This window comes from Podarcis pityusensis (assembly GCF_964106645.2).
Source record: "Podarcis pityusensis genome assembly, chromosome: 15".
Classification (NCBI taxonomy): domain Eukaryota; kingdom Metazoa; phylum Chordata; class Lepidosauria; order Squamata; family Lacertidae; genus Podarcis; species Podarcis pityusensis.
In genome coordinates this window covers 9832102-10319688 of record NC_138040.1, presented here as the reverse complement: position 1 = coordinate 10319688, position 487587 = coordinate 9832102, and the positions used below count along the sequence as shown (strand labels likewise).

The 487587-nt window shown below is 43.7% G+C and overlaps 2 protein-coding genes across 5 annotated transcripts; one reads left to right on the top strand and one right to left on the bottom strand.

Moving 5' to 3' along the window:
* Positions 1 to 623: 623 nt before the first annotated feature.
* Positions 624 to 127841, top strand: GALNT17 (polypeptide N-acetylgalactosaminyltransferase 17). The gene is made up of 11 exons (XM_080982992.1): positions 624 to 2840; positions 45522 to 45705; positions 68644 to 68810; positions 76849 to 77023; positions 85375 to 85572; positions 106992 to 107109; positions 117232 to 117417; positions 118692 to 118829; positions 121573 to 121668; positions 123470 to 123637; positions 124902 to 127841. The coding sequence occupies exons 1-11, from the start codon at positions 2603 to 2605 to the stop codon at positions 125028 to 125030; spliced, it is 1797 nt and encodes a 598-aa protein (XP_080839118.1). The 5' UTR covers positions 624 to 2602; the 3' UTR covers positions 125031 to 127841.
* A 10518-nt stretch (positions 127842 to 138359) lies between these two features.
* CALN1 (calneuron 1) lies at positions 138360 to 278216 on the bottom strand. 4 transcript variants are annotated; one of them, XM_080983218.1, is made up of 8 exons: positions 278070 to 278216; positions 260526 to 260620; positions 237606 to 237814; positions 206673 to 206797; positions 177762 to 177905; positions 166670 to 166782; positions 143847 to 144000; positions 138360 to 142606 (listed from the first exon to the last, which is right to left on the bottom strand). In XM_080983218.1, the coding sequence occupies exons 3-8, from the start codon at positions 237737 to 237739 to the stop codon at positions 142479 to 142481; spliced, it is 798 nt and encodes a 265-aa protein (XP_080839344.1). In that variant the 5' UTR covers positions 237740 to 237814; positions 260526 to 260620; positions 278070 to 278216; the 3' UTR covers positions 138360 to 142478. The 4 variants fall into 4 exon arrangements, with proteins under 4 accessions (XP_080839344.1, XP_080839345.1, XP_080839346.1 ...); XM_080983219.1 differs by lacking the exons at positions 237606 to 237814; positions 260526 to 260620; positions 278070 to 278216 and adding an exon at positions 229792 to 230343; XM_080983220.1 differs by lacking the exons at positions 237606 to 237814; positions 260526 to 260620; positions 278070 to 278216 and adding an exon at positions 229647 to 229747.
* Positions 278217 to 487587: the final 209371 nt, after the last annotated feature.

Below are 487587 nucleotides of genomic sequence, written 5' to 3'. Positions count from 1 at the left end.
GACACCGCTGGAGCGACGCTAGACCCGAGCTGCTTTGCAAGACTGGAATGTTCCCAGCTTCACAAAGCACCACCGGGCCCTCCACCACTTTGCAGGCCACACTTCCATAAAAAAAAACAGCAAGGCAGTAGACAACACAGAACACTGCAATTAAAAGCATCGGTGAAAGATTCAGTAAATATTGGTTGCTTTAAAAATAAACTCGCATTGCGGAGGCCTGTCTGTATCACAAAGTTTTTAGGAGCTGTCTGAAAGGAGGTGTTGAATGATTCCTACCAAAACCTCTCCTGGCAAGGAGTTCCACAGGGCAGAGCTTGCCACACTAAAGGCTGGGTCCCCTAGCAGGAGAGATTGGATCGATCCAAAGGAGCAGGGGGGGCTTTAGTCACCATTTCAGGGCGTTTTTAAAACCTGGGCATTTGCAGATTAAACTGTGCTTAAGAGGAAAGCTGCTCAGGCAGGTTTAAAAGTTGGCAACCCGCAGGTGTGGGCGAATAGAATTGATTTCAGCAATAACTGGTGTGCGCCTGTGTCGTGGTGTTCAGAGAGCCTAACTCCTAGAGGTGCGGGGGGGGGCGGTTTAAAACCTCCTCCATAGAACCCCTCTCTTTCTGCCTGCATGCAGCATTTGAAAGCATCATTTTCCAAGCCCGGCCTCCAATCGCGAACCGGTGGCCAATTCCCCTTCTTTTCCCCAGCCCAGGTTTTCTTTGCAACGCCTCCTTTGAGCCATGCAAGGGGGATTTTGTTCTCCCCCTTTCCTCCGAGCACAGTGAAAGCGGATGGCTCCAACGGCGGCTGCGATGGGAAGCTGCGGCCGGGGAGCGCAACGAAGGACCATCAGCCGCGCAGGGACCGCCACGATCACCACCATCGCTGCTGCTGCTGCTGCTGCTTCCTCCTCCTCCTCCTCCTCCTCGCTCGGGCCCCGGAAGATCCCTCGGAACAGCTTCGTGGAGGCCACGATGACCTGATTACCCGGGGTACCGCCCCCCCATCCTCCTCTTCCTCCACATCCTCTTCTCCAGCCTCGCCACCATTTAGAGATACATCCTTTGCGCACCGGAGGCGAGCCGCGGGAAGGGGTGGGGGTAGCCGCAGCACCGAACCCCCCTCGGCGGGAGAGGGAATGCGCGTCTGGCGAGCCGGCGAGGGGCTGCGACCGGGGAGGGGAGAGCGAAGGCGAAGAAAGGCGGCGGAGGGTCCTATTATTAGCAACACCTGCTTCCGCCTCCCCCCCCCCCCTTCCCGCGATGTCGCTTTCACATCCAGAGCGCAGGCGATTCCCATTCTAGCTGCGGGCGCTGCGCCCTAAAGACCAATTAAAAGCATCTCAGAAGGGGGTCCAAGCGGAATGGGAACGGGGGGTTGCTGCCCTTTGCTTCCATCTTTCGCCTCCTTTTATCCGTATCTTTGTTAAAGTCACTTTCTCTCCTCTTCTGTCTCTCTGCAGATTCTCCCTCCCCCTCCCTACGAAGTCTTTTGTCACTGTCTCTCTGCACGTTTCCTCCCTCTTCCCTTCCCCCGCTCCGCATTTCCTAACAATTAGGTTTTTTTGAGCCCTTAATTCCCACCCAGGTTCCTAAAGTATTGAGAAAGAGAAGCGAAGAGACGCGTGTTTGTTTGCTCTTTCTCCTTTTTGGAGAGAGACTGTGCGCCTCTGCCTACCCCCACCCCAGTTGTTGGAGAACAGGATACAACCTTTCTTGGGGGAATGTCATCCCTCTCACCACCTGGCCCCCTTCCTAAAGTCTGAAAGCGTCCCAGTAACCCCACTTAGGATTCCTCTCCCTCTCTCCCCATCCCTGTGAAAGTTATATTGTATTCTCTTGCCATTCCTCCCTGTTTCTTATTTTGTTTTTCCTGCAACCTTTGAGTCCCTTGAGAACTGAGCCGATGCTGTATTGGATAAGGTTCTTCCTTGTCCAGCTATTGCTTTATTTTAAAGGACCTCAAGGGTTGACCCACAATCCTGGGGCCTCCTTCCTTGGGACACTTGGGTCTTCTGCTGCCAAGTAAGTTCCATTTCAAAGACCACGGGAGGATTACAAAGCCTCTGCAACGAAGTTGAATTGTTTCCTTCTGCAAGAGTTTTCATGCAAGTCTGAGCTGTTTGCCTTTCCGAAATCCAGTAGTGTCAAGGGGCTCTTGCTGGCAAGTAGGGGGGTGGGGGCAGCTGCTGAAGAGGTCTTCTGGTATCTCCTTCCAATAGGGATTGGAAACTCAAAGGACCTCCCTGCTTCACTGAGATCTGCAGAGAGCAATGGTTGGCTTTCTTTCCAGGAGCAGGTGCACCTATTTCTGGAGTGGCAGAGCTGATCTGAGCTGCCTTTCAAGATTATCGCCACCTGCAAACATTTGTCGCTTCCCCTTGCTGTGAATAGCCCAGCTGTGGAAGCTGGAAAAAAAGGAGGGAGGCTGCCCACAAGGACAAGCTGATGGGGAAATGTGTTCTCACCTCCTCCCTTCCTCCTTCTCCTCCTCTTGCTCCTAGTGAAAGTAGCCAGAGAGCAGGTCATCCGACTTCTGCTTCCACCCTTCTCCTTTGGTTATTGCCCAAGTAGTCACCTGAGTTGCATCTCCCACTTTGGGCAGTTCTTTGATGGCTTCTCTGAGGAGAGTGAAAGTCCTGCTGGTCTTAAACTTGATTGCAGTCGCTGGGTTCGTCCTCTTCCTGGCCAAGTGCAGGCCCATCGTCGTGAAGAGTGGGGACTCCTTCCATGAAATCCACCCCAGGGCAGAAGTGTCCAACTTGACTGCCCGTGCTGGAAACCCCATTCAGGATGCAGTTTTGAAAAGGCTGTCACTTCTCGAAGACATTGTCTACAGACAGCTCAATGGTAGGTGTGCACCTCCTTTTTCTCCTTCTAATCTAGAGGAACTTCCTTTCTTTTATCTGTACCTCTGCTATGGTTAGACCGGCTTTAGGCTGCAGTGCAAAGAATCTGCTGGATGATGGGGGATGAATTGGGAAGATAACTAAAGGCCAGTGTGTGAGAGAGATGCATGGCTAGGGCTCCAGGTTCCACCGCTGGTACCAGCTGCTTGAAAGATCAGATAGCAAGTGATGGGACAAGTTCCTATCTGAGGGCCTGGAGGGCTGCTTCCAGTCAGAGTAAACGATTCTGGGGCTATATGGACAAATAGTCCTAATGGTATAAATGCTTAGGACAACTATAAGGCATCATGGTGCATAGTTAAGTTATGGAATTTGCCCCTATAAGAAGCAGTGATGGCCACCAACTTGAATGGCTTTTAAAAAGTATCGGACAAATTCTACTTTCACAGTCAGAGGCAGAATCATAGACTTGCAGAGCTGGAAGGGACCCTGAGATTGATATAGTCCATCTCCCTGCAATGTAGGAATATGCAGCTGTCCCATATGAGAATCGAACTTGCAACCTTGCCATTATCAGTGCCACACTCTAACCAACTGAGCTATCCACTCAGATAGCTGTTGCCTGTGGGCTTTCTGTGGGCATTTGGTTGGGCACTGATGAGGAACTAGGTGGACCCCCTTTGACCTGATCCTGCAGGTTCATCTTATGTTCTTAACTTCCAATGTTTTGAGAAGAGGCTGCAGCCCAATCACAGAGCACGTGTGTTGCTTGCAAATGTTCCCAGTTCTGCCCTTGGCATATTCAGATTCAGACTTGCATCTAAATCCCTGGAGAGCCATTGGGAGTCGGTGTACATCAAGAGGTGTGGAAGCTGTGGCCTTCCAATGATGCTGGACTGCAAGCCCCCAACAGCCCCTGGCACCATGACAAATAGTCAGAGATGATGGGAGCTATAATCCAGCATCTGGAGTCCATTATCTTCTTCACTCCTGATCTAGGTGGGCCCAATGATCTGACTTAGTAGAAGACAGCATTCTATGCTCCTATATGTTAAATCCTGCACTCTCTCTTTTCCTTTGAAGTCTGGTGAGGTCTCCCAGATGTTAACAAAGCATTCCAAGCTTGAAATAAGCAGGACATGTTCCGTGAGTTGAAGTAAGATGTGTGCTCTGAAGTGTGGTGGCTGCCTTCCTCGTATGTTTTTGTAGATACCTACCGCCTTCACTACAGTCCTCTTCCCCTCCCCACTTAGAATCATCATTGGGAGGGGGGTTATCTGTACACACAGTGGTTTCGACATGTGTTATCTCTGTGCATGTGATTGTGTGAAAACCCAGCACAATTACCTACTTCTGAAGCACAGAAAGCTTTAGAGAACCTCACCAAGCTTTCAACTGCAGCCATTGTGCGTTTGCTTTTTTTGATGCGGACTCCCTACAGGCAAAGTTAATGCTCACTCTTTGTTGCGTCTGTTGGTAGCAAAAGGGGAGGGAGAATCTGCCAGGAGGCAACTATGTTCTATCACTTCAGCAACTTGGCAGTAGAAAGGAAGCTACCCTGGAGTAAAACAGATTTACCTACCCTGGAGTAATGGCTTCCAGCATGTGTTCCTCTTCCCCAGTCCTGATAAGATAATCACTCAGGTGTGATTTATGGAGCACTTTTTTTGAAATGCCTGGGGCCACAGCCCTATGCACACTTAAGGAGTGGGGGGGGGGGTAATCCTGAGTAAACATGTACAAGTTCTGCCTCCATTGTCAAGGCAGGTTGCCTCTGAGTACTAGTTGCAGGGAATTGCAACTGAGGAGACACGGGTGTTGTGGTCTAAACCACTGAGCCTCTTGGGCTTGCCAATTGAAAGGTCACGGTTTGAATCCCCATAATGGGGTGAGCTCCCGTTGCTCTGTTCCAGCTCCTGCCAACCTAGCAGTTCGAAAGCATGCCAGTGCAAGTAGATAAATAGGTACCACTGTGGCCGGAAGGTAAATGGCATTTCCATGCACTCTGGTTTGTGTCACGGTGTCCCCTTGTGCCAGAAGCGGTTTAGTCATGGTGGCACATGACCCAGAAAGCTGTCTGTGGACAAACGCCGGCTCCGGATGAGCACCACAACCCCATTGTCGCCTTTCACTGGACTTAACCGTCCAGGGGTCCTTTACCTTTTACCTGCTTGTGGGCTTCGCATGGGGGTTTCTAGTTGATCACTGTGGGAACAGCATGTTGGAGTAGATGGGCCTTTGGTTTGATCCAGCAGGTACCTCTTCTCTTAGTTATTTTATGACCATAACTATATGCTAAGTATTTCCCCCCTGTGTATATGTGTGACTCCTGGGATAGTTGTGATCCTGTCTTGGCCCCCATCCATTTCCTTTGAAACCCTCAACAAATGTCTCTGTATTAGAAAGCTGCATATGAATAATGAGGCTTTACCTCAGAAGGGAGGGGGCCAGTCTTGACTTAAGCCTGTCACTTTCCCACTTTGTAATACTGCAAATTAGATTGTCCACATTTTCAGACTAAAGTATTAAGACAGGGATGATGGCGGCACCATTTCTCTGTAAAAAAACACCAGTAGGGTGTCTAGGCAGCTTTACCTCACAAGAGATGGAATTTGGAGAGCACGATCACATCACGAAGCAAACCGTGTGTTAACAATCCAGATGGAATCCAGAATAATAATAATAATAATAATAATAATAATAATAATAATAATAAATTTATTATTTACAAGCCTCCCATCTGACTGGGTTATCCCAGCTCCTCTGGGTGGGTTCTAGCAAATTAAAACACAATACAAGAAATCCTTATAAGATTTTGCTGAGGAAACCAAACAAAAACAATGTATAATTTGAAGAGAAATGAACAGCGGTTTTTACCTGTTTAATTCAGGCATGGTGCATAGCAGGGAGACATTCAAACAAACATACAAAGGAAAGAGTCCCTCAGAACTACATAGCCAATTGGGGGGACATGTTACCTCAGCAAACATCATGCCACTCCACCTGGTTGCTAAGAAACACCTCCCCCATCAGCTGACCTACTGAGAAAAGAATTAACCATTAAGTTGCAAACTGAATGATCTCTGCTGTTCTGCTTCAACAAATTATGTAGGTCTTGTTCATGTCATTTGTCTGCTACTGTATAACATGAAGTTCTGTGGACGCCTAGCAGGATTTTGTGTATGAAAGTTCACCACCTTTTGCATGATGCCTCCTGCTAGCAGGAGGCTGGTGTGTTAGCTCAGACTTCAGTGGTTGCAATCATGTGATCAGAGTCAACAGTATCATGCCTCAATGGAAGGCCCCTCCAGATGACTTATTTATAGAGCATTCTTTTATTCTCTTGCACAAAGCTTACACGGAGGTTACATTATATCCAGCCTTTAGTCAGCATTTGTTCGTGGGATGGTTATATCACAATCGGCATTCACTTTCATTTTATCCTGATTCACTTGTGGGGTGTTCACATGCCTTCCCAATATTCATTCATTCTTCCCACACTTTTAAATCCATCTGGCTCCAAAGCACTGAGGGTCAGATTATTATTTCTTAAAAGTGGTTTTGTTGTACTAGGGCAGACAAGTCCAACCGGTCGATCGAGATCTACAGGTAAATCGCTGGGTGTCCCTGGTCAGTCGCAGGTTGATTGCTTGATCCTGGGCAATCTTGGGCAAGTAATCTTGCGTTTCCCCTCCCCTGGCGCTAGTTCCATCTTCCGCCACCCCCTCAGCAGTATACAGTGGTGTTGTTGGCAACTGGAAGTAATGTTCGCTTTAGTGCTGCATGAGATATTCATCGTTGAATTAAAAAAAAGCTCAGCAACTCTGTGTCCCCCCCCCTAAAAAAAACTCAACAACTCTTGGCAATGACAATGGGTAGACACTGCCAGTTTTATTATACTTGGAGTAGATCACAGTCGCTATAGAGATGGACGTGACTGTACTAGGGCAACCATACCAGCCACCTCCTAGGGGCCATGGAGGCTTCAGCCCCTACAATAAAATATTTGAGGGGGCCGGGCACCCACAAAGTTGATGGGCATTCCCATTCAAATGGTGTGTGGGCACTGCATCATGTGATGGATTATGTGGGGCAGGGCTTACCTGGCCCCCATAATATTTTATTCAAGTTGGTACCCCTGAGAGCAACAGAGCCCTTCCACCCACTTAAACCCTGTACCTAAAGTTCCAGTAGGCACTTGATTCTCTCTTGCCAAATACTGATAATCTGGAGGTGCCCGGAGGCTGTGCAAGATCACCTCCCAATGTCTTCCATTTTAGGCTTAATATGCCTGAGGAGCACAGCATCATGGTTAGAGTGTTGGACTAGGACCTGGGAGACCTGGGTTCAAAATCCTACTCGGCAATAAATTTTGCTGGGTGACCTTGGGCCAGTCACTGCCTCTTAGCCTAACCTACCTCACAGGGGCCACAGACAGAAATCTTGCCCAATTCTTGCATTAAAATTACCCAAGAGGATAATTTTATCCTTCTTAGGCCTCTCTGATAGGATGGTATCCAGCTGAGAATAAAACAATTTTTCGTTAATATCTTCATCGGCATCCACTCTCTCAAGGCAAACCTAAAAAAAATAGTATAAACACTGACAACTGGGAAACACTGACTTGTGAGTGCTCCAATTGGAGAATAGCCTTTACCAAAGGTGTCATGGGCTTTGAAGATGCTGGAATTCAGGACGAAAGGGAGGAACATGATAAGAGGAAGGCACGCTTGGCAAACCCACACCGTGATCAACTCCCACCTGGAAACCAATGTCCCCACTGTGGAAGGACGTGTGCAGCCAGAATTGGCCTCCACAGTCACTTACGGACTCACTGTTAAAACCATGTTCATGGAAGACAATCTTACTTGGCTACGAGTGATCGCCAAAGAAGAAGTAGAAGACCACCTCACAGGGGGGTTGTGAGTATTCATTGCAGAGGTGAAGTACCACCTTGAGCTTCTTGGATATAAATGCAAAATAAAATATAAATAATAAACCTGTAGTGTTGCAGGCACCCAAGAGGATTTTGCACAACACCTGTTGTGATCACCTGCTTTTCAGAAGCAGATAATTGTCCTACTCTCCAGAGTTTCAGGGTCATAGACAAGATGCGAATCACAAAATTTATTTGGCTAATAATAATAATAATAATAATAATAATAATAATGCAGGTGTGGAGGTTCATATTGATCAGGGCCCTGATGCAGATAGGGATTTTAAACTTCTTATCTGCCTCCTGTCCCACCACCATCACCCAGGGCTGTGAACCACACCATGACTCCCATGTTTGCAATCTCTATTTTAAGGAGCCCACAGCACAATTGATTTGGGATTTGGGAAGACGACTTGGGCTTTCTGCAAGCAGCAGTTGCTTAGATATTTTTTTCTTTATGGTTTCCATTTGACAAGATGCATATGCAGTTTCACTGTAGTAAAACCTCTTAGCGGTTTACAAGAAATATTAGCATCAACACGGAAGAGTGTTAAAAACAACAAAGGACATTTGAAGAGAATTAAAATTAAGTAAACAAAAATTGAAATGCATTAACCTTATATATGTCTGTGTAGGCTTGTCTAAACAAAGAATGTTTTAGGCAGGTGCAAGAAAAGTGTGCAGTGAAGGCGGCTGCCTGGTTCAAATCAGCAGGGAGTTCCAAAGTGTATAGGTTCTGCCACAGTTAATGATTGACAGCTGAAGAATGAGCGTTACATGACACCTGTAATAATGTCAGTTCCACAGATCAAAGTGGTCAAGTGGGCACATATGGGGCAAGGTTTCCTTCCCTCTCTTCTGTTTTTTCAGATGCACCTATGGGGTTTATTTGTGTGTGATTTTAATATTGGCTTCATTTACAGGTTGGTGATGTGGGTGTTAATATTTTATGTATTGTGTCCATGGAGTAGAGCAGCAATTTCTGATTACCAGAAACGTCATGGTGTTGGGGAGAAAAAGATGGGGATTGAAGGGATGTCAAGTTTCTGAAACATCACTCCCCCCCCCCCGCCCCACAATGTAGTGATTTGTACCTTTTGGAACAAGTTAAACAATTCAGCAATACGTATGGGTCACCCCTGACAGCTGCTAATTAAATCCTCAAGCTACATTTCTTTTTATGGCACAGTGGAGATATTTCTATTACAATCTCACAAGGTACAACGCTTTTGAGATGTAGGGAGGGAGCTTTAAAGCTGCTGTGTGGGATGCAGGAACATGGTTGGAAGTTGTAAGGAATCTAGGTGAGAGATCTAATTAAAAGCTGACTCAAAGGCCACCAGCTCCACCCTCTCTTCTTAAGCATCCCCTATGGATTTGCAAATTGAGGCGTGATCTTGATGCCAAGCGCTGTTTCTTGATAGCTTTGTTTCTTGCAGAGCTTAAAAGCAGTTTGGTGTGTGCACTGGGAAAAAACAAAAGCAAAAAACAACACCCCACCACCTTTAACTTTCTGTGCGGTGTGCCTGAACTTTAGCTGTTCTCTCCTGGAGTTTTGAGCATTAAATTAATGCATGGTTGCACAGGGACGGAATGGTGTTTTCTTTGCGAATCGGCTTGGCATTTCAGAGGAGAGGCAATCATCCTGTTGATCCTTGTTTATACATGCTCATCCACCATTACAATGATCCACCTGTATTTTACAAAGAAGAGGTAGAATCTAGGAAAGCGAATTTCACTGGGACCAGCTCACACCAGGCTGCCATTCCGTAAACTGCAATGGGAAGTGGGAATCTTTCAGAAGATGAGAGATTGCTGATTTTAGTGGAGACTACAGGGCCAGTCCTACCGTTAGTCATTTGGTGGGAAACTCTAGAAGTTGAACCAAACAACAACCCCGGAACATTTTTGGTATGAAAACATACAGGATTTTAATGGGAAATGCACCTATTGCAAGCAGAGCAGTATGACCACCTTCCCAAATGGTTTTGAAAACACAACTACATATAACTGCCCCTATAGCACCATGGGCACCAGGCATGATGGATGCTCAGCGAAAAGGACACAAGGAGAGGTTCATAGGCACGCGCAATTTGTTTCCATCTATCATCTTTTACTGGGTGTTTTACTTATTATTATTATTTGAGTGCTGCCTGCTCTTGTGAATGGATTTCATGTTCTGAGTTTTGAGGGGGAGAGTGGAAAACTGTTCACCAACCAGATTGTTCTGGTGATCAGGGGCTTGCAGACTTACGTGGTTTGGAGCAGAATGGAAATGCTTGCTAGTGCTTCACAAGGGCAAGAATTCACACAGGGATGCTCTGGATGAATTCCGTTGTGTATTGTATATTTCCACTTGTGTGTGGATTGGTGAGTTCCATTTCACTTTTCTCAGGCAAGGCTAAGTAGGATGTAAAAATGTGCTCCACCAGCTATAAAGATGGATATATTTTTTAAAAAAAACCTATTGCAGTTTTGATACCCTTGTGACTTCTATGTGTATGTTTACACCTGTGATTTAGATGCTGGATAATTCTTTATATTCCATTTATAGCTCACCTATTTGAGCTTTTGTATTATGTGTGCATGCTCGAGTTCTTGCTCACTTCTGTTGCTCTTGTTGGTTGAGAGTGACAATCAAGTTCTTTTGCACCTTAACCATGGGTGTGACTCAGGATGGGACATTTTTCTTGAATCCAGGCACATTTCATTGGAAGCTTCTAATGGATGCTGCTAAAATCCTTTCACTTCCACCCCCAATGTGCAGTGAAGTTACTTCTGTGGAACTCAATGGGCTGGTGTCCCTCACTTGTCTTTGTGATTACATACTTGGTAATATTAGCAATTTCTCTCTTCATTTAGACTCCTTTACAGACTTGGTGTATTCCACCCGCCACATATATAGATACTTAATCATTGTATTGCATCATAGGTTTTGTAGTCCTAAGAATTCCTAAACCAGCTTTTTCCCCTGGCCAAGCTCCTACTGAGTAATGAAAGTTGAGGGCCAAGTGACGAGAGTGCCATGGAGCACCCCAAAAATAAAAGCAACTGCATCAAATAGAATTACAGAATTCTAGAGCTGGAAGGTCATCAAGTCCAACCTGGTGCAGGAATCTTAACTAGATCATACATGACAGATGGCCACCCAACCTCTGCTGAAAAACCTCCAGGGAAGGAGAGTCCACCTGTGGGAGTTTGTTCCACTGTCAAACAGCTCTTGTTGTCAGAAAGTTCTTCCTGGTGTTGAGTCAGAATCTGCTTTCTAAGGAGTGAGACTCTGCACCCAATTGTTCAGGAAGGAATTGGGACATCACTCAATAGCACTGTAACGGCTCCTGAGTTCCAGGTTTGGTCCAAGTTGGTGCTTACGTATATAGGTGCTGGAAACTCCTTTGACCAGGCAAAGGAGCTATAACCCATTGCAGTAAAGCAGGAAAGTGGGGAGCTGTCCACAGAGATTCTGCCAGGGACAGTGCTGAAACCAGGCATTTTTGCTGCCCTGCATTCAGAAGCCCTGCCCGGTTCTTTTAACATGCATTGGGTCGACTTTCAGAGAGAGACAACCTCTTGCTTGTTGGCTCCTCTGAGCCATGTGCTTGGAGTGATGCATGTCTACAAGAAACAGCAAAGCATGAGCATTTCTACAGAACAGGGGAGCCCATACTGTTAAGACTGTCTCAAAGGGAGTTAGGATACGGCTCTATCTCAGCTTTGCCTATTAGTTTGTGGACTGGTAATACATTAGCTTCTCTCCAGCTAATTTGTATTCAGGATAGACCAACTGAAACCAATGGCCCCAAGTTAGTTGTGTCCATTAGGTTCAATGGGTCTGAGATCTGCCCTGTACATAAGAACAGCATCTATAACATTTATGGAAACTGCCTCTTTTCTGGGGAACTTTGAGTCAAAACTGCTGCTTGCACTGTTTGCTCTTGCACTGATGGATTGGCAGTCTGACATAAAGCTTCTTTTCATTGATACAACTTGTTAGAACAGTGGTTGAAGCTATGGAGTGCTATAGTGAAGCATACGGGGCTGGCTCAATGAATGATGGTAATTCAGCCCATGGAAAATAATGTGAAAATTAGATGACTTAAAAGGGTGATTATGTGGGGAATGCAAAAGGATTGGACTGTCAGCAAATATTAACTAGAATAGCCAATTAATCCATCTATTTTTGACATGCAGGGTAATGCGGCTCACACTTCAGGCTAAGAAGATCTAGAAATCCCAAATAAATACATTTATCTAAAATGATTATATAGGTAAGCAATGGTGGTTTACAGAAATTAAAACTGATGTGATGCCTGGAAAGGAACACATCATTTTCAGCTTTTTATATCAGTATGTCCATGTTGTACCTGGTTAGATGTGTGTGTGTTGATTCTTCTATTTCCCTTCAAGCAGTTCACTCTTTTTGCAAAAATTCTATTGATAAAAGAGGACTAAAGCATACATGGAGCCATATAACAGAACGAACTTGGAATAGATCAAACCCAGCAAGATAAATGGCATACAGAGAGTACAATGGCAATGTGTACCATCTGCAATATAATCTCCATTTAACATCACATTTAGATTGAATTTGCCATTCCTGTGTTTGTTTTGCCATATAAGTTGCAAGTAGCCATCGCATGGCTGCAAAGTCCACTGGATCCACATCTCCCTGAATAACCCACAGCTGATGACTCAGTTTTTCATATATGGAAATAAACAAGACCTTTTAAAACCAGTTTGTATGTAAAACCAGCATATGTAAAAGTACCCTGCCAACCCTGAGCTGTGACCAAGCTGTTGGTGACCAGCGAATGAGTAATCAGAGTTTTACAGTGAACATTAGCATTCCTACCCACAAACAGAGAGTGTAAGCAAAGCTGAGGGTCTAGTAAGATTCTTCAGCTGGTAATCAATTTCCATCACCACTAAAACTCAACTCTTATTTACATGAATACAGTCCACCTGCACATGGCAGTAGGTGCCCTGTGTGCTAAAATCCCACCAACACTGCAGGGAGGGGGACATGTTTTCAAAACATGATTGAGGCACACTGGAATCGTAAGGCACCCGTTAACTTTCTTTAAAAGAATTCCCCCTTGCCTATGTGGTTTAGAGGACCAAATCTTTGACCAATGTGAGGGGGTAAAATCTGATTCCCATGCTAACCTTAGACTACTGAATGGGGGAAATTGTACTCCTAGGAGCATTACTGCTGTTGGCATCCAGATAATGGTGTGCGGCACCAGGGGAGGAGTCAAACCGCTGGAGAATCACTGTGGCTGCAGAGACCGGTAATTCATAACTGTGTAGTGCAGATCATTAAGACCAAGTTGTTAAAGGAACTCCAAGACCCCCAAACTAACCTCTTGAAACCCCTAAGGCAGCCTTTCTTAACCTTGGGTCCCATCACCCCTAGCTAGCAAGGCCAGAGCTCAGGGATGATGGGAGTTGTAGTCCAACAACATTTGGGGACCCACAGGTTGAGAACCGCTGCCTTAAGGGATTGTGTCTTACACACTTTCACTGCTGGGTCTTTGACAGGAGAGGAAATTTGTGCTTCAAAGAGTTCTGTCTACACCCACAAACCCATCTGATGAGCCCAAATCCCCATTGGATTGCCTTCTCTAACAGTTGGAGGGAGGGAGGGCTGTAGTTTAGTGGTTGAGCATCTGCTTGAATGCAGAAGGTCTCTGGTTCAATCTCCATCATCTCTAGGTAGGGCTGGCAAAGACCACAGTCTGAAATCCTGAAGAGCTACTGCCAGTGGAGACACTATAGAGCTAGTTGAACCATAAGTATGACTTGGTGTAAGGCAGGTTAGGAAGGGCCAAGGTGTAGGAAGCTGCAAGGTCTACGAAGTATGGGAATGGCCATAGTTCAGGGATGGAGCACCTGCTTTTTATGCAAAAGGGTCCAGGCAACTCCAGGAAGGGCTGCTGCCAGTCAGTGCAGGTGATACTGAGCTAGCTGGAAACCTCAGATACGCAGATGACACAACCTTGATGGTAGAAAGTGAGGAGGAATTAAAGAACCTTTTAATGATGGTGAAAGAGGAGAGCGCAAAATATGGTCTGCAGCTCAACATCAAAAAAACGAAGATCATGGCCACTGGTCCCATCACCTCCTGGCAAATAGAAGGGGAAGAAATGGAGGCAGTGAGAGATTTTACTTTCTTGGGCTCCATGATCACTGCAGATGGTGACAGCAGTCACGAAATTAAAAGACGCCTGCTTCTTGGGAGAAAGGCGATGGCAAACCTAGACAGCATCTTAAAAAGCAGAGACATCACCTTGCCAACAAAGGTCTGTATAGTTAAAGCTATGGTTTTCCCAGTAGTGATGTATGGAAGTGAGAGCTGGACCATAAAGAAGGCTGATCGCCGAAGAATTGATGCTTTTGAATTATGGTGCTGGAGGAGACTCTTGAGAGTCCCATGGACTGCAAGAAGATCCAACCTCTCCATTCTGAAGGAAATCAGCCCTGAGTGCTCACTGGAAGGACAGATCGTGAAGCTGAGGCTCCAATACTTTGGCCACCTCATGAGAAGAGAAGACTCCCTGGAAAAGACCCTGATGTTGGGAAAGATTGAGGGCACAAGGAGAAGGGGATGACAGAGGACGAGATGGTTGGACAGTGTTCTCGAAGCTACCAGCATGAGTTTGACCAAACTGCGGGAGGCAGTGGAAGACAGGAGGGCCTGGCGTGCTCTGGTCCATGGGGTCACGAAGAGTCTGATACGACTAAACGACTAAACAACAAACATCAGCATCGACATATGACTCAGTATAAGGCAGCTTCCTATATTCCTAATTGGATAGTTTATCTCTCTTACTGCTCCAACTGGCGATAAATCATAGAGTTATTGACCCACATTCTAACATGGTGGTAGCAATTATCTAAAAATAATGCAGTAATGAAGTGGCATGATGACCGAAAGTTGTGCCGAAACCAAGTGCAAACTGGGACAAGGATTTCACATGGCGTGCGGAACAGCTGAACTCCTGATGTCATCTGACAAATCCTGCATTTCTTTTGCGGACCATAAAAGGAATACTTCAAGGAGGGAGAACTTTCAAGCCCAGGAGCATTGCATTAAATTGTTCTGTTGTGTTTCTTTCCCCACAATGGACCAGAATATGGAATACAGGGATATGTGTCCTATTTTAGAGGACAGTTCTCTATTTGAAGGGACACCCTGCCCAAGTTTGTTTTTAAGAGAAATTTCCATCATGCCCATATGGTGAAAACTTGAAACACCATAACTGTGATGGAAACAAATGCTATGTTTATTTAAATGTAACAACATAGGGGACCTGCAAAAAAGCAGAAATAAAGAATATTAACTGAATCAACCAAGGATTGGAAGGAATGCTTCTTCCTTGCTATGAGAGGCTTGGGCATGTGAACCTATAAGTGCCCTGTAGCTCCACTGATCAGCATAAAAGCTGCTCTGGTTCACAAGAAGTGGCTTTGTCATGCTGGCCACATGACCCGGAAGCTATACGCCGGCTCCCTTGGCCAATAAAGCGAGATGAGCGCCACAACCCTAGAGTCGACCACGACTGGACCTAATGGTCAGGGGTCCCTTTACCTTTTTTAGAGATCCACAAAGCAATGCAGTTGTAGGGTGACCAAAGACTGCCCTTAACCCAGTGGTTTTCACCAGTGTGCTGTAGCACCCTGGGATACCTTGAATGATAGTCAGGGGTGCCATGGGCAACACTGGCCTCTGTCCCTCTTTCATTCCCTCCCTCCTCTGATGCCTTCTCACATCTCTGCCTCCCAAAGGCTCGTGTGTCTGTTGGTTGCGACAGCCCTGGCTACAAGCTCCCCAGGCGAATGTTGCATTATTATTTTTATTTTACATTAAAATCCATATTATCGTTACTTAAACGTCAGTGTATGCATTTCTAAACACCTCTGCTGTATTTTAGGATAAAGTGCATTTATAAGTGCATATGTTGAGATGAAATATTTAACAAAGTACACATTTTCTTTTTTGGGGGGAAAGTAGCATATTAATGGGTGCATTTCTAAAAACGTCTTTTATTTTAAAATACGACATCTGGTACTTTTTTCCTGAGCAGACGTCAGAGAAGTGAAAAATGGGGAAGATAATTATGTTTCAATTTGCGCATTAGTTCAAGAGCTGTGGATCAGGTCAGTTCACATTAGTATTCCCAGAATTTAAACCCCTCAAGCATACCTAATGCATAGGTGCTAGTTAGCTGCTTCTTCTTCTTTTTTGTGTGTGCCTATTTCATTCTCATCATATACCCATTACCCCATGTTGGCTGTTTCTCATGGAAAACAGGGTTGTCGTGTTTCCAGCAGAACCCCTCATCTTTTAAAGCTTACTCCATCCAGTTTCCATTCCCTTTGAAATAACACTTTTTTTAAAAAAAAATATTAATCAGAACATTTAAAAAGTGGAAAATTAGGTGCATCTCTGATTAAAAAGTAATCAGTTTTCCTTCACATGTTTATGGGGTAAATTGAATGTGTTTCTTTCACAGCTCTAGCCTTTCCTCCTCTCTTAAGAGATGATTTCCCAGACTTCCAGCATTAAGTAGATAAGGGAGATGCAGAGCCAAGTCTGCTTTTTGAAGAGATTCTGATTTCCATAGCGAAAACAGAGTGACCTACTTAAAGGCAGAAAGAATGATTTTTAAAGACACTCCTTATTTTATTTAACTTTAAAGATCTCTGTTGACATGTTGGATTTTCTGGCCCTTTTCAGAAGTTTCCCTGGCAGAAACCAAATGAGCGTGGAAGCAAATGAATGCATTTTGCCCTCCACGACCTTTCTTCGTTTTTAGCGCACCCCAGCTGTGACAACCCCCTCGGAAAAAGGGCTCTCCACCAAGCAATTAGGCTTGTAAACAGCCTTTCATTGGATGCAGTTTTCAGACAAAATGGCCAGATTGGGAGGGTTAACACAACCCTCCCCCCCCAAAAAATGCCCCCCAAGGGAGCAATTAGGCTTGAAAGCAGTCACACCGAGGGGAGGCCATAGGTCAGATGGAGGGAAACAAACAGGCCTTAAGTTACTTATGGTTATTGTAAGGGAGGGGTGGGGAAACTTTTCTGATCAGCAGCCCAGATGCTTATCTCCCCATCCTTGGAGGACCACATTTGACAGGTGGGTGGGGCTTCCCATCTGGCAATCATCTGACATCATAGTTCGTAAAATCATAGAACCATAGACTTGTAGAGTTGGAATGGAGTGCAAGGGTAATCTAGTGCAGGAATCGTAATGCAGGAATCTCAGGCTAAAGCATCCATGACAGATGGCTACCCAACCTCTGCTTAAAAGCCTCCAGGCAAGGAGAGTCCTGGACCAGTGGGGGGTGAGAGAAAGAAAGGCAACCTATTCTCCCCTCACTGGTTCCTTCTTGAGTAACTACCCATAGATGGTTTTTCCTCTTCAACTTGACTTCCTTCCTGCTGCTGCTTCAGTTCTTGTTAGACCTTGCCTTTTGTGAACCTCCTGACTCTGTGATGGCCATTTCTAAACTTGTACTTGGAATGGCTTTGTTTGCCAGGACTTGGGAGTAATAAACCTGAAGTTTCTTTATTCTTTTAACCAGCCATCTTACCAGAGTATCTCTGCTCTCCACTGCATTATATATAAGGCAAACTCCAACAACAGTGACAACAAAGGATGGTTTGTTTTGAAACTCTGACTGTTTTGAAACTCTGACTCTGACTGTCAAAGTGCAGCACACAGCGATTTGAAAGCCCTCCCCCCCCCTCAGGAGCCCTGGGCTGCCCTTTAAATATCCAGTTTCCAGAGGTTTTAACAGCAGCATTGAGCTGTTTTTGAAAGGGCTTTATGAGTTGCTCACACTGCTCTTTGAATCTGCAGGCATCAGTGGCAGCTGAGGTACAGAGGGCTTGGAGTTGTGGGTCAATGTAGAGCCCCTGGTGGGGCCAGCAATGGCCTATGGGTCAGTTGTTTCCCATCTCCACTGTAAGGAATCATCTGGGCTCAATAGCACTCCTCTGGCATTCACACTACCCACCTCTTTTAAGTTGTGATGGATCCTGCTCCCAGATGGCAGCTCCCATGCTGCCCTGTGGAATGAGGTGTTGGGGTGGGGGGGATGACAGTGCCACACTGAGGAAAATGGAAATGATTCCTTAGAAAGGATATACAGTGGTACCTCGGGTTACAAACACCTTGGGTTACAAACACTTCAGGTTACAGACACTGCTAACCCGGAAGTAGTATGTTGGGTTAAGAACTTTACCTCAAGATGAGAACAGAAATCGCGCACCAGTGGCGCGGTGGCAGTGGGAGGGGAGGCCCCATTAGCTAAAGTGGTACCTCAGGTTAAGAACGGTTTCAGATTAAGAATGGACCTCCGGAATGAATTAAGTTAATAACCAGAGGTACCACTGTATTTAGATATATCAGAATAACAAAAGCAGCTAGAAAGCTACATAGACCTTTGCCTTACAAGGGAGTCAATGGTGTACAAAAGGAGGAAAGGGAGATTGCAGATAAGCTGAATGAATTCTTTGCCTCTGTCTTCACAGCAAATGTAAGGCCTATGCCTTGAATTAGCTTTCACAGGGAGGCTGAGAATCTGATGCAAATAGCAGTGCAAGAGAAAGGTATTCTAGGACTTAATGATAAAATAAAAACTGACACATTGTTGAATGTGGATGACACCCACCCCAGGATTCTTGAAGAAGTCAAACGTGAAATTGCGGATCTTCTAATGCAAATGCTCCCCCTTTCCCACTCCAAAAGGAGTCCAGGTGGGAACTCATTTGCAGTGGGACCAGAAGACTGGCAAGAAGCCGCTTCTGGTCTCCCGAATCTGGCTCAGGAGCACAGGAGAGGAGTGGATGGGAGGGTATTTAAGGCTTCACCTCCCAGTTTCCTTCTTCCAAAAGCAGCACCCAGACTGCTCTGCCAGTATGCAATGTGATTATAACTGGTTGCCAGTTTGGGGGCCGAGAATCTTCTGCTTCCTTCTGTGACTGGCTAGCAGTAGGATATATTTCCGACTACTCCACATTGTAGAGCTGGGTAGGTGTAGTTAGTGGTGGGTATCAATTAATTAGGTTGATTTGCTTAATTGGTTTAGTCACTTGGAAGGTGCGTGGGTGGGAAAGGGAAGAGGTGGCAAGCACCCTGAGGTACCTTCAGGTGACAAATGATTCCAGAGATTTGTACACAGGGCTCTGTGACTTGTGGGGCAGGGTATAAATCACTTTTGGGGTTAACCTGTGCCACTCACTTGGGGTTGTGTGGCTCCATGGGGCCAAGAATCAGGAAGGTCCTCTTCTCACTTGAAGGGGAATGGCGGGGAGAAAAAATCAGATTTTGAGTCAACTTTTACTGCCTGTAGGGTAGAGTCACCTAGTAAGTGGTCTTCAGAACTTGATAGATTTTTGGATGATTTCCCACACAGGGTACATTTCCCTCTGTGCAATTGTGTAAGACTAAGTGCATCATTTCTTAAGATATAGTTTACTAAAGTGGTCCTACTTTACCCCATGTATACTCTCTGGCCTCTTTATTATTAGTGGTATCCCAACACAAAGCTCAGCCTTCATTCCTGAAACCTGGAATGTAGCCAATGTAACACTAACCTTTAAAAAGGGGATGCAGAAAATTACAGGGTGACCACCCTAATGCCTGTTCCAGGAAAACTGGTGGAAAGAAAGGATACAATTACCGACCATATATAGATTATTCTTTTCATAGCTTGCCAGCCAAATCTCTTTTGACAGTTTCATTGATAAGTTTGCCTAAATGAAGGCAAGGAAGAAGTAATTCAAGCCAGTTGCCTCTTTAGTACTAAATGATTCATTAATCATTCTAATAAAGGACTTGTGTTTGCATTGAACAAATATTTGATGTTATCTATTCTTAATTTGAGCAATTGTCAATATTACTTAGAGAGAGAAAATTATGATTTATAATTTCCTGATGTTGTACGATGTTCTTCCATTGAAGTGGTTTGCCTATCTAGTGAATTGTCATTAGTCGTGGTTATTAATCAGCTTATCATTAAATGTTGCATACTGAACCAGGGGTTACCAATGTGATGTCATCTAGATATTGTTGGATGACAACTTCCATCATCCCTGGCCTTTGATTATGGCCCCATCTGCATGATACATTTAAAGCGGTAACCCACTTCTTGAAGCCATTGCCGCTTCCCCCAAAGAATCCTGGGAGCTGTAGTTTGTTAAGGCTGCTGATAGTTTTTAGGAGATACCCTATTCTCCTGGCACAGCTGCAATTCTCAGTTTCCCAGGAAGAGAGATTGATTGTTAAACCTCTCTAAGAATTGTATCTCCGTGAGAGAATAGGGGTCTCCTAATAACTCTCAACACCCTTAACAAACTACAGCTCCCAGGATTCTTTGGGGGAAGCCATGTTTATGGTATGATACTGCTTTGATTTAATTTGAGATACTGCAGATGGGACCTTAGCTGAGACTGATGGGAGTTAAGAATCCAACAACATATGGTAGGCAGCGCATTAGATATACTTGAACTAAACTAATACATGCATATAATAATGATATAAATATTTAAATTTGTGTTTATATGTTTTCTACTGATAATATTTGTGGGGAAGTGCAGGAAAAGAACCCCAATAATCTCCCCTCCCCCTGGGCCATGTGTAGGGATGGTGCAAAAGTTCAGTTTGATTCAGATTTTCATGCGAACATGTCTAATTTGCATTTTCTGCAATAACATGTAAACTGAAATTCGGCTATCATTCAAAATTTGCACTTCTCTACAGTTTTCCACTTCAGTTTTCCAGCCAAATAATGTGTACACACATGTATATGTTAGCAGAAAGTGTGCATAAAATGCATATCGTAGTGAAGATGACGTAGAAGATGCATTATTGCTCCCCAAAAAATTCTATTTTAGGAGAAATTAGCACTAAAATGCTGGCTTAATGCAAACTGATTTAAGTTTGGGAAACTGAGACAAATCACAAGTGAAAAGATTTGTCTGGTCCCAGGCTACCTCTGTATCACCTTGGTGGCTTGCAAAGGGATCTCAAAATAAAACCACACTCAAATCCAGTACAGGAACAGAAATTGCATGATGCTTTTAATGGAACGAAGGTTACACAGGCAGCATTTCCTGCCCTTGTCCTTCTCTACTGGTAGACCAGGAAGCAACTCCTACTGAGGTCCTCTGAAACAAAGAAGTGGGACGGAGCCATTGGCTCTTACTTGACCCATTACAGAAGCAGCCTTTTGTTACTGGCAGTTTGTCGTTTCTAGGCAACAGTTTCCTCCGAGATCCTCCAAGGTTGCCATTTTCCTCACCTTGTCTAGCTCTGTGAGAATCCTTATTGAGATGGGGATGGATAATTTTCTCTCACGAAGCCCATGTTTGAGATAATTTGCCTTCTATTTTGCTTGGCCTTGTGGGCTCGTTTTGTTACTTTCGCTGAATGCAAGAAGTGTGAGAAGTTTCCAAACTCCACATTTTCTCTGCGGCTTCTCAAATGTTAATGTGGTGCTGCAGTTGAATTTGACCAGGTCATGCTTTATCCTCACCTGGCAATTGAAATAAATATGGTCAAATTATTACCATAATTATTCCACAATTTATGTACAGTGGTACCTCAGGTTACATACGCTTCAGGTTACAGACTCCGCTAACCCAGAAATAGTGCTTCAGGTTAAGAACTTTGCTTCAGGATGAGAACAGAAATCGTGCTCTGGTGGAGTGGCAGTAGCGGGAGGCCCCATTAGCTAAAGTGGTGCTTCAAGTTAAGAACAGTTTCAGGTTAAGAACGGACCTCCGGAACGAATTAAGTACTTAACCTGAGGTACCACTGTATTTCCCAAGAGCAGGAAGCAAAGCCTTGGGGGGGGGAGGAGATGGGGGTGTTTGTTTTTGTTGCATTATCTATAGATAGACATATATCTATAATACACACACACACACACACACACACACACACACACACACAGTTGATGATAATGTTGCCTGACATTGGAGCTTTAATATTTGTGATCCAGCATGCAGGCCAGAAGGTAGGAAGGCAATTCATCTCTTTTAAAACACATTTTATCTCCCTTCTCTCCAGCTGCTGCTGAGAGACTAACAAGAGACGGCGGGTGGGTGGGTGAAGGTTGCGGCTTTGGGGTAATATAATAACAGGTCACTTCTTACTTGTTGTTGTTTTTAGAAAGTCCTATCACAGCTTTCCTGTAAAAAATCTCCTCAGACCTGTCATGCTGTCCATGATTTGAGGACTTGACTCTCGCCAGGGCCAAGACCAGTGCATCACATAATTGGATAAATGCTGGTGTCCTTGCCCCCACCTCACAAATGACACTGAGCCCCCCCCCCATGTATATTTTTCCTGATGCTGACAGAAGTCATGGTCCCAAGTGGTTGGACTGGGTGGCATAGCTGTCGTTCTAATTTCCCCATGATTAAAAATGGGGGGAGATTCCGTTCACATGTAAAGGTGAACCTGCACTTTCCAGCACAATATGTAAACTGAAACGCAGCTGCTTTTTGGAATTTGAAAGTTGCTTTCATTTGCAGCAGCTGACAGTATTATCCAGTAGGAGAAAATGAGTGGTGTATAATTATTGGCAGGGTTGCTGAGGGATGAATCGAAGGGGTGGGATTTCAGTGGGGGGCAAGGCTAGCAGGACCTCCAGATGTTTAGCTTTAAAAAGCAAGCCAATTGGACATTTCTGAATAATGTCAGAGCACAAAACACAGACATAGCTCTAATGCTTCCACGCTCATAGAATTGTAAAGCTAGAATGGACCCCGAAGTTCATCTGTTCCAACTTCCTGCAATGTAGGCATCACAGCTAAAGAATCCCTGACAGATGGCCATCTACCTCTGCTTAAAAATCTCCAGGGAATCTTCATTGGAGATTTTTAAGCAGAGGTAGATGGCCCACAGCCTGACCAGGTAGTTCCTTCCACTGTTAAACAGCTCTTAGCAACAGAAAGTTCTTCCTAATGTTTAGTAGGTATCTCCTTCCTTCTAATTTAAATCCATAGGTTTGAGCCCTACTCTCTGGAGCAGGAGAAAACAAGCTTGTTTCATCTTCCATGTGACAGCCCTTACGATATCTGAAAGTGGCCTTCATATCACCTCACAGTCTTCTCTTCTCCAGGCTAAACACACACAACTCTCTCAACCACTCCTCATAAGGCTTGGTTCCCAGACCCTTGAACATCTCAGTCACCATCCTCTGTGCACAATTGTTTTCGTAGGTCAAATACCTGCTCTCCAATAGTGGGTTGTCCAGGGATTCATTATCTATGTGGTTGGTGGGAGTGGATGAGAGTGAGCCTTGGATGTGGAGGGCAGATGGGGATCCTTGATTTATAGGGAACAGGCCCCAGCAAATGGCGATTCTGTCTGGAGTCCTTAATTAGACTTTGAGGGAAATAATAATAATAATTCAAAAAACAAAGCAGGAACTTCTTCATAGGATGTTGTCTCTGTGCTGTGCAGTGCTGTGCAGCACAACAGAGCAGTTGTGGTATTCATGGGTTAATCTCTGGGGAAGTGTGTGGGTTGATGCGAAAGGTTGAACTTGATTGCGTTCTGGTCCCATTTAGCTCTGTAATTCTCTCCTCATCGTGTATCCATCATCAGAGCGCAGAAATGCCTGAGTTCTGTCTTCTTGTGCTTTGGAAATATGTGAGGTGGTGTTGACTGCGGGGGAGGTGGCACCGTGTTGTTTAAATTTACCCATGAACAAATATTTTTGCTTCTTTACTCTTGTCTCTCTGTTTTCTCTCTCTCCCCCCCCCCATTTTCCTCTAATTACTGGTAATCGGAAGAAAGCAGAAAGCATTATAAATGACCCTCTAATGGGCTTGGAGTAAATTATCCCTTTCCCACTATCATTTTGCTTTAAATGGGATGTGTTCCGCCTTTCTTCTTCCCTCATAAATTCTCCATCGCCACACTATGTCTGCCCTCAGCTTTCTCTTCCTCCTTTTTCAAACAATTGGAATGACTGTATTGTTCAGTGTGTATGGGGAGGGAGGAGATCTACATTTTATGATAAAAGATACTGGCTCTCAAACAAAAGAATGACTAGGTCTGTGCCTAAATTTGGCTGTTTTTTTGGGGGGGGGGAATTGCCGAGTGGTGTGTGATCAGTGGACTAGGACAGGCATAAGCAAACTCGGCCCTCCAGATGTTTTGGGACTACAACTCCCATGATCCCTAGCTAACAGGACCAGTGGTCAGGGATGATGGGAATTGTAGTCCCAAAAACATCTGGAGGGCCAAGTTTGTCTATGCCTGGACTAGGAGAACTAGTCTACTCCCCTAAATGTTCTCCTGGTGCCTCCTTCCCAAAGCCCAGGAAGCTTCTGTCTGGCTTAGGGAGCCACAATGTTCATGCACACAACACTGGGATGTCTTGATGTCACACACATGATGTCGCCCTCCCCAATTACCCTTCCAAGCTGGTGCCTCTGGCCTTAACTGCTCCCCTAATTTCACCGCACACCTTTAGGCTTTGCCTGAGTTGGATAAATTCACACTAAAATGCTGAATAATTTTCTATGAGGGTTGCTGCAGAAATGTAGGTATTTGAATTTAGTTGCAAAAATGAACCCAAATTGACAAGTCCTACCAGCCCTAATTGCAAGACAATGCGACCCTCTCTGCAACTGGCTCTCTTCAATTTATTTTTCAGGCAGAAGTTGGGAGCTAAATAAACCATTTGTTATTGGTGGCACAGGCTTGCCATGACTTTGCGGAGTCACTAGGGATTTCTGGCACCAAAAGCTCTGGGAGGTAGCCTTACTTGGAAATGTGACATGTAAGTTTAAGGTGATACAAGGCCAGTGCAGAAATAATTGGTTTGGGCAGAATGGCATGATTTCATTGTTTTTCAGAAACATTGAGGAACGTGGCTGGCCTCCATCTAATGTGTTTCTTCACCTTTGAGTTTGCTGAACAAGGAAAAGAAAATATTAGGGTAAAGGATACTGGTCCTCGTATTGACAGTCTGCAATAGTCACTCTGCAATTCATTTCATATATGTTCCAAGATTAGTTATTCTTTGTCATCTATATCCTGTTTATTAGTGTTTGTGCAATACATATGTTTGCATGTGTGTGACAGAGAAAGTCAATAAGAATCAGGGGAGGGTGTTACTGTGTGTCACTTTCTCCCCCCCCCCTTTTTAAATTTTTTTTTATTCAAAGTTATAACAAGACATATTATCCAAAAACATATTCTTATTTTTCCCCCATTTTTCCTCCCTCCCCCCTCCCCCCAGAACCCCCCCCCCACCTTTCGACTTCCCTCAGTTCCAGTCTTTGGTTTCTCTAATATTGCTATTTTCTGCATGTTACAAAGTTGTATAGATCCTCAAACTGTTTAGCTGATTATTATCAGTAAAAAAAATAAAAAAAATGTGGATGTTTATTCAAAACCTGCCAAGGAGTCCAGTTCGCTTTGCTGCATCTTCAGATACTTTGTGAAAGATTCCCATTCATCCTTAAAGTCACAGTTATCCTTGTCCCGTAGCTTATATGACAATTTTGCCAGTTCTGCATAGTCCATCAATTTTCTTGCCATGATTCTTTAGTTGGGGTTTCTTCAGTCTTCCATCCTTGTACAACCAGAACTCTCGTGGCCGTTGTCGAGGGAATCCGGGGTGGCGCCATCGGTAATGGCGGATTCCCTCTGACTTGGAGGGAACCGGCTCTGCGGAAATTGGGTCTGCACCGCTACGGCGAAGCGGGGACCCTTCAAAAATCACAGGCGGGTGAAGCCTGTGACCGTGGGACTCGGCGGGCACCTTTTGCGCCCCCCCAACCGGCAAAGGAGCCCGACTACGGGTTCCGGAGCGGAGCGGGAAAGTGGCGCGGTGCTGTGAGTCAACTGTTTCTTCCGTGGAGCAGTTGACTCACAGCAGATAGATTTGTTACAGGAAAAAACAACGAGGTCTGGCAGACTATTTCGCACAGACGGTGGGCTGCAACGAAGAGCATCGACATCTGGCCCTTCTGGTTTACCAACAGTAACCTCATCGGCACAACCTAAACCTAAAGGAATGGCAGCTGAAGATGCTTTGGCTCAGGCACTAGGTAAAATTAACGAATCTTTGGAAAGAATAAGTAAACAAGTAGCCGAGGCATCGGGAAAAATTGACCAAAACACCACAAGTATTAATAATTTGGGACAGAAGGTAAATACCAACACAGAAACTATTCAGAAATTACTACAGGAATCTACCTCGACACGAAAGACAGCCGAAGAGGCAAAGGAAATAGCAACTGCTACAGCCACTGTTATAGAAGAGAAGATACCACCGATACACAAACAACTTCAAGACCACAGGTCAATATTGTCTATGATTGAGTTGAAGGAGAAACAAACGAATTTAAGGATCGGGGCTGTACCCGAACTTGAGAAAGACAACTTGACTGACTTTCTTACGCAGGAATTTGCAGACTTTTGGAACCCAGATTTGGAGAAGGATAGTTTCAAGATAGTGAGTGCCTTCAGGCTTGGAAGAGGAGGGAGGAGGAACAGGGTGAGAGACTGTTTGATCACCCTCCGAACAAAAGAGGAGAGAGACAAAATCTTGAGTCTGCACTTCCAGAAGACTTTGGAAATACACCAGTCAAAAGTGGAGATATTTAAGGATATTCCGAAGCATCTTTTGGACCTTAGGTCCAATTATAGAGATTTGGTTGCCCTGTTGAGAAGCAACGGAATCATCTTTAGGTGGGGATTTCCCCAAGGCCTATCCTTTAGTTACAAAGGGAAGAAGATAAAAATAAGATCAGAGGACGACAAAGACAGATTTTGGAGAGACCACAGAGAAGACCTGCAGAAGGAAGCTGCAGAAGAGTTAAGAGCACTTGTAAGTGAAACTTTAGACATACCAAGTTTACCTCCTGAACTAAAAGACCGCCTGAAGAAGGGGATACCACCGACAGATCAGGAACAGGCACTGGGTGCAGTTGGAGGAGAAACAAAGTAACTACATCATGGCTCTGCAACTATTAAGCTGGAATTGTAATGGTTTGAACTCCCCTCAGAAAAGGAAATCTGTGTTTCATTTATTAAAAAAGGAACAATTGGACTTGATTTGTCTACAAGAAACACATGTAACAAGGTTACACAGGAAACTACTGATTAATAAAAGACTGGGTCAGGAGTTTATTTCATCGGACAAGGTTAAAAAAAGAGGGGTAGTGATCTATGCAAAGGAGAGACTATTACCGAAATTTATCTTCAAAGATGACCAAGGAAGATTTGTGGGAATTGAAATTCAAACACAAGGAGAGAAATTTTTGATAGTAGGAGTTTATGCACCAAATGAGGGGAAATCTGACTTTTTTTAAAAGTTGCATGAGACCTTGATGGACTATTTGGATTATAATGTGATTTTGATGGGAGACATGAATGGAGTGGTATCTACACACATGGACAAGGCACAAAGACAGGTAGTCACTAAGGACGGCAGACTATCGAAAACTTTTTTTGAGATGACAGACAACTTGGACTTAGTTGATATTTGGAGAACAAAGAATCCCTTGGCCAGAGAGGGAACCTTCTTCTCTGAAGCCAAACTGACATGGACAAGAATTGACCAAATATGGGTAACTAGAGGAATGGCACCAAAGACAAGAAAAGTGGAAATCTGCCCAAAAACTTGCTCCGACCATAATGCTGTGAAGATGGAGATGAAACTAATACCAACTGGCTCCTTCAGATGGAGGATGAATGACACCTTATTTAGAGATGAAGAAGTCTTTAAGAAGGCCCAAAAAACCTTGAGAGATTATTTTGAGATAAATATGAACACCAATGTGGAAAAAAGAGTAATCTGGGACGCAAGTAAAGCTGTCATGAGAGGGTTCTTGATACAACAGAACGCATTAAAGAAGAGAATCCAAAATGAGAGGAAGGATAAAATTTTGGAGAAAATAAAGGAAAGTGAAAAGAAATTGAGAGCAAAACCAAAGTTGCAAGAGATTTTGAGAGAAATAAAGTTACATCAAGTACAATACATGAAAATGATGAATCGGGAGATAGAATGGAAAAATTAAACAAATGAGACAAAAGACATTCGAGTAGGCTAATAAATGTGGGAAATTGCTGGCTTGGCAAATGAAAAAAAGACAAAAAATAAATACAGTTACAAATCTAGAAGTGGAAGGAAGGAATATACAGAACCCAGCCGAGATTAGAAATTGTTTCCAGAGGTATTTCAAACAACTATATACACAAGGGCCACAGAAAGAAATTGACGTAGACCGATTTTTGAAAACAAATGGATTACAAAAAATCTCTCAAGAAAATAAATTAATGTTGAACTATAAAATAACTGAACAGGAGATAGAAGGTGCCATTCAGAATATGCAATTAGGTAAATCTCCAGGACCGGATGGACTGACTTCTAAATACTACAGATCTTTAAAAGAATGGTTAGTACAACCTTCAAAAGAAGTCTGTAATGAAATAATGGATGGGAAAAGGGCACCAGAGTCGTGGAAAGAAGCGTATATCACACTTGTACTGAAAACAGAGACTGAAAAGACGCAGCTTAAGAACTACCGCCCCATATCACTGCTCAATGTGGATTACAAAATTTTTGCAGACATCTTGGCTAAAAGACTAAAAAGAGTGTTAGTGGAAGAGATACATAAAGACCAAGCAGGCTTTCTCCCAGGTAGACATCTATCTGAAAATGTGAGAAATATAATCAATATTTTAGAAAAATTACAAGTGAATATAAATACTAAGGCAGTTTTAATATTTGTGGACGCGGAGAAAGCTTTTGATAACATTTCTTGGAGCTTTACGAAGAAGAACTTACAGGGTATGGGGGTAGGCCAAGGCTTTGAAAATGGTATAAGTGCAATATACTCTGAACAAAAGGCTAAATTAATTGTAAATAATGTGGTGACGGAAGAATTTAAGATAGAAAAAGGGACACAACAAGGCTGCCCAATCTCCCCATTGCTTTTTATATCGGTCCTGGAGGTTTTGCTGAATACGATTAGAAGGGACCAGTTGGTTAAAGGTATACAAGTCGGAGCCAAACAGTACAAATTGAGAGCATTTGCAGATGACTTAGTATTGACGTTACAGGAGCCAGAATCTAGTACCAAAAGGGTTTTAGAACTGATTCAAGAATTTGGTCAGGTTGCAGGATTCAAACTGAATAAGTTAAAAACCAAGGTTTTAGAGAAAAACTTAACACCATTTGAGAGAGAGAGGTTTCAGAATGAGACAGGTTTAACAGTGGTTAAGAAAGTTAAATACCTGGGGATTAACATGACAGCAAAAAATGGGAATTTATTTAAAGACAACTATGAAAAATGCTGGGCTGAAGTGAAAAAAAGATTTAGAAATTTGGTCAAATTTGAAGCTTTCACTGCTGGGTCGTATTGCTGTGATAAAAATGAATGTATTGCCTAGAATGTTATTTTTGTTTCAAACATTGCAAATTGTGGACAAAACGGACTGTTTCAAGAGGTGGCAGAGAGATATTTCTAGATTTGTCTGGCAGGGCAAGAAGCCTAGAATAAAATTTAAAATACTAACAGATGCAAAGGAAAGAGGTGGATTTGCCCTGCCAGACTTTAAACTTTACTATGAATCAGCAGCTTTTTGCTGGTTGAAAGAATGGCTGCTTCTTGAAAACACTGACATTTTGGATCTAGAAGGTTTTAACAATGTATTTGGATGGCATGCATATCTGTGGCATGATAAGGTCAAAGCACATAAAGCATTCAAAAACCATATTGTCAGGAAAGCATTGTTTAATGTTTGGATAAGATACAAGGACTTATTGGAAAACCAAACCCCAAGGTGGTTGTCACTGATGGAAGCGAAAGCACTGAAAAAGCTCAATATGGAGGTCAGATGGCCGAAATATTGGGAAATTTTGGAACAAGATGGAGATAGACTGAAACTGCAGAGTTTTGAGAAATTAAAAAAACAAAGTGTGAGACTGGCTTCATTATTATCAGATAATGGAGGCATATAATTTGGACAAGAAAATTGGCTTCCAGGTGGAAAAATCAAAATTAGAAACAGAACTATTAGAACCCAAAACTAAGATTTTGTCAAAGATGTATAACTTGCTGTTGAAATGGAATACTCAGGATGAAACGGTGAAATCTGCTATGATTAAATGGGCACAAGATGTTGGACATAACATAATGATGGCTGACTGGGAACAGTTATGGACCACAGGTATGAAGTTTACGGCATGAAATGCCTTAAGAGAGAATATTATGAAAATGATATACAGGTGGTACATGACCCCAGTCAAGCTTGCAAAAATCTATCATTTGCCCGATAACAAATGTTGGAAATGTAAAGAAACTGAAGGTACATTCTTTCACCACTGGTGGACGTGCCCAAGGATTAAGGCTTTCTGGGAGATGATATATAATGAATTGAAAAAGGTATTTAAATATACCTTCTTAAAGAAACCAGAGGCCTTTCTCCTGGGCATAGTCAGCCAACTGGTGTTAAAGAAGGATAGAACTTTCTTTATGTATGCCACAACAGCAGCAAGAATACTTATTGCAAAGTATTGGAAGACACAAGATCTACCGACTCTGGAAGAATGGCAGATGAAGGTGATGGACTACATGGAATTGGCGGAAATGACTGGCAGAATCCGAGACCAGGGAGAAGAGTCGGTGGAAGAAGATTGGAAGAAATTTAAAGACTATTTACAGAAATATTGCAAAATTAATGAATGTTAGAATGATGTTGGAATGAAGCTAGGTGGTTTAAGCAGTAATGCCATAAAGGTGTATGTAAAAAAGGATTGATAACAGATGAAAATTTAAAGTTATAGTATATTAAGTTAAAGGATTATGAGAAAACAAAGAGGGAAAGAAATTGCTGACTTAACTAATTGAACTGGAATACAAAAAAGGGAGGTATGAGGAGGTCAGGGAAACAAGGATATGAATCTAAGCTATGGAAAGATTGATCTATTTTTCTTTTTTTTTTTAAGTGTCTTTTATTCTTTTATTCTGTATTTTGTATTTTGTACTTTCTTGTATTTTTACTTCTTGTTTTTGTGTAATTCTTTTTTCTGAAATTTCAATAAATATCATATAAAAAAAAAACAGAACTCTCGTGGCCGTTGTCATAGACAAGAAGATGTTTTTCAACTTTTTTGGCAGGTCTTTCCCTACAATCCTTAATAAAAATGCCTCAGGTTTTTAAACAAATGTTAAATGGAACATTTTCTTCAATTCATTGTATATCATTTCCCAAATTTTTTAAATTACCTTACACTCTCACCACATATGATAAAATGTTCCCTCCTTTTCCTTACACTTCCAACATATATTTGAACTAGTTTTGTACATTTTCCCTAACTGCACTGGTGTTGTATACCATCTGTACATCATCATCATGTAGTTCTCCTTCAATAGGGAACAGTCTGTAAATTTTAAGTCAGTTTTCCATAATTTAACCCAGTCTTCCATCATAATGTTGTGACCTACATCTTGTGCCCATTTAATCATAACTGATTTCACCGCTTCATCTTTATCTGTGTGTCACTTTCAAATGCTAGCTAAGTATTTTCAAGCTGTTTCGTGAATGCTCTTTGTTTGTTGCTGAGATGCTTTGTTCATTGTGTGTTATTTAAGCCAATAATACAATGCAACAAGAGTCAGTAACTTGTGACCCTCCTGCTCCACAAATTTATTCATCACTGAACAGTGGTGGCTCTCACTTTTCAGTGGGCTCCTCCTCCGTTGTGCTGCTCCCCCCCCCCCAGCACCCAGTGCAGCCAAACCAGCCATGCTACCCTAAAATTGCCTCCACACTGAACATTGGTCAGGGCAATCTAAAACATCTGGAGACTCACTGGCTTTCCTCATGTGGCTTAATTCATTATTACTTGGTGTTGTCCACAGTCCCTGGGTGGGACTGGTGAGTGCGCTGCCCCATCTGAAGCACTGCAGAGCCCAGGTTTTTTAATAAAGTATATTTCCAAAATTGATTAAATTGTGATACTGCATCTTTCATTTTAAAATTTAGAAGTCTGGGTTTTGTTTGAACAGGAAAGGGCATGATTAAATATATCTCATTGGCATCTGATGTCATCTGCCTCCAACGGTTACACTCTAAATTCCACCTACCTGACCCACTTAACACTGTCAGCCCAATGATTAATGGCAGATCTTTCAAGATCACTTTCCCTTCTTCTTAGCAGGTTGAAGTGCTCCTGATAAAAGAATAAACATCTTTTAGCGACTGTGAGTATGTGGGGGCAGGAATGGCGGAGAACGTGAGGGAGTTCTTACTTAGTGCAGGTGTTCCTTAGAAGCGAAGACTGGTGCTCATTAGAACCAGTGGGGCAGAAGGCTGGGAGCCCAACAGTAGGTGGCGCCAGAGCCAACGACAGGCAGAGCCAAGTCATGCCAGTTTAGTCCCTATCCTTCTGCCGGCTGAGTTCTGCAAGGGCAATACTGTGACTAAGAAAGAAGAGGAGCCAATATTGGAGAAAGCCAACGAATTGTGGATTTGTTCCCACAACTTTCAATGCTGGGACCTGCCCCTGGACTGGTTATAAGTTAGGAGTGAGGAAGGTGGGCAGGCTGAGCTTAGTGGGGCACTATTCCATTTGCCACAGTGGAACTGCCTCCACCAAATAGGAAAGGGTAGGAGTGTTGTCACAAAGGGGGAGGGAGTTGTGATGTTGCATGCCACAGCTCTGAGCTGGTATACTGAAAACCAATACTAGGGTAATGCATTCAGAGGTGCGTTAGAATCAATGTTCCTTAACTCTCCCAGCCATGCACACACGCGCGCACACACACACGCACAAGCCATCATGAAAATCCATCAGAATTTTAGTTAAGGGCTTGGTTAAATATGCAAGTGAGGCCATTTTAATCCGGGCCACTTTTGTTCATTCGTATGCCGTACTAATCAGCGGGCGATTTGGAATCTGCAAATGTATCCAGAAATGAATACAGACAAATAAATAGGAACAGGGGAGAGAGAAACCTGGAGAAAATGGTAATTCTAGTTGAAGATAGAAGCCCAAAGTTGTCAAACTCTTCTGCCTTTTGGTGTGTTTGGTTCTTTTGTTTTGGGAATTGGATTTGGTCCTCCTCCATCATGACCCTGGAGTCAGATTCACTGGAGGAGGAAGGGGTGTGTGTATGGCTCTCCCTGGGTGTCATCCCTGAGGAGGTGACATTGCCACACACCCCCAGGATGCTCGCCATGGGTGGCACCCCTCGGGGACGCTAGCCCCGCCCTCGGGTGCATAGCATGTGCACCACTCTGGGTGCCAGAGCAGCTAGCTCCACCTCTGGTCAGATTCCTCAGCTTCAGAGGTTGGGGGTGAGGGCTTTGAAGCAGAAGGGGGAGGGCATGCGGGGGCAGGCTCATAAACACTCTCAGATGAACCTACTGGCCCAATGACTCTTTGTCCTGAGGATGCAGTACTGCCACGCCCTGACTGGGAGGACTCTCCTGCAGAAGACCCAGAAAGACCTGAAGCTCCTGCTCCGTTACAGTTGGAGATTACCAGAGAGGGGTAAATACAGAAGCATCCTGCAGTGCTGACAATGAAGCTGCTATGCAGTCATAGCAGGGCTCTGTTTCAGCTTGTTCCTTGCTGGAGCAACTTCAGAGCTCCACATTCCCCCAGAGCACTGGTCTTCAGCTGGTGGGGCAGGACGGACCAGTGGATCATTGACTGATCCAAGGTGGCTCACAACAGGAGCACTACCACCATGCACATATATGGCAAAGGTTCAAGAAAAAGGTAAAGGTAAAGGGACCCCGACCATTAGGTCCAGTCGTGGCCAACTCTGGGGTTGCAGCACTCATCTCGCTTTATTTGCCTAGGGAGCCGGCGTACAGCTTCCGGGTCATGTGGCTAGCATGACTAAGCCGCTTCTGGCGAACCAGAGCAGTGCACGGAAACGCCGTTTACCTTCCCGCCGGAGCGGTACCTATTTATCTACTTGCACTTTGACGTTCTTTTGAACTGCTAGGTTGGCAGGAGCAGGGACCGAGCAACAGGAGCTCACCCCGTCGTGGGGATTCGAACCGCCAACCTTCTGATTGGCAAGTCCTAGGCTCTGTGGTTTAACCCACAGCGCCACCCGCGTCAAGAAATGGGTTCAAGAAATGGGTCCCCAAATGCATGTTTGGGTTAAAAGCGGGCCCTGTGTCTGAAAAAGGATGCAGACTACTGCCCCAGAACCTAGCCTGAAACCTGCCTTACCTTCAGTCAGCCAGAACCTTCTCCCACCTTGCCTCATCTTACCTGCTGGGTGGGCCTTGCTGTGGCACATCACAGCATCTGATCTGCACTCCAGTTAATTGTTTTAAGGGGAGGAGTGAATCAACAAAGTGGCTGCACTCATTGCCACAATATTCTGCATTCCTTGACTCATTTCCACATCAAGAAACTCTGCAGCAGCTCTCTTCCTGGCTACGGTTATGGACATCAGATTTCAGCTTGCAGCAAATCTCACTCTTCCAACTTTTCATTTTAAAAAACAAAACAAAAAAACCCCCCACTGAATATTATTACTCCTATTTCATGGAAAATGCCAAAAGCGTCCTTACTTCACAACTTAGCAATGTGTCTCTCTAATGACGCATGACGACTTGGATCTTTTATGACGTTAATCTCCTTGAGTGGAGAGAGAAATTTGATCCCTCCGTCTCCACCAGCCATGAATTGTTGTATTTCCTTTCACTCAGGAAAGATAAATATTATGAAGCACTTAACTGCCCCATAGCCTTCGGTCCAGCTCTCTGATGTAGTTAAGGCAGGGCTTTTGTACGTGATGCTTTATATCCTCTTCCTTCCTCTACATCTTTCGGAGATGCTGAACGTGATTGTTTTTCAGAGCTCAGTTTTGGACTGCTGCAGCACTCTAATTTCCTAAAATGAAATGGACCAGGCTCTCAGCCATAACAGAAGTGGTGCCATATGACTGAGAAGCTTCTCTCCCCACCTTTTAACATGTGCATGCAAGAGACAGAACAGATGCGGCAGATAATAGTGCTATGCTATGTTCACCCTCACTCTTCTTCCTTCACATGCCCAAACTGTTGGTCCATCTAGCTTGGTCTTGTTTGCACAATGACTGGAAGTGGCTCCCTACTCTTTTCAGGCAAGAGTCCTTCCCAGCCCTACCTTGAAATGCCAGAGATGGAACTGGGAAATTTGCCTGGAAAATAAATGCTCTACCACTGAGCGACAAACCCTGCTTTGTATAGTGAATTAAACCAGTGATCTATGTAGGACCCAACCAATGAATTCAAATTCGAAGGAAGGTGATTCCTATTAAACATTAGGAAGAACTTTCTGGTGGTAAGAGCTGTTGAACAGCGGAATGAAATTACCTGGGAAGGTGGTGGACTCTCCTTCACTGGAGGTTTTCATTAAAAAAAAAAAAAAGATTTTTATTGAATTATCTGTTTTACAATTTCAAATAAACATTTACATACTTAAGATCTCAGTGACTTCCCTTCTCTTTCCTTGCTTCATTTTGCATACCTTATATCCCTGAATAGTTTAGAAAAACTATACCAATCAGCTTTCCATTATTACATCCATCAAAACGTATTTACACTGTTTAATTTATCTGAATGCTGCCAGCGTACACAATAATTTTCCATATATTCAATAAACGTTTTCCAATCTTCCTTAAATGTATGTTCTTCTTGTTCTCTCATTCTATATGTTAAGTCTGCAAGTTGTGCATATTCTGTCAACTTAAGCTGCCAATCTTCTTTGGTTGGGACCTCGCTCATTTTCCATTTTGATCTAACAAAACACGGGCCGCAGTTGTTGCATACATAAATAACCTTTTCTGACACCTGGGAATTTCAGTCTGGATTATTCCCAACAGGAACGACTGTGGTTTTTTGGGGAAAGTAAAGTCATTGGAGGTTTTCAAGCAGTGGTTGGACAATCACATACTTCAGCATTGCCATCAGCGACTGGCAATGACTCTCCAGAATTTCAGACGAAGGAGTCTTTCCCAGTCCTGCCTGAAGATGCCATAAGATCAGAAGAGCTCTAGGCACTTACTGTGTCACTTATATGATCTGTACAACATCAGGCACAACATGACTGTTAATAATCTAATTAGTAGCAGCAGTTTTAGTGGACTTTCTGCAGTGCACAGAAGAAAGCTCTTTAGAATCATAGAATCATAGAATCATAGAATCACAGAGTTGGAAGAGACCACAAGGGCCATCGAGTCCAACCCCCTGCCAAGCAGGAAACACCATCAGAGCACTCCTGACATATGGTTGTCAAGCCTCTGCTTAAAGACCTCCAAAGAAGGAGACTCCACCACACTCCTTGGCAGCAAATTCCACTGTCGAACAGCTCTTACTGTCAGGAAGTTCTTCCTAATGTTTAGGTGGAATCTTCTTTCTTGTAGTTTGGATCCATTGCTCCGTGTCCGCTTCACTGGAGCAGCAGAAAACAACCTTTCTCCCTCCTCTATGTGACATCCTTTTATATATTTGAACATGGCTATCATACCACCCCTTAACCTCCTCTTCTCCAGGCTAAACATGCCCAGCTCCCTTAGCCGTTCCTCATAAGGCATCGTTTCCAGGCCTTTGACCATTTTGGTTGCCCTCCTCTGGACATGTTCCAGTTTGTCAGTGTCCTTCTTGAACTGTGGTGCCCAGAACTGGACACAGTACTCCAGCTGAGGTCTGACCAGAGCAGAATACAGTGGCACTATTACTTCCCTTGATCTAGATGCTATACTCCTATTGATGCAGCCCAGAATTGCATTGGCTTTTTTAGCTGCCGCGTCACACTGTTGGCTCATGTCAAGTTTGTGGTCAACCAAGACTCCTAGATCCTTTTCACATGTACTGCTCTCAAGCCAGGTTTCACCCATTTTGTATTTGTGCCTCTCATTTTTTTTTGCCCAAGTGCAATACTTTACATTTCTCCCTGTTAAAATTCATCTTGTTTGTTTTGGCCCAGTTCTCTAATCTGTCAAGGTCATTTTGAAGTGTGATCCTGGCCTCTGGGGTGTTAGCCACCCCTCTCAGTTTGGTGTCATCTGCAAATTTGATCAGGATGCCCTTGAGTCCATCATCCAAGTCGTTGATAAAGATGTTGAATAAGACCGGGCCCAAGACAGAACCCTGTGGCACCCCACTAGTCACTCTTCTCCAGGATGAAGAGGAACCCTTTGGGTTCGGTCAGTCAGCCAGTTACAAATCCACTGAGTGGTAGCATAGTCAAGACTGCATTTTACCAGCTTCTTTACAAGAATATCATGGGGCACCTTGTCAAATGCCTTGCTGAAATCGAGGTAGGCTACATCCACTGCGTTCCCTTCATCTACCAGGCTTGTAATTCTGTCAAAAAACGAGATCAGGTTAGTCTGACATGACTTATTTTTCAGAAATCCATGCTGACTATTGGTGATCACAGCATTCCTTTCTAGGTGCTCACAGACTGTTTGCTTAATGATCTGCTCCAGAATCTTCCCTGGTATTGATGTCAGACTGACTGGGCAGTAATTATTTGGGTCCTCTCTTTTCTCCTTTTTGAAAATAGGGACAACATTTGCCCTCCTCCAGTCTGCCGGGACTTCGCCTGTTCTCCAGGAATTCTCAAAGATGACTGCCAGTGGTTCTGAGATCACATCTGCCAGTTCTTTTAATACTCTTGGATGCAGTTCATCTGGCCCTGGAGACTTGAATACATCTAAACTAGCCAAGTATTCTTGTACTATCTCCTTAGTTATTCTGGGCTGTGTTTCCTCTGCTGAATCATTTGCTCCAAATTCTTCAGGTCGGGCATTGTTTTCTTTATCGGAGAAGACTGAGGCAAAGAAGGCATTGAGGAGTTCAGCCCTTTCTGTGTCCCCTGTTTGCATTTCACCATCTTCTCCTCTGAGTGACCCCACTGTTTCTTTGTTCTTCCTTTTGCTACGAACATACCCATAAAAGCCTTTTTTGTTGCTTTTAACCTCTCTAGCAAGCCTGAGTTCATTCTGTGCTTTAGCTTTTCTGACTTTGTGTCTACACGTGCTGGCTATTTGTTTGAATTCCTCTTTGGTGGTTTCCCCCCTTTTCCATTTTTTGTACACATCCTTTTTTTAATCTTAACTCAGTTAAAAGTTCTTTAGATAGCCACCCTGGCTTCTTTAGGCACCTTCCATGTTTCCGTCTCATTGGTATTGCCTGAAGTTGTGCTTTTACTATCTCCCTCTTAACAAACTCCCAGCCATCATGAACTCCCTTTCCTTTTAGTATTACTGTCCATGGGATCTCACCCAGCACTTCCCTAAGTTTTATGAAGTCGGCTTTCTTAAAGTCAAGAAATTGAGTCCTAGTATGCTTGGCTGCTCCTTTCCACTGTATAGTAAACTTCAGAAGAGCATGATCACTCGCGCCTAATGATCCTTCCACTTCTACCCCACTAACCAGGTCATCAACATTGGTTAGGACCAGATCTAAAATGGCTGTTCCTCTTGTTGCTTCTCCCACTTTCTGGACAATGAAGTTGTCTGCAAGGCCAGTGAGGAATCTGTTTGACCTTATGCTCTTGGTTGAGTTTGACATCCAACAAATATCCGGGTAATTGAAGTCCCCCATTACTACTATCTCCCTTCCTTTTGCATACTTGGCCATCTGTTCCAGGAAGGCATCATCTATGTCCTCCGTTTGGCTTGGGGATCTATAGTAAACTCCCACAATGAGGTCACTGTTATTCTTCTCTCCCTTAATTTTGACCCAAATGCTCTCACTTTGGCTTTGAGGTTCTAAATCTTGGATCTCTTCACAGGTATACACATCCCTGACATATAACGCCACTCCTCCTCCTTTCTTGTCTGGTCTGTTTCTCTGAAATAGATTGTATCCCTCCATTATTACATTCCAATCTTTAATAAACATTCTCTTCACATGGAGGAATACTAGGTTGTGTTTTCTTTTCAGTGCTGCTGCAGAGTGCCACCATCACTCAGTCAAACAGAAGTACCATGTATTTTGGATGTAGGAAAAAGGAGAGACAAGTTAAGAGCTCTCTCGATGACAAAAATCACCGGTGTACAGAAGCTTCTAGATGGAAAGCTTGTATAATAAATCTCAGTCAAAACCTCAAGCATCCCCCAGGTCTTTTGTTAATCTGGAGATAGGATGACACAGGAGGGAACTTGGGGTTTCATAAGTGCTCAGATACACTAAACATCCCTATCTTTGCTTCTTGTATTTTTTATTATTTAATATAAACAACAACAATCCTTCTGTTTCACTTGTGTTTTGAAAACCAGTGGGGTGGGTGCATGGCTTGCTCCTCCAAGCTTTCATAAGATTTGCTCCATACTTGGCAACAGGTCTATGCTTTCTGGTTAAGAGCAGCATGCCCTAGAATCTCAGGGAACTCACCAAATCACTTGACACGTTCTATTTCAATCTGCCTCTAGTAAGTTCTCATGCCCTGGGCCATCCCTATGATATAATGTGCAGGACCAAGGGATGTGTGTGGTGCTGTGGTCTAAACCACTGAGCCTCTTGGGCTTGCTGATTGGAAGGGTGACGGTTCGAATCTGCATGACGAGGTGAGCTCCCGTTTGATCTCAAAATTCCAGGGAAGTGCATCATAGCTAAGTAGTCATGGCTCAGTAACAGAGGACTTGCTTTGCAGCTCAGTAGCTGTAGCTCAGTAGCAGATCACCTGGTTTGCATGAAGGTTCAATTCCTGGCACCTCCAGCTTGAGCTGGAGAGACTCTGGAATCTTGCAGAGCAATTGTCGTATAGTGTTGACAATACTGAGCTTGACGGACCAGTATAAGGCAGCTTCCTGCCTTCCTATGTGCTAGGAAATTCTCAAGACCAGTGCCAATATGTGGCATACTGGGGCGAGGGCCTGGTTGCAGCAGAGCCCATGACCAGCAACTGGGCTTACCATCATTATAGTCACCACTGCTTGCCTAAGCATGATGTTGTTGGTAGTGCTCAATTGAGCCTTGAACTCTGTGGCACCAGAGACTTAATTACGGTGTCCAAGCCCACATACATTCAGCAGAATTAAGCAGTTAGCCTTCAGGAGTTTGTGCATGAACAGATCAGAGTGCCAAACAACAGTCCTCCAGCTCTCACTGCAGGACTGGAGCAGAGACCTGGCGGCAGCACACATCAGAGCTCAAGGCCACCTGTACATGATTTCCCTGATATTGCTGATTTAATTCTTCCCTGGTATGGGTGATATTTCACGATGAAGAACTTTGAGGCCTTAAGTGTGTTACAACTATTGTACTGACTGTTAATACTGCTGGTTTATGTTTTTAAAATTCTAACTGTATTATAAAGGTTTTTTATTGTAAACTGCCTTGAGGTGGTTTAATAAAAGATAACATATAAGTCAATACAAGTTCACTTCCTACTTGAGGTGGGCTTTCATGAGCCATTGAAGAACATGTCTGAACCTGAGCTTAGAGAACTTCACTTTAACTTCCTTTCTTTTCTTTTGATTAATGGGCAGATTTGGACAAAAAAAAAAGATATTTGATAAAAATCTTTGTATTTTTCTTTATAAACCCTAATAAAAACCTTTTTTTATCAGAGAACACTGGCATTCCTAGTTGAATGACTGAGGGACTGAGCCCTTGTGTGTGGGATGAAGTGAATTTCTCAATGGCCAAATGGAACAGGGACTCTTAGTATCTCCCATGACACCAGAACTTTGGGTCACCCAAGGAAGCTGAATGTTGGAAGATTCAAGAGAGACAGAAGAAAGTACTTTTTCACACAGCTGAACTATAGAATTTCCCCCCACAAGAGTCAGGGATAGCTACCAACTATCAGAGGCACTATGTCCCAGTGGTTGGGAACTGCGGGTGAATGGATTGCTGTTGTGCTCACATCCTGCTTATGGACTTCCTATGTACATCTGGTTGGTTACTGTGAGAACTGAATGTTGGACTGGATGGGTCACTGGTCTGAGCCACCAGGCTCTGTTTATTTTCTTATATTTTGCTCTTATGACGGAGGAACTGGTTTTATAGTAGGCTTAGATTCACAAGGGTCAGCAAACTTTTTCAGCAGGGGGCCAGTCCACTGTCCCTCAGACCTTGTGGGGGGGGCGGCGGACTATATTTTGAAAGGGAAAAAATGAACAAATTCTTATGCCCCACAAATAACCCAGAGATGCATTTTAAATAAAAACACACATTCTACTCATGTAAAAAGACGTTGGTTCCCAGACCATCCACAGGTCGAATTTAGAAGGTGATTGGGCCAGATCCGGCCCCTGGGCCTTAGTTTGCCTACCCATGGCTTAGAATGTAGTAGCCCAGAGTAGCTGGGGCAACCCTGCCAGATGAATGGCATATAAATATATTATTATTATTTATTAGCCAATTTCAGCATTGTCGGTCCACATTGTTGCTAGTGACTCCTCTCTGTTTGAAACCGCAAGAGTCTTCCTTTTGTTTGTTTATTGTTAGGGGAGTGTGGTGGAGGAAGGAGCCTGAAACCCTTTATGTTTTTCTCATTTTCCTTGCAAATCCTTGAGAGGTGCCTTAAGAGTTCAAACTTTTTCAAGCATCCCATTTGCAGAAGCTCCCTAGTTTTCAAGGTGGAGGGGTTGAAGTACCCATCAACCACTATATACTCGAATGAATCGAGGTATTTTCCTTCAGGGAAGCCTTAGGATTGATTCCTCCTTTTCCAAGGCCAGGTATTTCAAAGACAACTTTTCAATCACTGCGGAGTCACATTGTCTTTTCCAATCTTGATGCTGGGCACTTAATGTATTCCTCCCACCAAGAGCACCTGTCTACGTTTTGCGGATCTGCCGTTGCATACACTTTAAAACAAAGTGACACGTTGACTGCCTTAGTGAATCTCTTCTGGCAGGCTGATCTGGCAACGGGGAGCATGGCGAGTGGGATGACGTGCAGGGCTGGGGCAGAATGGGAATGTACATATCCGAATGGTTGCATCTCACCTGAGAACACTTAACTTTTTGTGACAATGGCTCTGGGTGCCTTTTGAGATGTGGGACGGGGAGGAAATGACCTGGAAAGGAGTGTGGTGCAGTGGAACTTTTCCTGATAGGAGTGGACTGGCTTTATGATGCATTGAACTTATTTCACAGATTCCAGGAGCTGGAAGTGCTGTGTAAGGCAACCGATTGATCCATGACTATAGGAACATGTTGCAAGATCTCTTAAGGAGCCTCTGGGAGGGGCTGCTGCTAGCTCAGCTGGCAGATGCATGTGGACCAATGTTTTGAAGATTGAGGCCTAGGCCATCATAGTGGCGGAGAGCAGGCACTGGGGGGCGTGGCTGGTGCGCGTCCTGGGGGCGTGGCATGCCACCCGCAGGGGCATGGCACTCAGTGCAGGCGGTGGGCATCCGCGATGGCACCCCACTGGGATTGCACTAGGGGGGGAGTGTGCTTCCCCCGCCCCCCTCTTCCTCCACCAGTGGGTCATCATGTTACTGAGCCAAACAGGGATTGGAATAGGTATAAGTCTCTCCCACACCAAACCCCCAGAATGCCCGTTTTTGAGTTGAAGGCCTAAACTGGAAGTTTGGTTAAGAAGAATATACTTTAAGATGATTTGGATGGTTTGTTTTTAAGTATGGAAACTGATTTCATTCTAACCATATTTAATTGGTGAACATACCGTCCCTGACATTGCCTCCCCCCCCCCCCCTTCTCACACACACAGTGCCATGAAGGAAGAGAACACCAGCATTGCAACATCACATCGGGAAGCGCATGAATCCAGATTTTGTGGCATTGCGCTCTTTTGTTTCTTGTTCACCTCCTGTCGAAATAAAGGAACGACACAAAAGGCCTGCCTGGAGGGGTCGCAGGGTCCCTCAGCCGAAGCGATGGGAAAATAAATATCACCGCTAAGAATAAAAATCATCCATCAAAGTGCTCAGTAGTGCTTGACAATGAGGGAGGTGTGAATCTCTCCTAAAAATAAATGTAAAAATGTCAGGTGCTACTGCTCTCTATAATGCACAGTGAAGCATGTCATAAAATATTACTTTGTCTTTCCATCCCTTCTTAATGTGCTTGGCTTTTCTTTCTTTGACACTCGCTCTTGCCCCTTGGCTCTTTCCTTAAAGAGAGTGGAGCAAAAAGCACTTTGTATTGCAGAAAGTCCAAGGCTTGTGTATTGTGCATGCTGTGTCCTATTTATTTGTCTGAAAGCTTAAATTGGCCATTACATCTGCATTCATTTTAGCTCAGTGGAACGGACTACCTTGGGAAGGTGGTGAACTCTCCTTTGGAGGTTTTTAAACAGAGCTTGGATGGCCATCTGCCAAAGATGGCATAGCTGTGATTCCTGCATTGCTGGGGATTGGGGCTAGATAATCCCCCAAGTCCCTTCCAACTCTGCAATCCTATGATTCATTCACTGAAAAGATACGTATTTACTTGGCAATTCCTCCCTTTCTCTGAATTAGTCCCTTTTCAGCAAGGCAGTGGGAAGTAGCTAAATCATGATACCCATAATAGATGGGGGTGGAGTGGAGGAATCTGATAAAGGTAAGAACATAAGAGGTCCAGTGCCGAGGGCCTTCTGGTGGTTCCCTCACTGCGAGAAGCCAAGTTACAGGGAACCAGACAGAGGGCCTTTTCGGTAGTGGCACCCGCCCTGTGGAACACCCTCCCACCAGATGTCAAAGAGAACAACTGCTACCAGACTTTTAGAAGACATCTGAAGGCAGCCCTGTTTAGGGAAACTTTTAATGTTTGATGCATTATTGTATTTTAATATTTTGTTGGAAGCTGCCCAGAGTGGCTGGGGAAGCCCAGCCAGATGGGCGGGGTATAAATAAATAGATTATTATTATTATTATTATTATTATTATTATTAATTATTATGCCCTGCAGAATCAGGCCAGGGAGCCATCTAGCTCAGCATCCTGTGCTCAGAGTGGCTAAGCAGGTGTCTATGCTAAGGTCAAAAGCAGGACCCGAACAGCATACTGCCTCAAACAGGGGAGGCAGAAACCCAGGGTGGCATTCAACATTACCCCTAAACATTGAAGTTAATAGAAAGGAGTGACTTAGGGTCTTCTCTAATAGGGCGATGGGTGATGTATCAAGGCATCATCCATAATGGGTCCACGTTGTGGTAATGTTTACATAATATTGGAGATGGCAATGTATCGTGAATCACAATGTCTGTGTGTGTGCTATGTAAAAAATTGTGATGTGGGATAAATGATGAAGCTGGCCATCGCTTCTCTCCTGATTTCTACCACGCCTTTTGCTCTGTTCTATAAAACAACAGGTGCAACAATATGTTAAACTGGGTAAGTAGAAGTGTGTCTCCTAATTAGTAGCATTTGCCAGGACATTACCCAGTTCACCTCTCCATAGTTCCATCCTTATTTCAGACATTGTCCTATATCAGTATATCACTGATGCTGAAAACTGGACATCGCTCAGCCTTAGGACTTAATTCAAAACAACCTATAGCCAGATCTTCCATGAATTTGTCTAATCCTCTTTAAAGCCATTCAATTGATGCTTGTCTCACTCTTGTGAGAGCAAATTCCATAATTATAATATGTCCTGCAAGAAGTACTCCTCTTCTGACTTTTCAGGCATTCAGCTTCATTGATTGTCCCCAAGTTCTAGTATTGCTAAGAGTCCCTGTTCCGTTGTGCCATTGCAAAATTATCTTCAGCCCAGACACATGGGTTCAGTCATTCGACAGGGTTCAGGCACTGATGGCCCCGTGGCACATATATAAATCCTCATATTCGGTCAGCAGCTGAATGGAACATTACATAGGTCAAATAATTTTTCCACAGCAGACAGCAAGGCCACTTCCACCTTAAGAGGAGCTGGTGTTGCGGGCTCTCATGACCCCTCCATGTGCACAGAGGCCAGACCTGCGCGATTGGGGTTTCCTGGCTGCGTCACTGGCCGGCCCGGCCAATCCGGTCAGTCAGGGGGTGTGGCCTGCCTGTTAAAGGCAGGGCGCAGCCGGGAGATCTCTCTCTCTCTTGGCTTCCAGTGCTCCAGAAGGGCAGGGCCCCAACTGACTCCAGCTACAAAAGCTGAGGCTGCTGGAGTTGGGGTACTGTTTAGGGAGTTTCATTCCTGCTGTTGATACTATTTTTTTATGTTTACTTTTAGATCTTATGATGTATGTGGAAATCCCTCAATTTGGTTGTGAGCTTTTTAATGCATTTTATTTACTGTTCATGGCTGCTTTTTGTTATGTTTGTAATTAAAAAGATATAAGTTGTAAGCCACTTTGAGCAGAACTTTACCTATGGAAAGGCAGCATACAAATGACGATGGTGGTGGTGGTGAATCATGTAGGTGTTGGTGGAAGAACTGCAGTGGAACAGAAACAATGTTGTGTGTGACGAATGCAAGGTGGAAAAGAAAATGAAATCTTCTTACATCCCTAGAGAGGGTGTGCCATTTCTTCTTCCTTTTTTCAGTTCTTTGTGTTTTTCAAAGCTTAGATTAATTCTGTTGGATATAGCTTTTACCCTAATCACTTGGAAAAGTGAAGTAAATGTGTGTGTGAATCAGGGACAGCTGATCTGGGGAAAGGTGAGGGACAGAAATTACCAGGGGAAGGAGTGGGAATCCCAACACACACTCACTCAAAAAAGATGAAATGTGTTCACAGGCCCAGGAAGTTTAGCAATGCCTGGGTTACATCTTTGACTCTGGGATAAAGAAGCAATGGTTGACTCCCATTTTTGAAAACTGATCCTGTTTTTCTCTCTCCAGGTCTGTCCAAATCACTGGGGCTCATTGAAGGCTATGGTGGTCGTGGGAAAGGAGGGCTTCCTGCCACACTTTCCCCTGAGGAGGAAGAGAAAGCCAAGGGACCGCATGAGAAATACGGCTACAATTCCTACCTCAGTGAGAAAATATCACTGGACCGTACCATACCAGATTATCGACCAACCAAGTAAGTCCCTCATTTCATACCAGGGACCGATGGATCGGTCCATTTTACTTCTCTTGGTTTTGTATTTTTCTGATCCCTGATCCAGTTCTCTACATTTTTGCTGCAGTCCTGTGTGTGTGTGTGTGTGTGTGTGTGTGTGTGTGTGTTTGGAAGGGGAAAGAAATCCTCATGAAACAATTTACCAGCATTTTTGTGTGAATTTCTCCTATTCAACACGCAATACATGCTTTGAAGCTGCAACATCAAACCTCAGAATGAATGGTCACGAAACAGACAACATTCTCTCATAATTCTATGAAATGTTAGTCTATTGCCTAATCTCCCTACAAATTTGACTTGCTTTGACTCCACCTATCAGTGGGCTTCCTTTCTTCTGCCCTTCCAGTCCCAATACCTCCCAGGGAAGATTTTTAATGTTTAATGCTTTATTGTATTTTTATATATGTTGGAAGCTACCCAGAGTGGCTGGGGCAACCCTGTCAGATGGGTGGGGTATAAATAATAAAATTATAATAATCATTATTATGGAATAGGATGCCCTATTTTCTGTGGAGAAAGGTTGGAGAGTATGTGATAGCTCAGTGAGGGAGCATGAGGGAAGACTTATCATTCCTAATTGCACATTATATACAATGAATGCACAGATATTAATATTAATACAAATACACAGGGCTTTTAGAGAGGGAAGTTTTGGCACAGTACAGTTGTGCGTGATCGTAATTGCGTGACCAGGCCGCGACAGCCCCAGCCCCCAGGGATCATAAGGAAGGAATAAAGACTCTGACAACGTGTTAGGGAATTAAATTAGGCCACAACTTTATTAAACTTCCGAATGTAGGAAGACCTTGGCTTAGGCTTGGGCGTGTATCCTTCCCAGCTCCCCAGCTGGGGGGAACTGGGGAATATCAGGGTAAATGGGATATGGGTGTGCTCTGCGAGACGTATGTATAGCAGGCAGCCCAGCCCATATCCCCGCACACTGGGTAGTTCACTGACAGCCTTTTGGTGTATGGCCAGTGACACCCATTATATAACCCCTTTTAAGAGGGGACCCTGGAATTGCCTCCACAGGGAGGTGAGTTACTACTTCATGCCCTCCCCCATATAGGGAAGAAAAGACTATAGGATTCCACTCAAGGCCATAAACCGCCAAAGTTGTGACAAATTACTACAGGTAAGACAAAACCTTGTAATGCAGGAAAATTTCTTTCCAGTCCTTCAACAGCAACCAGTTAAAGACCGTAGCAGTGCCCGCTAAACAGGAAGAAAAAGTTAACCTGCAAACAAGAAAACATTAAACTAAGGGAGGGGTTAGAGGGTGAATCTCCCGAGCCGACTGCCTGGCTACTGTCGGCTCTACCCCTATATATAACTGGGACTGGCCCCCCTCCCAGCAGTGAAACTTGACTACTGGGGCTGGGCGTGAACCTCCAAATAATAACACGGAGAGGCAGGCCCGTCCCTGTTAGCCTTAAGTTCCCTGGGAACTGTAGCACCATGCGCAATCCCGCAAAGGGCACCTGCAGTGTAAAGTGTGGGCATGTACTCTGTTGCTTGGAGTCTCATTCCATAACATTTGGAAATCCACACAGAAGGTGAGGACATCCACTCCTGATGGCTCTAATGAAGATGAGTGTTTTATTAAAGCTTTATCCAAGTGGGATCATGAGCTCCAACGAAACCATGAGTGAGAGGATCTATTTATTTATTTTAAGCATGGGGGGGGGGGAGGACGGGTGCATTGCCAACGCACTCTGGAAGAGATATGCAATGGTGGAAAGGCCCCATTTATGAAACAGAACGAAATGGACCAAAACAAAACACCTGGTAATAAATAACCAAAGTATGCAAGTACAGGCAGGTGAGTTTGAATTAACATCCAGAAGGGAAGCATCCCTCAAACCCCCTGGGCATGTGGAAGCCACATTCCTTTAGAAGACATCTGAAGGCAGCCCTGTATAGGGAAGTTTTTAATGTTTAATGTTTTGTTATGTTCTTGTGTATGCTGGAAGCCGCCCAAAATGTCTGGGGCAACCCAGTCAATTGGGTGTGGTACAGACAATAAAATAATGATGGTGATTGAAGATTTATACAAACTCGCAGCATATGAACAACTTGCATATAAATGCAGACTTGCCACGGACAAATTCAATGATATTTGGAATCCATTCTTACAAATACTGTAATAGGTTTAGATATGGTGGAGTACAATAACAACCCTGTAAAATATAGTTTTGGGTCCCCCCCTTTATTTTCCTTTCTGTTTCTCTTACTTTTTCTCTCTCTTTTATTTATGTCTCACATATAATTATGTACTTTTCGAACTTTCAATAAAGTTGTTTAAAATCTAAAAATAATAATGATGGCGATGGCGATTCCATGGCTCCCCAGCCAAGGATTTGGGAGTAAATTCACCCTCCCTGCCATGGGAGCTTTGGGTACATGAATCCAAAATGTGCGCCCAGGCCTTGCTGTCCAGCATTCACCAAGGTGAGCCAGGTGGGCTAAAGAGCACCCCCACAAAGACACCAGCAAGCTTGACGTCTTGGGAATGCGACTCAAGTGTGACATTAGTTCCATAATGCCTCAGGGTGCCCTTCAATTGCCTTTCCTTTCCAAACTGAATGCCAAACAGAACAAAGACACAGATAATGAATAAGCCAGGAGAACCCTACAGTGTGAAATCAGCAAAAAATGGGGAGTTGGGTTCCCTGCACTCAAGACAAATCCCTAGATCACCCCCAGCAATGGTGGCTTGCAAAGGGAGAGAGAGAGAGAGAGAGAGAGAACACCACTGTAGAGTTATGGGGTGTGTAGAAGCTCAATGAAGAGGAGGGGGTGGAATAGGCATAAAAAGCTGCTCAGTCACCCACCTGCCCATGTGGTTCCCCACCCCCTCCCCTTGGGATAGACCAGCGCTCGGCTTCCCACAAAGGGGTTGTGTGTGCAACAATTTATTTCCTGCCAATGAGTGGGAGCAACAGAAACACAGCATTGGAGGCCTTCAGGCAAAACAATGTAGAGCAGGTGGTGCAGGGTGTTTTTGGCCAGGGAAGGAGAAATGGGAAAGCTTGGTCAGAGTCTGGGGTTGTAGTGAAGCCTGGAGGAAAGGTTTGTGTCGTGGTGGTAGAGCACTGCGTTGCAGGAAGAAGGTCACAGAGCCAATCCCCGATATCTCCAGGCATTGCTGTGAAAGACTCCCATCTGAAATCCTGGGAAGACCACTGCCGCTCACTGTTGAGCAGGGGTTGGAAGCCTGTGGCCTTCACATCAGCCCTAGCCAGAATGGCCAGTGACTTGGAGTCTGACCACACCTGGATGGTCACATGTTCCCACCTCAGGCATCAAGAATACATAAGCTAGGTTGGCCAATGGTGCAAGGCAGCTTTCTGGCATCTTCTCACATCACCATTAGTCATTTTTAGGTCTGTTAACCTAACAGCTTGCATGCACTTGGCAGAACTGAATTTTTGCATGCCTTGAATTTTTCAACTGTGCAGATGTTCTTTTGTAATTGCTCTTCTATCCCTCCCACCCACCTCTGGAACTCTAAATGTTGGGAATGGCTTCTCTTTGAAGAAAGCAAAAGAAAAAAAAGAGAGCAAGCCCTGAACTACTTACAAAACCTGTTTCAAGGCTTTGGGCTGTAAAACCAACTTACTTTTGCTCACTGAAATTAATGGGCATGACTAGCATAGGACCATTAATTTCAGTGGGTTTTCTCTGAGTAGAAATTGGATACAGCCTAACCTCCTTCCTCTTGAAGGAGCGAATGCCTCTCCTAAGATGAATGTTATGCTGTACACTTCCCTCACCTGAATGTCATTTTTTAAAAAAGAAAAAGTACATTTCCTCCAGTCTGCAAGGTATGCTATTTAGTTGAGTAAAACTCACATGATTAATCAACCACGATTTATTTCCTAAGCATGATCATATGCCTCTCTCACCACTCAGAAGTACTGTTTCTTGTCTTTACCTTCAGATCTTCTTCCAAGCTCTGGCCCCCTTTAACATATTTCAACGATAAGCCTCTCCCAGAAAGATTGTTGTGTTAGTCTGTTGCACTAACAAACAAACAAACAAACAAACAAACAAACAAACAAGGTTTCATGGACCAGAATCCACTTGATTAGATGTATGGTGGGAGAGATAAAAAGAGAGAAAGAGAAATGTTAGCCTTAGGGAAGGGCTGTAGGGATGTTGGGTGCAGTGGCGGAGGAAGGGGGGTGCGGTGGGTGCTGTCCGCCCTGGGTGTCACCACTAACGGGGTTACAAAATGCTGGGTGGCACTCACCACGGGCCCTGCAGCGTGCCCTAGCCACACGTCTCTCCTGGGAAAGACGTAGTGGCTTGGGCGCATGCAGGCTCTGTGCTGCCAAATGGTCCTCCCACTGCCTCTCCCCCAGCTTTAGGGTGGCTGAGTGGGAGGAGGCAGGCAGACTCTGGAGGCCCCGTGGTATGCTCCACCCCTATGGGTAGCTTGCCTGCCTTCGCCCCGCCCCTATGGGTGGCTCTGGTTGGGTGTGGCATGATTAAAAGCTAAAGCTAAAGGACCCCTGACAGTTAAGTCCGTCACGAATGACTCTGGGGTTGCGACACTCATCGTGCTTTACTGGCCGAGGGAGCCGACGTTTGTTCGCAGACAGTTTTTCCGGGTCATGTGGCCAGCAGGACTAAGCCGCTTCTGGCGAAACCAAAGCAGCGCACGGAAACACCGTTTACCTTCTCACTGGAGTGGTACCTATTTATCTACTTGCACTTTGATATGCTTTCGAACCGCTAAGTTGGCAGGAGCTGGGACCGAGTGATGGGAGCTCACCCCGTCACAAGGATTCGAACCACCGACCTTCCGATCGACAAGCCCAGGGAAAAGAATTGACATCTGGCCTTGTTGCAGCATCTGGTCCTCATGCCTCTGTTATGTGGCCTTTTGCTGCTGGGGGTGGCTATTAACAAATTAGAGTTTGGTTCAGACCAATGGTGGTTGTCTGGGTGCAAAATTGTTAGGGGGAGCAAAATTTCAACACCAAGTGCTGTATCAATACAACTGCATGCTTTGATCGCTGGGCTCTGTTGAAAATGGCTTCTCCATGCAAATCAGGAAGTGGCCTCTCCAGACAATGGAACATCTCTTCATTTCTTATCTCTGCAGCTGCCCCTCCCGGAGCTACAATTCTTGCATGAAGAGGATTTGATTGTTAAACCACTCTGGAAATTGTAGCTCTGTGAGGCATGATATTGTTTTAAACGTGCAGTGCAGATGGGGTCTAAGATGGAGGAATGATTTGGGAGATGAAAGGGTTACACTCCCCATCAGAAGATACAATTGTCCACAGCAATTAGACTTGAAAAAAGGTACTATTGGGTATGTGGCCTCACCTCTGCTGGAATGAAGCATAATTGCTGGCGGCAGGGAGGAATAAGCGTGGTCAGGGAATGTGTGGGTTTTTGTTTATGCATGGCTGTATGTGGTACCCACGACAGTTTCTCAGGTTCTGAAATGTGCTTGCTGCCACCTAAAGCGTTTGTGTTCAGTGCCCTCGATATGCTGATGGCACCTAGCTCTGCCACGTTCTCCAGTTTGCCTTATTTACCAGGGGCAGCTCCCTGTATTCTGGGGACTTGGCAAATCTCTGTCCTATTTTGTCCTCGTTAGAGAGCCATCTTCTCTCTCGTAACACACGTATATCTAAATGCAGGCACGCAGACTCTCTGAACGGCACACAGCCTGGTATTTCACCCCCCTGCGAGTGCCAAATTTATATATCAAAAGGTTAACCTATTTTAGGACAGTCATGCTTTTCTCTTTGACAAGAACAAACATGCTTTTTCAAAATTAGAAGGCAAGCGGCTGCCAAGATAGTGAGAATAGCAAGCAACTTCAATAGCACTAAAAGGTGGGGTAGATGCCCTAGGCAGTGATTGTCAGTACCTGTTCTGATACCCCCCCCATACACACAACTCCCCACAATAGCCAAGCACTCAGAATGCTTTTTGGCAAAGGAAACAAGAGCCAGCCATGTCTGCCAAACTCTGGAGTCGCAAAGCTAAAATGGGGGGGGGGGGGCATTTCTAATTTCCCCACACACTTGCACTTTCATAGCTGTTTCTCCCACAGGCCAGTTTCAGGTAATATGTAGCATGTGTGAACTTAAAGGTAGGAGAGACACATATCCTCCCACGCTGATCTTCTCTCCTGATCATCCTTGATGTTGGGAATCCTAGACAATCCGGGTTCTTGACTGTTTGGTTGAACACAGAGTCTCCCTGAAGACTCATCCTTCAAAGAACAGTGGCAGCGCATAGGGGTTTTGGTTGTGCACCCATGCACTTCTGCTCAGTTTGAGACCTTTTGCGTTATTTTGAATGTCTGAAGAAGATTTGAATGTGCCTGTGTGGGGTACTTATAGGTCATTCTTTCACTCATGCTCCACCACACACTCTTCTTAATTCTGTTAAAAAATATGCCACGGTATTGCTACATACGGCTTTTCCTGTTTTCTCCCTCCCTTTCAGAAAACAAGTTACATATATATATATATATATATTTGAGGAGGGGAAATGTGAGTCTTTTGTAGAAGTTAAAAGCAAATGAGGGGTGGGGAACGCAAATGCTTAACTCATCTTAGCATCTGATTAAAATATATACAAGTCTAAGGAATTTAGCTCAAATGGGTTTCAAATTGCTCTATTAGCAGGGGAAACTGGCTAAGCCCCCTCTGGCTTATTTGAAACTGTGTATTAATCTAATCATAGCTCTGAAAGCATGCATAGACACATAGAAACCACTAGGCAATTTGCAAAACCAATAGATTCAAGGAGGCTGGCAGCCTCCCTTCCTGTTTTGTGATCTGCCATTTTCTTGAATAATAATAACACAAAAACAACCCTGTGTTTTTTCTTTTCAGCAAAAGTAGTTTTGACCTTTTCTTCAGCTTAAGGAATCTCAGAAGTGCAAAGTAACCTTGGAAGGAAACATTGCTTGATGTTAGCCCCAGAATCCATTTGCTTCAGGTGCAATACACCTTGTGTTTCATCACTGTAGATTGGATGATAAATACTGTCAGGAGCTGCGGGGATAAGAATCAAGAAAACCAAGGCACCTTGTAGTGAGCCATGAAGGCTAGAGGTTGAGTAGTATAATCACACCACCTTCTTGGGCTTAAAGTTGGCTCACCTCTACAGTTCTACAAAAGCTTTCCAGTTCAGGTTGAGAATTTGCCTGGGCAAGGATAGCTGTTCCTGACTGAGACATTCAAAATTAAGAGCATAAAAAAGCCTCCTGGATCACGCCAGTGGACCATCTAATCCGGCATCTGGTTCTCACAGCAGCCAACCAGATGCCCCTTCTGGAAACCCACAAGAAGGACCCAAGCACAAGAGCCCTCTCGCCTCCTGCAATTTCCAGCAGCTGTTGTTCCAAAGCATTGCTGTCTCTAACTGAGGCGGCAGAGCATGGTCACCAGGGCTAGTGGCCAAAATGTTCTTTGGCTCGACCTTCTGGCTTTGATTATGAGCAATTTCCCCTACATCAATGCATGCTTGTGGATTGTTTTCACCCGTATGTGCATTTATACACATATTGTATAATATGGTTGGAGACCTGCATAGCAAAAGCCAGAAATACAGATTTAGAAGGTTCACATGTTGCTTCAGAAATTGTGGATTAAGTAGATTTGCATTTAAATGCAAACGGAATGAAGCATCTCCTCATCCCTGCTTTTCCAGGTCCCAGATCACTACCTCCCTGCCAGGCTCTGCTGATTCCTTGAGGAGCAGAAGGCTCAGAAAATAGCATTCCTTCTCTACTCTGACAAGTCTCTCTCAGTGCATAGTCTGTGCTGCCAGACTGACCTTGTATCCCTGGCTTTCAGTGGCCAGTGGCTAGGGCTGGGCAATATATTGATATATTGTCCAAAACTGGTTTAAAGTCCTTACCAGGGCCGTCTTAAGCAGATCCAATGTCGTGGTGCAAAGATCCGTCCGGCGCCCCACCCCCCATTTCCCAGAGTTGTCGACCTTTTCCAAAGCCTCTGCATGGATCGCTCTCCTCCCGCGGAGGCTTGGGAGGCAAGCTGCACGCCCACCAGCCATATGGTTGACGGGGTGCAGCTGGCGGGCATGCAGGAGGGAAAGGGGAGGCCACCGGCAAAGCCATGCAGCTCCCCCACTCGCTGGGGCACCCCTGGCAGGCTGGCGCCCTGGAACAACGCACCAGTAAACCCAATGGGAAAGATGGCTCTGGTCCTTACCATGAAATTGGTTTCATAATTTTTGACCAGGCAATATATTGCAAATCATGATGATGGTGGTGTGTGTTTGTGTGTGTGTGTGTGTGTGTGTTTGCATGCTATCACAGTGTGGGAAAAACCATGAAGCCAGCCAATGCTTCTCTTGATTCCTGCAGTCCCTGTTAACTCTGCCAGCTCATCCCTCCCCTGGCTCCTTTAGGGGGCAGAGAATCACAATAGCAGGCGGCGGCAAAAATCACAATGCGGGAAGAACTGTGAAGCCAGCCCAATGCCTCTACGTAGCTCTATCCTTATTTCAAACATTGTGCTATATCGGTATATTGCAATGTTTAGCTGGTGATACATCACAATGTTGAAAGCCAGATATCGGCAGTGGTACACCAGAGGGGTGCTCTTTCTGTAGATAATGGGCACCAGAGATTTTATTTGGGGATCTTGGGCTCAGGAACTGCTGAGCCGCTGGTCTTGGCCTGTGGTAGTGCTGTGTTGACCTCTGGTGCTGCTGGGTGATGATGGATCTGGCCACTCCTTCCTCCTTGGAGCCTGGGCTCCTGTTCTTGATTGTGATCCTGCTAGCTGCTGCTTGAAGGACAACTTATGGCTTTGCTCAGATGCAGCTCTGAGTTACTTTCCCAGTGTGGTCTAGTGGTTAAGAGTGGTGGACTCGTAATCTGGTGAACTGGGTTCATGTCTCAGCTCCTCCACATGCAGCTGCTGGGTGACCTTGGGCTGGTCACACTTCTCTGAAGTCTCTCAGCCCCACTCACCTCACAGAGTGTTTGTTGTAGGGGAGGAAGGGAAAGGAGAATGTTAGCTGGTTTGAGACTCCTTCGGGTAGTGATATAGTGGGATATCAAATTCAAACTCTTCTTCTTCTCTTCTATGGTTAGTGGCAAGGGGTGTGTGTGTGTGTGTGTGTGTGTGTGTGCATGTTACGAACCAAATGTGGTAATCGGGGGTAAAAATTAGCAGTTTAAAAAATGGGGGTGGAATTAATCATGTTGGTTGTATGTACAGTGGTACTTCGGGTTACATATGCTTCAGGTTACATACGCTTTAGGTTACACACTCCACTAACCCAGAAATAGTGCTTCAGGTTAAGAACTTTGCTTCAGGATGAGAACAGAAATTGGGCTCCGGCGGCGCAGCAGCAGCAGGAGGCCCCATTAGCTAAAGTGGTGCTTCAGGTTAAGAACAGTTTCAGGTTAAGAATGGACCTCCAGAACGAATTAAGTACTTAACCCGAGGTACCACTGTACTTGATTAAGCACTTAAATGACAGGCAATAACAAGGATAGCATGTTCAGAATTTATTATATAAGGATAGATTTCACTCAGCTTCCATACTTAAAAGAAGTAGCACAAAACACCTTCTTTTTGAATGAACCTCCTCTTCTTCACCATTATTTTCATAGCATGCCCTTAAAGTACTCCCTTTTGTGTGCCTGGTAGTTATTAAACTAAGGCAGACTCATAAATAAGTCTTGGCTGTACAGGTATAGTAGATCTACTGACTCCTCTCCTAAGGAGGAAAGTGTATGTTGTGTGTGTTCTACTTTTTCTTTTTTCTTTTTTTCTTTTTTTGCAGGGGGTGTCTGATGGGGAAATTGTACAGTTGGAAAATGTGCTTTTTAAAAAAACAAAAACAAACAAAACCCTGCATGTTTGGGTGCAAATAAATAGATTCCATCCCTGCACACCTTGTTGTGTTGCCTTGCCTCTTCTGGCATTGGATTCAAGAATATAGCTTTATGAGTTTGATTACCCAGATTCAACAAGAATGCAGAATTTTGGAAGCAATAGACTCTCTCACTGCTGATTCTCTCCCACTCCTTCCTGCCAATACAATACTTCTTTGTTTGGGTATCTTCCTTTGAACTTTGCCATAGAGTTTTCTTAATGGATCTGAAGGTTGATTGTGAATTCTTCCCGCGTGTGGGAGGTAACAATGAGAGTGTGTTAAGGTATGAATAGAAAATGCGGTTCTGCAAACCCCGTGCTGCAAAAGACAATTTTAAAAAAGGAATGTTTTATAAAAGAAGAGTTTCAACCAAGCAAAAAAATTTAACCTGTCCCCTTGACAACATATCAAATAGTATTCCATACAAAAGGAGAGAGAAAGAGAAAGCTGTTGATTCCTTCCATTCTTTTCCTATTAATTTCCCACCGCATATTTAGGGCCCAATTGATGTATCATTTAAGTGGGACCAGTAGCAAAATATTGCACTCTTGGCCACAGTACTCATTTTCTCCTCCCAGGTTTGCATCCCCTCATCTCACATTAACTTGGCATTTACTGGCCACTGAGCATGCTCAGTTCTCATTAGACTCTGTCTCCCCTCCCTAAAATCTTTTTAATATTGCAAACCCTAGGGCATGGGTAGGCAAACTAAGGCCCGGGGGCCGGATCCAGCCCAATCACATTCTAAATCCGGCCCACGGACGGTCCGGGAATCAGCGTGTTTTTACATGAGTAGAATGTGTCCTTTTACAGTGGTACCTCGGATTACATACACTTCAGGTTACATACGCTTCAGGTTACAGACTCTGCTAACCCAGAAATAGTACCTCGGGTTAAGAACTTTGCTTCAGGATGAGAACAGAAATCATGTGGCGGCAGCGGCAGGCCCCATTAGCTAAAGTGGTACCTCAGCTTAAGAACAGTTTCAGGTTAAGAACAGACCTCCGGAACGAATTAAGTATTTAACCTGAGGTACCACTGTATTTTAAATGAATCTCAGGGTTATTTGTGGGGCCTGCCTGGTGTTTTTACATGAGTAGAATGTGTCCTTTTATTTAAAATTCATCTCAGGGTTATTTGTGGGGCATAGGAATTTGTTCATTTCCCCCCAAAAAATATAGTCTGGCCCCCTACAAGGTCTGAGGAACAGTGGACCAGCCCCCCACTGAAAAAGTTTGCTGACCCCTGCCCTAGGGTTACCCTGAACCTTCTGATCCATAAGAACATGATAGCAGTCTTAGTAGATCAGGTCAAAGCTCTATCTACTCCAAAACAAGAAGAGCCAAGAATCCCTACCTCTTGTGTGTGGGGTGTGTGTGGTTGAGCATGCACTGGGATGTTAGTGGTGGGGCTTGCTAATTTCCTTCCACCCACCCACCCCTGTTGAGGCTTCATGCATTTGCCCTGAATGCATGAATAGGCCTGAAGAGAGCCTATAATATATGTGCAGATACCTAGGAAGCTATGGACTGAGAGTCAAAATGGCACAGGGTAAAACCCCACCCTGAATGGGAAAGTCTTTTCTTCCTACTCAGGGAGAGCCAATATTTGCACTTCCCTGAATTTCACAATGCAGTTCTCCAACCAGCCGACGTGCACACAAAAAAATCATGTATTTGGGTGTGCAAAAAAGTGCGTACCTTAATGAGAATAGAACGAAAAATGCGTAAGGAAAGTTATTTGCAAAAATATGCATGTTAGTCCAAACTGTGTACAAAAATGGGTATGTTTAGGAAAAAAATCCCTGCTAGAATGCTGATGAATTTTCATGAGGAGTGTTTTGGGGCAGGGAGGGAATTGTAAGTTGCTGCAAAACTGGAGCACTGAATTTAAGATTGAGAAAATGAGGAGCCGAGAGAAACTGAAACGGCCATATTCATCTGTCCTTACATGTAACGTAACTCTGGCGCTGCTTCTGTTGCTGCCAACTCTGTCAAAGGATTTCATCATCAAGTCTTTGGGGAGAGGAGCATCTTTGTTCAGAGGAAAGATTTCTTACCTGGTGCTTCATAAATTACACATAAACTGACTTCCTATGGATATCTTCCTTTTGAAAGGTGGCAGGCGTAAAGGAACGAGCAAAGCACAAAGGAAAATAAGCATCTAAATCAAAGCATGTCGTTCAGCTTAGGGAAGCTGGGAAAGGGACGTCTCATAAATATAACTCTGAAGTTTCTCTCTCTCTTAACGACTTCTCAGATGCTCTGCGTAATTATGCACAGCTCAGTTAATTTTCTGGTTGATCTCGGTGTTTGTGTGGAAGAAAATTAATCAAGCATCCTTCAACTCAGCCGCTTTAATCGAGGCAATAACTAACACTCTGGGTATGAATGGATATTTGAAAGAGGGTTGTTTTCATCTGAGAATCAAAAGCAACCCGACAAATAGCTCTTTATTATGAAGAGTAAGTGGTGGTGGACAAAAGCTGTATTGCATTTCTGGATGATTTGAAGTTATTTTGGGCTTGCCTCTCACCGCTAACACCTTGTGGAAATTGGTGGTGTGCATTGTTATTTTTATTTACTCAAAATCTTTCCAATTTACAAATGCCTTGCTTCATAAACGGGAGACCTTTGCTATGCAACATATGCACTCTTTGACAGAGCTGTGGCCAGAGGTGCCAAGCTGTGCCCAAGACTGACCAGGCCCATTGTGTTCCGTGCGCATGTGATGTCATGCACATGACATCACATCGTTGGGAGGAGGCCGAGTGTGGAGCCCAGAGTGTGGAGCCCAGTGCAGCAAGTTTTCATTGGCAGGTGGTTCCTCCTTTTGTGTGCTCAGGAGGAGCTGGCCACTGAAGCCACACTGTGCTTGGCTCTGCTCTCACCTTGGAGACCACCAAGATGAAAGAGGAAGTGGGAAAGAATGTCATTCTTCTAAGTTCCTCCTTCAGCTCTCTGTACTTTTCCAGAGAGAGAAAGGAAGCTATCTTCTACATCTCATGAGCAAGGGGGAGGTGAGTGGGGGGCTCAGTGGATTTGTGGGGAAGACCTCAAAGGGGCCACTGTGCCCCTTTTGTACGAGCACCCCCATGCTGATTGGAATGGGTTCTCCAGACCTGTGTGTGAAGAATTAATCCACATTACACTGGATCTCCAAGCAATGTTCTGGTGCTCTGATCTCATTAAGCCAACTATATAGGAAGCATCCCTGACCACTTGAAAATGGGAATTTTCTACCACACCAATTTGCTTGCAAACGAGGATGGTAGTATACCTCTCCGTTAAAATGGCAAGCACTTAAAATAATTATTAACGTGAGCTCTGAAGCTATTCCAGGCAAAACACTCTCATCCTTCTGTCTCCTATATTCTAATATGGTACCAGAAGTCTCTGTGGGATGCAAAGTGGAGGCATTAAGGAAATTTATTAACTTGCTAAAACTGAGCTGCCTTTGCTGCTGCTAGTAGCTAGGCCTGCTCCATGAAAGTTTGGCATAGTTCAGGTGACTTTCCATCAATATAACAGTATTCAAAGGAGGTCCAATCCAGGCAGGCTGTTTATCTCCATAACCAGGAAGGCCATTTGCCTGCTTAGGTCTTTAATTCCACAAGTCATAGAGGCACATAGAACTGTTGGGGAGAAGCCCTAGAGGTGCTTTACTTCAGAAAACACAGCAACGCTTGCCATAATTCAAAAGCCAAATTTTGAAATATGTTTATGGGCACTTAGTTTACTGCATAAGTGGAAAAGGTGGAGTTGCCTGAGAGATGTATTGCTGCAGTGGTGTTACATACGATAAAACCTACCATGTATCCCCCCCGCCCAACATTCTCCTTAGTCCCCATTTTTGTCATTAGAGGTTAATAGTTACACCCTAGTGGATATCGTAGAGTTGGAAGGGACACCAAGGGTCATCTAATCCAACCCCCTGCAATGCAGGAATCTCAGCTACAGCATCCATGACAGATGGTCATCCAACCCCTGCTTAGAAACCTCCACGGAAGGAGAGCCCACAACCTCCCAAGGGAGTCTGTTCCACTGTCAAACAGCTCTTAGTGTCATGTAGGATTCTAAATCTCTACAGTTTGCTGCACGCAATATCTATGCATCCCATCTGCTGCTACTTAACAGGGTCAGTTCCTGATCCCTGGTATCTATCTGTGAGTTGCTAGACTTGTCCTCCTTCAGAGTTTGGTCAAAGTTAAATCTCAGAGTGAAAAGTGAACTCATTGAACTGGTTTTAGATGTCATGCTAAGCCATAGTTTAGTGGTAGGAGGATGAGCAGCTTTGAAGTTCATGTACTCTCCTTTCATCCACTGCAGCCCTGAGTAGGAGATGGAAGGTTTCTGCTTCTCTTATATGCTTGATGTACTTTAGCATGTTGTAAGAACATAAATGATGGTTCATTATCCCTACGGTTAATGGAAACAAGCCAGCTTTGTCAACGGCGGTGTCTCTCCCCAAGTCTTCTACATCTGGTTCATCTCCCAGACATCTTCCACTAGCAAGCCCTGCTTGACTGTTGGACCTGATCCTGCAACCATGCAGGAAGGAAGCCCAGAAGGTCCTTCCCAGGTCCTTCCCAGGATGCTTGAGGAATTGGATTTCAGCTATGATTTCAGACAGATTGGAACCCAATTTCTCCTCTGGCTTTTGCCCTCCCCAAATGTTCTGATGCTCAAATGTGTAACTTGCAAGAAAACAGGTTTTGAAAACATGTATTTAAATGCAAATTTCTATGTAGATTAAAAAAACAACAACAAATTGGCTCAAAATTGTAACAGACTTGGGACTTCCGGGTTGGCGCCATCGCCGAATGGCGGACTCCCTCCGAGCTCCGGAGGGAGTCTGCTCGGCAGGGGCTGGGTCCTACCGCGCCGGCGACGCGGGGACCCTTAAAAACCACGGGCACGGAGTCCGTGGACATGGGTGACTCGGCTTGCACCATTAGCGCCCTTCCGACTCGTGAAGGAGCCTTTTTAAAGGCTTCGGATCGGGTGCCGGGGAGTGGCGTGGTGCTTTGAGTCTTCTGCTTTCCCTGCCGAGCGCAGCCGCATGCCATTCGACGGAGAGCGCTGACTTCTTCCATTGAAAATTTGGACTATTAACAACAACCCGTGAGTAATTGGGAAACCGGGTTCAAAAGGAGGAAAAAAAAAGGAATTTTTTTTTCGGATTTGGCACGAGCGGGGGCGATCTAAAAAGGAAGTCAATCCCCCCCCCCTATTGTAAACATTCCAAAACAAGGACTGGGTAACCAAGGTCCAAAGAGAAGTATACTTCTGATAAAAATTATTAATTCCACGATGGGAAATTATAAGAACTGTGCTGGAGGAGAAGAGTGGAGGGTGAGAAGGAAAATGCAACCCCCCCCCCTGGGAACCGGGGCGATTCGCGGAGCCTGGTGAAGAGAGACGGAGACTTTGACAGCTGTCAAAGTAGCTGTCAAAGCTGGAGAATATAAAGAGGACTTTGTTATGAGGACTTTGCTGGTTAATTTTGTTATAATTTGCTACAATATGGATATAAACTGTCGGAAAATAAGGAACAACAATTTGACTTTTGGATTAGAGGATACAAAGTTATTACAATCCCCCTAGAGGGGTTTCGGGACATTACAAGAACGGTCATAAGTGGAAAAATACTCCGGGATTCGCACAGGACCTGTTATCTTCTGGGAAAGCTGCAAAACTGAAATAGTATTTTGTCTACAGAGGTATTTACATTAAAGGAGACAATAGAATTTTCTATTGAAGAAAGGAAGGACTGGACGTAAGTTTTTGTTCCTGAATAACAAACCTCTGTAGAGATACCAGATTTCTGAATTAGAACGTTTTAGCAGCTGAACAGGACAAGAAACCTGAGAAAGTGAGGAATAAGAAGAACAAAGGACTGACTACGACACGGAAAGAACAATGGGAGGAGTGGTAAAGATCAAGGAAATTAAAGGCCTTTGTTAGATTGGACACTTGAAGTTAAATATTATTAAAATTAATAAATTAAAAGAAAACCGGCAAGATGGAATTGGGGAGAACTTCCGGGGGCGGCGCGAACGGCAATGGCGGTCCTCTTCTGAATGGGAGAGGAGGCTCCGCAGGCAACGGGTCGTCCGCTACGGCGAAGCGGAGACCCATTCTGGAAAACCCCAGGCGGCAAGAGCCTGGGGTCTTGAGGCTCGGTGGGCGCCTTGAGCGACCCTCCAAGCGCAAAAGGAACCCCGTAAGGGGCTCCGGAGCGCGGAGGGGGGTTGCGGCGCTGAGAGCTGCTTCACAGCCTGAGGAGCGAAGCCGCGCTGCTGCTGTCGGTGAGCGCTGATCCCTTTTCCTGCTAAATTACGGATTCGGACGAAAAGCAACTAACTTGTGAGTAAAAGACTGAGTCACTTGAAATTAGAGACTTTAAAGGGAAAATCTAAATTGGCTTGAACTTGGCTGAAAGCGGAGAGACGTGGAAGCAGGAAGTCCGTCTTCCGCAGCCATTGAACTTGAAAAAAGCAATCAGCTGGAGGAGTGGAGGCTGAAAGAAAGAGATCCTAAGCTTTACAGATCTAAGCATCTATTGAACTTGCATCTTAAAGTAAAGACTTTAAGCTAAAGATTTGGGATTATTACTTGCACTTGACTTTCCTCCTTTTATTGGACTACAAATTAGAAGGTGAAACCCAGAGTCAGGAGCTGCCTGAGCACTAAGGGAGCTGTCAGTACTGCAGATTTGGATACTGTATATTGGAACTTGAAACAATCTGAGGGTATTGAGACCTTTTAAATTTGAAACACTCTTTTTGGAGATAAATAAGCACTGTCTGTAACAAAGTGACCATTTATAAACTCTGCTAAACATTTGTATTTGAAGGTTCTTGGACATTAAATTAGACTCTGAAAGACATTTTAAGCTCCCTCTAGAGGATTGGATTAAAACAGTGACTTTACATGCACATTTTACTTTCGATTCCCTTGTTGTTTGCTTGCTCTGGACCTTTCCATTCCCATGGGAATAACTCAGTGTGACCTTGACTGACAGATAACGTTGGAATGAGTGGCACAAGAAAAAGAGGGAGAGCTAAACAAACAACTTTAACAACTCTAACCTCAGCCTCACAGACACGTAGATCATCTGTACCTACTTTGCCCTCAGAAGTGGAGGGAGAGGGCGAAGCAGAGCAGTTACAATTGGAAGATATGGCCTCAGGAGTATCTGTTTCTGTTTTAGACAAAATTTTTGAAAAATTGGAAGCTTTGGACAAGAAAGTAGATGCGCAATCAGCAAAGATTGACAAAAATACAGAATGTCTAAATAAATTAACTACACAAGTGGTACAGAATGCACAAGCAATTGGACAGTTAACGGAGGCCTCAGCAGAAAATCGGAAATTGGCTGAGGACACCAGACAAAAATTAGAAAATTTAGAGCAAGAGGTAAGACCACTCACTAAACAAGTTGGGGAACATCAGATTTATCTCTCCATGATAGAACTGCGAAATCGTGAGAATAACTTGAGGATTAGATCATTACAAGAGGCAGAAGAAGGACATCTAACTGAGTTTTTGACCAAAGAATTCTCCAAGTTCTGGAATTTGGAAGAAAAGGACTTTAAAATCGTGTCAGCTTTCAGACTTGGAAGATTCATAAAGAAGGAGAGGCCCAGAGACTGTTTGATAACATTGAGATCAAAGGAGGAAAGGGATAAGATCTTGGGCCTACATTTCGTAAAATCACTGGAGGTTTTGGATAGAAGAATTGAAATCTATAAAGATATCCCAAGACTACTGCTGGATCTTAGAGCCGCCTATTCTGAACTTGCTAAACTACTAAGGAGCAACGCAATTCCATTCAGGTGGGAATTTCCCCAAGGAATATCTTTTACCTTTAGAGGGAGAAAGGTTAAAGTAAGAACACTGGAAGAGAGAGACAAATTCCTGTCTACATACGGAGAGGACCTTCAAAAAGGAATTGAACTACCTTCTGGGCCTGAGGCAACGTCAGTACCAACACCAGCACCTGTGGAACCTGAAGATCCTGAGAACAAGATACCACCCCTTGAAAAATAACCAGATAATTCAGGATGTCTCTGCAACTGTTGAGCTGGAATATTAATGGTTGTAACATTCCGGAAAAAAGGAAGAAAATATTTCATATATTAAAAAAAGAACAATTGGACATTATTTGTTTACAAGAAACACATGTGACGAGGCTCCATAGAAAAGTGTTAATAAATAAAAGATTGGGCCAGGAATTTGTATCGTCGGACAAAGTTAAGAAGAGAGGCGTGGTGATATATGCAAAAGAGAGCCTGTCACCTAAATTCCTATTTAAAGATGAACATGGAAGAATTTTGGCTATTGAGATACAATATCAAGGAGAGAAACTGCTGATATTAGGAATCTATGCACCTAATGAAGGGAAATCGGAATTTTACAAGAAGCTGCAGGAGACAATGCTGGACTATCTAGACTACAACAACATCATAATGATGGGAGATATGAATGGGGTCGTATCAACTAACATGGACAAGTCACAAAGTCAAAATGTTACAAAAGACGGCAGACTACCTAAAACCTTTTTTGAAATGACTGACAATATGGATTTGATTGACATTTGGAGGACAAAGAACCCACTAGGAAGAGAGGGAACATTCTTTTCTGAAGCCCAACTGACCTGGACAAGAATCGACCAAATATGGATTTCTAGAGGCCTGGCACCTAAGGTCAGAAAAGTGGAAATCTGCCCAAAGACCTGCTCCGACCATAATGCAGTAAAGATGGATATGACACTATTACCAACTGGATCCTTTAGATGGAAGATGAATGACAATTTGTTTAGAGATCAGGAAATTACCAAGAAGGCCCAAAAAGTTTTGAAGGACTACTTTGAGATAAACATGAATAATATGGTGGAAAAAAGAATAATCTGGGACGCAAGCAAAGCTGTAATGAGGGGATTCTTGATACAACAGAATGCAGTAAAGAAAAGAACACAAAATGAGAAAAAAGATAAGATCTTGGATAAAATAAAAGAATTAGAGAAGAAATTAAGAGTGAATCCGAAGTCACAGCCAACTCTGAGAGAAATTAAACTTTATCAAACACAATATTCTAAATTGATAAATCAGGAAATTGAATGGAAGGTTAAATTAATGAAACAAAAAACGTTTGAGTCGGCGAATAAATGTGGAAAACTGCTAGCTTGGCAGTTGAAGAGAAGACAAAGATTAAATACTGTTACAAACTTAGAGGTTGATGGAAAAAACATCCAGAATCCAGTGGATATCAGAAAGTGTTTCCAGAGATACTTCAAAAAATTATACACCCAAGGGCCGCAAGACGATGTTGAGATTAAACAATTTTTGGCAAAAAACGGACTATCTAAATTGTCACAAGAAAATAGGACAATCCTGAATTCTAAAATAACACGACAGGAGATCGAACAAGCCATCCAGAACATGCAACTTGGCAAATCTCCAGGACCAGATGGGCTGACCTCCAAGTACTATAAGACATTAAAAGACTATTTGATACAACCTTTGATGGAGGTCAGCAATGAAATTATGGAGGGGAAGAGGGCACCGGAGTCTTGGAAGGAAGCGTTCATCACATTAATACCAAAGTCGGAAGCTGAAAAGACACAACTTAAGAACTACCGTCCCATCTCTCTTTTAAATGTGGATTACAAAATATTTGCAGACATTTTGGCAAATAGATTTAAAAAAGTTTTAAATGAAGTAATTCATAAGGACCAGGCCGGCTTTCTCCCAGGTAGACATCTGTTTGCTAATACAAGGAACATTATTGACATTTTGGAACTTTTGCAAACAGATATAAATACAAAAGCAGTTTTAATTTTTATAGACGCGGAGAAGGCCTTTGACAATATCTCCTGGAAATTTATGATGGGAAATTTAAAAGAGATGGGAGTGGGACGGGGTTTTGAGAATGGGATTGAGGCGATATATTCAGAACAGAAAGCTAAACTGATAGTTAATAATGTGGTTACAGAAGAGTTTAAAATTGAAAAAGGGACACGACAAGGTTGCCCTATTTCCCCTTTGTTATTCATTTCGGTTCTGGAAGTGCTATTGAACATGATTAGAGGGGATCGGTTGGTGGAAGGAATTCAGGTCGGTCAGAAACAATATAAATTAAAAGCTTTCGCAGATGACCTGGTTTTGACCTTGCAGAAGCCAGAGCCCAGTACGAAAAGAGTATTACAACTGATTAATGACTTTGGTCGGGTGGCTGGATTTAAACTAAATAAACAGAAAACTAAGGTTTTGGGGAAAAATTTGACTGATACAGAGTCAGAACGGTTTCAGAATGAGACGGAACTTAATGTGGTTAAAAAAGTAAAATACCTAGGGGTAAACATAACAGTAAAAAATCTAAGTCTATTTAAGGACAATTATGAAAAATGCTGGACAGAAATTAAGAGAGACTTAGATAGTTGGTCAAAATTGAAACTTTCTTTGTTAGGCCGAATTGCTGCTATCAAGATGAATGTATTGCCAAGGATGTTGTTTTTATTTCAAACACTTCAGGTTTTGGACAAAACGGAGTGCTTCCAGAAGTGGCAGAGAGACATTTCTAAGTTTGTCTGGCAGGGCAAAAAGCCCAGAATTAAGTTTAAGATTTTAACCGATGCAAAACAAAGAGGGGGCTTTGCCCTGCCAGACTTAAAGTTGTATTATGAAGCCGCAGCGTTTTGCTGGCTAAAAGACTGGCTACTTCTTGAAGACACTGATGTGTTAGATTTGGAAGGGTTTAACAATGCCTTTGGATGACATGCATATTTATGGTATGACAAGGTTAAAGCAAATAAGGCCTTTAAGAACCATATTGTCAGAAAATCATTGTTTAATGTCTGGACAAAATATAAAGACTTGCTGGAAAATAAAACACCAAGGTGGCTTTCACCTTTGGAAGCCAAGGCCCGAAAAAGACCCAATATGGAGGCTAAATGGCCAAAATATTGGGAAATACTAGAAAAGGATGGAGACAATTGGAAATTGCAGAGTTTGGAGAAAATGAAAGACAAAGTGCGAGATTGGTTACATTACGCTCAGATTAAAGAAGTTTTTAAAAATGATAAGAAACTAGGGTTCCAGGTGGAGAAATCGAAATTAGAAACAGAATTGCTAGAACCAAAGATTAAGGTACTTTCAAGGATGTATAACTTGCTGTTGAAATGGAATACACAAGACGAAACGGTTAAATCGGCTATGATAAGGTGGGCACAGGACATTGGGCACAATATCATGTTTGAGGACTGGGAGAGGTTGTGGAGTAATGGATTGAAATTTACTGCATGTAACGCTCTGAAAGAAAATGTAATGAAAATGATTTATAGATGGTATATGACCCCAGTCAAACTTGCCAAAATTTACCACCTGTCTGATAATAAGTGTTGGAAATGCAAAGAGTGTGAGGGAACGTTCTTCCACCTCTGGTGGACTTGCCCTAAAGTGAAGGCGTTCTGGGAAATGATTTATAATGAACTGAAAAAGGTATTTAAATATACCTTCACTAAGAAACCAGAGGCTTTCCTTTTGGGTATTGTCGGCCAAGGGGTGGCAAAGAAGGACCAGACATTTTTTATGTATGCAACAACAGCAGCAAGGATACTTCTCGCAAAACATTGGAAAACTCAAGATCTACCCACACTGGAAGAATGGCAGATACAACTGATAGACTACATGGAACTGGCTGAAATGACCGGCAGAATCCGTGACCTGGGAGAAGAGAGGATTGAGGAGGACTGGAAGAAATTTAAGAACTATTTACAAAAGTATTGTAATTTGAGTGAATGCTAAATAAGATGCTAGATCAAAATAACTGAGCACCACTAAATTTAGAAGTTTTTAAGAAAATAAGTAAGACTGTGAAATTTAGCTCCTTCTGAGAATTATAAGATTATGAAATATAGAAGGGATATAAGAATTTAAATAAGATGATAAATTGCTGACAAAATGTTACAACGATGAAAGTGGGAGCGGGAGATGTGAGGAAGTCCAAAGAAAATGTGAAAATATGTTAAGATCAATGTTATATTGCTTATTATGTTTATTTTTATTGTAAAACCTAATAAATTGCTTTTAAAAAAAAAAAGGAATTGGGGAGAAATTTGGCCATGAAATGAGACCTCCAGGCTGATAACGTATAGACTGATGGACATGGGGAATTCAAACCGGGGAAGGGGGGGGGGGAGATTTGGAATCCAAAGGCTGTGTAACCATCTTTTGAATCTTTTATATCTTTTATTTTCTATTTCTTTATATAACCTACGCATGTCATTTTACTTTGATTGGACGTGTTTAAAAAAGGGAATTCGTGGAGGGAACTGGGGTGGATCTTGGGGAAAATCTTTTTTCTTTTCTTGTTAATGACGTGGGACGGTGGTAAGATTTGTACAATTCAATTTGGATAGTGGGTTAAACAAATTAAGCTTCAAATTGGGAGTGAGAGCTTGTAGAACCAAATTAAGGAAAGGGGAATACAGTTGGGGGGGGGGGGAGTCCCAGAAAGTAGGCAATGAAAGTAAGGTTTTAAATATCTTTTGTTTTCTTTCTCTTTTTTCTTTGTATTTTTATATTTCTGGAAACTTTAATAAATATGATTTAAAAAAAAACAACAAAATTGTAACAGACTTATGGGGGGGGGGGGAAACACAGGCAAAAGCAACATGGAAATAAATTGGCCGATTCATTATATCCCTGGTTCAATGCAATAACAGTTCTTGTGGATGTTCTGCTTCAGATGGTTATAGAAAGTATTCTAAGGGTTGATCTACACACAGGAAAAACTGCTATAAATAAGTCAGAAATTAAATTGTTATAACAAAAGAAAAAGGTTATGGATAATCACCTAGATTATTATTTATTTATTTTTTGCTCCCCAGCACTATCTGGTGTTGCATGTTTATAATGCATACAGAACACTGTTTTTTGGCTAATGTAGCCGAGTCCTAAGTCTTTGGCTAACTTCGCTTTGCTCCTTCTCTGCCTTACAGGTGTAAAGAGCTGAAATACCCAAAGGATCTCCCGCAGATTTCTATTATTTTTATCTTCGTGAACGAGGCCTTGTCGGTCATTCTGCGTTCAGTGCACAGTGCGGTGAATCACACACCTGCTCACCTGCTGAAGGAGATAATTCTTGTAGATGACAACAGTGACGAAGGTGAGTGAGCTAATCCCTTTGGAGGACAATGCGTGCAGGCCATTCTCAAAGTAGTCACCCTTTGCCCTAATGGACCAACCTCCAGTGGGTGCTCACTTGGACTCCAGAGCTACCTGCAAGTTGTGCAACTGTTGGCTGCCTTTCATAGCATCTTGGCACTCCCTTGTGTTCAAACCACACTTCTTTATTTTTCCCTCTTATCTCCTTGCCTCATGAATCATACAGGACTGGCCATGCAGAAACCCACTAGGAAGCACCCGGTGTTGAGGGAGGGGCATCCTTCCTAGGAGTAGAAGGGTGCATTTGGGATAGGGGATGAGAAGGATAAATTTGATATGTTCCTTCCTTACGTATATATCTGCCCTCCTCCCCACGCCTGGTGCCACAGATGCTATTAATAAAAAGTAGACCAGGGGTCAGCAAACTTTTTCATTGGGGGGGTCGGTCCACTGTCCCTCAGATCTTGTAGGGGGCCGGACTATATTTTGGGGGGGGGAATGAACGAATTCCTATGCCCCACAAATAACCCAGAGATGCATTTTAAATACAGTGGTACCTCGGGTTACATACGCTTCAGGTAACATCCGCTTCAGGTTACAGACTCCGCTAACCCAGAAATAGTACCTCGGGTTAAGAACTTTGCTTCAGGATGAGAACAGAAATTGTGTTCTGGCAGCATGGCGGCAGCAGGAGGCCCCATTAGCTAAAGTGGTGCTTCAGGTTAAGAACAGCTTCAGGTTAAGAACGGACCTCCAGAACGAATTAAGTACTTAACCTGCAGTACCACTGTAAAAGGACACATTCTACTCATGTAAAAACACGCTGATTCCTGGACTGTCCGCGGGCCGGATTTAGAAAGCGATTGGACCACATCCAGCCCCAGGGCCTTAGTTTGCCTACCCATGAAGTAGACTATCTGTGGATCATTCGGTTGCATGGGGAATTCTAGATAGGGCATCTTTCCAAATATAATGAAATGCTTGTGTTAAGGCATTTGAACTGAAAACCCTCAACCGAACTTGTTCAGCTTGAAAGGGTGACCTTGGTGAGGTGGGAGTGGGAATTTCATACCCAGCAGTGGTGGCTGGGGTCCATTGGGAGGCAGGGAGTTCAAACAGTGCATGGAAGCAGAGTGAAGGACAAAAAGAGCCAACCAAGGCCCCATCTGCACTATACATTTAAAGCAGTCTCGCAGCACTTTAAACAGTCCTAGCTTCTATGCTGAAATGGCGAAAATGGCCGGAAGAGTCAGAAATCAGGAAGACCAAAATTTTAATAAGTAATGGGGAGAATTTATATCTTAAAGACCACTGTAAACAGTCAAAATCGTTAGTAGGATTGGAATATCACTTGTAGTTTAAGGTTGAATTATGGACGTAATGGAAGAGGTAAAGGAAATGGGTCATTATAAAAGATGCGGGAGGAACTGATTAATAATGGGACCCACAAAGGGGAGGGTGGAAGTCCAGAAGATTCCTTGGAATCTTGTTTTTATTATTTATATTCGAGATATCTCTGTAAAATTTTAATTTGAAAAACCAAATAAATACATTTTCATTTTTATTTTTTTTAAATTAAGCAGTCCTAGCTTTCCCCAAAGAATCCTGGGAACTGTAGTTTGGGCTCTCTATTATTCATTTACATTACATTCATCAGCCTCTTAATGAATGTAACCTCAACTGATGCAATGTAGCATCAATTCTCTGAGTAAGCCTAGGCAAATATATATTACCTCATTGTTGAAAGCTTTAAACAGTTGTGGCTCCCCCCCAACAAAGTATCATGGGAACTATAGTTTAAGGGTTCTGAGATTTGTTAGGAGACCCTTATTCTCCTCACAGAACTACAGTTTCTAGACTGCTTTAACAATCCATCCATCTGCATGGGGAATCTGGGAATTGGAACTCTGTGAGGGGAATAGGTTGCCCCCTAACAACTTTCAACCCCTTAACTAACTACAGTTCCCATAATTCTTTGGGAGGGGGAGCCATGATGGTTTAAAGTGGTATAAGGTAAAGGACCCCTGACCATTAGGTCCAATCGCGAACGACTCTGGGGTCATCTCGCTTTATTGGCCGAGGGAGCCGGTGTATAGCTTCCGGGTCATGTGGCCAGCATGACTAAGCCACTTCTGGCGAATCAGAGCAGCACACGGAAACACCGTTTACCTTCCCGCCGGAGCGGTACCTATTTATCTACTTGGACTAGCATGCTTTCGAACTGCTAGGTTGGCAGGAGCAGGGACGGAGCAACGGGAGCTCACCCCGTCACGGGGATTCGAACCACCGACCTTCTGATCGGCAAGCCCTAGGCTCTGTGGTTTAACCCACAGCGCCACCTGCATCCCATTAAAGTGGTATAACGATGCTTAAATGTATAGCACAGATGGGCCCAGGCTGTCAGGACACTCCATTCTTTCAGACTGTTCTTTCCCATTCCTACCTGGAGCTGCCAGGAATTCAACCTGGGATCCCAACTGCACTGCGAATTCCCACTTATCTTGCTTGCATTCTACTTTCAGCTGCCTCCTGTTCCTTCATGAACAACTTAAACCTTGTTTTTTTGCAGCCTGGGTGGTGCTGAGCCTGTGCCATAAACCTGCACTTTGAAATATTAATGGCATTGCCTTATGTCAAAACAATGCTATGAAGAAACCCAACACCAGCCTTATGGGACTTAGAGACAATTTATAATCTCTGCCTCTTTGAATTTCCTCAGAAGGGAAGTGACTTCCGTTTAGAGGGGCAGAGTGGGAATCTGCCACGCAGCTGCTTTGACGTTCCCCTTTTGTTCCTGCATCTCTGCTTTGGCATAAAAGGCAGAGCAATAAATGGGGGGCAATGGCTGTGCGGCGTGAGGGGAACTGTGTCCTGCAAATACAGCTTTATTTGCACACACAAGAAGTCTGCGCATTCAAAGTGCGAGCCATGAACCCATTTCATTTGACGCCATCTCAGCCTGAGCCCATGAGGTTTCGCTCTGCTGTTTACCACTCCTTTTATTTCTTATTCCTACATTCTCTTGAAGTAGCAGCCTGCTTTGCCACTTATCTCCAAAGCATGTTGACCTTGCAAATGTCTTTACCAGCAGTAGACTCTGAGAAAGAGAAACTGGAATAATTCCTGAAGTTCTGCAGTGAGATTGTTTTTCCCCCACCAGTATTTGGAGAAAAGAGTGGAACAAAAACCTTTTAGGGTGTGCAGGAACTAAAGAGCCAATTTCCCACCCATATGAGCCATTTTAACAGTCATGGCTTCCCCTGAAGAGTCCTGGGAAACATAGTTTGTTATGGGTGCTGTGCCCAGAGTGGTTTAAACATCAATCTGTCTTTCCAGGGAACTTTCCAAGGAAACAGGGGTCTCCTGACAACCCTCAGAAGCTTTAACAAACTATGCCCCCCAAAATACTTTAGGGGAAGACATGACATTTAAAATGGTCACATAGTGCTTTAAATATATAACATGGAACCTTGATATCCATTGCACCTTGGATAATAGATAAGCAGCACACAGAAACCAGCCATTTCATTGCAACTTGAATGTGGTGCCTAATATCAAAAGGCATTGACTATAGATGAGAATCTATAGGCGGATTTGATTGACAGATGATACTTCTCATTGTCAGAAGTGCTGTGGAGGTGTAGTGGAGGGGGGAGATGAGGAACAGTCGCAGTATAACTGTACTTTAAATGGATGGTGCAGGTGTGGCCCAAGTCACCGTCATGTGAAAGACAAAAATCCCATGACTGCAATCATGGAGCAGGAATTCTAACAGATTCATGGACCAACAAATTTCGTTCCCGTACTCCTGGAGTGGAGAACTGGATATGCCCACCATTCAATCGCCTGATATCACAGGTATCTGATCTTGGATGCAGGTGCTGACTGAAACCCTCCCAGAACAGGAGAAGCTTCATCAAGCCATCTCCACAGTAAGAAATGAGACTTGGGAAGAATCAGAATTGGAGAGTTGGAAGGGACCCTCAGGCCCATCTAGTCCAACCCCCTGCAATACAGGACATCTACCCACAACAATCTGTAGGTGGGCTCGAACCACCAACCTTCTGGTTAACAGCCAGGCCCACTGACCCACTGAGCTCTGGATTAGCAATAGAGGGCATGTTTTGCATGCAAAAAATACCAGGTTCACTTCTCAGCATCTCAAACTAGGGCCAGGAGAGATCCATAATTGAAATCCTGGAGCATCACTGCTGGTTAATACTAAGCTAGATACACCAGTGGTCCCACTCTCTTTGTAGGGCAGCTTTTGATGCTCATAATAGGATGTTGAATGGTGCCAGGGGTGAAAGAAACCCAATTCTGCACCTCAAGTAATCTCATGGTTAGAGGTTTTGTATTGCTTCAAGAAGAGCCTGCTGGATCAGGCTAGGGGGCCATGAAGTCCACATCCCATTCTCATTTTGGCCAACTAGAAGCCCCAGCAGGAAGCCTGCATGCAGGGCAAGGGCACAACAACGCTCTCCTCCGGTGTGGTTCTGGAAACTGGAATTCAGAAGCAAACTGCCTCCAGCGGTCGAGGTAGAACATTGCCATCAGGGCAAGTAGCATCCGTGAATTTGACTAATCTTCATGAAGTCATCCAAATTGATGGTCATCACGTGCTTCTTGGGGGAGTGGATTGCATAGGTTAATTGTTCACTTTATGAAGAAGTACCGTATTTTTTGCTCTATAAGACTCACTTTTTCCCTCCTAAAAAGTAAGGGGAAATGTGTGTGCGTCTTATGGAGCGAATGCAGGCTGTGCAGCTATCCCAGAAGCCAGAACAGCAAGAGGGATTGTTGCTTTCACTGCGCAGCGATCCCTCTTGTTGTTCTGGCTTCTGAGATTCAGAATATTTTTTTTCTTGTTTTCCCCCTCCAAAAACTAGGTGCGTCTTATGGTCTGGGGCATCTTATAGAGCGAAAAATATGGTACCTCCTTTTGTCTGTCTGCAATCTCCTAACATTCAGCTTCTCTGAATGCCTCTTGAGTTGCAGTGGGAGAGGGGTGTCTTGCCCAAGGCAAGGTGGGTTGTTGTTTTTATTTTTTTTAAAAATGAGATTCAGAAGCAATACAAAATACACAAGTGAGTGAGAAGATTAAAGATCTTCTTCTCAAACAGCAAGCAATGTATACGTACCAAGCAAGCACTTCAATCTGCCACTTGGAAGCCCTCAAGAAGCGGCGAAGCAGCTCCCCCAGGTAGCCTCAGTTTGCACGGCCCTGCGGCCGATCAGTCCGCGCACAAGCTTCAAAGAAACTCTGCCCAAACCGTCCAATTTTATACCAGGCTAGCTACATGCAGATCATCCATTAGCAACCTCCTCCCAATGCCTCACATTCTCAAAACAATGTCCAACATCAAAGAAGGTACCCAGGGCCGGATTTAGGTTTGCTGAGGCCCTAAGCTACTGAAGGTCATGGGGCCCTTATATGTCCAGCTGTCCTTTGTCAACAACAAATTGCTGCTGTTTTTTGTGTTGAATATATGCTATATGGTAATTTATGGATCTAAAAGATATCCAAAGCCATTTGCACATGCAGAATGTAGGCACCCTATATGTAGAAATGAGCAAACCAATGATATTTTATTTTATTTGTTTTTTATCTTATATTTTGGAAATGTACACCCAGGGTTGCTTTTCCTTTTATTTTTTGGGGGGCCCCCAAGAGAGTGGGCCCTAAGCTATAGCTTGTTTAGCTTATACATAAATCTGGCACTGAAGGTACCCAGCATACCCCCCCCCCACTGATTAAGGCAGCTGTGGGGGAAGTTTCACCTCCTCAGGGAAGGGTAACCTTGTCAGATCACTAACTCCTCGATATATTTTTGTCTTCCGGACACATTTCCCATACAGAGGGAGACAAACTTTCCTCTATTCACTTTCTCTGTGCTACTTTTACAGCCTTGATAGCAACTGGCTTCCTACATGGATGAGTATCTAAATCTTCTCCCTCATTTCACCTTTGAAGATCTAAGGATTCTCTCTCTCTCTCTCTCTCTCTCTCTCTCTCTCTCTCTCTCTCTGTATGTGTGTGTTTGTATCTGCCTTTCTTATAGTTTTAGTTAAAAAACAAAAATGGGGAATTGGATTTCCCAATGTTGAACATCAAAAACAAACTATTTTCTATGCTGCTCTTCCTAATGGAAATGGTGAATGTTTAGGGCTGGAGCAGCAGAATTCTTAATATATATTTCCCAGCCTTAACTGCAGCGAAGTACTTTGTGTGAAGAACGAAAATAACTTTTAAGTGCATCAAATGAAAAAAAAACTCTTTTGATTTAGTGCTTCTCTCAAATTAGCCCCGTCTTTTCTAATTATTGAATGAAAATCATGCCTCAGACAATTTGCCATCTTCAGCTGCAGTGAAGTAGTTTGCTGTGATGCAGTAGTGATTTATAATTGAATTAAGCCAGTTGCAGTAGGTTGGCTTGCTGTTCCCTTGGTTTTTGTAGTCACACTTCCGCGCTTTTAACAGCTTCACAGCAGACAGAAATTCAATGGGTGGGGGTTTCCCCTATGTATATTATTTGACATGGAGTGCTGAACCTATTGAACAGTGGCTTGCCATGGCTTGTTTTGCGAATGTCAAAGAGAGACTGGCAGGTGAAAAGTGAGAGCAGTTTAGATGAAAAGCTGGTGGGTGAGTGGGAAGTAGTCCTTTACCTTGGACTGAGGAGGACAGACACAGGAAGGGGACAGTCAGAAGGGGGGGGGGTGGTCCTTGCCTGAAAGGCAGGGTAGAAAGGCACTCGCAGGGTGAGAGAATAAGTACAGTGGTACCTCTGGTTACGTACTTAATTCATTCCAGAGGTCCATTCTTAACCTGAAACTGTTCTTAACCTGAAGCACCACTTTAGCTAATGGGGCCTCCCGCTGCCGACACGCCACCGGAGCACGATTTCTGTTCTCATCCTGAAGCAAAGTTCTTAACCCGAGGTATTATTTCTGGGTTAGCGGAGTCTGTAACCCGAAGCGTATGTAACCTGAAGCAACACTGTATGCTTGTAAGTGGGAGATGTGAGAGTCTGCCTCTCTGCGTGTGGATAAATGATAGGGTCACCATATGTAGCGCAAAATTCCGGTGATGTCACCTGGGGGATGACATCACCCAGGGGGAAATAATTAATAGTAAATGTCCGGGATTTCGTCTGTTCCCCAGCGGAAGTGCTGTGCACCTCGTTGCCTCCTAGACGATGATTTCAGAAGCCCACTGTCCACAACTGCCGTCCCCCCAAAGAAAGCTCAACAACTTTGTGGACTATCGCCCCAAAGAAGCTGAGCAACTGTGTCCAGATTTTTACTTCTTGAAATATGGCAACCCTGATATATGATATAGGGACGTTGGTGGCACTGTGGGTTAAACCACAGAGCCTAGGACTTGCTGATCAGAAGGTTGGTGGTTCGAATCCCCGCAATGGGGTGCGCTCCCGTTGCTTGGTCCCTGCTCCTGCCAACCTAGCAGTTCGAAAGCACGTCAAAGTGCAAGTAGATAAATAGGTACCGCTCCAGCGGGAAGGTAAAAGGCGTTTCCGTGCGCTGCTCTGGTTCGCCAGAAGCGGCTTAGTCATGCTGGCCACATGATCTGGAAGCTGTACGCTGGCTCCCTCGGCCAATAAAGTGAGATGAGCGCCGCAACCCCAGAGTCGGCCATGACTGGACCTAATGGTCAGAGGTCCCTTTACCTTTACCTTTAATATATGATATAAATATGGTAAATGGCCTTATAGTTATTTTCTTTCTCTTTTTCTCCTGATTTTTATTTTTTTTGGGTTTTTTATTATTATTCTTGTTCTGTAGACTAGTCTGATTCTTCTTGTATTTTATGTCAAAAAAATTCTGAACCATGGCTTAAATATGCAGTTGGAAGCCAAGACTATAGGTTCTCAATCCAGTCGTGCACAGACCCTGGTCTGGCACATGGCACTTTGATTGAACCAGAGATGGTGTCCTACATGAGAACATCTCAGCTTCTGCTTTGACTCCCAAAGTCTCTGCGTCACTCCAGTTCTTTGGGTTTCTCTTTCTCATTCTAGAGGAGTTGAAGGCACCCCTGGAAGAGTATGTCAACAAGCGATACCCTGGCCTGGTGAAGGTGGTCCGCAATCAGAAAAGGGAAGGCCTCATCCGAGCTCGCATCGAAGGCTGGAAGGTTGCCTTGGGCCAGATCACTGGCTTCTTTGACGCGCATGTGGAGTTCACGGCAGGCTGGTACGTGAAGCGCTTAAGGCCCCAGGACTAACTTATTAGTAGAACAATATGCTGATCATCCTGCAACAGAGGTGGCTTCAGGATAGTGTGACCACTGCAGTCCCTCTGGGCGCCACATACAGAGGGTGCCAGCACAATACCGCCCAGTAAACCTGAAGGAGCGTCTCCACCCCCAGCACTTAGCCCAGATACCGAGGTCCAGCTCCAAGGGCCTTCTGGCAGTTCCCTCTCTTTGAGAAGCCAAGTTACAGGGAACCAGGCAGAGGGCCTTCTTGGTAGTGGCGCCCGCCCTGTGGAATGCCCTCCCATCAGATTTCAAGGAAATAAACAACTATCTGACTTTTAGAAGACATCTGAAGACAGCCCTGTTTAGGGAAGTTTTTAATGTTTGATATTTTATCACTTTATTGTTAATAATAATAATATTCTGTTGGGAGCTGTCCAGACTAGCTGGGGAAACCCAGCCAGATGGGTGGGTTTTTAAATAAATAAATAAATAAATAAATAAATAAATAAATAAATAAATATTGGCAGGGTGGGGTGCCAAATTTAGCATCACACAGGCCGCTGCTGAAATTTGCCAGTTTGGTAACCAGGGTGTCTGTTTCCATTTAAGGCTGCATTTGTAAATGCATTTGCATAATATATGTATTTGGGCAAGCAATTCTCCCTAACACAAATCATTTTTAAAAAATATTTTCACTCATACATGAATTTTTGGGTGCATTTCTGTATAATATGTACAGTCATACCTCAGGTCACAGGCGCTTCAGGTTGTGTTTTTTCAGGTTATGGACCCGCCAAAACCTGGAAGTACCGGAACGGATTACTTCCGGGTTTCGGGGGTCACGCAGAAGTGCTAAATACTGCTTTGCACATGCGCAGAAGCGCTGAATCGCAACCCGCGCATGCGCAGAAACGCCTCTGCGGGTTGCAAACATGCATCCCGCATGGATCACGTTCGCAACCCAAGCGTCCACTGTACATTTGTTGTTGTTGTTGGAGAACCGTATCACAGAATTCGGAGAAGTGAAAATTGGGTTGGCTTGTATGAAGATGTAAAAACAAGAACACATTCTCCCTCCATCCCTACCCCTCATTGTCTCAAATTCAGCCTCATGATCTCACGCCAGGAACACACTGGATGGGGTTCACCTAACATGCCCCACCAGTGAAAGCCCTTTGCAAGGACCTCTGCTTATGCAACTGGGCTTTCCGTCCATTTTCTTTCGGTGCACCCCAAGATTGGCTTGGGGTGGGTGGGAGAACCTCCAGAACCCGGGGAAGGGGGGAGGGGGAAGATAATTCCACCTGTCAAGCTGCAATGTTTGCATGGATGGAAAATTTGTAGTAGTGGAACAATGAATTCCGCCCTTTAAGTTAGTAATGGTTACATTAGCCTAAGTCTCCCATACTAAGAATAAGTGGGACGCAGCAAAAAGCCATTTAAAATGCCTCTCCTGGGACTTCTCCAGACATAAACGTGCATTCATGATAATTTGTGCTCGTGATGGCATTGGGATAGTTATGCAAGGCCATGCTTTCAGTGCCGTTTGTATCTGCTAAAGTTTTGGAGAAGACATTTGGCTTAATTTCTAATGGAGCTCCCGTTGCTCGGTCCTAGCTCCTGCCAACCTAGCAGTTCGAAAGCGAGTCAAAGTGCAAGTAGATAAATAGGTACCGCTCCAGCAGGAAGGTAAACGGCATTTCTATGCGCTGCTCTGGTTTCACCAGAACAGGCTCAGTCATGCTGGCCACATGACCCGGAAAAACTGTCTGCGGACAAACGCCAGCTCCCTCGGCCAGTAAAGCGAGATGAGCGCCGCAACCCCAGAGTCGTTCATGACTGGACTTAACTGTCAGGGGTCCTTTACCTTTACCTTTCACCTGTCACATTCTGCTGCAGTCCTGCAAATTTTCATAACACAGATGTTCCAGGTGTGGTTGTTTTTCGTCCCACTTTTGTTGTGCTATAGCTCAAGAATCCCCTGCCAGAGAGCAATAAGGTGGTATTATGGTTCAGGAATCCCCACAAAACAACGAGCCACAGTGGCAATGTTCTGCCTCCGCTGCCAGAGGTACTATGGACATCCCAGATGCCTCAGATGGTTAGCACGTGGTGCTCATAATGCCAAGCTTGCAGGTTTGATCCCCATATGGGACAGCTGCATATTGCTGTATTCCAGGGAGTTGGACTACATCAGGCATAGGCAAACTCGGCCCTCCAGATGTTTTGGGACTACAACTCCCATCATCTCTAGCTAACAGGACCAGTGGTCAGGGATGATGGGAGTTGTAGTCCCAAAACATCTGGAGGGCCGAGTTTGCCTAGGCTTGGACTACATGATCCCCAGGGTCCCTTCCAACTCTACAGTTGTATGATTCTCTGACTCAGTGAGGGCTTTTGAATACCAGTTACTGGGAATCACAGGTGAGGAGAATACTCATACCCTCAGGCCCCACTTGTGGTCTTCTGATGGACATCTGGTTGGCCCCTGTGAGAATAGGGTGCTGGGTTAGTTGGGCCATTGGCTTGATTCAACAATGCTCTACTTATATAAACCTGCCAATTTACACATGTTCAGTATGCGGCCTCACATATGCACATCACGCCAAACCCGGAAGTGACCCGGAAACATCACAAAAAGTGGTGGAACGGGGTATTTCCAGGCTCTTCTCAGAGGTGTTTCAAATAGATAAGACTTCACAGGTGCGTGTGGTGTCCTGGAACGTAACCCCTGCGTAAAGGGGTGGGTGGGTGTTGCCTATACTTACGTATTGTCACCAGCTAAGTTCTACTCAGAGTAAACCCATTAAAAGTAATAAGCCTAAGTTAGCCACACCTATTCACTTGAATGGGTCTAGCAGTGGATAAAACTCTTAAGTTCTTAATAAGGAGAAATGCTGTACAATATAATAATATAATAATAATTTATTATTTCTACTCAGCCCATCTAGCTGGGTTTCCCCAGCCACTCTGGCCGGCTTTCAACAGAACATTAAAAACAGAATAAAACATCAAGCATTAAAAACTTCCCTAAACAGGGCTGCCTTCAGATGTCTTCGAAAAGTCGGATACAGTGGTACCTCAGGTTACATACTCTTCAGGTTACATACGCTTCAGGTTACAGACTCCGCTAACCCAAAAATAGTGCTTCAGGTTAAGAACTTTGCTTCAGGATGAGAACAGAAATCGTGCTCCGGCGGCATGGCAGCAGCAGGAGGCCCCATTAGCTAAAGTGGTGCTTCAGGTTAAGAACAGGTTAAGTACGGACCTCCGGAACGAATTAAGTACTTAACCCGAGGTACCACTGTAGTTGTTTATTTCCTTCACTTCTGATGGGAGGATGTTTCACAGGGTGGGCACCACTGTATGGACAGTCCTGGATAAATTGACTACTAATTTGTGTCAACGACATGTTGCAAAATGCTTCCAGAGCACACACACGCTTCTGTTTCTGGAGTGTCAAGGCTATGAAAGGGCTTTATGCTGTTTCTACTTCTGTGTGCTGAAAGATAAAAGTTGCCCCCCCCCCTTCCTATGTTTCTACAACAGAACAGGTTATGTTTCTTTTTTCGAAAAAGAAAAAAGAAAATTCCATCTCCTTTGCTCTTCTTGAAATATGTGCGACACGTGAGCCTATAATGCATGTTTCATTGTGTGCCTTGAAAAAGATGCAGAAAGCACCCAGGAGTAAAATAGTGGCATATCTACGCAACAAGCAAGGTGGAGGAGAGACAGATTTTGAGTGGAGTCACCTGAGCTTTCCTTTGAACAATAAAGCTGAAGGATGTGTTCAGAAGGCTTATTTTCAATGCTCGCACCTATACGCCGAGCTAAGCTAAATGCTATTATCGCTCAAGTCACTTGTTCTTCAGAACTGGGTTTTTCACTCATACAAGGCAGGTGGAGCAAGGAGGACACTATAATTGACTGAACTCCTGTGTTTTGAAAGGGCTTCTTTGATGTATGGAGCATTGAATTCCCCCTTGTATTTTACTACACAGAGAGCTCTGCAATTACAGCAGGACTCTGCTTTGGATTATGTTGCTGTTTTTATTGTTGTTCATTTCATTTCGATACTGCTTTATATTTTTAAGGGGTGGGGTATCTAAAAGCTGTTTACAACCTACATCAAATAAAACAATCCAGAATAAAACATCAGAGAAGGAAGTCAAATATAAAACGTGCATTTAGAGCAGCATAATTAGCAAGGGAATAAATAGCTCAGTTGGTTAGAACGTGGTGCAGACAGCTCCACGGTTGCAGGTTCGCTCCCCGTAAGGGATTCTAAATTCCATTGTAGAGGTTTGGACTGGAGGTCCTTTCTAACTCTATGAATCTTATGAGATGAAATGTCATCATAAGCATGGAACGTATCTGCTGCTGTTGCTGCTGATCCTGCCAATGGTGGTTCATGACAGGCAGCGGCTGTGGAAGCTCAGGGTCGATGACCTGGGTCTGCAGCCTCACCTTTCGTAGCTGGAATCAGTCAGGTGGGAAAAGGCTTGCAAGACAGGGAGCAGGTCTTCTGAGTCTCACAGCCAAGATGGTTATGGGGATGGAGCATATGAGTCTAAATGGGGGAATCCATTGTTTTATTCAAAACCATAAGATATAGAAGGGACCTCCAAAGATCATTGACCCCTTCTGAATTCCAATGTATGTGTGCAAGGTAGATGTTCAGAACCAAATGGAAGCTATGAAGGGGCCCCCAAATTTAAACACACACCTTCCACCAAGATTTTGAAATTGGGGTTGGGGTAGAATTATAGAATCATATGCATACTACTTTAATAGTCAATACTTCTCTCAAAGAATTCTGGGAACTGTAGTTTAAGAAGAAGAGAAGAAGAGTTTGGACTTGATATCCCGCCTTTCACTCCCCTTAAGGAGTCTCAAAGCGGATAACATTCTCCTTTCCCTTCCTCCCCCACAACAAACACTCTGTGAGGTGAGTGAGGCTGAGAGACTTCAGAGAAGTGTGACTAGCCCAAGGTCACCCAGCAGCTGCATGTGGAAGAACGGGAAAGCAAACCCGGTTCACCAGATTACAAATCCACCGCTCTTAACCACTACACCATGCTGGTTTAAGGGGGGAAGGGGATTATTGATTTGTTCTTATTATGCATTTTGTGTTTTTTATCTTGTAGTTTTATGTTGTGAACCACCCTGAGATATACAAATGAAGGATAGCATACACATTTATTATTGTTGTTGCATATTATTATTATTATTATTATTATTATTATTATTACTACTACTACTACTACTAATACTACAACAACAACAACAACAACAACAACAACAACAACAACAACAACAACAACAGTTCCCAAGTTGTTAGAAGACTCCGTTCCCCTTACCGAGCTACAATTCCTAGAATGGTTAGCATAGAAACATAGAATCATAGAGTTGGAAGAGACCACAAGGGCCATCGAGTCCAACCCCCTGCCAAGCAGGAAACACCATCAGAGCACTCCTGACATATGGTTGTCAAGCCTCTGCTTAAAGACCTCCAAAGAAGGAGACTCCACCACACTCCTTGGCAGCAAATTCCACTGTCGAACAGCTCTTACTGTCAGGAAGTTCTTCCTAATGTTTAGGTGGAATCTTCTTTCTTGTAGTTTGGATCCATTGCTCCGTGTCCGCTTCACTGGAGCAGCAGAAAACAACCTTTCTCCCTCCTCTATGTGACATCCTTTTATATATTTGAACATGGCTATCATATCACCCCTTAACCTCCTCTTCTCCAGGCTAAACATGCCCAGCTCCCTTAGCCGTTCCTCATAAGGCATTGTTTCCAGGCCTTTGACCATTTTGGTTGCCCTCCTCTGGACACGTTCCAGTTTGTCAGTGTCCTTCTTGAACTGTGGTGCCCAGAACTGGACACAGTACTCCAGCTGAGGTCTGACCAGAGCAGAATACAGTGGCACTATTACTTCCCTTGATCTAGATGCTATACTCCTATTGATGCAGCCCAGAATTGCATTGGCTTTTTTAGCTGCCGCGTCACACTGTTGGCTCATGTCAAGTTTGTGGTCAACCAAGACTCCTAGATCCTTTTCACATGTACTGCTCTCAAGCCAGGTGTCACCCATCTTGTATTTGTGCCTCTCATTTTTTTTGCCCAAGTGCAATACTTTACATTTCTCCCTGTTAAAATTCATCTTGTTTGTTTGCGCCCAGTTCTCTAATCTGTCAAGGTCGTTTTGAAGTGTGATCTTGTCCTCTGGGGTGTTAGCCACCCCTCCCAGTTTGGTGTCATCTGCAAATTTGATCAGGATGCCCTTGAGTCCATCATCCAAGTCGTTGATAAAGATGTTGAATAAGACCGGGCCCAAGACAGAACCCTGTGGCACCCCACTAGTCACTCTTCTCCAGGATGAAGAGGAACCATTGATGAGCACCCTTTGGGTTCGGTCAGTCAGCCAGTTACAAATCCACTGAGTGGTAGCATAGTCAAGACCGCATTTTACCAGCTTCTTTACAAGAATATCATGGGGCACCTTGTCAAATGCCTTGCTGAAATCAAGGTAGGCTACATCCGCTGCGTTCCCTTCATCTACCAGGCTTGTAATTCTGTTAAAAAATGAGATCAGGCTAGTCTGACATGACTTATTTTTCAGAAATCCATGCTGACTATTGGTGATCACAGCATTCCTTTCTAGGTGCTCACAGACTGTTTGCTTAATGATCTGCTCCAGAATCTTCCCTGGTATTGATGTCAGACTGACTGGGCGGTAATTATTTGGGTCCTCTCTTTCCCCCTTTTTGAAAATAGGGACAACATTTGCCCTCCTCCAGTCTGCTGGGACTTCGCCTGTTCTCCAGGAATTCTCAAAGATGACTGCCAGTGGTTCTGAGATCACATCTGCCAGTTCTTTTAATACTCTTGGATGCAGTTCATCTGGCCCTGGAGACTTGAATACATCTAAACTAGCCAAGTATTCTTGTACTATCTCCTTAGTTATTCTGGGCTGTGTTTCCTCATCATTTGCTCCAAATTCTTCAGGTCGGGCATTGTTTTCTTTATTGGAGAAGACTGAGGCAAAGAAGGCATTGAGGAGTTCAGCCCTTTCTGTGTCCCCTGTTTGCATTTCACCATCTTCTCCTCTGAGTGACCCCACTGTTTCTTTGTTCTTCCTTTTGCTACAAACATACCCATAAAAGCCTTTTTTGTTGCTTTTAACCTCTCTAGCAAGCCTGAGTTCATTCTGTGCTTTAGCTTTTCTGACTTTGTGTCTACACGTGCTGGCTATTTGTTTGAATTCCTCTTTGGTGGTTTCCCCCCTTTTCACCTTTTAGCAATCAATCCCTTTCCCCAGGGAACTCTGGAAAGTGTAGTTCTGTGAGACAAATGGGGGTCTCCACATAACTTTCAGCAACCCTAACAATTCCACCCTTAACAAACAATGGCTCCCTGACTCTGTAACTGTTAACGTGGTATAATAGTGCTTTAAAAATGTGATGCAGATGTGGCCTTCCTTAAGTTACACCCCCCCCCCCCCACTCAGTGTTCACAGTCGCAATAAGAATTGGCTTATACAAAAGCATTATTATTATTATTATTATTATTATCCTGAGAACACCATCATAAATGCTTTGTGAAAACAGCGAGTGATACTGCTGAAGGGCTTAGTGTTTCAGCTACCTACATTTCATGATATCTCAAGGTGACTCAAGTACATGGCCTCTCATCTTCACAAAAGCAGAGGAAAGCTTTGGGGCATGTTGACAACAGGGGACTGTTAAGGGCAGGGTGTATAAATCAAATCAGGCAAACGAACACCAAATATGGATTTAGGCTATAATTCTATACTCTCTTAATTGGGGGGGGGGGGCTGTCCCACTGAACTCGATGGGGCTTGCTTCTGAGTAGACATAGCCACTGTAAATACCTTCCCTGAAGCAGTCTGTGTAAAAGCCCTGAATGCAAAAAGAAACGAAAAGAAAAAGGAGAAGCCTTGCAGTCATATGTTTATGGCTGTGCAGTTTGTTGGAATTTTGATGCATCTCATTACAATTCAAATGCAAATATCATACATAGATGATTCTATTTATATCCTGTCAGAATCTATTGCTGTACTAGATTTGAAATTTCGTTTTACTCAACAGTCAAAAGTTCTTATGTCATTCAGCGATGAGTGTGACGTTCCTAGTGGTCTGTCTGGGGGAAACTCCAAGGCACAGCTGTAGTAATCCACAAGCACCTACCTTTTGCCCTAGTCAATGTGGGCAGGTAGGCCTTCAGAAGCAAAGGAGCTGCTGCCACTCCTCATCTCCCACCCCACCCCAGTTAGGATCGATATGCCTACGTCCTTCAAAGCTGTTTTGCTTTCCTTTTCAGGGCTGAGCCTGTTCTTTCACGGATCCAGGAAAACCGGAAAAGAGTCATTCTTCCTTCTATTGACAATATCAAGCAGGACACCTTTGAGGTTCAGCGCTATGAAAATTCAGCCCATGGATACAGTTGGGAACTGTGGTGCATGTATATTAGCCCTCCAAAGGACTGGTGGGATGCTGGAGACCCTTCACTACCAATCAGGTTGGTTGCAGAACAGCATGATATGAAATTGCAGGCATTTCAACGAGAATCTGTGAATTCAGATTTACCCACATTAAGATTCTGGTTATAAGCCCTCGAACAATTGGTGTGTTGGCCAGTCTTTATGACTGGAGAATTCAGAAAAAAATATCCCAGAAACAAGTGGAGAAATTGGGAAGGGACAATGGAGCTCCTACTGACCTTTGTCCATTGCAGATCTTATCTCTTCTGGAAAAGCTGATTCGCTGGAGCATGCAATTCCTAATCTCAGGGTCACGTGTTTGAGCCCTACGTTAGGGAAAAGATTCCTGAATTGCAAGGGTTTGGGCTAGATGACCCTCAATATCCCTTCCAACTTTACAATTCTACGATTCTGTGGCTGTTCTCCATAAGAGATGGAAAAGGTGAGGAGCAGGCATTAGGATATGTCAAGGAGAGATACGATGAGGATAAATCACAACACTTTAAAGATGGCAAGTGGCTGAACAATCCTTTCCAGCTTTCCATGCAATTTCTAGCAGAACAATCAGATTTTCCAACAGCTTAATTGCAGATACTTTCCACAGGAAGTGTGCAAGATGTAGCCAATATCCTATTCTAGATTACTTTGAATGGAATGGAAACATTAGCACTTTTGAGGCCTTGCGTAGTCTGCTGTTCTTGGAGCCATCTTGCTTCTTGTGTTCTTAAAGTCTTAAAACTCCAAACGTGAGTTGAGTGTAGCAGTTCATAGTAAAAGGATTGGGATGTACTGTGCAATATTTGGAGACCAGCAAGAGTTTTGAAAAAGCAGATCCAACCCAGATGCCGCAGGCTTGGAGTGCTGTCAACCAACTGAACCAAAATCATGTTGGCTGTATGCCATAGGAAAGGATTACAAGTGAGAGCAATCCTTCATTTATATAGAATTTGCATACTGGCACGCATCTGATGATTTTGTCACATGAACAAGGACTTAGGTGCATAACGAGCTGTATTGCAGGAGTTCCCAAATCTGTGGCTCGCTAGTGTTCTGTTAGGTTAAGTCAGCTGTCTTGTGTCATGTCTGCTTTAAATAGTCATTTTGATTTTTAATTGTATTTTTATTGCTTCTTTCGGTTCTTCCATTGCATTTTGCTGTGTTGCAATTTGAGTTCTATATAACACAGATTGTAACGCCATAAAATACAATTTAAAAAATCAGCAATTAAAAATGTGCTTAAAATCATACATCGTCAATCACAGCACATTTCAATTGCTGCAACAGCCAGACAAATCTTTTAAGCGGTTCACCGAGATCATTGGCAACTTTCAAGTGACTCATGGGGAAGACAAGTGTAAGAACCACAATGCCCACCTACTTCATTAGTCTGTTGTGTTCACCCTCTTTTCAGCCCTGATTTCCAAAGTGGAATGCCCTTGCAAGATTTTGGCAAAACAAATACAATTAAAACAAAGAAGCGCTTGTTGGTTAAAGATATGGGGATAGAATAAGATCAGTCTTCCTCCCTCATCCTCTGATTTTGCCTCTGCTGCATATTTTGGGAGCCTCATTTCCCCTTTCCCCCTGGGGGGTGAGATTCTGCTGGGACAAAATTAGAGGGGATGGGTCCTTCACAGGCAGATTGCCATTCTTCCCTGTGATCCAAGCCCTCTGTACAGTATCTGTCTGCCTGTCCCCATTCAAATAAATGGAGAAGAGGTGTGCCATTAGACTGCATGACAGTGGGCAGAAGGAAACTCCCACTCCTGAGCCTGTGCTCAATCTGAGGAGAACACTGGAAAACTTTCCCATTTCTATTAGCACAGCCTGTCCAACCGTGTTGGAAACAAAAAAAAGTGAAATTAGAGCATCACATGTGTACAGGAAGACAGATGAACCCCAAAGTTTGGAATTGGGCAAGATAAGATCATCAGAATAGAGTTAATGTTTTTGTAGGTTGAGTCATCGTGGCGGCTGGTGGAAGTACAACCCCCCTGAGAAGGTCTGGTATATTTGAAACACATTTTTCTCGTACACTGTCTGTGCAATGATTTTCCTTTGATTGAAGAAGCATACAGGATCTCTCTCATGGGGCAAATTGTCTGGAATCAAATGAAATGCTTCATTCAGAAATGAACTTCAGGTGGTGGTTCTAGAAAAGTGCTTGCTTGATCTATTACAAAAGAGGAAAGCAAAATACTTTCCTTGCAAGTGGTGTCATCAAGAACTTTGTGTTAAAGATCAGAGGGAAGGCCAGTTGAGGTTCATCCATTAAGGTGAATGGGGCACCAAAGCTCAGTCTGTCCTCAGCCACCTTCCTGTCCTCTTACAACAGATCCAGAGGTGTCACAGAAATGCGTAATTTAGAGGGAAATGTGCATCACAATGAAAAAATGAGTAAAATAACATACAAAAATTCATCATATTAGAAGAAATGTGTACATGGGGGGGGGAGTATTTTTACTGAGAGAAATTTGCACTAAAATGCTGAATAATGTTCCTGAAGAATTTGTTTTTATATAAAAAATAAATAAATTGCTGTAGAAGATTGAGGAACTGAATTGAAGAATGGAGAAATGAGAAACTATGAGAACCAAAATGGACAGATCCTTCCATTCCTGTTCCTAGCTGTATCCCAGCTTTGAACTGTCTGGAAAAGAAGGTTCATATTTCATGTGTGTATGTGTGTGAGAGAGAGCCAGATTCCAATCAATATTACACATCCCTGGAAGACGTCAAGACGCAGAAAGCAGATGGTTGGCTCAAGTGGATAGCAGACTCAAAAAGATTGTTCCATTGATTCAATTTGCTATTTCTGAACCAACTTTTTTTTATTTTTTTAAAAAAGAAACCTACACATGAGCAAATGAAGTGGGGGGAAAAAGATGGCCTGAGAAAACTGTGTACAATTTTTGAATTATGATGGAAGGAGCTGGAGGTACAACAGTCCTCACCTTAAAGGGCGCACCCAATCCAACTTCCATTCATCATAACAGTGTGTTTGGCAGAACTCCCCACCTCTGTTCCTGGTGAGATTTTTTGGCATGAGTTGGGACTGTGTGACAGAGATGTATGAAACAAAGCAGGGTTTGTTTGTTTTTTTCCATTTTAGCAGATGAGCTATATTGAAATGTGCTTCTGCGTATCTGCTTCCTCTCCCTCCCACACCACTGTGCAGATTAGTAGATTAGTGATGTGATGTTTCTAGTGCTGCAGATGCTGCAAACTTGAGTTCATTTTAACTGGGTGTGTGTGATGGGGGTGAAGACGAGAACAAAATTCTAACAGCAAAATCCTAGGCATGTTTACCATTTCATAAGTGCATAAGAATTCTGGTGCACCAGGACCAGGACTCATTTAGTTTAGAACTTGAGCCCAACAGGACTCTTCCCACCTGTGATTCCCTGCAAACTGCTATAACATATCCAATAGCAGAGTGTGAACATAGGTATCCTGTCTAGTAGCTGCTGATGACATTATGTTCCATGAATTTGTGTAACCGATTGTTCAATGGGACATGCTCCCATGTATGTGGGTAAGGCTAGCAGCCCAGAATGAGTTCCCCAGAGCTGTCTGTCACTGGGTCATATCAGTATAATGTAAATATTGGCAGGGAACCACAGGGGAGTCCTTTGCCATGTAAATTAGTTACAGACCACTTCTGAATAGGTGAGCATTCCATGACATCACAGCACCTCAACCAATGGCCATTAAGGCTTGTTTCAACCAGGTTTCAGGCAGACCTGACCTTTTGGGCTCCTGTGAACCCACGGTGATTCATTGTATCATATTGGTCTTGTTCATCCCTTCTAAAACAAACAGGGATGGCTTGCAAATTTATTCCTCGGGGTTTATTCTCCATTTAGAATAAACCTACCCCCAAATGAACTCTTAGCACCATGCAGCATGTCAGAGAGAATGAGATGTTAAGGAGTATGTGAATATTTCTTTTGCCTCCCAGCAGGTGGGCTTTCACAGATACACAAGCATGAGAAAAGTTGTATTTTGAGCTAAAGGGTGATAATTTATTAAAGCTGATCTTGAGAAGACAAAGTGCCATTTATTTATTTTTAAAAAAACTTTTTAAAAATGCATTGCAGTCTCTTCCGCTTGAAAAAAGCTACATGCATAATGCCGCCAATGGAGTTTTAATGGGCAAGGATCTGTTTGGATTTTTGTTGCCTTAAGTTGACTTGACAAGAACATGGCACTAGATGCCAGAACAAAAAGGGCCCACGGTGAGGCAGATCCTAATAGTACTTTTGTTGTTGTTTAGTAGTTGTGTTTCTTTTTTTTTAAAAGCAATGTTTATTAAGAGTTTAAAAGTTACAAAAAGAAAAAAAAGAGTTAAACAATGCAATGCAATACAATACAATACAATACAATACAATACATAAAAAACAAAAAACACTGCTTATCTTAACAAAACAAAAACAAGAACAAAAACAGAAACAATTAAAAACACATCCAATATTTCCATATCTTGTCTTTCATTTACTTGTTTCGACAACCTCCTCACACCTCCCTTTTTTGTATTCTAGTTCAGTTAGCTATTTCAGCAAATCCTTTCCATCTTTCTCAGTTTTTGTCCTATAATTTATCTTAACACAATCTAACCTTATTTTTTCCCCCTTTAGCCCATTAACAGTCTATTTTTACTTAATTCTTTATAACATTTCTGCTAAAGCCATATAACTTCATTCCAGCATCCTTCTAACATTCATTAATTTTACAGTATTTCTGTAAATAGTCTTTAAATTTTTTCCAATCTTCTTCCACCGACTCTTCTCCCTGGTCTTGTGTTTAGTAGTTGTGTTTCTTCCAGGCACAGATGTGTTTTGTGGGAGTAATTCCCCAGAAACTGTTATGCTTTTGCAACAACCCAGCCAGCCAGTCACCCACCCCATCAGTATGTCCACAGATAAAAATAGGTACAGGCTCATAACTCCCTAATTCTCATTCCAAAAGTCACTGGCCATTCCCCACACCCCACATGATTCTTTTTGTAATATATAAATAGAATTAATCTTAAAAAAAAAAAAGAATATTGGTTTCCAAAGGATCAAGCAGCCCATCACAGATAAATTTTGTATAGTTGCAGATTAATATAATTGACACTTCTGCCATTCCATAACTGTACCATTAAAATTGCATTATCCTTCTGTCCAATCTATCACACACCTTCCAGGCCATGGTAGGTGCATCAGGTCCACCATTCTGTTCCCACAGTGGCCAGACATGCTTCCCTCCTGCATTTTCCAGCAACTGGCATTCAGAAGCAGTACTGGCTGCAATGTTTTAGGTGCGTCTGATATGTGGGCGACTGTGCCGAAGCCAGAAGTGACCTGAAAAGTCACCAAAGGGGGTGGGGAGTGGGACGGGATGTCTGCAGGCTTTTCCAATGATGTTTCAATTATACGCAATTGCGCTTAAACACGCAGTGTCTTGGAATGTAACCTGGGGAGGTTAACCTGTGCTGCCTCTGACTCTGAAGGCAGAACAGAGCAATAGCAGCTAGTAGCCTTTGATAGCGTTATTCTCCATGAATTTGCCCAATCCTCTCTTTTACAGGTTGGTGGCCACCACCACTTGCTGTGGGAGTGAGTTCCACAGTTTACTTATGAACCTCTTTTCTTGCAGTTTGATATTGGTCCTCAAAGCTGTAGTTTACTTTAAAGGACAGATCCCAGAAAATACAGATTATAGCCCTAGTAAATTGAGACAGTGGGAGCACCTGTGCGCTCATTCACACGGCACATACTTAAACGCTGAAATTTTCTCTCACAAAATGTTATGGAGGCCAACAGTTTGAGTGGCTCTAGAAGAGGATTAGAGCTCATGCACGCCTACCTTTTGCACCATGCTTTTTAGGACGAGGTTCACCCTTTAAAGTACCACATCCAAGCTCTTTTGTTTTGCCTTGATGCTCTCCCCAGGAAAACCTGTTCTTTAATGCTGAATTGGAACAAAAAGCAATTTGGGTTTTTCTGTGGATTGCCGTTTGCTCTGATTCAGCAGTTAAGAGTGTATTTTCACAAGGGAGGGGGACTGCTGGGACATGGAGATTTGTGTGCCAAGGCCCTGCAACCCGTAGTTCCCTGATGGATAATATACACACGGGCACAAGCATTTTGGTTTATGGGTTCAAAATAGGCCACTGCTTTATTGGTTACAGATGTGAGCGGTTTGGCTTAGGGGTTGGGGTGAAGCCAGGCTATATTACACTCCTGCCCGTCTTCAGGGAGTCCATCTAAGGGTAAACCACCAATTGGAGGAGCCCTATGACTTACATCAATTAGGGGCACCCCATTGGGGTAGTGGCATGGTCCTAGCCCACGTCCGGGCATCAGACAGAATCCACACCCCTGGATCCCTTTAACAAGATACCCTTAATGAGGAGGGGCAGGTGGAGGCTACAATCTCCCCTCCACCCAAACAAAGGCTTTCCCAATGCCTAAAGCACAATCAACGCTTCCAAACGTGGAGTGAAAAAAAGTCTGGATGTGCCCTTAAGACAAAATCATGTTGACTAAGGCTATCAAGGGCTATTAACCCTAAACATCATCATCATCATCATCATCATCAACAACAACATTTTATTTATACCCCACCCATCTGGCTGGCCATTCTGGGTGGCTTCCAACAGAAGATTAAAAATATGTACATTAAAACATCAGACCTTAAAAACTTCCCTAAGAAGGGCTGCCTTCAGATGTCTTCTAAATGTCAGATAGTTGCTTATTTCTTTGACATCTGATGGGAGGGCATTCCACAGGGTGGGCGCCACCACTGAGAAGGTCCTCTGCCTGTTTCCCTGTAACTTAGCTTCTCGCAGTGAGGGAACCGCTAGAAGGCCCTCAGCGCTGGGTTATGTTCTTCCTTCAGTGTGCAGATATGCTTCTGAAAGCCCAGGAGGGCAGAGTGCTGGTGTGGCCAGGTCATTCTTAGCGCCTTACAGCAGGGCACTATGTCGAGACATGGAGAGAGAAAAAACTCTGCAGGTGGCTGTATTCTTTGTTTTGACTGCAGGACTGTTCTTCAGCTAGTGACACGCCTGTACTTTTGGATAGCATTCTCTCCGTTGCCTGTGCTTCTTGCCCCAAAGGTTTGTGCTGTTTGCCAAGCTTTCTCAAAAGGGTACAGCTGGCCCCGCAGAGCACGTAGTACACCTAAATGCCATGCACTGGGTTTCCAATGCACATTTCATTGCTCTGAGCTTGCTGAAGGTATGCAAGTCAGAGGTGGGGTGGGGTAATGAGCAAATAGCTGCCAAATTGTGGCAGACAATTGCTGAATAGCCTCAGGAAAGCCTCTCATTGCACAATAGATAGTGTTTGATGTGGGAGCGTGGAAGAATTTACAAACTGGAAGACAATGATCTGTGGAATAGGAAAACGGGTTTTTTCCTATCTCGTGCAGAAGGCCATTAGAGGTCAGAGACAAATTGGAACAGTTGCAGCAGCTGTGTAATGCAAGTGTAAAGAGCATTGCTGTATCTGATAGTATCCGATATTCTGTTGTTTAGGATGTGTTTCTGTTCTCACTTGCTTTGGGAGTGAGCCCTCTTGAATTCAAGGAGCTTTACTTCCAAATTACTTGTACAAAACAGTAGGGTGGCCATCACAGTGGGGGGAGGGGTGCGGTCAAGAGAGGAGATATTGTTGCCTAAAATTTGGAGATGCTAATTTCTATGTGTTGATTCAAAGTCAGGAATAATCACACTTTAACTGCAGCCACACCCACACTGTACTTGTTAAGCACTATTATACTGCTTGGATAGTCACAGCTTCCACCAAAGAATCATGGGAATTCTATGGTGCTTAGAGTTATTAGGAGACCCCTATTCCCCCTCTCAAAGCTACAATTCCCAGAGTGGTTTCCTTTTTTCAGAGAACTCTGGGAATTGGAGCTCTGTGAGGGGAATAGAGCTGTGGGTGTCAAATACAGGATCGAATGGAAAACGATGCCTTCCTACATCCATAGGTCTGACTTGATGGGAGACAGCCTCTTCTGCCTCCATGGTCCTTGAATACAGTAAACTTGTGATTCTTGTGCACACTGAGTTCCGGGGCAGAAAATGAGCTGGCGTTATCACACAATGTACTACTCTAGCACAGCAAGTTGGTCTTGCAATAATCTCTCTGTTTCCACAATTTGGTTAAGTTGCCCTTAAACGTTTCTGCTACCTAACACGGCATGCATAATTCTGCACTTGGACAAATAAGTTGTGGCGTTTTGCTGTGCAAAATAAGCAGAGGCACAATATGCTTCCATTTCTCCACGAAATCTTCTGAGATGTGCTGTGAAATAATATGATGGTTATACATGGTGTGTAACAATCCCTGCTCCCTGTTTAGATTCCATTTCCCTTTGTCCTTTATATTGCCTTCTTTTTGCGTTGAGATGCAAACAGCCTTGCAGAGCTTCAAATAAATAATTTTAAAAGTTTGAAAAGGAAAAAGTGGCTCTCCAGGGTTTGAAAAGGGTTTCTTTTATCCAGGTTTACCTGGAGATATCAGGGATTGAACCTGGGAGCTTCTGCATGCAAAGCAGATGCTTTATTATTGAGCTGTGGACTTTTCCCAAAAGCCATACCTTCAACCTTCCTGATTTCAGCAGGACAACCTGGAATCACAGAATCCACCCAGGTTTTTTTGGTCCAGCACTCTGGCATGAGACAGCTGGCTTATGCCAGATCTCTGGACCAAATGATGCTCATTGTTTTGTTTCACACTCTTATATATATTGGCTGGTTCGCGTGAGAGCTCAAGACCAAAAAAATGAACATTCTGATTTTGAACAGTGGGGTGTTGGAGGGTATGCAAAAGATATGCAACCAAGTAAACAGGGAAACTTGATGGCTATCCAAAGATGGGAAATGAGCAGTGCCAGATTTACGTATAAGCTAAACAAGCCGCAGCTTAGGGCCACACTCTCTTGGGGCCCCCAAAAAAATTAAAGGGAAAAAAACCCTGGGTCTACATTTCCAAAATAGAAGATAAAAAACAAATAAAATAAAACCTACATAAAGCAACAGGGTTTTGTGTTGTGTAGGCTCCTATGATGTAAGTAATAGGCCCCACCTGCTAGCCTGCTCCCTAAAATATAACTGGTTTGCTCATTTCTATATATAGGGTCCCTACATTCTGCATGGACTGGTTGCATGGCAACATGTGCAAATGGCTTTAGATACCTGTCAGGTCCATAAATTACCATATAGCATATATTCAACACAAAAAACCAGGAACAATTTGTTGTTGACAAAGGGCAGCTGGACATATAAAGGGCCCCATTACCTTCAGGAGCTTAGGGCCTCATCAAACCTAAATCCAGCCCTGGGAATGAGAACCCTCTAGAGTCTAGCATGAGACTCTGAAGGGTTCACCAGAACCCTCTGATAAAAGGCAGGTGCAGAGTTTCTGTGGGCACATGGGACCCATGGAGGGGGGGGGAGCCCCACACTTACAGTGGAGTGAGAAGCGGAACAGGTTGCAAGAAGTAGTTTTGTGGGAGGGTTTTGTTTTTTTGTAGTGCTACATTAGAAATCCCATCCTAAACCATTAAAAATCTGCAGAACTCTCCTCTGGAAACACTGAACTTTCTCCCCAGACTCAGCCCTGGCAGCATGGTACCAATTTGCCCATCATACGTAAATCTCTTGTGTTTAGGCTTCTTGCTGCAGCCAGATTGTCTGTGGCTTCCCACTGGAAGTCCAAATCAACTCTTTCCCAAGAGGAGTGGCTGGTGAAAGTATGGGACGTTGCACTGTCAGAACATCTGACATATTAATATTAATATTAATATTAATATTACTAGTATATTATGTTATATTGTAATTTGTTAAATTTGTATACCGCCCTTCATCCGTACAAATGGAGCGTCCTTAAGGCTTCATTAAAAATAGATTATTTTTACTCAGCATGGTGTAAGTATTTCTCCTATGCTAACTGTCAGGACTGGTCGTTGTCCTCTTCAGATCACCACACAAATGCTTCTTGTTCTTTTATAAAACTTTCTATTGCGTATTAACAAAACAATCTTATAAACTGTTCTTAACTATTATTCCTCAGAGTCACTTATTTCAGATACCTTCTGAGCTCTGCTTCTCCATGACCAGCCACTCTCAAAATGGCGAAGGCGCCCTTCCCTTCGCTTTCCCGCTCTTTTTTCTAACCTCCTGGCTAGAGCTGGCCTGTATCTCCCATCCTCCCAATCTGAGCTAGAACTTAACCCTTGCCTTTCCTGTGAACAGCCATTCCCTCCCTGTTGTTCCTCTTGCTCTCTTCTATTAGATTCACTGCTCTCCTTCCCCCCTTGGGGAATGCTTTCTCCCTCTGAGAAACTGGAAACTTCTAACTCTTCCCTGACACTAACTCAATTGAACAGCCCACTAAACCTCCTGTTCCACAGATAAATATGTGGAGAGGTTTTACTGAGAACTGAATTTACTCCCCCTCCTCTCCCTCTTCTTTTCTTTTCGTATGTGATAGTTGAATGCAGTATTGTAGTCTTAGTTTTTTCCTAGGTTTTCCTCTCCATTGTACTTCTGTTTTATATTTTCTATATGCATTTTTATCTGTTACACTTATCACTTCTACTTTATTTCTATGTGTTCATGTTAATAATATTTATTTTTTAAAAAATCTCCTGGCTAGCCTTACACTTCTAAGCATCTATTCACACTGTCAAATATATATATATATATATATATATATATACATATATACACAGACACAAATGTATAAAAAGAAAGAAAATGACAACCAATATCTCTCAGGATTAATCCTGGTCCTTATAATGAGCATGTATGGAATGTGATCGCAGAATACAGTTAAAGAATTGGGGTCACTTAAACACCAGTTAAAGTCAACCAGAAATAAACACCAAAGGTATAAGATTGTGGGTATCTAAATGAGCCCATAAACATGTGTTTTTAAAAATATATATATATAATAAATCATGGCATTACAGCAGTAATTGTAGGAAAAGAAATACACACATACGCAACACACTCACAGTAACATCACTGCATATTAAAACTTGGTTGTCTAGCATCAACTCCTGAGTTACATTACAAATAAATGTTACATCTCTTGGGCTGATGTATGATGTACTCTTTCTGGAATGGTGATGGCTGGAATGGAGTAATGAATGCAGAGAAGCACAGCCTGTTCCCCATGTATAATGGATGAGGCACAGTTTTTGCGACCATACTAGGAAAATCTTTTTTGTCGCTTCGAAATTAGATCCCCTGGGTTTTGTCTAGGGAGCTGTGGAGATTGGTTATGGCCTGTATCAAGCTTAGGGAGACCTTGGCTTCTTACCATGCAGGAAATAGATGCTGGGAATTCCATATATTACTTCTGTCATATCTGAAACCATACCCTCCAACATTTCTCCAATGAAAATAGGGAAGTCCTAAGGAAAAGTGGGACATTCTGGGATGAAATCAGAAACTGGAATGGCTTCTGTAAATCTGGGGCTGTCACTGGAAAATAGGGGCATTGAGGGGGTCTGCCTGAGACATCTCTCTCTCTCTGAAACAGACTTACTCTTGTGGTAGTCATGGACACCAGAGCTCAGTTTGAACATACTTTTGGGGCCTGGAATTTGCTAAGTTGTGATAGAAGAGAGAAGACTGTTGTGAATAGTGAATACATTTTGGGTGGTATTGACCTAGGTTCTACTGGCAGTAAAGGTAAAGGACCCCTGGATGGTTAAGTCCAATTGAATTCAACTATGGAGTGCAGTGCTCATCTCTGCTTTCAGGCCGAGGGAGCCGGCGTTTATCCACAGACAGCATTCTGGGTCATGTGGCCAGCAGGACTAAACCACTTCTGGTGCATGGAACACCGTGACAAGTGCCAGAGCTCATGGAAACACCACTTAACTTCCCGTCGCAGTAGTACCTATTTATCTACTCGCGCTGGTGTGCTTTCGAACTGCTAGGTTGGCAGGAGCTGGGACAGAGCAACAGGAGCTCACCCCGTCGTATGGATTCAAACTGCTGATGATTGGCAAGCCCAAGAGGCTCAGTGGTTTAGACCACAGCGCCACCCACATCCCTTCTGCCGGCAGTAGGCACACTAAAAATAACATGTCCATTAATGTCAATGGGTCTTCTCTGAGCAAGGCTTAATTGGATACCACCCACACTTATTACAGGCTCAGTTCAAAGTGGCAGCCATGTTTGATCTCCTCACATATCTGCCCACTAGGAAGAAACATAGAAAGCTGCCTTATACTGTACCAGGGAAAGTAAGCACGCAGTGGGGTTGCCCTTGGTAAAGAGAGATGTTTGTATTGCTTTTAATTGACAATAGGAGGTTGCCATATTTGTTTGACTTGAAAGAGGTGAGGCAAAGAAACAGGAGGAGTGTAGCCTGAGGAAAGGGAGTGGGGAAGAGTCTGTGCCCATGGACACCTGGTAGCTTGGAGACAACCCTAATTGGAACACCTGGTGTAGGGCCTTAATCCTGCTAGATAATTATTTTATTTTATTTTACCAAAAACACAATTGAATTTGAGTGTTGGGCAGCCAACAGAAATAGCAAACTTGGATGTAAGTTGCAGTAAGTATCCTGTGGGAGACCGCAAACACGTTAAGGATTGCCACATTTCTAGTTTTGCGGAGGCCTTGGCTTTAAAACCATATGGAAGATAATTGTGTGGCTTGGCTGAACTGGATTGCATTGACTCAAAATATATTTCATGTTGCTAGGTTGTCAGTTTTGGTTTCTTTCAGTTTCTTGTTTTTCCAAGCTTAAGTTCAGTTGTCATCTGTTTGTGATTTTTTTTTAAGTCCTCATAAGGTTCATAAGCATTTCATTGCCAATTTCTCCGAATATACGCATTTGTATGCAGTTTTTGTATGCAGCCTAGCGTACATGGCTTTTTAAAAAAGCAGTTTCCCCTAAAATAATGCAAGTTTGTATGTTAATTTCACTATCGTGCATTTTTATGGACAGTTTACCTCAGTAGATGCTTCTTTGTACATTTTGTGTTGCTGAAGAAGTGCATTGCAAAATTCAGAGAAGTGCAAATTGTGAAGGATGATGATTATTTGTTTTCATGAGTCAATTTTTTCACAAGCACAGGATGGCTGTGCTTTAGTTCTCATTGTTTCTAAAAGTGCAGATTGTGTAGACTCACCTTTAAATGCAAACTGAATAGAATTCATCCTCCTTCCTTAGTAGTCCAGCAGGGATAATGTTCCAGAATTATGGGAATTGTAGTTCAACATCTGAAATGTGGGCTTCAGCCCCAGCTCAGCTGTGGCCCCTCAGACACCTACTTTTGCAATCATAATCATAATCATAATATTGATAACCCACCCATCTGGCTGGGTTTCCCCAGCCACTCTGGGCTGCTTCCAACAAAACATTAAAATACAATAATTCATCAGATATTAAAAGCTTCCCTAAACAGGGCTGCCTTCAGATGTCTTCTAAAAATCGGATAGTTTCTTTGACATCCGATGGAAAGGTGTTCCACAGGACAGGCACCACTACCGAGAAGGCCCTCTGCCTAGTTCCCTGTAACTTTGCTTCTCTCAGTGAGGGAACCACCAGAAGGCCCTTGGAGCTGGACCTCAGTGTCTGGGCTTGAATGATAGGGGTGGAGACGTTCCTTCGGGTATACAGGACCGAGGCCTGAGCATGTGAGCCACCCCATGGAAATAGGCCCTCAATGTTTTGCTCAGTTCCCCTTTGTGCAATAAGACCCTGGCAGCGTACCTTGGAGGGTTGTTGAGGGAGCAAAATTGGTATTCGGAGATGTGGTCACTGATGTGTTGTGGTTGCTAAAAAGAATGATGACCCAACAGTCACCTCTTGCTCTTTGAATACCTCAGCAAAATCGACTTGTGGTCCCCACTTTCCATCTCTCTTTGCTTAGCCTGTGCAATCCATTTCACTACTTATATTCCGCAGTAATCTTTTGAAATCTGTTTGCATGAAAGAAACATGTTATGTTGTAGCTGGGCTAAAGAGCGAGAGTGATTTGGAGTTATGTGGGTGTGTATGTGGAGAGCGGGGAAATGAGAGGAATAGGGTCCCAAATTTTAAATGTCCCAGGTACCCCCCCCAACCAACACCCCCTACTCCAAATCCTTCATCTGGTTTGTAATTCAACACAGAATTGTGAGATTCCGAAGATAAAAGGGCAACCTTCAAAAGATGAAACAACTTCCCCTTTAACAGCCTTTCAAAGCACCACACTGTGTGCACACATGCTGCTCCCACTTGCAGCTTTTTTTGGTGTCTGAGTCGTCGCAGGGCCTGCAGTCTGCTGGAACGTTGCCAGGGCTGACTGCAAAATCCACCACTTCAAACAGATTGGATGCTGCCTTGAGTTTGAGGTGCAGCAAAGTTAAATGACTAAATTCTGACCTGCATCACGGTGGGAAACAAAAATATCTGTGACCAGAAATGCAAATGGCAGCATACTCCTGACGCTTTTGCAGAGATTTTCCATTTGCTTTTTTCCCCCTTTCCCTGAAAAGAAATTAAAGATCTGTCCACTAATGCCTTTGTTCTCCTCATGCTTTGTCATTCTGTGTTAAGAATAGAGATAGAAAAACCATCATTGGGAATCAAGAGAGGGTTCCATTGTCCCCACTTCAGAACAGCATTAAGCTCTGAGATGGCAGTGTGTGTTTGGGGGCAGAAATCTTGCACAGTGCCCCAAAATGAGTGTTTTGAGGTGCTGTGCCCCCAAAAAATCACTTTTGGGGGCGGATCTCACATGGGTCATGTGACTGACACAGGAGTGCAGCACCAAAAGACAATGTCCTGCCGTTGGGGCACTTTGTATTGGAAGGTATGAAACTGCCGCTGGTGGAGAGTTAGGTGGTCAAGTTGCTAACTTGGGGCAAGATGATCTAAGCATGTGAAACCAATCATGTCACAATTGCATTGACTTCTGATAAATTTCCAGGTTCAATTCAAAGTGCCAGTTTTGGCCTATGAAGCCTAATACAGCTCAGGACCCCAATACCTCAAGGAGACCGCCTCTCTCCACATGAACCTACTCAGGCCCTGCACTTCTTGTCCATGGCCTTCTCACTGTGTTGCCTCCAGGAGGATGGCAACACGAGAAGAGGCCTTTTCAAAGGTGTCTCTTTGTAAACCGCTTAGAGACTGTGGATGTTAAGCCATATATAAATTGTTTGAATAAATACTTGGTTTCAGAGTGGGTCACTTTTGTAAAGAAAAAAGAAAGAAGAAGTGTCAAATAGACATAAATAAGTAAAACAATAATAATCTCCCCCAAGCCATGCCCAGTTCTCCCACACCGGATGTTGTACCTGGCCTCAGGTGTGGATACAGGTGGAAACATGGACTGCATTACTTCAAGGAATGCCTCTGGACCTTGTGATCATCACCTGAGGCCCTTCTTTGTGTGCCTCCTCCATGAGAGATCCAGAGGGCAGCCAACATGAGAACAAGCCTTTTCTGTGGTGGCTCCCCATTTGTGGAATGGCCAGGGAGGCTCACCTGGTGCCTTCGTCACATATTTTTAGGCACCAGGTGAAAACGTTTATCTAGGGCTAGGCCTTTTAATGCGTTTGTGAGAGGGGGTCTTGTTGGTTTGCTTTTGTTTTATTGTGTATTTAGTGTCCCCATTTTATATTTTTATGTTGTGAACCACCCTGTGATCTTCAGAGGAAGGGTGGTATACCAATTTAATAAATACTGTGGCACCTCGGGTTACATACGCTTCAGGTTACAGACGCTTCAGGTTACAGACTCTGCTAACCCAGATATAGTACCTCGGGTTAAGAACTTTGCTTCAGGATGAGAACAGAAATCGTGCTCCGGCGGCAGTGGTGCTTCAGGTTAAGAACAGACCTCCGGAACGAATTAAGTACTTAATCCGAGGTACCATAATAATAATAATAATAATAATAATAATAATAATAATAATGCTGCCAAAGAACAGCAGGGAGCCCCTTGGCAATGTCAAGGGATGCTTGCTGCCAGTGCCAATCAGCTGATGGTTGGTGACAGCAGGCCTGCGGTGATGGGCTGTGCTACACAGCTCCCCACTGGGAACTTTGTAGCTCAGCTGATCCCAGCAGGCGTCGTCTGTGTGCCAAAGATCTAACGTTTTTCCAGCATCATTCTCCTGCTACATTGGCCCCTTTCCACTTGTCATATCCAAACTGTTCACAGCCAGCCAAGATTTATATCTGAAAGGGGACCTGCATATATTCTCCCTCCTAAACTATCTGTTCCTTGAATTTCTCAATGTTCAGTTACTTAAGGAGCGGGAACATATTCCGCCTGTCATCTGCTATATATTTTCCAGCCCTTGAATCATTTCTCCCCATGTATATTAAAATATTCAGTTATTGATCTCTGCTTGCCGTTCCAAAATCTCGTAACACACACAACCTTTCTCAGGCTTCATTATCTGTAGGGAAATCAGCAATAAATCACTCTTGAGGGAATGTAGAGGGCTTACAAGGTGGCATAAATGTTTTTGGCACAGGCAGAGCTCATGTCAGCCCCTGGCATCCTTGGGCACCTGTCAAGGCCTCCTGGCAGGCCCCACTGCTGGAGCTTGTCCAGCCCCTCTTATTTTTGTCATTATTTTTTACAGCCTGGCATTCAGAGTAATGTCAAGCAACTAGAACTAGACAATCCTTTAACTAATAATGCCACTGACTTGGGCAATGTAGGAAATGTCGTGTGAGTAGACCCATCCACCTGGCTACTTCCTGGAGAACTTCCATTGCAGCTTAGTAGACCAAGCAGTGCCTAGTGTTATTCATCATCATCATCATCATCAAACCTTTTATTGGCATCACATACAAACATCCAAAACAAATCAATACAGAATTACCACTTCCCCAGTGGCACAAAACATTTGCTAAAAGAAAGGAGGCAGAGCAGTCTATCGTCACATCTCTAGGTCTCCAGGGAGATCAGATGTCTGCAGCGTATTACGACAACAAAAAACCAAATAGAGATATGTAGCCACTAACTTGGTGAGCTCCTGATCATTCCCCAGTAATGGAAAATGTATGACCTCCAACTCTGGTTTCAATTTGTGGATACAGAGTTGATCTAGAAATTGCTGGTGGAGATCAGCATATAGTTTACAATTAAGAACCATATGTGTAAGGGTTTCCACCAGGTGGTCTTCACATGGGCAAGTTCTTTCTCTTTCCACCCTGCCTGAGAACCTTCCCCAAAGGAGGTTTGATGGATTTGAATTAAACCTGGCCAGCAAAAATGCCCCTTTTTCTTGAGGGTTAAGCAGAAATTAAAGGTAATTGTGGTTAGTTTCTTGTGCCCAAGGCCTAGTGTTATTGGAAGAGTCCCACCAAGGGCTGCTTTAGGTCAGTGGAACAACAGCAACAACAACAACTTGTATCCCACCCATCAGACTGGGTTGCCCCAGCCAATCTGGTTTCCAACAGAGTATAAAAGAACACACAATACATCGGACACTAAAAACTTCCTGATACAGGACTGCCTTCAGATGTCTATGAAAGGTGGCCAAAAAGGTCTACTGGACATAGGCATTTTCTCTAACTGGCCAAGGCAGTTTTGGGCCCCTGCATATATGTTTTTAGGGGGGCAGGCCCCTTCAATATTCAGAGGATGTTGCACCCGGCCTCTCCAATCCTCTGGAGAAGCTGGTGCCTCTGCTACTGGAGAATTGTCTCACCTGGTAAAGTGCCAACCAACATTTTTAGATGACCCTTGGGACCCCTTCCAATTCTACATTTCTGTGATATTCCCAACGCCCCACTCTTTCCTGGTCCACAGACACCCACATCCTCCCATTTAAACTTATGGAGACTGGTTTCTGGAAATATTTCTGTCCATCTCCTGTTCTCTGGCCAATCAGCTCTCTGCACCCTTTAGCCAATTTCTAAACTGGAGGGGGTTCCATTTCTGGACTCCTCTTGTACTAATAAATACACCAACATAATTTTAAAGCAGGTCTGAAAAGCTTGCAGGCCTGAAGACTGAATTTCAGCCGTAAGATTAGGCTTCTAAGACCCGTGCTTCAATATATATATATATATATATATATATATATATATATATATATGTAAAGGCTTGTTAAACTCCTGCAGAATTAAGGGTGGGAGATACACTTAATCTAACAGCTCTTTTATGGGATCTTCTCTGGTGTTTTTAATTTGCTTCTCCGATACCCAAGCTGTTAGTGAGAGTAGGAAGAAAAGTCCATTTGAAACAGATAATTAAGCCAGGTTATTGGTGCACAGCAAGGAGAATTTATGCACCCGGTCTGTATTTGCACATTGGAGACAGAATTAACCAAGGCTGTGCTCCAGAGCCTGCTTCAGCACTTCTGATTGGCCTCCTTATTCAATTCAGATCTCGGGGAAGGGGCGCTCGCCATGGACCCAATATCCAGAGCAATATGTGGAACACCAAACCTTCAGTCTTCCCATTGACTTGCACTAGGGAACCAAATGGACCCTAACTCTGTGGATTGTTTCACACATGTGCACAGAACCTGCTGATATAGTAGCCCCCAAAGAAGGGATTAACCTTGCCAAATTTCAGACGTGTAGATGCAGGAGGTTCTGGGCTAGCTGCAATGAAAGCTTGTTTCCCCAAAAAAGTATGTTTGCAAAAGTAAACCATAATAGCCTACTAGGTGGAAATGAAGAAATTACAGCAGCCCAGTCAATTGCACAAAGGTCCTAGGACAGATGGTGTTTCTGGATGGCATTCCTGCCTCTGAACTGGAACCTGCTTTGTGGATGAAATGAAATAAATTGAATGTGAGTGGGGGAGGATGGTCTCCCCAACATCGCTTGCCTTCACCGTGCTGGTTCTGCACCCCTGATTCCTCTACCATAAAGATTGTTGGCATTGATAGTGGTGTTGTGATAGAGGGGGATGTTGTGTTTGTGACCTGCTGGCAGGCTTCCTGGAAAACATGTGGCTGGTGACTAGCAATGGTGGGCTAGGAAGGTCTTTTGTCTGATCCTGTTGGGTCTCTTCTGGTTTTGACCATGAGTGCCTACAATGGGGGAGGATCTTCAGACCTTGTTGTGCTCTTCCTGGATCACATGATGACTATACTAGATGGTCTGAGCAAGAGAACAGTTCTGATTTTTAATATTGGGGATTCCTCACCTCCACATACCCACACCCAAAATAGTCAGAAATAATGATGCTGTGAAGAGTGCATGTGTTTCTGTGCATATTAACATTGAGAGAATGGGAGGCTAAATCTCGTTCCGTAAAATAGTTTCATAGAATTGTAGGGTTGGAAGGGATCCCAAAGGTCATCAGTCCAACACTGCAATGCAGGCATCTCCACACAACAGATGGCCATCCCACCTCTGCTTAAAAACCTGCAATGAAGGAGAGTCCACCACCTGCCAAGGGAGTCCATTCTGCTGTCAAACAGCTCTTCGTCTATCATCATGTTTTTCCTGACGTTTGGTCAGAATCACCTTTCTTTCAACTTGAACCCACTGGTTCATGTCCTACCTTCCGGAGCAGGAGTAAACAAGCTTGCTCTATTTTCCATGTGATAGTCCTTTAGATATTTGAAGATGGCGCTCATCGGGTGCACCAGTTCGTAGGGGCAGAGGTTTTTTCTGTTCCCTCAATATCTGCTGGCAGGGGGCCAGGCCCCCACAATGTGGATGAGGGGCAAGAGGAGACTGAGTGCAGAGCCAAGCGTGGTGCAATTCAGTGACCGGCTCCTCCTGAGCATGAAAGAGGAAGCTGCGCCGCCCTGGGCTACACCATGCCTGGCCTCCTCCTGATGATGTCACGTGTGCATTGTGCATATGACATCACACAAACATGTGATGTCACATGTGTGCGATGCGCAAGATGCATCCTGGGCCCCCTCAATCTTAGGTGCAAGGCGGCACTAAAAGAAGTATGGGTGAGCCCTTATTTAGATACCGCCTATATATGTAAATGGTAATGGATTAATTAATAATAAAGAAGCAAGTTTATTCGGCTTGCACTTGTTGCTGTTGTTGTTAATTGCATTTATATCCCACATTGTTCTCCGAGGAGTTCAAGGTGGCATTCATGGTTTTCCCCCTCCTCATTTAATCCTCATAATAACCCTGTGAGGTAGCTTAGACTGAGAGGCAATGACTGGCTCACGGTCACCCAGAGAGCTTCATGGCTGAGTGGGAATTTGAACCCTGGTATTCCAGGTCCTATGGGATGCGGTTGGCGCTGTGGGTTAAACCACAGAGCCTAGGGCTTGCCAATCAGAAGGTTGGCAGTTCAAATCCCCGCATCGAGGTGAGCTCCTGTTGCTCTACCCCTGCTCCTGCCAACCTAGCGGTTCGAAAACACGCAGTGCAAGTAGATAAATAGGTACTGCTCTGGTGGGAAGGTAAATGGTGTTTCCGTGCGCTGCTCTGGTTCGCCAGAAGCGCCTTAATCATGCTGGCCACATGACTGTACGCCGGCTCCTTCAACCAGTAAAGTGAGATGAGAGTAAAGTGAGATGAGAGCCACAGCCCGAGTCGTTCGCAACTGGACCCTAACAGTCAGGGGTCCCCTTTACCTTTATTCCAGGTCCTAGCTTTTTATTATTATTATTTTTATTATTCTTATTATTCTTATTATTCTTATTCTTTTATTATTATTATTCCAGGTCCTAGTTATACACTCTAACCACTATACCACACCTAACAACTCCCTTTTTAGCCATACATCTTCCTCCCAAACAGAAAGCCCAGCTTCTGCTTTCTGTTCCCCCACAGCCAAGCCCCTTCCAAAGTCTTTGTTAACTTGTTCTCTTCTGGAAGCCAGTCCCCTTCCTCTTTGTCTTAATTCTTGCTCGTAATCACGAATAATGGAGCTGTTAAGAGTCTGGCACCTCTAATGTTATTATCACTTTGAAAATTAATTGTTTCAGCTTATGGTAGTTATCGTGCTACAACTTAAGTCGGTGAAATTGGATTCTTAAATAGCAAGCCACGAAGCACTGCAGTGTGTCTTGAAATCAAGCCTGAGTTGGCCATCCATCTCTGTGAGATTCCAGTCATTTCCACGGTCTTATTAGTGAAATCTGCAGCGTAAAATAAATCTTGCTGTCTCTTAGAACAAGGAAAAAATACAAACTAGGAGTGGGGTTGGAGGAGTCAGCTCAGCCTCTCTAATAGAATTGTTCGAGTTGGTGTTTCAGTTTTCTTGGGTGAAAATTAAGGAAAATGCATTTCATTATAACAGATGATGAATTAAATTCATACAATCACAGTATTATAGAGTTGAGAGGGACTCCAGGGGTCATCTAGTCCCAACTCCCTGCAATCCCTCCCTCCAACTCTTTGATTCTATGAGTTGTATGAATCAACCGAACATGTGTTGCGATTGGATCATGAATTGAAAACTATGGTTTAGATTAAATGAACTTGGGTTTTCTAGGATTCCTCCACCAAAATAATGGAAGTTTTGTGTTTCTTTCCTACTTTTCCCTCTAGGACTCCAGCTATGATAGGCTGTTCTTTTGTGGTGAACCGGAAGTTCTTTGGAGAAATTGGACTTCTTGATCCAGGAATGGATGTTTATGGTGGAGAGAACATAGAGCTTGGAATTAAGGTCAGTGAGAAGCTTGCAATTAGATGATGAAAGTTAGGAGCCAATAAGACTGAACTCCTTCTACTGCTGCCTCTCATGCCATCACTCTAAAAATATGATTTGTGGCGTATTACATGCCATTTTTAGGATCTTTATTGCAAAAAAAAGTTGTAGTAAATTTCACTCAGTGGTTCTCAGGAAGCTTCTCATTTCAGACCTAGGCTATGTAAACACTAACCCATCTGTAGCATAAAAATGTAGTTTTTCCTCAATCTGGAATCATTCATGCTCTTCTTCAACATGCTGCTTCCAATCTAGATTGCTTATAGATCCTGACCTTCACAAGGATGGGAACGGTGACTTGATACACATTTGAAAACCCTCCTCTCAGTTAGGTTACCCATGTATTTCCCTCCCTGCGCATTCTCCAAGTGAATAAAGAAGGAGGTGGTGATTGCAGTCTTGTTCTAAGCCCCCCCCCCCACAACAACATTGTCAGGTATGGATATGCATACACCCCACAAACATTTGTTTTCCCCTGTTTCCAAATGGACACATTATGGGACAACGAGGAATCCATCTGCAACGAGCTTTTATTTTTGGAATCAAACCATTTTTTCAGGAAGGGCAAAGAATAAGCCATAGATCTAGATTGTGGGGGCTACATAGTAAAATCAAGCACTGAGTCTCTCTTGATTCTAGAATAAAATGTCACGTATTTGCAGCCAACCAAAGCTGAAGAAATTCAGCCTAGGTTGAGAGGTTAGTCAAAGGGAAAGAAGTTCAAGGGAAGGAATTATCAAGGAACAGGCAACATTAAATCTAGTGGCAATGGGGCAGATCAGCTTTGACTAGGCTCGAGAGATGAACTGTTTCCCCTAAATGTGTATGGGGAGGGGGGGTCATTTTCCTCCAGCTCCAATTACGAGACAGATCAGACCCTCCATGCACCCACTCATCTTGAGTCGCAGTTGGAAGATTAACATTTGGAATGTTGCTTATGCAATCAAACAAATGACTTTTTTGTTTGTTTGTTAAATTTAGAATTGGCCACATGCAGAAGGCTTAAAACAATCAGCAAAAGTGCTGGAGCCATATCAACATGGAGATGTTAAGAGGAGAATTAATTTGTACCTGATAATTGCCTGAGAAACAAAGGCATATCTCTTCTGCAGCATATATATAAATGCCAAAGGATATAAATAGCTGATGAGTCTGCATGTGAATTTTCCATTATACCTGATGCACAAGCAGCCCTTTTGAATCCCATCCACCCACCAGAGCAATGAATCTGGCTTCTATTATATTCATGTAAAACATTTTCGCTGGGTGCACTTATAATAACAATGATGCCCTGTTATCATTTTTATAATACAATGATGTGTCACTGAATTTATGACATGACTGGGTTGTACTTTGAATGGTGTCATGTTCAGAAATAGAAGCCAGGCACTTTTTTCACTCTGTGATGATATTCAGCCCATCTGAAGCCCATGTGGCATTGGAACAGACAGACTCCCCAATTTTCAGACCTAGAAACTACTTACCCGCACTATGTCTGTCTTAGCAGGATTCAGGTTTCAGCTTATTGACCCTCATTAATTTCACTGCTGCATCCAGCCAGTGGTTCAGCTTATGCACAGCCTCTCTTGACTCAGATTTAATGGGAAAGACATCATCATGCCTATGACACTGTGCCCCCAAATCTCCTGATGACTGTTCCCAACAGTTTCATATGGAGGTCAAATAACATTGGGGACAGAATCAGGTCTTACTGCACCCCAAAGCTAAGCTGCCAAGATGTCTCATGTAGTCCCCCAATACTATTCTCTGGTGCCAGTCATTGCAGGTAAGAGTGGAACCACTGTAAAACAGCACAGAGGCAGTCCAGGAGGATACCATGGTCAATAGCAGAGAGATCTGACAGCAGCTGCAGAGTTGCAGTCTCTGCCTCAAACAAGGTCATTTTCCAGGGTGACCAGGACCAATTCCCTTCTGAACTGGTTGATGAAGTGTCTCAGCCCCAGCTGACAAAGGGTCAAGGTGAGTTTGGCAGATGTGTGAGTTCAGCAGCAGAGCTGCCAGGGCACCCCACTCTGCCCAGCAAAATCCTAAACTCTCAAAAACTAAAACAAAGAAACACGGAGGTTGGAAGTGTTTTGCATTATCTGCCATATGTATGACGGTCTCCTCATTCGGTATGCCTAAAGTGCAGTGAGCTCCTGGCTCTCTGGGAACAAGTTTATTCCCTTGAGGCCAAGGTGGCAGACCCGGAAAAGGTAAGAAAGGTAGAGAGAATGGTAGATGATTATAACTATAATTATAAATTGAGGACATTATAACTGTGTCCCACTCCCATAATGACATCTCCCCTGCTTCTGGAAACAATTAAGGTCACTCAGAAGGAGACCATCACCTTGAGGAAGAGGGAAACATTTCCTTAGAAGGGACCCATTCCTTGAGGGATGAATATCTTTTATGGGTGGGGGGATCCATTGTCACATCAGGGGCGGTAGAAAAAGTTAAAACAGGAAAACGCTGGAGCTTGAATATGTGGAGCAACTACTGCAGAATATTTGCCTTTTGTGCTCCGCAAAAAGATTAGAGCCTATATCAACTAAACAAATCTTGAATTGGTTCTAAGCTATTAGCTGTGTAGAGTCACTGGTCAGATTAATTATGTTTTGATAGAGACGATGTTCAAGAGGCAATCAGCATCTACTGGGGTGACCATTGATGCCTGGAATTAGCATACTGGAATGATTAGAGATCTGAAAGCCTTCTCTGAGCAGACTTCTCTCTCTTTTTTTGCAGCAGGACCTTTCTTTTCAAACAACTGCTCTCCATATCATTCCTCGAGCAGGCTAGAAAAGAGAGAAGAAAGCGACCTTTATAGCTGACAGCGGAAATCGTACTTGTAATACTAATAATATTCCGCTTGGAAGTATTGAATGGAGGAGCAGTAAAGTTTCAGATCTTCAAGGCAGATGGTGTCTCTTGCAAAGCTTTACTGCATACATCGTTGCGATGTGGGTCAAACCCAAGCCAGGATGTATGTCTGCCAAATGTGGAGATGTCCTATGACAGTTTTGCTTTTTGGATGTTTGCACCTTTCAAAATGGGTGATTCATTCTGACCTATGGAGAGGGATGTGAGAGGGTGCCGTTTTCCATCCTGCCCTGTATTTCTTGCCTGCAACACCTGCTTCTGTTCCGCTGCAGTTCATCTTCTTCCAGAAACTACATTATCTGCCCCATTACCTATTGTGGTGAAGTCATGAATATTGCATTGTTGTTATGTTATTCCATGCCGTTCATTTCAGTGCAAAGTAGGCAAAATGGAGGCAAAAGTAATCAATTGTGTGTTGTTTGCAGATTGAAAGCAGAAACAACAGCAAACACTGATCATTTGCACAGGGTTCATTTTTGGTTTGGATGAGGGATGAATAAGCGGCAATTGCCCCACCCATTTCTGTTTTTGTCGGAAATTCTCTGGTATCCCTATCTGTAGTAGATACTTTGCACTCAATTTTATTAGCATCTTTTAATTGCTTATCATTCCGTAATTGAACAAATATCTGAATTCCAATAAAACCAATCTACTATGCCCTATTACATGGCTGCTGTTATGATCAATATATTCCTCAAGTGGCCATCATGACATCCATTTACAATGTATTTATTACTTCATAAAGTGAATCTAATCCATTCCAATATCTTTACCCCTGTAAAGCAAAAAAAACCCAGAAAAATCAAAACATCATTTTATTTCATTTCATCTGAGGACTTGGAGAATATTTAAATGGCCGCTATAGATTTTCCATCTTCCAGTTGCACAGAGTTACTACAGCTTCTGAACAGCCTTTCTGCTTCTTCTGTATATTTCAAGTGGTGATGGGCTTCTGCAGTCCATGTACAAGTAAACCATGAGACTGGATTACTGCAAAGTGCTCTGTTGTGCAAAATTAACACTCTCCCATCTGCTACTGCAAGAATTATAGAACTGTAGAATTGGAAGGGACCCCGGGGTCATCTAGTCCAACCTCCTGCAATGCAGGAATCTCAGCTAAAGCATCCACGACAGATGTGCTTATGCTGGTAGACACAGAATGTTAGTTTCATCCCTCTGTTTGCATTTAGTGCTAGTCTGCTGGGGTTTTTTTTTGGGGGGGGGGGATGCCAGGTGGATAAAATAAGGAAATACATACAGTACCTTATCTTACCAGATGAAATAGATTAACGTGACCCCTGTGACCAAGTTGTATATAAAATCAGCCATCAGCATGTTTCCTTTACGTTCTTCATCACTGGTGCTTTGGTGTTTGAAAAGCTGCCTGTTTTGTCACCAAAAAGAACCACACAACACCAACCCTCTACGTTTATTACCCTACAACCACCCCCAAATTCAAAAAATTGCATCATCCTTGCCAAAAGTTTGCATTCTTGCAACAACAAGAAACTTTTCAAAATCTTCTTCTTCTTCTTCTTCTTCTTCTTCTTCTTCTTCTTCTTCTTCTTCTTCTTCTTCTTCTTCTTCTTCCTCCTCCTCCTCCTCCTCCTCCTCCTCCTCCTTCTCCTCCTCCTCCTCTCCATCTCCCTCTCCCTCTTCCTCTTCTTCTTCTCCTTCTGGAAAAAGTCACTCTTGGCACGGCAGCATAATATGACTAAAAACAATAAATATTCCATATGAAGTGCTGGAATAGAAAAGTTAATCCCTCTCCCCACAACAAAATAATTGAAACCATTCCTCGCCCCGGATCTTGGCTGCTTTCTGACATAGTTCTCCCTGGCAATTCTTCAAAGTGCCATGAACTTTAGTTGATTTCTAAGAGACTTCAGTTTCTGCCAGCTGACAGACACATTTTATGCTCAGAGCTGTTATCCCATCTATTCCTGACATTTAGGCATGAGATCCATTGCTTATTTAGCAAAACAGCACCACAGTCAAATCTTCTTTGGTAAGAGGAGATAAAACAGTGAAGACTTAGTGCAAAGCACTGATTGATACAGGCAGACTAATGCATTGAAAGCTGTTTGATTTATTGAATTTTACTTGAATAAAAATTAGGGTCTTGTAAAATGTAACATTAAGGGCTTACTGCTTGTCAGTGATCCTGTCTTCATGATTGGCCTGAAGTTTGGAAAGGGGCATTACTTTTCTTCTTAGAGGAGTCCTCTGATAGTAAAGACTTGTCCATACTTTTGCTTGTTCCAGGCCTAGAAAGAAGGGGGGTCTGAGCAGTTTTCTCCTTGTCCTGGACTTTCCAGGCACAGGTTCAAGCAGTTTTACCTTTCCCCCTCCACTTTTAGCTCTAAATCAGAACTAACGGCAATCCGTGGGTTTTCCCAGGAAAAAGCAGCAGGGCAGTTAGAAGTGGATGAGTGTTGAAGGTGAACATTTACTGGGATTCCTCAGTTGTTGGATGCCTCTGCCCAACCCCTAGAAAGAGGGTGATCTCATAATAGCTCAGTGGTTGTCTGCAGTGATTGTCAGTGGCTCTCTGAAGATCCAGACAAAGTTTTCCCCAACCTGACCTAGAGGTAGGGATGCGAGAAGGCATTGTTTTTCATTCTTCCCTAGATTAGCCACATGCACCACTGTTTCCACTCTACTGCAGTTCATCTGCTAGTGCATGGGGTTTTTTTGGGGGGGGTCCCTGAGAGTCCCCTCCCCACCCATATAGCTTTCTGAACTTCTGAAAACCTTGGGATAACCCTGATTCTGCTGATTTTTCTCCTGGGAAGAGTTGGCGCCACTATGCTGCATAAGCAGCAACACTGATAGCCTAGATATCAGAACACAGGAATATGGGAAGCTGTCTTATACTGAGTCAGATCTAGCTCAGTATTACCCACACTGACTAGCAGTGGGTCTCCGGGAGATTGAACCTGGGACCTTTGGCATGCAAGATGGATGCTCTACCACTGAGCTACAGCTCTTCCCCCACTTCTGTATGGAAAGAAGAGGAAGGAGAAGGAGAAGGAGAAACCCATGGAAGCTAACAAGGGCATAGGCCAAAGTTTGTGGTCTAGTAATTGTCTATTGCAGGATGTCCAAAAAGTGAACTCAGAATCCACTACAGTATCTCCAATGCACTAGAAACTTATATACAATAAACGGGTTCTGCTGAGAATTCATTTGCAAGAATAGGCCACAATCCAGTTTAGAGGTTTCCTATTGAGTATACTTGGGGGACTCGGGTGGCGCTGTGGGTTAAACCACAGAGCCTAGGATTTGCCGATCAGAAGGTTGGCGGTTTGAATCCCCGTGATGGGGTGAGCTCCCATTGCTCAGTCCCAGCTCCTGCCAACCTAGCAGTTTGAAAGCACGTCAAAGTGCGAGTAGATAAATAGGTACCACTCTGGCGGGAAGGTAAACGGCGTTTCCATGTGCTGCTCTGGTTCGCCAGAAGTGGCTTAGTCATGCTGGCCACATGACCCGGAAGCTGTACGCTGGCTCCCTTGGCCAATAAAGCGAGATGAGCGCTGCAACCCCAGAGTCGGTCACAACTGGACCTAATGGTCAGGGGTCCCTTTACCTTTACTATTGAGTATACTAAGTGTTGCACAGAGCGGTGCTGGATGCATGACTTTGTATCTTACAGTAGGGGTGCTGAACTTTTTCAGGTCAAGGACTGCATTAACCATCTAGGCAATTGGGTGGGGCCAGAGGCAATGTCATTTTCTGGTCCAGTCCTGGAACCCACAGGGAAAGCAGCAAGGCTGGTTGAAGGTTGCTGGACCATGGACAGCTCCAAGTGAGAAGCTTTCTCCTGCAATGATTGGGGGTAGATTGAAGCCTTCTATGTCTCTGTCTCCAGTCTACCTCCTCCAAGATCCAAACCCTTAGGAGGACTTCAGTGCCTTAAAGGGCCAACCATTATTTGCTCCACAGGCTGGTGCTGCTAACCTCCTGATTCATGGTGGGAGGCACCTGGTTCTTCATGTTCAGGAAAAGATGTTCATGAGGGCCCAGTTCTTGTCTAGTCACCTCAGGTGCAATGGTCTCCCTCTCTTCCACTATCAGCTCTGAGCACTGAACATGTTCTGGCTCCCCATTTTGTGCTCCTGTAGTCTCCATCTCTGTTTCCAGTTCAGTGCTGGATACTGGGGTCATGACAAGCAAAAGCGGGCAAAGCAACACGTGTACGTTTTGCCTTTGTACAGTTGGCTAGTTTTTATATACATTCAGCAGGAAATAAATAGATTTTAGAACCAGTCTTGTAACACAAAAAACATCCAGAAATGACATAACTGATAACAAGGTGTGTGTGTGTGTGTGTGTGTGAGAGAGAGAGAGAGAGGGGGGGGGGGAAACAGATTCAGCACAGTACAGAGAGAACTTGAGATAATTTTGCTCACCATAACCTCCTGTTATTTCAGTCATGTCTTGCTCTCAATTCCCTGTCCTTCTAATCATTTCTTTCATCATGTTCGGCTTTAAATACCGCATTCACTCTCTCATCATCAGAGCTGATAGAATGACTAATAGATTGACACTGCCCTTTCTCTTGAAGCAGTAGGTGAACATGGGGTCTATAGAAAATTAGATTGGCTTTCAGGATCCTGGGATTTAAGGCTCCTTCTTTCCACTCGGTTAAGTGTGAGCAGAAATTGAGGTGCCATCTGCATTCGGGTGAACAGAAAAACCCAATTCCAACCCTCTAATTGAATTCTTACTTGTTAAGAGTACTTTCACTCAGCTGGAAATCATAGCTCTCCTTTCACTGCATGTTAAGGGTCTCTGGCCAGAGCTGGATTGGAGATTAATAGGTTTCATCTCAAGGTGTGAGTCCCCACCCCTTTTCATTTAACTGCTAGGGATGTATGAAGTTGCTTTGTACAGAGTCCATCTATCTCAGTATTGTATGCACCAGCTTTCCTCAAGCTGATGCCTTCAAGATGTTTTGAGCTACAACTCGCATGAGCTCCTGCCTTCTGCTTTGGTGACCAAGTAGACTGCTCTTACTTTTGTTGAGGCGTCAGAGAAGACACAGACTTCTTTGTTCGGGTAGCTATGAGACTAAAACATAGCTGCATGGAGATTTGAGACTTCCCAGTGAACTTTGAAGAAACTTCCCCACATTTTCCACTCTTGCTATTTTTTGGTGGATGGTGGAATGTCTCAGGCTAGAACTATGTTTCGCAGACTTGGGTCTCCAACTGTTTTCAGACTGCAGCTCCCATCATCCCTGACCACTGGTCTTGCTAGCTAGGGATGATGGAGACCCAAACAGTTGGAGACCCAAACAGCTGGAGACCCAAGTTTGGGAAACACTGATCTAGAGTCTCTGAGGAAAACATCTCACTAGGAATTGCTCCTGTGTAGTAACAAAGGATGCAGTTCCTGTTGGGTAGGCTTTTTACTGTTGACAAGATGCCACAACTGGACAGGTAAGAAAGCATTGCTTTCCATCCAGCCCTGTGGAATACAGTACCGTTTCTGTCCCTCGGCAATTCATCTTCTTGCAAAAAGTATATTATTTACCTCACTCTCTGCTGTGACAAAATTACGTAAATTACATGAATTACTCAAGTTATGTTTTCTTTATAGTGCCCCATTCATTTAAATCAGCGTTTCTCGAGCTGTTGTTGGTCTGCAGGTCCTGCTAGTTACGGATGCTGGGAGTTGTAGTCCAACAACAGCTAGAGACCCAAGTTTGAGAAACGTTTCTTTAAATTCAATGCAAATGGGGGGTGGGGCTGTAATCAGTTACATATTCCTTGCAGACCTAAAGCACCAAAAACAAATACTGAATGTATTCAATGTCTGCTCACATTTCTGTTTTCATTAAGAATTCTCTGATGTTCTTAGCCACAACATTACTTCCACCTTCAAGTGGGAGCGAATTTGCCCAACCCCAACTGCCCCCGGAAAGAAGGCTCCGAATGGTTTTTCCCTGGGGAGTTGCTGGGGAAGGTTCAGCTGGGTCCTTGGGCCAATTGGGATGTGGAGGGAGCTGGCTTCTCCCCAAACAGGATTCTTCCTCCCTCTGCTATATGGGCTTTTTGAGTTGCCGATTTGGCAACCTGAGTTCACCAAAGCTCTGCCCATTTGGAATTGCCAGCAACTGGTATCCGTAGGCATATTTCTACTGGAATGAGTTGTTTGGCAATGGAACAGATTGTCTCTGGAAGTGGGATCCTTTCCCTCACAAGAGATTTGTCAGCAATGCGTGGATGACCACCTTTCAAGGATGCGGTAGTGAAACGCTGCACTGAGCAGGGTTTGACATGATGGTCTTTTCCAGCTGTGTAATTAAATGAAGCAAGTTTTTCCATATCCACCCCCCAAAAGAAAAATTACTGTAAAAGTGTTCTTACGTCCCCATTGCTGTTATCAACTATAATAGTATATAATTACCTCCTAGTGCTCTGATGATTCAGACCGGGGGCTGACTGTTTATTAGGATAAGTAATGGCCTGGGTGAACAGATACTTTTCTTCTGTGTTTTGGGCCCAATCTGCACTACACATGTAAAGCACCATGATACCTAATCCCCACACAGAACTACAATTCTTGGAGTGGTTTACCCAGAAATCTCCCTTCTTGAGGAACACTTTAATTTTATCAAGGCTTAATTATTATTTTTTAAATGATTGTTTATTTCCCCTATGTTTTTAGCAATTCTAGTTCTTATCTGTAAGCTGCCCTGTGCCCCATCAGGGAAAAAATGGGTTATAGATTATCATTATCATTATTACACTGGCAATTGGGGGTCTGTGAGGGGAATTGGGGGAGGGAGTCCTCCTAACTACTCTCAGCACCCTTAACAAAATATGATTCCCAGAATTATTTGAGGGAAGCCATGACTGTTAAATGTATAGAGGCTATAAATGTATAGTGTAGATGGGGACTCAAGGTAGATCCATCAAAATGATGATGGTGATGATTTATTTCACCTTTCTTCCAATGGACTCAAAGTGGTATACATACTTCACATTTGGATCTAAGTCAAATCAGTCAAAGGCCTGATGGAGAGGAATGTTTTCTCCTGGCACCTAAAGATATCTAATGAAGGCACCAGGTGAACATAAGATATGATCCTCTTGTGATGCAGCTGGTCATAGATGTTGCCTTAGTTTCCCTGGCTTCCACATACTCCTTGTCTGTCTCCCATTTTCTCTCCCTCTCCCTCTCTAGGTATGGCTCTGCGGTGGCAGCATGGAAGTCCTGCCCTGCTCTCGAGTTGCCCACATTGAGCGCAAGAAGAAACCTTACAACAATAACATTGGCTTTTACACAAAGAGGAACGCATTGCGGGTGGCCGAGGTGTGGATGGATGACTACAAGTCCCATGTGTACATTGCGTGGAACCTGCCACTGGAGGTACAGTTACATAGGTTCACTCATGAGAACAATCATGGGGATCTCTGTGGGGGGTTGCCTGTTTTGCACAAACACTCCAACTGTGTGACCAGGACAACAGCCCCCCGGTCTCCACCACTATGCTACTGGTTCCACAATCTAGGGATAACAGCTAAAAAGGCTCCTGTCCCATGCTCCTGTCAGATGCACCAAGTAGATACCAATTCATTGCATAGCTTCTCCCATAGTTTTATATGGGAGGAGTTTATATTTTAGATAACCTGGTCCTAAACCCTTTTTGTATAGGGCTAATTGGGCATCAGTAGGTTGGGAATTCATATAACCTGATCCTCATTACTGTTATGGGTAGCGCTGTGGGTTAAACCACAGAGCCTAGGACTTGCCGATCAGAAGGTTGGCAGTTCGAATTCCCACAATGGGGTGAGCTCCTGTTGCTCGGTCCCTGCTCCTGCCAACATAGCAGCTCGAAAGCTCATCAAAGTGCAAGTAGATAAATAGGTACCGCTCCGGCGGGAAGGTAAACAGCGTTTCCGTGCGCTGCTCTGGTTCGCCAGAAGTGGCTTAGTCATGCTGGCCACATGACCCGGAAGCTGTACCCTGGCTCCCTCGGCCAATAAAGCGAGATGAGTGCTTCAACCCCAGAGTCGGCCACGACTGGACCTAATGGTCAGGGGTCACTTTACCCTTTACCTTAGGTTGGGAGTTCATATAACCTGATCCTCATTATTATTATTACTTATTAAATTTAAATAGCTGCCCATCAGTAAACATCCCTGGGTAGCTTGCAACAAAAAATGAACAGGGGAAAATATGTAATCATAATTAAAAACCAACAATTAATGACAAAGGACAGCATACTGGCAGCATTAAATACTTTATAACTCAGATTAAAAACATTTTAAAAATGAATGACTGCCATGCTTGCAAATTTCAAACACTTATGCAAACAACAACAAGAAGAACAACCTAGATTGTTCCATTAAAAATGTGTCCTGCTCAGAATGTTTTGTTATTGCAGGTGCCTAGCACAAAACTCTGCACACCTATTTGTCTGGAATTTGGCAAGTGTTTTTCATTCAGGAGCTGTTACTATAACTTCAGATTTCACTAAGTCGTGACAAAAAGACATGGGATGGCACTAAGCTTTGATTTTCCTAAATTAGGGTTCAAATTAGTTCCCAGTGTGAATCAGACAGCCACTGAATTACATTCCAAAATGTCATACTGGGGCCCTCACGCCAATCTTTTAAGGACCAATAATGTATTTCTTTCAGAATCCTGGAATTGATATCGGAGATGTTTCAGAGCGAAAAGCACTCAGAAAAAGCTTGAAGTGCAAGAACTTCCAATGGTACTTAGACCACGTCTACCCAGAAATGAGAAGATACAATAACACCATTGCATATGGAGAGGTAATTAGGAGAGGAAAGCACGACACTGAGCATGCAGTCCCATTCTAGGGATTCACGTTGAATACATGTTTCTGTTTGTTTCCAATATTTTTAATGAGATCTATGGGGGATTTCTGAATGTGCCTAACTCTCTTAAGACCATTCTTAGAATCATCTTGGCTGGTAATGATAATCTTTTGCCATATTCCTTGCTTTCAGATTGGAGGGGATCAGGTGGATTGTGGGCATTACTTGATCTAATTGCATTCACCCCATATTTCAGTTACAGTGAGTTTAATTGTACCTCAGATAAACCCTCTGCTACACCTGGGAAATTGCCAGGGAACCCCATCCTTTAGAAGTGTTTGAACCACCTGTCCTGCCACTAATGCTGTTTGCTCAGGAAGACGGTGATGCTCTCATTTTAAAGGAAAGAGACAAAACTAACTCAACCCATAAATCATTTCCCATTGACAGTGCATTCCAAATGCAAACCATCACTTAGGATTTTATGTCCAAATAACACAATGTGGTTTTTGTGAAAATTCAAATCCTTACAATTTCAAATGGGGCTGAAATCATCCATGAAATAGATGCAGAGGGGGGAATCATTATATTAAGATTCACAATAGGGGAAGGGAGTCAAAAGGGATTATATATCTATGTATTTAATTTGCTTGTTTATGTAAAATAGCAGATGCAAAAATAAAATTTGTATTAAAAAAGAAGGTGGTGGAGAGAGACAGGAAACTAGGAAAGATAAAAGGGACGTGAGAGTGCAGGGAGGTAAGATCCCATTTCCTACCTATGCTTCACCTCCAGAAACTTGTAGCATGCTATGCGCTCCCTCCAATCTGGTTTCTGCATCCAGTTCTGCCCTCCCAGTACTCTAAAGAGAGATCTAGGCACCTTCTCCACCTGTTGTCTCTTACTTAGAAGCATGATTTACACGGGTACCATTTTTGGTACCCATGTCAATTGTTCCAAGGCAACTAAGGCTGCTGTCCTAGCCACACCTACCTGTGAGTAAGGACTTCTGAGTGGACATGGTTAGGATTGCAACCAAATTTATGTCAACTAATGTTTTAAAGGTGTGTTTGTGGGGGGAGGAAAATCTTGATCATTCTTTTAACCATGCTGTAATTGGAATTCATTGTTGGTGCTTGTAAACATTATTCCAAGACAATTAAAAAAAATATGAAATCATCAATGTCTTGTAAGATAAAGGGGAAGCCACAGCCAAGATGCTTGGCAGGCATATGAGAAAGATCCAACTAGATTAGGAGTTGGATTTTCAGTGAATTTCAACAAAAATGGAAATGGGAGTAGTAATTGCCGATGTTCACATGTTTGTTCCATGGCTACAGTGGAAATAAATCCAGTGTTGTTGCTTTCGGTCCACAAATGATACATAATTGATTGCATTTTCACCCCATTTTGCATTGACTGAATGGGATGGAATAATGCAATGACAATGTAATTTACATAATTAATTGCTGACAGCAAGACGATAAGTGTAGTGGAAGATGAACTGCAGCAGAATGGGGACAGTGCTGCATGTGTCAAATACTGAGTGGAATGGAAAACAATCCATTCTTGCATCCCTAATAAAGAGGAACAACCAGAAGTCCCTTGGTACACAGCTTTCTGAACTGGGGACCCCATAGAGAGCACATCTTGAACCACAATTCCCTAAAGGGCCTCCAGGTCCCCATTGCCTTCCTGCAAAAACAGAAGTCAGGAACTGCTCAGAGGTGATTGAGTACCAGCCTGCTGGTGAATTATTCATGTACTAGTAATACATGTGAAAAGGATCTAGGGGTCTTAGTGGACCGCAAACTTAGCATGTCAACGGTGTGATGCAGCAGCAAAAAAACCCACCACCCTAATGCTTTTCCAGGCTGCATCAACAGAAGTATAGTGTCCAGATCAAGGGAAGCAATAGTTCAGCTCTATTATGAGTTGGACAGAGCACACCTGGAATACTGTGTCCAGTTCTGAGCATCACAATTTAAAAAGGATGTTGACAAGCTGGAACGTGAGCAGAGGAAGGCAACCAAGATGATCATGGGTCTGGAGACCAAGCTTTATGAGGGAGCTGGGTATGTTTATCCTGGAAAAGAGGAGATATGATAGCCATCTTCAAATATCTGAAGGGCTGTCACATGGAAGAGGGAACAAGCTTGCTTTCTCCTGCTCTGAAGGTAGGACTTGAACCAATAGCTTCAGGTTACAAGAAAGGAGATTCCGACTAAACACCAGGAAGAACTTTCTGACAGGAGGAACTGTTTGACAGTGGAATGGACTCCCTCAGGAGGTTGTGGACTTTCCTTCATTGGAGATTTTTAAGCAGAGGTTGTATGGCCATCTGTTAGGGATGCTTTAGTGGAGATTTCTGCACTGCACTACATAACCTTGGGGTTCCTTCTATGATTCTATTCCTATTCTATGATTCTATTCCTTTAAGGATCTCCACTGTTTTGGAAGCAATTGGAGCTTGGGAGCAGTAGTCTGTTCCAGGCTTTGTTAGACCATATGATCTGCAACCCTGGTCCACTATCCATTTGCATTGGTTTTGGCTCAGTCACCACATACTCAAGATGTGCAGCACTCTCATGGACAGGACAAGCCCAAATTCTGAGATACCTACCAAAGTCCCAAAGCAGTTTTATATGTTTGCTTTTGTGCATCTGTGTACACAGCATTATGCGTGATTATTCTTCAATGATCTATGCAGTGATTAGTCTTTTTGCCTTCATTACAGCTGCGCAACAACAAGGTGAAAGATGTCTGTCTTGATCAAGGACCACAGGAGAACCACACAGCCATCCTGTATCCGTGCCATGGTTGGGGGCCACAGGTTAGAATACACACGAGCTAACTGTTATGTGATACCAGCAGCTATCTGAATTCAGGGGAATTCGCAATGTGCATCTGCCCCATGTGGCCAAATCTGAAACCAAGAAAAATGAAACAAGAATTCCCAGAATTCTTTGTAGCTTAGCAAGAGGTGTGGCTCCCTCTTCCTTGACAGTCATCCCATACCTTTTCTAATAAAGAGAAAAGACTAAAAGCTTGGGGGAGGGGGTGAATAAAGAGATTTTGTGGGGCCTATCCTATGTAGGACCACTTCCTACCTGTAGTCACTTTTCCCAAGGTAAGGTGAGGTTTTCTTTCTTGGAGGAAAAGCAGGTGGGGAGGACCACACAATTTGTACCCTGCCCTCAATGTTAAAGTGTGAATTTGGTCTAGCTCAAAGTGAGTCAGACCCATCTGGAAAGGGACCCAGACCTTTGGGGAGGGGGCTTGGGCGGTTTCCACATTTTTGAGCTTCCCCAGTCCACATCGCTCCAAGGACAAGAATTACAGGGGTAGAGTTGCAAAAATAACAACCCACCAGTTTCTTCAATCAAGTAGCTCTTTTTTCTTTCTTTCTTTTTTTTTTTTTTAAAGCAATTTATTAAATTTTACAATAAAGATAAACATAATAAACAATGTAACATTGATCTTAACATATTTTCACATTTTCTTTGGACTTCCTCACATCTCCCGCTCCCATTTTCATCGTTGTAACATTTTGTGAAGAAAGAAAAAAAGAGCTACTTGACAAAATGACAAGACAAGTAGCTCTTTTTTCTTTCTTCATTAGGACAAGAGTGGGAAACCTCAGACTTTGTGGGCCTTGTGACACTCTCCAGGCCCCTCTGTCTAGCTCCCAGAACTCTCCCTGGGCCCCACCACTCACTGACCCTGATTTGTGCCTCAAGTATTTTTGACTGACGGCAGAGGTGCCAGGTTGCCCCCAAGATTGAGGGGGCCTGGTGTGTTCCATTTGTGTGTGACATCACACGAATCTCTCAATACTGCATAGGCTGGTGCAGCCTTCTGCTAGTCTCTGCAGTGTCGCCCAATGCTGTGCAGGACAGAGCGACCCTGCACCAGGCCACGCTGGTCCCCACAGCACCTCCTGACATTGTGCAGGCCTGTGCACAATGTTGTGTCCTCTAGAGAAGGCCGAGCCCTCTGGTGTAGCCGGGTGCTGAAGCTGTGGTGCATGACATCATGCACACGTAATGCACAAGAGGCCAAATATTGAGGGTGCCAAAGACACCTTGGCCCCCTAGAGCTGGCCTGACTGGAATGTGTCCTTGAGCCATGATAACATCCCCTGCTTGCCTGGATGGAGACTAGAGAGAGCTGTGGGTGGGAGTGGCAGCTAGGCTTCTGACATGGGTCAACATTACATTCATTGTTCTGCCTGCTTTTGCCTCTGGTCTCTCCCACCACAGACATCTGCCCGTGAGAAGCTTTCCCAGACAGGAATATGGCCCCTTCTCTGAAAAATGTTTCCAACTCCTGCCCTAGAGAGAGGATAAAGCACACCCCTTCCCTCCGGCTGCTAGTCCTTTCTCTTTTTTTCAGTATGGTATTATGTCCTGACTAGGGTGTTGGCCTTAGGCTGGTCCAGTACTGGGTTCAAATTCCCCCTCAAAGTGCTCTCTGTCCCTCCCCTGAACTTGCTTCACAGGGCTGTTGTGAGCTTAGGAAATCTGTGTGAGCTTCCTTAGAGAAACCGGGGGTTGAGACATACTGGGATTGAAGTAGATAAAATTCATGACTCTAACCCGGCCTCTTTTCCCTCCCCACCTACTCCCATCCAGCTTGCCCGCTACACCAAAGAAGGGTATCTTCACTTGGGTGCTCTTGGGACCACGACACTCCTGCCTGATACCCGCTGCTTGGTGGATAATATGAAAAACCGATTCCCACAACTCCTGGACTGTGAAAAGGTCAAGAGCAGTCTCCATAAGCGCTGGAGTTTCATACAGGTTTGTGACTTCCATCATTTCGCAGAGAGTGTCACAGGGCGTCATGCTGAGGTGATGGTTCCATCAGCATGCCTGATTAAACAACCTCCCCTCTCCTCCCCTGTGTGCTGTTCTGAGGGTTCTCCTGAACCCCGTAAAGCCAGTTTGGGGTGTGGGGGACATGGGGGCATACAGGGGCAGCCAGTGAGATGCCTTGGACTGGCTCCCACTAAGCACAAGAATTTAGTGAAATCCAGTTCATACTTCAACAGACATCTAGGTATATTTTCATACCAAGCATTCCTGCTGAAGCCAAATCTCCAAAGCAGATACATTAGATGTGAGCTCTAACAACAAAGAGTTGCAGCATGGCGTGCTCCCAGACTGGGTGCCAGCCAGCCAAGTGGAAGAAATTTCTTTGCTTGTCCTCCAGTTGGGATTCTGAGATCACTGAATGTACCCTCTGGGTCTCCCAATAGGGGTGGTAAAAGATAGGTAGGTAAATGACCCCTGGATGGTTGAGTCCAGTCAAAGGTGACTTTGGGGTGTAGCGCTCATCTCGCTTCAGGCCGAGGGAGCTGGCGTTTGTCCACAGACAGCTTTCCAGGTCATGTGGCCAGCAGGACTAAACCACTTCTGGTGCAACGGGACAATGTGATGAGTGCCAGAGTGCACAGAAATGCCATTTACCTTCCCGTCACAGCAGTACCTATTTATCTACTTGCACTGGGGTGCTTTCGAACAGCTAGGTTGACAGGACCTGGGGCAGAGCAACGGGAGCTTACCCTGTCATAGGGATTCAAATCGCCGACCTTCTGATTAGCAAGCCCAAGAGGCTCGTTGGTTTAGACCACAGCGCCACCCGCTTCACATATGGGGTGTGTGTTTTAAGTTAGACTGATGGCTAGCGGACATCCTTTTCTGTTCTGCCCTATATTTGTTACATGCAGCTCTGTTTCTGTTCTGCTGCAGTTCATCTTCTGTGAAAAAACTACATTATTCATCTCATGGTGAAATAACATGACTTGCATTATTCCTCCTCATTCATTTCCATGCAAAAGAAGCGCAGTGCAAATGGATGGTTTATGTAATCCATCATGTGTTGTTTGCAAACTGAACACAACAACCAACAGTGTGTACCAATCATACACACTGGATTACTGTTCCAGAAATACAATAAGTCAATGCTTACAATTCAAATCTCTGTTTATTTGTAGTTCTTGGGATTCTCCAATATCCCTACTGATGGTTCCATGCATTGATTTCTTTCCTGTTTCTTTTTCAGAACGGTGCAATTCTAAACAAAGGGACAGGCCGCTGTTTGGAAGTTGAGAATAAAGGCATGTCAGGTATGGATCTTATTCTTCGAAGCTGCACAGGTCAAAGGTGGACAATTAAGAATTTCATCAAGTAGAATGCCCTTTCTCCTTTGCTCAAGAACTGATGGAATTCAGATCTTTCACAAGGGTAGACATCCTTCCATCTCCTCTGCTCTGTTCACAATATCAGGGAAAACTCTTAAGGGAAGAGAATATTTTCTTTCTTTTTTCAAAAAAATAATTATTTATTGAACTTTGATTATCTCTCTGCTGACTCCAACCAGCTGGAAGAAAACATTCTAGGTCTGCAGTTGTCATTACGTGAGCGCTCAACTGGCATTTCTGCTGAAGAACTGTAATAAATGCTTTAAACATTTTCCAGAGCAATATTACTTTCTCCAAATGGGCCCGCAGAAGATGCAGGAGAATCAAAGAATGAGCAATTCGCAAGTGATAATATATCAACTGTGAAGGCCACGATTACTGTAGGATCCCTAGAAATATTCCTTCAATCCTACTTCAAGCTGGTTTTGAGACACTTTGGGGAGAATCCTGGACTACTAAAGGCACATTTCATAAGCTTCTTGCAGAACCTTTTCCTCCATACTAAGCACAACTTGCTGTTGTTGTTTTTGTGAAGCCTGATGTATGTGTGAGGGGGACATCCTGAATGCCAACTGTGCACTGCTCCAATCAGTAGAACTTACAAAAAGGCCCCTTTTGGCATCGGCACTTCATCCTTCACCCAGTCATTAAGAGAAGTGTGCTATTTTCCACGAACATGCCAAGAGGGAAGGGAAGGAATAATTTTGTGACGAATCCCCACCCAAAGCAACAATGATTAATTGGGTGTTTGAGTGGTTTTTAAATGTGCAATAATCAGATTAACTTTGCTTCTCCTAGTTTAATTTTGTGCAATTGTGCTTTAGAGACCAGAAATGTTCTGCTATGCCATGTCCGTGGCTCTGGAGAGCAATCTTCTTCCTTAACCAGGAGCTAGTGATAAAGGACTTTAGCAACAGATTTACATCTGGGGGTGTAATAAAAGGAAGGATTTGAGGACACACACACCCTCAAAATAAAGAGGGATTAGGTCACTGATGGTTAGAGAACATTTTCTCCATTTCCTAAGCCATCTAATAAAGCTGATGATCAGTAAATTCAGATTCACCACATGTTGAGAACATTTGGTCCTCCAGATGTCACTGAACAACAACTACCATCTCTGGCCATTCTTGCTAGGGCTGGTGGGAGTTGTAGCTGAGCAACATCTGGAAGACCTAAGGTTCCCACGGCTGGGTTAGACTAAAGAAGAAGAGTTTTGGATTTGATATCCCGCTTTATCACTACCCTAAAGAGTCTCAAAGCGGCTAACAATCTCCTTTCCCTTCCTCTCCCACAACAAACACTCTGAGGTGAGTGGGGCTGAGAGACTTCAAAGAAGTGTGACTGGCCCAAGGTCACCCAGCAGCTGCATGTGGAGGAGCAGAGACGCGAACCCTGTTCACCAGATTATGAGTCCAACACTCTTAACCACTACACCACACTGGCTGTAAGAAACTACTTCTTATCATTGTGTGGGGACAGGGCAGCTGTGCCCCTCCAAATGTTGGTAGACTACACATCCATCATTCCTGACCATTGACCATGATGATTGGGGTATTGGGTCACCACAAAACCTGGTCATCCTACATAAGTGACACACAGTATGATTAACTTCTGGAAGCTGCTGCCAGACAATACAGTGAAGTAGAATTTCTGACATGGACTCCCTTACGTCTGGAATTTCCTGGACATTAAAGTGATTTCCGCCCAGATGCTGTTTATGAGGGCCGAATACCGGCTATGTCTGGGAAATTCTGGACATATGGCAACCCTAAGTGAAGGCCACCAACTTACATAGCTTTGGAAGGAAATTATGTAAACTCAAGAATCAATGACCAGTTGCTGGGGGCATCAGTAGAACTTCAGATGTTTGTGAAGGGACCATTCAATGTGAAAGTCCAGTTGCTTTCCAGATGCATCCAGTTGACTACTGGGAAGATAGAACTTTCATCTGAAAGCAAGGCTGCTTTTATCTTCAGATGTCTGCGCATTCATTTGATTTCCAAATCCCTGCGTGCGCATTTTATTTTAAAAGAGCAAGCCTGTTTGGCAATCCCAAAAGTTGCAATGTCCTAAGAACATAAACAGTCAGTGGAAGGGAAATCATACGAATATCCCCCTCCTTCCAAAGTTTGCTCAGCCATAAAGCCTGCCAGGAGGTATTTGGCCAGTCACTCTCTTTCGGCCTAACTCTGGCTGCATTCACACAAAACACAGTAACTTTTCCCTGTTACTTTCTGTAGCATATTTGAGCTTGCACGCAGCGTATAAGCCACTTTTGGAACTCTAGTGAAATGTAGTGGAAGTTTACATCTGCAACCCAGAAAACCATGAATGAAATGATAAAATTTGGGGTGGTATACTAGCATACAGTTCTTCCCTGCCGTTTTCATGGGGGGCTTGTGGGAGAACCAAAGCATGCACATGCGGAAAGGGTGAGGGAGTGGAAATGTTGTCCGATGACGTTTTTTTTCTGCATCACACAACACAGGCTGATGTGTGCAAAATTTAGCACGCCGTGTCAGTGTATTGCTCAGAAAGCAACAGTTCTGTAACACAGCAGCTACTGCAGTATGAAAGGAGCATGAGAAAATGGGAAAGAAGCACTGGCATTGTATCAGGAAAGCTAAAGCAACATTCCCTGTGTCTGAATGCATCCTGACTCTTCCAACTGTTTCCCTAAACTGTGACATTTTGAAAGAAAACCAAGCACAGCCAGAGCCTAGCATTTCTGCCCCCAGTGGCATTTGCTAGAGTTCCAGCAGCTTTGAAAATAAATAAATTCCCAACTGGCTCTAAAAGTTTTGGCCTCATTTTGGTTGGCTTCATGACCGTGTTGCGTGATGATGAGTGAGGAGAGTATGTCTGCTTCCTGCTCTGCTGTGAAGGAGGAAAAACAATAGCAGCTGGCAGCCACGAGATGTCACTGTCACCCACTCCATAAAAAAATTCAGCTGGCAGGTTGTTCCACAACACCTCCTCCCTTCATGCAATGCCCCCAATTTCTCCTTAAATGGTTTGCAGAAACTACAACTTTGTCCTAGGGGTACCACCATGTATGACTGCGCTCCCTAGTTAGGATAAATTGGTATTGGGAATTTTTAAAATTTTTTCTTAAAAGGGGGAAATGTTTGATTCAGCACCAGATGTTCTGATTCAGAGCCGAAGAACTATTTTAGGTGTGCTACCCAAGAATGAAGAACAGACTCTCCTGCTGTGTTGCAAATGTCTGTTGACAGCCACTTCAGGCTCACAGCTGAGAGACACAGAACCAAAGTTCCCACTCCTTTGGATCTCTTCTTTCCATGAAATTTGAATTGAATTTTCTGGTGGGAGGGTCTATCCTGTGCTGGTGATGGGGACCGGTCCTGTGTGGGTGATGCTCCGGAAGCAGCATTCCTAAAGGAAACCTGCTTGTGGAGCGTCACCCACACCCTTCAGGATTGACCCACCCAGGATTGACACAGCTGTTAAGTATATGGGCCTATCCTGTGTGGTAAAAGCATCAAGCCAGCAGGAAGTTGGGCCTTCCTTCACCTGGAAGACAAAGCCAGTGATGACAGGTTGGTCTTGGCTGTTTGCAGTTTCTCCCCCTGCCCCGTTGTGCCTGCCTCTGCTTTCTGCCTGATGACCGATGATGATGATAATTTATTTATACTCTGGCTGGGTTTCCCCAGCCACTCTGGGTGGCTCCCAACAGAATATTAAAAACAGGATAAAACATCAAACATTAAAAACTTCCCTAAACTGGGCTGCCTTCAGATGTTTTCTAAATGTCAGATAGTTGTTTATTTCCTTGACATCTGATGGGAGGGTGTTCCACAGGGTGGGCACCACCACCAAGAAGGCCCTCTACCTGGTTCCCTGTAAGCCCACATCTCACAGGGAGGGAACCGCTAGAAGGCCCTCAGAGCTGGACCTTGGTGTCCAGGCTGAACAATGGGGGTATGCTGGGCTGAGGTTGTTTAGGGCTTTAAAGGTCAGCACCAACACTTTGTTCAGAAACATACTGGGAGCCAATGTATGTCTTTCAGGACTGGTGTCATATAGTCTTGGCTGCCATCTATGGATCCACCTGGGCCATCCAACGCAACTTACAGTGATCCGTGGCTGTCTGAACCAACTCGTCCAATGCCCAAATCCCTCCAGATAGCCCTGGTTTGCCTCAGGAATGTGCCAAATCCAGTGCACAGCCCTAATCATCTAGTTGTCCTCAGCCTTCTCTGCCTTTCCCTGAAATGTTCCTTTTCACAGACAGACACACATATCATCTCTCTCCTCTTGCATAGCTTGAGACTTTTTAATTGAGAGAAAAGGCAAACAAGAGTTGACAAGAGAAAATTCACTGGAACGTTGGAAGATCAAGAAAGTGCTTCTTCATGCGGTCCATGGTTAAACGATGGACCTCACTCCCATAGGAGGCAGGGATGGCCACCAACTTGGGTGCATTTAAAAAGAGATTGGACAGATTCAGGGAGGAGAAGGCTATATATGGCTTATGTTCTCCCTCCACTGTCGGAGGAGTCATGCCTCTAATTTCCAGTTGCTGGGAATCACAGGTAGGGAGCATCAAGGTCCTGGTTGTGGGCTTCCCACAAGTATCTGGCTGGCCACCATGAGAACAGGATGCTGGACTAGATGGGCCATTGGCCTGACCCAGCAGCCCTCATCTTACAATTATGTCTGCAGCCCTTTCTGGAATATTTCATGCAAACACATGGAGATTCCTAACATCATTTGGTCAGTTTAAGAGATAGTCCCGGACTATTTACTAGCAACCTGCAAGGCAGTGGTAAACGCTAATGCTTGGACTTTTTTTTCTTCCCTAGACATGTTGAAAGGTTCTGCCCTTTGTAGAGCTGTGAGCCCTAAAATTAACTACTTTGCCATTTTCTCATTTTCACATTGTCACATTTCCAACCTGTCAGGCCTTCTGTATCCCTCTGGCAGCTCAGTGATATTTTAATTCCATTCTCCAATTCCTACTTTTAGATTTCATTGCTCCGGCGGGTGGCGGGGGGGATGACACTAATCCTTTCACTTGAGATGTAAGAAAAAGAATGTGGGCGGAAGATATTGGCCAATTGCAAAGCCCCCAAAGCGCAGGCAAGGGAAGCTTCTGTGAGCCCTGTTTGGAAGTGGTGGATGCCAGGTAGCTGAAGGGCATCATGTCAATTCCCTGCAATGCCTTCGAGCTTTATTTAATTTTTTAAAAACAGTTGAACTGCCTGGTGCTCTCCAGAGAATAGAGTTGGATTATGTATATAATTTTTTTTTTAGAAAAGGGCAACCATGAGAGACATCAGCAGTGGGCCCTGCCAGTGGCATAGCATGGTTTGCCGGTGTCCGGGGCACTCACACAAACAACTGGAGAACAGGGTGTAGAGCAGGCATAGGCAAACTCGGCCCTCCAGATGTTTTGGGACTACAGTTCCCATCATCCCTGACCACTGGTCCTGTTAGCTAGGGATGATGGGAGTTGTAGTCCCAAAACATCTGGAGGGCCGAGTTTGCCTATGCCTGGTGTAGAGGGTGAATGGAGCCCACAATGGCAGCCCAGCCCTCGCAGACGACATGAACCCCCCTATAGCAGAGTCAAGCAGGGCCATGCTATACCACCTGCCAGCCCATGTAGTGGGGAGCTCAGCTGAATTGGCCCTTGGATCATCCGAGTCTTGTAAAGCAGCTCAGGTCTGGCAGCGTGGTGTGAAAATGATGCAACAGCCACACATCCTTCAATCCCAGCCTCACTAAGCAAGGACAAGGCTGGGATCGAAGGATGCATAGGTGTTGCATCCTTCTCATGCCACCCTGCCAGTCCCGAGCTACTTTGTGAGTCTGAGATCTGATGTGAAAGATTTACCCGGTGATTCATTCAGATCAGATCCCAGCCTAGCAAAGTGACACAGGGCTGGCAGGTTGATGTAAGGAGCCAAAGGCGCAGTGCCCCCCAGAAAAATGTGCCCAGGGCCATCACCCTGGCAACACCCCCCCAAGCTACTCCCTTAGGTCCTGCCATCCATGGGGCCCTGCCATCCATGGAACCCCTAAGTGGTCAAGTGCCCAGTCTCACATTGCATCCCCGCAGGCAGGGACTTTCTCATGTCAATTGCTTTTGGAGCCTTTTTGCTGAAATGTTCTTTCAAAGCTACTAGAATAATTGTCCATTGCTGAGATGTGCTCTCTGCGTGCTCGTGCATTAAGCTAAACATTTCTTACTTCAAGAGAAAGCAAGGCTGTAGGCATGATTTATTTCAGAAGAGTTCAGTTTGTATCACGTTGCGCTAAGTTGTGCTAAGCAATAACAGATCAGGCCTAGCTGCGATTCCAAAAACATTCAGCAACATTTAGCCCAATTCAGTAAACACCCAGGATAGGGATGAGGGAGAGATTTGATTCAACTTGCATCTAAAGCTGAATCATCCAGATTTGCACGTTCCACAGCATTACGAAAACTGAAACACAGCTGTCCTTTGAAATTTGCACTTCTCCAAATTTTGCAGCGCAGTTCGCCAACCAGTGTTTACAAAAATGCATGTATTGGGGGGATCTGTGCATTAGAAATAAAGATACTAGTGAAAATAACATGCAAAAATGCCTTTTATTGGGAGAAGCTGCTTGCAAAAAGTGCATACAAAAATGTCTTTTATTAGGAAGAACTTAAACCAAAATGCTGAAGGATTTTCATGTTTTTTTTCTTTCTCTCAAATTGTTACAGAAATATGGAAAGCAGAATTTAAGCTGGGGGGAATGAAAAACAGAAAGAACTGAAATTGGCAGATACTTCCATCCCTACTCAGGAGTAAACACTTAACACTAAGACAGATGCATGGAACTCATTAGAACCCTAAGATTAGTCCCTCAATTGGTACCTGCTTAGAGACTAGTTAAGTGTTATATACCGTAAATTGTTTAAATATATTTAATAAATGAAAGTACCATATTCTCAGACTTTTCCAGGTTGAGCAATTGGAAAGTCCTGCCTAATATTTAGCCAGATCCCCTTTATTGTCAGTTTGGTCGTATGTTCCGACCTTTAAAACACATGAAAATGGCTCATTTATTAGCTATTCTTTGATATCACCAATCCATTTGTAGTCTCTAAGGGATAAGTTCCTCAGATATCATGAAGAATTTACCACTCATATCATCATTTCTTATAAAGTCTGTAGGAGCAAATTTTGCCCACAAGATCCAAAAAGCCAAAAGACCTTGGAATGGTTGTAAGAACCAGGAAAACCTCTTGGTGGGAGGCGTTCCATAGGTGGGGCAGAACTACCAGAAAGCCACTTCCTGGACCTGGCAAGAAGGTGGGGTCGCGGGCTTCACGCCCACCCCACGTGCGCGGGGGCTGGGTTGCAGCCCCCGCGAGAACGAGGGAATCCCAGCTGCATCGTCCGCCCAGCCAGCCAATCGGGTGGCGGGGGGGCGTGGCTTGCCCTATTTAGGGCCGGCACGGTCGGGGCTCGCCCTCTTTTCGCCACGTCAGCCATCTACCAGAAAACTACCAGAAAAGCCACCTATGGTAGCCATCTGCCTTTGCACATTAGCAGTGCAAGTTGGTCCATTAGGGTGATGAGGGTACCATCCTACCAACCTCATGTCTGTCCTCAACTCCACCCCACCTGCTTTCCTTTGTACTTGGATCCAGTCAATGGGGGGAGCATTGCTTGTCAGCGTCCTTCTCCTCAGCCTCAGTATTACGCTTGTAAACCCCAGCAGGGAGGAGGAGGAGGTTGGGGACTAAACTAGAATTAGTTGGCTCTGCCTCTCACTGACTCTGCATCCACTTCTGGGCTCCCGTCCTTTTTCCATACCAGCACGCATGAGTACCAGACACTACTGTACATTAGGGCCAGGGGGACATGGAGGAGGGCCTCTCAATCATCAGTACTCCAAGCTCAACGTTCCCAAGGCTTTCAACTTTTTCTTCATAGGACTTGGTCTTCATGGCTTGCTTCGTGGTGGTCCTCCATGATTGGTTATGTTTTGACTGCTTTTCCTGGATTGGTGTGTATTTACAGGCATGCACAAAAGTCATGGTGCATCTCTTCTCCACTCTCCATCTCAAAGGTGTAACTTTTATGGGCCCCAAAGGCAAAAATAGGGAGAGGTGGTGATAGCGGTGGCTGTCCACAGTTTAAAGTAAATGTCTGAGCTGTTGGTGGAGATGGAAAGGCACCCAGCTCCCATCGTCCCTGGCAATTGGCTATGCTGATGGGAGTTGGAAGTACCCACCACAACAATCAGGCAATGACTTATCCAGCTTTCACCTGTGAGCAGAAAATGGCATGGCTGAGGTAAAGAGCCTTGAAATGTTGGAACTCAAAAGATTTTGCTTTGTTTTGTTGTACTATGGTTGGGGAAGACTCACCTTGCATAAAGATGCACTTAGTTGACCTGTTTGCTATGTGCAAGTTGTCTGCATGGCCACTTTTCATTTTAGAGAAAAAAAGAGTGACTTTGATGATGCTCTAAAGGTCTTTGTGACTGATGTTTCCATAAAATGGCTCTTCCTGCCCCCACTTCCCTGTGTTAAAGCAAATGGATCAAATGGGTGATAGCCTGGTTTGACTCATAACCATCAATCAGATTTATTTCCCCTTAAAATAGGAATATAGTCTTTTAAAAAAAATGTTTCCTTTGTTCCCCATGTTGTCCTGGATTTTTCAAACTGGTGGTGAGTGTATACAGAAACTGTGGATGCCTTCTGTACTCCTACAAATAAATTTTAGCAAACTGATGAGTGTTGTCTTCTCTCATTCATACAATGTGAATCCTGGTTGTCAAGTTTTTTTCTGCCTGTCCAGTTATCCACTGCTAATATTGTACCTTTTCACCTGGATCCCAAGTTACACAACTAGAACAGGAGTCATGTTCAAAAGTCACTTTTGACATGCAGGAGAATCAACAGGGTCCAATGTATAAACCCCAACCTGGTTTATACATTGGGGTTACCAAGACAATTTTATTTTATTTTATTTGGAGTTTTGATTTTCTGCTTAAAGGAGCCATCTTATGCAGCAACTGATGCGTATTTAATAACTTACGTTCTAACTCCTGAAGCTGATAGTTAAGTTGTCCTGATTTTTACTCTTGTGCCAATAAATAAGTCGCAAACACTTCTTCTCTGTTCTTTAAGAGATTGTGTTTACCTTATCTGCATTAGAAATGTGGGTGAAATGGAATAGGTCTGAAAATAGCTATCTGGTGCCCAGCATTTCGGTCTTTGTAACCTCCTTTCAAAGATATCTCTAAGGAATTTATTGCATGCTGTCAGGGGTTCAGGAGCAGAGGCAAGGGCAAGGGAGGAAACAGAGAGCGAGGGGGAGGAGGCAGAAGAAAAGATGAGTGATGACGACGACCCGAGATCTCCGAGTCTTTCCAGTGAATCAGAAGATTCACAGAAAGGAGCACCAGTGGCCAGGGCAAGGGGGGAGCCTAGGGGGACACCCCAGGAAGATAGAGCCAGAGGGGACTCAGAGGGGAGCAGTTGGAAATCGGGACCAGCGTCACCGCCAGAGAGCAGGGAAGAGGAAGGGCGCCAGGGATCAAGCGCTGGCAGCTCACAACAGGGGGGAGGGCACGAGTCAGGAGTGGCCACACCTCCATCGGGGAGTGAAGAAACGGTCAGACGGAAGGTGGAAGGTTGGGCGCGCGCGCCAAGTTCAAATGCACAGGAAGGTGGCGCAGTAGGCAGCCCGGAAAGGGAGCCAGGTCCTAAAGCCCGCCGAAAGGAGGGAGAAGAGTCAGGGGGGTCAGCGTCAGCGTCAGCGTCAGAGGAATCCCGGAAGGAAGAGACCCCGGGGGGCAGAGGGACCCAGAGAAGAACAGTCAGGCGGAAAAGGTGGAGCAGGGCTAGGATATTAAGTTGGTGTACAAGGGGCGGAGACTCAGACGGAGCTTCGCCGATCTAACCATAAGACGTAGGGTTGCACGCAGCAGCTTGAGAATGGAAACTGTAACTCAATAAAGACTTTTATTTAATGATCGCTGGCTAGCGTGATCCTCTGTGAGCTAGGATCTGGAAGCAACTCTGACACATGCTTTTCAGAGTTCAGTTTTGGGCTATAAGTCAAAAGGAATGCCCTTCTCTTGTTGACCTCAGCCTTGGTGCATAAATACATCCAGTGCTTTTTTTGTCAGCATCTGAAATAAATATTAAAATGTAGGCAGTGTGTTGGTCTCAACTGAATTTCTCTTCCCCCAGCCATGAATCAGAAGTTTTAGAATTTTCATTGAATAAATGAAAAACTCAAATACAGAAGACGCATCAGATAGCAGTTTCTAAAACATCATTACCGTATCTAGGAATGAAAAACCACCAAGGCAGTCTTCATGGCAAAACAGGAAAATTAATGGAACTACAGGATGAAAGCAAATATTATTTTAGGATTTGACTATTTCCCCACAATTTGCACCCAATGTGGGGGAATAACATTTGTTTCTGCTGGGAACATCATTTCCTGAAGGTAAGCTAACAGAACTAATTTTTGACATGGTATTTCAACAATAATTCTTCTATTATTGTTTTTTCTAAGTATTCTGCCCTGAAGATACACATTCCAGCAAGCAAGGAGTGTGGGGGGGGGTGTACCCAAGAGCTCAATATAATTAAACATGGTGCATGTAAATGAAATAATGCACATTATGCAGAAATTAACAAATTACAGTGTATAATCTATCACATTTCTATCGATATGTATGATAAACACTGATGATGCAAAGTGTATAAATGGGAAAAGACAGGAGGGGTTTCAGTCCCACACTGACCATTCACTGTCTCATTCTGCCCTCTGGTGGTTAACTGCAACTTTTAATGGGTTTATTGCTTTTGAACAGGTGAGTCTGGATCCTGATAGCATGTACTCCCCTGATAGCACAGAAACCACCCAGGTCTCCAGTATCTGGAGACATAGGGGCTGACTCTTAGGGGCCAAGACAGTCTCGGCCCCCTCAATCTATTTTTTGAGGGACAGCACCCCCTCAAATTTCAGAGCGCATTCCCTGACTCTTTGCAATGCCATGTAATGTCACAGCGGGCCCCCTCAATCTTCTGGAGAAGCTGGCGCCTCTGTCTGGAGATGTTGGGGTTTAAGGTGGAGTCTTTTATATGCAAGTTGTATGGCCTACATTCTCTCTCTCTCTCTCTCTCTCTCTCTCTCTCTCTCTCACACACACACACACACACACACACACTGGTACCTTGGTTTACAAACTTAATCCATTCCGGAAGTCCGTTCTTAAACCAAAGCGTTCTTAAACCTAGATGTGCTTTCCCATGTTCCATTTCCAAGGCAAAGTTCACAAACCAAAACACCTACTTCCGGGCTTGCAGCGTTCTTAATCCAAGTTGTTCATAAACTAAGCTGTTCTTAAACGAAGGTACCACTGTATATACTCTCACTATTCTGAATAAAGGGCTAACTTAGAAATAAAGGCAGGTGCCTATTATTATTTTTATCAATCAGACTTCTTAGTCACTTGTTAGCCAAAGGTCTCCAAGTGGCTTAGAAACGCAAATAAATAGAAAAGCAGAGCAGCAACGGCAATACCAGGGCCACACTCATACTTTATATTTAAAACAGTATTGAGTTTAAAGCTCTGTGGGGGGAATAAGGGTCTCCTAGCAACTCTCAGCACCCTGAACAAACTACGCTTCCCAGAATTCTTTGTGGCAAGCCATGATGACTTAAAGTGGTACAATACTGCTTAGGGTGCACAGTCTATGTTGACTGCATTTGTGCTCCAGAAGATCACTCTTTTCTAGGCTTCTTCAGCCTTGGCCCTCCAGATGTTTTTGGTCTACAACTCCCATGATCCCTAGCTAGCAGGAGCAGTGGTCAGGGATGATGGGAATTGTAGTCTCAAAACATCTGGCGGGCCAAGGTTGAGGAATCCTGCTCTTTTCCATCAGGGGACTGAACATGCATGAGAAGTTGTGGACCTTTCCCAGATTTGTTGCCATTAGCAAATACATTGTATTTCATTCTTGAACCACCTTGCGGTGTCTCATGGTGGGCACCACACTTTTATCTCTTTCCCTAGATCTACCTAGTCATGTTCACTTAGTGACTGCTGCCTGCACCACCAGTGGGGTGGTAGACAGGACTACTGCAGAGTTATTCCATCAGTATGCTTGCTTTCTGAAGTTGTTAGTAACCAGGTGCCACACATAGATGAACCAGAGAGCCCACAGATTGAGGACCTTGAGGAACAGGCAGGGCCCCCTCAATTCAATGCTGAGGATCTCCTTGAAGGGCCTTTCAGGTAGATCCCTGATGAAGAACCCCAAGAACTGTCAGTGGAAATGTGAGAGCTCCCTCCCAGTCCTTGAGAGTGCTAGGTCCGGGTGAAAGAGCTACAGCACAGAATGTGTCTACAGATCCAGAGTCATTGGTCTGCTTGGGCCTACCCATGAGTAAGTGATCCCTGCCAGCAGCTCTGGTTAGGGCTCTATATAACCTTAAAATTCCAAAATATAGACATGCTTTTACTCTCACAACACTGAATGTATTGCCCTCAGCTGTACTTAAGGGACGATTCCAACAGATTCCACACACAAAACACTCATGTCCCTGTGGAGATGTCAGCACCAAATCAGTGGCACATGCCCCCCCCCCCGTGTGCACGCTTTACAAAGACCTGAGGAATGAGATTATCACCCCTCTTTTATTGTCCATTCTGGGTCGCCCAACCACTGCCACAGTGTATTTTCTCCTGGCAGATCAACAGGAGCAGACGACAGCAAAGGTTGCAAGGTTTTTAGCTGGGGCAATCAGAATAAGGTCCACTCTTTGATTGCTGATTCAGGCCCCTAAACAGTGTTTTATATAATCAATTTTTAATTTTGTTCTGTGTTTATAGCAATGTTCTTTGTTGCCATGGCCTATGGCTGATGCAAATAAAGTATCATTCATTCATTCATTCATTCATTCATTCATTCATTCTGGTTAGGGTTGTTTTTAGGAGGCTCGCTCCTGAGCCTCCCAGTTGCTGGAAACAACACAGCTCTTTGGTTCTAGTTCCCCTGCCTTGATGTATTGTACTTTGTCTGAACTTCCTGTAATGTTGACCTTGGACTGTTACTTGACTTTGTCTCTGGATTATGTTTGGACCAGGAGTGATGCTTTGTCATCCACCATGTTTTTATCAGCAGACCTGTCCTCACTGGTGAGTCATTTTCTGTGACTGGGTCCCTTCCCATGCCAGCCAGTTGTTCTGGAAAACAGATTTAGGTTTCAATGTGAACTGAGTAAAATTGCTCTCTCATCCCTACTCATGACTGAAAGAGAAGGGTGGTGGAAAGATACCAGAACTCAAAAGAAGAAAGCAACTTTATTACTATTGCATAAGTGATTAAAATTAGACTTTTTTTTATACAGATAAGATATTTACACTGCTGTTTGGTTAAATAGGCAGGATATATGGCAGTTTCTTCCCTTTATATACTTTGTACAGTGCAATAATATATAATGTGTGTATATATTAAAATAAGTTCTTTTCTTAAAAAAGGTAGCATGCAACGGACATTATTTCAAAATTTATTCCTTTGATTTTATCTGTACCAAGGTTTATTTGCCACCATTCCCACCTTCCCTGCACTTTTGTTTGAAATAACGTTTTGTCGACATAGGAGGAAACGAACATTGCTGGAATCGAAGGAATGAAAATGGACGAGAGCCCTTTTCACACGTTCAATGGGAGAGATGGTCTATGCTGTCCGAGGTCCAAATCTTTTTCACATTCAGCCAAGGACCTGCATGTAATTGGAAAACCTGCCTGGCAATCTGCCACAGTAGGGCTGTGCACCAGCTTGGGCTGAAGCCCGAACCAAATTGAACTGACTCAGGTGAGGGCTGGTTGCACAGGGTGGTCTGGAGATGTCAGTGGGTGGAAGTGTCAGGCAGATAGGAGAGGCAAGGTGAGGCGGGAAGAAAGACAAGCTATATTGCAGGGCTCTGTTGTTCACAAGTGCCTTCCCTGCAGGGAACAGCTGTGGAGCAAAGGATTCAATCCTGTGGGGTGCTTTTTGGGGGGAAAGCACCCTGTCCCTTTGCTCTCAATCAGGAAAGGGGAGAAAGGAGCCTTTCCTTCCCCAGCACCTGACTGTATGTTTAGTTAGGATTTTTACAAACCGTAACTAAACATGACACACACCTCTGACTTGATTTGGGGATGGAAGTCTCTGGGTTGGGATGGCTGTGCACCGCCCTATTATACAGAAATAGAGGCTGAATTTAGGTCTTCGACTAAATGAGTGGAATTTGAGGGGGCAGCATGATTCTCCCTGACCCCATCATGCATACAATGTGATCTTTAGTTGTGAGAATAGGGCAAAGGCTTTAATGGGGTAACAAACCATTCCCCCCCCCCTCCAGTTCTAATACAAAATCCTTATAATTCTTGGAATAAACCAGAACAACCTGACCCAGCGACATAACTATACTCTAAGAAACTATCTTCTATAATAAATAGAAACACTTACAATGTGCTTAAGACGAAGGGTACACTGGGCCTGCCCATGTTTCCACGTCTGACAAAATATCTTTCTAGGGACGTTGCTGAACATGAGAGAAGCTGGCTGTGATGAGACATTTCTACTCCACCCCCCTCAACAATAGTAACCTAGGGTGCAATTAAATTTTAAGCAGGTGATATGCTGAATGCAAGCTCTTGAAACTGATCTAGACCCTTGGTTGGCCCATCCCTCCCTCCATCTCCTGGAGTCTACACAGGCCTGTAACTGTTCAGGGTCTTGGATGTAGCTCTGCTTACCTGTATATGCAAATGGTATTGCCTACCACTGAACTATAACTTCTCCCAACTAGCACTGTGATACTTCTGCAGCAGTGAGGCTCAACTCTAGACTAGTTTGGCGAAGCAAGAATGATTTGGTTTTGCAACCTTTTTTCACACCTGTGCAGGATCAGGGCTTGAGCAATGATAATTGGATTTAACCACATAATGGAACAGCGTGGGGCAGGAAAAGTGAATGAATATCTTTGTCTCAGTTTAGGTTTTATAAATTTACTATTACATTGGTGTCGGACTGTGTTTTGACATCAAACTGGGTTGTTGTTGTTGTTTAGGGGAGGAGGTGTAAAATTACTAAACCCCATGCAAAAATTGTGTTATGATCAAATCTGATCACAATGCACACAGAATGTAATGAGAAAGGTTTTCTAATATTCCCAGTGAGGACAAAACTATGGCCAATGTGGAGGAGGGTCATTCACACACATTTCTTTCTACTGTTGCTAATAATTTTGCTCCTTAAAACCATTCCCATTTGCTACTATGATTGAATAATACCAATGTGTGTGGGTATGTTTTAGCCATTTATACCATGCCTTAAATGGCTACATTTGCACAGGTGCATTGACTGCCTGAAAAGGAGGCATTTTGTCAATATAAGTATAATTAGTTGTATAATATCCATATGTTTACATTTTTATATATATACCTAGTAGTTTTTATGTTTTTATTGGGGATGCTAAGTAAAAAAAGAAGACGACTGAAATCTTTCAGTCAGGCTTACTCCCAGTAAACCTGGTATATCATTGTAGCTTTAAGTTGGGAACTCCTCAACAGACACCTAGGTATCAGAAGTTGTTTGAAACTCCATCTTTGTCACCACTTTTGAGAAATACCTGTTCTGCAGAAATGAAAGTTGCTCTTGTCAATGGGTTCATTCAGCTCCTGGCATGGTTCAGAAGAACATAAGGAAACCTTGCTGGATCAGGCCCACAGTCCATCCAGTCTGGCATCTTGCTCTCACAGTGTCCTACCAGGTGCCCGTGGGAATCCCTCAGGTAGGACCCAAGCACAAGAGCACTCTCCCTTCTTGTGGTTTCCAACAACTGATATTCAGAGCCATAGTTTCCCTGACAGTAGAGGCAGGGCACAGCCATCACGGCTGGTGACCATCTCTAGCCCTCTCTCTCCATGGATTTTGGAAACCAGCTAGATGCTCCCAGGTCAATGGGTTTCAGACTACTGAACTGAACAGCTGGGCAAAACTCATTGCCTACGACTGCAGCTTCTCAAAAGGAAATGTACATCTACAATGGCCTTCATTTCCCAGATGTACAAAACAGTTTTATCCTATTGAGTGGACATCTCCTTATAAACCAGACTTTGGAAGAAACCTTTTGACAGCTATAAAACCAGGCTGTCAATGGCTTCCAGCCATGATGGCTATGCCACTGCCATTGAGATTGTGCTACTGAATACCAGTTGCTGGAAAACGCAGGTGGACAGAGATGTGTGGCACTCATGTCCTGCTTTCAGATTTCTCACAAGCATCTAGCCAGCCCCTGAGAGAACAGGATGCTGGACTGTCATATATCAGACTACCAGGTTCTGATCAATAAACCCCCTGACAAACCATTATGGGGCTTTAGGCCCTAAAGAGCCTCCTATTGCGCTCCCCAAATCATTTGTTATTCTCTCTATATTTTTTTAAAATTTATTTCCTCTAGTTATGGATTGGCATTGTAAAACGGGAGCAAATGGTGACTAGGTTCAGAAACATTTGAATAAGACAGACTAGAGGAAGGTCAACAGACTGACTGTACATTAAATATGAAGCCATTTATGAAGTAGGCGCCTATCACAGCACTGTTTCAAAATGTGGTAGGAAGACTTTGCATTGGCCTTAAATCTCCAGGGTGCTGCATCTGATTTTTAAAAAACCCTGATGGAAAAAAAAACGGGCAGTGGACACAGGGAGTGCAATAATAATTTTAAAAAGAAGCAAAACGGTGGTGGGCCACAGTCTTATATTTAACAAATGAACAAAATCCTCCGGACTGCATAATTTGTTAATTATGCATTTGATTGTCCCTGTACAATCCCCTGCAATGCCAGCAGGGTTAAACAGAACCATTGAAGTCAGACGAAGATAAGCAAAAATGGATGGTTTTTAAGCTTACTATGGTGGTATAGATTTCAATTTCCTGGGAAAGCTGAACCATTAGAAATATATAGATATAGATATAGATATGCTTCAGAGTTTCTGTAAGATAGCTAGCGGCAAAACTGTCTCCAGTTGGTGTCGCATTTTCTGGGTGGCCACAAAATACCGCTGGGTGAATGTGAATCCTCATTCCAATCTCCTGCCACCACGCCAAAAAATCAAAAATAAAAATTCAGGGCTCTTCTGGGTTGTTTTTTATTGCGTTAGGAAACAAAAACCATTAAAGCATTAAGACAGCCCTTTTATGTCCCTGCCAAGAGGATATAGTTGATTTACAGGTATGCTGCTGGCCTGGGGTTCTCTATCGAACCGTCTGTCCTTATCCATCCGCCATTCTGTCACCCATGCGATCTCTCCTCCTTTTTTCCCATTTGTTTTTAAAGTTGATCAGGGAGAAAGTTCACCGGACAGCATGCGCATGCGTGGATCGTTTTTTTTGTTTCACAGTGTTATATGGCTACTCCATGCCACTTCGGAGGATCTGGTTGGCTGCAATCAACATGACACTGATAATAAAGGCCATAGCAAAAGCGCATATTAAGCTTTTCCGTACACAAGTCTGTCGGTTTTGTTTTTGAGAATGCACTAGGGGAGAGAGAGAGAGAGAGAGAGAGAGAGAGAGAGAGAGAGAGAAAGCATAATGACCTTTTTGTTTTAAAGTTACTGTATTTTTCCGTCTATAAGACGCCCCCATGTATAAGACACCCCCCCCCCATTTGGGGGGACTCAATTTTAAGAAAATGAGGAGAGATGGCCCAAAGTTGTTGAGCCTCTCCACCCACGAAGCTGTAGGCAGGAAACACCCCCTAGATCATTTCCTTTGCATAGCGGCATCGGCTGGTTGGTTAGAGGGCAACTTCCCCTGATGCCGCAGCGTTCAGGAAATGATCCAGGGAACGGGGGAAGTTGCACTCCTGCCAGTCAGCACCCCATATCACTCCCCGCTTCCTGCGGCTTCAGGGGAAGCTGTGTCCCACCAGCCAGAGTTCCCAGATCACTCCCTGAGCACAGTGGGGTCGGGAGAAGCTGTGCGCCCCCAGCCAGGGTCCCCAGATCACTCCTTGCTCGCTGCAGCATTGGGGGAAGCCACACACCTGCCAACCGGACAGCCTGCTTCTCTCCCCATGCCACTATTTGTGTATTGGACGACCCCAGTTTTTAGATGTGAGATTCAAAAAACCTCGTCCAATACAAGGAAAAGTATGGTACTTATCAATTTGATCATTACTGATACACATTACGCAGCATACAAAATGTAGCCCAGCCGTCCATTTTAATTACTTTGATTGGAATTGAGTTGGATACAACCCAGAGTAGGCCCACTTAAATTAATGGACCTACAGTAGCAGTCATGTCCATTGATTTCAATGGGCCCACTCTGAGTATGACTAGGTTTGGATGCAACCCATAATTGCAAAGCCTTTAACCATGTGGGTCCAGGACCTTCACTTCAGAAACAAAGCCTAGAAATTTAGAATCTGAAATCTGGGTGCATCTCTATGTACCCTCCAATACAATGTGGCCCAAATCTGGGAAGACGCCTTCTGGGTCGGCGCTCCAGCACATGACCCATGTGAAATTGTGTACCCAAAATTCAACTCAAGATTGCAGTGTGAGATCTTGGTCCGAAATCATGCAAGAGCAAGTCGCCTAAAATGGCTGCCATGCTCTTGTGGGGGGAAACAGGATGTCCTGGTTTTTCTGGGGCAGTAGATGGGCATGTCTCTATGCAAGAATGCCTTAGACTGCCACACAGTTGACTTAAGTTGTCTTGGTGAGTGATCTGAACAAACTGTTCTGCCTGAGATATGCAAGAGAACCTCACCTTCAAATTCTGTTTGACAGTTGCCAGAGTTCTCATTTAAGCTCTCTTCCTCGTTGATTATGATGTTTTCAATATCTTTCATTGTTAAGTGGTCCTGGAACGCATGGTACAGTATATGTTTCAGCTCCTCCAGAGTTATCCGCTGCATGTCAAACTGTGGGAAGTCAATGAGAACTTAGTTTGAATTGTCGTTCACACACTATACATTACCTTTCACATTTGAATCAGAATAACTACCCCCCCCCAAAAAAAAATGCCAAAGTTTGAGGGCCACATTATCTTGTGGCCAGGCTTCCTGGAGTTACGTGCCAATAACAGGCAGGCAACAGGCAAACATTGGTGGCATAAAGGATGTGACTCTCAACTTTCTGATGACTGTGAGGAATGAGGATGTTGCTTTTTCACATACAAATGTAACAGTTAGTCAACTGTCAGAAGTCCAGGCAACTGGAGATATTTAGAGCTTGTAGTCAGAATGTGGTTGCAATAAGTAGACAAGTGTCAGCAGTCCAGATCGACTCAGATATTGATGGCTTGTGGTTAGAATGCTCATAAATGGGACAGTTTGTGGCTGAAAGACAGTTTATTGTAAGCGTCAGCAGCTATAGAACTCGCTTACACCTGTTAGTGGTCAGGATGCGGATCTGTCACTTAAGCCACTATGTAAATGCATAGAAATAAAAAATCAAATAAGGGAAATGTTAATAGGATAATTAGGCAGTCGTGATAGACTGCAAACCTTGCAGTACCCAGCCAATGGGGAGACAAGGGAGGGAACCTGCACTCCAGGTATAGGAAATATAAGCTTAAAGGACCCCTGAAAGTTAAGTCCAGTCACAGGCGACTCTGGGGTTGCGGCGCTCATCTTGCTTTACAAGCCGAGGGAGCCGACATTTGTCCGCAGACAGTTTTTCCAGGTCATGTGGCCAGCATGACTAAGCCGCTTCTGGCGCAATGGAACACCAAAACCAGAGCAGCGCACGAAAACACCGTTTACCTTCCTGCCGGAGAGGTACCTATTTATCTACTTGCACTTTTTTTGGTGTTCTTTCAAACTGCTAGGTTGGCAGGAGCTCGGACCGAGCAACAGGAGCTCACCCCATTGTGGGGATTCAAACCGCCGACCTTCTGATCAGCAAGCCCTAGAGGCTCAGTGCCTCCTTTGGACACCCGCTTTTGCAAGAATGTTTTTTATTCAATAAATTCTTTGCTGCTTCACCAATTCTGCTTAGATTTTATTTTGAAGGTCTCAAGACCCACTTCTAACATGACTGGAATGTAGGTTACTGCACAAAGGGAAAAGGTTTATACACGTGCTCCTTTCCATCTCCACCCTCTGTTCAGGCAAGTGAGAGGCATGCCAATGGTTCATGGTCTCATAGGGCTGTGCACAGGATTTGGTCAAATCCTGAATTCAATCAGGGCAATTTGGGATGATTCATGCCCTGTTCAGATCAGGTCAAGCAACTACAAATCACTACAGAGTGGACCAGGTTATCCTGAATTATTTTGTAGCAATCTACAGCTCAAACCATTGTTTCAGAAGGCCAGACAGACAGTCTCAAATATGTTGCAATTAGAAGAAGAAGAAGAAGAAGAAGAAGAAGAAGAAGAAGAAGAAGAAGAAGAGTAGTAGTAGTAGTAGTAGTAGTAGTAGTAGTTTGGATTTGATATCCCGCCTTTCACTCCCCTTCAGGAGTCTCAAAGCGGCTAACAATCTCCTTTCCCTTCCTCCCCCACAACAAACACTCTGTGAGGTGAGTGGGGCTGAGAGACTTCAAAGAAGTGTGACTCGCCCAAGGTCACCCAGCAGCTGCATGTGGAGGAGCGGAGACGCGAACCCGGTTCCCCAGATTGCATGACTACCTCTCTTAACCACTACACCACACTGGCAGGTAAAATAACACATAGGCAGAATACAGGGCAGGTATCAAATCTGATAATAATGCACAGGGTTAGGGTAGAATGTTCTCACCTTAACCAAGAACCCCCTAATCACAGTGCTTGTGGAAGGTGGTGAAATCTTAAAATGAAGAATGTGTTTGGTGGCACTGGGGTGCTGTCATCCACCCCAACCCTCCTTGCAGCCTATCTAGTGCAGAAAAGTCCGCTTTAACTGGCAAAATCTCTAGCAGATTCTCAAGCAGAAATGTTTCCAACTCATCCAACCCAAGCTGGAGATGTCTAGGAGTAGACCTGGAACCTTCTTCCTTTTGTATGCATCATCAAATACATTTAAAAAAAGTGAGCAATTTTTTCATTCATAAGGAGAACCTGCAGGATCAGGCCAATGGCCCAACTAGTCCAACATCCTGTTCTCGCAGTGGCCAACCAAATGCACCTATGGGAAGCCTGCAAGCAGGATCTGAGCACAAGAGATCTTTTGTCTCCTGCTGTTTTCAAGTAATTGGTATAGAGAAGCATTACTGCCTCCAAGCACAGGGTCAGAGCATTGCCATCATGGCTAACATCCACAGATAGCCTTTTCATCCATAAATTTGTCTTATCTACTAATGCCATCTAAGTTGGTGATAATACAGCCTCCTATGGAAGGAAGTTCCATAATTTAACTCTGCACTCAACTATGAACTACAGTCTGGTAGGGTTATATATATATATAGTCAAATTTTCACATCAGAATGGCAGTTTCTAGCTACTTTGTTGCGGGGGGCATCATTCTGAGCTGAGCAATTTTTGTTATAAGCACACTACAGTGGTACCTCGGGTTAAGTACTTAATTTGTTCTGGAGGTCTGTTCTTAACCTGAAACTGTTCTTAACCTGAAGCACCACTTTAGCTAATGGGGCCTCCTGCTGCCGCCGTGCCGTGGGAGAACAATTTCTGTTCCCATCCTGAAGCAAAGTTCTTAACCCAAGATACTATTTCTGGGTTAGCGGAGTCTGTAACCTGAAGCGTATGTAACCTGAAGCGTATGTAACCCAAGGTACCACTGTACCTCATGTTACATTTGCTTCATGTTACGTTCTTTCAGGTTACGTCCCACGGTGACCTGGAAGTACCAGAAAGGGTTACTTATGGGTTTCGGAGCTTGCACATGCGCACAAGTGACAAATCGTGCAGCACACCTGCGCAGATACGGCGCTTCAGGTTGTGCTCTTTTCATGTTGCGAACAGGCCTCCGGAACGGATCCCATTCGCAACCAGAGGTACCACTGTACAAGCATAGAATTGTAGAATTGGAAATCTGATGTTCATTTAGTCCAATCCCTTGCAATGGAAGAATCACAGTTAAAGAACTCCTGACAGATGGCCACCCAACCTCTGTTTAAAAACCTCCAATGAAGGAAAGTCTACCACCTTCCACTGAGAATTTGCAGTGGTTTCCTCAAGAGTTTTTTCTATAAATTCTATTAAGCAAAAGTATTAGAGATCCTCAGTCTGGGGAGAGAGAAAAAAACTCCACAATCTTAGGCAATGTAGAGATCAAATCCTGCAACTGTGCAGCTGCTACGTGAAGGCTGCATATTTCAGAGAAAAAAATAAGAATGAGCAAGCTGTTCCCGAAATACCCACAAGAGGTAGCCAAACACAGGATTTTAAAATAACCCACAACTCCGTTTTATGAACGGTGGTTGTCATGAGTAACACTGCTTTTATATTCATTCTAGAAGGAAGTACAATAGAGAAAAATGAAGCTGCAAATTACCTTGCTTACAACTCAACAGGCCAGCCAGGTGAGCGTCACGGAAGACATAGGATTAAAGATGGACCGTGCACTGCAACTGTTTGCTGTTATTTTTAGTAGCATCATGTCAGTGAACTGTCTAACAATCAGGGTTGTGGGGGGTTTTTTTTGGGGGGGGAGCAGTGGGGGGGGGATCAAGCCAACTTGCTTGCTTACAGAAAAATGCTTCCTCCCTCCCCACCTTCCTCAGTTGGTGATTAGTATTCTGTGGTAAAGCAGCTGATGACATGAAAATTGGCAGGTCACGAGTGAGAAGAGAAAGACAATATTCCAGTTAGAACTGCAAGCAGCAAACAGCAATGGCTGCTTTTAAGGTCATCTTGAGAGGGTCCAGGATCTTTTCAATGATGGTACCTTGACTGTAGACTAGATGAACATCCTGGCATCCACTCTGCAAGCAGCAATCTATACATTACGTTAAGTGTATAGCTTGCCCTTGAAAGTCTGATACTTCTTTTGAAATGGCAACATGACTGTGGGTTCACACACAACAGTAAGCTGTGGTTAACATTACCTGTGGTTTATAAACCAACCACAAACCATGGTTAACAAGCAACAAAGCTTATATACCATAAAGGTAAAGGTAAAGGGACCCCAGACCATTAGGTCCAGTCGTGACCGACTCTGGGGTTGCGGCGCTCATCTCGCTTTACTGGCCTAGGGAGCCGGCGTACAGCTTCCGGGTCATGTAGCCAGCATGACTAAGCCGCTTCTGGCGAACCAGAGCAGCACACGAAAACACCGTTTACCTTCCTGCCGGAGCGGTACCTATTTATCTACTTGCACTGACATGCTTTCGAACTGCTAGGTGGGCAGGAGCAGGGACCGAGCAACAGGAGCTCACCCCGTCACGGGGATTCGAACCGCTGACCTTCCGATCGGCAAGCCCTAGGCTCTGTGGTTTAACTCACAGCGCCACCCACGTCCCCCTTACCATAGCTAAAGCTAATAAACCATAGCTATGCTGCTGAGCTGAGTTTATACGTTACACTAATGTTGCAGTCAAAAATGGGGATGGCTGTATTAGTTTTGCTGGTTGTAATGGCAGCGCTTCCCTCTCATTTAACAATATTCCTTTTACACCTGTTGCATTACGGAACTTTGTTTTGTTTTGTTTTTTTGTTTAAAAAATCAATATACCACCATGCCACACTAAGTTTAATTCGTACCAGTGGGTGTGGCATGCGACACAACAGTGGATGTCACTAGACATGTCACCAGCCTGTATACACATGGATGATTGTGTTCCTCCATGATTTACCAGTGAAATTCATGGGAAATACCTGCTTGCCTGAATATGGCCCAAATTTTATCACATGGCATCTCCCATCCCTAATCTTCAGGTAGGACTGGGAAAGTCATAGATGCATAGAAGCACAGAACTGGAGAGTTGGAAGGGACCCTAAGTGCCATCTAGTCCAACCTCCTGCAATGCAGGAATCTCATCTAAAGCATCCATGACAAATGGCCACCCAACCTCTGCTTAAAAACCCTCAAGGAAGGAGATTCCACAGCCCCCTGAGCGAGTCCATTCTACTGTCCAAGAGCTCTTCCTGTCAGAAAGTTCTTCCTGATGTTTAGTCCAAATCTCCTTTCCTGTAACTTGAAGTCATTACTTTGAGTCTTACCCTCCAGAGCAGGAGAAAACAAGCTTGTTCCCTCTGCCATGTGACAGTCCTTCAGATATTTGAAGATGGCGATCTCATTTTTTTTTATAAAAAAAGATTAGTTTTTTCCATAACAAACATTATATAAAATAAACATCAATACAATAACACAATGTGGGATTTTTCCAGTCCCGTGACTTCCCTCTACCATCTCCATGGTTCCATTATTTTTGGTTATTTCAAGCATGCCCAAGTCATATTTTCTGTCTGTATATATCTAATTCTTATCTATCACCATAATACTGCAAATGTTTTTAGAATCCTGCTGATGTATCAACTTGTATACAATGCTTCGACATATATGCAATAATGAATTTCCCATTCATTTTTAAATTTGTTATTCTCCTGATTTCTGAGTCTTCCTCTTAATTTTGCCATTTCTACATATTCCATCAACTTAATTTGCCAATCTTTTTTCGTGGGAATTTCCCCCTCTTTCCAGCATTGAGCTATCAATATTCATGCGGCCATGACTGCATACATAAATAGATTTTTATAATTTGGGGGTATTTCCCTTCCTGTTATTCCTAATAAAAAGGCTTCTGGCTTTTTAACAAAAGTTATTTTAAGCATTTCCCCCCCGATTCATTATATATCATTTCCCAAAAATTCTTTTGCATTGCACTTTGCATTGCCACCACATGTGATAAAATGTACCATCTACCTCTTTACATTTCCAACGAAGATGGCTATCTTATCTCCTCTCAGTCTCCTCTTTTCAAAGCTAAACAAAGCCAGCTCCTTCAACCATTCCTCATAGGGCTTGGTTTCCAGACCCTTGATCATCTTGGTTGCCCTCTACACATGTTCAGATTGTCTGAATCCCTAGAGAAGTGCTGCCAGTCAATGTCAAGAATACTGAGCTGGAGTAACGAACAGCCTGATTTGGTATACGGCAGTTTTCTGTGTTTACTGCTATGGTTAAGCTGTGCAAGTTAACCAAGACACAGAAATAATAAATGATTGTTGCAAGACAAGCAATGCATTCCTTGGGGTTGAATACTGATCTCCATTTATTTTGGCCAAGGGGAAAATGGCCAGTCACCTGAATACATAGCTGGACTGCCCCTCCCTAGGAAAACACAAAAGGGATCCCTTCTGCCCTAAAGGGATACCAGAAGGTCCTAGCACCTGCCTATCTGCAAGAGGTGAAGTTCTGTAACGAGAGCAAACTGTTAGCCATGAAATGGAGAGATGGGTCAAGCCCCTGGTGGTTGACTTGCAGAAAGATCTGCTCTCATATGAGCCATCTTCAATGGTGCATAAGACAGGCTCATTTCTCTCTCTCCTGGGAGTGACAGATGACATTAAAAAGGAATAATAACCGTCATCTGTTTCTCACTATGGTGGGAGGACATGTCCATGAATCATACAAATGGCTTCAGTGTGGTTGGACGACCGTTTTCTGCTTTCTGGCACTGATAGCTGAGTTATACCTTTTCATTTGATAGTGGAAATGGGACCTGAGACTCTCAGGGTGGCTCAGTTTTGCATTTGCTCTGATGTTTTCCAACCTCCTTTCCAAGATGGGATGAAGACTGCCCAAACAGTTCAGGGAGCCATGCAGGAGTTTGGAATGCACAAATACAAGGAGGAAAAGTCTGCACTGCACACTTGCACACTTGCACACACACACACACACACACACACAGTGAAAACTTAGACATCAAAACTTTTACATCAATATTAGGATTCATGTTTGAGAAACCTAAGTCTTAGGGAGAGGTATTTGCCAGCTCTTGCTACCCAAGATCCTTTTGGTGTGAGATGCCAAGTACAGTGGTACCTCGGGTTACATATGCTTCAGGTTACATACGCTTCAGGTTACAGACTCCACTAACCCAGAAATATTACCTTGGGTTAAGAACTTTGCTTCAGGATGAGAACAGAAATTGTTCTCCGGCGGCGCAGCGGCAGCAGGAGGCCCCATTAGCTAAAGTGGTGCTTCAGGTTAAGAACAGTTTCAGGTTAAGAACGGACCTCCGGAACAAATTAAGTACTTAATCTGAAGTACCACTGTATTGAAACTTGGACCTTCTGCATTCACTGCACATGTTCTACAGCTGATATAATGTCCCTTTCTTCAATATAGTTTGAAAGTCTATTAATATACTATTTTAAAATTAGCGCTTTGTCTTTTGGTCCCCAGGTAGAGTTACACTACATCAAGGTGTAGTAAAGTAAAGGTACCCCTGCTCGTACGGGCCAGTCGTGTCTGACTCTAGGGTTGTGCGCTCATCTCATTCTAGAGGCCGGGAGCCAGCGCTGTCCGCAGACACTTCCGGGTCACGTGGCCAGCGTGACGAAGCTGCTCTGGCGAGCCAGGACCAGCGCAGCACACGGAAACGCCGTTTACCTTCCCGCTATAAAGCAGTACCTATTTATCTACTTGCACTTAGGGGTGCTTTCGAACTGCTAGGTGGGCAGGAGCTGGGACCGAAAGACGGGAGCTCACCCCGCCGCGGGGATTCGAACCACCGACCATACGATCAGCAAGTCCTAGGAACTGAGGTTTTACCCACAGTGCCACCCGCGTCCCCCAAGGTGTTAGTACTAGCATACAAACCCCCAAATGGCTTGGAACACAAGGACCTAAACGAGCACCTTCTCCAACATCAACCATCTCATACCCTATGATAAAGAGTTGAGCCCTAGTTGGTGATGCCACCAGTGGGGGCTGCCCAGTTGGCATTGACCCATAACATAGCAGTGCCTTTTCAGTGGCAGTTCCCCATTTGTAGAATGCCCCCCCCCCCCCGCTGGTGAGTTGTGTCTGTCTCTTTCACTGAGTTACAGAAGGAGCTTTCAAACATTCCTGTTTACCCGGGCATTTGATGAATGGCAGACACTGTTCAGAGAACACCCTGACAAGGTCATCTTCAAGGTCAGCAGGAATGAACTCTTCACTTATCAGCAGGCAATCCAGCACCGAGCACAATTAAACTTTGTGCCTGCTTATCAGCTGATAACACCCAGTAATGTCAGCTGAGTGACAGGTGGGGTTGGTTCGGAGAAATGGTCTTGCAGGTTAAATTGGATTCCTTGGCAGACCAAGACTGGCCTGTGGGCTGAAAGTCCTCCTGCCCTGGAACAAAGTGTGCCACTTCTGTCTTTTTACAGAGCCAAAGTGCAGCTTGTCATTGTCAGGGGAGTAGGAAGGGGGGGTTCAGGGGGTGCAGCCCACCTCGGGTGTCATCCCTGAGGGGGTGACAAAATGGCACACTGTGGGGGGCAGCACTTACTGTGGGGCCTGACCTGCAGCGTGCCTGAGCCACGTGTCTCTCCTGGGAGTGATGTGGGGGATTGGGGCCCTTTGCTGCCCGAAATGGCAGCTTGGGGCTTGCGTTCGCCAGGCAGGCTCCGTGGGCAGCTTGCCACACCGCCCCCTGGGTGGATCGCTGTGGCGCCCCCATGGGTGGATCGCCCCACTGCCCCCACAGCTCCAGGTGCCAGAGAGGCTAGCTATGCCCCTGGTCATTGCCACACACATTCATCTTTAATTGAAAGACAGATATCAACCTTATATCCTTGTATATTATCCTTATATATATCCTTATATCCTTATAACCTTGTATATTTATACAAAGTAAGGTTACTTTGTATAAATTAAATACTCCCCTACCGCCAATTGGGATGTGGATGGCGCTGTGGGTTAAACCACAGAGCCTAGGACTTGCCGATCAGAAGGTCGGCGGTTCGAATCCCCACGACGGGGTGAGCTCCCGTTGTTCAGTCCCTGCTCCTGCCAACCTAGCAGTTCGAAAGCACCTCAAAGTGCAAGTAGATAAATAGGTACCACTCCGGCAGGAAGGTAAACGGCGTTTCCGTGCGCTGCTCTGGTTCGCCAGAAGCAGCTTAGTCATGCTGGCCACATGACCCAGAAGCTGTATGCTGGTTCCCTCGGCCAATAAAGCGAGATGAGTGCCGCAACCCCAGAGTCGGCCACGACTGGACCTAATGGTCAGGGGTCCCTTTACCTTTACCCCCAATTCCCTATAGAAACTCTCAATCAAAAAACAAAACTACCCTCCCAAGCATTTTTCCTGCTCTAATAGAAAGGGCAGCTTCCCCTCCATCTGCACCCCTAAATTCCATAAGGAGGAAAAGCCATTTCATCTTCTCTGTCTCCCCCATCCTCATCGGAGTACGACTGGAGGACTCTTTCAGACTGCAAAGATTATTCAGCAATCAAAAGCAAAGCAGCCAGCAGACCAAAAATATCATTGTAAATGAACCTTTCCTTCCCAAACACAGGGACCTAGGATGAGATGCTGAGCAATTTGCATTGGCAAGCGAAATCCCCAAAGCCGCAGACCAACAGAACATTTTGTTGCTGGGCTATGTTCAGGGCCATAGGGAGTCCCAGCCAGTGCATACTCCAATGCTCAGACAGACATTAATTGAAGCGATTTAAGGTCGCAGACCCAGTAGACTGGAATACTTCCCCCCCCCCCCATCCTCAGTTGGCCAACTCACTTAGCTTGGAAATCAATATAACAAAAACATAAGCGTTTCAACAACTTTGAGTTCAATGTTGCCCAAGAGAATGCACGCTATTTATGGTACATGAAACAAAATATGTACAAACACACAATTGCTCCTGGAATGTAGAGGAACAATTGCTATAATTCCTGTGGCCCGGTGATGTCCCATTTTGTTCTTGCTGACCAGGTATTTCGCAGGCAATCCTACATTTCTCTGATGAAAATAGAGCATCCGTTTCTACATACAGTGGTACCTCGGGTTAAGTATTAATTCATTCCGGAGGTCTGTTCTTAACCTGAAACTGTTCTTAACCTGAAGCACCACTTTAGCCAATGGGGCCTCCTGCTGCTGCCGCCCCGCTGGCGCACAATTTCTGTTCTCATCCTGAAGCAAAATTCTTAATCCAAGGTACTATTTCTGGGTTAGTGGAGTCTGTAACCTGAAGCGTATGTAACCTGAAGCTTATGTAACCCGAGGGACCACTGTATTTCATATACAGACATCAGTCACCTTGAGCCAATTGCAACCTCTCTGTTGAACCTACCTCACAGGAGTGTTGTAAAGAAAGATGTGTCCTGGTTTTCGAGAGACAGTCCCGAAATTACAGAAGCCATCCTGGTTTCTGATTTGATCCTGAAATGTCCTGGTTTTCCTTTTTCCTCCCCTCCATGTCTCGGAGAACAATCAAAAGTGTTCTCTCTGTGTGTGAGTGTATGTGTAGGTGCAAAAATAAAGTCCTGTTTCTCCTGGAGAAAAAAATACCTGCACTAAATGAAGGAAATAGTGAAGCTGGCATATGAAGCCTTTCTTATAATTTTGTAGGGAAATGTAGCCAATCCTCTTTAAATTCTTTAACTACGTGCTTCTACAGCCGGCCATTTATTTGTTTTTAGGAAACACGGGGAGTGTTGAGTCATTTGCTATAAATGGAGCCTTACAGTGTCTACTCAGAAAGAAGCCCCCCTGTATTCAATGGAGCTTACTCCCAGGTAAGTTGGTCAAGACTGGGCAGCCTTACGCTGCAATCCTAAGCATTTTTAAGCATCAGGGAAGCTATAATCTACATCCTGCCTTGTAGATCCTTTACTGAGAGGGATTGAACTACATGACCTTTGAGGTCCCTTCCAAATCTAGATTTCTTTTTATGGAAAAAAGAAAGAAAAACTCAGACAAAAGTATTAAGTGCTGGTGGTTCTTGCTCACAGAAGGTCCCAGATTCAATCTCTGGCATCTCCACTTAGGACTGGGAATGTTTAATGCTGTATTGTTTTTAACACTTGATTGGAAGCCACCCAGAGTGGCTGGGGAAACTCAGCCAGATGGGCGGGGTATAAATAATAAATTATTATTATTATTATTATTATTATTATTATTATTATTATTATTTCCTGTCTATCAGCCAGTGTGGACAATGGACTGACTCAGTATAAGTCAGCTTCCTCTTTTACAAGATATGGATGGGGAATAATAATAATAATAATAATAATAATAATAATAATAATAATTTATTATTTATACCCCGCCCATCTGGCTGAGTTTCCCCAGCCACTCTGGGAGGCTCCCAACAGAATTAAAAGTACAATAAAACATAAAACACTTAAAACTTCCCTAAACAGGACTGCCTTCAGATGTCTTCTAAAAGTCATTTCCTTGACATCTGATTGGAGGGCGTTCCACAGGGTTGGCGCCACTACCGAGAAGGCCCTCCGCCTGTTCCCTGTAACCTCACTTCTTGCAGGGAAGGAACCGCCAGAAGGCCCTCGGAGCTGGTCCTCTGTGTCCGGGCAGAACGATGGGGGTGGAGACATTCATTCAGGTATACAGTGGTACCTCGGGTTACAGACACTTCAGGTTACAGAAGCTTCAGGTTACAGACTCTGCTAACCCAGAAATAGTACCTCGGGTTAAGAACTTTGCTTCAGGATGAGAACAGAAATTGGGTGGCGGTGACAGCGGGAGGCCCCATTAGCTAAAGTGGTACCTCAGGTTGAGAACAGTTTCAGGTTAAGAACAGACCTCCTGAACAAATTAAGTTCTTAACCCGAGGTACCACTGTACTGGGGAAGGGAATACATTGGTCTTGGCTGCGGGGTTTTGCAGGGGGTGGGGGAAGAGACTGCAACTCAGTGGTAGAGCTTCTGACTTGCAAGCAAAAGTCCATCTCCATCTCCATCTCTCCCCAGCTCCGGTCCATCCCCAGCTCTCTCCTAAAGCCCTGGGGAGCCACTGCCAATCAGTAGAGATAATACAAAGCTAGGTGTGTTAATGGGTCTGGCGTAAGGCAGGTTCCTATTTTTCCTGTGTTCCTAACTAAAACAATTCCTGTAGTCTACTCATTTCCCACCACCCCCCTTTTGCTGTCCTTAAAATAGCCTCATTGAAATAATAATGGAGTGCATATGTGTGTTTATGTGTGTGCGTGTGTGAGAGAGAGATTTCACTTTGCATTGCAGTGCTCTCATCTCCGCGGCTATCGCACACATTCCGCGGGAAGCTTTCCAGAAGCTGGAAAGAAGTTCATAAAAATCAGAGGAGCTACACGGCAGAACGAGTCATGCTCATATTTCCATGGTAACCGCCTCATTACTATGCCGGGCGCTGCTGCAGAGAAGGGAGGGCTACCTGAAGCAAGAATGATGCATCCTTAGAAAATTCAAACACCATTTTTTTTTTTGGGGGGGAGAGGAGTTGACAGCATAGCACACGCAAATGGAGCCCTAATGCAGGTGTGCTTGGCTTGCTTGTTTTCTTTAAAAAAAATAACCATTGCAAGCGAGAGAAGGATTTAGAGAGGAGATGCCGTGATGGGAAGCAGCGCTACGTATTGCATGCAAACACACTGCTATGAAATCGGGAGAATTTTGATTAATTTTGACATCAGCAACCTGAATCAGCTGAGTGACACTTCACTCGGGTTATAAAAGGCACAGCAGAGGACCATAAAGGCGGGCAAGACCACGTATCAACGCAATAAAAGCCCTGGCAGGTGTATTATTCTCCCGAACTTAATCCCTGATGTCTTGTGACCCTCTGGGAAATCACCTACAAAACCAAGAAACGACACTTTTAAGGCTCCTGCTTAGAAGTTCCCCAGAAATTTTGCTTCGGTTGAATGCTGATTTTTACTCTTCTGTCCCATGTAAGATCAGCAGAATCAACCCACCGAGGAGGCGAGGTGAAGCTTCTGCCTTGAGCGGCAGGAGCCTTAGGTGTGGAACCTGCCTTTCCTCTTCCGCCGGGGTCCAGTCTGACTCCCCCTCTCTCCTTATAAGAACCTGTATGAATGTGCCCCCCCCCAACTTTTCTCACAGGCTCATATAAGATCAGTACAAACCGTTAAGCCGGTGAGCATTTAAGGTCCCCAACCCTAATCTGCGGGTTGCCATCTGACTGGATTTCACTTTGATTCTGATTTGATTTTAGGATGTATTTTAATTGATTGCCTGATTTTATGCTAATACAGTGGTACCTCTGGTTGCGAAGGGGATCCGTTCTGGAGGCCCGTTCGCAACATGAAGAGAACGCAACCCGCAGCGGCACGTCTGCGCACATGCAGGTTGCGATTTGCTGCTTCTGCGCATGCGTGTAATGTCATTTTGTGCTTCTGCGCATGTGTGAGTGGCGAAACCCGGAAGTAACCCTTTCTGGTACTTCCGGGTCACCACGGGATGTATCTTGAAGGAACGTAACATGAAGCGGACGTAACATGAGGTATGACTGTATGTTATATATTTGGTGTTAGCCACTCTGAGCCCGGTTTTGGCTGCGGAGGACGGGGTATAAATATTATTAGTATTACTACTACTACTACTACTACTACTACTCCATTGCTCCCACCTACACTGCCAGTGGAGAAACGGCCCTGGCAGAGGCATTGGTTTCCAGAGGGATGTTGTGAGATCTTGCCAAAACCTCACAATAGTGCATGAGATCTCTTGAGATCTGGATAGAAGCTGATGCTTTGCTGAAAATGCAGATAAGAGAGGAAAAGCACTGAGTTTCACCTCAAGCAGAAATGCAGCATGCACCACACGTGGTGAAGAGGCTGAGTGGCTTCAGAGCAGGCTTCTGATAGCTTTGGGAGAATCAAAGTGACCAGCTGGATATTTATATTTTTCTGCATATAAGAGAACATTTTTGATATTTTTTTTAGTCAAAAATTGGGGGGTGTCCTTTACAGAGATGGTGAATACACAGGGGTCCGGGCTTTGGCAACCCTAACTTTGGGTGACCTCTGCAAAAAAACTCAACAACTTTGGGCGACCTCCCCCCCCCAAAAAAAAGTTCAAAATTGTTCTGTTTGATGTTTAAAATATTGATTTCTTAATTTTGGGTTCAAAAATATTATGTATGTATGTATGTATGTATGTATGTATGTATGTATTGAATTTATATACCACCCTATACCTGGGGGTCTCAGGTCGGTTCACAGAATAAAATCAAGATATAAAACCACAAAATGCATAATAAAAGTAAAAACAATAACCCAGTCTTCTAGGGCATCTTCTAGTCCAGTCAAAGGTGATTATGGGGTGATGTGCTCATCCTCTTTTTCAGGGGTAAAATTTCTTTCCAGGTGGATTTTTCAAATTTGCTAAAATGTCTGTGGCTATACTTTCTGGATGAGATATTGACATAACTGGTGACTGAAGACTTGCTTTCCTCTTCTCTTCTCCTGCCCCCTCAGCAATGTATCACAGCTTCTACTGTATAGCCTACATATAGTAGGAGTATTTAAAATGAGAGTCATCATAGCGTCCAATTTTTTGCTTTTCACAACATGCCAGCCCTATCTTATACATGGGGGCGCCTTATACATGGGAAAATACAGTATAAGGAATAAAGCGGTATCTCGAGCAATCTGGTCTTGGGCTGTGTATATCCTTATAAATGAGCAGTAACACCTTGAACCTGACTCAGTAGCAAATTGGCAGCCAGTGAGCATCCTCCAAGCAAAGTGCTATATGATGGCAGTAGTAGTCACAAGCAAACTAACCACTATGTCTTGCACCAACTAAGCCCATTGCAGTAATCCAGCCTTGAGGTTGTCAGTGCATGGACAACTGCAGCATTAGCAGCAAACATCTTCCCAATGTAGAACGGGTTACTTGGTATTAAACTTTCTGGATTCTAGCAGGAAGATAAGGTTTATTGGACCAAGTTTATAGAAACCCAAGCCCCTTGATGCATGTTATTAAGCAAATTCTGTAGCCTGATAATGCCCCAGTAGAGACTGGGTTGTATGCTAATCTTATGTCAATTCAATTAACCTCATAGAGTTAAACTAAAATAATAAGAAGAAAATAAGATGAAAAGGAGAAAACAGTTGGGATGACTTAGAAGCTACAAGATCTAAGAATCCTGCATGCATGTCCCTCCCCCTGCCTCCGAATTTCAAATCTCAATGGATGCTGAAATTGGATTTCCTCCAAATCAAAGGGAACACATAATCTTGCAAAGTCTTCACTTTCTAGTCCAGACGTGTGAGAAATTCCCAACAGATAAAACTTGCAAGTTTTAATTGGAAATCAACTAAGAAATTATAAAAGGCACCATTTAGCACTCATGGCTTCTCAAAGAACTGGAAATTTCCATGCAAATGTTATTTCTCAAATATGTTTATAGATCTCAAACAGCAATTACTCTCCTAGCAGTGTCTACTTCATATTAGTAATTCAGCTCTACATTAATCTTTGTTATTCATTTCTCTCATTTATATTCCCACTTTCCTCTAAGGAGCTGAAGGCAGCATACATGGTTCTCTTCCTCCTATTTTATCCTCAAAACAACCTTGTGAGGTAGATGGTTTAGAGACAGGGACTGGCCCAAGGTCACCTGTTGAGTTTCATGGCTGAGCAGTGATTTGAACCCTGGTCTCCCAGGTCCTAGTCCAAGCATTCTAACTACAACACTATTCCATAGTGGGAAAGCAAGCATATTTACTACAATAGTCTTCATTGCCCCAAGGCTTTTTTCTGCACTGTACTTCATGTATATGTCACGCAAAAATGCAACATGATACGCTATTGCCTTCTAAATGGTATAGATGGAACAAATAAAATAACACTCACCACACCACTTCAGATCTAAGGTTTGCTAGTAGAGTAAGCTTCTGGCAGAAGCCATTTCTTAACATCTTTTTAAGACGGTGAACAACAGGAAATATCTCACTAAATAGAAAACTGCTTCTGAGCTGAATAAACATGTATGGGGTCATAAGGTAAAAGGTAAACGAATCCTGGACGATTAAGTCCAGTCAAAGGTGATTGTGGGGTGCGGTGCTCATCTCGCTTTCAGGCTGAAGGAGCTGGTATTTGCCCACAGACAGCTTTGCTGGTCAGGTGGCCAGGATGACTAAACCACTTCTGGTGCAATGGAACACCGTGATGGAAACCAGAGTGCATGGAAACGCCATTTACCTTCCTGCCACAGTGGTACCTATTTATCTACTTGCACTGATGTGCTTTTGAATTGATAGGTTGGCAGAAGCCGGGACAGAGCAATGGGAGCTCACCCCGTTGTGGGGATTCAAACTGCCAACCTTCCGATCAGTAAGCTCAAGAGATTCAGTGGTTTAGGCCACAGCGACACCCGCATACCGCACATTGCAATACCTAATTGATTTTTACCTATTTTTTAATGTATCACACACACACACTAATAGCATTGTATGGTTTGCAAAAATGCAAGAAATATTTCTTTGTGCTGATAAACCCATTCAGAGATGAAAGTCACATGCCCGCCCACACCAAATATAGAAATATCGTGGGGTTTTTTTGCTGCGATCCAGTGTATGGTTAGAAGAGGGAATGAGACATTGCATCTACAACCCCTTCCATCTAGAGTGGGGTGCAGTTGGTTTCAATCTTCACAGACTTGCAAAGGATTGTACTGCAGGTGAGTGGAGGAGTCCCCAAAGGAGCACCCTGCTTTCAAAGAAACACACTGCCTCCCCTCCTCCCCAATTGAATAATCTGCTCTGTAACCATGGAGCAGAGGATTCGATTCGGGTGGGGGGGGTGCTGCTTCAGGGGGTGGGGCATCAGGAAGGAAGGAGAGGCAGTCAATGGATAGGAAAGGTGAGATGGAAAATGTTATGTATTCAGTGGTCTGTGTTTGCCCGAGTCTGAATCTGGACTAAGGATTCTGAGCCCCTGTGTTCTGATTCGATACATGATATCCAATCACAGGACATTTCAGGTTTTGGGCCTCTGCCATTAGTCCTTAAACTCTGAGTCATGATTCGCAGCTTGGAAGTTTAGACAGCCAATCACATTGGGAGTGGGAGTGGCCCAGGCCTTCAGAAATGTATATAAGCAGTTGCTTTGCCCCTGTTGTCCAGTTCTGTTAGTTCAATAAAGGTTCTTGCTGTTATCACTGTGTCTTGCCTCATGGTAACCCACCTACACTTCAGAAAATCCACTTGCAAAGGAACACCCCACATCCAAAGACATCCACCACCACCACTCCCTGGAAGATGCACTCAGGCAGGGAGGTCATTGGACTCAGAGACATTGGGGGGGGGGGTTATAAATGTGTTATAACAATGTGACACCAGATGATGATGTAGAGTTCAGTCTTTCAGAAACGTGATTTCCCATTATGAGGTTTCCAACGCATTTTCCTGAAATGTTTTATATATATATATATATATCTAGATCCAGCCCTTCTCTTCTCCTTCCTCCTAAGCCTTTTCACAAAGTTTCCTTCTTTCTGCCCACTTGACTTTCTTCTTTCTGCCTACCTGGCTTCCTTCTTCCCACCCAAAGCCTGCCACTGTTTCCTGCCTGTCAGGGACTGAACTGAACAGGAGGAATGGGAAATGAGCCCTCAGTCTGATCGGCTCCTCTCAGAAGAGAAGGAGGTGTGGGAAGTTTCACCCTCCCCGTCTCCAGCAGTTTCAGGAGCAGAGAGAGACAGGGATGATGTCCAGCTGAATGAGGAAATCCCGAATTATGAGATAGTGGAGGGTGAGGAGGGGGGAATTAGAGAGGAGACAACAGGGACCTCCCTGGAGAGTAAGGAAAACCCTCCCAGTTCAAGGGCTAGAAGGTCCCTCCGCATTCACAAACTGAGAATGCAGAGGGAGTGGAAATGTTTTGATGAATATATGGCAAAATATTGCTCAAAAAAAGATATGCTAATATGCCTAGATTAAAATGTGAAGTACTGGACGGAACAAAAATTAGTAAGGAAAGATAATAAGAATATACAGATGATTTGAGAAGATTGTAGAATGCAAAGATTATTGTAAATTGTATAATGTGGAGGAAATTGAGTGGGGGCAGAGGGAAGTGGGAGGAAGGAGGAAAGAATAATATGATGGATTGAGGAAATGTAAATGTATGGGGGGATGGGGAAGAAATGGTGTTGGCTTTGGTACATCTGTATTGTAATGTAATATGTGGAAACCAATAAAAAAGAAAAGGGGAAGAAAACCCAGAGAATGCAGAGGGATGTGACTCCTGTGACTTCCTGTAGGCTTCCAGGATGTTGTGGGAGATGGAAGAGGAGGGACTCAGAGTAGCCAACATCTCCTATGCATGGAGACATGGATCCTTTGTCTTGCAACCAGATGACTGAATAAAAAGCCATACAATATGAATTGTTTGTTCTTCTTGCCTCTGAGGCTACTGGGGGAGGAGAGGATGCCTGACTCTGCCTGACCACCATCGCTTGACCAGTTCAGGTCACTCTAGATAGCCCAAGGCAATTCAGGGCTATCTACAGTTGACTCAGGGAAAGCCTGGATTTTCCCGGAATTGGCCCAATTCATTTGGAGATTTGGTCAAATCAGGCACTCAGCCCTAGTGGGAACAAATGGTCCACTTGCCTGTGTGGTCAGCCATCCTCCCCTTTTTCAAAATGGGCTACTCACACCACATAACAACTCAATCTTTTGCGGGTTTGAATTTGATTAAAAAGAGGCGATGGGCAACTTCTCAGAAATTATAGCAGCAGCAGCAGAAAAATGCCCACTTTGGTTCACTTTCCATTCTGAAGATGGAGATTTACACAGCTTTGAAATAACATTTAAATCAGCTCGAAAATAAAAATAGCTGAGCAAAGATGCTCCTTTTATCGGCCAAATGCAACCGAGGGCATATAATTAATGATCTTGCTTCTGCTGGCACTTCACATTATTGCTTCCCATAGTGTGCTATTTATTTTGCCTCTAGAGACAAGATCAATTCATTTTGATCCACAAACATTTCAGACGGAGAAGGTTATTATAGAAGTTGAATATAATGGATAATTTCCTTTTGTATTTTGGCTGGGGAAATCGTGTGGGTGGGTGTGCCAATACACATCAGAAGTGAGGAACTGGATCCGGCCACCTCCACAGTCCCACCCACTTGTCCATCACCTGCTGCCATGATTCCAGGGGACTGACACTGGCCAACATGCAAAGGGGGTTGCCACAACCACCAATCAGCTGATTGGTACTGGAAGCATGACTGTCAGTTACAGGATGAACCTTAGGTCTCTGCAGAGGAGGAAATGCTTCCTTTTTTGGAGCACTGTCCCCTCTGCAGAGATCAAATTTGTATTTGATCTTCCTACTCAAATAAAAAAAGAAGTCCATCACGATAAGGAACAGATGGAACTTCTATCTTAAATGGATAGAAACTACTGGAACAAAACACATTCAGTGGAAACTAAAGACGCTATACCTGTGGCTGCGGATAGTTGTTTGAACCCTTCCAACGGATATGGGGGTGGGTGGGAAGGGAGGGGAAGGAAAAATTGTATGGGAAATTTAAAAACTGGAAGGAAATAATGTATGTAAAAATCCTGAAATAAAAAAAGAAAAAAAATGTGTTTGTGTGTGTGTGTTTGGTTTTAAGTTCTCTTGTATGACAAAGATTTGCAAATACCATATTGGCCCGAATATAAGCCGTACCCGCAAATAAGCTGCATTAAAGGGAGAGAAAAGGCAATACCTGGGCTGCTCTTGAGGGAGGGGGACCACACTGCTTTGCCAGCGGCCTTCCCCCCTTCCCCTTCTTTCCGGTGGCTCGGCAGAGGCTTGGGAGTGGCGGGCGGGTGTTGCGACAATGCCCTGTGCTCCCAGGCTGCTTATGGGGGGGGGGAGCCACGCCGCTTTGTCAGCAGCGTAAGGTCATAAATCTAACCCACACTTTTAACTTTTCATGGTTGGAATTTGGAACAAAAAAGGTGTGGCTTATATTAGGGCCAATATGGTAAAACATAAAAAAGCCCATCATTCTTTAAATAGAGAACATATAAAGAGCCCTGCTGGATCAGGTGAAAGGCCAATCTAATCCAGCATCCTCAAGGCGGCTATATGTTCTCACACCACCTATATCTGTTTTCATAAATAGTGTGTGGAAGCTCTTATATCATTACATAGCTTAACTACTGGGTAGCCTTGGGCCTAGCGGTATCTGATGGAGCCTGGTGTACCTTCTTGCAAAGAGATAACAGGGTTCCTGTTTAGCATCCTGACCAGTATGTTATAAGAAGATAAGAAGAGCCTGCTGGATTAGGCCAATGGCCTGGGCACAAGAGCAATCTCCCCTCCTGTGTTTTCCAGAAAGTGGTACCCAGAAATTTTGCTGCCTCTGACTGTGAAGTCACAGCATAGCCATCATGGCTAGATGCCCACAGGTCCTCAGAACTCTCCTCACTAACAGGATTTTCCTCCCCATGCAATTCAGTCTTGTACAGGAAAGCCTAGCCGCTGGGCTCTTGCAATTACATTTTATTTGGTAAGGTGACAAATCTAATTGTAACAGCTACTCAACTGGGCTTTATCCCAAGGTGACAATTACCAGACCAGGGCAGCACTTTATGCACGTTATTTTGCAAATGCAGTCCCCAGCTAATGCACTTCTGCGCACTAACAGGCTTCAATTTTACTAATGAAGAGGAACAAGAGAGAGATGCCTGCCATCCTCACTCTTCTGCATGGTGCTGATACAGATCTTGGTGAAATTGGTAAGATCTAATCATAGATCAAAGCTGGAAACCAAACCACATAATAATTTATGGAGGGAGCTGGGGATGTTTAGCGTGGAAAAGACTGGGGTTTGTGTGTGATTTGATACCCTTCTTCAAATATCTGAAGGGCTGTCACATGGAAAATGGAGCAGACCTGTTTTCTGCTGCTCCAGAGGGGAGGACCCAAACCAATGGATTCATAGAATCATAGAAGGTAAAGGTAAAGGACCCCTGGACGGTTAAGTCCAGTCAAAGGCGACTATGGGGTTGTGGCGCTCATCTCACTTTCAGGCCGAGGGAGCCGATGTTTTTCCATAGACAGCTTTCCAGGTCATGTGGCCAGCATGACAGAACCGCTTCTGGCAAAATGAGGCACCGTGACAGAAACCAGAGCACACGGAAAAAACATTTACCTTCCTGCCACAGCAGTACTTATTTATCTACTTGCACTGGCTTGCTTTTGAACTGCTAGGTAGGCAGGAGCTGGGACAGAGCAACGGGAGCTCACTCCATTGTGAGGATTTGAACCGCCGACCTTCCGAACGGCAAGCCCAAGAGGCTCAGTGGTTTAGACCACATTGCCCCCCGTGTCCCTTAGAATCGTAGAACTGTATAGTTGGAAGGGACAATGCAGGAATCTCAACACACAGCCCCCCCCCTCAATTTGAAATCATACCGGATGGACCCTGCTTAGCTTTGCAAATCTGCTAGCAGTTTTATTGCTAAAAAGAAAGGAGTCATAGAATCATAGAATCATAGAGTTGGAAGAGACCACAAGGGCCATCGAGTCCAACCCTCTGCCAAGCAGGAAACACCATCAGAGCACTCCTGACATATGGTTGTCAAGCCTCTGCTTAAAGACCTCCAAAGAAGGAGACTCCACCACACTCCTTGGCAGCAAATTCCACTGTCGAACAGCTCTTACTGTCAGGAGATTCCAGTTGAACATTGGGAAGAACTTCATGAAGGTAAGAGGTTTTTGACTGTGGACCAAATAAGAGTAGGCATGTAAGCAGCACTGTCACAGAGAGCTCATGGCTGCAGAAGCTCAACATGAGCATCTCAGAAGCTGAATGATTCAGAACCCGAAGGCCAAAAACCTGGAAGTGAATGTTTCCATTTTCAAATGTGCCTTGGAAGTTGAACGGCTTCTGAACTGTTGTTCTCTATTTTCTCAATGGACTTTGCCGACCACCCATTGCACCTCGGTTGCCAAACGTTTTAGAAGTCAAATGGTCTTTCGGAACGGATTACGTTTGACAACCGAGGCTCCACTGTATGCTGGAAAATAAACAGTTTAGATATTGCTGTAGGGCATGTGGCAAGCTTTAAAAGGGTATGTAGGTTTACTTACTCTCTGACATTGCTTATTACTTATTTATTAAACTTATTGGCAGTGTTTTTACCAAAATAACTTAAAATGACAATATATAAACATTCACACATGAAAACCAGCATTAAAAAAATGCAAATCTAAAAGACAATCCTATTTTTAAAAAGCAGGGTTAGAACGTCTCAACCATCTGAGGAGGCTATAGATAATTAAAAGCCAAAGACCTAATGAAAAAAAGACATGTTTTTGCCTGGCATATAGAGAAACAGAATAAACTGCTATGAGAATGCAACCTTAGGGCTATGTTGGATTCCACCCCTACTATATATCACTTGACATCATCTCAGGGGTTTCCCCCTAGACACCTATGAAGACAAACAGCACCACAAGGAAGTTAGCACAGACGAGCCTGAATTTAACTCCACTCAAAATCTTCATTGCCCTTTTCATAAAATTCCCCAGTATTTGTTTTAGAGTTCCCTGCTGCATTTAGCAGCAGCCTACAGCCCCTCACTGCTGAAAAACAGCTCTCACTTTTAACATCCTTCCACTAAAATGTTCTTCAACATGTAACAGAAACACATTGGGAAATGGGGATCAGGAAAAGAAAGATAACTTCTCAGAAATGCTCACATCTTCTCATTTTGAGCACAACTTTGCCACCAACCTGCCAGAATATGCTGTCAATTGTATTCCCCAGAAAACCATCCCGTCCTTCTGATGACACCAGTTTTGGTCCAAGGATTGTCATGAATTCATCAAAATCAACTTGACCATCCCCTGGAAAGAAAGGCAGACAACAACAACAAGTTTTTATTAACAATACCACGCTAAGAGATTTTTTTTATTAATTTGTGGCACAAATTTATAACACATCTTTCTGCAAATTGCAGCCAGGGGAGCTAAGATCCTACCCACACCATACTTAGAAGCATAGAATTGTAGAGATGGAAGTGACCACAAAGGTCAAACCCCCCCCCCCCTGAAATGAAGAAATCGTTTGCCCAACATGGGGCTCGAACCCACGACCTTTAGATTAAGAGTTTCATGCTCTACCACCTGAGCTTTCCCAGCTTGTTCTAAAGCAGATAGCTCCCCCACAAAGACTTCTGGGAACTGTACTTGTTTTCAGAGTGTTGGGAATAGTAGCTCTATTGGGACAAACTGCTGTTTCCCAGGATATCTGGGGGAAAGTAATGGTGCAGATATGAACTAGGAACAGGGGGAAGAATTAATTAATGATGGCAGGAGAAACATGAGGTCTGTTGGTGGTTTGCTTCCCTAGTAGCTTCTTTGCATCTGTCACTAGGAGCCAAGATTGTCACAGATATCAGCTACATGAGAACATCAGTAGATCCTGCTGGATCAGGCCAATGGCCGATCTAATCCAGCATCCTGTTTTCACAGTGGCCAACCACACGTCAGTGGGAAACCAGTAAGTTGGATTCCAACACAAGAAGACTCTCCCCTCCTGTGGCTTCCAGCAACTGGTATTCAGAAGCCCTGCTGCCTCCAGCTGTGGTAGTAGAGCATTGATAGTCATCTCATCCATGTATTGGTCTAATCTTCTTTTAAAGCCATCCAAGGTGGTGGCCATCATTGTCACTTGTGGAAGCAAGTCCTCCAGTTCACCTATGGCCACAGCTGAAGACATACCCAGATACTCTGGGCAGCTTCCAACACATATAAAAACATTAAACATTTTTAAAAACTTCCCTATACAGTTGTACCTCGAGTTAAGAACTTAATTCCTTCTGGAGATCCATTCTTAACCTGAAACTGTTGTTAACCTGAGGGACCACTTTAGCTAATGGGGCCTCCCGCTGCCGCTGCACCGCTGCCGCGCGATTTCTGTTCTTATCCTGAAGCAAAGTTCTTAACCTGAGGTACTATTTCTGGGTTAGCGGAGTCTGTAACCTGAAGCATCTGTAACCTGAAGTGTCTTTTAACTCGAGGTACCACTGTACAGGGCTGCTGTCAGGTGGCTGAAAGCATCTCTCACAGCTGGTTGCCAGGAATGTACAAAGACAAGGGAAAGTTTCTTACCATCTGCTTTTTTTAATTCAATATTTACAGAGGGAGGCTTGGAACCCAGCCTCTTGGATAATGGCATTGTCCCGAGTGACTCTCCACCCCCTCCTTTCCCCCACTTCCTCATTCGTCATTGTCATCACATGGGTGCTGTTGAGGGCCCTCCGTCTCTGAGCTCTTTGCTCTCCTACTTTCAAGGCTCGCTGGGAGGGGGGGTCTGGAATGCTTTCTAAAGACACTGTGTCCTTCAGCTGTCGCCCTCCTGGTGCTTCCTCTACCTCCCCCTCTCCCATTATTTCCCAGCTTTTCCCCTCATCTGCCTTTGAGCTGTGACCTCCCTCAAACCCCTATTGTAATTCTGAACTGTCTTCCTCTTCTCAGGAAGGGTCAGGCTGGGGAGGTGTTCTCCACCATTCCTTCTCTGCTGACAGCTGACAGCTGTATTTTTCAGTGGATAAGATGCCCCCATGTATAAGACGGCCCCTATTTTTTTGGACCCAAAATTAAAGAAATCAATATTTATTGAGTTGTTGAGTTTTTTGGGGAAGAGATCACCCTTGAGTTTCTTTTGGGGGGGGGGGTTACCACCGCCAATTGCTCACCTGCCCGTCTGCTTGCCACTGCCAATCGCCCGACTGCCCAACCACCCCCCTCTGCATTCACTGACAACCCCCCAATTTTTGCCTAAATTTTTAAAGAAAAAACATCTTATACATGGAACGTCTTATACATGGGAAAATATGGTATTTATCTCCTTGGCTAGGGGGTCACATACCCTTCAATATATATCTGATAAAAATAGGAATGTTCTAAGGAAAAGTGGGACATTCTGGGATCAAATCAGAAACCAGGATGGCATCTGTAAATCCAGGACTGTCCCTAGAAAATAGGGACACTTGGAGAGTTTGCTGAAGAAGGCCCACTATGTGAGAGGCCAACATTGGATCTCTACAGCTGCTGTTTCCTTAGAGGCCTGCCTTGGGCCCCAGATTCAGAAGTGGAGTTAGCATATGGAACACCTAAGGGGGGGGGGGGGGGACTTGCAGATGCTTTTGCTCCATTCATCACACTCTCATCTATTTAGTTGCATCCGAAATTGAAATATATTGCAAGCTGCTCCAAGAATGTCAGTTCGTAGATACAGTAAATTAATGATAAATCATCATATAAAACCCAAACACAATATATACAAATTAAAAGCAGACAGCAGGTAAAGCTAATCAGGGAAAAAAATCAATAAAGCAATGCAGCAATAAATCAACAGCCAGTTAAAAATGTATTTAAACTAAGAAGTGGTGAAAACTCATCGGACTACAGTGGTACCTCGGGTTACAGACACTTCAGGTTACAGACTCCGCTAACTCAGAAATAGTACCTCAGGTTAAGAAGTTTGCTTCAAGATGAGAACAGAAATCGTGCGGCGGCAGTGGAGGCCCCATTAGCTAAAGTGGTACCTCAGGTTAAGAACAGTTTCAGGTTAAGAACAGACCTACAGAATGAATTAAGTTCTTAACCCAAAGTACCACTGTACTGGGATAGCTCACTTGGTAGAGCATGAGACTCTTGATCTCAGGGTCGCTGGTTTGAGGCCCACATGGGGTGAAAGATTTCTGCATTACAGGGGGGTTGGCCTGGATGACATTTGCGGCCCCTTCCAACTCTACAATTCCATGATTCTATTATTCTAATCCAGTAAAAGGGCCACATCCACACCATATATTTAAAGCACTCTTATACTACCACAGTGACCATAACTTCCTCCAAACAAACCTGGGAACAGTAGATTCCCACCCCCCTAGTCACCTCACAGAGCTACAATTCCCAGAATGGTTTAAAAATTGTAGCTCTTAACAACCCATGGAAGAACACAGAGATTAAAAAAATGGTGCTCCAAATAATGACAGAGGTTTGTGATGGAGGAACACTGAGGGGGAAACCACATAGGGTTGCCACATGTCCTCTTTTTCCAGGACACGTCCTCTCTTTTATGGGTAGTCATAGCGATCCATAGTGAAAAGCAGAAGTTGGCAAATGTGTCCTCTTTTTTGGCTCTTCAAAACATGGCAAACCTACACAGAAGCTAACACCAAAACACTGATGTAATAGAACGTCTCCCAACTCCCTTCTCAGTATACAAAACTTTGTTCTAAACTGACACCTTCCAGTGTCCCCCACCTCACCCCATCCTTCCACAACTGCTTTATTTAAGCTTGTATCAAACTGCAATGTGTGGGAGCAGGAAAATGCAGGAGGTTATAATGGTTTGTCTGCAGAGGGGTAGTCCAAAGAAAGAAGGGGAAATCATGGGCATGGGAGTGAAGGTGAAAATGGGTTCAAAGGACGGTTGCAGAATGGAAGAGCAAAATTACATCGGAAATGGGATTGGGAAATTCAGTAGTGAGGTTAGTAGTTGCATGGAGTGGGAACAGGAAGGATCAATGCATTAATCCAGGGAATTGATGTGGGTGGGTGGGAACAGCAAGGACTTGGCAAGCAGAGAGGGGCAGCCCCTGGTCTGCTATAGCTGCAAAACTAATATCAGTTGAGATCAACTGTTTAAATAACCATCTCAATATGTTTCAACAGAGAGAGAGAAAAAGTAGCATTATATACAGTGGTACCTCGGGTTAAGTACTTAATTCGTTCCAGAGGTCCGTTCTTAACCTGAAACTGTTCTTAACCTGAAGCACCACTTTAGCTAATGGGGCCTCCCGCTGCCGCCACGTCGTCGGAGCGTGATTTCTGTTCTCAACCTGAAGCAAAGTTCTTGACCTGAAGCACTATTTCTGGGTTAGCGGAGTCTGTAACCTGAAGCGTATATAACCTAAAGCGTATGTAACCCGAGGTACCACTGTACTTGCAAAGGAGTTCATTTTTAACTAATTTTTGTTTTTCACCCTAATTTTTCACCCTAATTTTTAGTTTCCATCATACACTTGTGGAAGGTAAATTAATAAAATCAACCAGCAATGCCAACTTTTGCCAGTGCTTTCCCCCTGCTCCCCCCCCCCCCCCGTGTTGGTTCTGTGTGGTCAGCGACAGATCAAAATGCCACAAGGAGCAGCAGGGCATTAAGGAGTTTGGACCACACACAACCCATAAACCGTAAGCAATTTAATATGCCACAAAATCGTGTAACAGGCGGCAAAGGTTGCAAATGAGCTCTGCAGCTGTTTTCAGTGTTTCCAGCTATTACATAACACGCCGTTATGGGGGTTATTGTTGCTGAAGGAAAGCAAAATCACAGTCTTGTCCAAACTAGGTTCCGACAGAAGGATACAATGTGTCACAAAGTGATATGGAGTGGATAATATGTACATAATTGGGATAGTTCTAAAATCCAAAGAGGGCATCAGCTGAGGGTTATAACAACTTGGACCTGTAACTGAGGGCAGTAGTTTATGCAAGGCTATGCAAGTAGTTTATGCAAGTTTATGACTGTTCCGGTGCAAGCCTTATTAGGCCTAGTTCTATCTGTGTTGGTGAATCCTTTTCATTCTACTAGTGGTGAGGGGAAAAGAATTTCAATTTGTTAAAGAGATCCTCTTTTTCACCTTATGGCATTATTAATATAAGGTAGGGTGACTCACTTTTGAAGACCCAGCAAAAAGAGATTTTTTAAAAAAACGATAAATAGCGCCACACACAACTGCCTAGGAAAATGAAAGTAAATGAAGGGTGGAGTCTTGGCTGCATCCCATAATAACTGCATCCCATAATAACCGTTACCCATTACTACATAGTTAGTCACTTTATGTAAGACCAGGGCTGAGGAATTTTTTTGGCTGCAGCAACCAAATCTTTATCTGGCCTCCTCATCCCCCCTACCCCATGGTCCAACTTGGACAGGTGTGTGGAATAAGCCACCTGTCAAGTTGTCACAGGGTTGACAGCTGGGGTGGTACCACCCGTCTCCCTTCACTATTAGATTTGGTCATGCATGACACCAGTTGCACATCCACCAAGTATCCCAGAAAAAGTGGGACATCCACATTTTTTTCGCGCAAGATGGCAGCAGCCATTTTGGGTGCTGCGCTCTCACATGCGCTCGCGCTGTGCTCTTGTCCCGCCCCCAAGCGCTCTTTCAGGGTAAGATTGTGGTGAAGGTCATGTACCTTGCCCACTGCCGGATTTACGTATAAGCTAAACAAGCTATAGTTTAGGGCCCCACTCTCTTGAGGTCTCCCAAAACATTTAAAGGGGAAAAAACTGGATATACATTTCCAAAATATAAGATAAAAAAAAAAATCAAATAAAACCTACATATAGCAAAAGTGTTTTGTGTTTTGTATGGACCTATTAGGTCCATAAATTACCATATAGCATATATTCAACACAAAAAAACAACGACAATTTGTTGTTGACAAAGGACAGCTGGACATATAAAGGGCCCCATTACCTCCAGTAGCTTAGGGCCTCATCAAACCTAAATCCAGCCCTGGACTTGCTCAGGAATGCAGCCCAGTTTTGGAACTGAAAAGGCTGGGTGGGCATGGATTCCCCAAATGGCTCTGTAGGCCAGGTTTCTCACCCCTGCTTCAGATTTTAGGGGAGGGCTCACATGACTGAACATTTCTACATGAAAAACAACAATCACAGACACAGTGGACAGAGGGCATTTCAAGGCCCTTCCAGGGGATGCAGAAATGTTGGCCACCCTCATTCCAAAAGCTATGCCCTGCGTTTCAAGTATAATGCACAAAAACTAAGCTCTCAACTCAGTTTTATTTGTGACCTGGTCTGGACAGAGAGGCAGTAGATCTGCAGAAGAGCAGAGCCTCCTATCTTTCAAAGCATCTCTTTCAGAAAGATAGGAAGGACACCTTCCTCCTTTCTGCGCAGGGACATCAAGTCAGATTCTATCAGTCACACGACACTTTGGATTACCAGCAACTGTGTGTCATGTAAAGCGACAACGCAGTAAAAGACAATTTACACAGTGGCAGATCACTTGAAAATGCAATGATAAAAAGAGAATGTGAGAGATATGCCACAAATAAAGTTAAATGAATTAAGGTAGATGCCGACCCACTCCAAATCAATTTGCAGCCTGAACAATTACTTCCCGGTTCCTTATTTGTGCATTGGTTTTGGCTTGGGGCAGGGCCTTTATTTTTCAAAGGACCCCTTCCCACCCTCCATGCGTGGGCTAGGGCACTGTTTGCCAAACTTGAGTCTCCAGCTGCTTTTGGACCACAATTCCCATCATCCCTGACCACTGGTCCTGCTAGCTAGGGATGATGGGAGTTGTAGTCCCAAAACAGCTGGAGACCCAAGTTTGGGAAATCCTGTCCTAGAGAAGAAGAAGAAGAAGAGTTTGGATTTGATATCCCGCTTTATCACTACCCGAAGGAGTCTCAAAGCAGCTAACATTCTCCTTTCCCTTCCTCCCCCACAACAAACACTCTGTGAGGTGAGTGGGGCTGAGAGACTTCAGAGAAGTGTGACTAGCCCAAGGTCACCCAGCAGCTGCATGTGGAGGAGCGGAGACGCGAACCCGGTTCCCCAGATTACAAGACTACCGCTCTTAACCACTACACCACACTGGCTCTCTGAGCCAGGATTGAGCAAGGATTGGCCCAGTTTTTTCTGCATCATGGGAGATAAGATCATCAACAGCTACTAGTTAATGATGGCTATGTTCTCCCTCCACTCTCAGAGGTGACATGCTACTGAATATTAGTTGCTGGAAACTGCAAGAGAGGAATGTGCAGTTGCCTGCTAACACTTCAGAAGTTCCATTGATTTTACATTTGTAGAATGTAAACACCCTTCTGAGTAACATCCTTCTTTTTTAGACTATAGAACAGATCCATATGTCTCTGTAATATTATGCAATATTATGCAAACATGAGGCACTGTGGATTTTCACTTTAAATCCCTGGTGGACTCAGTGGCCAGTTTTATTCAGCTGCATGTCTGCAACATCTGCTTCTCATAATTAATGATTAATCACATTAGAATACAAACTCAAAGTCATTATAAATTACGTTTCATGGAAGTGGTGTTTATTCTGTTTTTCCTTGAGAGGAGTATGAGGATAATATCTCAATGAAATATTCAATAATCCTAGGCAAGCATATAGTATACTGTTTACACATTTTTTGTTTAATGATGTTATATACGCTGAATATATTTTTTACTTATTTAAGCAAGAACATATACTTATTTAACATACAGAAAGAAATGAAGAAAAACAATATAATTGAATTAAAATCTCTCTCTCTCTCTCTCTCTCTCTCTCTTAATTTGGTTTGTTTCATTCACTATTCCTGGAAAAAGTATTAGCATTGGCATTAAAGAGTAGTAATATTTCTTTAGAGAATTGTTTTATTTATAAATACCTGGCTATTGTTCTCTGGGTCTTACAATATTCCCACTTAAAGCTGAAATGTTACTAAGAATTCCAAATATTTCACAGGAGGCATTTGAACAATATGAAACATGAGGAATAGCTTTCTGATGGTGAGAGTTGTTCAACAGTGGAACGGACTCTCTTGAAAGGCAGTGGACTCTCAGTCACTAATATTTTCTAAACAGAGGTTGGATGGTGATCTGTCAGGGATTCTTTAGTTGTGATTCTTGAATTGCAGAAGTTTCTTGTTGTTTTCATTCATCTTTATTGGTTAATTTTCATTTAAACAACAATGGAACCACATGCAATCATAGTGAAAAAACTCTGCTATCCTTTTGTTGTACATGTATTATTTTGTATTTTTTTATTTTATGTTTGGATGAACATGTACAACAGCATTGCAGAAGTTTGAACTGGATGATCCTTGGGCCCCCAGTGCTGCAATTCTATGATTCTATGAATTAATTTCAGAAAACCTTTTATTTTTACCATCAATGCCAGGTGTTGCTATAGCATAAGGCAGTTAGAAGCAATCAGTTACAGGTAGGTAGCCGTGTTGGTCTGCCGTAGTCGAAACAAAATAAAAAAAATAAAAAATTCCTTCCAATAGCACCTTAAAGGTAAAGGTAAAGGGATCCCTGACCATTAGGTCCAGTCGTGACCAACTCTGGGGTTGCGGCGCTCATCTCGCTTTATTTGCCGAGGGAGCCAGCATACAGCTTCCAGGTCTTGTGGCCAGCATGACTAAGCCGCTTCTGGCGAACCAGAGCAGAGCACGGAAATGCCGTTTACCTTCCCACCAGAGTGGTACCTATTTATCTACTTGCATTTTGATGTGCTTTCGAACTGCTAGGTTGGCAGGAGCAGGGACCGAGCAATGGTAGCTCACCCCGTCGTGGGGATTCGAACCGCCAACCTTCTGATCGGCAAGTTCTAGGCTTTGTGGTTTAACCCACAGCACCACACACGAAAGCTCATACCAATAACTAACTTAGTTGGTCTCTAAGATGCTACTGGAAGCAGCAATCAGTTTCTCATGGTACTCTATTTTGTTTGGTGTGGTTTTATATATTTGGACAATGTTTATTTTTGAATACTGGTCACTGTCCATACCAAAGAGATGGATGGTTGCATGGACTGAATGACTTGTGCTCCAGATATCTGAAGGAGCAGCTCCACCCACACAGAGCTGTTCAGATGTAAAGATCTGCAAGGGAGACCCTCTTAGCAGTACCACTGCCCTGTGGTGTGCAAGGGGCAATTTTGATTGAGGTGACATTGCATGTGATGGCTTCCAGTTTGCTGAATGCTGCCTTCTTCAAGGTTACCCGTCTCAAGACATTGCAAGCCTCCAGTTGCTGGGTCAACTACTATACCTTTTTGCTCAGGCCTTTGATGGTGGAAAATGAAAGGAAGATTTTAAAAAATGACCCTCCCCTCGGCAGATCTATTTCGTCTGATGGTTGTTCAGTTTTGAATTTTAATCTGTTATGTTGATTCTGTATGTGCCCCATCCCAGGACTGCATGGAGAAGGGCAGGTAATAAACATGTTAAAGAAAGAAAATAAAATTATCTCCTTGCAAACCTTCCTGGGAAACAGATGGCTGAAGGATGACATATATCAATGAACAAGTGAAACCAGCACCTTGATTTGAGCCTGGACATGGTGGAATAGTCAGTACAGTTAATATAAAATTAGTCCCAGTCATCTAACCCAACCTGAAGGAGAGCTCATACATCATACTGCAGAACCAAAGGGAGATGAAAGGCAATTCTGTTATGAAACTTCCAATTCCATTACAAAACCTAAAGCACCATAGCTAAGCAGATGTATGAACCTACCAAGCAACACCTGAGGCCAGTGGAAACTGTTTGTCAAAAACGAAAGAGTTGTACTTGGAAATGAGCACAGAGTAATCAGCATGGATTGGTATGTTTGTCACCTACAGCATGCATCGAACCATCTGCACCCCCATTAGCTTTTCCTGTTTGCCGAATGGATGGACGCAAATGTTTTGCAATAGAAGATAGCTGCTTTGGTCTGAATTCCTGCTCCTGCCCCCTGCCCGCTCCAATTCAGTGGGAAATAAATGCACCAATATATTGTGGCACTCATAATCAAAAGATCCTATAATTACCACTATTTAGCTAAATTTAGGTTGAAAAAATGTCTGCAACCCTATGCTCCCCCCGCTTTATCAATGTTATTCCTACTCAAGAGGTGACCTATTGAAATTAATGGACAAGACTAACTTAGGTCCAATTATTCCAGTGGATTTCTTCAGAGTGTAATTTATTATAACTCATTCCATTCCTCCTTCACCAGCCTAGCTCCCATGATAGACTGAGACCTCCACATCTACATAGACTAAGCAAGAAAATGAAAGAAGTGAAATATCTGGTCAGAGATTTCTCAGCCAGTGGAGACTGGTTCATAAAGGCAAATGGGGAGCTGTCCCACCAACTTCAGTCATCTTTCTTCCAAGCCCACCTGCCTGCCGTCTTACTTATAATCCATCTGGGGGTGGTCCTGGCTGTCTACTCCATCCTCCTTAGTCTCAGCGCTGCCCCTGGGAAAACTCAACAGGGAGGAGGATGGGGAAAAAACTAGAATGTTTTGACTCTGACCATCGTTGGTTCTCTCCACCTGTCACTGGCTCTGGTTCCACCTATCGTTGGCCTCTCTGTCTTCTGCCCAACCACTTCTAATGGGCACCAGCCACCACTGCTTTCAGCATTTTTTCTCCTTTGCTTCTACATACACTTGATATTAGGGGAGTAGTCCATTGTATGGAATGGACTGCTAAATTTTGGGCAGATGGAGGTTACGTCCTCTGTGAACATTTGTGAAGCTTCATATACTGAACACGGCATATGCAGAGAGAAACTAGAGGACAAACATACTATGTAGAAAGGACACCAGATTAAGTAAACTGGAATCAATAGTTTAATCCTAGATATGAAGAGTTTCATTGTAAGCATGATAAAAGTTTGAGCAGCTTCAGGCATTGTTTCTAGAAGTTTGAGCAGACATAAGCATCATGGAGAAAATCATGTTATGCTAATTCTCATCTCACTTCACTCATGGATTTCCTAAGCTTGGATGTTTCCCCAAAGCCAGTTGCTTCCCTTGCTATCCACCCCAGAATTCCTTCAACCAGATACCCTCTCCACAAATGATGGAGAACCTAGATCAAGCCAGACCTTTGGTCCATCTAGCTCTCCAGGGTTTCAAACAGTGGTCTTTCTCATCTGCACCAGAAGATGGTACCTGGGACTTTCTGCATGGAAATGATGTGAAGAATGCAAAGGCTCTACAGCCCTCCCCTCCCCCCATGACATAAAACCATGATGAAAGCAAAGAGGACTCACCATCCATGTCAAGGCGCTGCATGATAATTGCCAGTTCCACCTCGCTAGGCATGTATCCCAAGGAGCGCATCGCCATGCCCAGCTCTTGTTTGGAAATGAAGCCATTGCCATCACGATCCAGTACTCGGAAAGCTTCGCGGATTTCTGCAGTGAAGGGAGAGAAATATTGTGCACTGAATTCCTTTAGGATTACTTTCTGAATCAAAAATAAGGCAAGGGGATTCCCAGGGGTGGAGATTAGAAGAAGGGGTCCTCTTTGTTGGTCCACTTCCCTCAGACGTTCCGGTGGTGTTGGCCAAGAAGACAGCATTTCCTGTGGCAGTCCCCAAGTTCTGAAATAACCTTCCCACAAAGGTGTTTCTGATTTCTTTACTACAGTGGTACCTTGGGTTAAGTACTTAATTCGTTCTGGAGGTCTGTTCTTAACCTGAAACTGTTCTTAACCTGAAGCACCACTTAGCTAATGGGGCCTCCTGCTGCTGCCACACCGCAGGAGCACGATTTCTGTTCTCATCCTGAAGCAAAGTTCTTAACCTGAAGCACTATTTCTGGGTTAGCAGAGTCTGTAACCTGAAGCGTATGTAACCCGAGGTACCACTGTATACAACTTTTGGCAAATTCTCAAGACACACCTCTTTGACACCTGAGATGTGTGGTTTCAGTGACCACTCAATTCCTGTGACTGTACTCTGTTTTAACTGTTTTTAATTTTGAATTCTCGTTGCGGTGAGGGGTGGGTAATAATAATTATAACAATACTTTCAAGCCAGCAGCTGGTTACAAATAGTGAACACCAGCAGCCTTCAGGGAGCCAAATGAAGGAAGTTTTTCTCAATGATGAGAGAGTGGGTTGATTGTCCCTGATGACTGGCCATGCTGACTGACAGTGATGGTAGCTATAGCCCAAAGCATCCAGATAGTACCAGATTGGGAAATGCTTAAAAGTTGTTCATAACCACAACAGAAACTCATCTCAAATGCTTGCTACAGATCAGGAAGTCCAAGAGAACGGCAGCATGTTTGGTAAGCAGAGTCAATCTGGAAGTTAAGCATGTGCTCAAGGCCATAGAAGGAGGAGGTACACTAAACACATAAGTTGTCAAAATAAATCCCCCATCTTTGATATATAAGACTAATAAAACAGATTGCTTTGCAGTCTCTTCTCTCTCTCTCTCTAGGAAAGGAGATTGGCAACTCTGTGGCAGAACACGCAGATGCAATGGAACAACGAGATGCAATTCAACAGAGCCATATTTCCCGTGGGAGTCAAACCCATACGCTCCCTTGGTTAAGTTCTTAGCTCGGAACAGTGGCACTATTCCATCTCTTGAGCGAGTCCTCAAGATCAAGATGGAAAAGGTTTCACTGGGTGAGAGAGACCAAACATGTTTAAAGCAAGCTTTCAGTTCCAAGAACTTGAAGGTGAAGTTAGTACAGTAGGTTGGGTTCAAGGCCTGCTCCCTAATTGTCCAAATATTATTAGCTTGAACACACAAATGTGTTCAATGGCTTAATTGTGTATGAATGAATCAAAACACCCTCCCACATTTCCCCCTAATCTTTTTTTTTTTTTTTGTTACTTATATTTGTTCAGTTCCTCATTAAACAAGTTCTGAAGGCATAATACAAAAAGGAAACCTATCACCATAATACTCACCCACCCCAGATCCACAAAGAAAGTTAAAAACCCAACCCAGTATAAAACTCAAATACAAAATGACCAATAGAACAAAGCATAACACTAGTCAAAGGCCTTAAACGACAATTTTAGGTTATATTTTAGTGATTAAGATTTAACTGATATATTTTTAACTGCTGCTGTATCTGTATTGTCCCTGTTATATCCAATTGCAAATTAAAATGTATCCCTATTGTGTTTTATGACTTCCCTGATATTGTATGTAAGCTGGAATTGGTCTGTGACTGAAATTAATAAATTCAGTTGTACTAGTCAAGGGAGCAAAAAACAGCAAGCAAAGACAGGGACTATGACCACCAAACAAGGGAATTAAAAGCATCATGCTCTTTAAAGGTAGAGACAAACAAGTCCTAGTCAGTTGCCATGCAAACATCCCTAGAAAACTATTGCATAGCTGGTATGAGAGCACCACTAAAACCCCCGGTCTTCTTACATCTACCCTCCAAACTGCAAACTGAGAAGGGTTTCCCTTGATAGTGATAACATAATCTCTTCTGAGATTGCGCCTTAGCGCCCTCTGCGACCCCGTCGAAACCGGGCCCCTTGGTTTACTGAGGAGCTCCGGAAAATGAAGTGGGATCTCAGACGACTAGAGTGAGTGTGGCGACGGACTCGTGACGGAGCCTCAAGAACATCTTATAGGACGCTTAGGAAAGCCTATGAGATGGCTATGAAAGCTGCTAAGAAATCTTACTTTGCAGCTTCCATTGCATCCGCTAGCTCTCGCCCGGCACAACTTTTTAGAATAATTAGGTCAATAACGTCCTTAGGAGGACAACCAAATTTAAGCACAAATTCGACCCACAGCTGTGAGGCATTCGCGAGCTTTTTTGCGGAGAAAGTCCTGTTGCTCCACCGTGACCTCCCTGCCAATTTAGATACAGTGACTGAACTGGAGGCCCCTCGACTGACTTCAGGTCCAGTGTTGGACCATTTCGATCGGATACTCCCTACTGATGTGGATAGATTCCTCCAAGTTGGTAGGCCCACCACCTGCCTCCTTGATCCGTGCCCGTCTTGGCTGATTAGGGAGTGTCCAGATGTTGCGCGGACCCCCCTGGTTGAAATTATCAATTTGTCCCTTGACACGGGGACATTCCCAGGGGAACTGAAGGAAGCAGTGGTATGTCCACTCTTAAAGAAAACTTCATTAGATCCCTTAGACCTATCCAATTACCGCCCAGTTTCAAATCTTCCATACCTGGGTAAGGTAATTGAAAGAACGGTTGCTGAACAGCTTGGTAGGTTTCTGGAGGAAACATCTGCATTAGATCCATTTCAGTCCAGTTTCCATCCTGGTTTTGGGACGGAGACGGCTCTGGTTGCCCTAACAGATGATCTCCGTAGACAGCTGGATCGAGGCGGGTCAGGACTGCTGATCCTTTTAGATTTGTCAGCAGCCTTTGACATGGTCGATCATGATCTTCTGGACCACCGCCTCGCAGACGTGGGGATACAGGGCATAGCCCATAACTGGTTGTGCTCTTTTATCTCTGGTCAGGGACAGAGGGTGGCACTAGGGAGGGAAATGTCATCGCGCCACTCCTTGGTGTGTGGAGTGCCGCAGGGCGCAATTCTCTCCCCGATGCTTTTTAACATCTTTATGAGCCCCCTTGCCCAGATTATCTGGAGCTTTGGGCTGGGCTGTCACCAATATGCTGATGACACTCAGCTCTATCTGCTGATGGATGGCCACACCGACTCGGCCCCGAACACACTGACCAGATGCTTGGAAGCTGTGGCTGGATGGTTTCGTGGGAGCCGATTGAAACTAAATCCTTCGAAGACAGAGGTCCTATGGCTAGGTTGGGATGGCATGGGGATGAGGGACCAACTCCCTTCTCTTGTGGGGGCCCAATTAGTGCCATTGCCTTCCGTTAAGAGTTTGGGTGTAATCCTTGACGCCTCCCTTTCCATGGAGGCGCAAGTTACAGCAACAGCCAAGGCGACATTTTTCCACCTTCGCCGCATCAAGCAGTTGGTCCCTTACCTTTCCCACCCCAACCTGGCCACAGTGATCCATGCGATGGTCATCTCCAGGCTTGACTACTGTAATTCGCTCTACGCGGGGCTGCCCTTGAAGCTGTCCCAGAAACTCCAGTGGGTACAGAATGCTGCAGCAAGGCTCCTCATGGGGTCTCTGCCATGGGAGCATATTCACTCAGTGCTTTTCAAGCTACACTGGCTCCCGGTGGAGTACAGGGTCAGATTTAAGGTGCTGCTTTTGACCTTTAAAGCCCTTCACGGCCTAGGACCCTCGTACCTACAGGACCACCTCTCCTGGTATGCCCCACGGACAGCCTCAAGGTCCATAAATAACAACACCCTAGTGGTCCCAGGCCCTAAGGAAGTTAGATTGGCTTCAACCAGAGCCAGGGCCTTTTCAACTCTGGCTCCGGCCTGGTGGAACGCTCTGCCTCACGAGACCAGGGCCTTGCAGGATCTGATTTCTTTCCGCAGGGCCTGTAAGACAAAGTTGTTCCGCCTGGCCTTTGGCTTGGAGCCAATTTCATTCCCTCCCTCCCTCTCTTTCTTTTTTCTTTTCCTTCTCCTCCTGCGATGAGGCTACATTTTAATATTTTAATGTTCCATTATTTTAATGTTGTATTTTATTTTTGTTTTTAAGTTGTAATCATTCATCTTGTTTTTATTATTGCTTGTAAGCCGCTCTGAGCCCGGCCTTGGCTGGGGAGGGCGGGGTATAAATAAAAAATTATTATTATTATTATTCTGGAATTCTTCTCGATGTGAACATACCTGGGTCTTCAGAGACCTTTCTCTAGCCCCCAGCCCATCCACTGAGGGGGGCTTAGAGACGAGAGAGGGTCTTTTCAGTTGCAGCTCCCCCTCTGTGGAATGCTCAACCCAGTGAGGTCCACCTGACACATTCTTTGATATCTCTTGGTGCCAAGTAAAGACTTATTTCCCTGCTCCCCAGGTTTTCAAAGACTAAGGAGAAGGGTTTAGGAAGTACTCACTTCCTCTGGGCTCTGTTAACTGTCCCCCCCCCCCATTTCATCCTCCTCTTTCCCCTCCTCATCCATTTCTACCTGGCATTTCATGCCTGCACCAGGTGATGCCTTGAGACTCACGACACACATCGTAGCCTTGGGCCATCGTCATGTTGCAAGGCAAGCCTGTTCCGTCCTCCATTGCTTCCCCAAGCAATGTTGATTTGAAAGCTACCATGCCTTGAAAAAGCAACTCGAGGTTCCTTGAGCATTTTCAAGGGAAGCCAAACAATAATGGAAAATTCAAATCAGTGGAGTTCTGGAGCTCTGTTTTCACTCATTAAAACTGCTTATGGGGAACAATTACCTTGCAATCTGGTCATGATTATTGGCTGTGTGTGTCAATGATTTAGCACTGTTCTGGCTTGTTTGAGAAGGATCTCGGATTTTCAAAATGCCCATAGGGAAGCTCCTCTTTAGCTCCTGTTTAGCTCCACAGCCTGCGAGGGCTTTGATGATTTCCTACCAGGGCTCAATATCATGTTTAGAGCAGAGAGTGGGCTTGGGTTGAGTCATGGCTGCAGCTTTTGAAGGAGTCTGGCAGAACATGCTCTTCGTGACGGAGTTTAGGCTTCAAAACAGAACCTAGAGACTCGGTCCAATGTTTCTAGCAAACTAGGGACTCTGCTGGCCCAAACAAAAGCATCTCTTTTTTTCTGATGTGTTAAGGCTGCCAAGTCTCAGGGTATGACCCAAGAGATTTCGCCTCCTTGTGCCATAGGCAAGGGATTTAACTTGTGGGTGCTCTCTGGGGAAGAATCTGGAGCCTAAAGAATGACAAAGCGAAATCCACACTAACATATAAAGGTGTAATAGAGGTGAAAATAAAATACAGTGGTACCTTGGTTCTCAAACGCCTTGGTACTCAGACAACTTGGAACCCATACACTGCAAAACTGGAAGTAAATGTTCCAGTGTGAGAATCTTTTTCGGAAGCCGAATGTGCTCCGTTTGTAGTGTTACACTGTTTTTGCTATTTATTTTGCGTTTTTGTTTCTGCGGCTCTTTTTGTTTTGTTTTTGTGACTGTGTGGAACCCAGTTCAGCTACTGAATTATTGATTGTGTGACTTCAGTACATCGTTTATTGCTTTCATTTTATGCATCAATGCTCTCAATGGATAGTAAAATTCATGTTAAATTGCTGTTTTAGGGGTCATTTTTAAAAGTCTGGAACGGAATAATCCATTTTGCATTACCTTCTATGGGAAAGCACACCTTGGTTTTGGAACGCTTTGGTTTTGGAACGGACTTCCGGAACGGATTAAATTTGAGAACCAAGGTACCACTGTAAAATAAAATCAGGGCATTCACAAGTGCAATGATTTACCAGGGATAGAGAATTGCTCTTGGCAAGCAGAGACTATTAGGAAGGGAGGTAGTTCGGTGGTTGAACATCTGTTTGCATGCAGCAGGTCCAAGGTTCAATCCCCAGAATTTTCAGGTAGGGCTGGGAAAGAACCCTATCTCAAATCTTGGAGAGGCACTACCATTCAGCATAAACAGTTCAGACAGCACAGCAGTCCCCATGAAAGCATTGCACACTCTCTGTCATTTCCACAGAATGAATTTTGTGAGGAGGCAGTAAAAGTATCACTTCACATGACCAGTTTCTCTCCAGCAGCTATAACTGTAACTATGGCTGGTGGCAAGGGTGGGGAGAGACATAAAACTGGAAGAAAACACTATGTATTATTTACAATGTTTTTCTGGGTTAGGCAGCACTGCCCATCTGTCTAACATCTTTCTTGGACTCCTCTCTCAATGCTGAGAAACAGCAGCAAAACCAGGCTCTGAAACCTTAAGGTTGGCACTCGCCTGACAGATATTTTCCAAAGAATTTAATGAGTCCCGATTCCAAATGAAATTGCTGAGAAAGAATTGCTTTCTGCCACACTGCTAGATACAAACTGGCTCCATCCGCACCACTCAAACTTGCACGCAGATTGATTTTAGTGATCTACTCAGTTTTTGCCTTTCCAAATTGTTCTGGTGCAGTTCTTGGCTCAAACAAAGGAACAGGGAAATCTGTCGATTGTTGTTTCTCTGAGTTTCTCGTTTTCCAAATCTTAAATTCAGTTCTCAGCATTTCCACCCGAAAATTCACCAGCATGTTAGTGTGAATTTCTCCTCACATGCTTTTTTTAAAAAAAATAAAAATGCATTTTTTCCTAATATGCACAAACTGATGTGGAATGTGGAGAACTGAATTTTAGATTGGAGAAAAATGAGAAACTGAGAGAAACAAAAAAATGACAGGTTTGCTCATGCCTATGCTTATTTTCTTGGGAAAGATGGAGGGCACAAGGAGAAGGGGACGACAGAGGACGAGATGGTTGGACAGTGTTCTCGAAGCTACAAACATGAGACTGACCAAACTGCGGGAGGCAGTGGAAGACAGAAGTGCCGGGCGTGCTCTGGTCCATGGGGTCACGAAGAGTCAGACATGACTAAATGATTAAACAACAACAACATGCTCATTTTCTGGGTGCTGATATGTTGTCCTGTGAACACCCAGCTAAAAGGACAACAGACAGGGGTGCCAACTTGAATATTTGGGGGGGGGCGGGCAGGTAAGCCCCACCCTGCATAATCGATTCCATGATGCAATGCAAGCACACCATTTGAATGGCAGTGCACAGAAACTTTAGGACCCCCAGGCCCCTCAAATACTGTAAGAACACAGGAAGCTGCCTAATTACGCCAGTGTGGTGTAGTGGTTAAGAGAGGTGGACTTGTAATCTGGTGAACCAGGTTCACTTCCCTGCTCCTCCACATGCAGCTGCTGGGTGACCTTGGGCTAGTCACACTTCTCTGAAGTCTCTCAGCCTCACTCACCTCACAGAGTGTTTGTTGTGGAGGAGTAAGGGAAAGGAGATTGTTAGCTACTTTGAGACTCCTTAAGGGAAGTGAAAGGTGGGATATCAAGTCCAAACTCCTCTTCCTCCTCCTCCTCCTCTACCAAATCAGACCATTAAGTCCATCTATCTCAGTATTATGTACACGGACTGGCAGGTTTTCAGGCAGGTGTCTCTCTACCAGCCCTACCTGGAGATGTGAGGGATTGAACCCGGGACCTTCTGCTTGAAAAGCAGCTGCTCGGCCACTGAGCTGCAGCCCTTCTGTGATTTCCCCTGCACCCCTGATAAGAGACATTTCCACTGTTGTACAACAAGGAATGTATAATCGCTTGCCTGCCTTATCCTGTTTTAATTAGGAAAATAGCATGGTTGAAGACTCTAAGCACAGCACAAATTAAACCACCACCTCCACCTCCAATCCACTAAGGAACAGAAACGCTCACACTGAAACAGCAGAGTGCACATATATTTGAAAAAGATTATTCTTCCTCCCTCTAGAAACGGGAGATCAGGTAACCTGAGTTCCATTATTTCCAATGCTCAGGCCGCTACTTATCATCCCTGAAGACAAGAGGAAGGTATCAGCAGGCTTGAGAAATCACAATGGTTTGCAGAAGTATGTTTAAAACAGTGAAGTGAGTCTGAGCATGTTCACTGGTTTTGGAATGCTAGCTGCTTGTTTGAGAATAGAAAACCAGGTGGAAATGGAAGATTGTGCCTGAAATCCTGTACACAGTAACATTTTGTTGCAGCTCCCACTCGTTATCTCTGTCCTGCCCTCAACTATTATTTCTGACGTCAGTCCTGTCAACATCCAATTCACCAAGATAAGCGATCCAGTATGTATGAATATGTCCAAACCTGAAGTACTGGTCTCTTAGCAACCGGAGTACCCTTTGTATTAAAACATAGCTGAAGGGAACCAGCTGCCATTTCCTGCAGCCTTACACATACCAAACCAGCAAGTACCTATTAAAAGATTGACAGCCCTGCAAACAATGATTAAACACAATTCCACTATGGACGTCATTTTGTGTTTGACTTACCAGTGCACTGAAACTGGGTACACAAGGGCCCTTTACTCTGTAACAGGTGAAGAGGCAAGCATGGCTGAGTGTCTGGTGAATGCATACAATCTCATCAAGGTTGGGTTTGTGCAGTCTTTAACTGATGCTCACATGCGCTCTCGCAAAATGTTCTCAGGCAAAACGACACCCGGAAGGAATATCGATACAATCACACATACAATCACGTCCTGATTGCTTTGTTTCCCTGGCAGTGTTTCATAATTAGAACATCAGTAAGATGGAAATGGTGCAAAAAAGAATAAAAGAATAAAAGGGATTGAAAGGCATAGAAATCTCTACATCAGTTTTGGAATTAATTTTGGAAATTCTTCTAGTTAAACTAGCATTCAGATTGGAATTTGAGGCAGAATGAATTCGCATGTCACCTGTCTCCTTCCTCAGCTTCCTACGGCCCTCAGAACACCAAGTGACCTCAGAGATTTCTTTGTGGGACCCCGTGGGGCCACGGCCTGGAAATCCCCTTCTCATCACAGGACCCCATTTCTATTTTAATTTCCAAGGTGTAGGGCTTTCCTACATCCACTTGGTTTTGACCCATAAAACCTTAAATGGCTCAGGACCATAAAACCTCAAGGACCACCTCTCCCCCCATGATCCAACCTGGACCCTGTGATCATCATCTGAGGGTGGCAACAATGAGAGTGAGTCTTTTCTGGGGTGGCTCCCCACTTGTGAAATGCTCACCCCAGGGTGGCTTGCTTGGCACCTTCACTGAATATCTTTAGGCATCAAGTGAAAGCATTCCTCTTCTCCTTTGGCCAAATAAACAATCTATGGCCTTTGAAACTGGGAGAAGGGTGTTGTTTTTGTTTGTTGCTATACTATGTATATGTGTTTTTAGATTGTAAACTGCCCTGTGATCCTCGGATGAAGGGTAGTATAGAAATATTATAATAATCATAATAATCATAATCATCATCATCTAGTAGTTCCCTTCACCTGACCATGCAATTCTACAATGTTCCCTTACTTGAGGGTCACCCCAAGAATCAATTTATTTTAGAGCGTGCTGATGATAATGCCGAGGTTGCAGGTTCAAATCCCCATATGGGACAGTGCATATTCCTGCATTGCAAGGGGTTGGACTAGATGATCCTCGGGATCCCTTCCAAATCTACGGTTCTATGATTCTATTTCCCCTCTGGATCTAAGTGTAGCCACCCCAGTTTTACTTGTGCTGCTCCTAGGCTCTGTTCTCTTCCACTCATCCGTTTACTGGGACCTCTCCCCCCCTCCAACTCCCACATCTTGCTTTTTATGTAGCCGCTCTGGGCATTAAACCTAAACAAAGGCAAAAGCATATCATGCTTTGGCAAAGCAGTGTGTTAAAGGGCTCTGCATGGAGAGCCACTGGTACAGCAGGGGTCCCAGTTGCTCACTCCCCCCCTCCCGGTGGTAATTCATAGTCTAAGCATTAGGTGGATCTGCCCACACAGGTGATGAAAGTAATGGTAAGAAACTTCACGTGCTTTGCTCAAGCAGAAGAATACTAGGCTTCCCCAAACTGGCAATTGTGAATTTTATTGATCTAATATGAAAGGGAACGTAGAACTGTTTTACTACTAGATGGTCTGGAAGTTGTTAGGAGGAGATTATGCCATTTATTCTGATTGATTGCTTTGCCAATGCTATTTATTAGTTCCATTCGCACATTATACCCAAGTGCTTTAAGCTGCTTTAAATTTCATAATGTGTAACTTTGTTTCCCTTCCTGTGAATTCTATAACTCTTCGTAATTCCATTTCATACTGTTTAATAATGCCATTAGGCTTTGTTCATTAACAAACTGACTGTTCAGTTACAATGAGCTGTGTGCAGCTTTTGCTGGGTAAGCTTCACTCCTGGTTCCACTGAATTGCTTCTGAGCAAATCTGAACCTCAATTGGAATCCAATGGCTGCATTGGCATGGCATGGGCTGAAGCTGGTTGGATCTTGAGATCAACAGACATCAGGAGAACACCTGAAGACAATTCCAACACAGATACAGGCTGGGGAAGTTCTCTACTTTAAAAGGCTTGTCGTAAGAGGAAGATCTTCAGTAGGTGCCAAAAAGACAACAGAGATGGCACCTGTCTAATATTTAACAGAAGGGAATTCCCAAGGGCAGGCGCCATCACACTGCAAGTCCCATGTTCCTCTGTTGTACAGGATGGACCACCTGATCAAGTGGTATCTGCAGTGATCAATTGGGTATGTAAGGGATGAGGTGATTTCAAGGATATGAGGGCAACAGCACTGCCCCACTTGAGATTCCCAAAAACCGAGGAAGGGCCATAGTTCAGTGGTAGAGCATGTGCTGAGCAATGGACTCTGTGGGGTGGTGAATGCTTCCCTCTGTGAGGAACGGCTGTCAACCAGCTCCATCTGGTAATCCAGCTAAGGTGTTCTGTGTTCATAGTTTGCCGCAGCTTTCAGCTCGTCTCCCCACACACCCTGCAACAACCTTGAAAACACAGTGGGAATGACCTTACTGAGATCTGCTCACTTTCAGATGCAACTGCATTGCACTTCAGCAGCTGGGTTGAGTCGCTGCCCTACTTCCACGAATCGCAGCCCAAACCCAGCAATTAAGCAGTTAAACAAGCAAAAAAGCAGCAGTACACAAGCCTTGTAAACAGGCTGTTAAGGGAATAATATTTTTGACTGGTGGCATCTAAAAATATCTTCAGAGAATTCAGGAACAGTACAAATGGGTTCTATTCCAATGAGTGAATCACACCCTCTGCCACACACACAAAAAGCAGGATAGCGCTCTTATCTTCAGCTTAGAGGGGGAAGGATCAAGAGTGGACTTAGAAGGCGGCCCCAGTATATGGAGCATGGCTCAAATTGGGGGCAGGGACTAGAGAGGACATTAAGAAAGTCCACAAGACACCCCCCCCTGCCTGCAGTCAAATAATAGCTTCTAAAACAAGCAGCTACAGGGATCACTAAAGGTACAGGCTCTGTTCAACCTCACCTGTTGGAGGCATTATGCCTCTGAATGCCAGTTCCTGGGGATCAGAATTGTAGAGTTTGAAAAGACCGGAGGATGAACTCTGCTAAAGGCAGGGTGTCACAACAGCATCCTTGAAAGGTGATAGTCCAGCACTGGTTTAAAAAGCTCTGCTGTCAAACTCATGCCAACAGGAACCCTGCTGGAGGTAATATGCATCTGAATACCTGTCACTGGGAATCACGGGGGTGGGGAAGCACTACTGTGCTGAGGTCCTGTTTGTGGGCTTCTCAAGACATCAGGTTGGCTACTGTAAGAACAGGATGTTGAGCTAGACAGGGCTCTTTTCATGTTCTTACAGGGGCTGTCCTATGTCTCCCCTTAAATCAAATCAAATTTTGTCAGCCTGAGGAAACATCCATGTTCTAAGCCTCAACGACATTGGAATACACGGAACTGCTCCTCTTTCCTCATCACAGTCTTTCAAGCTTATTTTTTCCTGCCTCCCTGAACTGCAGGTGTGCAGAGTGTGGAGTTAACAAACATTAAAATGCAATATTCAAATGAAATGAAACGAATTTGCGCAGATCTGAACAAAAATAAGTGAAACCTGAATGAATTAAAGCATATAACAGACTTTAAATTCAGAATGCAGAACCCATTTTTCAAGGATTTCCTCCTCCCAGCAGTACCTGTAGCCAGTGTGTGTGTTTTTCCCCCCTCTGGGGGACACAGGGGTACGCATACCCCTAAACATTTTGTGAATCTAAGTTTGGCCTCATTGAGGAGCAGTATTTCAATATGAGTAGGAAAATGAGAGTACCCCTAAACATTTTTTAAAGAAAAAAAGCACTGACTATAGCTAAAAAATGTGCCTCCTTCAGACTTGTGGTCAGACTTTTCCCCATCTTTCCCCAAAATACATTCCAAGTATTGCTCTCTCAATGCATTTTATAAATGGTGATATATTGTGATATGAACCTTCAGCATTAGGTCAACGCATCAACTTATAATTAAATTTTTAATTTACACCTCAGTCTTAAGGGGAGTGGAGTGGTTCCAAACATCTGCATAAAATTTGGTTGGAGGATTTACAGCTGTTGCACTTCAGTTCCCATCAGCTCCATCCAACCTGATCCGTGGTGAGATGCAAGATGTAAACCAACAATATTTGGAGGGCTACAGATCCCCAATTGCTGTCTTAAAAGAAATCCATCTGAACAGGCCGCAGCAGATTCTTCATCACAGTGTTTGTTGTGATGGAGATATGAAGAACAGGAGGCCAGAGTTCTTGGCCTATGTCTATGGCAGAAGGGTGCTAATGCAGCAGTTCAGTTTTCACACTTCGTTTAGAGGCATTATGAAGTTAATTGGACCACAAAGTTGAGTCTAATTGATATTTGTATTGATTTAGCAATCTCCATGTCTCAATCCTGCTTGCAAGCTACACTTAGAAATAAAAGCCCGTCCTAATTAAGACAGGAGAGGTAATTAATTGATGTTTATGGCCATAGCAAAATGCCTTTCTCATTCATCTGAATTAAACTAGTGGCCAGTTCAATGCTGTGTCTGACAAATCTGACAAGGGTGAACTTTGGAATGAAATTAATATCTATATCTATTTATATCTATATGTGTCTTAGTTAAAATGTACTCAGGTATTAAATATAGCAATAAGCAATTTCCTTACATTTCCCCCCCTCTGTAACAATGCAAGATCATTTTACTTTGTGACCCTAAAATTAATCACTGTCCTCCAAACGCAGCCTAACACACAGTGTAAAGTAAAACCAACACTTTTCATGATCTATTTCTATTAGTGTATTAAATGCCGAAACATACTGCTCAACTTTTGTTCAACTAAGAAACCTAGATGTCTAGCACGCAATGCAATTCTCTGTTGTTACCTTTCAAGAACACAAGCAAAGCCTTGCTAGATCAGGCCAAAAGCACCTCAGGTCTAGTATTCTGCTCTCATGGTGGTGACCAGATGTTCAAGAAAAACACACAGACAGGACCAAAAGGGCAATGAACACCCCAGGAACTGGTAATAGAGGCATACCACCTCTGACAGTGAAGGTAGGGAAAAAATAGCCTCCATCAGATCAAGCAAGGCAGACATCAATGCTCATAACAGACATAGATTCGGGTTGGCATATTTTGAAAAGCAAAAAGGAGGATGCTCTGACAACTCTCATTTTAAACACCTCTACTATATGTGGGCTATAGAGGCTGTAATATATTGCTGAGCGAGACAGGAGAAGAGAGGAGGGAAAGCAAGTCTTCAGCCAGAAGTTGAATACCAAGTAACCCATTCTACATTGGGAAGATATTTGCTGCTAATGTTGCAGTTGTCCATGCACTGACAACCTCAAGGCTGGATTACTGTAATGTGCTTAGTTGGTGCAGGACATAGTGGTTAGTTTGCTTGTGACTACTACTGCCATCATATAGTACTTTACTTACAGGATGCTCACTGGCTGCCAATTTGCTACTGAGTCAGGTTCAGGGTGTTACTGCTCATATATAAGGATATAAACAGCCCAAGACCAGATTGCTCGAGATACCACTTTATTCCTTATACTGTACTTTTCCATGTATAAGGCGCCCCCATGTATAAGATAGGGCTGCCATGTTTTGAAAAGCAAAAAAATGGGATGCTATGACGACTCTCATTTTAAATACCCCTACTATAACCACTGAGCCTTGGGCTTGCCGATCAAAAGGTTGGCAGTTCGAATCCTTGTGATGGGGTAATGGGGTAAGCTCCCGTTGCTCGGTCTCTGCTCCTGCCAACCTAGCAGTTCGAAAGCACACCAAAAAGTGCAAGTAGATAAACAGGTACTGCTCTGGCGGGAAGGTAAATGGTGTTTCCGTGCGCTGCTCTGGTGTCGGTGTTGCATTGCGCCAGAAGCGGCTTAGTCATGCTGGCCACATGACCTGGAAAAACTGTCTGCAGAGCGGACAAACGCCGGCTTCCTTGGCCTGTAAAGCGAGATGAGCGCCACAACCCCAGAGATGTTCGCGAATGGACTTAACTGTCAGGGGTCCCTTTACCTTTACTTTGTAGGCTATAGAAGCTGTGATATATTGCTGAGCTGGGCAGGAGAAGAGAAGAGGAAAGCAAGTCTTCATCCACCAGTTATGTCAATATCTCATCCAGAAAGTATAGTCAAAGACATTTTGGCAAATTTAAAAAATCCATTCAGACAGAAATTTTACCCCTGAAAAAGAGGATGTGTTCTGGAAAAAGAGGACACGTGGCAACCCTAATTGTAAACTGTATCAGCCCGTGAGGAAGGCATACAATCCTGCCCCAAAATTCATTCATACTTTTTATGCCAGAAATAAACTTGACATGAGCTTAACTGCAGCAACTCTCTAACCCTATTAACAGTGACTGAAGACCATGCAAAATTGATTTTAAAAAAGGAGTACCAAACTTAGTAGTTAGTTAAAACATGTAATTTGTTTAAGTTAATGCTAACTGAATCAGAAAAGGGGGGCGGGATATGAAAGCCAATTAAGGCATTGAAGTAACTTCAAGAATGTCTTGGAAGGATGTGAGGACACTGGACCAGAGGGGCCACCTCTCCCCCCCCAAAAAACCCCCCCATGGAATATGCATTTCAAGCTCTGCTGAGCCACTGGTCCCCCTCTTCCCTTCTTTCATGCAGTTTATTCTAGTTCATTCTGCCCCACAGGTCTACAGTTTCATCAGCTTCCCCACATTGTCACTCTCTTGCACTAGCAGATCTATACAGTGGTACCTCAGGTTACATACACTTCAGGTTACAGACTCCGCTAACCCAGAAATAGTACCTCGGGTTAAGAACTTTGCTTCTGGATGAGAACAGAAATTGCACACTGGCAGTGTGGCGGCAGCGGGAGGCCCCATTAGCTAAAGTGGTGCTTCAGGTTAAGAACAGTTTCAGGTTAAGAACGACCTCCGGAATGAATTAAGTACTTAACCCGAGGTACCACTGTATTGTCAGATACTTCCCCAATATATCTCTCACCATAGCGAGAAAGACTGTGAGCAGTTGAGCTGTGTGCCTACTCAGTTTACTGTCCAGGTGCCACTTCTGAGGGGTCTTTCAGTCATGGTTGGTGCCCAGTGGGACTAGTAAGGTAGAAAGCAGGGAAAACAAGGGAGGTGGAGCCCAGGACAGGCACAGCCAAGGGCAACACTGAGAATAAGGAGAAGGAAGCTCACAGTCAGTGCCACTTCCTGAATTGGTTGTAAGTAAGAAGGTGGGTAGGGACACGGGTGGCACTGTGGGTTAAACCACAGAGCCTAGGGCTTGCTGATCAGAAGGTCGGTGGTTCGAATCTCCACGACGGGGTGAGCTCCCATTGCTTGGTCCCTGCTCCTGCCAACCTAGCAGTTCGAAAGCATGTCAAAGTGCACGTAGATAAATAGGTACCTTCCACCGGGAAGGTAAACGGCGTTTCCATGTGCTGCTCTGGTTCGCCAGAAGCGGCTTAGTCATGCTGGCCACATGACCCGGAAGCTGTACGCTGGCTTCCTCGGCCAATAAAGCGAGATGAGCGCCACCACCCTAGAGTCTTCTGCGGCTGGACCTAATGGTCAGAGGTCCCTTTACCTTTACCTAAGAAGGTGGGTAGGTTGGGGCAGTGCCTCATTCACCCTAATGAACCAGCCTCCATTGGGTTCTTTGTCTTTGAACCACTCTCTGACCACACAGCTTTTCAAATGAAAGCAAGATACATTGGGTTGCATCCAACTAAGTCCGGATTGCCGTATTTCAAAAAGCAAAAATCCAGACATGCAAAATCTAAAAATTCAGTTTAATGAAATTCGTCAAGATCTACACTTCCGACATGGGCTGCCATATGTCTGGGTTTTCATAGACATTTCAGTGATTTCCACCCAGATGCTGAGAACAAGGCTTTGTCCAGGAAATTCCAGACGTATGCCAACCCTAAACTAAGTCATGCTCTGTGTAGACCCACTGAATTTTCAACAGGTCTGCTCCAATTAGGACTAGCCTTGGATGCAACTTATATGCACCCTGGGGGTATAAGGGGAACAACCCCCCCCAGACAGAAAATGTAAACAAGCCAGTTCCCCTTCCAGAGCTGCTGCCACAAAGTCAATTTTGAGAGTCTCCACCCCCCAACAGCAGTATTGTGATAAGTGAGATGCAGAAAAATAATAATAAAAGGCCTACATTAAAATTGCATGAACACTAATAAATGACTTGCATTTTTTTTTAAAAAAACCCAACAACAACAACCCCAAAACCTTCTGGATGACTCAGCATCAAAAACCTACCCTGTGGTTCTGTGCACAGAGTCCTTTTTAGCAATACAGAGGAAAGTGTTGTCAAGTCACACTGAGCTTAATAACACAAGACTATAAAAAGAAAAGAGTTTGCTATGAGAGGTCTGCTATTGAGATCACTGTGGGACATAAAAAACACTTCCTCCTAATTATATAGGACCTTAGTCACAGGTACAGATCATAGCTTTCAGATGCATATTCAATGATGTGCTAAAATGAGAATGGGGATGCATGGTTAAGCGCTCAGATGATCCCGGCTGGGGGAGCGGGGGGGGGGGACACAGCTTGTAAATAAAACATTTAAAAATGGCTGCATTTTGTTCCCCTCGGTGCATTATTCATTTCTGTAATCACCATTTAAGGAAACAAGGGGGGAAACTCACAAACCTATAAAAACTGCAGAGTTCTTAGACCACATTCAATGACTTGTATCTAATGCTAGTCTTTTGCAGAGTAGACCCATTGAAAGTGAAGGACGTGACTAGGGCTGAGCAATATCTGTTTTTCAACATCATGATTTATCACCAGCTAAACACTGATATACCAAAATATCACAACATCTGAAATAAGGATGGAACTATGTACTGTAGAGGTGAACATAAGGGCTAGGTGATATCTGGCTTTCAACACTGCAATATATCACCAGCTAAGCATCACAATATACTGATATATCATGATGTGTGAAATCAGTATATCATGATATACTGATATATCATGATGTGTGAAATATGTAGAGGTATGGGCTGGTTTCACAGTTTTCCCTGTGTCATGATTTTTTGCATAGCACACAAACACGCACGCACACACACACACACATCATGATTTGTGATATATTCCCAGGTCGAAAATAATGAAACCTATAGAACGATTTGGACTTCAAACTGGTTTTGGACGATATATCACCCAGCTCTAGTGTGCTCCACATCTAGCTGTCTACAAATCATGCAGTTTGTGGGGGAAGGCCTGTAGCGCCTGTTTTACTTGCAGAAGCTTCCAGGTTCGATCCCCGACATCTCCCATTAGGGCTGAGAGAGAATCTAGACTGACACCCCAGAGAGCTGCTGCCAGTCAGTGTGGCCAATACTGTGACAGATGGGCCAAGATTTAAACTCAATATAAGGCACCTTCCTACGTCCCTTATGCAATGTACATAAACAAAGCATATTCACACATATAGATTTATAGTTCAACCCAAGAATCCTTCCCAAAATGATTGGTGAAGTAGAGACAGTTTAGTGTTCCCCTGGGTTGGAATTAATAAATGCAAGAAAGGGTGTCCAGGTTGCTTCAAATGCGTCATGCTCCATGTCTCTCCTAGCCAGTCTGCACTGCTGCGTAACTTGCCAGCTGGCGTCAGCAGCCAGACTCTGTAATACCATTCCTTTAGGGACAAACTTCTCATCGACTTTCCAAAAGGGAAAGCTATGAGCAGCTATGAGAAGATAAGAGATTGAATTCTTACAGATTGACTTCTTAGTTTGATCCTAGAGCAAAGCACAAGAAGAGGCCCGAATTCATGTACCTGCCTTGCTGCACCACAGTCCCTATAACCACGAAGGTACTTTTGCAAAAAACCCCTCACCCTTAAACACTCTCACAAGAGAAGCAGTGACCGCCCTCATCCCTGACATCTCCTCCCTTCCTGATGTAGAATCATAGAGTTGTAGAACTGTAGAGTTGGAAGGGACTTCAAAGGTCATCAAACTCCTGCAATGCAGGAATCACAACTGAAGAATACCTGACAGATGCCCACCCAACGTCTCTTTAAAAATCTCCAGTGAAAGAGAGTTCACCACCTTCCAAGGTAGTCCATTCCACTGTTGAACAGCTCTCACCACCAGGAAGTTCTTCCTAATGTTTTGTTGAAATATCCTTTCTCGCCATTTGACTCCACTAGTTCAGGCCCTCCTCTCAGCTTGCTCCATCTTCCATGTGCCAGTCCTAGAGATATTTGAAGGTGACTTCAAATCTCAATCACCTTCTCTTCTCCAGGATAAACAACATTCATAAAGGGGGGGCTTTGACAAATGGTTGAGGGAGTTGGGTATGTTTAGCCTGGAGAAGAGAAGACTAAGAAGTATCACGATAGCCATCTTCAAATATCTGAAGGGCTTTCACATGGAAGATGGTGCAAGCTTGTTTTCTGCTGTTCTGGAAGGCCCTGACACCCAGAATAAGACAAAACAGAGCACATGTTTTCAGGACACACTGCCAAAGTGAGGAAGACTATCATCTGGTAACCCCGGTTTGCTGACCACCAGTGGTGCCCACTGGGGCTGGTGGGGCAGAAGATAGGCATACCAACTGTAGGTGGTGGCAGAGCCAATGACAGGCAGAGCCAGCTAATTTTGTCCGATCCTCATTGCTGCTAAGTTCTACAAGGGCTTCAAAGTGTTTGTGCTTGACTGGAACAGGGGCCACGGCCTTTCTTTCATTGCCATGAGCTTAGATGGTGGCAACAGTGATTGATACCGATGTGCATGGGCAAACTGAAGGAGATCCACAAAGGAGGAGGAAGCGTATAGGCATGACCATGTCTGTACTGGTCAGAAGTAAGAAGACAGGTAAGTGGAGGGATGGCTGGAGATGGGCTGAGGTTGATGGGGACAGTGTCCCAATTGTGCTAATGAATCACCCTCCACTGTATACAATTGCAGCCTGCACTCATTTTTCTGAGCAAGCTATATTTGCCTCTGAGCTTCCACACTTCCCAAGCAAGCTATTTGCCTCTGAGCTTCCACACTCCCTGAGTAAGCTATTTGCCTCTGAGCTTCCACACTTCCTGAGCAAGCTGTTTGCCTCTGAGCTTCCACACTTCCTGAGCAAGATATTTGCCTCTGAGCTTCCACACTTCCTGAGCAAGCTATATTTGCCCCTAAGCTTCCACACTTCCTGAGCAAGCTATATTTGCCTCTGAGCTTCCACACTCTGAGCTTCCACCTCCTGAGAAATGGCTTTGGGACCTGCTTTGTTGCAACAGAAATCCAATTACTTTCACCATTAGCTTGTATAAATACCAATATTGTTAGCCCTGGCTTTGCCTATCACCCACCCATCCTGGCCCAATGGGCTGCATGCATCATTGCAGCTTCCCAACTCGCCCAAAGCCCACCTAGGAATTATGCGATTTCCCCCCAACATATATTTATTATCTTCTCTCCTCCTTCCTTTATCCTTTCCAACAATAGCCCATTATTATAATGCCTCCTGTAGGGGTGACTCAGCAGTGATGATCCCATTCACCGTTAGATATATTTCCAATCTGTGAACTGCATTTTTAGCCATTTGCAATATTAAAAGGAGCAAAGGGGGGCATTCGAGACAAAGGAGTTTGCATAAACCTGTCTGAGGCAGTGCAAGAATTGCCAGGCGTTTAAGCTGAAGTGGTGTTCCGGCTGCCTGAATTAATTTGCTCAAACGTAGACATCATTACCCATATGGCACAGTTTTAAATAGAAACCCTTAACGCACCTAGGAATCCTCCCAAGACACCTGTTATGGATGGCATGTCAGCTTCAACCTGGCAATTTACTCTTGAGTTACACAATTTAATGTCAATTAAAAATCACCTCGTTGTGTGTTGATTTTTTAAGAGTTCTCTTTCAAAAGGTATGTGTTTAGGGGAAAGGCAAATAAAAATCCAAATGCTTTCGCACTACTACAAATAATAAATGGCATTGCTAGGACTAAATCTGTGATAAGAGTAATTAGCTCTGGAGCATAGTATTCCAAATGCTATCACACCATAGATTTGTATAATGGCATTATGATATTGGCAGGGTCCCCCACCCCCCAGTTCCTTTCCTAATGATTCCTGGCATGAACATTTTCCCTTTTCACAGCTGCCACACATTGGATTTAGGAGTCACCTCCAAAATCTAGAAGCCAGGGTAACAAATGGACAATGGGGTGTACCTATGCCAGGAAACAAAACTAATTCACCACTGCAAGCTGGCTCCAGGAGGAGAAGGAAGAAGAAGAAGAAGAAGAAGAAGAAGAAGAAGAAGAAGAAGAAGAAGAAGAAGAAGAGGTCTCCAAGTGACCTATTCTTAACACCACAAATTTAAAGACATTTTACCATGGAGAAAAAGAAAAAGAAACACACACAAAACATTAACATTTTTAAAACTGCATACAAAACACACCCACATGCCATGACCTTGAACCTGTCAACAGTTGGGCAGCTGTGTTCTGCACTAGGTGAAGCTTCCAGATCATTTCCAAAGAGCAATAATAATTCAGTCTCAAGGTCTGGCTATTGACCAGCTATTCACAAAACCCAGTTTATTCAACCATCCCCAGCTGTTTCATGCCTCTCTCCAAACCCCAGATTTGACTAAAAAAAACCCCCACCTTTTTCAGGCCTGTGGGCACATTCTGCCATAGGCAATACCAGAAAATGACTGCTGTGTTCGGGGGTGGCTAATCACAAAAGGATTCCTGCGGAGGACAACTCCACACACACACACACACACACACACACACACACAGACACACACAATGCCCCCCAATCAATTCCTGTTGAAGGAACTCTCAATCGCCTCTCCTCTCCTCTACCAGCACAAATCCACTCCACCATTTATCTCACCCTCTCTCCCACAGGAACATCACCTCAAAATGCACAGAAATAGATCCCATCTCAGAATTACCTGCACTAAAACTCTCTCTTTGTTTCTCAGAATCTCTGCTGCCTCTTCTCTTTCTCTGGGCTGGCTAAGGAATCAAGACCTCCCCTCTCTGTTTACATAATCTCTCATGCCACCAGCGGGTGTTCAGGGTGCTTTCAAGTATTAGCTGTGCAACATTTCCAGTTTACAGAATGATATATACATATGAAACAGAACGCTAACAAGTCATTAGAAAGTGTGGGGCTGTGAGTGGCTGGTGTGGGTGGGTGCCATTGCAGGATTTGCATGCCAAGTCCACAGCAGGTTCTGAATTTCCCAGATGCCCCCACTGGCCAAACAAACAAACATTAGCAACCTTTCATCTGTAACCACTGCACCACACTGTTCTATTCCATAAGCCAAGCAATAAGTATTGCACATGTCAACCACTAGATGGTGCCCTCTGCAAACAATTAAGTCCCCCACCCCCCAAAAAAATATGTTTCAAAACACCGGCATCCAGTGTCTCATGTCGCAGGTAGTTGGTGCCATAGGATTTAATGGGCAATAAAAGCTTGAGTGGTTTTTAAGCGCTGCTTGGAACTTCACAAAATGAATTAAAGCTTGCCTTCCCTGACAATAATAAATAATGTGAATCAGTAAGCTCTCACCAAAATTGGAGTGAGGTATACGAAATGCCCGTTTAAGAAAATGAGTGAAAATGGTCAGCACGTCCATTTTCAACATTCTTAAACTTCCTATACTTGTGGCAATTTTTATCAGAGGCACCTGAAATTTGGCATATCTGTGGATGCCATCAGTCAGATCATGCATGGCAAGTTTCAAGTTACTAGCTCAATGGTTGCCAACTTTTCATAAAATGTATGTACTGCTTGACTGTAAAAGCGGTTTACAAAAAAGAATAAATCAATAAAATCATAAATAAAACAGTTTAAAGCAGCTATTTAACACACTCAAATAGTAACTAAAACCAGTGATTGGCTAAAATCAGATTTAAAACACATGTGCACAGTAAAAGGTAAAGGGACCCCTGACCATTAGGTCCAGTCGTGGCCGACTCTGGGGTTGCTGCACTCATCTCACTTTACTGGCCGAGGGAGCTGGGGTACAGCTTCTGGGTCATGTGACCAGCATGACTAAGCTGCTTCTGGCGAACCAGAGCAGCGCACGGAAATGCTGTTTACCTTCCCGCCGGAGCAGTACCTATTTATCTACTTGCACTATGAGGTGCTTTCGAACTGCTAGGTGGGCAGGAGCAGGGACTGAGCAACGGGAGCTCACTCCGTTGCAGGGATTTGAACCGCCGACCTTCTGATCAGCAAGTCCTAGGCTCTGTGATTTAGACAACAGTGCCACCCACGCCCCACATGTGCACAGTAGGCTTGTCTAAATGGACATGTTTTGAGTAGGTGCTAAAAACAGTACAGTGAAGAAACCTGCCTGATGTCAAAAGGCAAGGAGTTCCAAAATGTGGGTGCTGCCACAGTAAAATATCAACTTCTTACAAATGCAGAATGAACATTATTTGGTACCTGTAACAGTGTAATATCTGCAGATCGAAGCAATGGACATATATACAGAAAAACATTTTCATAAGTAGACTGGCCCTAAGTTGTTAAGGGCTTCATATACTAGCAGTAACAATAACTTTATAAGCTTTAGACTAGGGTTGGCCACTGTTAAAGCAGGATGCTGAACTAGATGGGCATTGACCTTATCCGGCAACCTATATGGCTGATGGGACTGTGCAGGGGTCAAAAGGGGCCTGGGCTGGTAAAGAGGTTCATAAGGTATAGTGCAAAAAAAATTAATAAGGAACTAAGATTCTCATAGATAACTGGCATGGGCATGTGCAGAGTGCACCTGCCTTGTCGTTAGGGAACTTCTGTATCTAATATGACAATTCCACAATACAATGGTATTCTTAGACTTAAGACACAAACTCACAAACTTCCAGCCCAGTATTCACACACTTGTCAAAGCCCATCAGGTCCACCCATCTCATTAGAGAAGGTAAAAATTATGGTTTCATTATTTACACTTGCTTTGCTTCCTTATTCCCTCCTTCATGGTGCCGTGGCACTTGAGCACTAAGAAATGTTGATGATATATTGATATTCCTTGACTTTATTTGGTTTACATTTGGAATGATTTAGGTGGAGGCCCACGGAAACTTTCTAAGCTCATCAAGGAGCCAAGGAAAGTCACCGGTTTGGGAAGCCTTGACATCAAACTTTGAGGTTTATAATACCTGAACCTGTCCTTGGTTTGGTTTGGGTTCCTTTGCACCAGTCACCTTAGCTAAAGGGGCAGCTATGTGCTGTTTAAACACACCCAGCTCACCACAGTGGACAATTCAATGACCTGGGTGCAGTGTGCTGTATCTTTAAGCCAGCTTTAGAGCAGACAGCTCATTACCTAGATGACTGACCTTTGTCAACTAGATCGCCTGAGCGCCTTGGCTGTGCCGCAATTTGTTCCCAGGCAAGAGCGATCACTTCTGCCCTAGTTCACTCTCAGCTGGGTCCATTTGTGCCCATACTATACTTCTTCAGAGTGTAAGGAGGGGATCTCATGAGTGAATTATTATCTTTACAAAGCAATCTCCATCACGCAGAACATTGGAATATCAGGGGGAATGGGTCTCTCTTAGTCTTCTTGCAGATGTGGCAGTTTTATAATTTTTATTAATGACATCTTGAAGCAATTTCACAATGACAGAAAGAGAGAGAGCGCAATTGCATATGCAAAAATCTTTCAAAACCAAACACAGATACCTACTAAGATGCAAATCTTCACTGAGGAATCTTGTTGAAATAAGAAAGCCTCCCACCAGTGGCATTGATAGTCTTATACTCCATGAGCTTAAGGGATGGTGGCAGGTGGGAGTACTAGGCAGGGACGTAGTGTGGGTTGTGTGAGCCCCGGGCACGCAGTTTTTGAGAGGGCACAAAGTAGGTGGTCACACGCGTCCCCAGTAGAGCTGGTGTTCCTCTCCACCCACCAAGGGCCACACCAACTAGCTGTGCTCCCCCCTGTGTGGGCAGGCAGGCAGGCAGCTCAGCATGGCCCCGCTTTGCTCTGGTATGGGTGGGGTTGCTCTAGCAGTGGTGGCAAGGGCTAGGATGGTACCCACTTGGGCAGTGCACATGCTTGTGTGCCCACCCTGGGCACCGGTAACTGACACTACACTACTGGTACTAAGGAAGGCTGCTGAGAAAGAGTACACCACCCTTTGAACTGGATCCTAAGCTAAAGTTTCATTCGGTGAAGTTTGGTTTTGAGACTCGGCACCATTTGACATGGGAGAAGGCATTTAGAGACCCTGCTGAGCCCTTAAGCTTATGGGCTGCTCTGCTAGCAAGAAAGATAACTCAGGTAGTTATAAATAGAACAAAACTACTGCTAAAAAGTTCAAGAGAGAGATCATCCTTCTAGTTTTTGTTTTACTTCAGCCAGTATTAAGGGGAACAAGCATGCATGCTGTTATAGAGATCTCAGAGAATCCAAATCATCTTCAACACAAATGGAACTTTCTGCCTCTCATTTTTAAGCGCCCCTAGGAAGCAAATGTTTTCAGCTTAGCTGAAAGACTGGGACATCACCAGGAAGCTATGATTGCAACAAAAACTGTGCTAGCAAAAAAAATGTGTTGGGAATTCCCATGAGAAACTGATTGTCTAACAGGTGAAGAAAAACAGACTATTAGCAAAAAGCTCTAGCGACATTATGCAAAAAACAAAAAAGCCACACGTACACAGATACTTCATGCAACTCAAGCAGGGGGGTGGGGGTGGGGACAAGGCAGAAACCAATGTGCTGAATTCACACTCACAGTTTTTATAACACAGCTATCAGAGAGAGCATCCATTATGCCTCTTTCCACTACAGAAACTCATTCAGAAAGACACATTTCCGTTCATAACCAGGTCTACGAGTTGAGCCCATCTACAAGTTCAGAAGAAGGACATGCCACTGTGAACCCTGAACTGAGCATCAGAATATGAGTGGGTGGGTGGAAGAGGTGTCCCTTAAAGAGAACCCATTCATACCCAAAACTCTCTGTAAGATTAACCAGAATGGAGGAAGTCAGGTCTGAAGTATTGCCTTCACATCTACACACCTGCCCTGTCTGAAAGTAAAAATTAAGAAGGGACTGGTCATGCGCAGCTCTCATGTCCCACCTCACTGGATTGTTGTCTAATGCTAATAAACAAATTGTGTAAAACAGGGGTAGGAAAACCTGTGGCCATCCAGATGTTGCAGAACTACAATTTCCAACAGCTGCAGCTCACAAGGGCAAAGGCTGGGAGGTGATGGGACCTGGAGTTCAGCATTATTTGGACAGCTGTTGTTGTTTAGTCGTTTAGTCATGTCTGACTCTTTGTGACCCCATGGACCAGAGCACGCCAGGCACTCCTATCTTCCACTGCCTCCTGCAGTTTGGTCAAACTCATGCTGGTAGCTTCAAGAACACTATCCAACCATCTCGTCCTCTGTCGCCCCTTCTCCTTGTCCCTCAATCTTTCCCAACATCAGGGTCTTTTCCAGGGCGTCTTCTCTTCTCATGAGGTGGCCAAAGTATTGGAGCCTCAGCTTCACGATCTATCCTTCCAGTGAGCACTCAGGGCTGATTTCCTTAAGAATGGAGAGGTTGGATCTTCTTGCAGTCCATGGGACTCTCAAGAGTCTCCTCCAACATTTGGGCAGATACAAGTAAATAATGCATCTTAGGGAGGTCAAGGAGTCCTGGCTGCCTCTGGTTGCGAAAATAGCATCAGAATATAAGCATCGCCCCCTGAGTCAGGCCAAAGGCCCATCTGCTTCAGCATCTTGTTCTCACTGTGGCTAACCAGATGCCTGTGGGAAATCAGGGAGCAGAACGTGGCACAACAGCATTTTCCCCTCTTGTGGCTTCCAGCAACTGGTATTCAGAAGCATTGCTGCCTCAAACTTTGGGGGCAGAGAATAGCCATTATGGCTAGTAGCCATTGAGCGCCTTCTCCTCCATGAATCTGTCCAACCCTCTTTTAAAGCCATCCAAGTTGCTGGCCATCACTGCCTCCTGAGGGAGCGAGTCCCATAGTTTAAATATGTGCTACATATAATAATAATAATAATAATAATAATAATAATAATAATAATAGTAGTAGTAGTAATGATAATAATAATTTATTTATACCCCAGCCACTCTGGGTGGCTTCCAACAGAACATTAAAATACAATAACCTATTAAACATTAAAAGCTTCCCTAAATAGGGCTGCCTTTAGATGTCTTCTAAAAATTTGGTAGTTATTTTTCTCTCTGACATCTGGTGGGAGGGCGTTCCACAGGGCGGGCGCCACTACCAAGAAGGCCCTCTGCCGGGTTCCCTGTAACTTGGCTTCTCGCAGTGAGGGAACCACCAGAAGGCCCTAGGCACTGGACCTCAGTGTCTGGGCAGAATGATGGGGGTGGAGACGCTCCTTCAGATATACTGGACCAACGCCATTTAGGGCTTTAATTTTTTTTTTTGTAATTTTTTTTATTATTTTACAACACAAATATACAATTTTATCCAATTTTTAACAAACAAATTCTCTCTTTTTGGACTTCCTTCAGCTTCTCTGACAATCATCCATCTTTACCTCTTAATTACGCATTCCTTCTGCCATTTAGGGCTTTAAAGGTCAGCACCAACACTTTGAATTGTGCTCGGAAACATACTGGGAGCCAGTGTAGGTCTTTGAAGACCGGTGTTATTTGGTCTCGGCGGACGCTCCCAGTCATCAGTCTAGCTGCCGCATTCTGGATTAGTTGTAGTTTCTGGGTCACCTTCAAAGGTAGCCCCACATAGAGCGCATTGCAGTAGTCCAAGCGGGAGATAACTAGAGCATGCACCACTCTGGCAAGGCAGTCCGTGGTCAGATAGGGTCTCAGCCTGTATACCAGATGGAGCTGAAAACAGCTGCCCTGGACACAGAATTGACCTGCGCCTACATGAAGAAGTCCTTACTTTTATCTGTCTTAAACCTTCCACCATTCAGCTTCATTGGATGTCCCTGAGTTCTAGTGTTATGAGAGAGGGACAAAAACCTTTCTCTATCCACTTTCTTCATGCCATGCATAATTTCCTAAACTTCTATCATGTTGCCTCTTACTCGCCTTTTCTCAAATTCTGCAACATTTCTCTGTAAGGGAGTTGCTCCATCCCCTTGATAATTTTTTGTGGCCCTTTTCTGAACCTTTTCCAACTCTACAAGATCCTTTTTGTGGTGAGGCAACCATAACTGTACACAAGTTCTCCAAATGTGGTCGTATCTGTCAGTTTACATTTCTTAGTACAGAAAGTATTGATCTGATACGTAGAGATCTTCCCTATTCTAATTAATTCAAGAGGGTTTTGGAAGCTTCTCTGTGTGAAAGAAACAAGCAGAAGGTTTGTGATGTTTGGGTTATTCCTTCAGAGAAGCTCAGTACAACTGGTTTAAACTGGTTCTCTTATCTCTTTCTGTCAAGGTCATGCTGACTACAATAGTAAGGCCAGAAGGATCCTGGGTTTCACTTTCTCTTTCTGCTGTGGTGTTCTGTACATATTATGTACAGTGTTAAGGTTTAGACTTATAATAAGTTATTGTAAGTCTAAGTTAAGTCTGCTGCAATTGGATTTCTTATGGACAGTGCCAATCCTGAATGTATTGGATTTGTGACCATTATGCTCATTTGCCTTCAGTAGCAGGAAAGCTCTGCTGGATGAAATACAATTGCCTCTGGTCTATTTTTGTGGATCCTGCAATGTGTTTTATTCTGCTAACTATACAATGGAGTCCGCTCTGAATCAATATTGAGTAGAACTCCATGACAGTACCATACTGTAATGGCATGATGATATTGGCAGCTTTCTTTTCAATTTCTTTCTTAATGATCCTTAGCATGAAATCTGCCTTTTTCACTGCTATGGCACACTGGGTTGACATCTTCTTTGAGATGTCTACTGTGACCCCAAGGATTTGCTTCTGGTCTCTCACCTCAAGTTCAGACCCCATGAGTGCATATATGAAATTAAGAGAGTTGGGGTTTTTTGTTCCAACATGCATTCTCTTGCAGCTTCCCAGATTGTTTATCTGAGAAAGGCCCGTGGGAGGAGTTACCTTATGCCATCTTCAATTGGACTTCAACAGATGCATGGGAAGATGGAATCAAGTTCCTGTGACCAGCGATCTCACAATTATTATTTTTTTAAAAAAGTGAATATTTTAAATTTTCAGACACACTACCAAAGTAACCATTTTCTGGCCCATCCCATGCATATCTTTCAATTCACAACTTGCAAGGTCATAATAATTTAATTTTTAAAAATGGAGTGCCATGATTCTTCAACTTGTTGGTGAATTATCCTTACCGTCCAACTCTTCCACTGAGATGTTGGCCAACTGCTCACTGTCACTGCCAGCTGAGAGTGACCGGTTCAGATAGTTCCCCTTGTACAACAGCCCAGCCGTGACATGGTGGAATGGCATCTTCTCCCTAATGGGAGAGAGAAGAAACTATGTGAGATCTCCTTTGAATAGCGGTCCAGGGTTCTTCTGAAAACAAAGCAACAACTAATTCTGGAATGAGTAATAAAACAAAGGGTGAATTTATTTGACTGAATAATAGAGATCTTGAAGAGTTAAGGTGGTTGAACACCACTGCAATGCTTTTTATTTATGTTCTGAAATATTGTGTCCTCTCTTTCCCAAGGGGACCTCTAAGACAGCTTACGGAAATGTGAACACCAAATATTAAATATGTAACACACAGCATCAAAGATCTCCACTGCATCCGCATCAAAAATACTGCTTTACATATTATGGATAACTTCAAGCCATATCCTTCCACATCCCAGGCTTAACTTATCCCCCAAATCTTTCCTATAGAACCAAATATGTATTGCTTGTCAAATCGTGAGCAGCATATGATGCAAGTGGGCTTTTGTGAGGGACTGGGCAGAGGAGGAATGGTGGAGACAGCCTCCCCATCCTGACCCTTCCAGGGGGGAGGAGGAAGAGGAAGACTGTATAGATTTGCAACAGGGGTTTGAGGGAGGTCGCAGCTCAGAGACAGATGAGGGGGAAAGTTGGGAAATCATGGGAGAGCCAGAGCAACACCTTGCTGACACGTTGTCCTTCGAAAGCATTCCAGCCCTCCATCTCCCAGAACCTGGCGAGCCTTAAAAATAGGAGAGCAAAGAGCTCAAAGACAGAGGGCACGTAGAAGCACCTGTAGAGGAGGTGATGAAAATGATGAATAAGGAAGTGGGAGAGATGGGGGGGATGCAGATTCACTTGGGGCAACGCCATTATCCAAGAGGCTGGGTCCTTTAGCCTCTCTCTGTAAAGATTGAAATACAAAAGGACTATAAGAAACTTGTCCTTGTCTTTGTACTTTCCTGGGCAACCAGCCGGGAGCCACTGACAGCATCCTAACAGCTTTTCTTGGGAGGGTGTTCCATAACTGTGGTGACATAGACAAAATGGCACTGGCTTTTGTGCCCGCCCACCTCACCAGTGACTCACAAAATGCGAGAACATAAGAACAGCCCACTGAATCAGGCCAGTGGCCCAACTTGGCCAGCATCCTGTTCTCACAGGAGCCAATGAGGTGTCCTTGGGAACCTGAGCAGAAGAGCACTCTGCCTGCCTGTCGCTCCCAGCAACTGGTATCCAGAGGCATACAGACCCTAACATTGGAGGTGGAATATAGCCATTGTGGCTAGCAGTCATCCACAGCCTTCTTCTCCATGATTTTGTCAAACAGCTAGAGAATCACAGTACCTGTTGGGGCTGCAGAGACCAGGAACTCCCATGTCATCAGCACCACCAAAGTGACCTCTCTGGGGTGCAAGCCTGGGCAGTTTGTATAGAGGTCTTGGGTTGTCCAGACAACAAGACCCCCTCTCAGTCTCACTGATGTGCTCCAAACAAAAGCATAGCAATACATTTGGCACCAGCTTGGCTGCCACAGTTGCTGGAAAGAAGAGTACAAGATGCCATCCAACCGTCTTAGACACTCCACTCTGAATTTGTTCAGGGTTTACTCCTTCGACTTTTCTTCTCTCAAAGATGTCTCACAAGGTATATTACTGCACTTAATATATATTGCAGATGGGAACCTATTTAAATAAATCTTAAGCTTTAACCTGAAGGCTGGATTACTGCAATGTGCTCTATGAAGGGCTGCCCTTGGATCTGGTCTGGAAGCTCCATCTGGTGCAGAACGTAGACTGCTGATGAAGGCATCTGGAGAAGTAGTAGTGACACCACTCTTAACACAGCTGCACTGCCTGCCCATCTATTACCAAGCCAGGTTCAAGGTCCTTGCATTAATTTTATAAAGCCCTAAACAAGTGAGGTCCATAGTACCTCAAGGACTACCAGAACCTTTATATTCCAGCTTCATCACTGAGATCATCTGCAGGAGTGCTGTTGGTCATCCTTTGAGCTGGCAAGGCTTTAGCATTATGAGCCCAATATTTTTGGAACACTCTGCTAATAGCGATTCAGTAAGTGCCTTCTGTTTTAACTTTTAAATGACTGCTGAAGACTTTTCTGTTCACAACTATGCAGGCAATTAAGAATACAGTAGTTAGCCAATTTCTGATTTTAACTTTTTAAATATGGTTTTGAATAGATGGTTTTGCGGACAGTTGTTGTGAACCATTCTGATATTTTCTTATTGTGGTTTGTTTCTTTGTTTCTTTGTTTGTATGTGTGTGTACACACACATAAACTACACACACACACACACACACACACACACATATATGCATAAAACATTTGATTCCAGTAGAAGTGCCCATTTATTTTCATTTACACATTATGAAAACTGCAGCAGTTTTCTTTGCTATCAGATCCTACTCCCGTTTCCTGCCACAGAGAGTTAAAGGCCACTTTGCATCCTAATCTATCAAAACTTCACTTCCAAAGCACCAACTTACTCATCAAATGTCCTATAGAAAAGAAAAATCGATGCACCTTTTGCCAAGTCTGAAATACCGGATAGCTTTTGGCTTGCTTGTTTTCCTACTGGACAGAGTGTTCCAAAATTGTCCCATCTTATCAGCAATTGTCCCATACCGAGCATGTGGATGTAAATTACATCAGTATCTTTCCCCCCTGAACTTGCTGCAAAAAAAATTACACTGAAGGGTTTTATTAATGCCAGTTTATTAAGTTAAGATATGGCTTGAAACCAAATGCTTAAAATTCAAGACGCTCACGTATATTGCATTGGAGACCTGATTCAAAGGAACAACTAAAATCAACCTCCCAAAATCCATTGCCTTCCTTCTTAGTATCTAGGACCCCTTGGGTTACTAGCTGTGATTAAGAACCACAACCCAAAGCCTCAAGATCACCAGTATCAAAAGTTTTGGGTCCAGGCTAAAGAGAAACGATATGGTGCATTAGCCTACTCAAGAGTAAGACATCCCCAATAACTCCTGCACTGCCAGTTGTTGTTGTTGCAGACCCATAGTATAAGAGGCCTCCTTCTTAAGCCTTCTAGTTGCTAGAGACAACAAGGGTATCTCTCTCCTCAGTGCTTTGCCTTGCTGTGCCTTGCCTGAACTCCCTATGATATCAACAGCAGAGTGTTGGCCGACTTTGTCTCTGGAACACTTTTGGATCTAGACTGATTCTTCATCCTTGACCTTGGTTTAATTGGACTGTGCTGCATATGCCACCCAGCCTTCAATGCTTGAAGAAAGGCATATATTTTCTGTAACCTGCCCCCACCCACACTTCCCCCACCACTACCACCACATCCTGTTCAGCCCCCATGGAGAGCAACATGGTCCTAGACCTCATGGAGGGTACTGAGGGAAGGAGGTCATGGCCCCCACAAGGCAGCCTTATAAAGGTGTGGCCTCACCCCACCGTCCTACACCAGGACACAGCGTATTTTGAATCCACATACACCATTGCATCCCAAAACAGTGGGGGCAACCTTCCTTCATTTGGAGGAGCACCTTCCTCACAAGACTAATTCCTTGTTTGAAACACATGCGTGGAAAGTGGTTCTGAATCTTGCAACCTGCCTGGGCTGATCTTCCCAGATGCCTTTTGAAAGTGACATTTGAAGACCTTCTAATCGAGTTAATGCACACCTTATCAAGCTTCTGTTGCTGTCGTGGGAATGTTGGGGGTGACCCTGGTTCGAGCGAGGGCCCAATTTGCACGCAGAGAAGTTCCTTGCTAACCCAAGGTCATCTCTCTCGTCCCCAGAAAACTCCATCAGCAAATGCAGAACTTCAAAGTCACTTCAATGCTCTTGCAAACTAACACTTTGCCAAGCACACACACACCATTGCAGCATGATGCCAGCTTCCCAATTTGCTAGCTGCCAGAAGAATGGTGGTTGAACTGCAACGCGATTGGTGACATGCCAGAAGCTGGACCTCAGGGGGCACACAACCCTCCATCAGGGTGTGAGGTGAATGTGACTGCATCGAGAAATAAAGTGAACAGTGATCCTGAATTCACCTTTGGTCTGATTCTGTCCAAGGTGGATGAGCAGGTGTTGGAAGCGGGATACACAACTACAGTGGTACCTCGGGTTACATACGTCTCAGGTTACATACGCTTCCGGTTACAGACTCCGCTAACCCAGAAATAGTACCTCAGGTTAAGAACTTTGCTTCAGAGAACAGAAATTGTGCTCCGGCATCGGGGCGGCAGCAGGAGGCCCCATTAACTAAAATGGTGCTTCAGGTTAAGAACAGTTTCAGGTTAAGTACGGACCTCCGGAATGAATTAAGTACTTAACCCGAGGTACCAATGTACTGGTGTAAGGTTGGCAGGAACATTCAACAAAGGAAATGCCACAAAGCGGAAAAGATCTAAACACTTCTCCAGAAGCATCAGGACCCTGATCAGTTTGTCCTCCTAACACAGTTACTTTCAAGGGCTAAACTAGACCAGAGGACAACTGTGTCCTTGCATCTTAGTGACTGCTGAAGTGTACATGTTGCCAACCTCAGGTTCTGGAATCCCCATGCGCCTAGACTCATGGCATTCAGGTTACTGGGAGGGAGAAGTGACAAATTGTGCAGAACATTAGGGGGATGATGACACAGGGATAATGGTGTGATGGTGCATAATGTGTGAAGTCAAGACATCAGAAGGAGCCAGGGGGTGGAGCTGAACGCACCAGTAGAGTGGCTTCAATGGTCAACGGCTCCTCCTCTTTCACACCCAGCCTCCTCCTCCTCCTGCTTCTGCCATTGGCTGAGGACTGCTTCCCCTTACATGGCAGGAGGAGGAGGAGCCACTGAACCTCTGTGCCTCACTCGGCTCCACAATTGGCCTCCTCTTTCTCCGCCCACTGCAACCACTGGCTAGGGGCTGCTTCCGCCTCCTTTCCCTCCATGGTAGCAGGGGGAGGAGCCAGCCACTGAAACCACGCTATACTCAGCTTCCTCCATCACCTGATCATTCTGAACATTGGGGGGGTCATATGGGGGCCAAAAGAGCTGGGCCGCTAGGAGCTGGTGCCTATGCTGGGAGTTTAGGATTGGAGTTGTAAGTGCACTCTTCTGAGGTTCTGGGGGAGGCTCAGAGAGAGTGCAGGCTGCTGCTACATTCTGAGTAAACCACAAAGGTGAATGGAGGCATTCTGGGGCAATTAGAAGTAATTGTGTGAGTGCATCCCAGATTCCCTTCTGTCTGGGGACCCCCGCTGGCAGCATTGCAGGGCTGCTGTGTTGCAGCAGGGCAATGAAGAGAACTTGAGAGGCTCTCTTGGGCTTCACCTCCTTTGAGCCCCATGGTTCTGAGGGCCAGGGCCCAACAGTCTTCAGTTCAACGGACACCTTTCTGGGTTAGTCAGAGTGCAAGTGTAAAGTTTTGCAAATGATGTATTTGTGTGCCAAAGAGAGAGAGAGAATCAACAGGATTAGAATACGCATGGAAAGCTAGTTTGGATTTGATATCCCGATTTATCACTACCCGAAGGAGTTTAACACTTTCCTCCCCAACTAAAATCCTGGAAAGATAGTTTAACACTTTCTTCCCTAGCTAAAATCCTAAGGAAAATCTCCATGGCCATTCATTTCCTCCCAATGCAAATATCAGTTTTAGAGAAGGAATTCTCTCAGGCAGGGCAGCAACACGGGAGGAAACAGTTAAATTCACCTTCCTTGCCTACTTTGTGTCAGTCAATCAATTAATTTTATTTATTCCAACCATTTATATACCCATTATCACTATGGTCTCTAAGCCATGTACAGCAAGGTTAAAAGATACAGACAAGATAAATTCTGTGAGAACTAACCATAACATTACAAAACTTGCTTAAAATGCTGAAATAAATCACCTGACACCAGAAGTTTGTCCCAAACTGCCACCAGGTGTCAGAAGGTTTCTAAAAAAAATGTTACCCAGTATGTAGCAAATCCAGACCTCTCTTCTGAGCACCATCCCCTACTAAGCCTCCTCAGCCATCTATCTACCTGGCCCTGCACATGAAACAGGCAGCATTTTAGAGAAATCTACCTTGAAAGTATTCACGTTGAATTTTGGCTGTTGGCACCACACCTCAACATTTCCCCATGTCATTGGCACCAATATCTACCAAAGCCACCAACTTCTCCCCTTGTCTGACATATAGCCCCCCACACTATAGACTGGCATAATACAGTGGTACCTCGGTTTTCGAACAGCTTAGTTCACAAACAACTTGGAACCCAAACACTTGAAACCCGGAAATGAGTGTTCTGGTTTTCGAACTTTGCCTCGGAAGCTGAGCGTACTCCTAGGCAACGCCGCCTGTGTGGCTGCGATTCAGCCTCCACTGCCAGGGGAAGAAGGCGCTGGCCACGGGAGGCCTAGCAGGCCATGCCATGGCCCCCATCCCACCCCCAAAGTTGTGGAAGAGGTGCCGGCTGCAGGAGGCCCAGCAGGCCACACCGCGGTCCCAAACCCTGACGAGGAACACTTGCCTAACCAAGAGTGAAGTCCAGCGATGAACCTGCTAGGAAAACAAAGTGAGCCTGGGCCGAAGAGCACCAGCCCTTTACCAGCCCTTGACCCATCCCCTAGCCCCATTACCTGGCAAGGTAGCCAGGTAAGCCCACCCACCAGCTGGAAGGCAGGTAAGCCCACCCTCTGTAGGTGGCAGTGGTGTAAAAAAAAGCAAGGGAAGGAATGGCAGGAGAGGAGTCACTAATTTTGAATCTGGAAGAGGACCCCGACCCCCCATCCAAATAATGGCTATCATCAGTGCAGGTAAGAAAAAAAACACCACATTTTCATTTTTTAAAAAAATTATCAGTACTGTTGTATTGATTTTACAGTACAGTACATTGTTTATTGCTTTCATTTTATGGATCAATGGTCTTGTTAGATAGTAAAATTCATGTTAAATGTCTGTTTTAGGGGTTGTTTTTCATCTTCTGGAACAGAACAAAGCAGAAAAACAGAAAAAGCAAGGGGGGAGAGACTGTTTATAAGATTTGTTACATTTGACATAGTAAAAAGAAAACCTTAAATTTTATTGTCCCTTGTTACAGAAAAGTCTGTCCCTTGTTACAGAAAAGTCTGTCCCTTGTTACAGAAAAGTCTGTCCCTTGTTACAGAAAAGTCCATTTTTTCAGCAAAACATTCATAATTCTGACCCAAATCATATTAGAAAGAACATTTTAAGTATGACAAACTTCTTACACACATTCTATGCCCTAGAGAGGAAAAAAGTTTTGTAATGTGCTGAGTTTGTCTAATTATTACACTTATAAAGTTGCTTCTGCGTTCACCCTTACATGTACTTCTATTGTTTAAACCCAGAATGGAAGTTGGATAGCTTGCTCTGCAAATCTGATAAAAAGGACAAAGCATGGCTTTTGAGTCACCACTTTCTGACCGCAGTGCCTTCACTGAAGACAATTAGCTGCTACTCCATTACTCCAAAGTGAAGTGAATTTAGGGTGGCTTTGCTCAAGGGCAGGTACAGGGGAAGAGGCAGGGAGACACAATTTATTTTGCAGCAATCTCTGAAATTCTGAATGGGTGAATTCACCGCAAGCATGCGTCTAAACGCACAGAACAAACAAACTCAGAAAATCAATGTGAGCATTGTTGAAAATTCCCAAAGTAAGGAAGTCAAAGCTTGAGTGATGGGGCCAGGGTGGGGGTGGGGAAGGCTTGGGAGGGAGCAAAAGATTTCACAAAACCGCACAGTCTCCATTGGACTCTTTTCCTGCTCCCACTAATAGTTCCCCCTGTTGCTCTCTCTCTCTCTCTCTCTCTCTCTCTCTCTCTCTCTCTCTCTCTCATTTTCCCTTCCTTCCTTTCCAAGACCCTTCAATGCCTCTTTTATTTATTTTGCCGAGAAGAAACTTTGCTTCCTTCTCCCGCTCACACTCTCACAGCACTATCTTAAAAGCCAAATCAGAGTGAGGGCAAAAGCGACAACAGAGTGAGGGCAGCAAAACATTTCTCCCTGACAGTCAGAATAGGAATGGAAGGATCCATGGCTGGGAGGGAATCAACAGCATAAAGACTCCTACCCACCCCCAGCCTCAGCAAAAGCACAAAACCTACACACAGAATACTTGCACACTGGAAAGAAGACTAGGCTAAACATTTTCTCCCTGCTAGAATGTTCAGCAAGCTTTTTGTGTATGGAGGGGCATCCTGTCACTGGAGCCCCAACATGCAATTTGAAGTTAGTCATGCAGGCATTGGTTGTCCACCTCAGTGAGAACTAGGCCTCAGACATTTATGGGTATAAATAAATTACATTCAAGGGCCTGTCTCCAGCTTTGTGATCAAAGGAACACAAGGATCTGTTGTATACTGAGTCGAATCATTAGATCCATCTAGCTCAGGATTGTCAACCCAAAAGACAGTGGCTCTCCAAGATCTTCCCAGCCCCGCCTGGAGAAACCAGGGGTTGAACCTTCTGCCTACAAGGCAGGTGTTCTGTCTCTGAGCTACAATTCTTCCCCATTCAGCTCCCCTGTTGGATGCTGAACCTTCGACAGCACAAGAATCTCCATCCCACCCAAAATGAAGAAGAAGAAGAAGAAGAAGAAGAAGAAGAAGAAGAAGAGGAGGAGGAGTTTGGATTTGATATCCCGCCTTTCACTCCCCTTCAGGAGTCTCAAAGCGGCTAACATTCTCCTTTCACTTCCTCCCCCACAACAAACACTCTGTGAGGTGAGTGGGGCTGAGAGACTTCAAAGAAGTGTGACTGGCCCAAGGTCACCCAGCAGCTGCATGTGGAGGAGCGGAGACGCGAACCCGGTTCCCCAGATTACGAGACTACCGCTCTTAACCACTACACCACACTGGCTCTCTGAATGAATCCGTTCTGAGCACCAAAAGCACTAATATTCAATGAATCCGTTCTGAGCACCAAAAGCACTAATATTGTGAATCTGTTCTGAATCCATTCTGAGCACCAAAAGCACTAATATTCAACTAACATCTTTTCTCCTTTCTTGCAGTAGCATTTCAATCCTTTAATCTCTTTTTTCAAAAGCAGGATGCACTTAATGAAAAGCAATCATGTCAAACGGCGCGTTTTCCAGCATACCCCTTTTTTATATACGCCAATAATCTCATTACGTAAGATTTCTGTGCTTTCTTCGCAAGATGCTAACGAAAGTCAAAAGTTGTGAGCGACACCAATTCTCATCAGAAGTCAGCTATCAGCAAAATACCCATTTCCCCTGGCAATGGTGCAACTGCCTCTATCCCCTGTCAAAATGCAAGATCATTTATATTGTGACTAATGCACTCGTAAGTTGACTTTCACTGTGATCCAAAACTATTTGGCAAAGGAAAGTATGTGAAAGTGGGGGCGAAGAGATTATAGAATTGTAGAGTTGGAAGGGACCCGAGGGTCATCTGGTCCAATGCCCTGCAATGCAGGAAGATCAAAAGATACATCGTGTTTCGAACTAAATAGAAAGCAAAACCCATCCATAGGTTGTTAGCCTGGTGAACAGATTTTATTTTTCCTTCTTTCAGAATGCAAATTGTTTGCTTGACTTAAACACTGTTCGTGGACTATTCCTATGTACACACACAAACTGGACACTGGGCAGTTGTTGTTTACTAGGTAAAGGTAAAGGGGCCCCTGACCATTACGTCCAGTCGTGACCAACTCTGGGGTTGTGGCGCTCATCTCGTTTTATTGGCTGAGGGAGCCGGCGTACAGCTTCCGGGTCATGTGGCCAGCATGACTAAGCCACTTCTGGTGAACCAGAACAGCACACGGAAAAGCCGTTTACCTTCCCGCCAGAGCAGTACCTGTTTATCTACTGGCACTTTGACGTGCTTTCAAACTGCTAGGTTGGCAGGAGCAGGGACCGAGCAACGGGAGCTCACCCCGTCGCGGGGATTCAAACCGCCGACCTTCTGATCGGCAAGTGCTAGGCTCTGTGGTTTAATCCACAGTGCCACCTGCATCCCATGTTGTTTTCTGGTTACTTGCAAATGAGAAGAAACACAAATGTTATTAAGGCATTTAATTCCATGTCGGTGGCTAACCACTGTATTTTCATCAGCCTTTAAAAGAAGGAGGAGGGGAAAGAAGAAAGGGTTTAACCTGGAAAGGCAATGGACGTAAGTCTTCAGCCTGAATGAGAAGCACTTAAGTTGTCAACTTAAAAACAAGTTCATTTCCCTTTTTGGTACTAAGAACATGGTGAGATCTTTAAGGACATTGCAAGTACATTTCATTGCCTCTCTTCAATTAAACCATCTTTTGCCATGGACGAAAAGCGTCAGCAGAAATGGAATACTGGACAGAAACATGCTATGCGATGTAATGAAATGACTTGTTTATTTTATGGCATTTATAGCCCAATATTTCCTCCAAAAAAGCTCAAGCTGATGTACATGGCCCCTTCCTCCCATCACAAACCTGTGGCTGAGAGGTAATGGCTGGCCCAGTGTCACTCAGTGAGCTTCATGGCTGAGTGGGGATTTGAACTGAGATCTCCCAGGTCCTAGTCTGACGCTCTAACCGCTACAATACTCTGGCTCTTTTCTCTTATAGGTTTTGAATGTATCCTGCTTTGCACAGTGACAACCAAATGCTATTCATAAGCCTGCAAAGGAAGCCAGTGTGGTGTAGTGGTTAAGAGCAGTAGACTCGTAATCTGGTGAACCGCGTTCACGTCTCTGCTCCTCCACATGCAGCTACTGAGTGACCTTGGGCTAGTCACACTTCTCTGAAGTCTCTCAGCCCCACTCACCTTACAGAGTGTTTTTTGTGGGGGAGGAAGGGAAAGGAGAATGTGAGCCGCTTTGAGACTTGTTCAGGTAGTGATAAAGCGGGATATCAAATCCAAACTCTTCTTCTCTTCATCAAAGCAACAGCCCTGTTACACTGTTGCTCTGCAAGCATTTAGTGGAATTCAGAGTAAAACAGAAACTAAAACAGATCCTTTCTCCGTCTTCTGGACAACTTTAACTAGTGGGTGGGTCATCCATCTGTCAATCACCATATATCATTGTGACATCAGGTGCCAACTTAAAAGGGGCTCATGAAGCCCATCTAAAGGCTGAACTGACTGACACCAGGAACCTGCTTCTAAGGACAAGGCTCTCAGCACTCATCAGCTGATTCCAAGTACCAGGATTTAAACATTAGAAAAAATGGGGTCACCGTTACCAGTCATGGTGAACCCTTTGGGGAGTGCAGACCCTAGACCAGGCTTCGTCAAACTCAGCCCTCCAGGTGTTTTTAGCCTACAACTCCCATGATCCCTAGCTAGCAGGGGCAGTGGCCAGGGATGATGGGATTTGTAGTCTCAAAACATCTGGAGGGCTGAGTTTGAGGAAGCCTGCCCTAGACTCTGCCTGCTCACAGACCCTCCAACATTTTTCTGAAGAAAATAGGGATGTCCTATTCAATTATTATGATTATAATGATTACTACTACTATTTATACCCCACCCATCTGACTGGGTTGACCCAGCCACTCTGGGCAGCTTCCAACATATATAAATACATAGTAAAACATTAGACATTTAAAAACTTCCCCATACAGGGCTGCCTTCAGATGGCTTTGGGGTCAGATAACTCCATACCCTCTAACACTGCTCTGATGAAAATAGGGACGTCCTAAAGGAAAGTGGGGCATTCCAGGGTCAAATCAGAAACCAGGATGGCTTCTGTAAATCTGGGACTGTCCCTGGAAAATAGGGATACTTGGAGGTTTTGCTGAAGAAGGCCCAATTATGTGAGAGGCTAACATTGTGTTTCTACAGCTGCTGTTTCCTTAGAGTACCTGCTACTTGCCTTCAGAATGGAGAAAATACTTTCTACCAATCTACAGGGGAAGTAAGTTAAGCTGGCAGACCTGTCATTCCCCACATTTTCCGTGGATCCTTTTAAAATTTTATTTTAGCCAACATAATACCAATTGTCAATCTTCTAGCTCTTTGGTCCAAAGCTTGACTTTAGTGATGAGCAGCGTTCTCTCTGAAATACTGCAATATCAAATGAATGGCACACAGGCAAAGTAACAAACAAACAAACATTTTTTAAAGCCAACCAAGTCCTAAAACTTCATCCTTTGACACTTCCATTTGAATCACAGTTCCCCTGCTGTACTACTTGAACTTTAAAAGAAAAATCAGGTGCCCCCATCCCTCCAAAATTGTTCTCTGTAAAGACGGGTATAAAAAGCAGATACTTTGCTTTTCCCAAACAGGAGTGTACAGACTAGATAGACTATAAGATTTTGTTCGGATACCAATTTGGCACTTCAGAATAGCAGCCCACAATGACCTGAGGTGGCCCAATTTGACTCAGGGTCTACCTGAGGATGCTGTATGTTTTTTCACCTCCCTTCATTATTTGATTTGTGCAGGATTTACCCCTTAGCCTTTTATTCTGCTGAATATATCCCACAAGGCAGCGAAGGTTTACGATCAGCGTTTTCCTTCACATGGATTATTCAATATGACCATCCACAAGAATCTCAATAACTTATCGTTGCAAGCCAACTGAACACTTCACCTAACGTAACCTCTGCTCCCCGCATCCCTCGCGTCATACACAATTCAGCATAGAATCCTTCGGAATCAGCTGAGGACATAAGCTTTCTGAGCAAATTTTCCTAATGGTTGAGTAAAAATTAATGTGCCGTCATGAGTCAGTTTTTCAAAGCAGGACCCAGATGTATTCAAACCATTGCACAGTTGTTTAAACCAAACACGGGCTGTGCCCATAACACTGTGCGTAGAATTTAAAAGGCAGTGGTGTTTACAGATGCTCTATCCAATTAATATTTTCTATTTGACTTCCTTTAGTAATGCTTTATTTCGAAATGTTTAATATCTTTTCTTTCTTCCTTTCTTTGCCCACTTTGCTGTGCTAAATGTGCATTCTGTACTTAACCTCCTTTGTAATGCTTTATTTCGAAATCCTTAAGACAATATTTTAGTTTCCTGTTAATTGCGTTGCTTTGAATGCGTACGTATGCCATGGCTGACTTTCTTCGGTAATGTTTTATTCTGGACTGTTTCATTTGATGTTTTAATGTAATGTGAACTGCTTTGAGGGTTTTTTCCTTAAAAATATAAAGTGGTATAGAACTGACATTATTATTATTAATAATAATACTCCTGCAAAAAGAAATCAAATCAAATCAAATCACAGCACCTGACTAGATTGGAAGAAAGTAAACCAAAACAAGGAATATGGGATCTACAGAAGTACATGTGATCAGTGTAGCTTTAGCTGTTGAAGAACTACTGCAGTGTGTTCGTGCGAGAGTGAATTTTCACTGGAACACAAGAAGAAGCCTTATCCCCGGTCAAACCCTCCGTCTATCATGCTCAGTAATGGATACACTGAGTATCTGACAGCAGCTCTCCAGGGTTTCAGACAGGAGAGTCTAATGATGCTTCTGGTAGACCCCAGCATCCTTAAATGCAGAGCATACACTGTACCACCGAGCCACAACTAGAGGCAGGGGAGAAATTGGATCCGGTTCATATTGAAAGGTGGAACCCAGCTAATTTGAAACAGAAAAACAACCATCCTTCAAAATCTACACTTCTGCACATTTTGCCAAGTGATATATATGAAATCGAATATGCATGGGGTTAAGCGTGCATACAAGTGCATATATTAATGAATCCAGCTTACAGAAATGCATTATGAGAATTAGGAGAAAGTACACTGCAAAAAAAGAAATGTGTGCAAAGGTGTGTATGTTAGGAGAAAGTTCCCGAAAGGTGCTGGTGAATTTTCATGCGGGCTTGATATACATTTTTTAATCACAGCCTCATGTGGAAATGTGGAGAAGTGAACTTAGGACTTGGAACAAAATGGGAAAACCGAAATTGATTTGCCAATCTCTTGCTAAAATTCACATTGCCCTTTGTCAGGCTGGCAGCTCATAGACTCATGTGCTCTGGTTAGCTCCCTCAATATCAGGAACAGTCCCAATTTTCCCAAGCCTACCCCTGATGAACCACTCAGGCCCAGCATCACCCAACGCTATCCTGAGAGGCAACTGCCTGGGTCTCACCACATTGTCTGACTAGGATGTGAGAGAAGTGGGTCATAGGACCTTAGGACTGGTCATATCTCAGCTCAGTTTCTCTCAAAGCTGCTGTGGGAATAACGGAGGTCTTTGGAGGAAAGGTAAGGTAAAAATATAAATTCAAACACATGCACACAGGTGTGGACTCATCCTAAATGCTATTGATGGAGGGGGCAGTTTGTGTTCATGCCATTCTTATAGGCCTCTCTGGCTGTCCACTGCCAGGCACAGGATACTGGGCTAAATGGATTCCATGTGTTCCAGCAGCACTGATCTTTTTAACAGAGAATGCTCATCTTAACAATTAGGCCAGTCTTCCTCAAACTCGGCCCTCCAGATGTTTTTGGCCTACAACTCCCATGATCCCTAGCTAGCAGGACCAGTGGCCAGGGATGATGGGAATTGTGGCCTCAAAACACCTGGAGGGCTGAGTCTGAGGAAGCCTGTATTAGGCTAAACCAGTGGTTTTCAACCAGTGTGCCGTGCCACCCTGGGGTGCCTTAAATGATGGTCAGGGGTGCCGCGGACAGCACTGGCCTCCGTCCCTCTTTCTTTCTCTACCTCCTCTGATGCCCTCTCACGTCTCTGCCTCCCAAAGGCTTGCACAGCTGTTTACTGCAACGATCCTGGCTATAAGCTCCACAGGCGAATGGTGCCTCTGGGAGGTACCTCTCTTTGGAGCAAGGGGGCACAGTTCAGAGATCAGGGGTGGCGGCAGCAGCTGCCCAGAGGACTCCCAAGGAGAGGGGAGAGGAGAGGAGGCTGAGGGAATACTCCACAAGGGAGGGTGTTTGGAAAAGGGTGAGAGGCTGCCAGCTTTGCAGGCAAGGGCTGACATAACTGGGCTCCTGAGCCCTACAGGGGTGCCACAGAAAGAATGTACAGTAGTTGGTTAAGGGAGCTGTGGACTCAAAAAGGTTGAAAACCTCTGGGCTAAACCATTCATCCCTCTAACCCAGTATAATCATCATTATCATCATCATTTTATAAACTTCCAGCTCATTCAATATATAGATCATTAAAACCATTAAGACATCATAAAATTATAAAAACATAAAGTACAGAACAAATGACTAACAACGAATCAAATTAAATCTCTGGAAATGAGTGGCGAAACTCATTGTGTGCAGGCAGCAAAATATCAGACTTGTGGGTGCCTGCCCAATTTCACTGGGGACTGCGCCAGCTCCAAAGTGCTGGTGCCACTACGCTAAAAAGCTGTGGGACAGTCAGGAGGGCTGCTTGAGATTATCAAAGTCATCTGACCGGGGTATAATACTACGCAATTTCAAGAGGATCTGTTTTACTGGATCAGACTTGTGCCTGCATGTACACGCCAGACTTCTCCCTGGCATGGCATTCTCTCTTCCCCTACGTTCCCTAGCACCCCACTTTCTCCCCCTGCCTCCCCTCCATCAGACACTCTTTTGTCTCTCTGACACCCAGATCTCTCCCCTTTCTGTTCAGCTGCTGATCTGAACATTGGAAAGTACTTAGAAACAAAAGCTCTTCCAACTTCCTCCTTCAGCTCTATGTAGGATTTAAAGGATAAGGAAAGTCACTGCTCTGACCATCTCTTGATGGAGACACTGATCAAGGCTTTCATTGCACCCATGGGTGCCATGCTGATGACCTCAGGATTAGGCACTTTTTTGGCGGGGGGGGGGGGAGATTGACATATGTCAACAGCATACATATGGTAACTATATCTGTTGCTCTGGAGGGTAGGACCCCAATATTAGGAAGTACTTTCAGATGGTAAGTGGAACAGACTCCCTCAGAAAGTGGTGGACTCTCCTTCCTTGGATGATTTTAAGCAGAGGTTGGATTGCCAACTGTCATGCATGATTTAGTTGAGAAGAAGAAGAAGAGAGTTTGGATTTGATATCTCGCTTTATCACTACCCGAAGGAGTCTCAAAGTGGCTAACATTCTCCTTTCCCTTCCTCCCCCACAACAAACACTCTGTGAGGTGAGTGGGGCTAAGAGACTTCAGAGAAGTGTGACTAGCCCAAGGTCACCCAGCAGCTGCACGTGGAGGAGCGGAGACCCGGTTCACCAGATTACAAGTCCACCGCTCTTAACCACTATACCACACTGGCTCTGATGTTCCTTCATTGCAGGGGAACAGACTCAATGACCCTCTGGGTGCCTTCCAAGTCTACAATTCTATGATTCCATATGGGACTATAGTTCTGTGTGGTGAAGGGGTGGTGGTAAATAATCTTATACAAATAAAACAATAAATAGATCCCAGAATTTACAGGCTGAAGTTCTGAGGTTCAACCCTCTGGCATCTTTCCAGTTAAAATGATAAGATCATCAGTGAAGGTGAAACCTCTGCCTGAGTCCCATACTGAGCTACACGGACAAAGAGGAATCCTTTCTTATACCAGGTCAGACTTTGGACTGGTCACTGTCTTTCAGAATTAACTACCTCCCAGGACTGTTGCAAGGATTGCACCATGTGGGGCTGCCCTTGGGTCTGGTCCAAAGCTCTAGCTGGTGCATAATGCAGTGATGAGATAACAGATGGGGGCACATAGAATCATAGCATTGGAAGGAACTCTGAGGATCATCAAGTCCAAACACCTGTTATGCAGGAATATGCATACGGGGATCAAACCTGTGACCTTGGTGTTATCAGCACCATGCTCTAACCAACTGAGATATCTACCTGGATAGCTGCCAACATGCGACACCATGGATAAAACAACTGCACTAGTAGCCCATCTACTACTGAACCAGGTTCTTGAATTAATTTACAAAGCTCTAAGCAACTTAGGTCCAGGGTCCCTCAGGGACTCCTGAACCCTTATACCCCAGCTTGATCACTGAGAGCATCAGCAAGGGCACTGCTGGTTGTCGCTGGAGTTGGTGAGGCTTACTTTTCATCAAAATCAAGTCTTCAGTGCTAGTGGCCTGGTCCTGTGAAGTGCTCTTCCAGTAGAGATTCAGCAAATGCCTTCCATGATAACCTTCAAACATTTGCTGAAAACTTTTCAGGCTATGCAAATAATTAAGAAAAGAAACATTGTCCATAATAGTTAACTGGTGATCCGTAGGACTTTTATTGCACTATAATTGCTATTCTTTTTTTCTTAACCAAATTGCAATATACAAATATTTTTAATAAATTTAAAAAATGAGACTGGGTGGGTGGAAGAATCATGTAGGTTGTCATGAGTTCCCTGGAGGAAGACTAAAATAAAAATATGGCCTATGAGTTTAGATAAAAATAGTTTCATAAGGAACCCTACAGGGCAAGCAAATTGCAGCAGACAACACAATAAATGGGTCAGGGAGCTCTGAGTTCAAGCCCCACCTCTGTTGTGGACTTACTATAAGGCTCAGGAACATAGGAAGATGTCTTATAATTAGTGAAACCAACACTCTGTTTAGCTCAGTAATGCCAACATTAACTGGCAGTATATCTCCAGGATTTCAGGCAGGATTCTCTAAGAGCCCTACTTGCGGGTTTTGGGGATTGAAGCTAAGACCTTCTGCATGTAAAGCAGAACTACAACCCTTTGGGAACACCAGTCTTTTCTGGTCTCAGATCTGTACAGTGGAACAATTGAATTGCCTCAAAAGATTGTCTTCTCTGCAATCATCACATAGATCAGAGATGGGAAACCTATGGTCCTCCAGGTACTGTTGGCCTACAATGCCACCATCCCCAAGAGTCAGTCGTGCTGTCTGTGGTTGAAGGAGCCCAGCAACATATAGTGGACTACAGGTTCCTGCCCCTGACATAAATGACAGGTGTTGGCCTGGAACAAGGTTTCCAAAACTTTGATCTTTGGCTGTTTTGGGACTACAGCTCCCATCATCCCTAACCACTGAATCTGCAAGCTAGGGATGATGGGAGTTGTGGTCCAAAAAAAGGAACCAGAGATCCAAGGTCAGGAAACCTTGGCCTAGAAGAAGAATAAAACCCCAAAGACAACTCAAGAGTCACAACCCAGAGTGAACAGGCTTTTATCCAGAAATGGAAAAAGGCTTGACAATGAAGAGTGTTGGAGAACTTGAAAGCTTGTGACTTTTTTGGTTGGTCCTAACAAAGATGTTGGGACGCGGGTGGTGCTGTGGGTTAAACCACAGAGCCTAGGACCTGCTAATCAGAAGGTTGGCAGTTCGAATCCCCATTACGGGGTGAGCTCCCGTTGCTTGGTCCCTGCTCCTGCCAACCTAGCAGTTTGAAAGCACATCAAAAGTGCAAGTAGATAAATAGGTACTGCTCCGGTGGGAAGGTAAACGGCGTTTCTGTGCACTGCTCTGGTTCGCCAGAAGTGGCTTAGTCATGCTGGCCACATGACCCGGAAGCTGTACGCCGGTTCCCTCGGCCAATAAAGTGAGATGAGCGTCGCAACCCCAGAGTCGGTCACGACTGGACCTAATGGTCAGGGGTCCCTTTACCTTTACCTTTAATAAAGATGTTGCCCTGCTGGGTTTTGGAAACATCTAGATGGTAAAACATTTTGAAAATTCCAAAGTGCTGTGGGAAGACACAGTGACAGTACGTTGATATGTGGCTGGGTACATGACTGGAGCTGGTTCCTGGAAGAACTGGGAGGTGTTAATAGCATCTGTTCATTGGAACACTGTGATGCAAAGAAGGCTGTTCCAGAGAAGAGCAATGTTCTCAAGACAAACATACAGCCTAGCAAACATATATTCTTTAGGAAAACTATTAAACCATGAAATAGCTCAGGATTTGCATTGTTAATTCAACAAAGACTACAATGATCCCTAGTATCCATTACCTAAGGTAGAGAAGCAAAAGCAAAATGGGAGCACAAGGCAGAGGCTGGAGATGGTGCAATAATAATTAGGACTTGACATTCATACTTGACATTCAGGTAGTTTCTCAGAATGCTTGAAGCATACACATTATCTTGCTGCAATCCTTAAAACAACCCAGCAAGTTAGGTCAGCGTCACTGTCTCCTCAAGGTAGCCAAGGCTTATCTGTGGCCTCCAAGTGAAGTTTATGGAGGTAGAGTAATTTGACATGAATTTCCCTATTCAGAGCTCACCCACCCAGCATCACGCCAGCTCCCCAAGTTTAAGTGGGTCATCATGATCACCCAAGATGCAAAAATGTGAATTGATTCTGGATTCAGTGGCAGAGCATGCAGTTTTGGGGTAATAGGTTAAATTCTTGTGGGATTACACCGGTCAACTCTGGGAGTGGACGGAAAAGAAAAACGTCAGAGTGTTCCTCTCAACTAAGGGTCTCTAACTAGAATTCTATCATCTATCCATCATCTATCTATCTATCTATCTATCTATCTATCATCTATCTATCTCCCACACTTCATCCCAAAGGGGCTCAAGGCAGTAGACCCATCAACAATAAAAAAGCATTTTTAAATGCATTCTAAAACCAGTTAAAAAGCATTCTCTCAACCAGTGATTTCAGGGTTGCTAGGAACAATACATTTTATCCATCAAATTCCTCTCAAAAGTCAACAATGAGGGAGACACATCCCACCACCAAAGATGACACTGAACAAATGGGGAACCACCACCAGAAAGGTCCTGTCACAGGCCAGCACCAAGCGGGTAGCCCCTAGAGGTGCAATATCAAGGACTCACCTGTCAATCATAGGGTCTCAGGTAGCTGATCTTGGGGGAGGTGGTCTTGTAAGTACTTGGGTGCCTAGTGATGTTAAGTGCATTGCTGCCAATCACATTAGGGTGTTATGTGTATTTAATATCTAGTAAGTAAATAAATGTGTGTCTGTGTGTGTGTGAGAGAGAGAGAGAGAGAGCACGCGCACTCTTCTTTCTGACAGCAATCTCCATGAAAATCATACACAAACTGCAATGAATTATTAGGATTGTGAATAGACGCCAGTAGAGCTTTTTCTTTTTCTATAGAAGTGGACCATTTTTGCGGAGTACATATACAAAGAAATGGTTACAACTGCCCCTCCTCATACACTGCCATCTCAATAAAATAAAAATCACCCCCTGAACTTACTGCTAAGTAAACTAACAGCCCAGACATAATTGACAGTGGTGAATTTGCAACTTGTGTATTTTTTTAGGCATTTATTTTGAAGCAAAACCTTTTGAATCAACCTTTAGGGCTGCAATTCTATACACCAGGTATCTTCAACCTTTTCGGACCCAGGATCAACTTTTAACCCAAACAGGTATTTGCAGACCGGACCCATTTCTTAACCTTTCACCATATTTTTGCATGGTGGTTGTGTTCCTATGGCGACCAACCTTGGATTAAGCCTCAGCCCACTAGTGGCTCCCAACCAACCTGTTGAAGACCAGTGATGTTCAAGCTCACCTAAATTAATCCCCACTCAACTCAGTGGGATTAACTCCCAAGTAAACACATCTGTTGAGACGGAAAAGTGTGACTGTCCAATCAAACTTATATTCAGCATTTCAGGATAACAAGGTTGCAAAGATAACACTTTGAGTGCCTACACCAAAAAAAGGTGCTAGATTGAGACTAAAGCATTATTAAAACTTCTCTAATTTGTCCATTTCTCTAATTTAACGGGCAACTTTGAATATTTTACTTCTAGCTCCCAAGCGGAAAAGCTATTTGCATTACCTCCCCACCCCTTTGCATATGTACCATAGCTCCTAAACTTCCAATAAAATGAGTAGGTACTATTTGGTATTCCTGCATCTTGGGCAGAAATGCCATTTGTGCAAACAGCTGCAGGCATGTCCGTGTGGAAAGCATGAACTCTCTGAATAGAGAGCATGCTCTGCATGCAGAACGCCCTCACTGTCTATGGGTACAAGAATCTACAATCCCAGGATTTGACTTGAGAGCACAAGAAGAGTCTTGCTGGATCAGGCCAAAGACCCATAGAGTCAGCATCCTGTTCTCACAGTGGCCAACCAGATGCCTTTGGGAAGCCCACAAGCAGGACATGAGCATAACAATCTTCTCTCCGTCCTGTGGCTTCCAGCAACTCATATTCAGACACATTGCTGTCTCTGACAGGTAGGAAGCCTGGGACCTTTGAGACAGCCCTGTGGTTTGCCTGGCTGCCAAAACAGCTTGCTTCCTGAACTGTATTTCTGCTGTGTACAGAGACCAGCCATGAATTAAACCTATTTGCCATAAGGAAGAGAAATGAAACCAAGAAGCAAACCTGCAACAGGTCTTGAACCATTGCTCAAAGATAGAGCACCTGTTTTTCCCCCACGTAGAAGGAAGATGCTCTACCATTGAGCTACGACCCTTCCCTAATCTAGAAGGATTAGTAGACTGACTTGCCTGTATAAATGCAGCTGACCTACCAATGCTCATTTTAAATTGAGTCTGCCCTATCCAAGAGCCTTGGAATACCTAATAACAAAGTCTCTGTGTAATGTTGCCTTGGGTTTTTGTATTATACACAAATTAAGGCCCATCCAGCTTTAAACACATACATAAATTGACATGCAGCCTGACATCCTGTTGATTACTTAATATTCCACCTTTCCTGCCTATTCTCACACTACACACTTTATCCCCCCCCCCCCCCAGTTTCCCCCTGCATGGACCTACCTGATGCTTAGCAACTTCGTAGTTATTTTTGGAACCCAACCATCTTTCCCAGGGCGCTCAGCCCTAGTCAAGCGAGGTTTCCATTATGAGAGAAGCCTCAGCTCTCCTGCAGTCCTGCAGAATCTGTGCATCTTGGACAAGGAGGGAAATTTGAGAGGGATGGAGGGGGTGGTAGTGAGTGAGAGAAAGGACAACACTGAGATGTTGTTGTTGTTGTTTTCCTTATGGTCCACCCAATGATCTCCACAGCTGGCTGCCCAGGGAAAACATGCTGGTGTGTTAGGAATATAAGAACCTGCTTTCTACTGAGTTGGGTCCATCTAGCTTGTTGTGGGTCCATCTGTTTAGTCTGACTGGCAGTGGCAAGCAAAACAGGTGATCTACCACAGAGTCAAGACCCTAAGCAATTATGTTTTATTAACTAAACATTGAAGAGAGAGACAGAGGACTACAAAGGCAGGAGTACATGAGGATAGAAGAGACCACTTTTCCCATACAACCACTCTCACCCTTCCCAAATAAGAAATGAACCCTTCCAGTGACTACTGCCCCTCATTCCTCTGCTAGCATCTTATACCCAGGACACAGTTTTAAGAACAATAATCTCTTTCCAAGGTAGAAATCCGAGGGGTACATTTTTCATGTGACACCTAAGCCTTTCCCTGAAGAGCAAAACCTCCCAACACCAGAAGATGAATGCCAATTCTGGAAGGGAGCCTTCTCTTAAACCCAAAGCTCATGCCACACTAAAGAGAAGGGGGCTCTCTCCCTACTCAGAGGAGACCCATTGAACCCAACAGGCATGGCAAACTTAGGTCCATTCATTTCAAGATGGTCTACTCTGAGTAGGACCAACATGGGAAGCAACCCGGGGGCACTGAAAAGGAATCACATTCCAGATTTTTTTATTATTATGATAATCTTGTGGCCCCTTCAGAAGAACCAACAGCTTGCTGTGGCTTCCTTGCTCATGCTGATTTTATGTAAGCATCTTCCACACCACACACGGTCACCAAAACCCACAGAACGGCTCTCACTCTGCTTCCGAGGACGCCGCTCACACCCGGCCCTGGAGGGGAAGAATGTCAGCGGCCACCGACACAGCAGACCTACGCCGGATCAACTCCATCGCTCCTCCGCCACCCTCTCCAGCGCCTTTTGCTCGCTAACAGGTCTTTCCTCGTCAGGATCTCTCCCACCCTCGCCTGTCCTTCAGAAGCAGCTACAGCAGCAGCAGCACCAGCTGCTGCTGCCTAGAGCCGTCGCGAGCCCCCGAAGCCAACCTGCTCGCTCACCTCCACCGCGGTCCTCGCGTGCCCGAGCGAAAAGCATCGCCGTGCGCTGCGCTCTCTTGGGCACGTTTGGAGAAGGAGCCTTGCGCGCACAGGCGGCGGCGGTGCGCCGAGGAGGAAAAGCAGGGCGGGGGCGGTTGGGTCTTACCTTCCAGGCAGGCGGCTCTGCTGCTCCTACAGGTCTGGATCCCGCCGCCTCCTCAGTTCTCCCTTCCGTCGTGCTTCCCCCTCTTTTTCCGCGTCTCTCCTTGCCTTCTTTTCTCCGCCGCCCCAGATCTCTCACCCGAGGGAGAGAAAGAAAGAGAACCCGCGCCGGCCCCCCAGGGGGTCTCCAGCAACCTCCGCATAAAACCTCCCTTTTCCGAGGGACAGCAGCAGGGGAGGGAGGGAGGGGGCGCACAGCTCGCTCCAGCTCAGGTGCGCCCAGCTGGTCCCCACAGGTGCCCGGCCGGTCCCCAACGCGCTGCGCTCCGGGACAAATCTACCCAGCAGGTGGCCATGGCACACGCCGGCCCCACCCGCTTCCGTGGGGATGGGGGGGGGGAGCGGCGACGCACCTTTGCCCAACGGCAGCTCAGCCACCCAGCACAAGCTCCTTTCCGTGGAAGCCTGGAAAGGGGGAAAGAAATCCTGTTCTAAACAGCCCACCTACCCCCCGGCGTGCGCGCTTTCCAGCTCCTCCTGCCTCGTCTCGCCCACGCTAAAACTCCAGCACGAGAAGAGGAAAAAAAGCAGACGGCTGGTCCTCGTGGTGCCTGGACGCCGGGGTCTCACAGTAACCCGTTCCTTACCAGGCATCAATCACCAACCTTGTCTGTAGACTCCCCCCCCCCCCATAACCTCTGCGGAAATGCGAAAAAAGAGGGGAGGGTCGTAGCTCAGTGGTAGGGCATCTGCTTTGCATGCAGAAGGTGCCAGATCCGACCCCTCCCCTCCCCGCATCTCCAGGTAAGCCTGAGAATGTCCTTTGTGCTTTGTATGTTATGATTCAAAGACCTAACAATATGATACCCAGAGGCGTTGCTATTGAGGTATATTGAGACCCTGTATATGGGGCAAACGCTCAGTTGAAAACAATTGTCAGCTGCCTCCCTACTGACAAGTCAGACCACAAATCCTTCTAGGGAAAGGCTGTAGCTCAATGAGTAGAGTATCTACTTTGCATGCAGAAGGTCTCATGTTTGACCCCTGGTGTCTCCAGGTGGGGTTGGGAGAGACTCTCTTCCTGAAACCCTGGACAGCCTGTCAGTGTAAGTGATACTGATCTAGATAAACAGATGGTCTGACTCTCTCCAAGGCAGCTGCCCGCATTCCAAAGGATTTGAAAACACACACATACACCAACAAGGAGATTAGTAGTTGCAATCTAATTTCTATCAGTCACTGGGTGCTTCCAGACCATTGCTATGTTGTGGTGTGGTTCAATCACCTCTTGGGAAACCCAAGTCATGCAGTTAAAGCAGGTTGCTCTTCCACCTTCCAAAAACCAGTCCAACTTTTTGCAATATGGAAAGTGATGGGGGAAAGTGTGTGATACTTCTTGCTTGATGCATCTAACCTCCCCACAAACAAATCAGGACCATTCTCAGTAAACTTGTATTCCAAGATCCAACATCTTCCCTGTTGAACCATGGTATTATTATTTTTGTTCTTATTTGTACCGCTCCTTTTGGGGAATATTCCAGCCAAGCTCATTTCTATTCTTGAAACCAATGCAGAACAAACAATTAAACAAATAGCATACAGTGCAAACCTATGAATGTCTACAATGACTTCATTGACTTCACAGACTGTTGTAATCAAGACTGGAGATACAACTGCAACTGTCCAGGCTCATTGGACAGAGTCTCACAACTAAAATACTTTGCATCACATGCTTAGAAACACAGAAAGCTGACTTACACTGAGGGAGACCATTGGTTCATCTAACTCAGCATTGTCCACACTGATTGGCTGTGGCTTTCCAAGGTTTCAGGCAAGGAAACTTTCCTAACCACTGAGTGCAGATGTCGACCCTTTACTCATGAGCTAACTCTGGGGTTATTGATCTCTTAGCATTGGAGAACATGGGCACCAAAAAGTCTGTACCTCATTGCTCTTTGGTCTAGGTCCAGACTTTTTGGTGCCCATGTTCTCCAATGCTGAGAGATGGCTCCATCTCGTCCTTTGACAGCTCCACAGGTTCTCCAGCAGGTCTACCACCAGAGGGGCCCTGAAGGGGATTCTCAGCACTGTCTGTCAGAGACCCTACCTGCTCCTGAGGATCTTCGATCTGTGGGGTGTCTGGTTCATCCTTAGAGGACTCCATGTCTGGCACCAGGTTAGCACCAGGTGTGAGAGAGGGGAAGTAGAAACTCATTTGGCGTTCAGAAGAATGGCACCCTCTGGGTCACTCTCACTTCATTGAACAATGCAGCTAGTAGTTAAATAATAATTTACAAAATATAACAGCTACCACTGCCGCTACTTGTCACAGTAAGCTTCCCCATCCCTAGACTGCAAATGACTGTTCCACCCAGACAGGAATATTCCTGAAAATGCTGCTCCACTACAGCTTGTGATTAGGCCCAGACCCACTTATTTTCATCAAGCTTGCTGCATAATTTGCTTTCAGACAACACTTTTGGCTCAATAACTTATTCCTGCAATGTGACTAGGAACTAAAGTGATTTAGAAATGGCATGCTGTCCAATATTTCTCAGATGAAAATAGGGGCATTCTATTCTACAGCAGGAAGCTTCTCCTGCATCTGATCTCTGCACACACATAGATGTCATATACATATCTACATCTGTCACCTTGAGCCAATTAAAGCTTCTCCATGAAAACTACCTGATGGGATTATTGTAAAGCAAAAATGTGTGAGGGAAGGGATCATGTACAACATCTTCTGCAGATAAAGGGAATGAAATAAAATTGTAGCTGTAAGTTGCCTTGCGTACCTCTCAGGGAAAAAGGTGGTATATAATACTAATACTGGAGGAGACCTCTCAGGGAAAAAGGTGGTATATAATACTAAGTGCTGGAGGAGACTCTTGAGAGTCCCATGGACTGCAAGAAGATCAAACGTATCCATTCTTAAGGAAATCAGCCCTGAGTGCTCATTGGAAGGACAGATCGTGAAGTTGAGGCTCCAATACTTTGGCCACCTCATGAGAAGAGAAGACTCCCTGGAAAAGACCCTGATGTTGGGAAAGATGGAGGGCACAAGGAGAAGGGGACAACAGAGGACGAGATGGTTGGACAGTGTTCTCGAAGCTACAAACATGAGCCTGACCAAACTGCGGGAGGCAGTGGAAGACAGGAGTGCCTGGCGTGCTCTGGTCCATGGGGTCACGAAGAGTCGGACTCGACTAAACGACTAAACAACAACAATACTAATACTAAAATGCTAATACTAATACAGTGGTACCTCAGGTTAAGAACTTAATTGGTTATGGAGGTCTTAACCTGAAACTGTTCTTAACCTGAGGTACCACTTTAGCTAATGGGGCCTCCCACTGCTGCCACGGTGCCGCCGCGCGATTTCTCTTCTCATCCTGAAGCAAAGTTCTTAACCTGAGGTACTATTTCTGGGTTAGTGGAGTCTGTAACCTGAAGCGTCTGTAAACTGAAGCATCTGTAACCTGAGGTACTATGGTACTAATACTAATGGAAACTGTGAGAATGTTCAGGAACATGCCAGGAAGTAAATCCTATTGAACTCAGTGGGACTTAGTTCTGAGTAAAAATGCTTCAGACTGCAGTGTAAGTCTGCACAATCTTTACTCAATAACCTGGGAGTAAGCTCCATTGAATACAGTGGGGCTTACTTCCAAACAAGGCCCCGTTTACAATAAAGGAATCAACACTGCAAGCGTTTCCTAAGAAATGGCTGGCTGCCGAAGCATTTCAATTAAAGAATTTAAGGTGGATTGGTGACCTTTTCCTTCAAAGTTATTGGAAGGGCTTTGTATGCCACCATCACCTTTTCCTTCATTTGGTGCAGGAATTTCATTTTCAGTATAAACAGGACTCCGTTTTTGCACCTACACACACACACACACACACACACACCTTATAATTGTTCTCCAAGATGTGGAGGGGATGAAAAAGGAAAAATGGGACATTCCTGGATCAAAACAGAAACTGGGATGGCTTCTATATTTCTGGGACTATCCCTGAGAAATCAGGACACTTGGAGGGTCTGAAATGGTTCTGTACATGGCAGAGCTGCTCCCTTGCTGGATGGAGGGCAGGATCAGTTCTGGGCAAGATCAGCAGAGAAAAGAAGCTAAGAAGATCTGTCTAGTTTCAGTTTTGTATACAGCTGGGTAGCAGCAACTGCTACCCAACTGTTACACTGCTAAGTAAAATTTGTTCCTTCTAATCCAGTCAAATATTAGAATTTTACCACCAGGAGATTGCTAAATTTGGTAGTGTAAGGACCACACACATAATGATTAAAGTATTTTTTTTTTTAAATCCCCAGGATCTGCCCTGAGTAAATGGGGAGTGATCACCTGGCTGAAATCAAAACAAGGTGATTAATGCATGTAAATTGGGAGTGTGATAAATAAAATTTTATTCTCCCCTCCTTCTGTTTTTCTGTGTCTAATGCTAGATTAGACACAGGAAAACCGCTACATTCCAGGACACCAGTTGGGCACATGTCAAGCTGGTTTCTCTTTGAAAACACACACAGAACATAATGTCTTTCTGGCAGCCTACTGGAAACCGAATCATTGTTTGAGATGTGGGATCAACCAGCATATCTTTTTGAAACAGTTTGATTTTGATAAGCATGGGAGAGGTCTGCATCGGCTCCAAGATTTGGTCTACACTCTGATTCAAAGCTTCAGAAACCAGTCCACCTTGATTTGTGGCATTTCATAGACTGCCCAATTTGGCTTGGGGTTCTATGTGTGCCTGCTTTGTCTCTCTCCCAGCTCTTCACAATTACGATGCTTTTCCCTGCGTAACATTTCCCCCTTTTTGATAGAATACAGTGGTACCTCAGGTTAAGAACTTAATTCGTTCTGGAGGTCCGTTCTTAACCCAAATGTTCTTAACCTGGAGCACCACTTTAGCTAATGGGGTCTCCTGCTGCCGTCACGCCGCCGGAGCACGATTTTTGTTCTTATCCTGAAGCAAAGTTCTTAACCTGAAGAACTATTTCTGGGTTAGTGGAGTCTGTAACCTGAAGCGTCTGTAACCCAAGGTACCACTGTATTAAATTTGCAGTCACACTAGCCTCTCAAGGAACAAACCCTGGCAAAGTACTGGCAGATAGACGCAGGGTCTTTTGTGCTGGGCACCATTAAAGTTGATTCTTGAGTGGGAAGAACAATTAATACTACACAGAAAGCAAATCCTATCATCACCATCATTCCCCCCCCCCCCCGTTATTTCTCACATAGAATCCAAACAGCCTAAAACATCTGCAAATGTAACATCAAAATAGGATACAATCACTGCCACTGATTTCGAGCTTGACCTGTTACTCACAATGAAGCTCTGCTTCTGCATTCTCCCCTCCCTGTCCTTAAGCTTGAAGACATATGTTCTGCTTTTGCAAAGCTGCTTTGTCCCCAGAGCTCTAGGATTGGTTGATTCTTGGTAAATCATTCCCTCTGATTACAAGCCAGACCTGTCAGTTGTGAAGCAGCTCTGCCTCCCGCTCTCCTCATCCCAGAACTAGAGACATAAGTTCTGATTTTGCCAAGTTGGTGTGTGGTTTTTTTTTGGGGGGGGGGGTTTGAATTAAAAGGTTTTGTTTTGTTTTTTTAACTTTCCAGGTAAAATTATTCTCTCTGATTGCAGGTTTGACCTGTCAGTCACAATGGAGCCCTCCCTATACCCTCTCCCCCACTTGGCTCACGGTTTGCTCTTTCCCCCCATCAACCTACCCTGGAGCCACGACATTATGGTAAGCTTAAAGGCATTACTTTCTCTTTCTCTCTTTTCTCTATGCTTGTTTGTAGCATTGTTTTTTTTTGAAACCTGGATCACCGAGGAACCACAAAGCACTTCAGAAATCAATTTATGTTGCCTTCTACAGATGCCACTTTACCTGTCAAGATGCGTGGTTCTTCTGAATGCCCTCCTTGCCCTCCAACTCAAGAGTCATCCTAATATGTTGCACACTCCATGTTTTACACCATCATGTAGGAAGCAGTACAGGAAAACAGTCACCTCTGTGCACCAATATATATATATCAGTATGTCGACACCAGTTTCCAGCCCCTCTCATTCTAAAGACTACTGAAAAACAAGCTTGTTCCGTCGTCCATGCATGACAGCCCTCTAGATGATGGCTATCATCTCTCAGTTTCTTATCCAAGCTAAACATACTGTATATTTATCACTCAAGATTCTGCTCAGTGTTCTGACACTGAAGAAGTCTTGACAAGTGATAACAGAAGATGGGGACTTCTTGGTGGCAGCACCTTAGCTGTGAAACTCCCCTAAGGATAGTTTGGACTTCATTGATGGCTTTTATGGGCAATCCAAACATTTTTAAAAAATCATAAATATTTTAATAGTATGTTTGACTCTGTGGTCTGTTTTAATTTTGTTGAGTTTCATATTCTCCTTTTTTATTTTCACAACACTGTAACAGTTGTGAACTACACTGGAGCCTCTTATGGGTCAGGAAGGAAAGATCTGAAAACTAAGATGCTAACAAATTAAGAAATTTAAAAGTTATGCAAAACTGGGAATTCCAAATGGAACACATTTGCTTTGGTAACAAGACCAGCTCATTTGAATCTCCAGAATGCAGGGTGAAATTCTGAAGAGCATTTCACAAGCTTATTTCAACCAAAGCTGTGATATTAGATAGGAAATAAACAAATGAGAAAGCAAACCACACCAAATCATCGGTTTAAGGCTTTGCTTTCTTCCAAAGAATATATTGCCAAGTTCTGGTTTTCAACAAATGGAATGGAAGCTGCAATAAGGCATGCCATCAGTTGTCTTAGCTTCAGATGCCGTATGGAAATCACAATGGATCCTTCTAAGGAAAGATGCCTCATAGATTGCATATTTGGTTTCAAGGTTGGACTTGTTTTGAGCATCACATGATCATTCTGAGCTGCTGAATAGCTTATCTCATATCTGTTGGGGTTTTCTCTCTGTGTGGATTTTGTTTTAGTGAATTATTTATTTCACTCATTCATAATAGTGTGGTGCATTTTTTTCTGCCAAGGTCTTGTGCAGTGCATCAGTAATTAGTCATTGCTCATCCCTGCTCCTTTGCACTCACCTAAATGCTCTCTCCCACTTAGCTCTATGGAAAAGAATGTACAGGGAACCTTCTGGTTGCAGATGAGAATGCTGCTCATTGAGAGTTTTGTTCTCTGAGGTCTTGCAGAGAGTCTCTGTTAGTGGCCTCCTATTTCTCAGATGCATGACTCATAACAGCTAGAAACTGTGCATTCACTGTTCTGGGCCTAAGCCTGTGGAACTCCCTCCCAACTGAAATAAGACAGAAATCCTCCTTGCTGAGCAGCAGGTGTATGACTAAGACACTCTCATTCCAGCAAGCATTGTAATGTAGCGTTTGGTTCTATTATAATTATATTATATTATAATTCTATTATAATATAGTTTGTTTTATTGTCTCATTTTCTGCAGATTGTTTTTATGTGCACCAAACAGAAATGCACATTATTAAGCAGTATACAAATGCCTTAAATAAATAATAATAATAATGATGATGATGCCTTTTTCAGCAGGGGTCAAGGAAGTCAGAACCATGGACAGCTCACTTTAGCCCTGCTGGTTGGAACAAGCAGGCAGGCAGGTGAGGGCTGGCTGGTGATACACTGAGGTTGTGGGAGACAGTATCCCATTTGCCCCAATGGACTAGCCTCCACTGCCTTTTTTGCTTTGTCCCCCTGTAGAGTGATTTGCTTTGGGGTGGGTGGGTGGGTAATCATTAGAAAATCAAGAAAGAGAAAAACAAATCATGAAACTAACCAGTTGGAAAATTCCAGCTCTCTGTTTCTCTGCAAACAGTCTTCCAGTATCCTCTCATTGGAAGTGGGAGAGTCTTCCCTTTGGTCCTCCTCTGGTTTGGGCTGACCCTCTCCATGTTGTGCTGTCAGCCTCATTGGGCAGAAGAAAGGTGGCTGTTCCCGGGAGAAGCTCAAGTGTTTCAGGACAACATCAAAGGCAGCAATGCGACTCTGAAAGAAATGAGACGGGAAGTTAACTGCACAGCTTGCACCAGTTTATAGTTTATTTAAAATAAACTATCCCCCTCCCCCTTATTATTCATGCTGCCCTCCTTCTCCACCCCCTCCTTTACAAAACAACAACAATTAATTCCTTTGCAATAGCAGGACGAGAGGGAACCACTGCAACTGTGCAGCAGATGTTTGGAGACTCATAAAAGCTTGATGCTACCAGAGTATATTTGTTTGTAAATGGCCCGCATTTATGGATATGGCCTCAGCTATTTACAAGTCATAAGGAATTATTGCTGGAATGGCATTTTATTTGCTTGCTTTGTAAATGTCACATTTGGAGAGGTCGCGCCAGCCAGGGCTTCATTACAACAGAAGTTGGTGCTGAAATTTGGAACTGGGGGAGCCTTGGGAATGCTGCATTTCCCAGGCTTCCCAGAAAGCAGTTTTGGAGAAACCCACAGTAGTACCTCAGCATTAAAGAGGAAGCCTTATTGCTGCTGCTACTGCTCCATACTTTGGGTATGTACCTTTCTTTATACGCTTTGATTTGTATATTGTGTTTTATTATACACCATGTATGCGGGTAGCTCAATTCTGTTATCATTCACTGGTTTTATGCTTTGTATTGTATTTTCAGCTGATGAAGACTATCACGAAACAGTAGTATCAAGAAAGAAGATTCCACCTAAACATTAGGAAGAACTTCCTGACAGTAAGAGCTGTTTGACAGTGGAATTTGCTGCCAAGGAGTGTGGTGGAGTCTCCTTCTTTGGAGGTCTTTAAGCAGAGGCTTGACAACCATATGTCAGGAGTGCTCTGATGGTGTTTCCTGCTTGGCAGGGGGTTGGACTCGATGGCCCTTGTGGTCTCTTCCAACTCTATGATTCTATGATTCTATGATTCCTGTGATGGCCTGGGATTCGGACTTGGAGGCTGAACCTGAGGAATCCCAGCCTGCACAGGAGTCCCTGCCTTCAGAACCAGCTGAGCCGGGGCTGGGGCCTGAGCCTGAAGGGTCCTCACCTGTGCTGGATCCTCAGGTGCAGGGACCAGCTGAGTCTGCTCTGGCTCCTGAGGTGATGGAGGACCCATTGCATGCAGGTGCTCCACTTTCAGCCCCGTCAGGGGAAGCTGAGGTTACCTCTGGGTCTGGTAACCCTCCAGCCTCTCCTGAGCTGCAGAGGCTCAGGGCAGAGAGGCGGTGGGAACTAAGTTCCCGCAGGAGGAGTGCTCGCCTCTAGGCCTGTGGACCGGGGCCACCCTAGGCCTCAGGGCAGATAAAAGCCAGTCAGGCCCGATCCCAAGTTGCGGGAGCAACATTGTTGGTAGCCTGTTCCTGCCTGCACCCTGTCCTGCTCTTCTGCCAGAGTTCCTGACCTCACCCGACTCCCTGCCTTGGACCCAGATTCAGCTTTGATGGACAGCCTCCATACCTCACCCTCGACCTTGGACTGGACTCGGACCTCGCCGCACTGTTAACCCTCGGGACCAGCACAATTCCGGAAACACTGTCTTTGAGACTTTTGGGATGTCTTCTGTTGAAACCTTTTAATAACCATTGTGAGGCTGACCTCTGGTGTCTATCTTGAACGTTCTGTGCCACTAGTCTGTTACATTGTATATATGAACTCTAATAGATTTATTTCTACCTTTTGAATGATATCATTATTCTTTTATATATGCTTTCACAGTTATTAGCCTACATGGTGTGTCTATATTTCTGTGACTGCTCCATGCTTAACAGAAGACTCTGTTGAATCCCAAACGCTTCTGTGAAAGATTATAGGCAATGAGCGAATTTAACGACTCTTCATCACTGTGTGTCCCCTCCAGCAACTATTAACCTTTGGTAGGGACAAGAGAGAAATCCACTTTGGTTCATATTTAAATGTGAATCTACCTAATTCACACTTTCTGAAAGAATACGCAAGCTGAAACACGAACATCCTTCAAAATTCGTGCTGCTCCAAATTTTGCAATGAGATTCTCCAGCCAAGTAATATGAAAGTGCATTTTAAAAGTACCTGTATTCATGAAGACAATGTACAAACATATATTATTTGGGGGGGAATTGCTTTGCAAAAATGTGTATATTTAAATTGCTTGTAAAAATGTGCAGATTAGGAGATATTTGCAATAACATGTTAATGAACATCCATGAGGACTATGCATTGGTACATTGCCTCTGAACCTGGAGAGAACTAGACTTGATTTATTTATTTGTTAATTTTATATCTCGCCTTTCCTCCCAAAGGAACCAATGGCAGCAAACAACAAGTGATGGAAACAATAAAAAACCATTAAAAACAATTCCAATATAGAGGCAAGCTGTGAAAGATCTTTTCTTAAAAGAAGAAGGTCTTCAACAGATGATGAAAAGAAAATAGAGATGGCACCTGCCTAATACCCAAACGGAGGGAATTCCAACTATCCACAACACTAAAGGTCTGATTTCTACATTGTGCTAAAAAGGAATGAAAGAAACTCCTGATGAGATGGTGTCAGCAAGAGGCCTCAAAAGCAGGACACAGTGATTGACTGGGTATATGACAGGTGAGATTATTTTTCAAGCATCCTGTTCCAAATTTGTATAGACCTATCAATAAAGATGGTTGGATGAACTTCATGGCATTGGGGCCCTTGGGTGCTCAACAAGAGAGCTAAGATAAAATATTTCCCTGACTGCACCACCTCCAAGATGTATACAGGGAAGAGGATTTTTATTATTATTCCTTTCCCATTTAATAATAATAATAATAATATAATTCATTATTTATACCCCCCATCTGGGTATTAAGCATTAAAAGCTTCCCTAATTCACATTTTCTGAAACAATGCAGAAACCAAACCACAACCTTTCTTCAAAATTTGTGCTTCTCTGAATTTTGAAAGACAGTTCGTCAGCGGCATAATACATATAAAAAGACATAGACTACTGGAAAGTGTGTATATCATACAAATGAGAAAAATGCATTATATTAAGGAAAATTGCTTTGCAAAAGTGGTGGGTATTGGGGAAAATTGCACGTAAGTATATATATATTGAGAGAAATTCACACTCAGATGCTGATGAATTTTCATGAGGACCTCTTTAAAAAAAAAAAAGAAAACTACATGTGGAAATGTGGAGAACTGTATGACTGGAAAAATGATAAATTTCTATGCAGAGTTTCCCAAAAGTCAAAAGTAAGGATTCCTGCAAAAACGGTGCTGGAAGAGTATTTCACCCCATGGGACCAGCGAAACTAAATGTCTGACTTCTAGTTGTGGCCAGTTATGTCTCTGTAACATGGGACAAAAAGTAATGGTGCTACTCTGGATAATCTCAGTGATCAAGTTGGGATATGAAGGCTGAAGTGGTCCTTGAGGGATCTTAGTTCAGGTTGCTCAGGGCTTTATATATCAACACAAGAATCTTGAACCTGTCCTAGTAGGATATAGTCAGCCAGTGCAGATGTTTTAGCAGAGGTGTCATGTGTCACCATCAGCAGTCTAGCTGCTGCATTCTGCACCAGTTGGAGCTTCAGGACCAGGCTCAAGGGCCTGCCCACATAGAGCACATTACAGTAGTCCAGCCGTGACGGGATTGTAACGCCTGTCACTTGGCAGCAGTCACTACACCAAGGAAGGGAGAGGAAGGACGCAGGCCCAGTCCATTGGTGCTGCAAACTGACTGGCATCTTTTGTTTACCCTCTCCTTGAACTTTTCCATCCCAGCTCGTCATTAGAACAGCTTGCAACTCAGAACGCAAAACTGAGTTTGCTTATTTCCTCCTCCTCCCTCCTCAAACCACTTCCCTTTTGTGTTGTGCATGTTTCAAGGAAAAAAACAATGCTGTCCAGGGTTGTAAAGACTGCGGAGAGAATAACTGGGTGCACTCTTCCCACCGTGGATCATGCTTCCAGGTGCCATAAGAAAGCTGCAGAGATAGCGCAGGATAGTACGCACCCCGGAAATGATCTCTTTCAGCTTCTGCCTTCTGGAAGAAGGTACAGGGTTATAAAGACTAGGACTAGCTGCCTGAGAAACAGTTTCTACCCAAATGCGATTTTGGTTTTAAACGCAGGGTAAGGAGTCTCTATGGAAGTATATTGTATTTAAAAATGGGGTACCAGAGTTTTTAGGGGGCTAACCAGGTTGGGATAGCAGGCTTGTTGGGTTTTGAATGTTTTATGTAGATTTTTCCATTTTGTTGTTCTGTATGGGACAATAACAATAAAGATTATCGTATTGTATTATTATATTGTAAACATGAACTGCTTTTTGTGCTCTGGGAAGAGCGACTGAAGAGTGTGACAAACACACTCCTGTAGCCCAGTGACCTTGATCACACATGCACAGTTCACAAGTGTCTCGGCCTCAGCCCAGTATACCTGAAGGAGCGTCTCCACCCCCATTGTTCTGCCCGGACGCTGAGGGCCTTCTGGCGGTTCCCTCATTTCGAGAAGCAAAGCTACAGGGAACCAGGCAGAGGGCCTTCTCAGTAGTGGCGCCCGCCCTGTGGAACACCCTCCCATCAGATGTCAAAGAGATAAACAACTACCTGACATTCAGAAGACATCTTCCTGTTCAGGGAAGTTTTTAATGTATGACATATTAGTGTATTTTTGGTATTTGTGGAAGCTGCCCAGAGTGGCTGGGGAAATCCAGCCAGATGGGCGGGGTACAAATAATATATTATTATTATTATTATTATTATTATTATTATTATTATTAGTGTCTTATTGAGGTGTGTGCATACAACTAGTGTTTGCTGTCAGTGCAAGGTTTTCCACTTGTGGGACATTCTCCCTTCTTCCCCCACCCACTGCATGCCCCCTCCCCAAATCTTGGGGTTCCAGCAACCCTCCAGAGCAGAAGGGGGCATGAGGGAAGGAAAACAGGGCAGTCCTACTCCCAGGACACTTTACTCAGTGCTACTTTGGATACAACCCACAGTTTTTGTTCTTCTGTATACTGCAGGATTCACCAAAACATGCTGACACCTTTCTCCTGCTTCATAATTGGCCTCACTATGGCTCTAATACTATTTTTGAAAGAAGAGGCCATAGAAGTGAACACTCGCGTCCTATCAAAAAGACAGAGGCTAAAACAAAACTTCATAAGTCACCAAACAGGCGTTCAGGGAAGAAATGCATCTGTTCAGACTTTATAACTACGAGCTCTTCTAACTACAAGCAAACCCACCACCAGGCGCACACATTTTATAATACAGAGACTTCCTCCACAAAACATTTTTTTAAAAAAGACCATACACACGAGAAAAGGAAACTTACATATTCTCTTTAAAAGTAGAAGACCGTATTATAGATACCTTTCAAATCCTGTTATCGCAAAGAAAGGATTTAGACCTCTTTTCTCCTAGCGAGATCGCTTTCACAGAACCATGCTGTCTGCTTACAAAAGCAATTCGTGTAAGGCAAAGTTTAGGATGACTATACCTGCACTCATTTGCTCACCTGAACCTACTGTAGCCAGCCCAGAGGTCTAGAATTTTTATCAATTTATCACCAGTTGACTTTTTTTTTTTTAAGGAGGAGGAGAGAAGAAACAGGCGATGATCTCTACAATGCTTTTCTTGTTTAAGAACTGACTCTCCCCTCCCCCAACCCCGAAGCAGTGTCGCATGAAACTGTTCGGAAGCTGGACTGGGTTACACAGTGAACCAAGCCAAAAGCTAAATCAGCATTTCTTCAGCCTTACATTCTTTCAACAGCAATTAATTAGAATCTTCTACTGCTTAAGAGCTGGGAATGAGTCTTGCTAAATCACTAGAGCGGCTAGTCGAATGAGGAGTGGTTGAAAGAGCCTGGGTATGATATGCTGCAGCACAGAGAAAGATCAGGGGAGGCATGGTTGGTCTTCGGTGATAGGACAACTACCACCCAGTTGATAACATTTCCTTCACTGGTAAGGTGATTGAGAGGACGGTTGCCAGAGAGTGTCAGGCAAACCTGGGGGAAGCTTCTTGTGGTTTCACTTTGGGGGTTTGCTACCATCAAAGCGATATATGCATTTTGTTAAATAAATCAAACAAAGTGGTACCTTGGGTTAAGAACTTAATTCATTCTGGAGGTCCGTTCTTAACCTGAAACTGTTCTTAACATGAAGCACCGCTTTAGCTAATGGGGCCTCCCACTGCCGCCGCGCCGCCAGAGCACGATTTCGGTAGCCATCCTGAAGCAAAGTTCTTAACCCGAGGTAATATTTCTGGGTTAGCGGAGTCTGTAACCGCAGCAGCTGGGGCACTGGAGTGGAGAAAGAGGGAAATCCTCGGCCGCTCCAGCACTAAATAGCATGGGCCACGGCTCCCGGGCCAGCTGATTGGCTGGCAAGGGAGATGACGCGTCCGAGGATTCCCCGATCTCGCGGGGGCTGCAAGCCAGCCCCCGCGCATGTGGGGGGAGGGCATGAAGCCCACAACCCCAACTCCTCTCCAGCTCAGAAGTGGCTTTAGCGGAGTCTGTAACCTGAAGCGTCTGTAACCTGAAGTGTCTGTAACCTGAAGCGTCTTTAACCCGAGGTACCACTGTACAGTGGACGCTCAGGTTGCGAATGTGATCTGTGTGGGATGCACGTTCACAACCCACAACGTTCACAACCTGCAACAGCGCGTCTGCGCACGCACAGGTTGTGATTTGGCGCTTCTGCACATGCGCAACTGCCGAAACCCAGAAGTAACCTGTTCCAGTACTTCTGGGTTTCGGCAGTCTGTAACCCCCAAAAACACAACCTGAAGCGTTTGTAACCCGAGGTATGACTGTAAAACTGATTATCTAGACCAGTGTTTCCCAAACTGGGGTCTTCAGCTGTTTTGGGACTACAACTCCCATCATCCTTAGCTAGCAGGACCAGTGGTCAGGGATGATGGGAACTGTAGTCCAAAAACAGCTGGAGACCCATGTTTCTGATCTAGACCCATCTCAGTTTGGCTTCATAAGAGCTGCTGGATCAGGCCAAGGACCCATCAAGCCTGATATCCTGTTCTCAAAGTAGCCAACCAGATGCCTATGGGATGCCCACAAGCAAGATGTGAGCACAGTCGCATGCTCCTCTCCTGCCGTTTTCCAGCAACTGATGTTCAGACCTGTGGCACTGAAACAGCCTTAGCCACCTTGACTGATGACTTTTATCAGGAGAAGTTCAAGGGGAGTATAAACAAATAATTTTTGGATTTTGTAGATATTGTCTCCCCCCCCCCCCCATTTAATTTATTTCTACTCAACATTGGAAACAAATTTCCCAACACCCTCTGAAAGAGAATGTGATGCTCAGGCTGATAAGTATGTGGAGAAGTAATGAGATACCATTGAATTTTGCATTAATTTTACTCTCTGGTCTTTCTGTTTGGAACATCTTACGTTTTGCCTGTGCTTAGAACCCAACTCTATTGGTACTTAACCTGCTGGGCAGCTCCCTTGCCTTCTCAGAGGGCCAGAACGGGACATTGGCTCATGGCTTATGTTCTTCACCACTAACACTTGTCCTACATGTTCCAACACATTTTCCTTTCACGCCATGTTATGGAAATAGATCCAATTTTAGGACTATTAGAGAGCTCTGAATTGCTGAACATGAAGGCCCTGAATTCTCCAAAGGGACTGTGCCTGGAACAGCTGTTGATTCTCGTTTTAGCGGTATTTGGAAGCTGACGCTGCTAATAAAGCTTGAAATTGCCCTAGTTTAGTCACATCATTGAGCAGATGTGAAATTCCCTTAACACGAAGTCAAGCATGAAAAAGGTGGAGAGGGGATTCAAAGCAGGAGGAAAACGCCTGGCTCACAGGCACTCACTTTAGCTTCAACATGGGTAAAGACCTTCCTCTCCAAAGTATGTCCCACTATGACTGCATACAGAATGCCTTATAGTGGATTTACAAACAGCATGGTGACAAGGTTCAGGTGTAAGAAGTAAGGAGCCAGAGACCTGTGCTGTTTCCAGAAACAGGAAGGGTCAAAGAGGAGGCCTTACTCTGGTCTCCTGGACCAAACCTCAACCATAACTGCTGCAACCAAGATGAACCAAGATGATAAAGGGTCTGGAAATCAAGCCTTATGATGGACTGTTGAGGGAATTGGGTATGCTTAGTCTGAAGAAGAGAAGACAGAGAAGTGATATGATAGCTATCTTCAGTTATCTGAAGACATGGCAATTATCCGAAGGCATGGAGCAAGCTTGTTTTCTGCTGCTCCAGAGGAGAGGACCCAAACTAATACATTAAAATGACATGAAATGTGATTCTTCATCACTTTCTGATGGCAAGAGCTGTTTGACAGTGGAATGGACCACCTCAGAAGAAGGTGGACTCTCCTTCATTGGATGGCCCTCTGCCAATAATTCTTTAGCTTTGGTTCCTGCATTGCTGAGAGTTGGACAAGATGACCCTTTGGCTTCTTTCTGACCCTACAGTCTTATGTTTCTATGATGAAGATGTTTCAGGGACAACTTGCAGTCAAAGAGACCCAGAGTCTCCAGGCACCCTTACTCTTGCGTAGGGATGAGTGAATCTGTTCATTTCCATTTCTCTTTTATATAGTCTTATGTCTAGGACTCCACACTTCCACACCAGTTTGTGATTTGTTTATTTTAATGTCCCCATTAAAATGCATCAGGATTTTAGTGAAATTTTTCCTAAGACATGCATGTTTGATTGCGATTTCCCCCAGTGTCTACTACATCTTTGCAAAGCAATTTCCCCTATTAAAATACAGCAGGATAGCAGTGAAAGCCCAATGATGTGACAGTTATATATCAAAGAAGCATTGAAGAAAGATGGCAGGTGCAATTCTGCTGTGAAAACTATTGTGCTAGTTTTCCTGATTATAATGCCAGCATTTCTGTCCCACTTTCTAATGTCCCTTTCACATGGCAGTACTTGTTGTGCTATGGAACGGTGGCTTTTTGATCAATATACGACCACGTGATGCTAAATTGTAAGCAGTGGGAAAGAATTGTATGGCAGCATAGAGCCCCACATTTTGTTGTGTGAAATGACAGTACAGAACTCACCCCCCCCCCCCCGGTTTTCTGACTTAACAAGGTTGCAAATTGATTTTTTCCAGAAACAATTAACAAGGAAATGCATGCTAAACATCTGCTAAATTCCACTAGACTTCCAGAAGTAGCTTTTATGTCCTGTTAAAGGTCGCATAAAACATGGAAATTAAGATGTAAGGAAACACTGGGAAGGTGGAGTAAATTGCCTTCTGAATGCAGCCAGAGAAATTGCAAGAGAAGCAAAATGAAATATTAACAATAAATATGCTGTTAAGTTCCCAGAGTCTTTGTTTCTAGGGAGCACCAATGACGAAGTATAGAAAACGGAGGTGGCAAGAGATTGTGTTAGAGCAAAATGACAATTGAAAAGAGAAAGAAAAGCAAAACGCTGCGAGTCACCAGAGTGTGTCATTCCCTCGGAAGTACTTAGATAACTCAAGTATGAAATTGTTGGTTTTTAAAATAAAATATCTAAGTATATCATAAGAAATCAAAAGGGACCTTTCAGAAGTCCGGGAAACTGCAGAGCAATCAACTGTCATCCCAGGTAAAACTGCCAGAAGGGGCTGTTGCACCATAATTGTTATTCAACATACAGAATAATAATCCATGCTGAGGATGAATTCAGCATGAATTCACCAGGCTTTTATAATTCTTTGAGAATGTGGAACAAACATGTAGATGTGCAGCTGTTGGGTAGAAATGGTATAATCAATCATTTACCAGCTCTGAAGACGGCTTTCATATCACCTCTTAATCAGCCTCAATCCATCCAGCGTGGTCTGGAGCCAACCCCCCACCCCCAACTGCCCATATTATCGGTAGAAATTGCTTCCATTAATCTGATTTGGGGCCTTTGTCACACAACTGCAGTGTCAGATAAGATTCTGCAAAGGAAGACTCTGAAGATCTTGTGGGTATATGACGTACGCGGTCATTTATCTTTGGGATGCTTTCGACCTACCTTAAGTGTTTCAATACTTATTATTTTTTATTAATTACATTTATTTATCATTTATATACAGTGGTACCTTGGTTTCCGAGCATCTCAGAAGCCGAATGTTTTGGTTTTCAAACACCGAAAACCCAGAAGTAAATGCTTCTGTTTTCGAAAACACCTCAGAAGTTGAACGGCTTCTGCTGGATTTCCCCCCCTTCAATTTTCTCCATTGATTTTGGAGACCGTCCTTTGCACCTCGGTTGTCGAACCTTTCGGAAGTCAAACTGTCTTCTGGAATGGATTATGTCCGACAACCGAGGTACCGAGGTATTAAATTTACATGTCACCCTTCCTCTGAAGATCACAGGGCACTTTACAGCATAAAAATACAAACTGAGAACACAAAATACATGAAAAACAAACAAACACAAACCAACCAACCGATAACCCCACCTCCCACAAACACCTATAAAATGCCATTTAATCTACCAAAGGTCTGCTTATAGAAGAGCATTTTTGCCTGGTGCCTAAAGCTATGGAATGAAGGTGTCAAGCAAGCCTCTCTGGTGAGAGCATTACACAAATGGGGAGCCACCACTGAAAAAGCCCATTCTCATGTTGTTACCCTTTGGACCTCTTGTGGAGGGGGCACACGAAGAAGGGCTTCCGGTGGTGTTCATAGGTCCAAGTCAGTTTTGTTACCTTTACAATATTATGATTTTGAACAACAACTCTATGCTAAATCATTTTTATTTATTTTTCCCCATTTTTTTTTACCAAATAAGCCACATTAAAACAAATTTAATACAATTTTTCCAAAAAATGGATTCCCACACTCCGTTCCTGATGTGTCCAGAGGTTCTTTTTGTTGCTGCATTATTTCCCTAGTTATTTCTAATTCACATTTTTTAAACTTATTATCTTTAACCATCAGCCCTGCATGTACAATATTTAACATTTACAATATCTCCAAGTAAGGTTAGTCAACTGATTATCACTCCACAATGAATCAATAATTTTCATTTCTAAAATACTTTCCCCTCATTCTGCGTGTATGAAAGCCTCATAATTCACATTCACTAGATGTATAGCAACTGTATGAATGAGAAAGACTAAATGAAGGAAACAACATTCTTTGGAAGATAAAATGGCATTTCACAGGAGTGCTGTGCCCATTTGTCCAGAGGCACCCAAAGGCTTGAATATGGTGGGTTGCGGTCACATAGCCTTATAACCCAGCAGAATGTATGCAATCAAGGCTTCTGCCTAGTTGTCATTAAGGATGGGAGAGAAATTTGATTCAGTTCACATGTAAAGGTGAACATTGAATTTGCACTTACTGAAAGAACTGAAGTTAGACACCGTCAACCTTTGGAATATTTAATCAATACCTTGATTTTGCAATGCAGTTCCCCATCCAAGTATATACAGTATCTCCAGTCAACATTGTTTTAAACTACTTAAGAGCTGTTTGTTTTTTATAATCAAGCATTATATAAAATTTGCTCAATAAAGCAACAATAATGAGCACAAGGGTACATACATTGGTGTAAAATGCACATATAGTGTAAAATGTGTACAAGTGAAAATAACATAGACATATGCAGTGCTTTTTTCGGGGGGAACGCAGGGGTATGCGTACCCCTAAACGTTTTGCAAATCTAACAGGAGAAGAAACTAACTTTTTTTTTAAAAAAAAGAATAGTTTTTTCTCCAGCGTGGTGAATCGTCATTTTCATTGTGACCCCCGATGGCGTCTTCATTTCCTTTCCTGGTGTTTCCTAAGTCTCAGACAGAAGCAAGCGTTTAATGTGTGAAGCAGTGTGGAATTTGGATGTGTGGTGTTTTAATGGTGAATGTTTGGCCTCATTGAGGGGCAGTGTTTCAATATGAGTAGGAGAATTACTAACTATTTTTCATCAGAGGAATTGGGAAGATGTTAGTGCACACAACCTCATGCGAATGTAGAAGTTACTGTGATCTGTCAGCTGTGTAATATGAGGTAATGCATGTCCTTCGTACTTTTGTCCATTTACTGTATTTACTTCCCCCAATTTGAATTATAAAATGGTGGTTTTCTTGAGTCAGAATGAGAGTACCCCTAAACGTTTTTTTAAAAGAAAAGAAGCACTGCACATATGCATGATATTTGTGGGATCTGTTTTCTTTTGCAAAAATGTGTATATTAGACAAAATTGCATGAAAATGTATATATTAGGGGCAATGCATGCTAAAATGTTGATGAACTCTTATGAGACCTTTTAAAAATAATAATTCACAAATAATAATCCACAAACTGATGTGGGAATAAGGGTAACTGAACTTAAAGATAGGTAGCCGTGTTGGTCTGCCATAGTCAAAATAAAAAAAATCCTTCCAGTAGCACCTTTAAGACCAACTAAGTTAGTTCTTGGTATGAGCTTTCGTGTGCAAGCACACTTCTTCAGATACACTGAAACAGAAGTTGCCAGATCCTTCTATATAGTGAGAAGGTGGGGAGGGGTATTACTCAGAAGGGTGGTGGGAATGGGAGATTGGCAGATAGCTGGGATGAGCCTGCTGACGACTCTTAACGACTGCAATGGGTCTTACAGGAAAAGGCAAGGGGTGAGAAGGTGAGAAATGGCTTAGTCATGTATAATGGGATAAGAATCCAATGTCTTTGTTCAAACCAGGTTTCTCCATGGTTTTAAGTTTGGTAATGAGTTGCAATTCAGCAGCTTCTCTTTCCAGTCTATTTCTGAAATTCCTTTGTAGTAAAACAGCTACTTTGAGATCTTGTATAGAATGTCCTGGGAGATTGAAGTGTTCTCCTACTGGTTTCTCTGTTTTGTGATTCTTGATGTCAGATTTATGTCCATTTATTCTTTGGCGTAAGGTTTGGCCTGTTTGTCCAATATAGAGAGCTGAAGGACACTGTTGGCATTGTGTATGGCATCAAACAAAACAGAGAAACCAGTAGGAGAACACTTTAATCTCCCAGGACATTCTATACAAGATCTCAAAGTAGCTGTTTTACTACAAAGGAATTTCAGAAATAGACTGGAAAGAGAAGCTGCTGAATTGCAACTCATTACCAAACTTAAAACCATGGAGAAACCTGGTTTGAACAAAGACATTGGATTCTTATCCCATTATACATGACTAAGCCATTTCTCACCTTCTCACCCCTTGCCTTTTCCTGTAAGACCCATTACAGTCGTTAAGAGTCGTCAGCAGGCTCATCCCAGCTATCTGCCAATCTCCCATTCCCACCACCCTTCTGAGTAATACCCCTCCCCACCTTCTCACTATACAGAAGGATCTGGCAACTTCTGTTTCAGTGTATCTGAAGAAGTGTGCTTGCACACGAAAGCTCATACCAAGAACTAACTTAGTTGGTCTTAAAGGTGCTACTGGAAGGATTTTTTTTATTTGAACTTAAAGAGTGAGGAGATGAGAAACAGAGAGAAACTAAAATCAACATATTCTACCATTCCTAATTGTTGTGTAGGAAAGACCATAGCAGAATATGAGAACTCTGGAGACAGAGCCATTTTGGGGTGGAAACCTCTACAGCTCCCCAAGAACAAGTGTGGCAATTCCACCAGCTTCTGCCTCCCTGCCTCCCTTTGTGCCACTATGTTTGCCACCTAGATAGATGCAGCAACTATCTTTGGAAATGATAACATGTGTGCATGTGTGGTATGATTGAAAGCTCTTGAACAGATGGAATTAACTGAGATCTCTGGTGCTCTGTGCCTCTCCCCTCCAATCCCAGGTTGCATTCATGACACCTTTTCATCCTTCTCCATCCTTCTCCACAACTCCCAGATCAGACACGTCTGTTGTGAGGTGTGATGAACGACACATTTTGCTTAAAGATGTTCTACCGTTTCATGAGCATTTTTAATTCATAAGTCTAATTTAAACTGTCAGCCGTCAGGCTGATACATAGGATTCATTTGATATATACTCCTAATTCAGTGCAAAATATTGTGACTATAAAGAATAAATCTATGACATCTCATTCCGATCTTCTTTTGTTGTGCCTAGGCAAATATCTTAGCTTTCAAACAATGCCAGGTTACCAAATAGGCAGAGCAGGCACTGGCCTATGGGTCCCACACCTTTTAGGGGGCCTGCCCCTTGGTTTATTAAAATTGTTGGCTGGTAGAATCAAAAACAAATTAGGAGAATTTGTGAGGGGGTTTCCTGAGATTTCGACTGCCTAGGGGCCCCCGCAGGGTTTAATCCGGCACTGCTTTCAAATATGGTGTGATAAGGGGAAGGTTTTTCCACTGGCAGAGGAACGGGGGGCAGGGGGAGCGCACCGCTCCCAGCACCATTGGGGAGGGGGGTACCATCACAGCCACACACCCCGGAAACATGCCGCGTACCCCCCCACCGCGCCGGGTGCCATGCCCCCACGAGCGGCACACCACACCCCAGGACGCATGCCACACCCCATGGGTGGCGTGCCACACCCCTGAGACATGTGCCAACCACACCCCCATCCGCTCTCCACCCCCGGTGCCAGAACATGCAGCTTCGCCACTAGGTTTTCACCCCCCCACACACAACTGAGTCTGCTATTTGCCCTGTTAAAGAAAATGCACACCTGCAAGTGTCATTTGCATAAGAGCATATGACTAACCTGCAGGATCAGGCCAGTGGCCCGTTTGGTCCAACATCCTGGTCTCAAAGTTGCCAACCAGATGTCACTGTGGGAAGCCAAAAACATTTGCTGGGGGGGGAGGGTGAAATCTGGGAAGTCGGGCATTTTGAGTCCTCATCTCATCTATCTTGGCCATATTTCAGGTTTAGACAGAATTTCAATTGCAGCCATGCACACAATGTTTACGAAGGCATATCTATTCTGTTCTAATTTAGGAAACGTTTGACTCTCGCAGTAAACAACAGCAGCAAGATACCTCGGTCCCTGCGATTTCCCCAGTCAGGAGCATGGTCTGTGTGCCATCTGTTCCGTACTCTTCCCCCTCCCCCAAGCTTTACATGACACCCTCAATGAATTATAGCTTGGAACATTTTGAAAATGTTCCAAAGCCCCATATCAATTAAGATGTAAGAGCCGATAATAAACATGAGACCCTGGGGTCATCCTCCATAAAAACCCTAGAAATACTAGCTTCCTGATTTAAGCACTTCAAAAGAAGAAATAATTTTAGAAACTGGTTAGAACTTCTAACACATGACTCAAACAGCACACAAATTATTATTATTTTAAGCCATGTTCCCAAGCTCCATTTTAATTTATTTGCCCAGGTCGATTTTAATTTTTCTATCAGGTGAGGATGTCTCAATACCCACCCACCTTCCAGCCGATTCCTTTTTGTCACTCAGATTATATGAGCACAGAATGCAGAGTTTAATTAAAGAGAACAAAAGACCTAATTTATAGCCATGGCTGATTTTGAAAATGAATATAATCCTCAGCATTCTCAGAATCCACGGTAAATAAAAGTCAGGCCCCTGTAATCTAAATAGATCTATTCATCTGCCAAGCTACTTCAGCCTCAGATTTAACAGAAGAAATGGAGTTGTGTTTTGTGATGTTGAAATTAAAGACCCTGACAACATTCAGAAAAAGTCGTCTGGGAACTGCACAAAGCCTAGCTCAAGTGTGGGGCCCACTTTTAAATTCCTGGAATTCCCAAGCTTCATAGTGTTTGAACCCTAAAATCACCCTTCCCCATGGCCCCTCATCCCCTTACGCGGGTGGCACTGTGGTCTAAACCACTGAGTCTCTTGGGCTTGCTGATCAGAAGGTCAGCTGTTCGAATCCCTGCAATGGAGTGAGCTCCCATTGCTCTGTCCCAGCTCCTGCCAACCTAGCAGTTCGAAAGCACGCCAGTTCAAGTAGATAAATAGGTACCGCTGCGGTGGGAAGGTAAATGGCATTTCCGTGCACTCTGGTTTCTGTCATGGTGTCCTGTTGCACCAGAAGCAGTTTAGTCATGCTGGCCACATGACCCGGAAAGCTATCACTGGCTCCCTTGGTCTGAAAAGCGAGATGAGCGCTGCAACCCCATAGTCGCTTTTGACTGGACCTAACCATCCAGGGGTCCTTTTTTACCATCCCCTTACCCCACCTCCCAAACATTATCTTCCCCCTTTCCTTAAAGTCTCACATGGCCTGGAATAAGGATGGAGAAACCTTTCAGTTTCAGTTTCTCCCAGTTTCTCATTCTTTCCTATCTGCATTGCTGGGGATTGAACCAGATAACCCTTGGGATCCCATTCCAGCTCTACAAATATATGCTTCTATGATTCCATGTTCTCCACATTTCCCATATCAATTTGCTATTTATTTATTTATTTTAAAAAAGAAACCATCACACACACAAAAACCATCACCATCATTTTAGTGGAAATTTAGCAGGCTTAGAAAATAAACTCCTCTCTGCCAACCTCTCATTTCCTCCAAAATGCTGTTCCCCATAAAGCCTTAGCAGGGCAGGTGTAGGTAAATGTCCATGTGTGCAGAGAGAGGAGGAGAGCAAATTGTTTAGTCCAGACTCCCTTCCTGGTAAGCTGGTAAGCTGAATAATTGGGGAAGGGCTGTGGTTCAGTGCACCTACCTTTTATGCGGGGGGGGGGGGTTCCAAGATTCAATCCATTTCATCCCCAGGTAAGGCTAAGAGAGACTCCTGCCTGAAACAACATCTGGAGGGCCAAAGGTTCTGCACGCTTGCTGGAGACAGACAAAACTGTCAGTTTTGCTTCTCTTAGTTACGGTAACCATTTTCCTGAGCTTGAAGTTCAGTTCTCTACATTTTCACACTAGCTCGCAAAACCCTTATGAAAATGCATCAGCGTTTTGGCATTATTTTCTCCAAATAACCTTTTTTTTTTTTTTGCAGTTTTGACAAATGTACACATTTTTGTAAGTGGCTTTTTCCGTAATTTAATTCATTTTTGCATGTTATTTTCACTAATATCTGCCTTTATAAGTACAGTTTTACAGCATGCATTTTTTCTACCCATTATTGGACTGGAGAACTGCGCTGCAAAATTCGGAGGGGAGCGAATTTTCTGGCGGATCTCTGTCTTTTGGTTTGTTTGATGTTTCAGAAAGTATGAATTGGGTGAGGTTTTCTTTAAATGGAAGCTGGTTCAAGTATGTCTCCCATCCCTAAAACAATGCACCTTCCTGCAACTATTCATTTGGCGTTCCTTCTATCTGACCCCCTTCCAGCCCTCCCATAATTCATCCCTCGGTTCCCTCCGTCATACAGGGAAAGCAGGCCTTGTAGCTCTGCTAAGATGAAGCAACTGACAGCTCTTCCACCACCTCTTTCTTCTGGAGTGAAATGCCTGAGGCAAAACATAGATTGTTACCTGACCTGCTTCTTGGGCCTGAGCAGGAGCTAAGACTCTTACCTTGAAAGGCATTTGGCCTACAGTGCACCTGGCCATGATCTCTGCATGAACAAGCAGACATCAGTGGCATGAAAGGAGAGGTGACAAAATAGCTCCTTTGTCCCCTTCCACAGAGGGTGTGTGTCACCACCACAAGCGGCCTGTTCTGCTGCACTGCCTCGTTCTGTGCAGAATTCATACTTGAAAGGAACTCGGCTGCAACCTCTTGCAAAAGAGGGCAATGTGAGTGTGAGTGGAATTATTAGCCAAAAAATGAGGGGGGGGGGGACATAATGAAAGAGAAAGCCACAGGAACCCAAGTGACAATGGCATGCCATAAAAAAATAAATGCTATATGGGTATAAGGTTTCTTATTTATTGTGGATTACAGTATTTTATATATGCCAGGAAGAAAGGAAGGAAGGAAGGAAGGAAATTGTGAGACCTTGGGCGCTATTCAACTTTAACAGGGGTCAGCAAACTTTTTCAGCAGGGAGCTGGTCCACTGTCCCTCAGACATTGTGGGACTATATTTTGAAGGGAAAAAATGAACGAATTCCTATGCCCCACAAATAACCCAGAGATGTATTTCAAATAAAAGCACACATTCTACTCATGTAAAAACACCAGGCAGGCTCCACAAATAACCCAGAGATGCATTTTAAATAAAAGGACACTTTCTACTCATGTAAAAACACACTGATTCATGGACCATCAGCAGGCTGGATTTAGAAGGCGATTGGGCTGGCTCCGGCCCCCGGGCCTTAGTTTGCCTACCCATGGACTAACCTGTCCCATCAGTGCAACCATTTACACTTGTAAAATGGGACTTTCACCCCTTCTCTCACCCCTGAATAGTCTGCACCTTCCTCAAATATGCTCTGGGGAGTTAGGGGAAAACCTTAGAATAGATTTGGGGGAGTGCAGGGGTAGAACATTCCAGTCCTAGACATTTTGTCATCTGAGGCAAACCACATAATGGTGCCCCCTCCCTTGCCAGTGAAGATGAAGTGAATTTCTACATCAGGAAGAAAGGGGAGAGTGAAAATCTACACTGGGAGCAAAGGGGCGGGTGGGAATAAATATCTACATGTGATGCATTCCTCAGAGGCCTGATCTGTTACCCCATGGATCTTGCCTGAGGTGTTTGCTTCACCTTGCCTCAAGGGCCGGCCATCCCTGCAACCAGAAATTCCTGCATAGATGGAATGTTTATGTAGCACCACATTGGATTTCTCCCGCTGAAAGGATTAATGGCCGCAATTCATAAGCTATTCTCCAATTTGATTCTGAAGAAGCAAATGAGATACGATCTTGGAATTCTCATCAAATATTTTCTGCATTGTTTGGCGAACTTCTTTGTTATATATTTGCTACAGCTTGGAAAATTATATTTGGACCCCACAATTTTGTATTTTGTATCCATGCAAGCTTACATGCAGAGTTGCTCGTGTTTAAATAATCATGATTTTTGACATCATATCTGACTATACATTTAAAGCAGCAGCCAATGGCTTTAAACAACCATGAATCCAGGTGACTGTAGTTTGTTAAGAGTGCTGGAAGTTGTTAGGAGACCCCCTTCCTAGTCCCTTCAAAGAGCTACAGTTCTCCCTGAGAAGAAGGATTGGCTCTTAAACCACTCTGCTAATTGTAGCTCTGTAAGGGGAATAGGGGTTCCCTAACAGGAATCAGCCCTGAGTGCTCACTGGAAGGACAAATCCTGAAGCTTAGGCTCCAATACTTTGGCCACCTCAGGAGAAGAGAAGACTCCCTGGAAAAGACCCTGATGCTGGGAAAGATTGAGGGCACAAGGAGAAGGGGACGACAGAAGACAAATATGGTTGGACTGTGTTCTTGAAGCTACCAGCATGAGTTTGACCAAACTGCGGGAGGCAGTGGAAGACAGGAGTTCCTGGCGTGCTCTGGTCCATGGGGTCACAAAGAGTCGGACACGATTAAATGACTAAACAACAGCAAAACAGCATTCAATACCCTTAACAAACTATGGTTCCCAGAATACTATTTTGGGAAACCATGACTGTTTAAAGTGTGATGATACTGCATCCACTGTATAAAACAGATAGGGCCCAAATTTCATTGAATTAAATGAAACTTGCTCCCAAGTAAGTGTACATACGTCCTCAACTTCCCAGACCTGTGCCCAGGAGGAACTCACTGAAATATCCAGGGAAATCTGGACATACGACAACCCATATCAGAAGTGTAGATTTTGTGTCTGGATTTTCACTTTTTGAAATATTGCAACCCTAGTACATTAGATTGCAGAGTTAATAACTAGTGCCATCCCAATACAGTGGTACCTTGTGTTAAGTACTTAATTCGTTCCGGAGGTCCATTCTTAACCTGAAACTGTTCTTAACCTGAAGCACCACTTGAGCTAATGGGGCCTCCTGCTGCTGCTGCACCGCTGGAGCCCGATTTCTGTTCTTATCCTGAAGCAAAATTCTTAACCTGAAGCACTATTTCTGAGTTAGCGGAATATGTAACCTGAAGCGTATGTAACCCGAGGTACCACTGTAAAGTTTCCTGCTGAGGTAAAGGACAAATTGCCCTCCCACTTCAGGCATGTAAGCTGACGGGACTGGTGGTTGATTCATCCGTCAGCACTGGCAGCCAAGTACATAGTAGGCTACCATAAGAGGTGCTTGGTAGCTCACATGTTAAATACAGCTGTATCATCCAGAAGACATTGTCCACAGGCCCGGGGAAAGTGCTAGGGGAGAAGCTCTGATTATACTGCCCTACAAACATGCACATACCAGGCTCAATCCCTGCCATTTGCAGATAAGGCTGGGAAAGACCACCAACTGAAACCTTGGAGTGCCACAGCCACTCTGCATAGGCAATAACTGAGATAGATTGACCAAAGATCTGATGAGGTATAGCTCCTAATTCCAGAATTAAATTGCATAGGACCCCAGAGTTTACTTTAAGAAACTGGTGTTTGTAACAAGACCCAGCCGCAACATGCATTCGCTCTGTGTACTTTTAATGGTGGCTTGGTTGATGAAGCATACACAGTAAAATTTCCCTGACCACTGAATTGCACCAGGCAGTAGCACCCATAAGCAGAGCATCGCTGCACTTAGATTTTGGCTCCGGAACCTTGAAAATGAAATAAAATTGAGCCCTGTTCTAATGTGACATAAATCTGTAATGCATTATTGGTTTGCGTGCTAAGGGAATTGAAAGCAAGTGTATGTATGAGAGAGAACAAGAGAGCGCGCTGCAGATTTTTTAACTCTTCATAGAATCATAGTAATGTAGAGTTGGAAAGGACCCTTAGGATCATCTAGTCCAACCACATGCAATGCAGGAATATGTAGCTGTCCCATATGGGATTCAACCTGCAACTTTGGAGTTAGGAGCACCACACCCCAACCAACAAATCATCAAGTGGATAGATCATTTGTCAACATCTGAGAAGAACTGCCACTTTTAATGCCCCCTTCCCTGCCTCTACTTTCCATCTGAGCTGTGCGGATGAGTCCACTGGAGCAAATGGGGCACTGCCCCACTGACCTCAGCCATCCCTCACAGGCCTGCATTCTTACTTACAAACAGTCCTGGCAGCCATCTTCCTCCTCCTCAGTCTCCGTGTTGCCCTTGTGGAACTCAGAAAGGAGGATGAGGATAGAGGCAAAAATAGAATTAGTTGGCCCTGCTTGCCATTGGCTTTTGCTCCCACTACTGTTTGGGCTCCTTGTCTTCTACCCCACCAGTCCCAAGGGGCACCAGCCACCACTGAATCAAGGAGAACTTCTACATTCACCTAGAAATTCCCCAGTGCAAAGACAACGAGAAGCTCATTAAGATACAAGAATGTTAATGGAAAACTATGAGATGGAAATGAGGGAGTGCCAATCAATGCATAATTTAAGAACAGTTCAGCTGTAGGGAACTAAGAATTAATATTTATTTATTTATTTATCTGTTTGTTTGTTTGTTTGTTTGTTTGTATTTGTTTATGGTCTGCCCTTTGTCATGTGTTTCCCAAGGCAGGCTATATTTTGGTCAATGGAACACATAAACCATGTTATACAGGGCACTTCTAGACTGTCCCTATTTTCCAGTGAGAATCACCGACCTACTGGAAGATTCAGGTTGTGAAATTCCAGTTGATTGGGAGGTGTAATACAACAAACCCGCTTCCTCAAAATATCTTGCTTTCTGCAACAGAAAATGTGCACTGGAAATTGTAGGATAAGAAACACTTGCTTGGACACGATGGCATCTAACCCTCCCGAAAACAAATCAAACAGAATGCTCATTAAATAGCGAGCATCATTGTCTAATCTTCCTGCAAACAAATCAGGATGAATGTTCAATGAACAGGTCATCTGGAAGTGCCCACAATATTCTTCCATAGTGATAAGTCTCTGCTGAGAACAGTGCTCTTGGAGGAAAAGAATAATAATCCATTGGCCGATGTGGTTAAATGCTCTTCTGACACAGTGCAACGACTAAGAGGCAATTTATAAACACATCCATTACTACTTTGCAGCAGTGACTATTCTGTACAAAACACCCCTATAGAAAATGCAGAAATTTTTTACTGCTGCTGTGTTAGATTTATAAAACATTCTTCATATTAAGAACCCAATTAATTGATGAATTGGGGCACAGGGGTTGATTATAGCAAATTTATATAGTTTTATGCCCTTCCAAAGAAAGGGGGGGGGGGGGACAAGACTGAAAATTGCAATGGATTTCATTTATCAAAAGTATGGTGATGGTCAGTTATTTGGCTTTTTAAAAAAAAAAAAAGGATTAGCTGCATAGTTGATAGGTTAGGAATGATGGGATATGCATGTTTTTAAAATTGGGCTTTCATATTCCGGGATGATACACCACCAATCGCATGATGCCTGTGAGGTAAATGGTGAGATAGCCGGCTGTTGAATTTCCCCTTTTGACCTGGCTGGTCCCTGCTGTAGATCTCTAGTGCTGGCACACATCTCCCTTTGATCTCATCTTGCAAGGTGTGCTCTCTCAGAACACCGAATGGGTCATCATCACAGCTTCATCACCTCCTACCATGAGTGACAGGTCTCAGGCCAAGTGTAACCACAGAAACCACAGCATGAAACTGAAGTCAAATGTTGCTCTCCCCAGCAGAAAGTTACGTCCCTCAGGTTACAAATCAAGAGGCGACATACCTTCTCCTTCTCTCAATCACTGGACGAGAAGGAGGAAGGGGGGAGAGCCAAGTTTTCACATTTTCTATCTTGAGAGCAAAGGCAGAAGCATAATACAAGGAAAAGGAATAAGATACGCAGGGAGAGAAATGTCAGTCTTCCTTGCCTGCCCCACATCTGCACATACATGGATATATGTCAGCTGCAAAGCCCCCACCTCCCCAGATTTTAGAAAGATATCTTACCTAGTCAGGATGTTGGGGAAGCCTCTTTCATAATCCATGGTGTGATGGCTGTGGTTGGTTAAACTGTTCCGAAGGAGCCAGAATGAGTGCAGCAACTTGCAAAGACAGAATATAGGACAAGCTTAATTAAAAGAATCCGGAGGCTGCCTGTCTCCTTTTTTTAAAGTAACTGATACCATTTAAAGAGCTAAACTCCCAATTTGCTACAGCATCTCCCTGAAGAGCCATCTCCTGGCACCTCAGCCCGTCGAGACTCCAAAATCCAATCCTGCCGCTGGTGAGTCAGTAACGCGAGTAGTAAAAGCAACGGTAGTAGTTTACTCAGCGGCAGCGAGCAACAAATTGTAAATCAATAATACGGAGTGTAAAGCACAGTAAGCAAAGATGCTGACGAGCAAAGAAGATACTGCATTTCTGGAGCGGAGATGGGAAAAAGTAGTTTGTTAACTGTGAGATGCATGCCCAAGTTTATAATAAGATCACCTCCTTTCCCCTCCATTTGTGTTTCTGTGTGTATATATAGCACAGCAATCTGCTTTTTCAAAGCAGGCCCGTAACACTGAAGAAAGAAGGCACAGTGATACCTCTAGTTACAAACTTAATTCGTTCCAGAGGTCCGTTCTTAACCTGAAACTGTTCTTAACTAGAGGTGTGCTTTCGCTAATAGGGCCTCTTGCTGCCACTGCGCTGCCGGCACACAATTTCCGTTCTCATCCTGGGCAAAAGTTCTCAACTCGAGGTAACACTTCCAGGTTAGCGGATTTTGTAACCTGAAGCGTTTGTAATCTGAGGCATTTGTAACTCGAGGTACCGCTGTACTTGGAAAGTAGTTATTGTATCTTCCCCCTTGTATACCTTTCCTCTCCCTTTCACAAATCAGATATTTTACAATCATTGCAGCTGTAAATAAACAAATAAATGAGCGGAAATTCATCCAAAGTCATTCTGTTTTCCATGCAGACAGCTGGGACTGTTTCCTTCTCAGAATCATATTGTGTTCTTTCTTTTTTTAAAAAAAGGATAACTAAAAAACCCACAACTTTCCAATACAGTGGCACCTCGGTTTACGAGCTTAATCTGTTCCAGAAGTCCGGTCTTAAACTGAAACCATTCTTAAACCGAGGCACATTTTCCCTAATGAGGCATCCTACCACCGGTGCCCTTCCACCGTTCGGATTCTGTTCTTAGACCGAGGTAAAGTTCTCAAACCAAGACACTATTTCTGGTTTTGTGGAGTTTGTAAACTGAATCATTTTTAAACCGGACTGTTCTTAAACCGAGGTACCACTGTATATATTTTACTGTCTGAATTTTATGGGCTCAGAGTAGAATGGATTTGCATTGGATACTACTCTAATGAAGCATGGTCTAAGAATGTCTGAATGTGCTTGTTTTCCCCTTCTGTCCAAGTCTCTTTGTCCTCTTAGTTATTTATTAATCATTAGCAATGTCAGCTCTGCTTTTCAGGTACAAAGGATCCAATAATGTCTTGCAGAAGGTTGATAGAAGCAAGAGACTTCCTGACTGCACAATGAATTTACAATGGAGAGACATATTTAAGTCCATACCCTCCAATGTTTCTCTGATGAAAATAGGCACGTCCTCTTCAATTATTATTATTATTATTATTATTATTATTATTATTATTCTGACTGGGTTGCCCCAGCCACTCTAGGCAGCTTCTAGAATAAAGCATTGCACATTGGAACAAACATCCCAATACAGGGCTGCCTTCAAATGTCTTCCAAAGGTCGCATAGCTACTTATCTCCTTGGCTCAGGGGGTCTCATAACTCCACACCCTCCAATGAAAATAGGGACGTCCTAAGGAAAAGAGGGACATTCAAGGATCAAATCAGAAACCAGGATGGCTTCTGTAAATTCGGGACTGTCCCTGGAAAATAGGGACACTTGGAGGGTCTGTAAGTGCACTAAAAATCTTTCATTAACACACTATTACTGCATCGAAGGTACATTGGAGAACACGCTCATCAGACAAACAAACAACTGGGAGGGGCCCCTGTGTTTACATTTAAATTATATTATTTTCTTCTAAGATTACATTTATACCTATAAATTAGCACATGGGGATTTTATGCAAATCCGCGTCCTTTCGGTTGCATTTCCTTGTTTTGGTGCTATGTAAGTAGTCAGTCTCCCTCTTTTTATGACTGGGCCTATAAACATCTTAGATGTTTGATATCGCTTCTGGTTGGGAGATGAGAAATGAATTCTCAAATGGCAGCAGTCCAGGAGTGAATAAAGTTCAGGATTCTAATACCTCGGGCAGATTCATTGTTCTGAGAAACTATCATCTACAACGGCAAGCCTGAAAGACTGTATCCCATCTCTTAGCCTGCAATGTAACCGCTCTGCCAACCTCTCAGTTATAAATGGTGTAGGCTGTGAATGCCAAGTCAAAACTCAATTTCATCTCAGTCCATAAACCCTCCACTGCAAGGCCTTGGTTTAATCAGCAGATTTTCAACTGAAGGAGAGCAGAAAACAGTATTCAAAACATGCTGAAGGAGGGCAGAACATAAAGATATAAAAAGAGCCCTAATGAATCAGGCCAATCGCCCATCTAGTCCAGCACTCTGTTCTCACAGTAGCCAACAAGATACCTGGGGAAAGCCTCTGAGCAGGATCTGCGTACAGGAGCACTCTCATTTCCTGAGGCTTCCAGCAATTGGAATGAGATCTCATATTCATTCCAAAGGAAGCAAAGGGACAGGGTCAAGTTCAAGCAGGGGTAGGTGAGACATTCAATTCAGTTTGCATTTTAAGGTGAATCTCTCAGATTTGCACTCCCTGAAGTGGGAACTGAAACACTGTCATCATTTAAAATGTGCAGTTATCTGAATTTTGCAACAAAAAAGAGAGCCTATATTGGGGGAGGGGAGTGTTTCAGAAACCAATATATTAAAGCAAGCATTCTCCTGAATTTGGATTTCCTGATCTAATTGCTTTGGGTTTTAAACTGTTTTAATTTTTATGATTTTTACTGGTTTGCTTTATTGTACCTTTTAATTACGGATGTTTTAATGCAATGATGGAATTGTTTTATTTTGCCTTTTAAGTGCAATTACTTTATAATAGTTTTTATACATTTAAACCAATTAGTAGCCATTCTGGCACCTAAGCTACACCCACACTCATCAATTTATTACAGGATCAGTTTTCCATCATCTCAATGCGTCTGTCTTGAACTATTTTCTAGATTACTGTGGTTTGAGATACAGCAATGTTGCTTATAATGACATCCGCACGGCTGCATTTTGCTCGTTAATATAAAAATACTGCTCTAGAAACATGAAGAAGTATTTCTTTTTCTCCCAGCAAAATGAGGACCAAGTTGCAGTGCTGGCAGAGACGGAATAAACCTGGAGACTTGAACCTTCAATTCCCATTGGATTGGATTGGTTTCATTTCAAGAATCTACAAGGCAGTTGGCCGCTCTCAAGTGGGCATCAATTTTTAATGCCCCCGTTGGCATTTGTGGATTTATACATGAGAGTGTATGTACTGATAGGATCTGAACCGGCTGTGGCTAACCAGAAATGAGATCTTGGGTTTATCAACTCAGTCTGCAGTGCAAGCGGTTGAAGAAAAGTCAACATGAACAGAGGCATTGCAAATAAAATAGCCAGTAGTACCAATATGCTTTTTATATGGTGTGTTCACGGCAATGTTTTCAGCAGCTGCTAAACCTTTCAGGTAGCCTAACTAGGCATGTATTTTCCTTTTGAATTATTTTTTTATTGAGGTTTTCTAAAAACTACGAACAAGCGATTCTAGCTTACTAAGTTCAGATGGACTGAAATTAATGGACCCAAGTTAGTCGTCTTCCTTATTTTCATTGGGTCTACTCTGCACAGGAAGAGCAACAAATGCAGCACAAAAATTGAAAGAAATTTTGTGCAACCCCAGAGAACCTGGAAGTAAATGGTCGTATGCAATATAATAATGTGAAATAAATCATAGAATTATCATGGAATTATATAATTGTGAAGTTGGAAGGGACCACATGGGTCATCTAGTCCAATCTCTTGCAATGCAGGAGTTTTTTTTTTTTTTTTTTGCCAAAGGTAAGGTTTAAACCCATGATCCTGTGATTAAGAGTCTCATGCTTTACCAACTGAGCTATGAAATAAAGAAATAAAGAAAACTAGCATTCATGTTTTCTTTCCCAAGGGACAAAGATTTCACACGTGGATGCTCTTTGAACTTTTCATATATGCATAGTGCCCATTTCAAGCTTAGACCATGCTAGAACCTTTCTGAACTCCAGACGCTGCCATGCCAGGTATCAATGATGGCCCTCTTTAAATGTGTTTGTCCTCTAGACTATATGCAGGAATGGAAATAAGAAAATAAGAAGAAGCTGCTGGATCAGGCCAATGGCCCATCTTGTCCAACGCCCTGTTCTCCCAGTGACCAACCACTGTGGGAAATCTGCAAACAGGACCTACCTGAGCAAAAGAGCTCTCTTCCCTTGACTTCCACAAATAGTTTTCAGAAGCATTTCTGTATTTGATTCTGGAGGCAGAGCATAACCATTGCAGCTAGTAGCCACTGATATCCATTGGCAAGGATGACTGGATCTGTTAATTTGGTTCTCACATGTACAATCTTCAGTTCTGTTCTTATGTTCTAACCTCCGTGATATGTTACTGAGTGCTGATGGCATGGTTATGTCACCAGGTGGGAATATACTGGCCAGTATAACAGAAAACAAATGAAAGCTTTGGCTGCCCGACGGCCACCAATTCATAAACCTAACTTCATTGGGATTTTCGGAGGCCGACAACATTATCTGAAACACTAATGCAACAAAAGCCTTCCTTTTAAATGGAGAATATTAAATCACAGAAATAAACCTCAATGTGCTCAAGGTTTTAATATCATTATAACTATATTTGCCATTCCCTCCCTGATGCTATATATTTCATTTAGATTTTTCACATTATATTTTATGGCCCCCTCAGTAAGTCCATTAAACTACAGAGAAAGGTTGCAGAAGCAGGAAGGAATCAATTTAGGCTCATCACAGCATTATGTACAATGCCCAGAAAAGCACCCGAGAAAATAGCATGATATTGCCATTTTTTAAAACATATATTTGGCCTCCTCTTGAGATACTACCAAACTTGGCATGATGGTTTTCAGGGTGGGGGGAAAGCCAGTGAAGAGAGCTGAGAGTTGTTAGGAAGCCCCATTCCTCTCACAGAGCTACAATTTCCAGAGGTCCCTGGAAAGAGGGATTGATTGTTGAACTACTCTAAGAATTGTAGCCCTGTGAGTGGAACAGGGGTCTCCTAAAAACTCTCAGCATCCTTAGCTAACTACAGCTCCCAGCGTTATAGGAATTCTAAGGTGTCATATATAAAAATCATATGTTCATAAATTTACAAGGCAAACACATACATAAGTATGTGTTCAAACTACATGTCTGAAATGGTAGAGGAGAGCAATCCTCAAACCATTTTGACTCTCCCAAATTGATCTCAAATATTTCTCTGCAAGGAGGAAGGAAATGGGAAAGCCTTCCCATTGTCTCTTTGCTCACAAATCCTGTTTTAAGGGCATATCTGTGTACGAATAGGGTGGGCCTGTGACCTGGATTCAGGAACTGAGTATTTACTATCACAAAAGAATGGCCAGGATGCCCAGGTAAAAGCAACCAGTGACCATTATCAGGTATCCTGGCAGACAGGTTTTCTGCTGTAGACAGTCCTTTCAGTGATGTATGTATGATGTTTTGGAGAGCTACAGGGGAGGTAATTTTCAAATGTCTATATAAGAGCTTGCACACCATTGTTCTAGGTTACTCTCCTCCCACTCTGCGTGGGGTGAGCGGAGGACCCTGTTGCAACAGTTTAATAAAGTCCATGCTTACTAGCTGCTTTGCTTCTCAGTATTCTCTGGTTGGCCTCTGTTATTTTCTCCTACCCATGGAGAACCTACTTAAAGACTCTACATGGGCTCTTGGTTAACCCATAAGGGAAAAAGGAGCAGCTTTTTCTTATAACACCAGGCTTATTTTAGAAAAGCCATGAGTGTTAAAGTAGTCCAGTAGTGTTTTAATTACATGGTATGAATGTGGCCATTGTCTCTCAAAACACACATTTTTAAATGCATCTTGTTGCAGTTCTTCAGCTGAGAACTTTATTGGAACATTGTGGAAGAACAAAGGTGGAACACTGGTTTGGGAAGTACAGATAAAAAGCCCAGTTCATGGCTAGAAATGTGCAGATATTGAATTTGTCTCTTGATCTGGATCAAGATGGAGACAGAATAAAATTGCAGAGCTTTGAAAAATAGAAAAATAAAGTGCGAGATTGGCTCCATTATTATCAAATAATGGAGGCATACAATTTGGACAAAAAGTTGGTTTCCAGGTGGAAAAATCAAAATTGGAAACAGAATTGTTAGATTTCAAAATTAAGAATTTGTCAAAAATGTATAACCTGCTGTTGAAATGGAACACTCAGGATGAAACGGTGAAATCAGCTATAATTAAATGGGCACAAGATGTTGGACATAACATAATGATGGCTGACTGGGAACAGTTGTGGACCACAGGTATGAAATTTACGGCATGTAATGCCCTAAGAGAAAACTTAATGAAAATGATTTATAGGTGGTACATGACACCAGTCAAGCTTGCAAAAATTTACCATTTGCCCGACAATAAATGTTGGAAATGTAATGAGACTGAAGGCACATTCTTCCACCTTTGGTGGACATGCCCAAGGATTAAGACATTCTGGGAGATGATTTATAACGAAATAAAAAAGGTATTCAAATATACCGTATTTTTTGCACCATAACACTCACTTTTTTCCTCCTAGAAAGTAAGGGGAAATGTCTGTGCGTGTTATGGAGGGAATGCCTACGGGTGGCATGCCTACGGATTTTCCTCCTCTAAAAACTACGTGCGTATTATGGTTGGGTGCGTGTTATAGAGCGAAAAATATGGGTACCTTCCTGAAGAAACCAGAGGCCTTTCTCCTGGGCATGGTCAGCCAATTGGTGTCAAAGAAGGATAGAACTTTCTTTATGTATGCAACAACAGCAGCAAGGATACTCATCCCAAAATATTGGAAGACACAAGATTTACCCACCCGGGAAGAATGGCAGATGAAGTTGATGGACTATATGGAACTGGCGGAAATGACTGGCAGAATCCGAGACCAGGGAGAAGAGTCGGTGGAAGAAGACTGGAAAAAATTTAACGATTATTTACAGAAATACTGTAAAATTAATGAATGTTAGAAAAATGTTGGAATGAAGTTACATGGCATTAGTAGAAACATTATACGGAATTAAGTATAAATAGATTAATAGAGTATTAAAGGAAAAAATAAGGTTAGAATGAGTTAAGATAATTATAGGATAGAAAACAGGAAGATGGAAAGGAATTGCTGAAATAATTAACAGAAGTGGAATACAAAAAGGGAGGTGTGAGGAGGTCGTGGAAATAAGTGAATGAAAGATGGGATAATGAAATTGTTTGATTTATTTTATTGTTTTTGTTTTAATGTATTGCATTGTAATGTATTGCATTGTATTGTCTTTTTAGTGTTTAACATTTTGGAAAAGTAATAAATATTATTTTTTTTAAAAAAAAAATGGATTTGTCTCTTGAAATACCAGGAAGTGGACCTGAGACCTTCTGCTTACAAAGCATGATATCTGGGTTAGCTCAGTTGGTAGAGCATGGCATTCTTAATGTCAGCATCATGGGTTTGAGCCCCACTTTGGGCAAAAAAAATTCCTGCATTGCAGGCATTGGTCTAGATGACTCTCATTTTCCCTTCCAAATCTAAAATTCTATGATTCTATAAGCCCTACCACTAAGCTATGTCCCTCCATCTGCAGCATAAGGTTGAGAGCACTGATGCATTGTTACAGGGATGATAGAAATAAATCTATTTAATGTGTGCATTAATGAGAAGCTGTTACCTGAGGACACGCTGTTTCATTGACAGCATGATTAAAGGGTTGTACAAATACAATAAACATTTGTATGAAAATTAGATTGTAACTATCCATTTACCAATAAATCAGGTATGAGCAGTTCAAAAGATCAAAGCAGTAAAACACTGCAATGCACAGAATGCCTCTCATAGTTAACTATGGGCTGCACCTGATGAGATGTCTTTCATACAAAGGCAATTTTATCAATGACTTCTTAAGAGGAAATGGCAGGACACCTTTAGATTTATCAACAGGAATAATCTAGAGAAGGGGTAACCAACAAGGTGCTCTCCAGATGTTGATGGACTACGACATCCATTTTTTCTGGATCATTAGCCGTGTCAGATGGGGTTGATGGGAGTTGTAGTCCAACAACACCTTGAGGACATCACATAGGCTGCCACTGGTCTAGACCAGACTTCCTCAACCTCAGCCCTCCAGATGTTTTGAGACTACAGTTTCCATCATCCCTGACCACTGGTCCTGCTAGCTAGGGATCATGGGAGTTGTAGGCCAAAAACATCTGGAGGGAGGGCCGAGGTTGAGGAAGCCAGGTCTAGACCATATTTCTAGCATTTTAGTGCCTCAAAACTGGCTGGCTGTGAAAAAACAATGTATATTAGAAAAGACGGGTCTTTATTTTGGAAGAATTTCAAAGGACTGTAACTGCATGGTGTTACAGACCAATATTTAATAGAGTATTTGACCCCTTCTTTTCAAGATTAACCCAATACCACACATAACTGTGAGTTTAGATTATGTTTGATTGGGATTTTCTTAAGGAACATGCTTGTCTGTTTCTACTTAAAACTTAAACCCCTTTTAAAAATCGCCTTCCGTTAATCCCAAATGTACATTACATCAAAGAAAATCCCATCATTCCGATGGAACTGTAGCTAATGTCTCCCAGCAGAGTTTTCCATTAACAAATGTGAAATTACACCAATTCAAGTCACAGGCTACAGAGGAAAGATTAACTGTTTGTGCAGCTGTTACTCTCTAATCGAGAACTTTGGGGAATTCATACGACTTTCCATTCTTCTTTCTGAAAGAGGTCTCTGTGATGCCTCCTGGTCTGCCTCCTGGTGACCCAGAAACCAGAGGAAGGTGATGTGTTGATCAGCCATTCAGGAGAGAGAAAGTTGAACTTAGATGCTGACAGTTAATGGCCAGATAGAGACCATTTGGGAGAGAGGAAGCCTGGATTTTCTTTGAGTTAGACTGGGACCAGGGAATACAGTTAGGGACTTTCTGTCTTGAGTAGGCAGAAATAAAAAAACAAAACAAAAACACACACAAAAATAACCCAAAACACGACATAAAAAAAAAAAAAAAAAAAATTCCACCTTTTAGATCTCATTTTCAATAACTTCTTTTCATGACTTCCCCACGCCTCCCCTTATTGTATTCCAACTCCGATTGTTTATTCAAGCAAGTTTTTATCCTTAATGTCCTAATCATAATTTATTAATTTACTTAACCATAAATTATTAATGTAATTCTTTATAATAATTTAAAACCTTAATTCATTATTATCCATTAATTTAAATTATTTAGCAATTTTTAGAATATATACCTTAATCATACATAAAAAAAGATTAAAAAAAAAGAGATATAAAAACAAATAATAAAATACCTTCCCTAAGATTGTCCCTAATTCCCATCCACAGATTCCCCATTCTTATAATAATAAAGAGCATATAGTTTTACACTGCAAAATAAAAATCAGGCCCCCTTTGGACTTCTAAACCCCACCCTTCTCTTCCTGGTTTCAATCCCAAACCAAAGTCCAATTAGTCCATCTTTTTAGCCTGGTGACCTTACGTCCGAGGCTCTCGGATCTCTCTCAGTCCCTTTCCGCCGGCTTCTTCGAAAATCTTTCATATTGAACGCCCCAGGTCGGGGAAGTACCTTCTCCATGTTAACCATATTTCTTCCAGCAAGGCCTACTTGTTTAGAGGTGGAACTCCAACTCTGTTTCTTAAGTCTATATGTCCCAAATAATCCAGTTTTCATCTTAGTCGAATTGGAATTCTTCTTGGCAGGTCTCCGGCTCTCTTTTATCTTCTGTAACTTTTCAGCCACCCCTTCTTTCTGCTCCTCCTGTTCAGCTGATGTCTTAGTCTTTGGTTTCTTTTCTTGTCCAGCTGCCTGTGTTTTGAGCATCAAGTCCCTTTCCAACTCAGTAGGTATATTTTCTGTTGACTTCGGTTTCGTAGGACTTGTAGACAAAACATGGCCTTGCTCTATCCTCTCTTGCAGCTTTCCCATGAGAAAAATAAGCTCTTGCAAGTCAGCTCGTATTTCCCGACCTAGTTCCATTCTTGTAATATCCAAGAATCCCCTCTAGAGGGATTCTAGTTACTTAGTATTTCTTTTCCCTTCCGATCCAAAAATCAAGTTTATTTGTATCAGTCTTTCTTTACTTTCAATATTTTGTAGCAGTATAGCCGGTTAGAATTTAAGCTTTGATTTTTCCGGCTTTGACAGCTAATTTGACAGCTGTCAAAAGTTTTCTATAAATCCTCTGCAGGCTCTTTTCACGGGTTACTCCCGGGCTTGAGAAAGGTGGTACTTAGTCCAAATAATTAAACTTTTGTCCTCCGGCACATTAGCTTAGTCCTTTAAATCTGTGGAATTTATATCTTTTATCGAGTTACCCCAATTCTTCACGCAACCTTAGTTGACAGCTCCTTGCTTCAAACTGTTTACAATGAGGGGGGGGCGGACTTCCCTTTTTTTCACCTCCCCCGCTCGTGCCAAATTCAAAATCAAATTATTTGTAATCCAATTTCCCAATTACTCACGGGTTGTTGTTCTTGATTTTAAGTCCAAATTTTAATAGGAAGAAGTCAGCGCTCTCCGACAAATGGCATGCGGCTTCGCTCGGCAGGGGAAGCAGAAGACTCACAGCACCACGCCGCTCCCCGGCACCCGTTCCGTAGCCTTTAAAAAGGCTCCTTCGCGAGTCGGGAGGGCGCTTAACGATGCCCGCCGAGTCACCATGTCCACGGGCTCCTATGCCCGTGGTTTTTGAGGGTCCCCGTGTCGCCGGCACGGCAAGACCCAGCCCCTGTCAAGCCGATTCCCTCCGGAGCTCGGAGGGAATCCGCCATTAGCCGATCGCGCTAACCCGGAAGTCTGTCTCAGAGATTGGGATTTTCTATGGGCAGACAAGGTTCTGTCTACCTGAGGGGAAGGTAGGGTCTGTAAGGGTCTGGGAGTGTTTTACGCATAGCCATCCTAGAAAGAATTCCAGCAGTGGGCCTCCAGGTAGGGAACGGCCGCTCGGGAGACAATTTTCATTTGAACTACAGTGAAGTGGCTTCTTCTGAGAAATGAGAACCAAAACTTATTACACCTGGTACCATCATTATCAACCTTTAAGACCTGGGTGAAGAGGCAACATTTAGTTTTTAATTGGGATCATATGGTATTATTATTATTATTAATATCAATTAATAAAATATACACACACACACCACCTACATGACAAAATGACACCCTAGGCTGTTGTCCCTTCTTATGATATCGCCAGATAAGCACTTTTCATAAATAATGCCATTTTATTCAAGTAGTGTTGTTTTCAACCTTTGCATTTGTATGTCCTTGTTCTTGTTTTACCATTGTCAGTCTCTTCGAGACATTTTATGTAGTAAGTGATGAATAAATGTAAATAAGAACAGCACAGTACACATGATTCATACATTGCAAGGTTTGTCCCATTAGGGAGGAGAGGAGAAGAAAAGCAATGTGTGTACGATGCATAAATCCCATTCCTAGCAACTAAAAAGAGCAGAAGAGTAATGTTGCAATTACTTGGTTCATAATGTAACTTTGTCCTGCTCATAATATTTTCAACAGCCCTGTTCTGCCATTCATTCCACCTTGTTACTGACTGGCATGGTGCATTTGTAGCTCAGTGACCAAAAGAGGCAGCCTCCTATTTAAGGGCTGGCCAACCACCTCCCACTCACTTCTCTTTGCAGCAGCACCTATACTCCCTCTCTCCCTGTCTCTCAGTGTGATTTATTTGCTCACTTATGGCCTGAGTAGGAATGTTTGGATAACACATGTTTTGGCTTGTGGGTTGATTTTGTCTCCTAGGTAAAGGTAAAGGGACCCCTGACCATTTGATCCAGTCGTGACCGACTCTGGGGTTGCGGCGCTCATCTTGCTTTATTGGCTGAGGGAGCCAGCGTACAGCTTCCGGGTCATGTGGCCAGCATGACTAAGCCACTTCTGGCGAACCAGAGCAGTGCACGGAAACGCCATTTACCTTCCCGCCGGAGCGGTACCTATTTATCTACTTGCACTTTGACATGCTTTCAAACTGCTAGGTTGGCAGGAGCTGGGACCAAGCAACAGGAGCTCATCCCATCGTGGGGATTCAAACCGCCAAACTTCTGGTTTAACCCACAGCGCCACCCATGTCCCATGTCTCCTACTCCATGCTAAATAGCTGCTTGGTGGCACTAGATCAGGCATGGCCAAACTTGGCCCTCCAGATGTTTTGGGACTACAACTCCCATCACCCTAGCTAGCAGGACCAGTGGTCAGGGATGATGGAAATTGTAGTCCCAAAACATCTGGAGGGCAAGTTTGGCCATGCCTGAACTAGATGGTTTGCCATGTTACTTAATTTGGTCCCAGTGGGCGATTAGGTGCAGGAAGGGGAACAGTTTTATTTCAGCCCATTGATTCCCCTTGAGCATCTTTCAAGGTGATGGGTTGGTCCCAAAGCTTGCTACTGGGGTTCTGGAGCTGGATTGGGGCCACCTTTAAGGCAAAACTGCCTCATCTGCTTGGTGCTATGGGAGTCCAGGGGATGGTGATGCAGCAAGGCCTTCCTATTCACCTTCATGGTGTGGCCTGGGAAGAGGGAGGGGTAGGCTGCATAGCCATAACGCTATTTCCTGAAGGCACAACTTTTATGCTACACAACTTGTAGAAGACACCTGAAGGCAGCCCTATATCAGGAAGTTTTTAATGCTTGAAATTTCATTATGTTTTTATATGTGTTGGAAGACACCTAGAGTGGCTGGGGTATAATAATAATAATAATAATAATAATAATAATACATAATGGCCACTTCTAGAAATATAGTGAAACACTGAAAAAACTGAATCGTCATTTCTGAGTTTGCTTCCAGAAGAAAGCTAATTTGCAAACAACACTGAAATAAGAGCTAACTTTGAGCTATACTCTGCTATATTTCCAGAAATTGTATTTATGTTGTGCGAAAACTCGAATATAATGCAGATACTAACAGTTAGGGAAACATCAGGAAAATGGAATAAACCGCCATGTGAATGCAGCTTACCTTTGATATCAAAGACCTATGACCTCCTGACTTGGCTGGGCTGAGTCTAACATAAGGTCAAAAGTTTCTATTTTCCTTCTCTTGAAAGGTTTACAGGATGCTACAAGTTTGCATCAAATAGACAAGGTCTTTTGACTGTTTAATCACAGTTTATCTTTTTCTGGAGGTACAATCTGCTAGAGAGAGATTATCCTATCACTCAAGGAAAGCGATTATCCTATTAAGGGTGATGAAATTGCTGATTGAGCAACTTGGACATTTCCTGGTAAATCCCTGAATTTAGGAACTGCTCATAGCAACACTAATTGGAACAGTTGATAAAGACACTCTTTGACTTTTAAACTCTGCTTTAATTTGCATATACTAATAGATGAAGCTAACCTAGAAGTATTCGTTGGATATTTAGCCAACAGTCCTATGGCACCTGAAAGTGTAACATATATATCTACTCTAGCTTTGTCCCCTTTCTGGTCAGACAGCCGAAACTCCAGTTATCCAAACCCTGGTATTCATCCAGCTAGATGGTTGCAATGCATTATATATGGGTTGCCCTTGAAGACATTCAGACACTTCAGTTATAATATAACTGGTGGGAACTGTTACCATGTTTGCTCAAGAAGCTGTGTATCTGATACACATCTGAAACTGATTCCAGTGTCCTGTAAGCGTTTCTATCTGGTACAAGAGAGAATTGGGGTATTAGTCTGGTACTAGGGAACCACTTCCCACTGCAGGACAAATAGCTATACATCTGGTAGAAATGGTTCAGAAAATGAGAACTCAATGAACAGGAGCTATGTGTGGAAGCGTAGGATCTTTGGGATAGAGCAGGTGTAACCCTACAGATGTTCCTGATCTACAACTCCCACCAGCCTCAGCAAGAATGGTCAGTGGCTAGCGATGGTAGGAGCTGCAGTTCAGAAGCACCTGGAGGGTCAAATGTTTCCTATATGTGGTTGAGAAAGCAGGAAGACAAGACAAAACTGGCTTCAGGGCTTAATCAAGAAAGGGAGTTCATTAACGAACAGACCAAGAAACATTAACTTACTTGATCAAGTTAGATGTGACTTTAGATGCATCTTTGTATTTAACATACACATTAGTTTGAAATGCAAATATCTCTCCCTGGGGGTCCGATAGTTATTGAGGTCACAGCAGGTGGGAGGGGGAGTTCAACCTTTTATTTCTATTCTGTGGTACTAATGAAGAATTATGCCTCCAACACTATTTACATTTTCCCATTTTGTGCTGGGGGGGGGGAGTTTCCTAGAGAAAGGCCACAGTATGTGGCTCTCATCCACACTTTGCTTTTTTTCACTCCTGAGAAGGCTTCAGATTTAGCTTTCAGCCAAGGTCAGATCCAACTACACTAGACATTTAATACACATTCAGCGAACATTTAAAGCACATGGCTGCTCCCAAAGAATCCTGAGGACTGTAGTTTGCTAGGAACAGTATTTCAGCGAGAGGGAAACTACAGTTCCCATTATTCTTTGGGGGGAAGTCATGTGGTTTGAACAAGTATTTAATGTGCTGTAGATGTGTTGTTTATTTATTTTATAAAATTCACACACCGCTTGAATGTAAGAAACCTCAGATAGGTTGACAAAAGATAAAACAGTAAAATCAAGGGGGGGAAATTACAACCCTGCTTTAATTCATGCAATGGTTAAAATACTAAAATGGATTAAGATGACCTCAACTTTCTAAACATATGGGTAGGCTTGCCTAAACATGTATGGTGTGGATCTGCCTTCAGATACCATCCCTATATAGCTACAATAGGAGGGAGGTCTCCAATCAGCAAGGCTCACCGGGAGTTGTCCATGGGGCTGACTTCCCTGACTTCCACTTATAAAGACCTGTGGGGGAAGCAGTTCAGCCAAGCATCTCCAGGGTGCAGTTGACCTATGGAAGCTGGTCTGTTAGGGTGAGTGGGGACACTGCCCTACCAATGCCAATCTGCCACCAGCTAATACCTATCTCCCAACCCTCTTACGACCAACTCAGGAGGTGGTCATGGCTGTCAGCTTCTTCTTAGTCTCAGCATTGCCCTGCTGGAACTCAGCAGGGAGTGGGAGGAGGATGGGATCACAACTAGAAGTACTTGGCCCTACCTCTCATTGGTTCTGGCTTTGGCTCCCTGCCTTCCACCCCATCAATCCAAATAGCCAGCAATGGAGTTAGCTCTCTTCTGGGAATGGTTCCCAAGCAGGTTGACCCCTTGAGGTTTGCCCTACTGATCCTGTGCACCCCAGACAGATTCAGACAACTCACTGAACAGTAAAGGTAAAGGGACCCCTGACCATTAGGTCCAGTTGCGGACGACTCTGGGGTTGCGGTGCTCATCTCGCTTTATTGGCCGAGGGAGCCGGCGTACCGTTCCGGGTCATGTGGCTAGCATGACTAAGCCGCTTCTGGAGAACCAGAGCAGCACACGGAAACACAGTTTACCTTCCCACTGGAGCGGTACCTATTTATCTACTTGCACTTTAATGTGCTTTTGAACTGCTAGGTTGGCAGGAGCAGGGACCGAGCAACAGGAGCTCACCCTGTTGTGGGGATTTGAACTGCCGACCTTCTGATCGGCAAGCCCTAGGCTCTGTGGTTTAACCCACAGCGCCACCCGCGTCCTTCACTGAACAGTAAAAGGTAAAGGTAAAGGTACCCCTGCCCGTACGGGCCAGTCGTGTCTGACTCTAGGGTTGTGCGCCCATCTCACTTAAGAGACCAGGGGCCAGCACTGTCCGGAGACACTTCTGGGTCACGTGGCCAGCGTGACGAAGCTGCTCTGGCAAGCCAGCACCAGCGCAGCACATGGAAACGCCGTTTACCTTCCCGCTATAAAGCGGTACCTATTTACCTACTTGCACTTAGGGGTGCTTTGGAACTGCTAGGTGGGCAGGAGCTGGGACTGAAAGACGGGAGCTCACCCCGCCGCGGGGATTCGAACCACCGACCATGCGATCGGCAAGTCCTAGGCACTGAGGTTTTACCCACAGCGCCACCCGCGTCTGAACAGTGAACACTGAACAGTAGCACCTACATTAAAGGGAATCTTCATAAGCCACCTGTGATATGGTATGGGGAAGTTTAGCATAATAAAGGGGTGGGGAGGGAAACCAAGTTAGACTGGGCATATGTCATTGAGTGAACCTTAAATAGCTCTTTAAATGCTAAATATCCCTTTGGGTATCTGCTTGTGCAGAGCGTATATATACAACCACATTCACACCATACATTTAAATCACTGCTATACCACTTTAACAGCCACAGGTTCCCCAAAGTATCGTGGGAACTGTAGTTTATTAAGGGTACTGAGAATTGTTTGGAGACCCATATTCCCCTCGCAAAGCTACAGTTCCCAGAGTGGGTTCACAAAGGAACTCTGGGAGTTGTAGTTCTGGGAGGGGAACAGGGGTTTCTGAGCAGCCCTTAGCACCCTTAACAAACTACACTTCCCAGGATTCTTGGAAAGAAACCATGATTATTGCAGTAGTATGGTAGCGCTTTACTTGTATGGTGTGGATGTGAATGTGGTTTTCCAGATCAAGTGCTTTAAATACTTCATGCTTGAAAAAGTTTCCACAACTGGGAGAAGATGCATCTGATTCAAGTAAACAATCAGATCAAATGGAATGTTTTTTAAAGGGGCAAAAAATCAAGGTTAAATAACAACTCCCCCACCCTCCATTTCCAAATTATCCCATGATAATTATCCACGAGGCTCCTTCTCTCCATGTAAACAACTATTTATGTGGGGCACACTCCCAGCATAATACATGTGCAAGTCTTCCCAGCGTCCAATATTTAAGTCTTATTTTGTTTTAAAAAGCAGCAACATGACTCCTGTCCAAATCCTTCCCAAGGAACCAAAAGTAAACACATATCTCAATAATGAAAGTGGTCATTTTCACTGGGGGAAATGCTACCCAAATAAACAGAGGCTACAAGTCGGATTGCAAAGATGCAGGTGCCAATTTCATTTGTAAAACTATTCCTCGTTTCAAAGCATCCCGGAGTGGGTTTTAGAAAAGGTGAGGTCAACTCACCCAGTTCACCTGCATCAATGAACTGCTAACATATCCCCCCCAGAAGCACACCAGTAGGATGGGGGGAGAGTAATAGGGATAGACTACAGTTCTCCCCCCTGAATGCAGCTGAGGGAAAGGCAGCTTGCTCGATCCCAAAGGTGGCAAAGCACTGCAGCAGAACTAGAAAAAGCATATAAATCTTACCTTATGGGGAAAGGAGGCAGATTGACTTAATCTGAAGGCACCTGAAGAGAGTTTTGGACCGGATCCTAGCTGTAGTAATTGAAAGGGCCGCTGGCGTTCAGGAAGGGATCCTGGTGGTATTGGCTAAAAATAGATTTGGATGGTCTTGAAGGAGCCGAGGCTCTGCTTGGAATAAGAGAGGGTAATCTTAAAGGCACAGAAGAGGCTTTTGAAAGTAGAAAGGTAGAAAAGCAATGCTTCAACATGAAAGGAGTGCAAGAGTAGATGTCTATGAATATCAGTTATGTAATACAGGCTACTGGAGGCTGCAGGAGGGGAGAGTTGCTGTTGTGCTTAGGTCCTGTTTGTGGGATTCCTGGAAGAGGCTTCTGGTTGGCCACTCTGAGAGCACAATGCAGGGCTAGAGGGGCTATTGACCTCATCCAGCAGCCTCTTTGAAGTGAGTGCACATGCTGTTAGCTACTATGCATATGCATCCTGTAGCTTCTAGCTTCCTTGATGCAGTTTCCCACAAAACAGCTTCCACCTGATTTGCAAATGTAAGCTGTGTGGGGTTTGCCCTTATTTACTGCATTTATGTCCTACCTTTTCTTCAAGGAGCTCAAGGTAGCCTCCTCATTTAATCCCCACAGCAACCTTATGAGGTAGGTTAGGCTGAGAGACAGTCAGAGGCGGAGCAAGGTGGGTGTGGTCCGCCCTGGGTTTCATCCCTGAGGGGGGGTGACATCACCGTGGGTGGTGACCCCCTGGAGCACCATCGCACACCCACGGGCGGCTAGCCCCACCCCGGCGGGCCGCTCCGGGTGCCGGAGCAGCTAGCTCCGCCTCTGGAGACAGTGTCGGGCTTTCATGGCTGGGTGAGGCTTTGAACCCTGGTCTCTCAGGTCCCAGTCCGACACTCTAGACAGCCATTACACATGTGCAGAAGACAGCCCATGTCCAGATGAACTGGAGTCAGGTGGGGTTGCAGGCACCGGGAAACAAATCAGTTAATGTGCAATTGGGTGAAGACATCATCATCCCCTTCCTCTGGTGTGCACAACATTGTAAAAATCCAAACTGAAATGAAGAACAAGAAGAGTTTGGATTTGATATCCTACTTTATCACTACCCTAAGGAGTCTTAAAGTGGCTAACAATCTCCTTTCCCTTCCTCCCCCATAACAAGCACTCTGTGAGGTAAGTGAGGTTGAGAGACTTCAGAGAAGTGTGACTAGCCCAAGGTCACCCAGCAGCTGCATGTGGAGGAGCGGGGACGCGAACCTGGTTCACCAGATTATGAGTCCACTGCTCTTAACCACTATACCACGCTGGCTGCAACAACCTTGAATGTTACTCTGTGCATAGTTTTTGGACTTAACCACACTTCCCTTTGTTCAGCATCTTCTTCTGCTGCTCCTGTGCCAATGGACGTTTGTTACGATTCCATGGGGAACAACCGGTTTCCTTGGAGAAAGCAACAGGGCTAAAGAAAAACCACATGGATCTGTGCTGAGGAAGCACAGAACAAGCGGAAGTATGGATGAGCCCTTAGACTGCCAATGGAGGAAGTGTGTAAATGTGGTCGGGGGTAGGAATAGCACAACTATCTGCTCCACTGCGATTGTGTTGTTGTTCCTTCCAGTAGTGGTGAATCATGCTGGACCCATCAGTACAATGCTACATTGTGGAGTGCTCCTCTTCCGGAAACTTGTTTCAGCCTCCACTTCAACTCCAGTTTTCTGCCCTTCCCAAACAGGCACTGAGTATTCAGTACCTGCTGATCTTCATTGGGCTGTGTTTTTTGGGGGGATGGGGTGGGGCAGTCGCTATGGAATTAAAATTGGCCACAACGTCATTAAGTTTCAGATGTAGGGAGACCTTGGCTCAGGCATTGGGCGTTTATCCTTCCCAGTCCCCAGCTGGGGATCTGAGAGACATCAGGGTTATCCAGAATGTGCGGGGATTGGGCTGGCTCTGGGGAAGATATGTTCAAGCAGAGAGCCCGCCCCCCATTTCGCCGCCATCGCAGGGGAGAGCAATGACAACCTCTTGGCGTATGTTCAATGACTCCCCTCAAGACCCCTTTAACGGGGAACCCTGGGATCACTGCTGCAAGGGGAGCGTGGGTCACTGCTTCACTCCCCCCCATTCTGTAGCATGATTGCTTACAGGATGGAGACCTTGCTGGCATGTAACACCAGCGCTGAGAGATCTGAACTAGTTGTTGGTTTGCTACCAGGCCAAGTTCAGTATGTTACTATTAGTAGACAAAGGCCTTAAAGCTTGGGACCAGTTTACCTGTGAGATTGCCTTATCTCATATATGTCCACTTGACCATTTCATTCTGTTACAGATGCCACATAATACCCATTTTGCATTTGTAAGAAATCAATCTTTGTGTGGCAACACCTGCAATTAAGTTGTGAATGAATCTAACTACTACTACAACTACTACTACTACTACTACTACTACTACTACTACTACTTTATTCATACCCTGTCCCTCTGGATGGGTTTCTCCAGTCACTCTGGGCAACTTACAGCACATATAAATTCTTCTTCTTCTTCTTCTTCTTCTTCTTCTTCTTCTTCTTCTTCTTCTTCTTCTTCTCCTATAAACTAGAACCACACTATTTTATCTATCCCTTAAAACACAAAAATTATTTTCTACAACTCTTCTAGCTTATTCTGTTTAATATTCATTACTTGTTACATTTATATCCCAGCTTCCCATAAAAAAATAACTAAAACATTTAAGGACAGAAAGACCCTTTAAAATCCACATGATGTAATAAGAATTAGCACAATAAAACTGTGTACAAAACATATTAAGAGCATATAAAATGTCAGAAAGAAATGTCAGCCAGCTGAAAACATAATTAAATTTAAAAATGTCGCTTAAAACAGAGCTCAGCAGAGATTAACGAGCACTGTATATTTAAAGCACAAACACATCACTTTAATAGTCATGACTATCCCACCCTCACCGAAATCTGGGAACTGTCTTTTGTTAAGGGCGCTAAGAATTGTTGGGAGATCCGTATTCCCCTCACAGAGCTACAGTGGTTTAACAATCAGTCCATCTTCTATGTGAACTCTGGGAATTGTAGCTCTGTAAAAGGCAATGGTACATGCAATTACAATGCAGAAGTACATTTTAAAGGGTTAATCCCAAAGGGAGTACAATTGGTAACTTGGACTAGGGGAGAGAGAAGAGGTTTGTGCTCCAGAGGGAGAGATTCTGCCATTTCCAGCAACTTAGAGAAAAATGCTAACTCAACAAGCACAGGCTTTTAAAGCGTGTATAGCCAATTACAGGAGCAGAAGGCAGAAATAAATATGGCAAGAGATAGAAACACGTTTGATTGAAGCGATCTACAAAGAAGGAACAACTGAGCTTTGAAGGCAGCTAAATAAGCTTTCTTTCAGCCTCTGGGAAAATAATTAACACCTCAAAATCAAAGGAGGCCAAGTTGGAGTATTTAGCATAGCAAAACAACACTGCTAACTAGCCTTATTCTTTCTCCTTCCTCCACTCCACTCCAACAAAGTATGGGTTACATCAAGGATGGAGATTCTTTTGGTTTGGGCACCAGATCTTTCTTTGGCCCTTGTGGGTCAACTTTGGCAACCTCTGTCATTGACCAGCAGGTTGTGCCTCTCACTTTTCACAATCCCTTCCATTAGTTTATCTGACAGCCAGGTTCTTGGAAACCTCATTGCTAGGGGCATTGGCAAACAGTAAGCAAAGGGCTGACAAAATGCTCAAGTGATAGGAAAAGCAGAAAGAAAGGTCTTTTGCCAGCATCAGCTGTGAGGAAAAGTGTAACCATTAGATTAACAGAGGCCATACCTTCCAACATTTCTCCGATGAAAATAGGGACGTCGTATCCAAAATGATTATAATAATTATTTGACTATTTATACCCCACACATCTTACTGGGTTGCATCAGCCACTCTGGGCAGCTTCCAACATAATTAAAACATAATAAAACATTAAACATTAAAAAAACTTCCCTATTCAGGATTCTCTTCAGGCAGCTCGGGGGTTGGATAACTCCATACCTTCCAAAATTTCTCCAGTGAAAATAGAGACATCCTAAGGAAAATGGGGACATTCTGGGATCAAATCAAAAACCGGGACGGCTTCTCTAAATCACTGACTTCCCTGGAAAATAGGGACACTTGTAGGGGTATAAATAGTAAAATTATCATTATGGAATGGGACGTCCCTATTTTCATCAGAGAAATGTTAGAGGGTATGTCCTTGGTCTCTCTACAGCTTTTGATATCAATGATAGTATTCTTATTTAAAGCATCTTTACTCTGCTTTTCAGCCCCAAAGTGTCACAGAATGGCATATAGATCAATAAAGAAAAGGGAGTCCTTGCCTTCATCCTTCTTCTGGACTTGGCAGGAACTGTTTAGTGGTGGCTTCAGTTCCACCTGCTGGATGGGTTCCAGAAGGTAGTACTGAGGGACTGCAGTTCTGTCAATAGTTTTTGTCCTCCAGGGAGCGACTCACAGGAGATGTGGTCCAGGGTGTGAATCACCAGCATGGGACCCCTGAGCTCTGAAGAGCTCTTGATGTCTTCCCCAGGCACCCACAAAGTCTCTGAGCTCCCCCTCCCCCCAAACTCACTGCCTTCAAATCAGAAGCTGAGATGGCTTTTGTAATTCTGGGACTGTCCCTGGAAAATTGGGGCACTTGGAGGGTATGTGCCTACCACTTTCCTTCTCAGATGGAAAGGTGCCAGCTTTGGCCTTTACACCCTAAATGATTTGGCACCAGAAGATCTCAGGTATCACCCATACACCCACACACTCCTTTGTTCCATTAGAGAGGCTCGTCTTTGAGTTGCATTGTAGCTGAAATGAAGTGTGTAAGTGTCCACAACAAAAGCTACTTAGTTACGGGGCTCAGGATTCAGATCAGCATTCTGAAAAAAAGTATGCGTTGTCCCCAGAATGCCTGCTTTTATGTGGTTGGTGAAGACAACATTATTATTATTATTATTATTATTATTATTATTATTATTATTATGGCTTTGCTTTTGTTCTTCCTCTGTCCATGATTGATTATGTCTCTGCCACTGCTGATTTTGTTGTGAGTTCGTTTTTTTAGGATCAGCTTCAGTGCAGTTTGTTCATTTGTTTTAAATCTGGGGCAACCCACCTTTTAGACCATTGTAAGGCGCTGTGGGTAAAACCTCAGTGCCTAGGACTTGCTGATCGTATGGTCGGTGGTTCGAATCCCCGCGGCGGGGTGAGCTCCCGTCTTTCGGTCCCAGCTCCTGCCCACCTAGCAGTTCGAAAGCACCCCTAAGTGCAAGTAGATAAATAGGTACCGCTTTATAGTGGGAAGGTAAACGGCGTTTCCGTGTGCTGCACTGGTGCTGGCCCACCAGAGCAGCTTCGTCACGCTGGCCACGTGACCCGGAAGTGTCTTCGGACAGCGCTGGCTCCCGGCCTCTTGAGCGAGATGAGCGCGCAACCCTAGAGTCGGACACGACTGGCCCATACGGGCAGGGCTACCTTTACCTTTAAAAAGGTAGCATAGAAAGAGATTGATAGTTAAAAAGAAAAAGAAAGAAAAAGAAAGAAACCTAATATGTTATTACTGCATATAACTGTAAATGAATTTTTAAAACCAATCCCCTAGTACTGATGAGGTCTGACTCATGATTTTTGAAGGCATATGTCTTGTAATGCTGCATTAATCATAAAGACAGAGACATTTATTTTTAAATAACAATGATTCAACTGACAGGATCCCTGCATGATAATTGCAAGGGTTCCATTATTCATATATATATATATATATATATATATATATATATATATATGAGCTTCAATGAAACAAAATAGGCAGCTATCCTGTGATTTAGATTGAAAATAGCAGTAGGTGTTGAAGGAGAAGATAAAAAAGGAAGAGGACTAATGATTGGACATGTGTGCCTTGCTTCAAAAGACCCAAACTGAGCTTTGAATCTTGGATCTTTTCTTCCCAAACCCAGTTGGGAGACTAGAACTGTCTTGATGGTCGTTTACTCTGCTCATGCACAAATGATCTAAGATCCTCCTGTTGCCTTGAAAACATAAGGCAAGACCTGCAGGATCAGGTCCAAGGCCCATCTACTTGTTCTTTCACTGGACAGCCAGATGCCTATGGGAAGTTTGCAAGCACAACAACACACTCCCTTCTTGAAAATCCCTGTAACTGAAGCCAACAGTGGAGGTAGGCTGTGTGCTTTTTCACCTCTTTTTTTGTTTTAATATTTTTTACTAAACAGTTTCAACATAAGAATTTATCAATCCAAACATTCAATTACATTATTTTTTTCCTCCCCCACCCAGGACTTCCCTCAGCTCCTCTCTCTGGTTTCTTTACACATATTATTCTTTGCATATTATAAAATTATACATATCCTTGTCTTGTCTATCATATATTCAACTAATAAATTTGTGTATGTTTATTCAAAACCTGCCAAGGAGTACGAGTCATTTTGTTGTCTTTTTAAGTAGTTTGTGAAAAGTTCCCATTCTTCCTTGAAGTCATGATTGTCCTTGTCACGCAGTTTATATGTCAGTTTGGCCAATTCAGCATAGTTATCAATTTTTATTGCCACTGTTCTTTCATCGGGATTTCCTCGTTCTTCCATCCTTGTGCTAACAAGACTCTTGCTGCTGTTGTAGCATACATATTTCTTTTCTTTTCTTGGCAGGTCTTGTCCTATAATCCCTATCAAAAATGCTTCTGTTTTTTTTACAAATGTCATTTTAAACATTTTTTTTCAATTCATTATATATCATTTCCCAAAATTTTTTAACTTCTCTACATTCCCACCACATATGATAAAAAGTACCTTCTTTTTCCTTACATTTCCACCATATATTTGACCCGGTTTGCGCTTTTTCACCTCTTGAGGCAAAATGAGAAATGCTGCCTTGCCCTGCTGGGCAGTGGCGTAGCATGGAGGAGGGGCTGGTGAGGACCATTGCCCTGGGCACATTTTTTTTGAGGGGGCACTGTGGCGTTTGCCCTTCTAGGTGACATCATGCTGGGTCATAAGGAAAGGGTTAAATGAATGTGAAGTGATTGGCCAGTGGGAACCCAAGGGGAGGAGTTAGAGATAGAGTTAGTGTTGTTAAGGAGTCAGTCGGGTGTTAGAGAAGAGAGAGAGAGGATAGCTTGATGTGAGAGAGTGAGAGAATCTGTTAGGAGGGGTCAGTTAAACAGTTGGTATAATCAGTTAGTAGTTAATAGGAAGGTATAGGCCGGTAAAGTAACTAAGATTAAGAAACTGACAAGAAAAATTATCTGAAACTATAAACTTGATAAAGCTTATAAAATAAACTTGTTTATTTGGTTTAATGTTAACAACTGTCTGGAATCCGTGTGTACCCGAGAGAAACGGGTTGGTGGCAGTGAGAAAGCAATCACAGTGGTGGCACAGGGATCAATAGACCGTCAAACGTCCGGGAACACCACAGGCACAAGCAGGTTCTCTCACTGAGGGAAGCCACACCTGGGCCAGGCCTTTAGGGCTGAGGTGACAGTGACAGTGTCAACAACACCTTCTCCTTAGGGTTGCCCCTGAGCTGGGTGAGGAGGGGGCACAGCCACCAGCTGGAAGCAGCTTCACTCCCAGGTCAAGCCTAACCCAGGGGCTGAAGCTTCGGAGGGAAGATTATCATGGCTTCAACCAGGAATGGAAGAAAAGTTCAACTCAGTTCACATTTAAAGGCAAACCCACTTAATTCACACTTTCCCAAAGAATACGCAAACTGAAATGCAACCATCATTCAAACTTTGCACCTCTTATCTAGCCAAGTAGTGTGTATGTAAAAAAATAATGTACTACGGTAAAGTGTGTATGGGGAGGGAATGTATATGTTGATTGAAAAAACCATGCAAAAATGCACTGTATTAGGGAAAATTGGTTTGTAAAAATGTGTATATTAGGCAAAATTGCACAGAAAAATCTGTTTCTGAGGGGCAGGAATCATACAAAAATCCTGATGAAGTTTCATGAGGACCTTTTAACAACAATAACAACCTGGTGTGGAAACATGGAGAACTTAATTTAAGATTGGAAAAAACCTGAGAAACTGAAAGAAACTGAAATTGACAGATTTGCTCATTCCTAGTCTCAGCTGTGGATGTTAATTGTCTTGTTTATAATAACTTCTCTCTTTGTTCTGGTATCCTCATATGCATCTTTTGTATCTTTAGTTTCCTACTCCTCTTCCCTCATATCTCTATAGTTTCAGTATCTTAACCTGTGGGCAGTACCCATACCTCTGACTTTCATTTACACACAACGCCTGCCTTGTGTGCCAAATAATTAACATAAATTCCGTTTATTTTCTCTGAAAATCGCAATAAAAAGGGGAAAATAAATTATGAAATAAAGGGTGATTGGAAGCACTCATGGTCCTCTGTTGCGATGGGCTTTTTGATAACCTGTTGTAAAATCCTGGCAAACTATCTGAAGCACAGTAAGATTCATCTGCTGAATGTAATGCTCAATAAAGATGATTTAGTATAATCGCATTTGAAAATTAAACAGTCTTTCAAAAGCCACTGAAGGTGTGGTGAGGAGAGAGTAGATCTACGAAAAGGGTAATTATTATATTATGGATTTTCTTTTCTTTAACCAAGGCCTTTTAAATTGTCCTGTCAGGAACCTTTCCTCCTTCAAGTGGGACTTCTAATGTTTGAGTTTTATGTCAACATGATAATTGAATAGTCATTAAAATTCCAAGCCAGAGAGACAGAGAGAGAAAGGTCAACAGAACCGGTTGACTGAGTCCATGCAGCCTGCAGAGTTATTTTATTCCCCCACTCCCGAAGGCTCTCTGCACTTGCTTGGCTTGGCTTTTTGTAACACATTAAAATAAACTGTCCTATAAAAGCGAGGCAAACAGCTGCTGCCCTGTGTGGAATCCGTGCATATAAAGAGCCAATTGTCAATGGCCAGTCTTGTCCAGCATCCTGTTCTCACATTGGCCAGCCTGCATACACAAGAGTACACCCCACTCCAATGATTTCCAGCAGCTGGTACAGTGGTACCTCGGATTAAGTACTTAATTCTTTTTTTTAAAGAATAATTTTTTATTAACCGACCAATCACATCAAATCAAACCAAATTACATAAATTCCAAATTACACAGCCAAATTTTAAATTTTTGTTGGGGGTACCCATATTTCAAGTTCCGAAGGAATCCAATCAACTTCTTGCTTCTTACTGCTGTTTTAATGTCCACAAATATAACCTTATGATGTTCACAGTACTATCCAGTCCTTTCTTATTATTTTTCCAAATCTCTTGTTGTTATTTTCATATATTTTTCCTTTCTCTTTGTGACCTCTGATAGTCTCCGCAAGCTGGTTAGAACAGTTTGTAATCCTGCGTGGATATTATTTTTTTTATCCAGTAGCCATATCCAGACGTTTTCCATATAACATCACTTCCATACATCAAAACAGTCTTAGCGTCATTAATCTTCACCAATCTGCCTCCTTTCTCAAAACCTCTGAGGAGATTCACTAGGAATGCAGTCTGAAAACAAATCCGTTCTTCCTCCCGGTTATAAATCCTTTGGCAAGATGGCGACTCCGAATTAATTGCTGCGCCATTCCCAAAAGCTGTTATTGCTTCTCGGTCTCCATAAAGCATACTTTTGGTTAAAGTTTATCTCCACACAGACCTTAATCATCCTGCTTGGGTCAGTTCAACCGACGGTTCTAATGAGGAGGGGTTCTTGTAAATCACATAGAAGGAAAGTAAAAAAGGTTTTCCCTGCCCATTCAGCCCCGTTGTCAACATACCCCGCCTTTGGAGTATCTTCATCGTAAAATATTCCTGTTTCTCCAGCCCGTCGTCTTCTTTCGCAGAGGTCACTTAAATTAGCAGACTTCACTCCCCTTCTTCACTTGAAATATGTGCATTTGCTTCTTTTGTAATTAATTATTTCAAATTGCTGCAACTAGTGCGCAATCAGAGACAGTGTCCAGGAGAGCCGATGTCCACACGGAGGCATTCTGCCTAGGGCCCTCACCCCCTTCTTTTGAATTAGGGGGTGATTTATGGGCACAGCAGGCAAGGGCAGTGTTCCCCATTTCCTTGGGGCAACAAGGGAGGCTGCCTACTCCCATAACAGCCTCTTAATTACCCCATGTGGGTTGGAGAGATGGTATTGTCGGCCATCTTCCAATGCACCCCCTAGTGGCCCCCCAGGATTAAGTACTTAATTCATTCCGGAGGTCCGTACTTAACCTGAAACTGTTCTTAACCTGAAGCACCACTTTAGCTAATGGGGTCTCCAGCTGCTGCCATGCCGCCGGAGCACGATTTTGGTTCTCATCCTGGAGCAAAGTTCTTAACCTGAAGCACTATTTCTGGGTTAGCGGAGGCTGTAACCTGAACCGTATGTAACCCAAGGTACCACTGTATTCAGAAGCATTATTGCCTGCAACTAAGGAGAAGAGCATAGTCATCATGGCTAGTAGCTACTGACAGTTTTAAACATAGTTCTGATGTGGCCCAGTTCCCAAGATGCCTTCGGCACATGATCCTTGTGAACATGTAATAAGAATAAGAATAAGAATACATTTTTATTTATACCCCGCCCTCCCCGGCCAGAGCCGGGCTCAGGGCAGCTAACAGCAGTAAAATTACAATAAAAACATAATAGGGGTGAAAAAACACAATTTAAAATACAGGTTAAAAATACAATTTAAAATGCAGCCTCATTTTAAAAGTAGCCCATAGATCAAAACCATAAGGGGAGGGAAACATAAGGGTCGGACTGAGTCCAAACTAAAGGCCAGGCGGAACAGCTCTGTCTTGCAGGCCCTGTGGAAAGATGTCAAGTCCTGCAGGGCCCTAGTCTCTTGTGACAGAGCATTCCACCAAGTCGGGGCCGGTACTGAAAAGGCCCTCGCCCTAGTTGGGACCAATGTAACCACCTTGCGGCTTGGGACCTCCAAAATCTTGTCATTTGTGGTCCTCCGCGTAGATCAGCCTTACGAACAGGTAATTCCTGCTTGCATCACTTCCTGCCTGTCATCTTTATCTTTGATCATCACATCTGGTGATTCCAGATACGGATGCTGCATTTTCAGGTTGGCACCCATTCGGTCAAAGAGTCCCTCACTCCAGCATCTGTGTGTGCCGCTGCCCTCTTCATGTCAAAATGTATCAATCTCACAGAGAGACACGGCTACAAGGGAGCGATTCTCCCCCTCCCCACACATTCCCCCCCGCCGAGTTTTTTTAACTTCTTTAACTTTTGTTGAGATCAAATGGCTCTTCATGATGATTCTCTGGAGAGCTGTGGGATTTTCATTAGAACACCTCCCTAGTGCAGAAGAAGGAACACTTAAATGAGTTCATTTTCTTCTTTTTACGCTACAGTTATCGTATGGATAGGAAAAAGCTTGAATGATGCATAATGCTCTCACCCCCCCCCAAAAAAAAAAGGTTGGGAGGGAGTGGTGGACTTAATTGTGCTATATTAAACACTCTGCTGCATACGGAAGGATGTGACATCACATTCACATGCCCAGAACACGCTAACAATGCTATGCAAGGACTGATATTGGAGAGTTTGCTTAATTTCTGGCTCCACCGATCACTTTTCAAAGCAGATTATGTCCAACCGAGCAACCACATCGATGCTTTCAGTTGTCTCCTCTGCTCCACTTCCATCTGCCATTTACATCACTCAGTCTTTCTTACCATTTGCCTCCTAAAGGATCAGCTATGCCCCTGCCCATCTGCCACGTCCATCACGATCAAAGCTCTGCGTCTTTTTGTAGCATGGGATGCAGGGAATGGTGCATTTTGCATGATGACTTTTCTGCCTCCTGCAGGGGCAACAGATGTCCCATATTTCAAGGGGCAGCCTTTACTGAACAGCATAAAACGCAGAACATCATAACTCCAAATGTACTCTGTGGCTTGACAAGAATACCTTTGGAAAAAATCATTAGGCTGAAATGGAAATCTGTGGGGAGAGGACAAATTTAAGATTTCAAGGGATTTATATCACCTCTAGAATCTTATTAATCAGTGCACTTTTGCTGTCCTTGGAGAAATACAAAAGGGCATGTCCTCTCACCACAAAAAGAAGCTGGCTAGTGTGGCCGTTGTTTATTTGTTTGGTGATCCAACATCCCCCTTCCACCACACCTGAGGACAAGAAGATCCGTCTGTTATTCATATCTTACAGATGTGCAAGTGAGGCAGAGAGATTGTGGCTAGACCAGAGGCGACAGAGTCAGCCAATGGCAGGCAAGAAATCTGAATCGAGCTTTCAATACACGGAGGAAAACTATTTCAGTGGTGGTGGCTAGTGCCATTGAAGAAGCAGGTGGAAAGTAGACAGTGGGTGGAGTCAGAGCCAATGATGGTCAGAGCCAATGATTGCTAGATTGATCCCTATCCTCCTCCTCCCTGCTGAACTATGCAAGGGAAAGGCTGAGACAAGAAGAAGAAGAAGAAGAAGAAGAAGAAGAAGAAGAAGAAGAAGAAGAGGAGGAGGAGCTTGGATTTAATATCCCGCTTTATCACTACCAGAAGGAGTCTCAAAGCGGCTAACATTCTCCTTTCCCTTCCTCCCCCACAACAAACACTGAGTGGGGCTGAGAGACTTCAGAGAAGTGTAACTAGCCCAAGGTCACCCAGCAGCTGCATGTGAAGGAGCGGAGACGCGAAGCTGGTTCACCAGATTACGAGTCCACTGCTCTTAACCACTACACCACACTGACTAAGGAGGAGGAACCTGACACCAAGGCTGTTGGGAACTGGATTAAGTTGACCCATTTGCCAGAATGAACCAGCCACCACTTCATCTCAGTTTACACGTATACATCCCTTTCGGACATACAGACGAAACTCTGGCACAGGTGAAAGCAATACAGCTTCCGCATACATTTTACACTCCATTACCAGTTTGCTCCTTTAAAATTAAATCAGACTAGACACTCCTTTAGCATTGCAGGCTGTTAAAACGTGGGCTTTCCAGAGCATGGCGACTGCATTTTACTCAGCTTTATATGTCTCTGATTATCGTCTTTCAACTTCTATCAGCATAAAAGCTTTAAAGGCACTGCCAACCTTCCAAAGGCTTACAGCCAATAGAGGAGAGGGGAGGGCTTTTTTTTCTTTCTTTCCTGGAGCTGGACCAATAAGCAATGCTGGTTTCAGCAGCCAAGAAGAGGGTGAATAGTACAGGGTGTTCTGATTATGAAATGAATGCTGAGCAAAGGGGTGTTTTAGGTGAGAAAAGGAATTTGGGGGCTCTTTGAGATGGCTATAATGCAATATTATGGTGCATGCTTTGCCTGTTGAAATTCCCTTGCTGATATTGCTCTAAGTGGAGGTTTTGATCATATAGCTTTCCATTTATAGTACACCCTGGGTTAGATCTTCCATGTGCCCTTTTAACCCTTGGTGCTCTCCCAGTAGCCTCAAATATATAATCTTTTATATAAATCTGAGATAATCTCATTTAAGTTGACCTTAGGTTGGTTGCAAAGGCTTTTGATACATTGTTAGTAGTCTCATTGGGTCACCATCCTCTTCTTTCCTCCCATCAAGGCAAGAAAGTCCTTCACAAGTCTCTGTGATGACAGGTGGGCAGAGAGAGGGGGCACTCCTGGGAGATGCATGGCAACAGCCTCACCAGGATATATTTCCTTAGATAAAGGGTCACAACTGGCCCCTGGGCCTGAGGTTCCGTATCCCTACACTTAGACTGGCTCTGCCCAATGGTAGCTGGTGCCCATTTGGACTGGCAGAGCAGGAGTCAGAGAGCCCAATTGTAGATGCAGCCAGAACCAATGACTGGCAGAGCCAACTTTGGTTTCCAATTCCTCCCTGCTGAGTTCTACAAGGGCAACACTGAAATGGAGGAGGAAGTGGAGGAAGCCGACAATCAGGGCCACCTCTGGACTGGTTGTAAGGCAGGGAGATGGCTGGTCAAGGGCAGGGTGAGATTGGCAGGGCATTGCCCCATCTGCCCTAATATACCAGCCTTCACTGACTCTGCTCATATAGAGACAAAACAGGATGTCCGGTGTGGTGGTGGTTCGTGTTCCAGTTGAGCATTGAGGAACTGAGTCTTCCTCAGTTCTCGTATGCTCCTGAATTCTTGGTTATGTTTCAGTTTTGCCTCCTACTTTGTTTTCCAGCTCCTTTAACTTGCTTTTTGGCCCTTCGCTCATGGCTTGAACTTTCCTGATTGGTCTTTTGATCCTGGCTGTTGCTCCCTCACCATCCCTCGCTTGGCAGGGGGTTTCCTGCTTGGCAGGGGGTTGGACTCGATGGCCCTTGTGGTTTCTTCCAACTCTATGATTCTATGATTCTATTCTATGATTCTATCAGTTTCATCTTCATTTTTGTTCGACTTTATTATCCAAGCAATTTACAGCACATTTCAGAATGTAAATATAACTACGTATGTACCATACAAACAAAACAAGCCCCACAAGCGCAGGGAGCTTTGGCAACACACCAGGAATGAAACAGTGTCACACCAATATCTCAGCCTATCAAAAGGCATGGGGGTGGGGGTGGGATGGCAAGTCTTCACTAGCACCTAAAGGTCAGCAAAAGCGCCAGTCAGGCCTCAGCAGAGAGAGCATTCCAAAGAAGGGGAAGAAGCCACTATATTTTCACAGGGAAGCTTCTTTGCCCCTGGGGAAAAATAAAGAATTTTTCTGCATGAGAGCACAGTGGTCTTGTGTGTCTACTTTGCACCTGAGTCAACTGTATTCCTCTGGCCCAGGGCTTGGAATTATAGAATTATAGAGTTGGAAGGAACTTCAAGGATCATCTAGTGCAACTCCCAACAATGCAGGAACATGTAGCTGTCCCATACAGGAATTGAACCTGCATCCTTGGCATTATCAACACCATATTTTAACCAACTGAGCTAAAGACAATAGCTGGATCAGGAAGTGATTGCTGGTGTCAATTGGGAAATGGCCATGGCTCAGTAGTAGTGCACCTGTTTTGTATTCAAAAGGTCTCCTGTTCAATCTCCAACAAGGTAGGGCTAGGAGTATCTCCTGCCTGAAACCCCCAAGAGCTCCTGCCAGCCATTGTGGACAATACTGACCTAGATGTACCAATGGCCTGACTCAGTATAAAGCTATGTAGCTTTTTTAAATGGTTTGCAATTCACTGAACAGTACTCTGGCTTCTGATCAGTCCTGACTCATACAATTACCTTGGCTTGAGATTTCCAAGTAAGAAAAATTCACATCACGCAGGGGCTGGGCATACACTGTGCAAATGTAATCTTGGTGGAATCAAGTCACGAACCTTGAAAGACCAGCTCCATCAGCCCTTCTCCCTTCAGCTGCCAATTCTGGTTTCTCTCAGTTTCTCAATTTTCCAGGCTTAAGTTCATTTCTCCACTTTCCCCCCTCTCTCTACACCAGCTTGATACCTTTTTAAAAATCCTCATGAAAATTCACCACCATTTTAGTACAACTTTCTCCTAATATCATATGTTCGTTTTTTTCCTAATATACACATTTTGCAAACATGTTTCCTTGACTTTAATGCATTATGGGATGTAATCTTCATGGGAAGCATGTGTTATTATGTGTTTTGTATCCTTCTACATGCATTTTTTGTAGACAATACTTGACAAGAAATCTGCATTGCAAAATTCAGAGGAGCGTGAATTTTCACAGAGGTTGTGTTTCAATTCGCATAGTTTCAGAAACGGTGGATCAGGTAGATTCATCTTTAAATGAATCAAAATTTTAAACTGTATCAAATTTCTCTGCCATCCCTGTCACCTAGCAGCACCTTGAAGACTGCAGGGGGTTGGGGAGAGAGAATGATCTGAGGCAGGGCTGGTGTATCACCTCTGCTGAGAGACCTGCTCCCTTTGGCTACCCCTCTCCCTGACCCATTTTCATTCAAGCTGGCTATTTTTAAGCATCACTGCAAAACTTTAAGAATTGATGCTTGAGTTTTCTTCCCTTTTGTGCTGTGCCTTGTAAGATTGTAAGCCTGAGCAAAAGGGGCTGTCTTGCTTTTTACTGATCCATATGCAAGGAGCTCTGGCAGCTTTGTTTCAGCTGAAGGGTAGGGTAAAAAAAAAAAGGCTTTTGCTTTAAATAAATAAATAAAAAGTTAGGTGGTTGCGAGAATTAAATAAAATGGAACTCTCCAGGACCAATTGTTCAAAGGGGGTAACTTTGCCTCGTAAACAATGGACCACTTTTAAAAGATTGTCAAGCCAACCACACATTTTTTAAAAAAAAAAAACACACACACAAGTGGCATGCCTTCATGCTACAGTTCCCATATTGCATCAATGTGCAATGTTTTTTTTTTACAAAAACCTCATGAAAATCAACAACATTTTAGTGCATGTTTCTCCCAATAAAGACTATTATTTGCACTTTTGACTAATGTTCACATTGTAATTTCCTGCCATATGATGCATTTTTGTATATTATTTTCACCCGTATTGTCATCTATCTATCTATCTATCTATCTACTATCTAATGCATTGTTGAAAGATACTTTGCAACTCATTTCATCAGAGGGAGAGACACCCTTGACACACAATATAAGTCACGGACATTCCCTGAACGTTCAAGTTGTCAAAGTGCTAAATAAAACTGCTCTGCCAGGAAGATACCTCCTTTGATTTGTAATAATTCGAGCCTTTGACAGCTTCCTGTGCAGAAGGACATAAGAAGAGCCCTGCTGGATCAAGCACTCTCCTCACCAGTGAACTGTTAATCAGAGGCATACTTCTTGTGACAGCAGAGGGAGAACATCCCTATCCAAGCTAGTAGCCACTAATAGCCACATCCTACGTGAATTTGTCTAAATTGCCTCTAAAACTGTTCAAGGTGCCCATCACTGCCTGGGAGTGGGAGCAAATTCTGTTGTTTAACCATGTGCTCTACTTCCTTTGGTCTGTCCTGAATCTTCCAGCATTCAGCTTCCTTAGATATCTCTGAGTTCTTCTGCTTTGAAAGAGGGAGAAAAGCTTTTTATCTATCCACTTTGTCTGCACTATGTATAATTCAACTTATCTAACTTGTCCCCTTTCTTCTGGAAACTAGAAAGTCCCAAGTGTTGCAACCTTTCCTCATGGAGGATTTTCTTCATCTCATTTTTAAAGGAGCCATCTACCCCAAGTATCCAATATGAACTCATAATGCTGGTTCATGAAATGAATACTTTCTTATGTATAATGAAAAAATGAGCCCTGTTCAAGAGACTTCTATGAGGTGGTGCTCAAATTCTGAAACTTCATCCCTAGACAGGTATGTTGATGTGATGGTGCCTTTACTATCCTATTCTCCCATGTCCAATGACTTTAAATCATATCTAACCCTTTTCACTGCTGTCTGCTTCTCCAGATTTTGCAATGCCAAGTAATGTGTACAAAAAGGCACAGGATCAGGGCAAGCAATGTACAGATATACCTTGTATTAGGGCGGATAGCTTTGCAACAATTGGTATATTTGGCTAAAATGCCCAACAATGTGCTTGTTGGGATAAATTAAAATGCAGATAGTTTTCAATGAGGATTTAATAATAATAATAATAATAATAATAATAATAATAATCGCAAACTGCTGCAAAAGTGTGGGGAACTGAGTTTAAGATTAGATAAATTAGAGGCAGAGTGAATTGAATTTGACAGGCCCATCCATCCCTGTTCTCATGTTCCACTTGTGGGTTTGTGAGACACATCTGCTCAGGCACTGTGGAAAACAGGATGCTGGACTAGAGAGGCCTCTTGTGTGTTCTCACTGCAAACCAGTTCTTCCAGAATGTAAGCAGTGATTTATTCAGAAGTGATTTAAAAAATGAGTACGATATTCATCCCAGAAAAGTTCAGTTCATGAAATTCCCAATAGTGAATTATCCAAACCCCTTCCTCCCTTTGAGAGCAAGTTGACAGATACAATGTTGGTCTTTTTTTCTCCCCCCCCCCCCCCCCAGTTTTCAACCTAACTTCAGTGCTATGTTTGCTGGAATGAACAAAGATTAATATCTGGAAACTTCCTAACACAGACTGTGACCATTCAGAGCTCTTTCCCCAACTTGCATAACATTTTTATGTCCTGGAAAATGTTTTCTTCTACCTGATAATTTGAATGATGAGGTAATAAGTGGATCAAGTGAAAGACCAGTTTATTGGACACACAAGTAGTGACTGAAAATTGATGTCCTGCATTTGAGAAGTCTGTAGAAGGAGTTCTGCAAAATTGCAACCAGAAAGCTTGGAGGATCTGAAATATCTATCTTCAGTTAAATCTAATGAGTTGAAGAAGAAAAATCACAAACTATGGTGGCATGTGCATCTTCACCCTCATCACTCAATCCCACCCTCATTTCAAAATCTAGGGGGGAAACTGGATACTTAAGGCAAGAAATTGGTTGTGGAGTTATTGGTTGCCGAATTACTCATCTCCTCCAAGGGGCAGAGAATCAAGTTTCCCCTGTGAGCATTAGCATCCAGGGACAGAAAAGGGCAAAGTGAATTAAGTCTGAAAACAAGTCAATGGAGTAAAAGTGCTGACTTTGGGAAAAACAAAAAAACAAAGCACTGTTTGCCAATTCCGAGTGCAGCCAAAACTCATATTGAACAGCTTTCGCTTGGAACAGTACCCTTGAATGCTGACTCTCCAAGGATACTCACTGTCCTATGTCCTGTACATGCCTTTCCAGCCAAATGCTAATGGAAGGGAACAATAAAATCAAGATAAAAGGAGGTGACAATCTCTTTGATGGCCTGGATGCCAGCATCTCAGGGAAGTTCAGTTGGACTTGGGAGGGGGGGATGAACTTGTCCTTTTTGAGCTCTTGGATTTACCTGCCAATAAATGTTAATTTGAGTCATGGTCAACAACTCAGGTTGTTGTTGTTTATTAAATTTGAGCACAGCATCCAAAAATGTGTGAGATTGCAGCCAACCACGAGTCTTGCATGAGATCACGGTGCCCCAAAACATGTTTTTGGGTGCCATGCTCTCACAGAGTCATGAGATTCATGTGGGAGAGCAGCCCAGAAGATGCACATCCCAGTTTTGTGCTGGGACACGTTGGAGGGTTTTGTGGCACTGTTCACATAAAAAAAACTACCACAGAGATATCAACATGTCCAAAAGTAGGGTTTCCATGGCTTGGCTTCTCAAAAAACCATGGGTCTAATTAGTAACCACTGATCTAAAAGTTTAAAAGAAGACTTCCACTTTCCCACTCCATTTCAAACTTCTTATTTATGGAAAGCCAAGTTGGGTTAGAAAACCTCAAGTAAACTGCAACAGCTGGATTCTTTGCTCTAGTTTTCTTTTTACAGTTTCTCAACTGGAACAGCTGGAAATCAATTGGCTTTTCTGAAGCTTTATTTCCTGACACACATTTCTCCAAAGATAGTTGCTGCTTTGGGTAGTGCATTCATTCAGAGTGGGGAAAGCTCTGTGATTTGAGTGGCTGAAAAGAGAGACAGACAGACAAAATAGATTAAGCAACTTTCCACTGAAATGACTTATTTATGGCTACCTCAAAATAATACTGCTTTGCTTTAGCAGGTGACAAACCCTTAGAATCCTAGTACTTTTGTATCATTGAAATTGCTTTTCTTTCTCTCTCTCTTTTTGGAAGAGAGGTCAGAATTGTGTCAAAATGCTTTAAACAAAATTCACAGAATTATAAAATCATAGAAACATAGTGTTCCAAGGGGCTATAGAGTTCATTTGATCCAATTGAACTTCAGTGCAGGATGCAACAATAGCACCCATCCTGACTCCCATTCTTGGACACATCCCTTGGACTTTTGGCTCAAGGAAAATGGAACACTTATTCAAAACATCTGCACACAGCACAAGCATTAGCACTAGACACACAATACACGATTCATAAGTCTACTACAGAACTCTTAACATTCCTAATACGTAGGTAGCATTCAACATGTCCCTCCTGCTCTGCTTTTAAAGTGTGGGGAGGAGCTAGTCATTCATGCCAGTGGTGTAGCATGGAGGGTGCATGGGGGCAGTTACCCCGGGTGCAAAATTGTTAGGGGTGCAAAATTTCAACACCCAGTGCTTCCATTGGGAATGTCTCCATTGAAAATGTCTTCTCCATGCAAACCAGGAAGTGACATCTCCAGACAATGGAACAACTCTTCTTTTCTCTGTGGCTGTGATCTCCTTGGTGACACAGACACCATTAGGCAGTTGAATGCACGTGTGCATTCTGTCTGTTTCCCTACCTCTCTGCAGTCCTGGGCTCTGGCAACCCATACTATGCCACTGATTCATGCAATCCAAAATGAGAAGAATGTGCTTGCAGGCATGCACTCCTACAGAGAGGAGTCTGAACGAGGAGTCCCAGAAACCACCACATTCTTGGCAACACGACCTGAGCCCTACCTTCTGACTCTCCCTTTGCCACCTCTTCAGCTGCCCCTGCCAACTTGCCAGCCACCTCCTCAGTTACCATGGAGATTTTGCTTGCAGACGGTGGAGTGGAGTCTGAACCAGATGGCTCACCCTTCCTCTTGTGATGAGGTGGACACCTCTACCAAGCCTATGCTTGAACTCTCTCCTCTTCCACCCTTGGGCTGCTCCTCCTCCTCCTCCACTGAGAGATATTGTCTTAACCCCAACTCAGCAGGTGCTGTGGGATCAATGACAGCATCCCTGACAGATGGTAATCTGGCCTCTGCTCAAATTATTCCAACAAAGAGGAGCCACTACATCCCGAAAGAAAACAGAACAATGGAGGAAACTGAATAAGGAAGGAATGGAGAAAAGCGACTATGTAAATACTGTTTCAGACTCAATTTCTGTTTGCCTTCAGGCCATGCCTTAACATCTAGCTTTGCTGTCCCAATTTAAACCTATAGCAGGATAGAAAACCAAGAATCTTGCAAGCGGTAAAGGATCAAAATGCTGATCCTGCTCATTCACAATGCTAAGATTTTCATGCTACTGTTTTCAATTCAAAACCAAGAAAATAGTTCTGTACAATAAGCCATCAGTGGCAGCATAATAAAATATGACAAGCATAAAACATTGGCAATTGGAGGTGGGGAATCCATCAGCTAATAACTAAGCAAATTGTATATATGCTTTTGGGGAGGACTGATCACATTTGTAAATATTGCAATCAAATCTGTTTGTTGCTTTGAACAGTGTTCATCCTAAACATTAATTTTCCTTAGTGAATATATGATTGGGGGGGAAATTATGTTTGGCTTTCTTCTGCTATGAATTGCTATGTTAAATAGAAAATAGTTAGCTAGAGTCTTAAGAAATGGTGGTTCCTTTAAATCTGTTACTGCAACACTGGTTTTTAATTAAACCATTCATTTAAAAGCCACATCCAATCAAAAATCCAGAGTCATGACGCACACTCTGTAACACTTTTATGGGAAGCTCAGATTGATCTAGACATCACAAACTTCAGAGGCGCCAAGACCAGGAAGCAGACTGCATTTTAAATGCTGCATTCACATTTTAATTATAGGTAGCTGTTTTTGGTAAATTGGTTTTATTCCTTTTATCTTGCTGTAGCTTTTATTTCCTTGTGAACCACCTTGCTTATTCCTTTTTGAAATGAACAGTGCTATGTAAATTATTTTAATAACTAAGAAAGGAAGTACTCTATACCTAAATACCGTATTTTTCCATGTATAAGACTATATTTCCCCCCAATTTTTTCAAGTCTGAAATTGGAGGTCATCTTATACACAACTAGTGCATATGGGGGATTTCTTTATTTGGAGTCCTAAAAAATAGGGGTCGTGTTATACACAAAAAAATACGGTAATCCATTTTTATCTATCTACTCACCAGAAAAATCAGCACCTTATTATATGAGTACAGTGGTACCTCGGGTTAAGAACTTAATTTGTTCTGGAGGTCCGTTTTTAACCTGAAACTGTTCTTAACCTGAAGCACCACTTTAGCTAATAGGGCCTACTGCTGCCGCTCCGCCATTTCTGTTCTCATCCTGAAGCAAAGTTCTTAACCCGAGGTACTATTTCTGGGTTAGCGGAGTCTGTAACCTGAAGCGCATGTAACCTGAAGCGTCTGTAACCTGAAGTACCACTGTACTGCATTAGGCAACTTTATTATTAAGATGGAGCAAGCTTGTTTTCTCCTGCTCTGAAGGTAGGACTTGGACCAATGGCTTCAAGTTACAAGAAAGGAGATTCCCACTAAACATTAGGAAAAACTTTCTGACAGTAAGAGCTGTTCGACAGTGGAATGGTCTCCCTTCTGAGGTTGTGGACTCTCCTTCTTTGGAGGTCTTTAAGCAGAGGTTGGATGGCCATCTGTCATGGATGCTTAGCTGAGATTCCTGCATTGCAAGATGTTGGAACTAGATGACTCTTGGGTTCCTTCCAACTCTACAATTCTATGATTCTATTTTCAATACATTCACAGAATTGTAGGATTTTATTTGCAGTTTAAAATGTATCAGAAAAATAATACCCTGTTCTTATAAGACATTTTTGTATAGTGGTACCTTGGTTTACAACCATAATCTGTTCTGGAGGTCTGACTGTAAACCAAAACAGGTTGTAACCCAAGGCACACTTTCGCCAATGGGGCGAAATAATAATAATAATAATAATAATAATAATATTGTAATAATAATAAAAGGGACACACACTTCCGGGTTTGATGTGGTTGTAATCCAAAACAGTTGTAAACCAAGGTACCACTGTATGTGGGTTCAGGATTGAACTCTTGCTAAATTGCAGTGCATTAAAATAACATGTTATGTTATCTAATATTTGCATTTACATGCACCCTCCTAATATAGAATTTTTTGTACACATTTATTGGCTGTGGTACTGCATTGGTTTGGCTTAGCATTAAGTTCAAAATGTGCCGATATCTTAATTGTGACTCAAAAGCAAGGAAAATCCCACCACTGGTTTTTACACGCTAAGGTAAGTATTCCTAATAGAAGCTTTGCAGGGATTAGAGAGGGATCAGGTTAGAGATCTGAGGATTCTAAAAACTGCTTACTCAAAAGAGAGAAAATGTTACTGTCAACTTAAACATTTCTAACAGGCCTTACTAGAAAGCAATAGTAGCTTTTTCTTCACTTCTGGAAGACAGCTCTTTAAAAGCAATCATGTTTGCTGCGCAACACATGCTAAAATGACAGAGCTTGTGTTGGTTGGCAGGAAAGAAAGAACAGAGGATGGATCTAAGATTCTTTTCTCCATCCGTATTTATTCCACCTTTTAAATATGTATGTACACTTTTTATTCAGATCATTAATACATCAACTACAAAAATTTCAACTAATTTTTAAATTATTTTTAATAGGATTCCAAGTATGTAAGTATAAGAAATAACAACATGTGCAAAATAGAAAACAAGCTCAAATATATTCCCAGCACGGGGTGGTTATAAGGTCATAGATAAATCACAATAAAAAAAGTTTACCTAGTATATGGCATCTTGCAAATTCAGTAAAGTAGCCTGCAGTGGTCTCTCTACCCTACCAACCAAAATGTACTTATTATTTAGTCCACCTTTAAGGAAATGGTACATATGCAAAATCCAGCCTTCTATGTTAAAAAAAACCCAGATTTCCATATATATATGAATATGATTTTCAATTTTATACATTTCAATAATTTTGCAATCATTTTAACATTTTGAAACTCAACTTCTTTCCCCCCTCTTTCTGCGGTTCATATATATATATATTCTGCATATTCCAAATTAACTTAACTTACTCATTTATCCATCTACTTTAATTAAACTTTTATAAAACTGCAGGTTATTACAATAATCCTGCCAATGTTCTTATCTGTTTACAGTTTGTTTGTACAGTAAATATTCAATAAACCATTTCCATTATTTTATTAAAAGTTTGTTATTTCTTTCTTTTCTGGTAAGTTTAGCTATTTGTTCATATTCCGTAAGTTTTTGTATCCATTCTTCTTTTGCTGAGACGACTTCTTCTTTCCATTTTGGGGCAAGTAACATTCTTGCTGCTGTAATTTCCAATTGGAATTAAACCAAGGTAAAACCAACCTGTTGATATAAAATCCCAGAACAATTATGGAACAAAACTGTTCTGTTCCACTCATCTCCATTTCTAACAGACATTTGATCAGAGCTCGCTGCAGGATAGGGAAAAGACTGTGTGCTCTAAAGGCAGAAAAGTTGCTGTGAAAGATCCCCACCACTCTGAAATGTCATAGCTTTTTTCATCCTAAAATGCCTTTATTCACACCAAGGATATCCCCATCCCCACACAATGGGAGGTGTTATCTCAATGCCTAGAATAGTCAGCTTATTTTTTAAAAAAATGTGTTAGATGTGAATTCCAGCTCTGGAGTAGGTTAGCAGTGGAGAAAGGACAACGTCGGGGGGGGGGGGGCGGAGGCAGAAATACCATATTTTTCGCTCTATAACAACCACCTGACCATAACACACACGTAGTTTTTAGAGGAGGAAAATCCGTAGGCATGCCACCCGTAGGCATTCCCTCCATAACACGCACAGACATTTCCCCTTACTTTCTAGGAGGAAAAAAGTGAGTGTTATGGTGCAAAAAATACGGTACATTTCCTGCTATATTGTGGCAATAAAAATGGTCAACCAAGTGTGTGGCAGCTTTGAAAAATCCAGGGCTGCCTCAATCCAATAAGGGAGAAGTCTGGATGTGCCTGGTAGGCCATCTCAATAGTTATGTCTGCTGCCTGCAGAATCCCCATTTATCAAGTGGTTTGATTTAGCCGCCTGATAGCTGGGAAACCATGATGTCCCCTATAGCAGAAATACTTCTGCCTGGTGTTGGTGGGAAGTGACACTTTCCTCCTGGATCGTGTCCAATAAATTAATGGTGGCTGTAGAGTCCCTGAGAGGAAAAAGCAACAGTGTCTAGAAAGGTCCAGCTGCTACAGAGTGAATAGACTCTTAAGGGGCAGAAAATCCATATCCTCCCTAATTCTAAATTGAAAGAGATCAATACCAGCTTTCAACCAAAGAGTGAGAGCTTGAGGGGAGGAGGAGAAATGGGAAATTGTTTACTTCTGCTCTCTAGCAAGAATGACAGGGATAGATGATCTGCAGTAGCTAGGTTTTCAGCACAGTTTATGCAAGGGGTGGCCAATGTGGTGCCCTCCAGATGTTTTTGGACTACAACATCCATCGCCCTGCCTGGGGCTGATGGGAGTTGTAGTCCATCAGCATCCGGAGGGGCAGAGATTGCCCATCTCTGGTGGCAAATGCTGAAAGGGTAAGAGTATCTTTCCTGGGAGGGAAGACGGTAAAGGAGGAAGTTGTTGGCATCCATCTGTCTTGAAGTGACAAGCCTGGGCAGTGTGTATGGAGGTCCTGGGCTGCCCAGATGACAAGACTCTCAGCCTCGCTGATGTGGTCCAAAGGAAAGCAGAGCAATACCAGCTTGGCTGCAGGAGTTGCCAGAAGGAGGCATACAAGGTGCCATTGAACTGCCTTAGGGACTCCACTCTGGATTTGTGTAGGGTTTACTCATTATCCTTTTCTACTCTTGAATATATCCTGCAAGATAGTGGAGGTTTAGGATTCAGATTAAAAAAATTATTATTATTTTAGGGGTTTTTTTAGTTTTTTTATTCAAAATTAAAACAAGACATATTATCCAAAAATATATCATCCTTGTTCCCCCCCCCCATTTTTCCTCCCTCCCCCTCCCACACAAAACTCCCCTGCCCCCACCCCCCGACTTCCCTCAGTTCCAGTCTTTGGTTTCTCTGAGACTGCTGTTTTCTGCATGTTACAAAGTTGTACAGATCCTCAAACTATTTAGCGGATTATTATCAATAAAAAGTTTGTGAGTGTTTATTCAAAACCTGCCAAGGAGTCCAGTTCGCTTTGCTGCGTCTTCAGATACTTTGAAAAGGGTTCCCATTCATCTTTAAAGTCACAGTTAACCTTGTCCCGTAGCTTATATGTCAGTTCTGCCAGTTCTGCATAGTCCGTCAATTTTTCTTGCCATGATTCTTTAGTTGGGGTTTCTTCAGTCTTCCATCCTTGTGCTACCAGAACTCTCGCGGCCGTTGTCGCATACATGAAGATGTTTTTCAGCTTTTTTGGCAGGTCAGATTTCCTTCTCCTAGACGAGCTCCCTTCCCAGGTTGATGAGCTCCACCTTATTTCCCTCTACAGCATGTGCAGAAACCGCCTTCTTGACCATTGGACCTGCTATTGGTCTCGCCACTCAATCTGTCCTTAACCCACTGAGCTTTGAGTTCCATCAGCTACCCTCACCTGGTTTAGCTGGCCATTCAAAGCCATTCCTGGAGTGTGGCTGCTGTTGCATGCTGACAGCTTCTAGTAGCCACGGGTGAGAGCTGAGTGCAGGGTGAGGATCAAAAGTGAACTGAGAATGGAAAGCCTTCTCCTCCTTCCTCTTCCTCCCTATAGCACACAGAGATGAATTCAAGAAATTCAGTATTCAAGAGATCTTCTCTTGCACAACCAACTCCATTCATCTCCTTCCTATGCACAGGGAAAAAGAAGCTCCTTCTTTAGTGTAATAAGGCAAATGGCCTCATCACAGAGAACAGGATGGGAAAGAGGGCTCTTCTTATCTTCTTATGGCTCCCTCGGAGCCCCACTTGCCAAAGAACCATCAGAAACGCCCTTTAGCTCCCAATTGTTCCAGGTGTGCCTTTACCTGCCCCACACCTGACATCATGTATGACATTGGGTGTGAATGGCATGGTGGAAATGACATAACTGGGCTCACAGGCAGGTTTTTTATTTTTAGCAGGAACCTGGGGGAACTAAGCTCCCTTACCCTTTAAAAATTAAATTATTATTGTTGTTGTTTGGGGGTGGGTGGGACTGGAACAGATACGCACCCAATGTCTGAGCCAAAAAACCACCTGTATCTGCAATCAATAAAGTTGTGGCCATTTCTAATCCAGATCATTGTCTGCTTGAGTTTATTTATCAGACCTATCCATTCTGAAGGAAATCAGCCCTGAGTGCTCACTGGAAGGACAGATCCTGAAGCTGAGGCTCCAATACTTTGGCCACCTCGTGAGAAGAGAAGCCTCCCTGGAAAAGACCCTGATGTTGGGAAAGATGGAGGGCACAAGGAGAAGGGGACGACAGAGGACGAGATGGTTGGACAGTGTTCTTGAAGCTACCAACATGAATTTGACCAAACTATGGGAGGCAGTGGAAGACTGGAGTGCCTGGCATGCTCTGGTCCATGGGGTCATGAAGAGTCAGACACGACTAAACGACTAAACAACAACTACAACATTTAGTCACTGAGATGGTGTGTGTGCCATTGCAACTGTGTCTGCAATAAACAAGCAAGCAAGCAAACTTTGTGATGAGTTTCCCCACCTTTTTCCAGAAAAAAGCACCGCTCACAGGCTATTATTATTATTATTATTAACTGAATTTATATACCGTCCTACACCCAGAGGTCTCAGGGCAGTTCACAGGCTATGCACAGTCCACAAACATGTGGTCAGCAGTGAATGTGATAGAGTGCCCAGTGTGATCAGGTGTAGACTTGTGCACCGCAGCCCTGTGACCCCCTCAAACATTATTTAATTGCATGATGGGGTTCTCCCACTACCACCACCTTGGGAGAAATATTAAGGTCCTGTAATAGGGTCTATAACTACATGAGAAATGTAAATAATGGAAGGATGGTAGCAGAAAATGAACCAGTTCCAATCTCTAACAGCAAATGGGCTTCTTATGGCCCTGGCCATAAACCTGGATTAAAGGCACAATTCCTTTTTAATGGCTCACAGATTTATGGTGACAAAGGGAAAGATGGGGGTCGGAATTGTACAAGTTGCAGATACTGAAATAGCAGTGCTTGTTGCAACTCATACTAATTCCTCTGTTGGATCCTACGTTAAAAGGGGCAGTTATCTAAGTATTCTATCCCAGAAAGATTCAAGATGTACTAGCTCCCAGTTGACCTACAAAAAGGAGAAGATTAAGCATTAAAACTGGATTTTTCTTTCTTTCATCCTGGCCAAATGCTAAAGACCCTTTGGGGATGGGAAATGCTAGCATCAGCTGAAATTCAGATAAAAAAATTATTTTAATTGCTCCGAATAAATGCCTCCACATATTATTGAATGTAAAGAAATCAATGGCTTAGATCCAAAGTTCTTCCTGGCTCAGCTTTCTCCAGGGGAGTGACCGATTTTCATCTCCCCATTTCTGCAGTACATTGCGAACTGCCAAATATGGGATTCAGAGGGTTCATCCAGAGTGACTTGCTAGGGGCTCAGAGACTGAAGATGGAGTGATTGATTGATTGATTGATTGACTTCCTCGTATGCTTCTTTTCCACAATGAGCCGTGCCCAAAGCAATTTACAGCAAACATTCAAAACATCGAAATGCAGAGCATTTGAAATACAGATATCCAAAATGCAGAAAATGTCACTAAATTAAAAAAGCGTTGAAAAACGATGATTTGGCAACCATAAGAATCAATGCAATATTTCAAAGGCAAGCAAGCAAACAAACAAAAAACAATCTAGGCTTAGATGCATAGCAAAACAAGAGTTAACCAGCAATAAAGTTTATGGTACTGGTGTTGCTGCACTCCAAAGAACCTGGCTGAAATACAGTTCAGAGGGGAGGGGTAGATGACACAGAGATGGCTCCCATGTCTTTACTCCAGAAGAGGCTGACAGCAGCAAAAAAGCGGGGGGGGGGGGGGGGCAATGATGGAAAGTCTATTTCCCAGCCTTCTGGAAGAACCAACTGCTAGTGCAGGTCTCTTGCTGATGTTCTTCATCTTTTGAATCCAAGTTGTATTATTCATTCCCCACTTCACCTCCCTTTTCTGCATATATCCTGTGCATAAAGCTCTAATTGACAATGGTTGTAGAAAAAACCAGTATTTACAACTGGGTGTTTGCTTTCCCCCCTCTAAAGCCATCCTTTATAGAACTGGCTAACCTCTTCACCTTTCTTCTTTCACTGTCAATTTCATAGCAGATAGCAGCTGTTGCAATAAAAAACTTATTGCAGCTCAAACCCACATCAAACTTGTTTCTTACAAAGATGATATATTGGAAAATAAATCTTTGGACATGATTAAAAACAAAAGGTTCTTTTTTTATATATAAAATAAAAGCATTTGCCAATGAACAGTGAACAGCAGAAAGTTTTTGGATTCTTGAAAAAGTTTGATCTCCAGCACAAGTTTGGACTCCAGAAGAACGGGTTGGGAAATGAATGAGAGTGGAGCAATAAGGATATGTTCATACTGGGGATGTCAGAAAATTCTGACAAAAACAGAAATGGAAGTTGTTAGCGCTCACTTATTCAGCTCATGTCCAGAATGGAAATCAATCCAGCAAATGTGACTGGTATTAGCTGTTGCTTTCAGTTCACAAGAGAAACATAACTGATAACATTGCCCCCCCCCCATATTTGCATTGAAATGAAAGAGGTATAACAATGCTACCTGAAATTATGCTAGTTATGTATTTTTGTTACTGTGGACAGTGAGCTGAATAAGGTAGGCTTTGCAATGACGGATTTATGAATATGCTAAACAAGCTGTAGCTTAGGGCTTCAGTCTCTTGGGGGCCCCCAAAAAATTAAAGGAAAAAAACCTGGATGTACATTTCCAAAATATAAGATAAAAAAACAAATCCATTAAAACCTACATGCAGAAACAGTGTTTTGTGTTGTGTAGGCTCCTATGATGTAAGTAACGGGCCCCGCCTGCTAGCCAACTCCCAAAAATGGTAAGGGGCCCATTACCTTCAATAGCTTAGGGCCTCATCAAACCTAAATCCAGCCCTGAGGCTCTGGGGGAAGGTGAACTGTGGTGGAATGAAAACCATGCTGCGTGTGACAGGAACAAATTCTGTATACAACACTAATGTCTCACATCAAATGTAAGACTCTATAACCTGAATAAAGAGATGATGCATGTACTTTTGTAAACCAAGAAAATCTTTAATACATATATTTTTAAAGGAAAATGATTCCTTTTTACATTCCTGGTGAGCACTAAGTTGCCATAATAGTAGTGCTTTCCCATACACTATAGATGGGGGAGAAGTTCATTTTTTCTTCTCATTTCAATCTGAAACTGCCTAATTCACACTTCTTGAACCAGTATGCAAACCCAAACACAGCCATCCTTAGAAATTCAGATTTCTCCGAATTTTGTGATGAAGTTCTGCAAACAATGTTTACAAAAATGCATAAATTAGGGGAAACGGTACATAAAATGCATGCAATGATCTCTGCTGATCAATTTTACACAACTTTGTCTTATGTCAGTTTCCTTTTCATAGTGATGTTTTCAGTGGCATCACTCTATTTACTTTGAATGTCATAATTATGACTTTAGGAGGATTTTGTTCTTTGTTAAGGCCATCCTGAGATCTTCACAAAGGGTGTTAGGGCATAAACAAAATAAACCAGGCAAGTATGATTACTGACATAATGTTATTCTGCTGCTGTGGACAACTTTCAAAAACCCGCCTTCTGTCCAATTCTATCTGATTTGCTTCCCATTTGGAGTGTGTGGGGGGAAGCTTATTGACAGCTGAAACACACATATTACAGCACAAGTTGGGCTGCATGTAATAAGATACCTCATAAGCCATCAAGAAACAAACGCAGGTAGGTGAAATGTCAATAAAAAACGAATAAAACAGATCAAAAGAACAGCTGGCTGATATAACTGCAACATTTACCGTTGCCATTACAGTCAACTTACGAGGCCAAAGGCCTTTATGAATAAAATATATGTTTCCCATGCCAGGAGCTGTTAGGGCCTGAGCAGCATCCTGAGCAGCTGCCAGGGATGGAGAACCTGTAGTTCTCCAGGTGCTGTTTAATTATAACACTCAGCATCCCTGACTATCAGTGACTGGGATGGGTGGGAGTTGGATTCCAATAATATCTGGACCAGGCAAAGGCAAACTCGGCCCTCCAGATGTTTTGGGACTACAACTCCCATGTTCCCTAGCTAACAGGACCAGTGGTCAGAGATGATGGGAATTGTATTCCCAAAACACCTGGAGGGCCGAGTTTGCCTATGCCCGATCTGGAGGGTTACAGGTTCCCCATGCCCAGCATAGGTTTTTCAGTAGTAAGCTCAGCCAGGCCCTGTAGACGCTGCTCAGCCAGGCAGGCCATTGGATCCCTCTGCAAATTGGTGTTTCCTGTCCTAGCTACAACTTGTTTGAGTGTCATGGGCTCTTTGAAACCCTGGAGAGTCGCTTTAAATCAGTGTAGACAACACTTAGCTAAGTAGGCTAATTCAGTGTGAATCAGCTTCCTAATGTTCCTATGATTCTGACTTCCAGTTCATTTCTCAGCCCTGCTTTCTCATTTGCCCTTTAGTTTTGACTTATTTTTTGGTCCTCAGCTCTGGTTTGTCCTATGGCTCCTAGCTTATCAATGGGAAAAGTGCTGTTGACTCAGGTCCTACTTGTGAGCTTCTCATGGGCATCTAGTTGGCCATTATGAGAACATGGTACTGGACTGGATGAGTCTTTGGGCTGATCAAGCAGGGCTCTTACTGCATTCTCAATCTGTTCCTGCCAGTGGGAGGAAAATAATCAGAAATGGTGCCATACTTTTTAAAAAAAATAAATATATCCTAAGCTGACTGTTATAGCCACTGTAAACGTTGCAACCTCATCAACTGATTGCTCTGTTCATTTGAAGTTTTACCTACCTGTGCTTATGTATTGATTGTTATCTTGTATTTTACCGTTAGCCACCATGTGCACCATCTGATAAAAAGCTATTACATTTCACAAGTAAATAAATGTAATCCCACTGCTATTTCCAAACTTCAGTGAATATGGTTAACTTGGGTACATGCAAGTTTCACTGTTCCATAGTAGAATGGCAGGGGTGGTTGATGGGGTGAAAGTCAAGAAGACCAACTTTAAGTAGATCCACAGCCCATCACAGGTCAAGCCAGCTAATTCTAGTTTTGTCCCCATCCCTTTCCCTGCTGAGTTATAAGGGCAACACTGAGATGGAGGAGGAGGAGAAAGAAGAAGAAGCTAACAGCCATGCCTGAAAGTAAGAAGACAGGCAGGTAGGGGCTGGCTGATGGCAGATTGAGATTGGTGGGGTAGTGCTCCATTCACCTGAACGGACCAGCCACCATTAGCCAACTGCAAACAGGAGGTGCTTGGCTGAACTGAGTCAGGACCATGGACAACTCCCAATGGGCCCCATTGGCTGGGGCCATCCTTCCTATTGTAGCTGGTGGGGGCTGGCTGGGGGCAGACTGAAGTTATTGGAGCAGGGCCCCATTCATACTAAGGGACCAACCCCAATTTGTAAAGCAAGACTGTTCTAGTCAGTGGATCCCAAACCACCAGATTTTAGTTCAAAACCAGAGCATGAGCATGATAGGAACTGTTGGCTCATTCTTAAGAAGTTTATTCTTGCTACTTCCCAAAGTGTTACTTCTGCTGTTAAAAAGAGTCTGACAACATTATCCATTCAAAGGCAATTACCACTTCCATTAGGGAAGTGCCGTATTGCATATGTCTTCATCAGAAGTCCCAATCTTGTCTTAATACTCCTCCCCCACACCAGTCACTATTTTTTCATAATGAATTTATCTAAGATAATAAAGTGAATGCTGCAAACTGCATTTTCCCTAGACAGTCCTAATTGCAAGGGGGAAAAGATAGATGCTTTGCAAGATTAATATGGCAGGATAAAATATAGAACATAAAAGGGAGGAAAAAAGTACAAAGAATGCTAAACGCAAGAAATGGAAAGTAGCCAAAAATCAATCCATTCCCTCTAATATGGATAACTCTATCACTAATTTAGAATAAAATTAATTAGGCAGATGCTGGGTTGTCACTTCCTTTACCCTGGTAGTAATTTATATGTTGGAGGCACAAATCAATGAACAGTGTGGGGCTTTATCATTGTTGGCAAAGAAGTGGGAAGTTTGTGTTCCACCACCTCCTTTGGAATTGCTTTGGAGACACCAGGCTTCATTAGGTTGTTCATGTGAGACAGGATTGGGAGAACTGTGGCATCCCTGAGGTTGCAGAATGCCAACTCTCAATAGCCCAAGACATCATGGCTAATGGTCAGGGGTGGAGGGAGCTGTAGTCAACATCTAGGTGTCTGTAGGTTCCCCATCCTGGAATGTTGAGGAGGCATTCAACTGAATTTTGTTTAGAGCAGACCTTTTGAAACCAATGAACATGACAAGGTTAGGTCAATTAATTTTAAGTCTCATAGAATTGCAGAATTGGAAGGGACCCCAGCCCAAGGGTCATCTAATTCAACCCCCTGCAATGCTGGTCTGCTCCAGTTAAAACTTAGGCATTTTTCAAACACAGCAAGAGCTGTTGGACAGTGGAACAGTCTCCCACAAGAAGTAGTGGACTTCCCTTGCTTGGAGGTTTTTATGCAGAGGTTGGATGGCCATCTGTCATGTATGATCTAGTTGAGTCTTCTGTGTTGAAGGGGATTGGACTAGATGACACTTGGGGTCCCTTCCAACTCTACAATTCTATGATTCTGTCATTCAAAGCAACATTGATTGCAGCAGGTCGATAACACTTCACATTGCTCTGAAAGAAAACACCAGACACAAAAAATACAAAACCATCCTTGTGGAATCTCTGTCTGGTATATATTAAACTCTATCCCGAACAGATTATAGTAAATCAGAAATGCATTACTGTAATGCTGAGACAAACTTAATACCAATGGCTAGAATGGATTGGAAATGGGACGAGCGTCACCACCTCCCTTTTTAGTACACTATCAGTTCAAATGTCTCTACAGCTCCTGCAGATGTTTACTCCATAAACTGTGCCTCGTTTCTTTATTTCTTCCCTCCTAACACAATTTACCTTTGCAACAGTGTTTCCGGAGCTTAAGTTGGGGGGTGGGGGACCTTTTTTCAGCCCAAAGACTACATTATGCTGCCACACAATACCCATTCCACATTTGTAAGAACTCAGTCATTTAGTGTGGCAGCACCTACACTTTGGAACTCCCTGCCTATTGATATCAAGCAGGTATCTTCACTGTGGTTTTTCAGTGCTGCTAAAAATGTTCTTCATTTAGGCCAGCCTACCCAGATGCTTGGGTGACGCGGGTGGCGCTGTGGGTTAAACCACAGAGCCTAGGACTTGCCAATCAGAAGGCTGGCGGTTCGAATCCCCACGATGGGGTGAGCTCCCATTGTTCGGTCCCTGCTCCTGCCCACCTAGCAGCACGTCAAAGTGCAAGTAGATAAATAGGTACCACTCCGGCGGGAAGGTAAATGGTGTTTCCGTGCACTGCTCTGGTTCGCCAGAAGCAGCTTAGTCATGCTGGCCACATGACCCGGAAGCTGTACGCCGGCTCCCTTGGCCAGTAAAGTGAGATGAGCGCTGCAACCCCAGAGTTGGTCACGACTGAACCTAATGGTCAGGGGTCCCTTTACCTTTACTCTACCCAGATGCTTAGAAAAGCTGGTGAGAATTTTCATCTGTTTTAGCATTTTAACTTTTTGTATGTTTTAAAGTATTGCGATTTTCCCCTTGAATTTCTTGTTTTTATTGGGGAGTTGTTGTTTTTTTAAAAAAAAACCCGCACACACTTCGTTTTTGTTTTTACAATCAAGCAGTGTGTACATTTTATGAAGCAAGTAAATTCCCTTCCAGACCACCTTCAAAGAACCACATTCCAGTGCTGGGCAAGATCAGAGATTAAAGCAGGCTGAGTCACAAATGTAATGTTTGTGCAGTAGGCTCTCTCATCTTTTTCCTCCACTCACACAGCAAGAGGTACTGTATTTACTTGAGTCTAATGTGCCATCGAATCTAATGCGCACCTCAATTTTCAGAACCTTGAAACCAAAAGAAGTATTTGCTGGCAAATGTTAATATGTTATCGAATCTAATGCACACCTTAATTTTCGCAACATAATTTGGCCAAAAAAGGTGAGGATTAGATTTTGGTAAATACGATATTATCCAAGTTCAACAATACCTCTCAGCCAGCAGGGGGCAGTGAGAGGAGTGACCTGGGAGAATGTTAAGGGCCATATACCTTTAAAATGCCTGTGGCATACTTCTCTTTTTTAAATAATATTTTTTATTGAATTTCCATTTTATAATATTTAAATACATCCTTAATACACTCTTTACTTATTTGCTCATACGAGCTTATCAACTTCCCTCTCTCCCGCCTCATAGTTTTCATAATTCATTAAATACTTCTCAATTATTTTTAACAGGGAAGATTAAGCTAGTTAAAAATTAATAGCTGAATGTTTATCAGAGTTAAATAATATCAAATAAAACACAAAACATTATGTAGAGAAACTTACAAATGTTACGTTGGTCACCTAGCCATTGACAGAACAATCCTCCATAAATTTGTCTAATCTTCTTTTAAAGCCATCCAATAAATTGGAATACACAACTCTTTCAGAAACAACTTAAGACACGTGGTGGATTTGACATCCTGAGAGAGGTTCCAGAGATCACTCTTTTCTCTTGGTTGCCTCCCTGTTCTGGTAACTGTGGGTTTGTTATTTAATGCATTGAAGCAGATTTATTGCTCTGACGGTCAAGAAGGCCGACATAGAAGGGAACACCTGATCTCATCTCCTGACCCATGTCAAATTAAGGATTAGTTGAGTGTTTGAGAGGGAAAGAGAGAGAGGGAATTAACTCTTCAATGAGATTTTAATTACTAGAAGCACAAAGTGACTGCCTTCACCAATTAAAAAGGAAGGGGGGGACAGCTTCTCAAAATTCGCTCTGTGCCAGACTACATGGTTCACAGATGCCAGAAACAGCTCTCAAGCAAACAACTCCAAATATACTGCAACCTTTGCGCTGTTTTTATGCTGATCTGGTGGTATTATGGTTCAACCTGCCGTCTAAAATGAGTTATAAATTAGGACTGTGCACAGACCACTGTCAGGGTTGGAGTCAGGCGTAGGCCAGTGACAAAAACAATAAATCACCCAAGGCCAATGCAGTTAAATATTTATTCAAGGAAGCAAACCACAGCTCAGGCCTAGTGGTCTCAGCAACTCTTTCTAGGAGGCCTTGCCCCTGCTGAAGCAGTTGTGAGGACTGGAAGGTCCCTACCTTCTCAGTGTCCACTAGGACAGGGAAGTGGCAAAGCAAACAAATTGGGCGCCTGGGGCAGAGTGCATACCCTGTGCCCAGGGGTGGGACCAACCATCTGCGGGGTGGAGCGAACCAGGGCAGGACGCTCCATGGGGCCTCCGAGCATGCCACCTCCCACTCAGCCGCCCTACAGCTGAGGGGGAGGCAACAGGTGGACCATTTGGGGCAGCACGGTGCCGCGTCACTCCAAGGAGAGATGCTTGTCTTGGGTGTGCTGCAGGCCCCTGGTGAGTGCTGCCCGGCATTTTGTCACCCCCCTCAGTGGTGACAACTGGAGTGGCCTGCCCCCACTGCACCCCCTTCCTCCACCCCAGGACAGGGTCTTTCCCACATAGTCTCAGGCTGTGTCTGTGCAAAACCACCCTCTGCTCTGCCTGTTTCATTTCTCCCAGAGCGGAATGGAGCTGATCGCATCAGGAGGTGGAGACTCCCTGGATTCTTCAGCAGCCTGTCTCCACTTTGCCTCTTGCCCTCCTCCTCCAGCTTCTGCTTCAGAGTTCAAACTGCTAATGTTTAATTAGGCTTTTGAACTAATAAAACATGTGGGATGGGGGCATCTGGCTACACCAGCTGCTGGTGGTAGGTATCTCAGAGTCTACTCAAATCCAAATGTTCAGAGAGAGAGAAAAAAGGGGGGAACCAAGGGCCACTGAAGAAGTGCTCCAATAGCCACCTTCATTTGTTGATCCCCTTGTAGAGAACTTCAGAGCCTCAAAGGGCCAACCCTCTGGCCAGTCCTCCTCTTTTCCAAAGTCTCCCACCTGGTGCATTTCCTGAACCACTGGACTAGTGATGGGAAGCATATGGTGCCCTAGGAGAATTTGCCCGGAAGGACCAGGCTCTCACTCTACAGGCCCTAGTGGTTCCTCTGGGACCTTCTGTTCATCAGCCTTAGGCTCAGTGGTCTTCCTGTCTTCTGGAGTCAGCTCTGAGCCCTGTGCTTGCAGCCTCCAGCCTGTGTCCAGACCACCACACGGATTGTGACACCAAATGCCAAGCAATTCCTGGATGATCAGGATAGCTTGACATCGGAGAAGTTCAGAATGAATTGTCTTTGCCTATTTTGTCAGCAAGCAAACAGAGCAGGGAGCCAGCTTGTTTCTTCAACCCCTTCTCCATTTGATTGCTTTGATGCTGTTGCTTGGCAACTAAAAAGGGGAAAAAATATGTTCTGGTGTCAAGCCTACTGCATGTTATACATATGAGCACCCTAGTTTGATGTGCAGCTCAGTACCCTTATTAGGGTTTAATTAGACTGCCTATCAAAACTAACCAACAAAACAAATCACTATTTGGGTTCCTGAGTGGCACAGAGGGCCGTTACATTCCCTTGTCAGAGAAGCGAGATGGGGAGAACAAAAATACACTCTCAGTTGTTCATGTGCTCCTACTACTGCTGTTTATGTGCCACGGACAGTTCTTATTTCTTATGGTACCCAGGAGGGATGTTTTTCGAGATGCTCTCATAATGAGAAACCTTTTCAGGTCTTAACATAGGAAGCCTTAGACCACTGATCCACGTTGCTCAGTACTGCCCACACTGATTGGCAGCAACCCATCGAGTTCTCACAGGGGAATCTGCAAGTAGGATTTGAGCACACCAGTACTTTCCCAACCTGCAGTTCCCAACACTTGGGTTTCAGAGGCATTACTGCCTGTGATGGTGGAGGCCACGGTCATTTTGGCATTTTGTCTCGGCTCTAGTTACAAATATACAAAAGTCCATTTTCTTTTTTACCTGGGAGAGCACTAGTGAGCATGTCATTACCTAATTTCCTCAAAAGAACATGTTGCCTCAGGTCGAAACTACTAGCAACAAAGGCATTGGCCAAGCTGCAATTCTTGGGGGGGGGGGGGGGGACGACTTAAATAACCTTCCTGGTCTTTTGCAGAGATTTCCATCTCCCTCTGTCCTTATGAATGATACATAAATGCCTCTCAAGGAGACCATTTCAGCGTAGCTAAGGCACTCAGCGGAGGGTGACTTAGGCCAAACATGTTTTGGTGTCATATTTATTTTGAAATAATGATTATTCAAGTAAGCAGCATAAAGGAAATTCGGAAATGAGTGAAACATCAAAGAAATAAGTCATTTTCTTGTTCCTTTTAAGGAACAAGCTCTTTGTAGCTGCGTGTTTTCCTGCTATGTTTGCAATACACATAAATTTTCTTTCCTTTCTTTTACATCACTATGCCTCATTAAAAGGCGCTTATAATCACAAAGACCTCACTTCCAAGGCTATATTCCAACAGAGTTATCTCTCTCTCTCTTTTTCTCTGGCTCAGTTCAGATGTTATGTTCTACAGTTTGCAATGCAAGCTATGGTTTGGACATCGGTCTTCTTCATGCCCATGTGCAAAGTCTAGCCATGTTGACACTATACATTTAAATACCACTTTAAAAAGGCATGGCTTCCCTCAATGAATCCTGGGAACTGTAGTTTGTTAAGGGTGCTGAAAGTTGTTCCTCTTGTAGAGCAAAATTTGCAGAGTGGCTTCTTCCCAATGGAACTCTGGTGACTGTAGCTCTAGAGAGGAATAGGGATATCCTAAGAATCCTCAGCACATTTAAGAAACTACAATTCCCAGGATTCTTTGGGGGTAGTCATGCCTATTTAAAGTGGCATAATACTGCATTAAATAAACTGCTTTTGTAAACCACTCTGAGGGTTTTTACAATCAAATGGCATAAAAAATCACTTAGTGGTGCAGCAATAAAACTGCTAGAGCATTTGCAAAGCTTAGCAGGGTCCAGTATGGTTTCAGATTGGATGGGGTACCATGTGTTGAAATTTACTGCTTGCAGGGGGTTGGACTAGATGATCCTCAGGGTCCTTTCCAACTCTACATGATGCCATTTAGGAATAAGATCTGAATCCATGCAAAAATCAAAATATTTATCCAAGGTTTCTGTTTGTTGTTGTTTGAGTATTTTGTTTGTTTGTTTGTTGTTTGAGTATTTATTTCTGTATGCATTAGTTAGCATAATGGATCAATAGTTGAAACAAGGGCACTTGAAGATCACAGTAGAAGCATAAATCATCTCTTAAGTTTTCAACCACGAACAAGAGTGTAAGGAGATTGGTTCCCTCTTCAAGGCAGCCTTCCACATCTTGGTGCCATCCAGATGCTGAGCTTCAGATCCCATCTGCCCCAGCCATCATAACCAATGGTTCAGGATGATGGGTGGTGAAGTTCAACAATATTTGGAGAGTACCATCAGCACTAGTCATCGTGACCAGGGTGATGAGGGTTGCAGTTGAACAATATCCCTAAGCCCTCACCCACAAATTCAGAACAATTACTTCTGAGCACATCTGAATGCATTCAGATTAAAAAAACACAAACACACACACACACACACACAAACAAACAAAAAACAGCAACAAGCAAATCAACTCCCAGCATGGAGAAAGCTTGCATATTCGAGGAAAGAGTCCAAGCTGAGCCTCCACTCTTTCTTATACACTGTCAGGATCAGCAGGTACCGGAAGCTTAGCTGAAACACGTGGAGGTTCGCAAGAATAGGTCATTAGGAAATTCACATGCAGAGATGTACCCGCAACCTGCAGTCTCGATGCCTCTGAACAACAGCTGCTGAGTGAAGGCAACAATTCTGAGAGGTGAAAAGGAGGAGAGTTAGATGGTATCAGGAGAAGATGCAGCCGGCAGTCATGTAGGTCTTGGCCTTTGCGTGGGTTTTGTCTCCCTAAACCCGGAGATTCCATGTACTTTGAAAATTTGAATAGGAGGGTTACATTGATTGCATAGGAAATCTCTGGGTTTAGAGGGGAGAAAGGGGGTGGGCAGTGGTAGTGGGAAGAGAATACTGCTTGGATGAGGGGAGGGAATGAAAGGAGACACAAGGGGTTCACATTAAGCCGAGGGATGGATGTCCCTAATTAGGTTCAGGTTCACAGTGCATATGCAGTCTGCTACTAAATTTGAAATCAAGGCTCTGTCTAGTAAGTAATGGAAACTAGTCCTCTCCTCAAAGACAGCCAAGCAAGGGGGCGGGAATCCCATCCCATCACAAGTTAACTTGCTGGACTTTTTGCTTCTCTGGAAGATTATATATATACTCTTGCTCTTCCATTTTCTTTTTTGCAATCTTTTGAGCAGAGACTGCTGGAATAAAGGATTATTTATGGAGCAATTTGCCAAGAAGATAGTTTCTTGGAATTAAGTTATTTTACATCCTTGACATGCTGCAAAGCATTGGAAAAAAGGAAGGGCGGGGGGAATTAGAACAATGAAAGACATTACAACACTAGATGTATAGTAGCCAAAGATGAATAAGTTGCTTAGCAAATCTTGGGTTTTTAGAGCTTTGAAGCATCTGTACCCAAAGTTTCCCAGAAGGCATGCCAAAGTAAATTCTTATGTAGCAGAAATGTCATTCTTTGGGCTGTCTGAGTTAACAAATGCTCTGGTAAGTTGGAATAGGACAGGTGTAATGGAATAGAGTTGTAGGAAATAAGCATGGAAGCATCTGTTAATTTCAGTTTCTCATTTTCTCTGGATTTAATTTCAGTTTTCCATGTTTCGGCAATGGATTGCATTTTTTTAAAAAAAACAAACAAATTTGTCAATATATTAGTATGAATTTCTCCAAATAGACACTTTTTTTGTATGCTTAATACAAAAAATACATATTTTTGTTCGGGCAATTTCCCCATATCCAATGCATTTTTGGTATGTTATTTTCACTCATGTGTGCACTTCTCTGCACACTTTCCCCTAACCTATGATTATTATTTTTGCACACATTGGTTGGTTGGAGACGTGGATCGCAAATGCTGGAGAAGTGCAAATTTCAAAGAATAGCTGTGTTTTGGTTGCATTAGGAGAGCAGAAATAAAAAGTTGAGGCATAACGTATGGGATAAACTAGGGCCATTTTATTAAGTGCAGCTTAAGAACAAAAGAATGATAAAACTCAATTACTGGTACTTCTAAACATCCAAGCTGCTTAAAAGGAACGAGAGCATGGTGTCCTGTTGCAGGGGGCATCTTTACGTTGGAGGGAGAGAAACTTTCAATTGAATCGTTTGCTACTTTAAACAAAAGGATAGTACATGAGAGATTTAAAGAAAGATATCTCACAACACCTTATCCCCTATGTGTCCAGCCGGTCACTGCAATCTGTGGGAGACCTTCTGCTCCAAGTTCCAAAGATAGCAGGAACCTACTGCACAGTAACTTGGAGCAGTGGTGTAGCATGGGGGTAGGGGGGCATGGTCCTGGATGGAAATTTATGAGGGGGCACAACCAGGCACCCCCACAACAGGCTCCCTCATTGAGGCTGGAGGCATGGGAAAGTAAGCTGCACTCAGGCCGGACCTTCAGGTTGGAGGTGGTAGCACTCCCTTCTCATTGTGGCTGGTGAAGGGACATCCACATGCATTCTGCTGCTGGGCTGGCTGAGAGGGAGGGAGAGGGTGACACTACACCCACCAAAGAGGTAGGGAGGAAGAGGAAGGTGGGAAAGCACTGCCAGAGCCACGTGCATTGTCCAGAGTGCCTCACTGCAAGGACAGGAGGGCAAGACGACACAGCGGCGCTCCTGGCTTCGCGTTTTTCTGCCTTATCTCTGCTCCCAGGTTGGGGCCTTGTTTAGACCACCTTAATTAGACACTGGCTGGAAAAGGGACTGACCACTGCTCAGTTCACCAGGGGGGTGCAACACTTGCCCCACCCCGGGCACCAGCAACCCATGCTATGTCCCTGACCTGGAGCTGGGATTTAAGTTTGGCTGATCTTGCACTATGGAACTGTCTGCACTTTCCAGAAGCAGCCAAAGACATTTTTGTTCCAATAAGCTTTCTCAACAGGATGAATAGGTCCCTGCCATGGGCGTCTACTTTGTATTGATTTTGAATTTCTCTGCTGTTATTCTCTGTGCTGTTTTTAACTGCTTTTTTATTGCATTTAGTGCATTGCCTTGAGACATGAGTGTGGAAGGTGATCAACAACAACAGCAATCTTGGTAGAGTATTAATAGGCTAAATGCTTAGCTTCCTCATTGGAAACACAAGGAAGGTGGAGAAAAATATATTCTCTTATCACAAGATGATTAATACAGCAGTATGAAAGTTGCAAAGAAATGTCACATCGACCCAGTTACATTGCTCAATATATATAAGGGTGCTAAGAACATTGGTAGCTGGGATTTCTGTGGCTTTAAGTGAGCCACATTTCAGCTCAGGTGGAGTAGCTTGGGTTACATACGAAACAGATTGCAATGATAAGGCTCAAGTGAAAGAACATTAAAAAAAAAATAGCCTTATGGGTGAGTCAGACTTTCAGTCGCTGGGCCCACATACAGACACACAATAATAGCAGATTGCTGGTGCATTTCCAAAAAGCAAAAATGTCAGCAGTTTTTAGTACCTGACTTAACACACTTAATGAAAAACAAAACTGTATTAATTGCCGTGCATGATATAAAACAGGAGGATGGAAGAGCAGTATTTAATAACTGCAGTCCATGGCTATTATCAATCACTTTAACAACTGTGCTATTCTAAAAAAGATATTAGCTTCTCATTATTTACCCAGAGAAACAGATGAGGAACAGTGAAATCTCTTCCCAAGGGAAAAAGTGGGAGCTAACAAGTGTCAAGAATTAATTTTGCAACCAAAGCAACGTCTATCCAGAGGGCAGTATCTGACAAGCATTGTCTGAGACTGGGAAGAGAGATGTACTCCCTTTTGGTTTTCCAGTTTGCATTATGAAACCATACATACTACTGTAGGCAATATCCTGAAATGCCCCATGTCAATCAGGGACAAATTACAGGGTGAGATGATGTCATGCTACTATGTAGCCAATCATCTAGGATTCACCAAGTTGCTTACAAGACACATGGATGTGGTTCCTTCGTCTGTTGCACAATAAGCGACTATGGTTGGTGGGGAAGTGCCATATATGTCATAATGGACCAACCTTCACTTGAAGAATATGCAACAGTCACGCTATAAATGAAAAACCATTAATTCAGGGGAAAGTCCTGCAAAAAAAGAAAATGTGGAGGCTTCACTGATGGACGTATCAAGAAAGCATGCAGAAAGAAATTCTCTGAGTAGGATGCTAATGCATCACTCGGCAAAAGGAAAACAACAGATGTCAACTAATAGCTGTGTCTTGCTCCAATAACATTGACAAATTAGTCTTCTAAATAACCCTTTGTAGAAGCATCTAAGGATGCCGCACAGTTCAGCTTGACAAAAATATCGGTAATTAGACAGCCATTAGCAGTGGCAAACATGTGGCATGCTTTCACCTATCATTGAATTATCAGCCAAGACCAAGAGATGAGAATAAGAGTAGGAAGTGCCTTCTTACTGCTTCTCGTAATATGTGAAATGCATGACATTGGGACTTGAAGCCCATGTGGAAACCACAGAAGTGACCCAGAAGATTTGTTCAACAGCACAACACAAAGGGTTGGGTTGGGTCTATATCCCATATGGGGAAAATACTCTGTCTGCACTCACAGGAATGCAGAAGTGGATATACATTATGAACGACTCAGGATTCAAGCATCTAAAATAGATTTGGCAGACACTTTTCCACCCATACAACAAACCCTGGTTCTATATAAGTGTTGAAACAGATTCTTGCATCAGCTGCCCACATAAACCTGTACAGGGATGTGCCACACATATTGGATGGGAACCACCCTCAACCATTCTTGGACCAAGTAGGATTAACACAGCTGCAGATTGCCACGGGCCAGGTTGCCTGGAATGCTCATGAGGTGTCAAGAGGTGGGCGTCAGGTGGGAAGGCTGCAGAGATCTGCTTCCACAGCACATTCCTCACAGGGAACACACTGGGGAAGCAGAAGCAGCAACAGCAGCAGCAGGACTGAATTCTCCATTCATCCTCAGTTGAGCAGAGGATTCAATCCTGCAGGTGGCTTCTTCCCTAAGAAAGGCAGCCCTCACTAAGACAGCCAGTTAAACTCACACTACATACCACAAAGGTGGGTTGGGTGCCATGACCAGAGAGAAAGTCGAGGAACAGATGAGTGGTCTGGTTTTAAAAAACCTCCACCCACCCCTCCCACTGGCAGGAATTGCCAGCTTCTGGAGACATGCCAGTCTTCTAGTTCCACCCAGGACGTGATCCTGCCCAGACTCTTTTTCAAGCTGGATAGAAGAGTGATCTTCTGAAACAATATGAGGACAATACTGAGCACTAAGTGGTAAGATGGTCATGTTTAAACATCTAAAGGCTTTTCACATGGAAGATGAGGGCAAGTTTCTTTTCTGCTGCCCCAGTGGGTAGGACCCAAACCAATGAATTAAATTACAAGAAAGGAGATTCTGGGTTCATCAACACTTCTGTTTGTCCCATGCCTAGTAAGCATGAGTCCAAGCGGTTTTCGGCTTGACCCATGCTTTCTAGGCATGTGTCCAAGTGGCTTCACCCTTGCTCTGCTCATGTCCCTGAGAAAACCTGATCTTTAGCTCTCAATAAGAACAAACAGCCATCGGTGGAAAACCCAGATTGCTGTTTGCTCTGAGCACTAAAGAGCTGTTTCCCCTGGGGGAAGGCAGCAAGACAAGAGGAAGTGTGGATGAGCCCTCTGACTAAACCTTAGGAAGAACTTTCTGACTATAAGAGAAGTTTGACAGTGGAATGCATTACCTTGGAAGGTGGTGGATTCTCCTTCATTTTAGGTTTCTAAAGATTCTTCAGCTGTGATTCCTGCATTGCAAAGGGTTGGAGAGATGGTCCTTGGAGTGTCACCCAGCCGTACAATTCTGTTTCTATGATTCTATAACCACTTAAAGGTAAAGGTAAAGGGCCCCCTGACTATTAGGTTCAGTCGTGACTGACTCTGGGGTTGCGGTGCTCATCTCGCTTTACTAGCCAAGGGAGCCGGCGTACAGATTCCGGGTCATGTGGCCAGCATGACTAAGCTGCTTCTGGCGAACCAGAGCAGCGCACAGAAACACTGTTTATCTTCCCGCCGGAGCAGTACCTATTTACCTACTTGCACTTTGACGTGCTTTCGAACTGCTAGGTTGGCAGGAGCAGGGAGCGAGCAACGGGAGCTCACCCCGTTGCGGGGATTCGAACTGCCAACCTTCTGATCGGCAAGTCCTAGGCTCTGTGGTTTAACCCACAGTGCCACCCACGTCCCATCCCTTTTTTCCCTTACTGTTCAGTTAAACTGTCACATTTAATGAGTTCTTTTGGTTCTTCTTTTCTTTTATGGCATCGACCTTTGACAGTTACCCTTACAAGTCCATGCTTATTATGCACCCCTGTGGCCAATTTATTCAGAAGAACTGGCTTCAGGCTTCCTTCCCAGCCACCTCTTCTGACCAGAGGAAATTTGACCTTGATCCCAGCTGCTGCCACCATTTTGGGATCTCTTCTTTTGCTGTGGACGATTAGGAATGGTGTGGAGGAAAGAGAGGTTTTTCTCTTGCTCTAAGTAGGGATTAGGGCGTGAAATTGATCCAGCTCTTATTTTAAGGCCAAATTTATGAAATTCTCACTTTCTGAAACAATATGAAAACCAAAACACAGTCATCTCATCCTGCAAAATTCATTCTTATCTGAATTTTGCAATGCAGTTCATGGAAGAGACAAATTCATGAAAGAAAAGGCGATCTGTGACTGTTGCTATTGTCAAAGGCAGTGTGCTCTGAACACCAGTTCTTGGGAATCACATGTGAAGCCATGGTTGATAAGTCCAATTCCTGCTTTGAAGACTTCCCATGGTCATCTAGTTGGTCACTATTGAAACAAGAGGATTCGACTAGATAGGTCTTTTGCCTGGTTCTGCAGGACTCTTCTGTGTTCTTACTATTTGAATAATTTAATACCCACTGTATTGTGAGGGGAAAGCCCCTAGAGGGTTAATTTATGTAGGAACAGGAAGCTAAGTAGTCTTTCAGAGTTGTCTGCTTCTACTTTCTCTCCATGTTTCCGCTACGCTTCTGTCATAATCAGCAATGCCTGATGGTAATAAGTAAAACATCCAGTTTAAAGTTTACAGCCATGTCTGCCTTAAATGTGAGCAAAACCCATTCTGCAGTAACACTTATGTCAGAGCACCTTTTTTAAGGGTAAAAGAATGAAATGAAATTTAAACCTCAGCTGCCTGATATGTGCTAAATTCCCAGTGCCCAAAAATTGTCTGAAGTTCATCTCCACCCCCCCAAAAAAGAGGCAGAAGTATGCATCCAATTTACATATTTACTTTGAAAAGTGGTGCCTGTTCTCAGATGGAGGAAATGGAGAAGTGGAAAAATCTCAAAGTCAGAAGCTGGGAAGACATGAGGATAGTTTAATTAAAACATTTGGTGGGGAGGTGTACTTAGATAAAGGGTAGTGGAATCATCAGAGCATTATTATTATTAATAATCTCCTCACAATTCAACTGTGTGGTTGTTTCGCTCCAGAACCAAAGCCATACCAGTGTGAATCTTTTCCATCCTGCCTCAGTAATCAAGTGGGAGAACTTGTTCCCTCTTTTCATTATTCTGTCCTATATTCATCCTTACTTTTTGCTGACCAAGTATTATGACTCAGGAAAACGAAGGGGGGGGGGCCATTAAAAAACAGTTCTGGGTTTCAGAAAAGGGATGTGGCATGAGAAAAGTAGAGGTGTCAGAAAAGAAGCGAACAAGAGTGGCAAATATCTCACCTCCTAAAATAGGCCAGGAAGCTTGCCTCTTTCAAACTAGACAGCTACTATGGCATCAGGGGTGGCGCTGTGGGTTAAACCACAGAGCCTAGGGCTTGCCGATCAGAAGGTCGGCAGTTCAAATCCCCGCGACGGGGTGAGCTCCCTTTGCTCGGTCCCTGCTCCTGCCAACCTAGCAGTTCGAAAGCACATCAAGTGCAAGTAGATAAATAGGTACAGCTCAGGCGGGAAGGTAAACAGATTCCGTGCGCTGGGACTTCCGGGGTGGCGCCATCGGCAATGGCGGACTCCCTCTGAACTGGAGGGACTAGCTCCGCGGTAAACGGGTCTTCTCCGCTACGGCGAAGCGGGGACCCTTTTAAAAATCACAGGCGGATGAAGCCTGTGACCATGGGACTCGGCGGGCACCTTTAGCGCCCCCCAACTCGCTAAGGAACCCACTAACGGGCTCCGAAGTGAAGAGGGGGAAGTGGCCCGGTGCTGTGAGTCAACTGCTATTTCCGTGGAGCGAAGCCGCATAGCCGTTGCCGGAGAGCGCTGCCTTTTTCCTGGGACAATTTGGACTCTAAAATAAGCACCCATGTGTACTTAGACTTTGAACAACTGGACATTAAATGGGGATTTGCGAGCAGAAAGGAATTGGATCTTAAAAATCTATTTCAATTTGGTACGGAACGGGAAGGTCTAAACAGGAAGTCAGCCTTCCGTTCTTTTGTAGACAGAATAAAGCAAAGACAACGTAAACTAGAGCTCAGAAAATCGCCTTTAAAGGATTGGATTTCATCATTTAAAATTGTGGAACCCCCCTTCGACAGCAGGAGAAGAAGGGGGATTTTTTTCGGACTGTTTAAAGTGAGTTTAAAGTAAAGCAACTTTCCTCCGTCCTGATCCTGGAGCGGGGTGTCAGGACTGACGTTTGAAGTTCATTGACCAGAGACAAACGTCTTTGACATATAGCTAAAAGAAGAGAAACATAGTGATTCCATTGTTTCCCTTCGCATTTTAAAGGAATAAATATTGACAAAGTATCTTTAAAAGGGAAACTTTGTTGCAAGAACAAATAGAAGTCTTCCTCCTAGAGGGAGACTGTGAAACTGTAACCAACTCCAGGGAGCCAGCAGCTGTTACAGATTACAATCGTGGGAATAGGCATTTGACCTTGCAGGACAATGTACTCAGAAGCTTTGTTGTGTGCTTTCTATAAAACAAATGCCCTACTGGAACAGCTACATGAGAAGGTGAATTTGATGGCGACTTCGACTAGAAATTTTGAACAGGCAGTGGGAAAATATGTGGAGCCCACCCAGGAATTAAATCAGGAGTGTGTCCTGACAGAACAGGCCCAACAGGAATATGAGTTTTCGGACTTGACAAATGAACTTGGAAAAAGCCAGATTTGGAAAGAAAAAGTTTGGTTTGGCTTGGAAATGGGGGGCTGGATTGACCCCCCTATGCTGGGATGTTTGGACTTTTCAAATCTGGCAATGGGCCGTGAGATGTTTGGGATTGTGGGGGCTCTTAATTTTGGAGGGTCTTTGAAACATGCTTTTAAATACCATATGGAATTCAGTGCTGAATATGGAAAAGGGGCTGATCTGTCGAGAAGGGTTAAAAATATTGCCAAGCTGGAGTTACCACGAGCAGGAGACAAGGGAAAATACAGTTACAAATATGAAGAAGAGCTGCGGAAGGGACATGGAAGAGACTTGAGGGCCTCGGATATAAGGCTGCCAGGTTAATGGGCTAGATTGATGGGATAATAAGGACTGACAAAACCTGGAACCAGGAGGAAGGGACGTTGGATGAAGATTGGATCTGTTTGTATTTCTTTTTTCTACCATTAGAACTGTTTTATAAAATTGATGAATGTCAGAAAAATGTTGGAATGAAATTACTCGGCTCTAGTAAAGATGTTTAAAGAATTATGAAAGAATACTATGGTGATGAGAAGTTGGTAAGGATAAGATTTAAGTTTTAAGCTTTAAGGTTTATTTTCTTATAGAAAGATAAGATTAAAACAGTTTAGGGTAATGTAATGACAGAATATTATGAAATATGGAAAGGATTTGCTGGGATAATCAATAACTAGGATACAAAGAAAGGGAGGAGGAGGAGGTCAAAGAAAGAAGGTAAAGACAGTTGAGGATTCAAGAATAATGAATTTGTTTTTAAATGTTCTTAATTTTTTGTGGTGTATTTTTTTTCTTCTACTTTGTTAACTATTTTTATTTTGTATTTTCTTCTGCTTTTATTTTATTTTGTAACACTTTGAAAATTTCAATAAATATCTTATAAAAAAAGAGAGAGAGAGATTCCGTGCGCTGATCTGGTTCGCCAAAAGTGGCTTAGTCATGCTGGCCACATGACCCAGAAGCTGTACGCTGGCTCCCTCGGCCAATAAAGCGAGATGAGAGCCGCAACCCCAGAGTTGGCCACGACTGGACCTAATGGTCAGGGGTCCCTTTACCTTTACCTATGGCATCAGGGAAAGTCAAGGTGTTAGATCAGGGCCACATTCACATTCATACATTTGAAGCACTATGGTGGATACCACTTTAAACAGTCATGGCTTCCCCCAAAGAATTCTTGGAGCTATAGATTATTAAGTGTACTGAGAGTTATTTGGACACCCCTATATCCTCTGGTTCGCCAGAAGTGGCTTAGTCACGCTGGCCACATGACCCGGAAGCTGTCTGTGGACAAACACCAGCTCCCTCAGCCAGTAAAGCAAGATGAGCGCCGCAACCCCAGAGTCATCCGCTACCGGACTTAACGGCCAGGGGTCCCTTTACCTTTACCATTCCCAGAGTTCCCTGGGAAGAGGGATTGGATCGATTAATAAACTGCTCAGGGAATTGTAGCTTTGTGAATGGAATGAATAAACAAATAACGTTGTAGCTCTCTGGGGGTAATAGGGGTCTCCTAACAACTCTCAGCACCTTTAAGAAACTACAGTTCCCAGGATTATTTTGGTGGGATGCATTGACTGTTTAAAGTGGTATGGATTGCTCTCTCCAGGGAAATTCACCTGGCACCTTCATTATATATTTTTGGGTGCCAGGCAAAAACATTCATTTTCAACCAGGCCTTTGGTTGATTAATCTTCTACAGCAATGGTTCCCAATTAAGGGTCCGGTGACCCGTGGGGGTCTGAGAAACATACCCAGGGGTTTCCACAGCCCCATCCTTTGCCTTTATTCTGTGAACCACCCTGAGATCTTATGATGAAGGGCAGTATAGGAAACAAACACAAACAAACAAACAAACAAACATCACTTTAAATGTACAGTGGTACCTCGGGTTACATATGCTTCAGGTTACAGAATCCGCTAACCCAGAAATAGTACCTCGGGTTAAGAACTTTGCTTCAGGATGAGAACAGAAATCGTGCGGTGGCGGTGCAGCAGCAGTGGGAGGCCCCATTAGCTAAAGTGGTGCTTCAGGTTAAGAACAGTTTCAGGTTAAGAATGGACCTCCGGAACGAATTAAGTACGTAACCAGAGGTACCACTGTACACTTCTAGCCAGGACTCGAACTTACTAAGCAGAAAGCATGGGCAATCAGGAGGAAGATTCAACAGCATGCAGCATCCCCCTGCCTCTATTTGCATCTCAGTGGAGCATTTGGGGGGAGGGGGACACCAGAGACTCAGGGTCCCGCTTTATTTTCTTCCCCTAGTGCTATGCCTTGCCCCCCAACGCGCAGAGGGTCAACTCTACACCAGTGGCCAACCTTCAATCACATAGCAACCTTATGGATTGTGTAATAGAAGTGGCATAAAAGGGTTGTTCCAAGAATGCTCTCCCAAGAGCGTCTTACCTGGAGCCAACTTTAATGCCCCTTTAGTGCCTGGGAAGAACTTTTTTTGTTTTTCCATGCCCCTTAATATTTTTAACACCACTTCACGTTATTTTCCCATTGCTGATTTTATTCTAGTCTTGTAATGGGTGACAATTATTCTTTAAAAAAGAATAAGCCCGTTGTTATATTAGCAGAATTGGTTGCCAGCAGCTGATTTGTGGCCGAGTTGGATTTTATTGCTGGATTTCATTGCGGAGCTCGTTGCTGGGTCGGTTTTATTGTTGAATTGTCGATTCTGGTTGTGCTTCTACTTTCTGTTTATACTCTTATTGCAAGTCACATAGGGAATGTTTTTTAATTGGGTGGCCCATAAACGGAAATAATAGTTGTATAATAAATAAATATGTTCATTGTCCATACTACGGAAGAAACATCTTTTACCTCTGAGTGCAAGTGTAAAGGAAACATGCTGATAAGAGGACTCTTATTTTTTATCTCAACTATAATTGGATCATATTTCAAAAAGCCTGGGTGAGAGAGGACAATTTCTCATTTCCTGGTGTATTAATCATGTCCATTACAAGGGTTAGTGGCATATGGGAGAGTTATCTATCTCAATTTCATTTCTGCTTTCTTTTCTGAACATCCAGTTGACCTTGGGTGAAAAAAGAAACCAATATTGAGTCTGCTTATTTGGGCTACGTAATGTGTGGCATAATGATGAAAGTTTACACTTTGATACAAGCTTTTAATGATTTCACTCGCAAAGAACCTATAGACCTTAGTAGCATTGTAAATGGCATACACATCATATGGATGAAAGACTTGGTGGGAAATTTTAAGACTGCCCAGATTACTTCATTATTATTGCTATTACCTCTGAGTTTTATTTAGGCTGCAGTTCTATACCAGGATGTCCCAGGGAACATAATATCTTCATCTATGGTTTTCCAACCAGTGTCAGATCCTGTGGCCCAAAACCCTTTGGAGCAATTGGGCCCAAAAGAGGATGTGCTAAGGGAGAACTGGGAAGTATCTTAGACTTTGGGATGCTGAGAATTCTGACAAAAACGGAAAGAAAGTAAAAAAATTGTCAATGTCTGCTTATTCATTTGATGTCTGGAACAGAAATCAAGCCAGAGATTACAACTGTTGTTTTCAGTCTGCAAATAATATGAAATTGATTACGTTTTTCATTTTCATTCATTTTATTTTAATAACTCGCAGGCCTCTAAATATAACAAACTCTCGAAGTGCTTCACACAAATTACAATCGTAAAATCACAAGCAAAGAGTCAGGGTACGTAATGTCGCAATGCAATAAAAATCCAGTAAAACATTATCCAAAACATTAATACTGAATCCCCTCCCCACCTCCACAAAAAATTCCACTGTGTTCTCTTTGCATTGAAATGAGTGGAGTGGAATAATAAAATGACAACATAAGTTACATAATTAATCACATAAGTACTGTAGTTTTGTCACAGAAGAGAGGGACAAATAATGTAGGGGGTTTTTGGTGGAAGGTGAAGTACAGCAGAATGGAAACCAAGGGATCCAAAGGATCAAAGCTGTCGAGGTCCCCTGACATGCTCCCATTCCAGGAAGAAATCTAGACATGCTCAAGAGCATGTCTAAAACCTCTACCATTCCTCTCCCTCCAATTGTTTTATATTTCCCTTTCCACTGTAAACAATCAAACAAAAAATGGACTGTCAGGTTTAGCACTTCTCCCACTCAAGACACGACACGCTGGCAGTTCGACTAGTTGAGGTTTATTATCAACAACAGACTTTCAGCAATCCAAGCTTCCCACAACTCATACCTCACTGTCGGAATCAGTTGACTCAACTGGCTTCTGGCCCCTTCCAAGGCCAGATATACTCCAAGCCCACCACTGCTTCCTGCTGGTCTTCCTTTGTTCTAATCGTTTGCTCCGCCTCCTACTTCTTGGAGACTCAGGTGCAGCCAATTCCTCCTCCTCTGTAGTTGAATCCAACCCTCTACTACCACCTGCATCCTGCTCCTTCATCTCTGTGCTGCTGCGAAAACTTACAGGCAGCAATCCAGAGCGAGAAGGGCTTATCTCACTTTTGTGTTGTGAATGAACCAAGTTTCTGTTTTCCTCTGCCTCTTCCTCCCCCTCTGCAGAGTCCTCTCTGCCAGCCATGTCTCTGACATGGACAGAGACTCCACGCTCCCTTTCACCCTGCTGGCTTGAACTTAGCAGGGCAGAGAAAGCGGCAGATAGCAGAATGATTGGGCAACTGAATCAGGCTGGTAAGAAGCCTTTCTAAACCTCTGAAGCCCACAGCTAGTGCTTAACATGGCTGCATGCTAGTGCCAGGCTTGGTAGGTTGCTGGAAGCCTGGATGGTGAGGGGGTCTGGAAATGGAGTCCCATGAGGAACAATGGAAAAAGCTGGGTATGTCTAGCCTAGAGAGGAGAAGGTTAAGTGCTCAACAGATTGACCCAGCGTGCAGCATCTGTGAAAATGCAAATCCCATGCTAGGACTCATTAGCGAAGGAACTGAAAATAAAACTGCCGATAAGGCGATGCCGTTGTACAAATCTATGGTGCAGCTGCATTGGAATACTGTATGTGGTTCTGGTAGCCGCACCTCAAAAAGGTATACAGAGGGGATATAAAGGAATAATATAGAGTTGGGCAAAGTTAAGAAACAGGAAAGATCATGGAAATGGACCAACTCTCCTAATGAAGAGAAGTTGCATTATTCTTCGTTTGGAGAAAGAGGAAGAAAGAGGTGGGAGGATGCAAGGGTATAAAATCTTGCATGGCAAGGAGGAACTGGATAGAGAAAAGTTTTTTTCTCTCTCTCTCATAGCTGAGAACTCATGAAGCTGAACACTGGAAGATTCAGGACAGATTTTAAAAGTACTTCTTCATGCACTACATCATTAAAACAAGGAACTCACTCCCACAGGCCCCAATTTGGATGGCTTTAAAAGAAGACTCAACAGATTCATGGAGGAGGACTCTACCAGGGGCTACCAACCCTGATGGCCATGTTCCACCTTCATTGTCAGAGGTAGTAATTCTTCTGAATACCCGTTTCTGGGAACGCCAGTAGAGGAGAGTGCAATTGCACTCAGGTCCTACTTGCATCCTGTCCACCAGCAGCTGGCTGGCCGCTGTGAAAACATGATCCTGGACTGGGTGAGCCATTGGCCTGATCCAAAAGGCTCTTTTTATGCTCCCTCATGTATCCAAACTAGATCAGATTTCCTGTCTCATCCCTAGCACTCTGTGAGCCATAATACTCTGGTCCTTCTGTGTAGCCACCTCCCCCTCCTGATCATTCATGGCAATTGATCATAATGCATTGGTTCAGGCTAGCATCATTGACAGAACCAGCACAAATAGACAAGCTGGGCGGGCCTGGAGTTCTGTTTTCCTGCCAGTCAGGAACCTTGTCAGCCAATCAGCAAGTAGCAGGGGATCAACTCTGCCAGGGAGCTACTGAAAGAAACATGAAGGGTAGCTTGTCCGGAGCGCCTCAGTCTGGGAATCCGGCCTAATCTCTACAGAACAGCATTTTTTTTAAAATTGATTCCCCAACTTTTCCTGCATGGTCACACAGAGGTAAACAAGGGCCCAGGGCAAAACATACTCTTTCTGTTCCTCCCAACCAACACTATCAGTAGGAAACACACCATGTTTAATTACAGGGTATATTGGCACAATAAATCTGATGTATAGGTTCCATTGACATTTTGCCTTTAAAGCAGTAACATAAAAACTTAACCCTGAATGGTTGTCCAATCAAAGGCAACTATGGGGTGTGGCGCTCATCTCACTTTTAAGGCTGAGGGAGCCTGCGTTTGTCCACAGACAGCTTTCTAGGGTCATGTGGCCAGTATGACTAAATCGCTACTGGGGCACAGAGGACCGTGACGAGTGCTAGAGCACACAGAAATGCCATTTACCTTCCCACCGCAGTGGTACCTATTTATCTACTTGTGCTGGTATGCTTTCAAACTGCTAGGTTGGCAGAAGCTGGGGCAAAGCAACAGGATTCAAACTGCCAGCCTTATGATCGGTGAGCCCAAGAGGCTCAGTGGTTTAGACCACAGTGCTACACACGTCCCTACTTAAAGCAGTATCATACCACTTTGATGCTCCACAAAGAATCCTGGAAACTGCCATTTGTAAAGGGTGCTGGAGACCCCGTTTTCCCCTCACAGAGTTACAATTCTCATAGTTCATTGAGTGGGGAATTGATTATTAAACCACTCCGGTTTACAAGTCTAAATCATTAAAATTGCACACAACTGAAATACACAACAGAAGAATTGCATCAAAGCATTAAAAAGTCAATAATTTAAACAGGAAATAAAGCAAGCCAGTAAAAATGCATAACAATTAAAATGTTGTTGTTGTTTAAAAAAGTTAAAATAATTAGATCAGAGATAAGCTCAGGGGTATGCTTTCCTAAACAGGTATGTGTCTTCAAGAGCTGGCAAAAGGGCAGGAAAGACATTCCACAACATTGGTACCACCAGTAAAAACGGCCAGCTCTGTGTTACCACAAGCCAAAAATAATTAAGCTGTGGCAAAATGTATCATAAACACATCAAAACACTCATATATTCTGTGAACCGCCCTGAGACCTCTGGGTATAGGGCGGTATATAAATAATAATAATAATAATAATAATAATAATAATAATAATAATAATATATTCTGTATTGCTTAAATATTTTCATGTACTTGCTCTTGAAGTGCTTTGCCCTTTAGATTTTAGCTCCCAGTCAGCAAGTCTTATAAACAAACCGAACATATTTTCATCAGTGATGTTACTTGGATTGCCCTCGCCTGTTATTGAGCCAGAAGATAGGGAATGCTCCATTAACCTCTTTGCAGCTTCTACTAAAAAAAAAAAAAAAGCTGTGGATTTTCTTTGACCTTTGGCAGCTGGCCTCATTATAACCAGTTTTTGTCAATTCCCCGCACTTCTCACAGCTGCTTAAACTGTCCTGTCCTTAAAAAACATGGGATGATTGACAAACGTGGGAAGAAAAATGTAGAATTCCAGGAAGTAGCTTGCTCACAAATATTTCTCAGAAATATTTGTAAAACCTGAGCGTGTGTATCACCATAAAACCACTCGGTTAATTGAGACTCACAGAGCAGAAAAACATGGTTAGGGTGATGGTGAAGCCAACTGATTGTTGTTTCTTTCTTCTTCTTTTTAAAAAAAGGAAAGCTGCTGTCTCTGGGCAGATACATGGCCATTGGAGACTCATCCATTAAGGTGAATGGGGTGCCCACACATCACCCTTAGCTTGCCCCCAGCCAACATCCCCGCATGCCTGCCTTCTTACCTACAACCAGTGCATGAAGTGACACTGCATTTCAGCTTCTTCTTCTCTTTAGTCTCAATGTCACTGAACTCAGCAGGGAAAAGGAAGATGGGGACAAAACTAGAACTAGTTGGCTCTGGCTGACATTGGCTCTGGCGCCACCTACTGTTGGGCTCCCTGCCTTCTGCCCCACCAGTCTCAAAGGGCACCAACCATGGCTAAAGGCTTTGTTGGAAAAGATCCCCACAGACTCCTACATACAATTAGTTCTAGAGTCAATCCAATTTCCATAACTCTCGAGAATCAGAAATGTGCTTGCTTGGTGTCGGTACACCCCTCGAATTAGCTGCAATGTTCAGTTTTGCATTAATCCTTTCCACTGGAAAGGGGCTGTCCAGCTAGCATTGCAGGGATCCTGCTAATTTAATTCTGTTCAGATTTTTCTTTTGCTCCATTCATCTCCTGGAGAGTCCTGTATTCAACCTTGGGCTGTCAGCAGGGCAAAATTGCTTCTTGGTGATTATATGTTGCATTGGTAAATTCTTGCACTTGGAAATTTAACTCTTGAATGGTTCTTCAATGCTGAGTCCTTTGTTTCATAATTTGTATCAATAATTATGGTGCTGATCACCATGAAGGGGTTCAGTTGATTTTCCTGGCGAAGAACAAGGGACCCCATGAGTTGTTGGCACTTGTCTGTCTCAAGAGACAATGGAGTGTGCCTCCGGGGGTGAAGTCAAATCACTGGAGAATCACAGCAGCCACTATGGCTGCAGAGACCAGTAACTCAAAGCTGCTGCCTCCCACATTGTTTTTGCTGCATTAGCTGCACCAAAGTGACCTATATGGGCAGTGTGTATGGAGATCCTGGGCTGCCTTTCTCATGAATGAGTATAGCTGCAAGGTTGATGAGCTTCACTTGCCCCTTATTTTCCTCTAAAGCGCCATGAGCCCTCCCCACTGAGTATGGATGGGGAAGATCACACTTCTTGTCTGTGTCACTCACAACATGGATTCACCCATTGTCCTGTTTCTGCAGGAATATGATTTTTTTTCTTTTTGAGGGGGAAATCCACTCATTTTTTTTCACATTGAAATGGGTTTGAAACAACAACCATTGAAGTATGTATTTTCTCTCAAAATACACATTTTAAGATAAGAATAATCCCACCCTTCCTCCTAAAGGAACCCAGGAGAGTAAACCTGTTAATGAAATTAAAAATTCTTATTAACAACCTTCTAAGAAACATGTTTAAATTCCTAACAAGAACACATCTACTCTCAGCACTATTAAGCCTCACTCCAAGGGTCTGGAGAGCAGGTCTTATGAGGAAAGGTTGAAGGAGCTGGGCATGTTTAGCCTGGAAAACATTTAGAAGACATTTGAAGGCAGCCCTATATGTTTTTAATATATGCGGTAAGCATCCCAGAGTGGCTGGGGAGACCCAGCCAGGTGGGCAGGGTATAAATAATAAAATTATTATTATCATGGAAAAGAGGAGACTGAGAGGAGATATGATAGCCACCTTCAAATATCTCAAGGGCTGACACATGGAAGATGGAGCAAGCTTGTTTTCTCCTGCTCTGGAGGGTAGGATTCTAACCAATAGCTTCAAATTACAAGAAAGGAGATTCCAACTAAACATCAGGGAGGACTTTCTGACAGTAAGAGGTGTTTGACAGTGGTAGAGTCTCCCTCGGGAGGTTGTGGGCTCTCCTTCTTTGGGGTTTCTAAGCAGAGGTTGGATAGTCATCTAGGAGAAGGAAAACTCTGATCCTAAACCTCCACTGCTTTGTAGCTACTCACTTATACGCCAACACAAGAGTGGGGGGAGGGTTACATAAGTTCTTCCCCTTGTTTCCATCATCCTCTGGGAACTCGAGGCTAACTTCTTAAGTGGGAAGCTTCCCGTCTTTGTGGAGGCTCCCTGGGCACTTTAGAAACCTGGCTGAAATGTTCTAAGGCATCTAGTGAGTCTTCACAAGTTCAAGAGGTCCCCGGTTTCAGAATTTGGCTCTTAAATGCCTATGAAGGTGGCAGGACTGAGAGAAGGGTTTCCCCCATAGATCTCAGGTGCTGGGCAAGTTCATATAGAAGCAGACGGTCCTTCAGATAGCTTGGACCTAAGCTTGGTTATAGCTCCTAACCAGCACTTTGTATTCTGCCTGGAAATAGACTGTTATCCAATGGAGCTGTTGTAACAGGATGTTTTAACTGGTATTCTTTTAGGAATGTTTTTGCATTGTTTTTGCTTTTAAGTACAGTGGTACCTTGGGTTACATACGCTTCAGGTTACATACACTTCAGGTTACACACTTCGCGAACCCAGAAATAGTGCTTCAGGTTAAGAACTTTGCTTCAGGATAAGAACAGAAATCGGGCTCCGGTGGCACAGCAGCAGCAGGAGACCCCATTAGCTAAAGTGGTGTTTCAGGTTAAGAACAGTTTCAGGTTAAGAACAGACCTCTGGAACGAATTAAGTACTTAACCTGAAGTACCACTGTAGTTTGCTGCCCTGGGCTCCTTGGGGAGGAAGAGTGAGATATAAATTTAATACACAAATAAACATATAGTACATTTGGTGCATTAGTGCATGAGCATGTGTTTCAGAACTGTGCTGCTGTAGGAAAGATTATTTCAGCTGATCTATTCTCTCATAGAAGAAGAAGAAAATCAATGGGGGATATTAGATGGAGAAATGGAATGGGCAGAGGGTTAATCCCCTCCTGTTGGCACCATGGCTCTGATTATAATTGGCCTTCCCATCACAGTTTAACCTTCTAAAGACCTGCAGGAGATCCTATTCAAAGATCTTCTGTGTCGTGGCTATTTTAGCCCTGACTTGACCCTTGTTATGATGGAATGTGGAAACCCCACAGAGTGTAAAACAAATCCAATATAACAAGGCAATTATTAAAGCTGCATCTTTGAGAATGGTGGTAGATGGGACCTCTGGGTGCCAGTATAAATTGTAGGAGATATTGGCACCAGTATATGGAATACAAATACTCCAGAGGAGAAATCTGACAGCAGGAGCTTGTACTACTGGATTGCACTTCCAGCAATTACATTCTGAGACCTAGATCTTTGTTCTATGATTTAGGTTTCCTCCATCCCTCTCTGTCAAGGGCAATGAAGGGAAGATGTATGCTGACTGTGGGCAGGGAAAACCATGGACAGATGTGCTCTGCATTTAACTAGTTTGGAGTTAAGATCAAACTGCTTCCATTTTCACCATAACTAACACAGATTAGGATGATCAACCTTCAGCAGGCCTAAGGTCTGCACTTATCATGCTTGATGATACCAGGGGCACCAGCTCCTGGGGGCCAAGCCCTTTTGGGCCTCCTCAATATTTTGGGGGTTGGGGCTGCCTTCCCCCACCATGTCCCAAAAGTGCGGAGGAGAAGCATGAAGCAGCTCCAGCGGCTGCCTCTTTCTCCTCCTGCTGCTGTGAAGGAGAAGGAGGGCCGAAGCAGACTCCTGCTGGTGGTGGCACCAGGAGAAGGCAGAGGAGGAGCTGCTGACCACTGAAGCCACATGGCTGCCACTTTCAGCTCCATGGATTATGTCATGCATGCGAGGTTGCCTCCCCCATCACCCTTGCAAGCTGGTGCCTCTGGGTGATACTAAAGAGAGAAAACTCCTTCAGCCCACCATTTTCTGATGGTCACCCTTCCACACCCAATTCAGGAGCGAATCCTCCACTCACCAGCTGGTGTGCAGAGGATTCAGTCTTGCTTGTGTGTGTTTCCTCAGCCCATGCCCTGTTTTCTTCTTCTTCTTCTTCTTCTTCTTCTTCTTCTTCTTCTTCTTCTTCTGCAATCACTCGTAGCCAAGTAAGATTGTCTTCCATAAACACAGTTTTAACAATGAGTCCGTAAGTGACTGTGGAGGCCACTTCTGGATCCACATGTCCTTCCACATTGGGGACATTGGTTTCTGGGCGGGAGTTGATCACAGTGTGGTTTTGCCAAGCGTGCCTTCATCTTAGCATGTTTCTCCCTTGCGTCCTGAGTTTGAGTGTCTTCAAAGCCCATGACACCTTTGGTAAAGGCTTTTCTCCAACTGGAGTGCTCGCAAGCCAGTGTTTCCCAGTTGTCAGTGTTTATACAGTGGAACCTCGGGTTACATACATTTCAGGTTACATACGCTTCAGGTTACAGACTCTGCTAACCCAGAAATAGTGCTTCAGGTTAAGAACTTTGCTTCAGGATGAGAACAGAAATCGTGCTCTGGTGGCACGGCAGCAGCAGGAGGCCCCATTAGCTAAAGTGGTGCTTCAGGTTAAGAACAGTTTCAGGTTAAGAACGGACCTCCGGAATGAATTAAGCACTTAACCCAAGGTACCACGGTACTACATTTTTTTTAGATTTGCCTTGAGAGAGTCTTTAAACCTCTTTTGTTGACCACAAGCACTACGCTTTCCATTTTTAAGTTCGGAACAGAGTAGTCGCTCACAAGGGTCATAGGCACATGCAAGCCCACTCACCACGACAAGGTGATGATCCAGCAAGTGGGCCATGCCATGTAAGGAACATGTGAAGTGCATCTGACTCTTCTTTCTGCTTACTGCTCCATCCCCCAACAGTCTCAGAATTCTCCAGGAATCCTGAACCAGCTTGGGGTGGGAGTGGGATCTGGGGTTGTCACCACCCAACTGTCAGTTTGCATTTCTTAGTGCAGAAAGTATTGATCTGCTGTGAAGGATCTTTCCTATTCTAATTAATTCAAGAGGGTTCTGGACGCTGCTCTGTGTGAAAGAAACAAGTAGAAGGTTCATGATGTTTGGGTTATACCTTCAGAAAAGTTGAATACAACTGTTGTAAACTGGTTCTCTTATCTTTTTCTCTCAAGGTCATGCTGATTATAAAATTTGGGCCAGGAGGAGCCTAGATTTCACTTTCACTTTCTCTTCCTTCAGGTGTGGTGTTCTGTATATAGTGTTAAGGTTTAGACTCATTGTAAGTTATTGTAAGTTTAAGTTAAGTCTGCAGCAACTGGATTTCTTGTGGACAGTGCCAATCCTGAACATAGCTGTCAACGTTTCCCTTTTTTAAAAGGGAAATTCCCTTATTCCGAATAGGATTCCTTGCAAGAAAAGGGAAAAGTTGACAGCTATGATCCTGAATGTATTGGATTTGTGACTATTATGCTCAGTAAAGCTCTGCTGGATGAAATTTTAATTGCCTCTGGTCTATTTTGAGAGAATCCTGCAACGTGTTTAAGTTTTTACTCTGCTAACTATACATTGGAATCTACTCTGGATCAATATTGAGTAGAATTTCAATGACACCAACTTGGCCAAAGTCCAGATCCCCCTGAATCAGCCCAAATAGTTTCAGGGTTTGGCCTAATCCAGTGCTCAGCCCTACACCACAATGATTGGGCCAGCGCCTATCTTTCCACCTAGCCTGCCTCACAGGGCTGTCAGGTGGCTCAAAGGGGGAGGGGAAGAGCCACACACACACCACCTTGAGGTCACTGGAGGAACTTGAGGATATAAATGAAACCAGCAACAAATGCTTCTTAGGACACAAAACCTCTTTGCACACCAAAGCATAACAGCAAGGGCGGGAGACATGTTTCAAGCACTGTGGTGCAGGGAAGCAAATTTCTAGTCGCTGATGCCCTTCTGAAGGGTACCAGGTTGACAAAATTTCTACCTGGGAAAGAAAAATCTATCAAATAAATTACCTTACAACTGTCCCCTGCAAGCGGCTAATCAATAAGGTTCTGCTCCATCAGGTGCCCGAGTGGGGAATTAGGCAACATTAATGACTGTCTATGGCAGTTAAAGAAGACAAGGGCAGTTATTTATCTGCAGGGGAGCAGACAAGGGGAGGGGTTTATTTTCAAGGGCATGTGTGAATGCATATATATATATCACTGCAAGACAAATCTTACACTCGGATGGGGCATTCTTGTTTCCTTTGGACAGCAAATGAAAGCACCAGCGTTGTTTGAAAGAAGCACATAGAGAGACCTTTTTCTCATAACAATAGATTTCAGGCATCACTCACAGAAAATGATTGGCAAGTACTGTAGATTCAGGACAAACTAGAAGAAACATATTTCATTTTTTATGAACTGATGGGATTTCAGGAACTTCCAGAGGGTCACACTACTTGGGTCACATACCAGCAATCAGAAGTTCATTGGGAGCTCTTACACAATATACCCTCCAAAATTGGACATTTTATTTTATTGCAATAAGGAAAGTGACTGCAGTGAAAAGCATGGGATAATGTTCACTTGATGCAACTGCATCTATCCTCCCTGCAAACAAATCAGAATGAATGTCTGGAAGTGACATCACTGTCCCAAGATGTGGAGTTTTCTGGGTTTGATGGCTTTGGAAAATGTGATATATTGATGAAATACAATAGGTCCATCAAAGACGATTTAGCTATTATAGCTCAATAGAACCTCCATAATCAGGTGCTCTTGTCTTGAGTTTACAAATAGTAGGAACAAAGAAGAATCTGGAGGCCATCACCACTCACCGCTTCCTAGATGCAGCTTTAGGACATTCAGGTAAAACATGGCCCACACACCCAGAAAAAGACTCAAGTCATCATCTAAACAAGATGAAGATATGCTGCTAATGATGCAAGTGCAGGCAGGTATGGATGCATTCCTCCAATCACCTGGTCATGTTTACACTGGTGGTCCCCATCCCAAAGAGGAAGATGGAAAGCAGAATATATCCTGTTCCAAGGGAGCCCTGGGCATGTGTATTTAATCTATATGGATGCGGGTGGTGCTGTGGTCTAAACCACCGAGCCTCTTGGGCTTGCTGATCAGAAGGTTAGTGGTTCGAATCCCCACAATGGGGTGCGCTCCCGTTGCTCTGTCCCAGCTCCTGCCAACCTAGCAATTCAAAGGCACGCCAGTGCAAGTAGATAAATAGGTACCACTGCAGCAGGAAGGTAAATGGCATTTCCGTGCACTCTTGCTTCTGTCACAGAATCCCATTGTGCCAGAAGCAGCTTAGTCGTGTTGGCCACATGACCCAGAAAGCTATCTGTGGACTAACTCTGGCTCCCTCGTCCTGAAAGCAAGATGAGCACCGCACACCATAGTCACCTTTGATTGGACTTCACCATCCAGGGGTCCTTTACCTTTCTACCCTTTATTATTTCATCTATGCACCCCACCCACATTTTCCAGCATCCAAGGATGCACACCCCAGCCATGCCAGAATGGAATATATTTAAAGAGTGTCCTTCGCCCAATGATGCCTTAGGTTGCTTATCTTAGACATTATTGCAGCCCAATTACTGCCTGCACTAAAATGCTCATCATGGAATAATGGCAGCAGCCGACAATGGAAAACTATTATTAATAAGCCAATAAGAATTCCAGGTACTATGGAGTAGGCAAAGAGGGAGGGGCAGATGGACAATCAAGGACATATTGAATTAATTCCTACTCCACCCCTTGAAGGGTGGGAGGATGAATGCTACAAGAGGGGAAGGGAGCTGGCTTGAGGAGCAGGTGATTAGACCCATGGCGATAGAAGTCTCACAACTAGCTCCTCCAACTAATTCATGATTGGGTGAGCTAAGTTTGTCTCCCTTTGGGATGGGAGTGGCATTGCTAAAAAAATCAATGTGTTATGGGGCTTTTACAGACTGCCCATTTAAAGAAGTTTTCCCATCTAGATTTTTTTTATTTTAAGAAAATTCAAAGCCTTCAATTTTGGTACACTTCTCTCCCCCCCCCCCCCCCATTCAAAGCATACTTCTAAGCCAAAAGCTCTCTCCGGTCTTCTCCTTTTCTGTAGCTCAAGGTCAACTATAATTGCACTGTGGATGTACGTTTAAGCTTAGCAGATCCTCCCACAATTCCTTTCATAGAAAATAGTTTCCCAAAAATAAAATTAGCATTCCTTTCTCATCTTGAAAAATCTTTTATGAACAAGGTCCTTGACACCTCCGGCTAATTCCTAAAGCATTGCTGTCTCCTGCGCTCTATATTTCAGATGTGAAATGTCACAGGCCACCCCAATCTTTGCTGAGCAGAAGAAAGTTTCAAGGAGTCTCAGGACTTAACAGGGTTTGTGTTTCCTTGGGTAAAATGAGACAAGTGTCTTAAATATATATATATATGGTTTAGTCACACATATTTACGCATGAGTTTTATGGAGAGAGAGTTCACAGCTTTTACATCTCAGGAGGGATTTGTCCTTCTCAGGAGAACAGCATTGGATTCAGAGGAATCCTAAGCAACATCTCTGCATCCCTCTGAAACAGCCAATCAGCAGGGCTGTTGTTCTTCGATCCCCTCATGGAGGGTTGGGGTTTTTTTGCAATTGTTTTTATTGATTTTCATATTATATATTTATACTTTCTTACAAGATTAGTAACCTAAAACTCTCAGGATTACCACTTCCTTCTACCCCTCTTCTAGTTTTCTTGTTTCCACACTATAATATTTACACATTGAATTATATTAGCATACTGTTCATATCTATACATGGTTCTTTCTATAATCTCATATAGAATGCTCCATCAGTTATACGCTGTAAGGTTTATCTCAGACCTGCCGGTGTTCTTATACGTAAACAGTGTTTCTCAAGAAAAGTTATAAATTTCTTCCACTCTTTTTGGAACGTCTGGTCGTCCTGCTCACAAATTCATCCCATCAGCCTGGCTAATTCTGCGTACTCTACCATCTTTGTTTGCCATTCCTCATTAGTTGGCAGATCTTGATGTTTCCATCCTTGAGCTTTCAAAACTCTGGCCGCCGTTGTCGCATACAGAAATAGTTTTTCATCTTCTTTTGGTATCTCATCGCCAACCTTTCCTAAGAGAAATGTCTCCGGCCTTTTAGGGACAGTATATCTAAACTTTTTTTAAAAAGTTCATTGTATATACTGTCCCAAAATGCCTTTATTTTTTTACACAGCCACCACATGGAGTTCTGCCCACTTCCTCCTTCCCAGCAGAACTTGCAGAAAACCACTCCTGTTATAAAAGGACACCTTTCTTCTTATGGTGACATCACACACCCCTGTTACCCCTGGCAACATGCCTCTCTCAGTTATTCTGTTTCTGTCCACTTCTCTGCAGAGGGAAGGACAAGAATCTGCATGGCCAATTGCTCTTAATGGCACAGTACTTAGTTCGCCTTGTGTTCTTAATGGCATTGCTATCAGCCTGTATTTTTCACAGGTCTGGTATCTTCCCTCCAAAACCCAGCTAAATTCTACTCCTTTACTAAATTTAGGGTCCCGATGAGTCTCCCCCCCCCCCTCACAAATTCATAACAGAAAAACAGGATTTTCGATGCCCCAGATTTTGATGATGATTTTTTTAAAAAATATCATATCATCTGGATAAAGGATGGGAGGGTACACAGTACTTTGGATATAAAGAAAAGGATAAAATACAACACTTGTTTTCCATTTCTGGAATTAGGTATGACACACCAGAGACAACTAAGTTTAAAACCAGTACAGAGTTTGTCTCATAAATATGGCTGCTTCGATCGTTTTGGCCAAGGTAGTCCCTCTCCAGCCCTTCCTGATGAGTTTTTCAGTGAAATGTTGGGATTCGCTAAGCTTAATAATTAAGATTACGAATAGGGTTGGAGAATTTTGATGAAAACAGAAACAGGAGAAGAAATTGCTGGTTTTGCTTATTTGTCCCCCATCTGGAATGAAAACCAGTCCAGCAAATAAGAGCAGCATTTGCTGTTGTTGCTTTCAGTCCACAAACAGTACACGGCTGATTACTTCCCATCACCGTTTGCACCAAAATGAACAGAATGAAATAACGTTTGTTGTTGTTGTTGTTTAGTCGTGTCCGACTCTTCATGACCCCATGGACCAGAGCACGCCAGACAAATAACATTATGGGAACATAAATCAACATCATCATTAGAATTAGAATTTATATACTGTTCTATAACCGGAGGTCTCAGGGTGGTTCACATAATGAAATCAAAATATAGAACCACAAAGTACATAATTAAAATAAAAACAACAAGCCAATAAACCCCCCCCCCCCACCATTGGCATAGGATGTCAATCAAATCAACCAAAGGCCTGGTTAAAAAGATTGGTTTTGCATGGTGCCGAAAGGTGTATAATGAAGGCACCAGGCGAACCTCCTTGGGGAAAGCGTTCCACAGATGGGAAGCCGCTGCAGAGAAGACCCGTTATCACAAGTAAGTTATGATGATTTGCCACAGCAGATAGAGAAAGCAATATAGTAGGTCTGGGCAGAGGACAAACTACAGTGTAAGAAACACAGAGTGGAATGAAAAACAATGCCTTCTTTCATCCCTGACAAGCAACACATGGTAAAAGATGGAGCAGCATTTGCAGAACAAGCAACACAGGGAAGCAGCTTCCCCACCACTTCTATTCAGAATCCCATTTCTGCCTGTTTTGAGATCCCTAGCAACCCTAAACGCCTACTTCTATTGCCTCTGCAAACTATAAGAGTGCTCTGGTCAGCATTTTGCTTGCCTGTGTCAACTTCAATTTCCTCCTGAAAGCTCTGTCAAAAAGAAAATTGAATGGTATGAACATTGAAAATTGTTTGATCAGCCTCTGGTAGCTCTCAGAAGCTTTCTGTGAGCTCAATGGAGCTCAATGGTAGCAGAGGTGGTGTGCGTGCAGAAGGTCCCAGTGTCAATTCCTGGGCAAAATATCATAGGAAACTGTTTTTAGACCATCAGAAAATTTGTCCATGTGACTCAGTATTATCTGTCCTGATGGGCAGTAGCTCTCAAGGGTTTCAGATGCGGGCATTCCCAGTCCTACCAAGAGATTATGGGGATTGGATCTGGGACCTTCTGCCTGCACATCAGATGCTCTACCATTGATATAGGAAGCTGCCTTATAAGGAGCTGGGCCATTGGTTCCATGTAACCTTGTCTACACTGATCTACAGTGACTTTCCAGGGTTTCATGTAGGGAGTCTTTCCCAACCCAGTTTGGAGACACCTGGGATTGAACCTGTGACCTTTTTCATATGATGGATGTGTTCTACCACTGAGCTATGGTGCCACCACTTATCTCCAGTTAAAAATCTTGGAGTGTTACTGCTGGTTAGAGTACACCATCCTGGACTAGAGAGATAAAGGGTTGGACTCAGGATAAGGCAACTCACTGAATGGCTGGAACAGGGAAAGCATTGCTTAGGCACCTTTTAATCTTCTTCTTCTTTGGTGATCACTCGCAGCCGAGTAAGATTGTCTTCTATAAACATGGTTTTAACAGTGAGTCCATAAGCGACTGTGGAGGCCAATTCTGGATCCATGCATCCTTTCACAGTGGGGACATAGGTTTCGGGGGGGGGTGATCACGGTGTGGATTTGCCAAGCGTGCCTTCCTCTTAGCATGTTTCTCCCTTGTGTCATGAGTTTGAATGTCTTCAAAGCCCATGACACCTTTGGTTAAGGCTGTTCTCCAACTGGAGTGCTTGCAGGCCAGTGTTTCCCAGTTGTCGGTGTTTATACTACATTTTATTTGCCTTGAGAGAGTCTTTAAATCTCTTTTGTTCACCACCGGCATTACACTTTCCATTTCTAAGTTTGGAATAGAGTAGTTGCTTTGGAAGACGATCATTGGGCTTCTGCACAACATGACCAGTCCAACAAAGTAGATGTTGAAGAATCATTGCTTTGACACTGGGGATCTTTGCTTCTTCCAGTATACCTTATAATAAAGTTACAGTCACACCTCATGTTGTGTCCACTTCAGGTTGCGTGTTTTCGTCTTGCATCCTGTGGCAACCTGGAAGTATCGGAACTGGTTACTTCTGGGTTTCGCCGCTCACGCATGCACAGAAGTGCTAAATCGCACCGTGCATGTGCGCAGACGTGGCACTTCTGGATGCGAATGCTTTGAGTTGCGGGCATGCCTCCAGGATGGATTACATCCACAACTCGAGGTTCAACTGTATTGGGACTATTTAAGAGAAACACTTGAGAATAAGTCTGCAAAAGCTGTGAAATCAGCATTATTGTGGCATGTACTAGAACCTGCAACAAAATGTTTTAGTGCAAATTATAAAATTTACCAGTGGGACCTGTGACAAAATGTTGCTGTGTTTCTGTACTTCTGCAAAACATGGTATTGCCCTCATGCATAGAAGAAGATGTGTCCTTTTAGCTATAGACACTCTTGGAAAAATGGGGAAAGCATGCATGGTTTAATTGTAAGCTTACAGCATCTTCCCAATATAGGTAGGTAGCCTTGTTAGTCTGCCATAGTCAAAACAAATAAAAAAATATTACCAAACTTAAAACCATGGAGAGACCTGGTCTGAATAGAGACATTGGAGTCTTATCTCATTTACATGATAAAGCTATTTTTGGCCATCTCATCCCTTGCTCTTTCCTGTAAGACCAACTGCAGTTGTGAACAGTCGTCAACCCTCTCACTATATATAAGGGTCTGGTGACTTTTGTTTCAGTGTATCTGAAGAAGTGTGCATGCACACAAAAGCTCATACCAATAAGAAACTTAGTTGGTCTCTAAGGTGCTGCTGGAAGGAATCTTTTTTAACATCTTCCCAAATCAGCATGGGGGGGGGGGGATAAAGAACTAAGAGGAAAACAGGGAAAATAGGTATATATTTTTCCCTGATGCCCTTTTCTCATTTTCCTTTTCACACACTGCTAAAGTAGCAATTAGAGTCAACCAGCCAAGCAGGGTCATCTGTAAAAGCTGCACATTTACCTACATACCTTGTACCATGACAAGTTTAATAGGATCACTTGGCAGAAAGTCAATGGGTTCATGATGGGCTTTGGCCAGCTGTTAAAACCAGCCATCTTACTAGACTTTTGACTTTTTAAAAAGATTCCTAGGAAAATGTAACCCACTGCTTTATACCACTTTTAAAAAGCTAGATATGCTCAGGGGGAGAGTTGAGTAGCCACCATTATGGCCAACTAGCTTATATTACTTCAAAACATTTGGGTTGACTCCTTTCTGTAGGGTGAGAACACTTGGAAACAGGTTGGTGGTGAAGTTGTTTAGTATATGTATTTGGAATGGTGTGTGAAATTCCTCAAAATTAGACATGTCTGTCTATTTATGGTGCTTTCATCTTGTTTTTCTGGCACGTATTTGAAGATCACAGTGGAAGTTTGGGTGAAGAAGAAGTCACAGCAGCTAGATCCATCAAGACCCAGCTTAAGAACGAAAGAGAATGGCTACAACTAAGATTTTTGTAGAGGACTGTGCTCATGTGTTACCCTTCTATTTCAGTTTTTGTGATAGGGAGTTAATTTGTGTTATGAAAATGTCAGCAAACCAGACACGATCTGAGCCTTCAAGGGTTATATTTTACAGGCATGTGTCTTTTAAAGCACAACCCAATTCCGTTGAGTTCTGTGAGATTTAGTCTCGGGTAGGAATGAGTGAGAAATTCAATTTTGTTTGCAATTGAATGAGAAGCTACCAAATTCACACTTCTCAAACCAATAAATTGAACCGAAACACAGATAACCTTTGAAATTCACACTTCCCTGAATTTTGTGATGCAGTTCTTCAACTATGGTGTACAAAAAATGCATATGCTGCGGGAAAAGGATGCATAAAATGCATTAAATAATAGCCTGGGAGTTCTCTTGGATTCCAACCAGTCAACTGATATCTCAAGTGTCTTTTTGTCAGGAGTTCAGCCTACACTTGAGTAGGACCCTGGTAGAGACACATGCCCAACTGGCATGTTCTCTTCCTCCTGGTCAATCATTCGGGAGCTTCAAAAGCTTTCTTCAGCCCAAACATCATAGCGACCGATGCCAACCGACACCAGCACACTTAGGGATCCGCAGAGTTTGCCCACCTTGCGTGACAGACCTCAGCAACTCAGCATTTTGGCTAATCTACTTTATTTACATACAAACACACATGGAGCACTGCAACATGGCTCCCTCTCTCTCTAGCATCAGACAGCAAAGAGAAAAAGAACAATAGTCCCACTTCATGGAACACAGTAACACAAACATCATGTTTCCGCCACTTCCCACTCTGTGGAATCAAAACATATACCATCATGTGAAAGACAACAATCCCATGACTGCAAACATAGATCAGGAATACTAACACTTTTGTGGCTAGAAGTGCTTGTGCCTAATTTATGCTAGTTTGCTAGCTATGGCTATTCCTGGATTGGGATAGCCTGGCATTAGTTCTCCATGCTCTGGTAACCTCCCCCTGGACTACATTGATGACAGAAGCCCATTGAAGCTCTTGAAGACAGAATGCAGAATGCAGCTGCTAGGATGGTTAAGTAGGACAACCTGATGGGACCATGGGGCATTGCTCCAAAAAGCACTGTATTGGCTACCAGTGACCCACTGATACCAACCTTCTAGGATCCTAAAATTTGCAGGGGAGGTTCTATTGGTGATAGCACCTTTGGTAACTGCCCAACTGGAGTTTGTCCATAACAAGATCTTCTGCTTGGTGGTTTTCCATATGTGGACTAATTTCTTTGGGAAAGTGAATCTTTCTCCCTCATTACTAACATTCAGAAGTGATTTAAAACCAGTCCTCTTTACACAGACATTTGATGGCTAAACGATACTGATTGAAATTATACAACCTTGAAATTGTTAACTGGTTGGGTGTGTGATTGCTTTAAATTGCTTCAAGTGTGTGTAGTGGTGTGGGGTGTGTGTTTTCAATTGTGTTGCTTTAACTTTTTGTGTTAGCTGCCCTGGGGTCCTTTGCGGGGTGGAATTGCTGGTCAAAATGTGTTGGGTTGGCATCCATCTGTCTCAGGAGACAATGGACGAGTGTGCCTTCATGTGTGAAGTCAAATCACTGGAGAGACAGGGCCTACTGTGGCTGCAGAGACTGATACAGAAAAGACACGTTTTACTGCAGCTGGGGCAGATGAAGGAGTCTGGTTGTGCTGATGGAGGTGTACCGTGTCATTTCTTCTTTCTGTACATGTACCAGTGATATTTCCTCATCTGGTCACTGCTATGCATACACAGTCTGTTTCCAGGCACTGTGGTCATTTGCAAGGGATTCCCACACAGCAAGGTTAATGTTGCCAGCCTTCGTGTCTCGTTTGCAGACATCTTTGTAACACAGAATTAGTCTGACAATAGCAGACCCTCCAAGTGTCCCTATTTTCCAGCGACTGTCCCAGATATACAGAAGCCATCCTAGTTTCTGATTTGATCCCAGAATGTCCCACTTTTCCTTAGGATGTCCCTATTTTCATCAGAGAAATGTTGGAGGGCATGGAGTTATCCAGCTGCCAAACCATCTGAAAGCAACCCTGTATAGGGGTGTTTTATTTTAGTGTTTACTGTTTTACAGTGGTTACATATGCTTCAGGTTACATACGCTTCAGGTTACATACGCTTCAGGTTACAGACTCCGCTAACCCAGAAATAGTGTTTCAGGTTAAGAACTTTGCTTCAGGATGAGAACAGAAATCGTGCTCCGGTGGCACGGCAGCAGCAGGAGGCCCCATTAGCTAAAGAGGTGCTTCAGGTTAAGAACAGTTTCAGGTTAAGTACAGACCTCCAGAACGAATTAAGTTCTTAACCCGAGGTACCACCGCATTATGTTTTTATATACAGTGGTACTTCGGGTTACATACGCTTCAGGTTACAGACTCCGCTAACCCAGAAATAGTACCTCAGGTTAAGAACTTTACTTCAGGATGAGAACAGAAATCGCGCAGAGGCAGCGGGAGGCCTCATTAGCTAAAGTGGTACCTCAGGTTAAGAACAGTTTGAAGTTAAGAACGGACCTCTGGAACAAATTAAGTTCTTAACCCGAGGTACCACTGTATGTTGGAAGCCCCCCCCCCCCCCGGTGTGGACGGAAGGGATATAATAATAATAATAATAATAATAATAATAATAATAATAGCTCTATTTTCATCAGAGAAATGTTGAAGGGTATGCAATGGTGCCTGAAGATAGCTCTCTGTGGGGATTCTGCTAGCTTTCATTCTCTGGACATGACCAAGCTAGCATAGATGTCATTGAGACAGAAGTATGAACATGCTGGGAATGTAGGCTTGGGAGAGCAGGTCTTTGTTTGAGACTCTGTCCTGCCTTGTGATGCCCAAAGTCTTCCTGGCACAGTGTATGTGGAAGGTGTTGAGGCATCGCTCCTGGCAGGTGTATGTTGCCCTTGTCTCACTGCCATAAAACAGCACGCTCAATATGCAAGCCTCGTACACCTTCATTTTGGTATTGGTTGTTAGCGTCACGCTTAAATGTGTTAGCCAAAATGTGTATATTAGTCAAAATTGCATACAGGAAAAGTGCTCATTAGGAGGAATTCACACTAAAATGCTGACTAGTAAACAACACAAGTTGCTGCAGACATGCAGAGAAGACCCAAGTTCTAGACTCTCCTGGGAACTACTTTTGCAATCTGGGAAGGAGCCAGTGGGTTCAAGGAGGCCACCATTTTAGCTCAATCATGCCATCTCAGGGAAGGGAGAGACAGACAGGTTCCATTGGAGCCCATCAAGAACCCATCGACTTTCTGCCAAGCTGTTCTATTAAACTTCTCAAGGTACAAGGTGGGAAGTTAAGTGTGCCCGTTTTACAGATGACCCTGTTCTTCTGGTTGACTCTAATTGCTACTTTAGCAGTGTGTGAAAATGAAAATGAGGAAAACAGCACCGGAAAGAAATACCCATCTCCGTTGCTTTCATCTTTGTCCATTATTTTCCCCCATGCTAGTTTTATTAATTATTATTATTATTATTATTATTATTTAGAAGATATGTTAAACTGACAATGAAACCACATATACTACTCTCAAGTCTCCAAGTGTCTGTCTGCTTGTAGCTGAAACAACATCTATCTTCCTGTGCCGAAAAGGTATTAGCAGGCATCCTGCCAAGGCTTTGTGATGTTTTGAGGAGGTCTTTCTCTCAGTCCCAACACATTCAGTGAGGGCACAAGAGAGAGCCTTCTTGGTGGCTGCTCCCAGATTGTGGAACGTTCTTCCATGTGAGGCTAGGCTGGCCATTATCTCTGAATTCCTTTCACCAGCAGGCAAAAGGCTTTTGTTTTGGTAGACCTTTGACCACTAACAGGCAGCAGTCTTTGGAGGGTGAGTGTTGTAGTTTTATGTGAGCTTTTAAATGGTTTTAAGTGTTTTCAGCAATGTCTTAATAGGGGCTACATTTTTTAAAAAGCATTTACACTTATTAAGTAAGTTTTAATTGCAACTGTTTTAATTCACAAAGAGAGTAGGGTTGCCAGCTTTGGTCAGGCAAAATAAAGGGAAGGTTGGGCAAAGTACGGGACAGGTTAGTGGGTGAAGAAGGATTGGGGTGCTAAAAATGATGAATCGCTTTCTGAAAAGAAATCTCTCTCCATCGGCACCAGAGCAGGCCTGTGCTGCTGAAAACCGCTTGCCTCGCTCTCTGTCTCTCTCCATATGCACAAAAACGCTCTTTCCCAATACCCCCACTCTCCACCTAATGGACGTACCAGGCCCATGCAAACCCCTTTATCTCTTGCCCTCTGACTCCGAGTCTCTGTCTCTGATCCACCTGCCTCTGCCTGTGCAAAAACTCTCTCCACCAGGGCCATGCAACCCTGCTCACTCTCTGAGTCTGGCTTACCCCACCCATTCTGCCCATTCAAAAACTCTCTCCCATACCAGACAACCCCTTTCTCTTACTCTCTGGCCTACAGAGCCACCCCTCTGCCCATTCAAAATCCAAAACTCCACCATAGCAAGCGCGTGCCCTACAAACTCCCTCTCTCACTCTCCGTGACTCACCATTTGCCCAAGCAAAATCTCTCTCTCTCTCTCTCTCTCTTTCTCTCTCCTCCTGGCCCCGCCCCACCCTCTGCACACATCCCACAATATCTCTTGTTCTCTCTCTCTTGGCTCTCCTCCACATGAACCCATCCTCTGCTCACACAAACTCCTGCTCAGGCTCTCACTCTCCTCCTCTCACTGGACTCACCCTCTGCCCATGTAGTTTTGAGGATGTTGATGAGAATGAGCTTGGATATGTGAAAAGGCATCCTATTTGAAGTCCAAACAGGACAAGGGACACTTTTTTCCAAATAAAAAGGATGATCATGTTCGTCTAGGGATGGGTGGCATCCCCAGCTGTGAACCATCCTGTACCCTGGACGGGGGGGGGGGGGCTGGGTATCCACTGAATAAAAAAAAATAAGCATAGCACCCACTACCTAATGGTCCACTCCTTCAGTGGGCATCAGTTTGTTGCAGGGTTTCAGAAGACCCTCCTGACAGGTCTCTCCAGTGTTTGGCTATGATGCTTCTGGCTGCTGAAAGTAGGTGGGTTATGAGTTCTTTGTGGTGTAAGTGGGCATTATTGTCTTGGAAGATGTTAAAGGAACACAAGTGAACAGCAAAGAACCTGACACCAAACCCTACAAATGGTAAGTAAAATAGAAACATCGCTACCCACCCCCACCCACCTTTCCCCCCGTTCCACCTCTTTCCCCCTTTTCTTCCTAATGTCTCAGCAAATGAAACTGATTTGTAAAAATGTTACATGGGGAGAAATAATACGAGAGAGAGACATTGCACACACTTTTGTAAATAAAAAAAATCTTTAATAATAATAATAAGAAGAATAAAAGACCCTCCAAAGTCAGGGTTTTCCATGGTCAATTCACTCATTCCACAAAGTCAAATAACCCACATGTCTCCAGCAGGAAGCTGCTGCAACTGTCACCATCATCTAAGTGACCTTCCTTCCCATTACAAAACACGTGCGCTATATGGCCCAAAAAAATAAAAATAGAACATTCTCCCATTGTGTTGCAGAAGGTTTGCATTCTAAACATGTCCAATTTGGAGATTGTGATGCAGCTAGTTTGAATGCATGCTGTGATTCACACAGCATAATGCTATGAGAAGGTGATGAAAGATAGCAGCTGAGTACAATGGGGAGTTTTCAGATCATTTCAGTTTTCCCTGAGCGTATCAATATTGCCTGCAACCAATCCTGTCTCTGCACCATCCTTAAGAATGCCTGGGCCACCTACTAGTATTACCCCAAAGACCCAGGCAATTAATCAGAAGATTTTGCAGAATGTGAAACCGTGGAAGGCAAGCATGGGTCTGAGTTAAGCATACACAAGAACAAAAATGTATATTAATAACTGGAAGTTTACAACCTTGGGTGAGTTGTTTTGACATAAATCAATAGATAGGATATCCAAAGAGAGTAAGGGAACAATTCCTCCCCCCACATTCTCATTCTTGGAGGAAAGGTCGATCATGGAATGGCAGTAATGAAAGCGAGCCAAGGGATTGCAAATGCTAATGTTTGCTTGTTGAAAGGTTTGGGGATACAAGACAAAGCTACAGGAAGGAGGGAGGGAGAGATGTGAAGGTCTTGATGTTATTACAGTCTAGTTTATGCCACCTATCACTGAACTTCTAGGATCTGGCCTCAGCTCTGCCACAGATTCATAGCAAACCCTTGGGCAAGCAATTTATCCTACCTTTCAAGTGATTATAAAAACGTCCCTCCACCTAGGGGATGAATAATTGCCCAGCATTTTGGGAATCTGTACTGGAGGAGGGAAGGCAAGCAGAAAGCATTATTTACGGTAGCAAGTATGTGAAAAGAATTGTTCGCCTTCAAGGTGGCGGCAGGGAATCTTGAAATTATTAAACGAATAGAATTATTAGGGGCCTAAGAAAAAGGACATATTCTACTTTCCCACAGAAGCTGCAGCTAATTCACTTTTGTCAGCTGCATTTCAGAATGGATGAGGCTTCAGCTTGTCACCACAAATTGTCTACTGTTCCTCTTGAGCCTGGAGAATTCTAGAACTTGCTTATGATTATATGTATGCAGAAAGAAAGTTCACTGGGGCTCAGCACATAGCTGTACCAAAAGCAAAAGTTTGTAGCCAGATAAGTTATGCTGAGAGTAGACCGCATATAAATTAATGACCCTAAGTTAGCCAGGTCCATTAACTTAAACAGGTCAACTCTGAGTAGATGGATGCAACCAAAGGTTAGCTTTTTGTAGTTTTATGAGATGCTCGTTTCCAACCCATATATAATTACCCTTGTAAAGTTTTGCATTCACTTAAAGACACTAAGCAAGCAGGCAATGGGGTGAGGGGTTGACAACTTTGCCTTACAACCAGCTTAATTGAGTGTGTATTACGCGATGACATTGTGGATTCACAGGAGAAGAGTAACATAACCACACATTTGTCCCAATGGAAAGGAATTGGGTGAGAGAAGCATGATTCCATGCCCGACAGAACTCCATTGTACACCTTTCCCATGAGCAAAGCCTAAAGACAACCTGCCATCTTCCAGATCTGTAGGACTGCAGCTTCCTACAACCCCAGCCAACATGGCCAATACTCAGGGATGATGTGAGCTATGGTCTAAAACATATGGAGGGCACCAGAGGGGAAGGCTGAACTCAAGTACTTTGAACTTTGTCCTCCTCCCTCCCAAAAAAAGGGGGGGAGGCAAGTAGGACTGCAATCCTGAGCTAGGAGTAACGCCCACTGAATTCAATGGTGGCTTGCTTCTATATTGGAAGTGTGGGTTGGGTGATACAATAAAAGGTTATAAAAAGTTGAACGGTGCAGGAAAAGTTTCACCCATGGGGAATCCAGATGAATTAAATCCACACCTCCCAGGAGTTCAGACCGCAGAAAACCAGACTTATTTTAAGTGGTCAAAGGAATGGAGTAACTCCATTTGAGAAAGGTTGCAGCGTTTGGGACTCATGGACACCCAAAGAAGTTGAATGTTGGGGGCTTCAGGACAGATGAAATAAAGTCCTTTGCACATCACATGGTTAAAATATGGACCTCTCTTCCACAGGAGACAGTGATGGCCACCAACATGGCTGTCTTTAAAAGGGGATCGGACAAATTCATGGAGGAGAAAGCTATCCATAGCTATGCTCTGCCTCTATGGTCAGGGGCAATAATGCTTCTGAATACCAGTTTCTGGAATTCATAGCTTGGGAGAATGTTTTTGTTCTCAGGTCTTACTTGTGAGCTTGCCACCCATGTAGCCACTGTGAGAATGGGATGCTGGATTAGATGGGTCATTGGCCTAATCCACCAGACACTTCTTATGTCCTTAAACTTATTTTTAACAATTGAGCAAGACCTCAATTTCTGCAAGCACTGGCGGTTTTATTGCTGATTTGGTTTTATAGTATTAAACCACAATGGAATATTTTCTGACTATCAAGTGGTATGTAGATTTAGTGAGCAAATAAGCACATAAAATAACAAAATAGAGGGGAAATGCTAACAAGCCTCAGTTCTGAGGAAAGCTAACCCTGGAAGCAAGCCTAGTCTTTACAGAAAAGGGGGAAATGATCTTTTTACATATGGGATATTTAATTCCTCTTGCTATTAAGTCTTATTTAACTGCTCAAGTCTCCACAGTCGCCTTTTGCTTAATTGATTGGATTTTAGACACAGAGCCAGATACTGTAAATTAAATAAGGTTTACTCAGCTATCAGTCCACAGAGTGCACACTACTTTTTTAAAAACAGTCCATAAGCTGCTTCTAATTGATTAAAAGGTTTAGTTGCTTAAGCTTAGGAAATAAAGTCCAAGAGAGATGCTGCAAATCTAGGATGAACATTTTACACGTGCAGCTTAATTGTGAACCAAAACTTGGTCCCTTGTGATGTGGGATGTCTAATGAACCTATTGGCAATCCAAACAACAGTGTCCAAATCTTCTTTCACTTTACCTCCACCACCCCCCAAAATGAAGATACAGTAACTGGGCTGCACTATGCACCATAGATCCATTGAATCACTAGTCTGGTCCCAGAATTCAAGCTTGCAAATGAGCATTGTCTTCTGCTCATCTGATTGTTCCAGAATCACCCTAGATATATGCATCTGAAAGGTGTGCCCAAGTGGCCCTGTGTGTGTGCCCAAAAGCCAATGAACCTTGGGGCCAATAAGATCAACAGGAAGTAAGAGGCTTTCTCATTCAGATCCCTTTGAACCAGAAAGAACTGGCTGCCACTTTTTGGAGGGGCCAAATAAATCTTTGTATACAAATTTAATAAACAACAACAGCAATGGTAGAGCATCTGCTTTGCAAGCAGAAGGTCCAATGTCCAATCCACAGCATCTTCTGGTAGGACTGGGAAAGACTCCTCATCAGAAACCCTGGGAAGCTGTTGCTAATTGGTGTAGAAAATGACTTTTGCAGACACTGTTTCTTCCTTTTGTAACATCAGTATATTGGACAGGAACAGACTCTATTCCAGCCCAGAACAGGGTGACATGAAGTAAACAAAAGGGTCCCTTTGTCTTACAAAGCTGCTATGGAAGGTGAGTTTGAAAAAGTGTGACCTACCACTCAAGGGCTGGTGAATGTGGCAGTGTTAATGTGCAAGCATTTGTTTCGAAGAGCAGTTCAGCATCCTGGTTATGTTCATTAAAGCAGACAACTATGTTCTCATCCCAGCAGAAATATATATGGCTCATCACACCTATGCATAGGTGTGAAATGTATATGCCTCTGAAAGGTATGTATAAGCTTCCCCCCTTCACTGATCTCTTGAAAAAGAAGATGAATGTTGGGGGCTTCAGGACAGACAAAATAAATTTCTTCTTCAGAAAACACATAGTTAAACTATGAAATGTGGTCCTACAGAAAGCAGAGATGACCCCCAAATTCTTGTTGTTGTTGTTTAGTCGTTTAGTCATGTCCAACTCTTCGTGACCCCATGGACCAGAGCACACCAGGCACTCCTGTCTTCCACTGCCTCCTGCAGTTTGGTCAAAATCATGCTGGTAGCTTCGAGAACACTGTCCAACCATCTCATCCTCTGTCGTCCCCTTCTTCTTGTGCCCTCCATCTTTCCCAACATCAGGGTCTTTTCCAGGGAGTCTTCTCTTCTCATGAGGTGGCCAAAGTATTGGAGCCTCAGCTTCATGATCTGTCCTTCCAGTGAGCACTCAGGGCTGATTTCCTTAAGAATGGATAGGTTTGATCTTCTTGCAGTCCATGGGACTCTCAAGAGTCTCCTCCAGCACCATAATTCAAAAGCATCAATTCTTCAGTGATCAGCCTTCTTTGTGGTCCAACTCTTACTTCCATACATCACTACTGGGAAAACCATAGCTTTAACTATACAGACCTTTGTCGGCAAGTTGACCCCCAATATAGATGACTCTAAAAGAGGATTAAACAAATCTGTGGAGAAGGCTTGCAATGGCTGTATTGCCATAATGACTACATTCTACCTCCACAGTCGAAGACAGTATGCTTCTGAATCCCATTTGCTAGAAACCACAGGAGAGGAGAATGCTCTTGCACTTGGGTTGTGCTCGCAGGTTTCCCATAAGCATCTGGATGCTGGATTAAATGGGCCAGTGGGAAGAAGGATCGATTGTTAAACCATTCTGAGAACTGTAGCTCTCTGAGGGGACAAGGACTCTCCTAACAAGTCTCAGCACTCTTATTGAACTACACTTTCCAGAAATGTTGAGTGGAAGCCGCAACTCCTTAAAGTGGTCGAATACTACTTTAAATGTATAGCATTTCACAATATGAAGGAATATTTGTAAAAAATAAAAAAGCATGAGGAAAGCAACAAATTCTCTCAATCTTATAGTACAATACACATCTCTGAAAAGCAGTTGGATAGCAGCCTCCATTGTTGCAACTGCTTTATTTCTTCTCTACCCCATATTTTGCCAGTGTTATATTTCCGCTAATATTTGGGCACCTCGACAATTCTTGTGTATTGCTGCAGGTAATTCCGCTGCTGCTAGTAAATTTTGTATGAGCTTCCTATATCATTGGTGCCTCTTCTTTTCATCTGCATAACCCAGTAGCATCATAAATTGATGGAAAGCAAGGCTCAAAGGAGAAAGCAGGCGATTTATACTTGTTGAGATAAGTCCTTGAGAGATATTTCTGGAGAATATCGGGGGAAAGATTGGGAGGGGGTTGCCTCAGTAGAAGTGCACCTGCTTTGCATTAAGAAACTTTGAGGTTCATTCTTCAACAACTTTCATTTTTCTAGGATCCCAGTTCAGGGAGATTTAAGTCACCTACCCAAAACACCCACCCAGACCTGTACAGAGAGGGGGGGGGTCACCGGTTTCATTTGCCCTGAGCCTTGAAGGGCTAAGCTGGCTGGGGGGACACGGTGGGTGTCAGTTTTGTTCCCTGAGAACTCTGTGTCTGGTACCAAGAGATGCCAGGAAACGAATCTCTGCCCAAGGCTTAGAGACCCATTGCCACTTGGGTTAGGAACCACTGACTTTCATGGGCTAATTATGAGACAGCTTCATTTGTTCAGAACCTGTAAAGAAGGGGTGGGCTGGAGCAGTGGTGAAGAAGAATTGCACCTACATATTTTGCTGAACTACAACTCCCATCATCCCTGGTCATTGGCCACGCCTGCTGGAGCTGATGGGAGTTCCAGAGTTTCCCACCCCTGAGAGGGAGAGTCTGGAAGGATGATCTGAATTTGGTAGACTCATGTGGATGGTTTCTCTCATTTTGGTGGGTTTGGCCTTTACCTATTGCTCTGCTTGCAAATTTAAAAATAAGTGAAATACTACAAAACACCACAGGTCTCCAGTTTCATCCAACTTACATGCAACTAATGCTACCCCTTAGATTTCCCCACCATTCAGGGTAGTAGGGAGTTCACGGCAGCAAATATTTTATCCAACCCTGACGTTAAACCACTTAACGTGTTAATGCTATGCAGGACAGATGGCAAATTCTAATTATGAAAAAGGTAATGTATTAAATGCTTCTTTAGTGGTACAGCCTGTTGGTGTGATCATTCTACCTTTGAGTTTAATCATTCTGCAATCTCATTAACTTAATTAGCTTGTCAGGGAATGCTGGAATAGCTTGAGAATTTATCTGTAGAGATGGTGCCAATGCAGTGGTTTATGACTTGTTGCAGGTAGAGAGGAGCAGATGGCTTTTCCAGGCAGTGATGAATGCACTCCAGGCTCCAGGATGAAGCGGGATTGCAATAGTCAAAGTGAGCTCTAGGTTTGAGGGGACTCTGGGCAAAAGGCCTTCTTGTGGGACCTCAGCCAGCTGTTATCCGATGGGGGTTGTCATTTTATTTTCCCTACAATGCTGTCATGTAGCATCACTTCAGGGAACTGAGGGGAATTTAATAGGTCACAAACAGCAGGTAAGCCTGCACCTGCCAATCCATCTCTCATCATCCCTCACCACTGGCCACACTGCCTAGGGCTGTTGGAAGTTGGAGTCAGCCAGTGCCTCCCCCCCCCCCCGGAGGTACAGAATGGTACACAGTACCACCCCTTTTTGGCAGGGAGGCAGGAGGGCTCTCAGATCTCATCAGAGCATCGTGTCTTCTTCCCCAAGCCCAGGAAGCATTTGCCCAACTTAGGGAAGGAGACACGATGCTGTAACACATGGGTAGGCAAACTAAGGCCCGGGGGGCCGAATCCAACCCAACTGCCTTCTAAATCCGATCCGCGGATAGTCCGGGAATCAGTGTGTTTTTACATGAGTAGAATGTGTCTTTTTATTTAAAATGCATCTCTGGGTTATTTGTGGGGCCTGCCTGGTGTTTTTATATGAGTAGAATCTGTACTTTTATTTAAAATGCATCTCTAGGTTATTACTGGGGCAATGGAATTCGTTCTTTTTAAAAAAAATACTCTGGGCCCCCACAAGGTCTGAGGATCAGTGGACCGGCCGCCTGATGGAAAAGTTTGCTGACCTTCTCTGATAGGATCTTGGAGCCCTGCTGCCTCCATCCCAAAACCAGGCGGGGAGTGGGAGGAGGCCGCTTCAACTGGGTAGCAGCACCCTAGTAGGTGGGTGGGCGGGCAAGGTAACATCAAGCAGCTAACCCGCACTCACCACCCAGCCTTGGTGTCAGGCCACACCCCTACTCCATGTGCTAGCTCCTCCCCCTGCTTGCTGGTGAGTACCAGTATTTTTTTTCCTAGAAAAAGAAAGCACTGGAGTCAGCCAAGATCCAGAGGGTTCAAAGGTTTCCCATCCCTGATCTAAAACATATGACAGAAAAAGGGAACCAATTGGGAGGGAGAAGGAAAGAATTCAGGCATTACTTATTAGTTACCATATGAGTGAGAGGTTGAGGTCCATTTGGCTCCCACAATAAAATATTTAATGAGGCTGGGGCCCTCCCAAAGTTGATGGGCATTGGCATTCAAATGGTGTGTGTGTGTCTTGTGATTGATTATGTGGGGGGCAGGGCTTACCGGCCTTCCCCCAAATATTTTATTCAAGTTGGCACCCCTGTTAGTTACAAAGTTCAGCTGGTAGGATTTTGGTCCGTCGTGGAGCTGGATCGAAGAATAACAGATGGGCTGCTGCTACTTCCTCACTTTCTAGAAGCATTGGCAATTGCAGAACCATTGATCTTCCAGTTTACCCTTTTACCTGAAGGTCCCAGGAATCACATCTTTATCATTCTGCATGCAAAGCATGTGCTCAAATCCACTGAGCTGTAGTCTCCCTACCACCACTGCTTTTCAAACAAAATTCAGTATTCATCTCACATCTGTAAACACACCACTGGAGAGATTATGCTTCAGGCCGTGTCAAGAAAAAATAATTGGGGGGGGAGGGGCTGCATGCACATAATTTCACAGAGATCAATAGAGTTGTTGTACCTCTTCTGTGTGCTGGTGGAAACATGTGCAGCTTCTGATTCAAATCTTTCCTCTGTTATGAAATCAGCAGGTGACTGTAGGCAGTTCTTCCAATTACAAGCAGTAATGCAGGGATTATAAGAAGAGACTCTCCGGCTAGGTTGTTGTATGAAATGAGATCATGTATGCAAACCAGTTTGAATCCTCAGAAGGTATGCTAAGCATTATTGATGCGGTTTGTTATTATTTTCAATATGTACCCTAAAAGTTCTTTGTGGTCTTGATTAACTCAGATCTTATTGGTTTATTTTTTAAAAAATATTATTGAATCGGCTGCAGAACACAGCAATGCTTCCAGGGGAAGAAGTAGAAAGATCAGATCAAGCTCTTAGCACATTATTTGATTTGCTAACAAACCTTGCCATATATATTAAAGCTACTTTTATATGTAAAATCAAACCAATCCTGCTGCAGTCGTCTGTGCTGATCCGGATCAAAGGTGGCATATGCATTCCTTTTTAAATGGACATACTGGGGAGTAAATGTTCCACTCTGAGCTTGATTGCAAGCCCCAAGCAGTGGCCCATTTCTGCTAACATATAGCTTGGCAGGTTACCTTGTTGTTGTTTAGTCGTTTAGTCATGTCCAACTTTTCATGACCCCATGGACCAGAGCACGCCAAGCACTCCTGTCTTCCACTGCCTCCCGCAATTTGGTCAAACTCATGCTGGTAGCTTCGAGAACACTGTCCAACCATCTCATCCTCTGTAATCCCCTTCTCCTTGTGCCCTCCATCTTTCCCAACATCAGGGTCTTTTCCAGGGAGTCTTCTCTTCTCATGAGGTGGCCAAAGTATTGGAGCCTCAGCTTCAGGATCTGTCCTTCCAGTGAGCACTCAGGGCTGATTTCCTTCAGAATGGATAGGTTTGATCTTCTTGCAGTCCATGGGACTCTCAAGAGTCTTCTCCAGCACCATGATTCAAAAGCATCAATTCTTCGACGATCAGCCTTCTTTATGGTCCAGCTCTCAGTTCCATACATCACTACTGGGAAAACCATAGCTTTAACTGTATGGACCTTTGTCGGCAAGGTCTATGCTTTTTAAGATTTTGTCTAGGTTTGTCATTGCTTTTCTCCCAAGAAGCAGGCGTCTTTTAATTTCGTGACTACTGTCACCTTCTGCAGTGATCATGGAACCCAAGAAAGTAAAATCTCTCACTGCCTCCATTTCTTCCCCTTCTATTTGCCAGGAGGTGAGGGGACCAGTGGCCATGATCTTAGTTTTTTTTATGTTGAGCTTCAGACCATATTTTGCGCTCTCTTCTTTCACCCTCATTACCTTACCTTAAGTACTACAAACACCATACTGCAGTGCGAGTACATACAACAGCCTGCATGCCAGCATTGCTGCAATTCTTTGCATGCAGGCTTGAAAAGTAAAATTCCCAGACATTAAATGAGACTTACTCCTACATCCAGGTAATCAGGATCAGAGAAAATCTATGACTAACAAAGGACCTCCAGCAGCGAACAGGAAAGGCAAAACTTTTAGCATATGGGCCAGAAAGAGATTTGAAAGAGTCTCTGAATGACTAATCCCCCACATTATGAAACAGAATAAATGTGTTCCTCTGAATGAGAGCATTGACAAATATAATCAACAAAAAGGAGTTACTTCTGTAGCAGCTCATCAGAGTTCCTGGTTCCATTCCAGCATAGCCTCAACAATCCAATTTTGTCAATTTCCATTACTGACAAGGCTTTCATCAGTTAGTGGAAAACACACCATGAGTCTTTTGTTTCCCATTGCTCTGCAATGACTTAACAGATTTCTTTTCAGTCTTATGACCAATGGGAATACCAAATTATATGGCTCATCTTGAATGTTCAACTCACATATGCAAAAGCAGGATTATACAGCTATATATGTTTTCTTATAATTTATTTTAAAGATAAAGTATTATGTCAATTTGTTCTTAATGTCTGCTTTTATTATTATTTTTAGTTGTTTTTATTAAAGGATTTTCATAGTCTACAAAGACCTCATAAGCCACCTACTCGCAGCAGCTAGGAGCATCATGGCTAGACACCGGAGGGACCTTTCAGGAGTAAACATGGACCACTGGTACCAAATTGTATGGGAAGCAGCCCTACTAGAAAAGCTAATCAGTATTTTTGATGCATATTTTAGGTTAGCTGTGGCTGGTGCTCCTTGGGTCTGGTAGGGTAGAAGGCAGGGAGACCAACAGCGGGTGATGGCAGGTAATGAGTGGGTGTAAGAAAGAAGGCGGGCTGGTGGGGGCTGGCTGAGGCTGCTGAGGCAGTGCCCTCATTGGTCCCAATGGACTAGCCTCATGCCAATCCAGTATGGGTCTGCTGGTTATTGGTTATTCTAGTCTAGGCTCCACTTGGAGCTGTCCAAGGTGCTGCTCACTTTGCTTGCAGTCCTTTGGACCTATTATTTTCTTCATCGTCCTTTGCCTATCTCGTGTGGCAGCCCAACCTATGCCAAAAAATAGACGAGGTCACACCAAAGTGAAAGTTTCAGTCCACCACTTTAATTCAAAATAGAAGTCAGCATTCAAATATGGACCGTGATGGCCCCCATCTCAGGACCCCTCGTGCTGAGTTTGCAGATGATATCTCTAGAGGCAAGCAAGCCCATAGAGAGAATGGACAGACAGATGGACAGAGAAGCATACAAACCACTTTCCCAAATGTATAGTAGATGGGGAATATGCTAAATGCTTCTCCTTCAAAATTCATGAGCAACCTTGGACAGAATTTCATCGTCTAAGCCCAGCACGGCTAGACTTAGAGAGCCACAGATCATATCAAGAGCAATAACATTGTGAAGTGTGGCTTCATCCTATATAGATGTGTTTGCTTGAAAAATGTACTGCTTCAGTTCTGCTGACTCTGCCACACAAGAGCTGAGGGAAAGAAGCCATTCATCATACGATTGCATGGACAGAGTAGCAAAGTAGTCATCTAGGCTGCTTCTCCATTGCTGTCCCCCAGCTACATGTGATATTCATTCCTTAAAATCCAACCATTCTATCTTCTACAAACCAGTATTTTTTTCAGTCTTCGAATCCCAATATCAAAAGTTCATTTTCCCTCTCATGCAATAAGTCCATAAGAAATTCCCAATCCTTAACAAATGTCAGTAATGGTTTTTCTCTAATTGTTAACTTTCCCCTCTCAGCCAAATCCAATAATTTTATCAGCCATTCTTATATAGAGGGTAGGGTTGTATCTTTCCATCTTTCTGCACAGAGCACTCTCAGTTCTTCTCCATTCAGTTTCATGCTACGGAACGAGCAAGTTGAAAAATCAGAATGGAAATTACAGAGGCTGCAACTCTTGACACTTGGACCCAAATCTTTCACATGAAATCTATTTTAGCAGGCGCATCACCACTGAGGTGTTTACTTAAAAAGGAAAGCCTCCCTGAACTCAGCACAATTTCTCCCAAGGGTGCATTGGGACTGCAGCCATAAGTGCTTTGATTGAATGATAAAAATCTGCTGACACAATTCCACAGTGATATCCCATAAAATATAAGATGCAGAGTAACTCAAAAAAGAGTCCATTTAGATTGCTTCTGTCTCCTACCATTAAGAGTTATTTGCAAACCACTTACCATGCCATCTGTTTTTACACAAGGCTTCACGCTAACTAGGGAAGTCAGCAGTTCTAAAATATGCAAAAAATATATAGAAAAATAAAGCAATCCTCCCTCGATTGAGGATGACTGTCTTGGATGCGCATATATGTCAGGAAACACAAGCCATATTTTTGTAACTTGCTCTTGCGTCCATCTCATATGTTGCCCAGATAACCTCTGTTACAAGGCAGTCAATAACATGCATGAACTTATGTACCGTACTTTTCCGTGTATAAGACTAGGTCCCCCCCTTTAAAATCATGCTAAAAAGTGGGGGGCCATCTTATACAGGCGTAGTGCATAGGGTGGAGATTTTATTGGTTGCTGCCGTGGCTGCCATTGGCTATTGTGCATGTTATTGGTTGCTGCGTCAATGCGTGCTTTTTATTGTCTGACGCTGCGGCAAGTGGGCAGGCGATTTGCAGCTTCTGCCTGTGAGGGGACAGACGATAGGCAGATTTTGTGGCGCGTGCAGGTGAGTAATTTCTGGCATTCCCCTCTAAAAAAAAGCTCAGCAACCCTGGGTAACCCCTCCCCCCAAAAGTTCAACAACTTTGTGCCATCTTCCCCCATTTTCTTTAATTTGAGTGCCCCAAAATGGGGGGGGGTCCTTATACATGGGGGTATGTTATACATGGAAAAGTACGGTATATGGCAATGAAATGGTTAGCCATTTCAAGGGCAGATAGATTCATTCTAGTTTAGCCGATCTTTGCCAAGCATGCCTTCAACCTTATGTTGAACCTTCCACTGTTGGAGGCTGCATGCTTCTGAAAACCAGTTGCTGGAAGCCATTGGAGGTGAGAATGTTCTTGTACAGTAGTACCTCGGGTTACATATGCTTCAGGTTACAGACACTTCAGGTTACAGACTCCGCTAACCCAGAAATAGTACCTTGGGTTAAGAACGTTGCTTCAGGATGAGAACAGAAATTGTCCAGTGGCGGCGCAGCGGCAGCAGGAGGCCCCATGAGCTAAAGAGGCGCTTCAGGTTAAGAACAGTTTCAGGTTAAGGATGCACCTCCGGAACGAATTACCGTATTTTTCGCCCTATAGGACACACTTTTTCCCCTCCAAAAATGAAGGGGAAATGTGTGTGCATCCTATGGGGCGAATGCAAGCTTTCGCTGAAGCCTGGAGAGCGAGAGGGGTCGGTGCACACTGACCCCTCTCGCTTTCCAGGCTTCAGGAAGCTATCCGCAAGCCGTGGGAGAGCTGCGCGACTTCGCTTCCCCCGCCCCAGCCCCGTGACTGGGGGGGAAATAAATAAAAATTCTTTATTCCCCCCCCCAAAAAACTAGGTGCGCCCTATGGGGCGAAAAATACGGTAAGTACTTAACCCGAGGTACCACTGTACTTGGGTCCTGCTTGAAGGCTTCCCATAGGCATCTTGTTGACCACTGTGAGAATAGAAAGCTGGACCAGATGGGCTGCTGCTCTGATCCAGCAGACTCTTCTTCTGTTCTTAGGTTCCAGCTTTAGCTCAGTGTTCCATTCAGCTTTTGCCATCCTTAGCAAAAGTTGCTCCAAAGTTAACCAACCTTGGTCAAGTGCCACCTCATGATTTCTGTTCTCATCCTGAAGCAAAGTTCTTAACCTGAGGTACTATTTCTGGGTTAGCGGAGTCTGTAACCTGAAGTGTCTGTAACCCGAGGTACCACTGTCTCCTGTTCAAGGGGCTGGGAGCACATGGCAATATTCTCCACCCCTCTGGGAATTAAGTGAGCAACATATAGAGGAAAGCTTGACATGTGGGAGATGGTCTATGAAAAACCCTATTAGTTCAGCACCAGATTGAAAGCAGTGTGGGGTATATTTTGAAAGAACAAAGCAAGTTCTATCAGTGCAAAATATAAGCCGAATACTTACATAGATAGATATCTGTAACTGATACATAGATAGAAACAAGCATAAGACGCAAACATTTTTCAAGGATAGATGGTTTTGCACTTGGGTGCTAACTCACGATAGACTTAGAATAACACCCTGAAGGGACATTTGTGCCACTTTTAGGGTCAGATAGGGTTTCTTGTTTCGGCCTAGAGAGCATCAGGCTGTAAAATGTAGGCCCCCCAGGAACCTCACACACAAATAAAACCTTTTCCTTTGTGTGTTGCATTTAACCTTTTAGATAGAATTAAGAGTGAAACATCATTAAAATAAAAAATATACACCTTGGGTCTTCAATTCTTGTATCACTGTGACATTTCTGTGAGAAAAGCTATCGGTAGGGATTAAGGAAAAGTTCAGTTGGGTTCATATCTTAATGTGAACGTACTTAATTAAAGTTTCTGAAACAACATGTGAATTGAAACATAGTTACTCTTTGATGTTTCCCCTTCTCTGAACTTTCTGATGCAATTCTTCAGCCACGTAATATGTATCTTAGGGGGAAAGGTGCATTAAAAATGCATCAAATTTGGGAAAATTGCTTGCAAGAAGTACTTCTTCATGTACTACATTACTATTTCATGCAGCTCATAGTTAATCTATGGCACTTGCTCCCCCAGGAGGTGGTGATGGCCACCGACTTAGATGTCTTGAGAGAGAAAAAAAGGACTGGACATATTCATGGAGGATAAAAGCTATCAATGGCTACGCTTTGCTTCCTTGGATAGTCAGAGGCAGTAATGCTTCTGAAGACCAGTTGCTGGAAATAGCAGGAGGGAAGGGTGCTTTTTATTTTATTCTATTTTATAAAGATCTATTTTATTTCATACGATCTCAGGATGGTTCACAAAATAAAATACAGGATGAAAACAAGTAAATAAGTGTCACAGGACTGCCAAGTAACGCCCTTGAGTTGGGGGAAGAGAAGAGTTAGAGCGGGAACAGTCAGAAGAAGATGGAGAAGAAGTGATGGAAGGGGAAGAGGGAGAGAGCCAGAAGGTGGGAAGGCTCTCCATTGCTGAAGCAGAGCCCCAGCACCGTACAGGAAGCTCAGGAACAGATGGAGAACCTATGCCTTTGCCTTCAGCACTGGAAAGGAGAGGGTTAAAGCGCAGGGATCAGAGACGTCCCATGAAGCTCTCCCGCCTCTTCTTTTGGAGGAGAAGCAGGAGAAGACCACTCCCCGAATCTGAACCAGGCGATTCGGATGCATGATTGCACTGTGCTGCTTGTACATATGTAAAATAAAAGGTAAAGGGACCCCTGACCATTAGGTCCAGTCGTGGCTGACTCTGGGGTTGCGGCGCTCATCTCGCTTTATTGGCCGAGGGAGCTGGCGTACAGCTTCCGGGTCATGTGGCCAGCATGACCAAGCTGCTTCTGGAGAACCAGAGCAGCGCACGGAAACACCGTTTACCTTCCCGCAGGAGCGGTACATATTTATCTACTTGTACTTTGACGTGCTTTCGAACTGCTAGGCTGGCAGGAGCAGGGACCGAGCAATGGGAGTTCACCCCGTCGCAGGGATTCGAACTGCCGACCTCCTGATCGGCAAGTCCTAGGCTCTGTGGTTTAACCTACAGCGCCACCTCTGTCCCTACATATGTAAAATAAAGAACTGTAAATATCTCTCTGAGTGAGCAGAGGGTGCTTATTGCGAGGAGTATACACAAACCATCACAATAAGTAGAACAAAACAGCAAAACAATACCCCCCCTCCCACAGACACATTTAAAAGATGGTAGAATATTAATCAGCATAAGGCCTTTTTGAAGAGGAATGTTTTTGGCTGGTGCCTAAAATATATATAATGAAGGCGCCAGGTGAACTTCCCTGGGGAGAACTTTCCACAAACAGGGAGCCACAACAGAGAAGGCCTGTTCTCGTGTTGCCACCCTCTGGTCCTGACATGGAGGAGGCACACAAAGAAGAGCCTCAGATGATGAACGCAGGGTCTGGGATGGTTTATATGGGGAGAGGTGGTCCTTCAGGCGTTCATGCTTGAATCCTGCTTACAGATTTCCCCCAGGCCTTTGGTTGGCCACTGTGGGAACAGGAGGCTGGACTAGATGGTCCACTGGCTTCATCCAGCAAGTTCTTCTTATGTTTTTACATGCACCAGGCTAAGTTGCATCTAAAATGTGCATATCAGGAGAAATTTTGCACTAAAATGCAATTGAATTTTATGATGACTTTAAAAACAAAAAGAACAAACTGATGCAGAAATGTAGAGAACCGAACCAAAGCGTGGAAAAGTTAGAAACTGAAATTGGCTGATCCATCCATTGCCCACGGTTGCTGTGAGCTGCTCCCAGGCAATAGCTTAACAGAGTCTTGGACTTGACAAAAAAAAAAAAAAAAGTACAGAGATGTGCTGAACCTTACACGTCCATAAATAAACACACATATTACGAGATCCCAAGTCGTCTCCAGTGACCTCCGCTCAAAACAATGCCTGCCTGAAATTTCAGACCACTGAGGAAAGTGGGGTGAGCATACAGGAAATTCTTAAATATTTTTGTTTCAGTATATCATGGTCAATTTTCACAAACCCACTACAGTGGTACCTCGGGTTAAGTACTTAATTCGTTCCGGAGGTCCGTTCTTAACCTGAAACTGTTCTTAACCTGAAGCACCACTTTAGCTAATGGGGCCTCCTGTTGCCACCACACCGCCGGGGCACAATTTCTGTTCTCATCCTGAAGCAAAGTTCTTAACCTGAAGCAATATTTCTGGGTTAGCAGAGTCTGTAACCTGAAGCGTATGTAACCTGAAGCGTATGTAACCCGAGGTACCACTGTATATAATAGCTGATGGAATGCAACCTGGAATCCTATGGATGAAAGCTTGAAGTCTAAAAATTTCTGAAAAGAAAGGCATGAAATCACAGAAGTTGCTCAAGTAGACTGTCACTTAATTTATTTCTAGTGATCTTCAGAAGCCCATTTTGATGCACAGCTTCAGCAGTTCATCATAGAAAGACGGGCAGTAAAATCCCACCGCTTGGCAAGGCTGGCGAAACTCAATTATTTCTTAGATTCAAAAGACCTATTTGGCAATGCAAGGGGTTTGCAGTCCTTAGGTGCTGTAATAGTCACTCTTACAGGATTCACATGTCCAAACGTCAGTGGCTGAGAAATGTAGAGAACCTTCCCCAGGAAGTGCTGTGATCTCCCGCAATTCCCTCTCGCAAAACTGCTTTATCTTGCACAGCACCCTAAAATGCCCATTTTAGGGCACCATGCCTGAAAAGGTGCTTTGGGGGGGGGGGGAATCACTGTGTGAAATTGTGCAAAGTAATGGCTGTCATGCTTTCATAAGGAAAAAAATGGGAAGATAGCATCCCAGAAGGTGGCACCCCAGTTTTTGCCTTTGAGGTGTTGGACAGTATGTTGATAACAATGATAAATAGAGACTTTAGTGCGATCAGCGTAGCCCTGTGGAATGGTCTGCCAACAGAGATGCAGCAGGCACTTTCTGCTTTAAGTTTTAAACTTCTGCCGGAAACCTTTCTATTCCACCAGGCTTTGTAGGCAACTAAGAATATAGCTTTCCACAATGGTTAATTGATGTATGTTTTTAAATTTTGTATATGGTTTTTACTGGATGGTTTTATGCATTAGGGGGGTGTTGTTGTTTTTTTAAAAAATAAAGCAGCAGCCTATCAATATTCTAAATGAATGAATGAATTCCACTTCTTACACAATGTTCTAGCACGAATTGTGTTGTGAGAGTGCCCCTCCATAAAATCCTCCTATTTGTGGGCAAAGAAGATTGCAGTCTGCTTATGTGCCAAGAGAGGTGAAATTCTCCTAGCGTCCCTTTCCCCTTAACAAACTTTAAATGAAGATTAACCAGTGCAATGCGAACAAAATCATTCGTCGTGGCAGTGTCGCTGCCAGAACTTCACTGCCGCTGCCTTCATATTCATGCAACGTGAAGCAGAGATGTTTTGATCGCTGCATGTGGCTTGTGTTTATTTGCCAGCTTTCAATTCCTCAGAGTTTTGCTGGGTGCTTATAAAAGACAGCACCTGACATCAGCTCTGCAGCAAAACCTCATTCTAAAACCTAGCCATCAGCATTGTAGAGATTAGTAAATTGATGCAGACTCTAAGCAGCGCTGTCTGTAAACTGCCGATATTTTGCGTGAAGGCTCCCACTCCTAACAGGGCTGCACTATTTGGTCAGTTAATTAAGAGTCTTCTGACCAATTCAGAAAAAGCTTCTACTCCCCCCCCCAAAAACTTTGCACAACACCTTCTTCTCACAGAGGACAATTGCTATTTCTAAGGTGGTGTCAGCTACAAAAGTACAATCTATGATGTGGGAATTGGCATGCTAAAACCAGGGAATCTCTTGGCAATTCCACAGAGTGCAAAACACAGCAGCTTGATTTTTCTGAGCTTCATTGGGGTGGGGGAGCTACAGAGTGGTGTGTATTGGAGTTGGGTTTGGAACCCTGGTTTTGTATTTATTTATTTATTTCCAAATAAAGCAAAAATTCTCACACACCACCAACTCTACCTCAATAAACTGGCAGGAAGAGAGCAACATTCTGTGGTCCAGCTAAGATGCCGAAATGTCTTGGGCCGGCCCTGAGGTAGGGGGAAAGTTAGAGACTTCCATCTCCTGCAAATCACACACCTAACTCCTCCTCTACTCAAATATTGATGCTTCATACAACTTCATGTCTGCACCAGGGCACTTTTGCATTTATAGAGATGTGTCGTTCATCCATTTCCCAGCCAGGTCATGCAACTGGAAGGACGTATACCTAGAAGTGATGGCTGGGAATGAATGCAAAAGCACTGCTGGCCCATATTTCCATGCTCTCCCCTCTACCGCCAACACTCAGTCACCATTCTGGTTCCATCAAGCATGTTCTGTTCTCACTGGGCTGTTTGGAGAGTTCCTCTCTCTTAGGATTCCCTTTCCCTAAATATATTTTTGCACTTCTTCAATATCTGGAGCAACCCTCCCACCCATGACCCTCAAAGCCTACTGATGCCTCCTCTCTTAACACAATAATATAATTGATCGCTAGCTGATTTCCTTGACAGTATTTCTAGAATGCTTTTAAGTCCCTTTGAAGTCTGATTATGATGAAAGAGAGGAGGACAGTGTCATCGGCATATAGACTTGCAGAAACTGCTTTAGATCCTAATACGGGAGGGTGGCCGTTCACAGGGAGTAGCTGCTGGTTCATATCATTTAAGAATGAATTTAGTGAGGGTCAAGGATGCAACCTTGTTTAACCCCTTCGGGAGTTGCAAAACTGGAAGATGTGTCCAGGGAAATCTTCACCTGGCACGTGGCACCTGGCACTGACCTTCTGGGAGCAGGAGGGACCCTGCCCTGCTTCTCTCCATTGGCTTGGGGCCTGACAGGCTCCATAAAGGACTGCTGCCACTGCTGCTGCTGGGCAGAGAGGCCTCCATTTTTGTTTTCTTTCTGTTTTTAAATTGCTTTTTAAAAAATCTATGTCATTTTAAATTGTGATTGATATTAATGCTGTATTCTTAGTTTAGGATTTTATGATTTATGTGGAAATTGTTTTCCATTTTTTGGTTGTGCACTTTTTGATGTGTTTTATTTATGGTTTATGACTTTTGTTATGGTGTACATTTTGTCATGTTGTAAGCCGCCTGGAGCATTGTTTTAACTATGGAAAGGCGGCATACAAATAAAATGATGGTGATGGATTCATATGCAACTTTTTAATCAAGAAAAGCAGATGAGGCTCTAACCCCGTTTCTCCCATAACAGCCCCAATCCAATATTTGTTGAGAGGTGATATTTCTGAAACTGCTGAAATTGTTTCAGGATATTTAGCCGAGATTTTTAAAGTCAAAACTAAAATTAATTAATTTTACTTAATTAGAATTATAATTTATTGAATGTATATACCACCCTATACCCGGGGGTCTCAGGGCAGTTCACAGAATAATGGTGGCTATTGCGTCTTTTATACATTTTATGTGTTCAGTATGTCTGGATTACCAATGTTTTGTGGATGGCATTTATTGTCTAAATCAGGCTTCCTCAAACTCGGCCCTCCAGATGTTTTGAGACTACAATTCCCATCATCCCTGACCACTGGTCCTGCTAGCTAGGGATCATGCGAGTTGTAGGCCAAAAACATCTGGAGGGCTGAGTTTGAGGAAGCCTGGTCTAAATTATGCCAGTAATGGCTGAATGAATGAACGAATTGACATAATAGCATAAGAGATAAGACGAGTCTGCTGGAACAGGCCAACAACCCATGTAGTCCAACCCATCCTGTTCTCACAGTGAGCAATCAGATGCCTCCGGGTGAGTGGGTGCTGCTTTGGGTGCCTATAAGCAACCCCACCCACAGGCTAAGCAGTGGAGGCTGAGGGAAGGAAGCCCTCATTTTGTGTGCCTGCAAGTTACGTTCTTCAAGATGACTACACAACCATGAGCCAGGATAAGCACTGGCTGTTTATTCACATATGGCCGGCTGGTTATCCTGGAAGTTGCAGCATCCGTCTGTTAATGATACCAGAGCAGCAGCCATCAGCCAGGTTGAAATGTGGCTGTAGTTTCATTGAGAGGGCCATTTTGACTGCCCATTGAACCAATGTTTGGGGGCATTTTTGGAACTTTGAGAAGGTGCCGCGTGTGCAAATCACAAAATGGCTGCTGTGCGGGGTGTGCAGCATAATGCCTGATGTATTTAGATACAGCAGAAAAGGTCACAGGGCCACAAAACTGTGTAGGGAAGCTCTTATCCATCAACAGAGAAAGGGGGCATCTCATCAGCCACAGCCACACTCACCCACAGAGAGAAACTATTTGCATTTTCCTCTGTTCAGAACAGAAGGGAAGGTGGGTGTCCGATCCTGGCATCCATTGAAATGTGGGCATGTTTACAGGGTAGTGGTGAATGTAAGATAGACTGATCCAGTGCAAACAGGAACTGAGCAGGAAGAGCAAACAGTCTCTGGTACATTGTGGATTCTGTCTCGGGGAGGTGGGGGATAAATACGGAGTCTTTGTGTGAGTTGGCATAGGAGACACTGGCAGGCACACTGGTACTTGCAGGTATCCCATGACCCCTCGACTTAACCATGGACCATATATTCTGTCCCCATCTCAGGGATGTACTACCAGAAGGATGCAGTTGCAATTTATAAGTTAGGGGAAGACAACTCAAGCCTGAACCTCTCATTAAAGTAGTTAAACAACAACACCCCCTTACGTCCTAGAGGAAGATTAGTCTCTCTCACATACATGCAACTTGGTTTTCTGTTCTCTGCTGACCTCCAGTGGTCTAGTGGTTGTTTTTTTTAAAAAAAGTTTAACTCAGAGAGGTTTTGAGCAAAATAATACAGTGGTACCTCAGGTTACAAACACATCGGGTTACAAACACTTCAGCTTACAAACTCCGCCAACCCAGAAGTAGTACCTCGGGTTACAAACTTTACCTCAGGATGAGAACAGAAATCGCACAGCAGCAGCACGGTGGCAGCAGGAGGCCCCATTTGTGAAAGCACACCTCAGGTTAAGAACAGTTTTGGGTTAAGAACAGACCTCCGGAACAAATTAAGTATGTAACCCGTACTTAAAACTGTACACTGGACTTGCCATATTTCCTCCTGCACCTTTTATTTAAAGATTATGTTACAAGACACTAAAGTTTGGAACATGGCTGGTGTTCCCAAAATGATATTTCCTTCAAGATCATGCAAGACAGTGGATCCTGTCAGCTAATTTCTGTTGACAGCAATAAGTTTTGCCCATATTCAGGGTGTAAGTTCTTTGTGGTCAAATATGGCTCAGGAAGGAAATTCCCCATGTAAGTTGGCCAGTGATTCTCCTTCTGCATGAGAACAGCCATGAGGTGTATCTAATACAGCATTCTGTTCCCAAAGTGACCAGCCAGATACCTCTGGGCAGAACATGAGTACAATAGCATTCTCCCTTGTGTTTCCCAACCACTGGTATTCAGGACAGAGGCGTCATCTTCTCTCTTTGACTGAGGAGGCCTTAAGCAACATCCTGATGTCATGTGCATGATGTCACGAGGAGCCAGGCAGCGGAGTTGAACACTCTCTGAAAACTGAGCGGGCCCAGCCCCCTAAAAAACAAACATGGGAGGGGCCCCTGAAACTGCCTCAGCCCCTTGGAGCTGGCACATATGATTCAGAGGGATATTGTCTCCAACACTGGGCGTAGTACAGTAGCTATCACAACTAGTAGTCTTATCCTCAAATAACCTGTTTAATCCTAGGACCCTCGTATCTACAGGACCGTATGTTCCACGGAGGACCTTAAGGTCCATAAATAGCAACACTCTAGTGGTCCCGGGCCCTAAGGAAGTTAAATTAGCCTCAACCAGAGCCAGGGCCTTTTCAACACTGGTTCCGGCCTGGTGGAATGCTCTGTCTCATGAGACCAGGGCCCTACAGGATCTGATTTCTTTCCGCAGGGCCTGTAAGACAGAGTTGTTCTGCCTGGCCTTTGGCTTGGAATCAATTTGATTCCCTCCCCCTCTTTCTTTTTTCCTTTCTCCTCCTGTGATGAGGCTGCATTTTAATGTTTTACTGTTTTGTGTTGTATTTAACCTTGTTTTTTAAGTTGTATTCCAATCAACTTGTTTTTATTATTGGTTGTTAGCCGCCCTGAGCCCAGCCTTGGCTGGGGAGGGCAGGGTATAAATAAAAATTATTATTATTATTATTATTATTATTATTATTATTATTATTATTAATCCCCTTTTATAGCTGTCCAAATTGGTGACCATCACTGCCTCCTGTGAGAACAATTTCCAAGATTTTAACTGTGAGTTGTGGAAGGAACTTTATTTTGTCTGCCATGAATCTTCCAACATTCAACTTCACTGGGTGTCCAGAAGTTCTAGTATTATGTGAACATAAGAATATCAGAAGAGCCTGCTGGTTCAGGTCAGTGGCATATCCAGTCCAGCACCCTGTTTTCAAGGTGGTCAACCAGATCCCTCTGGGAAACCTGCAAGCAGAACCCAAGCATGAGATCACTCTCCCCTTCTGTGGTTCCCTTCTGTGGTTCCCTATTCAAAGGCATTACTCCTGGTTGTGGAAGCTGAGCAGAGCCATCCCTTCCAGTAGCCACTGACAGCCTTTTCCTCCATGAACTTGTCTCAACTTCTCTTAAAGCCATCCAAGTTGGTGGCCATCAGTGCCTCTTGTGGGATTGAGTTCCAAACTTCTTTCTCCACTTCCTTCACAACATGCCTAATTTTATACAGCTCTTGTTTCCTCCTGTTCACCTTTCTCTAAATGATGTTGTAATTGTTCCTCTTATTTGAGGCCTGCTGTATTTTTCAGCAAAAGTAAAGAGGCCAAGCTGTTCCACTAAGAGGTCTCTTGCTCCTTGCAAGGTTGATTAGTGAAAAATGCCCTCCCTCTGTGTCAGGAGTCCAGGTTCCCTGCTTGATAACACAGTAAACGTAGGTAATTAAAAAGGATTTATTGCAAAAACAAACAGATAGAGCTGGATGGCTCTAATGAAGCCACAACATTACCACTCAAGACTCCTTCCGCTTCCTACAGAAAATATTGAACTTTCACATCTTATGTCTCTTGTTTTGCTTCCTGTCTAGCAGCCCTCCCATTTGCCGACTCTTTGGGCTTATTGGATCAGCTCCAATTTCTTCCTGTTCCTCCAGACTGTCTCTGTGTCTGCTGGTACCTGTTTGAGCTCCCTGAGAGCTTTGGCTGCGTTCCAGCCCGCTTTCAGTTGTTCCCTTGGCAACCAGCATTCCAATGTCTGGGGGAGCCTGCTTCAAATCTAAACCTCTTTGTTCTGCAGCCAGCTGTAAAGTTCCACTAGGAGCTGGCTCATTCCTGACACCCTGGTCTGGCTCAAATTTTTGAGCCCTCTTGCCCAAAAACTTCAGGGAAAATACCCAAGAGTGTACACTGCCACTAGACTCAGTATAGACAATGAAGGATGGTCTATCAGGGCAAATGAGGCACTGCCCCACCAACTGCCCCAGTCTGTCCTCAGCCACCCCGCACCTGTCTGCCTTCTTCCTTCCATCCAGTCCAAAAGGTTACACTGTCTGTCTGCTTCCTTGTCCTTAGTCTCAGTGTTGCCTTTGTAGAATGCCTCAGGGAGGAGAATGGGGACAAAACTAGAATGAGTTGGCTCTGCTGTTCATTGGTTCTGGCTCCGCCTACTGTTGGACTTCCTGCCTTCCACCTTATTAGTTATAAGTTTAATGTACACAAAATGCTGTGTTTGAATGCATTGTATTTGGAGTGATGCAAAGAGAAGTTTACTTTAAGCAAGAGGTTCCACTCTGGGTGAAAGCGGAAGGCTGGTGTTTTTCCATTTCAGTGAGCTAAAGTTCCTGAAGACTCGTCACTGGAAACCTGAGCTGCAGCTCTCACAGCAGGTGAGGCAACCTGAGAATTCAGAGATAGCTAGTAGCTGCAGTTGCAGAGATCTCTCTCTGGGACCAGAGAGTTGCTTGTGATCTCTCTCTGGGACCAGAGAGAGGAACGTTTACTGAACTGCATTAAAGAACTTAAAGGACTAAACCACCTTGCTAGTATTTAGGACTGTTCTGCAGTAAAACTTTAACACACAATTTTGAGGTGGGAAGCTCATTTATTTCTACACAAGGTCCAGATCAGGGATTCTGCTGAACAACTCTAACACAGCCCACCCGTTCCCATGGGCACCAACCACCACTAGAAAAAAAGCAGCTTCCTTTTCCTTTTCCATCTACCCCCTTCAATTCTCAAATTCACTCATCACTCAACAGAGAGTCCTTGTTGCCTCTGAAAAGGGGTCCAAGCCCTGATTACTGGAAAACTGAGCCCAGTTACCTATTGGAGCTCTTTGGGATGCAGAGTAAGCAGCATATGGCGTGAGGATGTCAAGTTACAGAGTAGACTTCTTGTAGATTCTTGTAGAGCAGGCTTCCTCAACCTCAGCCCTCCAGATGTTTTGAGACTACAGTTCCCATCACCCCTGACCACTGGTCCTGCTAGCTAGGGATCATGGGAGTTGTAGGCCAAAAACATCTAGAGGGCAGAGGTTGAGGAAGCCTGTTGTAGAGTAAGAGAATAACAAAGTTGTTTAGCATAGGAACTACATAACTTAGATAGCTAGCTAATCTAGAGAAGACAAAGGTAGCTGTGCTAGTTCATTTGTTCTCAGATGATAGATTCAAGGTGACCTCTCATCTTGAGGTCTTAGGGAGAAGTGGAAGGCAGAAGAGGATGTTGTAAAGAGGATGCAAACTAAGATTATCAGTGCAATAAGAGATAGGGAGGTCAGATAAAAGGTTAAAGCAACAGGCATAGTCTGGGAGTCTGGAGATCTCCTCTGTCTGCCTTAACCCCATGCAAACCCCTCTCCTGTAAGCTGAGTTGTACCCAGGACTCAGCTAGATTGGCAAAAAAAAAGTGTTTTATATGCATTGTGTCAGGGGTTCAGGGACAGAGGCACAGGGTAGGCAGGAGATGGAGAGCGATGGGGATGAATCCCAGGACAGCGAGGAAGAGGATGACAATGACTCAAGAGATTCCATGAGTCTTTCCAGCGAATCAGAGGATTCCCAGAAGGGGGCGCCGGTGGTCAGGGCCAGGGGAGCCCCAGGGGGGACGTGTCAGGAACAGGGGGCCAGCAGGGGATCCCAAAGTGGCAGCTGGGCGTCAGGACCAGCCTCCCCGCCAGAGTGCAGCGAAGGGGGTGGAGGTTCCAGTGTATCAGGGGAAGCAGCTCCGGCAGCAGAGAAGGGAGGGAGGTCGGAGCAAGCCACCCTCCCGGAAGGGGAGGGGAGTAGTGAAGGGAGTAGTGTAACTGTCAAAAGGAAGGTTAGAGGTTGGGCGCGCGCGCCAAGTTCAAATGTAGAGGCGCGCGGAAGTACAGGGAGCCCGGAGGAAGAGCCAGGTCCCAAAGCCCGCAGGAGGGGGGAAGAGCAGTCTGGGGATTCCGCGTCAGGGGAATCCAGGAGGGGCGAAACCCCAGGGGGCAGGAAGACCCTGCGGAAAAGGAAAGAGAGGAAGAGGTGGAGCAGCGCAAGCTTCTTAAACTGGTGCAGGGGAGGGACTGACTCAGAGGGGACTTCAACGGTCTAAGCGTAACAGACGTGGGGCTGCGCGCCTCGGATGTGAAGCAAACAATGAACTGCAATAAACACTTTTGTATATAAGAAGAGATTGGCGTTGGTCTTTTGTGAGCTGAGACTTGAGGCAGCCCTGACACATTGTATATGCATTATAACACTGTGACACCAGATGGCGCTGTGGAGTTCTGTTTTTGCCAATCCGGTTTCTCATACAAAGTGTACAATGCGTTTTCCTGAAACGCTTCTTTGAAGTGTCTAGATCCAGCCCCAGACTTCTAATGGTGATCTGATATTGGTATATATGGTGAAGTTGCCCATTTTGCTCTGTTGCGGCTCCAGAAGAACCCAGACAAGGTCAGTATAACCTCTGCCTGAGGGAGTCTGATGGGGTTTGGTAGGAATAAATCTGGCAAATGACTTAAAGTGAACAAATTGTCTTGGGTCGGAGACACAATTATACAGAACAATGCAACAATTGCCCCCAAAGAGTTTCATGCAGGAGTAATTAGTTTAAATCATAAACAATGCAGTCATTATTCTTCCTAAGTCCAAAGAGAACTAGGCAATTTTTGCTCGCAAACTTTCCACTCAACCATTCCAAATGTCCTTCTAATCCACCAAGGCTCCAGACACACTGCTTCTCTGCAAATAGCTTCAGTCCCCAAACAACTGGAAATAGGAAATGACGACCTTATGCATTAATTGCGGCTTGAAGGACAGTAGCTATTCTACAAGGTGTTTACAAGCTCAGAATTACTATTCAGCTCCTCAGCAGAAGAAGGTAACTCTCTTCTCAGGACAAAGTAACTCCCTTTCGCGCTCTCTAGCCTTCCACCAAGCAACTCTCCCAAACAGGTTTAAACAACTGCTGGACAGATTTACATCAACTAGAGGTGGGCAAATATCCCAGTTTTGGTTTCTCCCCCCCCCCAATAATTTTTTATTATTTTCTTTATACAAACTTTTGCAACATTACAATAAATCATATAAATACTTTAGCCGAGCTTGTAACTTCCCTCTGTTCCTTCAGTGAATCTCCTTTGTTTTCTTATATCGTGTATTCTGTTTATTTAACCTTAAATCTGCCATACGTTGTAAGAGCTATTTCAGTCCTGCCAGTGCCTTTAAGGTTTTACAATTATCTTTTATGTACACCATAAATTTACTCCAGCTTTCTTGAAACCTCTGGTCGTCCTAGTCCCAAATTCTTCCCATCAGTCTGGCTAATTCTGCATAACTCATCATTTTCGTCTGCCACTCCGTAATAGCTGGCACTTCTTGCAATTTCCAGTTTTGGGCAAGCATATTTCTTGCTGCAGCTGTGGCATACATAAAAAATCTTTGATCTATTTTCTTAATTTCCTTCCCCATCAGTTTTGGTTTCTCATTTATTAAAATGTTCATTTCAGTTATTCAACATCTTCATAGCAATTTGAAAACTCTTCCAAAAATCTTGAAGATTCAGCAGCATTTTAGTGACCTTAGCTTGACCTCATATGCCTGCTCCTTCCCCAACTCTGGATTGGAACTGTTTTGAGTTATGTTTTATTGTTTCTGTGTTTGCTATCCTGGGTTCCTTTGGGATAATAATAATAATCCCAGAGTCTAAAATTATCTTACTGCTCCCCTGCACAGAATTTCTGTTAGAGCTGTAAAAGTAGGAGCAGCGATTGTGCAGAAAGGCTGCACTCGTTGAATTTCTTGGTGCTATGTGTGCTTAGAAACCCAGCTTGCCTTCCAGGAAATGTGGAGGCGGGAAGACTATATGTGAGAAAACGGTTTAGTGAAAAAGTTGGGGGCTTTTGTCTCTTCCAGATATTCATTCTAGGACTGTCTGAATAAATAAACAAATAAGCAAGCTTTTCATTTTAGCCCTTAGTGAAGCTGGTGAATGTGAAACACAGTCGAGACTAACTATATTCAATATTGATCCAATGCTGCCATCTAATGGCTTCTCATGACTAAAAAAAAAAATGCCATAGAAATGCCTTCTTTAGGGAAACTGAAATATCATGAAGATGTGAGCAAGCTTTTGAGCTCAACTGATCTCTTCGCCAGGCTGGACATATTAAGAGTTTTTATATGGGGGTGGCATTTGAGTAAGGATGTATTTGGCCATAATGGAAAATAGGTTTCAGGTGCTCTATTAAAAGTTTTTAAGTTATTGATGTGTCTGGATTCCTCCCACCCCACCCCCGGCTTAAGGTCACCCAGTGAGTCTCATGGCTTAATGGGAATTTGAACCCAAGTCTTTCTTCTCCTATTCAGACATGCTAACCATCAGTGCCAGATTTACATATAAGCTAAACAAGCTATACCTTAGGGCCCCACTCTCTTGGGGCCCCACAAAAATTAAAGGGAAAAAAACCCCTTTATGTACATTTCCAAAATATAAGATAAAAAACAAATAAAATAAAACCTACATACAGCAACAGTGTTTTTGTGTTGTGTAGGCTCCTATGGTGTGAGCCATGGGCCCCGTCTGCTAGCCTGCTCCCCAAAATATCACTGGTTTGCTCATTTCTATATATATGGTGCCTACATTCTGCATGTGCAAATGGCTTTAGATACCTATTAGGTCCATAAATTACCATCTAGCATATATTCAACACACAAAAAAGTGACATGCCCCATGACCTACAGTAGCTTAGGGCCTCAGCAAACCTAAATCCAGCCCTGCTAACCATGGCATCAGACATTTATAAGATCTCCTAGTGAGATTGTTGGGTGGCGGGGAGGTAACTCTACCTGTTCCTGAGAGCCTCCCCTCGGCTTGTTTCTACATGCAAACCGATCACACAATTTCACGCCTTCTGAAAATGGTAACTACTCATACCAGCTCCAGTGCCAAGAGCAATCTGGAAATTCAAGTGAAATATTTGTTCCCTGGGAACACAGGAAAAGGACTGCTTCAAAGCTTATGACAGTGGCAGGTTCAAGGATTCGAGGTGGCTAGTTGGGCAGGTAGGGGAGCCTTCTTGAAGGAGGAGTGGGGTGATATTTTAAAGGGATGATTGAGTCACTTACAACATGTTGATGGTAATGTCAGGGTTGCAGGTTTGATCCCTGTATAGGTCAGCTGCATATTCCTCCATTGCAGGGAGTTGGTCTAGATTATCCTCCAGCTCCACAATTCTATGATTCTATGTTTCCTATTTGTTTCATTTATTTGCAGATATTCCTATACCTCCTACATTAGGAAAAATCATCATGCAAGTGAACAGGATAAGGCCAATGAAATTACATTGGTATAACAAATTCAGAATGCTCAGGTGGCATTTAAAATGTATAAATTATTATTGGAATGGCATTTGAAAGATGAGAAAGTTAAATCGGTTATGATTCATTGGGCTAAAGATATTGGTCATAATATACAATAGAGGATTGGGAAAAAATATGGAAAGAGGGAATAAAACTTACTGCTTGCAGTGCGTTGAAAGAAAACATTATGAAAACAATGTACAGGTATATAACACCAGCAAAGTTGGCTAAAATGTACAAAACAGATAACAAATTTTGGAAATGTAAAGAAAAGGAGGGTACTTTTTGCCATATGTGGTGGGAATGTAAGAAAGTGAAGGACTTCTGGGAAATGCTTTATAATGAATTGAAAAAATTGTTGAAATATACATTTGTTAAAATAAACCAGAAGCCCTTCTATTGGGTATTATGGGTACAGAAATACATATGAATGATAAAAAATTGTTTTTATATGCGATAACTGCATCAAGGATATTGTTAGCCCAAAGGTGGAAGCAAGAAGAAATGCCAACTAAAGAAAAGTGGCAAGAGAAATTGATGAACTATGCTGAGATGGCGAGACTAACAGGGAAAATTCAGAACCAGCACGACCAGACTTTCCTAAAGGAATGGAAGAAGTTTTTGATATATTTGGAAAGCAACTGTAACCAATTGACATCATTTGTAGGGTTAAAAGAAGTTATGTAAGGAGTAACATATAAATTATTGTGAAATGAATTAAGAATAGGTATTAAGGTTTGAATTTATAGCAATAACTATAGTAACAAAATGCATAATTAGAAAGGATTTTAGAAAACCATCAGTTGAGGTTGATGGAAGTCTTAGGCTATGATAGCCAAAGATTTTGAAATGATGTTTAAAAGAATGATATGCTGGAAAATATGTGTAAAAACCAATAAAAAATTATTATAAAAACAAACAAACAAACAAACAAACAAACAAACAAAAACGCAGAATGCTCAGGTGGGTTCCAGAACCTCTCAGGTGGGTGCCATCGCCATTCTAAGAAAAAGAGGGAGGCGTTCATGGTGATTTCCGGCACCTCTTTTTTGAGAAAAACAGCAGTGTGTGTGTAGAGTATACTTAAACATTTGATCAAAGTTGGCATGATGGCTCCCAAGATTGAAGAGCAGGTTTTGGTCTATGCTTGGATACCACTGGAAGCTCTTTTGAAATAAAATGGTGCAGTAAACCTTTCAAAGCTGCAGTATTTTGGACACCTTTTCAGATATCGTAACCAAAATTTGAAATAAGAAGCAAGATTTTGTCTGTGTTTGGATACTGTTGGATGCTATCAGGGCCGGATTTAGGTTTGATGAGGCCCTAAGCTACTGAACGTAATGGGGCCCCTTATATGTCCAGCTGTCCTTTGTCAACAACATATTGTCACTGTTTTGTGTGTGTTGAATATATGCTATATGGTAATTTATGGACCTATTGGGTACCTAAAGCCATTTTCACATGTATTTTATCAAAGTAATAGTTGAACTGAAATACAATTAAAAATAAGTATATGGGGGGGGGCAAGAGAGTGGGGCCCTAAGCTATAGCATGTTTAGCTTATACGTAAAACTGGCACTGGATGCCATTTTGAATCAAGATGGAAGACAAAACCTTTCAAGAATGCACTGATTGTCAGTAAGGATTGTTGTTGCCACTCTTACAACTCTCTTGAGCAATGCCAGACAAAAGAAGAAGAGGAAGAAGAAGGAGGAGGAGGAGGAGGAGAAGGAGAAGTCAGCCATCTGAATGGGTTGCCACAGCTACTCTGAGTGGCTCCCAGCAAATTAATAGGATAAAATACATCACAAATAAGTATGTCAGCTAAATATTGCTCATTCTGCATAGGTAAGAAATGGGTCTTTTAGTGTGGCAACACCAACACTTCATTTAAGAGGGAGCACCATAATGGGATTAGCACTAAAAAGTCTCCATCTCTATTTAAAGCATACCAATCTAACTGATGTCACTGAGGAGCCCTTGAAGTTGTTCTCACAATCCAGTTGATGTGGATTAAGGTGGCCCTTCAAACACAGAATCATGGAAACACAGAATAGCAGAGATGCAGTGGCAAAAAGTGCAATTGGTATAATAATGGCGTCAAATTTATAAGGGCAGTTTAATTTTCTGGAGCCTGACCCTCCCAAATCACTGTACCAGTTTGGTTCAAACATTAATAATGCTTCAACCAAAAGATAATGGGGCAGGTGGGGAGAGACATTTCTCTGAAATTTTCCAGGGGAAATGACCTTGCTGAACCTTACAACATGGCCAAGGTGGGTTGTGGAGAAATTCAATTCAGATTGCATTTAAGAGCGATCCTACAAAATGTGCACTTCCTGAAACAATAAGTGAACCAGAACAGACCCAGCCCTCAAAATTTGTATTTCTCCAAATTTTTCAGTGCAGTTCTACAGCCTAGTAATATGTAAACCCTAAAGCCTAGGGTAAACTGTGCACAAAGATGCAGATATCAGTGAAAATAATTTGCTGAAATGCATTATATTAGGGGAAATGGCTTTGCAGAAAATGTGCACATTAGGGAAAACTGCACTTTGGGATAAATTTGCACTTCGATGCAGATGAATTTTCATGAGAAAAAATAAAATGAAATCACAAACCGATGTGGAAATGTGGAGGTTAGACAAATAAACAGAGAAGCCAAAATTGACAGATCTGCTCATCCCTAGATCTGTCCGTGTGTCTCTTAGTTATGTTCTAGAGAGCTTACCTTTCTCCCACTCACTGTGGATTTTGAGTCATCCCTGGAGACTGATGCTAGGACCAGAGATTATACCAATGCTAAACATATCCAGAAGAGGTCAGCAAATAGCAAGATATAAATATTGATGTCAATGTATGCGAACTGAATCTTGTCACTCGTGTCTCCAGCCTGCCAGTGTTCTGTTGGAGAGATTCAAACACGAATTGAAACTTCAGCCTTGCGGATTTAAAGTGGTTGAAAGTGCTTTTTTGCTGTCATAACTAAAGAAGGATTGCAATTTAAACTGATGGAATATGCGCAGCTTGCGGACCTAACATACAGAGTAAGAGAACAAGAAGAACATACATCTAAAGAAGCTTGCAAAATGTTTATTGAATATATGCGGGGGGAATATGTACATTTGAAAACGTTGGCAGCATTAAGATGAATTCAGCAGTGTAAACAAGTTTTGATTGTAATTGTAATAATGGAATACTGAAAGATTTAGTTTATGTAAAATATGCAGGGATTTATGATATGAAAAATGAACCATGCAAAGAGAAGAAGTGAAGTTGTTGATATTTTAAGGTTTTTTAAATGAATATTTTAAATTGTAAAACAGAAAATTTAATAAAAATTATAAACCACAGAGCCTAGGACTTGCTGATCAGAAGGTCAGCAGTTTGAATCCCCGCGATGGGGTGAGCTCCCGTTGCTCAGTCCCAGCTCCTGCCAACCTAGCGGTTCGAAAGCACGTCAAAGTGCAAGTAGATAAATAGGTATCATTCCAGCGGGAAGGTAAACAGCGTTTCCATGCGCTGCTCTGGTTCTCCAGAAGCGGCTTAGTCATGCTGGCCACATGACCTGGAAGCTGTACGCCGGCTCCCTCAGCCAGTAAAGCGAGATGAGCGCCGCAACCCCAGAGTCGGCCACGACTGGACCTAATGGTCAGGGGTCCCTTTACCTTTACCTTTTTACACACAACAAAAGAAAGTGCTTTGTTGCCCTGTCATGGCAAATCCACTTTTTAAAAGAATTGGATCCCACCCCCCACCCCCGCAGTTTGTTAAGGGATGACAAAAAGTCTGGGAGCAACCACCAAAAAAGGCCCTCTCCCGTGTCTCCACCAAATGTACCTGTGAGGGTGGCAGGACTGAGAGGAGAGCCTTCCCTGAAGATCTCTAAACCCGGGCAGGTTTGTATGAAGGAATACAGTATTTCAGATAGCTTGCACCTAAGCCCTGTAGGGCTTTATAAGACACAACCAGCCCTTTGAATTGTGCCCAGAAACAGACTGGTAGATAGCACAGCTGCTGTAACAAGGGAGTTGTTTACTCCCTATAACCAGCCCCAGTGTGGCAGCAACTCTTTGAGCCAGTTGAAATTTCTGAGCGCTTTTCAGGCTCCTCATACTTTCAGCGTTGTGGTTTTAGAAGGGAAAGGGGGGCTAGGTTGTTTGCTTTCCACTCTTGCTAACAAAGCTGCAGTTGAAAACGCTTTGCCGTTGCATTTCTCTGCTCCCCTCCAGGCAACGTTGGGCCCTGCTCGAGAGAGAAACAAACATCTAAGTGACAAATTCGCAGTTGTCAGCAAGATTAATGTGACGTTTTGGAGTCACCGTGCCTATATATCACTTAAAGTCCCCCGCAGGGCTTTTGCAAACATCTTGGGTTGTTACAAACATCACAAGGCAACAGAAAAAAGAGGAAAGAGATTATGTTATGAAAGAGGCAACAGTCAAGTCTCTGTTCCGTAGATGAGTGTGTAATTTCTGCACAGAGAGGATAGCAACGCTTGCAGACTGGAGATTTGCTCCTGGGAAGGGACTTAAAAGGGGATGCTGAGAAAAGGGGGGTTCTTGACGTGCTGCGGTGTCAAGCCCTGAACTCTTCACAAGGGAGGTTGGAGAATTCCATTAGAAGTGTAACTGGAGCAGAAATGGTGACAATTCGCCTGCTTGTCCAAGGTCAAGAATGGAGATCACAAAAGCAAATATGAGTGCTGTTCACCAACATTAACATAAATGACTGTGTTAATTCCTGCACTGTTTTTGCTGTTTTTTCTTCCAAGGAAATACAGTGGTACCTCAGGTTAAGTACTTAATTCATTCCGGAGGTCCGTATTTAACCTGAAACTGTTCTTAACCTGAAGCACCACTTTAGCTAATGGGGCCTCCTGCTGCCACCGCGCCACCGGAGCACGATTTCTGTTCTCACCCTGAAGCAAAGTTCTTAACCTGAAGCACTATTTCTAGGTTAGTGGAGTCTGTAACCTGAAGCGTATGTAACCTAAAGCGTATGTAACCTGAGGTACCACTGTACATTGATAAACTAGACATAAATGGTAAATGTAAATATAACCAATAAAAGACACAGAGTGCTTCCATCAGCTGCACTCCAATCTGGACAGAGATAGCCTAACTTCATCCGTCTATGCTTTGGTAACCTCTAGATTAGATTATTGCAACACATTACAGTGGTGCCCCGCAAGACGAATGCCTCGCAAGACGGAAAACTCGCTAGACGAAAGAGTTTTCCGTTTTGGAGGTGCTTCGCAAAACGAAGCTCCTATGGGCTTGCTTCGCAAGACGAAAATGTCTTGCGAGTTCCTGCGGTTTTTCCCCCCTTCCCCCCCTTTTTCTAAGCCGTTAAGCCGCTTATCTGCTTATCCGATAAGCTGATAAGCCGCTAAAAGCCGCTAAAAGCCGCTAATAGCGCTAATAGCGCTAATCCGCTAATCCGTCAATGGGCTTGCTTCGCCAGACGAAAAAAACCGCTAGACGAAGAGACTCACAGAACGGATTCTTTTCGTCTTGCGAGGCTCCACTGTATATGTCCCTGATATCCTGCCTCTGAAGACGGTACGGAAACTGGTGCAGAATTTGCTCACCGCATATTACTCTGATCCCTGCCCTGACTGCATTGGCTGCCAATTAGTTTCTGGGCCCAATACAAAATGCTGGTTTTCACTCATAAAGCCTTAAATGGCTCAGGATCACAATATCTCAAGGACCACTTCTTCCGATATGAACCAACTCAGACTCTGCAAAATTCATCTGAGCTCCTTATTTTTTTGCCTCCTCTATGAGAGGTATGGAAGGTGGCTACATGAGAACGGGGCTTTTCTGTGGTGGCTCCCCATTTGTGTAATACTTTCCCTGGTTCCTCCATTACATATCTTTAGGCACCAGGCGAAAACGTTTCTCTTTAACCAGGCCTTTGGCTGATTAGCATTCTATGTCTTTTAAAATGTGTTTGTGGGATGGGGGGCTATTGGTTTGTTTTTGTTTTGTAATGCGTTTTGTGTTCTCATTTTGTATTTTTTTTAATGTAGTAAATAATCCTAATTGAAACAATACATGTAAACACAGTCGGTAAACATCATTGCAAAGGTTCATTGGTAAATGTTAGATTTGGCCATAGCAGACAGTGAGATGAAAAACAGAAGCTGAAATGTAGCAGAACAGAAATGATGCTGATGACAATGAACACAGGATGGGACAGAAATTGCTGCCTCCTTACATCCCTGTTATCCTGATAACCACAGGATGGTCTCAGCTGGACTTTTTTTAAAAAAATATTTTTTATTAACAGGCCAATCAGATCACATTAATTCCAAATCACATTAGTTCCAAATTATACAGCCAAATTTTTAAAATTTTGTTGGGGGTACCCATACTTCAAGCTCCGAAAGGGATCCAAACATCACTCTTGCTGCTGCTTTAATTATACAGTTCTGTCCAGATAGTCTCTTTGTTATTTTCCTCATCTTCTTGTTGTTATCATATATTCCTTTCTTTGTGATCTCTGATAATCTTCACAAGCGGGTTGAAAACAAACATATCCTGTGTGGATTTTACACTCTCCAAGAGCCACATCACACAAAGGACAGACGCCATTTCCACACCTTCGCACAGAACATTCCCACAGTCTGTCCATTGATTTCCACAGGCCTGCCAGTCTGCCATCAACTCTCTCAGGGGGCCCTGCCAGGTCAAATTCACATTCCGATAACCATACATTCACATTCCGATGACCATGGTCCTCCTCCCCCTCGTCCTCCTGTGGGGAGGCCTGTCTTAACGAATCTCCATTTGTAACTGCGCCACAAAGCTTTCTTTCCATTCCCGATGTTCCCACCAGTCCTCTCTTTGATCAGTAATTCATTTCCACACAGTTCTTAATCTCCTGCTTGTGATTAGTAATTTGCAACGATTCTTTCTCTTTCAGGGGGGGAGGGTTGTTGGGTACTCACATAAGACAAAAAAAAGAAAAGTTTTTTCCTCCCCCCCTTTCCTTTTCGCTCTGACATACCAATCTTTTAATGATGAGTCTTGTCTTGATTTATTGTCCAGCCAGTCACTCTGCATCACGGAGATCCCATTAATCAGCAGTCTTTACTCCCGATCTTCACTTGAAGTATGTGCATTTGCTTCTTTTCCAATTATATATTTCGAGCTGATGCAAACCAGTGCATGATCAGAGACAGCGTCCAGGAGAACTGACCCCACCCGAGGGCTTCGTGCCTAGTGCCCTCACCCCCCTCTTTCGAATCCAGGGGTGAATTATGGACACAGCAGGCAAGGCAGCGCCCCCCATTCCCTTGGAGGGCAAGGGAGGCTGCATACTCCCATATCAGCCTCTTAATTACCTCGTGTGGGTCGGAGAGATGTTATTGTCGGCCATCTTCCAATGTGCCCCCTGGTGGCCCCCCTGTCTCAGCTGGACTTTCCTGTAACTAAGGGAAGGCTGTGGTGGCTGTGTCCTCCATTTACTCATGGAAGCCATTCTTCTTTCTTTTGGCAAGTTAGGTTACTACTGTTAAAGAGATCAGTGTGATTAGGGACGGGGTAGAAATTTGATACAGTTCACATTTAAAGACAACCTTGGCAAATTTGCACTTTCTGAAACAATGCATAAACTGAAGCACAACTGTCCTTTGAAATTCACAGTTTACCAAAATATGCAGGGCTGTTCTCCACCCAAGCCATGTGTATAACAATGCACACACTGGGGTAAAGTATAAATGCATATATTAATAAAATAACATACCAAGTACAGTATATTGGAGAAAATCGCTTGCACAAAGGTGCATAAACTGAATTAAAATTGCTTTATTATTTGCGCTGAAATGGGCAAAGTGTTCTGCCTCTTGTATAACCAAACTGCAAAGGAATTTACAAGAAGCGTGAAATAATTGGAAATGAAAATTATTTTATTTTATTTATTTATTAAAATTCCATACCAACCTTCATCCAAGGATCACTGGGCAGTTTAGAATATAAGAACACAAAAAATAGTAACCAGCAAAGCAATACCCTCACCACCCACCAAGTTTAAAAGGCCATAGATTGTGCAATTAGCCAGTGGCCTGGGAGGAGATCAGTGTTTTTGCCTGGTGCCTAAATACGGGGATTTTAACTGCAGTTCCTCCCTCCAACCATTGCTTTGTTCTTCCTCTCTGCTACCAAAGGCCTTGACGATGATGCTCTGCAAAGGGAGTTCCAGTGATGACTGACAGATGATTCCAAAATGTGCTCCCTGCAATATTCATAAGCAGATTTTTTAGCAGGGTGGGGGATAATTAACAGAGACAACTGTCTTCTTTTCTCCTGATTACCCAAAGATATGTTAAAGGCAGTTTGCATAATTAATTTTTTAATCGTAAGGTTGCTTCCAGATTCTCAGAGGTTATTTCAGGGTGCTTCTTCAAGAAAGCCATTTCCATAATGAATGCTACCTGTCGATTCTTAGCTTATAAATTAATGATTACAGAAAGAGAGGGGGAGAGAAGAAGGAAGAGGAGACAGCAGGGGATAGAGAGAGATATATATCAAGGCTGAGGAGAAATAAGGTGAGTGAAGATGCAGAGGTGGTAGGAGACAATTTTTCCATGTATTCGACAGCATGTGCTATACCATGAATAAGTATGGCTGAAATATTGCAAGTGCAACAGCATTCCACATGTTGTTGAATACATGGAAAATTTGTCTCCTACCACCTCTGCTTCTTCGCTCACCTTCTTTCTCCTCAGTCTATTTTGGGTCAAATCAGGCGACAACTTTATTAACTACAGGTGTAAGATGCACAGACATTGGATAGGCCACACCCCTTCTGGCCCACCTGCCAGAAGCACTTATGGGGTCAACCAGAAGAGAGGGACTTCTTGACTTGCAACAAAGTGTCGCTCCCCCTCTGCACTGGAGAGTGCTGTGGCCCGTCCCTGCCTGGGCGTCCGGGCGGAAGCATCACCCCTGGATTTCTTTAATAGGATACCCCATTTTTCCAGAGAGGCAAGCAGAGGCTAAAACTTCCCCTCCGTCCAAGACTATGCCTACCCAATGCTTAAACCACCAAAGTTGCGACGATTGCTAGGAGGATGGCGAAAACCGAATGGCGGAAGCCAATCAGCCAAGCGGGAAAATTCACCAACCTGGTCCCGAATAGGGAGGCTGACGGTGACCAAAACAAGGCCGTCCAATGCAACGCACATTGGGGGGAAATAAGGAGGGTGGGTGATCCAGCGATGAAGGGGCTGCCAAGTCCAGCCATGGGGCCCTTTTTAAATCCTCTGTGAGTAAACCTGAGCGAAGCCAGCAGGCCGAGCCGGGTCTGCCCCCCAGGAGTTGCCTGCTACCAAGTCTGCTCATGATCGGCCAATTGTGTGAGCAGGTTGAATCCACTTCCTGGGTGGCCAGCTCAGTCCAAGGACATCCTTTGCCACCATGGAAGTAGCCCAGAAGGTGGAGTCTCCACTGCCAGAACTGGAGCAGGCAGGAGGTGCACCAGCCCACAATGGCGCTCAACTAAAAAGGTGAGTGGACTTCCTAGAAGTGCACAAAGATGTTGGACTGGATGAGCCTTTAGCCTGATCTAGCAGGGTTTTTAAATATGTATATTAAAAGGTAAAGGTAAAGGGACCCCTGACCATTAGGTCCAGTCGTGGCTGACTCTGGGGTTGCGGTGCTCATCTCGCTTTATTGGCCAAGGGAGCCGGCGTACAGCTTCCGGGTCATGTGGCCAGCATGATTAAGCCGCTTCTGTCAAACCAGAGCAACGCACGGAAACGCCATCTACCTTCCCTCCAGAGCGGTACCTATTTATCTACTTGCACTTTGACATGCTTTCGAACAGCTAGGTTGGCAGGAGCAGGGACCGAGCAACGGCAGCTCACCCCGTCACGGTGATTCGAACCGCCGACCTTCTGATCGGCAAGTCCTAGGCTCTGTGGTTTAATCCACAGCGCCACCCGCATCCCTTCATATATATATATATATATATTACCTTGTGACTTTAGTTCAAGGACTGCAAAACTCTGTTAAACGTGTTTTTTCTTTTAAAAAAATCTAACGGCTTTTTGTACAACCCTGCACTGTGATTTGTATCAAGGACTTGGTGCAGCTGAAAATTCATCTGGTCTGGTGTGTCGGAAGTCTCTAGTACGGAATCTCATTTTCTTGTTCCCAGGTGGAAAACTTCTCAGGGAAATGATACACTGGCACATTACAAGTTGGCCAAATTTTTATTCCCCTTCAGATATGCAGTTATTAAAAGTCACAGTGGCTGACAACAACAAAAAGATTTTGCATGCGCTTGTGTCGAAACATTAACTTCAGAGAATCTGATGTCAAATCCATCAGGGACACGTTTTGAATCAGCCCAATGGCTTTCAATCAGTCCGTCTAACTGATAAATTGTTGAAGCGTTGCTGCCTATGGCACAAGTCCATATGTGTGGACGACATGGGGATAAAATGGCACGAGGGATGGATGGGCTGTCAGCGGAGGTGCCGTGTGATTGACAGGTGGGTGGCTCCGCTCAACTGTTCAGCTTCACCCGGGAGGCATGAGGGAGATAAGGATCTGGCCCACTGACCATAGCCAGTTCCCCACCTCCGATCTAAGAGCTCCTGGTGGAAATACCAAGGAGCATTCATGAAATTCAATACAAATCCCCTCCGGTATTCTGCAGTAAATTTCATGGAACTCTTATTTCCACTTGCATGCATGCAATTTCTCTTGAAAGTCGGAGGGATTGTGTTTTTGTTTATTTTTAAGAAAGCCAAAGACCTTGGAAAGCCAAGAGAGAGGAGAATTTAGCCTGCAGCACCAGGACACATCTACCGAAAGGGGCCTCTCTTCTTACAGAAAGTTGACTCCTGAATGTCTAACAAAGAGGCCAGAGAGGCAATTTGCTGTTTAAATGACCCAAAGCTCACTGGGCATATTGAAGTGGGGGAAGCTATTTCCTAGTGGCTAAATCTCATTAAAAAAGCAATTTTCCAATCAATTACAATGCAATTTAGCCGCTAACTGTTTAATTATCAAAAAAGACCCTATTTTGTCTTCCATTTCTATATTTATGTGCCTTAAAAAAAAACTTGAAACTGTTTGCCAAAATGTGGGACTGATCTCTCAGTGCAATTACATTAGAATGAAAATATTCAATTCGATATATCATATTAGACAGAGGAAATATTGTTTGGATAGCGGCTTTTAAGGTTGGAAGAGAGTCATTGATTTCTACAAGGACTCAATTTTTATTGTTATTGTCATACACTATAAAATTTGTATTATCTTATGTCAGTTTTATTAGAAGAACATTATTTCTATACATGGGTGTTTTTTGTGTTTTTTTAATTCTGAAGCTCATGGAGCACAGTGCCAGAGAACGCAGTCTTATGAAATGAATATGGCTTCGTTTCCCTGCAAGAGAGACCAAAAGAAAAGCAAGATCTGATGGGGAATAGAAGGTAGGGATGTTGAGTTTCCTCCCAGTTCGTGATGTTGCTGCATACACTTTCTGCATTTACCATTTATAGTGAGGGCCTTCTGGTGGTTCCCTCATTGCAAGACGTGAAGCTACAGGGAACCAGGCAGAGGGCCTTCTCAGTACAGTGGCACCTTGGTTTATGAACTTAATCCGTTCTGGATGTCTGTTCTTAAACCAAGGTGTTCTTAAACCAAGGCATGCTTTCCCATAGCAACGTGAGGCTCAATTTACAAATAGAATAACACTCAACAGGAAGCGAAACCTGTTCTGCTTCCAAGGCAAAGTTCACAAACCAAAACACCTACTTCCGGGTTTGCAGTGTTCTTAATCCAAGTTGTTCATAAACTAAGCTGTTCTTAAACCAAGGTACCACTATAGTGGCACGCGCCTGTTGAGAATTTCCATTCCACCTTAAGGAGCAGACATGGAACTGTTGCGTGTCACATGTCTGTTTACATTCCAGCAGAGTTTGCTGGGAACCTCCGTTGTGTGTACTGCTTTTGTTTTTCCCTGTCTCTCTGAGAAGACGAAGAGAGACGACATGTTTCTTTGTCCTGATTTATGATTAATAAATCTGTAGTAGTAGTATGCTTCCACAAGCCTCACTCCTATTCTGTGTGCGCAGTTCAATCTGCTGATAGTGTGCCCTGGCTTTCAAGCCCGGGTCACTGATTTACGTAGGAGCAGAGGCCGATGGGTCTATGCAGCGGACAGCTGGAAGGAGATGGCCCAACTGGGGCTAGCCAGCTGGCCTCCTGACTCTCTGCATGTCAACAGTGCCCTGTGGAACACCCTCCCGTCAGATGTCAAACAGATGAAAAAAACCAGTGACACTGACTTGGAACCCAGACTATGGGTGCCCAGCACATGGAGGCCACATTGTGTTGTGACGTGATGTCACAACGTCATGATGTTGCAGTGTGGTGTGTGTGCTCCAGGGCTGCAGAAGCCCTGTAGCGAAGAGGCAGACCCCAGCCCAGTCACTGCCATAGTGCTGGAACACCAGAGGTAAGGCAGTGGCGGGTGGGGGGTGGCAGCTGGGCACCCACAGCAAAAATTGTGTGGGTGCCTGGGCCCCCCAGGTCCCCTAGAAGTTGTGCCAGTGTTAACAACTATTTAACTTTTAGAAGGCATCTGAAGGCAGCCGTGTTGAGGGAAATTTTTGATGATTGATGTTTTCCTCTGAGCTGAGCTTGCAAACTGACAGCTTGCAAGGGTCGGGGGAAGCGGTGTGATACAGACATCTTCAAAATGACCCCCAATGGTCAAACAACACCAACAATAACAGAATGGCAGGCACTTATGACAGAATATTTCCAACTAACAAAGCTGATGGGGAAAAGTCAAGGGAGCCTTAAATCAGAAAATATATGGAGAATGGAAAATATTTAAGGAATATATAAGATTATATTGTAAAAACGATACCATCTTAGCAGAACTTGAATAATACTTGTAAACAAAAATGAATGAAATGAATATTCTAATGGAATGTATGAAAAAGTAAAACTGTGTGATAAAACCATGACAATAGAAACAGTACGGTATAATGAGAAAGTTTGGAAGTTTTATGCAGAAATTTTTATTTGACAGACATGATTTTGTATAAAGTTTTGGTTTTTCTCTTTTTCGCCTTTTCAAAAAAAAAAATATGTCTTGATGTTTTTCTCTTTTTTGTATCTAACTTTTCTATACTTACTTTGTTGTATGTTTGTATTTTAAACCAATAAAGATTTTAAAAAATGACCCCCAACCTGCCATTGCATGTGCACACACATACAAACACACAGAGCTAGATGATGCTTGTGCACATGCCACACAAATATTGAGGAACACTCGACATCTTTCATAAAAGTCAGGGGCAGTTGCCACAGAAAAAAGCGTGACTTTTTTTAGTACATTATTATGGAACATTAGCTGGATAATGAGGATGTCCTGTGGCAACATGCCAAAAGATCTTGGGTTGGGCAGCCAGTACACCAGTATCAAGGGACGTGGGTGGCGCTGTGGGTTAAACCACAGAGCCTAGGACTTGCCCATCAGAAGGTTGGCGGTTCGAATCCCCATGACGGGGTGAGCTCCCGTTGCTTGGTCCTTGCTCCTGCCCACCTAGCAGTTCGAAAGCACCTCAAAGTGCAAGTAGATAAAAAGGTACCACTTCTGCGAGAAGGTAAATGGTGTTTCTGTGCTCAGCTCTGGTTCGCCAGAAGCGGCTTAGTCATGCTGGCCACATGATCCAGAAGCTGTACGCCGGCTCCCTCGGCCAATAAAGCGAGATGAGTGCCGCAACCCCAGAGTCGGTCATGACTGGACCTAATGGTCAGGGGTCCCTTTACCTTTACTATACCAATATCAACAGTAAGTGCAGAAAGGCCCAGTGATATGTACATAAACTGGGCAGAACTCTGCTGGGAAATTCAAGAGGCAATAAAGGGTCTTTAAGTGCTACGGTGAGAAGCTGTTGTGTGCAGCTCTTGGCAACATCAGACACAGGTGCACCAAAATTTTCAAGGTAGGGAAAATTCCCTGGTGGCCGTGTGTGCATGTCAATCATGGGGGCAAGGCCATGTGCTGGATGAGGCAACATTAATGCAATGGCTGCATCTCCAAACAGATTCAATTTATACGGAGGAGAGCTTTTGATTGCCCCAGCCAGTGCAAGGGAAGTAAAGATAATCAGAGAACACACAAGGCAGCGTCAGCTAAAGACTGGCTCTTGCTAGTCCTCTTCTGCTGCCATTTATCTGATTAATCACCATGTACACGATCACTTGCTTCTGAAAATGTCCTCCTAGGGGACGTGTAAAGTTCCCCAGGATGCCCCGCAAGAAGTAAATCTACACTATTAAAAGTGAATAAGAAGCATCATTATAGCACACTTTTAAATTCCAATTGCCTTTCCATAAATAGTTTCAAGGACTCAAATGTGCTCAGCTTTTACAAGTTCAGGAAATGTCTGTGACCTTTTGCTGGAAGCAGCAGAGATTGCACTAATAAACATTCTTGGCGGCCTTTGACATTTCTTCATTTGTCTTCATATTCTGCATTAGGGATTATCCATGCTGATAATAGTCTGTATCATAGCCGGCTCCTGCCTCTTCTTGGGTGCAGACGACTCCTCTTCGGGGAAGAGTATTTTCAAGGAAGCCATTACCTATGCTAAATTTTAATTCTGGGATATTCACAGGATGCTCTCAAAATATTGAACATAAGACGATACTGAGCCTGTAGGATCAGGCCAGTATCTTATTTGCACAGTGGCCAACCAGATGCCTATTGGAAGTCTGCAGTCAAGACATAAGTGCAGCAGCACTCTGACCATTTGCAATTCCCAGCAGCTAGCATTCAGAGGCATAATGCTTTAATTTTATCTGATTCAGTGAAACAGCAGCCACGGGGGAAACTAGCAATTTGCATCTGGGACAGTAGTGGAAATGTTCGACCTTTTGGACCACCTTTTACACCACTTCGTGAGATTGGATCAGAACCAGAGCCTGGCTGGTTACAAGCAACTCTAGTTGAATGCTCTGTTCCCAATAGTGGCCCATCACATGCATCCAGGAAGCCACTTATCCTTATCCCCATCCAAAACATGTTGCTGTTTAGCGTTTAGTCGTGTCCGACTCTTCGTGACCCCATGGACCAGAGCATGCCAGGCACTCCTGTCTTCCACTGCCTCCTGCAGTTTGGTCAAAATCATGCTGGTAGCTTCTAACCATCTCGTCCTCTGTCGTCCCCTTCTCCTTGTGCCCTCAATCTTTCCCAACATCAGGGTCTTTTCCAGGGAGTCTTCTCTTCTCATGAGGTAGCCAAAGTATTGGAGCCTCAGCTTCAGGATCTGTCCTTCCAGTGAGCACTCAGGGCTGATTTCCTTCAGAATGGATAGGTTTGATCTTCTTGCTGTCCATGGGACTCTCAAGAGTCTCCTCCAGCACCATAATTCAAAAGCATCAATTCTTCTGTGATCAGCCTTTTTTATGGTCCAGCTCTCACTTCCATACATCACTACTGGGAAAACCATAGCATGCAGTCTATTATTTCCTCCTGGGTCTGCTAACAGAGGGAGTTAAAGAAATTGAGAGCTGTGCCAAAACCAATGCTGCCAAATCCGCTCGCATTAAGGAAGGATCTTAGCTCAGGGGTAGATTGTTTGCTTTGCATGCAGGAAGTTCCAGGTTCAATCTCTAGCAATCTCCAGGTTGGACTGGGAAAGACCTCACACCTGGAAACTCTGCAAAGCCCATGCAGGTCAGTGTAGACAATGATGAACTAGATGGACCACAGTGGTCTGACTCAGTAGAGTGCAGCTTCCTATGTTCCAAATGGTAAAACTCCTGTACTGGCTCACGATGCAAAAACACAGACAAAGCTCTTATTTTAAGTAAGAAAGAGATATTTACTCAGGTAAGTAATCATATAGCTTGGCAGCAGGCACAGAACTTCAGGAGCAGAGCAAGAAGTTCAAAATTGACTGGAAGCCATGGGCTCAGCCAGGATTTTTATTGGGGGGGGGGCAGCCAAAGTTATTGAGCTTTTTTGGGAAATCTTGGGTAGATATGCCCAGTGCTTTTTTTTCCTGGAGGGACGCAGGGCTACGCATACCCCTAAACAGTTTGTGAATCTAAGTTTGCCCTCATTGAGGGGCAGTATTTCAATATGATTAGGGGAATGAGAGTACCCCTAATTTTTTAAAAAGAAAAAAGCACTAAATATGCCCCCCAAAAAGAGGCAGGCATTGGTCGGGGGGGGAGCAAGCTTCTGCTAGGGGCAGAGCAGAACAAAACCACAGTTAATGAAGTACTTTAAATGCTTTTCAATAATTTTTTGTGGATCAGAGGGCAGCTACTGCCTGCCCCCCCCCCCCCCGGCTATGCCTATGATGGAAGCAATGAAGATGCCCCACACTTCCCTCTGAGCTTTAAAGGGTGAGGCGTGCTGCCCTTACTCATCTCCATGTGGGAATGTCAACATTGCAAGTATGTGCCCCATCCGGGTGAATGATCTCCTCCCATATGCAGAGGCTGCACCCTCCTGTTCAGAGTTCCTGTCCATTCACTGCCACCTTCTGTTCTACTTCCCTACTTGGCTGATTCAAGCCCTCCCCAATCTCTACTGACACTCTCCTTTCCACAGGCCAATCAGAGGGGAGAGCCAGCATCCTTGCTCTATTGGTGTTTTGCAACTTTGACCTGTTGCAGGACCTTAGCCAGACTCAGCAGAGCATACGCAGACTTCCAGAAAGCAGTCAGTTGCAGGCAGGATGGACGAAGCAGGGACAAGACGCTGCTACTAGTAACTTGGTTACTTAGAGGTGTTTATTATTTACAGCAGACTCTGCAAGTTACTATATACAAGAACAGATATGGATCTTAACTAGCTCTCTTTTAACAAACTCCAAACGACTCTCAGAACACCACACTGACCAACAACACTATCCAGTCAGTAAGGTCATAAGTTATCATGCTTGTGTGAGGCCTCAACCAATAATAATAGTAATAATAATTTTTATTTATACCCCGCCCTCCCCAGCCAAGGCCAGGCTCAGAGCGGCTTACAAGCAATAATAAAAACAAGTTGAATGATTACAATTTAAAAACAAAATTAAAATACAACATTAAAATATTGAAACATTAAAATATTAAAATGTAGCCTCATCGCAGGAGGAGAAGGAAAGGAAAAAAGAAAGAGAGGGAGGGAATCAAATTGGCTCCAAGCCAAAGGCCAGGTGGAACAACTCTGTCTTACAGGCCCTGCGGAAAGAAATCAGATCCTGCAGGGCCCAAGTCTCATGAGGCAGAGCGTTCCACCAGGCCGGAGCCACAGTTGAAAAGGCCCTGGCTCTGGTTGAAGCTAATCCTTAGGGCCCGGGACCACTAGGGTGTTGCTATTTATGGACCTTGAGGCTCTCCGTGGGGCATACCGGGAGAGGCGGTCCCGTAGGTACGAGGGTCCTAGGCCGTGAAGGGGTTTAAAGGTCAAAAGGAGCACTTTAAATCTGATCCTGTACTCTACCGGGAGCCAGTGCAATTTGAAAAGCACTGGGTGAATATGCTCCCATGGCAGAGACCCCATGAGGAGCCTCGCTGCAGCATTCTGCACCCACTGGAGTTCCTGGGTCAGCTTCAAGGGCAGCCCCGCGTAGAGCGAATTACAGTAGTCAAGCCTAGAGGTGACCGTCACATGAATCACTGTGGCCATGTCGGGGCTGGAAAGGTAAGGGACCAACTGCTTGATGCGGCGAAGGTGGAAAAATGCCGCCTTGGCTGTTGCTGTAACTTGCGCCTCCATGGAAAGGGAGGCGTCAAGGATTACACCCAAACTCTTAACGGAAGGCAATGGCACTAATTGGGCCCCCGCAAGAGAAGGGAGTTGGTACCTCATCCCCATGCCATCCCGACCCAGCCATAGGACCTCTGTCTTTGAAGGATTTAGTTTCAATCGGCTCCCACGGAACCATCCAGCCACAGCTTCCAAGCATCTGGTCAGTATGTTCGGGGCCGAGTTGGTGTGGCCATCCATCAGCAGATAGAGCTGAGTGTCATCAGCATATTGGTGACAGCCCAGCCCAAAGCTCCGGATAATCTGGGCAAGGGGGCGCATAAAGATGTTAAAAAGCATCGGGGAGAGAATTTTGCCCTGCGGCACTCCACACACCACAGAATGGCGCGACGACATTTCCCTCCCTAGTGCCACCCTCTACCCTCAATGGTAGAGCTGTATCCAAGGTCCCATATCTCTAGGCAGAATAACTCCTCTGCTCAGTCATCTTGGCTTTCGGCCAACGTTTAATTGACTTTGTGTGAAGCTGCATGTAGTAGAAAAATCCCAACATGCTCCACCTGAAGTCAGAGCAGGGATAGATCATACCTCCTCTAACCTAGGTCCCCGCAATTCAGTCCACTCTGTTTCTTCCTCCTCCTGTGCCAGAGCCTGCCAAATTCAAGCCCAGTCCCAACAGCACTGTGGGGCTGGTGATGCCCACAAGCAGAGCATGAAAGAAACAGCATGCTTTTGTTTGTCCCCTAAGCCGATATCCTGAGGTTCCCTGCCACATAGCAATCACGGCTAATGGGCACTGACAGACCTACCTTCCGTGAGTTATCCCAAGTTAACTTTGGCTCTGATGAACCCGCTGGAAATATGTGGAGCTCCAACAGTCTGCTTTTCAACTTGTCTGCTACTTGCGGGGCTGTGTTTATGAAGCAGAGCACTCTGGAAGATATAATTATTTATTGATTTATCTCAGATGATTAATGGCTGTGCTTTTTTAAAAAGCCATTTTACTGCTGTGCATAAACAATATCAAGGCAATTAAATTGGTGCTATTTCTTTTTAAGTATGGTCAAACTTAGACACCCTTGTAATGCTCTATTCTTGCTTGAGGAGAAGGGGTGGGGTTGGCACATTTTTGCACGAGAGAGAGAGAGAGAGAGAGAGAGAGAGAGAGAGATTTGTTTCTTTAGCTTTCTCAAGTAAATCAAGTCTTCAGCTGAACGGTTCCAAGAACCAAGACCTATTCGACTGATTAATCTGGTTCTCCACTGTCTCTGCAAATTGAAACAGCCATGAGGAACAGAGGTGTTCATCAGATTCAGACACAACCTGAATTAAAGCTGGGGTCCTCAGAGGGATTCTGGGTTTGTCAGAGGCATAGAGGGATCTGTAGAAGGTGGCACAAATCAAAACTTTGCAACACCTCAGCATGGGACTGCACAGGGGGCACATGAAGATCAGTTTCAGCGTCCTGACGCCTCTGACAATCCAACTCCCCAGATTTCATTACAAAAAGTCCCCATGTTTCTAGCATTTGTGAAACCTGGAATGTGAGGCAGAATGTGCAGGCACTATTCTCCTCATTTGTTTCACAAACTTAACCTTTCAGTGTTTTTAGCCAATGAATGAAGCCATAGCAATGATTGGTGCTGAAGAAAGCAGGTCTAGCCAATTCAGGTGCCTCCTGAATCTGTGTTTTGTGTGTGGGGGGGGGCTATTCAAGTGTAGACCAAAACTTCAGGTTTGTTCATTTAAAGTGGAGTAAAAACACTCTCTTCGGGTTAGCACAACAACACTTACTTTTTCTTTAAAACAAAAACAAAAATGCCACGATATTTGTTGTTGTTTGAAAGTGACAGAGAAATGCACTGGAGAAAAATGAGCTGAGATGAATTAATGTTTAATGGGAAGATGTGTAAACAACACCCTGCAAGCAAATCTGGATAAATGTTCATTACCATATAACCGTCCCATAAACAAAACAGTCGATACTGCACATATTCAAACCTCCATGATAGAATAATAATAATAAAAATGCACTGCATGGGGAAGGCGGATAGAGAAAAGCTTTGCTCCCTCTTTCATAGCACTAGATCAGGCACATCCAACTCCCAAGAGACTGCGATCTACTCCCAGTATAAAATAACTGGCAGTGATCTACCCATTGTCATTGGAGCTTTTGGGGGGGGGGGAGGATTGCTCACAGTTCTTGAGCTTTTTTTAGGGGGGATGCACAGAGTTCTTGAGCTTTTGGGGGGGGAGCAAATAATAGCCAAATTATCCGCCGCTAACGAAAGAACGAAGCACTGAAGCCAATAATTGTATCCCAAATCGCCAGCAGCAGACACCTAATGACTGTCCACTAGACAGAGGGACGGAGTGAGATGTGAGAATTCCTGCTCCATGATTGCAGTCATGGGATTGTTGTCTTTCATATGATGGTGTATGTTTTGACTCCACAAAGTGGGAAGTGACGGAGACAGGATGTTTGTGTTACTGTGCTCCGTGAAGTGGGACTATTGGCCTTTGTTATTTTTTCTCTTTGCTGTCTGATGCTAGAGAGAGAGGGAGCCATGTTGCAGTGCTCCGTGTGTGTTTATATGTAAATAAAGTAGATTAGCCAAAATGCTGAGTTGCTGAGGTCTGTTACACAAACTGTACAAACTCTGCGGATCCCTAACTGTGCCGGTGTCGGTTGGCATCGGTCGCTGTGATGTTCGGGCTGAAGAAAGCTAATGAAGCTCCCGAACGATCGACCAGGAGGGAGAGAACATGCCAGTCGGGCATGTGTCTCTGCCAGGGTCCTACTCGAGTGTAGGCTGAGCTCCTGACATGAGGGGGAAGGGGTATTTGTAAATCGGTTTTATAAATCCCACAATTGATCAGGGTCCCGCGATTGACCTGGATCATCCGGGGATCTACCTGTCGATCGCGGTTGACCGGTTGGACATCTCTGCACTAGAACATGTGGATACTCAATGAAGCTGAATGTTGGAAGATTTAGGACAGATAAAAGTAAGGTCTTCTTCACCCTGTGCATAGTTAAACTATGAAACTCCCTAGGGATGCTCGGGCGGCCAGAAACTTAGATGGCTTTAAAAGAGAATTAGGCAAATTCATGGAAGAGAGGATTATTGATGGCTATTAGCCTTGAGGCTCTTTCTCAACAGTTGGAGGCAGCAATGCTTCTGAATAAAGGTAAAGGTAAAGGGACCCCTGACCATTAGGTCCAGTCGTGGCTGACTCTGGGGTTGCTTTATTGGCCGAGGGAGCCAGTGTACAGCTTCCGGGTTATGTGGCCAGCATGACTAAGCCGCTTCTGGCGAACCAGAGCAGTGCATGGAAACACCATTTACCTTCCTGCCAGAGTGGTACCTATTTATCTACTTGCACTTTGACGTGCTTTAGAACTGCTAGGTTGGCAGGAGCAGGGACCGAGCAACGGGAGCTCACCCCGTCGCGGGGATTCGAACCGCCGACCTTCTGATCGGCAAGTCCTAGGCTCTGTGGTTTAACCCACAGTGCTTCTGAATACCAGTTGCTAAAAACCACAGGAGGGGAGAGGGCTCTTGTGCTTGGATCCTGCTTGTGGGTTTCCCCACAGGCTTCTGGCTGGTCACTGTGAGAACAGGATATGGGTCCCTGGCTTCCTCCAGCAGGCTCTTCTCTTCTTTGTTTGTTCTCCGTATAAGCTTTGTGCCAGCAGATCAAGATGAATGCTGAATAAACAGGTCATCTGGAAGGGGGCCCATATGAAAGTCAAGTGGAATCTTGGTTCTCAAACTCAATCCATTCTGGAAGTCCATTCGACTCCTGAAACATTCAAAAACCAAGGCACGGCTTCCTATTGGCGCAGGTGCCCCGGGAACAATAGCTGACAGCCGCATCAGACATTCGGCTTCTGAAAATTGTTCAAAAACCGGAACACTTACTTACTCCGGGTTTTCGGCATTTGGGAGCCAATTTGTTCATCAACTAAGCAGTTCGAGAACCAAGGGTCCACTGCAGTATAAATCACACACTCTCTGGGCTCTAGGGAAGGAGCATCTTGGCATGTTTTTAAGCCTTCTGTGCTGGCATTCTATGGTGCCTCATAGAATCAGACAGCCAGGATTTTAGTGTAGCTGTGAACCCAAAGTAGTTGAGCAGCAAAGGCAAGAGTTAATCATCTTTCTAACTCTAGTCTTTTTTTAATATAAAAAGCTGGTTCTCTCCCCCTCCCACACCCCCAAGTTCACAAACATTGAAAAAAGTACTCTGCTATTGACAATGCAAGTGGTCCACCATTGCTATGTCCATATTTCAAGGTGTGAGAAATATGTGGCTGAGAAAATGTGGGTTATGCCAGCCCTGCAAAGAAACCCAGGGTTATTATACTCATTTTGCTGGGGACGGGGTGGGGCACATATGAAAACCACTTTCAGGTGTTTTTATCTTATTGAGTTATTTGCTTGTTTTGGGGAAAATGTGAGGCAGGCTGTAAAGTTAATGAATTGTGCTTCTGCTACAGTCAAGGGCTAGTAGAGTGGGTAAAGGGAGTCAGAACTAAGGATTTCAGCAGTGGAAAGACTTTCTTTAAATGTTAAGTCTATCCATACATGAACAGTTGGTTGCTCTATTGAGAAATAGTCCTAAAAAGAACCAAAAATTTGTTTGTTTGTTTTCTATTTAAAGGCCAGCTGAACCCCAAGGACCACCAAAAATGCATCATCAGAAGACCTCAGTGATCGGCATAAGGTTTCATATGGTCTTTAAGGTCCTTTGAGCCCAAATTTCACTTTGATCCAGTTCAACTGAATTCCTGCATTGCAGCGAGTTGGACTGGATGGCCCTTGGGGTCTGCAGTTCTATGAACAAACGTCACTAAACTCATTGAGATTCCTTCATTGCTTTTTGGTGACAGATAAAAAAGTATGTCACCTCCAACAGGTTCCAGAAAACGGAACTATCATTTTTTGCATACAGTGGTACCTCGGGTTAAGTACTTAATTCGTTCCGGAGGTCCGTTCTTAACCTGAAACTGTTCTTAACCTGAAGCACCACTTTAGGTAATGGGGCCTCCTGCTGCCGCCGCGCCGCCGGAGCACGATTTCTGTTCTCATCCTGAAGCAAAGTTCTTAACCTGAAGCACTATTTCTGGGTTAGCGGAGTCTGCAACCTGAAGCGTATGTAATCTGAAGTGTATGTAACCCGAGGTACCACTGTTGTTGGAATGTATGTGGACCCTAACATATTTGTTGTGCTGTAGTAGTTCAGTGCTAGATCATGCAGGAGGTCCAGTTCAGCTGTCAGTAGCTCCAGGTAGGACTGGAAGAGACCCCTGCCTGGAATTCTGGAGCACTGCTGCCAGCCATTGTAGAGATAGATGGACCAATGGCCTGATTCAGCCTAAGTCAATTTCCTATGTTCTTCCCTCAGCTCTGTTGCAGATATTCAAGCATATACAGCTGTACCTTGGATGTTGAACGAAATCCGTTCCGGAAGTCCTCTCAACTTTCAAAATGTCCGTAAACCAAAGCGCTGCTTCTGATTGGCTGCAGGAAGCCCCTTTGGCTTCCAAAAGTAGTTTGCAAACCAGAACAGTCACTTGAGGGTTTGTGATGTTCAGGAGCAAAAACATTCGGAAACTAAGCTTTTTGACTTCCAAGGTACGACTGTATATGTAATGCTCTCCCTCAAAACACACACACGCCTACACCCCTATGTTTTCCTCTTCCAAACATATTTTCAGAATAAAGTTTACTGCTGTCAAAAGACAGATTAGCCTGGGAAATCTGCTGCTTAACTGTCAGAGGCAGAACCTATTTGCATACCGTAACAAGGGAGTGCAACATTTGATTACTGGCGTCTGATAGCATAACAGATGATCTCCCTAGATATGTATTTGAGCTGCACTTATTAATGCCAATCTGTTAGTCTGCATAATGAAGTTATTAATAGCGACAAGGCCCGATGCCTGCCCACAGCAATCCATTGCAAATTCATAAACACGCTCCTCTTCTCACGGAGGGGAGGTGGGGGTTGAAGAGCTGTCCTGATATTGCTGTTGGTATCTGATATCTGTCTGTCTCTGGAGACAATGGAAGCATTTGCCTTTAGGGGTGGGGCGGTAAAGTCAAACCATTGGAGAATTACAGTGCCTGCTGTGGCTGTAGTGACCATTATGGGAGAGACATGTTTTATTGCAGGTGGGGCAAATGAAGGTGTCCAGTTTTGCTGCTACAGGTGCACAATCACGTTTCTTCTCTCTGTGCTTCTCCAAGTGCCCCTGATATGATAGTCTCCAAATAGGAAGCAGTGGGTCTTTTCCTTTATCCACGGGGTACCTGGAAAACAACTGGAAAGAAGACTGAAACATTTCATGTTTGGATATTCTATAATATAGACGCCAACTGTCCCTGTGGTTTCATGATTGCAGTCTCTGGTGAAAAATCAAGTTATCTGTTTTGTTCCAAATTTGATATTTTGGAGATCAATTATTTTTAGTCTTGACGATGGGGTTTCAGCGAATTGAAATGGGAGTGGAAGTTGCAAGTGTTCACTCAACTAGTTCATGCCCAGAACAGAAATCAGTCCAATGAATATAATCAGTATTTTATGTTGTTGCTTTCCATCCATAAACAGGGTGCATTTGAGTGTGTGCGTGTGTGTGTGTGCCCTTCATTCACCTTGAATTCCTTTGCATTGAAAAGAATAGGATGGGAATGCATAACATGATTTATGTCAGTAATGTAATTTTGCCAAAACAGACACCGAGATCAGTAACATAGATTTAGGCAGACAATGAAGTGCAGTGGAATGGAAAAAGTGTTGCATGTAAGAAAGACATGGTGCAATGAGAAACAATGCCCTGGTCTTGAATATTGCAGATATTGATATTACGCAGCTTGAAGTGACTGGCTGCATAAAAACTGACTCCTTTTGGAATAAAACATTGTCCAGGCCCATTAGATTGTTCAAAACTTTACTTGCAGAACTTTCTTCAAAACAAAATGGTAAATGATACATCCAAATAGTTGTACAGTATCTTCAATGTGTCCGACACGGCTCAACATCTTATGAGGAATAAAATAACTTATAATCAGAGCTTCATTAGCCTGCATTCCAACCTCAAAGCTATGCAACTTCTGGAGAGACATCTTGCTCTCACAGATGCCTGAAGAACAAAGAATACAAACAGCCACCACCCTTTCATGTTGGTGAATTTGCAACCACAACATTAAAGGTAAACATTCAGCATTAGAGCAGAGAACATTCACAGTTAATTATCAACCAGCTAAATCTCAGAGAGCACTTCTTTAGCTTCAATGGAATTTCACCAGAGTTAGCAATGCACATTTAACCATTCTACATTTCAGTGTCAATTAGACAATTATACTTAACAGTGAGTTCCTTGAACAGTGATCACACCGAGTTTGTTTGTTTTTCCATGCCCAGTTCTTACTCTGTAAAGGCACATGTATGCACTGAACCTCTGCTGGAGAGAGTGATGGCGGGGATGCAAATTGAAAAATCAGAGCAAACTTTTTATGCACATCAGCCTGAAAGAGGTCTGGAAATCAGAGAGAGAGAGGGAGAGGGAGAGAGAGGAGGGGTGAGTTGCAAATACATATGTGCCAACAATTGCCATTATAGTAAAGATGTAGAAAAGGTCCCACAAATATGTAGAGAAGGGCTGTGGAGCCATGCCTTCAGGCCCACCATGTAAAAGAACTAGGTGGGCTTATTCATGAGTCCCCTTGCGATGTCCTGGAGAGGATGGTCTCAAGCAATTGCTGACTTTCTTTCTTAGTATTTTTGGAAATAAAATAGTTGCAGGAAAATATGCACACCAAGGAATTTGTGTCATCACGAAATGAAATGCCATTTCCTAAAGAAATCTTAACGTTTGCCAAAAAAAATTTCAACGAAATTTAATTTCCTCCATAAGTGAGTAATGAGAAAAAAGTGACTTTGCCCTAATGGAAGGAATGCCTGCTCCTAGATTTATAGTAAGACAAGATATTTAGGGTGACTTTGATAAATCTGGCCATTTGCAATATCAATTTAGATAAGACAGCAACCATTTGTTTATGAAAATCATCATGTATGAGCAATGGAAAAACGATTTATAGATTTATGGCTTCTTGCTATAATAATTGGGTTTTTGGTAATAGCTAGATATTCCTGGGAAGAAGTGATCACTTGCTGAGAACCGTGGCACAAACTCATGCAAAAGTTTTCAGTTAAGTTTAAAACAAACAAGAAACCCAAAAGTTATAAAGACTCATTGTAGATAGAGGTAATTTTAATTAAGCAGTAAATAAATAGCATAAATGTGAGCTAAGCTACAGAAAGAATGATACTAATAAGGTTGCAAATAGTTTAATAGCACATGGTAATAAAGGGCAGCATGCCATGGTAGGGCTACTCAGAGTAGACCCATTGAAATTAATGGGCATGTTTTCTATGTTCAGCTGCATCCTGCCACGTTGTCATGCATGATTCGTTACCTCATTCAGAGAAGCAATGGGTTCAGTTAAACGTTAGTACTATATTGTCTGCATATAATTTAATTGGTTCAATTCTTCCTCCTCGTTCTCAGTAATATGTGCATTTTTGTATGCATTTCTTTGACGGAGAACTGCATTGTAAAAGCTGGAGGGGTGTGTATTTTGAAGGATGGCTGGATTTCAGTTCATGTATTGTTTCAGGAAGCGTGAATTGGTTAAGCAAACCAAACCACCTTCTTCCCACTTATCTAGCACAATGGCTACCGATGAGGCAGTTCTGGAAGGGGAGGAGTCAAATGACAGCTCATCCTAGACAGACAGGTGGAGGGAGGGCTCATTGCTTTATCTTTTTCTTTGATGCAGTCAAGTTAGAATTGTGCTGCTGGGTCTCATGACTGTGTCCTGGGACTCAGTCATATCTGTAAAGATAAAGCGCTTTATGTGAACTATAACATTTTATGACACCCGATGGCACTGTGGAGTCCCATTTTTTGCCAACGGATCTTCCCTGTATGAAGTTTACAATGCGTTTAACTGAGTGGCTGCTTTGATATGTCTAGATCCAGCCCTGGTAGTGCCGGACTTATGTATAAGCTAAACAAGCTATAGCTTAGGGCCTCACTCTCTTAAGCCCCCCCCCCCCCAAATGTAAAGGAAAATAAAACTGGATGTACATTTCCAAAATATAAGATAAAAAGCAAATAAAATAAAACCTACATACGGCAACAGTGTTTTGTGTTGTGTAGGCTCCTATGGTGTAAGTAATGGGCCCCGCCTGCTAGCCTGCTCCCTAAAATAGCACTGGTTTGCTCATTTCTATGTATAGCAGGCCAATGCAAACTCGGCCCTCCAGATGTTTTGGGACTACAACGCCCATCATCCCTAGCTAACAGGACCAGTGGTCAGGGATGATGGGAGCTGTAGTCCCAAAACATCTGGAGGGCCGAGTGTGCCTATGTATAGGGTGCCTACATTCTGCATGGACTGGTTGCATGGCAACATGTGCAAATGGCTTTAGATACCTATTAAATTGCCATATAATATATATTCAACACTAAAAACAGTGACAATTTGTTGTTGACAAAGGACAGCTGGACATACAAAGGGCCCCATTACCTTCAGTAGCTCATCAAACCTAAATCCCTGCTTTAGATCCGGCCCTGGTCACCAATAACTGCAGAGTGGAGCCATAATTGTTGTTATGGCATTAATATCCCGGCTTTTCTCCAAGGGGCTCAAAGTGAAACACACACTCCCCCCCTACTCTGTTTTATCCTCACAACAGCCCTGTGTAGGCTGGGCTGAAAGACAGTGACTGGCCCAAGGTCACCCATTCAAGGCTGAGTGGAGATCTGAACCCTCCTCTCCCAGGACCTAGTTCAAAACTCTAATACTATGCTACACTGATTCTTTTATTCATTGTGGCAGTTGAAGAGCAGAAGCACAGGAAGACCAAATCCTTTGGGCACGGATTCTGGTACTCTTCGAACTCAGAGCAGCCATCCAATTAAAAACAGCAACAACTCAGATCACCTTCTAACTTCACCACATTCCAGCAAAGTCCTGGACTGCAAAAATGTTGGCAGGTGACATTCCTTGTTCATTCGAGCTTACTCCGTTGCTTTTTTCCACCTGTGCAAAATGGACCATTCCAGGAAAGGTGAGAAGGGGCAGGTCAGTGCTGAAAAGAGCCTTTGGAGAAAGCAATTTCAAAAGCCTTTTCAAAAGCGGTTTTCAATTTTCACCTTCATTTAGGCAAATACTACCATCTGTTTATATAACCAAATTATTCCGATGTGTACTCAGGCAGACTGATAGATGTAATTGATTCAGGTGGTTATTAATCATAGATGAATTGCCTTAAAATAAATATTAATCTTGACTTGGGGAATTACATATTTCCCCCTTTCTCCGTAGAGTGGGTTGGAAAAACACCATCCATTGATGGTTCAAATAATTTATGCTTTGCTTAACCAGAAGACACAGCAAAGAATCGTTTATAGCTCTGGTCTTGAATGAGAGTCCTGATGCTTTGACAATTCCTTCTATACCTGAGGGCTCCAAGGAAGCAACATTTAGCAGCACATATTTGGCAAGATGAGTGACAATGTCCATCATGCCTGACCATTGCTCACGCTGGCTCTGGCTGTAAACAATATGTTAAACCATGGTCTGGTCTAACATAGCCTTTGAAAGTAAATGGAAATGTTTAGAGGGATTTGTGGTGTAGTCAAATTTGGTCCTTAGCTATTGCTGGGAGTGTGGGTAACTCAAAAACTGATGTGTATTGTAGGATAAACAAAGATAAATTATTCATCTTCAACTTCATGGCAAAATTGTATTTTTATATTAATTATGATTACAGTGTTCAAATGTCGCCTTTGAAATATACTACTATTTGGAATTCGTAATAACTTTTCTGCTTCAAGTGAGAATATTGTAAGGCCTAGAGGATAATACTCAGACACTTATAAATAAAACTTTTTAAAAATTAGTATTCCCCCCCCCAATATCAATAATAGTAAATTATTCCCCACCCCGCCGATTGCGAAATGACTCAAATTCTGTGTTTAATTTATTTCCATTGCATTGTTTTTCATTCCCATTTCTTAATCCCTGTGTGTAATGTTCTAGTATATGTTCTAGATGAAATAAATAGAAATAAATATTTTGAAAAAGGGAATCATAATTGTAGCATCTGGAGGGCTATAGGTTCACCATTGCTTATCTATTGTAATGGTCTAAAATTCTGTGTCTTCCTCACTGCTTCTGCATTTCCGTGCATGTTAGGAATTCAGGCAGGATATGTAACTTTGCGCTGACTTTGGAAGATCCCACTACCTCAATAACTCACCCAGAACTCAGCTTAAAGTTACAGCAAAGTTTCTCCTTTGAGTTCCACTGCTTCTCATTTCTCTTCTTCTTCTTCCAAGAGAGGGTTTAAAGGATGTTAAGAAACCATTTAAAATGGGTCTTTTGAAAGTGCCCTTTAAAACAAAATTGAGCAAAGGTTGCCCTTTTCACCTTTTGTAAGGCTAATGGATAAAACTTACTGTACAGTGCATGCCATTTATTTCTAAGCTCTCTTTCAAAGTGGTTGGGGCAACCCCTGGGAAGAAAATGTGTATTTTCAGAAGGCTCTGTTCAGAGTCTTTCTTTGTGCTGACGAACCCTGTAGAACAAATACCACATTTTATAAACTCCATGGGAAGAGGACTATTATTAGTTGCAGTTTTATAAAAGTTTATATAAGCTTCCATCCTAGGCCGTTTACCGTATTTTTCAGTGTATAAGATGAGGGTTTTTTATTTTAAAATATTGTTGAAAATTTGGGGTCATCTTATACACGGGTAGTGCATAGGGGGGACGGGCAATTGTTGGCAGCAGCGAGTAGGAGATATACAGCGGTGATTGGGTGGGTGATTGGTGTATGCGCCAAGGGCTGTTTGGGATTGGCTGTTGTTGCGGCAATTGGGCGGGCGATTTGTGGCTGCTGGCGGCAATCGGGCAGATGATTGTTGTTGTCTTCTGTAAGTTGTGCGATTGGCAGCTGCGGTCAGGCAGGTGAGCAATTGCTGGCAACCCCCCCCCCCAAAAAAGCACAACAACCCTGTGCAATCCCCCCAAAAGCTTAACATCTCTGGGCAGTCTCCCCCCATTTTCTTAATTTGTAGTCCCCCAAAATAGGGATTGTGTTATACATGGGGTCGTGTTATACATGGAAGAATACGGTATTTGGAATTCCGTTGCCATTAACTGGGCCCACTTCCAAGTAAATGAGTTGCATCCAAAGCTAGTTCTACAGAGAGTGGAACCATCAAAGTTAACATGCATGGCTAACTTAGGTTCATTCCTTTCAGTGGGTCTCCTTTGCCTTGGTGTTAATTGGGTACAGCATATTGTCACCCAACATATTGGGTGCAACTGGAATGTCAAGGAAGAGGCTAAGATACGGCCCTTCTTCCTGGTATACTTGTTCAGTATATGAAAGGATTTGTGGGGGACCTTTCGTGTCAACTAGGGTTGGGTGCATTTAACGAGAAACTACTCACTTCCCACTCCTCAAACCAATATGTGAAGTGAAACACGGTTCCCCTATAAAATTTGCAGTCTTCTGAATTTTGGCAATGCCAAGTAGCATATACAAAAATAGATCGGGGGGAGTGTGCAGGCATCAAATGAGAAAGATGAAGGTACTTGTCTGATGTCAATGGTCAGGGACATCCAAAATGTAGGTGCTGAACGTGCAGGATGCACGTTCGCAACCCGCAGTGTTCGCAACCCGCAGTGGCACGTCTGCACACACGCGGGTTGTGATTCGGTGCTTCTGTTCATGGGCAAAGCACGATTTAGCGCTTCTGCACATGCACAACCGCTGAAACCCGGAAGTAACCCGTTCCGGTACTTCTGGGTTTTGGCGGTCCGTAACCCCCCCAAAAAACGCAACCTGAAGCATCTGTAACCCGAGGTATGACTGTACCAATTTGTGGAAATATGCATCAGTTTATGCATATATACAGGGTGATTCATAATGAAGTATACAGTTTCCATTTATAGTGAATGGAAACTGTCTACTTGATTATGAATCTCCCTGTATTAGCAACAGGTTTATGTAGGCAAAGGGGCACAAATACAATGGCTACAGAGACTTCCGTAGGGCTGCTTCATGCATTAAACTTTTGTTTTATGCATTCTGTGGCCCAGGTGCAGGTCTTAAATAATCTATAACATCTGACACTATGTCATCCTGTACGCTTACAAGCTAAAATATTCTCATCCTTTTTTCAACCACTGCTACCCTTTCATCAGCATGCACTTTTGAGGAGCATTCTAAGACCACTCTTTATAAAGATGACTAATAATAATAATAATAATAATAATAATAATAGTACTACAACGTTATTATCGTAAGAGCAGTAATGATGCAGAATAGAGCTTAGATTGCCTGCAAAGTGGAAATTGGCAGGATAACATGTGTCTGTGCATAATTTCAGCTGCCAGTGGAAGATCTCCAGCTTTTATCTGACTTGTGCCCAGACATTTTGGCACCTGATGTGAATCAGAAATTGGTGTTCCCTGGGAATTTTAGTTAAGGGTGCACACACACAAAAAAAAAAAAACCAGAAGGAAGAGTTACTCCCCTCCTCCCTCCCTTCTCAGCAGTGGCAGGAACTGCCTCTGTAGCAGGCAAGTCTATCATCCAGCTCTGGATGGGTGTAACGCTGGGGCCAGGGGCAAAATTTATACGTATTTAATTAAAAAAATATTATTATTATTTTTTAAATGATATTTATTAAAATTTCAAAAAAAAAAGGTTACATTGATAAAAAAAATAACAATAGAAGAAAGAAAAATACAAAGTACCAAAAAAAAACAATTAAAAACAATTCCATCTTTTCATCACTTCTCTTACATTTACTTGTTTCCCGGACCTCCTCATACCTCCCTTTTTTGTATTCCAATTCAATTAATTAAAAAAATATATTAAATTTAAATTATTGATTAAAGAAATCCTCCCCCAACAAGTCTTCTAGTTCGAACCCAGGTCGCTTATTCCTCCTATAGTCCTCAAAAGAGACTCAACTTCCTACAAAACAGAACTGTGGGAAATGTAGTCTGCCCAGCATACAGGGGGCAATGGCGGGCACAGACCTGCCACCCTCCAAAGACTGCCACCTGAGGGAGTTGCCAGGGGGTGTAGCTACCTGTTCTGGCACCCAGGGCAGCAGGGGCGGGGCGAGTCACCCACGAGGGTGGGGCGATCTACCCATAGGAGCGCCATAGCGATCCGTGCATAAGGGCGCCACGGCGATCTGCTCAGGGGGGCAGCGTGGTGAGCAGCCCACAGAGTCCGCCTGGCGGATGCAAGCCACACGCTGCCATTTTGGGCAGCACTAGGCCCCGAGCCACTGTGTCACTCCCAGGAGAGATGTGTGCCTTGGGCACGCTGCAGGCCAGGCCCCACGGTAAGTGCCACCCCCCGTGGTCTGCCATTTTGTCACCCCTTCAGGGATGACACCCGGAGAGTACCGCACCCCCCCACCCACCCCCCACAACCTTCCTACACTCCTGGGAGTTGCCTCACCTTGCCTCATGGGATATTTTTCTGTTGAAGTAGATGTATTTCCGTTGAGATGGTTTCTGTTGTTGCTTTACCAATGGAACCCTGCTTTGTTATCAATACGCATTCCTCATTGCCAGGCCTGCAGTTGGCCCTCGTCAGCCTGTGTTAGCCATATGACCATTGACTAATGATCCCACTGAGCCCCTGGATGCTTCCCAGTGGTGGTCTGTATCCTCACCCCAATTACCTAGAATGGAGCCCCATTAAATTCAATAGCTCTCACTTGTGTGTAGACAGTCTTAGGATCGCACAGCTCTTCTATCCAGTTTGTTATAGGTCCAGAATAACTTTCTCTCCCCTCCCACCTTTTAATCGTCAGGCCGATGGTCCATCTGGGTCAGTAATGTCTACACTGATTGGTAGTGGCTTGGCAAGCCATCAGGCAGGGTTATTTCCCAGCCTTTTGGAGATGCTATTAGGAATTGAATCTGGGATCTTCTGCATGCAAGGAAGATGATCTATGGGCCTTCTCTGTCACTCTGATATTCTGGGTGATGGATGCATTTTGCCTAAACAACACATTCCCCCTGCCCACCCAAAGCAAGCTTTTCTAATAAAATGCATTTTTATTTATTATTCCCACCAATCTTTTCATTTTTAGGCACATCAAATGCATTTTCATACGCATTGCTTGGCTGAACAGCTGGTTTGCAAAATTCAAAGGCACACAGATTTCAAAGGACGGCTGTTTTGATCTGAGAACAGTTTTCAGAAACTACAAATTAGGTAGGTTTGCCTTTAAATGTAAACAGAATCAAATTTCTCTTCCATCTCTAGTTAGGAGAGTCATGAAAGCCCACATTCCCAGCCAAGGCATATGCAAACTTTGGCAGCACCCAAATCTCATATGCAGCCGTATGAAGTAGAACCATCACTGACTTTGTCATTGAAGCTGATTTGACTGGACAGAGTTAATGTATGGATCTATCAAACTTTCAAGAAATCCCAAAGTAATTAGAGAACGTAAAAGATTAATGGACTCTTAAAAAAAAAAAATCTTCAATTACGTGAAAGCTATGCTATGCATTACTCATTAGTCTATAATTAAGCCAAAATATGCTGACTCAGTTTTTCAGGTTCCATATTTCCAGTCATTGGAGCTTAGTCCATTAGGGCAAAAGAGGTGCTGCCCCACCAAACTCAGTCTGCTCTTAGTTACTCTTCACCTGCCACATCATTCCTTACAAACAGTCCCGGGGGTGGCCCTGGCTATCAGATTCCTCCTCTTCATTAGTCTCAGTATTCCCTTTGTAGAACTGAGCAGTGAGGAAGATAGAGACAAACCGAAATTTGTTGGCTCTGTCTACAATTGGCTTTGGCGCCACCTACTGTTTGGCTCCCTGCCTTCTGCCCTACCAGGATCCTTTGAGCACCCACTTCTAGCTGGTTCCAGGGCTGTGATAAGCTAACCTACATGAGACAGAACCCTGGAATCAGCTCTCTTTGGCTGATTAGCATATATTGGTACAAAGTATCTGAAAAATCATTTCCCAGTCTCGTCTTCCAGCCTTTGGTGCATTGGCTAGCAGGCCTGGATCTAAATCTATTGATGGAAAACTCTGATAACAAGGGTGTGATGTTGCAGGGAAGAAAACGACAGTGAAGCCATTCATCAAAAGAAAGGAACATCTGCTCAACTAAATGAGCTTCCAACTGGATGTTATTTTGGGGGGAAAAGGGCCTTAAAAGGAAAACAAAGGGACAGCTTAAACATTGCAGGATGTAATAGGAGCTGAAGCCCAGGGAAATAATTTGGCTGGGATAATTCTTTCCGTTGTGCAATCCAGCAGAGGACAGAGGATGTTGAGTTTTGATCTGGGGAGCCAGGTGCCCGTCTCTATACAATCAGTATGTATACAAAATTTCATAAAGCAAATCTCTTAGTACAGAGAAAGTAAAGCTAGTCTGGAACTGGAACATAGGCACATTATGTCTTCTTGTTGGGAAAGGGCCATAGTTCAGTACTGGAACTATTCTGGCTGGCAGAATAGTTTCCAGGGATGTCAGGCAGGAGTTTTCCCCAGTCCTCCATGCAGACGCTGCACACTGAAATGGAGACATTCCACATGCAAAGTATGTACTCTGATACTGAGCTGCACACCTGCATATCTCACCTCTGTCTCCAAGGATGTACCCATGTGAGCAGATCCAGTCTATTTTCAGGAGCTTCCACTTCCTTGCTCAGCCCCGTCGCTCAGCACTTGAAGTACATGAGTGACTGAACCCATCCTGCTCTCTCTGTTTCCCTTTTTTTAAATTAAAAGTTTATTGGCATAAACAGATAAAAATTATGGATACAGTGAATAAAAATAGACGTGAAAGTAGAAAAATAAAACAGATGCAGAAGAGGGGGTAAAAAAAAAAAACCCACAACAACGCAAGAAAGTACAGTGGTACCTCGGGTTACAGACACTTCAGGTTACAGACTCCACTAACCCAGAAATACTACCTCGGGTTAAGAACTTTGCTTCAGGATGAGAACAGAAATTGTGCTCTGGCGGTGTGGCAGCAGCGGGAGGCCCCATTAGCTAAAGTGGTACCTCAGGTTAAGAACAGTTTCAGGTTAAGAATGGACCTCCAGAACGAATTAAGTTCTTAACCCGAGGTACCACTGTACCGGAAATGCAGTGCTGCAATCAATTTTCACATGTGAGAAGAAAGAAGGTGGGTCCATTCATTTCTCAATAAAACCCCTCCACATACTTGTATGTAGAGCAGGGAGTTTGGTGGGCTGTTCAATTTAGGTAGCATGGGTTCATCAAAACTGGATCTTTTCTACTTGATAGGGTATCTCTCTTATGCATCCTGCTCTTCAAAAGGTATTGAGACATCCTAGCTTCCACCTAGCCATGTATGTTAGAACTCTGCTTTTAACTTCTGACTTCTGTATCCTGCAATTTGATCCATGTTTAGGCCATGTGATAATTTTTGGAACAAAGTCTTCAGAAATACCCAAGCAGAGAGCTCAAGTCCTGTGCCTATGAGTGAGAGCCAGGACAACGATCTCCCATATTCACAGGGGGATAATGATTTTATTTTAGGGAGGAGGGGGAACTAGAGGGAGATTTTGGTCCAGCCTTAGAATAAACTAATGTGTCAAGCTATCCATAATGACATTAAGACTCGTAACTACTACACAGGAGGCTGGCTGATTTTAGCACATTTCTCCCATATGTTTTAACACTTTTGCAATTCTTTCCCATCTGTTTGTGGGAAATGTGAAGGAATGTAATGATCTTTCCTTGGGTTATTAAGTCAACAGCTGTTGTCATTAATGGAGGACATTCTGTACAGCAGTGAATGAACTCTGGTGATAAATCTTGCAGCACTGGGCTGTATTTCTTGTTAATAACGGCAACATTTGTACAGAGTGGAGGTCATGAATATGATGTGACCATAACAGTTCTTCTTTAAATGTTCCACAGCTGTCACTACCATCTTTCCACCAAACAAATTATATTGGTTAGCAACATCATAGTAAGGTTTCAGGAGTTTTAGGTTGTTGTTTTTTTCTTGTTACAAAAAATAACTCTGTTTATTCTGAGCCACTAATGAACTAATATTGGACCTAATTTTAAGCTTTCAAAACCCTCCTCCTACGCCCAGAAAACTGCCTTACCTGGTGCCAACTACTGTGTGTGTGTGTTTTTAATCATTTGTTGTTCTTGTTATTATTAAAGTATTTCAATTTATCCTTCACCAGCAGATCCCGGGGTGGGTTGCAAGAAATTAAAATTCAGTTTTAAGACTACTACTACTACTACTACTAATAATAATAATAATAATGTCACAGGAATAAAGTTTGTTCAGAAAACACACAGCTTAGTTTTCCAAGGACAGGATAAAAAGGTGAGTCTTCAGCATTCACTGAAAGCTGCATAATGAAGTTACCAGACACGCCTTCATGAGGAGGGCATCCCACAACTTAGGAGCTGCCACAGAAAGCACCCTCTCCTGGACCACTCATCGCTTCCAGTTTCTTAAGGTGGTAGAACTACCAAGAAGGCACCCTCTGCAGATCCAAATGCTCAAGAGTGTCTGTAGGGAACAAAGAAGACTTTCATATATTTGGAAACTAAGTCATTTAGTCATTTAGAGTGCTCTCTGGAAGGACAGATCCTGAAGCTAAGGCTCCAATACTTTGCCCACCTCATGAGAATAGAAGACTCCCTGGAAAATACCCTGATGTTGGGAAAGATGAAGGGCACAAGGAGAAGGAGACGACAGAGGACAAGATGGTTGGACAGTGTTCTCAAAGCTACCAACATGAGTTTGACCAAACTGCGGAAGGCAGTGGAAGACAGGAGTGCCTGGCGTGCTCTGGTCCATGGGGTCACGAAGAGTCGGATATGACAAAATGACTAAACAACAACAACAAGCCATTTAGGGCTTTAAACAGTACCATGAACACCTTCAGTTGGGCCCAGATGCAAACAGACAAGGTGATCTACAAACATACCATTCAAAACAGCTGAAAGGTTTTAAGAACAGTTTTAAAAAATCAACTACTAAAGAGAGTCTAAAATACGATACAGGAAAGCCTGCCAGGAAAAAAAAAAATGTCTTCAGTTGTTTCCCAGAAGTACAGATAGTGGACGCCTGTCATATCTCAACATGGGCGCTGTTCCGCAGAACAGGAGCAACCACAGTGAAAGTCCTGCAACCACTGATATTTTAAGAACTCTGAGGAGAAATAAAGGTTTATATGCTAGTACCAAAACCTTGAGCATGGCCCAGTAGCATATGGGCAGCAAGTGCAAAGCCCACAAACGATGCCAGTAGCTTCTTTCCCTCTTGAGCAACAATGAATTTGCCCTCCTCACCAGGAAAGAAGTCATTTGAGTGGTTCGTCTCAGGGAGGACGAGGGATTGGCAATGTGGGCTGTCTGGCCCAATCAGGAAGAAGCTGGCTAGCCACCCCTTTGCGGGGCTGAGTATGAATTTTCGGGGAGCAACTGATTGGCTCTGGGGATTCCTCTGTTTCGCCTACTTCACGATGTTATGTGCAATGAGCACTCACACTTTACATTGTGGGTGCCCTTTGTGAGATCATGCACTCCGCTACAGTTCCCAGGGAACTTACTGGCAAACAGGGACTGGCCTGCCTTTCAGTGTTATTATTTGGAGGTTCACGCCCAGCCTCAGTAGTCAAGTTTCATTGCTGGGAGGGGGCCAGTCTTAATTATATATAGGTGGTAGAGCCAACATTAGCCAGGCAGTCGGCTCTGGAGATTCATCCTCTCTGCCCTCCCTTTGTTTAATGTTTTCTTGTTTGCAGATTAACTTTTTCTTCCTGTTTAGCGGGTGCTGCTGTGATCTTTGACGGTTGCTGTTGAAGGACTGGGAAGAAATTTTCCTGCATTAGCAGGTTTTGTCTTGCCCGTAGCAATTCGTCACCACTTTGACGGTTTATGGCCTTGGGTAGAATCCTTTAGTCTTTTCTTCCCTATAATGGGGGGAGATGTGGAGTGGTGACTCACCTCCCTGCGGAGGCAATTCCAGGGTCCCCTCTTAAAAAGGGTTATATAATGGGTGTCGCTGGCCATACACCGAAAAGCTGTCAGTAAACTACCCTGCGTGCGGGGATATGGGGCTGCCTGCGTACACATACGTCTCACAGTGCACCCCCATATCCCATTTACCCTGATGTGCCCCAGTTCCCCCAGCGGGGAGGCTGGGAAGGATACATGCCCAAGGCCTATGCCAAGATCTTCCTACGTTTGGAAGTTTAATAAAGTTGTGGCCTAATTTTAATTCCATAACACGTCGTCAGAGACTTTATTCCTTTTTTATGATCCCTGGGGGCTGGGGCTGTCGCGGTCTGGTCACGCAATGGGATAGGTATCATGAAGGAAAGCAGAACAACAACTTAGAAAGAAAGAAAGTTCAGCTCAAAGTGAGACTTTATCTGCAAAACAGAAGGAACTTTACTATAGTTACTTTTAAGAGTTGCTCTTCTGTGCAAAATTTATTGGCGACTTTTATTATATCTGGAACTTATTTCCATCTCCAGTGACTTGTTATCCTGCATTGTAATAAACACTGTAAATATATGCTTGGCTACACTTTATATCTAATTACACTTTATCCAGATTTTCAATACTTGCTTTTTATATCCCATCATAATGGCCTTTTGTTGCTACATCATTCCGACTTTGCTGCTTTCCGCCTTACATTTAGGGACACACACACACGCACACAAACAAAAAACCCTTGAATGTAGCATTATAATCATAATCTCAAGTCCGGCGAAGTATATGATGTAAGATAATTATACTGTGTTTATTTGCATTCCTAGTGAAACATCAAACTGCTGCAGTAACTTTCCTTGGGTATCCAATTAGGGAGTAATGGAGCAGCACGGTTCAGAGGTTCATGCACTTTGCAACTGCATGTTCTATTCTTGACACGTTTTAGCTGTGGTGGTCCACTTGTATCTAGGCAGGGTTAGAGATGGGCAACTCTGTACCAGCAGATGGCTGATGGATAAGGATAAAAGGGGGGGGGGGGAGGAATGTGAATTAGAGGTAACTATGAAATATAAGCAGCAATAAGGGTTAATTATGGACACATCTAAGAAGGGGGTGGGAAGTCTTTTTTGGAAAAAGTTGTATTAAATTTGCTCAATTTGCTATGGATTTGTTAAAAATTTGGAAAATCAATAAAAATTAATTGGCAGAGAGAGAGAGAGATGGGCAGCTCTGTCCATTTTAGTTTCTCTCAGCTTCTTATTCTTACAATCTTAAGTTCTGTTCACCATGCTTCTGCATTGGTTTGTGATTTTTTTTGAAAAATGTTCTCATGAAAATTAATCACCAGGAGAGAAGCAATGGTTGTAAGTAAAGAGAGAGGACTTATAAATAAAGGGTCGGGGTGCTGTGTTCACACAGCAGTTGATTCTATTTCCCCAGCATTCCCCTAACTGGTAATTTCCACATTATATGTGAGATTTCACATAATGTAAAAGCAACTTCCAGAAAGCTAATGAAACATAGTGCATGTTTAGTGCTCGTTTCGGTGTGATATAACCCAGAAAACTGAGAAAGTAGAGAAATTTGGGACAGTATACCAGCATGCAGTTCTTTCCTGTTGTTTTCTTGGAGAGGGAATGGAAAATACACAAGTCTAGAAAGGGTGGGGGAGCAGCAACATTTTCCAGGAGTGTTTGTTGTTGTGCCAAACCACACCCATTGGTGGGAATGAAATTTAGCAGGACACACCAGTTATTGTTGTTGTTTAGTTGTTTAGTTGTGTCCGACTCTTCGTGACCCCATGAACCATTCATTACCCTGGTCTTGTGTTCCAGTTACTTCCTGTAAACTCCTTCTAGGTGCATTCAAATATGGGGATACGGCTTTTGCTTTCCTGCTGTCACGAGAACTACCTTTACATTCACAAATTGTGGAAATGGGGCAGCTATGGTCCTTATGTTCGCTGCAATGTTTGATCTCCTTCCTATCCTTTAAATGATATCATGGACCTCACCAAAATCCCAGCGAAGGTTAGCTGGATTGGCTGGAATGGGATTTGAGCTGCTACTCAGCGACCAAATTAATAAGAGCAAAGCAGGGCAGAAACACTGTGATGTTGCTAATAGGCTTCAATTTCCTCCTTATGGTGGCAGATGGTTGCCTACACTTGGAAAAGCTCTCCACTCCTGGACCAAGAGCCAAAACCAATGTGAACCATCTGTCAACCTTCTCTTGGTCACTGAGGCTCAAATGACACATTAGGCACAACTCCGTAATTCTTTCTTCCATGGTTTCTCATGCTTTCTTTTTTAAAAAGGGGGGGGGGATATCTGAAAGTATCCAATGTTTGATACTTGATCTCCACTTGAGTAGGAGCAGAGCAGGTTGCAAATTTCTGAAATGGAAGAATGCAGCAGACTATTTCAGACTCACACCCACCCATGAAGGTAAGGTGACCACCTCAGGTGGCAGCACCCACAGGGGCAGCAGACCCCACCTTTCTTTCCCCCATTGTTCCTGATGTAGATCTTCCCTCACTCCTTCTTCCATGGTGGGGAGGGTGTGCCATTTTGAGGTCCTCCTCATGAGCCAAAATGTACTGGGCTGGGAGATCACCTTTTTGAAAAATCTCTTGCATCAAATCTCAGCTGCCTTTGGCTTTTTCTTTCCTTGAACTGTTTCAGTTTAGTTGCTCTAAGAGCACTAGTGGAATAATTTGCTATTCCCCCTTCTCTTTCCTGATCTATTTTCCTTTCATATTGTGTCTTTCAGATTGTAAGCCTGAGAGAAGGGACAGTCCTGGTTTTGATCTTTTTAAACCACTCTGGAAACTTCTTCCAACTGAAGAGCTGTGTGAAAATGCCACAGATGTCCAGGAAAGCTTTTCTCGGGGTAGTTTGACTGAAATTAATGGAGCCAAATTAGTCCTGTCTGTTATTTTCAGTGAATCTACTCTGAGTAGTATTAGCATCCAGATTAATCAAACCATCAATTTGCTGGTGCTTTAAATTGGACACCATCACAATATTTCAATTAAGGCACCATCACAATATTTCAATTAGTTCATCTAACTCATTAATTAATTAAAGATGGTAACCCAGGGAGAGGAAATAAATATCAATGTGGCATACAATATGTAAAATAATTATAGCACTAGCATCCCAATAATCATCATTCAATAATCCTTCTGACTATCCATGGAGCAGTCTGCTACTGAGACTACACCTAGTATGTATATTTCAAATTATAATTCTCGTTGGGCAAACCTTGACTGGGGGGGGGGGGGGTCAGGAAAATGAGGTGGCATTTCTCAGTCATTTCCCCACCCATTTCAGTAAGATTTATGTAGCATGTGTTGACCTTTTCTCTGCAGAATGATAAATGTCAGCAGTGCAGAATTCTGTCTTTCTGTTGCTTTCACCTTGATGACAGGCAAATAAATGCTATTGGCACAGTGTGTTAAATATCAACCGCTGCAGACATTCTTCAGTTGAACTTTTTTGATCCTTAATCCACCCAAACTCCTGTCTCATTTACATTACAGCTATACTGACATTGTCTCCGAAATCCTGTGTCCTCATGTGTGTGTGTGTGTGACATGGTGGCCTTCTCAAGAACATGGCGGCACCCACTGGTATCCGCCATGTTTTTTATGGCAGTTGCCATTTCCCCTACCTCCCTTTTCCAGTGCCCTGAAATGACGCTGCATCCCAATATGGGGTTAAAATTGCAGCTGAGGTGCCATGAGTTATCTGGCATTATTCCAGCTGCAGGCACAATGTGTGGCAAAAGAAAATTTAAGCGGGGAAAGAAAGAGGCTATGGAAAATTGATACATGGAGATTTACCTCTTCTTCCTTGAAGAGCTGCAGTTAATTTCCTAATTAACTGTTAACCAGAAAGCTGGTGGTTTGAGCCCACACAGGGACAGCTATGGGCCAGATTCCTGCATTGTAGGGGGTTGGACTAGACCAGGCATAGGCAAACTCGGCCCTCCAGATATTTTGGGACTACAACTCCCATCATCCCTGACCACTGGTCATGTTAGCTAGGGATGGTGGGAGTTGTAGTCCCAAAACATCTGGAGGGCCGAGTTCACCTATGCCTGAACTAGACGCTCAGGGTCCCTTCTGTGACACCGTCACTTAAGGTAAATACCTCAACAAGTGTAAAGTGAACCTTCTCAATTGCAATGAATCCACAGGCCCTGTCTGGCACATAGAGGGGTTCAGGTTGATCCCTTTTCCATGCTGTGGAGGGATATGGGGAGGGGAACAGAGCAGGCTCAGATTCCCAAACCAAATCTGGCAGCCGCCTATTGTCAGGCTTCAGGGTTAAATCCCCCTCCCTCATGGCAGGCTGCCAGTAATGGGAAAAAACAAGAAACTCTTACCAAGGTATTGTATTCAATATTCACAGAGAGAGACGTAGGAAGCAGTCTCTCAGATAATGGCATTGCTCCAAGTAATGTCCCGCCCCCGCCATTTTTCCTATTGTACGTCATCCCTGTGCCAGCTGATCTGTGCTTTCTGCCTCTGAGCTTTCTGTTCTCCTACTCTCACTGCATGCCAGGTCCTCTGAGAGGGAAGGTCAGGATTGCTTTCTAAAGACAATGAATCTGTGAGCTGTCTCTCCCCTAGTGCACCTTCTTCTTCCTGCTGCTCCTCTCCCAATATTTCCCAGCTTCTCCCCTCTGCAGCCTCTGAACTATGACTTTCTGCAAATCACAGTTGTAAATCTATACTGTCCTCTTCTCAGGGGGAGGGGGACAGTTCTCGCCATTCCTCCTCAGTCCAGTCCCTGACACCTATCTAGTTCAAGCTGAATCAGACTGTTCCATGTTTTGCTAAGCCAAATCTTATGGAAGGTGCACAACTCCTCTCTAAATTTTGCTGGCTGCCTGTGCATCTATGGCATGGGAAGGCAAATTAAGGCCCGGCGGCTGGATCCGGCCCAATCACCTTCTAAATCCGGCCTGGGAATCAGCGTGTTTTTACATGAGTAGAATGTGTGCTTTTATTTAAAATGCATCTCTGGGTTATTTGTGGGGCATAGGAATTCGTTCATTTTTCTTCTTCAAAATATAGTCTGACCCCCACAAGGTCTGAGGGACAGTGGACCGCCCCCCTGCTGAAAAAGTTTGCTGACCCCTGATCTATGGGCATAGTCTTAAAGTTACAGACAGTTTGATAGCAAGCCAATAAGGAATATTTTGACTTTTTCCTAACAACATACCAGTAGTTGGTTCTGTGGTGAAAATGCTAAAATGTGGTGGCAGACTGATATTCTACACTGTGTCTGTCTTAAACCTTCTGCACGCTGAGATAATTTTATGTGACAACAGACAACCTTGGAACATTTCACAGACAAATGCAATGCAATGCAGAGGACTTGCATGTTCCTTCCTCCCCTTCTTGAAATGATCAGATCAAATAAATTTCTTCAGCAACTAGCTCTTGTGAAAGACAATTGCTTGTTGGAAAAGCTTAGCTTCAACTTCCAATTTTTGCAATGACGATGACCTAAGCAACTCGTGTCAGAAAGTATTTTCTGTCGACATATTTAAAACTCCAAGATGTCTCTATTTATGGGTATGCTGTCCAGATTTTCTATCAAGCATATCGCTGATCAAAACCATTCTAATGAACATGCAAGAACAAGGCTGTCCTTAGTGCTACAAAATGCAGGCTAAGTCAGACTTGTCCATGATCACGGGGCTTTATAAGAAGAATGGTCTTACAGGCTTGCTACCAAAATGGAGCATCCCATTTAAGATGGTCTCCACCAGTGTGGATATTGAGTTCATAAGAACACTGAATTCAGATTAAATTCCTTCTGATGGATGCTGTGCTTCACTCTTTTTGCATCCTCCAGTTACAGGTGTTTCTTGAATTCTCCACAGTGTGAGATATAGAACTACAACTTGGGAAGCTTTACTCCAGAGGTGGGAGGAACATAAGTAGCAGGAGCTGGTGACGAAGGCTTGGAGGCCAGTAAATCTCCTAATGGCAAGCTTAAAGGACCTAAGATGGGATCCCATAAAGGCATCTGTGCTAAAGAAAGACTGTGGGAGTGTAGCAAGGAGGTCTTACCTGAGGAAATAAAACATGTAATGGGTCAAAACATGCACCAGGATGAATGATGAGAAGAGCACCCAGGGTTGTGAGAGTAAGAGGCTCACCAGATGTATGGAAGCAATAGGATGAGTAAAAGCCAACCCTTCTTGAAATAAAAATGGTCCAGTCCAAAAATATGGTTCAAGAACTTCAGTAACAGAACCTGTTGCAAAACAGACACTCAAAACAATAATGTTACATCCAAATCGTTGCATGATATCATGTGCTTATCCCAGTATAGGTAAAGCATCTTAAAAATTATGAAATTACTTCATCCAGAACTGAAAACAAAGCTCTGCCTTTCCCACAGCCTACAATATAGCCTGAGGCTGTGTTCCTGGAAACAATCATTTGCACACTTTTCTTTTAGGCTGCTTACAGAGAGAGAATAAATACCAACTCACACAAAATGGAGATTTGCAGCTGAATACCTTTCTCGTGTGATCTAAGTTAAACACCATGTGAGAGCTAGCAGAGCTTACAATCTAAGTTAATTATCAGCTGTTAGGCACTCTGCTGCACTTGCTCAGCTTCAATGGAATTTCCCAACATTACACCTTTAACAATGTACATACAGAGTTATTTTCCATTTCAACATACAATTAAGCAATTATACTTGACAAGGTGGTCCCTGAAAGAAACACCCTGGAGTTTTGACAATTCTTGGGACTAGCAAAGGATGAAGGGCATGGCAGTAAAATGCATATCTGAGATAGTGCATATGCATCTCAGTAAAACATTGCACAAAAAGATTATTGGTGCATATAGTAACATCAGGACTGAGGTGCTCCTATTTTTGCAGTGTTTTATTACTGCATCTGCATTTTGTGATAATGGAGGGCCCACATAAAAAGAAGGAGCTGTAAGTTTCAGCAAACAACACATGGTCCAAGTCAGGAATTGATTTTAGAACAACTTTGTTTAGCTGGAGTTAAGGAAAAGTGGAATGCAGTGCCCAAGTGGGGGGCGGGGAATAAGCAGATGGGATGTGGAATATTTTGTTCTCCCTAATCCACTCCAGACTTTCCCTCTACTCCCCCAATAAACGTTCTTGTTGTCCACAGTGAAGAAGCCTACGTATGCTCAGAGCCAGGAACGATGGCAACTCAATCAATTCTTGTGAACCGGAAAGTAATTTTGCATCCTGTGGTTCACACAGCTGGAAGAAAATAACAGTTGTTATAATTAGGCACAGATCTGTCAGATTCTGTGACAAATGTCTTCATTAATGGTTCAAAAGAGAATTAATCTTGCAAATGAGCTACGTAGAACAAATGCTTCCTGGAGGCAGGGGGTTTATCTCCCCGCCCCCCCTTACAGGTGTCACCTTATCAATCCAGTTGCAACAGAAACAGGCACAGTTTATGTATTTCATCATATTCTGCCTGCTTTCTGTTGCAGAAAGAGACTGTAGCAAACTCATAGATGTAAACCTCCATCTTCTTCTCTGAAAAGCAATACTTAGATTTTATCCCCACTTACAGAAATTAACAGAAATATGTTTTGGAGAATTCTCTCCTACTTATACTATTGGAGTGAGCTGTGATTATGAAGTAAAAGCCTGAATGAAAATGATGCCAATTTAGGGGAAATCTAGACTTGGGGAAGTCTGAGTCAGGTGAAAATATCTGTATCACCTCAGGTTGAGCTGGGCTGCCCAGTGTTATCACAGACCCTCCAAGTGTCCCTATTTTCCAGGGACAGTCCTGGATTTACAGAAGGCATCCTGGTTTCTGGTTTGATCCCGGAATGTCCCACTTTTCCTTAGGATGTCCCTATTTTCATTGGAAAAAAGTTGGAGGATACGGAATTATCCTACCCTGAGTCATGTGAAGGCAGCCCTATATAGAGAAGTTGTTTGTTGTTTAAGTATGTTTTTATATATGTTGGAAGTCTCCCAGAGTAGCTAGGATGACCCAGTCAGATGGGTGGGGTATATATAATAAACATTATTATTATAGAATAGGACGTTCCTTTTTTCATTGAAGAAATGTTAGATGGTATGTGGTCAGGCAGGAAAGAAAGAGAGCCATTGGGTGGGGAGAAGGAGGGGTTGGGTAGGAAGAAGGAAAAACAGCAAAAAAAAAAGACCTGGGAGAGCAGGAAGGACCGAATGGGTCAGCTGGAAGAAGGGGTGAGGAATGCCTTTTGATGTAAGCTGCTCTTTCATAAGTGGTTGCCCCATCTGACCTCTCCTGCTTGATGGCTGCCTCTCATTCTTGCCTGACACCCCACCTCCTGAAGCAGCACCACTCAGGACTGAATCCTCTGTGGAGTGCTTCTTTGCAAACAATTTCACCTCAGAGAATAAACGTGTAAAGGAGCAACCTGCAAGATCCAAACAACGACAACAACACACCTGTGTTCTTCCTTCCCCTATTGCCTCTGAAACTTGTCCCTATAGAGTCTCACAACTGAGAGAATGTTGTTTCAAGAACAGGCACACTGTGAAGAGGGAGAGAGCCACCAAAGAATCATATGCTGGAGAGGAAAGGATTTTGGAAGAGAATCATTGCTTTGCAGTGGGAGACACAGCAGGAACTAAAGACGGACTTTTTCTAGGAGCAAGACAGGAAAGTAAACCACTTATGGTATTGAGAAATGAGGGAAGGGAGAAGGAAACTTGCCCAGCAACTTTGGGGAGGGCTCAGTGATGAAGAGAAGAAGAAGAAGAAGAGTTTGGATTTGATATCCCGCCTTTCACTCCCTTTAAGGAGTCTCAAAGCGGCTAACATTCTCCTTTCCCTTCCTCCCCCACAACAAACACTCTGTGAGGTGAGTGGGGCTGAGAGACTTCAAAGAAGTGTGACTGGCCCAAGGTCACCCAGCAGCTGCATGTGGAGGAGCGGAGACGCGAACCCGGTTCCCCAGATTACGAGACTACCACTCTTAACCACTACACCACACTGGCTCTATAGAGTCCCTTTGTTGGCATCTTTACCTTCCCGCCTCTTGAAGTAGAAGCATGCAGGACGGTATCCTTCCAGCGTAACAACTTTTAAGCAATATAATCTGATCCCTGTGTGGTGTTGCTCTTTTGCAAGAGGCTTCCCTCACTTGTCATTCAGCACAGGCTGTCATTCTGAACCTGGCTGTATGTTAAAGCAGGTTTAAAGAACCCCTTTGAAACAGATCTGGCAAGGGGTGGGGTCAATAGATTGAGACACGCAGCAGATCAGGGAGGTCCACACATAGCCTTAGTTTTTTGTGTTTTTTCCCCCCAGCTGTTTTAAGAACTTTACATGGGGTTCCCATGTTTTGAAAAGTAATAATAATAATAATAATAATAATAATAATAATAATAATAATAATAATTTTTATTTATACCCCGCCCTCCCCAGCCAAGGCCGGGCTCAAGGTGGCTAACAAGCAATAATAAAAATAAGTTGAATGAATACAACTTAAAAACAAAATTAAAATACAACATTAAAATATTGAAACATTAAAATATTAAAATGTCGCCTCATCGCAGGAGGAGGAGAAAAGAAAACAAAAAAAGGGAAGAGGGGAGGGAATCAAATTGGCTCCAAGCCAAAGGCCAGGCAGAACAACTCTGTCTTACAGGCCCTGCGGAAAGAAATCAGATCCTGCAGGGCCCTGGTCTCATGAGGCAAAGCATTCCACCAGGCTGGAGCCAGAGTTGAAAAGGCCCTGGCTCTGGTTGAAGCTAATCTAACTTCCTTAGGGCCCGGGACCACTAGGGTGTTGCTATTTATGGACCTTGAGGCTCCGTGGAGCATACCGGGAGAGGCGGTCCCGTAGGTACGAGGGTCCTAGGCCGTGAAGGGCTTTAAAGGTCAAAACCAGCACCTTAAATCTGACCCTGTGCTCCACCAGAGGTTGTTGAGCTTTCTGAAGGAAACCCCCAAAATTGTTGAGTTCTGTTGAGTTCCCCCCAGGAAAGTTCGGATGTATGGCTGCCCTACTTGTGTTTTTGTTACTGATTAAATAAATAAATAAACCGCATTGCTCCACCCACTTTCTTCTCTGGCCCCACTCACCATTGGCATGCGGCCCCTATAACTCTGCCCATGAAAAAATGTGGTTTTTGAGCTGAAAAGAGTTTCCCCACCCCTGTTCTACAGTTTGCGGAATACTATAAACCTCTGCCAAGCCCTCGCCCCATTGTCTTTTTCTCTCTTTTTTTGTAAATACAATTTTGACAAAAAAAGCAAAAAAATCAGATGTCCCCTTTTCCACTTGTGAAACTAGTGAAGCACTCAAATGATTCACAGCAAAGAAATCTAATTATCTTCCTCTGAGCTATTCCCTGGTGGACCCTTCAATTAATTGGAAAAATATTAACCTTCAAAGGTCAAAACTTCACTGTATCTAACTGCAACACACCTTTACTTTTTTCTCATGATTCCCCCCCTCTTTTTTTGAAAAAGGTAAAAAAAATCAATTGCACAGACAAGATTAAGAGGATCAGAGGGTGTGCAGGTTTTCAGGAAAATGAAAATAAAGCAAGGATTATATATCAGCATTATGCTGAAGCCTGTGACTGTTCAGTATTAACACAAATATCCTTTGCTCACTGCCAGTCACCGCAGCGTCAAGAAAAGAACCAAAGTTCTGTTAACCTGGAATTATTCTGTGCCGCATGTACAATATCTTATTTATTTATTTCAATTAATCAGGTTGACAAACTTTCAACCCATGAGCCACTCTTGGGCTGCCAGGGGGTCCAGTTTGATCCATGATGCAATTTTTCAAAAACCACATCCACCTGCCAATCAGCTGGCATCACCCTGATGTCAGCAGATGGGCGGGGTTCAATTCCCCATTGGCTGCATGCACATGTTCCCCACAAAAGAGGAACAGGGGCATAGGGAGTGCTAAATTCTGCTCAGACCCTTTGCAGAGAGCACAACTGAAGTTGCTCCTCATCAGCTAGTGGTCAGAGATTTCAATCATGCCAGGAGTTACTTCAAAGTGTAGTATGGGATATTTTCAAAGTTTGAACCTATGTTTTTCAGGGGTTAAAAACGCAGTGTAGAGCTGTTTTCAAAATTGCTCTCACACTAAAGTTTGAAGTCCTGACGCATCAGGTAGGCTGTGTTTATTCATCCCTCAATGCTGATGACCAGATAGCAGAGTTCAGTGTGCGGTTGGGAGCCACCTCAAAAAAATACTGAACATTTCATATTGCATATGGATTATTATTTTGATTTGAATGTAACTATTAAATTAGACGTTGGAAGCAGAATTAAAAGAAATGATCAAATCTGTAATTCTAGCATGCGGGGCCCCACAAAATTATACAATTGGAACATTGCTTAATTTTATATTTCATTTGGTATTGTGATTTGATATGGAGATAATGATTCTTAATTTGGATTATTCTAATTGAAAACTAATAAAAAGTATTATTTAAAAAATAATGAACATTTGGAGAAGATTCTGCATGGTGGCTTCCTCTTTGTCAATTGATGGTGGTGAGAAATTGAACACAAATTTTATCAGAAAATATTTTCTGAGAAATTTTTGTTTGTGATGAGGAATACAACGGTGATGAGGAGGAGGATTTTAATCTTTTACCAGCCCTTCTTCACACTAAGGTCCCAGTGCAGGTTGCAACATTTTCAATGACAACATTAAAAACAGTTTTTAAAACTTAGAATTACCTCTCCCCCACCCCCCCAAAAAAATACAATCACAGGAAATCATAATAGGGTAGATTCTGAAAATATACATCTCAGGTGTCTAAGCCCAGGGACAAGAGTTGCGTATTCAGCATTCAGTAACAGTAGTACAATGAAAATACTAGACACACCTATCTGGGAAGAGACTTCCACAACTTTGGGACTGCGACAGAGAGTTCCCTTTCTTGGATTACTATCACCCAGAGTTTCTGAGGGTAGCTAAACTACCATGAGAGTCCCCTCAGCTGATCTTAACACCAGTGAGTGTCCGTAGGGAAGGAGGTGGCCTTTCAGAGCAGGGCCATCTTAAGCATATCTGGCGCTGTGGTGCAAAAATCCCTCTGGCGGCCCCGCCCCCCATTTCCCAGAGTTGTTGACCTTTTCCCAAGCCTCTGCAGGGGTTGCTCGCCTCCTGCGGAGGCTTGGGAAGGAAGCTGCACACCCGCCAGCCATATAGTTGGCAGGGCGCAGCTTCCTTCCCAAGCCTCTGCGGAAGGAGAGTGATCCCCGCAGAGGCTTGGGAGGCAAGCTGCACGCCCGCCAGTCATATGGTTGATGGGGCACAGCTGGTGGGCAGGCGGGGAAAGGGGAGGCCTCCGGCAAAGCCCCGCAGCTCCCCCACTCGCTGGGGTGCCCCTGAGAGGCCAGCGCCCTGGCACAACGCACCACTAAGCCCTATGGGAAAGACGGCTCTGTTTCAGAGAGTTGGGACTTGAGTCCTTTAGGTCTTTAAACACTAACATGAACACCTTAAATTGGGTCCGGAAAGGAACTGGCAATCGATGCAGCTGCCTTAAAATGGGTGGTATGTAATCTGAATGGGCCAGTAATCTGGTCCCTGTATTTGGGGCTTATCTGTGCTTGGCAAAGTGGTGGAGCATGTTGCCAGATATTTGAAGGGTGGTGGTGGTGGTAATATTCACCCACAGTTTGGAAGGAGCCTGCATGTTTGCAGAAAAATAGTTTTTTTCTGTGGAAAAAACCCCAAGTCTCCTTAGCTATAATCACCACCTTCCTGGAGATAGGCAGAGCCAAGTTTTAGTACCCTTCCCCTCTTGTGCCATATTGTGGCTCCTTGTAAGGTTTGCAACATTTTGTTTCAGCACTAATCATCTAGAAGTTATGTGTGCTGTGCCTTTAGAGTAGGTCATCTCCTTGTCAATGAAATTTTAACACACTCTGAGGCTTGTACGGAAATATCTGTGAAATGGCAGTAAAAATCCTTGTCAAGCAGAAGGTTACTTAGCAACTAGATAACACTCCAGTCTCCTCCTCTGCCATAGCTCCCCATCCGCCTAATAAGCCACTCTGGTTCTGACATATTTGTTCGTGGGGGAAGTCACGGAAGAGAATGGGTGTAGCTTCATACATAAACGCTCTCTAAAAATGCTTGCGTTTTGCCTTCAGAGAAAGGGAATTGAAGACGGTAATGCATGTAAACCATACATCTTCTTTTTCTTCAATTAGTTCATAGCTCTAGTCCACATATGTTCATAGGGCTTTCCCTATAAACGGTTGGGCTTTGTCCCCCCCCCCCCCCCCCGATTTTATTTTGGGATTTTAGGTCTCCTACCTCTCAGTTTGAGGAAGCTCAGTTTGCTTCCTCTACATTCACTGGGAGTGTTGGCATTATATTATAAGCTCATCGCAAGATTCTATTAGGGATGGCGGAATCATTTGTTAATGAGAATTGTGTGGCCAGCGGTGGGGTTGAATCATTTGTGGGCGTCGTGTGCTCACGCCCCAGGCAGGACCAGGGACTGGGCACAGAGCATAAGCAAAACCCAATGCGTCAATCCAACCCCTGCTGCCGCCGCCGCCACTGGGCAAGTGTAGCGCATGGAAGGTTCACAGGGCATGCTGTGCTGCCTGCCTGCCTGCCTGCCCCCCCACACAGGGGGAAGCCTTTATAGACACCGAGATACAACAGGACAGCTTAAGGTGCCCCGACTACAAAATTGTAAATATCGAGAGAGATATAGTTGCTCCAGCAGCATATCTCTTTTTTCTTGTATCCAAAAGTGCAAGAAGTGCTTTTACACTTGCCAGAAGCTTGGCTCTGCCCTCACCGGTCTTGGAAGGATACTTTAAAAAAGTCCCATATGACCAGAGAATTTGCGCCTGTCCATTGGGGGATATAGGAAGCCCTGAACACATATTTTTTAGATGTCCCTTTTATGACGAGGCATGTAGAGAAACCATTGACCCCCTGCTGGTGAGGCTTGCTGACCTCCTGGTAAAGCAAAATTTCTCCTGTTAGGCAAAGACAACAAGATGACCCGGATTGTCGCCAGATTCTGCGCACAGATCTGTAGGTGCAGACCATCCCCCGATTCAATCTAGTTTGTTAAGAAAATTCCCAAACTCAGATCCACAGGCGACTCTGGGTCATTTCTCTAAGGTAGTCTATTGTAAAGTTTTTATGTGTTTATACGCCTATCACACTTTTAAACTTAAAATCCATTATTGTATATTGTTTTAATTCTTTTTTTAAAAAAAATTTGCTATTGGGATTGTAATTCCATTTGTGTTTCACAAGCTGGTCTCTGACCATAATAAATTTCATGTTCATGTTCAGGGGGAAGCCTAACCAGCAAACACAGTCCTTAGTGGGTGCATCCCCCCAACACTGCCATTCAGTGAGAGGGCAGGGGTGCAGTGGCAAGACCCCTGGCGGCAGGCAGGGTGGGGATCCCTGTGAGGGGGTGCCTAGCTCATACCCCCTTAAAATCATGCACCTGAGGTTATGCCCCCCCGGCCCTCCCCATGCTACACCCCTGTGTGTGGCTGCCATAGAAAGCAAGACCCATTGGTATAGAGGATTGCTGGCCATTTACCAATCCTGCATACAGTATGCACACTGTAGCTCCAGCTCTCAGTGGTTCTTCTATCTCCCACCAATAAAAGCATGTTGTCTTGCTTTTCTGTTTACATTGCTTAGCAGTAACAGCTACTGTGGTGCAACGGTTAGAGTAGTGGACTGGGTCCTGGAAGACCAGGGTTCAAGTCCTCACTCAGCCATGAAGTTTATTGGGTACCCTTATTGCACCAGCCACTGCCTCACAGTCAAATCTACCTGGTTTGGGGAATTAAATGAGGAGGGAGAGAATCATATGCCTCACATTGCGCTCCTTAGGGGAAAGGTGGAATATAAACGCTTGTTGGTCAAATGCAACCCAATGAAACACAACTGACTTTGGAATTTTTAAAATGCACTTCTCTAACAAAACAAAAGCATATAAAAAGGGTAATTAGGGGAAATGTGTTTTTAATATTAGGGGAAATATCTTGGGAAAATGTGTATATTTGGGAAAGTATATTTGGAGAACAAATGTCTGTGCAAACTTTTAAATTTTATGCCATTTGATATGGAAATAGCGCAAACTGAATTTAAGGTGGGAAAAATCAGAAACATAGGCTCTATCTACGCTATATATTATATTACTTTAAACAGTTATGGTTTCCCACAAAGGTATCCCAAGCTATAAGTGCTGGAGTTCCCTGGGAAGAGGCATTGCTTGTTAAACCAGTCTTGGAATTGTAGTTTGGTGAGGGGGATCTCTTCACAAACTACAGTTTCCATGATTCTTTGAGAGAAGCAATGGCTGTCTAAAGTGGTATAATACTCCTTTAAATATGTAGTACAGATAGAGCCTTAGAGAAACCAAAACTGTCCGATTCGTTTATCCCTAGGTTCCACCAACAATTGGAAAGATTACTCAGACAAGTCTGAGCCTTGTAGACTACGTCAAAATTGCCAGAAGCATGTTTATCATTTTAAATTCTAGTTATTGATAGCTTTGTCCCTTAACTCACAGATCTATAGTTTTCCAATAGACAAGAAGCACAATTTTGCATTAGCACTCAATGTGTCCACTGCTAATTGGCTAGAATGATTTGGACATCAAGCATTCCTAGGTTTTGCTTCTTTTAATATGTGCAGATGTCGTTCCATTTCATACCTTATTATGAAACAGGTGCTAAATTGCCTCTGGCTGCCTTCACAGGCTTAAGGGGTTTTTGCAGAGATCCCTAATGTAATTAAACATTTACACTCAGATGGAAATGGTGAAGCCACTTCATTTCTGCATGTGCTGATTGCATCCATTAAAAGCCAATCTTTGCTTCTCCTTCTTTGTACCAGACATGAGAATGGCTTGCATGGCAGTTCCTCTAATATTCTGACACTCTGACAGCAAGTACAGGCTGTTCAAATATTTATAAACGGAGTTCAAGTGCAGCCTTGTTTCAGAGGCAGCTTAGCTGTCTTCACTTCGAAGGAGCAGAAGCAGCTGAGCTCACTCTATTGATCTAATCAATATGCTGGATTTCTTCACAATCCATGCATGTGCTGTACATAATTGTCCTGTTGTCACTTGTGTGAGCACCGTAATTGTCCTCACAAAGAAAATCCCCCCGCAATCTGTGTCTAGAATAAGGGCTGCTTACATGCCATACTTTAGGGAACATGGCTTCCCTCAAAGAATCCTGGGAACTCGCAGAGCTTCAATTCCCAACACTCTTATTTGAATTGTATGGTGTGTATGCATCCTATAGCTGTGCACAGGCTTAAGCACGCGATTGGTTTTAGGAATGCTTCTGAAATTCCTCACATTTGAATTTCACCCTAGCCATTTTGGGGCATCCTCCATTTCAGGCACATGAGGTGGAGAGGGTGTCATGGTCCATGACTCCAGCAGTGGCCCAGACACAGAGTTGGAAACTACAAGGACCAGATTAAGAGTTGAGTCAGGTTCAGGCCTCTGAGCTGACTGCTGGAGATAAGACCTGAGGCTATCAGGTGGGAGTTCCCAGAGGAACCTCCTAAACCATCAGAGCCTAGACCCTTGTGTGGACCTTTGCCACCGCACATCACCAGCCCAGCAGCACAGGGAGTTCACCAAGAGAGACACGCTGAAATGGAAAAGTAATGTCCAACATTGAGCCAGAGGGCTGTCCTTTTCAGGCTCTGAAATTCCTTATGGAGTAGTTTAGCAACCCATTGCTCTTCCCAGGGCTCTCTTGGAATTGTAGCTATGTGAGGGGAATGGGGGTCTCTTAGCAAATCTAGGCATCCCTAACAAACTACAGTTCCCAAGATTCTTTGGGGAAAACCATTACTGTTCAAAGTGGCACGACACTGCTTTAAAGGTCTAGTGCAGACAGTCGTTCCTCCTAAAATCACGACATGTGTTTTCTCATTCCCTTCCTGGTGATTCCCTCCCCCTTTATGAATTGCTGTAACCTAGATAAATGAGGTTGCTCCATTTGAAAGGTTAAGCTTCATTATCCCTTCATACTCAAGCTGTTCTTTGTGGTCCCGAGTTCACTAATTGCTTCACCTGATATTAATAAATGAGCTCCCCTGTCTGAAGAACCAATCTATCTAGACACCACTAATAGCTGCGGGACGGCAAAAGCCCAGGGAGGTGTACAAATGGTGAACTTAATGGTCTTCCATGCCCAGCAACAGCTTTCAAAACTAATAATTTGCAGGAAGGAATGTTTCCAAAATTATCCTCCTCTGACTTTCTCCCTGGATGTTCAAACTCATGTCTCACCTCCAATGTTGCCTGCTGGTTTTCAGTTGGCAATCTGTGATCTGTACTGACCTGCGTGCTGGACAACCTAATATTTTTGGACAAAGGATGGGTCTTGGAGAGAAAAGCCCTCTCTAGAGGACAAAGATTTGTGTGTGATGGGGTGCATTTTCTTTTCTAACGCTCCCGTGTCAGTGCTCAAATCATTAACCAGTTTCCAACAGAAATCATTTGGACTTTTCGCTATACGTTGCTATACATTCGAACCCAGCGGCGGCGGCTGCAGTTAAATGGGAAAAGGTCACAGGTGAGCATCAGAAGTAGTACATAATACATGCTCAAAACACATAAAGAGAGCCTTGAAGCACCCCTTGATATTCTGCCACAGGTAGAGAGGAAAAGTAACAATGGTAACATGAGAGCTCCTGGTTGTGGTGACATAGAAGGGGCATTTCTCATTGCAGCAGCAATGGCTTTAATCTTGCAAATGGGACAAAATAGCAAGCTTTGGTATGAGCAAAGCAAGGGGCCAAAGCACGATCACATTCATAGCTGACAACACACAAAAGCCACCGCAGCATTTCTGGTGCCCAATCATTGGCTTTGCAGCTGGGGATACATCTGATCCTCATCTAAACTTCTTCTGCATTTCCAAATAACCAGGTGGGGTTGTTGTTTTTTTGAAGTGGAATAAGCACATTGTGTGACCAGGCGGCAACAGCTCCAGCCCCCAAGAATCATAAGGAAGGAATAAAGACTCTGACAATGTGTTATGGAATTAAAATTAGCCCACAACTTTATTAAACTTCCGAATGTAGGAAGATCTTGGCTTAGGCCTTGGGCATGTATCCCTCCCAGCCCCCCAGCCGGGGGGAACTGGGGAATAATAGGGTAAATGGGATATGGGGGTGCACTGCGAGACATATGTGTATGCAGGCAGCCCACCCCATATCCCCGCACGCAGGGTAGTTCACTGAAAGCCTTTCGGTGTATGGCCAGTGACACCCATATATATAACCCCTTTAAGAGGGGGACCCTAGAATCGCCTCCGCATGGGGGTGAGTCACCACTTCATGCCCCCCCCCCATATAGGGAAGAAAAGACTAAAGGATTCCACCCAAGAGCATAAACCGCCAAAGTTGTGACAAATTGCTACAGGGAAGACAAAGCCTGCCAAAGCAGGGAAATTTCTTCCCGGTCCTTCAACAGCAACCAGTCAAAGACCGTAGCAGCGCCCGCTAAACAGGAAGAAAAATTTAACCTGCAAACAAGAAACATTAAGCAAAGGGAGGTTAGGGTGGGTGAATCTCCAGAGCCAACTGCCTGGCTATTGTTGGCTCCACCCCCTATGGGGCTGGCCCCACCTCCCAGTAAGAAACTTGATTACTGAGGCTGGGCATGAACCTCCAAAAATTAACACTGAGAGGCAAGCCAGCCCCTGTTTGCCAGTAAGCTCCCTGGGAACTGTAGCACCATGCACGATCCCGCAAAGGGCACCCACAATGTAAAGTGTGAGTGCTCATTAGGAATATCTCCCGTTGTTCCCATTTGTTTTCTTGCTAGGTCTTGTATGGAGCTGCTCAGTGTGCTTGTGTTTTTTTAGTTCATTGGCATCTTTCCTTGTTCTCTGTATCAGGAGGTGAGGAACCTTTGGCCCCGCAGAATGGCACTGCAAAATATGTGGATTTGGAAGATGGGTCTATTTTGTTCCCATATTGATTCAGAAAGTGCAAACTGGGTGAGTTTGCCTTTAAATGTGAGCTGAATTGAATTTCTTCCCCACCTCTACCTTCAGGGCTCATCTCTGCCACATGGCTCATGGGAATTCAATGGCTGATGAACCGATAGGGTTGCACTCTCCTTGTCTATCTCACAATGCAAGTCACCCACTGAAAGGGGTGTGGATTATCTCTTTTGTATAGAAATGTCTGTGTGTTGCACAGTGCAGTTTTAGGATTAAACGAGCCATTTTTAGATGCTACTTTCTGTTTGGATTGCAGCTTTTGTGCATCTCAGTTTTCACATGGGTTGCCGAAGCTTGCTTCTCTGTAGAATTTAATTAAATAAAAAGTAAGGAGATGCACTTCTTACTTTCTAGTGTTCAATGACATAACATATATTCATCAGAACTCAAGAGATCACTAGAAGAAAAGGTTTTGTATTGCCAAGATTACTCTATGCCTATGCTGTGGTGAACTGCCCTTGATAATGAACTCCACTCAAGTGGGACAACATCAAACAGGTTCCCTTACATCACAAACACCATAATGTGACGTTCTGACTGGTGGAAGGTATATGTCTAAATAGGACAGCCTTGTATCAGAAAGCTTTTAATGTGTGATGTTCTGTTGTGGTTTTGTATATTCTGCTGGAAGCCACGCAGAGTGGCTGGGGCAACCCAGTCAGATGGGCAGGGTGTTGTTGTTGTTGTTGTTGTTGTTGTTGTTGTTGTTGTTATACCTTCCCTTCTGATTTAATGGATGTACTGATTAAGATGGAGTCAGACTGCTGCCCCATAGGTAGCTGTTGTAAAGATGGTGATTTGAAGGGACACCATGCACCTTGAACAGAGCTGGAGGCCATCTCTCTGGTTGCAAGCCTAATCTAATCCAGCATTCTGCTTCTAGCAATGGCCAACCAGAGGCTTCTGGGAAGCCCCCAGTTGGGCATGAAGGCAATGTTCCCCCCTCCACATCATTTGTCCCCAGCCCTTGGCCTTTAGAAAAATGCTTCTGCACATGGGTGCTCAGTAGTGAAATGAGATGAGTGAATTCAGTCAGAGCAATCCAACCCAAAAGTAGTGATGGTCACCAATTTGGATAAGTTTAAATAAGGGATTAGACAAATTCGTGGAGGACAAGTGACTACTAGCCATGATGGCTGTGCTCTGTCTCCACTGTCAGAGGCAGTATGCTCCTGAATGCCAATTTTTGGGAATCACAATTGGGTAGAGAGCTTCTGCACTCCAGTCCTGCTTTTGGACTTCCAATAGACATCTGTTTGGCTGCTGTGAGAACAGGATGCTGGTCTAAATGGGCCACTGACCTGACCCAGCAGGCTCTTCTTATGTTAACCAGTGATAGAGATGGAAGAAGTGTCCTCTAGCTGCGCTTTAATCCATCTATTCCTTCCTCTCTAAGAAACTGCTGAAACATCCTTCTTTTCCTCTTATCGCGGGAACAATCACTCATCCCACTGTTTCTGTCTGAGTCTTCTTGTGCTTTCTGTGGAGGTATCAAATGCCAGCATGAACTATCATTAGGAACCAAGCCAAGTGTTCTGAGGATGTGATAAAACATTGGCCCTTGACATTAACCCTGAAGGATCAGCTCTCTCTTTCCACTCTCCTCGTGGAAATGGGGAGCGTTCGTTGACTGAGAAGTGGCCTCAGTTCTCTCAATGGTTTGTAGTGATGATTTTGAAAGGGTTTCCTCTTCTTTGAGCCCTCAAGAAAGGCAACGGTATCAAACGAACAAACGGACTGATATAACAGCTTCAGAACTGGTGTCAGAGTCCGCGGTTAAGTAAAGCCAGAATGAATGACTTCTAATGTTGTGGGAGGGATTTTTTTTTTTTTTTAACGTTCAGGATTATAACTTGAGTTTGGCTGCAGAAATTTCTTTGGAATAGAGTGGATAGAAAGGAGACCACCAACATCGGAAAGGTCAAGAAGTCCCTACATTCAACTTTGGGGCAATTGACCTCTGCAGAACATGCTTAACTCCTTGAGATGTCCCACAGTTTCAGTGGAAGTTCCAATCTGGTAAATGGTAGAAAGATAAGAAGCTCTCCAGGAGGATTCAGGTCGGATTTTTATTCATAATCTTACTTAACAACTGCTTTTCTATTGTTGAACCATGGTACCCTATTGTCAGTCTGCTTGTAGTAGCTCTAACTGGCCTCGGTTATTATGGAGGGAAATATTCCACCTTATAAAGCAGAATCTTCTTTGAGAACAGAAGCTGCAACTCTGGGAATCAAGGAGATAACGGACAAAGTCTCCAGGAAATGAGGCAAATGGTTAGAGCAACACAATGGGTTGTTTCCAGCTAAGTTCTTCTCAGAGTAGACTAACTGAAATTAATATATTTATTATACAATCATAGAATCATAGAGTTGGAAGGAACTCTGAGGATCATCTAGTTCAGGCATGGCCAAACTTGGCCCTCCAGCTGTTTTGGGACGACAATCCCCATCATCAGTGACCACTGGTCCTGTTAGCTAGGGATGATGGGAGTTGTAGTCCCAAAACAGCTGGAGGGCTAAGTTTGGCCATGCCTGATGTAGTTCAACCCCCTGAAACTCAAGAATATGCAGCTGCCCCATATGGGGATCAAACCTGCAACCTTGCCAACACCATGCTGTACTTACTGAGCCATCTTGTTCATTAATTTCAATGTGTCTACTCTGAATAAGACAAACATTGAGAAAAGCAAGAGTCCCCAGACCATAACATGCAGTAATGGTACCTGAAACTGGCTCCCATGTTTCCCTTTGCCCATAGTCTATTGTGCTATATCAGTAATTTGTTTGAATTTGGGAAGCTGGCAACTTTCTCCATATTTGGATTCAGAAGCAAAATTCTCAGGCTCATAAAATTCTATCTCCAATAAGAGGAAAGCCCTTGCTCTTTGCTATATTTGTTTACATTCCGCTGCAGTTTGTCTTCCACCCAAAACTGTGATATTCTTCTTGCTGTCAACTGTGGGGAAAAATATGTAACTTATACAATTTATGTAATTTGCTACATCAATTACATTGCCGTTGCATTATCCCAGTCCATTCATTTCAATGCAAAGGAAATACAAACCTTGAGTGGGGTAGCAATCAATTATCTGTTGTCTGCAGGCAGAAAACAACAACAGTGAATACTTATCATATTCACAAGATTGATTTCTGATCCAAATATGGGAGGAATAAGCAAACACTGGGAAATTCCACTCATATTTCATTTTTTTAAAAAAAATCCAACATCTTTATGTGACCTTGACATCCAATCCTCCAAGCACATCTTCCCTTCCCTTTTAAGAAGCTGGTGGTGGAAGAAGAAAGTTAGCTCTCTTTCCGCTGGATAATAAAGCCCATGGGAAGTTCAATTCTCCCAAGCGCTGCTACAATTACCCAGCCCATGTTGTAGCTTTATTGTTCTTTAGGAGTCAAATTAATTATTATTTTCTGATTAGGTTGCAGAAATATTAAATGCATGAATCTTCAACATTCACACATTTTTCATTGCTTCTGGTCCATTATGAATCACAGAGCTTTTCTTCTAGCTATTTTTAGGCTAGCAATTAATATCTGGCTTAGATGTAATGGTTTGAAATCAGGATACAGAGGATATTCATTTCCAAACCAGAAAATTAACATGGAAAAACTTTTAAATTAAAAAAAAAAACCACAGGAACTGGAGCCGAAACTTAATAAAAGGCAGTCTTGACTAGCTTGAGCTGCCCCAAATTAACATGTCAAAGAACCCAGTGAAATAATTTAACTGTTGCATTGATTGCTTCTTGTGATGAGAAATTGCATGAGAACTAATTAAATCATTTATTTCAGCTAACTAGGACTCCTAGGATTTGTTTAGTTAATATCAAAGTGTAGGTTTATCAATAATGATCCAATCCCGATATTGCTTAAACCATATGATTATAGAAAAAAGATGCTAAAACCTTGATGGTATCTGAAATTATAATTCATGGTTTTGGAGGGGGTGAGGAAGGGAGATTAGCAAGTTTTTGCAAAGCTTTCCCTTCCTTCATAATTTTCCGAAAGTGTGCAGTGTACAGTGATACCTTGGTTCTCAAACGCCTTGGTTCTCAAACTCCAAAAACCCAGAAGTAAGTGGTCCGATTTTTGAACGGTTTTGGAAGCGGAACGTCCGATGAGGCTGTCAGTTATTGTTTCCGGGGCGCCTGCACCAATCAGAAGCTGTGCCTTGGTTTTCGAACATTTTGGAAGTCAAACAGACTTCCAGAACAGATTAAGTTTGGTGCTTTTGTTTTTGCTATTTATTTTGTGTTTTTTGTTTTTGAGGCTTTTTCGGTTAATTTGTTTTTGTGACTGTGGAACCCAGTTCAGCTACTGATGGGTTGATTCTGTGACTGTGGAAATGGATAAAGCCCCCCCCCCCCCATCCAAACAATGACTATCATCAGTGCAGGGAAGAAGAAAATTAAAATTTAATTTTTATCATCTACAATACTGTCTTATTTATTTTATAATAGAGTACATTGATTATTGCTTTCATTTTATGGATCAATGGTCTTGTTAGATAGTAAAAATGTTGGGGTTGTTTTTAAAAATCTGGAACGGATGAATCCATTTTGCATTACTTTCTATGGGAAAGTGCTCTTTGGTTTTGGAATGCTTTGGTTTTGGAACGGACTTCTGGAATGGATTAAGTCTGAGAACCATCGTACCACTGTATAAGAAGAGATTCACAGGGATGGTATATTTTTTATTTCAGTGCAGAATGGTGAAAGCACTTATAAATACTGGTTTCCAAACTGACCAGGGCAAAGCTTGTCCATTTCTAGAAGAGATTTGGTGAGGACATTTCCTCTGTCACAGGTTTTATCTAAACTAGTCACCCTGGAAAACTGTGAAGTTTGCTAACTTAGAGGGTATTGTACCTCAGCAGGAACAGGAATTGTGGATTTTTCTTATACAAAATGAAAGGCTTTCCTGTCAACACTGATCGCTGGGCTTAAATTTCCCTCTTGCTCCTAGACAAAGATAAATCTCAGATTCGTAGCTGGCAGCCTGAAAAAAATTGCCAGAGCACAAGTGCTTAGCCTGAAATGAATAGTTATGAAGTAAGAATGGCTATTAATATTCTTGCATTGATATAATTAACCAAAGAGCAGTGTTAGTGTCTGACCCAGAAATTGTATTTATTAACAGGGTGTTCAAGGGGGCAATGAGCTATTGCCGTGAAGAAAGGCATCTGTATTCCAAATAAATCTTCTAACTGATCAATCGGAGAAGCATGGAAGTGGCCAGTGATAGAAAGGAATAGTGTTCAAGTAAGCTTTACTCATAGTAGAGCCATTGAGATTAATGACTAAGGTAGGTCCATTAATTTCAGTGAATCTACTCTAAGTATAATCAACATTGGATACAATCCATACCAAATATAGGGTTGTCATATGTCCAGGCAGAAATCGCTTTAATGTCTGGGAAAATCTGGATGTATGACACCCCATGTTGGAAGTGTAAATTTTGGTGAATTTCCTTAAGAATATCTAAATAATAATATTAGATTATTCCCCCCCGGGGGCGGGGAGCTTAGCAAGTTGGGCTAAAAAAAGCTCAACAGATTTTGTGTCTGGATTCTCACTTTTCACTCTTCCCTTGGAGGAGAGAAGTACAGTAGAACCTTGGTTCTCGGACTTAATCTGTTCCGGAAGTCCGTTTGACTCCCAAAATCGTTTGAAAACCAAGGCACTGCTTCCGATTGGCTGCAGGAGCTACCTGCACTCAATTGGAAGCCACATCGGACATTCTGCTTCTGAAAAACATTCGCAAACCGGAACACTTACTGCAAGGTTTTTGGCATCCGGGAGCCGATTTGTTCATCAATTAAGCCGTTCGAGAAGCAAGTTTCCACTGTTTCGGTTTTCACTAGGAAATGGAATCACGTTTTTAAAGGTCTAGTTGGAAATACCTGTGTCCAATTAAGCTATTCAGACTTGCTTCAAACATGCAAATGTTATGGTCAAGTAAATGTGCAAAGGAAGTACAAGGATGAATGTTGTGGCACTGCCTTATCATTGTTCTTCTCACCCTCCAACTCATGAAGGGGATTTTTCAGGGTTCTAAAAGGTGTGCTGGAGCAGGAACCGGCAAGCCACTCCAGTATCCCTGCCAAGAAAACTCCATGGACAAAGACAACAGGCATATAGAAAGACAGGAGTGCCTGGCGTGCTCTGGTCCAAGGGGTTCAAGAAGAGTCCGACACGACTAAACAACAACAACACAAAAAGTGTGTAGTAGGGCGGTTCATTTAAAAAAAACTATTTTTTGAAAATGCCTGCTCCAAAGGTCTTATCTTACTACACTAGGGATTATATAGCTACATCTGAAATTTCATGCATATCAGTTAATATTTTGACCCTGCTCCACTGAATTGAAATTTCAACCTTCACGACATAGGAAAACGGCCAAGTAAACAGCTATTTTCATAGAGGAGGGTCAAGATATTAAATGATATGCATGACATTTCAGATATAGCTATATAATCCCTAGTGTAGTAAGAGAAAACCTTTGGAGCAGGCATTAAAAAAAAGTTTTTTTTTATAAACCACCCTAGTGTGTAGTGTCTACACAAGTAGTGTAACAGCCAGCTTGTGGAGGTGACTCTTTATGATGGGGGTGGATCTAATGTGATCATTGCAGCACCCCCTTTACATGTTTAAAAGGTAAAGGGACCCCTGACCATTAGGTCCAGTCATGACCGACTCTGGGGTTGCGGCGCTCATCTCGCTTTATTGGCTGAGGGAGCTGGCGTACAGCTTCCGGGTCATGTGGCCAGCATGACTAAGCCACTTCTGGCGAATCAGAGCAGCTCACGGAAACGCCGTTTACCTTCCCGCCAGAGCGGTACCTAATGATCTACTTGCACTTTGACGTGCTTTTGAACTGCTAGGTTGGCAGGAGCAGGGACTGAGCAACGGGAGCTCACCCCGCCGCGGGGATTCGAACCGCCGACCTTCTGATCAGCAAGTCCTAGGCTCAGTGCTTTAACCCACAGGGCCACCCTCATCCCTTTACATGTTTAGTTAACCCTAAATATAGACATAGGAAGAAGGGTATGGAAGAAGGATGATTATGCAATTGTCCCCACCCTCCCACCCATCTCCACCTCCCTTTGGTTGAAAAAAATCCAGGTTCCGAAGTATTCTATATCCTTTGCAGAATGGCAGAAATGAATTAATGGCCTGCTGTCTATTTGCTCTTTGGTTCTTGAGTTTTATTCAGACTGCAGAGCATGCACAGGTTCCTCAAGTTTTCACACTGAGCAATAAGGAAAAGAAAGAAACAGAAAGAAAGAAACAGCATGCATGGACATCTTGATTGAATTGCAGCAAATAAGGAATGCTCCTGATGAAATGATGTGATTGCATCAAGATTAATTTATGTGTGGTGTTTTAATCAGTGTACCTATGTGCACTACACATCAACAACCTGTAAGAAAGAAGTAAAAATATACATATTGAGAAGTGGAGTAAATGCAGCAATTCTGAAATTTGCCCTCAATCCTTCTTGTAATCCTGAACTGGTCTGGCAAGGCCATGTTCCTTTCAGCATACCCCTTTCAGGCATGTGGGGTGAAAAGCCAAGGACATCACCCCTCCAGGCTACAAAAGCAATTAATTATATAACTTCTTATAGCCGCAACATAATTTAGGAGGATGAGTGAACAATAAAGTACTATGTTAACTCCAGGCTAGCTGCAGGCAATTCTACATCATAAGGTTTCATATTTAATTACCTGTCCTTCCCCCCAAAATGATTGTCACTATAGCAATTGGATTCAAAGGAGTTTGCTTATTGATGCTTAGAATAGGGTAGCAAACATGATGCTCTGCAGATGTTGTTGGATGCCAGATCCTATCATCCCTGACCATTGCCCATGTTGTTTGGGGGGTAATGGCAGTTATAGTCCAGTTTTCTGAACATTTGCTCACAAAACACATGGGGAGATTAAATTGTTCCTTTATTAGCCACCCCAAAGCTCTAAAGCAGGCTTCCTCAACCTCGACCCTCCAGATGTTTTTGGCCTACAACTCCCTTGATCCCTGGCTAGCAGGACCAGTGGTCAGGGATTATGGGAACTGTAGTCTCAAAACATCTGGAGGGCCGAGTTTGAGGGAGCCTGCTGCCCTTGAGGGAAAACCACTGCAACTATCCTCATAAACTTTGATAGAATTTTGCAAATTTCATCCAGTTCTGCCAGACAATTCATAATTATATATGATTTGTGTTTTGTTGTTGTTCTTTGCTTTTGAAAGCAAATTTGCCCCGAAATAAAGTCCCTGGATCTATCTGCCTGCAATCTGACTTGGTTTGCCCACTCTAGAGGAGTTAGTATGTTTGCAACTTTCATCCGCTGCTGCCAAAACAGGCTATCTACTGTGCTCCACTTATTGTTAACCTTGAGACTAGATTACTGTAAGGCACTCCATGTGAGGAAACCAAATGAGAATAAGGGTACCCAACTTATAATATAAACAAATATTATTAGAAGTGGGCTTTGGTTGTTGTTGTTGTTTTGTAATGATGAGACTTTTAACGGTTTATTAGCCTTTCGTGTGTGTGTGTTTAAAAAAATATTGTTTGAAGTCACCTTGAGTACCTCGTCAAACAGATGATGCATCTCTGAATTAACTGTGGAACACAATACAAAGTCCGTACAGATGTTATGGAAGCGAAGCTTTTTATTGTATTTATATAAAAGTCTTGGTTTGGTTAAAAAATGGGGGGGGGGATTTAAAAGACAAAATAAATAAATAAGGAAACCAGATCTGATCTTATGGAAAAGCATTTTTTTTTTAACAATCCTGTGATCAAATAAATCCAATTCATAACTAATAATAATAATGTGAAACTTCTCCCTCTTCTACCTGGACTAACTCGCCTTCCCTTTCCATTGCACTTGCAATCATCATCATTTGAAACTGTCTGTGTCACTTATTAAAGCACATTTCAGAAGGTTTAATTAATGATTCCTGCAATATAATTCTCTAGACGATGATGGCTCACATCTGGGTAACAGCTGGGGTAAGGTACTAATTCATCCACTAAGTAGAGGTGCGGAGAAACACCTCATGGTTGGGAATACATCATTGTTTCACCTCTTGGATAATAAATTGGACTTGGTTGGGAGACAGCTGGAGATCCATAATTAAGGACACAGGAGCCTCAAAGCAATATCCTCTGGCACTTTAGAACAGAAGTAATATTAATAACAGTTATGCTTGCATAAATGACTACCCGTATCAAAAAGTAAGAAAAAACTATGTGAAGTTCCACTGGTGAGGGTTTTTTCCACTGTAGCATTTTCTTGGGGAAACTTTCCTTTTAACTTTCATTTCGTGTGCACAGAGATGAAATAAAACTAAAGAGGACAAAGGGGAAAAAATGTGAAAGTTTCAAACAGTTATACAATAGTATGGGAAAATTAAGAAGGGAGCTTGGCTGGAGTGGAGGAGGATCAAAAGCAAGCTAAGCATTGCTCACGTAGGAGGGCCTGATAGGTTATTGTCATCCAAAGTGCCAAAGGGGACACCCATCCAACCATTCTCCCATATGTCCTGGATCAGATTCATGGATTATGTCTCTTCCATCACAATTGTGACCAATAGTGTTGTGTTGCGAATATGACTGCCTTGATTGCTGTGAATGGGCGACTGATTAATGCCACTGATTTTAACAAAAGAACCATAATGTTCCTTTAATGGATATTATCCTGAATGGGAAATCTACCTGTAGAGTTGTGGATTTGTGCCCAGTCATGTACAGGGAGCGAGAGGAAGAGAAGGACACAGATGCAGTTTTAAATTTGAGGCAAAAGGGATGTGCTACATTTCTAGCTGGAATTAGCTGAAACTGGGGTGCAGCTCTTTTTGGAGTGGGGGGAGCCCAACTTGTTTTTTGTAATGGATCAGTGGGGCAGCTGCCAGATGTAAGAGTGCCCAACTTCCTTCATCTTACATTGGAAAGACACCGTTGGTTTCCTGTGCTTTCACATCAAGGGAGACTAAGCCACTAATTCTGACTTCCGTAGCACTTTTGCAAGGTTGCCATAACAGCACAGTTGTTATTTTCACTTGCATTTGTTGTACACCACAGCTAGAAAGTCTCAAAAGCAGCTTGTGTGTGTCTAATGACCAATGGGCATTTCTCTATGGAGTACATGAAGAATGCCGCCTCATTGGGTTTAAGAAACTGCCTTGTGATAGGGATATGTGTCATTGTACATGGAATATATGGGCAGTTGTGCCGAGATGAAGAATACCTTCTCTGCTCTTTCTTCTGGGTTATTGTTGGGAAAAAGCACCAAGGCAAAAGCCAGCTCCAGATGGCTGGAATGCAAAACAGGATGTTGTGGTTTACAGATGTACTGTTGGGGAAAAGGTGGAGCCTATTCTCTGTACTGAGCACCGGATGTTAGCTCAGAGTGTCATCTGACCTGTGCTGGAAGTACAGGGGAGGAGTAGAGACTCTTCTAATGGAGACTGAAGGGTGCAGTCACATTTCTATGTACTGTTGAGTGACAGGAATAAAACATGTAGAAAGGACTCCTGTCTGTCTCATTTCCCCTCCCTGGGGAGAATGCAGGGAGGGAGAGAAGCAGAGAAGCAGAGGGTGTGTTCTTCTCACGACTAATGAGAAGAATCGCCGGGTTTGTTTACCTAGCCTGCCGGGGTAGCAGACGGACGGTAAACACAGTATCTCGCTCAATTGCCTCGGGGGAGGCCAGGTACCTCTGCCTGTGAGCTGAAGATACTAACAGAGACCTGAAACTATCCAAGGCAAACTAAGCTCAGTGTTGCTTCTGGAACATCTCACTGTCTGGTGAAGTAGAGAGCATTTAATACTGGTCTCATGAGTGTGGGCAGTGGCAGAGGATGAAGGAATGACCAGCGGGTGTGGAGCACACTTCCACCTGCAGACAAGTCACAGCTGTCTGAACATCATGCCCTCTATCTAACCTTTGGCTTTCTCAGTGGTCTGCCATGACATGTCTGTGACCTTTGTCTCCATCGTCATACATTGTTCAAGGGGGAAATGACGCGGTTGAAACAGGTGCCAAAATAACTTTGTACCACCCCTCAATCTTGGGATTGGAAGATGTGGAAAGGTCACAGTCCAAAATGTATCTGACTGGTTTTGCATATTGTGCTAATAAAAAGAGCCTCGGCAGAGTTGGCTGGCAGCTTGCTTGTGCACAGCTCACCTGCATTACCAACCTCATGCCTCATGCCTTCACTTCAGGAGGAAGCCGCTCAGGCACCTGGGGCGGCACACCAAGGAGCACAGCGAGCCGCCCATAGGGGTGGGGCAAGCTGCCTACAGGGGCAGGGCACACCGTGCGGCCTCTAGAGTCTGCCTGCCTCCTCCCACTACAGCTGGGGGGGGCGAGGCAGCGAGCGGACCATTTGGGTAGCGAGAAGCCTGCGTGCACCCAAGCCCAAGTCTCCCAGGAGAGACGTGTGGCTCGGGCACATTGGAGGCCCTGCCGTGAGTGCCGCCCGGCATTTTGTCACCCCCCTCAGTGGTGACACCCGGGGAGGACTGCACCTACCGCACCCCCTTTCCTCCACCCCTGAGTGTGGGAGTGAATTTCCTTGGAGAAAAGCTGTGAGCTGGTGTGATTTAAGTCAAAATAGTTAAAACTGATACTATCCTGGAAGAATGCCAGAGCATCCCTAGGAATAAGTGTTGGGATCACCACAACAGTTTGAGGGGGGGGGGGGATACAGGGTGAGATAGCCAGTATATACATATCTGTTTTGACTCCGTGGATGAGCCAGGATGGATCACATTTCTAATATCCCAGAACTACAAAATGTCTTCATAAGTGCTGGAAGGCTTTTTTCCGCTTCTCTCTCTCTCTCTCTCTCTCTCTCTCTCTCAGCTGATGCAACAAAGGCAAAGCATCTCTGGCTAAGATATGCTAAGCCTCGGGCATTGTGATGTTCATAGATTCCCCCCTCCAGCCCTTCATCTAATTCATTGTCACTGCTATGGCAGTAGCTCAAGAAAACCGAAATGTCTGGCAGCAGGTGCCAGCGAAATGTGTTAGCTTCTTAGTTATGAGTTTAAACAAATTGGAGCTATCCAGTCTTCCTGAATGACTCTGGAGACAAAACCTATCTTTTCTGTGTGTCCTGGAGAAATTGCTTTTCCTTTGAGGTGCTGAAGAGGCATTTAATAAGAAACATAATCACACTCTCTCTGCTGACACACACACAAACTGCTGCCTGCCTTCGCATAGTCTTGCATTTTCTATTGTTGAGTATTATCACTGGCTAAGTTACAAATGGAACGACATCTTCATACTATATGTTTTGGAAAGTGATTTGTCTATCCACCTGTCTGCTCTTCAGAGGTTTGGCTGTCTCGAGATAGCATTGGTAAACTTGGCAAGAGGTACCCAAGGTGAGGGCAGCAGTCATGGTCAATGCTGGGGCACTGGCCACCATTTTGAATCAAGATGGTGGAGCCAAACATCACTTTGGCATGGCATTGCACCTTTTTTAGCATAGGTTTGGCTTTGCTTGGAATATTATTTTGTGTTTGTCCCTGTGTGCATGCACACACAAACACTTAAGTGAAGCCAAGCATGCATTGTGACCTATTCCATTAGCTACTGTGGAATCCTTATTTCAAATTTAATTTTAGTCAGAAGGCACTCAGGAAGGTCTCTGTGCCCATAGGTGCAACACTGGCAATTCCTGGAGTAGATAATATTCGTTTGGCTTGGTAAAAGGTAGCTTGCTATTTTGCCGAGTCTCCTCTTGTTGAAGATTAGAAATTTGCCAATGCTCTCTGCTTACAAAGAATAAGCACACACTAAGTCTTGAAGATATGTATTTGAAGAGCCTCAGAAAAGTTAATTCAACACTCCTGCCATGTTTGCTGTCTCTAATCCAATTAGGCCTTCCAAAGGGTTGCTTTATTAAGTCACTCTTCAGTTGTTTCAGAAATGAGCTCAGTCTGAAAACTGTTGTGCATGCAGCGATGCTGTTTGCACTGAAACTTCCATGCAACCACATGTTCCTTTATGGGCTGGAAATAGACTTAATTCAGAGCCAGCCAGCCACACATGCATCCCAATGAAATCAATGAGAAAAGTTAATTGCAGCTGCAAGACCATTTATTTCAATGAGACTTGAGGACAATTAGTTTTCCGAGGACTCTGTACAAAGTAAATTCAGGTTTGTGGTTTGTTTGTTTAAAAAATGGAACAGAGGAGTTCTAAAGCATCTGGAAGGTACGTAGACATGAGTGAATGCACACACATGTCAGATTGGCTTAAAATGCGCTTATCAGATCATTTACAAGCCAATATAAATTATCTTCTCCTGCAGGCAGTCCTTCAACACAACCTGATACACAAACCAGCTGAGATGTTTCTCTGTTCCTTTGCCCAGCATGGTCTTCAACTGGTGGGTCAGGACCCCCTACTGAAGGCATCCCCAACCTGCGGCCCTCCAGACGTTTTGGCCTACAACTCCCATGATCCCTAGCTAACAGGACTAGTGGTCAGGGATGATGGGAATTGTAGTCCGAAACATCTGGCTGAAGGTTGGGGGTGCCTGCCCTACTGGGTCGTGGCCTGATCCATGGTGGATCTACAGTAGCACAATCACCATGCAAGAACAAGAAATGGGTCCCCAAATGCATGTTTTCGGCTAAAAGTGGGTCATGGTGTCAGGAGCTCAGCCTACACTCAAGTAAGACCCTGGCAGAGACACATGCCCAACTGACATGTTCCTTCCCTCCTGGTCGATCGTTCGGGAGCTTCAAAGACTTTCTTTTGCCCGAACATCACAGCAACTGATGCCAACAGACGTCGGCACAGTTAGGGATCCGCAGAGTTTGCACAGTTGTGTAACAGACCTCAGCAACTCAGCATTTTGGCTGATCTACTTTATTTACATATAAACACACAGAGAGCACTGCAGCATGGCTCCTCTCTAGCATCAGACAGCAAAGAGAAAAAAGATCAAAGGACAATAGTCCCACTTCACGAAGCACAGTAACACAAACATCCTGTCTCTGTCACTTCCCACTCTGTGGAGTCAAAACATATACCATCATGTGAAAGACAACAATCCCATGACTGCAATCACAGAGCAGGAATTCTAACAGTGGGTCATGGGTCAGAAAGATTTGAGGACTCCTTGTCCAGGGGACTGATTTGAAAAGATTCCGCCTTCTGGAAAGGCTCTGCATTCAAAATCTAAGGCAGGTGTTGCTTCAATAATGTGTTGGCTTAGATTGAGGGCTTATGTAGGAGCTGGAGGTTCTGTCATGAATGCAACCAGGGATTGGAGGGGCAAAGCACAGAGACCGAGGCAGTGGTGCCTGTTTTCAAAAAAGTAATTTAATAATTGCATCTGTTCAAGGACTCTCAAACATAACACACATCCAACCCATGCTCTTGGGGTGTGGGGATATAGTTTTCAGGGGCAGTTGCCCTTTCTTAACTAGACAGCCAGTCTAGCAGCACACACGGATGGATGAAGTTGGAAGATTGGTAGAAGCTTCCCCTTCTCTTTGGGGTACTGCAGAGGTTCTGTCCTGAAAGTTATTCTATTCTATTCAGTCTCTTGGACTGTGACAAAGAGGCTGACATCTTAATTCAAATATTCCACCGGACTGCACACCACTTTTCTTGCTAGATTGAATGTATCGTCAGCTCTGGTCTTAGCAAGGCGCCTCTAGCTCAGAAATGAGGACGCTTCATCAGCCCAGGGGCCACATGCCAGTGGTGAGTGGGGACAGAGCCAAAAGTGGGTGGAGCAATGCATGCAAATTGTAACTTTGTACAGTAGGCTAGTTTCTACACACATTTGCATACCACTCCTAATCCTGCATCCAGACAAGCAAGAGGCCAGAGGATCATGCCAAAGGATATCCAGTTGGCCTCCCTGCTAAACTGTAGTTTTACAGAGGTCTTTGTTTTGCACTTCCCAAGTATCAGTACCACTGAATCTGGCTGCTGAAGCCTTAAATTGCTTCATAGTAATATGTATGTTCTGCTGAAGTTTTATGAGGATTTTGTTTTTTTAAAAAAATGTGTATATCTGTCTTAGCTTTAAAAGGGTGCACGTTTAGCCGCAACCACAACATTGTAAAATATTAATAAGTACAATATTACTTTTGCAGTGTCAGAAAGCTTTGCTTCTTTCTTCTCATATTAAGCTATTTTCATCGACTAGGCAAAAGGGTGAAACAAGCCGTTTATCTTGAGAAGGGGAAACGAAGCAGGAAATATGAAAATCAAAAGAACTAGAAGGCTCTTCAGTCTTGTATCTTAATTACAAAAAAAAAGATGACAGCAACCGGCATTTGCAAAGGGCACAGAGGTTTGGAGGAATCTAGCCTAGCTGTAATATATTTCCTAAAGAAAAATCTCAGTGATGGGTAGGGATAGAAGAATCTCTCAATTTTCATTCTCGTTCTCTCTCTCTCTCTCTCTCTCTCTCTCTCTCTCTCTCTCATGCTCTCTCTCTTTCAATCTGAAATTCTCCACATTTCTGCAATAATTTGCTGCTGAGTTTGTTTATTTGTTGTTGTTTTAAAAAATCATGAACACTCATCAACATTTGGGTATGAATTTCTCCTAATGAACATATTTTTGTATGCAGTTTTGACTAATGAATACATTAAAAAAAATTGCAAGCATTCCCCCCTAATACAATGTATTTGCTGTTTTCACTGGTATATTAATTTTAATGCAGACTTTCTCCAAGTATATGAATTTTGTAAACATTAGTTGGTTGGGGAACAGCATTGCAAATTTGAGTTAAGTGCAAAATGCATAGATTTGCCTTTAAATGCAAATTGAATCAAATTCCCCTCCCCCCTCAATCTGTAGGCATGAGACTCAGTAGGCTCTACTAGTACAGCAGGTGCTCTCCAGAGCTTGTTGGGATTCCAACTTTCCCCAGCTCCAGCCAACAGGAGTTGGAAATTGAATGGCCAATGGTCAGGGAGTCCCAATGACTTCTAGAGGGCTCCATGCTGGGGGAGGCTATGCAAGGCATATGTTTTCCTACAGGCCACAAGATGGAGCCACCTTTGTACACATTGCACAAGTACTTCTGTGCTGTGTTACTCGATTGCTCCTACTTCCTCTGCAAAACATTTGTGCTGGTACAGGAAATGGTGTCACTGCAGACCAGGTCCCAAGCAGATACAGGTCTCCCCCCAGTACTTGAATTATCAGCGTGGCTGGCTTTGAGGGCCAAAGCCAAAGAGCTACATTTCAGAAGAAAAGCTCTAGAAATAGCAAGATCAAAGGGTCCAGATGCGTTTAATGTAGACGCACGAGGTTAAATTTTCATGGCAGCTGTGAGAGGGGGAAAGGAAGGGGTTTGCCAGTGGTTCCTCTCCAGTGAGGAAATTGCTCAGATTGAAGGCCAGATTCTTCCTCAGGGTGTCAGAAGATTTCTGTTTGCTACGAGCATAGATTGGAATGTATAAAAGATCAATTACAGTGGTACCTCGGGTTAAGAGCTTAATTCGTTCTGGAGGTCCGTTCTTAACCTGAAACTGTTCTTAACCTGAGGTACCACTTTAGCTAATGGGGCCTCCCACTGCCGCCGCACAATTTCTGTTCTCATCCTGAAGCAAAGTTCTTAACCCGAGGTACTATTTCTGGGTTAGTGGAAACCCACTAACCTGAAGCATCTGTAACCTGAAGCGTCTGTAACCCGAGGTACCACTGTAAAAGCTTCTTTTCTTCTTCTTTGGTGATCACTCATAGCCAAGTAAGATTGTCTTCCATAAGCATGGTTTTAACAATGAGTAACTGTGGAGGCCAATTTTGAATCCACACGTCCTTCCATAGTGGGGACATTGGTTTCCGGGCCGGAGTTGAACACGGTGTGGATTTGCCAAGCGTGCCTTCCTCTTAGCACGTTTCACCCTTGTGTCCTGAGTTCGAGTGTCTTCAAAGCCCATGACCCCCTTGGTAAAGGCTGTTCTCCAATTGGAGCACTCACAGGCAAGTGTTTCCCAATTGTTGGTGTTTATACTACTTTTTTAAAAAGATCTGCCTTGAGAGAGTCTTTAAACCTCTTTTGTTGACCACCAGCATTAGGCTTTCCATTTTGAAGTTTGGGATAGAGTAGTTGCTTTGGAAGACGATAATCAGGCATCCACACAACATGACCAGTCCAACAAAGTTGATATTGAAGAACCATTGCTTCAACACTGGTGATCTTTGCTTACACCCTAGTTTTCAAACCTTTCAGTTACAGACCATCCAAGTGTCCCTATTTTCCAGGGATTGCCCCGGATTTATGGAAGCTGTCCTTTCTGATTTGAGTATTTTTGCCTGACTGAAAGGTGTCCTTAAACTCTGATCATCCCTCTTCATTGCCTACATGGAGAGCTGAGAGTAGCGTTTCAGTGTATGCAGTAACTAGCCTAATGTATAAAGGTAAAAATGGCATTCATTGCTCGGTACACTTTTGCCCCAGGCCTCATCCACCAGTAGAATTTGGCATTTGGGAGTTTAGCAGAAGGCAATACCCGGAGGTGGTGGCCATGGTTAGGGGGAACAAGGGGACACCCCTCCCCACAGATGAACCACAATCCCTAGATTTCCAGCCTTAATAAATAGTAAGTTAATATCTGCAGAAAGGGAGGTATGAGACAAAATGCATGAGCACTATTTTTCTCACTTTTTGTCAGAAATTACCCTTTCAGGGTTTTGTTTTCCCACACAGAGATAAAACATCCCTGCAAAAACTCATGAACTTAGTCATTGGGCTGACCCGCCCGCCATTCCCCATCCTAGGGCTTCTAGTCAGCTAGTCAACCAACTCTTCATTTATGCAAAAGGAAGACACTAGGCTGAGTTATTCCTTTCAAGGTAAAGCTGGCGGGACCATTTTAGCTTCCCCCTTTTTCTGCATGCATTGCATTATGTGCAAATGCTGTCTGAATAACATGCATTATGCATACAATGCTTGAACATAATGAGCAAGTGCACAATTGTTCATATTTTATTGGAACCAGGGGTGGGGTGGGGTGGTGAATCTCTTGCATGAAATTGAAGGGGGGGGGGTAAATCCATCCAGAGATTTTTTAAACAATATTCCATTCCAAATAGAATCCCCAAAATATATGTTGGGGAGCGGGGGGCAAAACAAACAAAAGCAAAAGGCAACTTTGGGAGTAGATGATCTTCAAGTGAGGGTTGCTTTTTCACACCATCTGTATGGCTTTAACGAGGACAGTACTTTCTTTTGATCTCCCTAATTATTTCTTCTGCACAATTGTACCATTTCACAAGGAGCTGTAGCTCAGTGATAGAGCATCTGTTTTGCATACAGAAGGTCCCAGATTCAACCCCAGTATATTGAGGAACAACTGCAAAAGACCCCAGCCCATAACCCTGGAGACCTGCTGGTCTGATTCTGCAGGAGGCAGCTTCTTGTGTTCCTACGTCCACTCACCTTATCTTGTAGCCAATGTTGCAGCCAGACCATTGGCCCAGCAGTGATCCAGCAAATGGCAGGGGTTGGATAGCTTGCCTGCCTGCTTGGACAGAGCCAGCAGGTCTGTAACCCATAAAAGTTGTAGCCTATTCAAAGTCATAATCCTATATGCTGTTGTCTTGCTTGGTTGTCTTGTTGTCTTGCATAGGGAACTGTGGGTCACAAGGTCTTGGCATACAAGTTCGCAGTTTAACACACAGGACTGCCTTAGTCAGTAATTTTTCCCTTTTAGGCATGCACATATTTAGTGGTCAATGTGAGGCTCAGAACCTTCTCATCTCCTCTTGGACCTCCCCTTTATAGAGCACATCCATGGCATTCTGGTGGCACTGTCTCCATCACTGCAGGGCAGAACAGATCTTCCACTACTTGTTAAAGAGAATAAATGAACATTGCAGGGATATGGTTCATCCCACCCACCCATCCCCATCCCCAGTAATGTGTGGTTGTGATAAATCATATCACTAGATTCCAATCATTGGTATGTCAAACAACCGTTTAAAGGAAGGCATTCTTTGAAATCCACATCAGACAAAAAAGCATCTCATTTCTTTTGTCATTGAAGAATATCTTATAGAATAGATACTGTAAACATTTCAATTTCTAAAGCTCAAATGCTGGGGGAAAACTAGGATTTTTTACAAGAAGGGTGTGTAACAAGGAGAATATCTGTGGTCTAAATTGTATTTCTCCCCCTTGTAGTTGAATGTATCAGTCCAAAAATTAGTTGTTGGATCCAAACTTTCTGGAAATTCTGACCATGGGATGCTCCTACTCGGAGAAGGAGTGGTTTCAGAAGGGGTGGAGAAACATTTTCAGCATGAGGGATACATTCCATTCTGGACGACTTTCTAGGTACCATTTGCCAGTGATGGGCAGGGCCGAAGTGAGTGTAGTGATGCGTGTATTAAAGACATTCAAGAAAAATACATATTTTGGGGGGGAAATGCATTGAGAAATGTGTTTATTGAGATAAAAGCAATTTAAATTCACATAAGAATTATGGGATTAAAAATAATAATTAGATTAATAATGATGATGATTTTCAGACAAATGCAAGAATGCACCAGAATGAACTTGTGAATGAATAACTGCAAAATTGTCGGGGAATAGAGTGATCCATCCAAGCCTCTCTAGGCACCTTGAGCACCATTTTGGTGGAAAGGTGGGATACAAATCCAATGTTTCCTCACTGTTATGTGTTTGGCAGACTAACCAGAAACACACACACACACTCCCTTCGCATTGTGGTGTGGCTGATCTAAGTGATAATAATAATAATAATAATTTTTATTTATATCCCGCGCTCCCCAGCCGAAGCCGGGCTCAGGGCGGCTAACAACAATAAAACAATACAAAAGTACAGCATAAACAACACTCTAAAATCATTCATTATAAAATTAATTAATTCAAGCCACTGGCAACCATTGGGCCAGAGCTCCGCGAAGATTGCCGAGGGAGGGAGTCAGGCTGTGCCCTGGCCAAAGGCCTGGTGGAACAGCTCTGTCTTGCAGGCCCTGCGGAAAGATGTCAAGTCCCGCAGGGCCCTGGTCTCTTGTGACAGAGTGTTCCACCAGATCGGAGCCACGGCCGAAAAAGCCCTGGCTCTAGTTGAGGCCTGCCTAACTTCTCTGTGGCCTGGGACCTTCAAGATGTTTTTATTTGAAGACCGTTAGTTTCTCTGTGGGGCATACCAGGAGAGGCGGTCCCGTAGGTACGAGGGTCCTAGGCCGTATAGGGCTTTAAAGGTTAAAACCAGCACCTTAAACCTGATCCTGTACTCCACCGGGAGCCAGTGCAGCTGGTATAGCACCGGGTGTATGTGATCTCGCAGCGAAGACCTCGTAAGGAGTCTCGCTGCAGCATTCTGCACCCGCTGGAGTTTCTGGGTCAGTCTCAAGGGCAGCCCCATGTAGAGCGAGTTACAATAATCCAGTCTGGAGGTGACCGTCACGTGGAGCACAGTGGCTAGGTCAGGGCGAGAGAGGTAAGGAGCCAACTGCTTAGCTTGGCGGAGATGGAAAAATGCCGCCTTTGTTATAGCTGTAATCTGTGCCTCCATGGAAAGGGAGGTGTCGAAGATTACACCCAAACTCTTAACGGACAGTGCTGGGCCGTCTCGGTCCCATGACCAGCGCGGAAGCCGGACTGGAATGGATCCAGAGCCGATGTTTCATTCAGAAACCCACCAAGCTGTTCAGCAACCGCTCTCTCAATCACCTTACCCAGGAACGGAAGATTCGAAACCGGGCGGTAATTGGATAGATCTAAAGGATCTAATGATGTTTTCTTTAAGAGCGGGCGCACCACTGCCTCCTTCAGTTCCCCTGGGAATGTCCCCGTGCCAAGGGACAAATTGATGATATCCCCCAGGAGGGTCCGCACCTCGTCTGGACACGCTCTAATCAGCCAAGACGGGCACGGGTCGAGAGGACAGGTGGTGGGCTTTCCAGCTCGGAGGAGTCTGTCCACATCGGCTGGGGATATCCGGTCGAAGTGGTCCAATACTGGACCCGAGGACAGTCGAGGGGCCTCCAGTTCCTTTATTGTATCCAAATTGGCAGGGAGGTCATGGCGGAGCAACAAGACCTTCTCCACAAAAAAGCTCGCAAATGCCTCACAGCTGTGTGTCAAATTGTTGTTTAAATTTGGCTGTCCCTCAAGGGACGTTAAAGACCTGATTATACTAAATAATTGCACTGGGCGACAGCTAGCGGATGCAATGGAGGCCGAGAAGTATGACTTCTTCACAGCCTTCACCGCCATCTCGTAGGTTTTCATAAAAGCCCTATAAGATGTTCTTGAGGCTCCGTCACGGGCACCCCGCCATACTCGCTCTAGCCGTCTGAGGTCCCGCTTCATTTTCCGGACCTCCTCGGTAAACCAGGGAGCCCGGTTCTGGCGGGTTCGCAGAGGGCGCTTAGGTGCGATCTCATCGATGGCTGCCAGGAGCTGGGTATTCCAGCCCTCAACAAGCTCAGTCAATGAGTCGCCAGGGGGAGCAAGGTCCCGCAAGGCTTGGCGGAATCTATCAGGGTCCAACAGCCTCTGCGGGCGAGCCCAAATCGGCTTGCCACCTAAGCAGGGTGGGGGTGGAAAGTCAATCCTGGTTTTTCATAGCGTAGTGATCAGACCATGGCACCTTCATCGAAGGAGACATGATCACATCTATACCTACGCCAAAGATCAAATCCAGCGTGTGGCCTGCTTGATGTGTGGGGCCCGAAACAAACTGGGAGAGCCCTAGTGTCGCCATGGAAGACACCAGGTCCAGAGCCTGTGAGGATGGAGTGGCATCAGCATGGATGTTAAAGTCCCCCAATACCAATAGGTTAGGGAACTCCAAGGCCCAGCCGGCCACCGCCTCCAATAGGTCTGACAGGGTGGCTGCTGGTGCGCTATGTGGCCAGTACACCAGCCAGACAGCCAAGCTCTCCTCGGAGCCCCACACTAGGCCAACACATTCAATGCTGGGGATCGATGGCGATGGTAGAGCCCTGAAAGGACAATCTTCCCGGATTAATAATGCCATCCCTCCCCCCCCGGCCCACAGTCCGCGACTGGTGGAGGACGGAGAAACCCGGGGGCGCCATCTCTCGTAAGGTAACTGTTGCCCCTTCGCGCACCCAGGTCTCCATCACACAAGCCAGGTCAACCCCCTGCGAGATAAAGAAATATCGCAGGGTGGCGGTTTTATTGCCTATAGACCTGGCTTTGCACAGCACCAGTGACGGAGGTGAGTAATCCTTGCTCACCCTACCCTCATCCCTCGGGATGGGGCGCAGATTGGAAGGGGTACGAGCATATCCATATCTCGATCCCCTTCGCCTGTAGCATCTGCCCCCACTGCCATACCTCCCTCGCCCCTCCACGGTGGCAATCCCAGGCCTCATAGTAGCCTCCATTGATGGCAATTAATGTTATTCTTTCTCAGCCTAAAACAATAAAACCTTAAAACAATAAAAACAAAAAACAAAAACAACCCAGAAAACAATAAAACAATACAAATAAAAACTGCAAAAATTACAAATTCATCAAAAACTAACAAATTCCCAAGCCGACCCAAACATCCATCCCACCCCAATATATAAAAAGGTCAGAAGGGAAAGGAAAATATTTAATAATAATAATTTAAAAAAAAACACATGTTAAAAAGAACTCTGCATCCCTCCGGGTCCTCCTGGGCAGTAGCAGCATCAGTGGCAACAACCATCCTTGTGAGGCCCCACCCTGGGCCAGATAGTAAGTAGCAGGAGCAGTCCTTGTGAGACCTGTCAGGCCCTCCCTGGGCCAGGTGGTAAGTGGCAAGAAGGAGCAGGGCCCTCAGGCACTCACACAGGGGAGTCTTCAAGGTGATATACAAGGGCCTGCTCATTTCATTATGGTTTCTGTCTCACCAACATCAAAAGCACATTTGGCAAGAACTTGATACAGGGCCTTCTTGGAGGAGATGCCAAGGGTCTGAACCTCCTTGCAAAGGAAGGCCTACAGAGCTCAAGTTCTGATACAGTGGAGGCTGTTCCATAAGGGGCAAGTGGAGCTCTGATCCCTAACCTTAGTCTTACCTCAGCCAACTTTCATCTTTCTGGCTTCCTTACTTGCAACTAGTAGAAGGAGTGCCACTGCCTATCAGCTTCCTCTTCCTCCTTAAATCTCACTGTTGCCCTTGCAGAACTTAGCACGGGGGTGAGGAGGATGGGGACAAAACTAGCATTAGTTGGCTCTGCTTTCCATTGGCTCTGGTTCCGCTTACTGCTGCTCTCCTTGCCTTCTGCCCCACCAGTCCCAATAGGCACCAGGCACTACTGTTCTGATCACTAAAGATGGGGGAAGGCATTTGATTCAGTTCACACTTAAATGTGAATTTATTTCGAATACAGAAACTAAAACACAGCTATCCTTAGAAATTCACATTTCTCTGAAATTTGCAATGCATTTCTCCAGCTCAGCAACATGTACAAAAATGTGTATTCAAAAGTACAAAGTATTATAAACATGCATAGTGAGAAAAACATAGAAAGGCCCATTTCATTGGGGAAATTTGCTTTGCAAAAGGTTTCTGTTAAGCAAAATTGTATACAAGATATCAGTAGAAATCTGTAGGAAAGTGCTGATGAATTTTCATGAGGACTTAAATTAACTTCCTCCCATCAGGTTTTCTTTTTTTTTAAATTTGAAAAATGAGGAATTGGGAGATGACAGGTTTCCCCATCTCTACTGATGACCTTTCAATGGTTGGCAAAGACTTTTTCATTTGGCCCATAAGCGGCTGTGTAAATATGTCGCAATCAGCTGCTGATAGTGTTGATTTCAGCTGATGCTTTATTTTAAATAATGTATTTGCTCATTTAATTATGCTGCTCTGCCAGTTCAGTGCCTCCCAGGGCTGTCTCCATGCCAGGTTTCATTGGTACCCTTTCCCCCAAAACATACAGTAACAGCAGCTTGACATTAGCCCTGGACAGAAGGCAGAATGAATCATAACCTATTTTTGTCTGTTAATTCACAGCAAAGCTCTCTCAGCCATAATCTGGATTTAATCGCTGCTCTGAAATGCCGGCATACTAATGTGGTATCAGCCGCAGTTGCTGGGGTCTCACAGTAACCATCAGATATTCAACATTGCTGAGAGGAGTCCTGGTGTCTTTTTGGACAGCTCCCTATCAGACAAGAGGCTGAACGCGCTTAGATATGGAAGCTGGCATCTTGAGTAGGGATAGGGGTGACGTTCTGTATTGAGTCTGCAAACCAAAACACAACCATCTTTCAAAATTTGCAGTATCTGAATTTTGCAGGGCAGTTCTGAAGCCAAGTAATGTATGCAAAAATGCATATTCCAGGGTAAAGTGGTTGTAAATATGCATATTCCTCCAAAGAAGGTGCTCACCATACATTTGGCTTTTATCTGTCTGCATGAGCTGAGATATCTCATGACCAAATGTAGATTGAACTCATTTCAAGTGGTGGAGGTGAAAGGGGTGTTATGGAGCTCAGCATGGTGAGTGTAGATCCTGTCTAGATCCTGTCCGTGATACACTTTTTAGCAGCATGTCTCCTGTATTCAGATTTGAAGACTTTAGGGGCTTAAGATATTGAGTTGCAGGAAAGGACTATGTCTGGTGGCGCTGTGGTCTAAACCACTGAGCCTCTTGGGCTTGCCAATCGGAAGGTTGGTGGTTTGAATCTGCATGATGGGGTGGGTAAGCGCCCGTTGCTCTGTCCCAACTCCTGCCAACCTAGCAGTTCAAAAGCAAACCAGTGAAAGTAGATAAATAGGTACCGCTGCAGCAGGAAGGTAAACGGCATTTCCGTGCGCTCTGACTTCTGTCACAGTGTTCCCTTGCACCAGAAGCAGTTTAGTCATGCTGGCCACATGACCCAGAAAGCTATCTGTGGATGAACGCCAGCTCCCTCGGCCTGAAAGTGAGATGAGTGCTGCACCCCATAGACACCTTTGACTGGACATAACTGTCCAGGGGTCCTTTACCTTACCTTACCCTGTGCTGTGTATTTCTCACTTTCCTTCCCTGCAGTAATGAAATATTTCTGCTTATGATCTTAATCTTGTTTTGCCCTCTCCACCCCTGCCCATGTGCACAGTAACTTTGGGAAAGGCAGGCTGGGACTGCAACGTGGAGTGTGTCAGCTCAGCCTTGCAAAGCAGTGGTGTTGCTTGGGTTCCTGCCGACACATGCACTCCCACTTACATGCACACCAAAAAAATGGTGCCCAAAAGGGGTGGGGGTAGAATGGGGAAATCCCCACTTATGTACATCCTGTAAATGAAACCCCAGTGTAAGTGGCTTCCACCAGGGAGCAGCAGAAAGGATGTGGTTGGTCAAGGGACCCATGGACTCAAAAAGGTTGGAAAACACTGCCCTAAAGATAGGAATCAAGTAACAATTCCCCCAGGTAAAGGGACCCCTGACCGTTAGGTCCAGTCACAGACGACTCTGGGGTTGCACAATCATCTCACTCTACAGGCCGAGGGAGCTGGCGTTTGTCCACAGACAGCTTCCCGGTCATGTGGCCGGCATGACTAAGCCGCTTCTGGCGAACCAGAGCAGCGCATGGAAATGCATCATATACGACTGCTAAATTTGTCATATCGGCTATACGGAAGTGGAAGCTATTAAGTGCCTCCAATGACTATACTCGTGAATGTGTTGATACATATTTATTTTGATATAAATATAGCAAGTAAGTAAATTAATACATTAGTTGTCCTACTCCAGCTCAGTGATTCCATGGTCCCACCATGAAGGGGCCAGACCAGAACTAAAATGGGGACAGCCATTTTAAGCAGGAGGGATTCTATTTCATCCTTCCCTTTCCCTTCAGGGAAGTCGTGGATGCTCCAGTAACAACATCTCAGCCATACAAGGAAAAGAACTCTATTGAGTGAGTGAGTGGAATTAAGAATAGTCAACCATTAGAGAGAAAAATAATAATCTTTATCTGCAAACACAATTCTATAAATGCAAACACATAATTGCAAGCAAGGGAATAATTACCAAAAAACCCACCAAAAATGTACAGTCTGCTGAAGAAATGGTTATTTATGGTATTTTTCAAAGCTCCACGCTCTTTCCATTTTCAGAGCTAATGAATTTTCTTAATGCAATAATGGACTTCTTAATTGAACAGGTGTCACGGTAAGTCTTTTTATCTGCTTCAAAATTATTCATGCAGGTTCTTGCTAACTAACAAATAAACAAGCAAATCTCAAAAACCAATTTCCAAATGCCTCAGTTCATTGGGCACAGTCCATTGGACTCAGGCTTAACAATTACTCAAACTATTCAGATGTGCAACTGAATTATAAAGCTATATTCATTTTACAATTAAACTTCAAGATCCTGAGATGTAGGTATGAATGCCATGCTTTATTTTAGAACTGTGGCTTTCCAGTACCTGTCCTGATCTGGTACCAGATGCAGAGTCCTGAGAGAATGAATTGGACACTCCACAGTTCAAGGATCCTGAGAAGCAGACAGGGTCCCTTGGAATCAGTGCTGAGGGTCCCCTTGAGGGCTAAGAACTGCTGAAAATCATGTGGCTCCATCAGAGGAAGAGGAGGAGGAGCCACCATTACCTTCATCCTCAAGAAAGGTATCACCCAAAGGTCCAGGCTGAATAGCAACAACAGACATAGAGTCATCACACAGCTCATAAGTAAGGAGTTTCCTCAGGAGTAAGCAATCCCTGGAATTCCTTCACTACCAGCAGTGGTGTGGTCTACGAGGCCAGAGTAGATGTGGTCTCCCTCTTAAGCCATTCTGTTGCTAGAAACAACACAGGTCTCTGATTCCTGATTCTAGGATGCTTCCTTGCTGCGTTAAACCTTGCCAGAACTGCCTGTGATATTGCCATTGGACTGTTTCCTTGTTTTGCCTGAGGATCAAGTATGGGACTTAGGCTGATACTCTGTGCTTCTGACCTTAACTTGCCATCCACTGGTGAGTATAATGGTAAGGTGAGGACCACCCCAATATAAAATGCATCAACCAAGCTGGTGTGCTGGGAAGCTGTGCATGTTTGTGTGTGACTTGACTGATAGAAAACCTCCTCTCTCCCATTCAGTTTTCAGGATGTGGCACATGTCAGGCCCTGAGAATCTCACAAGCGGGTTGACAATAGGGGATTGCCCTCAGGGTGCTGGCTATATTCTGAACCACTAACGCGCCTGCATTAAATGCCAATGATAAAGAGCCAATCAAAAGCCAAGTGAATTAAGAGCAGTATAGAATGGGGTAACTATGCCCCTGAAGGAACTATGCCCCTGAAGGAACAGGTGCTCAGCCTGGGAGTCATTTTGGACTCACAGATGTCCATGGAGGTGCAGGTCAATTCTGTGTCCAGGGCAGCTGTCTACCAGCTCCATCTGGTACACCGGCTGAGATCCTACCTGCCCGCAGACTGGTACATGTTCTGGTTATCTCCCACTTGGACTACCGCAATGCACTCTATGTGGGACTACCTTTGAAGGGGACTTGGAAACTACAACTAATCCAGAATGCAGTGGCTAGACTGGTGACTGGGAGTGGCTACCAGGACCATATAACACTGGTCCTAAAGGATCTTCACTGGTTCCCAGTATGTTTCCGAGCACAATTCAAAGTGTTGGTGCTGACCTCTAAAGCTCTAAACAGCCTCGGCCCAATATACCTGAAGGAGCATCTCCACCCCCATCATCCAGCCCAAAATTGAGGTCCACCTTTGAGGGTCTTCTAGCTGTTTCCTCACTGCGAGAAGTGAAGTTATGGGGAACCAGGCAGAGGGCTTTCTTGGCTGTAGTGCCCTCCTTGTGCAACGCTTTCCCATCAGATGTCAATGAGATAAAAGAAAACCTGCAAAACTTTTAGAGGACATCTATATCAGGAGGTTTTTAATGTTTGATGTTTTATTATGTTTCTATATTCTGTTGGAAGCCGCCCAGAGTATCTGGGTCAGTCCAGTCAGATGGGTGAGGAACAAATAATAAAGTTGTTGTTGCTGCTGCTGCTGTTGAGCAGGTGAAAAGGGTACACCCCAGGCCTATGAATGCACCCGCAAAATTCCTACTTAAATCCAAATGGTGACTGGCAAAGCTGATGCTGCTACAAGGGTGCATGGATGGGATGCTTGAATAATGGAAAAGGAATTGCTCAGAGGAGGAACCACATTGTAGGCAGCTTGCTGCTCCTTGTCTATAAGCTAGTCTTGGCGATGTGAATGGAGCCCTTCCTCCTTCCTTTTGGGAAGAAGCCAAGTGAGGATTCCTCTTTCATTGGAGTGGACCCAAGAACCTCCTGTGTTTATGGCTGGGAATAATACGATCCAGCACACTCCTTTTTGCCTCAGCATTGTAGGAGCCATCTTCCCGTCCTATAGGTGTCAGTATAGGTAGGAGCCTAGGGCTTTCTTTTGTTTTAATTTGTCTTCTTTTTTGCCTACTCTAGCACTTCTTCCAAGACGAGATTTTGGCTCTGGGAAGCTCACCCATCTCTAGAAATATTTCCATTGAACATTGAGGTATGTATCTATGTAGCTGCAATACCAGTCCCCATTTTCTCCCAGAGCCTGGAATGGTGTGTGTGTGTGTGTGTGTGTGTGTGTGTGTGTGTGTGTAACAAACAACTGAATCCATTCATTTATATCCATATTTACGGTGGTGTCTGCATCTTTCTGAGAGCTTTCAGAGCTTCCTGGTTTGCTGATCTGGTGCTTCTTCTTTTTTCTTTTTTTTAAAAAAAGACTGCATAAATGTTGGTACAAACAAGATAGCTTGATATTAAAAAGAAGGGAAGGGGAGACAAGTTGACAGCTAATGTGTGCTGGATAAATGTGATGTAAAGTGATGTTTAGGAAGATTCAATACTCTAGAAAATCTTCTCCAAAGGAGGAATGCATGCATAATTTAAGCAGCTTTGCACAGCATATAGACCAAAACTCGTCAAGCTGCCTAATCCTATGAGCTCTGCTGTACTGGGTGGGATAATGTGAAGCATCAAGTTTAAGCAAAACTCAAGAGACTTGCAGGATTTGCTTTGGAGCAGGGATGTCCAAGCAGGGCTGTCTACAGATTTTGGAGGGCCTTTGATGTTCGAGTGGTTCGACAATCAATCTTTCTTCCCAGGGAGCTCTGGGGATTACAGCTCTGTACAGGGGACAGGGGCCTCCTAACAACTCTGTGTGCCCTTCACAGTTCCTAAGATTCTCTGAGGGAAGCCATGGCTGTTTAAAATAGTTTATTATTACTTTACGTATATGGTGGAGATGGGACTTCTCTTGACCCTTGTTCTACATGCTTGCCTCTGAGCAGTGGTGGGTGAATGTGTGAATTTCAGTTTCTCACTTTTCCAGTATCTAGTTCAGTGTTTCACATTTACACATCAGCATGTTAATGTGAATTTCTCCTAATACAGTGGTACCTTGGGTTACAGATGCTTCAGGTTACATACGCTTCAGGTTACAGACTCCGCTCACCCAGAAATAGTACCTCGGGTTAAGAACTTTGCTTCAGGATGAGAACAGAAATCGTGCTCCGGCGGCTGGCGGCAGCAGGAGGCCCCATTAGCTAAAGTGGTGCTTCAGGTTAAGAACAGTTCCAGGTTAAGAACAGATCTCCGGAACGAATTAAGTACTTAACCCAAGGTACCACTGTAGGCATGTTTTGAATGCAATTTTGCTATATACAGTACACGTTTCAGCAAAACAATCTTCCTTAATAATAATAAAAAATATTTCATGAATATATACCATTTGGTAAATGGTACTTGGCTGGAAAACCACATTGTAAAATTCAGAGAAGTCTGAATTCCGAACAATGTCTGTTTCAGTCCATGCATTGTTTGGGAATGTGGAAGACTGGGGATTTCACCTTTAAACAGGGGCAGCCTGTGGTGTTTCGGCACCTGAGGCAAAATGCCCCACTGCAATCCCCATGATGGGAGAGGCAAGATACTTTCTGGATACCTCCCTACCATTGCATTGGCTTCTCCTGAAGCCTCATGAGTGAGCCGACTCTGCCTTTTTAATATAAACTGAATCAAATTTCTCCCCCACCCCAATGGCGTAGCATGGGTTGCCAGTGCCCAGGGCCATGTGGAGGGAGTTGTGGGAGGTCAGGAAATGGCCAGAGTACACAGGAACATTCAAATGCCTAACAGTGTCCATGTCACCCAGGAAGGCACAGAGGTAGGAATAGAATAGTTATTCCATTGTCTGGAAAGATCTCTTCTGGGTTTGCATGGAGAACCCTTTTTCAACGGAGCCCAGCAAGCACACAGCTATATTGAGGCAGCACTGGGTGTTGAAATGTTGCACCCCTAACAATTTTGCACCCAGGGCAACCGACCTTCTGCCCCCCTCACTATGCCACTGCCCACCCTTGCTTCTGAGTAGGTACCATTGGACTCCATGGTGCTTATTTTTGCAAAGACTTACATAGGCTTGTGTTGCCGCTCTCCCCTCCCCAGCATAAAAAAATCTTGTTTCTGTTACATTTTTGGTAGCTAAGCTTCTATCTAGCTTTAGTTGGAGACAATAATTTGCCTGGTATGTCAATTTTTCATGGGGCTGAGTGAAGAGAGTTGAACCTGCAGTAACTGTTGACAAGAGAGAGCACAGTAAAAAGCTGACAGAAGTTTGCCTGCTGATGAGCAAAGTCTCGGTTCTCTGATCTTCAGGACAAATCAGACTTGCTTGATTTTGACCTCGCTGGGGCTCTCAGGTGAATTTATCTTTTTATATAATGGGATACTTTTGCCCTTTTCTAGAGGCTCCTGCTTCTTTTTAAAAAAATATCCAAAAGATTTCTTTCAAATGTTGACTCCTGCATGAGATAATGATGTTCTTTGGAGGAGGCTGTAGGAATCAGAGCTGAGTACATAAAAAGCCCTGCTTCATGTTGTAGGGTGTATGAAGGAGGAAATTTTGGCTCTCTGTGCTATCAGAATAAATAATTTTTTTAAAAAAAAATTCCAATAGCACCTTAGAGACTAACAAAGTTTGTTCTGGGTATAAGCTTTCGTGTACATGCACACTTCTTCAGATACACTGAAACAGAAGTCACTAGACCCTTATATATAGTGGGAAGGTGGGGTGGGGTTTTTCTCAGAAGGGTGGTAGGAGATGGGTGATTGACTCAATGGATATGGATATGGTAAACCTGTTGACAACTGTTAACGACTGCAATTACTCCTACAGGAAAAAGCAAGGGATAATATGCAGATTACCAAAAATAGCTTTAGTATGTGTAATGAGACAAGAATCCAATATCTCTATTCAGACTAGGTCTCTCCATAGTTTTCAGTTTAGTAATAAATTGTAATTCAGCAATTTATCTTTCAAGTCTATTTCTGAAATTCTTTTGTAATAAGGCAGCTGCTTTGAGATCCTGTATTGAATGTCCTGGGAAGTCATGCTCAGAATACCTTCCTGGCACTGAAATACAGTGGACGCTCGGGTTGCGAACGTGATCCATGCGGGAGGCACGTACGCAACCCGCAGCGTTTGCAACCTGCAGTGGGTTGCGATTTGGTGCTTCTGCGCATGCACATAGTGCAATTTAGCACTTCTGGGCATGCATGAGCGCTGAAACCCGAAGGTACCGTATTTTTTGCTCTATAAGACTCACCTTTTCCCTCCTAAAAAGTAGGGGGAAATGTGTCTGCGTCTTATGGAGCGAATGTGGGCTGTGCAGCTATCACAGAAGCCAGAACAGCAAGAGGGATTGCTGCTTTCACTGCACAGCGATCCCTCTTGCTGTTCTGGCTTCTGAGATTCAGAATATTTTTTTCCTTGTTTTCCACCTCCAAAAACAAGGTGCGTCTTGTGGTCTGCTGCATCTTATAGAGTGAAAAATAACCTATTGCGGTACTTCCGGGTTTGGCGCGGTGTGCAACTTGAAAATGCACAACCTGAAGCATCTGTAACCCAAGGTATGACTGTAGTCTAAGGCTATTGAGTGGCTTTGTCTATTAGAAAAGGGAGTGAAATTGTCAAATCCATATTTTAATGTGAATGGATTGTATCAAACTAACTTTTACTCAGGATGCCATAGAATTCCAATAGAAATGGGAGCAAGAATTCCCAGAGTGGAGATAAATTCAATGAATGAAACTATTGACAGCTTCAGTCTGCAAACAATATACAATTGATTGCTTCCCCATTTGGATTGTGTTTTTTCTTTGCATTGAAATGAATGGAATAACTAATGACAACATAATTCTGTAATTTGCATTAACAAATCATGCAGCTTTTGGGGGAAGCTGAACTGCAGCAGAACAGAAGCAATACTAATTGTGGTGAAAACTGGGTGGAATGGAAAAGGTTGATTTCTTCCAACTCTAATGCAGTAGACCCATTTAAATTAAAGCCCCCAAGTTAGTCATTTCCAGGCAGTAGAGCTAGATTGGATGCAACAGATTGGATGCAACCCAATCTGTCCAGTTTGCACGTCCTGAATGATTATATCAGGGATGGGGAACCTTACTGTCTCCCCAGGCCACACACTTGGGAAATATTTTATTGCATATTGTACAAAAGGTGCTAATTTGTATTTATTTTTCTATTCACTTTTGCTTCTGCTGCAGCTTGCTACTGGCACATGGCCCCTGCAAAGTTACCCAGAAGGGTTTGTGCCCCTGGGCTGTAAATCGTTCTCCACACCTGCAGTACGTAAAACAAAATGCAGCACTTCACTATTTGAACTTCTCCAAATTTTGTGATGCAGCTTTCTTTTTTCTTTAAAGGAAACATACAATGTATATGTCTTATTTGCTGAATTCTTAAACAGTATCTTGTCAAATAAAGATGCAGTGAAATATGTGTAAGAATGTGTATATTTGTCGGTATAATAGTGCATTCGTTTGCTGAAGCAAGGGACACTTCTCATCACATGGTCTCTCAAACTCTTTGATTATCCTCCTCCAACACTTTTCTGCCTATCTCTGGTCCCCCCCCCCCTAATTTTAGGTGCCTTACCAATATTCAGTGTTGGTTCTGTATGCCAGTGTCCTCTTTGCCTGAGAGGACTATTGTCAGACCCAAGTTCATTCCTTTTTGGATGTTAGCCAACCAAGTCCTACTCAGAGTAAACCCATTGAAATTAATGGGTCTGTGTTAATTAGGTCCATGAAGTTCAGTCTTTCTCTGAGTAAGACTAGTATTGGATAACCCATTGGGTTTATCACCTTCTGTCCTTTGCTCCTCATTCATCGATCTGTGCTTACAGTGGGAGCCATTCTGTTTACCCATCACATTTTGAAGTTAGTGAAGTAACCTACATTACCATCTGAAGAGGAGTTGTGTATGATTAAGTCCAGAGTCTAAAATTACCGAACTAATTTAACACCTGAAAGAATAGCAAAAATGAATAAAAATTGTAGCGATGTCTGCTGGCGATGCAACACTGGAAAAGGTACTATGATGCATATATGGTGGAATTCTTTAAACATTAAACAGTTTTGGGAAACAATATATAACGAAATGAAAAAAATGTTCAGATATTCATTTAGGAAAACACCAGAAGGTTTTCTATTGGAAATAGTACCAGGAAGTCTAAAGGAAGAAGACAAGACATTATATTTATATGCAACAGTAGCCGCAAGGCTATTGATTGTGAAAAATTGGAAAAGTGATATTATACCGACAAAAACAGAGTGGCTTGCCAAATTGTTGGAGTATTACAATATATCCAAAACAATGGGAAAAATGGAGGATCTCAAAAGAGAAGATAGACAGGGACTAGAAGATGTTTAAAGGATACTTGCAAAACCATATTGAAAAATCAGAACTCCTATTAGAATAAACAAGTTCTGTTTTAAATATTGAAATACTAAATAAGATGGATAACAATGTGTAATAGAAAAAGAAGCATGAAATTAGGTTAAAGGTGTATGAAAGAAAGTAATAGAAATGGAAAGAAATTGCAATTGAGTAGATTGGAAGTCTAACACAAAGGTGGGGTGAGGGGTGGTGGATGGTGCTGGGAAAAGGAATTATCTGTGGGAATGAGTGTAGGTATGTTTGAACATTTTAAAGGATTGTATGAAATGTATGTTTGTATGCTTGTATATTCGCAGTATGTATGTATTAATGCTGAATTATTTTAATAATAATAATTTTTAAAATGAAAACAAAAAAAATTTAAAAAAATTACCGAACTACACCATCTGTGGTACCCATATAATTTATGGCCACTTTATAAGGTTGCCAGCATCTCTGCTTCTCTCTTTGGTCTTGATGGAGAAATCATGTCCAAGAGCTGAGGAAAGGTTGCTATTCTGCACCTTGACCCATCCCCAACCTACTGTCACCTTGAATGTTTGGGATTCTAGCCGCTGGACACTGGCCTGGTTGCATGACCTTTATTTTGCAATGGATCTGATGATGTTTTGACACTGGAATGTGGAAATGACTTTCCAATGTCTAAAGTGAACAAAAACGATGACAAAGCTTTTGTAGAAGCTGTTGGAACCCTCATTCACTGGAGGCTGGAGGAGAGGAAGGCCGGGTTTCCCCTCTCAATTTTCAGAAGGCAGCAAGAGTTAACGCAAGTTCCCTTAAACTCTCAGCAGATGGCACTGCATAGTAATGCTCTCTGTTGACATTTGCTCGAGATTTTTAAGGAGAAGACGGAGTCAATGAACTGCAACAGTTGATGTAAATTTGTGCCTTCAACAAATCCTAGCCAACCCTAGCAGCAGCAAGCTGACAAAGACGGTATTATGTTCCATATTTGAAAATTTAGAGGATTTTGACTTTTTATTTTCAATTTTTTTTATTTATTGCATAAAACAAAATATGTGTGCTTTATTTTGTTCAATAAAAATGAAAATGAAAAGTAAATAAACACATAGGAGGACTAGAAGAGAATTTTTCCAGGACCTCTTTTCCAAATGCATACATTAATGCTGAAGACTATTAATATAATAAAAATAAAATATAGAATTATTATTCTAACATCATTGTAACCTGTTTTTTTTTTTTTGCTTCACAAAAATGTCTTATAAATCATGATTCATTTTGTCCATCAACTCAATCTGGACTTTGACGTGAAGAAGCAACTGACTTCCAGGTGTCATTTAAATGCACACCACGCTGGTACCCTGTTGGGATATTCTGGTTTTGTTATATATTCAATAAAGTCATAACAAATTTTAATGAAAAATTATCCTAATAAACACACTCCTTCTTTGCATTTTTGCCTAACATATCCATTTTTGCCAAGCAATTTCCCCAATGTAATGCAATTCTCCATGCTTTCCCCACGAATGCATGCATTTTTACGCAGACTTAACCCCAGTGCAGTGGTGGCCAAACTTGGCCCTCCAGCTGTTTTGGGACTACAATTCCCATCATCCTTGACCACTGGTCCTGTTAGCTGGGGATGATGGGAGTTGTAGTCCAAAAACAGCTGGAGGGCCAAGTTAGGCCACCAATGCCCTAGTGTATGTACGTTTTTGTCCACATGGGCTGGAGAACTGTATTGCAAAATTCAAAGATGCCTTTGTTTCAGTTTTGGAAGGGGATGTGCTTTAAATATGTTGTGTACACAGTCTAATATGCCTTACAAGCAGAGAGAACTAGTTAACATGCAATTTTATTACGCATTCAAAATGATACATCTGGCAGGAGTCATTGAAGCTCTTACCTAATTATCATCAATGGAATCCATGTAATGCTTTAGGGCATCTGAACTGATGGGCAGTCAAGTGGCCCTATAGATGCACACTATAGACTTCACCACTGTGCCAGTCTCCACCGCAGTTCCTGTAACATTTAATCAATGCACCTGCCAATCATAGCACCACCTTAGGGAACACACGAGAGAGAGAAGATGCTTGAAAATGAAAGCTCCACATTCACAACAGGCGGAAAGTTTGTGTGTATTGTGTATGGCGGGAGGGAGGAGAAGGGGGGGCACCTTTGCTGTGTTGCTATACATTTATGCAAGCTCATCCATTCTGATTTGGTTTGAAGAGTAGAAGAGTTTGGATTTGATATCCCGCTTTATCACTACCCGAAGGAGTCTCAAAGCGGCTAACAATCTCCTTTTCCTTCCTCCCCCACAACAAACACTCTGTGAGGTGAGTGGGGCTGAGAGACTTCAAAGAAGTGTGACTAGCCCAAGGTCACCCAGCAGCTGCATGTGGAGGAGCGGGGAAGCGAACCTGGTTCACCAGATTATGAGTCTATCGCTCTTAACCACTACACCAGGGCAGATACAATATATGGAATGAGCAACCATCCCGATTTGTTTACACCATGGGTAGGCAAACTAAGGCTGGGGGGCGGATCCGGCCCAGTTGCCTTCTAAATCCGGCCCGTGGACAGTCCAGGAATCAGCGTGTTTTTACATGAGTAGAATGTGTCTTTTTAATTAAAATTCATCTTTGGGTTATTTGTAGGGCCTGCCTGGTGTTTTTACATGAGTAGAATGTGTGCTTTTATTTTAAATGCATCTCTGGGTTATTTGTAGGGCATAGGAATCCGTTCTTTTCTTTCAAAGTATAGTCCGGCCCCCCACAAGGTCTGAAGGACAGCGGACCGGCCCCCTGCAGCAAAAGTTTGCTGACCCCTGGTTTACACGTCTTCCCGATAGCCACCCATTCACCCCCCACCTTTCAATGCATTTCTGGGTCACATTCCAAAATGGCAAAAATTCTTGACCCTTTTCCAAAGTGCATTTGTTGCCATGGAGGAACAGCAGCTTTAAATCATTCTGGACATAGAGGGATGAGGTGCATCAAAGCAACACAGCACCCCAGATAGCTCACATTCCTGCCAATACAGTGGGGCTGCGTTGTGAGCCTGCAATTTTTCTGCTCCCCAAGACCATTTGTAGAGCTTTGTCCATCAGCCTTCCACAAGCTGACGTGCTAGATGAAATGAGATACAACTTGTATCGGTGTATCTGCCAATAGCCACTTTAAAAATATATAGATAAAGCTGTCAGGGCAGATCAGACACCCCTCCTGAATGGGGGGCGGGGCTAAGGAAGGGTGGAGGGAGAGAAATGAACCACACAAGCTAATAGCAAGCACTGATCTAAAAAATGAGCCCTTGTCAAAGAGGGTTTAGCCAGAGGATGGTCTAAAAACAGGCAAGAATCAGAACGAACAGTTTAATCTCGTGTACGAGGAATCAAGTTATTCTTGTATTTTACTGGTGACAAAGTGCTTTTTCTTTCTCTAAAGAAAGAGGGGGAGAAGATGGAATATTAAGTCCAATTATCCTGATGGGTCTGTGTCATGAGGTGTAAAACTCACCCATCCTGTATAATTGGCATAAGATGAAGTCACGGCTTTTTTTGACAGCTAAGAAGCAGCTTCAGAAGAAGATCTGAACACTGTTGTCCAATGAAGGATTATGGAGCCGTATTTCTTTTACTAATCTTCACACTCCCCCCCCCCCCTTAACGAAGTTTCCAAACAGGGTACAAAGGACAAAAGGAATCAATATAAATTAGGATCAAATAAAAGAGATCATAAAGCACAGTACAAAGATTATTGTGAAAGATGAACGGGGGTGGGGAGAGAGAGATGACAGGCTAAATCTGCTTTAATTAATTCCGTGGCATTCTGGAAAACTCTTGATAGCTCACAATTTAAATAGGAATTAATTGGCAATTAATAATTCATGCACCCATAATTTAAAATGCATCAATTCTAAAAGCAATACACGGATATATATATCATTGCTTAGAGAATCTACACATAAGAAAACAAGAAGGTATCTGCTTGATCATGCCTGTGGGCCATCTAGTCCTGATTCCACAGTGGCTAACCAAATGCCTGTGGGAAGCCTGCCCTCTGCCCTCCATGTGATTCCTAAAAACTGTTATTCAGAGGCATGGCTGAGTCTGTCAGTGGAGATGGAACGTAGACATGGTGGCTTGTAGCCTCAACTTGCATAAATTTGTCAAATCCACTTTTAAAAGCCATCCAAATTGGTAGCCATCATTACCTCTTGTGAGAGAGAATCCCACAGTTTAACGACATGCTGTGTGAAGTGATACTTTCCTTTGCCTGTCCTGAATGTTCCAACCCTCAGCTTCATTGGAGAGCCCTGAGGCCTAGTGATATGTGAAAAGGAAGAAAAACTTTCACTCTGCTTTCTTCACACTGTGCACAAGCTTAGACACCTCTGTCATGACACCTCGCCTTACTGTCATGTTTTCTGGACTATAAAAGCCACAGAAATTTTTTCCCCGTAAGCGAGTTGCTCCATTCCCTTGATCATTTTGGCTCGCTTTTTCTGAACCTTTTGCAGCTCTATAATATGCTTTTTTTTCAGGTGACGGCATCAGAATTGTACATTTGCAGTAGGGTGCTCTATTGTTATACTCTAATAATAATAATAATAATAATAATAATAATAATAATAATAATCGGCATTTTCCTGAATTAAGGTGGATACTTGCATCAGATATGTCAATAGTTCTGGGAACTAATTAGGTTTAAGTATAGATCTTTCTTCAATCCCTTGCACGTTTCAGCTGCTTTGTCCCAAGCCATAGTTACTCTCGCTCATTCATCAAGTTAAAGGAAGCTAAGCTATAACCCATAGCCTCAATGGATGTCCAGAGTTCTAGCCAACCCAGCTTCTCAATAACTAAGGCCTGCTGAGTTCTTTTTTCTTTTAATCTATTTTTTTATATTGAAAGTTTTCAACATACAATGCAATAAAAAACAACCCAGTCAGATGGGTGGGGGTACAAATAATAAATTATTAATACTTATTATTAACTTGGGGACGCAGGTGGCGCTGTAGGTTAAACCACAGAGCCTAGGACTTGGTGATCAGAAGGTCGGCGGTTCAAATCCCCGCGACGGGGTGAGCTCCCTTTGCTCGGTCCCTGCTCCTGCCAACCTAGCAGTTCGAAAGCATGTCAAAGTGCAAGTAGATAAATAGGTACCGCTCCAGCGGGAAGGTAAACGGCGTTTCCGTGCACTGCTCTGGTTCACCAGAAGTGGCTTAGTCATGCTGGCCACATGACCTGGAAGCTGTACGCCAGCTCCCTTGGCTAATAAAGCGAGATGAGCGCCGCAACCCCAGAGTCGGTCACGACTGGACCTAATAGTCAGGGGTCCCTTTATCTTTACTATTATTAACATAAATAAAAATAGAGAAGAAAAGAAAAACAAAGTGAAAGAGAAAAGGGAAGAAACCAGAAGGGAAAAGAGAGCGGGAAAATAAATTAAATACAGAACCCACTATCAGGAGTAGAGCTTACAAATGCTGCTGAGTTCAATAGGCTTACTCGCAAGTAAGTGGTTGCAGGATTGCCATCTACATCTTTGTTTCAAAAAGAATGTAGCCAATTGCCTTGGGGCCACTTGAACATATCAAAATTAAATGTGAAAATCAGCAATCATCTTCCACATCATTCATGTATCTTTGATGAGGGTGTCAGGAGTGAGTAAGTGCTCCTGTTTCACAATATGGATTTTCTTAGCTGGGAACTGTCATTTGATTTCTATGTTGTATCACTAATAAGTCTACCCTGACATGGAATTGGCATTTTGAGGCTCCACTTCTGGATTAATGCCCCATTACTCACTCTTCCATAGTCCCTCTGTCCGTCTATCTGTGTCTGTCTCTCTACAAGATGTCTCTGTGGTGCGCACACATTGTTTTCACTCATTACTTGTCTCTGAGCGAATGAAATGCTTCAGCTCAGCAACCTCGAATGGAACCAGCATAGCTGCATACTATCTTTTCAGTTTGTGTCTATTTGGCGTGGAGGGAAGGGGATCCATCCTTATGCTTGTGGGGGTGGGTGCGGGACGAGTTTGCAATGTGATTCACATTGAAGCATGAAAAGCTTCCATATAAATATTTCAGGAAACTACTCTTCTGCAGAGAAGAAGTCTGGGAAAGGTTTTCAATGGAATCCAGACCAGCTGCAGGGATGTTCGTTGCAGCTCAAATCTAATTCACCCAAACTGCAAGATCCAGTCTGCAATGTACATTCAAGGATCACATCACTTTAAAGAGCCATGACTTCACCAAAAGTATCATGGGGAAAGTAGTTTGTTGTTTGGTACAGAGAATTGTTAAGAGATCCCTATTCATCTCACAGATATACTATTCTCAAGAGTTTCCTGGGAAGAGGAATTGACTGCGGATCAATACAGCGGTGTAACTGTGTGGGGTACAGGAACAAGCAGCAAAAGATTAAATGAACAATCCAACTTAAATATAAGTATTGAGCATTGAGCATGAATCCACATTATCAATCAACCTGCCTGCCAAGAGCCAGTGTAGTGTAGTGGTTAGGGTGCTGGACTAAGACTTGGGAGACCAGGGTTCAAATCCCCACTATATCATGAAACTAAATTCTCAAGGGTTGATGTGAGAATGAAATGGGGAGATGGAACTCCATGTGTGCTACCTTGGAGTAAAAGGTGGGATATAAATGTAAAAAAAAGCAGGGAGGGAGGATTATCAAACTCACTGCTTTACATGTATAGTGCAGGTGAGGCCTTAAAGCCTTTAAGTGGTTTGTAGAATCGGGCTCTAACAATGCAAAGGAGCTTTTTGTCACTACAACAGCCAGAATATGGCTGAGGAGTGATTAATTCAGCCATATTTCGAGAGAGAACACCCTAACATAGGATGCCTCATTCCACTTCAGCTCAGGAAGCCCAAACACCAAGGAGTAGTAGGCTAAGTCACTAAATCCATCCAAGTAAGTTGCACTCAGAGTAAACCCACTGAAATTAATGGATCAGCACTGGAGACAACCTTAAGCGACCAGGTGTTTCACCCAAGTTTATGCAATCAAGACCAAATTAGATTCAGCTGAGCTCTATCCAATCCAGGTTCAGAACCACACCCTGGTTCCCACACTATAAAAATACTCAGCTAGTCCTTTCACATTTTCATTTCTTTCCAATGCAACCGATATGAGTTTGTGCTCTTGCTAGTTAACTAGAAATCTCTGTTGGGGGAAGGGGGCTTCTAAAATGATTTCTGCTGCAAGAATTGGGTTTGTTAACTTTTTTAGTTGGTCAGCTTTTTGTAGGAACTTTAGCTTTTAGCAGTAATTATTAGTCAGTTTTCCTATTTAGCTGTGGTCAAAAATAGATATTTTTCCAACTGGCTTCTATATAGCAAGTTTTGATTTAAGATCTTGGAATACCTTAGATTTTCTTTGGAGGAAGGAGTTATGTAGGAAGTACATTTTCCAGCAATTCTTCCATAGTAGTGAGGGTCTCTGCCACCCATATTCTCCTTACTTGTCTGTGATGAAATCATTGTCCATATTTTTATTTTGCAACCTGAGGACACCTTATTTAAAGTACCTCTAGTGAATTCCTGGAGTTGTGGCACTTTCAGAATTCATTCGCTTTCCTAGGCATTACATAAATAAACATATTGGAGATATAGATAGAATGTATGTAAAGGCATGTGCAAAGATAGCAATGCAGAAAGGAACTGTCACTGTGATAAGGGACAGCCTGCCTTTTCTACGCACCAGATATTTTGTGGCATGATAGTATTATACACAAATAAAATAAAATCCTTTAATTAAAATAAAATAAAATCCATTAATTAAAGGTATGATCACCTGACCTGGTTTTTAAACTCTATGGAAACGGAGTTATATCAGCATACACTGATACACTTTACAACAGAGTAAAACCTTCAGAAATTGGTGTATGTGCTCAGACAGCAGTATTTTACGGGAAAATAGTGTTGGGGTATTCATGTATGAAATGTAGGGGGGCTATGGTTAACTGGAAGCTACTACCTCCAGTAATCCAAGATCTTGTAAGGGTGAAAAAATTTAGACACAGCATGCTTTGTCCTAGTTTCAAAACGGCTGTATTGTTTGTTTTCCCTACAGCAGAAGTATCCAAGAAAGGGATGTGGTTATTGTAGTTAATACTGCACATTTTGAAGCATTAGGTTGAATAAAATCAGACTCTTGAAATAATTGTCCAGTTCAAAAATGCGATTCAAAAAGCTTTACTAACTCTTTTTTAAAAAATCATAAAACAAATGTTACATCCAGAAAGTTGCATCATATCTTATGCTGATCCCAGCACAGGCTTGAACGTTTTAGAAACACAAATTTCTTCTAACACAGAGCTAAAAACAAAGCTCTGCCTCTCCTTCAAACAGACTCCCTTAGCTTAGAGGCCATTTTCTCCCGGAGAGAGTCATTAGCATACCATTCTCTTCAGTGGCTTGAGAACAAAGATTAACTCACAGAAAATGGATGCCCACAGATTAGCATATGCATAGGGCTGAAATTCAATCTTTCATATGACCCAAGTTAAACACCTCATGTTAGAGCAGCAGAGATACAGTCTAAGTTATCAACTGCTAGGCGCTCTGCAACTCGCTTGTTTAGCTTCAGTGGAAGTTTCCACTTGAGAATCTTGAGGACTGAACTTGACAAGCATAATGTGTTGCTGCTGGTCTGGCCTTCAAGCCATCATGTGTGCCAAGTCTAAAGGGCACCCCAAAAGCTCCCAGAGACAAACTGGCACTGGGGAATCCAAAACAGTTAACCCAATAATGGCCAAGATTTCCCAAACAGGTCTTACGTTGTACTTTCCTCCCTGGACTAAAAACCAATTAAACCACTCCAACAGAAATGCCTAACAGTATGGAGGAAGCAAAGGAAGGAAGCCTAAAGGCCAATCTGAGTTGCCCTCCATTCCTACTCAGCCCCCTTAAACAGGCAGCTAACATATGAAGACTCCAGTATGGTTTAGAGCAATGGAAGGTTAAATAGCTAGGCACATCCCTGGACCATATGAGTTGTGGTCCTCACATGCAGCCTCCCCAACTCCTCCCCAGGGCAAAATTGCCCTGAGCAGTCTTTGGAGGAGAGTTGGGGTGTGGCAAAGATGCCCTTACCTAATGGTGGGAGCGGCCTTGAAGAGGACAGGCCATTTTCAGTCTAGTTTTAGAGCCACGGAGCTCTAAAATAAATTATTACACATTGCATAGCATGAAATAGATTGGCTAGGGGTATGAGGCACTCTGGTCCAGATTTAAAAATTCTCTAACTTAGACAACTCTTCTATGGATATTGCAAGAGGTTAGGGGTTCTGAGCTTGATTGTGTTTAGCTGATTGTGGTGTGGCTTGAGGGAGGAAAGGCTATGTTGTTGGGTCAGGTTAGCCATATTGATTCCTATAATGTTGGAGGGGTAGGTCGTTGTCTTGTTGTGCTGTGTATGTAGTAAAGGAGAACCACACTGGAGTCAAGACATCCTCCATAGCTTGTCCCCATGCTAGTTTGTTTGTTGGTTAACATTTCTAGTAGGGTACTTTCCCATACATTTTGGTACCAGTGGCCTATGTTCACTCCTTTTTTCCCCCAAATACTTTTTATTGACTTTCACAAGCATAACAAATTTAAATAAAACTTAAACTTTTACATTCAACATTTTTTTTCTTCTTATTTACCCTGCGCAGTTTCACGCCCGGACTTCCCTCCTTCCCTTCTTCAGTTTTCCCAATTTACATCCACTCTTGCAGATTCTTAATTACACTCTATATACATCACAAGATTTATGTTAGCCCTGCTAAAGGTTTTAAACTTCTACAATTATTTTGTATGTACATAACAAATTTACTCCACTCCTCCTCAAACTTTGTCACTTTTTGGTCTCGAATTTTATAACTCATTTTTGCCAATTCTACATACTCGAATAATTTCATCTGCAACTCCATTATGGTTGGTATCTCCTGGGATTTCCACTTTTGGGCCACAAGAATCTTAGCAGCAGTCGTGGCATATAAGAATAATTTACGGTCTTCTTTTCTCACTTCCTCTCCCATTATCCCTAATAAAAAAGCCTCTGGTTTTTTGGGGAATGTATATTTTAAAAGTTTTTTCATTTCATTGTATATCATATCCCAAAACTTTTTCATTTTTTCACATGACCTAGTAGTGTGAATGTGTGTTGTTCTGGAAAATATTTACTAGGGAGAGTTCTGGAGTTGCTTCTATTTCCTGTTTTGTTGTTTTGGAAATTTCCTGCAGCACTGATATCCAGAAAATATGGACTTTGGGGCATTCCCACCACATGTGAAGGTGTGTGGCTATTGAGGTGCAGCTTCTCCAGTATTTAGATGAAGTTCCTGGGTGAATCTGTGCCAGCTTCCCTCTATATATAAGTTTTAGGGTGAGTTCTTTTTTTGCTGAGAATGCATTCCAACTCTTTTACAATTCAGCCTCAAGCCCCCCAGTATTGTGTTAAATTGTAAGGTTTTTCTTTCTTTTCTAAGTGCTAATTATCGGGTCACACTAAATAGACCCAGCATTATCATACTTTCTGTTCTCATCCTTTGGTAGAATAATCAATATACCCCAATCAACAGGGCAATTGCTCAGTATTTGACAATATCTGCAGCTTTGGTTTGTATCCAAGGTAGTGCTAATTTAAAGTCACTTAGCGGTATACTTGTTCTTGTGAAATATTTTGTGCCAGACAAACAGGGTTGCACAAGAGTATGCTAAGCCTGCTGGGACATTTATTGCACAATCTCATTTTGCCACCAGTCGGCCTATAAGGGGGCAGCCTACCTCTCCTTCAGCCTCTTATCCCAACCTCCCCGTTTCCCAGTGTGACACATTGGTTGCTACCAGAGGGCCGTGTAGGGATTTTCCTAAATCCACATTTTTTATTGCAGATCAGGTCCCCCCCCCCCCATATATTTCACACTGCATAGCAGGACAAAGGTGCTGTGCACACGAATAGGCAACAATGCACATATTACTGAAAAGAGCATCACATTAAGGAAAATTGCTTTACAAACATGTGCGTAGCAGATATACTTGCATACAAAGAGGATAAATTTGCTAAAATGCTTAGGAATTTCCATAATTTTTTAAAAATACACATTTCTGTGGAAATGTGGAGAACTGAATTTAAGATTGTTGGGGGGTGGAATGAAGAAAGGAAGAAAAAGTGAAACTTAACACATTCGTTCATATGTGGTTTACTTGTGCTGAGTTGTAACCCATAGTCACCCAGGATCCCTTCAAAGATGGCAGAGCTTGGAAACAGTATAATGGGTTAGATGGGTCCATAGACTGATCTAGCATCACCTTCCTTTATAGCCCCAAAGCTTTGCATTGCTATCCTGGAGGTTCTGCAGTTGGGGGTCAGTGTTCTACAACAGCAGTTTTATCTGGAACTCAAATAGGAAGGGGGGAGCTGCATTACACCTCTTGGCAGGTGTTTCCAAACTGTGCATCATGAAAATAACTACACAGATGTTGAAGTATCAGACAGTTTCTGCTATTCTGGCTTCCGGACAGAGTTAGCAGCAGGAACAGATGGAATGTAACCAGGAGGAGTACCCACAGACCTAATCTGCATTATAAAAATACACCCTCGGCGCAGGCCATACAGCATATATAATAGGCAGCATTATGGATGAGATGAGCTTGCCTCCACCCCAAATTCCTCCCAATGTCCCCCAAATCACACACACTCCCCAATTTCCCTCGTTTAAAATGAAGTTGGGATGATCTATAGAGCACTTTGCAGAAGATTCCAGGTTCAATCCCTGAAGATCCTCAAAGTGGGATAGCAGAGCAGGTAATGAGAGAGAACTTTCTCTGCTGAAGATCTGGAAATCGGCTGCCTGCCAGAGCAGGCTGTACTAGGTTTAAGTGGGCAAAGAGCCTTATCCTAGCATCCTAACACACTACCTCCATTTTGGAAGCTAAACAAGGAAATGTGGAGAATCTCTCAGCTATCCCTTACCTCCCACCCCCCATGCAACTCCACCCTCTCCTTTGTGTGGCTATTGGAAAAAGCTTCTGACAACGTGCGGAAGGCTCTTTAAATTTTAAAAGCATTCTTTTCATAGAGGGAAACCATGTTTGAACAAGAGTTTCCTGTCTATGCAACTGCCTATAAGTGGGGGAGCAGGGCAGTGTTTTGTCACCTAGCTTGCAGTGGAGTAGTGAATAAGTCTAGCAAACACACATCCTTTTTCAGAATAACATCTTTCAAATAACAAAGTAGAAAAATTGGGAGTTCTAAGGGTATTTGAGATTCTAAAATGTCAGATATTACTCCGTACATATTTCCAAAATGTCTGTATTCCAAAAGATGTGTATGTGGTCTGCTCTATTTGATCTGCACCTCCCAACACTTGTCTGGTCCCAGTCTATATATTAAATTTAATTTACGGGGTGTTAAAGTGATACTCCTTTAAATCTACTGAAAGTATGTTAGGTGAGAAATCAGTTTGTCTGAGTGTTTCGCACTCCAGTGGGACTTGTTGCTTTGTTCACTTTTAATGCACATTGCTATCATCCCAAAACATACCAGAACACTAGGTTTGAACACCTAAAGTGGATTTTTGTGCTGGGCCCGGAGATAACCCGAGAAACACTGTCCAGGTCCGGTCCCGAATCCAAGGGTTCTGTGAGGAGTCAGTTCAACAGGACATGAGGCAGGAAACCAGGCAAGGTCAGGCAGAGGGTCTCAGGCAGGTTCTAGCAAACAGCAATGTTGCTCCTGCAACCTGGGGCGGGGTCTGACAGCCTTTTATCTTTGCCAGGGTAACGGCCAGTCCTGATCCACCGGTGGCTCACCTCCCTGTCTCGCCCAAAGGCAAACACTCATCCTGCGAGTACTCAGGTCTCCTCTCAGACCTCAGTCTCTGCAGCTCGGGAGATGTCGGTGGGTTACTAGGCCACCTCAGCCTCTCCTGACTCAACTGGTAGTGGAGCAGCTGTAAGTGATGGCCCAGCTGAAGGCAATGAGGTAATCCCTGCATCTGGAGCCAGGGCAGGCTCAGGCCCCTGACTCAGCCCAGCTGGTGCTTGTTGCAAGGAAACCTGTGCAGACTGGGCTCTTCAGAATCAGGCCCCAGACTTGGTTCAGATGCCACCTGAGGCAAAGGATCCAGTGCGGACTGAGACGCCTCTGGTTCCGAGTCTGAGCCCGAGTCCCAGGCCATCACAATTTTAAGGGTTGTGCCACCTTAGTGCAACAAATCCTCTTTTTAAAAAAGGAACTTTTTTGTGGTTTGGAAAGTGACAGGGACATGCATTGAAAAGAGTAGGATGGATGAGTAATAAGAAAACACTCTATAAGCAAATCAGGACGAATGCAGAGTCATTTCTCATTGGTTTACAATTGCCCTGTAAGCAAATTGGAACAAATGCTCAATAAAGATTGCATGCATTCTAACCTTGGTGTAAGCAAATCAGGATGAATGTTGAATAAAGAGCTAATCTGGATGAACCCCTTAATCTCTCATGCGATGAGGGGATTGAATGCTCTACATTTTCTCACCCCTTGCATTTTCATCTCTCTCTGCTACTGAGATGGGGGCTGAACTAGCATGCTTGCTCTGTGCCTCCTCATTGCATGAGGGAATTGGAATGCCTGAACTTAGAGTTTTGGTCCAAATTTGTGAGATGTAAGGCAGAGCACAGCAGAGGAACACAAGAATGGCACTGAGGAAATACCTCCATCCCTAGTTTTAGCTCTGGCTCCAGAATGTGCTCCTAAAAGCTGTAGGCTACTAGTCTTATTATCTTGCGTGAGGGGTTATACTCATAAGACTATGCCTTGAGCAGGAAGAGGGGTAGGGTAGAGTTGTAGAATCTGTTAAACATTTTGCAGCATAGATCTTCACTTGGCTTTGGAACAGCAGAATCACCTCTTTAAGGAGCCATCTTTGCAAACTATGAAAACCACATAAGAAGAAAATAGATTGCTGGAATGGAGGCTGATGGTGGTGATCTTTCATATTTAGATGTCACTTCTGTGAAGATGGTATGAAAAGGAGAGTTTTACAGCTGAAGGAGTGTCTGCTATTCTCCTCGTACTGAAAGACGGATTGCCTCTCTGCCTGTTTATGGTGCCATAAGTTATTTATAATGTTGCTGCCTCTTGTTATGCGTGCTTGAGTTTGCTCACTGCAAAACTACGTTATCTCCTTTAGAAATGCGCTGGCTTTTCTGGATAGACAATTCACTGATGCTTGATCATCTAATGAGCAGCTCTTCATGAATGATTGATATGAAGAGGCAGGGCAAGGAGAGGAAGAATGAAGTGAATCTGGAAACCATATGGGAACACCAGGTTAGGAGTGAAAGGTAATGCTCAGAATATTGGAGGCCACCTCATGTAGACGTTAAAAAAGAGCTCCTCTCAACAGATGCACAGTTAAAATGACTCTCTTACAAGTCTCATGGTTTTGTATGTGTAATTTTTTGCAAAGTCTGCTAAAATCAAACATTGATCACCCAAATCTGCTTTCATTTGCTTTAAGCGTTGACTCTGTGATTTGGCTGTAAAATGGTGCCTTGTTAACTGTACTAATTTTGCAACCAGGAAATCAGTGAATTCATCAACTGGTTTTACTAAAGTTTCACGGGTCGATCGGTCAGTGTGGAGCCACTGTTTAAACACAACTGTTTCTTTCGTTTCAAAGTATTCTAACCCCATAAGAAAATCTTGAAGTACGGACTCATTAGGGCATTCAGGACAACGGTGAAACATACATTCTTCTGACTCCAGGTTACACACTAGTTTTAGGAGGAGTTCTTGATACGGCATGTTTAAATGTATATTCTGCATCATGAGTTAACAACAGTTAATCCTGCTCCGGGCTCGGTAATGACGTGGTCTGGTCTTAGCATAACTCCTCCTCCTACCCGTGATCACTGAGGTCTTGTGTCCCAGGGCATCCCTCCCTGTGGAACCTGCACCAGCCATTCTGTTGCCTAGGGCCCACTCCCAGGTAGCCCTTGACCCCCTCCCCTTAAGACAGGACTTATACCAAACTATTCAAAAAGAAGGGGGACACCTAATAATAAAAACAATTTACTATACTAAAATCAAACCAATCCCCAACCTAACAGCCAACCCACTCCCAACAGAGAAAAAATAACAAAAACCCCACCATTTAAAGTGCCACAGATAAAATATAATTTAAAACCAATTAAAAAGAGGAGTCGTCTCTGCTGAGTAGTAGCTGTAGCCCTTGTGAAGCCTGTCAGGCCCCGCTCTAAGACAGGTGGAACGAGGCAGGGCAGGGCCCATCAGACTCTTCTCAGGCAGTCCTCCTGGGCAGCAGCAACAGCAGCAGTCCTTAAGAGTCCTTCCACCCAAGCCAGGTGGAAAGAGGCCTGTGAGAGCATGGTTGAGTATTAAAATCAGGTTATTTGGTGTGGAATGACCCATTCTTTGTACGTGG

What these genes read in the sequence shown, in the direction of transcription:
- GALNT17 (XM_080982992.1), top strand. Translation starts at nt 2,603, where the DNA reads ATGGCTTCTCTGAGGAGAGTGAAAGTCCTGCTGGTCTTAAACTTGATT. An exon ending in CCAGATTATCGACCAACCAA is followed by an intron (nt 45,706 to 68,643) that starts GTAAGTCCCTCA and finishes TCTGCCTTACAG; the next exon opens with GTGTAAAGAGCTGAAATACC. An exon ending in ACATAGAGCTTGGAATTAAG is followed by an intron (nt 107,110 to 117,231) that starts GTCAGTGAGAAG and finishes CTCCCTCTCTAG; the next exon opens with GTATGGCTCTGCGGTGGCAG.
- CALN1 (XM_080983218.1), bottom strand. Translation starts at nt 237,739, where the DNA reads ATGAGGCTGACAGCACAACATGGAGAGGGTCAGCCCAAACCAGAGGAG. An exon ending in GAGCTGGAATTTTCCAACTG is followed by an intron (nt 206,798 to 237,605) that starts GTTAGTTTCATG and finishes CTCTCCCATTAG; the next exon opens with GGAGAAGATGCCATTCCACC. An exon ending in GCAGCGCCTTGACATGGATG is followed by an intron (nt 166,783 to 177,761) that starts GTGAGTCCTCTT and finishes CTTTCTTTCCAG; the next exon opens with GGGATGGTCAAGTTGATTTT.